This window comes from Bos mutus, chromosome 13 (assembly GCF_027580195.1).
Source record: "Bos mutus isolate GX-2022 chromosome 13, NWIPB_WYAK_1.1, whole genome shotgun sequence".
NCBI lineage: Eukaryota > Metazoa > Chordata > Mammalia > Artiodactyla > Bovidae > Bos > Bos mutus.
This window is the reverse complement of record NC_091629.1, coordinates 65743922-66320637: the sequence shown is the minus strand read 5'-3', so window position 1 is coordinate 66320637 and position 576716 is coordinate 65743922. Positions and strand designations below refer to the sequence as shown.

The 576716-nt window shown below is 39.9% G+C and overlaps 2 protein-coding genes, 1 long non-coding RNA gene and 1 other non-coding gene across 9 annotated transcripts; 2 read left to right on the top strand and 2 right to left on the bottom strand.

Moving 5' to 3' along the window:
* The first annotated feature begins 14485 nt into the window (after positions 1-14485).
* TRNAE-CUC (transfer RNA glutamic acid (anticodon CUC)) lies at positions 14486-14557 on the top strand. The gene has a single exon. It is a non-coding gene; the product is annotated as a tRNA-Glu (tRNA).
* Positions 14558-109959: 95402 nt separating this feature from the next.
* ITGA8 (integrin subunit alpha 8) lies at positions 109960-298929 on the bottom strand. The gene is made up of 30 exons (XM_005910374.3): positions 298580-298929; positions 297837-297970; positions 270822-270922; positions 267303-267426; positions 261478-261539; positions 259952-259997; positions 256574-256699; positions 255118-255162; positions 252158-252201; positions 250664-250720; positions 247699-247751; positions 242177-242382; positions 239798-239989; positions 210132-210177; positions 205812-205919; positions 199144-199199; positions 198367-198521; positions 195738-195875; positions 195182-195249; positions 191656-191803; positions 184056-184148; positions 178365-178444; positions 174485-174565; positions 161155-161260; positions 158534-158692; positions 140269-140397; positions 134126-134239; positions 124944-125045; positions 115008-115130; positions 109960-112782 (listed from the first exon to the last, which is right to left on the bottom strand). Exons 1-30 carry the CDS (start codon positions 298783-298785, stop codon positions 112696-112698), a joined length of 3189 nt encoding a protein of 1062 aa, XP_005910436.2. The 5' UTR covers positions 298786-298929; the 3' UTR covers positions 109960-112695.
* LOC138990473 (uncharacterized) lies at positions 298240-427787 on the top strand. Of its 3 annotated transcripts, XR_011466624.1 has the most exons (7): positions 298240-298383; positions 309964-310074; positions 312173-312403; positions 313437-313571; positions 401779-401947; positions 409140-409211; positions 426400-427787. It is a non-coding gene; the product is annotated as an uncharacterized lncRNA (long non-coding RNA). The 3 variants fall into 3 exon arrangements; XR_011466626.1 differs by lacking the exon at positions 312173-312403; XR_011466625.1 differs by lacking the exon at positions 401779-401947.
* MINDY3 (MINDY lysine 48 deubiquitinase 3) lies at positions 375901-455586 on the bottom strand. Of its 4 annotated transcripts, none has more exons than XM_070381907.1 (15): positions 455267-455586; positions 443347-443426; positions 439239-439299; positions 437154-437327; positions 433835-433886; positions 432849-432963; positions 430308-430381; positions 429356-429435; positions 417068-417138; positions 411869-411949; positions 390503-390575; positions 383208-383280; positions 381306-381393; positions 379545-379616; positions 375901-376882 (listed from the first exon to the last, which is right to left on the bottom strand). In XM_070381907.1, the coding sequence occupies exons 1-15, from the start codon at positions 455358-455360 to the stop codon at positions 376733-376735; spliced, it is 1338 nt and encodes a 445-aa protein (XP_070238008.1). In that variant the 5' UTR covers positions 455361-455586; the 3' UTR covers positions 375901-376732. The 4 variants fall into 4 exon arrangements, with proteins under 4 accessions (XP_070238008.1, XP_014338661.1, XP_070238009.1 ...); XM_014483175.2 differs by having other exon boundaries at positions 455510-455554; XM_070381908.1 differs by lacking the exons at positions 439239-439299; positions 443347-443426; positions 455267-455586 and having other exon boundaries at positions 433835-433912; positions 437154-437262.
* Positions 455587-576716: the final 121130 nt, after the last annotated feature.

The window sequence follows — 576716 nt, the reverse complement described above, 5'->3', positions numbered from 1 at the left end:
GTTATAAAGGAAGAAGTAAGCTGCCATTACTCACATATTACATGGTTTCATGTATCAGAAAAATCTACAAGAATGTATAGGCAACTCGTTGGACTTAGATGAATTTAACAAGGTTGTTGGATACAAGTTCAGAATATAAACAGTTGCATTTCTATATGATAGCAATAAGCAGTTAGAAATGATATTAAAATAGGGTTTACACTAACACAAAGTTGTAAAATATATAGGAATAAATCTAAAAGAGTGCAAGATGTCTGCACTGAAAAATACAAAGTACTGCCAAAAGAAATGAAAAAAGATTTAAAGAAATAGAAGAATATGCCATATTCATGGCTCGAAGATTCAGTATGCTATTAGTTCCCCCACCATCTTGGTCCATAGACATGCCGCAGCCCAGTAAAAGTCTGAGCAGAATTTAGTTTTGGTGAGAACTGAAAAGCTGATTCTAAAATTTATATGGAAATGCAAAGAACCTAGGATCTTTGCATTTTTAAAGCCAGACTTTAAAAATAAGTACATAAATGAATACTCATACCACTAGAAACCAACTTACTGTAGGGTTATCATAATATCAAGATGGGGGATGGTACTGGCAGAGGGTACTAGTCAAAGATTAGTGGAAGAGAATAGAGATTCTATGCTGCTGCTGCTATGTCGTTTCAGTCATGTCCAACTCTGTGTGACCCCATAGACAGCAGCCCACTAGGCTCCTCCGTCCATGGGATTCTCCAGGCAAAATTACTGGAGTGGGTTGCCATTGCCTTCTCGGAGAGATTCAATAATCAGACCTAAACACAGCGATTACCTGATTTCTGAAGGATCTCCACTGAAACTCAATAGGAAAAGGACACTCTTAAGGGGGAAAAAAAAAAAAAAGTTCAATCAAGTCTATATCAACACGAAAAAAACCATCATCCCTGTTTTTTACTATCTCAAAATCAATTCCATCAGGATTGTATATCTAAATATGACAGGTTTTAAAAAAAAGCTTTGAGACAACAACATAGGATAATATCTTCATGACCTTTGGAAAAAGAAAGATTTATCAAAAAGGATATGGCAAACAGCAAAAATTAAGAATTTTCATTCTCCCAAACCAATCATTTGAAGGCCAAAAAGCAAACCTGAGGGTAGTATATTTACAACACGTATAGCTGCTGCTGCTAATTCGCTTCAGTCATGTCCGACTCTGTGTGACCCCATAGATGGCAGCCCACCAGGCCCCGCCGTCCCTGGGATTCTCCAGGCAAGAACACTGGAGTGGGTTGCCATTTCCTTCTCCAGTGCATGAAAGTGAAAAGCGAAAGTGAACGAGTGCTATTTATCAAATATATTAAGAACTGCTAGTGAAGTCAAATGAAGTGAAAGTCACTCGGTCATGTCTGACTCTTTGTGATCCTATGGACTGTCAGCCGCCAGGCTTCTCTGTCCTTGAAATTCTCCAGACAAGAATACTGGAGTGGGTTGCCATTTCCTTCTCCAGGGACCCTTTCTGACCTAGGGATTGAACCTGGGTCTCCCACATTGCAGGCAGATTCTTTGAACTGCTACAAATCAGTAAGAAAAATACACATACATACACAACCCAATAGACAAGTTGGTTTGGACAGTCACCTCAAAAAAGGTTATATCCAATAAACACGTGCTCATCTCTTCATTAAACAGGGGAAGTAAAATCAAAACCACAATGTAGTACCATTGTATAAATACCAAAATGGTTAAAACTTAAAAGACAAATGGTGCCAAATGTTGGTGAGGAAGTGGAGTCATTGCATCTCTCTTATGCTGTTGGTGGGGATGTAAATTCCAACGATCACTTTGGGGAATCGCCAGTGGAAGGTGGCCATTCCCTATGGTCAGGGAGCCTTGTCCTGGTTTTCTGTGAACAGTTTTGACTCATGTATATTTTTTCAGAATGCTTTTAGTTTAGCATTTGTCCTTGACTTTTTCATTTAAACAAAATGTTGCTACTGATTGTTGTACTCAAATAAGTCAGGGAGAGTTTCATGGACTTCTATTTTATTCATCCAGCTTTTGCCTTGTAGCCTGGGACACACATGACTAAAGATAGTTTCTACTGTAACATACTGTTGAATCTTTAAGGCAACCAGAGATAACACACTTCTGGAACACTTAAGTCCCAGGGATAGCTATAATATTTCCAGTTTTAACTTGTAGTGAACGCTCTTGACACTGCTGCCCCTGCTGGCCATTTGGTGTAATATCAGCCTGTTGTGCCAAAACCGTTACGCACTGGCCTGAAAGAAGCATAGAATCAGAAAGCTGCCAGCTGGTATAGTCAGTGGGAAAGTTCAGAAATTACGTTAGATGTATTTGAAATATATGTAGAAAATAGAGGCTGAGAAAATAGAGTGAATCAAGGGTAGTCTAAATACTCTTACTACAGTGGTTTTACTATGTATTGCTTGATATAAATATACAATTGTCTATTTACTTATGCCATTATTTGGCAATGCTTTATTTCACAGTAAATTTTCTTGGGAGTAGTGGGATCAAATGATGGTAGTGTATGTGTAATAAGAAAAGTACTGCTGCAGTTTCTCAAGGAAAAGGATGATATATTATTTTCACAAAATAATTGTTGATATCAACTGTCCATCCTGGGGCAAAGTGACATGACTGACCATGTGAGAACCAAAAGGCACAAACAGACCTAAGAAATGTCTGCACATACATTAAGGCAGTCGTTATCTGAGGAAGTCTGTAAGCAGCCACAAAAGGAGGATTTACATGTCATTTCATAAAGCATGACTTTTCATTAAGATGAAATGATGAATTGCAAATTAATTTTGCTCATTTTAAAATTTCAAGTTATCTTGTGCAGACACAAAATGAAGTGATAGGCTCACTCTATAAGCAGAACAGGAACTTTTCAGTTATTAAATGATAACAGTTTTATAGCAATGCACTGATGTTAAATAGAAAATCACAAGAGCTGAATAGCTGAATTTTCACCTCTACTTGATTGAGTCGGTGTAAAAGTTATAAAATCCATTCCATTAAAGAGAAAAATGTATGACATGGTGATGAATGCTACTATGGATTCACTTAAACAACACTAAAGATAATATTCTGTGGTGATAGTACAAATCTGAATTTTGGTAGAATATTACACTGAGATAAAAACAATATTATTAAATAAAGAAACCTATGGAGTAGAATGAAGAAGGCAATGGCAACCCACTCTAGTACTCTTGCCTGGAAAATCCCATGGACGGAGGAGCCTGGTAGACTGCAGTTCATGGGGTCGCACAGAGTCGGACACGACTGAAGTGACTTAGCAGCAGCATGGAGTAGCAATGTATTTGGAATTGGTTGTAGTGCACATACACTTTGCTAATGTGTCAAAAAATGTCCTTTTGTTTATCCAAAGACACTATCAAAAGAGTGAAAAGACAACCCACAGAGAAGGAGAAAATATTTGCAAATCATTTATCTGATAAGGTATTAATATGAAAAATATATAAAGAACTCCTACAACAATGAGACCAAAAAAAAAAAAAAACTCAGTTAAAAAATGGACAAGAGTCTTATATTTCTACAAAGTGCTCACTCAATCATATCTGACTCTTTGCTACCTCATGGACCAAAGCCCATCAGACTCCTCTGTCCATGGGATTTTCGAGGCAAGAATACTGGAGTTGGTTGCCAGTTCCTTCTCCAGGAGATCTTCCCAACCCAGGGATCAAACCCAAGTCTCCTGCATTGGTAGATGGGCTCTTTACCACTGAGCTACCTGGGAAACCCACATATATGTATGTGTATATATACATATATATCCTCTATTTGCTACTCATTATTGTTTTAGAAATATATGAGCATTTTAATATTACTTTGTTAATATACCTAATGTCATGCAATGGTATTAGAAAAGGGTCCTTTATATTTTGGTTGAATTTTGTTCACAATATATTGAAAATATTAATCAAAATGTTAAAAGACCCTGCAGCTTTTGAAGGTTTTACCACTTTGAATTATTGAAAACTGAGTTTGTAATGAGAACGGCATTGAAATTTATCCCTAGAAAAGCAATTGGCAGCGGGAGGGGGTGCAAATAAATGAAAAAGTCTCAAATACTGAACCAGATTTTATTTTGAAACTGTATTTTGAACTATATTGACATGTTTGATAGAGTTCTTACTTTTAATTGGACATATTTATATTCTAACCATAAGTAAATTTAATTGAGAAGGCCTATAATTTTGCTATAAATGTATGTGGCAAAACATCTGAAAGAAATTTAGACAGACAATGTATTTCTTAAGTTTTGCTTATAAAGTATTTGCTGAAGGAAAGTTTTTTTTTTTAATTGGAATATAATTGCTTTACAATGTTGTGTTAGTCTCTGCTGTACAATGAAGTGAACCAGATATGTGCATATATTCCCTCCCACTTGAGTCTCCTGCCCACCCCCACATCCCATCCCTCCACGTCATCACAGAGCACCAAGCTGAGCAGCCTGCGCTATGTAGCAGCTCCCCACTAGCTATCTATTTTAAATACAGTAGTGTGTATATGTTGTTTTGTCCCAATTTGTCCTATCCTCCCCTTACCCCTCTGAGTCCACATGTTCATTCTCTACGTCTTCATCACTATTCCCGCCCTGGACGAAAAGTATTTTAAATAGAGAAAAAAGACAGTATTTATGGAAAATATTAGGCTTTATATTTACACATTATAAGGTGACAGAAACTAGAATTGAGATGATCTTTCATTAAGCACTTTGCTCTGAGCTTACATAGTACCTATGAGCTTTCTCTCATAGAAAGAGCATTTGTATTAAAATATATATTCTATGGAGAAGAGTCTACTGAAAGTGTCAACCACCAAGTTTATTAGGCATAAAATGCAATATTGATGAAATTTTGCAAAACATATTTGTAAGACTGTATTAAAATATATGTTCTTCAGAAAAAAAGAATACTAGATCTGGCTAAAACTCTAATTTATGTATGTGACTATGTACCAAGAAGTTACCCTGTTTTTTTAAAAAAATTCAGATTATGAATATCAATGTTTTTTAGAATTTTACTTTAAGGTACATGGGTACGTGTGCATTTGTGCTAAGTCTCTTCAGTCATGTTTGACTCTTTGTGACCCCCATAGACTATAGCCCACCAGGCTTTTCTGTTCATGGATTCTCTAGGCAAGAATATGGGAATAGGTTGCTGTGCCCTCCTCCAGGGGATCTTCCTGACCCAGGGATCGAACCTGCATCACTTATGTCTTCTGCATTTGCAGGCAGGTTCTCTACCACTAGTGCCACCTGAGGTATATGTTATTTTAATATTTTAGAAGAGATTTTATTTTTGAAAATCAGTTTTGAATCATCTTTGTATAAAGGTCTACCAATTTATTGAACGAATTTGTTGGCTAGTAAATAAATTTTATTTTTTATTCTATATTCTGGCCACACCTTGAAGCTTGCAGGATCTCAGTTCCTCAATCAAGGATTGAACAGAGGCTCCTGGTAGTGGAACCATGGTGTCCTAACCACTGGCCCAGTAGGGATTTTTTTTTAATGCCAAGCTATGCAGCATGCACGATCTGAGTTCCCCAACCAGGGACAGAACCCCTGCCCTTTGTGTTGGGAGCGTGAAATCTTAACCCCTGGACTATCAGGGAAGGCTCTACATTTTAATTATTTTTAATACTACCCTTTACTCTCAAAAGTGTCTCAGTTTAGATGATTTAAAGTACATGGTCACTCTATCTGTGACTCAGCAATTTCACTCCAAAGGACAGGCCCAACCTATGTACATAAAAGCAACATAAGACATCTATAAGAATATTCATAGCAGATTATTTGTAATAACCCCAAGCTTGAAACAACCAAATAATTAAAAGTAGAATAAATAAATAGGCCTCACCTATGGCTCCATATGAGGATCACCTGGAAGGCTTTCAGGCCACACTTTCAAGGATTCCAGGGAACCTCAGTCTCTAAGACACACTGCTGACACCTTCCTTTGGAAATTATGAGAACCCTGAGGTCCATGCCTTCTTTCTGCCCCTTTCTCCTTGTCCAGATGTAACCCCCTGACATAAAACTGAGTGTGAACTCAATTCTCTGAACATTCATTGCTGTGGTTTCCCTTCTACTTAGAATCATTTTCTGGCCCCACTATGGAAAACACAGTTTTGCAATGAGACACACGGCCAGGCCAGGCCAGATTCCCCTTCAATCCTGGGACAGCTTGGGCTGTTTTGGCCTTTTGACACTCTTGTAGACCAGCTCAGTAAATAAAAGGATTAAGACAGTCTTGCAAGGAAGAACTTAAATGTTCCTCACCAAATGACTCCTATTTTCTTTTCTGATTTCGAACACGACTCTTTCCCTCACACTTACTAGTGAAAGAATCACAGCATCAGCATCCTCTCTTGGTCCCCTGGGCAGAGGCGAGGATATTCCCCAATTTGGCTCAGGCACAGAAGAGGAGAGGCTTCAGGGAATTCCTTGTCCTTCCTCCCGGAGGGCTTGAAGAAGTGATGCTGCTGCTCTCAAATCTCCATAAAAAAACCTGTTAGTGATGACTTACCATCCTTTTCACAGACTGAAAAATGAATGCATAGAGAGGTGAAGTGTTAAAGGAGGCCCAAGGCGTCTCCTGGAGCCCGAGCTCCTGTAGCTGCTTCCGCTTCTGGGAGTCTGTCCCTTCCACTTCCGGGAGCGGGCGCGCTCGGCCGGCATCTTGTTGAGTTGAGCTCACAGTCAGGAGCCCTTGGCAAACGGCTCACGTGGGCTCCACACCACCTTAGAAATCTGGAGGACGTCATTTTGCCCCACAATTCTGAAGTAAAATATCTTTGCTTGAGTGTGTACTAAGTCCCTTCAGTCGTGTCCAACTCTTTGCGACATTATGGACTGAAGCCAGGCTCCTCAAAACATGGGATTCTGGAGGCAAGAATACTGGAATGGGTTGCCATGCCCTCCTCCAAGGAATCTTCCTAATCCAGGGATCGAACCCATGTCTCTTATGTCTTCTGAGTTGACAGGTGGGTTCTTTACCACTGACGCTTACTTGGGAAGCCCCAAATATGTTTAAGTCTGTCTTTTTTTGTGAGAAGTGTTATGACAGTATGGTAGTTAATAGGACAGTGTGGTAATTAGACAAATCAAAACAAGACAAAGCCTCACCGTCTGATATACATCCTTTATATGTATTGTTGTTACATGATCCATCTTCATATTTTTAACTAAAGAAAAAATAGAATAATTGTACAAGTTCTTCTAAGGCATTTTGTTTACACTGTGCTTGACTTCAGCCTACTTTTTGTATACTATAGGACATTTTCCAAGTTGCTGTGTAAAAATATCGAGGGCTCAGTAGATGGCGCTGCTATACTATCCTTTTGGTCAGATTTAAGAATTGTTGCTTTCTGGGATACTAGTCAAAAACAGGAGTTGGGAGGGAAACTCAGATTTCTTAACCTAATTCTAGGCAGATATCAAGATTCTGAGTCTTATTTTTTCCAAACCCTTTAAAATTCTGCACCTTAAACAAATTAGAAATGTTGTGAAAACATTTGTTCCTTGGGTATTTCTCTTAAAAAAAAAAAAAGTATTGAAGCATAGTTGATTTACAATGTTCTATTAATTTCTGCAGTACAGCAAAGTTTTGAGTATATATTCTTTTCCATTATGGTTTATCACAGGATATTGAATTTAGTTCTCTGGGCTATACAGTAGGACTTTGTTGTTTATCTGTTCCATACATACTAGTTTGCATCTGCCAATCCCAAACTCCCAATCCTTACCTCCCCCAGCCCCGTCCCCCTTGGCAACCACCAGTCTGTTCTCTGTGTCTGTGTGGAAACTTTGGCTGCTCTTCATCTTCCCTAACACTCTCTGTCAATCTCCTTTTTCAAAAAAACTTTTTTTTTATTGAAAATTTCAAGTGTATACAAAAATAGAATAGAAGAATAAACTTTTATGTTTCATCATTTAAATATTGTTGTTCAGTTGCTAAGTCGTGTCTGACTCTTTGCAACTCCATGAACTGCATGCAGCACACCAGGCTCCCCTGTCCTTCATTGTCTTCCTGAGTTTGGTGAAACTCATGTCCATTGAGTCAGTGATTCCATCCTACCATCTCAGCCTCTGTCACACCCTTCTCCTCTTGCCCTCAGTCTTTCCCAGCATCAGGGTCTTTTCTGATGAGTAGGCTCTTCACATCAGGAGGCCAAACTATTGGAGCTTTACTTTCAGCAAAGAATATTCAGGGTTGACTTCCTTTAGGATTGACTGGTTTGATCTCCTTACTGTCCAAGAGGCTCTCAAGAGCCTTCTTCAGCACCACAGTTCGAAAGCATCAACTCTTTGGCGCCCATTCATGGCCCATCTTGACTGATACATACCCATCCATCTCCCCCAGATTATTTGAAACAACTCTTATCATCCCAGGATGTTACTCTAAAAGATAAGGATTCTTTCTCTTAACCGTAACCTCAATACCATGATCACACTTAAAAATAATCAGTAATTATTCCTTAATCACATAAAATAACTAGTCAAGGTACAAATACTCACAATTGTCCCATCGCATTTTTGCAGTTTGTTTGACTCAGGATTCAAAGTAAAATACATAAAATGCAAACATAGGTGTGTCTCTAAAAAGTCTTTGAATCTATGGATTCTTTCCTCTGTGTCTCCCTCCTGCCCCTTTGATTTTTAAAAAACGGGGCTGCTCATCCTATAGACTTTCCCACAATCTGGATTTTGCCGATTGCGTCCCAGGTTGTTTACTTTGCTCCTTTGTCTCCATATTTTCTGAAAATTGGTGTCATATTTGATAGGATTTAAGTCCAGTTTTTTTGGCCCCAGTTTGCAAAGTGCTCCAGTATATCCTCTCGGTATCTCTTTCCAGTCAAGGAGTTGGGCCTCTCTGCAAGGACTAAAGTCACATTTCAAACAACGAGAGGCAGGAATTCCCAGTTATTCATGTACATGTTATATGTGACTTTTCCCTTCTTTCTACACCTACATTACATGGCAATCTGGGAGGGGTTCCTTAACTGAAACATTTGCTGCATCCAAATAATAACTTCTTTGCCAAAAATGATTCCTTATATACTTTGGATTCTGCAAGCCCAAGTTTCTTCTCCAATTTATAATCTAATTTTATTTTTCATGCACCCGGGGCTTTCAAGGTTGGAATCCAGAAAACTTAAAAATTATCTTATATTGTTCTATTTAATTATTAAAAAGTAAACCAGATAACCTTCCATCTGTCCAGGCTATTTGGCTGAATTAAGAGAAGGCAAAACAGAGTGAAAGCTAATTGCTCCCCTAAAACCCCAGAGAAAATTAAGTGATATGACATTTTCTCTTATATTCATAAACTTGCTGAATAATATGTTAAAGGGGAGAAAGAAAACAGGTCTACAATATTGTTGAAATTTAACTTCATATTTATCTCTTTTTCTCTTCAAATTCTCAGTTAAGGAACTAAACCAAAGAAAGGAAATAAAACATGAAGGAGAAAAGAGGAGCCTTTTGTTTAAATTGGTAGAAAAATCATAAGCCTAGACTGGGATCTGCCGTTTTCATGCTTCATCTAAGTATCTGTGGAACTTCAAATTATCTCTAAAAACACAAATATAAAAAGGAAGAAAATTCTCTATTATGTTTCTAAACCTTGGGTTGCAGTGGGGGAGATGATAATGCCAGCATCTTTCTTGCTTTTACCATATTATGGCACGTTTTCCTTGATGTAATTTTTTTTTTTTACAGTGGGACATTATTTAAGTCATTGTTTGGCACGGTGTTTAAAAAATAATCTTTTTTTTGTTGTTGCCTTCCTGGGTCTGGCAGATCTGCTGGAGAAGGGATAGGCTACCCACTCCAGTATTCTTGGGCTTTCTTCGTGGCTCAGCTGGTAAAGAATCTGCCTGCAATGCAGGAGACCTGGGTTTGATCCCTGGGTTGTGAAGATCCCCTAGAGAAGGGAAAGGCTACCCACTCCAGTATTCTGGCCTGGAGAAATCCGTGGACTGTATAGAGTCAGACATGACTGAGCGACTTTCACTAGAAAAGGGTTGACATACAATAGTGTGTTAGTTCAGGTGTACACATAGCAATCTGACAATCAAATACATTACCAAATGACCACCAGGACAAGCCCAGTAACCCTCTGTAACCATGCAGTACAGCGCTATTGACTATATTCCTTATGCTGTATACTAATTACATCTCCATGACATTTACTTTATAACTGGAAGTTTGTATCTCTTAACCCTTTTCACCTATTCCTCCCAACCCCTACCCCATTTCCTTTAACAAATAATCATTTTTGATCGCCTTTATTCTTGTTTAAATTCACTTCAGTAAAATACTTGTTAAAAATAAAATCTAAATATTGACCGATAGATAATTAGATGGTTGATAGATTAAAATTTTTTTTTTTTTCCTGCGAGACTGTTAAGGGTATCTGTGGACACACAGAGAAAGTATTTTGCAGGATGGAGATGTTAACTAACTTTCTCCATGACTAAATGTTAGGCTTTCTAAAGCTGTGATAGCTATTGAAGAATTTCTTCAATAGTAATTATTCACCATCCTTGAACACAAAGGGTTCACTAACGAGTAAACAATCTATCTTACTCAAGACTGAGAGGTGCAGGAAAATTAGGAGGCCAGGGTCACACTTACTGAAAGGGTCCATTCCCATCAGGTAAAGGAGGAGAAATGCACAGCATGACCCACAGCTCATTAGACGTGGGAGGAAGCCTAGAGTCATTTCATGATGGGAAACCAGGCGTAGAAGGGATAACTGATCATTTCACCATCTCACGCCTTGTTAGAGGCAGAGCAAGAAGTAGATCTGAGAAACCCTGATTTTGAGTCCCTCTCAATACATTCTGGTGCCTTAGTAAGCCTAAAGGGCATCAGGGAAAACCACGTGTTACAACCAGTCCCTGGTGGTTTTATTTATTTTATTTTAATGTGATTTAATTTTTAATAGGGCTTCCCTGGTGGCTCAAATGGTAAAGAATCTCCCTGGATTGCGGGAGATCTGAGCTCAATCCCTGGGTCAGGAAGATCCTCTGGAGAAGGGAATGGCAATCCACTCCAGTATGCTTGCCTGGAGAATTCCAGGGACAGAGGAGCCTTGTGGGCTACAGTCCATCGGGTTGCAAAGAGTCAGACACAACTGAGCAACACACACACACACAATTTTTAATAATAAATGATTGTTTCAAGTCACTCTGTTTTGGAGTGTCTTTTATCTTTAATTTTAAAATTTGTCTGTGCCATATGGCATACAGGATCTTAGTCCCCCAACCAGGGATCGAACCCATGTGCCCTTCATTGGAAGCATAGAGTCTTAGGCATGTCCCCAGACAATGGTGTTTTTAAATGAATGCTGTATTGTTTAAGGCCACAGACCAGAACACAGTCTTCAGATCTAAGGTTGTGTTAATACTTTTTTTTCATGTTTTCCAATCACACACTTGAAGATTAACAGTATCTTCAGCAAAGTCATCTTTCAGAGTTGTGGTAAACAATACACAAATGTAGGGACTTCTCTGGAAGCCCACTGGTTACGATTCTTTATTTCTACTGCAGGGGCTGCAGGTTCGATCCCTGGTCAGAGAACTAAGATCCCACATGCTGCGCTGCCCCCTTCCTCTCAAAAGCAACACACAAATACAGTAAAATCCCCCACTTATAAACCTTCAGGTTTCAAACTTTCGAAGATGTGAACATGCATTCCTATGACCAGTCACGTAAGTTAGTTCGCATGTCTGGTGTACATTGTCACGTGCATCCATCCTCTACAAATGGTTGTGTTTTTGTGCACTTTACTGTACAGCACTGATAGAGTACAGTAGTGCAGTATCTTTATTTCAAGCCCAGGATATTGGGAAGCAAGTAAGTATAAAAGCAGTGGTATTATAGCCAATTGTGTTAGTTGGGTACATAGGCTAACTTTATTGGACTTATAGACAAATTGGACTTACAAACATGCTCTCAGAATGGAACTCAGTTATATGTAGGGGATTTACTGTTTGTGTGTGTGTCTATAACAATAGGAATTCTTCTATTTGAGGAGTCAGCCACCAGAGGGTGGCACTGCTAATTCGCTTCAGTCATGTCCGACTCTGTGTGACCCCATAGACGGCAGGCCACAAGGCTCCCCCCTCCCTGGGATTCTCCAGGCAAGAACACTGGAGTGGGTTGCCATTTCCTTCTCCAATGCATGAAAGTGAAAAGTGAAAGTGAAGTCGCTCAGTCGGGTCTGACTCTTAGCGACCCCATGGACTGCAGCCTACCAGGCTCCTCCATCCATGGGATTTTCCAGGCAAGAGTACTGGAGTGGGGTGCCATGGCACACAATCTCTCTTTCTCCACGGAGGGTGAACATTATCTGACCTGTTATTGATATAACTTACTGCAGGAAGGACTGGGCCCCTGTCTGCTTGTTTCCCCTGCCCCTGTGTTACCTCCTGCCCTCATCTGCTGGGGTCTGGGCTGTGTCAGAGCATTCCCTCTGGTTTCCTGGTTTCCAGCCTTCCATGCTGCTGCCAGAGAGGTATTTATGACTACATGGCTTTCTTGTTTAAAATTCTTCATGGGCATTGTCTCTTTAGGGGATTCCATGGCATCTATTTTAGCCATTTATCACAGGAAATTGCAATGGTTTGTTTATGCGCCTGCCTTCTATAAGAGCATCCTCTAAGATGAGATCTTAGCTCCATTCTTTCTTTATTTTTATTTTTGGTAGCCCGAACTCCTAGCCGGATTAAATGAAGGGTCCATCATCAGTGAGAAACTCTACCGTCCCTATAATATTTTGACACACGTAGAAGTTCACTGGCTGTCTTTGCCTTGCCTCTGATTCATATACTAGAAGACCAAGGAGGGGTCTGAAATGCTGCCTTGAAGGGGGCATTCCTCGTTATAGCCACTTGAAGAGGGCTCCGGAGTTCACCATTGCTTGAAACATACACTTATGTACTTAAAAAATTGAACATCTTAAAGGGGATTTGCTCACAGCTGACAGGAGTAAGGCTATGTGGACTAGAGCCCGAGGCATGTGACAGGTGGGGTGCCTGGGAGATCAGGAGGGAGCAAGACAGTTGTCCCAGGGGAGGTTTCCAACAAAACGCTTAGGTCTCGCGGTCGAGGGGGAGATGGCCTTGTTCGCACCAGCAGTCCTCTCCTGGATCATTTTGACAGCAGGGCTCTGTTTTGCTAACCCTTGAATTAAATAATGCAGATAAATGGTCAATTAAAAAAGTTTTGGTTCTTTTATACTTGGGAACTTGGGAAGGCACGTGATAAAAAAGAAACTCAAGTAGTACAAAAGGACAAAATAAAATTTGTTTTAAAAAGAGCAAGCAAGAAGCTTTTAGTTTGTCTATTTCGTCTTCCTTACTTGTTATTTTTCCTCATGGAAAATACACTCCTTTCCCCAATGTTTGAAACTATTTTATTTTCAAAAGGATTGGTCAGTTATCATCATAGTTTTATAAGCTTCCTGATCTGAGTTTTAAAGAGGTCCCATCTAAAATGTGGTCATGCAGTTATTCATATTTATACACATTCTTCTCAACTCTGGGTTTACAAAACTCATAACACACTTACCTACATCAGCACTGAGCAGCTGGTATAGGATGTTGGCTAGAAATGAGCATGGTGGGAAAATCAGATGCCTAATTTCTGCACCAATTAGTTGCAAATGAAAGTTGGATTGAAACCCTCAGAATAACTTGAGTTTGTAACCTTTCCCTTCTCACATCTTGCTGGCAAATGATGTACAGCAGGGAAAAAAAATCTGGAGTTGAATAGAGGATTATTCTGTTTTGTCTAGACATAAAATCTATGCCTAGACTTAGAACAATTTAGAAGAATAGGTGAAAATTATTGCTATATCTAAATAAGTCCCAGTTGTAGGAGATCTTGAGACAAAAATATTTTCAAGGAATGTTGATATTTCAAAGATGCAAATGAGACTTCTGTATTTTGGATTTGATGAGTACTTAATACTGACTCCGTTTTGAAGATATAAAATTTTAAAGGGTGTTGACAATTTAAATATTTCTTAATGTGGTCCCTATTGCATCGTTTAAAAAGCTGTGGAAATGAAGAAAAAGATTACAGACTGGAAGCATGCTAAAGCTTTGGGGAAAATCTGGTGTTTCAAAGGCAGGTGATAAAAAGAATCAAGAAAAAATATCTTGAGACACAAAACAAGAGAACCCATTGGAGAAAGGGATTTTTATGACAATTTGAAGGTTCCACAGCCTGTTGACTTATATAGTTGTCATTCAAGATAAAGTGTTTGGTGTGTTGCTATGTGCAGAGAGGCACTCGGTAAAAATTGTTGCTGGTGATGAAAAGTTTATTATGGAGAAAAAAGGAATTTTGTGGATGAAGGAAAGGAAATTTGTAAGACAACACATCCAAATGTCTTAAATGACCTTAGAATATTTTTTAAAATATAGATAACTGGGAACTTCCTTGGTGGTCCAGTGGTAGGACTCTATGCTCTCAATGCAGGGGGCACAGGTTTGATACCTGTTCAAGGAACTAAAATCCTGCATGCCACATAGGATGCACAGCCAAAAAAGAGTAAAGTTAACTGAGTCTTGTAATAATGTATAATGTAAAATAATCTGAAAAAGAAAAAAATATGTATGTATAACTGAATTACTTTTCACTATACCTGAAACATTGTAAATCAACTACAATACAAAATTTTAAAAAGGTATATAGATAACTGAGTAAACTATTTTCTTCAAGTATACAATAAGGATTTGAAGTGATTATCTGAGCAAATAAATTAATTCATTCTACGCTAAAACATTTCAGGTAGAAATAAAAATTGAATTTCCATAGCCTTCTGTGCTGTGCTTAGTCACTTAGTCGTTTCCAACTCTTTGCAACCCCATGGACTGCAGTCCACCAGGCTCCTCTGTCCATGGGGATTCTCCAGGCAAGAATACTGGAGTGGGTTGCCATGCTCTTCTCCAGGGTAGCTTCCCAACTCAGGGATTGAATCCAGGTCTCCTGCATTGCAAGTGGATTCTTTACCAGACTGAGTCACCAGGGAGTGACTGGAGTGGGTAGCCTATCCCTCTTCAGGGGATCTGCCTGACCCAGGAATCAAACTGGGGTCTCCTGCATTGCAGGCAGATTCTTTACCAGATGAGCTACCAGGGAACCCCCAGTAGCCTTCTATTGACATACAATGTTCAGTGATTCACCTAACCTGGTAAAAGCATGTGTTATAGATAATTGTTCAGATTACGTATTAAATATTTACTGTGATTTCTGAAGTTCACATGTTGACAAGCTTTGCTTTTTAAAGCCTTAAGTGAATTTTTTACAATATTGCTTCTGTTTGACATTTTTGGTTCTTTGGCTGCAAGGCATGTGGAAATCTTAGCTCCCCAACCAGGGATAGAATCTGTACCCCTTGCATTGTCTTAACCACTGGACCACCAGGGAAGTCACCATTGGCTCTTCTTTTTTTTTTTTTTTTTACAGGTTCCCTTTAAAATTTTTTAAATTTATTTATTTTTTGCTATGCTGGGTCTTTGTTGCTGTGAGGGCTTTTCTCTAGTTGAGGAGAGGCGGTGGGGGCAAGGAGGGACTACTCTCCATGTGAGGAACTCAGCCTTGGATTTACAGTGGTTTGTCTTGTTGCAGAGCATGGGCTCTAAGGGGTGTGGGCTTTAGTAGCTGTGGCTCCAGAGCTCTAGCGCGCAGGCCCAGTGGTTGTGGTGTATGGTCTTAGTTGCTCTGGGGTTTGTGGGATCTTCCCAGACCAGGAATAGAACCAGTGTCTCCTGCATGGCAGAGGGATTCCTTACCACTAAGCCAGGAGGAAAGCCCCCCACTGATTATTCTTAAATGAATGTTTTCAAGTTAGATTCCTCTACTAGGATTCCCTTCTTCTAGGGAATATCTCCTTTATTCCAATATTTACACAAAGATAATGCCTGGCTGTTTTTTTAAGTGAACAAAGTTTGTTGGAGGGGAGTCCAGAATTAGAAAAACAAAGACAATTTGAAATGCATACTCCTTCATTTGAGGATTTTTCACTGGATTTGCTTTGCTGCCACGTTCCAGTTGGCCGATCTTTCTTACCCTGTTTTGCCTCCATGATTTTGTTTGGGGTGAAGGAATGGAGAAGACAGTTGACCCTGAGCTGTATCTGAAGTTGGCTGTGGGGTGATGGGGGAACGGAGTGTCCTCTCCTGCTCAGGGAAGCTGCCTTTCATTCACCACGGGACATGGAGTCTCCGGGCACATCCTACACGGGGCTGTTTTAATTCTCAGCAAGGTCAGAAGATTTCCTTTCCCTCAGGGTTCACAGTCATTTGCAATCTCCCAATTTTTCCACTACCCGTTAGACAAACTCCCTGCCATAAACTGGACAGAACTTCAAAAGACAAAGTTCGCCACCACACGTGGTGGTGCTGGGATGACAGAACTCCCTTCTGTGGGGAAGGGGGGAAGGGAAACCTGCCACGGGCTGGGACTCAGGTGCCCCGCAATGTGCAGACTCTCTCAGTGACCGTTCCCACCCCAGAAGGTAGACATGTGCCTTTCTCCTTACAGAGAAAGAAGGCAGCCAGGGAAACCCAGCACAGACTCACAGGGTGAGGAGGAACGTCACATAGCAGGAACTCCAAAAAACACGAAAACAAAACTTGTGGCTTTAGACCTTGTAGAAGTGAAAGGAGAAAAAGAGGTAAGAAGGGAGAGGACTCATGCTTCCATGGAGAAAAGCAGTCCTAGCAGAGGTGAGGCTGGGAAGTCAGTCAGTAATAACTTTATTCCCCTAGCAATGACTGAATTAAAAAATAAATATCTCAGGGGCCCCCTTTTGTTGCCAGACAATGGTTTAGGAGCCAAAACTCCATTAGTGAAAGACCAAGTCTCTCCTATCATGGAATTTATGAATAAATTGAGTAAAGAAGATGTGGCATATATATACAATGGAATAAAAGAATGAAATAGTGCCATTTGCAGCAACAATGATGAACCTAGAGGTTGTCATACTAAGCAAAGTAAGCCAGAAAGAGAAAGACAAATACCATACGTTGTCACGTGTATGTGGAACCTAAAATATGACACAAATGAACTTATCTATGAAACAGAAACAGACTCACAGACAGAGAGAACAGACCTGTGGTTGCCAGGGGGAAGGGAGTTGGGAGAGGGATGGAGTGGGAGGTTGAGGCTAGCAGATACAAGCTATTATGCACGGGGTGGATGAACACAAGGTCCTGCTGCGTAGCACAGGGAAGTATATTCAATATTCTGTGATAAGCCATAATGGAAAAGAATAGGAAAAAGAATGTGTATATATATGTATAAGAATGTATATATATGTATACATATGAGTCATTTTTCTGTAGAGTAGAAATTAACATTGTAAATATAATATTCCAGTACTAGAGATAGATAGGAGAAGGCAATGGCACCCCACTCCAGTACCCTTGCCTGGAAAATCCCATGGACGGAGGAGCCTGGTAGGCTGCAGTCCATGGGGTTGCTAAGAGTCGGACAGGACTGAGCAACTTCACTTTCACTTTTCACTTTCATGCATTGGAGAAGGAAATGGCAACCCACTCCAGTGTTCTTGCCTGGAGAATCCCAGGGACGGTGGAGCCAGATGGGATGCCGTCTATGGGGTCGCACAGAGTCGGACACGACTGAAGCGACTTAGCAGCAGCAGCAGCAGAGATAGATAATTGGAGAAGGCAATGGCACCCCACTCCGGTACTCTTGCCTGGAAAATCCCATGGACGGAGGAGCCCAGTAGGCTGCAGTCCATGGGGTCGCTAAGCTTCAGACATGACTGAGCGACTTCACTTTCACTTTTCACTTTCATGCATTGGAGAAGGAAATGACAACCCACTCCAGTGTTCTTGCCTGGAGAATCCCAGGGATGGGGGAGCCTGATGGGCTTCTGTCTATGGGGTCGCACAGAGTCAGAAACGACTGAAGTGACTTAGCAGCAGCAGAGATAGATAATAGATAAATAATGAGCAGGTATCTCATTAAACAAATAAATAGACCATGTAAGTTCAACTGGTAATAGGTGCTGGGAAGTAAAATAAACCAGGGACTAAAGAGTAATGTGTTTGTGCTTAACTGATAAGGAATCAGGGAAGGCTTCTAGGAGGAGGTGGTATTTCAACAGAGCACTTGGAATGAGGAGTGAAAAAGTCATGTGTGTGGTTTATTACTAAAACTAGAGAGTTCTTTTCTTTCCCTCCAGATCAGGAGGGAGGTTGTCCCCAGAAGTGGGACCACAGCCCCACTTCTGGTATCACAAAGAGACCAGGGAATTAGAGATCTTCTGTAGCCATGAGGATGGAGGGGACTAATGTCAGAGTTGTGGCTGGGCTACTGGACCTGAGAAGGGGTAAAGGGGTGGCAATACCCCCAGTTCCTGTGAAGCCGTGACCCAGATTTCAAGCTGGGTGACGGGGTGGAGGAAAAGGTCTGGTTGGCTCTGGAGGGATAGGACATGAATTCCAGCACTGTCACTCATCAACTGGCTGACCTGGGCAAGGTATTTGACATCTCTGTGCATCCGTTTATTTATCTGGACAATGGGGTTTGAATGGTCCTTCTGTCATAGGGTTATGGCTTAGATTAACTGAGCTAATATGTATGTAGCATCCTTAGGATAGTGCCTGGCACATAATAAATTCTATACATATGTGGCTTTTTTAAAAATTGGAGTATAATTGCTTTACAATGTTGTGTTAGTTTGTGCTGTACAACAAAGTGGGTTGGCTCTATGTACATATATATCCACTCCCTCTTAAGCCTCCCTACCCCCATTCCACCTCTCTAGGTCATCACAGAGCATTTAGCTGAGCTCCCTGTGCTATACAGCTGCTTCCCACTAGTTATCTGTTTTATACAGGGTAGTGTATATATGTCAAACCTAATCTCACGATTCATCCCACCTCTCTTTCCCCCAGTCCCCCTCCCTCTCCATATACACATATCTGTTCTCTACATCTGTATCTCTATTCCTGCTCTGGGAATAAGTTCACCTGTACCATTTTTCTATGTTCCACATATAAGCGATAATTTATGATATTTGTTTTTCTCTTTCTTACTTCACTCTGTATGACAGTCTCTTGTTCCATCCAAGTCTCTACAGATGACCCAATTTCCTTCCTTTTTATGCGGCCCCATGGGATGTAGCCCACCAGGCTCCTCTATCCATGGAATTTTCCAGGCAAGAATACTGGAGTAGGTAGTCCTTCCCTTCACTAGGGGATCTTCTCGACTCAGGGATTGAACCCAGATCTCCTGGATTGCAGATGGGTTCTTCACCATCTGAGCCACCAGGGAAGCCCCCCAAATATGGAATGATTCATGAATTTGCATGTCATCCTTGCTCAAGGGCCATGCTAGTCTTCGCTGCTGCTGCTGCTAAGTCACTTCAGTTGTGTCCGACTCTGTGTGACCCCATAGACAGCAGCCCGCCAGGCTCCTCCGTCCCTGGGATTCTCCAGACAAGAACACTGGAGTGGGTTGCCATTTCCTTCTCCAATGCATGAAAGTGAAAAGTGAAAGTGAAGTTACTCAGTTGTGTCTGACTCTTCGCCACCCCATGGACTGCAGCCTACCAGGCTCCTCTGCCCATGGGATTTTCCAGGCAAGAGTACTGGAGTGGGTTGCCATTGCCTTCTCTGCTAGTCTTCTCTATAATGTTCCAATTTTAGTATATGTGCTGCCAAAGCGAGCACTTTTAATGGCTGAGTAGTATTCCGCTGTATATATGTGCCACATCTTCTCTATGTGTTCCTCTGTTGTTGGCCTGTGGCTGTTATTAACACATCACCCTCCTCAGGGGACCCAAAGCTCTCCCCGCTTTTCCTGCACCCCCATTCAAGAGGCTGATTAAACATGGCTGACAATAAGTCATTGTTTTACCCTGTTGAAGCCAGTGTCTTCAGGATGTACGTGGCCCCTGCAGCTTTCCTTACTGAATCCAAACATGAAAAGGCTGAATGTTTTCACCTCCCAAACAGCCCAGTGAAAGGCACAGGGAAGATGCTGTGGCTTCTGGGAGCTTTTGCTGACTCCTGGAGAGGATTGCTTCCATAGCAATGAATACAACTTTCTGGCCTCTTTCTACATAGACCTGAGAGGGGGGAAATTACACATTGAATCTTCCTTCAGAAACCTAGGGACATCTTCGCTGTTGTTGTTCAGTCGCTCAGTTGTGTCCAACTCTTTGCAACCCCATGGACAGCAGCACCTTAAGCACTATGTCTTTTAAGTCCCTTTGCAGAGAATTCTACTCTATAGCTTGAAGGAATATGCAACAGAAATAGAGAACATGGTGATCATTTAAAAAAATGCCCTTCTGATCATGCCACTCCTCTGCCTGAGACATTTAATTTTATTTGCTTATTAAAAATTTTTTTAATTTGTTTATTGAGTTATGCTGAATCTTAGTTGCAGCACACAGGATTCTGGCTCTTCATTGCTGCACACAGGGTTTATAAATGGCATGCAAACTCTTAGTTGTGGCATGTGGGATCTAGTTCCCTGCCCAAGGGTTGCACCCAGGTCCCTGCACTGGGAGTGTGGAGTCTTAGCCACTGGACCACCAGGGAAGTCCCACGTCAAAGACACTTTAATATTAAAACTGGCCTGTTGCTTCCTGGACAAAGTGCAAGCTCCGGCTTGAGAACATTCATGCTCAGCCCCTACTTGCCTTTCCAGCTTCGTTGATCCACTCCCCGCAGGCCTCCCCATGGAACATCTTCCAGTTTTTGCAGCCAGTCAAGCTCTTTCTGGTCTCCACTTTTTCTTTTTTTTTTTTTTTCTGGCCGTGCCTCACAGCATGTAGGATCTTAGTTCCCCGGTCTGGGATTAAACTCACGTCCCTTGCAGTGGAAATGTGGAGTCTTAGCCACAGGACCCCAGGGAAGCCTCTGGCCTTCACGTCTGCTGTGTGCTGCTCCTCAGCCTGAAGCATGGCTCCCTACTCCGTAGCCTCTGCTGTCCTTTACCTGACCAACCTAATTCATCCTGAAAGTCTCTGCTTACCATTCTTTCTTCAGGGCAGCCCTCTCGGGTCTTCCAAGTCTGGGTTAGGGGCTCTCTTAGGGGCTGACTTAGCAATTGTCACTTTCCTCATCACTGACAGTATTAAATTTGTGACTCAGAGAGGTCTGAGAACCTCCTCAAATGTTCCCCATCCAGCTGGACCTTCGGTGTCAGAGTAGGGATTGCTGAGTTTATAGATTGAAGGCATGTTCTTTGCTTTCAGGGGTTTACAGTTTGTTTGATGGGAAGGCTGAAGATTACACTGAACACACATTTCAGTGAGTTTCTCCAGTGAGTGGGTTTCTGGGAAGATTTTGCCCAAAGTCAGATCACAGAAGACTGAGAGCATTGAGAGATGAGGCTGGGGAAGCAAGCAGGGGGCCAATCACAATGCCTTTGTAAGTGAGATGAAAGAGTGTGGAGTCATCGGAGCACAGTAGGTGACAAAGAAGAGTGTTAAGCGAGGGAGATTGGCTTTCCTCAAAGCTGACCACGACAAAACAATTACACACGTCTTATCTGCACAGTCCAGCCCTGATTAGCTTCTTTTCCTCCAGGGAATTGGAAAGCCTCACTTTTGAGACTCACGAGATGTGTCAAAGTCCAATGCTGCCCCTCATCAGCTGTGCAACCTGATACAAGTGAGTTCAGTCCTCCAAACAGCAATATCATTATAGAAACCACAGCAGCAATACCAGGACCTACTTATCTGGATTTTGAGAATTAAAGGAGATAATAAAGCAAAGGGACTGGAACAGAATACAGAAGTAAATCATAACAACGGTGGACAGTAACAGTGACAGTAGAAATAATAATAGGAATCCTACACATGAAAAGATGCTCAAGATTGCTAATTATTAGAAAAGTGCAAATCAAAACTACAAATGAGGTACCACCTCACACCAATCAGAAGGCCATCACCAAAAGGTCTAAAATAATAAACGCTGGAGAGGGTGTGGAGAAAAGGGAACCCTCCTATACTGTTAGTGGGAATATAATTGATACAGCCACTATGGAAAACTATGGAGCTTCTTTACAAAACTGAAAATAGAGTTACCATATGACTCTGCAATCCCACTCCTGGCATATATCCAGAGAAACTCTGATTTGAAAAGATACCTGAACCCCAATGTTCATAGTGGCACTGTTTACAATAGCCAAGAGATGGAAGCAACCTGGATGTCCATCAACCAATGAATGGATAATGAAGATATGGTATAAGGCTTCTGTGGTGATCTGGTGGTTGAGAATCTGCCTGCCAATGCAGGGGACATGGGTTCTATTCCTGCTCTGGGAAGGTCAAACATGCCATGGAGCAACTAAGCCCCTGGACCATAACTACTGAGCCCATGTGCCACAGCTACTGAAACCTGAGCACCTAGAACCCATGCTCTGCAACTAGAGAGTGGCCCCCACTCTCCACAACTAGAGAAAGCCCACACATGGCAGCAAAGACCCAGCACAGCCAAAAAGAAATACAATTTTAAAAAAGGAAGATGTGGGACAGATATACAATGGAATACTACTCAACCATTAAAAAGAAGGAAATAATGTCATTTGCAGCAACACGGATGGATACAGAGATTGTCATACTGAGTGAAGCAAGTCAGAGAAAGACAAATATATAATATTACTTATATGTGGAATCTAAAAAATGATACAAATGAACTTATCTATAAAACAGAAATAGATTCACAGACATAGGAAAAATGCTTATGATTACCAAAGGGGAAATGATTAGGGAGGGATAAATTAGGAGCTTGGGATTAATATACGCACAACTACATATAAAATAGATAATCAACAAGGACTTACTGTATAGCAAGGGGTACTATATTCAATATCTTATAATAAACTAAAATGAAAAAGAATCTGAAAAGAAAAAAAATATATATATGTATCTGAATCACTTTGCTGTACATCTGAAACTAATGCAGCATTGTAAATCGGCTATACTTCAACAAAAAATAATAAGAGTGCTACAGGTATTCTTTCAAAGTAACAGCATGCGGCGGCTGTTCACAGGGTTGTTAACTCATATTGTGCAGATGCTGTTTCCTGAGGGCAGCCCCCTGGGAGATCTCCCTCCCTCACCTCCATCCCCCCTCCCTCGTCTATTGCACAGGATTGACACTGCCCCAGTAGCAGGGAGTCCCTGGAGCTAAAGGACCCCTCACTAAAGCAGAAGAAGTGGAATGCGGAGGGCAGGAGGGGAGAGAGGAAAGGACAGAAGGGTCTGGGTGGGTAAGAATAGTCTGGAAATCTAAGGAGAAAGAGGCTTTTCTTCTGACAGGCAGGGATTAGCCATGCACTGCCCCCTCCCCCCAACACATAGCATGCATGTTTGCTTGCATATATGTGCATGTCCACACACACACACACACAGTGAAAAAGCATGGGGCGGGGAAGCTTGCGGGAGTGGTAGAAAGATATTTATTCTCAGACTTCCCCTTGTGGACTACATAATAGGATAAATGGCTTTAAATTGGGCTAAAAAGACAACTTACAGTGTTTTCCTGTCCCCCGTGTGAGTGTGACAATCTGGGCTAGAGTCACGCCTCCCTCCCTCTCATCAGCACCCCTGGGGTGTTGAGCTCAGGTATGTTATTATTACCACTGCTGTAATTATTTCAACGTGAATCCAAGAATTTCCTCCATTGAAGTCCATGGGAGATCTGGATTTCCTTGGGTGATCAAAGTGTAGACTCAAGGTGTGAAAAATGGAGGTCAATTTAGGGTTAATCTTCCCTGGAAATGTGTTTCTATATCTGAAATTAACCTTATCTAAATAACGATTAGAAAGGCAATCGTTCTTGGGTAGTGAGTCGCATCCCCCCATTCTCAAGGCTCTGTCTTCTGTTAAGTCTCCCTCCTCCACCACCATCAGCACCACCACCCCGTCCCCACACTGCTTCAGGCCATTAGTGTCTTACCTCTGCTATGTAGATTTGAATTCCCTTTTTAAAGGGATTCGCACAGAGAAAGATTACTGAAACTAACTGAGCTCCCCTCGCCAACCAGGAAGATGAGAACAAGGTGCTTCAGCCTCTTGTCCACATTGACACCATTCACAACCTACTGCCTGTTCTAAGAGCAAATGTGAGTTGCTCACAAATATCAGGGCAGCAGACTCCACACTCAGCTTTCAGAGACAACTCCCTTCTTTCTGAATCCAGGGCCAACAATCCTGTAACTCTGGAGATGAGCTGCGAACGGGCCAGAAATGAAATCGAAACCCTGGGCAAGGTGTAGCCTGAAATCTGTCTACTGAGAGACTGAAAGGGAGTGAGGGACTCACCTGAGGGCTTTGCTGGGGTGCCCATGATTGGGGTAATGGTGTCAACATTGAAAAATAAAGGGATTTTACACAAAAAAATGAACATATAATTTAGAATGAGTGCTAATCTCTACTTGAGTTTTGGTATAGCATTCTGTTCCTATTATTCAAATTGATTTCATTTTTCAATATTGATGCTATTTTTTATTATTTTTTTTAAAGAAGTTGAATTTATTTATTTACTTATTTTTAAAATTTTAGCTGCCCTGGGTCTTTGTTTCAACGTACTGGCTTCGTGTAGTGGTGCAGGGGCATCTCTAGTTGCAGTGCAGGGGCTTAGTTACCCCATGGCACGTGGGAACTTATTTCCATGACCAGGGAGGAAACTCACATCCCCTGTATTGGAAGGCGGATTCTCAACCAGTGGACCTCCAGGGAAATCCCTCAGTACTTACTTTAAAGGCTGATGGGTTTGTAGGTTTGGATAATTCTGTGATGAAAATCTTTACTGGGGACTCAGTGATTGCTACAAAGATGGACTCCAGAGGGAGGTCCCAGCCAAAGTTTACTTTCCTATGACAGCCTCTGGAAACACCTGAGGCTTAATAGAGGAAAATAAAATTTTTCTTATAGTATCTTCAGGGAGAGCATCTGAAAGTGCAGAGGCAACATGGTTATGCTGTAACCAGACTGCTCTATAATAAGAGATGCCTTCCGGTTTAATGCCTCCTTAATAAACTATGGAAGGCCCAGAAACAATGGTGTTTGCTCCTTTTTTTTTTCCACACTGTGCAGCAGGTGGGATCTTAGTTCCCTGACTGGGGATTGAACACATGCACGCTGCATTGGGAGCATGGAGTCTTAACCGCTAGACCTCCAGAAAAGTCCTGTTTGCTACATTTTTATGCAGCAGCATTTGAACCAATTCATGGTATCCTTAAAGAATGATTAATTTTCCACCCACCTGAACTAGGCTGCAAGATTTCTCCCACTGTCTATTCAGTCCTTTTTTTCATACTATTGAATTACTGGCCGAGCTGGGGATCTGGTAGCTGGGCGTGGCCATGTGACCAAGACAGGCCATCAGTTTACAAGTGAAGGGAGGTGAACCACTTCCTCCTTTGTACTTCCTGTCCTTAAGGGGCAAGGCCATGACCTGTTTTTGCCTCTGTTCTGCAGGCGAGTAGGTAGTTGTGATAGAGCAACTGGCTTGAACCATGAGATGGAAACTGTTTGGAGGATGATAGAGCACAGGAAAGAATAACCTGGATCTTTGATGATTATATGGCTTCCATTCCAGCCTTGGATTGCCTTCCCAAACTTTCATGTGAAAGAGAAAAAACCGACCAGGCTTTTAAAGCCTTAGTTGTTTTAATCTTTCTCTAACAGCAACCAAACCTGTCCTTACCCATATATTCACATATCAGGCTAGCAGCAGATGCACACTGTGATTATTTGCCTCAAGAGAAGACTGTCCTCTCTCGCCTTTCCTTTTTCAACACATACTCCTTGTGTATTCCTATGGCCATTTCAATACAAATGGTAGGTTTTAATGTCATACTATTGGATTGGCCCAAAAGTTTGTTCTGGTTTTCTGTAAGATGGTTTTCTATGAGAAAAACCCAGATGAACTTTTGGGCCAACCCAATATTTCAGTGTTGATTTCTGTAGTATTTAGGCAGCCACTTACCCATAGAAAGCTATGTTTCTATTCTTCCACGATGAATCAGATGACCCCGTGCATTCATCTTCAGATATTTGTTGAGTGCATGTGCTAAGCTAGACTGAGTCTCTGATTTATGACAAACAAACAAATCTCAGATTTATGTGCATCACATGCAAAGAAAATGCTGTTTTGTATTGAGAATTACTTTAGTTGGCCAAGAGGCAATTTCTAGGAGGAAAAGATAAAGTCTCATGCAAGATTTCAAAATTTCTTTCCAAATTCTCAAATTTCCATTTTTTAAAACTCAGCTTACTATAGTTTGGCTTCCCTCATAGCTCAGTTGGTAAAGAATCCGCCTGCAATGCAGGAGACCCTGGTTCAATTCCTGGGCTGGGAAGATCTGCTGGAGAAGGGATAGGCTACCCACTCCAGGATTCTTGGGCTTCCCTTGTGGCTCAGCTGGTAAAGAATCTGCCTGCAATGCAGGAGACCTGGGTTCGATCCCTGGGTTGGGAAGATCCCCTGGAGAAGGGAAAGGCTACCCACTCCAGTATTCTGGTCTGGAGAATTCCATGGACTGTATAGACCATGGGGTCTCAGTCGGATATGACTGAGTGACTTTCACTTCAGTCACTTCATTGTAGTTTAAGCAAGTAAAGAACATAGTCACTCATCAGAAGGATGTTTCATTCAGAATTCCAGCTTTGTGTGTACTTTTAGAAAAAGCACTAGGATTTCTGTGTGTTCACATACCCAGAAGGATTCAAGGGCTTTACATTGGCTAACGTAGTCCTTACAACATGAGGTGGGTAGTGCACCTTGCTATTATCTCCATTATGTAGATGACGAAACTAACACTCAGAGAGGCTGAGTGATGTGCAGTGGGACAGTCAAGACTTGAATCCTGATCTGACTACCAGACTCCAAACTCTTAACCCAACTCTATACTGCATGTTTACACACATACTTAAAAACCAGTGGACTTTTTTGTGGTGTTTCTAACAGCTTTTTTCTCTGGCTCAGCTATAATGACCCTATTTTTATGTAGCACTTATAAATGTCTTGTTGTTAATGTAAAGAAGTCACAGGCAAGAAGCTAGGAAAATATTCTAACAGTATAGTGATTACATCCATGTTATCAACATGTAGAAATATTTTTAAAATTTTTATTTATTTATTTGGCTTCCTGGATCTTACTGTCAAGATGTAGAAATATATATATATATATATATTTAATATTTACTTTTATTTACTTGTTTATCTGGCTGCCCTGGGGCTCAGTTGCAGCACGCTGGATCTAGTTTCCTAGCCAGGGATTGAATCTCAGCCCCCTGCACTGGGAGTGCGGAGTCTCTGCCACTGGACCACGAGGGAAGTCCCAACACGTAGAATTATTTGACTTTGGTTGTTTCTGATAGTGGAGGATAACTGGTAGCACTGATAGCATTGAGAGAAGGAATTTAATAGCAACTAGTCTCACTGTCGGAGAAGGCAATGGCACCACACTCCAGAACTCCTGCCTGGAAAATCCCACGGTCGGAGGAGCCTGGTAGGCTGCAGCCCATGGGGTCACTGAGGGTCGGACACGACTGAGTGACTTCACTTTCACTTTTCAGTTTCATGCATTGGAGAAGGAAATGGCAACCCACTCCAGTGTTCTTGCCTGGAGAATCCCAGGGACGGGGGAGCCTGGTGGGTTGCCATCTATGGGGTCACACAGAGTCGGACACGACTGAAGTGACTTAGCAGCAGCAGCAGGAGCAGCCTCACTGTAACTAAAAGACATCATGATACAGCAATGAATTAACTTTTTCTAAACTAATAAATCAAAAAATTAACATTATATTATTACCTCTATGCTCCTACTGAAGAGAACATCTCTAGAACTCTCATTTCTAAATAAAAAGAATCCTTAATGACTACATTAATCAAATATTCTTTGTGGGCCAAATATTGGTCTTTTTAAGGTATCCTTTTGGATCAATAGCATTTAGAAACAAGACTAGTGAGGAAAGTGAGTATATAAGCTAGAGAATTCTATTTTATTCCCTAAGTGAAATATAGTTTTAAAGTAATGAGCCTAATTTTCTTATGTGTGAGTGGTTGTGAGGGTGTAGTTCCATAAAAGTTTTAAGTATGACAGTAACAGTAGAATAATTGTAGAGTTTTTTAAATTTAATTTTTTATATTTTCCCTTCAATGTCCCCCCCTCCACCTTTTAAAAAATTTACAATGGTGTATTAGTTTCTGGTGCATAGCAGGATGATTTAGTTATATATACAAATACATATTTTTTTCAGATTCTTTTCCCTTGGAGGTTATCATAAAATACTGAGCATAATTCCCAATTGTATAGTTTTAAATTTTTGTTTATTTATTTGGCTGAGCCAGGTCTTAGCTGCAGCATGCAGGCTGTTAGTTGCAGCATGCAGGGTCTAGTTTCCCCACCAGGGATCAAATCCTGGCCCTTTATATCGGGAGCGCAGAGTCTTACCAAAGGAATCATTGGGACACAATGGTCCTTTGGGATGCTTATTTTTCAGTTCAGTTCAGTTCAGTCACTCAGTCGTGTCTGACTCTTTGTGACCCCATGAATTGTAGCACGCCAGGCCTCCCTGTCCATCACCAACTCCCTGAGTTCACTCAGACTCACGTCCATCGAGTCAGTGATGCCATCCAGCCATCTCATCCTCTGTCGTCCCCTCTTCCCCCTGCCCCCAATCCCTCCCAGCATCAGAGTCTTTTCCAATGAGTCAACTCTTCACATGAGGTGGCCAAAGTATTGGAGTTTCAGCTTTAGCATCATTCCTTCCAAAGAAATCCCAGGGCTGATCTCCTTCAGAATGGACTGGTTGGATCTCCTTGCAGTCCAAGGGACTCTCAAGAGTCTTCTCCAACACCACAGTTCAAAAGCATCAGTTCTTCGGTGCTCAGCTTTCTTCACAGTCCAACTCTCGCATCCATAAATAACCACTGGAAAAACCATACCCTTGACTAGACGGACCTTTGTTGGCAAAGTAATGTCTCTGCTTTTCAATGTGCTATCTAGGTTGGTCATAACTTTTCTTCCAAGGAGTAAGTGTCTTTTAATTTCATGGCTTCAGTCACCATCTGCAGTGATTTTGGAGCCCCAAAAATGAAGTCTGACACTGTTTCCACTATTTCCCCATCCCATGCTTATTTTTTAAAAGTAACAAATTACAGAAAATGTATTCATTGACAATAAGACTGGAGAAACAGATAGCTTTCTCTCTGGCTAAAATTCTTCTAGCAACCAAATTGCTTATCTGTTTTTGCCTCAGCTGGTTGCTGAATAATTGGTGGAAACCTGTCCTTTCTCTACTTCTCTAAGTTAAACTTTAAAAAATCCCAGCAATCTTCCCAGAAATGTTCTGTGCATCCTGAAAAGTTATTGATCTTCCTGTTTAATTCTCCTCTGTTCTAAGAAATACGTGAGATTTAAAACTTAGTGATAAAGAGACGTGACAGGCATCTGAAGAGGTGACAGAAGCTCAGTTTCCAAAGAGCAGTCTGTAAGACTTTTGTTACTTTCATTTCAAATGTGAGACAACAGTGCTCTCTGCCCATGTGAATATCCAAGACCAACAAATGACAGCCCAAGAGAACAGAGTCTGATAAAAATGAAGTTGATTGCCTGGAGCCACCTGCCAGCTGAAATCTGTTGATAAGCGCTCCATAAATTGTAATATGAACAGCTCATCCTCCAGTTTCAGAGGGGAGCCGGCTACACCCACCGCACAGATAACAGTCTCAGGTTCTCCAGTCTGGAGGGAAAAGGTTATAAATAAGTCTCTTCTTTCTCCTTAACCCAGCTGCTGTGCAAAGGAAACTGGCAAATCAGTGACATTGGTCACCCACATTGATCCTGGTTTCTGCAACCTAAGAGTGGAAACCAACAGTGCAAACTCTTTCCGAGTCACAGAGCAGTGTCTAATCAGTGTCACGTCGACACCATTAATCACTATTCCTAGGGCCAGAGGATCCTTTGGTTAATGGTGTGACTTCCTGAGCTGGACTTCTCACTATCAGCAGGATTTATGCCTCATTATTCTCTTGGCTCAAGAGTTCCTCACATTTCATAAGGTTTTCCTCTTCCCACAGGATGAGGAGGAAGAGGACGACTCCCATTCTGTGTTGTGCTTTGTTTTTTCCTTTGAATTGTGAATGATCTCTGCTCTTCACCCTTGTAAGCCATGGCTGTAATTGATGGGTTCCTAGACTTATTGGTTCAATTAAGGCTCTGTCTACATGATGCTAACTGGTAGGTTTGGTCTAGTTCCTGATGGAAGTGGTGAGTTGGGTGATGAAAAGGAATGACCTGATTGCTGCTCAGTTGACTAGAACCTGTCCAAGTGGCCCCTGAACTGTGAGGAAATAACCAGGGAACATTCTGTGATGGTGTGATGGAATGGAAATCTGAAGACTTTTCAAAATATCTCCTTGACAGGGTGTCTTTTGCACCCCCTATTTCTATGGCATAGCAATTCTAGTCTTGTTTCTGCCAAGTATAGCTACCTGTCTATTATTTTATGTTAACCAGCTATGTATGTATGCATGCTAAGTCAATTCAGTTACGTCTGACTCTTTGCAACCCTATGGACTATAGCCCACGAGGTTTCTCTGTCCATGGGATTCTCCAGGCAAGAATACTGCAGTGGGTTGCCATGCCATCCTCCAGGGGATCTTCCCAACCCACAGATGGAACCCGTGTCTCTTATGTTTCCTGCATTGGCAGGCAGGTTCTTTACCACTAGCACCACCTGGGAAGCCCATTAACCAGCTATGGGGTGTCAGTAAAATGTGAGTTTTGGGGAGGTCAGTCATAACAACCCCTTTTAATGAATTCCTGGTCCATCAAGTTATTCGGATATGATGTCATAAGCTATCCGACCTGAGGGAAACACTCAGGTTGGAAAAGTGATTTAAAACCAACAGAAATGCTATAGCAGACACTGTAGGTAGCCTACTCCTCTCTCATTTCCCTGGACTTCCACACTCACAGAACCCCAGCAGACTGAGATATTCGGGGCCAATGTGCTTGATGGGTCTTCCCAGCCTCAGGAGTGAACATTGATACTGCAAATCCATTTCCCTTTCCTGTTCTAAGAATACACAGATTCAGACATGTGACATGAGGAGTCAAATATCTGGAGAAGGAATTGGCTGGAGGTTTTGAGAAAGTTTTGTGCTCTGTGAAAAGTCAGTATGGGAGAAATGACCATCGTTTACCACCTCTGGACAAGCTTCTGTGCTGAGGTGACTTTGGAAGCTTCTGTACCAGTCTTGCCACTTTTGGTGGGAAATGAAGAGTGGGTAAATGAAAAGTGGCAGTTCTAACAAGTTGAGGACGGAAAATGGACAGGAACACATTCACCGAAGGACGAATTATCCTAGAACCACCTTTCCTTGGGTTTTTTGAAAAATTATATGGGATAATGAACCCATTCTTATACCCCTACTACTACTACTACTAAGTCACTTCAGTCGTGTCTGACTCTGTGCAACCCCAAGGACTGCAGCCTACCAGGCTTCTCTGTCCATGGGATTCTCCAGGCAAGAATACTAGAGTGGGTTGCCATTTCCTTCTCCAATGCGTGAAAGTGAAAAGTGAAAGTGAAGTCGCTCAGTCGTGTCCGACTCTTAGCGACCCCATGGACTGCAGCCCACCAGGCTCCTCCATTTTTGGGGTTTTCCGGGCAACAGTACTAGAGTGGGGTGCCATTGCCTTCTCCCTCTTATACCCCTAAAACACCCCTAATGTATCATTATTTGAGTTTTCTGCAACTTGCAGCTGAAAAACATTCCAACAGATCTAAGCTTGAAACCAGGGTAATATCACCATTGAAAGCATGATGTCATGCTCTGAAACCTTCAGCAAAACTGATCCTCTCGGCTCTGATACAAGTTGAAGCTCTCTCAAAGAAGCCCTGTCAAAGAAAAAAAAAAAATTTAAGTTCTAGATTAAATATCAGGAATCAGAGGATACACACATAAATTCAGAGAGGAAGTCAAATCTAGAACTTGATTGTGAGGGCAAAAATGATATTGATTCTTACTGTGAAGACTGAAATATACACATTTTGCTAAGTGAAAGAGGTTAGACACAGAAAGCACATACCGTGACAACTCCTTTATATGAAGTGTCCAGAATAGGCAAGTCCACAGAAACAAAAGCACATTCGTGTTTGCCAGGGCTGGGAGTCGGGTGGGCTGTGGGAAGGGATTGGGGGGCAAAACAGTACCGGATTTCCTTTTTGGATGATGTAAATGTTCTGGAACTGGATAGTGCTGGTGGCTGCATAACACTAAATGCACAGTCACTAAACTATATACTTAAGATTATTACATGGCAAAGTTTATGTTATGTGTGGTTTTACCACAACCAAAACATTTTTTAAAGAAACACGAAATAAGCATAGAGCAACAGCGATGAGATAAAAAGAAGCACCCCTGTTCATGAACTAAATTCATCCAGTCTTTGAAAAAACTTCAATTTAAAAAGTGTTGTTTTCTCCCTTCTTTTAAGATAAATTAAATGGTGGCTGTTGACAAAATACATTGTCAGTTGATTGATTATTTGTCATGTCCTAAGGGCTACCAATCAGCTGTGAAACATTTATTAGGTCCTTGTCTATACCAGGACTGACCTAAGCTCTGAAAATGAGAAATGAAGGGTTGCTTAAGAAAAACCTTGTCTGAAAACAAAATTTTGGTTCTGTTAATTAAGCCTCTTTCATGGACAAAAGCCATGCTTATACAAATAAAAAGAGTTACCAGCTCTCAGTGGAACAGAGTAAAATATTTAACTCTAGTTGGAAGTATGAAATTTTGATTGATGTGACCAAGTTCTAGAGAAAAGTGGGGATCAATGTTGCCAATATTTTATGCAATCTGTTAGGGTAAAGCTATAGTTTCAGTTCCAGTTCAATAGGGTTGTCCAATAGAGAAAGAGTCTGAGATACTTAGTTGAAAATAAGCTGTCCTTTCACTGTGTGTAACAGCTTCAATGCCATTACTAATATCCCTGTTACTCCAAGTACTGCAGCTGTCGATTAAACAATTGAATAGGCTCAATTATCATTACTTTAACTGAGACACAAATTACATATTTGAAGCAGTTACTGCTTCTTATTTTTCAGTGAGGATGAATAATTTTATTTCCCCAAAACATTTCTTTTGGAACACAACTGACAAAGTAAGTCAATAAGAAGTGGAGAGATTGTTTGGCGAACTGGGCTTCCAGATTGGGCTGGAAGTATGAGTAGGTATACCTTCAAATGTGTACTTGTGTTTTTAACAATCCCTCTTTCAAAGGGTGTATGTTGTGGCTTCCTAAATGTGGATCCATTCTTGGTGGACATGCATTATCTTTGTTAATTTTTTGGTATATTAATTCTTATCTTTTTTGGTCTCTGTCTCATCATTTCTCTGTCTCTTTCTCAAGATTTGTACAAACTGAAGAAGCCTGGAGGGAAATAAGTGTTGTGCCTTAGATGTATGTGTGTGTGTATGGGTGTGTGCTCAGTCGCATCCAACTCTGTGACCCCATGGTCTGTAGCCCACCAGGCTCCTCTGTCCGGGGAATTTTCCAGGCAAGAATACTGGAGTGGGTAGCCATTTCTTACTCCAAGGGATATTCCCAACCCAGGGACTGAATCTGCATCTCTTGCATCTCCTGCATTGGCAGACAGATTCTTTACCACTGAGCCACCTGGGAAGCCCTGCCTTAGATGTAGGACAGAGAAAACGATTTAAGGAAAATTTGCCTGTCATGGGTGTATTCTCTTAGCTCTTAAAAGGAAGACACCTGTAATTAGAATTGATCTTGGGATGAAGTCCTTTTATAGAGTGTGAACTCCTATAGTTCAGAGAGTGGTTAAACATAAGATTGGAGATTTCAGTGGCTTTGGGAAAGACTTGAGTGGAGTGGCTTTATTCCTTCTTGCTTTGCTACACTGTATGCTGAAGCGATCCTGTGAGATTGGATTTCTGATTTTTTTTTTTTTTTATCAAAAGGGAACAGGGAGATTTCAAGTGGGAGATTCACACCCAGTCTTTTAGTAATTTTCCAGCAGGCTACACTGAGCTCTGGTTATAAATCTCAATAGAAGATGGTTTCCTTCGCTCTGCTGGCAACCAGCCTTGTTTCCTCAGACCATTAATCTGTGGAGAGCATCCCCAAACCTTCGCTTCCCCCCCTCCTCTGAATCTCGAGGTCTCACGGAGTGGGAGAAAGTACAGCTGACAATCGCTGTTTTCTCTTGCGTAGGATGAACCTCCCTTTGATCTTGACTCTTGACTTTATGGCAGCCAGCCACATCCCGGAAGGAAGAAGCAGGACAAGAGTTGGGGCAAGTCATATTTATTTTAGAGGACCCCAAACAGGCAGGAAGAACATTCAAATACGAACAGCTATCCATACCATGGATCAGAGCAGTGCAGAAATCTGCAAAATGTGATTCAAAAAAAGACATTCTTGAAAGGTTTGAAAATCCTAGAATGTCATCTTTCAAGGGACCAGAAACATTATCAGGAAGAATGCACGACCCAGGATCAGTTGCTTTTATGAGATCGTGTGATGGCTAGGGGAAGGGTGGACAGAAATCAAAGGATTTGCCTTTCCTATTGGCATGGTTTCCAGTCCCTGATTTCCCTGCTTGTTGTGATAACTGGACTGGACTCGTGTCTTACTCCTTGCAGAGCCAACACCAACACTGGGATTAGGAATGCATGTTAGGCAGTGCCTCTTCCCAAGCAGCTGCCTCATGTCTTATTTAGAGAGCATCACCTTATATAAATCAACAGGAAAATATCTCTGCCTGTCTCCTGGAGCAAAGGGTAGCCCAGTAACCTCCTTCCCATGAAGTGGAACTGAAATCCTGCACACGTGCACCAAAGGGCCTGGCTCCTGGCCCTCAGCTGGCCATCTGTTTTCTGGAAAACAGGACCACCTTCTCTCTGGGCGGGGCACAGATGGGTAGGCATTTTGCTTTTAGATCAGGCCAGGGCTGTGTGTTTGTTTTCTGTGGGACAGTACTTAAATTGCAAACACCCTATTCTAGTTAAGGAAGTCTTTCTCTGAAAAATATTTGCTATCCTGGGAAGGTGATGTGCAGGTTCTATGGCTCCCATTATTCACCTTTGAGTTAAAATTTGGAGTTGTTGTTGTTCAGTCACTCAGTTGGGTCCAACTCTTTGCAACCCCATGGACTGCAGCATGCCAGGCTTCCCTGTCCTTCACCATCTCCCAGAGCTTGCTCAAACTCATGTCCATTGAGTCAGTGATGCCATTCAATCATCTCTTCCTCTGTCGTCCCCTTCTCCTGCTGCCCTTCAATCTTTCCCAGCAGGGTCTTTTCTAATGAGTCAACTCTTTGCAACAGGTGGTCAAAATATTGGAACTTCGGCTTCAGCATCAGTCCTTCCAATAAATATTCAGGATTGATTTCCTTTAGGATTGACTGGTTTGATCTCCTTGCAGTTCAAGGGACTCTCAAGAGTCTTCTCCAACAGCACAGTTCAAAAGCATCAATTCTTCAGCACTCAGCATTTTTAATGGTCCAACTGTCACATCCATATAAGACTACTGGGTTTGGAGAATCTTCAAAAATCTTGGAAAGTATAAGCTCTCTTTTCTCTTATCTAGTTTGGTTGAGTGATCCTTTTTCTGTATCTGGACCAGCTAACATTGTGAATAGAGCTAAAGGATTTTCCTTCTGTGGCTCTCTGATGAGCCAAATTGATGAGCAAATTGATGAATCTGGAGTAAGGTGGCTTGAGTTGGAACTGAAGGTAAGTAATTCACCTTCAATGACTTATGGAAGTGAATGATTCCTAAAGGGAAGCTCCTTTAAGTGATGCCAAAAGATTATTGATAAATAGGATTATTGTTGTATAGTTTTAAATAATCTCTATGATGCAAATATCCTAATATTGCATTTTTCTTTGAGTACTATACAGAAATGTATCTCTATAAGTACATCTAATATCTAATTTAATAAAATAAATAATATTTAGGTGAAACATAAAGGTGTCCCTTTTCCTTAATCCTTGGTAAGCAGAAAGAAAAAGTCTTATGAACCCGATATTCATTGCATCTTCACTGCAAGCAATTTCTTTGCTTTCATAAAACTATCTGAATATGAAGAAATCACTGTACACAAACACTGGAAAGTTTGATAGATTGCAGGATAAAAGATCATTAGCTTTATAAATGTATTGAATGTGAAATTAAATTTAGTAGCAAGAGTCACAAGTTTATTTTCTTTTTTATACTGCTATTATACTTATATGTATTTATTCTATCAGTATGTATTCTCTGTAGATCATTTTAAAAATTCAGAAAATAACAAGAATAACAAGAAAAGAATAAATATCCCGGGACTTGCCTGGTGGTTCAGTGGCTGAGACTTTGTACTCCCTATTTAGGGGACCAGGTTTGATCCCTGGTTTCATGAAACTAGATCCCACATGCCACAGCTAAGAGTCCACATTCTACAATTAAAGATCTCACACACTGCAATGAAGATTATCATGTGTGCTGCAACTAACATCTGTCGCCACCAAATAAATACATGTTTTTTAAAGTGAATTTAGGAAGAAAAGAATAAATATCCATAACAATTAAAATTTCCAGAGATTAAACACTAGTAAAATGTTGGTATACTGCCTTCCACTCTTAATATATAGTTTATATGTGTATCATAAATATTATATATTCTATGATACATATATGTATTATACATATATAATGTATATGTGTTGTTGTTGTTGAGTTGCTAAGTCATGTCTGACTCTTTGTGACCCCATGGACTATAACATGCCAGGTTCCTCTGTCTTCCACTATCTCCCAGAGTTTGCTCAAACTCATGTCCATTGAGTCAGTAATGCTATCTAACCATCTCATCTTCTGCTGCCCCCCTCTCCTTTTGCCTTCAGCCTTTCCCCAAATCAGGGTGTTTTCCAGTGAGTCAGCTCTTCGCATCAGGTGGCCAAATTATTGCAGCTCTAGCTTTAGCAGCAGTCTTTTCAATGAATGCTGCTGCTATTGCTAAGTCACTTCAGTCGTGTCTGACTCTGTGTGACCCCATAGATGGCAGCCCACCAGGCTCCCCCGTCCCTGGGATTCTCCAGGCAAGAACACTGGAGTGGGTTGCCATTGCCTTCTCCAATGCATGAAAGTGAAAAGTGAAAGTGAAGTTGCTCAGTCGTGTCCGACCCTCAGCAACCCCATGGACTGCAGCCTACCAGGCTCCTCCGTCCATGGGATTCTCCAGGCAGGAGTACTGGAGTGGGGTGCCATTGCCTTCTCCGTTTCAATGAATATTCAGGGATAATTTTCATTAGGATTAACTGATTTGGTCTCCTTGCTGTCCAAGGGACTGTCAATAGTCTTGTCCAGCACCACAATTAGAAGGCATTAATTCTTTGGTGCTCAGCTTTCTTTACGGTCCAAGTCTCACTTCCATACATGACTATTGGAAAAACCATAGCTTTGACAATATGGACCTTTGTTGGCAAAGAGTTTGTTCTGCTTTTTAATACGCTGTCTAGGTTTGTATTGCGTTCCTTCCAAGGAGCAAGTGTCTTTTAATTTCATGGCTGCAGTCACAATCCACAGTGATTTTGGAGCCCAAGAAAAGAAAATTTGTCAGTTTCCACTTTTTCCCCTTCTATTTGCCTGCCATGAAGTGATGGGACTCAGTGTTGCGTTTCAAGCCAGTTTTTTCACTCTCCTCTTTCACCCTCATCAAGAGGCTATTTCCTGTTTACTTTCTGCCATTAGAGTTTTATCATCTGCATATCTGAGATTATTGATATTTCTCCTGACAATCTTGATTCCAACTTGTGATTCATCCAGCTGGCATTTCACAAGATGTACTCTGCCTATGAATTAAATCAGCAGAGTGACAATATACAGCCTTGTTGTACTCCTTTCCCAATTTTGAACCAGTCTGTTGTTCCATGTCTGGTTCTAACTGTTGCTTTAACTTGCATACAGGTTTCTCAGGAGACAGGAAAGATGGTCTGGTATTCCCATTTCTCTAAGAATTTTCCACAGTTTGTTGTGATCCACATAGTCAAAGGCTTTAGTGTAGTTAATGAAGCAGAAGTAGATGTTTTTCTGGAGTTCTCTTGCTTCCTCTATGATCTAACGAATTTTGTCAATTTGGTCTCTGGTTCCTCTGCCTTTTCTATACCCAGCTTGTACATCTGAAAGTTTTCAGTTTGCGTACTGCTGAAGCCTAACTTGAAGGCTTTTGCACATAATCTAGCTAGCATGTGAAATGAGTGCAATTGTATAGTGGTTTGAATATTCTTTGGCATTGTGTTTCTTTGGGATTGAAATGAAAACTGACTTTTTCCAGTGGCCACTGTGGCTACTTCTGAATTTTCCAAATTTGCTGGCATATTGAGTGCAGCACTTTATTTAAAATAGCTGAGCTATTTTAAATAGCTCAGCTGGAATTCCATCACCTCCAGTAGCTTTGTTCATAATAATGGTTACTAAGGCCCACTTGACTTCAGACTCCAGGATGTCCAGCTCTAGATGAATGACCACACCAATGGTTATTTGGGTAATTAAGATCTTTTTTGTATAGTTTTTCCATGTTTATACATATAAGTACAAAATTTAGCCTATACCTTATATATAATTTTGTGTCCTATTATTTTCATAACCTTGTAGTGCTTTTCAATTATTATTTAATTTTCAAGAACATTTTGGTAATTATGGGTTGCGTAAAGTCACATGTTGGTTTTTCCAGTGGTCATGTATGGATGTGAGAGTTGGACTGTGAAGAAAGCTGAGCGCTGAAGAATTGATGCTTTTGAACTGTGGTGTTGGAGAAGACTCTTGAGAGTCCCTTGGACTGCAAGGAGATCCAACCAGTCCATTCTGAAGGAGATCAGCCCTGGGATTTCTTTGGAAGGAATGATGCTAATGCTGAAACTTCAGTATTTTGGCCACCTCATGTGAAGAGTTGATTCTTTGGAAAAGACTCTGATGCTGGGAGGGATTGGAGGCAGGAGGAAAATGGGATGACAGAGGATGAGTTGGCTGGATGGCATCACTGACTCGATGGACATGAGTCTGAGTGAACTCAGGGAGTTGGTGATGGACAGGGAGGCCTGGTGTGGTGCGATTCACGGGGTCACAAAGAGTTGGACACAATTGAGCGACTGAACTGAACTGAAAGTCATGTGATGGAATACCTATGTTCTAGTAGATTGGTCTATATTTCCTTCTATTGCTTTATAATGTATTATTTAAAGTTAAACTGTGTTTTCCCATCAACTAATCATGCATGTGTGTCAAGATTTCTTCCACCAATGGTATTATTTACTAATCTTTACTCTCCTTGTTCTTGACTCTATAAACCATGGGCTTGTATCAACCACTTTCCAATCCTTAGTAATCTCCAGGAAATCTAGTAAGTGTTTCGAGAGTTCAGTCATTAGTTACTTTCTCTTACCCATATGAGCAACATGGTATTTAGCTTCTGGGTGGTTTGTTTCAGTGCAGTGGAATAGTCTGTAGCTTATTCTGTTATCAGAGCTGTCACCTCTCTAAAGTGTTTCCCAGCTGGGAAAAATCTTCTTTGTCTTTTTTCCTCTAAAAAGACAGCAGAAAATGAAACATTTTATCAAGCTGTTTTATACATTAAACAATTTTTTATATATACATCTCCCTTTTTAGATTGCTTTATTTTAAACAAAGTTAAATTATCTGGATGAAAAATAGAAATTCATTCTACTCTACAGATTTGGTGCTTTAAAGAGAAATTTTCCAGAAATTTTAAGGTATTTGTGAAATTTGTCTGAATAATTTAAAGAAAAAAAAGGGTTGAAGTTTTCATACTTTCTCCCAATGCACTATCATTGTATTGAGGTAATTGTTTTCCTTTGTTTTGTCTTTCATTTTTTTAAAAGATATTTTATTGCCATGGAACTTTTGTGGTTACAAAACAGGGATGCTCTAAGAGCATCATTTTCCAGGGTCCAAAGTAGCCTATGCTCTCCTCTCTCACCACTGAGCTCCTGTCTGCTGGCTGGAGCTCTTCAGGGCCTTTTGAGTTCAGGTTGAATCGTATATTGGACGTTTTAAGGGAATTTGACTGTAGACAGACTGAAGCAGTTATTCTGCCATCTGTGGTGTGTGAGTCTAATCATGGCCACTTTCTTGACCAGCCAATCTGGGAATGGCCAGATTGAATGTCTCATGGAGAGAGCTCATCCTAGGAAATGAGGTCTGGCTGGAGCCTTGCCAAACAACTGTCTAAAGGTTAGGAAACTCAACTTACAGTCATGGGTCTGCCATCTGGCTGTGTGGCCTCGGGCCACACTGTGACTCCCCTGAGATTTACTTTTTTCCTCTGTAAAATGGAAGATTGATTCTGTTGTGCCTATTTTCTAGAGTTATGGTGAGAATTCAATGGGAAGATGAATGGAAAGGCACTTTGTAAAGCACACAGTCCTAGACAATTCTGGGGTTAAAGTTATTGTTGTATAAAGTATGATAGGGTGAAAGTGGCTGTAAGAACATGTGCATGATCAACTAGATCCAACTATGATTCAACTAGACTTCTATTGTGCAAGTTACGATTTATATTCTGTAAGTTATATTTATGTCATTAGAGCATATGCTTTTGAATTGCCTGAATGGTAGTTGTTCATCCAGGTAGACTAAGATATATTGAGATATGCCTGGGTTTGTAAAGACTCATTTCATTTGCAAAGGATGCTTTCAGAAGAAAAACATCTAGAATCCTACTATTGTTCTGAGTATGAACACTTTATTGGTGATGAATCTCAGTTGGAAGATAGACTCAGAAGTCAGGTGGATGTATAGGAAATAATTCCCTTTTGCTGTGGGGGGAGGATTATTGGGAGAAGGTAGCCTGGGATCTGTAGCCTAATGGGATTGCTAAATTTTCATCTGAAATTTGGGGTACTTTACAAGGCTACTGGCACAACTCCAAAACCATAGACCTCCCTCACTAGGTAGACTGCTTCCTCTTAGCAGACAGCAGGTCAGAACATAAGTCTTTAGGAAGAAAACGAAGGACCTGTGGTGGAATGTTGAGTTCCTTCTTCAAAACACACTGGTAAGATATGTCATGCAGGTGAGAAGAGTGAGGGATGAGAGAAGAAAAGAGATAGGATCCTACGTGTTTATGTTCTCTGCCTAGTTGGGAAATGTGGACCAATATTTGTCACACATAACTATGCACCCTTGTCCTCTGGAAAAGAATGAACATAATATGCAGCGAGACCAGGAGTGTTCCCCTGATGGAGGCCCCTCCACACGGAAACATGAAGAGTAGGAAAGAAGAGTTCCATTTAACATAGGGCTCAGCTGGTGCCTCGTATCAAAGCAAGGGTTTGGAATACTCCTTAGGTTATAATCACAGGCTCAAGGGCAAGCCACCAGAGAACCACACACTATTAGGGATGGAAGAACATTTTGAGATTAACTGTGAATTTTCCCTTAGTCCCTTTCCACTCCAATTAAATTGCATTATAAAGTTTGTGATTGACCTCATTAAGGGTGACATTTCCCTATGTTCATTTAACTAAAAAGAATTTTATTTATCATTTCTTAACATACTTTTTATGTCACTTTCCATGTTAACACTGAACAATCCTTCATTTTGTGAGGGATCCTAATGTCAACAGAAGTAAGTCGTGTGAGATCAGATGATAGATTATGTCTGGAGTCCACAAGGCCACTTAGTTTATATTTGTTAAAATCAAGGAAGTTCATAATTCTGTATTTTATAAAGGAAGCCTCCCTAACTATAATTTCCTTCATCAAGCAATGGTTATGTGGACAGCCAATGCCTTTTCTGTGATTTTATTTCATTTTCCCTAAAAGTCACTTAACCTTTAAATTTGAAGTTCTTAAGAAACTTACTTGAATCTGATGAACTCCTTGCTGCTCTTCTGAAAGATATACTATTGGGTTAGTCAAAAATTTGTGCAGATTTTTATATAAGATGGGAGAACCCAAATGAGATTTTTGGCCAACCCAATATTTAAAATGAAGTCTGTGAAATAATGAACCGATGTCTGAAGTTTCCACACAGTGGTCTGGCCAAAGCCCTGCAATCCTGGTTACCCCTGATTGAAGGAAGACCTCTCCAAGGGCTCCAGGAGCTCATGAAAAGTATTTGAGGAAAAGGCCATGTCTCATAAGACTTCCCCGATGGCTCAGCAGCAAAGATGATGGGTTTGATCCCTGGGTTGGGAAGATCCCCTGGAGGAGGAAACGGCAACCCACTCCAGTATTCTTGCCTAGAGAATCCCATCGACAGAGGAGCCTGGTAAGCTACATACAGTCCATAGGGTCACAAAAAGTCAGACATAACTGAGCATGCAGGAATGTGCATAGAATGATTGAATAGTTTGTTTGGCTAATGGAAGTTAAGGGAATCCTCTGGAGGAAAGGAGGGAGAGGGGGAAATGAACAGAGAAATCAAAGAGAGGAAGATGTGGAGAGGAGAAATGAAACAAAAAGAAAAACTGGGGTGGTTTTGAAATATCTGCATGTCACCCATTGAGGGGTAAGACACTGCCTCTCTCCAGGTTCAGCCTTTTCTGTTTTAGGCTGATCATTTGCAGTTAATGTTTGATGTCTCCTCTTTATGTCTCCTGTAGAGGTGACCAGACTTAGTCTTCCTAAAGCACAACTCTAATTGTTCTCTGGCCCAAACATTCACCCTCTCTCATTATTTCCTGGACCCAGCGAGGGTGGTGCCTTGTAAGCCCAGTTCTTTTGGCATCCACTGCTCCCACAGCAACAACCATGCTATAGCTAAAGGCATGGCTGGGTGAGATATGAATTTAGTTCCCAGATTATAACTGGTGCCACATAACCCAGACAAGTTCTCATGGGCAAGTCATACTGGGTGTTAAAAAAGGGTGACAATGGATGTGGGTGAAGCAGTCTCAGCCCCAGGAAATGTCTAATGAAACACATGTCCTCTTAAAAGTGGATTGGCATTTCATTGTACTGGGGTCAGGACAATTTGTGTGTGTCAAAGCCATTTTCCCCAGTGAGTCACCTGGATGGTCAGCCAGGGGCAATGTAGCATAACTGAGACAGGGCATTGCATTATGCTAACACCATAGGTTGGTCAAGGTGGCCTTACCTGAGGCTTAAAGGATGGACTCAGAGACTATAAGTAGTGATTCTAAGACAGCGACTCTGTGACCTTGAAGAAAGGAGGATTTCCTGTTAATCCAGGACTCTGGGCCAAAGCTGACCACCCACTGTCATCAAACTTCCGTGGGGAGAAAAGCAATGTCACCGCTCCCAGCCCTCTGAGCAGCAGCCTGGCCCCTTGGCCTCTGAGCTTCTGCCTGCTGTTCTCAGAATGTTTGAGGAGGAAACAGTTGCCCTGAACTTTGAATATGGCTAATAGCATTCTTATAACTTGCTCACCAGAGGCCGGCCCCATCACCCGCCCTGATTAGTGCTGGAAGTTGGGAGTCTGGATGCTGGCTTCCTGCAGGCGAGGCTGGGAGGCTGAGCTGCAGCCAGCAATTCATGGAGGTCACTAGGCTGGGGTCCTCCTCTGTGTTTTCCTGTCCCCTGAAGCAGCACTTTGAATAAACAGCTCTTTCTTCTCACAAACCAAGACATGAAAAACACTTCTGGGGTCCTACTCACTGCTTGCCAGATTCTGTTTTCTGCACCCCTTTCTTGCATTCTCTCAGATTTCTGCCTTTTTGGGGAGTGTATCACTGAGACTAACAGGAGTTGGGCAAATAGGCCACAAGCTTCATATGATTCCATTTGAGAATGGTCTTAGTTACAGGGATCTCATCTGTGTTTGGAAAAATTGTTTTCTTAAAGGACTTTCCCTTGCAGCAATCAAGATTTAAAAAATTCCACAGAGAAATATTTCCATTCCTGGTCATGCTTGATACCATGCATCACTTAGAACTGAATGAACATAATTAAAACAAGGAGGAGATTCAAACACACGTGGAAATATCAAGACTTTTGAGCGTCAGCACAGGGATATAAAACTGGCATCTCTCATTAGCCTCTGTTCTTTTTTCCCAGTTTTACTGACTCCGTCAAGGACTCTACACGTACATGGGAACAACAGGCATGCGTGTACTCCTCAAACATGCAATTCCCTAACTATAGACAGACCCCCCAGATTTTTGATGATGGTGATTTCTTTAGGACAAACAAACATAAGACACTTGGAGGGAAAAAAATTCCTGAAATGTAAATAACATTTTGAATAACAGTCTGGCTGCTGCATGATTAGAAATCATTCTGTTTTCTTGTTTACTCCATGTTCATCACTTAGAAACCACTGAGTAAGTCATACACTCACCCAGCTTTCTCTTGGAAGGTGATTTAGGTGACTTTTGCTTTTTCACTGTATGTGTGCATCTGGAGGTAAGGGAAATCTGGTATTTTCTCATCCTCTGGTCTCCTGCTTCATGTTTTCTGAACTAAACAGCAATAATTCCATTTTCTTGAGTGTAAAATTTATTTGGATATCCCCACTGTTGTCATCCTCATCTGAGCAAGCTTTGTTTCTTGCCTGAATGAGTAAGAGTCCGTACAACTGGTCTCATTCTGATTCTCTTATCGTCCATTGTCTACATAGTAGCAAGAGAAATACACAAAACAAAACAAATATAAAAACTAACCCACAAAACCACCAAAAAATTAAATTATGGAGTTCTTTCTTGAAACTGCCCCATGGCTCTCCACCAAACTCCAATTCAAATTCCTTACCATGGCTAACAAGGTCTTACCTGAGTTGACCCCTGCTTTTCCCTCTGATTTACCTGTAAAAGAGTTTTTAAAAAATATTTTGAATTTTAATAAATGTATTATATTTGTGGGCCTCACAGGTGGTGCTGGTGGTAAAGAACCTGCATGCCAATGCAGGAGATGTAAGAGACCTGGGTTCTATCCCTGGGTTGGGAATATTCCCCTGGAGGAGGGCATGGCAACTCACTCCAGTATTATTGCCTGAAGAATCCCATGGACAGAAGAGCCTGGTGGGCTACAGTTTACAGGGTTGTAAAGAGTCGGACATGACTGAAGTGACTTAGCATGCACACGTTATATTTGCAACTCTCATCATAATCCATTTTTAGAACATTTTTATCATGTCAAAAAATTATCATGAGACCATGTATTGTAAATCTCTACTCTTTCCTCCAGTAAAGCACAGATTCTACTTTCTAGCTCTATAAATTTAACTATTCTGGATAGTTTGTATAAATGGAATCATTAAATATGCAGACTTTTGCATCTGGCTTCTTTAATTTAGCATCGTGTTTTTGAGCTTCATCTGTGTTATGACACGCTCACTACTTCATTTGTTTTATTGCTGAATGATACCCCTTTGCATGGATGCACCACTTTTTGTTCATCCATTCACCTCTTGTTGGGCACAAAGATTGCTTCCAGTTTCTGACTATTATGAATAATGCTGGTATGAGCAGTTACATACAAGTCTTTCTGTGGCTGCATGTTTTCATTTTTCTTGGTTACATCCCTAAGAGTGTTTCTATGGGAAGCTATTAACTTTTAAAGAAACTACCAAGCTAATTTCCCAAGTGGATGTACCATTTTACACTCCTATCAGCAATGTGTGAGAGTTCCTGTTGCTCCATGTCCTTGCCAGTATTTTATCTATGATTATAGTCATTTTAGTGCTTTTTCTGCACCTCTGAAGAGGATCATGTGAATTTTCTCCTTTGTTAATAATATTATATATTATATTATTTTTGGATGTTAAACAAATTGCATTCCTGGGGTAAATCTCATTTGGTCATGGTGTATAATTCTTCCTATATGTAGCTGGGTTCACTTTGCTAATATTTTGTTAAGGATTTTAGTGTCTCTATTCTTTAAGGATTTTTTTTTCCTTGTGGTATATTTTTGTGGCTTTGGTACCAGGGTAATGCTGACCTTGGGGCTTCCTAGGTGGTTAAGCAGTAAAGAATCTGCCTGCCAATGCAGGAGACACAGGAGTCGAAGATTCGATCCCTGGGTCAGGACAATTCCCTAGAGAAGGGAATAGCAACCCACTCCAGTATTCTTACCTGAGAAATCCAATGGATTTCTGAGGCTGGATCTTCTCTGAGGCTGGCGGGCTACAGTCCATGGTGTTGCAAAGAGTCAGACATGTCTCAGTGACTTAGCACACATGTTGTAGCAACTATCAAGTCTGACTTTCTTTCCTTCTAAAAGCTTTTTTTTTTTTCCTTTAGTAACTCACCTGGATTGAATCTGTGAATTCTCTCTCTCCTGCCCTGTGTGGACACTAATTTTTTTCTTGCTTTTATCTTTAAGTCTCATTTCTGTGGAGTTGCTGCCGTGTGTTTGCATTCATCTGAAGATACATCAGGGGTTGTACTCTAATCCCACCAGGTTGTAAGGCTTCTACTCTCTGCTGATATCTATAGGGGAAGGGGGCTGTGGACAAAAGTCAAACTTCAGGCCGTTTTCAAGTTGGTCTGGGTTCTTTTTTCCCTTCGAGATCCTTTATGTCTTCTTTGTGCTTGGACACAGAATCTGTTGGTTAGGAGTGTGTGAATGAGTTGATCTTGTTCTGGACTCTGCTGTATATACAAACAGATTCCAGCCAACCTGGGATAGCTGGAAAATTCACCAAGCCCCCAGAGCTATGTTTCCTCTTAGAACTGCCTTTTAAATTCCTAGCTGATCTGTCAATCTTTGCTTTATCCAAACAGAACAACAATCTTAGTCTACTGGAGTGACTTCCTCTTCCTTTCTCTTGCTGTTGCAATGACCACTTTAGCTGGTAATGTTCCAGGTCAAGTAAGCCCCCTATGCTGGCAAGAATAAAGCTGTTGGTTTTCATGGTCTAATCTGCCCTGGTTGTATCTAAGGAATTTAGGGATTGGGGAATGAGGAGAGATAGGAACAGCTTCAATGAAGAACTGTTTGCTTTGAGCACATAGTGACCCAGCATGAGGGAAAGAGGGCTCCAGATAGGCTACATGGTGAGTTAAGTCAGCTTATGGTTAAAAAATGTTCATAGATAATATTCTAAAAGAACAATTCCTAGGGATAACTGAATGGTGTATGCACTAGCATTTTCTTATGAGATTTCTATGAAGCATACCTTTGCAGAGATGATTTCTCTAAAATTTCCTACACAAATACTGTGTATTTTGCCTTTGTTTTGTTTGTCCTAACAAATTGTTATATGTTTAGTCTATTCATTTAGATGAGATTTTACTCACACAGTTAACTTTTAAGATAAGTAATAAAAATAAGGAGTTTAGGGAAGTGTGTTCAGAATAGTCTGGTGAACTCTGATTAAATGAAAAATTATACTCCAAGAGACCTTGGAAGCATTGCAAAATAGCCTTAAGCGGGGACTAAGAATTAGGGGAAATCTGCACTGCCACTGTCTTCCAGTAATTGCTTCTTCTCCATCTCTATTAGTCATCCGACTGCAGTTAAAATAACATTTATTGCTTTCTGGTTAATGTTCTAGAACAAACGATCAGGAAGTCATGAAAACAGAGACAAAGGGTAATCTTGAAATCAGTGAGGTGTCTTAACCAGCCTTTCCTCTCAACTTATTGTAATTGGTTACAGGCAGAGAAGATAGAGCATTAACTGCTTCACCCTTACCCAGAATATGTGAGTGAAGTGGAAGCATAAGATAGAAAGTTAGGACTCTGAAAGGGTCTCCTGTACAGAAAGGTATAGGCGTGGTATGCGTGCATGTGTGCTAAGTCGCTTCAGTTGTGTCTGACTCCTTGTGACCCTATAAACTGTAACCCATCAGGCTCCTCTGTCCATGGGATTTTCTAGATACGAATACTGGAGAGGGTTGGCATGCCCTCCTCCAGGGGATTTTCCCAACCGAGAGATCAAACCCGCATCTCCTGTGGCTCCTGTATTGCAGGTGGATTCTTTACTGCTGAGCCAGTGGGCAAGCTACAGGAGTGGTATGGATTGAGACTGTTAGGGGAGAGGGTGCCATTGTAAATACCAGAGCCTAAGATTCCAGTGAATTTGGGTATGAGGGCTGGATTGGGGAAGGGTAGGAGTATGATAAGACCAGCCATCCTTCTTACTTATGTAACCATTTTTTCCCCCTTGATAAAGGGGCTTTATCACCAATTTGTCGCATTGCTTTTTCCTTAGGAACCAGTGATGTTGCTGATGGGGAAAACCTCAGTGTAGACATTTCGAGGCTTCTGGCTCATATAATAATCTATGCTGTGCCTCATTCCATCTTCTTCTTAATATGTGGTCTTAAAGTTTAAGTTGTCTTCTTTTTAGCAACATGTACTGTGGTCTTTATTCCAAATACTCAGACATTGCCTTTTGAGTTGACAGAGTCCGGGTTCTTCTCTGCATCTACTATCTTCAAAGAACATTTTGGGTAAATTAAGTTACACTTGGTGTCCTCTGATGACTCAGTAGACCCTTGGTGGCAGGCACTCCAGGGGTTGCCTCCCTGGGGATCTGGGTTAGATAGTTAGACACAGTGTCCTCAGGAATGTGCCTTTGAACTGTCTCTCTCATTTTTTTCTCCCTTTGGAATATTTCTCTTCTCTTGCCCCCTAAGTTGCCGTAAACACCATGTTTTATCTAGACTCCCATTCCCCAAGCTTGGACTTTGGCATGAGTCTTATTAGCAAGTCAGGCCCAATCCCTGTTTGGAAACTAAGAGGCTCTCTATTTTCTTATTATGAAGTGTACATATCCCTGCCTTGGTCTAGGATCCCTCCTCATCTGAGCTCACACAAGCCCTTCAAAGATGTGTCATATTTTGTCTGCACTTCATCACAGACCCTCTGTTCTTTGCTGTCTCCAGAGCATTTTCTCTGAAACTTGCTTGCTGTCATATTTGATTTTACTTTTATATTTTATTTAAATTTCATTATTTTATTTTATGGCGTGTACTTTTTCTTCAGGCCTCTCTGCTGGCTCAGATGGTAAAGAATCTGCCTGCATTGAAGGAGACATGGGTTTGTTCCCTGGGTTGGGAAGATCCTCTGGAGAATAGAATGGGTACCCACTCCAGTATTCTTATCTGGAGAATTCTGTGGACAGAGAAGCCTGGAGAGCTACAGTCCATGGGGTCACAAAGAGTCAGACACAACTGAGTGACCAACGCTTTATCTTCTCTTCTGCCTGTGCTGTGCTTAGTTGTGTGCAACTCTGTGCAACCTTGGACTGTAGCCCCCCAGGCTCCTCTGTCCATGGGGATTCTCCAGGCAAGAATACTAGACTGGGCTGCCATGCTCTCCTCCAGGGGATCTTCCCAACCCAGGGATTCAACCCAGGTCTCCTGCACTTCAGGCAGGTTCTTTACCATCTGAGCCACCAGGGAAGCCCAAGAATATTGGAGTGAGTAGCCTATCCCTTCTCCAGAGGATCTTCCCAATCCAGGAATCAAACCAGGGTCTCCTGCCTTGCAGGCAGATTCTTTACCAGCTGAACTACCAGGGAGTCTTCAGGACTTTATATTCCAGGAAGCCTCCATGGATGTTTCTGTGTTTACTCTCCTATGAATTTCTCTTGAGCTTCATGACTAACTCTCCAATAACTCAGAAAATTTTGTATTGACTTCTATTACCCACTAATTGTTTCCAAATCTTGATTTTCCGAATTAAAAAAATTTTGTTTAAATGATAATTCTATTACATAATTCTCCAGTGTGTTTAACATGTTCCCAGCAGTCCTAGGATTATAATAATTCCAAATAAGCAATCTTTGCTTGATTGATTCTGCATTGTCACTAATGAAGATGATGGTCAGTTCCACAAACATAGCACTTGTTCTTTTCTTCACAGTTACTCCAAGATAATTTTAACATCCTTTAGGAGACTGTTTGGCATTAAAGGGGTAGCATAAAATGGCTTAAGCTACTCCCCTGGAAACCTTTTCTCATAACACAGTCACTCATGTGAACAGTGTTCTTATGTTTCCTTTAAATGGCACTAAAATATCTCCCTTACCTATTCCCTGCCTGTTAGGAGTGCTAAGACCTCTCATGTAACAATTCCCACTTTCACTCCTTTCTTCCCCACTGCTATTTCAGGCAAAACATGTACATTGAGTTTAAAAAAAAAATTCCCTTAGATCATTGTCATTATGTGTGGATTCAAGCTAACCATATAAATGTAATACAAGCATTGTGGACTTTGAAACATAAGCACAGCATTCTGGTATCATATGGGTTATCATTCCTAAGGCTGGTGAGAATCTTGGTCCAAACACCCATCATAGTAAATACAGCCCAAGCTTCTGTTGTCCTCAGGTCACTGGAATTTAGTTATTCTATTCTACAGAACTGGAAGTGAAAATTAATCAACTTTTAGGGAGTAGGTTAGTCATCTTTTCTTATAGGGAATGGTGTCATTGATCCCTAAAGAACACTGGCCTTTGGTTTCCCTATTACACAGCAGGAATTCAGTCATGGGTTTCCAACAGCCTCCTCAGATTTCTTTACTCTGCTCCATTCTCACCCTTGCTTTCAGAGGTCTGCATTTTGAGTGATTTTCTGCTGGAAGTAGAATTTTTCTTGAGTTAAAGCTCACATCTGAAGCTCCATTTTGTTTCTCTCCAGGTTTCCTTTACATTTTGTTTATTTTCTCCACTCTTCATCATCCAGGTCATTAACAAAGATGCCCAATGATCAAAAACATCCTCAAATGAGTTTACTATTTATGTGTTACCTACCCAATGTCTCGAGAAAATTGTATGATGTATTTTCTGACCCATTTTTCATTTATCTTCAGTTAAGCTTTTTTTTTTTTTTTTTTAGTTTGAGCTGTTGACACTAATTTATAGCACTGGATCATCCCATTTTATTGTAAAAAATCCAGGTTAAAAATTTAGCTTCACATTAATTTCTCAGGGATGAGTATTGTTTTCTTTGTTCACCTGTAAAACAACAAATCATTTCTGAAGTATTCTCCAGAGATGTACATGATTGAGGTAAGTGCAGTTAAGACACCATCCATAATACACAATGTATTCTAAATCCTCAGACTTGGCTAGGAGTGTCTTCTCTCTCTTTCATCATTCTTTTGCTAAATCCAGGACATTTTCATAGTCCCCAAAGCCTGGTCTGTTTCATTATGCTTTTAGCTGCTAACTCTAGAATTTCCCTCCTCTGACACCCACTGTTTGATTTCTTCCATGTTAGGAGATTTGCAGTAGAGTTTAGATTTAGAAAGAATACTTTTGGAAGAAACAGAATTGCACCCATACCAACGGGGATAGAATTCCTTCCTTCTTAGTGAGATTATTTGTAACATGGGATTAAACTTGATCAGCAACAAGCATTAAAGTTTCAGTTTCAGTTCGCTAAGAAAATCCCAGATCTTGTCTGAATGGTGTGTAGGGAATGTCAGTATTAGCAGGAGATTTATGTCCAGAAATCAGAGTCTCTAAGTTGCAAAGTGGTCTTTTACAAAGGGGAAGAGAGGGAGCTGGTCTGTGTTGTTGAAATGCTCATGGGTGACTGGAGAAACTGAACAGGGTTCAAGAGGTTGACGAGATGGCCTCCTGGGTTCTGCAGGCAGGCATCTTCCCTGCTATCTATGACCACTAATATCCCAGAGCCTCTCTATGCAAGACTGGGTTTCAGTTGTCCAGTTGTTTGTTTTGGAAATGTCACAATAAATAACCGAAGAGAGGATGTTAGGAAAAGTCTCCTTGGGGAAGGCTATGAATTCTTTGGGCACATAAAGCCTCATGCATGTGGCCTCTAAGAAGAGGAAATTGCTTTAGATAATATTTGCTTTTTCTACATTCCCTGAGGATGATAAAACAGAAACAGGAACACAAAGAAGGAGGAAAAAAAGCTTTTATTGGTTCGCTGAGTCAGCCTTCTCTTTGGGTCATTTTGGTCAAACAAGGGAATAGGGACATTTGGTGCTGAGCTGATTGAGTGCTCTGGGACCCTGGAGTTAGATACCTGGTTTGTGAGACGCACTCCCACCTCCAAGACTGGATCAGCTCGTTCTCTGTGTTACTGGTGGGGCTGTCCCGTATTGACTATGTGTCTGTTCCATTTCATCTGCTGCAGTGCATGCTTCTGGTGCAGTATGAGTTTGGAGACAGCTTTGTCATCCTGGCTAAGAGAGAAAGGGTCAAAACCAAAGCACCTTTTGTGACAAAAGTACAATCTTGTCTGCGCACGTGCACGGCGCTCTCTCCTCCCTACTCTCTTTGAGTACCAGTCCTGTAAGGGTTTTGCACAGGGACAACAGCTCCAAGAATCCATGAATCAGAGCCAAATCTTACATCACCCAGAAGAGGAAATGCTCCTTATGCAAGGTCCACAGACGTGGGACCCTTGCTCAGGGGACAGAAGGGAGCACTCCCCTGGCCCTCACTCAGAGGAGGAAATGTCTCCCAAGGAGTCTCTGAATTACTCAGAGCCCATCAAAGAAAGGACAGTACTCTCCTGCAGAGTTGCTTATTTTTCCTCCTAATTACCAAAGCATGAGGGTGTCTTTTTTTGCAGTGTTGATTGGGAGATTCTGAATTTAAAGCTGTGCCTCATTTAGCTTGCGAAAGAGATTTTAAACAGCTCAGCAGGAATTCAAAGGATTCCTCGACCTGGGAGAGGTGAGCAGAAGGGTGGGGATACTGACTTGCTGACATTTTCAAAGGAGTGGTTAAGCGGGACAAAGACTGACAAACAACCGTGGGAGGCGGAAGCCACTGTATTGAAAATAAAGGACTTTAGGGAGAAAAGTTCCCTTAGCCATCTAAAGGGGGTCACACTGTATGAAAGTGATTAATTATACTCTAAATCTCAGAGGAAGATTCCTCTAATGTTGTGGATGACAGAAATGAAGAATGAACCGTATTATCTGATCTGAAATAGGGAGTTAGAAGTTGCTGAAGAGATACATATGGCTGATAGAGCCGAAGAAACAAGAGAGAGTTTAAAATAAACCCAGGAAAGGCTTATTGAAATATAATTATTTTTTTGCTGTACAAGCAATAGAACAATGCTCTTTTGGGAGTATAATTGACATTTGTTTTAAAAAGGGAGAAAATGACAGCGACAACAACAAACGAAAGCACAAATCAGGCGTGCAGACCGATGAGGAACTGTGCCATCCTGGCAGCCTCCTGTTCCGTCTTTCTATGCACAGGTGTAGTGTGTGGGTCCACCAATAGGCTGGGCTAGTCTGGGTCCTCTGAGTGGTAGATGCCAAGATGAGATTAATGTGCAAAGATGTCTACAGAGGAAACACCTGTGTGAGAAAAAAATGAGAAAGCCAGGAAGGAATGGAGAGCCGTCAGACCACAGCGCAAGCCTGACGCTGAGTGAAGGAGACAAGGAAGAAAATTTGGATGGAAATGTGCAAAATAGCTATGCCATTTGAGGAAGTTTCAACAAGACTGTTGGGGAATCCTTGAGCCGAAGACAGGCCCCATGTCTGAAAGGAGTCCATGTCTCCAAGGTGTGCCCAGCTGTGCTCAGTCATAGGTTGGGAGCAACCTATGGGAAGCATGACCTTGATGCGAACATGATGATAGATTTCAGAGCATGCAGCTGGATGGTTAGGTCAATTACACTTCCTGTAGTTGGAAGTTTTCACCATGGATTCCCATGGCCATCACTGTTACTCAATGGAGTATTCATAATAGCAGTATGATCTTCTGTGGAAATAAAGGGAACCTTTAAGGTCATTGTTCAACCCTCTTGTTTTGCCCAGGACTTGGGTACATGGAGCTGGATGACTTTCAGTATGGGGCACCTAGGGAAGTGGAGCTGATTTTCTTGGAATGTTCTAGTTTTTTTGACTCTCATATTCTCATTCTCATGTTCTTTCCACTGAGTTAGTGTCACTAAAAAGTTGTGGGCTGGATCACAGTTCTTTTTTTAATAATTTTATTTATTTATTTATTTGGGGCTGGGCTGGGTCTTCCTTACTGTGTGGGCTTTTCTCCTGTTGCAGTGAGAGGGGGCTCCTCTCCAGTTGTGGTGCATGGGCTTCTGATTGCAGTGGCTTCTCTTGTTGCAGAGCACGCTCTAGGACATGAAGGCTTCAGTAGTTTCCGCCCCCAGGCTCTAAGCACAGGCTCAGTAATTGTGGTGCTTGGGCTTAGTTGCTCCACTGCACGTGGGATCTTCCCAGATCAAGGATTGAACCTATGTCTCCTGCATTGGCAGGCAGATTCTTTACCACTGAGCCACCAGGGAAGAGCCTCTAGATCACAGTTCTTAAAAATGTATTTCTGATGATAAAATTGTGTATATTCTAGAAAATTTGGAAAATAAACAGAAATAACAAGAACCATATTACTCATAACTTGCCTAACCAAGCCCCCCATTTCTTAACATTTTAGTGTATTATTTCCTTATAGTTTTTCTATTAATTTTTTAATATATTGAAGGTCAGATGGTAGAAAATTTGTATCTTGGTTTTTCCATATGGCATCATGATGCAGGCATTTCCTATGCTGTAAAAACTTCATTAACTTAAGTAACTCATCCATCTTTGATTTAATTATGAACTATGTGAGAAAACAAAGGAAAATTTAAGAACGTTTAGGTTGAGTATTAACCTTTCAAAAGAAACACTTCTGAATCATATTATTTCAATGTGGGATTTTTATCAGACGGGCAAAATTTACAGTGATCCTAGTTCACTTCTTAGAATATCCTTTCTCTGATGTTTAAAGAAAACTTTCAGTCTGACTTTCTAAACTTCAGAATACTACATTTTTATAAGAAGGACATTTTTTTCCTGTTCTCTATTTTGAGATATTTGCTACCTATTTATGCTTTGGAATTTTTGCTTTATTTTGTTTCATTAGCATTTTGAAAGTTGAAAATTGGTTTGCAATTTTCAGACGAATTGACCTGGCATAAGAGCACAGAAGAATTGATGCTTTTGAACTGTGGTGTTGGAGAAGACTCTTGAGAGTTCCTTGGACTGCAAGAAGATTCAACCAGTCCATCCTAAAGGAGATCAATCCTGGGTATTCATTGGAAGGACTGTTGAAGCTGAAACTCCATTACTTTGGCCATCTGATGCGAAGAGCTGACTCATTTGAAAAGACCCTGATGCTGGGAAAGATTGAGGGCAGGAGAAGAAGGGGACGAGAGAGGATAAGATGGTTTGATGGCATCACCGACTCAATGGACGTGGGTTTGGGTGGACTCAGGGAGTTGGTGATGGACAGGGAGGCCTGGTGTGCTGTGGTTCATGGGGTCGCAAAGAGTCGGACACAACTGAGCAACTGAACTGAACTGAACTGAACTGATGCTGGGAAAGATTGAGGGAGGGAGGAGAAGGGGACGACAGAGGATGAGATGGTTGGATGGCATCACTGACTCAATGGACATGAGTTTGGGTAGACTCCGGGAGTCGGTGATGGACAGGGAGGCCTGGCGTGCTGCAGTTCATGGGGTCGCAAAGAGTCAGACACAACTGAGCAACTGAACTGAACTGAACTGAAGAAAATCTTTCCTAGCCAGCCTTTCCTGGTAATTGTAAATATCAGAAGAGGATGAGCAAAAAGTGGTTAAAAACACAAACTTTGGAATTAGACAGATTGGGGTATGAACCTCAGCTTGGTCCTGGTTGTGCAACTTTATATACATTCTTTAATCTCTGTGAGCTTCTGTTTAATGATCTATGAACTGGAAAAAACACATATATCTCACTTGGTTTATGTGAAGATCACAAGGATTAATGCAAAGAAAATCCTTCACAGAGATCTTGTATGTGGATGATGACTAAACAAAATCACCACTATCATTGTCTTAGGCTTTATTTGTTAATGTTTTATTTATTATTAATTTTTAATCTGTTGATGATTTAACCAGAATGGCGTATCTCATTCATCCAGTAAAGCCAGACATTTCTTTTCCCCATCAATGACATTGACAAAGTAGTTTTTCCAGGACCCATCTCCACTTGAAAGGTTCATTATCAATCAACTGGATACGGTTTATACTGTAAATACACAGAAATCTTACAGTAAAGCACCAAGCATCCAGTCTATGGCTTATCAATACTTGAATTATTAACTGTGACCAGTGTCTCCTGTAACCAGGGAGCATTTGTTTATAGCTTCATGTATAAAATAGTGTGCCTCAGTCTCAAAGTTGGATTATCAAGCTCCCAGTACAGGTAATAGCAGAAGCCCTAGTTTAACCCATTTCTGGGATCTGCTGCTGCTGCTGCTGAGTCACTTCAGTCATGTCCAACTCTGTGCGACCCCATAGACGGCAGCCCAGCAGGCTCTGCCGTCCCTGGGATTCTCCAGGCAAGAACACTGGACTGGGTTGCCATTTCCTTCTCCAATGTATGAAAGTGAAAAGGGAAAGTGAAGTCGCTCAGTCATGTCCAACTCTTCACGACCCCATGGACTGCAGCCCACCAGGCTCCTCCATCCATGGGATTTTCCAGGCAAGAGTACTGGAGCAGGGTGCCACTGCCTTCTCCTTTCTGGGATCCACTCACCTCTTTTCACATGTGTAGGAATGCTGGTGTGTTCACTGGACTCTAGTGGCACACTGAGAAGTCCTGTCCCATCCAATTCTACCTCAGTGTTAGGAGGTCTTGACCATTGGGCAGAAGCTGGCCTTAGCCTATGCTATTAAATCATAGTAGCTTTGGTGCACTGCTCCAGCAGCTAGCGTGGCTGTGAGTGGGGCATCCTGTCCCAGCTGTAGTGAGGTAGGGGGCGTGCCTCAGTGACATATTCAGTGAAAAGTACTTCCATTCAAACTGGCAGGGCTCCATGGCTATACTCTTCTGTTGGTTCATTCATAACTCCCATGTGGCATGAGGTTTGTGCCACAGCTCAAGCACTTTTTTTTTTTTTTTACATTTATTTGTCTGTGTCAGATCTTAGTGGTGTTGTTGGACTATGTGGGGTCTTCTGTTGTGGAGCATGGCCTCCAGAGCTTGTGGATTCGGTAGTTGCAGCACATGGGCTTAGTTGCTCTGAGGCACGTAGGATCCTAGTTTCCTGACCAGGGATCGAACCTGCATCCCCTGCATTGCAAGGAAGATTCGTAGCCACTGGACCACCAGGGAAGTCCCTCCGGCATTGTTGGTAGGGCCTGCCTCTCCTTTTGTTTAGCTGGACCATATCTTACAGAGGGTTTTTTTTTTTTTAATCACACAGATTGAAGAATGTCTTTCAGGTGTATGAATATATTTATATTGGTTGGATATAAAATTCTTGGGTCACAACTTTCTCCCACTCAAAACGCAATGGACTATGTTTTTTGTTATTTGGTATTTAATGTTGCAGAGTCACTGAAGGCCACACTAGTTTTAATTACATTTTTGATAAAACCTTTCCTGCCTTGGTGCTGATAGAATTTTTCTTAATCTACCTGATTAAGAAAATTTCCTCCAATCCCTTAACCCCTTCACAAAGAACTTACTCTATCCTTAGTCCAGGTGGAACAGCTCTGATTAGCCTATGACCCTGCCCTTAGAGGCACAGCTAATTGGCTCATGGGTGACAACTATCCAAAGCTGGGTTGGTTATAGCTTGACTCTCATTGGTATTGTTGTTTGGTTCATTGACCATCCGTAATCTTATCCAGAAACTTGTAAGTGGAGAGCAGAGACTGAGTTTGTTACCTATAGGAAGTTAAAGGTTTCATTTGGAGGCAGCCATTATGAGCCATGTATAAATGAATACATAAGCAAAGAAGCCAGTTTGTTGAAAAATTTGGATGAAACAGTTATGGAATAAGAGCGAGATGGGGAGAGCAGAAGAAGAGGAGGGAAAAATATCTGATGGTTGCTTTTTCCCACTAAGCCCAGCTATTCCACCATCAACTGATGTCTATAGATTCTCCTGCATCCTCCCCATAGCTACACAGTTAAACTACTTATAGAGATTGTCCTGCCTGTCAACACAACAACTGAGACATTCTTATAATCTACTTTCCCTCAAAGGATATCTAATTGTGGATTTGTTTTAAGTGATTTTGTTTGGAATGTTCTTTTGATATACAGGCTTGGTTCCCTAGCTCCTGGAAATTTGCTTACATTATTGCTTCTATCTCAAATATTCTGGTCTCTTTTTAAAGAATCTACTCTCATTCTTAGGCTGGAACACTGTCACATCTGTCATTATCTCTCCTTTTCAACTTGACTCTGCATTCTGTGATATTATTTTAATTTTCTTCGTTTACTATATTAAATTATTTTTTGAGGTGTTCTTTCTGAAACAATTTCCTTCCCATAGTTCTACGGACTTTCAGGCTTCTTTTGCCTTTTCTTGGTTTTCCATTCTAGAACAATAGCTATAGAGAATGAAGATTGCTCTTGGCTACATTTACTGTCCACTTGAACAGTGGAATACTGTCCACTTGGACTGCAAGGAGATCTAACCAGTCCATTCTGAAGGAGATCAGCCCTGGGATTTCTTTGGAAGGAATGATGCTAAAGCTGAAACTCCAGTACTTTGGCCACCTCATGCGAAGAGTTGACTCATTGGAAAAGACTCTGATGCTGGGAGGGATTGGGGGCAAGAGGAGAAGGGGACGACAGAGGATGAGATGGCTGGATGGCATCACTGACTGGATGGACGTGAGTCTGACTGAACTCTGGGAGTTGGTGATGGACAGGGAGGCCTGGCGTGCTGGGATTCATGGGGTCACAAAGAGTCGGACACGACTGAGCGACCGATCTAATCTGATCTGAATGCTGGTTATGGTATATCCTGAGATTTATAGCTGAAGGACTGCTTAATATGTATAACTCTCATCTCTGTTTCCAGGGTTAAGGAGGTACCTATTCATTTATTTGTGTGTGTGTGTGTGTGTGTGTGTGTGTGTGTGTATGGCTGCACTGGTCTTAGTTGCAGCATGAGGGATCTAGTTCCCTGACCAGGGATTGAGCCCTGCTTTGGGAGCATGGTGTCTTAGCCACTGGACCACCAGAGAAGTCCCTATATATAATACATTTTTGTGGTTGAAATAAAATTCACCTAGTGTAAAAATTTTAATTATGCTTCAGAAATTCATGTGTCCTCCTTGTACAGGTACTATGCTAATTGTTTCTGTGTTGTCAGTTTTGAAGTGAGCACAGTACATACTTGTGATTCTGATGAGCTGAGGTGAAGTTATCTCTTGCTTTACTGCCCCGTCTTCTGAAAAACTAACACAGGGAAGGCCGTGCACCATGGCACCTCCTTTGCCTTCACTCTGATCTGCAGGAGAACCACATCCACTCCCCACTTCCTGCCCCACTGTTTCTGGGAATTATGTCTGGTATCTGAATGGACAGAAAGATGGGAAGGCTGTAAGTTAGGGAGAGGTTGGGAGGGAATGAAGAGGAAAGGGAGAATTTATGAAGACTCACCCCGCCCCTCAAAGCAGAATCTACATGTGTAAGAAATGATTGTTCCAGATGCTACAGATCCTGAGTCTCTGAGTCCAGAGGCAGACAGAATGAGTTCCAGCTCTTCTCTCCTGGGAGGTCTAGGTGTCTCTTTCCGTAGCACACATGAGCAGCTGACTGTTTTTCTTCATTTGGTTCTGTAAGACTTAAATTCCTCCCAGGTTCTGGCATTTGACTGTTGTCTGTCTTCGTTTTTCATTTCCTTTTCTTTCTTTTCTCTTCTTGTCTCTCTTTTTCTTTCTTTTTATCTTTCAGTTTTCTTTCTTTTAAAGGCAGTTTGGGAGGGGGTATAGCTTGACTTTCTTTGGTATTGCTCATTCACTAAAAATTATTTAATCAACACTAGATATGCCAGGTACTTGCTGGATTGTGGAGATACCAGTTCAGTTCAGTTCATTCGCTCAGTTGTGTCCGACTTTTTGCGACCCCATGGACTGCAGCATGCCAGGCTTCCCTGTCCATCACAACTCCCAGAGCCTGCTCAAACTCATGTCCTTCAAATTGGTGATGCCATCCAACCATCTCATCCTCTGTCTTCCTCTTCTCCTCCTGTCTTCAATCTTGCCCAGCATCAGGGTCTTTTCCAATGAGTCAGTTCTTCGCATCAGGTGGCCAAAGTATTGGAGTTTCAGCTTCAGCACCAGTCCTTTCAATGAACATTCAGGACTGGGATTTCCTTTAGGATTGATTTGTTTGATATAAAGATAAGTAATTTTTGCCTGCAAGATCAGAGGTTGATGGGGAAATTTATATAAATACAGATGATTATAAAAACAAATAGAAATTAACATTAAATATGTAAGCAAGATGGGCTTCCCTGGTGGCTTAGATGGTAAAGAATCCACCTGCAATGTAGATCTGAGTTTGATCCCTGGGTCGGGAAGATCCCCTGGAGAAGGGAATGGCTACCCACTCCAGTATTCTTGCCTAGAGAATTCTATGGACAGAGGAGCCTGGCAGGCTACAGTCCATGGGGTTGTGAAGAGTCAGATACAACTGAGCAACTAACACTTTCACTTTCTCATATAAGCAAGATTTACAAGATACAGAGTCTTTAGGGCCTGCATAGCCTAAGATATTTGCTATTTGGACCTTTACAGATAAAATTTTTGGATTCTTGGCATAGTGTACAAGGACTACAAAGAGTTCAGAATTTCCAGGACAAGCCTGTGAACTTGGGTTGGAGAGTGAAGCAGGGGCCAGATGACTGAGGACATGCTTGTCAGGTAAGGAACCACTGAGTGACTCAAAGCAGCCTCTTCAGGTAAGGAACCAGAGCATGAGACTAGTTCGTTGGTGTCTACTCATCATTCTGAGGAATCTTCCAGCATTAAGTACAAGCCAGATAATTCAGTCATGTGACTGTAATCCACGAGGAGCACTGCTGTCTGAGACACAGAAAGGGATCTTGGGGTTAGTAAGTGTCTTCTCTGTAGCTCCCTTCTTTACTAACTCTTGCAACTCCTGCCAGGCCAGGCCAGGCAGGGTGCCCTGTTTCATCATGCATAGTTCCCAGGGATGCAAGCCTGCTGCTTCCTCTTGGAACCCAAGGCCAGCAGCCTTTCTCAGCAGGAGGGAGCTTTAGAGGGTAAGAAAGTGCCCTTGTCATTCTTCCCCAACCAGCGGGCAGAGGCCCAGCCTTCGCAGTCTCTGCAGAAGACAGAAGGGCTAGTGATCAGAATTTGGATAAAAATGCCTTTTAGGCCAGGAGGGCCTGAGAGTATTGGGTGAAGTTCAAGGTGAGCTGGGGCTGATGGGCAAAGGATGGAAAGTGAGGCTCTCCTACACCTTTCAGGCAGTGTCTTTCCCCACATCCTGGCCCCTAAGTTTGCTCTTTCTTAGAAACCTGTGACCCTGAGAGGTGACTGATCGTAGGACTTGGACACTGGGACAGCAGAGCCCATGGCTGACATTGGCAGGTCAGGAGCATAGTTGGAAAGAGAACCAGGGCTCAGAGGGCCCCATCCAGCCACCGAGGGGCTATGCTCTCACCAACCCCTTCCAGTCCATTCACCCTCCTTCCACATTAAGAGGAAAATATGATCCGTGATGGCATGTGTTAAAAGGCTTGAGGAAAGGATGAGGCCCAGTGAAATCAGAGCCAACGGATCATTCCCTTCCCACTGCGGCTGACGAGCAGATGAGGAGGAACAAAGTCTCCTTGTGGAATGAATCGTCTCCTGGGTTGAGTTAATAAAATGGCACCATGGGAGGCAGGCCCACTGACTCCCTGCCAGGACCAGAAGCTCAGCTGGAGTTTCTGAGTCTGAGAAACCCCAGGGATAAGACTCTGGTTATTGTGGGTGGATATCCCACCTCCACAGAGAGATGCCCTAACCTCTGCAGAGAGTGTTTGAACAATTGCAAACAGAATAGGAAAAGTAAATGGTGTGGCTTGGTGAATGCTCCACTTACCGCGAAACACAGAGTGTTGATGGGAGCTATCTGCCTGGTTATTCAATTTATTATAAAAATGATCTCATAACTGAGGAATCTCAAAGTCATAATAATTATTAAATCTTCATCCCAAATGACTGGCATATTTGTTTTTTTTTTAACTTTTTATTTTATATTGGAGTATAGTCAATTAATAATGTTGTGATAGTTTCAGGGGACAGCAGAGTGACTCAGTCACTCATATACATGTGTCCATTCTCCCCCAAACTCCCCTCTCATCCACGCTGCCACATAACATTGAGCAGACTTCCCTGTACAATATGGGTCCTTGTTATCCATTTTAAATTTAGCAGGTTTTACACATCCATCCCAAACTCCATAACTATCCTTTCTCCCCATCCTTCCCCCACCCTGGCAACCATAAGTTCATTCTCTAAGTCTGTGAGTCTCAAGTGACTGAGAGGAGACTGAAAAGGCATTCACTGTCTTGGGAAATTCAATCAGAGTTAAAAATTAAGCCCAGAAGAGGCTTTCAGCAACAAAGGTAATGATGTCTCTAAATTTTATTTAGTATTGAGAATACTACTTTGGGTTAAATGCCAGTTAGGCTGCTGTCCAAGTGATACATGAACTATTCAGGTGATCTAGACATAGCTTTGGTTTTTTGTCAAGTCACGGAAAATCTATGATGTAGTTCTTCTTGCTTTAATAAAATTTGAGAGGATCAATGGGTTAGTGTTGAAGCTACAACAATAACTAGCATTAATGTTGTTGCGGTGTTGATTTTTTTCCCCCCAAAGAGTTGGATCAAATAGTTTCTGCCTGTATGGTTTTCATTATTTAAGGCTAAATTGAGAATAAGGTCACTTTTGAACAGTAAGACCAGATCTGAGAAAAACAAAATATCCTTAGTTATTTAAATCATTGTCATCACCCTGTGAAGGTGGCCAGGTCCCAAAGACCCAGTCTTCTGCCTGCCCTGCAGATAATGAGATGTGGTACATAGCATCTTCAGGGGCTCCCCTGGTGGTGCAGAGGTAAAGAATCCGCCTGCAATGAAGGAGACGCAGGTTTGATCCCTGGGTCAGGAATATCCCCTGAAGAAGGGAATGGCAACCCACTCCAGTATTCTTGCCTGGGAAATCCCATGGACAGAGGAGCCTGGTGGGGTATAGTCCATGGGGTCACAAGAATGGGACAGGACTGAGTGACTAAACAACAACAACCTCACCCTTTCACCTCTGTGTAAAGGGTGGTAAGGAAAGTAAATTAAATACAAATTAAAAGTGTTTAGGGACTTCCCTGGTGGCTCAGATGGTAAAGACTCTGCCTGCAATGTGGGACTCTTGGGTTCAATCATTGGTTTGGGAAAAGCCCTTGGAGGAGGGGAGGGCATGGCCACCCATTCCAGTAATTCTTGCTGGAGAATCCCCATGGATAGAGGAGCCTGGCGGGCTACAGTCCATAGGGTTGCAAAGAGTCGGACATGACTGACCAACTAAGCTCACACTTGTAGTCCAGGGACTAAGACTTTGTGTGCCCCTAGTCACGGAACTATATCCCACATGCCATAACCGAAAGTTCTGCATGCCGCTGTTATAGCTAAAAGATCCTGCAAAGACCCAGCACAGTCAAAAAAAGAAAAGTGCTTAGTATAACACATGAGGAGATGTAATACACTGCATGACCTCATGTGTGCATGTTCTTTTAGTTTAAAAATGAATCATTCACCTATCATGCTTCAGACATACAGTGTGTTCACCACTAGGTAGGGGATGAAATAGGGAACAAATCTAAGTTTCTGTCCTCCTGAAACTTACATGGAAGGACACAAACAAAGAGCTCATGTAAGCTGAAATCTCATCAAGGCCAGCATGGCCTGGTGGAGATGGCCTTGGTGGGAAATTAAGAAACTTATGCTCTACATTTCCCCTAAAGTCAAGAACAAGACAAGGATGCCCACTCTCACCATTACTATTCAACATAATTTTGGAAGTTTTAGCCACAGCAATCAGAGAAGAAAAAGAAAGTCAGTTCAGTTCAGTTCAGTCGCTCAAGTCGTGTCTGACTCTTTGTGACCCTATGAATCACAGCACGCTAGGCCTCCCTGTCCATCACCAACTCCCAGAGTTCACCCAGACTCACGTCCATTGAGTCAGTGATGCCATCCAGCCATCTCATCCTCTGTCATTCCCTTCTCCTCCTGCCTTCAATATTTCCCAGGATCAGGGTCTTTTCCAATGAGTCAACTCTTCGCATGAGGTGGCCAACTCTGGAGTTTCAGCTTTAGCATCATTCCTTCCAAAGAAATCCCAGGGCTGATCTCCCTCAGAATGGACTGGTTGGATCTCCTTGCAGTCCAAGGGACTCTCAATAGTCTTCTCCAACACCACACTTCAAAAGCATCAGTTCTTTGGTGTTCAGCCTTCTTCACAGTCCAACTCTCACATCCATACATGACCGCAGGAAAAAGCATAGCCTTGACTAGACGGACCTTTATTGGCAAAGTAAAATCTCTGCTTTTCAATATGCTATCTAGGTTGGTCATAACTTTCCTTCCAAGGAGTAAGCATCTTTTAATTTCATGGCTGTAGTCACCATCTGCAGTGATTTTGGAGCCCCCCAAAATAAAGTCTGACACTGTTTCCACTGTTTCCCCATCTATTTTCCATGAAGTGATGGGACCGGATGCCATGATCTTTGTTTTCTGAATGTTGAGCTTTAAGCCAACTTTTTCACTCTCCACTTTCACTTTCATCAAGAGGCTTTTGAGTTCCTCTTCACTTTCTGCCATAAGGGTGGTGTCATCTGCATATCTGAGGTTATTGAGATTTCTCCCGGCAATCTTGATTCCAGCTTGTGTTTCTTCCAGTCCAGCGTTTCTCATGATGTACTCTGCATATAAGTTAAATAAACAAGGTGACAATATACAGCCTTGACGAAGTCCTTTTCCTATTTGGAACCAGTCTGTTGTTCCATGTCCAGTTCTAACTGTTGCTTCTTGACCTGCATACAAATTTCTCAAGAGGCAGATCAGGTGGTCTGGTATTGCCATCTCTTTCTAAATTTTCCACAGTTTATTATGATCCACACAGTCAAAGGCTTTGGCATAGTCAATAAAGCAGAAATAGATGCTTTTCTGGAACTCTCTTGCTTTTTCCATGATCTGGCTAATGTTGGCAATTTGATTTCTGGTTCCTCTGCCTTTTCTAAAACCAGCTTGAACATCAGGAACTTCACAGTCCACGTATTGCGGAAGCCTGGCTTGGAGAATTTTGAGCATTACTTTACTAGCATGTGAGATGAGTGCAATTGTGCGGTAGTTTGAGCATTCTTTGGCATTGCCTTTCTTTGGGATTGGAATGAAAACGGACCTTTTCCAGTCCTGTGGCCACTGCTGAGTTTCCCAAATTTGCTGGCATACTGAGTACAGCACTTTCACAGCATCATCTTTCAGGATTTGAAAGAGCTCAACTGGAATTCCATCACCTCCACTAGCTTTGTTCGTAGTGATGCTTTCTAAGGCCCACTTGACTTCACATTCCAGGATGTCTGGCTCTAGGTCAGTGATCACACCGTCATGATTATCTGGGTCATGAAGATCTTTTTTGTACAGTTCTTCTGTGTATTCTTGCCACCTCTTCTTAATATCTTCTGCTTCTGTTAGGTCCATACCATTTCTGTCCTTTATCGAGCCCATCTTTGCATGAAATGTTCCTTTGGTATCTCTAATTTTCTTGAAGAGATCTCTAGTCTTTCCCATTCTGTTGTTTTCCTCTATTTCTTTGCATTGATCACTAAGGAAGGCTTTCTTATCTCTTCTTGCTATTCTTTGGAACTCTGCATTCAGATGCTTATATCTTTCCTTTTCTCCTTTGCTTTTCGCTTCTCTTCTTTTCACAGCTATTTGTAAGGCCTCCCCAGACAGCCATTTTGCTTTTTTGCATTTCTTTTCCATGGGGATGGTCTTGATCCCAGTCTCCTGTACAATGTCACGAACCTCATTCCATAGTTCATCAGGCACTCTATCTATCAGATCTAGGCCCTTAAATCTATTTTCCACTTCCACTGTATAATCATAAGGGATTTGATTTAGGTCATACCTCAATGGCCTAGTGGTTTTCCCTACTTTCTTCAGTTTCAGTCTGAATTTGGTAATAAGGAGTTCATGATCTGAGCCACAGTCAGCTCCTGGTCTTTTTTTGCTGACTGTATAGAGCTTCTCCATCTTTGGCTGCAAAGAATATAATCAATCTGATTTTGGTGTTGACCATCTGGTGATGTCCATGTGTAGAGTCTTCTCTTGTGTTGTTGGAAGAGGGTGTTTGCTATGACCAGTGCATTTTCTTGGCAAAACTCTATTAGTTTTTGCCCTGCTTCCTTCCGTATTCCAAGGCCAAATTTGCCTGTTACTCTAGGTGTTCCTTGACTTCCTACTTTTGCATTCCAGTCCCCTATAATTAAAAGGACATCTTTTTTGGGTGTTAGTTCTAGAAGGTCTTGTAGGTCTTCATAGAACCGTTCAACTTCAGCTTCTTCAGCATTACTGGTTGGGGCATAGACTTGGATTACTGTGATATTGAATGGTTTGCCTTGGAAACGAACAGAGATCATTCTGATCAGACTGCATCCAAGTAATACATTTTGGACTCTTTTGTTGACCATGATGGCTACTCCATTTCTTCTGAGGGATTCCTGCCCACAGTAGTAGGTGTAATGGTCATCTGAGTTAAATTCACCCATTCCAGTCCATTTCAGTTCGCTGATTCCTAGAATGTCGACATTCACCCTTGCCATCTCTTGTTTGACCACTTCCAATTTGCCTTGATTCATGGACCTGACATTCCAGGTTCCTATGCAATATTGCTCTTACAGCATCGGACCTTGCTTCTATCACCAGTCACATCCACAACTGGGTGTTGTTTTGCTTTGGCTCCATCCCTTCATTCTTTCTGCAGTTATTTCTCCACTGATCTCCAGTAGCATATTGGGCACCTACCGACCTGGGGAGTTCCTCTTTCAGTATCCTATCATTTTGCCTTTTCATACTGTTCCTGGGGTTCTCAAGGCAAGAATACTGAAGTGGTTTGCCATTCCCTTCTCCAGTGGACCACATTCTGTCAGATCTCTCCACCATGACCTGCCCGTCTTGGGTTGCCCCACGGGCATGGCTTAGTTTCTTTGAGTTAGACAAGGCTGTGGTCCTAGTGTGATTAGATTGACTAGTTTTCTGTGAGTATGTTTCATACTCTCAGCTGCTGCTGCTTACCTTGGACGAGGGGTATCTCCTCACCACCACCCTTCCTGACCTTCAACGTGGGATAGCTCCTCTAGGCCCTCCTGCGCCGGCGCAGCCACTGCTCCTTGGAGGTGAGGTTGGTCCTCCCCGCTGCCACCCCTGACCTCGTTTGCAGGGTAGCTCCTCTTGGTCGTCGCCTCTGACCTCAGATGCAGGGTAGCTCCTCTCGGCCACCACCCCTGACCTCGGACTTGGGTAGCTCTTCTCGGCTTTTCCTGTGTGGTCACAGCCTGGCACTCTCAGCCACTGCCCCTGACCTCGGATGTGGGGTAACTCCTTTGGCCACCGCCCTTCGGGCAGGGTGTCCTCCCAGCTTCAAGGAATCCAAATTGGAAAAGAAGAAGTAAAACTCTCACTGTTTGCAGATGACATGATCCTCTACATAGAAAACCCTAAAGACTCCACCAGAAAGTTACTAGAGCTAATCAATGAATATAGTAAAGTTTCAGGATATAAAATTAACACACAGAAATCCCTTGCATTCCTATACACTAATAATGAGAAAACAGAAAGAGAAATTAAGGAAAAAATTCCATTCACCATTGCAACAAAAAGAATAAAATACTTAGGAATAAATTTACCTAAAGAAACAAAAGACCTATATATAGAAAACTATAAAACACTGATGAAAGAAATCAAAGAGGACACAAATATATGGAGAAATATACCATGTTCATAGATTGGAAGAATCAATATAGTGAAAATGAGTATACTACCCAAAGCAATCTATAGATTCAATGCAATCCCTATCAAGCTACCATCAGATTTTTTCAGCGAACTAGAACAAATAATTTCACAATTTGTATGGATATACAAAAAGCCTCAAATAGTCAAGGCAATCTTGAGAAAGAAGAATGGAACTGGAGGAATCAACCTACCTGACTTCAGGCTATACTACAAAGCAACAGTCATCAAGACAGTATGGTACTGGCACAAAGACAGAAACATAGATCAATGGAACAAAATAGAAAGCCCAGAGATAAATCCATGCACCTATGGACACCTTACCTTTGACAAAGGAGGCAAGAATATACAATGGAGAAAAGATATTCTCTTTAATAAGTGGCACTGGGGAAACTGGTCAACCACTTGTAAAAGAATAAAACTAGAACACTTTCTAACACCATACACAAAAATAAACTCAAAATGGGTAAAAGATCTAAATGTAAGACCAGAAACTATAACACTCCTAGAGGAAAACATAGGCAAAACACTCGCTGGTGTAAATCACAGCAGGATCCTCTATGACCCACCTCCCAGAATAATGGAAATAAAAGCAAAAATAAACAAATGGGACCTAATTAAACTTAAAATCTTTTGTACAACGAAGGAAACTGAAGCAAGGTGAAAAGATAACCTTCAGAATGGGAGAAAATAATAGCAAATGAAGCAACTGACAAAGAATTAATCTCAAAAATATACAAGCAACTCCTGCAGCTCAATTCCAGAAAAATAAGCTACCCAATCAAAAAATGGACCAAAGAACTAAACAGACATTTCTCCAAAGAAGACATACAGATGGCTAACAAACACATGAAAAAGTGCTCAACATCACTCATTATCAGAGAGATGCAAATCAAAACCCCAATGAGGTACCATTTCACGCTGGTCAGATGGCTGCTATCAAAAGGTCTATATACAATAAATGCTGGAGAGGGTGTGGAGAAAAAATCCCTCTTACACTGTTGGTGGGAATTCAAACCAGTACAGCCACTATGGAGAACAGTGTGGAGATTTCTTAAAAAACTGGAAATGGAACTGCCATATGACCCAGGAACCCCACTTCTGGGCCTACACACTGAGGAAACCAGAATTGAAAGAGACACGTGTACCCCAATGTTCATTGCAGCACTGTTTACAATAGCCAGGACATGAAAGCAACCTAGATGTCCATAGGCAGATGAATGGATAAGAAAGCTGTGGTACATATACACAATGGAATATTACTCACCTATTAAAAAGAACACATTTGAATCAGTTCTAATGAGGTGGATGAAACTGGAGCCTATTATACAGAGTGAAGTAAGTCAGAAAGAAAAACACCAATACAGTATATTAATGCATATATGTAGAATTTAGAAAGATGGTAATAATGACCCTATATGTGAGACAGCAAAAGAGACATGGATGTAAAGAACAGACTTTTGGACTCTGTGGGAGAAGGCGAGGGTGGGATGATTTGAGAGACTAGCATTGAAACATATATATTATCATATGTGAAACAGATCACCAGTCCAGGTTCGATGCATGAGACAGGGTGCTCAGGGCTGGTGCGCTGGGATGACCCTGAGGGATGGGGTGGGGAGGAAGGTGGGAGGGAGGGTCAGGATGGGGAACATATGTACACCCATGGCTGATTCATGTCAATGTATGGCACCTTTATTTGTTGGTCCACTGACCAAGGTCATCCGGCACTCCTCTGCTTGGCACTCTGATCCCAGTAGCCCAGGTTATCTCCCTGACACAAAGAGCCTTTGTAGACAATGAATGCTGTGTTTAGTCTCTCAGTCATGTCTGACTCTTTGCAACCCCATGGACTGTAGCCTGCCAGGCTCCTCTATCCATGGAATTCTCCAGGCCAGAATACTGGAGTGGGTAGCTATTCCTTTCTCCAGGGGATCTTCCTAACCCAGGGATTGAACCCAGGTCTCTGGCATTGCAGGCAGATTCTTTACTGTCTGAGCCACCAGGGAAGCCCAGACAGTAAGTCCACTGCAAATTTAAAATCCCACATGATAAGTCTTTTAAATATTAATCCAAAGGTGTCTTTTAATTAATTCTTTAGGGGATGATTTCAACCTATTTGCAGGGCAGGAATAGAGATGCAGATAGAATGGATGTGTGGACACAGTGGACAAGAGGGATGCGGATGAATTGGGAGAGTCGGATTGACATATGTACCTATGTACATGAATATGTGTAAAATAGGTAGCTAGGATAGGGAAGCTGCTGGATAGCACAGGGAGCTTAGCCCAGTGCTCCGGGATGACCTAGAGAGGTAGGAAGGAGATCCAAGAGGGAGGGGATATGGGTATACATATAGCTGACTCATGTTGTTGTACAGCAGAAACTAACACAATATTGTAAAACAACTATATATATGCTTAGTCGCTCAGTCATGTCTGACTCTTTGTGACCTTATAGACTATAGCCCGCCAGTCTCCTCTGTCCATGGGGATTCTCTAGGCAAGAATACTGGAGAGGGTTGCCACGCCCTCCTCCAGGGAATCTTCCCAACCCAGGTCTCCAATATTGCAGGTGGGTTCTTTACCATCTGAGCCACCAGGGAAGCCCCTATACCCTAATTTGAAAAAAGACACCTTTGGCATGTTTGTGGAAACTTGAATGTGTAGATATGATTAGATAATAAAAAATTATCAATAATTTTCTTAGGAGTAATAATATTGTGATTATGTAAAAAGTATCTTTATTTTTAGGAGTTCATGATAATATATTTAGTGGTAAAATGTCATGATGTCTATAACTTACTTTCAAATGACTTGCAGTATTATCTATGTAGATAAAACAAATATGGCAAAGTGTTAAAATTTTTGGATTCTAGATGACAGTTCTATGTATGATTGTCCTCCTATTCTCCTCTATGTTGGAGGATTTTCATAAAAAGCATTGAAAAAAGTGACAGAGTAGATGTGTATGATCTTGGGAATAATTGTGACCCCAAAGTGTTATCTGTTTCAGGCTTTCCTCCCACTAAAAGTGCACTTGAACCGTAAGTGTTGGAGACTAATCTTCCCTCCAAGAAAGCGTTCCTCCAGTTTCTTTGGCAGTTACCCTGTGTTTTCAAAATCTTTGCTGTCGAGAAGTTCTTCCTTATGTCTGTCTCAAACGGTCTTTGTGAAATCAATGACATTCTTGGCTATTTTGGTCTTTTCCGATTTCAAAACTTAGCTGGAGGTTTGGAGCAGGTACTAGATTTCTACTTTTCTTTAGGATTCAGATTCCCAGAGACATTTTGGAATGGCTGGCGAGAGAAGTGTCTTCCCAGTGTGTTCTGATATCTACCTGGAAACTCTGAAGGGAAAGGGGATGCAGGGTCCGGATGTGGAGTCAGCCATGACATCCTGTCCTCTTGCTTCATTCACTGCTCAGAACGGATGTCTTCCTTTCCTGATAGCCTGAGTGAAACAGTACCCCACCACTCTATCCTTGTTCCCTTGATTTTCTTTTTTAAGGAGTGTTGATCACTGCCTGACATTATATCACACATTGTTATTTATTTATGGCTCTTCTCCAGGAGAAGGCATGCTCTGAGAGAGTGGGGTCTGGGCCACACCAGCAGTCCTCCAACTTGACGTGCGTCAGAACCTCCTGGAGGGCTTTTTAAAACATGGAATTCTGGGGCCACCCCCAGAGCTTGTAGTTCAGTAGATCTGAGATGGAACCTCAGTAAATTTGAATTTCTAACAAGATCCCATGTGATCTTGATGCTTCTGGCTCTGGTACCCCATCTTGGGAACCAAGGGTCTGTTTTCAGCTAACATGTCCCAGCATGTGGAATAGTGAATACTCTGTGAGTACTTGTTGGATGGATGAATGAATGAATGAGAGAGTGCGAGCTGGCTGGCAGATAGGACCACTGGGCTGTGGAAATGGGAGAACTTTGAAAACCAAGTAACTAGGCACTGAGGAAACCAAATTAGTTTCCACACTGAAGGCCTTTGACTTGTGGCCCATGTCCAGATGTGGTTTGCTAAGAAGAGAACTTGCGCACACAAAATCATTGCTTTAAATCATTCTTCCAACACTTACCAGGGAATTTAGGGATGTTTAGGGACATTTTAAACTTTTGAGGATGATGTCATAGAGGGTAAATTCTGTCTAATTCCCTTTAGTACCTTTATCAGAGATCACAGTAGGAGACAACCCAGTGGTTTTTATTGGAACAATCCAGTGGTCTGCATTTGCAGGACCTTTCTTCTGTTTTGGCTCTAGTGTCTTCCTAGCCTGCTTTTCCTTTGTTAGGGATGTTTCCTCCTAGTCAGTTGCATTCTACATGAAAGGCCATTATAAGAGATACTTCATTGAATTTGCACGCTTTGGGCTACCTGGGTGGCCACAAACAGGACATTTGATCTCTACAATCTCACAGAACCAATCAGTGCCCCAAAGACTTTTCCACAAGCTCTATTTGATTATTATTTTTCTGCTGTTAGAAACAAAACACGCTGTCAGCCATGTGGAGAACTGGGTTAGTGAACAAAATGCTGGAGAAAAAGAAGAGAACAGTCTTGGACTTCCTTGGTGGTCCAGTGGTTGGGAGATGCCACCGTAATGAGAAGCCCTTGCATTGAAACCAGAGAGTAGTCCCCACTCGCCACAACTAGAGAAAGCCTGTGCTCAGCAACAAAAACCCAGCACAGCACCCCCTCTCCCCCCAGAAAAGAACAGAACAGTCTTAGGTATTAGTATTAGCTGCTGCTGCTGTTGCTGCTAAGTCGCTTCAGTCATGTCTGACTCTGTGCGACCGCATAGAAGGCAGCCCACCAGGCTCTGCCATCCCTGGGATTCTCCAGGCAAGAACACTGGAGTGGGTTGCCATTTCCTTCTCCAATGCATGAAAGTGAAAAGTGAAGGTGAAGTCACTCAGTCGTGACCGACTCTTTGCGACCCCATGGACTGCAGCCTACCAGGCTCCTCTGTCCATGGGATTTTCCATGCAAGAATACTGGAGTGGGATGCTATTGCCTTCTCCCATTAGTAGTGGCAGTATTTTCTATTTGCCTAAAACAATTGTTTCCAAACTGCACAAATGATCTCATCTCCTTGAAATTATTCTGTGGAGGACAGGTTAGTGTTTAAGGAAATTTGGGCCAGTGGAGTTCTTGAAGATGTACATTCGTTGCCAAGCCTGTGTACCCACGCCCTACAGTGAAGATGAGTTCTAGCCTGAAAATGCATGTGTGTGTATAGACACACACAAACACACACACTAACTAAATGCATGAGTCTGCACACTGGAATCCAATCTGAAGAAGCAGAACTGCCCCCCTGTGCTCCAACGGTTGGGGGAGTAGGGGTCTGGTACATTTTCAAGGCTCTGTTTTGGTGTCAGATTGAGTGGAGATAGAGCATCCATTAATTTTGCAGAGCATCTGGGATCTTTAAAGCCAGAAAGAGCCACACAATTTATCAATCTTAATTTGCTCACGCTGCAGTTGGACAGAGGAGATCTCTGGGAAACGCTGACAGGACCCAGATGTTCTTCGTCCAGTTGTCACAGTCACCCGCAGAGCCCCACACCCCCGACTTCCTCAGCCTGAAAGCCAAGTCCCCCTCACTTGGCCCACTGACCTAATGCCTACATGGTGTTAAGTCCCCAAAACACATCAAGTTGGTTAGGTATCCTGTGGGCAACTCTTCTTGTAACTAGGAAATTCCAAATTGTCAGCTGTCAGCCCTGGGACCAGGGTGAAACTTTCAATCTGATAAACATTTGAGTTCTTATTAGTGGATTGAGAGAGAATTGGCCAACCCACATACACAGGATATTCTCAAATCTCAGAAATGCTCTCCCATGTCAGCTGTGTTCAAAGTCCAATGAAAGAGTACGATGATCATGTCATTATTTTAGGTTCCTTGAAGATAGGAATCAAATCTTCTATGTCTTTTATTTTCCTACAGTTTCTCCTATAGTGCCATGCTCAATTAATATATAATATATATAATGCAATATATATGTAATAATTATATATAATATATAATGCAATGCTCAATTAATATTGTATTTGTCTGAATGGGACCATTCGCAAAGAGTCAGACATGACTGAGCAACTGAAATGAACTGAACTGAATGGGACCATTGGATTTCCACCAACTAACCCATTTTCATATACTCATCTTCTCCTTTTAAATTTCTTCTTTAAAATGGAGTGTTTTGTTCCATTGAGTTAAAAACAATCATACTTCTCTACCTTTTAGTTTCTGATTTCCTGTAGACCCTATCTTGGACCAGACTCTGGGCAAACAGAAGGAATAAGACAGATAACATTTTTGCCTCCACATGCATTAATATCTGGTTTGAGGCAGAGAAATAAACAACTCTTTCAGAGTGATAAATCCTATAGGGTCAAAGTAGGGAAGGTACTGGGTTTGAAATAGATGGGGAAAAAATGGAAACAGTGACAGATTTTATTGTCTTGGGCTCCAAAATCACTGTGGACGGTGACTGCAGCCATGAAATTAAAAGACGCTTGCTCCTTGGAAGGAAAGGTACGACAAACCTAGATAGCGTATTAAAAAGTAGAGACATCACTTTGCTGACAAAGATCCATACAGTGAAAGCTATGGCTTTTCCAGTAGTTATGTACAGATGTGAGAGTTGGACCATAAAGAAGGTTGAGCACCAAAGAATTGATGCTTTTGAATTATGGTGCTAGAGAGGACTCTTGAGAGTCCCTTGGACAGCAAAAAGATCAAACTAGTCAATCCTGAAGAAAATCAGTCCTGAATATTCATTGGAAGGACTGCTGCTGAAGCTGGAGCTTCAATTCTCTGGCCACCTGATGTGAAGAGTCAACTCACTGGAAAAGACCCTAACACTGGGAAGGATTCAGGGCTGGAGGAGAAGGGGACAACAGAGGATGAGATGGTTGGATGGCATCACCGACTCAATGGACATAAGTTTGAGCAAACTCTGGAAGATGGTGAAGGACAGGGAAGCTTGGTATGCTGCAGTCCATGGAGCTGCAAAGAGTCAGACACGACTTAATGACTGAACAATAACAACAACAGCCCATTTTGTATCCTAGCCCAGGGGTCAGGAAGGAGGAAACAATTCTGATTTGATTCCTAAACCAGAATCAAATGAGGGGTGAAGGACTTCCCTGGTGGTCCATTGGCTGGGACTCCCCACTCCCAAAACAGAGGGACTGAGTCTGATTCCTGGTCAGAGAACTAGATCCTGCATGCCTCAACTAAGACCCAGCACAGTAAAATAAATAAATTTTTAAAAATATCGAGTCGCCAGTCTAGGTTTGATGCACGATACTGGATGCTTGGGGCTGGTGCACTGGGACGACCCAGAGGGATGGTATGGGGAGGGAGGAGGGTTCAGGATGGGGAACACATGTATACCTGTGGTGGATTCATTTTGATATATGGCAAAACCAATACAATATTGTAAAGTTAAAAAATAAATAGATGAGGAGTGAATCTTAGCACATGATTCACAAAGGAGTGGTGCCTGATTTTTGTCGTTGCCACAGTTGATTTGATGACTGGGAGAGGAGGAGTCATTTCCTTGCACTTTCCCAGTGGCGCCCTTGCTCATGGAAAGAACAGGCAACTTTTCTTCTATGACATACAGGTGTGAGAGTTTTGGCATTTGCACTGTTCCTTTGAATTTAGCCATTATTTCAGAAGGCCTCAGTAAAAATATAAATGCTCCCTGGGTGTGTGCTTTGTGGCTCCATGGACTGTAGCCCTCCAGTCTCCTCTCTCCATGGGATTATTCCAACGAGAATAGTGGAGTGCGTTGCCATTTCCTATTCCAAGGTATCTTCCTGACCCAGGGATCAAACCCAAGTCTCTGGCATCTCCTGCATCGGCAGGCAGATTCTTTACTGCTAGCGCCACCTGGGAAGCCAGGGAGACATAATTACGACATCATTACCCATTAGCAACTTTAGGTGAAATAAATCCTCTCTTAATGTCTTCTCATCAGCTCTCTGGGTTCTGTGGAAATGAGCAAGAAAACTGTCAAAATTTGAAGGGAGGAGGTGAGGTTCAGAAGAAGGAAAACCAGAGATGGGAAGGTCTTGAGGTTCCCAGCTGGGTTGGGGGACATTATTTCCACCTGGGGTTACTAGTCCTAGTTTTACTCCACTCAGAAGGTCCCAGGACCAAGTCAGTTGGGAAAACGCATATATAAAGTGAAAGTTTCTTTATAATAGGACTGTTTAGAGTCTCTGTGATGCCAAGATGCAATGTGATTCTCTGAGAGATGTTGTAACATTAAACAATTCACAACTATATTTGACCATGGAACCCCCTTGGTGGAAAATTTTCTGGGATTAGTGTTCCAGGCAACACACTTTGGGAAATTCTGGTTTGGAGGATGGAGTGAGCAGTGAAAGGAAATGCAACTCCAGGAGGGACCCCATTATATCACTGTGATGATGAAAGCATGACGTTTGTAGAGCATATTGGACTGATTCCTTTTTAGCCAAGGATCAGGTTTCTTTCTTGCATGAATATCTGTTTAAGCCTCACCTATGGACTATTTTAGTTCTGTAAAGAATCATCCATTCATTCACTCATTCATTCATCCAAATTTTTTTTATGAGATTAAAGTTTTGCACTGTGCTCTCCAAAATGAGGCAGGCTCATATAGAGTGTCTTTGCTTGCTCATTTGCTTCCTAGCAAAATGAGCAAATTTTGTCTATAAATGTCTCCTGCAATCCATCTTGTCCACTTGACCTCTTTTATCTCATGTCACTTATCAGTTCATCTTGGAAACACACACTTTCACCAAGCTGACCATGACTATTTATATACATTTGGAAGACATTCCACTGAAAAGTACTCTCCAAACGTCCTGTTCAGTAAAGTAAGGAAGTGGTAATAGGACCCTCCTGTTTCATCACTGTGTTTTCCTTATGATAGTTTCCTGCAGTGTTATCAGCCAGTGTAGGATTAAGAAAATCTCCTGCAGGCATTCCAAAAGTTCCTTCCAACTCTTTCGGTTTCTTCTGGAGCAAGAAACATTTAAGCTCTTTCTTTGCTAAAAGCTGAGAAGGCGAAAACTAGAAGAGGAAAGTGGGAGTGCTATTTGTTTTCTTGATTTCACTATTTAAATGTCTACCACACACAAGTCTGCTGTTCTATGCAAAAAGAATGTGGAAGGGGGTATGTGATGTGGCCATGTGGCCCTTGCCGTCAGGAGGCTGATAAGTGAGGAAAACAAGAAACATGCATAAGTTATTAACTATCAGGCAGGCAAATAAAGGCAGATAGGAGACAACAAGATGCCCCAGACTCACACTCCAAGTGGGGTGAAGGAGAGTTTTCTGCGATGATTTCATGAGAAAGGAGGTAGCCTTGGAGACAGGCTTTGACGGATGGTTGAGATTTCATCCTGAAGACCTTCTGGGGATGCTGTTTTGTGGGACGGGAAGAATGAGAGCACAGGTGTGAAAATGAGGTGTGTTCAAGATGCAGTAGGCAGTGGTGCTTGGTGATGACCTAGAGTGGTGGGGTGGGGAGGGTGTGAGAGAAGCTCAAGAGGGAGGGGATATATATATATAATATATAATATATATATAATATATAATATATATATATAGCTGATTCACTTCGTTGTACAGCAGAAACTAACACAACATTATAAGGCAATTATACCTCAATTAAAAATTTTTTTTAAAAGATGCAATAAGCAATTGTCTGGATGTTAGCATTTACCTATATTGTCAGGTAGAAGTCAGGAGTCATTCTTGACTCTTGCTCTGCCTCCTATCACCTTTTACTTGATTGGTCCCAGTTATAGATTTTATCTCCTGAGTATCTTCCAATGCCCTCACCTCCATTCCTGGCTCATCCTTTCCAGCAGCTGAGCCCTGTTTGGTTTCCCTTTTACCTTCTGGGCCACCTCCCATCTCTCTTCACATTGCCTCCAGAACAGACTTCCTGAAAAGCAGACCTAACTCTCCCGCTGAGCTATTTCAAATCCTAAAAGATGATGCTGTTGAAGTATTGCACTCAATACACCATTGGAAAACTCAGCAAGAAGCAGCCACAGAACTGGAAAAGGTCAGTTTTCATTCCAATTCCAAAGAAACACAATGCCAAAGAATGTTCAAATTACCATACAATTGCACTCATTTCACATGCTAGTGAGGTAATGCTCAAAATCCTTCAAGTAGAATGCGAACTGAGAAATTCTAGATGTACAAGCCGGATTCAGAAAAGGTAGAGGAGCCAGAGAGCAAATTGCCAATGTATGCTGGATCATAGAAAAAGCAAGGAAGCTCCAAAAAAAGTCTACTTCTGCATCATTGACTATGCTAAAGCCTTTGACTGTGTGAATCACAACAAACTGTGGAAAATTCTTAAAGAGATAGGAATACCAGACCATCTTATCTGTCTCCTAGGAAACATGTATGTAGAATAAGAGGCAACAGTTAGAACCAGACGTGGAACAATGGACTGGAACAACAACATCAAAATTGGGAGAGGAGCACATCAAGGTTGTATATTGTCACTCTGCTTATGTAACTTCTATGCAGAGTACATCATGCGAAATGCTGGGATGGATGACCCACAAACTGGAATCAAGATTGCAGCGAGAAATATCAATAACCTCAGATATGCAGATGATACCACTCTAACAGCAGTAAGTGAAGAGGAACTAAAGAGTCTATTGATGAGAGTGAAAAAGGAGAGTGAAAACTCAGCATTCAAATAACTAAGATCATGGCATCTGGTCCCATCACTTTATGGCAAATAGATGGGGGAAAAGTAGACAAATGAGAGATTGTATTTTCTTGGTTTCCAAAATCACTGCAGATGGTGACTGCAGCCACAAAATTAAAAGATGCTTGTTTCTTGGAAGAAAAGCTATAACAAACCTAGACAGGGTATTAAAAAGCAGAGACATCGTTTTGCTGACAAAGGTCCATATAGTGAAAGCTATGGTTTTTCCAGTAGTCATGCACAGATATGAGAGTTGGACCATAAAGAAGACTAAGCATCAAAAAATTGATGCTTTTGAACTGTGGTGTTGGAGAAGACTCTTGAGAGTCCCTTGGACAGCAAGGAGATCAAACCAGTCCTAAAGGAAATCAACTCTGAATATTCACTGGAAGGACTAATGCTGCAGCTGAAGCTCCAATACTTTGGCTACCCGATGTGAAGAGCTGACTCATTGGAAAAGACCCTGGTGCTGGGAAAGATTGAGGGCAGGAGGAAAAGGGGGCAACAGAAGATGAAATGGTTGGATTGCATCACTAACTGGACATGAATTTGAGCAAATTTTGGACGATAACAGAGGACAGAGGAGCCTGGCGTGCTACAGTCCACAGGGTGGCAAAGAGTCGGACGTGACTTAGTGACTGAACAACAAAAACTCTCCCACATGCCTTCCTCAGAGGCCCATGGCCATGGAGATAGAGTCCAAATTCCTGACCATGACCTACACTCCATGGTCACATAAACGTGGGCTCCAATTCTTGCTCTGTCTTTACAAGTTTTGGACCAGCTGTGTTCACCTGAGATGTTGCAACCAAACCTTAGTGTTCTCATCTGGAAAGCAACACCATTAGCAAACCATCATTGCATTCTTGTTAGGGTTGTCCCTCTTGCCAACCTGCATCCTGAGCCTAGCTTCCAGGCACTGCTGTTGTTCCCAACCGCAAGATGTTCTCTCTCAACCTCACCTCTGTCTTCTCTTCCTCTTTTGTGCCTCCTTCCAGCTTGTCCTTCAACACTCACCTGCAGCATCCCCTTCTCTTGGAAACCTGCCCCCATCCTCTCTGGTCCTGAGGGCCTACTGTGCATCCCTTTTCTGTGCTCTCAGCCCTCCCAGCACTAACCTTCCAGGGTGTGTCCCTACCTCTTCCCATACCTAGCTGACTGTTTCTCAGGATAGATTTTCCAAAGTGGGATCACAGGTCAAATGATACTTGTATTTTGAATTTAGATACCAAGGGCCAGATTGTGCTCATGAAAGGAGCATCAGTTTCCACTCCCATAGGACTGTATAAAATGACCTTATTTCCCTCAGCCTCACTAACCCTGGGTAGGACCACTTTTTTTAGTTTAACTAGTCTGATGGGTGAAATTTGATATATCCTTGTTGTTTAATCGGACTTTCTTTGATCACTAACATTTCCTGGTATCGCTAACACTTCCTGGTATCGCTAACACTTCATGGTATCTGTAGTTCTACCTTTGTGAATTGTTTCTTCGCTTTTTGCTCATTTTTCAAGTGGAACAGTCCTCTTTCCCTTGTTGATTTGTAAAAAGAGTTTCTATATTTACCTTTACAAAGATGTATTGCAACTATTTCCCCTCATTTATTATTTACCTATAAACTTACATTGTATGTCTTTTTTTTTTTTTTACCATGAGAAAGTTTAAGACCTATCAATCTTTTCCTTTGCTTTTCTGAGGTTTGTTTGTTTTGTACTTAGAAAGACATCCCTCACTGTAGGATTTTAAAAAATATTGTATCCAATTTTCTTAGAATATTTTTATGGAATTTTGTTTACAGTCAATCCTTGGCCTATTCACAATTTATTTGGATAGAGGATGTAAGATAGGGATCAATATTTATTTTTCTGAAAAACACATAATTTGTTATTTCAACAGTGTTGGGTCTTTTCTCCATGAATTACCAATTTAAGATATTTATATCATGTAACAAATTCATATGTGTGTGTGTGTGTGTGTGTGTTCACATCTAGTTCCTGATCTTTTTATTCTTATCTGTTGGTCTGTCTTTCTGTTTCTTTATGAGATTTATACTCTTTCAGTTAATATGGCCTGATAATATATTTTGATACCTGGCAAGTCAACCCTAAGCCAGCTTATTTTCTGTAATTTTCCTATGGCCTTATCATCCTGGAGTGAGGAAAGGACTCCTAACCCTCTTCAGTAGTCCCAGAAGTTGACTGGGACACTGACAACCTCCATAGATCCATGTCCTGGATCAGTGAGTTCTTTTAGAAATCCTCATCACTGGGAGATGGCCTCACACCTGAGGTCTGAACCTCCAGGAGGGCCTGTGCAAGTTTAGGCTATTTCTGTAACAGTGGAGGTTCTAGAAACTAGATGTGTATCTTCTGGAGATTGATGATGGTAGAAGGTAAGGAGAGAGGTGAAGGAGGGCCAGAAAAGGAATGATCTGATTTTGAACTCTGTTGTCATTCTGATTTATACTTAGTAACAACATGATCTCTAGAAAAGATTATTTTCTACATTCAGAAATTTGGGACACTGAAGTGGATCTATTACTCTTCAAATAAGAATGTGGGAGAGGATGGATTGCAAGCGTGAACACTGGGGACTAGAACATTGTGTGAAATATTCATTCATGGAAGGAATGAAGTGTTGTTTATTCATACCATGAAGTTCTTTTAATATTTTTAGGGCCAAGACGGGGGAGAGTTTAACACACTGCCTTATATGGGTTCTGTTCTAACCTTTCCTGAAGGAGGAATTCACCTCTTTCCTGAAAGAGGAATTCACTTGAATTCACCATGGCTTCATTCACATGTTCACGCTTCTGGCCACTGAAACTGTCTTGCTATCTTAACTCAGTCCAGTCCTGCAAAATGCCATCTGCCAGAAACAGCAGGGAAAGCAGCAGGCCAGGTTTGGATTAAGCCTGCCAAGAAGCTCTGCTGTAGAGCAGTTACATGAGGAAGGGAAAGGGTTACACAGGTCAAATTCCACTGAAGCAAGGCTTGGGTTCAATCTTCCGTGGTCTGTGCTTTCCCAGTGATCAATGATTTTCCTTTAAGTAGATTATCCCCGGGGGTATAACAATCTTTTGTTACCCTGCATTTTTGTGGTGACTAGATTTAACGTACAAATAGAAATTGCATGGATATGTTCTTCTGGGAATGAGGAGCAAATCAGCCTTAAGCTCGGCCTTCAGAGGTGACTTGTAAGATTGTGGACGGAGTGTGGTTTCTCTTTCGTTAGAAAACAACATGTTTCGTCGATGTGGTGTCATCAGGAAATGTACAATACATGGGATTTCTCCAAAATGTTGCTACAATGTCAGGATGTCTTCAGGCATCTGGTTTCTGCTCTGAGTTTGCAAAATGAAACCCAGACTTTCCTTCTAGAGATACAGACGGAATTATTCCCATGTACAAGCCTGGCCAGGATGCATAAAAATGACTACTTCCTTAACTCTCAATTGTGTTATATGATTTTCCTTTGTCTGCATTCTTGAATCCTTCAGCCCTCAGAGAGAAAAAAAAAAAGAAGAGAGAAAGATACTTTCAGTTTAATGTTTCTAGTAAAGGAAAATATTTTGCTTGACAATTAATAGTCCAAAAAAACCCATTCTTCCCAAATTGAAATGCAACTGAATATGCAATGAAGCCATCAATGTACAACTGGGGTTTGTTGATTTGGTTTCAGTTTTGACTGGCAGCTTGTTCTTATTAACTATCTCTGGAAGAAAGGGTACCTCCTTCATGGTGACCACAGGAGGTTACTGAGGGTTAGGCTTGCCAGACACAGAGATGGGCTCTGGTCATCCACAGGCAAAGGCAGAATTCCTGAGTAAGCAGGTAAATAGAGAGATGAAGACAGAATGACTTTCTGGGATGCTGTGAGAAAACACAGGATTACGGATAGGGATGCAGTTATGTCCTCTCTGACTTGACAGAGAAGTGGGTTTGGGCTAAGGGAAGGAGAGGCCGAGAAGGGTGCTCCAGGCAGGAGGAAGCACCTCACAAAGTCAGGGAGACACAATCAGGAACCCAGCGTGGGGAGAAAGTTGGTGCTTGTGGGAAGTAGGCATGCTGGTGTCGTGAAGGACCTCACGTCCCATTTTCTTGAGAAGTAAGCAGAGCCTCTAAGGAGCAGGCAATGAAGTTGGGGTGACAGGCAGGAGACTCATGATCAGACTGATACTTTGGAATGAACAGTTTGGCCAAAGGGTGGAAGAAGAAGGACAAAAAGGGATTGAAGGTGGTGAAGGCAATTAGCAGGCTGTTGGAGTGATGAATGTGAAAACTAAAGCAGGCCTCGACCAGATAGTGACAGACGATGTAGAGGATGCTTTTGACTCAGCAAGCTTCACTGATGGTGAGGATGGAGAGAGAGTAGGGTCTAGAAAGACTTCTCGGGTGTTTGGGCAGTTCGCATGAAAGCAGAATTGTTGGTTGAGACAGAGAAGAGGGAGTAGGGTAGAGTGGGTCTGCCTTGGGTGCATGGGGTCTAAGTATAAACAACTTCTTTTGTATTTGTGTCTGTAGCTTAGGAATGAACTCTGACCTAGAGAACCCCTCCCTCCCTCTTGCCCCTACTAACCACTGTTCCATTTTCCGTCTCTATGGATTTGACTACTTTAGATATTTCATATTAGTGGAAGCACACAATATTTGTCCTTCTGTCATGTGGCACATATCAGAATTTCCTTCCTTTTTAAGGCAGAATATTTCATTGTATGGATGTACCATTGTGTTTCTCCATCCTTTAGTATCAACATTAAGGACATTCAAGGTTTTCACCTTTTGACTCTTGTGAACACTGCTGCTATGAACATTCATGTGCAAGTATCTGTTTGATCTCCTGCTTTCAATTCTTCTGGGTCTATGTTTAACTGTTTGTGGAACTGCCATACTGTTTTCCAGAGTGACCACACTATTTTACATTTCCATCAACTATGCACAAAGGGTCTAATTTCTCCACATCCTCACCAATACTTATTTTTTGGTTTTTGATTTGATAATAATTTGGCAACTCTTGGGCTTCCCTAGTGACTCAGATGGTAAAGAATCTGCCTGCAATGCAGGAGACCCTAGTTTGATCCCTGGGTTGGGGAGATCCTTTGGAGAACGGAATGGCTATCCACTCCAGTATTCTTGCCTAGAGAGTTTCCATGGACAGAGGAGTCTGGTGGGCTACAGTTCCCATTCCATGGACTCACAAAGAGTTGGACACAACTCAATGATTTTTTTGGTAACTGTTATTTTATAAATAACGTAAAGAAGAATGAGCACTGAAGAATTGATGCTTTTGAATTGTGGTGCTGGAGAAGACTCTTGAGAGGCCCTTGGACTGCAAGAAGATCAAAGAAGTCAATCCTAAAGGAAATCAATGCTGTAGCTGAAGCTCCAATACTTTGGCCACCTGATGTGAAGATGTCATTGGAAAAGACCCTGATGATGGGAAAGATTGAAGGCAAAAGGAGAAGAGGGTGGCAGAGGATGAGATGGTTAGATAGTATCACTGACTCCATGGACATGAATTTGAGCAAACTCTGGCAGATAGTGGAGGACAGAGGAGCCAGGCATGCTGCAGTCCATGGGATCACAGAGTTGGAAGCAACTGAGTGACTGAATAACAACAAATTTTAACTTTTCTCTTTTTGGAGCTTGTGGCAGAAATTGTTGGATATTCACCAAACTATTTCTGCCTTCCCCTTTTTCTTTGGGTACATGGCTAGATGATATTTCCAAGCAACACTTGTAAGCAGGGCCTTGTGGCTGACTTCTGGCCAACAGAGTATATCTGCTGCTCCTAGACCTGGCTCATAAAAAATTCTTACTTTTCATATACCATCCATTCAGTTCAGTTCAGTTCAGTCTCTCAGTCATGTCCGACTCTTTGCGACCCCATGAATTGCAGCACACCAGGCCTCCTTGTCCATCACCAACTCCCAGAGTTCACCCAAACTCATGTGCATCGAGTCGGTGATGCCATCCAGCCGTCTCATCCTCTGTCATCCCCTTCTCCTCCTGTCCCCAATCCCTCCCAGCACTAGGGTCTTTTCCAATGAGTCAACCCTTTGCATGAGGTGGCCAAAGTATTGGAGTTTCAGCTTTAGCATCAGTCCTTCCAATGAACACCCAGGACTGATCTCCTTTAGAATGGACTGGTTGGATCTCCTTGCAGTCCAAGGGACTCTCAAGAGTCTTCTCCAATACCACAGTTCAAAAGCATCAATTCTTTGGTGCTCAGCTTTCTTCACAGTCCAACTCTCACATCCATACATGACCACTGGAAAAACCATAGCCTTGACTAGATGGACCTTTCTTGGCAAAGTAATGTCTCTGCTTTTTAATATACTGTCTAGATTGGTCATAACTTTCCTTCCAAGGAGTAAGTGTCTTTTAATTTCATGGCTGCAGTCACCATCTGCAGTGATTTTGGAGCCCAGAAAAATAAAGTCTGACACTGTTTCCACTGTTTCCCCATCTATTTCCCAGGAAGTGACGGGACCAGATGCCATGATCTTCGTTTTCTGAATGTTGAGCTTTAAGCCAACTTTTTCACTCTCCACTTTCACTTTCATCAAGAGGCTTTTGAGTTCCTCTTCACTTTCTGCCATAAGGGTGGTGTCATCTGCATATCTGAGGTTATTGATATTTCTCCCAGCAAGCTTGATTCCAGCTTGTGCTTCTTCCAGCCCAGTGTTTCTCATTAGCTAAATGGAAAAGACTCCAAGGACCCATGGGAGGGCAGAGCCACAAGAGAAAAGGAATCTGGTCCTGACCAAGAAATCCCATGGCAGACTTTGCAAGAGCAGGAAAGAAAATTCTATCAAGTCACTAAAATTTGGGGCTATTTGTTACAGTTGTTACCAGACTCTAATGCAGGGCTGCATGGTCTCTCAGTTTTTTCTCGGCTCGGCTGCTTCATTTCCTTGGAGGATTCGCTTTCTTAGCTTCTGCATACCTGAGGCAGAAGACAGCCATCTCTTGGATTTCCCTGGTTGTCCAATGGCTAAGAATTCACCTGCCAATGCAGGGAACATGGGTTCAATCCCTGCTATGGAAAGATTCCACATGCCTCTGGGCAAGTAAGCCCCTTCGCCACAACTACTAAGCCCAAATTCTAGGGCCCAGGATTGCAACTGCTGAGCCCACATGCCACAAATACCGAAGCCCTCACACCCAGAGCCTGTGCTCCACAACAAGAGAAGCTTCCACAGTGAGAAATCCATACACAGCAACCAAGAGTAGCCCCCACTCGCTGCCACTAGAGAAAGCCCACATGCAGCAACAAAGACCCAGAGAAGCCAGAAACAAACAAATAAATAATTTTATAAAAAGAGGGAAGATAATCACCTCTAAGTTTGCATGTCCCTTCATTGCTTCCAGTTTTGTAATTAGTAGAGATTATCAGTATGGCTGAATTCCAAGACCAAGCTCTGAAGACAGAGAATCTGAGAGGTCCCACTTGAGGCAGATACCCTCCCCTGTGCCAGTCTGCTAGGACCACTCACCAGGACCACTGTATACAAGCTGGGGACTGCTGTGGGCCCCCCAGCAGAAAAGGGAGTTGTGGCCTCACATGCACCTCTAAGAGTATCTACCACAACTCTGTTTCTTAAATGTGGTCAAATGATTCCCTGATTCAGTGTCACCTAAGGAATCAGACTCTCAGGGCTGGAGGGGGTGAGGTGACTCCAGAAATCTGCATGTTTGACAATATACCAGGTGATGCTGATGCTCTCTGAAATTGGAGAACCACTGTATTCTAACACTCTCAATGGTGTTTTAATGCCTGATCTTGATGAACATTTATACAAAGATCTTTGTCTCAAAGATTGAGACAAAGAGTTAGAAATCCTCCTGTGAAAGGTCATCAGAAATGGGGCCTGCAAAAGCTCTCTTTGATTTAAAACTGTTTCTTCATATTTAACCAAAATTTCTTGAAGTGCTTTCAGTTCCTTTGTGGTTGTGTTCTAAGGATTTAGTTGGGCATTGCAAGCTCCAGTGGTTTGAGGGACTGGGCAGGTACCATAAGCGAAAGCCGCAGACAGATTTAATCAATTAGAAATGATGGGATCCATGAGAAAATGGGGCATGTGTGCTCAGGTAAAGGCTTCCATACTTATAGCTGTGGTCACTGCCGTGGCCAGACAAAAGAACGTGTCTCAAGGCCATATTTAACAACAGAGGCTGTGAGTTTGGAACCTTTGATAAGTAATCTCTTCTTCCATCCAGATAAAATGATTCCAATTCCTTTCCTCTTTATTCTCATGACCTCTTCACTAGGAGTTGTTTTGCTACTTGTTTTCAGATCCTTTTGTCTCTTAAAGAAGGTAGAGAAGGAAGGTCTCCCGAAGTTCATCTTATAACATGAAAACCATTAGTTCTGTGAAAAGGTGTTTCTTTTTTCTTTTTAAAGTTGTTTTTTTTTTTTTTTTTTGATGTTGACCATTTTTAAAATCTCTACTGAATGTGTTACAATATTGTTTCTACTTCACGTTTTGTTTTTTTGACCATGAGGCGTGTCCGGGTGGTTCAGTGGAAAGAATCTGCCTGCAATGCAGTAGACATGGGTTCGATCCCTGGGTCAGAAAGATCCTCTGGAAAAGGGAATGTTAACCCACTCCAGTATTCTTGTCTAGAAAATCCCATGGACAGAGGAGCCTGGCAGGTTTCAATCTATGGGGTCGCAAAGAGTCAGACATGACTGCGTGACTGAGCATGCATGCACAAGGCATGTCAGATCCTAGCCACCTGACCAGGGATCGAACCCACATCACCTTCATTGGAAGATGAAGTCCTAATCACTGGACCACCAGGAAAGTCCCTCTTTCTTTTTTTCTTTTCAATTGAAGTATAATTGCTTGACTCTTTGTTTTTAAATGTCATCATTTCCATTAATACAGATTATCAATGTGTTTGTTTAGAACCTTGAATACTTAAGTATTTTCATTAAGGTAATATATAAGCCTGAAGGAAAATTTGGGGAAGAGAAAGAAAAAATAAGCAAAATTAATAAATCACTTCTCCATCCAAAAGTTATCACTGTGAACATTTTGATGTATTTTCTTCCAGTTTTTTTTCCCATAGAGAGTTTGAAAAATAATTTACTTTTTAAACTCCATCTTGTTCCAAAAAGGATTAAAGACAACTAAAAAAATCACTTATAAGTGATTGTTTTATTCTTTTTTTTAAATTTAATTTTATTTTTTAACTTTACAATATTGTATTGGTTTTGCCATATATCAACATGAATCTGCCACAGGTATACACGTGTTCCCCATCCTGAACCCTCCTCCCTCCTCCATCCCCGTACCATCCCTCTGGGTCGTCCCAGTGCACCAGCCCCAAGCATCCAGTATAGTGCATCGAATACAGATGTTTTATTCGTCTGTATTTATGCATATATATATATTTATATAATTGCAATCATATTGTGTGAATACATGAGTGCATGTATATGTGTTTTTTTAAAGCCACATGTCTAACATATCTTTCCATGTTGTCACCTGTAACAGCAACGGGAACATGGATAGAACCCTTGCTATGTATCAGATGCTGCTGTTCTGAGAACTTTGCATGGACCATGGTATTCAATTCTCATGATGAAGTGAGTGCTGTTATGAAGTCCCGTTTTCAAAGACTTTGGGGCACAGAGAAGTTCAGGGCTTGTTGTTCACACAAAGAGGTGTGATTGGAACCAGTATTTGCCAATCTGAATCCAGACTCTGCAAGCTTCACACCACGTGGTTCTGCCTTCCAGGCTTCTAAACTTCGGTAGTGTTACATAGTCTGTAATACATTTTTTTTTTTCTTTTCTTTTAAGCTAACAATGCTAATTGATATTTAGGTACTTTCCAACATTTTACTATTACAGATAATATTACGGAGATATCTCAGTAGACACACACATATTTCTCTAAAAATGATATCAAACTGTGTACATTGCTGAATCATCAATTAACACACCTTTGGTGTACTGCCATAAAGGCTCCACCAGTTTATATTCCAACCTGTCCTCTGAGAATACCTGTTTTCTTGCCAATATATATCAACAATCTTTCAACTCTTGCTTAACATAATGGGTGAAAAAACCTCATTAAAAGTTTGCATTTGCTTCATTACTAGTACAGGTATGTTTGTTGGTCACTTTAATTTTCTCTTCTGGGAATCGCCTGTTAATAGTCTTTTCTGATTTTTCTATGCGGTTTTTTATTTTTTCTCTAATTGATCTCAGGATTCCTTTATGTATTTTGGGTAGAAATTCATCATTCATTTCAGGGCGCATTAAAAAGAATGAGCTAGGGTACAAGTTAAGAACTTGGGCTCTGAAGCTAGGCTGGCTGCATTCACAATTTGGATCTGAAGCCAGGCTGGCTGCATTCATAATTTGGATCTACCACTCATTAGCTGTGTGATCACGGCCAAGTTACCCGACTTCTCTGAGCTGTTTCTTCATTTGAAAAATGGGAAAGATAATAATAGTGCCTATCTCACATTGCCATAGGATTCAACAAATTAGAACACAGTAGAATAGTCATATCTGGCATCTAACAAAAAGCTCCATATGAAGCAGTTGTTATTATTATCTGCTGCAAATATTCTCCTACCTGCTGCTCTTCTTTGACTTTGTGCTGTCTTTCGTGAGGAGCAAATTAAACATTTTTGAATAAAACTCTTCCACCTCTGTAGAGCTTGCATTTCATGTCTTTTCTGAAGGAAGCTTCTCTAGCCTAAGGTTATGAACAAATTCTGTTTATTTTAACATTGATAGAGCATGTATTTTCTCACGAATCCATCTGGAGTTTATGTTTGTGTCTAATGCGAGATAGAAATCTACCCACTGCAGTTCATGTGGATCGTCTGCCCTCAGGATGGCTAGTCCCCTTCTTGGGGACTGAGCTGGGTCTCTGCTGTGGGCTGGGGGGGGCACCCTGAGTGGTAGAGGAGGGAAAATCAATGTTGGGTCACAGATCATCTCAGGGCCAACAGTCGATGGCACACGTCCTGTCTGTGTTCCAGGATGCTGCTGTCTAAGATTTTCATGGCCCCAGGCTGCTTGCCCTTTTGACTTCCATCTGGGGCTGGCCAATGAGAAATATTGTTGAGAGATCAAAAGACAGATTAAAGAGAGATTGAATTATTTATTTATTCCTCCTCTTCTTCCCCTGTCCAGTCACAGATTTGCCCTCTGTAAGTAATTCTTCACTGAATGTTCCTCAGTTCAATCCTTTGAAAGTTCTGTAAGTGTCCTGCTGGAACTGTGATTAATACAGCGATGGAAATGAAATGAGTGAGAATGTGAAACCACAAAAGAGGAAGGCTTTAAGGCTGACACAGGCAATAGAACTGGTTAGCAAGCCCCTCAAAAATCTGAGCACTATCATTGAGCCCAAAGTCATCCAGCTAGTTAATTGCCAAGCTTGGACTTAAACTGTGTCCATCCAGCGTCTAAATGATGTTCTTTCTTCTCTACCTGGTGCCTCATTTCTGCACCCGACTCCACATATTCCCTTGAAAATGGGCCTTGTCTTTGTGGGAAAAGAGCTTACAGAACAGAAGCTATCATATGATGATTTTCATGCATAAACTATATATGATTTTGTATAATGTGTGTCTGTGTGTACTGGTATGAATGCACAGATACTCATTCACATCTGAAGGTATTTTTCTTAATATTAAAGGTGATTATTTTTGGCTGATGGAATTTTTACTCCCTTATAATTCTGTGTATTACATTTGAAATATTTTAGCAAACACATGCACTGCCTTGTAATATTAAAAATAAAAGCAAAATGTGAATCCTCATGCTGGGAGAGGGAATCTGAGCACTATAAGGAAATACACTGAATAAAGTCTACAGCTGATGGCCACTCTTGTGATGATGGTCATTCTGGGCAAAGGTTAACTAACTGTTTCAACAATATGAGGTGCTCAGTTGAGATTTAAAATTTGTGGTCTTGTGTCCTAGCATAAAACTATCTTTCAGGGTGAATATTTGTGTTATTTTTGTTGGGGAAGGAAAGTGAACTAAAAAGGGAGGGAGTAGATAGTGCTGCTGTCAACACATAATTAAAAGGATTTTTTCAAGGTCATGTTTTTTAGGGACCTATGATTCTCATGAGATAACGAGGATGAAACACAGCTTGAGCTATGGAGGCATTGAAAGAATTTTTAGTGATTGTACACAAAACCCTCTGACTTGTGTGCTGAGACTTTCTCTGAGCTTTAAAACTCCTTTAAAAATAACCTCATTATACTGTGTGAAGGATTGCCCCAACTTTACCCACTTCTTATAAATAAGGACAGTACAGCATGGACTTGGTCACCATGATACAGCAAAAGATAAAGCTAAAAACTTAAAGCTCCCTTAAATAAGGAAGTTTAATTAAAAATACTTTCCTCAATACATCCATTATATTCTGATGGAATTAAACCCATCAGAATATAGCAAGGAGCAAAGGAGACAGCAAGGAGATCCAACCAGTCCATCCTAAAGGAAATCAGTCCTGAATATTCATTGGAAGGACTGATGCTGAACCTGAAACTCCAATACTTTGGCCACCTGATGTGAAGAACTGAGTCATGGAAAACACCCTGATGTTGAGAAAGATTGAAGGCAGGAGGAGAAGAGGACAACAAAGGATGAGATGGTTGGATGGCATCGCCGACTCAATGGAGTTGGTTTGAATAAACTCTGGGAGTTGATTATGGACAGGGAAGCCTGGCGAGCTGCAGTCCATGGGGTCACAAAGAGTCAGACACGACTGAGTGACTGAACTATCTATCTATTAAACCCCAAATACTGTGTTAAAATATCCTACAATTTTCACATGTAATTTACTATGTATATTTATTCATATATATATTCAAGTACACACTGGTATATTTAAAATGGATAACCAACAAGGACCTACGGTATAGCACAGGGAACTCTGTTCAATATTATGTGGCAGCCTGGATGAGAGGGGAGTTTGGGAGAGAATGGATACATGTACACAGATGGCTGAGTCCCTTCACTGTTCACTTGAAACTGTCACAACGTTGGTTAATCAGCCATATCCCATTACAAAATAAAAAGTTAAAATAATAAAATCAAAACCAACAAAAATGATAAAGATATTTATTTTGTATAATTATTAAATAATCTCACATTCAGGTCTAAAATGTATCAAAGCTTGTATGTCTTGGTTTATTTTGAGATGACAATAAAGCTTAGCTTTATCTATTAATAAAAAAAACTTGAAAGTTCCTGATGTAATGGTATATTAAATATTGGCAGATAATATTTAAAGAGTGGGAATCCATCCTGCCTAATTCTGATTATCTCCTTATTGCTTATTAACTTGACTTATGAAAACTGTCCTCTTTCTCCCCTTTAATTTGTTCTAAGTACTTCCTACTTACTTAACTAACATGATATCAGATGTCAAGTGACTGAAATGCAACTAACCCTTGAACTGCTAGTCTGGCAGAGGTGGGGAGCATGGGTTGGGGAAGTGTTGTCATTTAAAGATGTTATATGGAAACCCATGCACATATGGCCAATTAATCTATAACAAAGGAGACAGGAATACACAATGGAGAAAAGACAGTCTCTTCAATAAGTAGTGCTGGGAAAACTGGACGACTCCATGGAAAAGAATAAAATTAGAACACTTCCTCACACCTCATACAAAAATAAACTCAAAATGGATTAAAGACCTAACTATAAGACCTGAAACCATAAAATTCCTAAAAGAGAACATAGGCAGAACAGTCTTTGACATAAATCATAGCAATAATTTTTGGGATCTGTCTCTTAAGGCAAAAGAAAGAAAAGCATAAATAAACAAATGGGATCTAATAAAACTTAAAAGCTTTCACACAGCAAAGGAAACCATTGACAAAACAAAAAGACAACCTACTGAATGGGAGAAAATATTTGCCAATGACATAATGACTAAGGGGCTAATAAGAGTCTAGTTAGAAAAACAGAGAGCAGTAGAATCTCTGACATAGCCAGTATTTTCCAAACCACTTTGGAGATTTAAAAAGCCCCCATGGAAATAGATGTATAATAATTACTTAAACATTATTTGTTAGCTTATCTATGGTCTGTTCATCCATGAGACTCATACTCCATTAAGGGAGGAAATATTTTGTTTATTATTGTATGGTGGTGGTGGTTTTGTTGCTAATTCATGACCCACTCTTGCAACCTCATGGACTGTAGCCTGCCAGGCTCTGTCCATGGAATTCTCCAGGCAAGAATATTGCAGTGGGCTGCCATTTCCTTCTCCAGGGGATCTTCCCGACTCAGGGATCAGATTTGTGTCTTATCTCTGTATATTCAGTGCCTAAACAATGCTTTGCTTATGGTAGCTACTCAATGCCTGTTTGTTAATTGAATGAGTCAATGAATTCACCAACAGCGGCTTAGCAAAAAGGACTCTGAAGAATGAAGAAATCCTGAGCAGATAGTGTAGAGTTAAATCACCTTGAGATCACCAAAGATAATTCAGTTTGGACTTCAGGATAGATAAAATATCCCCCTCCCTGCAAGGATGTCCATGTTCAAATCCGTGGAAGCTATGAATATACCATGTTACCTGCCAATGGATAATAAGGTTGCAGATGGAACTAAGGATGCTAATTAAGTGATTTTTTTTTAAAACAGTAATTTCAGTTTAACTTTAATCTTCATTTTCTTGTTCAGTTGGCCATGGGATAATGAAATCACTATTTTAAACAGTCAGATCCAAAGTAAGGAGATAATCCTGGGTTTTCCGAATGGGCCCAAGTGTAATCACAAGTGTCCTTTAAAGTGACAAAGGGAGACAGAAGAGGAGGTCAGAGTCAGAGAGATTTGAATATGCTGTGCTGCTGACTTTAAAGATGAAGAAAGGGGCCATGGTTCAAGGAGCACAGGCCACCTCTACAGTTGGAAAATACAGGGTAACAGGTTTTCCTGTGGAGCTTCCAGAGGAACACAACCCTTCTAACACTGATTTTAACCCAGTGAGACCCCTTTCAGACTTCTGACCTGCAGAACTTGGAGATTTCTTCCTTTATATCAGAGATGAGCATGGGATTCAGACCTGGCCGACTGGACCATTGCATTTGTCTGGTCATCATTATTAGTGAAGGATGGGACTTATCTGAGTCAATTAAAAGGAAAAGAGTTTTTCTGGGACCTCTGGAATAGAGGCATATGGGCTTGAACCCTAGAGATGTGGGGAGCCATCTTATCACCACGGAGAGCCAGAAACTGAAGGCAACATGAGGAGCTCAGAGCCAAGAAATGGAGACAGATTGGATATCCAGGTCAAGCTGCTCCTGACTTTTTCCATTTCCATGAGCCAAGAAATATTTTTTGCATAAGCCAGAATTGGGTTCTGGCTTTAAATTGGGTTTTCAATTCTGTTAGTGAGTTTTTAGTAAAAAGACATAGCAAAGTGAGAGAAACAAATTCTAAGTCTTTTATGGTTTTTATACATACTTGCATATATTCTCATCATAGACTGTATGTTCAGCCAGTCTCAACCAGTCCCTTTTTCATTTTTATAAAGATCTGAGCTTTTTTGTTGTTGTTGTTGTTCAGTTGCTAAGTTACATCTGACTCTTTGTGACCCCATGGACCACATGCCAAGCTCCCCTGTCCTTCACAATCTCCCAGAGTTTGCTCAGATGCATGTCCACTGAATTGGTGATGCTATTTAACCATCTCATCCTCTGCTGTCCCCTTCTCCTTTTGCCTTAAATCTTTCCCAGCATCAGGGCCTTTTCCAATGGGTCAGCTCTTTGCATCAGGTGGTCAAAGTATTGGAGTTTCAGCTTCACCATCGGTCCTTCCAATGAATATTCAGGGTTGATTTCCTTTAGAATTGACTGGTTTGACTTAAAGCACCCCTTTTCCAAGCACCACTGAGTGTAGCTCTTTGTAGACAGGTGGTCAGCCTGAATCTGTGTGACCCTTCGTGTCAAGATTGTATCAGGAAGGCAGGACTCTATCATGGAACTTTGCTGTAACAAATCCTCCATCTTTGTGTGTTCCTCATGGTGCTATTGATTAGCATAATTAAACTCTTCATTATTTGAAAACATTATCAGGAGGTCATTTTTAAAGTGCAATACTTTTTAAAAAATGATTTGTCTTCACTAAGTAATTTTGTTTGGTTTTCTTATGGTTCATCCATATTTAACTGATATAGCTCTTAAAAACTCGTGAACATGATCTTATACATTGTTGTTGAGTCACTAAGTCGTGTCCAACTCTGTGAGCCCTTGGTGTTTGAAGGGGCCCTGCTGCTAAAGACCAGCTGCTTGTTACTGCAGGATGTAGACTCAGTTGCTGATCTTCTAGCTTTTCAAGAGGCCATAAATCTTGATATTTTTGTGCAGCTCCAAAACTTTGCATATAGGAATCAAATTACAATGTAAAAAAATACTTTATGGGCTGAATCAATCCCCAACAAGAGAAGTCAAGTCCATAGGCTACACTGTGTCTCCCAGACCACAAGCTCGTCCTTCCTGAATACACTGATTGGTCTCCTGCATCAAGAGATGGCATCGGCTTCAGTTTGATCATCAATCCAATTGTGTTCACTGTGCTGATGTTTTATTTTCACACGCTTTGGGACATTATTAACCGTGACATGCCCAATAAGTACAAAGGTTATGACACTGTTAAAAACACTAGTAATTGCTGAAACCCTGGGTAACCATTGTTGTTGTTCAGTCGTAAGTTGTGTCCGGCTCTTACCCCATGGACTACAGCATGCCAGTCTTCCCTGTCCCTCACCGTCTCCCAGAATTCTTCCAAGTTCATGTCCATTAAATCAGTGATGCCATCCAACCATCTCGTCCTCTGCCACCCTCTTCTCCTTTTGCCTTCAATCTTTCCCAGCACCAGTCTTTTCCAATGAGTCAGCTCTTTGTATCTGGTGGCCAAAGCATAGGAGTTTCAGCTTCAGCTTTAGTCTTTCCAGTGAATATTCAGAGTTTATTTCCTTAGGATTGACTGGTTTGATCTCCTTGCTGTCCAAGGGACTCTCAAGAATCTTCTCCAGCACCAATTCAAAAGCATCAGTTATTCAGCATTCAGCCTTCTTTATGGTCCAACTCTCACATCTGTACATGACTACTGGAAAAACCATAGATTTGACTATACAGACCTTTGTCGGCAAAGTGATGTCTTTGATTTTTAATACACTGTCTAGGTTTGTCATATCCTTCCTTCCAAGAAACAAGTGTCTTCTAAATTCATGGCTGCAGTCACCATCTACAGTGATTTTGGAGCCCAAGAAGAGAAAAATCTGTCACTGCTTCCACTTTTCCCCCATTTATTTGCCATGAAGTGATGAGACCAGATGCCATGATCTTGGTTTTTTGAATGTTGAGTTTTAAGCCAGCTTTGTCACTCTCCTCCTTCACCTTCATCAAGAGGCTCTTTAGTTCCTCTTCACTTTCTGCCAGTGGAGTGGTATCATCTGCATATCAGAGATTGTTGATATTTCCCTGGCAGCCTTGATTCCAGCTTGTATCTCATCCAGCCTCGTATTTCACATGATGTCCTCTGGATATAAGTTAAATCAACAGGGTGACAATATACAACCTTGTCATACTTCTGTCCTGATTTTGAACCAGTCAGTTGTTCAATGCAAGGTTCTAACTGTTGCTTCTTGACCCGCATATACATTTCTCAGGAGATGGGTAAGATGGTCTGGTATTCTCATGTCTTAATAATTTCCCACAATTTGTTGTAATCCACACAATCAAACACTTTTGAGTAGTCAATGAAACAGAAGTAGATGTTTTCCTGGAATTCCCATGCTTTTGCTATGATCCAATGAATGTTGGCAGTTTGATCTCTGGTTCCTCTGCCTTTTCTAAACCCAGGCTGTACATCTGGAAGTTCTTGATTCAAGTACTCCTAAAGCCTAACTTGAAGGATTTTGAGCATAACCTTACTAACAAGGGAAGTGAGTGCAATTGTGTACTTTGAACATTCTTTAGCATGGATAATTGTTAGTCAAATCCATTTTACCTACCTCCAATAATCAAGGTCGTTTAAGATTCCTGTGTCCTCCAAGCAGCATGTAGCCTATACAATAAGGTGTTTGCCTAAGGTGTTGTCTAGAAACTTGGAGTCAGCTGCATATCGTTGGAGCTGAGCTGGTTAATACTGATTGGGACCGCTAACCCTCCACCTGGGCCTGTGTGAGCATCCTTTTGTCCTCAGAGGGCTGAAAACTCCACCCTCAGATCATGCTAAGCACCTCCGTTTTTAAAATTCAAGTATAGCTGGTTTACAGTGTTGTGTTGATTTCTGCTGTGCAAGAGATTCAGTCATATGCATATACACATTCTTTTCATATTCTTTTCCATTACAGTTTGTCACAGGGTACAGAATATAGTTCCCTGTGCCATTTAGTAGATTTTGTTGTTTATCCATCTTGTATATAATAGTTTGCATTTACTAATTGCAAACTCCAGTTTTGAACGTGCAGAGCCCCGTAGCTTAGTTACACCTGCACAGAACCACGATGATGACCACACTTTCTCCCAGTCACCTTTCCCCACATTTCCCACACCTCAGACTTCTATGCTGCCTTATCCGAAGGATACCCTGAACCTCTGGTCTTCGCGGAGGTAGACCTAAGACCTGGTCTTTCTTGACTGCCTTATGAACAAACCCTCAGTGCAAACCTTAGCATCTCAGCATTTTGCTCACTGCAAATCTAGCTGAATGAACCTGGTCCAGTAGTGTTTTTTTTAATTAATTAATTAATTTTAATTGGAGGATAATTATTTTACAGAGTGAAGTAAGTCAGAAAGACAAATACTGTGTGTGAACACATATAAATGGCATTTAGAAAGATGGTACCAACAATCCTACGTGCAGGGCAGCAAAGGAGACACAGATGTAAAGAACAGACTTTTGGACTCGGTGAGAAGGTGAGGGTGGAATGATTTGAGACAATAGCATTGAAACATATACATTACCACATGTAAAATAGATGACCAGTGTGAGTTCAACACATGAAGCAGAACACCCAAAGCTGGTAATGTTGTCATGGGAGGATGTTAGAGAAAAGACAACACAGGAAATGGGGAGAAAGGGACAAAAATCGCACCTATGTTGTGGGTGAATAATTTGGGAGTAAATATGATTCTGAAGGAGAGAGACTCCTAAACCGTGAAAAGTCTATGATATACAACCTTCAACATTAGCAAAATAAAAAAAGATAAAATAGGAAAAGTTTTGAGTGTTGGCTGTAGGATTCAACCTACAAAATAGTTATCTATTAACCTAAAACTTTCCAGGAGAAGGCTAACAATTTGTTGAACTTAAAGATTATACATAGTAAAAGTCCATTTGTTTTCCTCGAAGCAACCTGGGCAGTAAATTGGATAGTAGATCATGTTTTAGCCCAGTTAACATACTGTTTTATACTCAAGTTGAAACTTTTCCATTTCAAAATGACTTTACATGCCAGAATAATTCTTTATCATTAATCAAACAGTGCAGGTAGACAGATAAGAGAGAAAGAGAAGGGATGACAAGTCCTCTGATGATTCCAGCAAAGATATGGCTATTTGAGGAGCATTAATGCTGGCCACACTCACGGCCATGAGCCACCATCCCTGGATGACCTCAGCTCGGATTATCAGGCTGCTGGTCCCTGAAGTTATTAAAGCGAGAGCAGCACAGGCATCAAAGAGGAACAGACAAAAAGACCAGATGTTTTTGAACCATTTAAAAAAGGCACTCCACAAAATCTTATCAGAAGCTCTAATAGTGTCCAATAGTTAACTGCTCTGCAAGATTTAGTGTCCCCAAGATCTTCCAATTTTAGCTAACAGCATCTTCCTGGTCAATAAATTTAGGGCAAAAAGTTTTAAGAGCATGAATCAGCCGTTGAATTTCCTCTCTGAAAACACCCAGGATTCTTCCTTTCCAAATAAAACCCACACCATCGGAAAACCCACGCATTTTCAAACAGCACAATGGCTGCATGATGGAAGCGGCTATGTTACATAGTCCCAGCTGCTTCTCCAGCCACGGAACTTAACTCTCTCCAGATGTAACCCTTCACTCCTTCTCCCTCCTCATAATTTTTGTCTCGACTAAAACACAACTAAAAGATAATTTTTTTTCCCCTCATGTGACCTCAGAAGCAGGAGACACTGAATTTCAGCTGCAGGGATAGCACGTTTATTGAGTGTAGTTTCTCTTCTGCTCCTTGGATAGATACATAAGAGGGAAAAAGAAGTATTAGGAGGGGAAAAGGAGACTTGAAGTCCTCAAAAACACTAGATCAAAAACACTTGTAATAACTCTTATCACAGGAAAATCTTGGTCAACACAAAACACAAGATGTCATTGTGTCTCTTTGTGGAACGTATCTTATAAATAGACATGTTTATTTGACTGGAGGAGAGTCTGAAGTCCAAAGGAGTTTCTTTTACAATTAACCGAACAACTTCAGTCTTGTAATACTGTTGTTATAGTAACACTTATAGAAACAGTTCTGAAAGAAAGGTCCTCTGAACATAACAACGTTTTAAAGAATGTGCAAGGTTACTTTTATGCTGAAGGTGAAAGTGAAAGTTGCTTAGTCATGTCCAACTCTTTGCGACCCTATTGTCTATACAGTCTTTGGAATTCTCTAGGCCAGAATACTAGAGTGGGTAGCTTTTCCCTTCTCCAGGGGATCTTCCCACGCCAGGTATCAAACCCAGTCTCCCACATTGCAGATGGATTCTTTACCAGCTGACCCACTAAGGGAAGCCCAAGAATACTGGAGTGGGTAGCCTATCCCTTCTCCAGTGGATCTTCCTGACCCAGGAATTGAACCGGGGTCTCCTGCATTGCAGGTGGATTCTTTACCAACTGAGCTATCAGGGAACCCCACTTTTATGCTAGCTTCCTTGTTTATAGTTCTATTCATATATATTCCTGATACTTGCCCACACAAATTTCAAAAACAAATGCTCGATACATTTATGTGTGTATGCGTATATTCGTGCATGCTCAGTTGCTTCAGTTGTGTCTGACCTTATGGACTGTAGCCTGCCAGTCTCCTCTGCCCATTGGATTCTCTGGGCAAGAATACTGGAAAGGGTTGTCATGCCCTTCTCTAGGGGATCTTCCCCACCCAGGGACTGAATTTGCATTTCCTGCAGCTCCTGCATTGAGGAAGGATTCTTTTACCACTGAGCCACTGGGGAAGCCTGCATGTGTGTGTGTGCATGTGTGTGTGTGTGTATATATATATTATATGTAATACTTCATTATACTTAAGTCATATTGTGTAGCCCGAGAGGTATTTTCCCCTCTTCTGCCTGGAACCCTTCTCTAGTATATATGTATATTATGGAGAATTATCCTAGGATTTTCTCCAGATCTGGCACATAACCAGCAGTGGGGGGCGGGGGGCGGGCAGGGAATGAAGAGAATCTTCCCTGCTCTGCCTCCGGGTGACTGTGGCCCCTCCTATCCCAGGGGATTCCTGGCCAGGCCCCCTCCGTGGGACACTGCTCCTTTCTCACAAGCTGTAGTGGGGCTGGGTGTCAGGGCATGTCCCGCCTCTCTTCTGTGGCCCTGCACCTTCATCCTCCAGGGGAACTGCATAGAATCGAGGCTGAGAGTGGACTCTGGTTTCCTGCAAGCTTGTCCTGCTCTCAGATGAGCTACTTACATTATTATATATATATTACTGGCTTGGCCAAAAATTTCCTTTGAGTCTTTCCATAAGATGTTTATGGGAAACGTCTTATGGCAAAATACTGGTCAACCCAGTATTTCTCATGAATCTACAAGTTTGCAGGAGATAAGTTGATTCACACTGGACTTGGGTGGGGGTGGTTCTGGTCCACTCATCCCTCCCCTCCTCCTGGGATGAGGAGGTTAACCGTGGCATGTCCTTCTCATGGGAATGGCTGAGCTAATGGAGAGCAAATCTTATTATGCATGGGGTACTTTTCAGACCTCTGCTACTTGCCCATCTGGTAACATCCCAGGGACCAAGGCATGTCACATGGTGAACTCAGAATCACACAGAGAGAAGGATAGGGGGCCTTAAAGCTATGTGTCAAAGAGCATAGGTAGAGGGCAGAGTGAAGAACTGGGACCATTCGTGCAGTTTGTCATTGAAGGGCAGGTTAAGTGGATTAAGGCAAGTTCCTTATAGAGATTCCTGTTTCCTTCCTCACTCCCTCATCCTCAGTTCTATCCCAACACAAAGCTTTCCTGTTCTAATCTCCATGTTGCCAGTCTCAGCCACCTCACTGGAACCTTTCTCAGTCACTGGTTCAGATCCTGCTCCAGAGCACATTTCTCAAGTCTGAGCATCCACAGTGGAAGAATGCACCTCAGGAGGCTGTGCAGTACCTTCTGGGTCTCCACATGCAGTTCCCTTCCATGTTGTCTACCAGCATTCATTGTAGACTCTCCTCTGTACACACACACACACACACACACACACATCCCTTCCTACTCCTAAGGAGAGATACGAATTCTTAAGACAGTGTGATCCAAACACTCAAGGAGGAAGTAAAATACCTTCTGTATCTATTTCTTCTGCAAGAGACGTGGATTTGATCCTTGAATCAGGTAGATCCCCTGGAGGAGGGAATGGCAACCCACTCCAGTGTTCTTGCCTGGAGAATCCCATGGACAGAGGAGCCTGGTGGGCTACAGTACATGGAGCTGCAAGAGTTGGTCATAACAGCACCTAAACCAACACCACCACCAGTCCTTCATTAGCTCTAGTTTCCAAAAGATGAAAACAAAATATCAGATTAGTCTCCCAAGTAGTAAGATTGGTAGATAGCTATCGTTTGAAGCCTTGGGAGAATATTATATGAGGTCACAGTTTTCTGAAATCAAACCAAAAAATCTATTTTTTTGATCTATAAAATTAGTGTCATTTAGGTTTCTAACCAATAGCTTTTTGGTGTGAAGGGGAACACATGTATAATTTTTTTTTAATTAAAATTGAATAAAAAAAAAAAAAGATATACTGTTCTCAAACTCTGAAATCCCTTAGACTTTGCAAGTTAGCTTCAATCTTGGCAAATGACCTAAAGAATGAGCTTCTCTATCAACTTATTCTAATAATTAAAATCAGTTAGTCACTCATTAAAACTAGTCACTAGTCATTAAAACTAGTCACTCAGTTGTGTCTGACTCTTTGTGACCCCATGGACTGCAGCACATCAGGCCTCCCTGACCGTCACCAACTCCTGGAGTTTGCTCAAATTCATGTCCATCAGGTCAGTGGTGCCATCACCATCTCATCCTCTGTCGTCAAATAGCCCGTATATAACTGTAGGGGTTGAAAAATGTTGAGAATATTTCATCACGTGCATGAATCTAAATAGAATTCAGAAAGTAAAAGGGGACAAAAGTTCTGTGGTTCTGATTCCTGTCTCTCTGTAAACTAGATGAATGATTCTGCTTTGTACTTTTATACTGGAAGCCCTCATATTTTCTGGCTCTGAGAGAATCTGAAAGGGATCACCAAGCTTATGGAAAACTATTTTAACCCCATTTTCTTAAATGGTTCCTTCTCTACATTCAACATGGAATAGAGTAGTTACGTTCAACTTCTTGAAAATGGCAGGTTGTACAGTCCTGGCCTCTAGACTCAGGCAGACCTTGGTTTGAATGTCAGTTCTGCCAACAGCTATGGTGTAAACTATCAAACAACTTACTCTGTTGACCTCAATTCATCTATAAAACAGGGATAATCCTAGAATCTGCTCGCATACAGTGGTGGTGAGGATTAAATGAAAATCGCATGTAAAGCACTTAGCTGAGGACTAACACAGTGAATGCTTTCATACATTTCATTTTTATTATAATTATTTATATTATTCCATCCTCAACCCCTTCTACTTCGTCTTCCTCATAATAATCCTTCAGATAGTTACAGTTAGGTAATATGTACCCAAATCCCGGGTCCCTCAACCATTCCTCACACAGAAAGCTGGAGGCACCTATTCTTGTGGGTTTTCTTTCAGTAATGAAATACAGACAGTGCAGCTGATGCCTGGAGGTTGTCAGCTTGGATAAACTCCTGAAGCTGAGTGGGGTGAAAGGCCACCGGCCAAAAGGAAATATTCAATGTCCTCCATCCGGATCAGAAGTCATCCCACTTGTCAAAGGGTGGGATTCCTGGATAAAGACTGGGAAAGATGATGGTGGGAAGAGCAGATATGGTGGAGAGGAAGAAAGAGAGAAGGCTGACTTTCTGGGCTAAATCTCCCTATTGGCCAAGCCTGTGAGACTGATGTCCACTGTGAACACATCATCCATCTGTGTACTGAGGGGCCTTCTTCTGGGGGGTAAACTCCTTCCTACCAGCAAGTGTGTGGTCCAGGGTAGGCTAGTCACCCTTGTTTTATTTTCTTGGTTCTGCCTTCCATTATGGTAGCTGTTTTTCTCAGCTCTGGGTCACTGCAGATCTAAGCCACACTTTCCCTGTGCTGAGCAATTTGGGGAGCAAACCTTACAGTCCCAAGATAAGGATTTCCTTCAGCTCCCCACTTACTCAGTGACCAGTGGCCTTTAATTTCCAACTGGTGAGGAATTTCCTCTCTCATATCACAAAATGCACATTTATCCATAGACTCCATGAGAATAAGACGGTTATTTCAAGGGAGAAGAAAAGAGAATGAGAATGTGGGTGCTGGTGGGAAGAACTGGAAGAGTAGAGCACATAAGTGACTTATGTAAAAACGCAGTTGTTTGACTTCCCTGAAGGTCCAGTAGTTAAAAGTCCACCTGCCAATCCAGGGGATGTGGGTTCAATCTCTGGTCCGGGAATGAACCCCCGGCAACTAAGCCCATGGATCACAACTTAGAAACCGTCAGAGTTAGAAGCCCGCGCACCGCAACTAGAGAGTAGCCCCCACTCGCTGCAACTAGAGAAAGCCCATGCATAACACTGAAGACTCAGTGCAGCCAAAAATAAGCAAATAGATAAAATTTTTTAAAATGCGGTTGTCTTCATCTTCTAATATGTGTGTAAAGGCAGTAAGTGAGGGAAAGACATCCAAATATTTATGATTTTATTATATACTCAGCAATACCAGTACATTTCCTGAGTGAGGAGAAATCAAAAGACTGATAGAAAGATACTCTCTTTAAATTCCTCAGGCTTACCCTTAATTCAGATGCACTTCATCATCTTGGGTTCACTTGTCAAACTGTTCTACGCAAGAGAAACTTTTGAAGGAGGATGTGATGGTATCCTCCTTTGAAGACATGATGAGGTTCTAACTTGACTCAGAATGTGACCGGATTGGAGATAGGGTCTTTACAGAGGTTAGCAAGTTAAATGAGGTCATTAGGTTGGACCCTAATCCAATATGCCTGATGTCCTTATAAGAAGGGGATACATGCACAGCAGGGAAAGGAGAGGGTGGGATGAACTGAGAGTCGCACTGACATATATACACTACCACGTGTAAACAGATAGCTGGTGGGAAGCTGCTGTGTACCTCGGGCAGCTCAGCTCGGTGCTCTGTGATGACCTGGAGGGTGAGATGTGGGGGCAGGGGGGCGTGGTGAGAGGGAGGTAGGCTCAACAGGGAGGGATATATATCTATATATGTATATAGATAGATACGTACATATAGATATCTATATATCTATATGTATATATACACTTAAGGCTGATGCTGTGAAAGTGCTGCACTCAATATGCCAGAAAATTTGGAAAACTCAGCAGAGGCCACAGGACTGGAAAAGGTCCGTTTTCATTCCAATCCCAAAGAAAGGCAATGCCAAAGAATGCTCAAACTACTGCACAGTTGCACTCATCTCACACGCTAGTAAAGTAATGCTCAAAATTCTCCAAGCCAGGCTTCAGCAATATGTGAACCGTGAACTTCCTGATGTTCAAGCTGGTTTTAGAAAAGGCAGAGGAACCAGAGATCAAATTGCCAACATCCGCTGGATCATAGAAAAAGCAAGAGAGTTCCAGAAAAACATCTATTTCTGCTTTATTGACTATGCCAAAGCCTTTGACTGTGTGGATCACAATAAACTGTGGAAAATTCTTCAAGAGATGGGAATACCAGACCACCTGATCTGCCTCTTGAGAAATTTGTATGCAGGTCAGGAAGCAACAGTTAGCACTGGACATGGAACAGCAGACTGGTTCCAAATAGGAAAAGGAGTTCGTCAAGGCTGTATATTGTCACCCTGTTTATTTAACTTATATGCAGAGTACATCATGAGAAACGCTGGACTGGAAGAAACACAAGTTGGAATCAAGATTGCCGGGAGAAATATCAATAACCTCAGATATGCAGATGACACCACCCTTATGACAGAAAGTGAAGAGGATCTCAAAAGCCTCTTGATTAAAGTGAAAGTGGAGAGTGAAAAAGTTGGCTTAAAGCTCAACATTCAGAAAATGAAGATCATGGCATCCGGTCCCATCACTTCATGGGAAATAGATGGGGAAACAGTGGAAACAGTATCAGAGTTTATTTTTCTGGGCTCCAAAATCACTACAGATGGTGACTGCAGCCATGAAATTAAAAGACGCTTAATCCTTGGAAGGAAAGTTATGACCAACCTAGATAGCATATTCAAAAGCAGAGACATTACTTTGCTAACAAAGGTTCGTCTAGTCAAGGCTATGGTTTTTACTGTGGTCATGTATGGATGTGAGAGTTGGACTGTGAAGAAGGCTGAGAGCCAAAGAATTGATGTTTTTGAACTGTGGTGTTGGAGAAGACTCTTGAGAGTCCCTTGGACTGCAAGGAGATCCAACCAGTCCATTCTGAAGGAGATCAGCCCTGGGATTTCTTTGGAAGGAATGATGCTAAAGCTGAAACTCCAGTACTTTGGCCACCTCATGCGAAGAGTTGACTCATTGGAAAAGACTCATGCTGGGAGGGATTGGGGGCAGGAGGAGAAGGGGACGACAGAGGATGAGACGGCTGGATGGCATCACTGACTCGATGGACGTGAGTCTGAGTGAACTCCGGGAGTTGGTGATGGACAGGGAGGCCTGGCGTGCTGTGATTCATGGGGTCGCAAAGAGTCGGACACGACTGAGCAACTGATCTGATCTGAAGGCTGATTCACATTGTTGTACAGAAGAAAGTAACACAACATTGTAAAGCAAGTATCCTCCAATTTAAAATAAATAAAATAAAAACATATGCATAAAAAAGAATGCCAACTCAGTAGTTGTGCTGTGTGGGCTTATTTGCCCCAAGACATGTGGGATCTTAGGGATTGAACCTGCATCCCCTGCATTGGAAGGTGACTTCTTAACCACTGAACCACCAGAGAAGTCCCTAAACTCATTTTGGAGCTAAGAAAAATCCAAAGGCTGCCCTCCTAGTGATGCTTAGATAGGGCAAATAAAACTAATTTTTATAAAGAAGAAAAAAAAGCATATCAAACTGGTACAGAATACTTGCCTTTATGATGTCTGCATTCTAGCTGGGGGAACATAAAATGTAATAGTGTTCACTATTTTCAAGAAGCATAAGAATCAGTTTTTTCATTAGATCAAAACATGAAAACAAGAAAAAAGTAGAGGGACACATGGACACAGATGCAGAGGGAAGATGACGCAAGACAGGCAGGAAGGGAGAAGGAATATCAAGTGAGGAGGGAGGAGTGGAGTGATGTCTTCACAAGCCAAGGAGTGCTTGAAATTAGCAGAAGCTACAGGAGAAGCATGAAAGCAATCCCTTCCCTGTCCCCTTAGGAGGGAGCATGGCCCTGCTGACAGCCTGGCTTGGACTTCTGAACTGGAGAACTCTGTGACAACAAATTTCTATTGCTTTTAATCCACCCAGTGTATGGCACTTTATAATTGCAGCCCTAGGAAACTAAGAGGAGACCTATATATTTTCAAAAATTAAAAATTCTTATAGAAATAAAAGGGCTTCCAGGTGGCTCAGTGGGGAAGATAAACCCTGGAGGAGGGCATAGCAATCCACTCCACTATTCTTGCTGGGAAAATCCCATGGACAGAGGGGCTTGGTGGGCTGAGCCAGGAGTCAGACATGACTGACTAAAGTGACTACGCACACAGAAATAAAAATTGTTAAACTTGCTCGTATCCTAAAGTTGACTCAGTGAATGAACGCTGTAATCTAAAAACTGAAAACCAGGAAGGTCCATTGTTACTGCTTAAGAAAACATCCGGCCTAAAAGTTAGACAGCAGGACAACCTGCTGAAGACTTGGTTGTTCCTGCAAAATAGTACACAGTCGAAATGAGCAGCAGTGCGGAGATATCAAGAACATTCCTACTGTGTCATGTGGTGGCACATATAGAAGTTAAAGTCAAGACTTTTTAGTGTCAAGAGGTACTAGTATCAGGTTACATTTCCATGTGGATTTTGGCCAACAACCCTAAATAACAGAGAGCTTATAAACAATTCCAAAAGGCAGAGTGTCAGGCAGATGGTATTTGTGGGGTGCATTGAAGGGGAGAGCTTAACATGACAATCAGAATTATGCCACGTGTACTCTGGCCATTCTCAACTTGCCATTGACTTAAGCATCACGAGGAGGGCAGCCTTTGGATTTTACTTAGCTCCAAAATGAGTTTAGGGACTTCTCTGGTGGTTCAGTGGTTAAGAAGTTGCCTTCCAATGCAGGGGGTGCAGGTTCAATCCCTGGTCAGAGAACTAAGATCCCACATGTCTCGGGGCAAATAAGCCCACACATCACAACTACTGAGTCAGCATACCACAGCAAAGACCCAGAACAGCCAAAAAAAAAAAAAAAAAAAAAATCCAGAATTCTTTAAAAACATGTTTAAAAGCAATCAACCTTTTAGTGTCAACAGAGTTCTGAAGGAGAAAACCTGCTATACACGTGGAAAAGAACATTAGATTCTAGAGAGGTGCTGTCTTGGCATTCATGGATAGCAACAGAAAGTTTTCATGTTTGGGCTCTTCCTGAGGTCACCAGGGTGCTGTCTAATAGAAGTAATCTAGGAGTAGGGTGCAACTTTCACAGAGGAAGTGTGCAACTCCAGAGGGACTTCTACTTTGTCTCAGAATTCTACAAGGAGTGATCCTGATCTTATTTTGCCCACTGTAGGTACCCAAATGTCAACTCAGCCTTTAGAAAGTATTGATGCAGCTCAGTGTCTACATATAAAATGCTATCAACAGAATTTGGTGCGAAGACTGAGCTCCAGCTGCATACATCCAATTACAAAGCACTTGACTATTCTATAAGACATGGTAAGAGTTCTTTTATTTACCCACTATGAGCATGCACAGGCTGTAACAGGTGGGCTCGCCCATTATAGGTCATTCTGAGTGTGCGCCAGGAGGTCTTGCCCCTCTCAGATAGTTTCTACTAGCAAGATGCATTGATCTTCAGCACCAATGTTCCTAAATCTTAGATTTGGTTTTGTGACTTCTTACCTTGGACACATAAGTGCCTCTGGACCATTCTGAGCTTTTCAATATGTGTAGGCTTTAAAGTGTGAGTAATATATAGTGTGAAGTGAAGGGTTCATCTTACTTCTTTTTTTTGGTGATAAGAAAAGCATCCAGGCACTGGGATTTGTTTCACTGGAATTCATGAATACCAACCAGAGAAGTGGCAAGTATTTAAATATATAACCAATAAATCGGTCTATATTGAATATTCAATAATATTAGAAATCAAAATTAAGTGTATACATTAAATGTACTGAATTTGACAGAGGACAAGATGGTTGGATGGCATCATTGACTCAATGGACATAAGTTTGAGCAAACTTCAGGAGATGGTGAAGGACAGAGAAGCCTGATGTGCTGTAGTCCATGGAATTGCAAAGAGTTGGACATGACAAGTGACTGATCAACAATACTGCTGCTGCTAAGTTGCTTCAGTCGTGTCCGACTCTGTGCGACCCCATAGACGGCAGCCCACCAGGCTTCCCTGTCCCTGGGATTCTCCAGGCAAGAACACTGGAGTGGGTTGCCATTTCCTTCTCCAATGCATGAAAGAGAAAAGTGAAAGTGAAGTCGCTCAGTCCTGTCCGACTCTTCGTGACCCCATGGACTGCAGCCTACCAGGCTCCTCCATCCATGGGATTTTCCAGGCAAGAGTCCTGGAGTGGGGTGCCATCGCCTTCTCCACAACAATAACTAGTGAAACACAAATTAAAGTAATACTTGAAAATCATTACCAAAATATTTTAGGATACTGACAGAGTTGTGAAGGAAGTGGTGTATTTAATGCAAATTGATCTAGTCCTCTTAAGAAACAATATATTATCAAGAAGTACAAAAATCTTCATCTACTTTAACCAAACTACCTTACTCTTGTGAAGTTCATTTATTGAAATAACCGAAAACAAGCCTCATGTATGAAAGTATTCAATTTCATGCTATTCTTAATAAATGAATTTATGAAGAAATATTTCCAATAAGAAGTATTGTTAAATAAATGATGATCTGCTAATTGGATGAAACACTGGGTAACTATTATAACAACATCATATGAACACTACAAATAGGATATAAAAAGGCGTGTACCTCCAGTCTTTGTAATAGGAGCAAAGATTACAAAAGCACATATCACGATTATTACTGTGCACATATATTCATTCATTCACTTTGGAATGGTTTTCGAGCACTGACTATGTAACAGATGGTGGTGCTTAATGTAGGGAATACAAAGGTGAAAAGATATTCCTGCTTGCACAGAGGATTGGCCCAGCTGGAAAATAGTCATGAGAACAACTGGAAAAGTGTCGTAATTCACAAAATGCCATTGGAGACTAGGAGCAGCTTTTGAATTGGTCAATGACCCAAAGGAAGGCTTCATTAAAACATGAAGTTTTCATATGGACACGATTTGGAAGACAATGTAGGGGCTTTCCTGGTGGTCCAGTGGTTAAGAATTTGCCTTGCAATGCAGGGGACTTGGGTTTGATCCCTGGCTGGGGAACTAAGATCCCACATGCCACAGAACAACTAATTCCGTGTGTCGCAACCATTGAGCCTACGTGTTCTAGATTACATGCCACACCTAGAGAGTCCTGACTGATGTGACAAAGATCCTGCAAGCTGCAAAAGACTCAACACAGCCAAACAAGTAAATAAAAATTTTAAAAAGGAAAGGAAATGTAAAGGAAAAGATACCAATTATATGAAAGTGTAGGTATCAGAAATGACTCACATTTTTAAACATATGTATTGAGATTTAATTCCCATAAAACTCAACCATTTAATGCATACAGTCCAGTCCTTCTTAGTGTATTCATGCAAACATCACCACGATCTAAATTTAGAACATGTTCACTATTCCAAAAAGTGTCATGTCCTTGCTCTTTCAAATTTCTTTCAATGTTAAATGTTTTTATGGTAAAGAAGTGTGAAGACCCAAACCTTTGATGTCTGCCATCATGGGAAAGTTTTACATTGCTTGCAAAAAACCCCACAAATATGTCATCAGGTCTTTAGTTTTTAATTTTATTAGTGACAAGGTAAATAGGTACATGAAAATCTTCACAGATTCTACACATATATTTAAATAAAACAAGAAAAGGGCTGAGTTCAAAGAAGTGGGGTTTCAGTGGGCAATTGGTCCATGTTGCTTATTTAGTGTATAAAAATCTCCAAGTTTATAAAACTTGATTTGTCCATTTTTTCCCATGTACTGAAAATCAGCTGAAAGTATTTCAAAAGATATATCTGAAATATATAGATAGATTCTAAGAGAAGCAACAGCATATTATAAATGATGAAAGTGATTGGCTTTATATGATGAGAAGCAGATTTGCTCAGTGCATTTTTAGAATATTTTCCATGTGGAGGGGCACTCAAGAACTGAGGCGTGGAGGGTTCACCTGACCTCAGTGTGTATTGATGGCCCTCTGCAAACTGCCTATAGATAGCAGTGCCTGTCCTTCTAGATGGGGATCACTTTGGGCTGAGACTGTGAGGATGCTGTAGTTTGCCTTTGAAGTCCTCACACCTTGCTCTCTTCTGGATCCCAGCCTTGCTCCTGGCATCTCGAGCTTCCTCCAGGTGTCTGTATGACCTGGCTTTGACGGTCCTAGCCCTAAGAGTTCCGAGTTCTTTTATGAAGGTTAGCTTGAAAGACAACAGGTGTGTTTTCTCAGGGCTCTTTTGTGACCCCAAACCTTGAGGAGCTATTCTCTCTTGGCCAAAAGTCAGGCATGATGACAAGAGTTGGGGTGTCACTTTGGAGGTAGAGACTCCTCCTTCCACTCATCTCAGAGACAGCCACTGCCTGTAGAACCACTTCCACCCAGACAACGACCACCTAAGACCCCCTGAGGCTGACATGAGACCCTCAAACTCTTTGAAACATGTGCAGTTCTCACCCCCAAGTCAGCCACACACGCTGGGAGCCAGACTTCAGTTCCTGACAGCCTTGAAACTGCTACCATGACAGGATTCAATTCACGAGCAGGCAGAGTATGAATTGTTCAGTGTATTCGCCCATGTGCCTTTGATTTGGTTTCCAAAGAAATTCTGCAGCTGGAGCCAGATGGATCGTGTCCAGATTAAGGCATGACCAAAAATTTAGTGTCTGTGAGTTTGGCTCATCTTTCAAATCAAGTGTGATTGTTGAAAGTGGGGCATAAATTTTCCAACTGCTTTGTAAACTGAAGGATTGGGGTCTACTGGTTTTATCATACTTAGTACTCAGGATATTAATTTAAAAAATAACTAATGCCAGTGTAAACATGCTTTTTGATACATAGGTCTATAAAATATTGCACATAAATATAAAATTTGTTCAGCACTTCTTCATAATAATTTTTCATTATCATAAAAAGGATACAAAGTTGTGCAGACTATATAAATTTGGCTGTTCTATTTTACTTAAAACTGATACTGTTACATATGATTATGGATTATTTACAAGAGTTTTAAACATCAAGTTTATGTGATGGTTAAATTCAAGATGATGGGAAAATAGCTTAAGTAAAAATTATTTTCCAAAGTCATGTACTATAACGATTAGCAGGAAAAATGAAAAGTAAAGTTGGAACAGGCAGTTCTAAATAAAATCCATAGGAATCTGTTTTCTAGGTTCATCACACATATGCCTAACTTTATGCTTCTTCCTATTTATGTTTAACGTGTCTTTTCTGTGAATGTAAGTTTGACGTATAGTAAAAAGGTATTTAATCCCAAATTAAAATATTGCTATTGCCTCACAGATATTAAAAATAATATGCCTGCCCAAATTATTGAATTGCTTTTTTGTGAATGGACTCTAGAAATTTTACCATTATTTTTAAGTACCACTCAGGATTGAGAGTCCCTTGAAATTTGCATATTGCTAATTAAGTTAATGGAAAGATGATTTTTTTTTTGTAAAAGTAGATATCAATGCAACTTTTTGCAAGGCTAAATTAAGCAGATGTGAGTCCCTGAAAGCATGAATAAAAGTAATTTCATGTAGAAGTCATGAAAGTGAAACAGTCTTCTAATACCAATTCACTTTTCCTTAACCCTATCTAAATCCTAAGTCCTGTTAAGTTATGTATTCTGCACAAAACAGACATCTTGGAGGGAAATTTGGTGAGTGATTTAAAAAACCAGCGAACCAAATCTTTAATTTCCAGATCCTCTAGAGTGTCAGCCTAGAGTCATGGAAAATAAATAAATAAATCGTTATCCTCGCTCACAAAGATGATCTCTGCCATTTCCAAGGTCCTTTCACAGTCCCAACAGCATAGGCTGGTCTCCCTGAGCTGTAATGTCACTAGAAATGTGTCTTTTCCAGAGGGAGGTGTCAAATATTCCATTGTATACAGTAGTGTTGGAAGGTTTGGTCCAAGTTCACCTTCTAAAGTCCATCCTAACTCAGACACTGCATTTTTCGAGACTTCAGATGGATTTACCTGGAAAGCAACCTCACATTCCCATACCCATTTCAAAGTGTCTGCCAAACACAGAAGGACTCAAGCCAAAGACATCTTCCACGGCTGCCCAGCGTTTCTGCAGTGTTGAGGAGGCTTCCTTTCCCCACAGGATCACCAGGATCCATGGAAACTTCTCCAGAGTACAGTGTAGATGAGGTGATGACATGGCCCTCCCGTCTGAGGACACTGGCAGGCGCAGGACAACCTGGGTTGAACCCTCATGATCCTTCTTTGCTTTGAACTGGAGTAGTATTGAGGTTGTTTTTGTCTTTGGCTTTCCTTTTCATGCCTCAGGGGTTTTCTCATTGGTCAGCTGTTCCCGGTCATTCATATCGTCCTGGGGTGGTCTTGCTCGGTCAAAGAATCCGCACTAGGGGAGACAGAAATGGGCCAGCCAGTCAGGTCATCCTGAGAATTCATGAAACCCCTCATTCTAAGAGTGTTCTCTTTGTCAGGACTTCCCTGGTGGTCCAGTGGTAAGACTTCACCTTCCAGTGCAAGGGGTGCGGGTTTGATCCCTGGTCAGGGAGCTGGGATTCCACATGCCTCACGGCCAGAAAAAACAAAACATAAAACAGGCAACATTGTAACAAATTCAATAAAGATTTTTAAAATGGTCCACATAAAATATCTTAAAAAAATAACTTTCCTCCTTTTATATGTTGTCTAAGGAATCTGGTGCTCTGAGACTATAATCTGCCCAATTCTCCAGATTAGGAGGTGAGAGCAGTGTGTTGTTTACCTGCACAGAGGAATTCATTGCCTATGCAGAGTGTCCACGTTCTTCCTTCCCTGCCTGTGGGGGTGGGAGAATGTTCTTTCTCTTTGAAAGATTTTTTTTTTTTGATGTAGACCATTTTTTAAAGTCTTTTTTGAATTTATTACAACATTGTTTCTGTCTTATATTTTGGTTTTCTGGCTTCAAGGTATGTGAGATCTTAGCTCCCCAATCAGTGTTCCAGGCTGCACCCCCTGCATTGAAAGGCGAAGTCTTAACCACTAGACCACCAGGGAAGTCCCAAGAATGTTCATTGTGTATAAACCACTTACGGACCTTGTATATTTTTCTGGGCTTACAGCAACCTGGCCCATGGATTTTTTTCTCTGCTTTACTGCATGTTTCTGGAGCCGGCAGCTATGTGAATTCCTGACCGGGGAAGCAGATTCCTAAAGCGTACTATGGGCTACCTGAGATGGACTAAAGGAAGAGGTGGAGAGATGCTTGTCTCTCTCTCTGCACTTGGTGGAATATCTAGTACATGGAGGACAATTAGATGGGTCCTTTATTTCCATCTCAACAGCTTTGTGAGCTGTCTCAACTTTCCAGAGATCAATCAGCAATTCGGGGAAGAGGTGATTCTTGAATCTTTACTCTCCTGAGTTTCAAATGAGGATTTGGTTTTGGAGAGTACAACTTTCCTTAGAAACCTAGAATTTTAATTCTTATTGTTTCTTAGGTTGGAAGCCCAATTCATTAGCTTTCACTTATAGCCATTGAGTCATCTTTCTCTCGTAGGACTAGTGCATTTCTCTATCAATTGCTACATACCACTGCATCATTTATGGATATAAAGTTACTATGAATAATATACTAACACAGAAGTCTATTTCTAAAGGTAGACCATGCATTAGACCTGTGTGGGCTCAGGATGGCACAAAACTGCTGATGAAGATCAGAAAAGCCATTACTTAACTCAAAGGTTTTCTCAGTTTGTTAAGTATGTCTCATGTTGTTTCAAAATAAAAATACATTATGATTTTGGAGAATGACAACAATAGCACTAAACTAAGATGTAAACTCCGGGAGTTGGTGATGGACAGGGAGGCCTGGTGTGCTACAGTCCATGGGATCGCAAAGAGTCGGACACGACCGAGCAACTGAACTGAACTGAACTGAAGATGTGACTGGATTAATTGCTCTTATGATCATGCCATTGTGACATTGTTTCTATTTTGGAATGGAAAGCTCTGTGAAACTTGGCAGTCCTGTTGGTTTGGGGGCCAGAGATTAATTCCCATTGCAGACTTTCAGCAGAAACTTCAGCAAAACACATGAAAGAGGAAGTTAAGGCTTCCTAATGGAGATGGACGAGTTGGCAAGATAAAAAAAAAAACAAGAATATTAGAACATGCATAATCTATGTGGTGTCATTGAAAGCCCATGTATCAACTAATTACTATATTAATTGCATCTGTGTAGTGCTTACAAAACTCTCAAGTATTGCTGATAGGATTGTGTCAACAAAAAGCTTAAGATCCTGATTAATTAAACAAGAAAGAGAAGTCTTCATCATAACATGATCACTCTAAGCATATTGGAAAGAAGATCATAGGTCTTTGTTAATAAATTCTAACTCTATATTTATTTATAAGAAATTGCAAGATAAAAGCAGCATTAAACACCCTCAATTGTCAGTTACACAAGCATATTAAGTTTGCCAAAGCAAACAAGACCCAGCTTTCCCTTCAGGTCCCTGTGTTGGAAATTCCCAGATCATGCCTCTAGCTTTGGCTCTTTGAAATCCTAGGTATATCCTTTCAAATTCTCCCAGTGGCCTCTCTACTCAAAAAGGAAAAGAAAGCAAATACACTTACCTTCCATAAAGCCAAGGTTAAAATGGCCAGAACCAATAATCCAAGAAGTATTGCTAGTATTATTACCCATAATGGAATTGAGAAGGAAACATTTGGGGTGGCCCAAATAACCGATGTTTTAATCTGGAATGGAAAATAAAGAAAATGAGCTCAAATTTAAAATCTATTCAGTGAAATAAAGCAGTTCAGTTCAGTTCAGTTGCTCAGTCATATCTGACACTTTACGATCCCATGAACCACAGCATGCCAGGCCTCCCTGTCCATCACCAACTCTCAGAGTCCACCCAAACCCATGTCCATCGAGTCGGTGATGCCATCCAACCATCTCATGCTCTGTTGTCCCCTTCTCCTCCTGCCCTCAATCTTTCCCAGCATCAGGGTCTTTTCAAATGAGTCAGCTCTTCACATCAGGTGGCCAAAGTATTGGAGTTTTGGCTAGTATAATAAATACTAGTGTATATATAATATAGTATAATAAAAAATAAAGCAGTAACTACCAAAGAGTACTTTAGCTGAAGTCACCCTGGGGGAAGATTTGAGAGTTTACAGCACTTGAACTTGGAATCTCAACCATTAATACATTCTCAGGCTTCTCAAGTTGGATGCAAGTCCAACTACAGACACTTGGTGGGTGTTTGGTTTACACCAACCCAGAAAGCCTAGAATAGAACTGAGGTGGAGCACGAAGCAACAAGGTGGAAAGGAATGACCTTGAATTGGGACGGACCTTTTTATGGCAAAGTAAACCCAACAAAAAGCCAAGTCCATTCACACATGTTTCTCCACAGAACTAAGCTCACCTCACTGAGAAGTGAACTTGCAAACAACCTGCTGGATATGCAAGTTGGTAGACATCACCTAAGTCCCCATTTTACAGATGAGAAAATTGAGTCCCAGGGGGCTAAGTGATCCACAGATCTAATCAGTGTCACCACCTCTTTAGCCCTAGGCTCTGTCTCTGCGCTCTATCAACAAAGAGCCCATTGTTGCTCTACTAATACAGTCACGTAAGACCAACCATCTCCCATTTCATGAAAGTAACTGTAGTCATTGATGTGAGAATTAATTGTCTCAATGTGCTGGTGCTGCTTTCGGTCTTAAATTCCATTTTCAGTTGCTGTTGGACCTCACTGAGTGCCCCACTGTTGCAAGGAAACTTGGAGGAGAAAAGAGACCTTTCGAGCAGGACTGCACGTTCTGTATGTGTGAACCACCGCTGCCTCCCATGTAGGCAGGAGAAGCTCTCCCATCACATGCAGGCACAGGCTCTGGAGACACCCAAACAAAAAAACAAAACAAGCAGAGACCCAGCCCTGCCGCTCACACCCTCTGTCAAAGAAAAGAGAAGGAAAAATATTCTTGGATCTAAAATGTTATTCACCAAAGCAGGCTTATCTGGTTTTAGAGAGAAGTGAGCATCACCCTTACTTCTGGGGTTTCCCAGTGGCTCAGTGGGTAAAGAATCTGCCTTTAATGCATTAGATGCAGGAGATGCTGGTTCAATCCCTGGGTTGGGAAGATCTCTGGAGGAGGGCACGGCAACTCACTCCAGTATTGTTGCCTGGGAAATCCCACGGACAGAGGAGCCTGACGGGCTATGGTCCATAGGGCTGCAAAGAGTTAGACACGACTGAAGAGACTGAGCATGCACACATGCAAGATCACCTCGGTTAAGCTGGTCCACATGTTCCTTGTTTTAACTGTGTTGGTTGAAAGAATCCTGAGCCCATCCTGACTCCCATACAGAAACTCTGGGCCACGCTTCTCTAACCCACCAGGAGTTGAGGGTGAACTCAGGGTGGCTTGGTGGCTCTGGTGTTCCCCTGGCTGGAAACCTTGGTGCTTTCATAGCCTGTGTCCTAGTGCTGGGTCCTGCCTCTGCTCACATCTTTCCCTCTGCCTTCTTAACTAGATCTGAGCATCCTGCCTGTGCTGTTCTTAACCTGCCAAGGTTTTTATAACTCCTTCATTTTATTCTACGTTCCCTGTGCAGCAGACATCCTGATGACTTAATTCACTTGATCCTCCAGCCCCAAATATCACTTATATCCAGGCTACACAATGACATTGATGTTAGTGAAGCTGTTAGTGGTTCCACGTGGTCAGGAATGCCAGGGACCTGACCGATGCTTTCAGTGAGAGAAAGGCTGGTATAACTACTTGCCCTTTTACCTTCCTCCTTGCTTCCCTCGCTGGCACTGCCCTTATTCGTCCAACGTATCGAGAAGAAGTGCAGCATTCCATGACCACGATGGGGTCACACTCTCTGTACTTGCCACAGTTTAAAAACAGAACACATGGTACATACACTGATGAAACGCACTGGAAAGACTCCAAGCATTATCATGCCAGTTGGATTCCGCCGCCTGAAGTGATCCTCTGCACAATATGGCTACACGAGTCAGTGGAGGGCGAGATCACTTCTGGATCATTTCTCTTCACATCTCTCTCCTTTGGTGAATTACACTGGATCACGTGTGAAATCAGTGCTCAATCCTGCATCTTACAGTGCTCAGAGAAAGAGCATGAAGTGATCATTTAAAATGACCCAAGGGACTTCCCTGGTGGTCCAGTGGCTAGGACTTTGTGCCCCCAATGTAGGGGGCCTGGGTTTGATCCCTGGTCAGGGAACTAGCTCCCACATGCTGCAACTAAGAGCTCTCATGCTGCAACGAAGGCTCGGCACAGCCAAATAAATAAAAATAAAATGACCCTAATGTTACTGGAAGCAGACCAGTACAGTTTTAATAATGAGAATTTCAGAATTTTGGAACTATCAAGGGTAGTAGTGGTCGCGCACTCATAAGCCAGATACAATGACCTAGAAAAGAGAAAATATGAAGCCACGGGCAATTCTGAGGTTTCTTGTATCTGTTTCTTCCCCTTAAGCTCTAAGTTCACTGAAGAAACAACGTAGTTTTGGTCTGTATTTTGTGCATGTGTTAGAGGCCACCAAAATTGACTAATAGGTAATTTAGGAAGACAGACAATACTTTTCCATGTTCCTTCTTCTGGCTGACCTAATTAATATCTGAAGTTACCTCCCTATGTTTTATTATAACATAGGAAACAGTTCTAGTTTTGTAAGTTAAAAAAAAGCTAAACTAAAGGAGTTGAAATAAGGGCCATAGGCCATAGACTGTTCAAATTGTTGGTTTAATAAAAAGAAATAGAAGAACAGCTACTGAGTTTTTCCTGGGTTTCTTTGCCACTTGGATATTACAGGTTTGTTTGTTTGTTTGTTTTTTCCAAACAGGGACAGTTATATCTTCATTTCCAATTTGTGTGCCTTTTAAATCTTTTTAAAAAATGCCCACTTCTTAATAAATGGATTGTAGGGGACAACTGATTTTTGGATATAGGAAGTGGGTGGAGAGTGGTACTGCAGGTTTTGATGTATCACCTATGAAACCGGTCCATCTGCAAAAACAAGCAGTGGAAGTCACTCACAAAGATCTAATAATGATATCTGAAGGATTTTTCACAGCAGCAATGGAAAAGTACCAATAAAACATGAAACTGGACAGGATATGCTTATTAGGGTCTCTAGAAGCAGAAAACAGCTTTATAAGGTATAATTACAAAACCTACTGGCTTTTTGTCTGCAGTCACTTCCAAATATTCTGACAAAAGTCTTTAAACAGTCTCAGAGATGATAACTGCTATTCTTATCCATTCCAAAATCTGAAATTCTCATCACCGAAACTGTTGTCAGTTTGCTCCTGGCAACATTATTTTTATTTGAAAAATGCCATTTCTCATCCTTTCTGTGAGCACTTTCAATGGAAGGATTAAGCATGTCATATACATTCACCATCTGTAACTAAGAGGAAGGGACTTCTGTTTTAGAGGAAGACAAGCTCAGTGACTTTGCTCCCTCACCTGCATTCCGCTCTCCTAACCTGCTGCCTTTAAGGCATCTACATGGCACGGAGGCTGCCCCAATCTTCTTGATTTCAACCGGGGCTCCTCTGTCCATGGACTTCTCCAGGCAAGAATACTGGAGTGGGTTGCCATTCCCTTCTCCAGGGGAATCTTCCCCACCAAGGGATCGAACCCGGGTCTCCTGCATTGCAGGCAGATTCTTTACCATGTGAACCACCAGAAGCCCCTAAACCAGGGCAGCTTCAGAGAACTTGTGTTGCCCCTGGTGGTTTCCAGGTTTTTCACTGCATAGTTGAGAAGCTGCTAGACAGTAAAAATACAAACAACAATGGTGCCCTGAAGCATTTCTTCAGATTTCCAAGCCTAAGGAGCTAGATGGTTGTTGCTAGAAAAGGGTGGATGTATCACATCATTGGAAGAGTCATCCGGGTCTTGAAAAGAGAGGTCTTTCTGAGAACACATTGGTTAGGGAGTCAGGACACATGTTCAGGTCTGTAAATAGAAATGAAGCGTTTCCTCTGCAAGTGGAAACAGATAAAGCCAACCTTTTCCTAAAACTCAGTACTCTGTATAGACCAGAAACTTGAACCCTACAGGCAAGCTTAAGAGAAAAGACTTAATTGATCACTTTTATAGGACCAATGTTTATTTAAATTTGTTTTAGTCCTGTAGAAACCCTAGGATGGTTTAGGGGAAGCTTGGCCAAGAGATAACATCTTGAAAAATACCCAAACTTTGTTATTTCTAATGTTTATATTTGTCTGGCAGCTCATTTTGACAAGCCCACAAGAAGCTTATCTATTGAATAATAAAGATGAGAAAAACAGGTCTTAATTTATATAGTTTCTAATGACTAAACATTGATTTATAGTAAGAAATTTTCATTCATTTCAAATAAGATTTATTAAACACCCATATTCTCTGAAGTTCTATAGGTATTACCAACAGCTCCAAAAGGGAACCTTCTATGACTCTGCTGTAGATCAGTGTTGTCCAACAGAAATATAAGGCAAGTGATGCACGTCATTTAAAGTTTTGTCATAGTCAAGTTAAAAAGAGTAAAAAGAAACATGGGGCATAAATTTTAACAATGTATTTTATTTAACACTAAACACCAAAATTATTATTCAAAGTATAACTGATATAAAAATATTATTCCTCTTTTCTTTTTACTAAGTCTCCAAAGTCCAGTGTTTATTTAACACTTGCAGCAAGTGACAACCACGAGATTTTCATTGATTCAAGTAAAATGTTGTCTTACCCAAAAAATAAAACTGCATTAAAGAAAAAAAAATACCTTATACTGCTATAGTTTTAAGTTTACATTTACGTAAGTTAAAATGAAGTAAAACGACTTCAGTTCTTCAGCCACTCCACCCACATCTCAGGTCCTCACCATCCATGGCAATGTGGCGAGTGGGTACCATATTGAACCGCACAGCTTGACAACTTTTGTATAATTTCATACAGTAGTGTGAGAAGCCAAATTACCCAAGACCCTCTTTACTAAATTCATTCATCAAGAAGGTGGTCCCAAGGCCAATGATGGGGTGTATTTAGGACTAAAGCTTTACTTTAAGAACTTGGGTTTTGACTACATACTTTAACTGCTTTAAGAAAGGTTCATGTTGAACAACTTAAGTACTTAAAACGTATGGAGAAAAATTCAGTTACATGCAAACTAATCAACAAACTGTTTTTCATTTTTTAATGTACCAAGAACCTGTAGCTATTTTTAAAAATAGTATAAAATTTTAACACTCCACTTATATAACTATCTGTAATTTTAAGAAGTAGGGTCCATAGGGTCCATGAATCGTAAGCAGTTCAGATGTTCTTAAAGTGATGCTAAGTAGAGAACATTTAATCTTACCTTCATCATGTCGTAAATCTTGTTGTTCTTTATTATGGTGGAAAGACCATAAATAAATCTTTAATATGCCTACATTTTATCACTGACATTTATGATATGTTTTTGTATATTTTGACAAAATACCAAGGTAGAAGAAAAAAATCCCTCGGATTTGCAATGGTAATTAATGTTGACATCTGTATTTATGCATCTCAAAATCTTGTGTAAACATACTTCAGTGGGGTCACGAGAATGTTTTATATAAATGTACCAAGACACTCCACCGACAGTGCCATTTAGAACAAAATAATAACATGAAGTGGACCAGCTGAACACACATTTTAACAAAATTCAAACAGCCCTTATGAGATAAGAAGTTCCTGTGATAGGTCTGAACTCCAGATAATTGCTTAATATCACAGTTCCATTTTAAGATCCTGAAGTTTTGCTAACAATTCAAAAAAGTCAAACGGACTCCCAATTTGCATGTGAGTTCTTAATTAAGGATTTCACTGAAATACTTTATAATAACTGTCTTTGTTGAACTGTGGTGTTGGAGAAGACTCTTGAGAGTACCTTGGACTGGAAAGAGATCAAATTGGTTAATCCTAAAGGAAATCAGTCCTGAATATTCATTGGAAGGACTGATGCTGAAACTCCAATACTTCGGCCACCTGATGTGAAGAACTGACTCATTGGAAAAGACCCTGATGCTGGGAAAGATTGAAGGCAGGAGGAGAAGGGGACAATAGAGGATGAGATGGTTGGATGGCATCACTAACTCGATGGATATGAGTTTGGGCAAGCTCCGGGAGTTGGTGATGGACAGGGAAGCCTGGTGTGCTGCAGTCCATGGGGTCACAAAGAGTCAGACACGACTGAGTGACTGAACTGAACTGAACTTCGAGTTACACGAGACAATCATAAGCTCTTCTAGATGTAAATTATGGAATTTGGCTTTAGTCACACAATACAAACACCAAAGTTTATGAATAGGCAAAAAAAGTGTTCCAATAACTGAATATTTTTTTCTGCTGTAATGATACAGCATTTAGGCATAGACCCTCTCATCATGCAACCTTTCCTTTGCTTCTGAACATGACAAATGTCACGTGGCGCGGAGAGTTCATTTGTTACAAACCCAGACACTATTCAAGTAGCAGCTGGGGATTACTATTTTTTTCAATATGGAAAACTTTTCTAGGGTTCAAGAAATGGCTGTGTTATGACCACACTGAAAAGAAGCACAAGCAGAGTCCTCATCACCTACAAGGAACTAGGAAAACAAGCAAATATTCTTGTCATTTACCAAGGAAGGAAACGAGAGACCCTTTCCCCAATGGCAGACTGTGGACTGGAGCTCTGAAGATCCTCCAACCACCTCGTCCAGCTGATTCTGCTATCTGGAAGTACTTCTCTCCTCCTGGGTCCTTTTCAAGACAAGGATGAGAACTCACTCTAAAACACTCACTCTAAAACATCTGCCAGTTCCAAGCACAGTTCTCTCAAACCAAGCCTGTAGGGCACAGCTGCCTTCCTACTGGCCACGTCTCCTTGAGGCAGTCAGAGACTGGGAGACCTAAAAGGTTTTCCCATAACCTCTCCATAAATGATGCAGTAAATCATCTACATCAGATAACAAGACTTTTTCAAAGATGCAGGAACAAGGGTGGTGGGGAGGAGGGAAGCCTGTATCTCATCATCCGGTGAATCTTTTGAGATGAGTTGAGAACAGCAGGCTGGCACCTGTGGCCAGGACAGAAAGACGCGATCCTGTGGATGCAACCAACTGTCACACATGTTTCTGTTATGGAGCATGTGCTCAGAGAAAACAAAGGACTCACATTTATCTCCCTTGGAGTTACAAGCCTTTGAACCTCCTTGGGTGAATATTCTATATTAAAAACCCAAAGCTTCTGTCTCCTAGGTTGAACATAAATTCAAACTCTGGCAGACATCTCGTGAGAGAGACAGAGGCGTGCTAAGTGGAGAAATACGTGCAGTGCTGGCTTTAAACACCACCAAAGTCTACTGAGATATTTTGAATCTATGGATGCTTCTAATTGGGCTTATTGAACTTTGCCGGAAAAGGTAGGACATTTTGGGAAGGTTACTATTATCAACACCTGAGACTTATCTCATTTTAGGTAAAATGCTGAAGCTTTTTGTATATAATGTAAATACTCTTCTTTACAATGCTTTCAGGTAAATGTGGTTAAGGGCATCAACAAGGTACACAGAGTGATCTCCTGAAGGTTTCCACTTAGAGCCGAGTGGAGCCAGGGTGATGCCCGCAATGAACCTGTTCTGGAATCTGCAGATTTTCTTTACACTGCCTGCCTGTGTCAGAGGTGCCCAATGCCAGTTTCACTGCAGAAGCATCACTTGTAGAGCCTCTAAAGCACAGTGCCAGGGGCCCATGCCAGACTCACTCAATCCTGATACTTTGGATAGGGTCCTAACATGTATGGGACTTCTTAGGTGGCTCATTTGTACAGAACACACTTGTCAATGCAGGAGATGCAGGAGACTCGGGTTCCATCCCTGGGATGGGAAGATCCTCTGGAGGAGGAAATGGCAATCCACCTCCATATTCTTGCCTGGGAAATCCCATGGACAGAGGAACCTGGCGGGCTAGTGTCCATGGGGTTGCAAAGAGTTGGATACAATTTAGCAACTGAGCACATAGCATGTATAAGCCTTTAAAGTCATGTGAATGGTGATTCTTTGCATGCTCAGGGTTGGAAATCACCAATCAATGGATGGATTTCAATTACTACAAGTAGATTAGGCTGGAAAGAGTAATAGCTCCATTTTAAGACCTAGGCTGATGAGAAATTATGAGAGTGGTGACCTCTACACCATCCAAAGCAACCCTCCTTAAAGATGACAGTGTACCTGCTGCCCTGATGATTCTGACTCGGCAGGTCTGAGGTGAGGTCTGTTTCTGAATTTTGAACAATTTCTTAGGTGTTACTGATGCTGCTGGTCAGCAAAAACATATTTTGAGTAACAAGGACCTGGGAACCAGAATCCATGTCGAGGTTGTAAATAACTATGAAGTGACCAAGAGATGAAGGTTGAAATCTCAGTATTTGAATCCTGACCCAGAGTTCTGGCTGTGGTCATATTCACTGTAAAGGCAGCATTTTGATGATGGGGCCTGTTCATCCCCTGTTACTCACCCTCCTGTCTGCTCTGCACGGCCTTGCCAGGTTGCTGAGGATGCCAGCAGTTGTGCTGTGACAGATATCTGGGTATCAGTAATGTTCCTTAGTGACTCAGTGGTACCGAATCTGCCTGCCAATGCAGGAGACATGGGTTTGATCCCTGGGTTTGGAAGATCTCCTGGAGAAGGAAATGGCAACCACTCCAGTATTCTTATCTAGGAAATCCCATGGATAGAGGAGCCTGGCAGGCTACGGTCCATGGGGTCTCAAGAGTCCGACACGACCTAGTGATTGATTTAATGTTTAATAGCTTCAATTCAGATGATGCTCCTAGTGTACTTTTCCTCCAGGTAATACTGGTCTTTGCTTCTGTGGGTATGGGTGTGTGTGCACATGTGTTAGTCGCTCAGTCATGTCCAACTTTTGTGACCCCATGGACTGTGGCCTGTCAGGCTGTTCTGTCCCCATGGATTTTTCCAGGCAAGAACACTGGAACAGATAGCCATTCCCTCTTTCAGGGGATCTTCCCAACCCAGGGAATGAACCCAGGTCTCCCGCATTGTAGGTAAATTCCTTACAGTCTGAGCCACCAGGGAAGCCTGGTCTTTGCTTAGAAAGGAAAAATGACTGTCCATACAGCTGGTCTGTGGTCTTCTCCCTAAGGAAGACAGTCTTCCCTTCTCACCTCACTCACCAGGCTGTCTTTAAAATTAACAATAAGTATGATTCCATTATGATCATAATTAGTATCTGAACTTCTTTCAAACAAAAGAGCCTAATTAAAAAATGGTTTTAGTCCTGCCCTGTGATTTTTTTTTAGTGGGGTGGAATAGAAATTTACATTGAAGGTTTAAAAATCTGATCGAATGACACTGAAGAATTTCCAGACTGAAATAAGAAAACAGTAATCTTAAGAGGGAAACTTCTCAAGTCAATGTAATAGGCACTTAAACCTAACACAAGCAAAACAAGGTTTTAAAAAATAATTTACGTGAAATTATTTGTACCTATATATTTTAAGATACTTACTGCTATGTTGCCTTCTGGGAGTTTTGCTGGCTGATCTTTATAAGGCATCTTCTTAACTTCAAAGGACACCAGGGATGCAAGAGAATAGGGATCATTTTTCCTCTGAAATTAAAAATATTTATTTAAAATATATTCCATGTAAAACTTTAAAGTTATATTGGCAGTCATCCAGTTGTTTTCAATGTTTTCCATTTCCAAAGAAATATTCCCTCCTTCTTTCTTCCTTTTCTCTCTTTTTTACTTTTTTTTTTTGCTATCCATCTATCCATTCATGATCCATTCGCTTATTCATCCATCCATCCATCTGTTCATCATCCATTCATCTTTCATCCGTCCATCCAGTTATCTATCCATTATCCACTATGTATCCGTCATTCATTCAACCATCCATAAATCATCCATCCATCCATCATCATCCATCTATCATCCATCATCCATTCATCCATCACCCATCCATTATCTGTCTAGACATCCATCCAACCATCCATCCGATCATTCATCTTCTTACTTCTAAAGATAATCTATCTTATTACCAAAAGACTTGGCACAATAAGGTTAAAATAAAAACAGAAAATCAGACATCCTTAAAGGAGTAAGCACAAGTGCTCTTACTGAAGAACATAGTGGGGAGACATCGTGAGTACAAATTCTTGTTGTCTGATGGAACGAAATATTTTAGGAGAGAGACTGCTGCTAAGTTACAAAGAAATTAGTCATATTTCCTTTTATAGACAACAAAGGTCCATCAAGTCAAAGCTATGGTTTTTCCAGTAGTCATGTATGGATGAGAGAGTTGGACTATAAAGAAAGCTGAGCGCTGAAGAACTGATGCTTGTGAACTGTGGTGCTGGAGAAGACTCTTAAGAGTCCCTTGGACTGCAAGGAGATCCAACCAGTCCATCCTAAAGGAAATCAGTCCTGAATATTCATTGGAAGGACTGATGTTGAAATTCTAATACTTTGACCACCTGATGTGAAGAACTGACTCATTGGAAAAGACCCTGATGCTGGGAAAGATAGAAGGCAGGAGGAGAACGGGATGACAGAGGTTGAGATGGTTGGATGGCACTACTGACTCAATAGACATGAGTTTGAGTAAACTCTGGGAGTTGGTAATGGACAGGGAGGCCTGGGGTGCTGCAGTCCATGGGGTCGCAAAGAGTCAGATATGACTGAGCTGCTGAACTTAACTGAAGGTCAAAGGAGAGTATGTAAGAGTAAATCAAGGAAAACCACTCTGAGAACTTAAGCTTCTGTGATTTTCCTCCATTTAGCTTGAGACAGTGATGCGATCTAACCAGTGGTGGGATGTAGCCAGCTCACAGTGGCTCTTGTAAATACAACACTAAAATCTGAAGACCTTTGAGTACCCATTGTTAAACAGAACCATTATTAAAACAAATTATATATACATGTAAACTTAAGTAAATTGTATTTCTAAAAAGATAATAAACACTCAAACCTCAGTTCTGAGTAATAATTTTATTGCATTTTATGCTCTTGATGGTCTTCCCAGATGGTGCTAGTGCAGGAGACATAAGAGACGCAGGTTCAATCCCTGAGCCAGGAAGATCCCCTGGAAAAGGCCATGGCAACCCAGTCCAATATTCTTGCCTGGAGAATCCCATGGCAGAGGAACCTGGAGGACTACAGTCCATGGGGTTGCACAGAGTCGGACACCACTGAACAACTTGGCACCCATGCACACACATGCTCTTGATATTATTTAGCTCTACTGCATCTGTAGGGAAAACACTCTAGGATGCTGTGCTGCTCTGCATCTCTGGCCACCTCCATACTCTGTGACATCATGTTGCAGCTTGAAGTTGACCATAATGGGGATACTTACATCACATGAATCAGCACGTGCTACATATCAAAGTTTTACTAACATTTTCACCATCTAGAATCCAATGTTGGGTTTCTTGAGGCCAATTTGGCAGGTTGTATTGTAATAATTTACATATTTTTACAAGGTATTTTTGCCCCTGTGGTTGAATTTTTCCTCCCTTCAACAAACCCCATTTCTTCTATGTGATAAGAACAAGTTAGAGTATGCAAAACTTTTATATATACTTAAAGTCATTACATCTTTGGCATTTTTGTTTTATTTTCCTATCCTGAAATTTGAGGGTAAGGAACTTTGTTCATTTGGAAAAATTCTTTTTTGGCTGTTATTTTTTCTATGTTCTCTTGTCTCCTGGCATTTCCATTTTAATTGAAAGCTGGATTTTTGTTTGTGTGAGAAGGATTTTTGTTTTTTAAAATTTAAAAATTCTTGCTCATAAAATCTTGTGTATACTTGGTGTTTCAAATCTACTTTTGTTACTACCCTGGCTGATAGACACAGAAGAAACATGACAAACGCCAGTAGTGAGATTCTGTGCCTAAGAGTTATAATCACATACTCCAGTGTGAATCCAGGCTCCCAAATCTTCAAAGAGTAAATTTTCTTTTGTCTCCAAATTCAATATTAAAAAACACTGACAGAAAATAATTCCCTTGCTCTTGAAGTAATATCTTTGGGAAACAAATCATGGGAGAACTTATCTCTGAATCAACTCTAGATGGAAAGTTTTTCTCCAACGTGATTCTGCATTTATGAACATGGAAATTTCTTAATGAATAACAAATGTACTTATTAACAAAACAGAAATAGAGTCACACATGTAGAAAACATAGTTGTCAGGAAGTAAATGGGTGTTTTTGCCGTTGCTGTTTAGTTGCTAAGTTTTAACAACAAATGCAAAGGGGTGGGCAAGGGATAAATTGGAAGATTGGGACCGACATACACACATTACTATATACATAGATAACTAATAAGGACAAGGAAAGCTACTCAATACTCTGTAATGACTGATATTGGAAGAGAATCTGAAAAAGAGTGAATACATGTATTTGTATAACGGATTCACTTTGCTGTGCAGTAGAAACTAGCACGTCATTACACATTGGCTACCCTCCAATAGAAATTTTAAAAGAGAGGTGGGATTTGAAGTCTAGAATGTGGGGAAACATGTTTCTCTTGGCGGTCTTCTCTCCTCCCTTTACCCTCTTTGCTCTTGACCAGCCTGACTCCTCCTCACATTTCCACTCATCACCACCATTTCTGATGGCTCACAAGCCACTTTTCTTTGTGCTTTGCTGAACATCAGAAACATCTGGGATCGGGCCTAGAGATTGTGATTCAGTATGTCTGGAATGAGACTATAGATGCCCTATATTGTTTGGAATTTCCACACTGTTGTTTAACTTTTTATCTTTCTTAATTACTTTCTCCCCACCAAGATTATAGAAAACTAGAAGGCATAGAGCATGGAATATTAAGCCTATACTTTCCATAGCACCTAGAACAGCATGCCCAGGAGGGTTTCATCAATCCTCCTTGACTGACAGTGTGAACAGATGGTGAACGAACCCATCCAATAGTTGGGTTATTCAATGGTTATCCCATATCCACCCATTTGATTATTGCTGTTGCTGTTCAGTCAGTAAGTCATGTCTGACTCTTTGCAATCTATGGACTGCAGCGCACCAAGCTTCCCTGGCCTTCACTATCTCTTAGAGTTTGCTCAAACTTATGTCCTTTGAGTTGATGATGCTATTGAACTATCTCATCCTCTGTTGCCAGATTCTCCTCTTGCCTTCAATCTTTCCCAGCATCAGGGTCTTTTCCAATGAGTCAGCTCTTCACATCTGTGGCCAAAGTATTGCAGCATCAGCATCAGTCCTTCCAATGAATATTCAGGGTGAATTTCCTTTAAGAATGATTGGTTTGATCTCCTTGCTGTCCAAGGGACTCTTGAGATCTTCTCCAGCATTACAATTCGAAAGCGTTATTTCTTTAGCACTCAGCCTTTTTTATGGCCCAACTTCCACATCCATACACGATTACTGGAAAAACTATAGCTTTGACTGTAAGGACTTTTGTCAGCAAAGTGATGTCTCTGCTTATAATATGCTGTCTAGGTTTGTCACAACTTTTCTTTCAAGGAGCAAGCATCTTTTAATTTCCTGGCTGCAGTCACCATCCACAGTGATTCTGAAGCCCAAGAAAATAAAATCTGTCACCCATTTGATAGCACCTTATAAAAAGTTTAATTCTTTCAATTATTGAATTGGACCTCCGCTCCTATCGATGAGATTAGGAAGTTCAGGAAGTTGTAAGAGAAGGCTGTAACATAAGATGAAGGCTGTTGTTCATGACAAGGGGCTGTGGACATGCTTTCATCTCTGCTACCTAATTCACTGATGCGAAAGGGCACCATCTGGGACCTGAACAGACTTAGTGGTAGGCAACAGCCGGTAAACAAGGCAATTCTTTGTTCTTTATTTTAAATATTCTCCAAATGCAGCATTTCTTCCAGTTTCAGTAGAAAAAATTTTTTCTCATTTTTCCAAGATGCTCTGGAGCCCTTGGGAAATGTGAAACATGAGTTGTTATGCTGTGATTGGTGGGATTGGCACCGAAGGTACAGGAGTCCTCTGTCTGCAAGTCAAAAACCTGGCACAGGTAAGTATTTAATTTATGAAAAACAATCATGAGCAGAGTCCTTTTATTGATTTCATGTTCAACGTTGAATGCTTTCAGCCATGTTCTTTACATAACAATGATGTTATTCTTACATTAAAAACTTGTCTCTTCTTTTTTTGTGGCAATCTACTCCTGTAAGAGCCATCATTGCCATATTGTAGTCAAGTTAGGATTGAAAAAGCAGCTGGTTAATATCCACTGATGATATGTTGAACTTTTAACCTGCCCCAGGTAGCTACTAAACCTTAGAGAATGCCCTATCCTTCTGTCATTGCCATGTCATTAATTTTTTATATTTATTTTTATCTATATATTTACTTGGCTGCACTGGGTCTTAGTTGTGGCATGTGGGATCTTTTTTGTTTCTTTTTTTTTTTTTTTTGCTTAGGCATGAGAACTCTTAGCTGCATCGTGTGTGACCTAATTCCTCGACCAGGGATCGAATCCAGGCCTCCTGCGTTAGGAGTGAGGAGTCTTAGCCACTGGGCCATCAGGGAATTCCCTGCCACAGCATTTAAACTGTGGTTTGCAGCCCACCAGTGCCTCAATTATGTACTACTGCACAATGATTGGCTTATGGCCATGGTACTAATAAAAAGAACAGAGTTGGGAACAAAGAGAATGGGGAATGAGGCTTTTGAGTTGAGTTGAATGGAGAGTGAGGGTGGCCAGGACCATCAAGAATTTCCCCGACTCCCACCTTCCCTGCTGCTTAATTCCTTCTCAAGAATTATTTTTAACTGCACATTCATTTTATAAAGCCTTTGTTTAAATACTCAACATCTCCCAGAAACAAAGCCGTGTGAGACAACAAAACCTAAATAATTATTGGTCAAACTTAAGTTTTTAAAGAGGTCGCTCTTTCAAGTAACAATCACAGCACAGGGCACCATTTAGAATTGAAGAAAATATTTTTCTGACCAGTATGCATGTTTATTCTTGGGCTTCCCTGGTGGCTCAGTCAGTAAATCTGTCTGTAATGCGGAAGACCTGGGTTCAATCCCTGGGTTGGGAAGATCACCTGAAGAAGGGAATGGCAACCCACTCCAGTATCTGAAGGATCCCCATGGACAGAGGAGCCTGGTGGTCTACAGCCCGTGGGGTCACAAAGAGTTGGACATGACTGAGTGACTAAGCACGTGCATGTTTACCAGTGGGCAAAACGAAAAATAATGCAGCAAATCGTATCAGCTGAGAACTGTCAACTTTCTCCCCTGGGTTAGGAGGGCAGAAAATGTTTGCCTCCTTCTGGGTGGTGGGATAAACTGTTAGACTTCCAGGATCTAGTATGTTCTTTGACCAGCAAGTGAGGGGCAGTTTGCAGTAATGCTCTCCTCTCTGGCCATCAGCCTCTGAGACTGGAACAAGCAGAAACTGTGGAAGTACAGAAGTCTGGGTTCCAGCTGTGAGTAGACATGAAGCGACTTGTGTCAGGCTCTCCAGGATCTTTGGAAGTGTTAACTTTGATCTGGCAAAACCTCAGAATGTCCCTGAAGGTTGTTCTGGTCTGACTCTACTTGTGCTAAATAGTTATTGTTTAGAAAATCCCTCAGTTGGTATTGATTTCTTCCACATCCACTGGGTCTTCAACAGGTAGATAAAGATGTAATTTTCCTTTCTTTTTTAACTTCTATATATTGTGGAAGTACTTTGTATACATCTTTTTTATTATTTATTTTTGGCTGCGCTGGTTCTTCTTTGCTGTATGTGGGCTTTCTCCAGTTGTGGTGAGCAAGGGCTCCTCTTTACTTATAGGCTTCTCAGTGCAGTGGCTTCAGTGGCTCCCCTTGTTGTATAGCACAGACTCCAGGGCATTCGGGCTTCAGTAGTTGTGGTGCATAGGCTTAGTGGCCCTACAGCATGTGGGATCTTCCTGGACCAGGGATCAAACCCATGTCCACTGTATGGGCAGGTGCATTCATAACCACGGAACCATCAGGGAAGTCCTAAATCTTTTTCAAAGATTTATTTTATTGAAGTATAGTTGACTTACAATTTTGTGTTAATTTCTGCTGTACAGCAAAGTGATTCAGATATATATATATATATTCTTTTTTCATACTTTTATTATGGTTTATCACAGGATATTGAATATAGTTCCCTGTGCTACACGGTAGGGTCTTGATGTTTATCCATCCTATATATACTAGTTTGCATCTGCTAACCCCAAACTCCCAGTCTATCCCTCCCCCACCTCCTCCTCCCCACTGGCAACCACAGGTCTGTTCTCTCTGTCTGGGAGTCTGTTTCTGTTTCGTAGATAAGTTCACTTGTGTCATATTTTAGATCCCACATGTAAGGGACATATGGTATTTGTCTTCCTTAGAGAGGCAAATTTCACTCCATAGGTCTTCTACTGGAATAGCATGCCATGCCCAGAACTGATGGATGTCATCTAGGAAAATCATTCTCCCTTGGCCATAGGGTCATAGTGATTTTAGTCCTGCTTTATTAAAGAGTTATACTTCTTCATTGCAGTAGGATGTGATGCCCAAAGTAATCCTAGGGATAGATGGTTATCATTCAAATTGTGTGGGCTTGGGAATTCAGTAACACCCATGTTTCCCAACCCTTAGATAAAAAGTCATGGCCAAAAAAGCAGAATGGCAATGAGCAAATTGTTCACATCCAAGTGGTACCTGAAGCAGTGCTTGGCACATAGCTGGCAGTCAGCACTTCATAAATATTTGTTGAGTAAATGAATAAATAATGGTTTAACAACAACAGCAGAAAGACACTGTGCACTGGTCTTTTCTTTAGGTCACTTGTTCAAAGCTGGAGATGATTTTGCCCCCAGGGGACATTGGCAATGTCTGGAGTCATTTTTTGTTGTCACAACTGGGCTGAAGGCTTTTACTGGCATGTAGAACCCAGGGACGGGGAAGCCTGGTGGGCTGCCATCTATGGGGTCGCACAGAGTCGGACATGACTGAAGTGACTTAGCAACAGAGGGCAGGGGCCTGGGATGCTGATAAACATCCTGCATTGCCCAGGACCACTCCTCACAACAAAGAATTATCTGAATCAGAATATTAACAGGGCTGAGTTTGAGTTTGAATAATCCTGCCTTAGGTCTTTTTTTTTAAAAAAAGGTTTCATAAAAACATTTTTAAAAATACCTTTAATTTTCCTCCTGTTTATTATAGAAACAAAATTATATAAGATTTGTAAGACTATAGAAACATTTTGAATCATAGAAAACATAAAAATCTGGAGCTACAATATTCTGCATTTTTAACTAGATTCAAAAGGATTTACCATTGGATTTTTCTATGGCACAATGAGCCAAATAAATTTTTGAGTAGTTAAAATAGGGGCAAGATTGCATAGATTTGGTAGGGTTTTTAATTTAGCTCCTCCCCCTGCCCCAGATCCTCCCCAAACAACAAGGTCACAACACAGTATCATTTAAATAAATAGCTCCTTCCACATGGAAAAAATTAATCTGCTTAGTATAAAAGAGATTTTAAACCTTTAAAATGTATATAATCAATTAGTCATCTCTAGAAGTGTGGGATGCTATAGTCCAGACAAGCTAAAGCAGTGAGGAGTCTACAAATCAATGTACCTGACACTTTACTGAGAAGCTCGTCTAGCTGAGCCCAGGATGTGGTATCACCAGACAAGGAAGACTTAGGACAGTATCTCTTTCCCCTTCTAAGCTGACTATATTTTAATTTTTCTGGGCATATGGCTTGAATTATGTAACTGTACTCGCCATCATTTCATTAACTACTATCTACCAGGGAACTACTAGACAAGGGTGAGTTAAATAGATCTGTTTAAATCTAAGTCACTGTCTGAAGGACTCAGGGACTCAGGATATGTAAACTATCTTCACCCAAAATACCACGCACGCACACACACACAATGGAGTATCCTTTAGTCACAAAAAAGAAAGAAATCTTGCCTTTTGCAACACCAAGGATGGACCCTGAGAACATTATGCTAAGTGAGATAAGTCAGACAAAAAAAAATAGGGTATGATCCCACTTAACGCGGGAATCTTTAAAAAAAAGCCAAACGTATAGAAGTAGAGAACAATGGTTATCAGGATCTGTGAGTCAGGGAAATGGAGAGACGATGTTTAAGGTACAAACTTGCAATTAATGCATGGATTAGTCCTGGAGATCTAATGTGCAACAGAAATTCTAGTCAACAACACTGTAGTATAGACCAAAGCTGTTGAGAGATTAGATCATAAAAGTTCTCAACATACATACACACAAGGTCATTATGGGAGGGGACAGAGGTATCAGCTAACCTTACTGTGATAAACATTTCACAGTATACAGGATCCAATCATCATGTTGTACACCTTAAGTTTATATAGTTCACATGCCAATAAGATCTCAATAAATCTGGAAAAATATCAACTTCATGTAGTGGGAAAGATGACCAGCTGTCCTTGGCTCAATTCCTCCACAGAAATTTCTTTAAAAATTTTAAACATTAAAGAAGTAAATTTTTAAAAAAATTTTTAATTAATCTAAAAATTAAAAAATAAAAAATCTAATGGAAAAAATTTGAAAATTAAAACATTTTAAAAGTTAAAACATTTAAAAATCCTTTTAAAAAACGCTTCCCTCTGAGCTTTTGAGAAGAGGTTTCCTGTGAGTGGCACGTCAGTGCTCCAGGGTCTTCTTACCTGGAGAAATGTCTTGGCCCATAGCCGTGACCTGACTTTCAGGACGGCGCTTTCTCCTCCTCCTAGTCGTCCCACCACACAGGAGATTTGTAAGCACTCAATGTTTGTGCAATTCTGCAAAAAACAGCAGCAGCAGTGGTGAATTGGTATCTTTAAATCTCGGTAGAGAATCAACACTAGAGTCTGTCTATTTACATTCTGTTTCCTCAGAAGTCGTTGCTTACTCCATAAACTTTAAATAAAGAACAAATGCACTGAAACGATCAAGAAAAAACACGGTTTGGTAGGAAAGACGCATCCACATTGGTGGTACTATAGAGCTAAAACGGATCATAAAATACGATGTGAAATTTAAGCTCCGTTCTAAAGACTTCAAAACAATCTTTCCACAACAGCAATTGAACTGCTCCATTTCATTTTCTCAGAACTCAGGAAGATATTACTCAAAGACAGTCACAGCACCAGACCCTGAACTAAGCAAATCCTGAAACAGCTTCAGAGGAAGGCCCATGAGTCTGTATTATCTCAGAGACCCAGTGATATTAACCCATAGACAAGTATTTGTTCCATAACATTCTTCTGGCTAAATTACTTTCTAGTTATAAAGCAGAATCTTCTTTAAGTTCCAGCCATTAAGCTGGTATTTATTTTTAATAATTTTTATTGGAGTATAGTTGACTTACAATGTTGTGTTAGTTTCTGCTGTACATTAAAGTGAATGGGGAATTGGTTCTTCTGTATAAGTTGTGTGCATGTTCAGAACAGTGGAGAGAAGGGTGTTTGGGAGTGGGGTGGGCAGATGGCAAGGAGGTAAAGAATGGTGGTAAAGAATAGTCCTATTTGTGCTAAGAAGTTTCCATTTGATTCAGAAGGTCCTGAGGAAGCCTGTGAAGCATTTTATTATTTTTTTTAAATTTTATTTTTAAACTTTACATAATTGTATTAGTTTTGCCAAATATCAAAATGAATCCACCACAGGTATACATGTGTTCCCCATCCTGAACCCTCCTCCCTCCTCCCTCCCCATACCCTCCCTCTGGGTCGTCCCAGTGCACTAGCCCCAAGCATCCAGTATCGTGCATCGAACCTGGACTGGCAACTCGTTTCTTATATGATATTTTACATGTTTCAATGTCATTCTCCCAAATCTTCCCACCCTCTCCCTCTCCCACAGAGTCCATAAGACTGTTCTATACATCAGTGTCTCTTTTGCTGTCTCGTGCACCGGGTTATTGTTACCATCTTTCTAAATTCCATATATATGCGTTAGTATACTGTATTGGTGTTTTTCCTTCTGGCTTACTTCACTCTGTATAATAGGCTCCAGTTTCATCCACCTCATTAGAACTGATTCAAATGCATTCTTTTTAATGGCTGAGTAATACTCCATTGTGTATACATACCACAGCTTTCTTATCCATTCATCTGCTGATGGACATCTAGGTTGCTTCCATGTCCTGGCTATTATAAACAGTGCTGCGATGAACATTGGGGTACACGTGTCTCTTTTCCTTCTGGTTTCCTCAGTGTGTATGCCCAGCAGTGGGATTGCTGGATCATAAGGCAGTTCTATTTCCAGTTTTTTAAGGAATCTCCACACTGTTCTCCATAGTGGCTGTACTAGTTTGCATTCCCACCAACAGTGTAAGAGGGTTCCCTTTTCTCCACACCCTCTCCAGCATTTATTATTTGTAGACTTTTGGATCGCAGCCATTCTGACTGGTGTGAAATGGTACCTCATAGTGGTTTTGATTTGCATTTCTCTGATAATGAGTGATGTTGAGCATCTTTTCATGTGTTTGTTAGCCATCTGTATCTGTGAAGCATTTTAAACAAGGGGTCTGATCATGTGTGTATTTCAGGAGAGAGGTGGTAGGTGAGAAAGAATAGAAAGAGGAGGGTGGGATGCAGGGAGGTTGATAAAGGCCAAATAAGAGATGATGGGACCCTGATACAATGGGAATGGAGAGAAGATGAATTTTAGGGAAGTTTAGGAGGTAGAATAGATCCATGGTAGCCAACTTAAGACTGGGACAAGGGAGAGAGAGAAATGGGAGAGCTCTTTGGGCTTGGTGATAGAGTGGATAGGTACTGGCTTTATTGAGATTGGGAATTCTAATGGTGGAGGGTGGGGGGTGGTTCATGGAGACAGAGAGTTGTGCACATATTGGGTCTGGTGTGTTGATCAGACATCAAGAAAGATGACACAATTTAGAGCAGCAGTCCCCAACCTTTTTGGCATCTGGGACCGGTTTCATGGAAGACAACTTTTCCATGGATGAAGGGTGTGTGTGTGTGTGTGTGTGTGTGTGTGTGTGTGTGTGGAGTGACAGTTTCTGGATGATTCAAGCACATTACATTTATTGTGCACTTTATTTCTATTATTATTACATCAGCTCCACCTCAGATCACCAGGCATTAGATCCTGGAGTTGGGGACCCCTGGTCTAGAGTATAGGCAGCCTGGGGGCTGAGATGGCAGGAGGCACTTAGGCATGAGTGGAGTTAGGGTCAGGCAAGAATTTCTCTGAAAGAGAAGACTCAATGGGAGAGAAGAGGAGGGGCTGAGGATGGAATCCTGAGGTAAAGGAACATTTGGGGATGGGAAGAAAAGTCTGTGCAAAAGGCTAAGAAGGGTAGTCCAAAAAGTAGGAAGAGGACCAGGAGAGAATGTTTTGGGGATGGCAAGGGATGTGATGATTTCAAGAAGTGATCAAGAGTATCACACACCGAGTAGGGTTAGAAAGATAAGGTTTCTGTAAGCTGAGTAACAAAAGAGAGAAGAGAGCTTAGGGAGATGGGATGATAACTATTACACAAAACCAGCGGGGGCCAAGATGAGAAAGGCTAGGATGTTCTCAGGCAGAGGAGAAATTATACCTCCGTGTTAACAGATACAAAATTTTTCCTATGCAAATTGGAAATTATGATCCCAACACAGGATGCTGGCATTCTGCACTTTCAAATTCCTAATCAGAAATGGGATTCAGTAAGTTGTTTTTAACTAAACAAAAACTGTAGGAGGTCTTATTTAGCTTTTGATTTCAGAATAAACTTCGCATAATCACTCCCTATCCAGAACTGCTTTGACTCGAGGACATGGGGAGGTGGATGATTTGCAATTGTTGCACCAATAAGAGAGAAAGGGAATAAAACATGAGTTTCAGATAAGGAAATCAAAGATCACCTTGCTCTCATCTGTAAGTAATAATTTTCTATGATGTTCAGACATTAAAAATCGTCTTGAAATAAAAATCTTTAATGAGAAAAAATAGGAGGGAAAAATCTGACCCTACAGATTTTGATTTTACTGAGACTGGGTAAAGTCTTTTTACTGAGATTGGTCAAAATCTGACCCAACAGAAATGCATATAATTTTTAAAAGAATTTTAGTTTTTGATCTCTGTTGCCTTGGTGTACTCATGAGAAATATGCTAAAGTGGAAAATGTAAAATATATTCAAATTTCAATTTTCTAAATTGCTGATCCTCATAGTTTAGGACATTGCTTTGCCAGAGGGCTTTCTTATTGCTACTGAATATGAGAATTCTATAGCTGTCAATCCTTGTTTTCTTTCTTTAAAGATGAATTATTTATTAAATTTTAAATTGAGTTATAATTAGTATATATAATTGGGCTTCCCTGGTGGCTCAGAGAGTAAAGAATCTGCCTGCAATGCAGAAGACCTGGGCTTGATCCCTGGGTCAGGAAGATACCTTGGAGAAAGGAATGGCTACCCACTCTAGTATTCTTGCCTGGAGAATTCCATGGACAGAGGAACCTGGTGGGCTACAGTCCATGGGGTCACAAAGAATGGGACATGACTGAGCAACTAACACAATTGATATATACCATTATTACTTTCAGGGATACAATGTATTGATTTGATATTTGTATATATCGTGAAATGAGCACCACAGCCAGTCTAGTTAACATCCACCACCATGCATAGTCACACAGTTTTTTTTTCTTGTGATGAGAGCTTGTAAGAGCTACACTCTTAGCAACTTTCAAATATGCAGTGTGGTATTGTTAATTGTAGTCACCATGCTTACGTTACACCCTCATAACTTAAATCACTGTTTTCTGTTCTTTCATTCTTCCTGGAAGCTTTTTGAAAATAATCATACCATATTAATTCCATTACTTTATCCTACACTGAATAGCATATAGATTCCCTACTCTTATATTTTGAAAAACATTACAGTGACATAAAAATTTACAGAAAGTTGAGTCGTATCTGCCAACTGCTATAGTTTTTTGCCATGTAATTGCAGGTGCTTCTTTTATAATAAAGGTTCCTCTCTTTATTTAACTGATTACATCAGACTCACTCCTTGCACTTTTGTGTCAATGGACATGAAACAAAAAGGTTTCATGTTTGAAACCTTTTATGTGGTTGGGATAAAAAAAAATGAATATCAGAGTATGTCCAAGACATACATTTTAACTAATTAAATGTTTATTGTCATTTCAGTGGGATCTGGGGGAGAAAATTAGGCAAATACAAGTGTTCAGACTGTTACCCTGACTTGAAAAATTCTGTTTTATACTGCTCTTTTTCTATATATTTGGTTACTTTCTGCCCTACCCATCCATATGTGTCTCAACTTCTGAAGTGTTAGATTATGTAGTTTTATCATCATTTGTCGCAGTGATCAAAGATTCTTGGGGCAGCGCCCTCATTATCTGTCAGGCCTGGCATATATTTTTAAAAAGCACATACATTTAGATCCCTGGTGGTCCAGTGGTTAAGATTCTACTTCTACTGCAGGGGGCATGGGTTCAATCTCTCATTTGTGAACTAAGATCCCACATGCTGTATGGCATAGCCAAAAAATGTTTAAAAATTAAAAATAAAAATTTTAAAACACATGTATCAAACAAAACAAAACAATATTTTAACCCTTTTAAAGCATACAGCTGGGCTTCCCAGGTGGCAGTAGTCGTAAAGAACTCGCCTGCCAATGCAGGAGACATTAGAAACACGGGTTCAGTCCCTGCGTTGGGAAGATCCCCTGGAGGAGGGCACAGCAATCCATTTCAGCATTCTTGCCTGGAGAAGCCCATAGACAGAGCAGCTTGGTGGGCTACAGTCCATGGGGTCAAAAAGAGTCAGACACAACTGAAGCATGCACGCACGCAAGCATACAGCTAATGGCATTAATATTCACCATAGGATGAGTGGGACAACTGAATTGAAAATGCTGAGCACGGAATTCCCTGGTAGTACAGTGGATAAGAATCTGCCTGCCAGTGCAGGGGACACTGGTTTGATCCCTGGTCCAGGAAGATTCCATATGCTGCAAAGCACCTAGGCCCGTGTGCTGCAACAAGAGAAGTCACAGCTATGAGAAGCTCATGTACCACAACCATGAGTGGCCCCTGCTTGCCGCAACTAGAGAAAGCCCAAGCAGCAACAAAGACTCAGTGCAGCCAAAAATCAATAATTTTTTTTTTTTAAAGAAAGTGCTGTGTCATGAATGCCATCTACAGTTTTACAAAGGGCTGACTAAGCTCAGGCTAGCTCCACCACAGACCCCAATACTTTGGGCCCAGAACATCTGCAAACACCATTCTTGACTCCTCTAGTGGAGCAGAGGACTGTGAGATCCAGGGATGGGGTGAGACACCTCAAGATCCACTGCGTGGGCAGTGTTTCTCCAGGCTCACTCCAGCTCTCACCAGCTCAGTATCTGGGGACTGGCTGATGACTGAATCTTTGTCTTCTTGAAATGTACGAAAGGTCGTGTTTTATGTTTCCATTATTACTTCTCCCATGTAGCCTCCAGGGCAGGTTCAGAAGAGTGAAAAAGTTATATTGCAAAAAAAAAAAAAAAAAGTCTCTTTTACGTCTGAAATACATACTGCCAAAAAGTTGGTCATATCTGAGTTTGGGAGGTGACTGAAAAATGGTACTTAAAGTTGAAAATTGAAACCTCCTGCCTTTGGGAATGGCAACCCACTCCAGTGTTCTTGCCTGGAGAGTCCCAGGGATGGGGGAGCCTGGTGGGCTGCCATCTATGGGGTTGCACAGAGTCGGACACGACTGAAGCAACTTAGCAGCAACAGCAGCAGCAGCCTTTGGGAATTCTGTCCGGTCCAACCTCCCCTCTCAGATCTCCACGCTCTGAGACAACTCACCAGGATCTTTGCGGGGCTCTGTCTGTGAGGCTCCAATTGAGGCACATCTCTCCTCCTGACCAGATGAGGGATGGTGGAGTTTCGCAAAAATGCACTCAGCTCAGGGGTGTCCTCCCGGGGGGCAGCCGGCTGCACAGAAAGCCAGAGATATTACACCAGATACAAGAACACTTGTTACCTTTTTCATTAGCCTTGAGCACCAGGCGATTTCTTTTATTGACTATGATTCACCTAAGAATTCAGACACATTCTCATTAATCAGCAGCATCCCCATCAGCAAGATGAACATTGGGCTTCCCTGGCATTCCAGGAAATGGCAAATCACTCCAGTAATCTTGCCTGGAAAATCCCACGGACAGAGGGGCCTGGCAGGCTACAGTCCATGGGGCCACGAAGAGTCAGACATGACTTAGCAACTTCTCTTTCTTTCCCTGGCGGTTCAGTGGTTAAGAGCCTGTGCTTCCACTGCAGGGGGCGAAGGTTCGATCCCTGGTCAGAGATCTAAGATCCCACATGCCATGTGGCAGCCAAAACAAAATAAACAAAAGGTGAACTACACTGGAGAGAAACAAGCCTCAACTTTGTCCAGTAATAGGAATTCCTAAAGCCTGGGGAATGCACTGCTGGAATGTTTATCTCGCAAGGGTAAAATTTTAAGTGGGAGTTATTTCCCTGTAAGGACAGAGAGAATGTGGAAGTGACTTTCTGAGTGTGAGCCGTCAGTTTCTCGTTACTTTCCTCTTGCTGTCAGGGAACTGAGGAGCATTCTGTATGGTGAGATGGATTCTGAGGTGGCAGAAAAGAGAGGTGCTGATGGTGGGAAAACAGCCGGATGTGGTCAAGGACCGACTTGGGCATGTCTGAGCCCCACACGCTGCAACTGTAAGAAGTGTTCCCTCAGGAGAGAACCATATTCTGTTTTTTTGAAATTAATTTTTCTTGGAGTATAGTTGCTTTACAATGTTGTGTTAGTTTCTATTGCACAGCAAAGAGAATCAACTATACGTATGTATGTATGTGTGTATATATATACACACACACACAATCCTTTTTAAGATTTCATTCCCATTTAGGTCACCACAGACCACTGAGTAGAGTTCCCTATGCTATACAGTAGGTTCTCATTAGTTATCTATTTTATGTGTTAGTTTCTCAGTCATGTCCAACTCTGTGCAACCCCGTGGCTGAAGCCCAGCAGGCTCTTCTGTCCATGGGATTCTCCAGGCAAGAATGCTGGAGCGGGTTGCCATTCCCTTCTCATATACTATCAATAGCGTATGGGCTTCCCAGGTGGCTCAGTGGTAAAGAATCCACCTACCAGGCAGGAGACCCAGGTTCGATCCCTGGGTAGGGAAGATCCCCTGGAGAAGGAAATGGAAAACCACTCCAGTGTTCTTGTCTGGGAAATTCCATAGACAGAGGAGCCTGTCTGAGATACAGTCCACTGGGTCACAAAGAGTTGGACAGGACTTAGCAACTGAGCATGTGCATGATCAATAGTGTCCATATGTCAATCCCAATCTCCCAGTTCTTCCTACCCTTCTTCCCCCTCTGATGAACCATATTCTAATGAAAATGACTCTTCCCTAGCACCCCATGTGTACACTGTGTTGTAACGGAGCTTGTTTTCAGCCCTGAGTTTGTTTGGCAAGTCTTCTAGAACTTACAATGTTTTCTCAGGCTCCATGCCAGTCATATCTGCTCACCAAATAAACATTTTGAGAATCCCAATAAATCATAAATACTATCCCATTGAAATATTTTATTTTAGACTGACTGAGTATAAAGCCTGAATTTTTGGCTTCCTGCTACCCTTCCCCACCAGCACATCTTTTTCTACCTGGTCTCTTTTTGTAGTCACAGAAGCAATCCTAGTATGCTCATCTCTGTGGGAAGAATAAGATATTCCTACACTGCAGCTGAAATGATAGTGCTTAGTATATCCTAAGAACCTAGAAAAATCTCCTGGATAAACAGAAAGATAGAGTCCAGGCTTCTTAGTAAGACTGCTCAGCCATGTGTGTGCTGACCTCCACCTGTGCTCCAGTGTCCTTTTTCACCAAGAGCCCAGAGCATCCTGCTCCCCAGCAAGTAGAACCATGTCCCACTCCTGCCCTGCAGCAGGCTGATTCCCCAAGGCTGTTTGATGTTCCAGGTGATGGCTCTGTTCTCCATCAGCACCTGTCAAGCTGCAGAGTCATTGCCTGCCAACTGGTCTGAGTTGCCCCATGAGGAAAATGTCAAATGAAAAGCATAGAATAATATATCTCAGCAAACATAAAAAAAGAAACCAAAACTCCAAACCAACCAATCAACCAAACAACAACAAAAAACCGGAAAGGAAGGAAACTGGCAGGGAAAAGTCAGAGGGGCGGATATCAGATGTAGGAGACAACCAAGGAGAAGTGTGATTCTATAGAAATCTAAGGAAAAGAAAGTTGCAAAAATGAGCGATGATTCCTTCTTTGCTATTCCTCCCAAGGAGAGGTGGACTCTAATCACCTCCCTTAATTCTCGGTTGGTCTCAGGGACTTGCTTGACCGAAAGAGTGTAGCAGACAGAAAAATAAATAAAAAATATGTGACTAAGAATGTAAATCCTGCAGAGGAATAAAGAAAGGTTAGGACTAAAAGGATTCATTGAATCTGTCACCTAAGAAATTATGGAATATGATCCAGCAACTCCATTTCTGGATAGATATACCTGAAGAAAACAAAAATGCTAACTAGAAAAGCTATCTGCATTCACGTTCACTGCAGCATTATATCCAATAGCCAAACCTGGAAGTAAGCTCTGTGTCCACAGATGAATGGACAAAGAGAGTGTGGTATACATATACAATGATATACAACGCAGTATTATTCGCTCATAAAAAAGGAGGGAACTCTGCCATTTGTGACAAAATGGATGGATCTTGAGGGCATTATGCTAACTGAAATAAATCAGAGAAAGACCTTATGATCTTACATACATGTGAAATCTTAAACAAACAACCCCTCCCCCCCTCCAAAATCTATGAAACAAACATATCTATACAGAGAATTGGAGAAGGAAATGGCAACCCATTCCAGTGTTCTTGCCTGGAGAATTCCAGGGCCTGAGGAGTCTGTGGGCTGCTGTCTACGGGGTCGCACAGAGTCGGACACGACTGAAGCGACCTAGCAGCAGCAGCAACATACAGAGAATAGATTGGTGGTTGCAAACTGGCGGGTACAAATTTCAGTTATAAAATAAGTAAGTTCTCGGATGTATAGATGGTGACCATAGGTAATAATACTGTATTGTATATTTGAAACTTGCTAAGAGAGTGGATCTAAAAGTTCTCATTCCAAGGAAAAAGAAACTTGTAATGATGTAAAGTTATGGATGTCAACTAGACATTGTGATCATTTTGCAATATATATAGATATTGAATACATTGTACATCTGAATCCAATAAAATGTTACATGTCAATTAAGTAAAGAACAATAACAACAACAACTTATGGAGGCCCTCTCCTGAGCAGAAGATTGGGAGAGATGGAAATTGAACCACAAAACTAAAGAATGAATGGATTTAGAGAAGTGGATAATTATTTCAAGAAGTATGAAATTAAATCTCAGTCTTCTTCTCATATGAACTAATGCCTAATGGTGAAGATGAGATACATCTTCATCCCCCACCAAATATGAAAGCAACAAAACAAAATAAAACATGAATATGCTTAGTAGCTGCTTGTAAGGAGACAAAAGATAGTAACAAAACTTTATGGGCATATAGAGGATACTGGCGGAGAAGGCAATGGCACCCCACTGAGTACTCTTGCCTGGAAAATCCCATGGACGGAGGAGCCTGGTAGGCTGCAGTCCATGGGGTCGCTAAGAGTCGGACACGACTGAGCGACTTCACTTTCACTTTTCACTTTCACACATTGGAGAAGGAAATGGCAACCCACTCCAGTGTTCTTGCCTGGAGAATCCTAGGGACAGGGGAGCCTGGTGGGCGGCCGTCTATGGGGTCGCACAGAGTTGGACACGACTGAAGTGACTTAGCAGAGGATACTGGTGAAAAAAAAGTTATGACCTTTATAGAAAAGATTATTGACAGCTTTTTAAAATGAGGGAGAGCTACATAGTAATTTAGAAAGATACATGATCTTAGAGGAAAAGGCAGATTACAAAATCGCATATAAGATTTTAAAAAATGAATGTTTACTTACATTGTGTATCAAAAATAGGACTATTTAGAATAGCTGTCTAATTGTTACCACCAGTGGTGGAGTTTTAATGATATTAAAGAAGTTTTGCTAATTACTTTTTAGGTATGACAATGGTATAATGGATTTCTAAAGAGTGTCCTTAATTATTGGCAACATACAACAAAATGTTTATGGGTGAAACAAAAACATAAACTAACAGATAAATAGAATATAGAACAGAAAATGGGCAACAACATTACTAGAAATCAAATATTTTCTTCTCTATGTTTTTGCATCTTGCCTGATACATTGCTTTGATGGGCATTTAGTATCTCTCAATATGAAAACCAAGAAGATTATAATAAGAGTAAAAGAGAAATAAGGAAGTAGGGATAGCAATACAGTTTGGCTAACAAATGGAGGGAAAAACAATCCATTCTTGGAAGAGGATACAGAGGCAAGTTATTTGCTTTTAGTTTGTTTTGAAGACAGAGGAAATTTAAATAACTTTAATTTGCTCTGAGGAAGGAATGAGTAGAGAGGAAGAGGTTGCAGATATTGGAAATGGGGAATACTTGAGACAGCAAAGTTAAACTCAGAATTGGGAGAAGGACTCTCCTCTGGAAGTGCTGGAGAGGAGCTAAGGATGAGGGAGAGATGATTAGAAGTTGGCGGGGATGGGAAATGGGTCATTTGAAGACTGTCTTGCTTTAAGTCACTGGCTAATGGTGGTGATGCTTGAGAGATGGGATAGGAGGTACAGAGAATGTCGTGAAGGTTTGGAGAAGCCGATGAGGAGAATGAGAGGGAGTGGCCATCAGCTGGCCGAGCAGGCTCTGCAGATGCCGTTGCCCAGTGAGCATCAGGCACCATTCATCTGTAACATGTCCACAGGCCAAGTGGTCGAGAAGCCAGAATCTGGGATCCAGCATGAGGGAGATGGTCAGGCCACGAACTCAGAAAGCACAGAGGACAAGGGAGGTGGCGTAAAGGAGCTCGTAAAAGGATGTTGTAACCAACTCATCATAGCTTCCAGGCTTGGCAGGAAAGTATAGCCAAAGGCAGTCTTGAGAGTGGGGTGAGTTAACTGACTCAGAGAAAGTTTTTGTATCAAGGAAGAAAAGGGCTAGTGGAGGAAGGAAGTGAGAAAAATAGAGAAATAGAAGACTGATTTATTAGAGTCTTGGATGCTGAACTGAATATTTCAGAGGTAAGGACTTAGAGGGGATGTTCAAAGCACTGGGCTAATGGGATGCATGGGAGTGAGCGTGAGGGTCAGCCATGTGGACTTTGCAGTATTTCAGGACAATGGCAGGTGGGTGATGCAGGGAGCTCAGTAGAGCTCAGGGAGACTCAGTAATGGAGAATCTGGTAGAGAAGTCTTTGCAGGGCTTTCCAGTTTCTGGGCTCTAATGCCTGATGGTCTGAGGTGGAACTGATGTAATAATAACAGAAATAAAGTCCACAATAAATGTAATATGTTTGAATTATCCCCAAATCATCAGCCCATACCCTAGTCTGTGGAAAAATTATCTTCTACTAAACCGGACCCTGTTGCCAAAAAGGTTGGGGACCGCTGCTTTATAGTGTAAGATTAAAACTTGAGCTTAGACAGAAAATTCAGAATTGTGGAAATCTTTAAGGTTCCCTTATGTGTTTTCCATCATATGCTCAGGTGTTTGTGTGTGTGTGTGTGTGGTGTGTGCTACGTGTGTAGTTTTTGAGATTGAGCATGTGCAATTTCTTCTTTTTATAGGTCACTGGAAGGTATGTTAACCCTGTAGGTAACCAAACTATAGAGCAGAGGTGCTGGAAGAACTAGTGAAATTTTTTTTTTTTTTATTCTCAAAGTATAGCCTACTTTTGAGCTTCCCTGGTGGCTCAGACAATAAAGAATCTGTCTGCAATGCAGGAGACCTGGGTTTGATCCCTGGGTTGGGAAAGATATCCTTGAGAAGGGAATGGCAACCCACTTTAGTGGGAATTCTCCTTGCCTGGAGAATTCCATGGACTAGTGGAGCCTGATGGGCTACAGTCCATGGGGTCGCAGAGTTGGACACAACTGAGCAACCGACACTTTCAGTCTACTATTATTGTTAGTAGCAGCAGCAGCAGCAGTTGTAGTATAACAGCTGTAGTCAAACAACAGCCCAAAGAGAAGAAAGCCCTTCAACTTCCTATGTGTTTATACTGGATGCAGCTTGTGTACAGAAGAAGTCAGGACACGTCCTATTGTGGTGCTCCCTGGTGTACCATTACTCACAAATATTTCTAAGTGGTTTCTCCATAAAACCCAGGACTTGCTCTGAGATACAGAATGAATGAATGTATCACACCACAGAGGCTGATAAAATGTATTTCTTCCTTTTAGTGGCAGTGTTTTACAAATAGAGGAACACTGCTCTCAAGTACCATCATCAAAGTCCAATGGCTCGCAACCCAGTTTTCTCAAACAGCATTCCAGAAATTATTTCAAAAGACAAAGCAAAACAAAAATACAACCCCCCAAACAAGGTAGAAGTTATCCAAGAAATGTAAACACCAGTTACAGGCTATTTTCCAGATGAACCTTTTTAGCCTGTTTCACCATGGATCACAAACCCACAGGTCAAGTTTTTCCTTAAGCTGAAACCCTTTGGGCCGAGGGAGGCTGGCCTCTTAGCACCCAGGTTAGGCAGACTTTCAAGTTCAGGGTAATGTTTGCTATGTGCTATGGGAAGCTAGTGGCAAACACTAACATATTTCTTTCGAACAAACATGAAAATCGCTTCTTTCTGCAATAAGGAAACAATTGTTAGTAAATAGGGTTCTCTCCCCATCTGTTAGTCAGATTCTGACCCCAACAGGGGTTTTCTATTTTCATAAATCTTCACAAACTCTTCACTGTGGCATAGGTTTAAATTGATGGATTAAAGGGATACTGTGTGGCTGGAACATTCAATATAGTTGGAAATGCAGCTCTGGAAGAAAAGAGTTGGGTGACATTAGATAAAAGCTCTGTGAATCCAAATAAACGCAGCACATAGTATTTTTTCAGCCTATTTGTCTTTGGATTGCAGGTATTTCTCATCCATAAAAGGCAGTTGCCTTTTTCTCACGTGACTCTGTGTCTGTAATTAAATCGAAACAGAGATGAGTCCAGGGGGTTGGTCCACCATGTCATTTTCTTTAAGACGTAAACGTTCAGGATTTGCTGGGAGAGAATAAAAGCCACAGTTGTCTTTTAACCTCCTGAACAGAGCGGCAAAGCAGAACTGAAAGAAGCAATTCACTCTCTTGGTGATTTTGAAGCTTAGCTGCTGCACATGTATTTTTAAAATTTTGAAATATAGATGAGAATTTGGAAACCATCTTAAAGAGAAGATAAGGCAAAGAGGAACAGACCCCAGAAAGTATATTGTCTTTGGTGGCTGAAAAATAGTAATGTTGTAAGTAAGACTACTACAAAGAGGTGGATGAAATTCCTGTATCAGAGGGAACAGGAGAGTGAGAGAAACACAGAGAAAAAAAGAAAGGAGGGAGGGAGGAGGAAAGAAAGAAAAAAAGGAGGAGGAAGGAGAAAGGGAGAGAGAGTTTGGTCTGAGAGCTGCTGACCTAGGAAGTAACAAGTATCCTGCATTCTGAATCAGCAAGCAGCAGTAAGTACTATAAATGGAGGCAGGGATGAAGGAAGAAAATTCTCTTAAGGATAAGACAAAACTATGCAAGTTTGCCAAGCCACTGTCTGCGGCCTGCTGATTTAAAAAAAAAAAAACAATTTGCCGGGCTATAATCCCTGATGAACAGTTTCTGTGTTTCTGCTTTCCATGTCTGCGCTATCTGGTTGTAATTTGGACTTCCTGCGGGAACAGTCTTGTTCAAGAGATCAGTTCTCAGTTGTAACTTTCTGCTTTCCACGGCTCCGAGGACAGTTCTTTACACCTTGGCTTTTTCTCTTGCTATCGGTCATCCTAGTCTAGTCCCTGTCAGATTACTTTCACCTCAGGATTTCCCTCTCTTGAACTTAGCCCCAGAAGATTCAATCATGATCTTAACACAGGTTGGATCTGACCACCTTGTCTGTCTCCCTCCTCGGGCTACACTCTTACAATCTGTAGCCCTGTCTCCCAGCATCTCACACTTGGCTGTTACTGATGAAATCTTGCCAATTAAAAAAAGAAAAAATAGGCCTTGTCTCTTTGTGCAACTTTGGTTCCTGAATCATGTTTGCTTACTTAGCTTCATCGTATCGAGAGATCGTAGCCTATCTGAAGGACCTTACTGACCCCAGGAGAGAGTCCACCAAAATAAGAAATTTGGTAGTTTGAAATCATTATTTTACTGCCTTTAGAATATTTTAAAAATACTTTATCCAACTCCAAAATTCTATTCCAAGAAGGATCTGGAACAAATTAGATTTAATGGATTGGTCTGAGTGTTGCAGACAGTTTGTTTCAAAATGCTTTAAATGGTAGAATATGGGGAAATCACCACATTCAAATCCTGTGTCCCTGCCCTGGACTGTGAAGCCTGGAGGCAGAACCCTTATGGTTGCTTCTGCCCGAAGCAGGCAGAACCTGCTTCTGCCCCTGGGTTTATAGAAGACCGATAAATAAAGTGGAGCCATCATAGGAGGAACAGAAAACCAAAGACTGCAACCTTTTCATTGGGAAGCAGGAGTAAAAGCAGGGGTGGCAGTGACACCCCCAAGGGCCACACCTCACGCTTGCTTGAGCTGTGCACCACAAGGAGTTGTGCACTTCACTCAAGCTTTTCCTGAACTCCATCATCTCCCTGGGGCATCCATCCACCCCTGTACTCAGATGTTTGAACAGGGTCACAGAGAAGACTGAGTGAATCCCCACGAAGCCTAATATAAAGCAAGTACTTAAAAATAAAAACTTCACTGACTTCTGCTTGCATCCTCCATCTCCCCCAACCCTAACTTAGTTGTTGATGGTCTGTAAATGAGGTGTATGTGGGTGAGGTCTTGTGCCCAATGTCTCCTGAGACAGTCACAGGTCTTAGGAGAACATGATTAGGGTGGTGGCTTTTCAACATGGTCAGTGTCTGTTCATCAAACCTTGTGGACATTCAGGTCACTGATGGGATAACCAGACAGTAAAATCTCCTGTTAGAACTGAATCCCGTCAGACCTATTCAGACGTAGAGGCTTATGTGAGCACAGTGGCATTTGGAATGCATATTCAATTTATAGACAGGTTGTATTTCAGAAGATTTTCAGCTAGAAGTTTGGCACTCCAAATTCCTTTCTCTTTGGAAATCGGGCCAGCCCACAGGAAAACCTCCTTCATCCACAATATGGCTCTGACGCATACAACTAAGTATTTGCAATAAAAAATAAAGCTGGGGAGGTTACTCCAGGAGTAAGTTTTAAAAATAGAAAAAATAAATGATTGTGTTAAGTACCTTATATTAAATACTGATAGATTTGATGAGAGTAAGCCTTATGGAGATTCTGCAGAGGACATCTGGGGAATTTCAAAAGCTTCAGAGTTGGTGGCACTGATCCCTTAAAGTGAGTGGCCTAGAAAATGTTTCAAAGGAAATCTGATGGTTTCTAATTCATAAGCCAATTTCCTTAGAACATGTGAGAGTTGGAGTCAGTGAAGGAGGGAAATGAATAAAAATGAGATATTTATATATTATACAGGAGGAGAAGCCAACTAAAAAATTGTATGTGAACACAAGAGAAAGAGATTTTTCTGAAGGGAAATCAACTGACTGACTGGAGAGGAAAATGATGGGGAACTTTGGAAATCCTCTGGAGGAAACTTCAAAAAGTAGACAGTTCTTCTTCTAACAGGTCCATGGTTGGGACATTTTGGTGGCTCATCCAATGGAGACTGGAGCATTCTCAGAAAAGACTTGCAGATGCAGAGGTTTCAAGAGGCACTCACTTCCTATGGCTCTACTTATAAAGGAATCGTAGAACCAAATAGTAAGGAAATTTACGTTAGTCCACTCAGTAGGAAAGATTTAATGTGTATGTGTGTGCTCAGTTGCTCAGTTATATCCTACTCTTTTCAACCCTATGGACTATAGCCCATCGGGCTCCTCTGTCCGTGGATTTCCCAGGCAAGAATACTGGGCTGCATTGCCATTTCCTCCTCCAGGGGATCTTCCAGACCCAGGGATTGAACCTGCATCTCCTGTATTGCAGGCAGATGCTTTACCACTGAGCCATCTGGGAAGCCACAAGATATACTGTGATTTAATTTTGCCTATACAAATATATTTCTGCCTCCCTTTTCATTATTACAGATCTACTATCTCTCTGCTTCTTAGTTAAAGAACTAAGTCAAAAAATTAGGTAGTTTAAGATAAAACTATCAGTACTCCAATTAAAAATACCCTTCAAATTAGCTTTGTTGCAAGAATCTGAAATTGATATTAGACTTAAAAATTTACCCAGCCTATTCTTTTGATGATAACAAATATAATAAATAATTTGCTAATTTCCAATTTACATTTAAGTCAGTAAGTAGACTGTTTAGCTTTGCATTACCCAGAAAGAAATTGCCAAGTAAATTAATAGAAACTTCACCAAGAAATTATTTACTATCTTAAAAGGAAAGTAATTTTCAAATACTCTCAATTGTTTATAGCTATTCATATAAAAAATATGCTGACTATCAAGTTTTAAAATCTATGTATTGATAAAAGGTCATTTAGACTCTGGGTCATACTTGTAAAATATAGGTAAAAGTACTTTGAGAACCTGAAAGTAATAATATTTCAAGTTTTCCATGAATTCGGAATTTCAGGAACTCATGACTTGTTATAATTAGATATTTTATCATGGTCTTACTTTATATTGTAATCAAATCTTATTTTTTAATGATATGGTTTTTTTAATATTTATTTATTTATTTGGCTGAGTGGGATCTTAGTTACTGCACATGGGATCTTTAATTGTGGCATTAGAATTTTTAGTTGCGCATGCAGGATCTAGTTCCTTGGTCAGGGATTGAACCTGGGCCCCCTGCTTTGGGAGGACAGAGTCTTAGCCACTGGATCACCAGAGAAGTATCTGTAAACAAATCTTGTATTATGTTTCTATAGAAAAAGTTTTATAAAATGAGCATAACTAAGCTGCATTTTGCACTAGCCTTGGAAAGATTTTAATAAAAATCTACACTTTAAGGAATAACTGGGTAGCATGGAATGTAGGTAATGGGGATATACTCCCACCCAGCTTGCACCAACCTGTCAAAGTTTAAGGCTAGTTACTATTGGTACAGTTCAAGCGCATATAAATGATCATTAAATTGCAACAAAGAAAAAATAACTCACAACCAACACAATTCAGTTCAGTTCAGTTGTTCAGTCATGTCCGACTCTGCGACCCCATGGACTGCAGCACTCCAGGCTTTCCTGTCCATCACCAACTCCTGGAGCCTGCTCAAACTCACATCCATTGAGTCGGTGATGCCATCCAACCATCTCATCCTCTGTCATCCCCTTCTCCTCCCACCTTCAATCTTTCCCAGCATAGGGTCTTTTCCAATGAGTCAGCTCTTCACATCAGGTGGCTAAAGGATTGGAGTTTCAGCTTCAGCATCAGTCCTTCCAATGAATATTCAGGACTGATTTCCTTTAGGATGGACTGGTTGGATCTCCTTGCAGTCCTAGGGACTCTCAAGAGTCTTCTCCAACACCACAGTTGAAAAGTATCAGTTCTTTGGCACTCAGCTTTCTTTATAGTCCAACTCTCACATCCATACATGACTACTGGAAAAACCATAGCTTTGATTAGATGGACCTTTTTTGGTAAAGCAATGTCTCTGCTTTTTAATATGCTGTCTATTTGATCATAGCTTTTCTTCCAAGGAGCAAGCATCTTTTAATTTCATGGCTGCAGTCACCATCTGCAGTGATTTTGGAGCCCTCCAAAATAAAGTCTCTCACCATTTTCATTGTTTCCCCATCTATTTCCCATGAAGTGATGGGACCAGATGCCATGATCTTAGTTTTCTGAATGTTGAGTTTTAAGCCAACCTTTTCTCTCCCCTTTCACTTTCATCAAGCAGCTCTTCAGTTTTCTTTGCTTTCTGCCATAAGGGTTGGAATCATCTGCGTATCTGGGGTTATTGATATTTCTCCTGGCAATCTTGATTCCAGCTTGTGCTTCTTCCAGTCCAGCGTTTCTCATAATGTAATCTGCATATAAGTTAAATAAGCAGGGTGACAATATACAGCCTTGACGTACTCCCTTTCCTATTTGGAACCAGTCTGTTGTTCCATGTCCGGTTCTAACTGTTGCTTCTAGACCTGCATACAGATTTCTTAGGAGGCAGGTCAGGTAGTCTGGTATTCTCATCTCTTTCTGAATTTTCCACAGTTTTTGTGATCCACACAGTCAAAGGCTTTGGCAGAGTCAATAAAGCAGAAATAGATGTTTTTCTGGAACTCTCTTGTTTTTTCAATGATCCAACGGATGTTGGCAATTTGATTTCTGGTTCCTCTGCCTTTTCTAAATCCAGCTTGAACATCTGGAAGTTCATAGTTCACAGTGTTGAAGCCTGGCTTGGAGAATTTTGAGCATTACTTAGCTAGCGTGTGAGATGAGTGCAATTGTGTGGTAGCTTGAACATTCTTTGGCATTGGTTTCTTTGGGATTGGAATGAAAACTGACCTTTTCCAGTCCTGTAGCCACTGCTGAGTTTTCCAAATTTGCTGGCATATTGAGTGCAGCACTTTCACAGCATCATCTTTTAGGATTTGAGATAGCTCAACGGGAATTTCATCACCTCTACTGACTTTGTTCGTAGTGATGCTTCCTAAGGCCCACTTGACTTTGCATACCAGGATGTCTGGCTCTAGGTGAGTGATCACACCATCGTGGTTATCTGGGTCATGAAGATTTTTTTGTATAGTTCTTCTGTGTATTGTTGCCACCTCTTCTTAATATCTTCTGCTTTTGTTAGGTCCATACCATTTCTGTCCTTTATTGTGCTCATCTTTGCATGAAATGTTCCCTGCTGCTGCAAAGTCGCTTCAGTCACATCCGACTCTGGGTGACCCCATCAACAGCAGCCCACGAGGCTCCCCCGTCCCTGGGATTCTCCAGGCAAGAACACTGGAGTGGGTTGCCATTTCCTTCTCCAATGCATGGAAATGAAAAGTGAAAGTGAAATCGCTCATTCATGTCCGACTCTTCTCAACCCCATGGACTGCAGCCTACCAGGCTCCTCTGTCCATGGGATTTTCCAGGCAAGAGTACTGGAGTGGGTTGCCATTGCCTTCTCCGGAAATGTTCCCTATATATCTCTAATTTTCTTGAAGAGATCTCTAGTCTTTCCCATTCTGTTGTTTTCCTCTATTTCTTTGCATTGATCACTGAGGAAAGTTTTCTTATCTCTTCATGCTATTCTTTGGAACTCTGCATTCAGATGCTTATATCTTTCCTTTTCTCCTTTGCTTTTCACTTCTCTTCTTTTCACAGCTATTTGTAAGGCCTCCCCAGACAGCCATTTTGCTTTTTTGCATTTCTTTTCAATGGGGATGGTCTTGATCCCTGTCTCCTGTACAATGTCACGAACCTCAGTCCATAGTTCATCAGGCACTCTATCTATCAGATCTAGTCCCTTAAATCTATTTCTCACTTCCACTGTATAATCATAAGGGATTTGATTTAGGTCATACCTGAATGGTCTAGTGGTTTCCCCTACTTTCTTCAATTTAAGTCTGAATTTGGCAATAAGGAGTTCATGGTCTGAGCCACAGTCAGCTCCTGGTCTTTTTTTTGTTGACTGTATAGAGCTTCTCCATCTTTGGCTGCAAAGATTATAATCAATCTGATTTCAGTGTTGACCATCTGGTGAGGTCCATGTGTAGAATCTTTTCTTGTGTTGTTGGAAAAGGGTGTTTGCTATGACCAATGTGTTCTCTTGGCAAAACTCTATTAGTCTTTGCCCTGCCTCATTCCATATTCCAAGGCCAAATTTGTCTGTTACTCCAGGTGTTTCTTGACTTCCTACTTTTGCATTCCAGTCCCCTAAAATGAAAAGGACATCTTTTGGGGGTGTTAGTTCTAAAAGGTCTTGTAGGTCTTCATAGAATCGTTCAACTTCAGCTTCTTCAGTGTTGCTGGTTGGGGCATAGACTTGGATTACTGTGATATTGAATGGTTTGCCTTGGAAACGAACAGAGATCATTTTGTCGTTTTTTAAGATTGCATCCAAGTACTGCATTTCGGACTCTCTTGTTGACCATGATGGCTACTCCATTTCTTCTGAGGGATTCCTGCCTGCAGTAGTAGATATAATGGTCATCTGAGTTAAATTCACCCATTCCAGTCCACTTTAGTTCACTGATTCCTAGAATGTTGACGTTCACTCTTGCCATCTCCTGTTTGACCACTTCCAATTTGCCTTGATTCATGGACCTAACATTCCAGGTTCCTATGCAATATTGCTCTTTACAACATCGGACCTTGCTTATATCACCAGTCACATCCACAATGGAGTGTTATTTTTGCTTTGGCTCCATCCCTTCATTCTTTCTGCAGTTATTTCTCCACTGATCTCTAGTAGCATATTGGGCACCTACCTACCTGGGGAGTTCCTCTTTCAGTATCCTATCATTTTGCCTTTTCATACTGTTAATGGGGTTCTCAAGGCAAGAATACTGAAGTGGTTTGCCATTCCCATCTCCAGTGGACCACATTCTGTCAGACCTCTCCACCATGACCTGCCCGTCTTCAGACAACCATTTTGCCTTTTAGCATTTCTTCTCCTTGGGAATGGTCTTGACCACTGCCTCCTATAGTGTCACAAACCTCTGTCCATAGTTCATCAGGCACTCTATCTATCATATCTAATCCCTTGGATCTATTTGTCACTTCCACTGTATAATTGTAAGGGATTTGATTTAGGTCATACCTGAATGGTCTAGTGGTTTTCCCTACTTTCTTCAATTTAAGTCTGAATTTGGCAATAAGGAATTCATGATCTGAGCCACAGTCAGCTCCCAGTCTTGTTTTTGCTGACTGCATAAAGCTTCTCCATCTTTGGCTGCAAAGAATATAATTAATCTGATTTCGGTGTTGACCATCTGGTGATGTCCATGTGTAGAGTCTTTTCTTGTATTGTTGGAAAAGGGTGTTTTCTATGACCAGTGTGTTCTCTTGACCAGTGCTAAACTCTGTTAGCCTTTTACCTGCTTTGTTTTGTACTCCAGTCAAATTTGCCTGTTATTCCAGGTAGCTCTTGACTTCCTACTTTTGCATTCCAGTCCCCTATAATGAAGAGGACATCTTTTTTGGGTGTTAGTTCTAGAAGGTCTTGTTGGTCTTCATAGAACCATTCAACTTCAATTTCTTCAGCATTACTGGTCAGGGCTTAAACTTGGATTACTCTGAATTTGAATGGTTTTTTTTGGAAATGAACTGAGATCATTCTGTTGTTTTTGAGACTGCATCCAAGTACTGCATTTTGGTCTGTTGTTGACTATGATGGCTACTCCATTTCTTCTGAGGGATTCCTGCCCACAGTAGTAGATATAATGGTCATCTGAGTTAAATTCACCCATTGCAGTCCATCTTAGTTCACTGATTCCTAAAATGTTCACTCTTACCATTTCCTGTTTGACCACTTCCAATTTGTCTTGATTCATGGACCTAACATTCCAGGTTCCTATGCAATATTGCTCTTACAGCATCAGACTTTACTTCCATCACCCGTCACATCCACAACTGGGTATTGTTTTTGCTTTGGCTCCATCCCTTCATTCTTTCTGGAGTTATTTCTCCACTGATCTCCAGCAGCCTATTGGGCACCTACCAACCTGGGGAGTTCATCTTTCAATGTCATACCTTTTTGTCTTTTCATACTGTTCATGGGGTTCTCAAGACAAGAATACTGAAGTTAGCCATTCCTTTCTCCAGTGGACCACATTTTGTCAGAACTCTCCACCATGACCCATTCATCTTGGGTGGCTCTACACGGCATGGCTCAAAGTTTCATTGAGTTAGACAAGGCTGTGGTCTATGTGATCAGTTTGGTAAGTTTTCCGTGATTGTGGTTTTCATTCTGTCTGCCCTCTGATGGATAAGGATCAGAGGCTTATGGAAGCTTCCTGATGGGAGAGACTGACTGAGGGGAAAACTGGGTCTTGTTCTGATGGGCAGGGCCATGTTCAGTAAATCTTTAATCCAATTTTCTGTTGATGAGCAGGGCTTTGTTTCTTCCCTGTTGCTTGACCTGAGGCCAAACCATGGTGGAGATAATGAAGATAATGGCAACCTCCTTCAAAAGGTCCCCTGTAGGTACTGCTGCAGTCAGTGCCTCAGACCCTGAAGCAGGCCACTGCCGACCCACGCCTCTGCCAGAGACTCCTGGATACTCAGGGGACACATCTGGGTCAGTTTCTTGTGGGGTATTAAACAAGTTACATAATATATACAAACATATATAAATAGTGTCAGACACAAACAAAGCAGGACATTCAAAGAGAGTTAGAAACCATCTGCATAACCAATTCCTCCAGGAAGCTAAGGACTGAAATGGGGTCTAAGAACAGGAGATGCTGAGAACAGGAAATGCTACTGCTGCTGCTAAGTCGCTTCAGTCATGTCCGACTCTGTGCGTCCACATAGACGGCCTCCCACCAGGCTCCCCCGTCCCTGGGATTCTCCAGGGAAGAACACTGGAGCGGGTTGCCATTTCCTTCTCCAGAACAGGAGATGTGAGCATCTTAATTACTTAGATGTTATCCATTAACATTTGAAGATACTATTTTATAATAAGCTACTGTGCTTGAAGATGTTAAAATTATCTCAGTGAAGAGTGAAGAGAGAGGAAATGGGGCAGGGGTGAAGGATGCCAAGGAGGATGTATTTTAAATCATTTTGTGGAAGACAAGTGGCCTTATCATTTCCCCAAAAAGAAGGAAGAAGTCTTGATGCCCCATAAATCCATCAATACTGGACCTCCTTTTAGTCTTCCTCTGTCTGAATAGAAGGCATGTTGGGTTGAAGAAAAAGTCCTTTCATAACGTCAGTGCCCCAGTGCCCTGGCTGAGAATAGAGGCAGACCGGCACCCAGGATGGCTGAATTAGTATTTCCCTGCTTGATTACGGAGATACTCTGTCCCTGCCAGTACTGGAGAGTGTTCACTCTTCAATGAAGTCTTCTTTTGAGGACAACATCACATTAACAAGAATTCTTTTTTTTTTCATTCAAATGTGACATTTTCAAGGGCTTACACTCATTAATTTCTTTCCTTTGCAGAAGGACCCCAAAGCCAGATTTGGGTCTTAATCTGTACAGAATCAGCTCTGTGGAAGCTTGAGTTTCTGATTGAAGAGTGACTCACAAGGTGATTGAGTGGGGGTCTGCAGGGAGGCAGAATCTCAGACCCCACCCCAGGCAGACCCCGTGTTTTATTTATAGAGACCTCCAGGTGATTCCAACATACTCGGAGTTTGGGAAGCCCTGTCCTAGGCACCTCTGAAAGCTGGGGTCCTGAAAACTCCAGGCTGGGGGTTCTCAAGGGCATTGAGATGGCCTTTGGCAAATAATCGCATTTTACCACTTGCTATTGGCAACATCTGAAAAACCCCGTTTTGGCCAAGATCCTTATGCCTTTTGGCAATATACCAAAAAAGACTTTAAAACAGCATTTTAGACACATTCTTATGACAAGGAGTCGATTTCGGATTTGGGTTGGGTTGTACTGCTAGTCAACCATATGTAAAAGTTAATGCACTGAAAGAGGCTAAATGAACGACAGGTTGCCGTGAGCTATAAAACCAGGAGAAACTGATGTTTTCTAGGAGTCATATTTTAAGTTAGGTCTGGCTTTTCTTATTTTAATATTTTCTTGGCCACGTAGCTTGTGGGATCTTAGTTCCCCAACTAGCGATTGAACCCACATCCCCTGTATTGGAAGCATGGAGTCTTAACCACTGGACCACCAGGGAAGCCCCAGGTCTGGCATTTTAACTATAAAACTAAAAACAAAATCTGATCGGTTTTCACTGAAGTCACATAATTATTTCACTTTTTTTTTTAATTAGCCACTGTTATTTTCTCCTTACTATGAAAAATAAACAAAGTTGCTGATTAGAGCAGATTCCTTACCTTTATATCTTGTGGGTTGATATCAGGATTTGTTTGACATCGCAGAGGTCCCAGAGTTTGAATATGAAAAATGTAGAGGAGAAATTCGTCCCGGGCAGAGAAGGGCCAGCCCACCTCCAGGAGGGTGTCGCTGATGGTGCTTGGTCCAATATTGTGCAGCTACAAGCAGGGAACATGTCATGGAATGGTCAGCACGAGGCAGCAAGTTGAAATCAAACTCCATAAACTCAGAACCCATTCTAAAAAAGCATGGATTTGGTTTTAAGTCATCTGCACTAGGACTGTGACAATAGGAAGAGTCTCTTAAGCAAGAGGAATCCTGAAAGCAGGATGGGCTGATGCTTAGAGAAGACAATTCAATCTGTGACGCTCTCAGTGCAGAATTCCTTTGCAAAGGCCACCTTCACCATGTCTGATACCTGTGCCGTTTACCTTACATTTATGTTAATCTAATCACAGCGAGAGAAACCTCACTTTAATTATCTGCTTTCTAAACTTGGTTATTCTTTCTTTACATTGAAATTGGCTTCTTTCCTGACTACTGACTTGTCGATTGTAACCATATGCGATGCACTTTCCCTCACCCCCTGGAAAAATGGCTATCCATCAAATACCAGAGATGGCCCAGGCTCACCACAGTTCACTTCAAGTGTGCATTTCAAAGCTGAGCTCCTTCTGTTTTAATCAGTGAATCTCAAGGAAAGAAAGGCCACGTTGCATAGAGAGATGAAGTCTTTGAACACAAGAATCCTGTACTTGCAGGATACAAAACAGCCTGGGAACACCACTAAGTGGATTTAAATTTACTGTGGTTTTGAAAATTCACTTCAAAGTTAGCTGGGACCTTTTGCCCTTTTCTTTTTTCACAGTTCTGACAATTATAATGATCCATAAAACAGTTTATAATTGGTTTTGCTTCTTAGGTGGCTCATTTCATTCACATTATCAAAGCAACATGCCATCCATTGATAAAAGTATATTTTGAGACATGAAACTAGCCTGTAAGCAATGTTCAGTGATTGCTTTTGGCACTACTGGGCATTATCCTTAAATTTTGTGATCCATTGTTGCTCAGATTAGAAGCAGGGTTGCCCTGAGAATGATTGAGTTTGAACATTTTCAAACTTTAAAGTTTCACCATTCTAAGGAGAAACTAGCGCACACAAGGTTTAATAAATGGCTTGACAGAATTTTTTTCCCAGTGAGGTTCTTGATCAGAATGGCCTTAGAACTGCCTTATCCTTTTGTTATCAAGAGAGCTTAAGCCAAAAGCCTTGATCCAGCTTTGGACAGGGTGTCTGATTCTGGACCACAGGCTGGGCAGATGGGAGGCTTTCATGTTGACACTACACAGGAGTTGATGCTTCTTTCTCATATATGTAAACATCTCATCAGCTCTGAATTGGCTTTAACTTATTCTTAGAGAATGCTACTCAAGTCCTTTGTAGCTTAAGATAAAAGATATAGTCAGAATTATTAGGTCAGCGGCATGCATGACACAAGAAAGAGACAGGGGAAAGAAGGAACCTCAAATAGAAAATGGCTCGGAACATTGTTTTGCTGGCCCCATGAAGACGAACAGGAATAACTTCTCCACTGACAGCCTGTACTGGGTTGGCCAAATGTTCATTTGGGTTTTTCACACGAACGTTTTGGCCAGCCCAACACTTTATTAAGAAAAAAAAGAACTACTAAACTAACCATTTACTATATCTTGGTTTCTAACTGTAAAAAAATTTTTAATGTTTTGGATAATATGTCAACAAAGCTCCTCTCTATGAACAATTTAACACTTGAAGTGGAAACAGATCAATAGGTCTTTATCACAAGCTGCTGGTTTGCTTCTGAAAAATAAATGGACTACTTCAAACCTCAGAATAACATACATATCTGATTGAGGTTAGTCAAATGAACAGTAAAATTATTCTTATCTGTCAAACATCCACCCGTGCTATACACCCATTTGGGGAATATAAACTAGCAGATAATCCATACAGTTTTGTCTAGTACCTTCTGGTTGGTGACTTTTAATTGAAAAGGTGGGTGGGTTTTAAAAATAGCTGAAAATGTAGGAAGAGATGAAATAAAGTCTAGGGAGTTTGTCATTTCTAGACTTAGGCTGTCCAAACATTAAAAGAGAGGAAATAAAGAACTTGGGCTACCTGATGCAAAGAGCTGACTCATTGGAAAAGACTGGAATATTGGAAAGACTGAGGGCAGGAGGAGAAGGGGCCGACAGAGGATGAGATGATTGGATGGCATCGGCTCAATGGACATGAGTTTGAACAAACTCCAGGAGATAGTAAAGGACAGGGAAGCCTGGCGTGCTGCAGTCCATGGGGTCTCAAAGAGTTGAACACGACTGAGCGACTGAACAACAACAAAAAGAACATGAATAGGAACAAGATAAAATGCTTCTCACTGTATAATGGCTCTTGCCAGTAAAAAGCCAGCGGTTATTTAGTAGAACACCCTCCCACCGCCCACTGCAATATGAGAGCAAAATAGCACAAATCTAGGCTGAATCTTGGATTGGTATCTTTTAAAACACTGTGAAAAGTTTATTAGCAAAGAGCATAAGAAAAAACCCTGAATGCAGCTTCAACAGAGACAACGACTACCTCATAAACATGTTCCACCAATGGTCCAACTCCCTCCTCCTTGTGAGGCTCCTCTTCTGGTTCCCAGTTCTGAATGGGCAGGACGATCTGCGGAGGGTGGGACACTCTGAAACATGGAACTTGACGTCAGTCGCTGGTGCTGGCACATGTAAACAATGTCTCACTCGTATGGAGTACATTAACAGCAGCGGCACAGAGTGACTGCCAATTTATTTGAATAGACATCATCCACAAGGAAAAAGTATTGAAAGTTCAACAGAATCACTAAAGGAGTAGGTAAGGGTCTGAGTGAGAGTGTTAGTCACTCAGTCGTGTCCGACTCTGTGTGACCCCATGGACTGTAGCCCACCAAGCCCTCTGTCCATGGACTTCTCCAGGCAAGAATAACTGGAGTGGGTTGCCATTCCCTTCTCCAGGAGATCTTCCCAACCCAGGGATTAAACCCCGGTCTCCTGCATTGTTGGCAGATTCTCAACCATCTGAGCCACCAGGGAAGCCTTCAAGGGTCTGAAACATCTCTTAATTAACTGATCTGGAACTCAGATTGACTTATTTTATAACATCTCCTTTCAGGCACTAGGGGGCAAAGCAGAGAACATTCCTGAACTGAGATGGATAATATCACATATACATAAATACACATCTATCCATAGATCCTGTGTAAATATAAGTGTGTATACACGATCTATAATCCGTGCTTTAAGTCATATCAAGAAATGGGACATTTTTGTGGATAAAAAAATCTAGAATTCTGTGGGCTATGTGAAATGTCCAGTTGTAACAAAATACTGTTTCTACTTCAGAGTAGAAAAGTGGCCACTTCTATATTTCTCCTTCTTAGATTTCTTTAGCTTTCCATGAATGCAGCCATACCTCTTATAGGGCCAGGCCCAGAGCCAACATAAAGCCTGATCAAGTTCTAGAGTTATTTTATATATTACTAAAGCATGAGACAGAGAGAGAAGGAGAGTTAAGTGGTGGAATCGTGTAAGTAGGTTATTAGCCAGGCTATTCTGTCCATGGGATTCTTCAGCCAAGAATACTAGAGAGGGTTGCCATGCCCTCCTCCAGGGGGTTTTCCTGACCCAGAGATTGAACCCACGTCTCTTATGTCTGCTACATCTGCATGTGGGTTCTTTACCACAAGTGCCACCTGAGAAGCCCTATTAATTGGATATACAGGTAGTTTTCCCTGCAGTTTACACCTAGAAAGTGAGCACTGTAGGAATGAAATACAGCACGTGGCGTTATTCCGTAGCAAAAGCTGACTGCAAACCAAATTGTTATTGTTTTATAATCTTAAAAATGATAATTCCCCCCAGACAATGCTTTCTAGCAGTTTTTAGGTAAAAGGTATCTTTCAAAGAATTCTTAGACCTTCAGCTAACTTCAGTAGAAAACATCTCTTTTGGCAATTAAAGTCTTAAATGCCCTTCTAAGAATACCCAGTAATTAGCACACCCTTTAGTAACTTCAAATGTTATCTTTTCTCTTCTTAGGGCAATATCTTTCTAAAGCAGAAAGCAAAATATATTGGGTTAAATTCTGACTGCAGGGCAAATAGTTTAAATTCTATTTGTCTCCATTTCTTTATCTGGAAAATTATGATAAAACTCTGGAATCTATACCACAAATGATTGGAAAATATGTCAACTGCTTGTTGGTCAAAGTCAATTATGCTGCATTGTCTTCTAGGGGTTGGTGGGACAAGCATATTTTTTAAGCTGACTACCCACAAAAATGTTTCTAAACTGTAAAGCCCTTTGCAGTCACCCTTCATATGCCATTATTAAATAAAAAGTGCAGAGCACAGCCTCCTGGGCTGATGCCTTAATAGTTTATACTTGTAGATCAATTTGTATTATGCCACACTCCCCTTTCTGATTGGATTTGATTAAACCAAGTGTCGATTGCATAAGAGACTCAGTGAGGAGAAGAGGAGAGAAGATGGCAGGATGCTTTCATCAGAGGACTGCCCAGAGAGCTTGGGCTCCCATTCCCAAGGGATCTTGACAACCTCACCACTCACATTTTCACTCAGCTCTCAGTTTAGCAACAGCTGATTCTAAAAGATCTACATCCATTGTGAGGCTCTAGGGAAACTTAATTTATTTTGGCATCAAGAAAAAAAATATGGAATAGAAGCTGAGCCCATTTTCTCTGAAAATTTTGTTTCTGTGTTCATCAATCCTATAGGACTGGTCATAAATTTCCTTGGACCAGAGAGTCATAAATATAGACCTTGGCAGGTACTGTGAAGACAATGTGCTCAAATCCCCTCAATGAAAGAAAAACTGATGTCCAGCAAAGTAGGGAGTTGGTTGCAGGTGAAGACGAGAGCTCAGATTCACTAAGCACTCTTCACTGTATTTCCAATATACTGTACGCTACAGGGGCCATTAAGTGGCAGTGGCTTTAGTAAATACAACTTAAAGAAACTTCCTGGTCCATTTGTGTAGCAAAATCAAATAGAAATCTATAAAGAAATATACAATCTATCACAGGGCACGGGAAAAATTAAAAACCTATGTCTCACAAAAATCAAGTTATCTACATTCTAAGACCCTTTCACATCTAGGGAAACCAAGGACAAAGAATAGCTCCCTAAAGATTCCCAACTAAATATGTGAAACATTGTTTATTGTTTTCAAAGTTGTTAAGAAGGTAGCAAGTGAGGAAGAAAAAAAGAGAATATGAGCAATTACCTAGCCTAGGATATACAGCCAGTGCAGTGATCGAACAACCCATCCAGAATGGTCCTCACATTCTGAGAGTGTTATTCCACGGAGACCCCTTGGTAATAAGACTGTGGTACTCAGTGGTAACACTGGACATGAGGAGGGCTTGTAAGAGGAGGTAAGGAATCCCACCTTTGATAAGTTAAAGTCTGTATGTTATCAGGGAGTTCAGATCTGATGATTTGGTAGTAAGCCCTATTTTCATAATCCCATTTCCAACCCCCATTAGTCCCAAATAACAAAGATTATCCTTTATTGTATGGAACAGCCTTATGCAGACCACAGTTATTCATGATTGCAGTCTCTCTTAACATAAACCCACTCAATCCTGATTAATATGTCAATGATACAATTTTGCTTTTAAGAATTTTAAAAAATTTAAGTATAATTGATTCACAATGTTGTGTCAGTTTCTGGTGTACAGGATAGTGATTCAGTTATACATATATGTGTGTATGTATATATATTTCCCCCTTCATGGATATCACAGCCTTGTCATAGCAAACGGGCTTGTGTAACTCAAAGAAGCTATGAGGCATGCTGTGCAGGGCCACCCAAGATGGATGGGTCATAGTGAAGAGTTCTGACAAAACGTGGTTCACTGGAGGAGGGAATGGCAAATCACTCCAATATTCTTGTTGGAGAACCCCATGGACAGGATGAAATGGCAAAAAGATATGACACTGAAAGATGAGTCCCCTAGATCAGAAGGTGTCCAGTATGCTACTAGGGAAGAGTGGAGGGCAATTACTAATAGCTCCAGAAAGAACCAAGAGACTGGGGCTAAAGCAGAAATGCCTCTCAGTTGTGGATGTGTCTGGTGGTGAAAGTAAAGTGCAATGCTGTAAAGAACAATATTGCATAGGAATCTGGAATATTAGGTCCATGAATCAAAGTAAATTGGACATAGTCAAGCAGAAGATTGAACATTGATATCTTATGAATCAGTGAACTAAAATGGACAGGAATGGGTGAATTTAATTCAGATGACTACTATATCTACTACTGTGGCAAAGAGAAGGGGAAAAAGTGGAAGCAGTGACAGATTTTATTTTCTTGTGCTCCAAAATCACTGTGGATGGTGACTGCAGCCATGAAATTAAAAGATGCTTGCTTTTTAATTGTGGTGCTGCAGAAGACTCTTCAGAATCCCTTGGACTACAAGATCAAACCAGTCAATCCTAAAGGAAATCAACCCTGAATATTCATTGGGAGGACTGATGCTAAAGCTGAAGCTCCAGTACTTTGGCCACATGATGTGAAGAGCTGACTCACTGGAAAAAACCCTGATGCTGGGAAAGTTTGAAGGAAAAAGAAGAAGGGAGTGGCAGAGGATGAGATGGTTAGATAGCATCACGGACTCAATGGACATGAATCTGAGCAAACTTCAGGAGATGTTGGAGGACAGAGGAGCCTGGCGAGCTACATACAGTTCGTAGGGTCACAAAGAGTCAGTAACTTAGCAACTGAACAATAGCAAATATATATTGCAATATATGTGTTTTTCATATTTTCCATCATAGCTTATTGCAAGATATTAAACATAATCTCCTGTGCTATACACTAGGACCTTGTTGTTTATCAAGGACATGATTTAACTACTCTTCGTGAGCTTAATACTGTGCATGTTGCTCTTATAGCCAAATTTACTTCTCTATAGTTGTATGCCAAATTAATCCTTTGTACCAACAAATGACATGTAAACCTGCTTAAAGACAATGTTGACATCTGGCTTTGAAACAAATGGGACAATTCTCAATACATTTTTTTTTCCATTTGAAGAAATAAATCCATTTGAGTTTATTCTTCAAATTATAAAAATGACAGTAAAATTTTAAAAAAGAATTTAATAATTAAAATACATTGGAATAAACACCATTGGCCAAAAATAAAACTAGATTTTCCTAAAGACTGAACATGGAAGATTTTCAACACATTAGCTGTTTGCTCCTTGAAAAATTAAACACTGGAACAAATATTATTGCCAAGTATTTGGAGGAAAGAGCTTTACTTAGAAAAATGGTTTCAAAAAACTTTAACACTATCTCAGAAAACAAACTGTGGTCAATTGTTGGATATTAATCTAGCAATGAAAATAACTGCATACACAGGAGAAACTGAATTTTAATTACCTGTTTTGATCATTGCTAAAGCAAATAGAAAGTTTAATTCCTTTGTAAATTAGAAACACTGGTATCATAAATGATGGCAGAAATATAATTAAAAATATTAATCTCTTTAAATGGATATGTGAGAATAAAAAAGTGAAGTCACTCAGTCATGTCTGACTCTTTGTGACTCCTTGGACAGTAGTCTACCAGGCTCCTCTGTCCATAGGATTTTCCAGGCAAGAGCAGTGGAGTGGGTTGCCATTTCCTTCTCCAGGGGGTCTTCCTGACCCAGGGATTGAACCTGGGTCTTCCATGTTGCAGGCAGACACTTTATCATCTGAGCTACCAGGGAGTTAAATTAAGCACTTAGCTTACTTGGACTAAAATACATTTTGGAATTAAGAAACAGTTTCAATTTATTTTGGGTTAGCAAAACAAAGATAAGCTAAGCTTAAAGAGATAAAATTTCATATACACTAGCTGTAAATTTTAAAAAGATATAAAAATAAGACAGTAAAAACAATGCTTGTGTTTTTTGTCTCTGTTTTTTTTATATAGTGTTTATCTCATCAGGAGATGGACAGCAGAATTAAATTAGACATGCACAAAAATGAAACATCTAGATTAGTTCCAAATATCTCTAAATCAAACAAGTCACTTCCCATGAGTCACCTCATGAGTTAAAAAAGAAATTACAAAGAAAACTGAGAAACATTTTGAGCTGATTTATAATGAACACCCAACATATCAAAATTTTGGTACGCTGCTAAAATAGTTTTAGAGGAAAATTTATAGCACTAAATGCTTATGTAAGAAAAACTTGAAGAAAGTCTTTAATTTTACATAGAGGAACTAGAAAAAGAAGAGAAAATCCAACTTAAAATGAACAGAAGGAAAAAAAATAATGACAAAAGAAGAAACCAATGGAATAGAAAACAAAAACAAAAGCAAAATAAATGAATAAAAAGGAAAGAAAAATCAATGAAACAAAAAAAAAACTAGTTCTTTGAAAAGATCGCCAAACACTAGTGAGATTGATAAGAGAAAAATATAGGGAATAGAGGTTACAAATTGCCAATATTAGAAATAATGAAGGGACACTATTAGAGGTCCTACATACACTTAAAGGACAATGAGAGAAAATTATGTCAAAATGTATAACAACTTAGATGACAAATTCCTTGAATTACTACCAAAATGTACTAAAGTAGAAATAGATAATATGAATAGTCTTATATCTAAGGATGAAATGGAATTGTTAAAAAAAACCTTCCTACAAAAACAAATCCCCTCCTAAAAAAAAAAAAACACCCAAGCCCAAAACTCCAGTCTCAGATGATTTCACTGGTGAATCTTACTATATATTTAAGTTAGAAATAATACCAAGTCTACACACAGTCTTTCAGAAAAAAGAAAAGATGGGTGAATACTTCCATCTCATTTTAAGGAGCTAGCATCCTCCTAACACCAAAATCAGAACAAAAATTGGGTGAAAAGAAAACAACAGATCAATATTTCCCATGAACATGTATGCAAAAGTCACTATCAAAATTTTAGCAAGTTAAATCCCACAGTGTATAAAAAAGATAATCATCATGCTTAAGTGTGCTTCTTGCTCAGAGTGCAGTTTTGGTTTAAAATTCAGAAACAAAAATTAACCAAGTCACCACTTTACTGGGCAAAAAGGGAGAAATCATTTAACTTATCCTGCTTCTGCAGACAAAAATAATAGAAGCCCTGTGTTTGGTAGTTCCCCAGACTTCCTCTTCATAGGCACAGAAAACACATTTGACAAAACTGAATACACATTCATGTCAGAAACTGTTAAGACAACTAGGAAGAAGGGAACATTCTCAACCTAATAAAGGCATCTATAAAAACTCTGCAGCTAACATCAGACCTAATGGTAAAAGACTGAATATTTTCTCCTTAAGATCAAATCAGGGTTTCTCAACAAGGCACAGTTTTACATTTTACTTTTACCTCTTCTACTCAGTTTTGCACTGGCAGTCTCTACTGGCAGTAAGAGAAGAAAAAGAAATAAAAGGCATAACTACATAGCAAACTAAAGAACCTCTTGAAGGTGAAAGAGGAGAGTGAAAAGGCTGGCTTAAAACTCAACATTCAAAAAATGAAGATCATGGCACCTGGTCCTATCACTTCATGACAAATAGATGGGGAAACAATGGAAAAACAATGGAAACAGTGTCAGACTTTATTTTCTCGGGCTCCAAAATCACTGTGGATGGTGACAGCAGCCAAGAAATTAAAAGATGCTTGCTCCTTGGAAGAAAAGCTATGATAAACCTAGACAGTGTATTAAAAAGCAGAGACAAGAGATATCAGTTTGCTGACAAAGGTCCATATAGTCAAAGCTATGGTTTTTCCAGTGGTCATGTATGGATGTGAGACTTGGACCATAAAGAAGGATGAGGGCCAAAGAATTGATGCTTTTGAACTGTGGTGTTAGAGAAGACTCTTGAGAGTCCCTTGGACTGCAAGGAGGTCAAACCAGTCAATCCTAAAGGAAATCATTCCTGAATATTCATTGAAGGGACTGATACTGAAGCTGAAGCTCCAATACTTTGGCCACCTGATGTGAAGAGCTGATTAATTGGAAAAGACCCTGATGCTGGGAAAGGAGTAGGAGGGAAAGGAGCCATCCTGATTGAAGGAAGGCGGAGAAGTGGATGACAGAGGATGAGATGGTTGGATGGCATTACCAACTCAATGGACATGACTTTGAGCAAGCTCTGGGAGATGGTGAAGGAAAGGGAAGCCTGGCATGCTGCCATCCGTGGGGGTGCAAAGAGTCAGACACAACTGAAAGACTGCACTGAACGGAACACAGCAAATGGTTTAACCTTGCCACAAAGAGGTCTGGTCTTTGCCCTCAACTTCTGAGAGATAAGCTCTCAAAATTTTATGCCTGAGAGAAGGAATATCTTTGCTTTTGGCAGGAGCATGGGGTGCGGGGAGGTCACACTGGATATTCTAAACACATAATTTTCAGAGTTGCTCACATCAGGAAGACCGGCTCGATCACATCACGATGGGAGGCTCAGTCATCCTGGAGACTGAGATCAATTAAGTGTGCATAACCAATTAATATAGTGTGTATAATCCACACTACACTACCATGTACAAAATAGAAAACTAAGGAGAATCTACTATGTAACACAGGGAACTCAATCTATTCAGTGCTCTGCTGCTGCTGCTGCTGCTGCTAAGTCACTTCAGTCGTGTCTGACTCTGTGCGACCCCATAGATGGCAGCCCATCAGGCTCTGCCATCCCTGGGATTCTCCAGGCAAGAACACTGGAGTGGATTGCCATTCCCTTCTCCAATGCATGGAAGTGAGAAGGGAAAGTGAAGTCACTCAGTCGTGTCTGACTCTTTGCGACCCCATGGACTGCAGCCTTCCAGGCTCCTCTGTCCATGGGATTTTCCAGGCAAGAGTATTGGAGTGGGGTGCCATTGCCTTCTCCAATTCAGTGATCTACGATGACCTAAATGGGAAGGAAATTCCAAAAGGAGGAAATAAATGTATATGTATGGCCGATTCACTTTGCTTCACAGCAGAAACTGACACAACAGTGCAAAGCAATTATACTACAAATAAATAAATAAAAATTTTACCAAAAAATTTAAGTGGTCAGTCAGTCAGTCAACCATGCCTATCTTATGGAGCACCGTCCTCCAAACAACCCACAACTGAACACTGAGGCCTGAGTGAGTTTCTCTGGTTACAGCGTACTGTTACATATCAATACCAGGAAAGTGACCCATCCTGCCTCTGCAGACGAGAATAATAGAAGCCCTGTGTTTGGTACTTCCCCAGACTTCAACTATGCACTTTTGGCCCCTGGCTGATTGTAATCTGTATCTTCTCCCTGTGATAAACTGTTCCCATGAGTATAATAGCTGTCAGAGTTTGGGGTGTTCTTCTAAATGAATTATTGAACCTGTGGGTGGATGGGAACCAACCAAATCTGCAGTTCATGTCAGAGGCAAGGGTGATCTCTGCTTTCTAATTTTGTATCTGGTTAAACTTTTGAACATACAGATTAGAAAGGAAGAAATAAAACTGTCTTTATTCACAAATCATATGACAATTCTGTATAAAATCCTAGGGAATCGTCAAACAAAACGCTTCTAAATGGTTTAGTGAGTGAGTTCACCAAGATCTCAGAATACACTACTGCATTTCAAGACATGTTGTCTATGTATACACATGGCTCCATGAGACAGAATAGGAGGTACAGACAGAGACTGTCAGATGGACAACAGATTGTTTAACAAAGAAAGTGAAAGTCACTCAGTAACGTCTGACTCTGCAATCCTATGGACTGTAGCCAGCCAGGCTCCTCTGTCAATGGGATTCTCCAGGCCAGAATATTGGAGTGGGTAGCCGTTACCTTCTCCAGGGGATCTTCCCAACCCAGGGATCAAACCCAGATCTTCCACATTGCAGGCACATTCTTTACTGTCTGAGTCACCAGAGAAGTCCAAGAATACTGGAGTGGGTAGCCTAGTCCTTCTCCAGCGGATCTTCCTGACCAAGGAATTGAAACGGGGTCTCCTGCAATGCAGGCAGATTCTTTACCAGCTGAGCTACCAGGGAAGCTTTTGTTCAACAAAGGTGCCAAGTAATTCAATGGGGGAAAGGATAGTCTTGAACAAATGGCACAACAAGTGGATATTTGCATGCAAAAGTGAACCTTAGCCCTAACCTCACTCCAGATATAAAAAGTAGCTTAGAAGGAATCATAGACCAAAATGTATAAAACTATGAAACTTATAGAAGAAAACACAGGAGAAAATCTTGTGACTTTGGATAAAGCAAAGATTTACATAGGACACAAAGACCAAAAACTGTAAAATGTTTAAAAGTTGGATTTCATCAGAATGTAAAATGTTTGCTCTTTGAACATCACTGTTAAGAAAGGGACAAGCCAGACCATGAACTGGGAGAGAATATTTGTAGGACACTGCTCTGATAAGTGATTTTGTATCCGTAATGTGTAAGGACCTTTACAACTTTACAGTAGGAGAGAAAGCTCAGTAATAAATGGGTAAATGGGTGAAAATTGTAAAAGACACTTTACAAAAAAAGGGGGATATGGATGGCAAGTAACCAGTGAAAAGATGCTCAGTATCATTAGTCATAAGAAAATATTAATTAAAGCCTCAGTGAGATACTTGCATTGACACACCAAAATGGCTAAAAACAAATAAACCAATCTCAAGCACACTCTGGCAACCATACAGACCAGCTGGAACTTCTGTGCTTTGCTGGTGGAAATGCAAAATAGAAATGGTACAGCCACTTTGAAAAACAGTTCAGCAGTTTCTATAAAGTTAAACACACACTTGCCATATGAGTCAGTACCACCATTTGTGAAAACAAGTGCCCCAAGACCCATATGTGAATGCCTATAGCAGACTTAGTATTAATAGCCCCAAACAGGAAACAGCCCAAATGTTCACCAACTGGTGAATGGATGAACGATGTATAGGAAGTCCAGATAGTGGAATACCTCTCAGAAAAAGAACTGCAGAACACTGATTTTCTTAAAAAAAAAAAAAAATATATATATATATATATATACATGTAAGAACATGGAATTTTTTTTCAAATGCATTATGCTAAGTGAAAGAAGTCAGTCTCAAAAGGTTACATTCTATATGAGTATATTTATATGACTTTCTAGAAATAGAGTCACAGAAAATAGATTAAGGTTGCCAGAGCCTGGGAGTGGGGGAAGGATTGCCTAAAAAGTACATGAAGAAACTATTTCGGGTTTTGGAACTGTTTTATAGTGAATGCTCTTGTGGTGCCATAACTCTTCAAACTGCTGCTCCTGCTAAGTCGCTTCAGTCGTGTCCGACTCTGTGCGACTCCATAGACGGCAGCCCACCAGGCTCCCCCGTCCCTGGGATTCTCCAGGCAAGAACACTGGAGTGGGTTGCCATTTCCATCTCCAATGCATGAAGGTGAAAAGAGAAAGTGAAGTCGTTCAGTCATGTCCGACTCTTAGCGACCCCATGGACTGCAGCCTACCAGGCTCCTCCACCCATGGGATTTTCCAGGCACGAATTCTGGAGTGGGGTGCCATTGCCTTCTCCGACTCTTCAAACTAGATACCTAAAAAAGGGTGAATTTTACTTTATATAATGTATATTTCAGTAAACTCGACTTAAAAAATATCGCAAACCCCAGAGACTGTAAAAAGACATTTGCAGTATGTGTAACTAATAAAGAAATAGTGTCTCATCTCTAGAATATGAAAGAACACCTATGAACTAATAAAAAGTCAAGTCTCTTAATAGAAATAGGTGTAAAAGAATGAACAGAAATTTCCTGATAGGAAGAATAAAAGTTAACAAACATTAAAAAGCAAGCAAACATAAAAAAGCTGCTTAATCTCATTTAGAAATCAAGGAATAGCCAATGAAACCTTCAGTTGAATACTATTTCCTATCCGTCAGATTGGCTCAAAATGTAAAACTAAGTCATTCTGAAAGCTAGTTAATGAGGAGCAATGGAAATGTCAATCCACTTCTTTCAGGGCTGTAATCTGGTAGAACTACTTTGGAAAACAATTTGGTATTCTCAGTAAAGTTAAATAGTATATACTCTCTGATCCTGAAATTCCACCTCTAAGCATATACCTTTCTGACATTCTGCCATGAGTGTACTTGAAGATACATATAATAGTAGATAACTAATGAAAACCTACTATACAGCATGGGGGGAAAAAAAGAAGGTTCAGTCTGTTTGTAGGGAATATTTTAAGTTAACCTTAAAATGCATTCCAACATACAATAGGTGCAGACAAATACTTTTTGATTCCACTTACAAAAGGTACCTGGAGTAGTCAAATTCATAGAGTTGCAGGGTGCATTGATGGATGCCAGGGGCCAGGATTGGGAGGGATGAGGTGTGGGGATGAGGAATGGGGATTTACTGTTTAATGGGGACAGAGTTTCAGCTTAGGAAAGTGAAAATTTTAGGAGATGGATGATGGTGAGAGTTGTACAACAATGTGAATGTACTTAGTGTCCCTGAGCTGTACAGTTAAATATGGTTAAAATAGTATGTTTTATATTCTGTGATTTTTTCCACAAAAAAATTAAAAACATTTGTAAAAAGCAAAAATACAACCCCCAAAGTAGAATAAATACACGTTAAATTATAGCTTTATAATAGCTTTATAATGCTATATTCTTCTGCAATTAAAATGAATGAACTAGAGGCACATGCATTAAAGTGAGCAAATGTCACAAACATTCACTTGCATGAAAAGAAATCACAGATGCACACACAAAATTTGTGCAGACAAGGTTCAAAAACTTCTCTCTCATAGGCTGTAGATCACCATTATTTTAAAAACATGTAGCTGGACATAAGCTGCCTGTATTTACACTCCAGCTGCTCACTTCCTAGCTGGGTAACCTTCAACTCCCTACACCAAAATGTCCTCACTTGCACAGTGAGTGTACTAGTACATATTAAGAGATGCTAGCATGCTAGGGTAGCGTGTGAAAGGATCCACAAATGAAGGCATTTTTATCATTCCCTAACCCACTAGGCAGAACCTCAGTGGTGCCAGGATGGCATACAGGAACCCCCACCCCTACCCTGCTGCCATTGAGCACCTGGGGCAGAAGAAAAGAGGGCACAACGACAGTGGCTTTGAGTACAGAAATCTACAGTTGGCGTCATGGAGGAGTGTGAACTCCTAGGTCTCAGGACCTATGAAAAAGGAAGGGGAACTGAGATTTCTGGAGCCCCAGGGACAGTTCAGCCTAAAATACCAGTTGACATTTGTAGCTAAGTCCTTGATGGTTCTGATAAAACAAGAATTAGAATAAAATCAATCAAGTCCACACTTGGTACAAGATAAGAACTACATGTAGTCCATTTCCGATTTCTTTTCCCCCCAGGCACAGATTTCCCAGATGGTATTTATTCCAAGCCTTTTGCTTGACCACTTTCTTCCTGTCTCTCAACTGATTGCTTATTGGCAACTTCTTCAAAGAGTGGGGCAGGGGGAAAAAAGACACAAAGGGTGGAGCCCATCAACCCTCACATCTAAGACTTAGCCATTTCTTAAACTCAAGATGTGATATGGTGAGGCTGAATTTTCATATTGCCAAAATAACTACTGGAGAAGTGAGACTTTCAGGCAATCACGTTGCCTATTTTATTTGGCTTCTTATCACTAGCTTTTATAGTTTGAATACTGAACTATCAGTTTGTGGGGTACGGGGGTAAAGTTATCTCAGGGTTGACTCCACTTTCCAATGGAAAGCTACTGATGGGTTGAAAAGAATGAAACTTTATAACCAAAGGGAATCGTCATCTCTAATACATTAGGAAAATTCCATATTGTTTTTACTAGTATTTTATCATAACTCATATACAGAAAGCTATTATTAAAATATAATTACTATAATATCTTGTTTATTACTTACCCTCTTATTTCTACTTGAGCTACAGCAGTGATGTTGATTTGCAGGCTCACAAAATTGCTGTCTGGGTTGTCCTTGTTGGAACTAAAACAGTGACAAATGATTTAAATATATTTTCTCAGACGTGTTAACTACACGATCATAAAAAACCTTTTATATATCGAAGGAGCACCATGCTTTACCAATATGATCATTTGGAAAACAAAGGCATATCCATTCTACAAAATCATAACCATTTGTAAATGGAAACACTAAGATCCTCTATGATCAAAAGTAATAACTTTAGAAAGTCATAACTTTCGAAGATGAGACACCTTATCTGAAAACGTAACAGATTTCTAGAGAAGCCAACACTTCTTCCTTTCAACAACTAAGCCCAAAAGGCAGTGAGCTGAGTTCATTGTCCAGCTTCTACAAGGAACACATTCCTTAACTTCTCTGTGTACCAAGTTCATTGCCCATCAAATGGGAAAGGACAGCACAGTCAACTCCTGATTTTCCAAGCTAATGAAAGGGGACCTGGCATGAATAAGCCAAGAGCAGCACAGAATGGGAAAAGCATTTCTATTTGGCTCTGGAATACATCATACCATACATTGTTTTGGCAGCAAATTTATCTTCCTTATGGTTTATTTTTTTGTGTAATATTAAAATAAGTGAACTTTACTGCACACTCACTGGCTACCTAAGATGAGAGGTGAGGAGTGAATTAGAAGCATGGCCAATGGTGTGAAGAAGCAAAACCCAAGGAAGCTGGGCAGTTAGGAGACAAAATAGATGTTCACCAAGTACATCAAGACACTCAAGATAGAAGATCCATGTTTAATAATAGTTCTTTGAACAGTGGCAAAGTTATTTTTAAGTTTTCTGTTTCTTTCTCTCAAGCAAATATAAATAGATATAAAATTTAACTTAAAAAATGCATGTATTAAGCAACCGTTGCTGTAAAGAAACTACGTGGTCTCTTAAAAGGCTGGGCCAGTAGGTGGGCTTCTGATGCAGCCGCCATTTGCGTTCATTGTCTTCCTGGGCTGTCATTGAAGTCACCCTAATACCCCAAAAGCTCATGCAGCTCTTAGCAAACAGCAAACCAGGATGTGACACCATTGCTAGCAGGTCATGTTTATATTCAGGTCTCATTAAGAAGAGAAAGCGTCCCCGTTTTTCATCATCAAATCTCATGCAGATGCAATGAACAAGCTCTCATACTGATGATGGTAATGGGGCATGTCCTGACTAGCTTTTGAAGCTTTCCAAATGTGGGAGCTGAAAAAGATATGATAAAGTCTACTTTCAAAGCAGGAGGAGACAGGATTGTTCCCACAACGCTTTTGAAAAGTCCTGTTCGATTGTATACACTGATAAGGCAACTTAAATGGCAAACACACATAAAAGATATAAACAGGCAAATGTCAGGCTCATTTCCTGCAAATGGGTATCACTGCTAAGCTTGTGACAGGCTAGAGGGACTTGTTCACCAAAGTTTGAACCCCAATTTCCAGGCCACTTTATTATTATCACATCTGGGGAGGATCAACCAACTAAAAAGTTTTTTGTGTTTTTTTTTTTTAAAGTCAGGATTCTGACTTACCACTAAGAAGTCATTAAGTAATTCCACTTGTTACAGACTTTGCGGTTCCAAGTGCATAACAGGGAACGCTGCTGTTTGGAAGGTTAAATCTGATTGTTTCACATTTTAACTCAGACCTTGTTTCTAGTTTCTAGGCCACTACTGCTTTACAACAGTAGAAATTAGAATTATGAAAAAAAAGTTTCATTTAAGTTATCCTATAATTCTATTGTATTTTGCTTCCAAGTAGTTTAAATGAAAACAGTTTTCATGGCAGCATCCTAAAAATACAAATAGATGACAAGTATTAAATTTTCTTGGGACAGGAGTCTAATACGAGGCTTACAGAGGCTGTTTTGAAAAGTTGCAATAGCAGTGGTGGGATCAGAGGCTGGACCTGGATGGCTGATTTAAATCATCCTCCACACACATGCCTGCTGGCACCAGTGGTGGCGTCAGCAACCAGCAGGGTCAGCAAATCTCCTGGTAAGAAAGACGCCAGGCCAGATATATAACTTAGAGGCATCTTTCACCTCTTTCCTGGAAGGAATGAACCCTCCCTCACTAACACCGCTGCTCCATTCAAACAAGCAATTCATCACTGGCCTGGATGTTCAACTATTTATACCTTCGGTGCTAGCTCTCAAGGAATGATGAATTTCCTCTCCATGGCTATAGCCTATGTCAGGAACCAAGGATAAACATGTCTTTCACTTATTACTCTGATGCTATTTTCTTCTTCCTTCTTGTTTCCTATTTCTATTTTCTAACATTCCCTCTATGCATTCTGTCGGCAAAACAATACAATGTTCATTTCACCATTACCAGGATCAGCTTCAAGGATGGTCATAAAGATCTGTTTGCCTGTGGGAATCACAAACTGAGAGCTGCTCTAAACAGGGAGGAAGATGTTTACATGTCACACAGAGCTGGGGCATGGAGAGACCAGTTAATGCAAACATTTGGTGACACAAAATATTTAAAGTTTATTAATTTACACAGCCCTCTTCTCTTTGGGGTTCTATTTGTGGAAAGAGGTATTAAATGTGGGTACCCCTGGTCAATATGGTCAAAAGCTTGAGTTCAGACTTCAGAGCACTTGGTTTAATTTATTTTTGGTTTAAGCTGAATACAAACCATCCATTAAACACTTATTTATGTTGTTGGAGTCCGCCAGCAAAGCATGCAGATAAATGCTCCCTACTCACATACTAGTGTATTTAAGTATTAAAAGTATTCTCAAATACTTTTATTTCTATAACATATGATTTTGGAATTTGATGGCTACTAAAAGCTTTTGCCTCTCTAGTTATTTCTGCATTTTCAGAATAATGTTAAAATAATCATGAGTTTCTATAGCATATAAGGATGGAATATAATCATGGACTGTTCTTTTAGATGAAGAGGGATGTTTAAAATGTGACCATTTCTATTTTCCATCAAATTCGGCACTTCCTCACTGAATTCATCATTTAAAAATATATTTATTTATTTGGCTGCAATGGGTTTTAGTTGCAGCACTCAGAATCATCCATTTTAGTTGCATCATGTGGGATCTAGTTCCCTGACCAGGGACTGAACCTGGGCCCCCCTGCACTGGGAGCGAGGAATTTTAGCCACTGGACCACCAGGGAAATCCCTGGATTCATTATTTGAATGGTTATCTATAGGACGGCTTGGGGGAAGGCATTAACAGTATTTATTATTCAGTGCTCTTTGTTCCTTGATTGAACTACTAGTTACATCCATTCTATTATTCGAAACTACAATCAAGAGTGAGAAGCAAACATCAGGAATTTGCTTTGCATATTTATACCAGATTTTAAATGCTGTGATTTTTATAAGTTAGGAATCTTTTTCTGGAGTGATACAAAGCTTCATGCTACTGTAGGATCAGTGTCACAGACAATGATGGTGAGAAACATATTATTGTCTGGAGTGATGGTGGTCCTTCCTTATGCAGTTCTTTACCCTTTCCTTTTTCCCCCTGAAAACTTAGACATATAAACAGGCGGTTTCCCAAATAAGAATATTTAGAACCACCTGAACCTTTTGAAAAATATACATCTATGTAGATACAAAGAAGTGATTTTACTGTCACTCCACAGCCTGCAGAATGGATCTCTTCTTCAAAAGCAAAAAAAATAAAAAGGAAAGAAAGAAAGAACTGGAATAACAGAAACAAAGGAAAATGGCCTGTGAACATCTGGGTTCTAATTTTAGAAGACCTGTTAAGGTGAAGGAGCATTCATTTCACCATGGATCTCATTAATACTGAACACTGACAATAATTTATGCATATAAAGGTCTCACCTTCTGATTTGAAGATCGAAGTTAATACTCATGTTTGTTTTCTCAAGACGTGGAACTGTAAATCGGAGGCCCAGAGAAGACTAAAAAAAATCACAAGACATTAAGTTTATTACATGAAGAAAGTGAAAGAAAGTGAAGTCGCTCAGTTGTGTCCGACTCTTTGCAACCCCATGGACTGTAGCCTACCAGGCTCCTCTGTCCATGGGATTTTCCAGGCAATAGTACTGGAGTGGATTGCCATTTCCTTCTCCAGGGGATCTTCCCAAACCAGGGATTGAACCCGGGTCTCCCGTATTGTAGGCAGACACTTGACCGTCTGAGCCACCAGGGAAGATTTATTACATGAAAGGAACGTTATATACAGCTTAAGAATCTTTTTATGTCATCCCTGCAAATCCCCATCCTAGACTGCTGTTGCTTCTACCCTGGGGTAGCTGAGACTTCAGGGCCCAGGCCATGCAGGGCTGTGCTGTGCTTAGTCGCTCTGTCATGTCCAACTCATTGTGACCCCAGGGACTGTAGTCTGCCAGGCTCCTCTGTCTATGGGATTCTCTGGGCAAGAATACTGGAGTGGGTTGCCATGCCCTCCTCCAGGGGATCTTCCCAACCCAGGGATCAAACCAAGGTCTCCCACATTGCAGGCAGATTCTTTACCATCTGAGCCACAGAGGAAGTCCAAGAATACTGGAGCAGGTAGCCTATCCCTTCTCCAGGGGATCTTCCCCACCCAGGAATTGAACTGGGATCTCCTGCATTGCAGGCAGATTCTTTACCAGCTGAGCTGCCAGGGAAGTCCCTCCAGGGCATGGAAGTGCCTATATATTGTCCCTTTTTCCATTTAGCCTCTTATCTCTCTTTTCCTGCCACCTTCTTTATGTGCTAAATTAAAACAACCTAAATATATGAGAAGAGATTGATTTAGAATACTGTGGTGATTCCGTCTGATGGAAATTCATGTCATCATTGAACGTATAACTGTGAAGCCTATGCAATGTAGAAAATGCTTCTAATGTAATGATGATCAATAAAGAAAAAAAGTTACAAACTTGTGTGTATCATGTGTTTCAGCTACAGTTTTAAAAGGCTGCCAGTGGAAAAATTAATGTATGGGAGTGAAGATGTCTTGTTAGAAAATACCAGGATAATATGTTACAGTTAAAGTTGTAAGTGTATGGATTATATTTTCCACCTTTCTTTTCCAAAGCTTTAAAACTGTCCTTATTATTTTTACAGTTTGAAAACAGATTTTTAAAAACCTGAAGAAAAATGAATCCAATGATAATATAAAAAGGAAGTAAAAAATAAAAGCTAAGACATATATTACTTACTCTCCCATGAACTTCTGAGTGCAAGTCGAAGTCTATAAGCCTTACATGCAAAGTCTCACAAAGTCACAGCAACCACACTACAAAATAGGTGCCTTGATTGTTGACATTTTACTGTCCATAGCCATCCGAGGATTCAGGAGATTAAGTGTCTTGTTCCAGGTGTAGAGCAAATGAACTCTAAAGTTGGAACTGAAATTGCTACAAGCCAACTCAAGAACCTGAAACTCACAGCCACTACACTGTGAGAATCAAACCAGCAATAAAAACTCATGTTGTTATGAACCAGTAATAATATGAGCTAGTAAATCATCATTTTTTATCACAAATTATCATGATTTCATTAGCCTGTGCTGAATGACCTGCAAGTCAGGTATGCCCTGGTGTGTTAGTCACTCAGTCATGTCCAACTCTTTGCAACCCCATGGACCATAGCCCACCAGGCTCCTCTGTCCATGGGATTCTGAAGGTAAAAATACTGCAGTGGGTTGCCATTCCCTTCTCCAGGGGATCTTCCTGACCCAGGGATCACACCTGGGTCTCCTGCCTTGCAGGCAGATTCTTTACCCTCTGAGCCACCAGGGAAGCCCTAACTGCCCTGGTGGCTTTACATCACATCACTGATTACTCCAAATATTCCTACAATAGGGATTCACCCACTTCAATTTGACTTGCCCAAGGGATCATTGTTTGTCACTGAAGAAACTGGGACTTAAACCCAGGTGTCCCTAATTATTAAACCTATGGATCCTTATGCCCCAACCAGGATGAATTCCTTTAAAATTCCAGATGTGCAATTTTCTATCAGACCTCTAGGACTTTGCACATATTCTTCTCTCTTCTTTAGAAACTTTTAAAGTCTTTGCCTGTGCCTCCTACTTGGAGAACTACTAATGCTTCGAAGTTCAGGACACAAGATCCCCCTGCAGCACATCCTCCAATCTTCCAGGCCAAGTCAGGCAGAAACATTCTCTTTATTCTTTGTCTCCTTCTTTGGTACTTTCCCAGGACTCAACCTATGGTATTGAAAATTTTTAAGTTTCTTTTTAAAAATTATTTACTGCTTCACTGTGGCATGAGGGATCATTTGTTGAGGCATGCGGACTCTTAGCTGTGGCATGTAGAATCTAGCTCCCTGACCAGGGATCAAATCCGGGGCCCTACATTGGGAGCGTGGGATCTTAGCCACTGGACTACCAGGGAAGTCCTCAAATTTTAAGTTTCTTATCAAGTGGGGATTATGCATTTTTTCTTGATATTATCAGACTCTAGTTTAATACCAGGCATATAGAAGGGGTGTAATTAAAAATGGTTGACAGAATGGTGAAAAAGTGTGCTTTTGTTTGCACACTTCCAGTGGTGGGTGCTTACTGTATTGTGGTGAGGCCTGTTTGATGTTGGTCTTTTATTATACAACACAAGATGAAGATACAATGAAGATGTGACAATTTCATACTGATAAGAGACACATATCATCTTAACTAGAACCAAAAGTCACATCTCTGGGCATTGACTGTAAAGAGTCTTTGTTGAGCTACTATTTTTTTTTTTTTTTATTCTACTTGAGAAGCTTTAAGAATTTTTACAAATCTTACTGGTATATAAATATTTGTATATTATTAAAGCTAATATATGAAAATGATCAGCTTACAAATCAGAGGTGAAACTTCTAAATACAACCTTGAATGTTCTGTTAAAAAGTCACTTGAAAACTATTTTCTAAAAAATATTGGGACTGGAATAATTAATCCTAGTGGTTTGTGACACTTTTTAATATTTAGGACTGCTTTTACATTTGGAATTTTATTAAAACCCATTGAGAGTATTCTTTTAGAAGTACAAGATGAAGAAGTAAATAAATCAAAGTGTTTTATAACAAAAGAGAACGCAATAAAATTTGATGTGTTTAAGGGCATTCAAGGGTGAGATAAGAAAGCTATTAGGTTTCCTCTACTATAGACCTCAGAGATAAATGAACACAAACAATTTACTTCCTTGACTTCTAAAGATTATTTGCTGGTAAAATGGATTGATGTCTTTTCACAAAAACGCATTTGCGGCTAAGACCACACTGCCGTTTTTACCCTCCACTTTGAACAGCACTGGTGTCCAGTTTTTGTTCCAAGACTATCCTTAGTTATTGATGAACTTATATGATCTCTGGTCTGTATTTAACACTCTTAATACTAAAAAAGGAATGTGTGCTCAGTCACCTATAGAAGCTAATACCATTAATACCATGTCAATTCATTTCTCTCTGACCTTATGTAGACCTTTTCCTATCAAACTGGGTGGTTAGATTTTTCTTGAAAACTAGCCAAAGGATTTATAAGCTTCTAGATAAAAGGATTCTAATGAAAACTGTTCTACTATCTCAGCTTAGACATCCCATTCTATCTTTCATGGCTTGCTTGAAACATCTCTGTTTTTCATTAATTTTTATCCAATTTTTGTAGACCCACTAGAATGCAGGCTTTCTTTTGAGACCTGGTTCGAATCTGGGTTCTGTTCTTCATTACATGCAACTGTGGGTAATTCATTTGATTTCTCTAAGTCTCCGTTTCCTCATCTGTAATATGGGAGAAATACCTGACTCATAGGATTGCCGGTTGTTGTAAAAATTAAATGAGATAACACAAACAAACCACCCAGTGAAGGGTTTATAACACAGAGGGCAATCAATACATGTTAGCTAATAAAAATCTATTATAAATGTTTATCTTTCATTTAAATATTTACTTTTTTTGACTCAAGAAGTGAATTTACTAGGCTACAGCTTGGCATATCTTTTAAATACCCAAGATCAATGGAAGGAAAATCAATTTAGAACGTGAGAAAGGAAACATATTATTCTAGCACAGTATCCTAGAGTATAAACTGGGAATAAGTATTACTTGATAGAAAGTTTCAAACACTCAAATAAATGTGAGAAACACTGGGCTAGAAGGTTTCCTTACTGCAGAACTTCTCAGCACTTTAAAATGCAGGCACCTGAAGGTCCCAGCAGAGAAGGCAATGGCAACCCACTCCAGTACTCTTGCCTGGAAAATCCCATGGGCTGAGGAGCCTGGTAGGCTGCAGTCCATGGGGTCACAAAGAGTTGGACACAACTGAGCGACTTCACTTTCACTTTTCACTTTCATGCATTGGAGAAGGAAATGGCAACCCACTCCAGTGTTCTTGCCTGGAGAATCCCAGGGACGGGGGAGCCTAGTGGGCTGCCGTCTATGGGGTCGCACAGAATTGGACACAACTGAAGCGACTTAGCAGCAGCAGCAGAAGGTCCCAGAGAGGACATGATTCTTAGCAGTGACTACAGGACTCCCTTTAAAAGCCTCGTCTCAAAGGAATAACACTCTCTGGAAGACACTTTGGAAAGCTGTTTTAATACAAACCTACACACTTACACATTTCCAGGAAGAGTTTTTTTCCAAACAAATCATTTCATTATCAATGAATCATAAACATCTATTTTAAAACAGAGAAATACATACGTTTAACTTGTAACACTTAATTACGTAGCATTTGTAGATTTCAGTTTTTTCCCCCTTGATTTATGACTCCATAAAATAATGACTTTCGCTATGATATTTATTACAAGAAGTTACTCTGTATATACTTAAACTGCAATGGCATAAAATGAATTTATTGCCCACAAGTAATCCTGAATGGGAAGTTCCTAAATCTGAAAACAAAAGAAAAAAAAAAGACTCCTTATTTTTTTATAAGCCTGTTACAGATCATGGTTAACCCTTTCTTTTTTTTTTTTTTTTTTTTTGCTACAATTCTCTGCATTATTCTTCATCAAGTAAGGTGCATGGAAAATATGAACCTGGTAAAGTCGCTTTAAAACCTGGATTAAAGTCATATTTTAAGGTGAAAATACTGTGAATATATTCACATGGGAGGTATATCTAAAATAAGTTTAATCATCATTGCTAAAATTCTTAATTCTGTTATTTCTTTTAATTCTGTTATTTCTTAAACCCTTTGCATCATAGTTCTTGGACTCAAAGGCAAAAATTGTAGTGAAATTCAAAGAAAGAATATTCAAAAAAATCTGCAGTAAAAAAAAAAATAGCCTTTAGAAATTTGTTGAGACTGAAGCTATGTAAGAGTGACGTGGAAAGGGAAGGCATGTGAAAGCATTCATCATTTTGTGTATTTAAGCTCAGTTTATCCAGTTGGCATGCATTATGATGCAAAATCCCACCACCCTGGGAATTTCCTGACAAATTGGTTTTAGTTGCCAGGTGCTAAGTTGCTGAGTGCTAATTGGTGGTGGGGGAGGGGGGTGGCTTTCCACTAGTTCTCTTTACAATTCAATTAGACAGAAATCAGTTAAGGGCATCTGGTTTTTTCTTACATTTGTTCCAGCCACCATAGGGTTCCCAAGGTCACACACCACCATTCGGGTGACATTGTCCATCTTGTACTCACAACTCAGTGGGCGCAGTGCCTGCAACAAGGAAGAACACCAGTGTGGAGTTAGGGGGCAGAATAAACGACATCCTGTCACAAAAGTAATGGGGCAGCCGGGAAGCTTCTCTTGATTTCAAACACCTGTGTGAATGCCTGAGCCCAGAGATTCATGCGTGACCATCAACTTGGAAGAGAAGTGTGTGAGAAAAGACCAAAGTTTAATTTTAAGAAGAAATGTGCTGGATGGGTAAACACATCTTTTGTGTTGCATCGAGGAAGAAAACACTGTGCAGAATATTTATATGCACACTTTTGAAATGATTTGCACTATGGTTTAATGTGGGGCATGAATATTACAGATAATTAAATATGACTAAGCCAATTCTTGCAAAAACGAAATGACAGCAAGATATATAGGTTATCATATGACCCAATGACCATTTGTAAGAGAATTGCTTTGAACACACGTTTCTCCCTACATTGGTTCCATGTTGAGATTACACATCCAATCTTAGTTCAATCTTATAAATACTTAAGATGACAAGAGAGCACATTTATGTTTACCCCCTGCTTTTCATCTTCCTTTGTGCCCCACATCCTATTCTGATTAGAATATATATAAAGTCAAGTTCAAAGAGATGCTTAGAATTATGTGCTGGAGAAGGTCTCAAGGTTACACTCAATGGAGGGGAAAGTAAAGGAGGTTTATCACTGGACTCCTATCCTCTGCTCACAGCTCTTCTTGTGTCTTCAGGCTACTCCCATTTGTCTGGAAGTCCACAGCTGGATCTACACCCGGAGCTGCTTTCCGTCTTTCAGAACCTAATGTCTCTATGGCCCTGCTCTTGCCTTGAGCAGCTAGACATGTTCATCCATTATTTCACTCTAACTTGTTAAGTGCCACTGATAGATTACCTGTCAGCCTCATTGCCAAAGATAAGCTTGCAAAATGAGGACTTCGACAAAGGACCCCATGAGAGGACTGTGGAAAAGGGATCCAAATATGAGGACCACTTATCTATCTGCCAGCCCTACTGAAATTTCATTTAAGAAAGTCATGTGAATTTTCAAGTAGAAGTTTCAGAAACCATCCCCTTTCCATTCTTCCCACTTCATTGAGAAAAACTAAGAATCAAAGAAAAGGCAAACAAATCTCAGACATCTAAGTCAAGATTTCCATGGGTAAATCATTCACTTTAAGAAAATAAGTTTAAGAGGGCAGGGGTTTTTGTATCTGTTCTATTCCCAGAGGCTGGAACAATGTCCAGCACAAAGCAGTAGATGGTGTCTGGAGATACAGGGCATAAGTAGCTCATAAGCTCTCCTACGAGGAGCCTGAAATAAAATAGACAAACACGTGTTGTTGTTGTCCAGTTGCTAAGGGTCCAACTCTGTGACCCTGTGGACTGTAGCCTGCCAGGATCCTCTGTCCATGGGATTCTACAGACAAGCACAATGGAGTGGGTTGTCATTTACTTTTTCAGGGGATCTTCCCAACCAGGGATCGAACTTGTGTCTCCTACATTGGCAGGTGGATTCTTTACTGCTGTGTGCCAGGAAAGCCCCATGGACAAGCATACTTAAGTATAAAACCCTTTTCCTGCCACCAGCCATTGAAAGGTCTGGTCTAATTCATGAGAAAGAAGCAAAATTTCTGATGTCCAGAGGAAGCATTTAATATCTCCTCTTTCCAAATAACCTGAGCGACATGTTAGTATCCTAAGTAAGAAACATATTTTTTAAAAGTTGGTAATATTTTTGCTTCTCAAATTAGCTTTTGCATCTATTCAAGTTCTGAAGGATCCAAAACTAACCCTAATTGTAAGAGATTTTGTTGTTGTTGTTGAAATTAATCCTGAAAACAGGAGGGAAAAAAAAAAGAACCTAGCAAAAGCTTTCCAAAATACCCATGTGTCCCTTGAACATAATTCAAGGATTTGGTTTCTATAGTAAATATTTTTATCTTATCTGAAGGTTGAAAGTCATATGTACATTTTCCCCAACTTTCTAGAAATAGCTTTTTCACATCAATCAAAGATCTTTCTTCCTCCCCAGGGTCCCACCCTTTTTCTTTTTTTAACCTTTATTTCCTCTCTCTGAGTGGGAGAAACAATGATTGTTTTTCTAGATATTTCTAGACTATTTTCCTCAGCTGTTCCTGAGACTATCTTGTTCTCATCCATTTATAGCTCTTAGATCATTATTCATTCTCGGAAAATATTTACTGTGTACCTGCCACTTACCAGGCACTGATTTAAAAAACAAAACAAAACAAAACCTTGTCCTCCTTAAACTTCCTATTATGAAAAGAACTGTAATAAAGAATCACAAGCAATCACAGCAAGCAATGGAGATATACAGTTTATTAAGTTTCATGATAGGAGAAATTCACAGTGACGGAGGAACACATGCACATAGAAACAAGCCATCAGAACTTACTTTCAAAACAGAAAGAGACTCACAGACTTGGAGAACAAGCTTATGGTTGCCGGAGGAAAGAAGCGGGGAAAAGATAGTTCGGGGGGTTTGGGATAGACATGTACACTGCTATGTTTAAAATGGATAACCAACAAGGACCTACTGTATAGCACGCAGAACTCTGCTCAATGTCGTGTGGCGACCTGGATGGGAAAGGAGTTTGGGAGAGAATAGGTACATGGGCTTCCCTGGTGGCTCAGCTGGTAAAGAATCCAACTGCAATGTGGGAGACCTGGGTTCAATCCCTGGGTTGGGAAGATCCCCTGGAGAAGGGAAAGGCTACCCACTCCAGTACTGTGGCCTGGAGAATTCCATGGACTGTATAGTCCATGGGGTCACAAAGAGTCAGACACGACTGAGTGACTTTCACTTTCAGATACACGTGTATGTATGGCTGGGTCCCTTCATGTTCACCTAAAACTATCACAATATTGTTTGCTAATCAGCTATACTCCAATGCAAAATAAAAAGATATTAAAAAAAAAAAAGAAAAAGAAGTAAGCAGTCAAAGAAGACACCCTGGAGGAAGTGACATCTAAGTTCGCAGGGGGTTGGGTGGTGGCAGGGCACAGGGCAGCTCAGAGGTTAAGTGGACAGGCCTGACCTGTCAGTCTTGGTTCTGCTACATAATGGCTGCATGACTTTGGGCATGTCTCTGTTTCTTCTTATCTATGATAGCCTTGTTGTGTCGCTATCAGGCTGCTAGGAGGATTCAGTAAGTTGAATACTTGCAAGAGCTCAGAGCAGAGCACAGCTCACAGCAATTGCTCCATGAATGTCAGCAGCCTCTGTCACTATTAGACTGAGGCCTGAAGGTAAGTAGTAAGAAGTAAGCTGGACAAAGGGGACAGACAGTGGGGTTACTGAGGGAGCAGGACATGTGAGCCCTCTGTGGTGGGAGGGTTCATGGGTAATACAGAAACTGAAAAGAAATTCCATCCCTCTAGGATTAGAGTGTAGGTAAAGGAGACTCAAAAGCCTGTGAGGCGGCTGAGGAGATGAGCGTGCATGTGTGCTCAATCACTCAGTTGTATCTGACTCTTTGCAACCCCATGGATTATAGCTCTCCAGGCTCTTCTGTCCATGGGATTTTACAGGCAAGAATACCGGAGTGGGTTGCCTTTACCTCCTCCAGGGGATCTTCCTGACCCAGGGATCAAACCCGCATCTCCTGTGTCTTCTGCATTGGCAGGCAGGTTCTTTACCATTGAGCAACCTGGGAAGCCCAAGAGGAGATCAGCAGGGGTGTAATTAAGGGCCTCATAAGTCATCTTAGGGATTTGCACTTTATCCTACAAGCAATGGGGAGCTAGAAAGGGTTTTTTGTGTTTTTTTTTTTAAATTGTAGTTGCTTTACAATGTTGTGTTAGCTTCTCCTGTACACGTGCAAATCAGCTGTATGTATACACATATCCCCTCCCTGATGGACCTCCTCCCCCACCCCTCCAGCCCACCCCTCTCGGTCACCACAGAGCACCGAGCTGAGCTCCCACCACCTATCTATCTTACACATAGCAGTGTATGTATATCAGTGCTGCTCTCCCAGTTTGTCCCGCACTCTCCTTTTCTCCTGCATCCACAAGTCCAGTCTCCACGTCTGTGTCTCTATTCCTGCCCTGCAAATAGCTTCATCTGTACCATTTTTTTTATATTCCACATATATGCTTTGATTTGCATTTTAGAAAGGCGGCTTCCTGTGTAGGGAAGATGGGGAGATGGGAGATGGGGAGATGACTTAGGAGACTGTTGTAGTCATCCCAGGAGAAGGCTGAGTCCGTCTGGAGACAAGCAGTGAGATGGAGACAGGATACAGTTGGACGGGCGTACGCTGACTTAACTTTTAGAAACTGAGTGGAGACTAGTGAGGTTCCCTGAGATAGGCTATGGAGAGGAGTGTGGAAAGATGGAGTCTAGTTCTTTTTGTATGTCTGTGTGTGTGTGGATAAACAAAACAAGATTTGTTCTCACAATGGAATATTACTCAGCAATATACAGGAATAACTACTGATGACCAATACACACTGTGACGTAGATGAACCTCAAAAACATTGTACTAAGCAAAAGCTAGACACAAATGACTGTTTATGCATGGCCCCAGTAATATGAAGTGTACAGAAAAGGTAAATTTACACAGATGGAAGTAAATTAGTGGCTGCCTTGGCTGGATTTAGGGGTGGTGAGTGACTGCAAATAAGTACATGGCAACTTTTTGAGGGGATAGAAATGTTCTAAATCTGTATTGCTGTGATAGTTGCATTCCTCTATAAATCTACTAAAATAACTGAATTGTGTGTGTATTGAACTTATGTAATTACAATGGGTAGATTTTACAGGATACACATTGAACCTCAGCGAAGCTGTTAGAGAAAAAGATCATAGGTTTAGGGACCAGAGTATTGGGATGATTTAGAAACATTTTATTATTGGAACCGGGGGGAAATTGTGGTAGGTTAAAATCTGACGGCTATATTCAACTACATACCTGTGATGAACTGAATAATGTCCCCATGAAATCCAATTCTGGACACACTGAGTGTGAAGTGGGTGGAGACAGAAGAGTGGAGTGTATATGAGGTCCCTTGAATAGACAGGTTCATAGAGACAGAATGTGGAATGCTGAGTCCCAGAGGCCGGGCAAAGGGGTAAGAGGGAGCCCAGGTTTCCTGGGTACAGAGTTTCTGTCTGGGATGATGGAAATGTTCTGGAGCTGGTCAGTAGTGACACAGCAATGGCATTATACTTCATATCACTGAACTGAACACTTCAAAAGGGTGAAAATGGTAACTTTTATGTTACATATATTTTACCACAATAATAAGATAACGCACATAGGCTTTTATTTCTGGAAACATTTAGAAGAAAGGTCACTGAAAAAAAGTATAAAGGCTGACTCCATTAAGGTCTCTAGAGCAGGAGATGACCAGCATCTACATTTTTGAAAAGAGGTATGCTTTCCATTGTGTATATGTACCACATCTTCTTTATCCATTCCTCTGTTATGGACATCTAGGTTGCTTCCATGTCCTGGCTATTGTAAACAGTGCTGCAATGAACATTAGGTGCTGTATCTTTTGTAATTATGGTTTACTCAGGATATATGCCCAGTGGTGGGATTGCTAGGTCATATGGTAGCTCCATTTTTAACTTTTTACTTTTTATCCCTATTTTTAGTCTTTTTAATTAGGATTGATGTATATACTCTACCATGTGTAAAATAGGAATTTATATTGGGAATCTGCTGTATAGCACACAGAGCTCAGCTCAGTATTCTGTGAAGACCTAGAGGGGTGGGATGGGGTGGTGCGAGGGAGTCCAAGAGGATGGGATATATATACACACATAGCTGATTCACTTTGTCGTATAGCAGAAACTAACACAACATTGTAAAGCAATTATGCTCAAATTAAAAAAATGATTTTAATCAAAGAACAACAAAACCAACAATCAGATAATCCCTCATATTTTTCCTCTTGGGAGAAAATTGCTTTAAAAAAGCCCCAAACTTGAACTGAGTATAAAGAAAAAGGGACACAAACCTCAAACTGCTTAAAAACAAAGAAGGAATTAGAATGTGGCTTAGTCATGTCAAATTCAAATTCTGCCCAAGGGAAACTGATGGAGGAAAACAGTTAAGGACTCACTGGAGATTATGGATAATGTCTGTCGTAATGTCTAAAGCCCCAAAGATAGAAACGATAAATGTTTCCTATGTTTTCCATGCAACAAAGTGGATAGTAAACTGGATGTTTTGCTAAAAGAAGAATATTTTGAATAGATGCTTTGTGTAACTAAGTCAGGGGTGGAGTGACAGAAAGGGCATTGAAATAAAAACATAAAAAGAGCCCTGGAGCAGCTTTTAAAATAACATACTTGAGCTTCATTGTTTGCTTGTTTATGTATTATTTGCTTGTAAGTGTTCCTAGAGGATATGTTCCCTAGAAACAACAGAAGTTTGTGATGACTTTAAGACTGTCAAATATACTTGATTACTGTTCCTCTGGGTTTATTTTTTACTGAGAAGATAATTTAACCAAAACATTAATCATGAGACTAGAGGTGAGCATAGAGAATTTGGTATTTCTCACATTTGTAAATGTCTTTCAAATACCCACATCACAACTGTTGTTAGCATTTCTTTAAAGGAATTATATTTCATTAGATGATAAAATCATTAGAATGTGCATGTCCCCAAGATGGTGCAGTTTTTGGAAACTAGCAGAATTTTAATAAACTTCAGTTAAACGAACCATACCCATCAGCAAGAATTTAAATAATACTCATTGTGCAGACTTCCATGAAAACGGCAGGCAAGACTATGCAAGTGTGAGACTTGGCCTCTGCCCTTAAATGTGAGTCTGTATATCTCTGAAACCAAGGGACTCTCTGTTATCCTTTGGTGTATTTATAATGATTTTCTATCAGAACCCAAAGATATTCTGCATGGGAAGATTCATATTCTGATAAGGAAAGGAAAGCTATAAAGAGCATCAGGGTCAGTTTAACAAACAGAGGCACTTCAGGAATGGCAAATGACTAAAGCTTGGCTTTTTCTTGGTCGTGGTCCTGAAAAGGTAGACTAAGAAGAAAGGAAAAAAAAAAAAATGAATGCCTTTCGTTTCCAGTGCCTGTCTAGGCTCTTTTCAGTGCCCAGCTGGGATTGGCAGGACCTTCCTCCAAAAGCAGTAATGAAAACCAGACCTCCTGGGACCTGCTTGAAGCATAAAGGAGCTCAAAGTCAAGGCCAGAAAACAGCTGGGGTGGGTGGAAGTCAGCTTGGGGGTATGGTGATGGATCACATTGATGGGCTGCTTCTTTCAGACAGTGGTCTTCCTCGTTTCAGCTCCCAATCTTTGGTCACTTTATCTTTGCACTGTGGCCAAGAAAGATATGAATACTTACTTAAGGCCATCACTTTTCCTGGGCCATTGTTATCGTGCTTAACAAAATGAGGAGCCATCTTGTTTCCTTTTCCTAATGAAGAAACTCTCAGCTAAGATGACTTAACATGGATTTGATTTCAAAATACACCTAGCTCTTTCCTCGTTCAGATTACCTCCTGGCATTACCTTATTGCTGCGTTCAATCCCAACATAATCGGCCTCTTCTGGAATGATCACAAAGAGCTCAGCTTCGTAGGCACCTTCCCCTTCATTTCTCGCATTGATTATGAGCATAATGTGGTTTTCATCTCCAATGATGACCTGGTGCTTATCTCTAAAAATGCAGTTTAAAAAGAATCATTAGGTATGATATATCTCTGGATGCATGGATGTTTTATTTAAGGACTTAGAGGAAGATGTGAACATGCAAGACTGAGAAAAAAACAAGATTCATTGACATGAGGCAGTGATCAGAAGAATTAAAACCGTCTGGATGGGAAGGGTAGGAAAACACCCCAGGGTAAATGTTTAACCACCAGTTCTCCAAACTAGTGGTTACTGGTGGAGGGGGGAGGGGCAATACTGAGGTCAGGGAGTGGGAGACACACACTACTGGCTAAGTTAGGCTCAAGGATTGTGTTGTACAATGTGGGGTATGTAGCCTGTAGTTTGTAATCACTATAAATGGAAAGTAACCTTTAAAACCTGTATAATAAATAAGTAAACAACCAGTTCTCAAAAAATAAAAATTAAAACTACGACCTACAGCATTTGCTGATTGCAGTGGTATAAATCCTCTCATTGTCATCAATTTTCAGCTACCCACATACTTAACAGTCTGCCAGCAAAAACTGAAAATTTCAAGATTCGGCTCACGAGCCAGAAGGAGGGAGCTTCAGCCCATCCATGAAAACCTCCCATAGGAGGAAGACAGACAGCAGGAAGAGAAGGAGAGAGGTGATTTAGAAAGTACGAGGAGGAGGCGTGGGCAACATAAAGGGGAACCTAAGAGGGAAGAAGAAGGCAGACAAAAGATCTCAAACAACTCCTGGAAGATTGGGGGGTATTTTGAAGAAATTTAATTCCCTCCAAACTTCTAATCGAGCCAGCATTTGGAAAAGCCTACTTTTGACCCTTAATCGAAGATATTGCTTTGGACACTCCCTAAATTATGAAATTTGGAAAAGGTCCCAATGAGCGGTTACCAAGAAGATTCCACACTGGCAGTGAGATAGGTCCTGGGGCGGGTCTGGGTTGAAGGAGGTGGGGAGGAGCACGTTTTTACGGGGTGCTCTTTGATTCCTATTTGATTTTGTGACATCTTCAGCTTTACTTCATCAAGTGCCACTAACATTTTTTTCTCCATCAAATCAAAACTGCTTTTGTTTTGACCATCTTAAAGATGCCTCTAAGTCACAGAGTGCTGCAGAAACGGGTTCAGCAAAGATGTGGATGGAACCGGCTTGTCTGAATCCTTTGTCCACAAGACAGAGGCAAATAAAGTTTCTTCCTATGCTTTTTCTGCCATAGGATATTTACCCCTCAGACCTATTTCTTCCCCTAATACAATGCAGTCAGAACCAGGGCTGGACTGCTGTGTCTCCATCACAAGCCACCGAGAAGTCCTTTGATTCTTTTTTTTCTAATGAAATAGTTTGTAATTTATTCTTTAGACTATTCCAATAGTACATTTCTTGGATAAGAATGTTTTGTTTAAACTTTTTGATATAGGGAGTTTTCATGGTATTGTAACACAAAAAAGGATAAGATTCCATCTGATGACAAGTTGATATCTGTGACAAGCTAGTTTGCATACATACCCTGGTCATGGCTAAATAAGGTGAAAATTAAACAAGGCTTTACAAAGGGTATAGAATTCTAATGCCAGAGTTCAGAAAGTACTACCTTGTGTATTCTAATTGCCATTCCTTTTTAATTATTAGAAAGTATAACATTTAAATTTAATAAATTAAGATATTTTTACTGCAAGAAATAATCACATTATCTGTAATGTGCCCCTTGAATGCTTCTATGTGCCCCACGAATGCTTCTAAGTGAAAATGCAGTTTCTATTTCTTTGCTGTTTAGTCCCTAAGTCGTATCCAACTCTTTGTGATCCTGTGGACTGTGGCCCACCTGCTTCCTCTGTTTGTGGGATTTCCCAGGCAAGAATACTAGAGTGGGATTTCCCAGGCAAGAATACTAGAGTGGATTTCCATTTCCTTCTCCAGGGGCTCTTTTTGACCCAGGGATCTAACCAACATCTCCTGCATTGGCAGGCAGATTCTTTATCACTGAACCACCAGGGAAGCCATAAACTTTTAATTAAATATTTTAAGAAGTCTTAAATGATGAGTTATATGAATCAACTGGGGAAAACGCTAGAATTTTTGATAGTAAAGGTTTATTCAGAATTGAAACAATTTCACTTCCTATTAAAAAACATACTTTTGTGTGTGTGACATAAAAAAAACACTTTTAAGACAATTATTGATTCACATGCACTTGTAAGAAATAACACTGAGATCCCATGTGCCCTTTCCTCAGTTGCCCCCAAAGGTAACATCTTTAAAACTATAATGAATCCTATTAACAGCATACGGCCATTAAAAAAAAAATGCATTTGTTTACTATTTACTTGGCTGTATTGGATTGAGTGGTAGAGAGCAGGATTTTTCATTGCCACACAGGGACTTTCTCATTGTGGTGCCCGGGTTTAGTTGCTCCACAGCATATGGGATCTTGCTTTCCCCACTGGGGATCGAGCCCATGTTCCCTGCACTGCAAGGTGGATTCTTAACTACTGGACCACCAGGGAAGCTCCAGGACACTGCCCTTTGATTGCTATTTGATTCTGTGACATCTTCAACTTTACTTCATTATGTGACATTAACATTTTTTTCCCAGTAAATCAAAATCACTTTTGTTTTGACCTGCCAATGTAGGGAGGGCTTCCCTGGTGGCTCAGATGGTAAAGACTCTACCTGTAATTCAGGACACCCAGGTTCAATCCCTGGGTCGGGAAGATCCCCTGGAGAAGGAAATGTCAACCCACTCCAGTATTCTTGCCTGGAGAATTTCATAGGCAGAGGAGCTTGGCAGGCTACAGCCCACAGGGTCACAGAGTCGGACACCACTGAGTGACTAACAATGGGTTCCCTGCATTGCAAGGTGGATTCTTTACCACTAAACCACCAGGGAAGTCCCAGGACACTGCCCTTGGATTCCTATTTGATTTGTGATATCTTCAGCTTTACTTCATTGAGTCACATTAACATTTTTTTTCCAGTAAATCAAAATTACTTTTGTTTTGACCATTTTAAAGATGCCTCTAAGTCATAGGGAGCTGCAAAAACAGGTTCAGCAAAGGTATTGATGGAACCAGCCTGTCTGAATCCTTTGCCCACAAGACGGAGGCAAATAAATATAACTGGAACCACCCAGAGATGAGTTAACTTTGAACAAAAACATTTCCCCCTACTTTTGCTGAAAGATGAAACAGCCCAGGCAATGTCTTAGGGTGTCTCACTTGACACCAATGACAAAGATACTGACCCAAACCATAGGCTAGCCCAAAGGGTAGCTGAGCTCAAGAATTTCAGGCAGCACATTTTGGGTAGTAGTTGGAAGTATATACTTTCTCCAGGGAAGCTTTAAATAAACACCTGTATTCCATTAGATAAAATGGACAAGTTTATTTATTTAAACTTACGGTCTAGCTGACAGCTTCAAGTCAGGAATGCACATGTTATCTTCTCCGCAGTCGACCAGGATGTGAGCCTGAGTTGTGCAAACATGTATCAGAAAGAATCTGACAAAACCCACATCCCATCCTTTTTTTGAAAATTATGAATGATCCCACAAGTTAAACCAAAGATTTCCTTGCATATCTGCTTGAGTTCACCCAGCTAGAAACTGTGTTTGGCAGTGACCTTCCCATATAGGTTAGTTTACTTAAGAGCCCGATTCCAATTCAATCTGAAATGTCTGTAAAGAATGCTACTCTGGCAGTGTTTTGAGGATTACAGGCTGTATTGCTTCTATTATAGTCACATTTTGAACAAATTAAATCTTGGTTGCACAAGGGGAAGGGCTTCCGAAAACACAGGGATGCGGTATTTCAAGAAACGTGTTCGGAAAATCTCTCAAATGTTATAAGCGTGTGTGCAGGAATGAAAACAAAATGGGATGGATTTTGTCTTAAGGTCATGGGAGCAGTGCCCAGGGCCCGACTGAGATTATACCATCCAAGATGGTCCAGGACCTACCTGTTCAGTAACAACATTGTCTCTGTAGTAGTTCAATATTGGTTTCACCTCCAGACCTTCTTGAAAAGTGGATTCATCCAAACTGTAATTCAAACTAATGTTGATTGGAGATAATTTGTCTCGGAATTCAGTCTCATCCTAGAGAAAATAATCACAAACTCAAGAAAGGCTCTGTAAAATGGCTGCAAGATGTTAGCTGCTGAAAGGCAGGCAACATTTGATTTCGCTCAATGCAAGTAAATGATGAAGTAATTACCACCCCAGCAGGCTTAGGCACATGCTGATGGATGTAGCACAGAAGAGCCAGCTTCATGAATCTATGTTCAGAGATGGGGTCATTTAGAGCTGTGCCTTTGATGAAATACATACTTCCAGTGGCAATCTTTAGGTTCTCCAGGTCTTCAACAACTCACATGAATGGGTCAAATCACATAGTTAAAAGCTCATGTTTGTGCTCAGACATGTCTGACTCTTTGTGACCCCATGGACTGTAGCCCGCCAAGCTCCTCTGCCTATGGGATTTCCCATAGGAAATTTCATCTTTCCCATCTTTCCCAAGGAAAGGTTTCCATTTCCTTCTCCAGGGCATCTTCCCAACCCAGGGATGGAACCTGGGTCTCCTGCATTGTAGGCGGACTCTTTACCACTGAGCCACCACAGAAGCTCTATACATGAAAAACAGATGCACAGTAAAAGTCACTGAGAGTTTCATGAACTGGGATTTTTATTTTGATGAGGTCGGCAGAATTTATAAGCCCTCTTGTGCTCAGAGAAAGAAAACCTCTCGATTATCTTCCTTTCTCATCATTTCTTTAAAGTCCTCATTTGTATGAATTTCAAAACACCTTCAGAACATTTGAAGTTCCCTTAGAAAAGAACCAGAACTTTGCTGGGAGTGAGGGGGTAGCTCCAGCAATAAGGTCTGGGCACACAGAAGCTCCCAAACTGTGGAGTAGGCATGCCAGCCTTCAGATGCATGCCAGCATCAGTCCTAATGAGACACAGGGGTCGTGCTGGCTTTTCATTCCAGAATGTGTTTTTTAAAATTAACTTTTATTGGAGTATAGTTGTTTTACAATGTTGTGTTAGTTTCTGCTGTACAGCAAAGTGAATCAGCCATACACATACATAGACCCCTTCTTTTTGGATATCCTCATTTAGGTCACCAAAGAGCACTGAGTAAGGTTCCCGGAGCTATACAGTAGGTTCTCATTAGTCATCTACTTTATTTTTAAACTCTGCTTTCTGTGGGTTTTCCATTATTATGTCCCCTCAAAGAGAAGACCAACTGAAAAGAGTCTTTACCACCTTACCATTGGTAAGAAGATGAAATAACTGTATCATACACATTTTGGATTTTTAATTTAATAGAGGCTTAGGAGTTATTGTAAAAATACATTGCCTTACAATCTAAATGTCCATCGACAGAGGAATGGATAAAGAAGTGGATAAATGTGGTACATTTATACAATGGAATATTACTCAGCCATTAAAAAGAATGAAATAATGCCATTTGCAGCAACATGGATGGACGTAGAGGTTGTCAAACTGAGTGAAGTTAAGTCAGAGGAGAAACATCGTATGACATCTCTTATAGGTGGAATCTAAAAAGAAATTATACAAATGAACTTACAAAACAGAAAGAGACTTGCAGACTTCGAGAAGGAACTAATAGTTGCCTGTACACACTACTATATTTAAAAATGGATAACCAACAAGGACCTACTATGTAGCACAAGGAACTCTGCTCAATGTTATGTGGAAGCCTGGATGGGAGGAGAGTTTGGGGGAGAATGGCTACATGTATAGATATGCCTGAGTCCCTTTGTTGTTCACCTGAGACCATCACAACATTGTTACACTCCAATATAAACTAAAAAGTTTTTTTAAAAAGAATGCATTGCTTTAAAAATATAATTATAACTTACATTCAATAAAGCCTGTGACTGCCTCACCCTTTTCCTGAGTTGGCTCAGAGATGCACCTTGATAAAATCTGGCCAAACATCCTCATGCAGGATAAAAGTTCAAATAAATTGTGTCTGACTTTCGTGTTTTAGGGAAGGGGAGGAAGAAATGAAAACCACCTGAGTTAGTATTAAGACTAAGAGTATATTCAAAACAAGAAGCAGCTTAGCAGAAATTAATGCAACATTATAAATCAACTACAATAAAAAATTAAAAGGAAAAAGAAAAAGAAGCAACTTAGGAAGTAACGGCAATATATTATTAGGTTGACTGAAGTCAGGCTCAACATAGGAGTGTGTGGTCCTCAAGTTTCCTCCGATCAAGTGAAAATAGGTGTGGGTCTATGAGAACCACTGCTGCTGCTGCTTAATCATTTCAGCTGTGTCCAACTCCGTGTGACCCTATGGACTGCAGCCTGCCCGGTTCCTCTGTCCATGGGATTCTCTGGGCAAGAGTACTAGAGTGGGTTGCCATGCCCTCCTCCAGGGGATCTTCTCTACCCAGGAACTGAACCCAGGTCTCCTGCATTGCAGGCAGATTCTTTACCATTGAGCCACCAGGGAAGCCCGTGAGAACCACTGTGATGGTTTAAATGGACAAAAATGATTAGAGTTTTGATTTGAATGTGAGAGGCCAAAAAGGTTTGATTCTGAAACACTTACTCGAAGGTAAACGATAAAATCCTGGCACTGGAGGGATTTCTGCCCTTTTATCACGAGAGGGAAGATGAGATGTGACTGATGGTTATCAAGGAAGAGTGTACGTTTAATGGCTCCTTTTTGTTTCAGGGTGTCTAACTGCACCTCAGCAGTCAGGCCTAAAGGACAGAAAGACATAAAGCAAATATAATCCAGAAAGGAAAAGTATTCAGTGAATGCAATGCTTTATCAGAGAGAATTCCCATTTCACCTTGCTTATTCAGGAAACATTTTTGCCATAGTTGGGATCACAAACAATACATGAGCTATGTAGATTTGATAAAATACTCCCCAAACTTAAAAACTTGTTTTATGATGGTTTTACACAGTCATTTCCCCCCATAATTGTATCTGTTTTTATAGACAATACCAATTATTCAAGGAGTATTTAGGTAGAAGTTCCCATATATATAACAGAAATTTTTGTGTGAATAAAGAGCTCTTTGAGAGTTTCACGTGGTCTATGCAGTGAAGTGTTTGTGTTTAATTGCTCATCATATCCGACTCTTTGTGACCCTATGGACTGTAGCCTGCCAGGCTCCTTTGTCCATGGGATTTTCCAGGCAAGAATACTGGAGTGGGTTGCAATTTCCTCCTCCAGGGGATCTTCCTGACCCAGGAATCAAACCTGTACCTCCTGCATTGCAGGTGAATTCTTTACCCACTGAGCCATCGGGGAAGTCCACTTACTAGTGAATTTTCTTAATATGGTAGAGGAGTAGAAAATGAAAATATGCTCACCTATTGTGTTTGCAATGTTCTGGCCTGCCACAGATGCGCACACTTTTAAAGAAAAGCTAGAGAAAATAATAGTTAATAGTTTTCTGGTTAACAAACTTTTCAGTCTGAAGCAGCAATCTTTCTTTTCCTCACCCCAGATAAACAAATATGTTATTTTTCCTCTATACATCTCTTAGTACACACACAATTAAACAAATAAATATGCACATATTTATTATTTATTGATTGATATATATATATATCTTACAAGTCTAATACAATTAAGAAAGGTGATATTATTACATAGGAAGGTAATACTTAGAAATATTACTAGAGGTCAACTAATTTAATCAGTGGATTCATTAATCAATTACTTGCTGTCTTTATTCAAGAAAGACATATAAATATCTTCCATGTGCTAGGAAGTAAAGAATTGGGCAGAATAGTAAGGGGGCAGCTTAGTGATACAGCCTGGAGGTGACCCCAATTTGAGGAATCTGAAGGAATCTGGCATGTTTGGTGCATTAGAGCAGGACCAGGAAGCTGAAGAAAGTGAGGCTTGGTCGATCAGTAGGGAACAGGACTTTGAAAATCACATTAAAGAATTTGGATTAAGAGGTGCAAACTTGTAGGTAAAAAATAAGCTACCAGGACATATTGTACAACATGGGAAACATAGCCACTGTTTTATAATAACTATAAATGGAGTATAACCTTTAACAATTGTGAATCACTATACTGTATACCTGTAATTTATATAACATTATACATCTACTACACTTCAATTAAAAAAAAAAAAAAAAAAAATTTGGACTTAATTCAGAGAGGCATGGAGCATCACAGTACAATGAACCAGAATCCACTTTTCTTGGAAGCAGATGGGGACTCGGCAGTTACTTGCCAGGGCTGGGATATAATTTGAGACAGAGAGATACCAGAAGAGGAAGGGAAAAGAAAGAAAATGGGGAGAGGAGAATGGCTGTCTCAGGCTCTGTAGGCACAATGATACTGTGTGTAAGGACAATAAAGAGAGGATGGAGGGGACTTCCCTGGGGATCCAGTGGTTAAGGCTCTGTACTCCCAGTGCAGGGGGCCTCAGTTCAATCCCTGTTCGGGGAACTAAGATCCCGCATGCTGCCTGGCATGGCCAAAAAAAGAGAGAAGATAGATATGCAAGAGAGAGCTTTATAGTTTTTCCTTGAATGTGCTTAAACCCAATCCGGGGAGGGGCCTGCTGTGGCTTATAGGACAGCCTGCACTTGGATCTGGCCATGGAGAGAATGAAGACTGGCCAGTGGTCTCTGCCTGCCTGTTGCTTGTGCTAAACTCCCTACAGAAAAATGTCAAGCTCTAAAAGCCAGCATTCACGAGGAAGCTTTTTCACATTTCTAAGGAAGTGAAAATACAAGAAAATACTTAAGTATGATTTAATGACAGCCTTAACATTGTTTATTAGTAAATACTATAGTATGATTTGAACATTTCTACAGAATCCAAAAGGAGTAAATAATCCCTCGTTGTGCTTTAATTATGTGTCAGCTTCCTGTGTCAAATATAATGAAGATGTGTCACATCTGGGATTCATCGAGCTCCCGTGACCTCAGTCAATGTCTCCCTTCAGGGTAAATAATTTGCCACATACCATTAAGCCAAACATTTCCCGAGATGTCTCTGCTATTTCAAGTGTTTGTACCACTTCCCCAGAGAAATCACAAATTCCAGCCCACTTCTACTTCAGTTGGAATTACTCAAGAAAGACGAATAGTGAATCACATCTTTAAATTTTGTAGCAGGTCTGGCTTTCAAAGCTGGAATTTTTTTGTGTCCGACTTTATTTGGAAGTACTTGGTTACGTGTTAAGATTGTACATTGGCTTTTTTTTCTGTTCATCCTTACACGAAACAAACAAAACTCATTAGCTTGCATAAGATAAATTCGTATTTGTAATAAAATGATCTATATGTAGATTGAAATAATTTTACATACAGTATTTTGTTTAACACAATTAAGAAACAGAAAAATTTTTGCAAAATTAAGTTATGAATGTGAACATTATCTCCTCTTTGGGAGAAGAATTTGATTGAGAAATGATGTTATCAGTTGAAGGGTTACTTTTGATTTACGAATTATGTGTGTGTGTGTGTTTGTGCGCGCGCTCAGCCGCATCCAACTCTTTTGCGACCCCGTGGACCAGAGCCTACTAAGTTCCTCTGTCCATGGGATTTACCAGGCAAGAGTACTGGAGCGGGTTGCCATTTCCTTCTCCAGGGAGTTTTCCCAACCCAGGGACTGACCCTGCATCTCCGTGTCTCCTACATCACATTAGTGCCACTTGGGAAGCTCCGTGAGTGTTACTCTAAACTTAGTTCCCCCTATCTGTTACCTTTATATCATTAAGTGGATGATTTTAGCTTTTTCATACTAAATTATTGATAACAGCAGTCCAACCTACACATTTTGTTTATAGATGTTTTTAAGCCAAAAAAACAGAGTTGCCAAGTTATAACTTGCACAGCACTCTGTTCTGACGGAAAAAGAAAACCTCACTGAAATATTCATTCTGAATTTAGAAAAATATTTCTCTTCTATATAAACACACACATGTACATCATGTGTATATTGTTTTTTGGCCATGCAGCATGTGGGATCTTAGTTCCCCGAACAGGGATCGAACTTGCATCCCCTGCAGTGGAAATGTATATAGTCTTAACCACTGGACTGCCAGGAAGTCCCCACCATGTTTTATGAAACAGATTATTAAGTACACTTACAGGTATTCATCTAATTACAATAAACACTTGAGTTGTTGGGGAAAGCTGTGAATGATTATTAAATTATAATTAAAAATTTAGACTGTTGGGCTATACTTCTGGTGCATCAGAAAGCAGGAAAGTATATCACAAATCCTCTAACACTAGTCCTAACCTGATGCAACAATGGTTGGAATAATTATACTGTGAAGTAATGGTGTTCATAGCCACGTATGGAGGAGGAAGAATGAAATAAATGTGAAACAGGACTTAAAAATACAAAGCACTTCAGTTTTCAATCAAGCTAATTCAATACTCTTTCAATGATAGCTAATAATAGATTTTACATAAAGTTAGGTGTAACTGAAAAGTTTTTTTCAAATTTGAAAAGGGGACAGTTTATGAACTTCTACATTTGTAAAATATTTTTTATTAATTTTAATTTTTCTCATTCAATAACAATTATATGAATATTTATAGGCTGGCTTTATTTTGTTTTCTAGTTTAGAAATGCAAGTAGCAGAAACTTTATAAACCTACATAGCTGTTTGAAAGGTATAGAAATTCTCATTGAGGGAAATGGAGAACTATTTCCCAGTTAGAGGTTGACTTAATAGTTTTAATATGTACAATATAAAATTATATCAAATACAGACAAAAACTACAGAAAAGAAAATCAACAAATACCTTTCAATCATTTTGGAAATACTGGACTAAATTCCTATAATAAATCTTAAAAAGTATTTGAGAAACACATTTGAGACTGAACCCGCAGTTAATTTTGCATCTTCTAACACTCTGAGCCACCCATTCAAAATTTTTTCATGTGAAAATGAAACATCTTTCAGAAAATGGATGCAACAGAACCAAACAAGTAACTGTTATTTGCCCACATAACAAATTGTATTTTATCTAAGTAATCTGATTTAATGCAACACGAGTTCATGAAAAAAAATTCTTGTTGAAAAGTAATATTCTTTCCACAAGACCAAACAGATCCTATGATCTGTTGAAAACACCAAAAACTTAAAAAAAAATTCAAAAACCAAAAAATCCCTAGAAAAGATAATCTAGTTCATAGGAAGATTTTACATCAGAGTGTGCCCTACACATATGCTTTAAAGAACTCAGTCTAGAAGTCCGTTCAGTCATGAACGTGCAAACAGAGACATGGGGACACGTGCTCAAGTAGTCCTCATTCTTCCTTTCATATTCATTTCATCCAGGGTTCAGAGAGATGCTGGCTTTTTCACATATTTCCTCAGAGCAGGCTTTCATTATAATACTTTATGGTTTCATACCCTTTTAAATGTGCCCAGGGCATTTCCCAGTTACTTTCAGAAGCTCGTTGAGGGGAAGACAGTCCTCCCCAAATTGAGAGGTCCCAGCAAAGAAATTCTTCAAGGTCGTCCACACCCCTTATCCTCCACCCTTAAAGGCTCTGATTCCTGTATGAACCCCTGTCCAGAGGCCGTGAGCAACATGCTGAAACTGGCTGGGAATACATTCTATAACAGTGGTCCTCAACCTTTTTGGCACAAGGAATTGATTTCGTGGAAGACAGTTTTTCCACGGAGCAGGGGTTGGGGGAGATGGTTTCAGGATGATTCAAGGGCTTACATTTACTGTGAACTTTGAAGTGAAGTGAAGTGAACTCGCTCAGTCGTGTCCGACTATTTGCGACCCCGTGGACTGTAGCTGGCCAGGCTCCTCTGTCCATGGGATTCTCCAGGCAAGAATACTGGAGTGGGTTGCCATTTCCTTCTCCAGGGAATCTTCCCAACCCAGGGATCAAACCCTGGTCTCCCGCATGGCAGGCAGATGCCTTATCCTCTGAGCCACCAGGGAATTCCCTGTGAACTTTACTTCTAATCTAATGCTGACGCTAGTTTGACAGGAGGTACCGGTCCACAGTCTGGAGGTTGGGGACTCTTTTTCTAAGGGTCTAGACTGATGTGTTCTGCATTCTGACTTTCTCAGGAGCTGACCATATCATCTGAGTTATGCCATGTCTTCTAGAAAATGGGGGCAGATCTAAAACACTCCAAATATTTGTTGATTTTTTGGAGTGTGTGTGTGTGTTCAGTCGTGTCTGACTCTTTGCGACCCTGTACACTATAAACCACCAGGCCCCTCTGTCCATGGGATTCTCCAGGCAAGAATACTGGAGTGGGTTGCCATTTCCTCCTAAAGGGGATCTTTCCAACCTGAGGATTGAACTCTCCAACCCAGAGATTGGGGCTTCCCTTGTAGTTCAATCAGTAAAGAATCTGTCTACAATGCAGGAGACTCAGGTTCGACTCCTGGGTCGGGAAGATCCCCTGGAGGAGGAAACAGCAACCCACTCCAGTATTCTTGCCTGGAGAATCCCACAGACAGAGGAGCCTGGCGGGCTACAGTCCATGGAGGCGTAAGAGTCGGACACAACTTTGTGACTAAACCACCAAACAACCCAGGGATCGAGATGTCTCTGGCATCTCCTCTGTTGCAAGTGGATTTTTTACCACTAGCGCCACCTGGGAAGCCCTGGATGTTGCACAGAACTTTAAAAAGCAGGTTTGTTGCCCCAGACTAGTGACTGTGTGAGAAGTGTGGAGCAATTGGAGATGTTTACTGGGTCCTACCCTGTGCAGATGGTAGGGGGTGAGGAACTACTGGAATCTATAGCAAAAGGGGTCTTACATGGTACCTGTATTTTAGAGACCAAAAAGTCACGATCCTTGGGAGGGGGAGTAGTTTTGTTTTGTTGTTGTTTTTTTTTTTGGATTTCTTGATCTCGGTTTGGACAGTGTTTTGGCTGTGTTCCAATTTTGTTCTAATGTCAGAGGGTGAGTCAGGGTGATGGTATGGTTGAATTGTGTGGAGATGTTACCAATAGGATACCCCTGTGGGTGTCTGCCTTCAAAGCAGAGAGGTATGTTATAGCCTCTGTTAAATTGGTTATAACATGCCCAGGTTGTGGGATTGATAAGTTGCCAGGAATGAATTCTATACGTCCTTTTAAAATCTGGAGAAAGAAGGGTCCTACATAGTCGGGCCCAAAAGTTGTGGTTCTGGGGTCAAGCTGGGCAATTGCATAGGCTGAGACCCTGGGCCAAGCTTGTGTCTATATCAGAGAATATTACCCTAAAGCATTACCCAATAAGACAGACCTCTGACCCTGGAGGACCTACATACTGAGAAGCAAACTGGCAGTTCCTTGAGCTGTGTTACACTCAAGTTCTATTTCTTGGTCCTTTCAGGTGACTGGCCAGATTCAGAAGGAAAATTCTCAGATGTCTAAACTGTGTTCTCCTACAGTACAGGCTAAGGAACCATAATTTTACTGCTGCTTCTGATGATGAGATCATAGCCCCCCAAATTTGGGTGAGGACACAAAAATCTCTATAACATTTACCTTCCATCTCATTGTACATGTGAGGTTATAAAACTTACATCTGTCTTCAGCACAGAAAGTGAGTAATCTGACCCAATCTGACCCATTATTTAAAAAAAAAGACAATACATATGTCTGGAAAGTGTTTATAAGCATATGCAAATACAAGCATCAAGATTTTTTTTATTATATTTTCAGTTTATTTAATGTTGGTTTTAGTATGCCAAGATTTTAAAAGAACTCCAAGATTCGCTTGGCTGGGAATTTTCTCAGGTTAGTTTTGTTTTTCATCTCATGTTGTGCCTGAAGATGGAGACATACCCTTCATACAAGTCGACAGCGAAAGATCAGCATTGTGTCAGTTACTTTTTTTTTTTTATAGACTAACTCCTGGCTACTCGGATGTGGTGCTCAGACTGGCAACATCAGCACCACTTTGGAGCATCTTCAGAAACATAGTCTCAGGTCCCGCCCCTGATTTATGGCCCCCGAAGTGCAGGTTCACGAGATTCCCAGGTGATCTGAGTTCACACAAGAGGGCAAGAAGCACTGTAGAAACTCACCAGGCCACAGGTGCCACTGATTCTGGAATCAGGCAGGTTTTGTTTTCCAGATTGATGATCACCGGCTGCAGGAGAAGTTGGGCCCCCACCGTCACAACCGGCCTCGCTCTGCAGGGAGAAGATGCACGGCTTTAATCAGTCCCGCGAGCAGCAGGCAGAAGCCACTGCCAACATTCCCAGCCCCAGTGCCAAGAGTTCCCCTCACTGCGTGAACAGGTGGGCTCAGGATTCAACCAGCTACGTTCAGACACCTCTGGTTGCTCATGAATATTATGGAGCTGGGAGACCCTGGAGCAAAGCCGCATTCACGGACCTGCTCTGTCTATGGAGTGCTCACACTATTTTGGTGACATGGCTATGAAATACTTCCCTGGGATCTGCTAGTCTATCCACATTCACATCTGAATATGAAGAAATACATCCTCCTACAGTCACTTGTGTCACACCTGTAAGTACTTGAATTTTTATTTATTTGGAGGTGCCAGGTCTTAGTTGTGCCATGTGGGGTCTAGTTCCCTGACCAGGGATTGAACCTGGGTTCCGTGTGTTGGTGGTATGGAGTCTTAGCCACGGGACCACCAGGGAAGTCCCTGCATAGGGACTTTTAAATGTTTTTTGCTTTGTTATTTTTTTACTTTTTAAAAAAATTTATTTACTTTTAATTGAAGGATAATGGCTTTAAAATATTGCATTGGTTTCTGCCATACATCAACATGAATCAAGCCATAGGTATATACATGTCCCCTCCCTCTTGAACCTCCCTCCCACCTCCCACCCCATCCCACCCCCTCTAGGTTGTCACAGAGCATCAGTTTGAGCTCCCTGACTCATACAGCGAATTCCCTACGGCCTATTATACAGAGTGAAGTCAGTCAGATAAAAACAAGTATCGTATATAAACTCATGTATATGGACTCTAGAAAGACGGTACTGATGAACCTATTTGCAGGGGAGCAGTGGAGACGCATAGAGAATACACGTGTGGACACAGCGGGAAGGAGAAGGCGGGACACATGGAGAAAGTAATGTGCAAACATACACACCACATGTAAAATAGATGGCCAGTGGGGATTGTTAAATGTTGATTGGCAATGTTCTAGCCAAGCTTTGCAGATTGACCTAAACCCTTGAGGGTGGGTGGACTCATTCTGTGCTTCATACAGAGCAATGGTTCTCCAGTCCTGATTGCACAACAGAAGCAGCCAACAGCTTTAAAACAGAAACCAGACCCAGGCTCACCACAGAGCAATTGAATCAGAACCCCTGGGGGTCAAGGCCAGGCACCCGAATGTCAAATACACCCTCCAGGTGATTCTGTTGTGCAGCCGAGCTGGAGGAAAAGGACTAATACAGAATAAACTCAATTCTAACCACCTAGGTGAGGATAAACCAGACAAGAAAGTAAATCACTGGGAAAGGGAATGGGGCAAATTTTTAAAGCTTGGTGCCAAGACAGGAGAGCTGGGAGCCAGATGTCCAGATGACAATGTGAGATGATGCCATGCTGCTTAAGTTTTCCTCTGACAGGTGGTAGGGCTGGGCCATGGGGCAACGCGTTGTTTAGGGCACTGCTTTAAAGGATTTCATGATTACCATAATGGCGCCTAGTGGGAATTTTCCTAAACTCCTGTATACTATCTGTATGCTGTTAGGTGATTTTTATTTTCAATATTGTGTGAGCTCCAGGCCTTGGAAAAGCAGGTTAAACAGGATTAGACACACAAGACAGAGTGTGATGTAGGTCTGATCCCTGGGAATGAACAAGGAAAGAAAAGGCAACCTGGGAAAGAAGCTCCAGCTGGGGCACTCGGGGAGGAGGGTCTTAAGCCAAAGTTGCCTGTTTGTGGAGCTCCAGGTGGGCCTGTTTGTATCCCTATTGTGTCCAGTAATCGACTGGGAGCCGTTTATGGGAAACAGGGCCTTGTTGCAAATGTAGATTCAGAGCATAGTGGCTGGACCACGAGACAACTGCACTCCATCAGCTCCAAGTGCCTCTTGCCTGGAAAATCCCATGGACGGAGGAGCCTGGTAGGCTGCAGTCCATGAGGTTGCTAAGAGTTGGACACGACTTAGGACTTCACTTTCACTTTTCGCTTTCATGCATTGGAGAAGGAAATGGCAACCCACTCCAGTGTTCTTGCCTGGAGAATCCCAGGGACGGGGGAGCCTGGTGGGAGGCCATCTATTGGGTCGCACAGAGTCGGACACGACTGAGGCAACTTAGCAGCAGCAGCTCCAAGTGCTGCTGCTTCATGGCCACAAACACAGTCCCATTCCTTCCTGTACTTTGAGCATTTCAATCACCTGATTCTCTACTCCCTGAAATGGAGAGCGGCTGGTATACATCAACTCTCTGAGGATGTCTTAGTACTGATGGTGATAATCCTACCTCCTTAAGGAAACCAACTTTAGAATCCCTAGGGGAGTTGACCTAGGTTTGTGCTAGGTCACGTGCCCAGAACACCTGGATCAGCTCTCTGCCTTTTGATACCTTACCTGGTGTCTTACATTCCTGTAACACTTTTTTAAACATGAAAACAGAATCTCAATTTTTGATCACTGCCTACTGGTTACTTATTCTGTTTACTTTACATGCACAGTCTCAATCCTTTTAACAAAATAACTTTATAATGTAAGTATTATGCCCATTTGACATATGAAAAAAAAATCTGAGGCTCAGAAAGTTACAGAAACTTGCCCAAGAGTACAAATGGGTGAGTGTCTGGAATGGCCAGGTTTTTCTTTTTCTTTTTTTTTTAAGCAACACAAATTTATTGACACCAAGGGATCGGGAGAAGCATGTTTTATCTGAAAGCTCTAAGGAAGGATTCATTCAGGGGTCTCTCCTAGCTTCTGAAAGTTCTTCACTTGTGGCAGCCTAACTCCAATCTTCACATGGTCTTCTCCTTGTATGCATGTCTGTCTCTTCACAGTGCATTCTTTTTATAAGAACAACAGTCAAATTGGATTAGAGGTGCAATGGCTAGGTATTTTAAAATCCAGATCTGTCATATTTGAATTGTTCAATGCTTGTTTTTGGAGACTACCAATTCTTGGATAGTATTTCTATTCCCTAATTTAGTGTCCACACTTGATTACAGAGGCCAGGGTACATAATACCATTCCCCTGCCCCACCTTCCTTATGTATAAGCACATTTTAATTCATTTCCAAAGCAAAGAGAAGTATTTACATTGAGGGCCACCTAAAAAATGTGTCATTTTGTAAGTTCCACTAAGATCCATATCTTATTTAACATTATGCTAGTAGAGGCTGGAAGTTTGGTCATGAGATATGAGAACAAAAACAGAAAGGTTGAAAGAAAGGGAAAAATACTGAGGGGAAAATATTCCTCCAAACTTTAAAAAAAGCATCTCAATGTTCTCCAAAAGAAATAATTTAAGGCAAAACCAAAAACAAAGAGGAAATGCATCTGAAACAACTAGAAGAATGTGTCCATCAATGAAGAAATAAAGATACATATTCAACAGAATACTATTCAGCCACAAAAAGGGAAATCTTGCCTTTTGGGACAACACAGAAGGACCTTGAGAGTATTATGCTTAGTGAAAAATTCAGAAAAGGACAAATATCATATGATCTCACTTATATGTACAATCTAAAAACAAAAATCAAAATCATAAGATGAACATATAGATACAGGGAACAGATTGGTGGTTGCCAGAGATGGCAGTGAGAGGGGGTGATGGAAATGGGTGAAAGTGGTCAAAAGTACAAACGTCTAGTTATAAGTAAGTCATGGGGATTTACTATTTATAAGATAAGTCATACAGCATGGTGCTTATAGTTAATAATACTGTGTTATTGTTATATATAAAGTATATTGAAAAGTTGCTAAGAGGGTAGATCTTACAAGTTCTTATCACAGGCCAAAAAAAGTTGTAACTATGTGGTGATAGATGTAATTAATAAGACTTATCATGGTAATCATTTTGCAATATATACAAATATTGAATGTCATACACCTGAAGTTGCTGCTAAGTCACTTCAGTTGTGTCCGACTCTGTGTGACCCCATAGACGGCAGCCCACCAGGCTCTGCTGTCCGTGAGATTTTCCAGGCAAGAACACTGGAGTGGGATGCCATTTCCTTCTCCAATGCATGAAAGTGAAAAGTGAAAGTGAAGTCGCTCAGTCGTGTCCGACTCTTAGTGACCCCATGGACTGCAGCCCACCAGGCTCCTCTGTCCATGGGGTTTTCCAGGCAAGAGTACTGGAGTGGGGTGCCATTGCCTTCTCCAACACCTGAAGTTAATATATTATAATAAAAAAAACAAATTTGCAGACCATCAACCACATACCTGTAAACTGCTACTTTTCCTGTTCCAAATGCACCCACAATTAAATCTAAAAAAAAACACAGAAGCACAAATTTTATAGAATTGATCAAAACTCATAATTAATTATAAATAGCACAGAGAGCAACCTGATATGCCGATTGCAGAATGAGAGTCATACAAACAAGAACAGCAAATCACGGCTTTCCTAAGGCATTTTGGAAAGGATATAGGAACTTCACTGTAACTCAATATGACACATAAATCCATAGATCTCCAACCCTACTGGACTCAGGAAGGCCAGCCTTCTAGAAATGCTTCAGATATTCGTCATAATGCCATATCCTCCAGACCCAAGGCACACACCTTAAATCATAAGGGAAGAAGTGCCTATGTCTCTATTTCTGATTTGTAAATAAGATCATAGTGGTGACCTGAATGGGAAGCAAGTCCAAAAGGGAAGGGATATACGTATATGTATGTCTGATTCATTTTGCAGAAACTAACGTAAGAGTGTAAAGCAACTATACTCCAATGAAAAACTAATTTAAAAAGGAAAAAGGACTTCCCTGGTGGTGCAGGGGCTAAGACTGCACTCCTGAAGCACGTGGCCTGGGTTCAATCTCTGGTCTGGGAACTAGATCCCACATGCTGCAACTAAATAAAGAAATAGAAAAAAAGGGAGAGGGAAGCATACGCTAAGTGCCTACTATGTACCAGGCTCATCACACACACTGTTTTATCATCCCCCTATCAGCAACAATCCTATAAGGCAAGTGTTTTACCGGTGAAGTAGAGCAGTTTGGCTGCCATCTTACCTCAGCCTTTCGCTCTTACAAATACGTGGGTGGCGAGTATGGTTTTGGCAGAGTGACTGGTAGTGTATGAAATAACTGACATATTATATTATAACAGTCTCTCCTTATTAATGGTTTTGCTTCTTTGGTTTCAGTTACCTGTGGTCAACCACAGTCTGAAAATATTAAGTGGAGAATTCCAGAAATAAACAACGCATCATCAAACGTTTAAATTGCACGCTGTTCTGAGCAGCGTGATGAAATCTCACGCCATCCCGCCTGGGATGTGAATGACCTCTTGGTCCAGCATGTCCTATCTGTGGTCGCTTAGTAGCCAACTTGGCATCTCAGTGCTTCTTCAAGTGACACTTATTTTACTTAATAATGGCACTAAACTGCGAGAGGAGTGGTGCTAGGGACTTCCTTGGTGTTCCAGTGGTTAATACTCCACGCTTCCAATGCAGGGGGTATGGGTTCGATCCCTGGTCAGGGGAACTAAGATCCTGCATGCTGCAGGGCATGATCAAAAAAAATTAAAAAGGAGTGATGCTAGCAATTAAAATGTGCTAAAGAGAAGCCCTAAGTGATTCCTTTAAGTGAAAAGGTGAACATTCTCCACTTAGTAAGAAACAAAATCCTACGCTAAAGCTGCTAAGATCTATAGTAAGAAAAAATCTTATATATGTGAAACTGTGAAGAAGAAAAAAAACTCATGCTAGTTTTGTGGTCCTACCACAAGCTGCAAAAGTTAAAACCACAGTAGGTGAGAAGTAATTAGCTAAGACTGAAAAGACACTGAATTTGTACAATAAGATGTTTTGAGTGAGAGACCAGATTCACATAACTTTTATTATAGTATATAGTTATAATTGTTCTACTGTATTCTTAGTTATTGTTGTTAATCTCTGTTCATAATTAATAAATTCATCTTTATGTACAGGGAAAAAACATAGTATCTAGAGGGTTCAGTATTCTCCGAGGTTTCAGGCATCCACTGAGAGTCCTGGAACATATGCCTCCATGGATAAGCAGGGAAACTATAATAATATTAAATAACAACAACAATGCTAATAATCAATAACACATATCGAACACTTATTCTAGGCCAGGAATCCTTTTAATGAATTTACTTTACGTGATTCCTAGCAAGTTAAGTCTTTATTATTAGCACAATTTTGCAGAAGAGGAATTTGCTTTTTGTTTTCATTTATTTTGTTGCAGTAGAGTTGCTTTACCATGTCATGTCCGTTTCTGCTGTACAACAAAGTAAATCAGCAATATGTATACATATATCCCCTCTTTTTGGATTCCCTTCCCATTTAAATCAGCACAGAGTATTGAGTAGAATGCCACGTGCTATACAGTAGGTTCTTGCTGCTGCTGCTGCTAAGTCACTTCAGTCGTGTCCGACTCTGTGCGACCCCATAGACGGCGGCCCACCAGGCTCCCCCATCTCTGGGATTCTCCAGGCAAGAACACTGGAGTGGGTTGCCATTTCCTTCTCCAATGCATGAAAGGGAAAAGTGAAAGTGAAGTCACTCAGTCGTGTCTGACTCTTCGCGACCCTATGGTCTGCAGCCTACCAGGCTCCTCCGTCCATGGGATTTTCCAGGCAAGAGTACTGGAGTGGGGTGCCATTGCCTTCTCCAACAGTAGGTTCTTACTAGTGTTCTATTTTACACATAGAGTATATACATATCAATCCCAATCTTCCAATCCACTCCTCCCTGCTACATTCCCCCCTTGGTATCCATACGTTTGTTCTCTACATCTACTAGTGTTCTATTTTATACATAGAGTATATACATATCAATCCCAATCTTCCAATCCACTCTTCCCCCCTACCTTCCCCCCTTGGTATCCATACATTTGTTCTCTACATCTATGTTTTGGCAGAAGAGGAATTTGAGGCTTAGGGAGGAGGCTCACATATAAATTCACTGATGAGTCGTAAAGAGTCAGACTGAGATAATTTCACTTTTACACACATACAGAAGAGGTGAAGCTGGGTTACAGCAGGACTGGGCAACAGAGACGTCTTAAACTCTTTGAGGAGTAATGTTCACAACAATCTCAGTGATTGGCTAATACATAGTCAGAACTCTCCATTTTTCTTAATCTCATGTATGATGCTTATTTTTTCTCAGGAGGTGCAACCAAGCACAAATGAAAATGATCATGGCTATATCTGCAAAGTAAAATTTAGATGCAGAGATGGGAAAATTTGACTTGGCAGAATTAACAGCCACAGAAGAAAACTTACAATAGCTGGATCCATAATTGGTTAATTCCAGTAGAACTGAGGTGAAAATGAAAAGAAAAAAAGACGGGGAAACTTTTTTGGCCATGCCATATGGAAAACCAATCAAGGAATTAAATTGGTTTAATGGAGTTTGTACAGGAAAATGATTTGTAGCCACATGCCCTTGGCACTCACCTTTCCAGACAAAGGAACTGGTCAGACTGCAAGCAACTATGACTCTTCTCTAGGGGCTTCTCTTGGCTGGGCCAGGGCATTACCCTCAGCCCGTGATGGATGGGGACTGGATGGATAGCTAGGTCCATGAGCTAGCAAGGCTTCTTTCTTAGGGCGACTCTAAGACATGTGCTTCCTGTCTCCAGAATTCCCCAGTGAGATAAAGCCCTAGTTGCTCACCCAGTCAGCCTCGTGATAATAATCTTTCCTTTTCACATCTTTCTTCCCTACTTCCTTAGCAATGATTTCTGGGGGTTATTCCTCAAATAAACTACTTCTTTTCTAATATTTAGTGTCTTCTCTTAAAGAACCCAACCAAAGACAATAATTCTTGTGAAACATGTTTTTTTTTTTTTTTTTAATAGACTCATATCTTCAGGATTAGAATCAGTCAAAATATCTCTGGTTACATGGAAGAAATGTAAGTGTCCATCAACAGATGAATGGGTAAAGAAGATGGATACACACAACACACACACACAGGACTATTAGTCGGTCATTAAAAAAATGAAATATTGCCATTTGCAGCAACATGGATGGACCTAGAGATGATTATACAGAGTGAAGTCAGAGAAAGAGAAATATTACGTGATCTTACTGATATCTAAAAAATTATACAAATGAATTTATATACAAAACAAGTAGGCTTACAGACATAGAAAAGAAACATCAAAGGGGAAAGGAAAGGGGGAGGAATAAGTAGTGTGGGATTAACAGATACACATCATTATACATAAAATAGATAAACAAGAATATACTGTATAGCACAGGGAACCATATAAACATTTTTGAATGAACTATAAAGGAAAATAATCAGAACATATATATATATATATATATCTCCACATAACTGAGTCACTTGGCTGTATAGCTGAAACTAACACAATATTGTGAATCAACTATACTTCAGTTTAAAAAGTTGAAAGTTTATTGTTATATAGACACAGCATCAGATTCAGATGAGAGACTCAGGACTGGACTCCAAAGATCCATGTTTTAAAAGATGTGCATGCTAATGTTTAATTGGAGAAGGAAATAGCAACCCACTCAAGTATTCTAGCCTGGAGAATGCTATGGACAGAGAAACTGGCGGGCTGTTGTCCGTGGGATTTCAAATGGTTGGACAAGATTGAGTGACTAAATAACAACCATGTTCAACAAGTCAAATGAAAGTCATCTAGTAGGGGTCCCCAACCTCCAGGACCTAATGCCTGATGATCTGAGGTGGAGCTGATATAATAATAATAGAAATAAAGTATACAGTAAATATAAGGCCCCGAAACCATCCCCAAGTCATCCCTGCCCCAACTCCTGGTATGTGGAAAAAGTTTCTTCCACGAAACCAGTCCCTGGTGCCAGAAAGGTTGGGGACTACTGCAGGGAGCTCCGTCTGTGAGATTAAGGAAGACAGTAAGTCAAGGGCTACCACCTGAGTACCTATGACTCATGGAATAAAACTCTTTTCCAAGGGTTCAAATCTATGAAGTCAGAAAGCAAAGTTTCTAAGTCTACCAGTTTTGAAAACATATCAGAATTTCACCGTTTTCAATGATTTTCACATTTTTTTCTGTTGACATTTGTTTCTCCCTGCACAACAGTGCATTTTCGCTATGTCAGAGGAAAAAGAGCTACTGATTTGAAGAAACACAGACTCTGTTCTTCCTGTGTAATCTGAACTCCAGTATTTAGACAAGTGTAGTACAGGTGGCACTTGGTCTGATCTGCGTCTATTGACACAACACCAGACAGGAAAGTTCCATTACGAAAACTGATTCCAAGGGATCATGCGCTTTGTTTTTGTTTCCAAATAAGGTGAAATGTTTATATCTTGAGATTGGACACTTTATAAATAACAGACAAATTGTAAGAATTTACTCTTTGGAAATGACCAAGAAAATAGACTATAAGCTCTTCCAGGGCAGGGATCTTTCTTTGGGTTTGCATATCACAAAGATTTTATGGAATGGTAGGGGCTGAAATGAAGAAAGAAAGAATCTTTGCATCCACAGCACCAGGCATCGTGTCAGAAACAGGGCAGGGACTTTATCCTCCTATGAAATGGGAGGAAAAGTAATCATGAGATAATATACTAAAAAAGAGAGAGATGAAGGAAATGGAACAATTATTAAGACAGGCTAATGTCAACTATAATTCTGCTGAATTTTTGCATGTGCCCTTGAAAGTGTTGGGAGACACTCACACACACACACACACGCACGCACACACACTTCAGAGCTTGCATCATGATCAGATTGTCACTATAGAGGAGAAGCTGAGAGTCACACTCCTGACCATCAGGGGCAGGAGCGCTTTTTCTTTGGGAACTTTGATTCCTAGGCCTCAGGGTGGGAATTTTCCTACTCGGGAAAACTCAAGTAACTGGCAAAACAGGCCATGATTTTTTTTTTTTTTTCATGAGAACGTGGCCACAGTTATTCAGAGACTGAGAAAACAGTTATCTACCACTAAAGTATGCTTGTCTTCTGAGACACCACCTTGGTATTGTGCCTGCTGGAAAAGGCCAGAAGCATCTGTGCTCAGGGTCTTTATCAGATTTCTCTAGGGGAGAAGAACAGATCTGCTCATTTGTGTTTCTAACTAATCTGTCTTTCCAAAATATGTGACTTGTTTCGATAAGTATTATGTGATTTCCAAATATACATATGCTATTATAGATATGTTCCAAATATATATACACACCTATGTTTGTGTATATGGATGTATCTATATATGTATATACACACTTGTTTATATATGTGTGCATATATATATATATAGACACCCAGTTTAAACAATTTTTTTGCACAATTCTGTCATGCTTAGGAATTTCTTCCTTCCCTTCAGGACTTTTACTGTTTTTTTTTTAATTTTTATTTATTGGTGTACAGTTGATTTAGTGCTGTGTTAGTTTCAGAGGTACAGCAGTGATTCAATTATACATACACCTATTCATTCTTTTTTTAGATTTTTTTCTCATCTAAGTTATCACAAAATATTGACTAGAGTTCCCTGTGCTATACAGTAGGCCCTTGATGGTTACCCTTGATGGTCAGGAGTGTGACTCTCAGCTTCTCCTCTATAGTGACATCCATATATAGTGGTGTGTATGTTAATCCCAAGGAATTTCAGTGATAATCTGATGACAAATTTTGGTGCTAGTATTTCCATAATTCAGTAAGTGATTATGCAATTAATAACTGGGTCATAACTCAGTGGACTTTTTCCCCTAACTTTGAGACAACAGATCTTATACCTTTATCTAGTGTTTATCTATTTTCCTTTCTTATTGAAACTTCTTAAAAGCATATTCTGAAAACAAACAAAAAACTTTGCCTTTCTTTATGCAAAGACATTTAGCCTTTTATTCCCCCTTGAAGAAACACTTGGCAACTAAAATTGGTTCTTTCCCCTTAATCAAAAACGGTTCTAAAATTGCTAGAGTCCTTTTTTATCACTTCACACTGCCGGAGAAACATAGTTTATTTTCCTTTTGGTTTTTGATGGAACCAAGTACTTTTAAGGATAAAAAAAGGAGACATTAGCATGAATGCAGGATCAGTTGGCAAGAAAAAATAACCCTAAAAAATGTGAGGTCATAGGAGACCTATTACACCTCTATTTTGTATTTTATTTCTCCAAAATTGTTGTTTTTAAACAAGAAAGCAGTAAAGAGCCAAGTCTTTAAAGTGGTGCTGGGACTATAGGGTCTGATTTCATTAATCTCCGAAGGAAATTTTAGAATTAGAAGAAGTTCAATAGGAAAACATCAGTGTTGTTTTGAGTGTGGATTTGAAGTCTGGGCCCAGGTGGGCAGCGAGCAGAAAGAGAGAATGGAAACTTCTGAGATGGGGGACAGAGGGAAGGGGAAGATAACAGGAAGAGTGCGGACAGGATTAGATGAGGAAATCTCCCAAAGGCGTTTCATGGAGGGACGACTCCCCGGTCCCCAGAGCACCATCAGTTGTGAGCCACCTTCTCTGCTACTTTCTTTCTTCCCACTTCTAACTCTCCCATCTTCCTAAGAAATATACACATTCTGAAATCTCTTGCTCAAAATGCCACCAAACACCTCCTTTAAAATCTTGGAGTTAAAAGACATTTATTATTTCAGAATAATTCTGGACAGTGAGAACTGCCATAAAGAGCTTCCAAATGAATGAGAAACGTGGGAACGAAAACCTAGGAGTTGTATGAAAAGTTCCCTTCCAGAGGGAAGGCCCGATGCCGAAACACAACCCCCCAAATGTAGAAATCACCAAGGAATTTTAAAATTGAAACTTTAAAAAATTCAAGTTCTAAAGGTAAGTGAAAGAAATAGTGGTAGATGTTCACAATGCAGCCCCTTGATCAGATGGGAATATTTGTCAATGCTCTCAAGAATGTCAGGCACCTATGAAAATATAAATGTTAATTATTATTAATAACCCTATTTTATGACAGACTCATACACATTAATAATAAAACGATGAGTGTATGTGTTAGTAGCTCAGTCGTGTCCTACTCTTTGCAACCCCACAGACTACAGCCTACAAGGTGCCTCTGTCCATGGAATTCTCCCGGCAAGAATACTGAAGTGGGTTGCCATTCCCTTCTCTAGGGGATCTTCCTAACCCAGGGATTGAACCTGGGTCTCCTGCATGGCAGGCAGATTCTTTACCATCTGAGCCACCAGGGAAGCCAATAAAACTATAAATAGTCCAATCAGTCAGTTCAGTTCAGTCGTTCAGTCGTGTCCGACTCTTTGCGACCCCATGAATTGCAGCACGCCAGGCCTCCCTGTCCATCACCAACTCCCGGAGTTCACTGAGACTCACGTCCATTGAGTCAGTGATGCCATCCAGCCATCTCATTCTCTGTTGTCCCCTTCTCCTCCTGCCCCCAATCCCTCCCAGCATCAGGATCTTTTCCAATGAGTCAACTCTTCGCATGAGGTGCCCAAAGTATTGGAGTTTTAGCCTCAGTATCAGTCCTTCCAATGAACACCCAGGACTGGTCTCCTTTAGGATGGACTGGTTGGATCTCCTTGCAGTCCAAGGGACTCACAAGAGTCTTCTCCAACACCACAGTTCAAAAGCATTAATTCTTCAGCACTCAGCTTTCTTCACAGTCCAACTCTCACATCCGTACATGACCACTGGAAAAACCATAGCCTTGACTAGACGGACCTTTGTTGGCAAAGTAATGTCTCTGCTTTTTAATATGCTATCTAAGTTGGTCCTAACTTTCCTTCCAAGGAGTAAGCATCTTTTAATTTCAATAAAAGGTAATAAATAGGCAATTCACATAAAAATAAATAGCTGTGACCAATAAATACAGGAAGAGATGTTCAACCTCATTCATTATCAAAGAATTACAAATGGAAGAAACAATGAGGTATCATTTTTGACTTCTGAAATTTGAAAAGTTTAGCATTAGGCACAATAGAAGAGGATCAGAAACGCATGTATCCTCTGTTGGAGGGAATAGAAATTGGCACAATTTTCTTAGAATGTGCTATGTCAGTTGTGGCTCAGATGGCAAAGAATCTGCCTGCAATGCAAGAGACCCAGGTTCAATCCCTGGGTCAGGAAGATCCCCTGGAGAAGGCAATGGCTACCCACTCCAGTATTCTTGCCTGGATAATCCCATGGACATTGGAGCCTGGTAGGCTACAGTCCATGGGGTCACAAAGAATCAGACACAACTAAGCGATTAATACTATCTATCTATAACAATGCAAATGTTTGACCCAGAAGCAGAGACATATCAAATAAAAGCTAACTTTCTAAACATTTTAATTATATGCATTTCTTTCTTACGACAATCCTGTGAGGTAGATACCATAATTATCCTCATTTTAAAATAGGGAAAATAAGGTTCAGAAAAGCTAAATAAAGTAAGTGGCCAGGCCAAGTTTTAAAGAGGCAGTCTGGCTGTTACCTATTTTCATCCCTGTGCTTCCCAGGAACATAGCTACAGGCTACTTTTCTCTCTTAAAACAATCTTAAAATTCAGATGTTTTTACATAAAGTAAATGTCAGCCTTGAAAAGTATTCTAATATGTGGAATCTTAAAAAAAAGGGGGGGGTACAAATGAAACATCTACAAAACAGAAATAAGAGTTAAGATGTAGAAAGCAAACTTGTTTTTTGTTACCAGGGTAAGCGAGGAGGGGGCATAAATTGGGAGATTGGGATTGACATATTCACACAACTTTATATAGATAATTACTAAGAAACTACTATATAGCACAGGGAACTCTACTCAATACTCTGCAATGGCCTGTGTGTGTGTCCGATTCTTTGCGACCCATGAACTATGACCCACTAGGCTCCTCTGTCCATGGAATTCTCCAGGCAAGAATACTGGAGTGGGTAGCCATTCCCTTCTTCAGGGAATCTTTCTGACCCAGGGATCGAACCCGGGTCTCCCCTATGAGAGGGAGGCGTGAGAAAAGATTCTCAAAAAAGGGCAGATATATATATCTATGTATGTATAACGGAATCATTTTGCTGGACACCTGAAACTAATACATTGTAAATCAACTATATTCCATAAAATTAAAAAAAAATAAATATACTACTCTTAGAGCTTTGATAAATTCATCTGGTCATGAACTACCAACACAACCAAGATTCAGAACAGCTCCATCATCCCCAAATGTTCTCCTGCACGTTGCTGCCAAGCCTGCCCCGACTCCCTTCTTAGCCTCTTGATCCTCTATTCTGTTTTCCAGAATGTTGCATAGATGGAGGTATACAGCAAGTAGCCTTTTTTCACCTTCTCTGGCCTTTTATTTTAATTTTTTAAAATTTATTTTATGGAAGTATAACTTACAGTGTTGTATTAATTTCTACTGTACAGCACAGTGATTCTTATATGTATGTATATATATACACACACACACTCTTCTTCATATTCTTTTTCACTATGGTTTATTACCGGTTATTGAACATAATTCCTGTGCTATACAGTAGGACCTTGTTATTTATTCATTATCTATAAATAGTTTACATCTGTTAATCCAAAACTCCCAATTCATCCCTCCCCGACCTTCCCCCTGACCTTGACAACCAGAAGTCTGTCTGTGTGTCTGTGAGTCTGTATCTGTTTTACAGACAAGTCCATTTGTGTCACATTTGAGATTCTACATATAAGTGATGTCATATGGGATTTGTCTTTCTGACTTCACTAAGGATCATAATCTCTAGGTCCATCCATGTTGCTGCAAATAGCATTATTTCATTCTTTTTATGGCTGAATAATATTCCAGTGTGTATGTGTATACACACACACACACACACACACACACACACACAGTACCACATTTTCATTACCCATTCATATGTCGGTGGACATTTAGGTTGCTTTCATGTCTTGGCTACTGTAAAAAGTGCTGCAATGAACACAGGGGAGAATGTATCTTTTTGAATTATAGTTTTGTCTGGGTATATATATGCCCAGGAGTGGGACTGTGGGATCATATGGTAACTCTGTTTTTAGCTTTTTGAGTTTTCCATAGTGGCTGTACCAGTATTTAGCCTTTTGGAATTGGCTTCTTTCACTGAGCTTCGTTCATTTGAGATTCATCCACGATCTTGCATGTGTCAGTAATTCACTCATTTTTATTGCTGAGCTGTATTTCACTCACTCATGGTTTGTTTATCCATCCCTGGCTGAGGAAAACTTGCATTGTTTCCAATTTTTGGAAAGTCACTATAAACATTTGTGTACAAGTTTTTGTACCTATAGGCTGATTTTGATTTGTAAATTGTCTCTTGTTAAATCCCTATAATGTCTTTAAAGTCCTCTTTTAAATGCAGTGTTGTTCAAGTGAAAAATTTCTGAATAGAGGGTAAAAATTTAGGAATTGTAAATTCCAGTTCACTTTGCCACTGGCTTCCTATTGACTTTGGACAAGTTGCTCTTGATTGCTAAAAGTCTGGAGAAGTCTTCAAGGTTCTCCAGACAAGACAGCCAAGAGCTCAGTACAATTTGTTGGGGGTCACATGACCACTTTCTCGGCTCTGATATACAATCCAGGACTGTCTTTTGTCTCTTGAGTCAGCTAGGCTTCTGCATGGTTTGTGTCTCATCTCGCTTCCTTTATGGAACAGGGTTTGGCTTTCTCCCTGGTTCAACCAGACTTGGACATCTCACTGGCCCACCTCTAAGACTCAGCTCCCTGAGCTCCTCATCCATAGACTTCTGGCTCCTGTCTTGGCATTGCCGATGCTCACAGCCCACAGCATCTCCTCCAGACACTCCTCATCACCACCTTGGCTCCATCTCTGTTAAGCCCCTTCCCGCAGCATTTTAAAGATGAATGAGGGTTGTCAAGTATAGATGTCTACCTGGACCCACCTGAGATCTGCTCACTTTCATACCAGGATGATTTTAAGAGAAATGATGGGATTAAAGATAATGTGTAAAATAATGGGTGGAAACATGGCCATGTTGACTCTTAAGCGGGTTAAAAATTGGCTTATGAGTTTGGCACTGGAAAAACAGCCCATGTCTGTGGGAAGCAGGCATTTAGATAAGTCTCCTTGAGTTTGGCAAATGTGTTCATCTAAAAATAGACAGATTTTTTTTCTTGCTTTTTTATTGCAACATGCAAAGTATTACTGAGAGGAGGGTTACAAGTAGAGGAAGAAATGTTTGAAAAAAAAAGCATAATTTTATCCCAGTAAGTAATAATCCTAACAATCTGTCTGAAATGCTTCCAAATGAACTCTGAAGGAAAACATTTATGAGCTGGACTGTGGTATTAGGTTGCAACATTCTAATTTACTGAGGGTTTATTTTCTTTTTAAAAAAATCCCACAAAAATAAAAGTGCACTATGAAACGAGGAGTCTGCCGTACGAAAATCGCTTTCTGCATGTTATTAGCATCCTGTGGCTGTAGGCACTGCCCTTTCCCCACCGCTGATGGATGCTTTGCTAGTTGTGGCCCATGTCACTGGATCAAAGGCATTTCACTTTATCCTTGTTGTGGTCACACTTATAATATGTGTACTGTCCAGTCAGTCGCTAAAACCGTTTTGGAGAAAAGTTTATTTCTTTAGGACCATTCTCATTTATAAGTGGCTGCCTATTGGGAATGATTTCACAGTCTCCAAAAGAGTCTGGTATTGATGTTGAAGACTCAGCCTCTGAACACCAGTGCTGATTTGAATCTTGGAGACAGAGTTTTGGGTGAAGTAGAAAAGAATACTTTTATTGCTCTGCCAGGCAAAGGGGAACACAGGGACTCATGCCATTCAAAACTGTGTCCCAACCGGGGCGGGGGAGGAGGGGCAGGGGGGTGGGATGGTTCAAGGGTGGGGTTGCTGATAAGGATGCAGGTGTGTGCAGGACCTGCATTCCTTTAATCTGGCCTCAGGTGGTCTCCTGCGGAGCTTCTCTGGTTCTAGAGATTATCAAACTGTGACCTTCTCTAAAGTTAAGAATGCTTCATGAATTAACACTTTCTAAATATTGGGGGTTTTAGTTCTGTTGAAGACCTCAAAGATATTGCTGTGTATATCCCTTGAGGTGGAATGAGGACCTGCCCCAAGGCTGTATATTGTTTTTTGGCTACTCCTCCCTTGTCTCTGGATCCCCACCCTTTCCTGATCAACAACTATTTGAACCTGCCCTTTGGAACTCAGGATAGGTCGTGGAGGGTGAAGTCTATTCCCTACAAATGAGACACAGGGGGACAAAGAAACACTTTCATGTCCAGGAGCCCCAGGAGGTCCTGCTGGTTTCACTGTCCCATTAAAACACTATTCTCACATCCATCCTGACAGAGAAAATCCTATGATTAAAAACTCTGTGGGACTTTAAAAGTCTGCTAAGTGTTATGAACTGAATTGCATCTCCCCACCCCCCAAAGTTGGACGTTGAAGTCTTAATCTCTGGTACCTTAGAATGTGACTATGTAGAGAAACTGTCTTTAAAGAGGTAAGTTAAAGTGAGGTCATTAGAGTGGACCCTCATTTCATCTGGCTGCTGTCCTGTAAGAAGAGGAAATTTGGACACACACACAGAGAAATGACAACATGCAGACACAAAAACAAAATGCTGTCTACAGACCAAAGAAAGAGGCCTCAGGAGAAACCAATCCTGCCCACATCTCAAACTTGTACTGGTAGCCTCCAGAAATGCAAGGAAATACATTTTTGTTGTTTGAGCCATCCGCGTATGGTACTTTGTTATGGCAGCCCAAGAAAACTGATACACTAAGACACAAATGTATAGAGTTGCCAGAGAGGGAGGAGAGGAAGAAAAGATATGTGTAGTGGTTCCCTCTACTGAACACCCTCATTCAGCAACTTGTGATTGAACTCCCAGCATGAGCCAAGTCCTGTCCCAGCTGCCAAGGATTCAGCAGTGAGCAAACTGACACATTTTCTGCCCTTCCTGCACTGATAGTCTATCAGTCAGCTCTCCACGGGGGCTTGTTAAAGATACAAGCCAGCACTCACTAGATCCAAGTCCCCTGGGTGTAACCTATTCCCCCCACCCCCACCCCCACCATTTATATTTGGATGGGAACAAGGATGTTAGATCCTTCTCCACTGCCCATCTGAGAAGAGGAAACATTGTCAGCTTCTGCAGCTGACGTAGAGGAGCTGTTAAGGATAGAAAGAAAAGAAAGCTGGAGATGAGAGGGGCTGAGCACCCCTCAAATGAGCTTCACCTAATCACAATTTAGCCAGAATGCTGGCCAGACCCCACACATTCTGTTGTACACTCAAGCTCTCATGAAACTCTATTAGGGTTGGTAGTTTTTAGGAAAGTGGCTATTACTAATGTCATCCCAGAAAAATGTGAGCAAAAAATAAAAGATGATGGCCATATTACAGAAAGAAGAGTATCACATGAACAGGGCTTGCAGATTGGAAATACTAAAGAGGATTTTGCTGCTGTCTTAGTTATCTTGGAAATCACTCGCTCTCCTCTTATAGGAAGGAAGCTCTAGGAATTTTATGTGAGTCATTGCCTTAAAGCATAGGGCTAGGTCTGCTGCAAAGCATTAGAGCATCTGAATCTCAGCATTAGAGCTTCTTTCGGGTCCCTCTCACCTCTCTTTAGGGGTGAGGTTAAGAAATAACATATACTGACTGTTTAGAGTTCTTTATGGTTTGCAAGTTGTCTTCACAACAATCTTGAACCATAGGGCATTGCTCTGATGACCCTCCTTTTAAGGCTAGAGAAGCTAAGTTCAGAGATATAAGTGTTACATGCAGGGTTACAGAGCTGAAAATGATGGGTGAATAAATGAGAATATGGGCCCCCTGACTCCAATATGCTATTGGTGCTATTTCTATCAAGCTGGATACTGGTTCTCTTGGTCTAGAAATCTGGCATTGAAATGCCCAGGGCTTATAGAATTAAGGTCAAGGGTTCTGCTTGCCAAGAATAAGTGCACCATCTTGAGTGGCACCTCCCATAATCCTAGGAGAAGAAGCCCAAGTTTATTTAAAGGATCATCACCATCTTGACTTCCATGTCTATTTTTTTAAAATTTTATTGAAGTATAGCTGATTAACAATGTTGCGTTAATTTCTGTTGTTTGGTTGCCAGGTCACGTCAGACTCCTTTGCAACCCCATGGATTGTAGCCCGCCAGGCTCCTCTGTTCATGGGATTTCCCAGGCAAGAATACTGGAGTAGGTTGCCATTTTCTTCTCCAGGGGATCTTCCCAACTAAGGGACTGAACCCATGTCTCCTGCATTGGCAGGTGGACTCTTTATCACTGAGCCACCTTTCATATTCTTTCTATTATGGTTTACTCATAGGATACTGAATGTAGTTCCCTCTGTTGTACACTAAGCCGCTTGTTGTTTATCCATCCTATATATAATAGTTCGCATCTGCTAATCCCAAACTCCCAGTCCATCCTTCCCCATCCCTCCCCCTTGGCAGCCGCAACTCCGTTCTCTACCTCTGTGAGTCTGTTTCTGTTTCATAGACAGCTTCATTTGTGTCATATTTTAGATTCCACGTATAAGTGATATCATATGGTAATTGTCTTTCTGTCCACGTCTATTATTTTACACAAGAATAAGATAGCTCACTGGACTTAGAGTTGTAAGATAGTTGCCAGGTAAAGAGATGAGGGAAGAGTTTATATGCGAACGTATCTGGCTATGAGGAAACGGGTTTATTCATTCATTTATTCACTTATTCATTGTTTCATTCAACAAACATTTACTAGCTGCCTCCAGTGCCAGCCACTGCTTGAAGTACTAGGCTTCCATAATGACAAAAATTAAATCCAGGGCTTGCCCTCAACTAATAAAGTGTCCAGTCTCAAGGGGTGAAAGAGGCATTTATCAAAAGACCACAAAAAATGTGTCATTTCAATCTGAGAGAAGTGTTTTTAGAGGAAGGACAAGAGTCAGGAGAGGGTTTCCAAGGAAGTGATATTTGAACTGGGTTCCTAAGTGGGAAGTGAACTCCCGGGAAGATGTCCAGGGTGTGCAAAGATAGATGGGGTGCTTCAGTGAATGACACTAAATTACAGTTTTTAAATCATATATTCATAAATTTAAAAATGACTTATATGAAGAACAGACATTGCTGCTGCTGCTGCTAAGTCGCTTCAGTCGTGTCCGACTCTGTGCGACCCCATAGACGGCAGCCCACCAGGCTCCTCTGTCCCTGGGATTCTCCAGGCAAGAACACTGGAGTGGGTTGCCATTTCCTTCTCCAATGCATGAAAGTGAAAAGTGAAAGTGAAGTCACTCAGTCGTGCCCAACTCTTAGTGACCCCATGGACTGCAGCCTACCAGGCTCCTCCATCCATGGGATTTTCTAGGCAAGAGTACTGGAGTGGGGTGCCATTGCCTTCTCCAGAACAGACACTGGGAGGTCAGAAATAAGGAGAGATTCTAACTACAGGAGAACTTACTCCCACTCACCCCACCCCTCTAAAAAAAAAAACGAGCCATGGCTGGCCACAGAGTTTTTATTAACACAACAAAGATCAAGGATACATGATATCCTGCCTTATTAATGGTGCCTTGGGTTTCAGAAAGAAGCCAGCTCCTACAATTGAATGCTTGGAAAGTAGTCAGTTGGGATTTAAACTGTCTGACTTCTGGTTTCTGGTCTAGCATGTAAAAAGCTTGGAAGTCACCACTCCATCTGAGCAAGTAAAATGCTGAATGAACTGAAAAATCAGTGGCTCTTCTTAGATCCATAAGAGCAGTGAGGTCACAGGGCACAGTGCTGCCTCCACGTTGGAGAGACTCTCAGGCAAATGCAGAGAAACACAACTTCTCAGAGCAGCAGCCTCCATGGGAACCAGAGCAGGGGGCAGGGAAACCCAGACTGTATTGGTGAAGTGCAGGCAGCTCAGTGTGGACAACACTGAGAATTAAATCCTCCAGAGGTCTAGTCACTAGTGGGTTTCCACAGGGCCAGGTTTGTGAGTTTTTTCCTCCTGTATCTCCACAGTGAACATCAGAAAATAGAGGGGAAGAGGGAAGAAACCAATCAGAAATATGCCGGAGCACTCTATTCTCCCTAAAAAGGTCTGCCAGGAGAAGCTAGTCAACCAGAGATAACTGGGGTATTATCAGAGTCTAACCTGGAGGAAGGAAAATACCCAACTTCAGCCCACCCTAGCCATCCTGTCTCATCTCAGAAGCAGGTGTGAAGCTCATAGTCCAGAAGAATAGGCTCACTAAAAGACTGAGAGCTCAGACAGCTCGTGGGAATCTGATGTATAGTGCAGGGAGCTCAGCTCAGCACTCTGTGCTGACCTAGAGGGGCCAGATAAGGGGTCAGTGGGAGGGAGGTCCAAGAGGGCTGTTCAGCTCAGTCGCTCAGTCGTGTCCGACTCTTTGCGACCCCATGAACCACAGCACACCAAGCCTCCCTGTCCATCACCAACTCTCGGAGTTCACTCAAACTCACGTCCATCGAGTAGATGATGCCATCCAACCATCTCATCCTCTGTCATCCCCTTCTCTTCCTACCCTCAATCTTTCCCAGCATCAGGGTCTTTTCAAATGAGTCAGCTCTTCACATCAGGTGGCCAAAGTATTGGAGTTCCAGCTTCAACATCAGTTCTTCCAATGAATACCCAGGACTGATCTCCTTTAGGATGGACTGGTTGGATCTCCTTGCAGTCCAAGGGACTCTCAAGAGTCTTCTCCAACACCACAGTTCAAAAGCATCAATTCTTCTGTGCTCAGCTTTCCTTATAGTCCAACTCTCATATCCATACGTGACTACTGGAAAAACCATAGTCTTGACCAGATGGATCTTTGTTGACAAAGTAATGTCTCTGCTTTTTAATATGCTGTCTAGGTTGGTCATAATTTTCCTTCTAAGGAGTAAGCATCTTTTAATTTCATGGCTGCAGTCACCATCTGCAGTGATTTTGGAGCCCCAAGAAATAAAGTCAGCCACTGTTTCCACTGTTTCCCCATCTATTTCCCATGAAGTGATGGGACCGGATATAATGATCTTTGTTTTCTGAATGTTGCGCTTTAAGCCAACTTTTCACTCTCCTCTTTCACTTTAATCAAGAGGCTCTTTAGTTCTTCACTTTCTGCCATAAGGGTGGTGTCATCTGCATATCCGAGGTTATTGATATTTCTCCCAGCAAACTTGATTCCAGCTTGTGCTTCATCCAGCCCAGCGTTTCTCATGATGTACTCTGCATATAAGTTAAATAAGCAGGGTGACAATATACAGCCTTGACGTACTCCTTTTCCTATTTGGAACCAGTCTGTTGTTCCATGTCCAGTTCTAACTGTTGCTTCCTGACCTGCATACAGGTTTCTCAAGAGGCTGGTCAGGTGGTCCGGTATGCCCATCTTTTTCAGAATTTTCCACAGTTTATTGTGATCCACACAGTCAAAGGCTTTGGTATAGTCATTAAAGCAGAAATAGTGTTTTTCTGGAACTCTCTTGCTTTTTCACTGATTCAGCAGATGTTGGGAAGAGGGATGAGATTATGTATATACACATACAGCTGATTCACTTCATTGTGCAGCAGAATCTAGCACAGCATTTTAAAACAATTATACCCCGATAAAAAATAATAATAAAGTATTATAACATCTACAAATTATTTTGAAAAACTTTAGTAAAAAATGATACAGGAAAAAAGACCGAGATCTAATCACACACCATAAAACATCCACCCGCCCCAACTCCCAGCCAAAACCCACCGCCATATTAGTATAGGTCTATTTATAGCAGTTCCTTTTACCCAGTACATCATGCCTGGCTATCAAAGGAGTTACAGAACATACTAAGAAGCAATATAAAAAAAGCTGTGGCTTTTGTGTCTCTGTATTAGCAGATGGATTCTTTACCTCTGAGCCACCATATAATCAGAAAATATTCTATTATCATATTTAAAATGAAGAAAACTAGTAGCTGTTTTCAACATTAGCTGAATAAGATTAACATTGCCAAAATACCTGTTGTTGACAAATGCAAAAATGCTAACTTACAAGATACAGGTTGAAAAATAAAAATGTAAGTTGTTGATTTCAAGTTAATATTCATGGTTTGAAATTTAGTATAATGTATGGGAATACGGCAATCTATAGAATTCAGTACATTACAAGTCTTATCTTGACACCCTAAGCCATAAGAACACCTAGTATCCAGACCTTGGTTTCTAGATACCATTCTTCAATAAAAGAACTAGAGCTCTTTGACGGAGAAGGCAATGGCACCCCACTCCAGTACTCTTGCTTGGAAAATCCCATGGACGGAGGAGCCTATTAGGCTGCAATCCATGGGGTCGCTAAGAGTCAGACACGACTGAGTGACTTCATTTTCACTTTTCACTTTCATGCATTGGAGAAGGAAATGGCAGCCCACTCCAGTGTTCTTGCCTGGAGAATCCCAGGGACGGGGGAGCCTGGTGGGCTGCCGTCTATGGGGTCGCACAGAGTCGGACATGACTGAAGTGACTTAGCATAGCATAGAGCTCTTCGAGGAATGGTTGATTCCAGGGAAAATGAAAAATGAGCTTGCAGTATCTTATGTTGTCAGAAAGTAAGGAAGATGCTCATAAAAGAATGGGAAATGGTGAAGAACACAGGAACCAACTGGATGGAATTACTAATGGCCAAATATAGGACAATTCAAGCAACAAAAATAAATACAGTACTGGAATAAAATATATACAAGTTAACACAGATATTTTTTAAAATTGAATAAATAAAAGATAAAAAAGATGTCTTTTTATTATATTAGAATTTCAATTAGTAAGTGTAGAAGGTATGATGGAAACAGAAAATCACAATGCAATAATAGTAATGGTTGTAGGCGAGCATCAACAATGAATGCTAAGATTAGTGGGCAAATGTATGATGAAAAATAGGATATTTGCATAGTCTCATGGTATTTCTCCAAAAGTAATTATTATGCAAAGGGAAAAATAGTAACTTTACAGTGGGAAACCTGGTTGATAGGCATCACTGCAAACAAGTGATCAGAGTGCAAAAGGGCAACAGACATCGTGTGCCTTCTGCTGGGATGCACTGGGAAGGGCATCACATTTTGTGGTATTCTTCCCAAAAATGGGCTTCCCAGGTGTTTCAGTGGTGAAGATACACCTGCCAATGCAGGAAATGTAAGAGACTCGGGTTCGATCTCTAGGTCAGGAAGGAAGATCCCCTAGAGGAGGAAATGGCAGCCCACTCCAATATTCTTACAGAAAATTCCATGGACAGAGGTACATGGCAGGCTACAGTCCATGGGGTTGCAAAGAGTCGGGCATGACTGAGCATACACGCGCGCGCACACACACACACACACGCGCGCGCGCTCGCGCGCATGCGCATTTGCTAACAATACAGAACCTCAATCCAATCATGAGCAAACATCAAGCAAACTTAAATTCAAGGACATTCTTCAAAATGTCTAGTCATACTTTTGAAAAGTGTCAACTATAGTTATATGTATGCTAAGTCACTTCAGTTGTGTCCAATTCTTTGTGACCCCGTGGACCGTAACCCGCCAGGCTTCTCGATGTCTGGCTCTAGGTGATCACATCTTGATAGTTACGCAAGATGCTAATATTAAGGAAGGCTGGGTGAAGGACTCTCTGTACTATTTTTTCAACTTGTCTGCCAGTCAAAAATTATTTTCAAGAAAAAGTTAAGGAAAAATCTTGTATGATTTTATTAAATGATTTTTTTTCTAAGATGAGTCCTTAATAATCTACTCAACATTACAGAGAAATCTGGAAGTCAGTAAGTCTAGCCCTTGGATTACAGAATCAGATTTTAGAGTTTAAAAAGACCCTTGGATAAGCATTCCACAGTTCCACATCACTTTCAGGTGTGGAGAGTAAGACCCAGAGGCACGGAGTTACTAAAACCTTCATTCTAGAACTCAAGTCTTTTATCTGTCTATTCATTTTTACGTCTACTTTATGACACTGCTGGATTGAAATCCAAGAACTTTCACTTGATTTAATTCAATTTAATCTAAATTCATAAGATATTTTATAAGAAACAATATTCTAATGTCTAATATATTTATAATGAAATTATGAAAATCTTGCTCAAGAAGAACACAATGTTTTGCTTTTCATAAAACCTTGAGTAGCACTTTGAGAAGTAAAAATAAACTTTGTAAGATTGAATTTAGTTCAAACTACAAATCAATTTCAAGGAGCTCAGGGTTTGATTAAAATTCATTATTCCCTTTGGTTAAAGTCACCCTTTCATTTCTTCTTGCATGTGAGTTTGCTTGGGTGTTTGCTCACATTTACACACACACACACACACACACACAGAGCATTCGTTAAAATATGAAATATGATAGGTCATTTTATGTCATTTAGTATAATTGTCTGAGATGGCTCCATGATATAATCTTGTGTATTAGGGGCCAAAGCAAGACAATGATAGTCTTGGCACTCAGCCCACGTTTACCTTCAGTTTTTATTGCCGGTAAGATTTCTATTTCTCAACAAAACCTTCTCCACCCTACAAAGTCTGCACTATGCATCTACCAGATGGCCTTGTTATACAATCAAGTTTAATGGGATTAGACCAGATCACTGAATTTTAGAGATTCTTCACTACCACAGCTATTTCTTCTCTGAAATGCTATCACTCAAATAATGTATATAATATACTCCTCTGGTCAACTCGAGTTTTAAAAAGCACCAACATAGATACCTGAACATATTTGCATTTTCTTTTTCCAAAAAAAGAATTCCGGTGCCAGAAATGAAAGTACTTAGGACTACTATTTATGTATGTATGTGATAACAATATTTATTGGAAGACGTCTAAAAAAAATACTGTGTGGTTAAGCAAGATGTTAAGAAGATTATTCCAAATATTTCTAGAGTAGAACTTCTTTGTCTCTATAGCTGAATCTCCCCTGGCTGATCTATTATTACACTCTACTTTTCTCAGGTAAACTGGATCAAAATTCCAGAGTCATCTTTTTATAAATATATTTTTTTAATATTTTTATATACTCTTGTGTCATGTGGGATCTTTAGTTGCAGCACGTGAACTCAGCTGCTGCATGTGGGATCTAGCTCCCCGACCAGGGATTGAAACCAGGACGCCTGCTTTGGGAGCACATTCTTAGCCACTGGACCAGCAGGAAAGTCCCCAGAGTCATCTTTAACGTCACTGATTATTCACCCTCACCGCCTTTATGTTTCATCAGAGCCGGTCTTTACCGAGTCTTGCCCATTTTCTTTACACAATTCCCTCAGTTCCTTCCTTTTGGTTGCCGTTATCATCACCCCAGTTCAACCCCAGTTGATATTGCCAATGCTGGATATATAAGAGAGGTGGGTTCGATCCCTATGCTGGGAAGATCCCTTGGAGGAGGGCGTGGCAACTCACTCCAGTATTTTTGTCTGGAGAATTCCATGGACAGAGGAGCCTGGCAGGCTACAGTCCACAGGGTCGCACAGAGTTAGACACAACAGCAGCAACTTAGCATGCATGCAGACGGCCAGTTAACAATGTTATAATAGTTCAGGTGGACAGCAGAGTGACTCGGCCATACATATACATGTATCCATTCTCCCACAGACTGCCCTCCCATCCAGTCTGCCACAGAACACTGGCGTAACAGGAATTTGATATATGGTTCTCAACTTGGCAGAGTCCCAATAACTATGTTCTTGTTCTCATATTCCTGTTGGTCAGGGGCAGGGGAAGCAAATGAAGTAGTGCAAATTAAGATTGGGGACCATGGACATTGAATAAGCAGAAGAAAATAATATCAGCTAATGTGTGTAAGAAAAAGACTACCTCCAGGGGAGTGGGATGAATTGGGAGATTGGGACTGACATTTATCCACTACTGATACTATTAACACATATAAAACAGATTACTAATGAGAAGCTCTATGGCACAGGGAACCCTACTCAGTGCTCTGTGGTGACCTAAATGGGAAGGAAACCCAAAGGGGATGTATGTACACATATGACTGATTCACTTTGCTGTACAGCAGAAACTAATACAACATTGTAAAGCAACTATACTCCTGTAACGGAGAAGGCAATGACAGCCCACTCCAGTACTCTTGCCTGGAAAATCCCATGGATGGAGGAGCCTGGTAGGCTGCAGTCCATGGGATCGCTAAGAGTCGGACACGACTGAGCAACTTCACTTTCACTTTTCACTTTCATGCATTGGAGAAGGAAATAGCAACCCACTCCAGTGTTGTTGCCTGGAGAATCCCAGGTTCGGGGGAGCCTGGTGGGCTGCTGTCTATGGGGTTGCACAGAGTCGGACATGACTGAAGCAACTTAGCAGCAGCATACTTCTGTAAAAATTAATTAATAAAAAAGAAAAAGAATATATCCAAAATATTGCATTGTTTTAAAGACATGATTGAATGCTACTGTTTATTAAACTGTGCTCTATATAGTCTCATAGTAATTTAAACTTCATTTAATATTACATCAGTTCAGTTCAGTCCCTCATTCATGTCCGACTCTTTGAGACCCCATGGACTGCAACACGCCAGCCCTCCCTGTCCATCACCAACTGCCAGAGTTTACCCAAACTCACATCCATTGAGTCGGTGATGCCATCCAACCATCTCATCCTCTATCATCCCCTTCTCCTCCTGCCCTCAATCTTTCCCAGCGTCAGGGTCTTTTCAAATGAATCAGCTCTTTGCATCAGGTGGCCAAAGTACTGGAGTTTCAGCTTCAGCATCAGTCCTTCCAATGAACACCCAGGACTGATCTCCTTTAGGATGGACTGGTTGGATCTTCTTGCAGTCCAAGGGACTCTCAAGAGTCTTCTTAACACCACAGTTCAAAAGGTCAATTCTTCGGCGCTTAGCTTTCTTTATAGTCCAACTCTCACATCCATACATGACCACTGGAAAAACCATAGCCTTGACTAGATGGACCTTTGATGGCAAAGTAATGTCTCTGCTTTTTAATATGCTGTCTAGGTTGGTCATAACTTTCCTTCCAAGGAGTGAGTCTTTTAATTTCATGGCTGCAGTCACCATCTGCAGTGATTTTGGAGCTCCAAAAAATAAAGTCAGCCACGGTTTCCACTGTTTCCCCAACTATTTGCCATAGATGATCTCATTTCATCCTTATACCAACATACTACTATTTGAGTTTACAGATAAGGAAATTCAAGTTCAGAGAGGTTAAGGAACTGTCGTATTTTTATATAGCTAGAAGATAGCAGAACCAAGTTTTAAACCTATACTGTCTATCTCTAGAATCCTAGAATGCCGTTTTTCAGTGTCTTATGTGGTCCAACATGCCTGGAAGTGCAGTAGCTTTGATTCTGTTTATGTTAGTCAGACGAGTCGTCATTCCTACTCTAAGCCATTTTACAACACGTTGTAAAGTTCCTCTCCCAACCTAGAAAGTGAGAGCACACAGAGCCCAGTGAAGTCGGTATTATTGGCCCCATAATACCAGATAAGGAGGCTTCCCAGGTGGCACAGTGGTAAAGAATCTGCCTGCAATGCAGGAGAAGTGGGTTCTATCCCTTGGTCAGGAAGATCCCCTGGAGAAGGAAATGGCAACCCACTCCAGTATTCTTGCCTGGGAAATCCCAGGGACAGAGGAGCCTGGTGGGCTACTACAGTCCAAGCGGACACAAAGGGTCAGACTCAACTGAGTGACTGAGCACTTCCAGGAATTGGAAGCTCAGAGAAATCAATTAACTTTCCATTATCACACAGTTTATCAGTGACACATGGGAATCTGAACCTAGACAGTCCAATTTCCCTTCCCCTTCACAGCCATTTTGCCAATTTTAACATGGTTGTATTGATATTGGTTTGATGTTTCCCCCAAAAAGTAGTGTCATCCAACTTTACCCCATGTACTCTCCTGCTATAGGTGTGTACGCACACACACACACACACACACACACACACACACACATGTATATACACATATAAGCGGGAAAGTGAAAGCGAAAGTCACTCAGTCATGTTTGACTCTTTGCAACCCCATGGACTGTAGCCTGCCAGGCTCCTCTGTCCATGGGATTTTCCAGACAGAATACTGGAGTGGGTAACTGTTCCCTTCTCCAGGGGATCTTCCCAACCCAGAGACTGAACCCAGGTATACAGAGGAGAGAGATTCAGAAATAATATTCCAAGGAATATGAACTATATTTATCTTAATATATAAGCTATATTTATCTATGCAGTGGCTGGCATGGTTTGGGCTCTTAATTATCAGGAGTAACACTGGCTGTAATTGTAATAATGTTAGCAACATAAATGGCCCATGCCTGATTTTTGCCAGCATTCCTTTTTCCCCCAAGACAAGAAGACTGTCTGGTCCTGCCCAAACACAGAATATCTATAACTTGCAGACAGATGTCAATGAAACCACCTTTGCATGTCTATGCTTTTGATATTTCAAGGTACTAAGTAATCTGATTTTTAATAGTCTAGGGGATGAAATAGCCATGTGAGTGAGTGAGTGAGTGAAAGTCGCTCAGCCATGTCCGAGTCTTTTGTGACCCCATGGATTGTACAGTTCCATGGAATTCTCCAGGCCACAATACTGGAGTGGGTAGCCTTTTCCTTCTCCAGGGGATCTTCCCAACCCGGGATTGAACCCGGGTCTCCCACATTGAAGGCAGATTCTTTACCAGCTGAGCCACAAAGGAAGCCCAAGAATACTGGAGTGGGTAACCTATCCCTTCTCCAGCGGATCTTCCTGACCCAGGAATCAAACTGGGGTCTGCTGCATTGCAGGTGGATTCGTTACCAGCTGAGCTACCACTTAGTTATGATTAACTTTCTGTCTTTCCTTGCACAGTACCCCTCCCCCAAATCTGCGGAGCAGTGTCTAGCCGATAGTAAATATGACTACATATTTCCTAAATAAATGACAGAATTTCTCACTTATTTTCCTTTTAGACTTTGAACTAGAGGGACAAATACAGAAATTTTGATGAGCAGTTTAAAAATAATTTTTATTCCTTCATTTAAAAATAAATTTTTTTCTTTTAAAGTACTTTCATCATTTCTTGACACAACACTGATATCTTGGGGGTATTCTGTTTTACTTTATAGGGGAGTCATAATGGTTATCTATTTTGATGCTTGCACAATCCCCAAGACAACTCTGACTTTCTTTGGAAAACATCGCCATTTGCCTCAAAGTCTATGAGATTTCCTTCCCAGGACTTGGGACTGAGGTAAATTACAGTCTCTTTGGGTGAGCACGACTGCAACATGCAAATTCTGGCACCAAAACAGCACTTGGTGCTCAGAGAAATACAGTACGCTGGAGAGCAGAACAGATGCACAGAGAGAGAGACCAGAGAAGGAAAGTCCTGACAGGCTTGGATCCCAGTCAGTCCCTTCCAATGTCTGGGCAGAATCCTTGTCCTTAGGTTCCCTTGAGTTATTTCTGTAGCCTTAATATAAACAGCTCCTTTTATGGCTTAAGGCAGGTTAAACGGGTCAGTTCCTAACAAATGTGACAATATATTTTAAATGAAAAGTAGTAAGGCATTGTTTTAAATGCACAGATAACTTCTAGGAAATGTTGAGCATTGCAAGAAATACTTTCAGTGGGATTTCCTTAACATCCTCAGATGAGGCGACTGCATAGGTGTGCCCTGGCATCACCACCCAGAGGCAATCCACAGAAAAGAGCCTCAGGTTGGCTTGACAGCTGAGTGAAGAGTAAATAAAATGCTGGAGCTCAGCTAGTAGGTTAGGGTTAGAATTCACATCCCTCTGTTGTGAGCATGGGAAACAGGCACTCCTGAGCAGCATTTCTCAAAGTACAGTCCTGGGTAAAAGCACAAATCCCTGAACCGCATTCCAGAGCCAGGAAGTCAAAACATCTGAACGGGTGCAATGCATTCAGCTGCAGAATCCCATGGATAGAGGAACCCGGCAAGCTGTGCCCCAGGGGGGTCACAAAGAGGTGGGCACGATGAAGGCAACAGCACGCACGCTTGTAACAGGCACAACAGGTAACTGGCGTCACGCTGTTTCAGAATCTGCCATTCAGGATGTGGTGTGAAGACCAGCAGTGTCACCAGTGAGGGTGTCACCAGGGAACGTGCTGAAAATGAGTCTTGCCCACCCTCTTGACCTACTGAATCAGGATCTGCATTTGAACAAGATGCCCAGGTGATCCAGATGTTCATTAAAGTGGGGGAATCTTGCTTAAGATCATTAGTTCCCTGCCTGGTTGTACACTAGAAAGACCCAGGTCACTTAAACACATGACTGTGGTCTGAGTTCCACTCCCTGGAGACTCTGAATTAACTGCTCTGCAGGGTGACCTGAGTATAAGGATTTTTAAAATTTCCCCAGAGGATCCTAATGTGTAGCCAAGATTGAGAACCCCTGCTTAGCAGGTATGAGGAGATACACCCTAGGAGAAGAAATTCAGTTTGTCAAATGGATTTTAAAGCTCATAGAAGGGACAATGATCTGAAGATAGATTTCTTTTGATTTGAAGGAGCAAGACCCCAGAGGGAAAGAGAACTGCATTTCTTTATAATTTCCCGAAAAGACTGAGTGGTTTGGAAAATCACAAGACAGATCATGGAGAATGAGAACACAGAGTTTGCAAAGTAAACTGTAGAGTCTAGAAAGCATGCCACCCAATAACCTTTTGGGGGAAAAGAGGGTTTTTGCTACAATACTTCTCAAGCAAAACCCAAGAAGATTGCAGCCCTCTTAGGTGCTGGAGTAACAGATGCTTGGGTGGAAAATTAGCAATGGCCAAAGGAAGAATAAGCTTAAAGGCAATTTCTGAAACCTGAAGACCCTGACCTATGAGTCCCAATGGTGGCACAGAAGCACCTGCTGAGAAAGGCCAAAATAGGACAAGGAGGAACCAGGACACATTGAACTTTTGAGCAGCGGCCACTGCGCAAACCACTGGATTAATCACCGAAGCTTGAGCAACATGTCAAACACTGAGAGACTGAGCCATCCTTCAGCCAGAGGCCAACAGCTACAGGTTATGTCCTTGGTCCAGGAACCCCTTTCTCTATCCCTGGACAAAAGGCTCCCCACCTTTGCTGTTCCATTTCTTGGCAGAGTTGCTGCAGAGGGAGGAAAGAGAGAGTTTTGAATCCAAACACATATTTACCCAAGTGATATTAAGTCTTGAATCTAGACATGACTGCAAGATTGAGGTTTTCCAATACCATAGTGGGAATGGAGGCTTGAGGGTTAAAGGGCATTTGCTTATAGAAAAATGAGCAAAGTTCCATGTCTGATTCCTGAATTATGCCTGCAAATTTCCAATCTGCTGCACTAGCTAATAGGATCCAGCTACCTGCCCATAAGGCAGTTTTCCTCTCATTAGGTCCCTGGGGACTTGGTGTCAAGACAAAAAGGCTTCTTTGAATGGCATTCATTTTGTAAGAGGATGTTTGCAAGAGGATGAGGATGAAGGAAAATGTTACAAGATCATGAAGCATAAGCAAGCCATCTATAGCTGAGAGAGAACTGGAGCCAGAACTCAGGTCTACTAACCGAGATGCACCCATGAACTCTGAAACCCTCAAGACTATCTTGAGGTTAAGAATTCACCTAAGCAGCATGAATGGTCCTGTCTGAGAATAGGATATTTTCTCATAGACAGATGGATACACTGTATTAATATCATTAATCACTGTAAAGTGAATCAGCCTCAGTGGACAAAGTTACTGACCAGTGATGGCCTCAAGTGACCATTTGCTGATTGTTAAGAAGGATGAAAAAAGATATAATCAAGAGATGACATAGTTTGGGAAGACATCACATAGGGAATCTAATTTGGGGATTATTTAAAATAAAATATATATAAGACTCCCCTCCCCCAAAGAAAACCTAACCATCATTGATCAGACAGTATAATAAAACCTAAGAAAATAAATTTCACTAGATGCTCTTGAAATTGCCTCAGCTAGAACACATCCATATAGAATATAATTCTACATCTGCTACGAGCCCACTACAATGTTTATAGTGCCATGAAACATTTCTGGCAAATTTATAAGAATTTGTTGTAGTATCCTTTCTGCCCAATCCAGAGGGGAGAAGAAAGTTGAAGGATTAAAATTAGTAATGTATATTTCAGCAACCAGTTTCTCGGAATGCTGCCCCAGACCAGAAAAAAGCTCTACATATGGAAAATACTCAATGAGGATAGAAGTGATAGAAAGAGACAAGGTCTCAATAAATGGTCAAAACTGTCAGTGAACTATTAATGATCTTTAAGTATTTGTTGAAACCATCTTAAAATAACCAACACAAAAGGGAAAACTGAACCACAAAACCAAGAAGTCTAATGTTCTCTGCTAATAACCCTGATTACTGAAACAATCCTTTAAGACAAATTCGTACTTTCTGACAGCGTGCATAAAACATGAATTATCTAGCTGTGCTACATGGATTTCTGATGAATCCTCACAATGAATTAGGCAATCAAGAATTGTTTACGATCTGTATAAAGAACCAGTTCCTTTTGCTTTGCTTTAAAACAGTCTATCTTTGGACAACCCCCAAACACGGGTGGAAAATATTTATGCTCCCAAACCATGAGTTTTAGGACAGAAATGTTGAGGTTCATAAGTGAATTCATAGGAACTATGAGCTCAACAGGGAATTATAGGGTTAAAATAAATTACTCTAAAAAGGTCTCTGACGTAAGCTGTCTTGGTCGATGGAGACCAGATTACTTCAGGGTTTCAAATAAAAATTTTTGCTACAAAGTTGATAAGTTTTATGTCCAATGCAGTTTTTTTAAAAGCCATCTTGCTTTTTTAACATCATCTCTTGACAGGAAAAGGAGTGTTTGTTTTGTCTGTCTTCAGACTCTCCGGAAAGTTGCTCTAGAATGGTACCCAAAGAACCTGTGCATGCGCAAGCTCAGCCTGCACAAGAGAGCTGCTTAAACACGCTGCAAGGTCCAGAGAATGGTCCTTTCTAGGAAGCAGACTTTCTCATGTGAAAAGGAAGAAAAACTTACCAGGGTAATCATTCTTGTCTATGTCTGAATCTCCTCTTAAAGTAAAGCCGAATCCAGAAGGGACAGCCTGGGAGGCCCACACTCCTTGCAGAATCTGGGAAGGCCTGGTGTTTAAGCCATTCTTGTTCCCGTTGTAAATGAGCACTTTTCCTCTTTGATCCTTGCCTGCAAAGGGCGCACCAATGGCAACGTCTGCAGACAGAGACACATTATTTCTCATTAAAGAAGAATGTTTGAGAATTAAGTACACACAGCAACAATCCAAAGGGCTTCTTCGGTTTTCCAGAAAAAAATATGTAGGACTGCAGCAAGAGGAAATTATCCGTTGCCTTTCATCCATCCAAAAAATATTTACCAAGTGCCTACTATGTGTCCGGTACAGTGGATTCAGTGGTGAACCAGACACTGATTTTCAAAAGTTTATACTCTAGCGCAGGGAATAGACAATTTGAACAAAGAAATAATCAGGGGGGACTTCCCTGGCCTTCCAGTGGTTAAGACTCCATCCTTCCAATGTACGGGGCACGGGTTCAATCCCTGTTTGGGAAACTAAGATCCCGTTTGCTGGGCAGCATGGTTGAAAACACACACACACACACACAGAATCAAGGAAAGATTGAAAAGTGACAAATGCTATGTAGAGGATCTTAAAAATACTGATGTGATGGAGAGTGACTGGATTCTTATTTTAGATGAAGTGTTCAGACAAGGTGTCTATAAGGTTGACCTAGAAACTGAAGTCTGGGGACGAGATGAAACGAACCATGTGGAATCAGAAGGAAAAGCAGTCCAAGAAGAAGGGAAGACTGTATAAAGGCCCAGGGATGCAAGGAGTTTGGCCCACCTGAAGAGCAGCCAGAGGGTGGTCTACGTGGAAACTTAGTAAGGGATGGGGAAGAGCTGGGTCAGCGCACTGGGCTGGATAGACCAGTTGAGGCACATTTGCAGGGTACTTAGAGTTTCTTGTTAAAAGAAATAAACATCTTCTTTCACAAAGATTACATTCTTGAATGATGACATCATCCCATGATGTAGGCAAGAGTCATTTCATAGTCGAGGCCTCTGAGAAACTGGGAAAGAGCCCTATCGACCATCTCCCACTTAAACTTAGGACTAAATGAAAATGACCTTCTGTGTTCAACAGGATTGTTCTAAACAATGCACCTAACTACTTAGGTTTACATGAAAAAGAGCACCAATAACACAATAGCATAACAATTCTGTGCCACGGACATCACTGCGCATCCTCATTTTGTCCTCTATTTATCTTTGTTCCTAAGTAAGTCTGATAAGACTACATAAATTGTAAATTGATTTTTACTATATAACAAGGATCATAAACCCCCTTTCACTTAACAGGTAAGGATAAACTCTCAAAAAACTCAGCCTGTTGCAGAAGGAAAGGGGTACCTTTCTCATATCCTCTGAATCCATGAGTTGACATCTGTCCCCTGGTTTCATCCCATTTTGGCATCATTTTAGAGATACCAAGGCTCAGAGAGACAGAACCCCTTTTAGGTCATTAGAAATGTCTCTCTTAGCTCTCAAAAGTATCATTAAAGGTTTGAGAGAAAAGACAAAAAGAAGAGAAGAGAATGAAAAAGATGATTCCACCAATAATTTAGCATTATTTATTTCATTTGGTGTTCAGGAATAGGGCAGTTTTTGAAAGCAACACATCAGTTGAAGATGAACTTGTCTTTTTTTAAAAAATTTCCCTGGAACCATGAGCTTTTAATATGCCTTTATGTTTTATGGTGCTTTAAAAGTTACCATACATTGCTGAGACATGTTTTTTCAAAGAAATCATAAAAGTACATGACCATGTGCCAAAGGTATTAATGAATACTTTGATTTGATGAGAATACTCCCTAAGCTCTTTTGTTGGAGCAAAATCCTGTTACTCCCTTGAATGTCAAGAAACCCATTATACCTTGGTCCTTTAAGGCCCTGAAAATGTATGCAAAATTTTGTGTGAGCTGTCATGTTTTACTGAGAAGAGGGTACTTAGAAGGCATTCTAAGTTTGATCCCTGGGCCAGGCTCCTCTGTCCATGGAATTTTCCAGGCAAAAATACTGGATTGGGTTGCCTTTTCCCCCGCCAGGGGATCTTCCTGACCTAGGGATCAAACCCACATCTCTTGCGTCTCCTGCATTGGCAGGTGGATTCTTTACCACTGTGCCATCTGGGAAGCCCCAACATCTATATTAGCCCAAACTAAATAAAGTTTAAATTACCTTGAAATTTTAGATAATTTATTAAAGACCAATCATAAGAACTGTTTCACATACAGCACCGTGAAATCTGTTGCTTGCTTCATGTAACAGTAACATGATCTTATGGCACATAAGTAATTTCCATGCAGTGGTATAAATTACCATTGTATCCATCTTGGTTCAGGTCTCCTAAATGTGCCACAGCACTGCCGAATCTCCCGAAAACCTCGGTGCCTGCGAGCACCTGCGGGTCTCTGAAGATGAGGGCGCTCTCTTGCAGATACAGATAAACTTGCCCTACCTCTCTGGGGCTGCTCTCAAATTCACGTTCCATAAAGAGAGGTGCCCCAATCAGTATGTCATCCATCCTGCAGGGACCAGAGAGAGAACAGCACAGACATGAGCTGCTTTTGGGTAGACTTCTAATCAATGAGACGAGTACATTTCCACTGGTTTATTTCTTTTTCCAGGAGACATTTTACAGTCATCATATTTCTTTCATTGCTTTGTTATGTCTTCAGAATAGAATGCCATAAGAAAATAAGAGTTGCTGAATTATCACATTGAACCTTTCAAACTATGTTAAAAATGACTACTTTAAGAAAACCACAGATATTTCACTCTTTTCAGCTTTTTAGCCTATTTCCAGGAAACATACTTACACAAGTAAAACATATCAGAAAGACCTAACTAGGTTTTTAAAACATGGATGAAAATTTGTCCACAATTTATTTAATTGTACATTTATATTACGAAGTTTTCTTGCAGTGATAAGGTTTAAAATAAAGCCTATCCTCCTCTTTTCTTTCGGCACCTCCATTTAAATAAAACAGAGGCCAGAGAAGGTTCTCATACTAACTAGAAAGGCAGAAAATAAAATTTTCCTCCCAAATACAAATTTAGGTTTTTCCTTTGTGAAAGTAGATGTTATCACAGAAAACTAGTAGATAATTTTTCAGACTGATAACATTTCAAGAAAGAAATAGCAATTGATTGCTGGTGGTGGTGGTGGTTTAGTCTCTCAGTCGTGTCTGACTCTTGTGACCCCATGAAGTATAGCCGGGCAGGCTTCTCTTTCCATGGGATTTCCCGGGCAAGAATAGTGGAATGAGTTGCCATTTCCTTTTTCCGGGGGATCTTCGCCATTTTCCTTTTCCAGGGATCGAACCTGCATCTCGTGCACTGCAGGTGGATTCTTTACCAACTGAGCCACTAGGTAAAATATTTTCTTAAAACTATTCCAAATGCATTTTCTCACTCTGCTTCCATGGTCTGGGCCAAGAGGGAGGTAGGGACTGGGGTTGTTCCAAGCTTCGGGATTTTCCTTGGAGGAAAATGTTCAATTTCTTATGTATTTATTTTTAAATTTTCTGTTATTATTATTGCCAGGATGAAGAGCTATTTGTTATTTTTTGTATTTCTGTTATTATTATTGCCAGGATAAAGAGGTATTTGTTAAACACCTAATTGTGTGCACCGCTGCCTTGAAGTTCAAAGGCATGTAAATCCCCTGGTCCTCTAGCGCTGAGATTGATGGGGACCATTTTCCCATTCTCCAAAGAAGGAGCAAAGCCATACAATTGGTCCCTGAGGATATAACATGACAGGGGACTGACACATTGCCTTACTGTGTTTCTCACCGCCAACACTGGGGAGTTCTAGAAATGCAAAATTATTCGACCTATCATTGTGAAAGATTAGCACATCCGTGCAATCTTTGGATTCTTGGAGGAGTATGACAACATTGATTTATTTTCATAGAGATACAGTTCCCTAGATATTTAAGTGTAAGTCTTCTAAAATGTTCTAAACGCCAAAAAGGAGAAAGACATTTGTTCTCAATTTATAATTGTGTTCTCATAAAGCTGAGAGACAATAACTGTCTTGGATTCAATTGGTTCAATGTGCCTTGTAGAATATTTTGCACTTAGTGCCAAAATTATGTTAACAATAATACTACTTAACTGTCACAATATATATTATTGTTTAGGCTGGTGTTTTAAAATCTTGATTTAAAACTCATTAGTGAATTCTGAGGAGAAGGCAATGGCACCCCACTCCAGTACTGTTGTCTGGAAAATCCCATGGACGGAGGAGCCTGGTAGGCTGCAGTCCATGGGGTCGCTGAGAGTCAGACACGACTGAGCGACTTCACTTTCACTTTTCACTTCCACGCATTGGAGAGGGAAATGGCAACCCACTCCAGTGTTCTTGCCTGGAGAATCCCAGGGACGAGGAAGCCTGGTGGGCTGCCGTCTATGGGGTCGTACAGAGTCGGACACGACTGAAGCCACTTAGCAGCAGCAGCAGCAGTGAATTGTGAAATCAATTTAATGGGTCTTGACAAGCAATTTTGAAAAATGAAATAGAAAATATGAGTGAATGCATGGCACATAATAAGAGTAAGTACTGTTCCGTGAAACCTTCTGTTTCAGTTGTGTGTGTATACTGGGTTGCAATGTCAAATGTATTTCTAATTATGAACCCACAGGCCAAAAAGCCACTGAAAAACTATTGCAGTAGGCCATGCATGCTATTAGGCTATTTCAAAATTTATTTTTCAAATCCTTTTTTTGAATAGACTCAATTCAAGTTTAAAGTTTAACAATATTTATTAGTAAAGGATGCTTTTCACTGAACTTCTGAAAAAGCAGTTGTATAACAGCTGGGTACTATTCTAGAAATATATAATATATATATAAGATTATATAATCTCAAAAAAGAACAATGATGAAGAAATACTATTTATGATGAGGTTTTCACTAAAAGCCACTTTCTCTGCTTGGGTCATGTGGGTGGTTTGGATGAGATCTAAGGTATAAAAGTAGGATATATACACTAAACTTCATCTTATCTGAATTGTCTAATATTTGAGCATAGTTCTTTTTCAGTTTCTATGCATTTATTTGTGTCTCTTTTTTATGTCTAAAAAAGTATTATGTCCACTCTAACAATATAATGTAAGACGCAGGTTCTCGTCCTTTCACGTGTTGTTAGAGGCAAAACATTATAAATATTTTTCTGAAGAGAAAAGCATAAATATACTGAGAGAAGGGGGATGAGGGAACCCATCAACGAGAATATTCATTATGAAGAATCTGAATTTAAGTTTTCTACAGCCAAATACATTTAATATGTTGATTTAACTTTAACCCATAAAATTTTCCATTTCTTCTTCTTTCTCAACAGTTCTTAGTGTATGCTAATACCCAAGACTGATTTTCAGAATGTAGTTATTTATTAAGAGAAGGCAGGTTAGGAGGCTTTATATTAGAATTGATATCTAATCGATATAATTGTTTTATGACAGGCAAAAACTAATATGGCTTATCAATTACATTACGGAAATCAATTTAATCTGCAGCTTCTTTATGCTTTAATTTTCTAGATTTTCTGCTTAATCGCATCATAACAATTTCTCCTCTTTGAGAGAATCCACTTGGACTAAATCTGGCACCAAAACACAGTTACTCAAAGCTGCTTCCTTTCAAATAAATTTTCTCTAAAGTGCTCTCAAGTTAACCAACTGCTAAGAATCTCTAAATTTAGTTCCTTTGAGATCTGCCGAGGCTAGGACAATCCAATGGATTAAATTGTATTTCTGTGAATTTCTGAAATAGTATAAATACTAAAAGGGTCAAAAAGCCATAAGAAAATAAAAAACAGATCTGCTTAAGTTCAAGAGGAAAATACTATCTCCCTTTGTTGTTAAGTTTGTCCAGAAATTCCTAACAGAGTTTACACAGAAAGACTTCACTGCTCTGGTTGTTTTAAGATAACTAAACTGAAATTAATTTCAGCAGCTTGTGAATATTTTCAAAACAGTCCCAGGCTTGACCCTATCAATGACCAATCAGCATGCACACAACTGTTTAGTCTAAATTTTTGAAGTCTACTTCTGATACCTGGGTGTTTCTTTAAATAAAAAAGATACTGGGGAAATCCTCACCAGTTTATTAATTTGGTCACATTAGTTAATGACACCACCTTTTTTCCCCCGTGGTGGGTTTTGGAGCATTTGTAGGGACTTTGCTTTTGTTGCGTAGTGGGTAGATAGGATGACGTGTTTACTAGGTGATCTCACATACACTAGTACTTAATTATCCCTCAGATGGAGAAAGGAAAGTCTGCTTCAACCCCACAGAACCTGGGTCCTAACTTCTGAACCGTGAATGGTCAATTAGTTCGGTGATGTTCTTAACCCTAGTCTGAGTCACTGCACAACATTCACTCAGGTCCAGGACTTGAAAGATTTGGGAAAATTAGAGATTGGGTAAAGAATAAGAATTAAATTTCAATTCTAGTATGGAACTCTGCTAAATAATGTTCACTTATCATTCCTTAATCACTGATAAATGCTGGGAAAGCTAGAAAGGGCTTTGTGAATTTAAAAAATTGTAGGAATTATAGATTCTCTAAAATTATTTATGAGTTAAACTAATGACAGAAGCCTAGTATGCTTAGTTTTAATATAATCCAACAAACTGATTTTTCTTATAGGCCATGACATTAAAAACCATTGATAACCAATTTTTTTAGCATCATTAAGGACAATATTAAAGTTCTTTGGGTGAAAATAACTGAAGTTATGATTTTATATTTTTTGTAAAGTAGAAGTCTGCATTTCTTTATAAAAATAATGGAAACTAATAAAATGCACATTTAATAAACAGATTCTCATCAAAGCCAAAACAGAGTAAAGACTTAAACACAGGTTTAAGTGCTAGAACAGAGCTGGTGTTTAAAGGATGCTCAACAGATATATGTTAAATGAAAGAACAATAAAAAGATATTTTCCAAAAGATACAAAAGTTACCAAACTTATCTCCAATCATAGGGCATCACATAATAAATAAAGTTCATTTCTAGCTATACCACGGTCATAGCTAATGTCTGTCAATGATGTATCTAAAGTGCTTAGCCCAGATCTGGGAACACAGTTAAGATTTTTTAGAGCTGTGCTTCTTATGAAAATGTAAGCTCCATGAAAGCAGAGCCCTATTCTTCCTTACTCATCGCTACATTCTGAGCATCCAAGAACTATGTCTGGCATATAGTAGGTGCTCCAACAATACTTGTTGGATAGATAATCAGTTCATCTCAATTTATTGGTTTTCTTATTTAATCATTTGTTTAATCTGTCAGGTGCTTTTAGTGGATTGAGAGATGCTTAATAATGTTTCTTTGAAGTAATGACTTAAACACAACCATAACTTATCATGCTGTTTGATCCAAGTTCAACTGTAATTTACTGCCATAATCTGAAAAAATAGCATTATTATTTTATCTTCTGCATGGATGTTTCTAGTATGCAATAACAGGAGAAACAATATTTATGTGCAAATATTTTATGAATGAATCATGTGCTAAAAAGAGAGATGAGCAAATTCCTCAATGGCTATGGATTTCAAATGGCCAAGTACTATTCAATTCATGAAATTAAAGATAAAACTAAGTATAATAGTGTTTTCTTAGAAGTGCAGATGTGGTAAAGACATTAAAAAGGATGATAGAGAGTTTTTCAGTAGTTATATCCTCTTGCGCTGAAGTAAAAAAAAAAAAAAACAAGAGAGCCTCTATCTTGTTGAGGAAATATAGAAGGATGTATTTCATGAAGAAAAAAATATAACATCTTTAAGGATGACTATAATATTCAGTGAGTGAGGAAGTTCTTATAAACTTACCCATCATTGTTAACATCTGATACTGCAACTGTATATCCAAAATAAGATGCCATCTGCAAAGGAAAACCATAAATAACACATTTTGTGTTCAAAAAGTCATGTCTCAATTTTCCCTGAAAGATTGGCCACATTGCAGCACATCTTTTGCATATAAATTCATAGACCCTTAGACGTGGACAGAGTCTTAGAGTCATTTAGTTTAACCCCTGACCTAACGCATAATGCTCCCCACAGCAGCCCGGACATCTGCTCGGACAACCTCTGGAGATGTTCAACAATCAATCCATTCAATTTGCAGATAACTTTTAGAATACTTTTTGCTAAAACTGGTCCTTCTATAATATCTAGTCCTCAATCCTCCTGCCTAGTTCTGCAATCTTGAACATCACAGAATAAATCTAATTCCATTTCCATATGAAATTGCACATGGAAATGATTGCAGCTCACCATCTTGCTTACAGATATGTGATACCAAAGAAAAGATGACACCCGTGAGCACACTGACAGACACTCTCTACTTTGGTCTCTTTGTGCCACTGAAGCATAAAAAGGTTTTCATTTGGGGCTAAACCATGTCTCAGTATCAATTCAAACTGAGTCTGTTAAGGTTTCTAAGTTGTTTGTGAGTGTGACCAGTATACCTAATCTCTCCACATTCTGGCTCTTATATTTTTGTTTTTCAATCTATGCTTTCAAGATTTATAATCTTTTCAGACTTGGCCCATAGTTTTTGCCTGCCAGGGTTTTTCATTTCCACATCTGCCATCCAACGCCTTAGCTTACTTAGCCTCCGATCACCTCCAAATTTAATCAGCCTATAGTCTACAGTAAACTGTGCTCCATGGAAGGCAGAGATCTTGGTCTGTGTTGTTCACTCTTGTATCTGCATTGTCTGACCAGGTATAACTCAGGGTAGGTGCCAGATACTCTTTGCAAAAGAAATAAATAGATGAGTTAACAAGTATAACACAATAATTTAATTCTGCCACCTCTTTTCTCTATTCCAAACATATACAGTTGTTATAGCAGGTGGGGCCTTCGGGAGGTAATTAGGTTGTGAGGGTGGAACCCTCATGAACGGGATGAATGTCCGTAGAGAAGGAACCCCATAGGGCTGCCTTGTCCCTTCCTCCACATGAGGACATAGTGAGAAGATGGCTGTGAGCCAGGGAGCAGGCTCTCACCAGACACAAAATCTGACTACCCTTTGATCTTCGACTTCTCAGACTCCAGAACCATGAGAAATAAAGGTTTGTTGCTTTAGTCATCCAGTCTACAGTATTTTTATGGACTAAGCCCCGGGTACCAGGTGCAAAATTCTCTTTGTTGAGGAAATGAATGCCTCATTTGACTGTGTCATGCAGTAATTCAGTTCTCCCGTGTCTTTTCTTTAATCCGCGCACATGTAGTGAAATTCTTATTTCTGTGTGGCACTGTGTGACCTCACTCAGAGGAATTTAATCATTTATGTATTAAATTCTGAGGTTCAAGATTGAATAACTAGGTGGTATTGAGGATGAAAAGTTACAGAAAGGCCAAATTTAACAATGTTTAAGGAGTTTTTAATGGTAAAAATGTAAAACAAAAAGACAAGAGAGAAGTCTTGCCATATTTTCATACACCATTAATTATCGCCACTTGAAAACAGTTGTTCAAAATGTATAAATTCACCCAACTGCACAATCATCGCGGCCTTATATATCTGTATTTACCACAAGAGTCTCATGAGAGACATTGTTAAACGCTTTGTTGAAAACTGCACAGTCATGGATAGACTAAAGCCCCAATTGGAGCAGAAATGTCAAAAATGCTCTGTATTCTTAATAAAAAACTATCAAAATTGCTTGACAAATATATGATTCCAAATTTCTGTGTCTAGCTAAGAGCTGAGCATTTCAGGATCTTAAAGCTGGATCCTCCTGGGATCCAGCAGGCCAAGATGGTCACTTGGCCAGATTCAAATGTGAGGCTTCTAGAAGTTCCAGAACCTGGGTTGGTGGTTAGGAGAGAAAGTTGGTGGCCTAGAGAGACTAACTCAGTTCAGAATTGCCTCCCTAACACAACAGGGCCACATTCATCCTTTAAAAAAAGTGTGACAAATTTCAACAGGTCATAAGACCCAGGAAAACCCAGAGTGGGGAATGAAGTGTGACCCCAGGTCATCAGGATACCAGCAGCCTGCTTTCAGAGAATTGACCCATTGTTAATAAGATCTTAGCCAGTGACAGTGGTTAAGGGGCAAAAATCTAGTCCCTGGGAGAAAGGGACCAGAATCAGAGACTTTGTCATCTTCCATATATTTTGGGGTTGGTTTGGGTTCCATTTACTATGAGGGCAGGAGGAGAGTCTAGACCCGTTGACTCTGACCAATATGTGGAAAACTAGAAGAAGCTTGTGTCTTCTCAGAGGGAAGGCGGGTACCCAGAACCAATCACCAGGCAGATTACATACAGGACTGCAACATAATAGGACTATTCTCAGATTTCAGCAGTTAGTGGCTTTTTGGAAAATTAATTAGGGTATAGCTGTTTTACAATATTGTGTTAGTCTCTGTTGTATGATGAAGGAAATCAGCTGTATGTACATGTATATCCCCTCCCTCTTGCACCACCCTCCCATTCCACGCCCCATCTCATCCATTTAGGTCACCACAAAGCTCTGTGTGCTGTATAGCAGCTTCCCACTAGCTTGTAGGAAGCATATTCTGCCCTTATATCACCTAGCAGTATATGAAATCATCATGGGCACATACTTGTTTATTAATTAATTGTTATCTCCTCAACTGCCTCCCCTGTAGCGCTGCGTTAGAGTTGGGATCTTGTCTGATACATGGTTATACTCCTAGTGCTTAGAAGAGTTTCTAGAACATAGTAAGTACTAGGTAAATATTTATTTTATGAATGAATAATATGAATATATAATAGTGCAGAGTGACATTCACTATTTGACATTAAAATGTCTTTACCTGTTCACCAGTGAAATTCTGAATAAAGGTCATATCTGTAGAGTTAATGATTGAAACCTGAAATCAGAGAAATTAGATAGGTTATTTCATTTGGTATAGAACTGGAGAACTTTTTTAAAAGTATAACTTAAATCATTTATAAATGTTTGTGAAAAGTCATAAATGGTTAGCTCTATATGTAAAAAAAAAAAAAAGTAAGCCCATAGAATGATCTTAAAAAAAAATGCAGTTGAACTTTTTATTTATGGTTTCTGGAATCCTTTCAGACAGAATGCACAGTCACTAATTGGATGTAAAGAAATTATATTTGAATTCAAGAATGCTTAGAGCAACTAATTTGATGGTCAGTTATCTAATCAAAAATTTAGTCTAAATTTCATTTCTGAACATATGCTATTATGGGACATTGATGATTATGGCTTCTTGCAAAAAAAAAAAAAGAAATTTGAAAGTGTTTTACATATAGCAAAAATATTTCTTTTCAATTCTATCCAGCCAGCCTAAAATCTATAGTTATTACAAGCTGATCAGACTTTTAAAAAATATTTTAAATGCTTTTCTTTTCATAAGACCTACTTATGTTCTTTTCCTATTTTTATGGCACCTAGTGTAATGGGTGTGAATAGTAGCCCTCCAAAATTCATATCTGTCCAGAACTTTGGAAGATGAGCTTATGGGTCTCTATAGAAATAAGTATAGTTAAGGATCTTGAAATGAAATCATAGTGGCTTTAGGGTGGGCCCTGTGTCCAATGACAGGTGTCCTTATAAAAGGAGGAGAGGACACACAGACATAGATGGAGGAAGACCACACGGAGGCCAGGGCAGAGATGGGGGTGAAGCTGCCACACGCCAAGGGAAGGCAGAGCCACCTGAAGCTGGATGAGGCGGGAAGAGTCCTCCCCCGTATGTGTGGAAAGGAGCACGACCTGGCCGTCACAACTTGACTTCAGATTTCCAGCCTCCTGAACTGGGAGAGAACAAATTTATGTTCTCAGCCACCCAATTTGGGGTCATTTCTTATGACAGCCCTTGAAAACTAATACACTAGTCACATAACAATCGACCTTGTTGTGTTTACTGTGTGAGGCATATTAAAATGCTGATCATGTCAACAACGGGATCCTCGGCAATTACTCCCAAATTATGCACAAGGACGGGGCTAACTTCATGGGTATGTGACCTGTGCAGTCAGGCAGGGCCCTACACTCAGACGAGCCCTATCCTTTGGATAGCCCAGCTGTCACTGTCCTGAAATCCTTAAGAATTTCAAACAAGGGGCCAGGCATTTCACTTCACACTGGGTCCCACAAATGATGGAGCTGATCCTATACACGGATCAGGAAAGAATCTAGCCTCCCTTTGCATAAGCAAACAAGTGTGGCTCTTTAAGGGCGCTTTCAAAGATTTCAAAGATTTAAATCTTTAAAATGATTTAAAAAAAATGATTCTTTGCACATATGCAAAATATCCTATAAACATTCTTAGTACTCACATATCCAAAATTCTGTGCGCCTCTTGGAACTCCAGCAACCAATTCTGTGATGAAAAGTCATTTAGAAGGTAAATTACACAGTCTACTTTAAAGCTATTCAACAAATCAGCTAAAGATGGTACTTTTTGAATAAGTAACTATCATGGATCACGTAGACAGCCGGAAGTTTGAAGTTACAGTTTTGCATTGGCTTTTGCCTCTGCTACAGAAAAAGAAAACAGGGGACTCAAAAGTTGTACTTCTAGAATCACCTGCCTCCACCAGAGCCTCCATGCGTTTCAGCCTCTAGAACATAAGCCTGCCTTCTCAGATGTGTGTGTGATTTGTCAGTTAAACCTCTTACTTTGGTTTCTCCAGCTTTCACTGTCTTCTGAACTAGTCTCCCGTGGCAGTGTACAAAATAACATCTCCTGTCCCACTAAGCGGAGAAGGCAATGGCACCCCACTCCAGTACTCTTGCCTGGAGAATCCCATGGGCGGAGGAGCCTGGTAGGCTGCAGTCCATGGGGTCACTAAGAGTTGGACATGACTGAGCAACTTCACTTTCACTTTTCACTTTCATGCATTGGAGAAGGAAATGGCAACCCACTCCAGTGTTCTTGCCTGGAGAATCCCAGGGACGGGGGAGCCTGGTGGGCTGCCGTCTATGGGGTCGCACAGAGTCGGACACAACTGAAGCGACTTAGCAGCAGCAGCAGTCCCACTAAGGGACAGTGTTCAAGCAATTTCAGTTACCTAAGGAAAAACCTCATATCATAAATGATTGAGCCTGGCTGCCCTGGAACAGAATTCTAGGGCATGCTCATAGCCAAGAGTATGCAAAGAAGGAAGCTTTGACAATAGAGATAGAAGAAGCAACTCTGGTGAAAAGGGGGCCGCATGTTCCAACACACAATGATATGGCTCTAGATTCTGAAAGCAGTGGTTTTAGTCCTTGGGTCTTCTATAAACCCAGGATCAATCCTTGAACCTAACTTCTTCCAGTCACCTACAAAAGACAGGAGTTGGAACTGATTGATTATCAAAGATCTTTCCAGTTTTCAGTTCTACAAATCTAAACTATCCTTTGGGGTTAAAATGTTAGTTTAATTTAAAGGAAGGGAGCCTGGGAAAAAAGTCCCCTTCCATTCAAATTTCCCTTTCCTCAAACCTGCTCCTAAATATATAGCACAAATTCTAGCATTAATTCTACCCCACATACTAAACTCTAGCAGAGTTGGGCATTCATGCTTTTGGAGTGTTAATAATCAGAGAAGATTCATTTGGGTTTAGATGTTGGACTTTTAAGTAGTATCAATAAATTCACTCATTCAATCAACACTGACAGGCAACCATAGGCTACAGCAGGGAATGAAGACAAAATTCTCTACTCTCATGAAGTTTATACTTGAGCTGGAAGAGGCAGTTAATTTGAAAAGTAGAGTCCATTAAATGTCATGTTAGAAGGGGATGAGTATACAGTAGAAGAACTAAGCAGGTAAAATGGTACTGGGGGTGCTCAAATTGGGAGGAGGAAGGAATTATGATTTACCTGGTGGTTGGGGAGGTCTTGGCAAGAAGATGACAGGTTAGTGAAAACTGAAGAAAGTGAGGGAGTAAAATATTATGGAGATCTGGGAGACATACATTCTAATCAGAAGGAACAGCACGTGCAAAGGCCCTGAGGTAGACGTGTATCTGGAGAATTCAAAGAACAGCAAGGAGGGCAGGATGGCTGGGGTGAGGAGTAAAGGACAAGGAAAAAAAGTGAAAGTGAAGTCGCTCAGTCGTGTCCGACTCTTTGCAACCCTGTGGACTGTAGCCCACCAGGCTCCTCCGTCCATGGGATTCTCCAGGCAAGAATATTGGAGTGGGTTGCCATTTCCTTCTCCAGAGAATCTTCCTAACCCAGGGATCAAACCCAGGTATCCCACATTGCAGGCAGACACTTTAACCTCTGAGCCACGAGGGAAGCCCAAAAGGAGATGAGGTTAAAGTAAATGGGCTGTCATGAACGGAGTCTTTCAGGTCATTGTGAAGACTCAGGATTCACACTGAATGAACTGGGGACTCATTGAGCAAAGAAGTAACACAATGTGACTTCTGTTCCTAAAGGACCAGTTGCCTACTGGATCTAGACTACGGGAGGGCAAAGATGAGAGCAGGGAGACCAGTTAGGAAGCTACTGCAAACGTATTGATGGAGACCTGAGACTGGTAGCTGTGGAGGAAGTGAGAGTCAGATTCTGGCTGTCTTTTGAATTTAGTTAGCAGAATTGGCTCATGGATTGGATAAGGGTAGGGAGTGGAGGAAAGAGCACAATCCAAGGCTGACTTGCAAGGTATTTTGCTTGAGCAGCTTGGAGGATGGTATTGTCACTAACTGAGATGGAGCTGATGGAAGGGAGAGCACATTTAAATGGAATGATCAGGAGTTCAGGTATAAGCACAGTAAGTTTGCAAAAGCCATTCAAATAGTGATGTTGAGTGTTGCGTAGAGATTATAGGTCTTACGCTACATTCCAGCTTCATGGGTACAAGCATAGATACATGTATGGATGTTTACTATGGGCACCTAAAGACACCATGGTCAGAGAAAATGGAGTTGACTTATTTCAGGATCAGACCTGTCAAATAATAAAGATGAAGGGTGATTATGCCATCTGAGATACATGGCAACCACTGCTTCTCACATCCCATAAACATTCAGAATTTTGTTAAAAAACAGAAATGTATTGTGAAGTAATTTTCCTTCAATAAAAAATAAATAAGTTTGGGGAAAAAAAAATAGAAATCAACCATCATACTAGGAACTTTGGAGCCTGCAGCCTCATATGGCTACGATGCTATAAAGTTATTTAAATGTAATGTTGATTAAAAGTTTCAGAATCATTTAAAAATCACATTCCTAAAAGAGCTTTTTCAGGTTACTCTACTTTTCCCATGTTTTACAGATGGCTTGATTTCAACCATGTCTCTCACCTTGCTGAGAGTCCCCAGTAAATTCCCCAGCAGCAACTGAATATCCTGTTTTAAAGAAAAGAGACAAGAGAATCAGACGTTTGATGCCTTTACAAATGATCCATAATCTAGAAACATGAAGGAACTATCATAGCACTACTCTGTGCAGAAATCCTGACAAATACTGTAATATAAAAGTCTAGAATTCTATAAAGAGAAAAACTAATCAAGCCAAGATGTACACTAAATCTTAGAAGTATAATAGATCTGCGCCTTCTGAGTGTGGCTACATGATTGGATTTTGAGGTCCCTTTTAGAAGTAGGAACGCTCCATTGCCCATCTTTACGTGTGAATGGTGGTCTTTGCATTTCAAGAGCTGCTGATTCATCATAATCAGATATCATTACTCTAAAAGGTTAACTCTTACGCTCCGGTTTTGCTATTTCTGATCACCAACAAGGCCTACTTCTTAATACCTTTGCTGACCTAAGAAAAATGCACAATGTGAGAGTTGCAAATTAAGTTTTATCTGGGGCAAAATGAGGACTATAGCTCAGGAGACAGCATTTCAGATAGCTCTGAGCAACTGCTCCAAAGAGCTAGGAAGGAAGGTCAGTATATAGGTGATTTTGGTGAAGGGGGAGTATATGCAGTCAAGCACATAATTTTTCACTGAAGGTTTCTGCTAGTCAAAAGGAGCAGTCGTCACCATGAAGGAATTTTGTGCTTTTCTAGATGTGAGGAGATACAGGAACTGGGGCTCATAAAATCATCTCCTGAGAATATCTAATTATCTGAAGACTTGTTCTGCCAGTTTTCCCAGAGTATAGAGTGCCTCATTTCTGCTCTCCACCCTGAACTCCTTTCAGGGGGGTGTTGAAGGTCAGCAACTGCAGCAGCACATGATTTAAGCCTTGCAGAGGTAGATGACAAGTACCCACAGCAAGTGTCAATTTGTACTTGAACCTTCGATGATCATTCCCCACGAATTTTACTTGGCTCTAAAATGAGGTAAGGTGATAAAAGAGAACTACACTTTTTTAAAGTTCATTAGGAGTCAAAATGCCACTACAATACCAAAGAAACAATAGTGATGAAATGGCATTGTGTGGCTGCACATTTTGAGAACATTTCAGCAACTGGAAAGTTTTCTGTTCTTTCTAGAAACTGGAAAAGACTACCATCATTTTGCCCAGGTAGCACAGGGCATCCTCACTGATACACAATATCTACAACTGGCAAAATATTTTATGTACAATAGACTGTCAGGGAGCCTAGAAAATAGCTATCAAACTATGTCGATTATATGTAACAGCTGAATCAAAAGACAAGAAAGTTAAGAGTCCACTTGAAGCTAGTAAGAAAATTTCCGTAAGGTGCCATATATTATCAAATGAGTGAGGAATAAAATTTGCCTCAACATTTCATATGCTTGTCTTTTGAGAAATCACAAATATCTCAAGCAATGCATCTCACCAAGGTAACTGTCATCGTAGGAAGCTGGAGCCACTTCTGTCTGCTTTTCTCCAGCCAATTTCCTTAGGATATCCTTGAATGAGTAGTTTGCAATGATATCTGCAATACTGGCCGTGATCACCTGACCTGTGCTCGAACAGATTAATAGGTTAATTGAATGAATGTGCGAGTCAGGCCCTCCCCACGCAGACACAAGGCATTTGAACAACACTCATGCTCTTGAAAATGATCATGAGATTGCTTTGCATTTTTGACAGTGAATTTCCCTGCCTTGCTCTAGAATTGCAAGGTAAAGTCACTAGCAGTTGCTTAGAGCTTTCCATGCTGACAGAAGAACCAAAGATGAACTATGTAATTTTTTTACATAACATTTTTTTTCTGTTTTCTTCTTGGAGTATAATTGCTTTCAATGTTGTGTTAGTTTCTGCTGTACAATGAGGTGAATCAGCTATGTGTATACAAATATCCCCTCCCCTCTAGGACCTCCTTCCCACCCCACCCCCACCATCCCCCACCTCTAGGTCATCACAGCACTGAGCTGAGCTTCCTGTGCTACCCGCAGCTTCCCACTAGCTATCTGTTTTACACATGGTAGAGTATGTATGTCAATCCTAATCTCCCGATTCATCTCACCTTCCCCTTCTTTCTATCAAAATATAGTTGATTTACAATACTATGTTAGTTACAGGCATGCAGCATAGTGATTCAATATTTCAGAGATCAGTACAAGATAATGGGTATAATTCCCTGTGCTATCCAGTATATTCTTGTTACTTATTTTTTTCACATATAGTAGTCTGCATCTGTTAATCCTGTACCCTTTAACTGTATCTGTTTTCTCCTGCCTTTACATACTTCTTCCACATCCAAATGATAACCATATCTAAGAGTGAAGACACCTGTAGGCAAAATTTACGTGACTAAATTTTTATTCTTGACTGTTCTGGCTATAGGAAACATCCTCTAGCTTTGAGATCATCTAGCCAAAATATATCTTGTTACAGATGGGGCAACTCTGACCTAAAGTAGGAGTCTCTGAGCCCGAGGTAAGAGGCAGGATATCAAGTGAAGCTTCATCTGTATTCATAGCTGCTCTCCATAGCTCACATTACCAATTGAGCTCTGCCTCCTGTCAGATCAGTGGTGGCATTAGATTCTCCTAAGAGTGTGAACTCTATTGTGCTTAAATCATCCTGAAACCATCCCCCACCCCCAGTCTGTGGGAAAATTGTCTTCCATGAAACCGGTCCTTGGCATAAAAAATGTTGGGGACCTCTGGAAAGAGCTTGAGTACATTCACGAAGGTCATGTGGTTTTGCTGTTGGAATATTCTGCGTTACAAACAAGGTCCTTTTTGACCTTCTAGTAATACTTTTTGTGTTCTCTCAGAGTACAGATGTATTAGCTGTAAATCACTTACTAAGTTAATAGATTGTAAAACATATCAGCTTAAGCTAAAGGAAGAAATTACATAATCTCTAAGTCATTCACACTTTATGCTAAAATATAAGCACAAAACATAAAAGTAAGACAATGGAAAGCAGGGAGGCCCAGTGAGATACAGAGTTTTAGCAAAAAGAGAATCCATGGCCACCAACACTGATATGATAAGAACACTGGCTAATCTCCCCAAATAAATTCACTATAAGAAGTCTTGAAACACGATTGTATTGAGATAGACATGAATCAAAAAGACGGCCAGCAATGTTCCACTAAAACTTTTATGCATTCCCATATTTATTATGGACATCTAAGGAAAAAGTGTGATCTCATGTTCTTTGGGAGAAAACTGGAGGACTGCTTTCAAGAGACTAACACTGAATATTAAATTTAAAGCCAAATTATTCCTTGGGAATTCACCCATTCCCACAGTCTTTCTGTTTGAAGTTCCAAAAGAATAAAACTGTTAAACCAGGCCATGACTATCTCCAAGTGGCCGTGACTGAAATGACTGCTCTTATATTAAGATGATTGTATTTACACATGCGTTTCTGAACAATGTCTGTAGAATGTGCCAATTTTCTGTGGGTAAAAGTTGAATACCCTCTCCCTCTTTCCATGAACACACTGTTTATTTCCTTTAGTTGCTTCTATAGATATAATCTTAAGACTGAGTAAAAATTTAAAGTATCTGTCTCAGACAAATCCCTGTGCCCTTGGTATGGCTGATTTTCAGCCTATCATTGGGATCATATCCTTTTTTCAATGTAAAGAAAGAATTATGTGAAATTAATCAAGTGATTAAGAACAAAATCTTTTCAAATACACACATTTTATTCAACCACTGCACAAAGTATATTACTTTCCGGTTTACAAAATAATGTTTAAAGACTTCAAAGGTTAATTCTTTGATGTTCATGTCTGTATACTTACGAATTAAGCTAAACAGTACAGTAATTTCATGTAAAATTTTACCGTAAATTGATCTCACCTGTATCTTTCACATTGGCTTTTTAAACACTATCAGGTGTCTTCCATTAAAAAACAACAAAACACTTCACTCAACTATTCATCTCTCTCATATTCTACTCTATCTTTATTCTAAACTTGACAGCCAAAATTGTCTGTATTCTCTGTAATCTCTCCTTAGGCATCCCATTCACATTCCTGGCTTCAGCTATCACCAGCATGCTAGTTCTTATTTTAGCCTAGCTATCTTCTCTGAGTTTAAGCTCACACATCTAAATACTTACATGAAAAGTCTTGGACATCTCAAACATGTTCATATTCAACATAACCAAAAGCAAACTCATCATCTGCCTTCCCCAGCTCCCTCCCAACCCATCGTCTTCCGTCTTCCAGTGTTCTCCATCTCAGGGACTGGGATCCACCTACACCTATTCAGTTACAAAAGACAGAAACATATTCATGGGACTTCTCTGGTCGTCCAGTGGTTAGGACTTGGTGCTTTCACTGCAGAGCACAGGTTATATTTCATCTGTCAGCCAGCATTCAGAAGACACCCCTGCATGGGACCACCCCAGAGAAGCCTCCTATGCTCTCACAGCCCTGTCTTGACATACCTTTCCTTGCTAGTCTCGTGCCTGGAGTTTCTCAAGTATTAGGCTGGCCAAAAAGTTCCAGATGGTAACCTCTGCAAGTTCCTACTCATTACTGTATCCTCAGCATCCAGCACAAAGTCTGGCATGGCCTCAATATGCATTTGATGAATAAAGGAATGTAGTTGTCACAGTACTGTAAAGTATCATTTATATCACAAAGTATCAATGCAAAATGAAATGATGTTTCCTTCACTGGAGAAACTAACAATTTGGAGATAAAATTAACATAATAAAAAGTCAGCACTTGATGTTACTTCTGTTTCATTTCCTTGTTAGAAACAACCAAGGAGATTTCTTCTCTGCTAACAGGACATACCTTGCCAATAAAAACTTCCAGGGCCTCCAACTATAAGATCTCCATTCTACAAAACAGAAACAGCAACAACAATTGAAAAACTGAGATTTTTTTTAAAGGGTGATAAATCACTGTTCATAAGCATTGCCCAGACAATTTGCATATATAAAGTAATTTTTAAAAGAGGCCCTCATATCTGAGTCATGCAAGTCATTTTCTTTCCTTTTATAGCTTTGTTATTTATGTGTTATCACATTAAATAATTTTAATTAGATTCAATTAGGTAAGTAAAACTTTCTCCCCTGAGAATATGTATATTCAGGCTTTTGGCACTGCCTCAGGTAAGCAAAGGGCTTTCCTGGTGTCTCAGATGGTAAAAAATCTTCCTGCAATGTGGAAGACCTGGGTACGATTCCTGGGTTGGAAAGATCCCCTGGAGAAGGAAGTGATAACCCACTCCAGTATTCTTGCCTGGAGAATTCCATGGACAGAGGAGTCTGGCGGGTTACAGTCCATGGGGTTACAAGAGTCGGACACGACTGAGCAACTAACACTTTCAGGTAAGCAAAAGATCTACATGTTTCATGATGCACAGTTCTGCAGACATGGTCTTTCTAGACTATAGCAATGAAAAGAAAAATTGGTTCCTGTTTATTTCAAGGTCACAGTAATGCCTATCTTTCCCTGGTGCTGCTGCTGCTAAGTCACTTCAGTCGTGTCCGACTCTGTGTGACCCCATAGACGTCAGCCCACCAGGCTCTCCTGCCCCTGGGATTCTCCAGGCAAGAACACTGGAGTGGGTTGCCATTTCCTTCTCCAATGCAGGAAAGTGAAAAAGTGAAAGTGAAGTCACTCAGTTGTGTCCGACTCTTAGCGACGTCATGGACTGCAGCCTTCCAGGCTCCTCCATCCATGGGATCCTCCAGGCAAGAGTACTGGAGTGGGGTGCCATTGACCCATCCTTCCCCAAGAGAGACTGTCAGAACTCCAGATAAAAATTTTCCGTTTTACTTATCACCCCACCTTCCATATCCTGCATCCTTAACTTTCAGTGGGGAAAAACACACAAGACAAAGAAAGTAAGATTTTAGATGTTGAGATTTATATTTTTTTCAAAACCACGGCATCTTTGCCTCCAATATTCTTACTAGATATCTCTGTTTTTAATTTTGTGAAAGGATATGTGAATTTTAACAGTAATGTGAAATCTAATCATCCAATTACAGCTGAGATAAAAATTATAGATTCTTGTGATCTTTTTAGAAACATATTTCTTTACTAAGTTTTTGTGATTTTCATTTAAAAACAGGGTGTTGTTTTTCAACCTGTGTATTTCTTTTCTATTAACAGATTATCACATGCATAGATTATTACAAACAAAAAAATTTAAAGAAATTGCCAAAACAGGTTAGCTATATACCTAAATGTTCCTTTGATGGTGGCAGTTATTAGGGGGTAGATAGAAGTGGGAATGAGAGGCAGGGGATTAAAAAAAAAATCAAACAGATAAAATAAATTTTAGAAGCTATAAGACCAAAAGAATTTACCTTATAAAAATCCAGACTAAATCCTGCTTGGCAGTAACCCTGGCCTTCAGGATCAGCATTGCCTGGAATGATCAAAAGATACAAATATATAATGCTATCATTCCCAAGATATATTTTTAATAATTAAATTTTAATATATTTTATATTTTTAATAACAAGGATACGCTCTTGTTTTCCCTATAGACTTCTAAATTTAAAATGTAAGTGTTCTATTACTTATTTTAAAAATTTATTCTAAGTAATTTCTTACAGAGTTCAATCTGTTTTCTTATCCCAAATGGCACTGTCATTTTATACTAAGATCAATAGGAATAATGTTCCTCAAAGTTATGATACTAGGTTTTACAACTCATGTTTATTTGAAGAAATAGTATGTCCCTCTCTCAATTATGTTCCAAGTTTCCCAAATGGCAGTAATGTATTTCTAGGGCACCCATGTGTTCTGACTGAAGCAATACTACAAGAAAAAGAGAGCTAAACTGGCTCATGTGGGTAGATACTTTCTGCCAGGAGCACTGATGAGAGTTTTAATTTTCATGATCTCTTATACAAAATGAACTTCAAATTATTCTATTATCATTAGGTAAATTTGGACATTGCATTTCTGATTACAAGGCATCTCACAGGGACACTAGGGTTCACAAAAGAGAGCACTCTCTAGCAATGGCTTATTTTACACTCTCTGCAATGCAATTCACTAAGTGAATGTACAATTGGATTTTATTACACAGCTTTTTAAACCATAAGCAGGTCAACATGTGGATTCCAAGCATATTAGAATCCTGGGACATCAGAATGAAGAATGTACTACTTGTCAATCGCATTTTAAAAGACCATCTACAATTTCTCAAGCACTTAAAACCAAAATACAGTTCAGTGGAAGGAATCTCAGTTATTATCCTGTTAGATTCAAACATGAAAATAATTACCCCTTTCTTATCAAGGATACTCCTGAATGGAAACTAAAATAAGAGGGCAGGAAAGGAAATGCATATCATCACAGGAAGAATTTATAGGCTGGACATGTGCTTGTTGCAGACGATTTCTGAAATGGATCTGGCCTTTGCAGCTTTTCCTAGAATGTCTTCTGTTTTTTCTTTTCTTTGGTTAGTTCTTAGCTAATTTTAGCACTGTCATCAGCCATTCTTTCCAGATGCTCCCTTTATATTTTAAAATACTTTTTACCTCATATACTCTATTGTGCTTTTTTTGTGTGTGATCTGTTTTTAATTCAAATGTCAATTGATGTTTTGTGGGCTCTTTTAGGCTAAGTTCTATTTTTCCAGCTTTGCTGAGGTATATTTAATATACAAAAATGCACATCTTAATGTGTACATTTTGATGAGTTTAGACACATGCCTGATAGCATGATACCACTACCACAATCAAGGGAATAAACATATTCATTACCTCCAAAAGGTTCCTGTGCACCCCCTGCCAAACAGCTATTGCTTTTTTGTTTGTTTTTTCTGGTGAAAACAGTTAACAGATCTATCCTTATAACAGATGTTTACTGCACAGTACCTTACAATATATTTTATTTTATAACTATATTTCTGGTTCATAATTATGAATGTCGCAGAGTTCCTTAAAGTCTCATCTGTATAACCTCAAATGTCCAGGTACCATTCTTCTAGAAGTCCATGTAAATACTTGTATGTACTCAGAAATATAGATGAATACATGATATACGATTATGTAAACACACATGTGTAATCTTGACTCTATTTAAGAAATACATTTTAATGCATAAACCTTTTTAGAAATCCTTTTGAAAATCAACTCTGACTTTTTCAATATTGTAAATTATTCAGAAAGGAAGAAACAGGACCATTCTTTGAAATCACTTGGCTTCAAAACAGGAAACTAAAAAAATTGAAAAAAGAAAAATTTTTCACAAAATCCATTAAGAAAATAACTAACTTCAAACGCTGAAGTGGTGATTATGATAGAAATGGGAGGTTATTTCCTTTGTAAAGTAAGTTTTTCTCTTAGAATTATAGTTTATGAGAGCTGAAGGAATCTTTCTTCCCAGAACTTCAGAGCATCTGTGAACTTGACAATTATGTCCCAGAGTAAACTCAGGAGTTCAGGGAATGATGCTCTCATGTGTTTGCTTTCCAAGGAGATTGGAAGGGTGTGTGTAAACTCTCGCCACCTGAATTATGAATGACCGTAAAGTGACAGGCATGTCATTAATATGAATGAGCGGAATACCACCCAAAATGCTCAAAGTGTCAGTAACGGGCTTTGTGGTGTGAAATGAACATGAGTGGCTTCTTGGAATCCTCTTTTGAAAGTAATATTTCTGTTCTGTGATACTGACCACACACTCATGAACAAGCTGCTTTGTGTTAATGAACTGTGAACTCCTCAGAGAACACAGGAAGTAGGCTCCTTGAGTGCCTTTGAAGAGGAAGTACTCCCAGTAAGAGAGAGTTGAACACTGGAGCTGTGTGCTAGAGAGGAAAGAATTCCTGGCCATTTGTTTGGTTATTCTTCAATTCAACATAAACTTCACTACTACTTTTGTCAAGCTATTCTTTTCTTTAGGAAAGTAAGTGCTAAATAAATTGGCAACATAATGTACCCATGTAATTCAAAATGCAAGCATACTATAATTTAAATTTTTAGATAATAATTCAAACTCCCTCTGAAACTCTTATCCCACAAGTTTAGATGTCTTGTGCAGTATTTTAATCTGAGCTTTCCCATCACGTGGGCAGTCAGATAAAAGACAGAACAAGAAGCAGTAACAAGTTTTCTAAACAGTCATCCTTGATGGTGGTTGGAATAAGATATGTCATCGAGGCAGGAGGCATGCAAAGGATGAACTTGTCATTTCAGCCATAAGAGTTTACTGCTATGGGGAGGTATTTTTAGTAAATCATGATAAATATGATATGGATGGGTGTAAAAATTGATGAAACGAGTTCAGGTTTGAATCTAAGTTCTATCATTAATTGTATGAATAAATTCAGAAGTTATTGCTCTATCTGACTTTCACCTTAAGCATAATAATACAGTAAGTCCCCTAACTTACTGTACTTACTGTACTGTACTTAACTGAACATCCAACAAGTTCAGTTCTCAGTGTTGGTAAGCCCAATTTGTTTGTAAGATGTAAGTCCAACAAAGACAGCCTAGATACTGAACTAAGACAGCCTAGATACTGAACTAAGACAATCGGCTATGTAATACTGCACCGTCATAGGTTTATAAAATTTTCACACAAATAACACATAAAAAAAAACCCACAAAAAATCAAACATTTTTAATCTAACAATGCAGTAGTACCAGCTACATCATCACTGCTTTTACACTTGCTTCCAGACATCCTGGGCTCGAAATAAAGGCACTGTACTGTACAGTAAAGTACACAAAAGCACAGCCACTTGCAGAGCATGCGTGCATGTGCCAATGCATGCCAGACGTGTGACCTAACTTACGTGACTGGACGTGCGAACCCACATTCACATTTTAGGAAGTTTGCAACTTGAAGGTTCATATGTAGGGGACTTACTACAGTGACCTCTTATTGAACCCAGGGGCACAACACCTTGAGTGGAACGTGACACGAAACATCCCTCTTAATGACTGTTGCCTGTGCTTGGAAAGCCCCTGCTTTCCTGCTGTCACAACTGCTAAGAGAAGCCCTTCCCACCATCCTGTCCAAACAGGCTCCTCTCCCCACCCAGGCATGTCCCTCCCTACTCTCTTGCTTTGCTATATTTTTCTCTGTAGCAGTTTTCACTACCTGACGTTTTATTAGAAACATTTTTAAAATTTTTTGTTGAGATATAATTGATTTAACATAACATCAGTCCAAAGTGTCCAACAACAATAATATGGATATACTGTGAAATGATTACTGTGGTAAATGCAGTTAACATCCACCACCACATACAGTTTTATAAAGCTCTTAAGATCTGCTCTCATAGCAACTTTCAACTGTACAATGTGGGATCATTAACTATAGTTACATCCAGGATATATCCTGTAACTGGAAGTTTGTGCTTTGTGACCACCTTCACCCGTTTAGCCCACACCCCGACCTTGTCAACCACCACAGATGTACTCTTTTTCTGAGTTTATGTTTTTTTTTAAGATTCTGCATATGATATCAACAGAATGTTTTTCTTTTTCTATCTGACTTATTTCACTGAGTGTAATGCCCATGCATGTTGTTGTCAATGGCAAGATTTTATTATTTTTTTTTATGGCTGAATAATATTCCATTGTGTATATATCTATATCCAATTTCTATTCCACATTTCCTTTATCCACTCATCTACTGATGACAACTTTGGTGGTTTCCATGTCTTGGCAATTGTAAATAATGCTGCAATGGACATGTGGGTACAGATACCCTTTCAAGACAGTGATTTCATTTCTTTTGGATAAATACCTAGAAGTTGAATTGCTGGACCTGAGCTTACTTAATTACACATATGCTATCTCTCTTCTGAACTAGAATATGTTTTTTGAAGGCAGAGATTTGCTTTCTCTCGTTCTCTGCTTTATTCCCTTAATAATAGACTAATTAGTGCTCAGCATTGAGACCACAGACATCATTGAATTCATTACCTATAGATATCATTGAGTCTATTACCTGTGAGCAATACCTCTTTTAAAGCCATTCAAAGTAAAATTCTGAGTTGACTGATTATTCAATTCAGCTGACACTTGCCAAGATGTGAGAAAGTGCCTGGTTTATTTCAGTATTTTAAAACAGGAAGTTATAATCTTCTTACCAAAATCCTTACCAAAATCCACAAGCCCCCAGAATTAACTATTTCATTCCCAGACCTTTTGATCTCTACATTTTAGAGGCCTCTTTAAGAACCTTCTAATATCCCTGATCCATTCTTTACTTCACTGTTTGATCTCTGATATCAATTTGCTCATTATCTGGCTAAATTAATCTTGAAATTTAAAAATATTCACATGAAATAGGTAAACTTTACTTATAGTTTTGGGAATCTAATTTGGGTTGAGTTTTTTTTTAATCAATATCCTGAAATCAGTCATCAGAACGTTCTTTTCAATGCCATTTGTTTCTCTAACATGGTCTTGTGAATTATCAAGAATAAGAATAAAAATGCACTGGTTTCTTGCGGATAAACCCCAATGCTCTACATGACAGGAAAGTGGAAGCATTCACAAAAGGACTCTGAGTAGATCCATGAATCCAGAGTGCTGTCCCAAGGTCCTTGTGTGATATTCCCAAAAGAAGTGGTTGAACAGCGGTGCTCCGAAGATGGCGCTTACAGGCTTGCTTTAAAGGATACTTCACCAGGAGATTCCCAGAACTGCCAGATGAGACACGGACTCCAAATGTACAGAATATTTTGAAAAATGGGATTAAACACATAAAGAAGGAAGGTATATCATGCTGACAACCAGAGTACACAGATGCCAAAGAACACAACAGCCAGTGAGAACACAGGCCAGATGGAGACCTGTTCACGTGCCTCTAGGTCAACATGCTAACTAACACCATTCCTGCAATTAGCAAGTGGACAGTTAGTATTTTTCAAATGCAGAGTGAGTTTTGAATAAAGACGGAGAGCTTAAGGCCTAAAATAAGGAGCCAATCAATTTGACTGCAGAATAATTAGAAACAGAAATTTTCTAAAATACAGAAGAGGATCAGCAGGATTCCATGTTCTGGTTCCCATGTCGCAGCAAGGCCTCCTGTAAGACTGTCAGTCTTTTATGCCAATGCTTTTTTCCCTTGGCAGTGGTGTTTAGGGATCACCTGCATTGGCTACTGCAGAAAAACTAGTGAGCTAAGTTCAGTTTCAAGAATAAAAATAACTTACTGTTCCGACAAGGAGAGTACTCAGCATATGCACTGAAATTCTGAATGGCTACATAGCAAGTGCCAACTGGGTCCTTTTCTGGTGCTGGTTTAAGAGTTCTCCAGTGATATAACGGAGCACAAGCCTGTGAAACATCAAAGACAATAAATATTTTTTTTATGTAGATTCCACATACTATGGACCTAAATTTGTAACAAACAATGCTAAATTATTAGATGACTTAACTGGCCTCCAGTATGCTAATGAGTACCTTGGTAGTCAGAATTAATTAAACTTCCTAAGTCAATTTCTCAACTAATACACCATAGAATTGGAACAAATTAAACATATACAAAAGAATGAGATTTTTGTCCCACAGGATTTTAAATCAAATAAAAGTAGCCTGACAAAAGTAAATATTTATGAAAGGTAAAGGACTCATATGTTCTTTTTTTTAAAATTGGATCTGCATAAAAGCAAATGACCATTTAAACAGTGAATGAATTAGTGCAATGTCTTAAAATAAGAACTAGTTTCTTTCTTTGTCTAATTTTTACTTGAAGAAAACTCTTTTCAAATCAAAAGATGATGAGCTTATAAACCTCTGTTTTGTGGATTCCCCTGGTTTATCAGTGAGGGTGTATCTGATTATTTTTTTTAAATGATGACTTACATTTGGACTGATACCCCCTTATCACAGTGGGCTTATTTTTCATTTAATGATTTTTATTCATGACAAAACAAAAATTAAATAATGGTAAGAAAAATATGATTCTTGAGTGAAATCCTCTGGTTGCTTCTTCAGAAGCTTGGATTATAACAACAGCATGATATTTGGAAAGATTATCAGATATAAAAGATGATACATGAAATCCTCTTTAAGCAGAGAACACTGTGCTAGGAACAAGAGAAGCCATAAAAACACATGCACCTTTTTGACTTCTATTTTGCTAGCTTGTGTTCTTTTCTGAATATTCAAGTGCTCACTTCTAAGGATATAGAAATACATATTTTTCTAGAATATGGAACCACTAGCTTCTCTCCAAATTTGATGACATCACACTTGAAACAATGCCATAAAATGGAAGGCAGATCCCAATTTTAAAGTCTTTTCATGATTCCAAACACATCCTTGGTAATTAGTCTAATGTGTAACGACTTTTAGTAAAGATTACTTTACAAAGTAGCACCCTTCTTACTTAAGAATATAAATTATCTTTGCTCAAAAACTTAAGTTTGGGGTTTTTGTTTTTGTTTTTTTGTCTTCTTCTAGATTGTAATGTCTTGGCCAATACTGAAAAACTCTCTGACTCATCTAAGTTTCTTAACTTAGGGCCCTATTAGTGATCTGAGAAGGTATATGGTTAAGACATTTAACATAATGAAAGTGAAAGTGAAGTCAGTCAGTCGTGTCCGACTCTTTGCTACGCCATGGACTGTAGCCCACCAGGCTCCTCTGTCCATGGGATTTTCCAGGCAAGAATACTGGAGTGGGTTGCCATTTCCTTCTCCAGGGGATCTTCCCAACCTAGGGATCGAATCCACGTCTCCTGCATTGCAGGCAGATGCTTTAACCTCTGCGCCACCAGGGAAGCCCTGGTGTATTTAACATAATGTGGAATGCTAAAAAGGAGTTTGAACAGGGAAAGCACTACCTATGTGACTCAGTATAAGCCAATTCGCCTCACTTTCCACACCACCATAGAATATTTCAATGCCATGAAAATTCTTTCCAGTGCTTGCCTGCTTTCTGTCCTAAAAAGTTATCTTTTTTATACCAGCTCAGTTTCACACAGATGTGAAACACAATGATATGACAATATTTGGGGTTTGACCCAGACTTAACATGTACACATATGATTCCTGAATATTCAAAACTATACTTCTGTTCATAGCAATTTGATGTTCTAATAATTGTCACATAGGGTAGAACTTAATTCTTTATTAAAACTGAAAAGGGACTTTATAGTATTCTATTTTCTATCACATAATTTTGAAATTGCAAGCATGCTCTCAAATTAAAAATTTTTATTATGAACATGGTGTGTCATTTATATTTTCAGTGACTCTGAACACTTCTACAAATATTGAATAAATGCACAATGTTACAGATAAATTTTGAAGACTTAAAATCAATATGATATTCAAAGATTTTTTTTTAACCCCAAGTAGTTATAGATGGAATTAGCTTTTCAATAGTTATTCACATACATCATAAGTCACTAAAGGATTAAAGAGTTTGCTTTTTTTTTTTTTAATCAATTCTGGAATTTGAGAACTATATTAAAGCAAATAACAATTCTACAGAGAACCTACTGTAAATGCTGTATTTGTAACTAAAGAGGGTTATCTATATTTGATACCTGTTTTATGTCAAATAAGCAAAGCATTTCCTTTAGATACTTATTCTTATTAAATCATAATTCAAAGAGCTTTAAACAAATCCTAAAAGCCAAAGTTATTGCTTTATTTTGTAAGTAAATTAGGGCTACCAGTAAAAAAAATTCCCCAACAAAATATATTTTCAGATCAGCTTAATATCGTTCTTTCTCAATAAATTAGACATGTATTATCACTTGGAACTACAGAGAAGAGAATCATAAAGTCACAGCATTTTAAAGCCAAAAGATCTCTATCTGGGAGTGAGAAATCTTTAAAAAGTATCAGTGAACTCAGAGAACCATGCAATTGGTAGTTATATATTTTTATATATTTATTTTAATATGAGGATAATTACAATATTGTGATGGTTTTTGCCATACATGGTATGGTACTGGCACAAAAACAGAAATATAGATCAATGGAACAAAATAGAAAGCCTGGAGATAAATCCATGCACCTATAAGGTGTTCACCTTATCTTTGACAAAGGAGGCAAAAATATACAATGGAGAAAGGACAGTCTCTTCAACAAGTGGTGCTGGGAGAACTGGTCAGCTATGTGTAATAGAATGAAATTAGAACACTTTCTAATAGCATATACAAAATAAGCTCAAAATGAATTTAAAGACCTAAACATAAGACCAGAAACTATAAAACTCTTAGAGGAAAACATAGGCAGAACACTTTGTGACATAAATCACAGTAGGATCCTCTATGGTAGCTGTATTTTTAAAGAAAACTTTCTGATATTTCTAAAGAGGATCAATGATATCACAGGAGATTAACTTTAAAACAATCCTAATAGCAGTAATACTATTTTTCAGGTCAAATTTCTATCAGCCTTTTAAATCAATCTTAAGCAATAAAATATGTACCTTTTTAGGATTTAGCTTTTATTTTTCTATCTTCCTTATTAGTTTTTGAAATATTTGAAAAGATCTACCCAATTTTCTGGAAAACCAGTCTTATTTTCTGTTGCTTTAAAGACCAAAATAGATTCTTTAATTTTAAGCACTAATATTTTTGGTAATGCTGATAAGCTTATCTTTGAAAATCTGATACGTTCTTGCATGAATGGGTTTTTGTACATACAAGTTTTAAAACATTTCAGTGTACATATTACTCCAGAGCAGCCCCAACAGCACCCCGGGATACTCACCACCACCTTTCCTTTGTGAGCTCTCACTGTGGCTCCAAACCACTGATTCGATTTAAACTCTATAGGTTCCTTGGTTCCATTGACTCTTATCTTTCTGTTGTCTGGCAGGGAGGACATATAGATCATTAATCATTTGTAACACTTGGCAGCAAATTAAAACACGTGATAATGAGTTTTCACACACATGGCGGGGGGTTCTATTTGATTAAGTCTAAGCTAGACCTTTCACTTAGAAAAATACCTGTTAAATGGAAATACATATTTGAACATGACAGTTCACAACTTAAAGCATTTTTTTAAATGACTTACATTTTCAAGGATAAGGGTACCGCAAACTTGATGTAGACTCTGACAGTCTGGAATCTACACTTTGGTCATTGATTTGTATCAGATGGAAGACCAAACATTCATAACTACTCTGAGGAATTCCAAATCTTTTCTGAAAGTAAAACTACCTGGAATCCCCTTGGTCCAGGAAGCACAGCTTCCTAGGCATGGCTTAGCTGGAAACTTGAAGGACTCCAGGTTCCCGGTTTTTAACTGAGTAACATATGTCTATGCAGCCACAGAAAGTAACACCTCAACACAGCTTTATCCACACTTGGCAGATGTCAGCACGAGGGGACCATCTGAGTAAAAACTCAACCCAATTATGACACACTTCGGGTCTTAATAAAAAGCAAATATCTTTTCTTTCACTCCTGTTGCCAATCGACATATTTCCCACATGGTTCTAACCACATGGTTCTAACTGAACTTCCTCAGTAATGGTTAATGAATTTCAAAAAGACATTTATACTAGAGCATCTTATTAGTATGTGTTCTCTTTGGTATGCATTTTGCTTTTCCCTCCTTGATTCTATAATGAATGCATTACAAATGAACTTTTAACTTCTATTAAATGAGGCCAAAGTATAAATGTAATTAACATTCCATTGAGTTTACATATGATTACAGACTTTTCAAACAAAGAAACTATATATATATATTTAGGTTTGATCTCTGGTCAGGGAACTAAGATCCCACATGCCATGGAGGAAACAAGCCTGCGTGCCACAATGACTGAACCTGCGTGTCTGAACACTGAACAACTAGAGAATCTGTGCACCTCAACAAAAGATCCCACGTGTCGCAATGAAGATCCAATGCAACCAAATAAATATTATAAAAAGAAAATATAAGCATTTCTATTTGTGTCTAGGCAAGAAAGATCATCCCTGGAGAAGGGAATGGCTAACCACTCCAGTATTCTTGCCTGGAGAATTCCATGGAGAGAGGAAGCCTGGTGGGCTACAATAGTCCATGGGGTTGCAAAGTCGGACACAACTGAGTGACTTTCACTGTCAGACCATTTTTCTAGATTCCACATATATGTATTAGTATAGGATACAGTGACCTTTCTGACCTTCCCAGCCCCAGTCTTTCCAATCATCCAACATATACTTCTCAGTCTGCATGAAATTCCTTCCTGGCTATAATACTCTGTGCTTAGTTGCTCAGTCGTGTCTGACTCTTTGTGACCCTGTAGACTGTAGCCCATCAGGCTCCTCTGTCTGCGGAATTCTCCAGGCAAGTATACTAGAGAGGGTTGCCATGTCCTCCACCAGGGGATCTTCCCAATCCAGGGATTGAACCCAGGTCTCCTGCATTGTGGGCAGATTCTTTACCATTTTAGCCACCAGGAAAGCCCAAAGTGGTTTCTATTTGCTGACCAAACTCCTGTGACATGAGGCAATGCATTTCAGATAGGACCACACATCCCTCTGGAGTAGAAGGATGGCACAGGTTACCCAAAGTGCATTGTCAACTCCAGAGAACTCTTGGAAGGGCCAGTGGGAGATGGTGGAGCCATTAGTTACCAAAGCAATTCTCTCCTTGGTATATCCCAAACTAAGCCAAAAGCTAGAGGAAAGCTGTATAGTGACTGCATGTGATTTACAGCTTCTTAAGTGCCAGGAGGGGCGAATTCACATTTAGAAGCAAACCCCATTCCTGCCAGAGATGCTCAGAGTGCTCAAACAAACCTTGTGCACAGCAGGGCCCAGGGACCCCACAGAGACTGAGACAGAACTGTCTTTGAGCACCTCCTATGGAGGTACGGGTTGGCAGTGGTCTGCCGCAGGGACAGGGACTCTGGGTGTGGATATGGCGTAAGTCCTCTTGGAGGAGGTCGCCATTAACCCCACCATAGAGTTGTCAGAACTTACACAGAATGGGAAATTGATTCTTGGAGGGCACAACAGAACCTTGTGCACCAGGACCCAGGAGAAAGGAATGGTGACCCCACAGGAGACTTGCCTGTGAGTGTCCGGGAGACTCCAGAAAAGGCGTGGGTTGCTGGCGGCCTGCTGCAGGGTTGGGGGCACAGACTGTAGCAGTACATGTATGGAATCTTTTGAGGGCGGTCATCATTATCTATTATCTCCACTATAGTTTGGCCCCAGGTAAATAGCAGGGATGGAACACAGCTCCACCCAGCAACAGAAAATTGGATTAAAGATTTACAGAGTATGGCCAAGCCCATCAGAACAAGACCCAGTATCCCCCTCAGTCAGTCTATCCCATCAGGAAGCTTTCATAAGCCTCTTATCCTTCTCCATCAGAGGGCATACAGAATGAAAACCACAATCACAGAAAACTAACCAAACTGATCACATGGACCACAGCCTTGTCTAACTCAGTGAAACTAAGAGCCATGCCATGTGGGGCCACTCAAGACGGACGGGTCATGGTGGAGAGTTCTGACAAAACATGGTCCACTGGAGAAGGAAATAGCAAACCACTTCAGTATTCCTGCCTTAAGAACCCCATGAACAGTATGAAAAAGCAAAAAGATAGGACACTGAAAGATGAACTGCCCAGGTCAGTAGGTGCCAATATGCTACTGGAGATCAGTGGAGAAATAACTCCAGAAAGAATGAAGAGACGGAGCCAAAGCAAAAACAACACCCAGTTGTGGATGTGACTGGTGATAGAAGCAAGGTCCGATGCTATAAAGAGCAATATTACATAGGAACCTGGAATGTTAGGTCCATGAATCAAGGTAAATAGGAAGTGAACAGGAGATGGCAAGAGTGAACGTCAACATTTTAGGAATCAGCAAACTAAACTGGACTGGAATGGGTGAATTTAACTCAGATGACCATTATATCTACTACTGCGGGCAGGAATCCCTCAGAAGAAATGGAATAGCCATCATAGTCAACAAAAATGTCCGAAATACAGTACTTGGATGCAGTCTCAAAAATGACAGAATGATCTCTGTTCATTTCCAAGGGAAACCATTCAATATCACAGTAATCCAAGTCTATGCCCCGCCAGTAATGCTGAAAAAGCTGAAGTTGAATGATTCTATGAAGACCTACAAGACCTTCTAGAATTAACACCCCCAAAAGATGTCCTTTTCATTACAGAGGACTGGAATGCAAAAGTAGGAAGTCAAGAAACACCTGGAGTAACAGGCAAATTTGGCCTTGGAGTACAGAATGAAGCAGGACAAAGGCTAAAAAAATTTCTGCCAAGAGAATGCACTAGTCATAGAAAACACCCTCTTCCAACAACACAAGAGAAGACTCTACACATGGACATCACCACCAGATGGTCAACACTGAAATCAGATGGAATATTCTTTGCAGCCAAAGATGGAGAAGCTCTATACAGTCAGCAAAAACAAGACCTGGAGCTGACTGTGGCTCAGATCATGAACTCCTTATTGCTAAATTCAGACTTAAATTGAAGAAAGTAGGGAAAACCACTAGACCATTCAGGTATGACCTAAATCAAACCCCTAACGATTATACAGTGGAAGTGAGAAATAGATTTAAGGGATTAGATCTGATAGACAGAATGCCTGATGAACAATGGTTCGTGACATTGTACAGAAGACAGGGAGCAAGACTATCCCCAAGAAAAAGAAATGCAAAAGCAAAATGGCTGTCTGAGAAGGCCTTACAAATAGCTGTGAAAGAAGAGAAGCCAAAAGCAAAGGAGAAAAGGAAAGATATACCCATTTGAATGCAGAAATCCAAAGAATAGCAAGGAGAAATAAGAAAGCCTTCCTCAGCCATCAATGCAAAGAAATAGAGGAAAACAATGGAATGGGAAAGACTAGAGATCTCTTCAAGAAAATTAGAGATACCAAGGGAACATTTCATACAAAGATGGGCTCAATAAAGGACAGAAATGGTATGGACCTAACAGAAGCAGAAGATATTAAGAAGAGATGGAAAGAATACACAGAAGAACTGTACAAAAAAGATCTTCACGACCCAGATAATCACGATGGTGTGATCACTGACCTAGAGCCAGATATTCTGGAATGTGAAGTCAAGTGGGCCTTAGGAAGCATCACTATGAACAAAGCTAGTGGAGGTGATGGAATTCCAGTTGAGCTATTTCAAATTCTGAAAGATGATGCTGTGAAAGTGCTACACTCAATATGCCAGCAAATTTGGAAAACTCAGCAGTGACCACAGGACTGGCAAAGGTTAGTTTTCATTCCAATCCCTAAGAAAGGCAATGCCAAAGAATGCTCAAACTACCGCACAATTCCACTCATCTCACATGCTAGCAAGGTAATGCTCAAAATTCTCCAAGTCAGGCTTCAACAATACGTGAACTGTGAACTTCCAGATGTTCAAGCTGGTTTTAGAAAAGGCAGAGGAACCAGAGATCAAATTGCCAACATGTGTTGGATCATCGAAAAAGTAAGAGAGTTCCAGAAAAACATCTATTTCTGCTTTATTGACTATGCCAAAGCCTTTGACTGTGTGGATCACAATAAACTGTGGAAAATTCTGAAAAAGATGGGAATACCAGACCACCTGACCTGCCTCCTGAGAAATCTGTATGCAGGTCAGGAAGCAACAGTTAGAACTGGACATGGAACAACAGACTGGTTCCAAATAGGAAAAGGAGTACGTCAAGGCTGTATATTGTCACCCTGCTTATTTAACTTCTATGCAGAGTACATCATGAGAAACACTGGGCTGGAAGAAGCACAAGCTGGACTCAAGATTGCTGGGAGAAATATCAATAACCTCAGATATGCAGATGATACCACTTTTATGGCAGAAAGTGAAGAAGAACAAAAGAGCCTCTTGATGAAAGTGAAAGTGGAGAGTGAAAAAGTTGGCTTAAAGCTCAACATTCAGAAAACAAAGATCATGGCATCTGGTCCCATCACTTCATGGGAAATAGATGGGGAAACAGTGGCAGCCTTTATTTTTAGGGGCTCCAAAATCACAGCAGATGGTGACTGCAGCTATGAAATAAAAAGACACTTACTTCTTGGAAGAAAAGTTATGACCAACCTAGACAGCATATTGAAAAGCAGAGACATTACTTTGCCAACAAAGGTCCATCTAGTCAAGGCTATGGTTTTTCCAGTGGTCATGCATGGATGTGAGAGTTGGACTATAAAGAAAGCTGAGAGCCAAAGAATTGATGCTTTTGAACTGTGGTGTTGGAGAAGACTCTTGAGAGTCCCTTGGACTGCAAGGAGATCCAACCAGTTCATCCTAAAGGAAATTAGTCCTGAATGTTCGTTGGAAGGACTTATGTTAAAGTTGAAACTCTAATACTTTGGCCACCTGATGCAAAGATGCAAAGAGTTGACTCATTGGAAAAGACTCTGATGCTGGGACAGATTGAAGGCAAGAGGAGAAGGGGACGACAGAGGATGAGATGGTTGGATGGCATCACCGACTCAATGGACATGAGTTTGAGTAAACTCCAGGAGTGGTGATGGACAGGGATGCCTAGTGTGCTGCAGGCCATGGGGTCACAAAGAGTTGAACACGACTGAGCAACTGAACTGAACTGAAGTGACAGGAGACTATTAAGAAAGTAAATAAATGAAAATCCAGATGATTCTTTTTCAAAGGAACAATCAATAGATTTCATATGTAAAAGAGTCCCCAAATCAATAAGAGAAAAAGACTAAATTTCAATAGAAAATAGGTCTTAGGACCTAAACAAGCATTGTAGGGAAGAAGAAATCAGATACTTCATAAATTCATGGAGAGATCCTGAATCTCAAATCAAAACCATCACAAAAAGAAATTCCTGTTATCTATAAATAAGACTACTGTTCAACTATTAAAACATATATTGGGAGTTTGGGACTGACATGAACACACTGCTATATTTAAAACAGATAACCAACAGGGACCTACTCCATAGCACAGGAAACTGCTCAATATTCTGTAAAAGAATTTGAAAATGAATAGATGCAGGTATATGTACAACTGAATCATTGTTGAATAATTAACAACATTGATAACTGAAACTAACACAACACTGTAAAATTAACTCTACTTCAATCAAAAATTAAAAGTGTATATATATATATGACAGATTTAGATGCATTAATATCAAATATTGTCTATAAAATATATTTTTGTGTTTAGCTTTTCTGAGCCTTTAAAGAAAAAGTACAGGAAGATTCAAAGTCTTATGTAACAAACACTTGTATTCCCACCGGGTAGAACTGAAAACTAAAGTTTTTTCACATTTACAGACATCACAATACCCTTTGACATCTATCTTCAGTTCTACTCCCCTGCCCCTCCTTCTCCAGAGGTAGCCACCATCATGAATGTGATGTGTATACTCCCAAACACTTAAAAATAATGTCCAAGTAAAACACAGAACAGAGGTCTGCAGATATCTTCCATAAAGGACTGAGGATCAGTACTTCAGGCTTTGTACTCTCTATGGTCTGTCAGAACTACTCACCTCTGCCTCTGTAGCAAAAGCAGCCACAGACAGTATTTTTTTAATTAATTTATTTTTAATTGAAGGATAATTGCTTTACAGTATTGCACTAGTTTCTATCAAACATCAACATGAATCAGCCATAGGTTTACCCATGTCCCCTCCCACTTGAACATCCCTCCCACTTCTCTCCCCATCCCACCCATACAGGTGACGATTTGTTTTTTAAAAAATGGATATGTTTTTTAAAAAATGAGCTTGGCTGTGTTCCAGTAAAACTTGACTTAGGGACAAAGAAAGGTGAGTTCCATGTAATTTTCATGTGTCATTTACATATTACTCTTTAAAAAAATTTTCCCCCAATCATTACAAAACGTAGAAACTATCCGTCACTTACAGACAGACACAGCAGGTGGTGGATCAGATTTTGTTGTAGTGTGCCAACAGTTTACTATTGACAAACTATTCTTTTGTGTGTTCTTTTTAACAGAAAAAGGTGGTATTATACTATCTGTATAGAAGAGTGTGTAGTTGTGTTTAACATTCAATTTTATGTTTTGGGGAGGTAATCCATGTTTTGATGATTAGATAGATAGCAGGTCCAACTCATTCTTTTAAATTCCTGTGCAGTATTGTATTCCATTGAATAGCCTTCTGCATTTTATTTATCCATTCCATTTACGTATGAATGTTAGGGTTTTCAGTTTTTCTACTATAACAAACGTGTGCCCTGTGAGTCCTTACCCCCATCTTCTGCATATGGAGAAGAGTTTCTCTCACACCAGACTAGAAATAAAGTTGCCAGGTCATAGACAATCATCATACATGTATATCAGCTATGGCAGTCGACCTCCAAAGTAGCCCAATTTCCATGCCCACTAGCAAGGCATGAGAGAGGGACTCTCAACTCCTGCCACTGCAGGACTTTAAAGTTTTTGTCAATCTGGAGGACCATGAAATGGACTTTCATTTTTTCTGTTTTCATTTGCATTTCCCCGATTATCAGTAGAGTTGATCATCTTTTTATGCTTATGGACCACACACTTTTTTCTTCTGCGAATTGCTAGTTCATATCCTTTCCTCATTTCCTGGTTTAATTTTAGTCTCATTGATTGGAAGAATTCAATATATATTCTGAGTACTGATTCATTTCCCCACATATATGTTGCCAGTATCTTCTCAATCTTTGCTAGTGTTTCACTTTGTTTATGTGGATTGTTGTCCACCCAGAATTTGTTTTTCTACAGGATGTGGCATGGGTGTCTTATTTCCAGTTTTAAAGGCCTGTTGTCTTAGCACCACGAACTGAAAAATCCATCTTTTTTCCCTGAATTGTTGTCATAGCACCTCTGCAATGGTACCTCTTGACGTGGCTGGAGGGGTCCAGCATGACCTGGCCCCCCACCTGCCTCTCCAACATCCTCTCCTCCCATTTTCCTAGTTTAGACACACCGCCTTTCCTAAACATGCCCAGGCTTTTCGGTCTCCTCATTGCATATGACTGTCTCCTCACTCCCACTGCCTGAAATATTCTTCCCACTGTTTTCTGCAAGGCTGCTTCCCTCCTGTCACTCAGGTTTTAGCTCAAATGCCACTTCCTTCGAGACTCCATCCCTAAGCAGCTAGTTAATCTGACCCTAAGTCATTCTCTCCTGTTACCCTTTAGACTTTTCTTCATAGCACTTACCATTCATTGAGATGGTTTTATTTATTAGTTTGCCTGTTTACTGGCTATCGATTCTCTTCCAGATATACAAGAATCCCATGAACAGAGATGTCTTCTGCTTCACCTCTGTACTCTCCACTTCTAAATCAGTGCCTAACAAGTAGTGGTACCTCTATGCTTATTGAGTGAATTACCAAACTCCCATCTATTCATTCAGAAGCTTGTATAGTATATCGTTCAGTATAATCCTTTCAATTCAAAATGTTGGGTGTGTAAGTGTATAGACACAGAACTGTTCCTGATGGTTTTCTTGAAGGCAGGGAGTGTACATATTTTATTGACTGTTTATATTTCAATTGTGTATATTTCTGTACTATTTGAGTTGTTATGGTAAACATTGTTACATCTTTGATCTAAAAAACAGAAAACCTAAAGATAAAAACCTAGAGATTTGGGGACTTCCCGGGTGGTCAAGCTTCCAATGCAGGGGGGTGCAGGTTTGATCCCTAGTCTAGGAACTAAGATCCTGCATGCTGTGCCATGTGGCAAAATAAGAAGAAAAAACAATCAGATCTGTAGGCTAATCTGAGTGATGGGTGGTGGCAATCAAGTGGATTTGGTTCGTCTGACATTTCTGGGCTTTGAAGCTGTCTCTCTAAATTGATAGCTTTGGTCTCTGGGCAATCAAGGTACAACCCAGTGGGTCGCAAATCTACTAACGTTCGGCTCTTTTTTCATAGGAGTATTAATCTCTGAGCAGGGTGAGGGAGTGTAGATGTGGTGCCCACATGGGCCACAGGCAGGTTTTTCTAATCTTCTTGAGTAGAATGGGGGGAATTACACAGAGTGAGGCTAGCTCACCACCGGAGAGAGAACTCAAACCAACAACAGGCGCAAGCAAACCCTGTGGCAGGTGGAGGGCTTTGGAAAACTATTATAAAGTCCTCAGCCCCGTCCCAGAAAAACAGTAAGTTTCCCTGTTACTTCCAGTCATCACCTTCCGTGTTTCACACTAGGGATTTTCTTCAAGCTGTTGCAGGAGCTGTCCAGGCATTTTTAATCAGGAAAAGGGGAAAGGAAGTCTTTAACTGTTTGTTTGTAATCTTCCCCTTGATCAGCATATGCTATAAATGTTTCATTTAAATTGTACTACATGTATACCTGTGGCGGATTCATTTTGATATTTGGCAAAACTAATACAATTATGTAAAGTTTAAAAATAAAATAAAAAAAAGAAAAGAAAAGTCAAAAAAAAAAATTGTACTATCTATCGGAGAACAAGGAATAGATCTATATAAAATTCAAAACAAAATATTGATGGCCAGAGAACTCCGTGTCTAAAAAAAACAAATCCAAGAAAAGACTCTGGATCAATTTTTATGTCCAGGAAAATGAAACTTCCAAATGAATGCTTCCTTATATCCCGAAACCACAATTAAAAACCATGAAAGAATACCTCTGCAGCCTTTATACACTTGATCATCTTATTGTGAATTTTCAAGTCTTTAAGGAAATACCACACTAATTTATTTTATAATTTAATATTAAAAAATGTGTTATTCTTTCCCCCACCAGTTGTACTGAGATATAATTGACATGCAGCATTGTGTAGGGCTTCATTGTATTAGGGCTTGCCCAGTAGCTCAGATGGTAAAAGAATCTGCCTGCAATGCAGGAGACGAGGTTCATTCCCTGGGTTGGGAAGATCCCCTGAAGAAGGCAATGTCTACCCACTTCAGTATTCTTGCCTGGAGAATCCCATAGACCGAGGAGCCTGGTGGGCCACAGTCCATGGGATTCCAAAGAGTTGGACACAACTGAGCGACTCATACACACACACTGTGTAAGGTGTATGACATAATGTTTTGGCTTACATTCAACATGGCATGATCACTACAATCCATTATCTCATATAGACATACACACACACACAAATTATTTTCCTGATGAGAGCTCTTGGGATTAACTCTCTTAACAACTTTCATCCATGCCATATAAAAGTTGTTAACTATAGTCAACATGGTACATACACATCACATCCCTGCTGCTGCTGCTGCTAAGTCGCTTCAGTCGTGTCCGACTCTGTGCAACCCCACAGATGGCAGCCCACCAGGCTCCCCCGTCCCTGGGATTCTCCAGGCAAGAACACTGGAGTGGGGTGCCATTTCCTTTTCCAATGCAAGAAAGTGAAAAGTGAAAGTGAAGTCGCTCAGTCGTGTCCGACTCTTCGTGACCCCATGGACTGCAGCCTACCAGGTTCCTCCGTCCATGGGATTTTCCAGGCAAGAGTACTGGAGTGGGGTGCCATCGCCTTCCCTGACATCACATCCCTAGTACTTACTTATTTCATAACTTGAAATCTATACCTTATGACCCACGTCTCCCATTTGTCCTGCCCCCCATCCCCCACCTCTGGTAGCAACAAGTTTGATCTCTTTTTCTGTGAGATTTTTTTCTTAAGATTCCACATATAAGAGAGATCATATAGTATTTGTCTTTCTCTATTCGACTTATTTCATTTCATTTAGCATAATGCCCTCAAGATTCATTCATGTTGACACAAATGGCAGGGGATCTCTCCTTTGTAATGGCTGAGTAGTATTCCATTGTGAATATATATATATATATATATATATATATATATACACACACACACACACACACATATATATACACATATATATATGTAGGGCTTCTCTGGTGGCTCAGTGTTAAAGAATCTGCCTGCTGATACAGAAGATGGGTTCAAACCCTGAGTCAGGAAGATACCCTGGAGAAGGAAATGGCAACCCACTCTAGTATTCTTGCCTGGAAAATCCCATGGACAGAGGAGCCTGGCAGGTTACAGTTGCATAGGGTTGCAAAATAGTTGGACATGACTTAGCAACTATACAAGAATAACAACAACAATGTGTGTGTGTGTGTGTTTACACATTCACCCACTGATGGACAGAAATATGTTATTCCAATGAAACATTCTATATAACTGAGTTTTATTCCTTGTATCATATATGTATGCTATATACAAATGTATGCATGTACACACATGTGCAAATACACACATGTTTTCCTGCCTTTACCTCTTAGATCAGCTCTAAATATCCCACCCTCCACAATGTAGATCCCAGACCCTGCATCTGATCTTCAGATAGCCCACCATTCAGAGAGCTCCTTCCCTGTCCCTTGAGTCTCACTCCCTGACTTTATTCATGAAGCTGCTCTTGCAAAATTCTATTCCTCCTTATTTGCCAAATAATCCAAATTGCTTCCTTAAAAACCTGCTTTAAAATGTAGGGCCATGCATGACAAACAGTCACTCACACAGGGGTAAGAAAGTAGAGAATATATGGGACAAAATGTAGTAAATAAATGCTTGTGAAAAAAAGTGGAATGGAATAGAATACAACAGAGTGTAGGGCCAAAAATTCTTTTCAAACTGAAATTCTTTGAGATTACCATTTTTAAAAAATTCAAACAATATAAAGTAAGAGAACTTGTATAAAGAAATGTATAAAGTAGTAACTGAAAGGTCATTGGCATTCCTCCTCCATGGATACACTTGCTGTTGTTTTCTAAAGCCACCCAGCCATTTAGAATTTAAGAGACTTCTAGCTCACTCCTCTAGTCTAACAAATTTCTGGAAATCATGAAGCTTTTATTTTTTCATATCACTATTTAAGTGTTTGGTTCCTTACATAACTAAGTAACGAATAAAGTTAAATGAGTTGAAAGTACGCTTTTAGAATTCTAATAATCATTCATAAATATGGGTTTGGGATAGCAATAGTAAATGTATTATAATCTTGCTGTTATACAGTTTACCCAATCAAGATGAGAATATAAATTTTTTGCTATAATTATTTCCACATCTATATTGTCTTCCAGAGAATAAAGATCACATTTCCAACTTCCTGTTTTTAATAACCAATAGGGCCTGCCAGTGTTCTTCAGACATTTGTTTCTACATCATATAGAATCATTTGAAATGTTTTTCATATGTAATTTGACTTGGGCCACCTGTAAGGTTTGTTCTGGAAATACATTCAGACTTCTGTTGGTATGACAAAAGCAATTTCTTGGATGGGTGTTCTGCTCATTTACATAATACAGTTAAAGAAGATATCAAGAAATGAAAGAATCACCTCCTTCCCCAAATAAATTCAGATTTTAAATAGGACTACCAGGAAATCCCTGGTTGCTCAATTCATTCAGCCATTTGGCTATTACTATTTAACTTTTCTCCTTATCCCCAGCCTTCTCTGTCTACCTGCTCACTCTCAGTTGATAATTTTGCTTCTTATGTCACTGAGAAAATAGAAGAAATGAAAAAGGATCACTTTCTTCTTTCTATTACCAAACCCACCAACCTACTCTCATTCTGCCTTCTCTGCTCACTGAGGATGGATCACCTTTATGCTCCTCCAAAGCCAGTGCCTCCATCTGTGTAAAGTCCTTCTCATCCCTTTTCATCTACTTAGGAATCTGTTTTGCACATCCCTCTCCTCCTTTATTCAGCATCATTGTTTCCCACTGGATGGAAGAAGTCCTATGAGATCACAAACACGCTATCATGTCTCCTCGATGATTACATTTCTGGAGTCCCATTAGGGCAGAACTCCTTGGGGAAAAATGACTCTATAGACTGGCTGTCTCCTGCTGGTCTTCTCTCATCCTCTCCCAACACACACCACCGCAAACTGCTTTTGTCAGTTGTCAATTACTTTCTATTATCAAATCAAATGTTCAAAGTTTACTCCTGCTGCTGCTGCTGCTGCTGCTAAGTCGCTTCAGTCGTGTCCGACTCTAGCGACCCCATGGACTGTAGCCCACCAGGCTCCTCCGTCCATGGGATTTTCCAGGCAAAAGTACTGGAGTGGGATGCCATTGCCTTCTCCAAGTTTACTCCAACTGACACGAGTTTCGTTGCTGCACAGGCTTTTCTCTAGTTGCAGTGAGCAGGGGCTACTCTCTAGTTGCAGTGCACAGCCTTCTCATTGTGGTGGCTTCTCTTGTTGCAGCTCCTGGGCTCTAGAGCACAGACTAAGTAGTTGTGGCACATAGGCTTAGCTACTCTGAGTCATAGGGGGTCTAGTTCCTGGACCAGGGATCGAATTCGAGTCTCCTGAATTGGCAGGCAGATTCTTAACCACTGGTCCGCAGGGAAGTCCTCAGATGAGTTTCTTTACTGGCTTCTTGACTTCTTCTGCCTAACCAGCAGCTTCTTCTTAGCATTATTTATACCTCCTCCTCAACACCGATTGTTCTTTAAATGTCAGGGACTCTAGGACTTCCCTGGTAGTCCAGTGAAGTGGGGTCCAGTCTCCCCACAAGCCACAGCTACTGAGCCCACGTGCTGCAACTGAAGTCTACATGCTTAAAGGTTATGCTCTGCAACAAAAGAAATCACTGCAATGAGAAGCCCACACACCACAACGAAGAGTAGCCTACACTTGCTGCAACTAGAGAAAGCCTGTGCATAGCAACGAAGACCCAGTGCAACCAAAAACAATAAATAAATTTAGAAAAAAAAATTAAGATAAAAAAGTGACCTTTCCCGTTCTCTCCCTTTCTCTCTTCTCTTTGCTTCACTTTGTTTCTCCTCACTTCTCTTCATTCTCTCCATCAGTCATGGCCTTAAATATCACCTACGACTTCCACATGTAAATTTCCAAGCCTCTTGCCTGAACTTTAGGTTTATTTATCCAGCTTCCTATGTGATATCACTCTGATGTCTGATAAACATCTCCAGTTTCTCCTATCTGGACTCAACTGGATACTTTCTCTGAGATTTGCTCCTTCCCCTGTTCCCTGTCTCAGTCCCATTCCTCCAGTTGCTCAGATCAAATTTTTCTCTTTCTTCTGTATCCTTCATCTGATCCATAAAGAAAATTCTACCAACTTCACTTTCAAATCAATCCCAAATCCAGCCATCACTCAACCCTAACTGCTATCACTCAACCCAGACCACACTTTTCTATCACCAGACGATGGGAATGTCTCCCCTTGCTTCTGCTGTGGTTGCCTACATTCTACGAAACCAATCCTTTTAAAAACATAATCAAATTCTGTTACTTGCCTACTCAAAACCACCATTGACTGCCATCACTCTTAGAATAAAACCCAAAGTCCTACCGACTTGTAAGGTGCTAGATAGTCTTGCTTCATCTTCTATCTTTCTTTTCCTGACTTCTGTTTAACCCAGTGGGTCTTCTCCATTTCCCAAGAACACTCTTCTCTCCAGATTCAACCCTGACTGTCCTACAATGTAGAACTTCCCCCCTTCCACTACATGGTTTCTTCCTTCACTTAATTTAGGCCTCTGTTCAAATATCACCTTTTCAGTGAAACTTTCTCTGACCACCTTTAGTGAGAAAAATAGCCCTCAAGATGTCTACATGTTTTTGCTTTCTTTTTTTAAATTTGGCTGCTCTGAGTCCTAGCTGTGACATGCAGGATCTTTTTTGAGGCATGTGAACTCTTAGTTACAACATATGGGATCCAGCTCTCCTGAGGGACAGAACCCAGGGTCCTTGAATTGGGAGTGCGGAGTCTCAGTCACTGGACCCCCAGGGAAGTTCAGATGTCTGGATCTTAATACGCTGAACCTGAGACTATGTTAGGCTGCACGACAAAAGACAATTAACTTTGTGGATGGAATTAAGGTTGCTAACCAGTTGACTTAAAATACGGAGCTGATCCTGGATTATCTGCAGGGTCCAAAGTAATAACAAAGATATTTTAAGGTGAAAGAAGGAGGTAGAAAAGAAGAACCAGAGGCAGAGCAGTGTAAGAAAGACTCAAGCTGACAGTGCTGGCTTTGAAAATGGAAGAGGGCCATGAACCAAGATATGTGAGCAGCTTCTGGAAGCTGAAGAAAGCAAGAAAACAGATCCTCCCCCAGAGCTTCCAGAAAGAGCACAGCTCTGCCAGCACCTTGATTTTAGCCCAGTGAAACCTAATATTATAGACTTGGCCTCCAGAACTGTGTGGTAATCGACTTGTGTTGTTCAAAGCCACAAAGTACGTGGTAAGTTGTTACAGCAGCAACAGGAAAATAATACCCCAGAGAATTAGAAAAAAGTGCATGTGTGTGTATAAACACACACACACACACACACACACACACACACACTCTCTGCTCCCTTTGGCCTTACCATACTATTTGTCAACTTGTCACTGACTCTTCACTGTAAATTCCATAAGGGTAAGTTCATGGCCATACAAGCAGGGTCAAGGACCACAACTGCTTGTAGAGAGTTCTTAACATTTCTCTTGTTGCTGAAATTTGGTTTTACTGTTAAATCTAAGTTTACTGGCTTCCCTGGTGGTTCAGCCTGCCAGTGCAGGAGACTCAGGTTTGATCCCTAGGTTGGGAAGGTTCCCTGCAGAAGAAAATGGCAACCCACTCCAATAGTCTTGCCTGGGAAATCCCATGGACAGAGGAGCCTGACAGGCTACATACAGTCCATGTAGTCAGTCACAAAACAGTTGGACATGACTTAGCAACTAAAATGACAACACATCTAAGCTTTAATTTCAACTCTGCTGTTTCTTAAGAGAACATAGTTGACCCTTGGGCAACTCTGGGGATTGGTTCTGGGACCCACCATGGATACTAAAACCTCAGATGTTCTCCTTTCCAGATGCCTTTATGGAGGCAGATAGTCTGCTTGCCATAATGAGGTTCTGCATCTGCAGACTCAACCATCTGAGGATCCTGTAATAATGTGTGTTAGGTGCTCAGTCATGTTTGACTCTTTGTAACACCATGGATTGTAGCTCACCAGGCTCCTCTGTCCAGGGAATTCTCCAGGCCAGAATACTGGAATGAGTAGCCATTCCCTTTTCCAGGGGATCTTCCTGACTCAGGGATCAAACACAGGTCTCCCACATTGCAGGTAGATTCTTTACCATCTGAGCCACCAGGGAAGCCCTGTAATAATTGGTATTTACTTTAAAAAAAAAAGTCCTCCTAAGTGGATTTGTTGTTCAGTCACTAAGTCATGTCCTAAGTGGATTGGCATAGACCAAATCCTTGTTGTTCAAGGGTCAACTGCATTGTATAAATAAAAATGAATTAAAGTAAACCAAAGGGTGCTTTGAGGGAAAAAGACATTCTGATTTAATATGTCACCCAAAGAGCCTGACTTAAAGGATGAAGGGTATTCAGTCTCCCTAGTCAGTATATGTGCCAGAGACTGGACACCAGGTGGAACAAGTTGAGAATTTATTGTCAGTGTGCATTTCACCCATTGTCTTTGCATCTATTGACAGGAACACATTTGTTTCTTTGCCATGTGTCTTGTCTGCTCCTTACCACAAACGTAAGGATAAGAACTGTAGCCCCAAAGAACTATTTTATTTCAGAGCCTCCAAAAAGTATGTCCTACAGAGTATGTCCATTAGAAATAAAGAATATTAGGATTTCCCCGGTGGTTCAGTGCTTAAGACCCTATGCTTCCACTGCAGGGGGCATGGGATTCATCCCTGGTTGGGGAAGTTCTGCAGGCTGCAAGGTGCAGCCAACAAAAAAAAAAAAAGAGAAAAAGAAATCAACTTTAAGGAGTTCTCTGGCAATCCAGTAGGTTCAATCCCTGGTCATGGAACTAAGATACTGCCAGCAGCATGCCAAAAAAAAAAAGGTAGAATAAAACTGTTTTAATAACATTTTCAAGGATTAAATTCTATACTATTTCATTTCTAGTATTATTTTAAAAATTGTGTATAAACAACTTTGACAGGTGTGCATAAACATACCAATCTAACACAAAGATAATCAAATATTCAAATAGATATTCAAATAAGATAGCATGGCCAACTTCCTAGTTTGTCTGGCCACCAAACACGAGGAGAAGCAGTAAATGTCAATTCCACGTGGAAGCTTTACTAGACGAGGTGCAATTTGCCATGAGTCTTCCCAGTTAGAGTGGCCTTGAAAGCACATGTCAATCAGGAATCTCCATCAGGCCAGGTCTTTGGGTCACTTGTATAAGCAGAGGCTCCTCTCCAGCTCATATTAACCAGACAGTGTGAACAAGCAATAAACCTTGGCTGGTTTACGCCAAGAGATCCGGAGTTATTTGATACTAGAGTAATCTCTGGGCATTCTTCGGCTTAAGAGATGTGAAGAGAAATAATGACTGTCAAAAAAATATTCTACCCTATGAATCCAATGGGTTTCTTTAGTTCACAAATTTTCAGTGCCTTTTCTAGGAGAATACATATTGTGAGTCACAAAGAAGACGTGCTGGTTAATTTTATGTGTCAACCTCACTGGATCATGAGATGTCTGGGTACTTGACTAAACCTGATTTCTGGATGTGTTTCCAGAAGACTCGGGAAGACAGTTTGGCCCCTGCTAACAGCTCTCTTTATTCTAAAAGTCTCGGGACTCCTGTGGCGGTCCAGAAGTTAAGACTTCATGTTCCCAGTGCAGGGAGCTCAGGTTCAATCCCTGGTCAGGGAACTAGACCCCATAGACTGCAGCTAAAAGCTTGCATGCCTCAACTAAGACCCCACATGCCACAGCTAAGACTCAGTACGGCCAAATAAACAATTCAATAATAATAATAATAATAAATAAAGTCTCTAGAAACTGTCAGACCACCAAGCTTATGTTTGGTGTCAGACCACCAAGCTTAATGTTTCTATTGATGTAGAATCTAGAATAGAAACAGGTGATAAATAGCGTCTTCTTATTTTTACACACACAATTGGCATTGAAAATATCCTTGATCATCAGTATTTTGAAACATAAGCAGTTATACGTAAATGAGTACATTTATAAACTACTCTAACCATGTATACCCAAGACAAATGAGGAAACCATTAAGACTGCTTTCAGTCAACATAAAACCTGAGCCGTGGTCTCCCACTGTTAATCTTCATAATACTTCAGTGAACTCAATAATTTCGTTTAGAAATCTTTGCATGTTTTATTATTATTTTTCCTGATCATAAATGAATACCTGTTCATGGTTTTTAATAATAAGTAATAAATACACTAGGAAAAGAAGAAAAAAAACAGTTTTAATTATATTTCCCAATAGCCTCTCATTGCCCTTCTCCTCTTGTGCTCTTCCACAGGCTGTAGACACAATTTTGAATTTTTTTTCACTTAACATTAAAACAAAAGCATTTCCCCATTTTAATCTTGATTCTCAGTGGGCTTCATTTTTAAGGGTCTATCATACCCAATTGTGTGATTTATAGCATCATTTATGGGATATACATCCTCATTCAGGATGTTTGAAAATGTTATTTTTTAGTGTTATGCCCCTTGTTTTTTTAAGGATTTTAGGATTTGTAGCAACTTTAGAATTAATTTCTGAAACACATATTCCACTGGGAATTGTAGAAAGAGAGAAGCCAGAAAAATACCAGAAAATCATTGCTGGAAAATAAAATGTTCTGGGTGGTTACGAGAGAGGAACCAGGACACAGGCTCAGAGTGAGTAGGGACATGGGTGTGTGTAATGCATGCTTGAGAGGTAGGCTTTGCCATGATGTACCGTGGAAGCCATGTGGACGCAGGGCTGGACTGTGACGGAAATGTGGGCAAATCATGGGGAATGACAATAGACTAGAAATGGAGCCATAACATGGGCAGGTTGGATGCAGAGTTAGCTCTGACCTCCACCTGGAGTGAGATGATGTGAGTAACGTGGACTGTGTAGGGTTCTCAAAGAAACCTATTCCTGTTGCAGTGGTGTGTGTCCTTTTCTCTCATTTTGACCTGTCCTGAAATCAGGGCTGATTGATATAGAGAATTTTGCAATATCACACACAGACTGTGTCCATATGTCAAACATTAGAGCCTAAGAATAAAATTGATGTAATGCGAATAAGTTAATAATGCCCTGCAGGGCAGTTACATGAATTTTGGTCACTACAATAATGTGTCTGAAGTGAGAGCTCCTTAGTTCAGTGATGATCAATGGGAGACCCAATGCCTGAATTTCAGCAACGACATGAGAATTACCAAATATGATGCTTCGTTGCAAAGATTTATTCTGATTCAGCATGTTTCCATTCACATGGGTGTGTTGCCACACACATTCTGGTCATGCTGCTGCTGCTGCTGCTAAGTCACTTCAGTCGTGTCCAACTCTGTGCAACCCCATAGATGGCAGCCCACCAGGCTCCCCTGTCCCTGGGATTCTCCAGGCAAGAACACTGGAGTGGGTTGTATTTCCTTCTCCAATGCATGAAAGTGAAAAGGGAAAGTGAAGTTGCTCAGTCATGTCCGACTCCTAGCAACCCCATGGACTGCAGCCTACCAGGCTCCTCCATCCATGGGATTTTCCAGGCAAGAGTACTGGAGTGGGGTGCCAGTACTGATTCTGGTCATAGTATTCTTTATTTAAAGAATGGTAAAGAGGGTCCTACGTGATGAGCTGACATACGTTTTCCCCTGTTTGGGGGCAGTAAGGCGACTTACTTAGCCTTTCAGGGATGTGTCCTTATACTCCCAACTATTATCACATCAGACCTTCCTGTAGTCTAACAGTTTAAACTCACATGATCATAGCAATGGCCATACAACCAGCCTTAATATCATATCAAATATATAACTCTCTAGCATACTCCATAATGTTTTCTTTCTCTCTTTTTGGTTTCATTTACATGCAGTAAAATTCATTCTTAGAGATGTACAGTTCAATGACTTTAACAATCTTGTTTCTTTGTATTCATTTATGTATTTTTGGTTGTGCTGGGTCTTCATTGCTATATATGGGCTTTCTCTAGTTGTCTCCAGCAAGGACTACTCTTCGTTGTAAGGGCTTCTCAGTGTGGTGGCTTCTCTTCTTGCAGCACACAGGCTGTAGAGTGCAGACTTGGTAGTTGTGGCGCACAGGCTTAGCTTCCCTGAGGCATGTGGGATCTCCCCAGACCAGGGATTAACCCATGTCCTCTGCATTGGCAGATGGATTCTTAACCACTGGACCACCAGCAAAGTTCCCAGTTCAACAACTTTTGATATATACATACAGTTATGGACCACCATCACAGTCAAGACACAGGAAGTTCCATTAGCTCCCCGAATTCCTTCAATCTTCCCCTTTGCAGACCACCCCTCCTTCTCGCTTCTAATGCCTGGCAACCTTTTCTATGTGTGCATGCTCAGCCACTCAGTTGTGTCTGACTCTTCAACCCTATGGACTGTAGCCTTCCAGGCTTCTCTGTTCATGGGATTCTCCAGGCAAGAATACTGGAGTGGGTTGCCATATCCTCCTCCAGGGAATCCTCCTGACGCAGGGATCAAACCCATGTCTCCCACATCTCCTGCACTGTAGGTGGATGAGCCACTGGGGAAGCCCAACTATTTTTGCAAAGACTTGTTTTTGTAAGGTATGCTTTACTTTTACTAAAACAATTAAAAGGGTAAGTGATCACTTCCACCAGTATTTGTGGACCTAGAAGAGTTTCTCAACTTGCAGATCTTTGGGTTCAAATCTCAAGAGATCCAGGAGCTGGCCTTTCTGCAGGGCTGGCGTTAAACCCTGTTCCTTTTCAACTAGTCTGAGAGTTGCCTGGCTGAGGTCCCTAACAGAGCAACACCAGTGTTTAAAGTATTCAATGCCTATCTGTGCATCACAATTTGCTTATCTACCTCAAATCCTCATATAACTTAACCCAGAATCAAAACTACTTTTAATCTATTTTAGTGTTTCATTATACAGATACACCTTGATTGATACACTAATATGTTTTCTGAAGATGTATTTAAACTGAATTTTGAAAATGAAATATTTTTAAAGGGAGCACTTTCAATAAGATCTAGAATTAGTCTTTTATCTCTCTTCCTCAAAAATCCATGCTTGTGTCTCTAGATGGTGTCCTTCAGGGCACTGCTGAGCTCAGCTTGTCAGGAATGTTGGCAACTCTTTCCATCAACACAACTCACAGATACAATTCTCTACACACAACAGGTAAAGTTTGAATGCTCACATCTCAACCAGCTGGCTTCAGTGTGCCAGTGTGTTTTTCTTGCTTTCAGAACAATTTCAAGACAATTTCCTACATTTCTCCCAGAATGCTACAGCTGCTGCACGGATTCTTCCTGCCAAGAGCCTGGAAGCCTCTTCCATCACACACACTTCCAGCTTCTTGAAAGAATTTTGCAGATTAAGCAACAGGCGCCTAATGCTCATTCTACTCAACTAGCCATAGAGCAGATCTGTTTCCCATTTCTGGTTGGAGTTTCAAGGACTTCCTCTTTTCTAATTGCTTCCTCCAGGGCTGTGTGTTGTAGGGACCACTGCCTCCTCCCAGCTCATATCAGGACTCGATAGCTATTGCATTTTGTCACATGAAAGTCTGAGTCAACTGGGAGAAGCTGAGGGATGCTGGTTGCATCTGTCAGGCCAGCCCATCAGTTTGAGAGCCATCATGAATTGTTTCTAGAGTAAGTAAGCCTTCCAGCTTAATTACCCCTGATGACTCAGTAAGAGAAGTACTTGGCAGAGTAAGCTTTCTGCCCTAAAGAGTGTGTGTGCGCGCACGTGCGTGCATGTGTGCATATATGTATGTGTGTATGTATGTTCATGTATGTGTATGTATATATAAGTGTACAAGTAGTAAAACACTAACTCTGGCAATTATTAATTCTCAAAGGTGCAGATTATCACTGAGCTTTCACCTTTTTTTTTCCACTTACAATTGAATTCACCAGAGTCCAGATTTCTGCTGTCTGAGTTCTATCACATTTCTGTTATTTCCTCTGTCATTTACTGGAGGTAGCTGTGCCCTCCATTTGCCTCTGCTTTGATATTGAACAAAAACTGATTTCTTTCTGAGGAAGTTAGAAAAGCAAGGCTTATGTGACCAATATGTTTCCCAACCCTCACATGAGAAAAAGGGCACACCCAATACTATCAAAATACAACCCTGTACCCATCACAGCACCAGATGCTTTAAGCTGCTTCTTATTGTGGCTCCCTCAGCACAAAATAAAACAGACTCCTGCCTGCCCCCTCCAACAAAGGCTTCCGGTCTCCAAGCTACAACACAATTCTGACAAAAATCTTAGCTTCCTAGAGCTTTGAAATATCCTAACAAAATTGCCTTCCATTTTAAGCTTTAAATATATATATATAAGATGCTAAATTAAGGTCAGGCAAATTCTGGTAGTCTTTCTCAGATGACTCCCAAATCTCAATGGTACCTCCCACTTCCTCTTGTTTCTTCTTTAAGTGGGTCTCTAATTGGGAGCGTTCCCAGCTGTATTACTAATGCTGTGATGATGATCAGTTATTAGCTCATGCTATTATCTTTCTCCTCAAAATGTTTCATTTGAGTATTTAAAACAATCAAATATTTGTGTTCTATGCCTTTGTTACCATTGTTGCAATTTGCCTTCTTATCACTGCAAAGATGGAGTATCTGTCTCATTCACCCCTCTTCTAGCTGGGGAGCTGGGATTCAGGGCTTTTTCTGTAATCCACACATGGGTTTGGAAAATGTAGGAAGTAGAAAAACAATGAACCTTGGAATAGATTTAGAAAGGAAAGGCATGAATTTGGCAGATGCGATGTTTTACATTTAAGACGTGGGGCACAGTTTAGGACCAAAAAGGAAAGAAATCAATTTGGGGGTGGGGAAATTTTATTCTAGTGAAGTAAGGGGGAAAGACAGGAGGGAGAAGAGAGAAGGGGATTTTTGGAGCCACTTGATTTTGCACAGAGCAGGAAAATTATCTACTCTTTGCACTTTGCACCTCCCCCACCACCATATGCTTCCCGAAAGTTTCCTTTTTCCATACTTGAAAGGACCACAGATTTTAATAGTATTCATGCATTTGAAGTGTTAGGCGATTCCCAGCTTCCTCTGTTTTTGCATTTATGATGAGAAGTAGTTTTTTTTTTTAATCCCAGTTACAGGATAAAGTACAAATAAAATCAATGACTATTTAATGAAAAAAATTTCAAACTCAAAGGCAGACTTTACAAAAAAACAGGCAGTTGACCTTAAATAAACTAAAGTTCAAGATCACAACCATATTCAGGGACTAAATTATAGGCCAGTCTCCTCCAGTGTCTAGGCTGAGAGAGTTTAGTAGGTTACCACAGCGAATATTAATTTGTAGACACCCCAGGGGCCTGAACAAGTTGAAACTACATCATTAAAAGGTCAAATTTACTCAGAATGTCTTGAATTCAGATGTAATAGTAAAAGCAGACAGGGTGGAAGACAGAGACAGTCAGGATTCTCTGTACAAAGGAATATTTGCAATGTGATATTTATTGATGCCTGACACCACACGCTGTTACGTGCATGTCAATTTGTGGGTGTCCAGCACTTGGAGCTGCTACTTTGTCAAGCAGAGGAATTTTCTTCCTCTGGGGGGGAGGGGGTTGGTGCACGTTGGACGCGCACGCTGCTGCTCATGGCCAGAGAGTAAGACAGGAGACAGTGGATGGGGACTCTGAGGGGACATATATTGCACAAGCCATCATTCCCACTCTGACAATGGCTACCTCTGTGAACTCTGGCTTCCATAACCCTGTACCCAAACCGTTTCACCTTTCAGATCTTCTCTGGAGGATCACTTTAACTGGAACGTGTGAAGGTAACTTCAGGTGGGAAACTGGGGGAAGGGTGAGGAAGATGAGCAGTGCCTCAGCTCCACAGGATCTGACCTTGAACTTGCAGTCTGTTAGGACCAGTCCTGCATCTACTGTTTACCACTGTGTGACCTTGGATGTATCTTTTAACACCTTTGATGTCTGCCTCCTTACTCATGAAACAGGATTTACATGGTTGTTTCACTGTATGGATTAGAAATAGTGTGGATAAGTGACAGGCACATAGTAGGTGATGAATAAATGCACTGCATCTAATGCTGACTGCAACACCCAGAGTCAGAATGCCTATTTCTGCCTTCTATCTTTGGTTCCAAGATCATATTCTGCCCACAAAACTGACACTCGGACTAGAAACAGCTCTGTGGGCTCCTGCTGTCCCCCCTTTCACAGTTTTGCAGCAAATGGCATTCACTGGCAGTTCCACCGTCTTAGGGTTCACGGATAAAGTCACTGGTAGAAATGATGTATAGTGTACTGGCTCCCACTCAGTAGCAAACCCCTGAGCCACAATCCTCTGATTCCTCTTCCCCTACCCATTCTCAGGCCATTCCCAGGAGCAGCCAAGGTTCCTGGGCCCACAGTACCCTCTGATGGCTAACACAAGGAACTTCCTTTGCTCCATCATTCTTAATCTTCGCTCTTGGAAACTCCCATAGGCTTTCACAGGTCACTGCTTTGTGCATTCCATCACAGACCATTCATTTCTTACTAATGTTGTGTGGCCTCCTCTGCCTTGCTATTTTTTTTTTTAATTTCTTGCTCAAATATTTCAGAAACACTTATCTACCTCCCTGTTTCTTTCCCTCACTTTGTTCCACTAACAAATTCTCAAATTGCAGCGATTATGGTTGCGAATATAAGATAGTAAGATGCATACATCTCTCAAGAAAAAAAAAAAAAAAAAAAACTCCATCCATTTAGAAGTAAAATAAGACATCATGTAGAACCAACAACATTAATCTCAAAAACCCTTTGAGATGTTCCGATGTCTTCCGGAGAACCTGCCCAGAAGGTGCCATCTACCCTGTCTTCAAGGAATGCTGATCTTTTCTCAACACTCTTACTATTTTCCTATTGATTTAATTGCCAGAAACATACTAGATTGTCCCCTCTTCTTTCATTGCAAATACAATTCAGCTAGAGTAAGGGTTAAGTGCATTCCTGTGGGTTATTCTGGAAATCAAAGCACAATCTTTCAACATTAGTTTTCTGTGGGAAACTGAATTCGAAGATCCAAACAGTTACTTTAAAATGAACTTTTGGAAAATGTTACCTGCTGTCATGTAACATCACAACTTTGGGGATGGGAGTGGTCAGTTTTTAAAAATTCATACTCATGTCTGTATACTCTGGTTTTCATCTGTTCATCTGTGACATCTGGGATTAATATTTAGGTCTTCAGGTGTGACTTACCTGAACAGACATTGATTCTTCCTTTATCAAAGGAAAAATGTACTAACCAGATCCTGATTTGATGTGTTGACATGTTATGGGAATATTCTAGAAAGTTATTAAATTCATGCCCATGACTATAGATTGATTCTTGGTAAAAACACATCACATGTCTCCAAATGCTAACACTAAATTTAAATTCAAATAATGCCCAAAATTTATGTTTTTATTTATCAAGGCTTACACTTAAAATACTTTAAAAATAAAATATTTGACATGTATTAGTAAAATACCATTAATTTTATGCTTAATTTTTCTGATTCATGAAATTTATTTTAAAATTAAGCTAGAAGTCAGTATTTAGAAGCATCTAAAGTCCTGATTCAATCACTAACTGAAAGATTTCTTTCACAAATGAATATCAAGTGGTTTAATTTTTCCAGTTTCTAATAGTTAAACTTTAAAGTAAAAGCTTATGAAAAGTGGTATGAAATAACTGAATTATTTAATTAAATGGTAAAAGAGCTACTGTGACCATATATAGACACATATGAAAAACATAATTTAAAAGTGCATTTATAAAATATCTCCTAATTTGGTCATATTTCAAGGTAATGCTTGCATAGGACTTTTCTCTGTGACATAATTTCCACATTCTTAGAATGGAAATTATTTTCTCCTTTAAAATAAAAAATGCAAATCAGTTAAAGTAACAGGTAAATATCCATCCAATTTCATCAAAATTCTGTGAAAACTGACATTCTACGTAAATTCTAGATATATACTAATATAACAATAATGAAGAATGATGTCATATAATAGTTCCACGGTGCAAAAGGTATTTTAATTGATTGTTCATCAAAGAACATTGAGTTGACATGTTCACATTTTTCTGAAAAGAGATATTTGCTTTCCAATAACATATACCTTTTGAATTCATAAAGTTTTGGAGGTACAAATTAAAACATTCAGCGTTAATGTTTTTGAAAGCATTAAGTTTAGATTATTTTCTCAAGACCCAAGGAGAAAACACCAGAGGAAACATAACCAGCCTGAATTGTTTAAAATGTATTTTCCCTTTAATTAAATAAGAAACATCTGTCTAGGGATTTTGGAAATGAATGTAATCCATCCACACTCTGCCTGTACTAGTTTGCATCCAGTGTCCAATATTTTGAAAGAAAATGCTTTCTTTCTGTAAAGAATTAAATAGCAACATGGAGTGATGTCTGGGTCTGCAGCAGCTGACTCTTGCCTCCCGAGTTTGGGCACTGGAAATTCTAAGGCTATGTCTTTTTCCAGATTTGTTCTTGGGAAATAACCAAATTCTCTCCAGAATCAAGATCAGGGAGTAACATTTGTGTTCTCCAAACCATCCACTCACCCAGAACACCCTTATCTCAGAATAGTAAGGAAACTGCAGTGACCAGGGTGCATTCAAATACCCAAGCTCAAAATACTGTTCCCTCTCTGGGGTGCACTTAACATCTTCCTCCCCTTCACTTGGGCTTTAAAAAGCTGATTTCTCTCCGAACCTGCACCGCCCTCAACACCGACCCATCAGACAGGCCAAATTCTACAAAGTGGGGACTTGACTCCCGGAGGGCTCTGGCACTCCAGAACCAACAGTTGAGAATGACAAATATCACTTACTGGTGTTGTCAAATGGTATCTGCCTGCACTGCGCAGACCCCTCGGCGGGCCAAGGACAGTAGTAGACTGCTCCCCCTTCCACGATGTCTGGCTGGCTGGTGTTGGCTTTGGGCGCCCCCACCAAGACACTCGCCCTGAGAAGAGATTGGACAAAATCACTCTTGGAATCGGAAACGTACTCATGATGGAGACAGACTGTCAAACTAGATTTCCTCTTGGAAATCTACGGGCGTCTGAAACCTGGTTTGGAAGAGGGTGCAAATATTCCTAATTCTTCTCTAGGTGGAGCTATGTATACAGTGAGTTGAGAGATTGCTGGGGGCCGGGGGGGGGTGGGGGGTGCAGTGAGAATTAGCAAAGGACAGAGCCCAGCTGCTTATAGCAGACAGCACTTGAGCCCAGACGCTTAATTGTTACAGGCTATGTATAAACAGACCGTGTTGTGGTCCTTGTTTTAACTGGCCTGAGTCTGTTCGGTCCTGTGTTTCCCCTTTGCACGATGCTCCAGTCTTTGTCCCTGGAGCTCCCCAGGACTTTCGGATCCGAGGCAAGTGACATGTCCCTGGTTCAAAGTTCACAAGGACATTCAGCGTGGAAGGGGAGGGTAGAGGCTGGTGGCGGGGAACCGGACGGGACCCCAAGTGGGCAGCGGGATGGACGCTCGGGATCGCCTGCCAGCAGGCTGCGGGGACAGGCCTGGGTCCCCCGGCAGAGGGGCAGGGACCCCACCTGGGGCGACTTACGTGCGAGCGGCAGGTATGTGGAAGTCCACCGCGTAGCCGAAGTAGCTGCCTTCGGGTCCGCTGTACACCGTGAGCTTGTCCACGTCCAAGTTGAACGCCTGCGAGGCGGGGGACCACAGCATCCCCAGAGCGGCCGAGAAGCAGCAGAGGGGCGCGAGCGGCGGTGCCCGGCTGACCCGGGGACCGCGGCGGGGCCGGGCAGACATCGCCCTCCGGCCGGGTGGTGCTCACCGGGCAGTGCGAGCCGAGGACCCCGGCTGGGAAACGGCGGGCGTGGCGGCGGGCGGTCCGGGGAGCCCCGGTCCCGGGTCAGTGCGCGCGACGCGTCCGCGGTGACAGCCCCGGGCGCTCCTCCGCGTGTCCCCTGCGGTCTGCTTGGCCGCCGGATCCCGCGGCTGGGGGCTGGCGGAGGGGATGCGAGCCCTCCTCTGGCGGCGGGAGGGGGCCCCGGTGCGCTCGGGGCGCCTCCTAGTGGCCGGCCCGCACACTGCGGGCCGGAGCCGGTAACTCACCGACAGTCCTCGCCCCCGCGGGCGGCCGGGGCCAGGCGCCTGTTTCAGTGGGTTGGCTTTCTACTGCAATTGCATCTTAAGAACTATCTGAGCCTCCCGCTTGCCAATTCAAGCCATTGGCTTTGGAAGCAATCCCCCCCGCCCCAAAAGCCGCTCCGCCCGCCTCTGCTCAGCGTCGGGCGAGGCTTTGCTCTGGTTTCTCCCAAATGGATGATGTGAAAGCGTACCCCACCGCGAGGGAAGAGGCCAGACAAAGCCGAGATCTTGGCATTACCTCTGCAGCCTAAAGATCCGAATAAAAGTTTAAATCCAATAATCCTCTCTTCCCCCACCTCCACTTCCCTGCAGAGGTAACTAATAAAGCAATCCTGGAGATTTTATTTAGGTCTTTCTCAGAGACACATGGAGCGGGTTACATGCCTTGGTCCTAAATTTCTGTGACCTTGTTTAATTGTGGTGAGGACTAACAAAATTGGGAATGTTGGAATTTACAGTTTACCCACAGCAGGCGTAGGGGGTATAGGTTGGAATCTGTCTGCAGGAGTTCAAACGTCAGTTCCAATCCATGGGTGTTATTGATCTCTTTCTGTGTCTTCTGCTTGGGAGAGGGAGTAAAAGATCAGTGGGGGAAAAGGCAAAGGAGAAGTGTGGTACCAGAAGCCTTTTCATAACGTGCAGTCTTCCAGGGAAACAGAATTAACAGGGAAAGAGAGCAATTAAGGGTTAAACAGGATGCCGCTGGGTTTAAATGAAAATGAAGACTAGAGAGGAGAGAGGGGACTAGGGTCCACAGCATTTTAATGAGATTCGTTGGTAATTTAAGCAGAAATTTGAATAGGAGGCATGGCTTTGGACATTGTGGACAGAGTGTTGAGGCAAAGTATTAAAAACACAGAGGCCAAGATGATAGGGTTGTGCAAGGGATTTGAATAAAAATGTGGGTTGGGGAGGAGTGGAAGGAAAGGATGGACCTCCTAAGAAAGGATCTTAATAACAAGAACAGTTACTGAGGCAAAGGTAGTGGGTTCTACAGGGATTCTGGAAGTTTAGTGGAGGATGTGTGTGTTGGGGCAAGAGGTCAATTGTCAGAAGGAAGAGAAAGCCAAGTGGCTGTTGCCCAAACGCACAGAGTGATGAGGGCTCTGCCATGATAAACAGATGGAAGGGAAATGAAACCCGAAATGTTAATTAACAGGAAAAGGGCCAGCAGACTGATGGCAGAATGAAGTGAAGGATAAACCCAAGGTGAGTCTACAGGTATCAATTTAGAAGAGGAGAATCACAGACAGTAGCAATGGGGCAAGGAGAACAGAATGGGAGGAACATAGTGAGTTAGGTTCTGGACCTGTTGAATCTGTTACTAGTGTGGGATCCCCAAGAAGCTGGAATCATAAACTGTGATTCAGAGCAGTGATCTAGTCTAATGGAGTAGATGTGGGAGTCCACCCACAGAAAATCTGTGCTCCCATTGAAAAGCTAGACTTTGTCTTACATCAGAACACACTTGGTAGACTGATTTAAATTTTATGTTTTACTCTTTGCCTGTCTCATCCCTGTAAAAATGCTAAAAATGAATAAGCTATCAGAAGATTACCTAGCAAATCATCACATCTGGGTTATTTCCTAACTGAATAGTCCTTTCCCAGACAAGGGCTTAAGAGCAGAGAGGGTAGAAAACTTTTTTCTCCCTCCAAAAGTTCATTTGTGTTGGATACAAAGTCTGCTACTCTGGGTCAGGTTACTATTGGTAATAGAAGTGATATTCCCTGGAGTAAATTTCAATGAGTAATTCACATGCAATATACACATGGGCAGAAAAAGAGCTGTGGGAGACAGTGAGGCTGGGAAATAGCCCCGACTCCATCATTTCCTGTGACTGCATGCTGAAATTTGCAAATTCATCATATTGCAGGCAAGATTTAGGTTGAGGCAAAGGTAGTGGAACACCTGAATAGGTAGAAAGTAACAGCATATTCTTAGACATGCACTTGGTCCACTTACCAACCTACTGGACAGAAGTTCAGTTAAGTTCAATCGCTCAGTTGTGTCCGACTCTGTGACCCTATGGACTACAGCATAACAGGCTTCCCTGTCTATCACCAGCTTCCGCAGCTTACTCAGGCTCATGTCCATTGAGTCAGTGATGCCATCCAACCATCTCATCCTCTGTCGTCCCCTTCTCCTCCTGCCTTCAATCTTTCCCAGTATCAGGGTCTTTTCCAATGGGTCACTTTTTCACATCAGGTGGCTAAAGTATTGGAGCTTCAGCATCAGTCCTTCCAATGAATATTCAGGACTGATTTCCTTTAGGATTGACAGGTTGGATCTCCTTGCAGCCCAAGGGACTCTCAAGAATCTTCTCCAATATCACCGTTAAAAAGTATCAATTCTTTGGACAGAAGTAGCTCAATATTATAAAATGATTTGTATAAATCAGCATATGGCCAGGGTATCCCCCTTTTGTTACTCTCTTGATTTTTGGTATTTCCAGCATGTTCCTGATCTTTTAATTCAAGATATGGGTAGGTCAGGGAAGAAAATTCTACTTATTGCCACATCAGTTCAGTCACTCAGTCATGTCTGACTCTTTGCGACCCCATGGACTGCAGCACGCCAGGCTTCCCTGTCCATCATAACTCCCAGAGCTTACTCAAACTCATATCCATCTCGTTGGTGATGCCATCCAACCATCTCATCCTCTGTCGCTCCCATCTCCTCCCACCTTCAATCTTTCCCAGCATCAGGGTCTTTTCCAATGAGTCAGTTCTTTGCATCAGGTGGCCAAAGTATTGGAGTTTTAGCTTCAGCATCAGTCTTTCCAATGAATATTCAGGACTGATTTCCTTTAGGATTGACTGGTTGGATTTCCTTGCAGTCCAAGGGACTCTCAAGAGTCTTCTCCAATACCACAGTTTAAAAGCATCAATTCGGCGCTCAGCTTTCTTTATAGTCCAACTCTCACATCCGTACATGACTACTGGAAAAACCATAGCTTTGACTAGACAGACCTTTGTTGGCAGAGTACTATCTCTGCTTTTAATATGCTGTCTAGGTTAGTCAAGGAGAAGGCAATGGCACCCCACTCCAGTACTTTTGCCTGGAAAATCCCATGGACGGAGGAGCCTGGTAGGCTGCAGACCATGGAGTCGCTAGAGTCGGACGCGACTGAGCAACTTCACTTTCACTTTTCACTTTCATGCATTGGAGAAGGAAATGGCAACCCACTCCAGTGTTCTTGCTTGGAGAATCCCAGGGACGGGGGAGCCTGGTGGGCTGCTGTCTATGGGGTTGCACAGAGTTGGACACGACTAAAGCGACACAACAGCAGCAGCAGCTGCTAGGTTAGTCATAGCTTTTCTTCCAAGGAGCAAGCATCTTTTAATTTCATGGCTGCAGTCACCATCTGCAGTGATTTTGGAGCCCCCACAAAAGAAAGTCTGTTACTGTTTCTATTGTTTCCCCATCTATTTGCCATGAAGTGATGGGACCATATGCCATGATCTTAGTTTTCTAAATGTTGAGTTTTAAGCCAACTTTTTCACTCTCCTCTTTCACCTTTCATCAAGAGGTTCTTTAATTCTTCTCTTTCTGCCATAAGGGTGGTGTCATCTGCATATCTGAGGTTATTGATATTTCTCCTGGCAATCTTGATTCCAGCTTGTGATTCATCAAGCCTGGCATTTCGTGTGATGTACTCTGCATATAAGTTAAATAAGCAGGGTGACAATGCACAGCTTCATTATATTGCCAATACAGCCAATTATATCATATTGCCATATATTTGGATTCATATACTTGTTCCTTTCTTCTAAAACACACTTGTTATTGATTTATACAACAAGCCTACATTTTATACAGTGTCACTTTCCACTGTACAGATGAGGGCCTTAAGGTTCAGAGAGCTACAAGCATATACAAATTTACAGAGCAAGTAAGTGGTGTTATTTTTTTTAATAATTTTTATTTATTTATTTTTGGCTGCACTGGGGCTTCATTGCTGGGCCAGCTTTTCTCTCATTGCAGCAAGCGGGGGATACTCTCTAGTTGTGGTTCATGGGCCTCTCATTGCAGAGCATGGGCCCTAGGGCAAGTGGCTGCTGCTGCTGCTAAGTCGCTTCAGTCGTGTCCAACTCTGTACGACCCCATAGACAGCAGCCCACCAGGCTCCCCCGTCCCTGGGATTCTCCAGGCAAGAACACTGGACTGAGTTGCTATTGCCTTCCACGATGCATGAAAGTGAAAAGTGAAAATGAAGTCACTCAGTCGTGTCTGACTCTTGGCAACCCCATGGACTGCAGCCTACCAGGCTCCTCCATCCATGGGATTTTCCAGGCAAGAGTACTGGAGTGGGGTGCCATTGCCTTCTCCGAGGGCAGGTGGATCTCAGTAGCTATCTACTCCCAGGCTCCAGAGCACAGTCTCAATAGTTGTGGTGCAGGGGATTAGTTGCTGTGCAGCGTGCGGGACTTTCTTGGACCAGGAATTGAACCCACATCTCCTGCATCAGCAGGTGGATTCTTTACCACTGAGCCAGCAGGGAAGCCCCACTGGTGTGATTTGAACTTGGACTCTCAGATGCTAAAACCAGTTTCTCAGCCTATTCGGTCTATAGGCATATTTTTGAAATTTATGGCAAAAATGAGAAGTCACTTTTCTGAAGTATTAAGCTCTTCTGGTCTGGCCCTTTGGGTATGCTTGCAAGTCATGACAGCAGCTGTGTACTTTTATAAGAGGTCACAGCAAAGGGTTTGGTTGTTGTTCACTCACTCAGTCCTATCTGACTCTTTATGACCCCATGGACTGCAGCACACATGATTCCTTGTCCTTCAGTATCTCCCAGAGTTTGCTCAAACTCACGTCCATTGAATCGGTGATGCCATCCATCCATCTCATTCTCTGTCGTCCCCTTCTCCTTCTGCCTTCAGTCTTTCCCAGCATCAGGGTCTTTTCCAATGAGTTGGCTCTTTGAATCAGGTTGGCCAAAGTATTGGAGCATCAGTCCTTCCAAGGAATATTCAGGGTTGATCTCCTTTAGGATGGACTGGTTTTATCTCCTTGCTGTCCAAGGGACTCTCAAGAGTCTTCTCCAGCACCACAGTTCAAAAGCATCAATCCTTTGGCGCTCAGCCTTCTTTATGGTCCAACTCTCACATTCGTATATGACTACTGGAAAAACCATAGCTTTGACAATATGGACCTTTGTTGGCAAAGTGATGTCTCTGCCTTTTAATATGCTGTCTAGGTTTGTCATAGCTTTTCTTCAAAGAAGCAAGTGTCTTTTAATTTCATGGCTGCAGTCACCATGTATTGTGATTTTGGAACCCAAGAAAATAGTCTGTCACTGTTTCCGTTTGGTATTCAAAGAGAGAAGGAAAAGCAAACTAACTTGAAGCTCTTTGACGTACCCTTGGAGACCAAAAACCTGGGAGAAGAGTAAAATCTCACAAGAAGCTAGGGGGAAAAAACTGTAATAATTACAGGGACAGAATAGGTCTGAATCGGGGTCTTGTACATTTCACTATTCTGACACATGGGAACCACGCCAATCAGTAAAACCTGGGATACTGTCAGAGAAACACATGGACAATGACAGGTCTTACGCTGAATGAGAAGTTTGACATTATAAAGGTCTTCTAGCACTGATTTATTTGTCAGAAAAGCAAGTCTGGTAATTGTTTATCATGCCTGTGAGTGCGTGTGTATGTTTAATGCTGAGAAAGGTATGCATAGTTGTTTCCCTAAACAGAAAAGAAAAGAACCCAAAGGTCAAAGATGGAACAGATTTGGCCCAAACGTTCCAAAAATAAATAAGTAAAGAGTACCACAGGAAAAAAAAATATTTCTCTGGTTTGTAGCCATGTACAAAATATTTAAAAATAGAGATGCTGTAACATTTAACCATTAGTGCATAATTCTTAACAGAAGATCAAATATATTTGTTACTTAATAACCAATTACTGTCCCCCACTACGTTTAAATCTACTTCCTTATATGATAAAATGTGATCCTTACTGATTGGCGTGGTTCCCATGTGATCCTGGGACCTCCTTGGTGCTCCAGTGGTTTAAGTCGTGATGCTTCCACTTCAGGGGGCATGGGCTCAGTTTCTGGTTGGGGAACCTTATGCTGTGTGGTGTGACTAAAAAAATAGCACCCCCCCAAAAAAAAAACTGATCTTGCCTCCAAATCAAGGACCAAGAGAGTCCATACCTGATTATTTCATTAATACACCACAACTTCAATATGTTATTTAAACCATTGACAAAATAAGCCCAGGTAAAAATAATATGCTCATGAAGATTCCATCAGCTTTAAAAATTAAGCACCCAATGCAAGATAGTTTTTCAGTCTCTTTTTATATTTGTGGTAATTGAGGTGATCTCAAAGGTTTTTTTTTTTTAATTTGTTTTTGTTTTTTGCCCACTGGACTCAGTGTTTCTGCAATATTAGAAACTACCTATTAGTATAAACTGGTCAATTAAACCTAGATTGGGCAAACAACTCTTAAGTCTGTCAAGCGTCTCTGCTAGCATAAGCTTATGTCTGCAGATCTCCTATTTCTGGTTCCTGGAGGGTGAATCTCATTATAGTAAAATCTTTTTTTTTTCTTTTTGATAATTTTGTTTGTAATTCTCTTTTATGATTTCCCTTCATGATTTTATTAGCCACTTTTAAGTTAAAAGTGCTGCAGCCCATGGCCCCTGTGCTGGCAGTTGTTCAAGCACAGTCAACAGTTGGTTTAGCTGAAGGAAAATTCCCACTAGTCAAAACCAGACTCCAACTCGATCTCTTTTTAGAATGAGCCTTTTAAATACAACTCTGCTTTAAACAAAAATAAAAATAAATAAAAACAGTTCTTCCTCTAAAAAAGGAAGGTAAATGAGGCCAATGATGCTCTTCCAGAGCCCTGACATCTGGGGATAAATCTTCCTGAGAGTCAAAGACCCCGGGGAGTTGAGTTTATATGAAGGATCTTGATTTACAGATTTTAATTAGGGCCAGTTCACTCCAGAATCTTGAAAACCTACACACATCTGATGGGTTGGCCATAGTGACTAAGGCAAACTTCCAGGGGAAGAATTCACAACATCTTAGTTGTAAATTTGGAATCTGCAATGGGGAATTCCAGTTTCCCAAGGGCTTATGTTTCAGTTCAGTGCCAAAGGAATATATTAGATTGGCTTTATTATTATTATTAAATTTCAGTGAGGTGTTGGGCTGCAGGGCCTCACTACTCTGGTCCCAGGGAAAGAGAGTCACTTAAGATGAAAAGTAAGCATTCTCCTCACTTGTGTCTTCAGTCATTCAGGTATCTGAAAGTAAATACCATAGACTGGATAGCTTATTAAAAACAGAAATTTATTCCTCTCACTTCTGAAGACCAGAAGTTCAAGATCAAGATGGCAGCACAGTTGAGTTCTCCCAAGAGGCCTCTCCAGGTTGCAGACTGCCAACTTCTTATTGTATTCCCATATGGCAGAAAGGGGTTGAGAGAGTTCTCTGGGGTTCCTTTGATAAGGCACTAATTCCATCATGGGGCTTTGCTCTCATGACCTCCCAAAGGTCCCACCTCCTAACACTATCACACTGGAGGTTAGGATTCCAACATGGGAATTTGGAGGTGGGGTGGAGTGCTGGACACAAATCTTCACCCCACTGCATCAGGACTTGAAAGGAGAGTCTTTCGTGAACACAGTGCTACAGGCAGCTCCATGGACCAAGGACAAGGGTAATAGTTGTGGGCTTCAGGGGCAGACAGCAGCTGTGGCCTCCTGCTACCCTTCATTCAGCCCTTGGAGGAGGGCAAAGGACTCCAGAGATCTCCTACAAACAGGTGGGGACGTCATGAAGGAGTCCTCCACCTATGGGAGGAGGTGAAGGCTGGAGCATCTGATTGGCCATCTGAACGTGATTTAAACCCTAGACTAGATTGCTATGTTTATTTCAAGGTTGGAAGGTGTCATGAGGGTGTCTAGGACTGCCCTCTAGTGTCTGTGATCCTATTAAAGTGTATGGGATTTTCTTGTGAGAAAATGATTTCGTCTCAAACAATTTAGATGAACTTTTCATTACAAAGTTCCCAAATTTGAGTCGGTCTCGCCCACATTTATCACCATCTTTATTTCCTTGTGGTACTTTGCAAATCAGGTGAAAGGGAAAAAGAAGAAAAGAGCCACAGAGGATGGAAGGAAAGGAAAGAAGGAGGAAAGGAGGAAGGGAAGGAACTATATTTCATATTTTTCCAGCTACCTGCAAAATCCAAATCAGATTTCAATATCACTCAAGCAAGGACTATATTCTACTCAATTTCATTGGCCCTACCTAACTTTGTTATTTGCTTATTCCTTATTTTTATCCCATCAACAGATGTGAACACCAACTGTGTCTTATTTACAGTGCCAGCCCTGGAGATATAATTGTGAATTTAAGAGATATAGTTCTTCCCTTCCTGGAGCTTGTGTTCTCGTGAGGAGATGCCAACCTGATGAGAATATAGTTAACTAGAACAGTGCCAGGAGCAGAACTAATAGGGTGTGGTTAGAGAAGAATGGGTGTAGGGAAGCTTTTAGGAGATCATTTTCCTTCAAATAAGAACACAGCCACATGATCCACCAAAGAATAATGGACTATTCATGATACAACTTTTTAAAACAGATGTGGTTGCTACACTGCGCACCCAGATCTGGAAAACAAGGGACCTTATGGCTTGGTGTCCTTTAGTGTCCCTGACTTAGAGAACGTCAATCTTAGCAGATTGTAACTAAGATATGGAATCAAGTTAAGACTTTTAGTGCCCATGTAAAACAAGCCTCCTGTGGTATCTGTGCCTTTTGTCATCTGTGTAACTTACGTAAGGAAGCCTCCTGCGTACCATGACAGTAAGTCATCTGTGCGCATGGCCTTGACCACTTACAGTCTCTCTGTGCAGCAGTGCCCTAGTCTGTTTCCAGGGCTAGCAGTCTTTGAGAGAACAATCTGAAGGTTGGAAGTGAATTTCTTGTCTTCTGCTTAGATGGCTTGAAACGTGACTAACTGACTAAAGTTGACCTTTCTGGCTTTTATTGTTTCGACTTATTAAAAAATGTGTCCTTTTCCCAAAGCCCTCTGGGCACATGCACAAAAAAATAGAAATATGACAAGTTAAATTAAAACCAGAAGATGAAAGCTAAAACACTCTCATAAAGTTAAAAAGAAAGATGCCAAGCAGCATTTCTGGAAGGAGAAAACTAAACCAAATGGATTAAGCTTAGCCATTTTTCTACTGGTTTGCAAGGAGGACTTGTTCAAAATACATGTTAGAGTGATTTCCTATGAAATCCTTGAAAAAGTTGTGCCACTACATATTTTCATACCAAATCCTGTAAATAATGGTAATCCCAGGGAGAGAAAGGCTCTAAAATTTAGTTCTTTTCATAGTGATATTAAGATTGCTATTTAGCCTTTAGTTACAGTGTGGCCTTATCCAGTTGCATCTCATTCTTGGGAGAAGAGAGATTAGCTTTAAACACAGTTAACATTTCTCTCTTGAACTCCAATCATTGCTGTCAGCTCAGTCACACTGTGATTCTGTTTAGAAACCAGTGCTGCTTATATATGTAGAAAGAGTAGGTAATAAGAATATGAATTCTGGAGCCAGATATCGGGTCCATAGCTCAGCTTTGCCATTTACCTGTATGTGGGCAAGTTACTTACCATCTTTGTGCCTGGGTTTCCCCAACTGTAAAATGAAGATACAAACAGCAAATCATATAGATTTGTGAGGACTAAATGGGTTAATGGACCATAAAGAAGGCTGAGTGCTGAAGAACTGATGCTTTTGATCTGTGGTGTTGGAGAAGACTCTTGAGAGTCCCTTGGACAGCAAGGAGATCCAACCAGTCCATCCTAAAGGAGATCAACCCTGAATATTCATTGGAAGCACTGATGCTGAAGCTGAAGCTCCAGTACTTTAGCCACCTGATGCAAAGAACTAACTCATTGGAAAGGACCCTGATGCTGGGAAAGATTGAGGGCAAGAGGAGAAGGAAGTGACAGACAGATGGTTGCATGGCATCTGATCTAATGGACGTGAGTTTGAGGAAACTCTGGGAGATAGTGAAGGACAGGAAAGCCTGGCATGCTGCACTTCATGGGGTTACAAAGAGTTGGACACAACTTAGTGACTGAAGAACAACAAGTTTGAAATACAGGAGAGAATCTTAATAAGTCAGCTGATTCTTGCATTGGATTTTGGACGTGGAGAAAAATATTGTGCAAAGCAATTATCTCTTGCTCAGAAGTCCAAATTGCAGACATAATAGGTAGCCTATTTATGCTAAGGGATTATTAATATTTATTGGTCATGAGCTTTATGTTTTGTTTTGCCTTTTATGTACATAATCTCTTTTAACATATTATTATTATTTAATGATTTTGGTCCCATGGTTTGTGGGATCTCAGTTCCCTGATAAGGGATTGAACCCAGGCCAAGGCAGTGAAAGCCTGGAATCCTAGGCACCAGGGATCTCCCTTACCATATTTTTAAATATACCCTTTTAAAAATAAGGAAACCTAGGGACTTCCCTGGTGGTCAGTGACTAAAACTCCATGTTCCCAATGCAGGGTGCCTGAGTTCAATCCCTGATCAGGGAATTAGATCCCACATGCTATAGCTAACAATCCCATATACCTCAACTAAGACCCAGCTCAGCCAAATAAATAAATACATATTTAAGAAAGTGAATAAATAAAAATAAGGAAACCTAAATTTGATGGGGTTAAGTAACTTGCAAGAATTTACTTGCAGGAGGTATGTGGTGAAAACAGGGTCAATCACAGGATGTCTGATTCCTCAGAACTTACTTTTTCTATCAATCTATTTCCCTTTTCTAGGTTTGGGACAAGACACTATATCAGATTATTTGAAAAGTCAATACAAGGAAGCACTGAAAGAAGTGAGAGGGCCCAAAGGCAACAATACCCAGTAGCAACAAGCAAACCCAGGTACCGGATGTGGGTTTCTAATACCATTCTCCAGTAGAAGGAACTAGGGTCTTTGGAGAAACAGCTAATCCTGGGAGCAGGTAATAGACAAGATTAACCTGGGGTATCTTGTAGCAAGAAAATAAGGAAGTACTCAAAAACCAAACTGATGGAGTTTATCAAGGGGAGGCAAGAATCAACTGAAAGAGCTCCCAAAGGCTACTTGAAAAGCAAAATAAGTAATATAGTATTGGATTATAACTTGAGGTGTAAAGTAAATCATTATGAGCCCTGAGGTATGGGGCCTGAATTGTGTCCCGCCCACCCAAAGAAAAATTATTTGCTGAAGCCCTAATCCCCAATGACACTATATTTGGAAATAGGGCCTTTAAGGAAGTAAATAAGCCTAAATGAGATCATAAAGATGGGGCCCTATTCCAAAAGGACTAGTGCCCTTTTAAGAGGAGGAGATACCAGAAATCTTTCTCCCTCAGAACGTGCGCCATGAGCATGCAGTGAGAAGGCAGCCATCTGCAAACCAAGGAGAGAGGTCTCATTAGGAATCAACCCTACTGATCTTAGACTTCCAGCCATCAGGATGGTGAGAAAATTAATTTCTATTTTTTAAGCTGCCAGTCACTGTTATGGCAGTGCTAGTAAACTAATACAAGTCCATACCAATATAAATGATTGAGCAAATAAATAAGTGGAAAGAAGAGACAAATACCTATACATTAGAAACTTTAAAAAAAATGTATGTGGACACTGTCCCCTTGAGGAGGTAGAACATAGCTCTCTACACTGGGTTCGATGACTTTCTTCCAAAGGCATCGTATGGAAAGGGCGTAACAGTACAGAAGACTGACGTCATCAGTGGTAAGGGAAGCTGATAACGTACCCTTAATATGATCTGGTAAGAAGGACACTTGTCTTCCTCCTCCAAACTAAAATTCCTGTCACGTCAAAAGAAAAACATCAGACAAACCCAAATTGAGGGACAGTTTACAAAATACCTGCCCAGATTTCTCCTAAGTGTCAAGGTGACCCAAATGAAGGAAAGTCTAAAACTGTCACAGTTTAATGGATCCTAAGCAGATTTGATGACTAAATGTGATGTGGCCCTCTGGATGGAATCTTGTAGCAGACAAAGGACTAGGTAAAAACTGAAGACATCTGAATAAGGTATGAGCTTCAGTTACTAACTGTCAACATTGGTTCATTGGTCCTGACAAATGTATCAAACTCATGTTTGATCGTAGCAGGGGATACTAGGTACAGGATATATACGGCAACTGCTTAGATATCTATGTATTTTGGTAAGCTTTCTGTAAATATACAACTATTCTAAATGAAAAGTCTATTTAAAGGAATTCCCTGGTGGTCCAGTGGCTAAGACTCTGTGCTCCCCAAGCGGGGGGCCCAGGTTTAATCCCTGGTCAGGCAACTAGATCCCACCTGCCACAACTAAGACTTGGCATAGCCAAATAAATACATATTTTTAAAAGTCTATTTTAAACAAATATGCAAAACGGTGTTTTTGTTATATCTTCCACATGACTTCTGTCTTATATTGTTTCTCTGAATATTCCAAAGTGAGTATTCACTTATCTTGGGAACAGAGTTTAGCTTAGTTTTGTTTCTTCTCACAAAACAGGACCCATTTTTGCAGTCAATATTCTGCCACATCTTGGCAGGAGTCCAGCAGATGAGGCAGGGGAGGACCAGTATAAGATTGAGCATGTTTATCTGTATGAGTAAGTAATTCCTGTAGGTATACTTTAAAGAGGCATGTGAGTCCCCATATCTGAAACATCTCCACAGTTTTATTCCTCCTCTTGTAATTTTTTTCTCTTTCTGTAGATGACCTCTGAAAATCCCAGAAAACAATATTTGCTTTTAGATGGTTGGGATTGAATCCTCTATTGTCTTTTTTTTCCTTTGAATCCTCTTGTTCTTTTTTTCCCACAGAGAAACTCCCAGATTTTTCTTTTTATTTTAAGATTATGTTACTGAACCAGATGATCCAGTTTCGCCTTTTGCTTCTCAGGCTCAAAAAGAAAAAAAAAAAAAGAGCCTGTGCTGTGGGATTTAGCAAACACTTCACTCTCTTCTCTTCCAGACCCTGTCAGCTGCATGGTTCCAACAGCAGTCAAAGTGGATCTACAGCTCCAAACCCCATTCCTCCTGGATTTTCATGCTGGCCGCCAACCAAGAACTGGCTCCAGCTGTACTGGCCCCTAATTTCTTTAACTCTTTCCTCTTCTTTATTCTGGTGTTGAGAGAGCAAAGGAGATTCATTTGCAAGTATTTATTGAGCACCAGTCACTGAGGACAGCAGTAAATAAGGCAGGTGAGGTCCCTGCCCATAGAAGCCACATTCTGAAAGATGGATAGCATCATGGCACACTTATTACTGCTAGAAGAGTTACTTGAATGAATGTTTTCATTAGTCCTGATGATGGAGATGCTAATTGTTATTCTCATTTATGAGACATAGACGCCAAATGACTTACCCAACATCAGGCAGCTAGTTAGTGATGGAGATACAATTATTTTCTTTTACTGATTTTATTTATCTATTTATTTTTGGCTGTGCTGGGTCTTCGCTGCTGCACGAGGTTTTCTCTAGCTGCAGTGAGGGGGCGCTTCTCATCGCAGTGGCTTCTCCTGCTGTGCAGCATGGGCTCTAGGGTGCGTAGGCTTCAGTAGTTGTGGCTCCCGGGCTCTAGCGCACAGGCTCAGTTGCCCTTGGGCATGTAAGATCCTCCAGGACCAAGGATCGAATCTGTGTCTCCTGCTCTGGCAGGCAGACTCTCCACCACTGAGCCACCAGGGTAGTCCCTGGAGATACAACTTAAATCAAAGGTCTCAGATTCCAGAACACTTGGATTCCTAACCATGATAATATCCATAAAATTGTTCTTTTGCATAGATACTGTCTGATTGCTGTCTTGCTCTTTCCACTCTTAAAAGTATGCTGCTTCTAAAAAATATCTGTAATGTCTAATGACAATTATAAAAAGAAAAAGTGGCTTTTTTTTTTTTTTAAGAAAATGGTGCCGTTCGCATTCAATAGTTGCTTTTGTAGCATGCGCTACCTCTCTTTCCTATTTCTATAGTGAACCTCCCCATCACCCCACCCCACCCCTCCCTCCGCCCCTCTGCAGGATATTCAGGTGTTTCAGGTTTGATGAACCCAGCAGGAATTCCACGGATAGATTGGCATAATTTAACAGCCCTCTTGCATCTTTCTGGCCACATGATAGGTTGGGAAGGAGCTTGTACCTCGGGCATAAGCCAATCAGTGCCTATCATTCTAATAGCTGACGTGACTGGTTTATAGAACTATAGACGCGACGTGAGACACTTGCTTTCTCCTCCAGGGTGGGAAGGAGGTGGTATCTAACTCCAGTTTTTGTTGGCCCCCATTCTGGAGGAGGAACTGAAAGCTCGGATTCATGGAGCTCAATTTCTGACCGTACCGCATCTGACGTCGTCCTCACTCATTGACATTTCAGGTGAGCGACCCCTAAATACTCTTTCATGTTGAAGTCACTTTGACTTGGAGGTTCTTTTTGTTTCATTCAAAAACGTGCTATCCGACACAAATAATTGCTTTTATTAGGGATATAAGCCTAAATATTTAAGTAGATTAAAAAAAAAACCTTCACAAGAAACTAAAAGAAACAAACAAAGCTCCCACGGAATTATCCAGAGAACATTCCAATGTCCAGAGAACATTTGCAGACAAATTTGAATCTCTGACTTAAGTGAAAAAAAAAAAGTAAAATACACCTAGACCGTGGTAGATTCGTTTGTTTTACACGTGAAGGTAATCAAGACTGTGGTTAATAACTTGGGCCCAGATGTACCAGATGCTCAGTTAATTGGCCCCCACTCAGCTGGGTTCACATTGTAGTACACAATTGTCTTGGATTTTGTTGCTAAAAACACGCCTGTTTTTGCCAAACAACACTGTTCTGGAGATTTGCCACCCCAAACACAGAAAGCTTGCTGTGATGAAGATTTGTGCCATTGGTGAGACCAGAAAACACCACTACATTGTAATAATGCCAGAGGCAACACGTCAGCTTGTGTGTCTTCAATTAATCACGCATTAGACAGATTTCAAACAGCGGCTTCGTTCTCATTAACTAGCCGCTGAGCGTGGAGATGCTAGCTGTGCATTAGGAGCTGAAGGTGGACAGGAAGTTGCATTCTGGCTGACTGTGTACCTGCCCTTCCAAGGACATTCTCTCTGTGTCCAACTTAATGTTCTGTGGAGGTTTTAGCCTCTGAGGACACAAGGCCAAAGCTAATCAGGAATCAGTTGTTACATAGCAAGGCTCAACTTTGACCACATTGGGGAGATGGCAATCTGGAGAGATGGCAGTTGTCTCTAATCTGAGACAAATCACGATGTTTTCAGCTTCCCTGTTAGGTTGGTTGGCCCAGGAGGGCCCTGTAGGATAACACAGTGAATATGGCAGCTCTCCAGTCTGCTCTTAAAATGTTGAGGAAATAGAGGTCTGGCTGGCAGTGAACAAACAGATGGTTAGAAGCTTTTGCCTTCCTTATTTAGTTATTAACTAATTTTTGGCTGTGCTGGGTCTTCATTGCCGTGTGCTTTTATCTAGTCTCAGCAAGCGGGGACTACTCTCTAGCGGTGGTGACTGGCTTTTCATTGTGGTGGCTTCTCTGTTGTGGACCATGGGCTCTAGGGCAACTCAGGCTTCAGTAGATGCAGTTCCCAGACTCTGGCCCACAGGCTTAATATTTCTAGCACACAGGCTTAGCTGCTCCACGGCATGTGGGGTCTTCCCGGCACTGGGGATTGAACCCATGTCCCTGCATTGACAGGTGAATTCTTCACCAGTGAGTCACCAGGGAAGCCCTTATCTTCCTTTTTTAAAATGAATTTTTATTGGTGTAGAGTTGATATTACAGGCTTCCTTTACCACTGGTGGTTCAGTGGTAAATAATCCACCTGCAATCCAGGAGATGCAGAAGACACAGGTTCAATCCCTGGGTCAGGAAGATCCCCTGGAGGAGGAAACGGCAACCCACCCCATTACTCTCATGGGGATAATCCTAAAACAGGAGCCTGGTGGGCTCTAGTCCACAGGGTCACAAAGAGTCAGACGTGACCGAGCGTAGTTGATTTACAGTGTTGCATTTGTTTCTGCTGTGTGGCCAAGTGAATCAGCTGTACGTATACATACATCCACCCTTTTTTAGATTCTACTCCCATATAGGTCATTACAGAGTATTGGATAGAGTACCCTGTCAGCAATGGAAACTTACTGCTAAGATTTCTTTGTGATCAGTAAAATTTCTCCTGCAGATTTTGATAAAATATTTGAAGGGCTTAAGTGCACTTCCAGAGTGTGAATTCCTTTTACCTTCCATTTTTAATTTTAAACTTTAAAAGATGTTAACATCTGTATCTGACAATTGGGCTGTGGATAGGCGTAAATCATGTATTTAGTCCCATAGGAGTAAAATATACCTGGATCTCTGCCCTGTTCTCTTAAAACTAAAGAGGGTGAAACTTTTGTCAAGTTCAAGTGTGGCTTCCTCTGCAAGCAATGCCTGAGCTCTGAACACATGGTGCTACCAAAGCCAGTGTTTATGGGTTGTGTGGAGCTTGGAACGTGTTCTTTCATAGGAACAAATGGAATTAGCGAAAGGCCAGCCCACCTGGTGTGCTCATAATGGCCTCATAAGGGAACCATTTATTACAAAACCCAACCACGCTGTTAACAGTGCTTCTGGCGGAAAATGGTTCAGACCACACTCGGGTTGTTATCCTTCTGTTTGGCTGCAGTAGGTTTGGGATCTTCTTTGGCTGTTGCGTAGGACACAGTTGTGTGGAGAAGGTTGTTGATGGGTGGGAATAGACAAGGACTCACTGGTGGCTCAGTGGTAAAGAATCGGCCTGCCAATGCAGGGTTTGATCCCTGGGTTGGGAAGATCCCTGGGAGAATGAAATGGCTACCCACTCCAGTATTCTTGCCTGGGAAATCCCATGGACAGAGGAACCTGGTGGGCTATAGTGCATGGGGTCACAAAGAATCAGACATGACAGAGCGACTGTCACTTTTTTCACTTTCAAGTATGCAAGCCAGTAGGATTGAGGGACTGTGAACAAGGCGGGTAGAGAACCAGGGGATGAGAAATCCAGATGCTCCTAAGCCTTAGGGTCTCTGCTTACGATATGTCTCCTTAAAAAAAAAAAAATCATTGAGGATAATAACAAGGATGCAGATTTTCCTAAGGTCACCTCATAGACAAAGGAGATGCTGCTGCTAAGTCACTTCAGTCGTGTCCAACTCTGTGCGACCCCATAGATGGCAGCCCACCAGGCTCCTCTGTCCATGGGATTCTCCAGGCAAGAACACTGGAGTGGGTTGCCATTTCCTCCTCCAATGCATGAAAGTGAAAAGTCAAAGTGAAGTCGTGCAGTTGTGTCCGACTCCTAGCGACCCCGTGGACTGCCACCTACCAGGCTCCTCCGTCCATGGGATTTTCCAGGAAAGAGTACTGGAGTGGGGTGCCATTGCCTTCTCCAAGACAAAGGAGATGATGGGGCATTAATTCAATTCAGAGAATTGGGGTTTCCTGGAATCTCAGGAATTGATATAAGCCTGGGCTCTTCTAACACAGTTGTTACTGACCAGGATTCTTGCCTCCTTTATCAACAGAAAAGGCCAGACAAAAAATTCAGGCAAGGCTTTATTGGGGTCCCTGCTGCAGCAGTGGGGGAGGCAGAACAAAAAACAAGTTCCTTTGCTCACTCCCCAAGGAGAGGTGAGCTGATTTCTTACATGAGGTGAGGGTAGCAGTGTGTCCAGAGGTCAGGCTGGAGGGGTGATTTTGGTGATTTGCCCACCGCTTTGGTGCTATTGTGTGAAGGGGGCATGCGCAGTCTAGCAGTTGGGTTTTTTTTTTTGTCCCTGTGTATCTTTTGTCCAGAATTTGCCCCAGCTGTGCATACACATAGTTATTTTTAGTCCCTTATGGTTTCTTAGCATTTTGTTGCTTGAGGAGATGTTTGTCCAGGTACAAGCATTGCAGCACAGCAGTAAAGGATCCCAGGTCCCAGGCCTTTCTCAAAATGAACTATGGAACTCTGACTTTGAACACCTCATCAGATTTTTGTGTATTGGGATTTTCTGCCATTACGGCCATCAGAAAGAAAAGTCAAAATTGAGTAGATGTCAAACATTACCTCGACATGAACATCACTGTAACCAGGACCTCGTTATAATTTCATCTTCTTATTCAAGGCCAAACAAAGTTCAGCTGCTTGCTGAAACATGAGCAGAGGTAAGATTTTCTTTATTATTTGTGAATTTTAGTTTAGTTCAATTTTTATTTTGTGAAAGTGAAAGTGAAGTCGTTCAGTCGTGTCTGGCTCTTTGCGAACCCATGGACTGTAGCCTACCAGGCTCTTCAGTCTATGGAATTTTCCAGGCAAGGGTACTGGAGTGGGTTGCCATTTCCTTCTCCAGGGCATCTTCCCAACCCAGGGATCGAACCCGGTCTCCCACACTGTGGGCAGATGCTTTACCATCTGAGCCACCAGGGACGCACTTATTCCTTATTTCAGGAAGTATGCATTAATTGGAGAAGGCAATGGCACCCCACTCCAGTACTCTTGCCTGGAAAATCCCATGGACGGAGGAGCCTGGTAGGCTGCAGTCCATGGGGTTGCTAAGAGTCGGACACAACTGAACGACTTCACTTTCATTTTTCACTTTCATGCAGTGGAGAAGGAAATGGCAACCTACTCCAGTATTCTTGCCTGGAGAATCCCAGGGATGGGGGAGCCTGGTGGGCTGCCATCTATGGGGTCGCACAGAATCTGACATGACTGAAGCGACTTAGCAGTAGCAGCAGCATACATTAATTTTTACATGAAAAACACAGCTATACACCTTTGAAGTAGTGGATCTTTGCAAACAAAAATCATCTACAATGAAGTAAAATATAAAGCATTTTTCTTGGGAGAAAAGTCCACACTTTTCATGAGCTCCTTGAAGTATTCATGCACCTCAATCGTTGAGATTCATTGCCCTGCAAGAATGAAAATACAGTCATTAATAATGGGTCCACTTTATAGTTATAATGGGATGAGTGGGTTCTGAGAGGAGCTGGAGATTTTTCGGCAGCATTCAATATGATGAAAACTTTAAGGCTTACTCATTTGAAAGTAGTAAATCCCTCCATTCCTATTATAAGATGACAGTATATTTGTGGGTTTTTGTTGTTGTTCAGTCACTCAGTCATGTCCAACTCTTTGCAACTCCATGGACTGCAGAATGCCAGGCTTCCCTGTCCTTCACCATCTCCCAGATCTTGCTCAAACTCGCATCCATTGAGTCAGTGATGCCATCCAACCATATTATCCTCTGTTGTTCCCTTCTCCTCTTGCCCCCAGTCCCTCCCAGCATCAGGGTCTTTTCCAATGAGTCGGCTCTTTGCCTCAGGTGGCCAAAGTATTGGAGCTTCAGCTTCAGCCCTTCCAGTAAATATTCAAGGTTGATTTAAGTTTGAATTTTTATTTTAAAAATTTATTTTATTCAAGTATTGATTTACAGTGTTGTGTTCATTTCTGCTGCACAGAGAAGTGGTTCAGTTATATATATATATATATATACACACACACACACACACACACACATTCTTTTTCATGTTCTTTTCCATATGGTTTATCACCAGATATTGAATATAGTTCCTGTGCTATATTGTAGGACCTTGTTGTTTACCTGTGGGGTTTTAACCTATGACTTGATTTATGAAAGAGAATAATGTTTGTAATATATATTTGTATATAACATGATATTTTAGATATTTAAAGATTATATATATAATTATACATATCAGTTATCTGAGCAGATAATAATCCCTGATTATTTTTATTTCTTGCTATAACACTTGGTCCAGGTTATTGTTAAGGAAAAAGTGTAGCTTTCCGCCATCTTTCCATATGGCCATCATGGTGCGCAGGAAGGTCTGGCTGATGCTCTCAACAGTATCAACAGTGCCAGCAAGAGAGGCAAACCCCAGGTTCTTATTAGGCTGTCCTGTCATCATCTGGTTTCTAGTTATTGATGGTGAAGCATGGTTGCCTTGGCGAGTGTGAAATCACTGATGATCACAGAGTTGTGAAAATTGCTGGGAACCTTACAGGCAGGTGAAGCAAGTGTGGCGTGCCCAAATTTTATGTGCATCAGCCCCAGATTTGATGTGCATCTCAGAGATCTAGAAAAAGGGCAGAATGACCTGATCCTGTCGTATCAGTCTGGTTTCATTGTACTGATGGCCTCGGCTTGCATCATGGACCATGAAGAAGCAACACAAAAACACACAGGGGGGAAAATCCTGTGATTCTTTTGCTAAGGATGTAAAACATCTGTGCAAATAAAGTGCCTCAACAGGCAAAAAAAAAAAAAAGTATAATATGTAAGCTCTTTAAAACTGGGAATTCTACCTTCCATATTCTTTGAAGCTCTGTAAGACCTAACCTCTTACTCTATATCCTTTCATATAAATCAGAATCTATTCAACATCCTGGTAGTATAAAGACTTATTCATGGCCTGGTTACCTATCTTTACATGTTTGTTTGTTTTTAACGAGAAATGTATATAAAGTACTTTTTCACATCCCAAACTATGAGAATTGCCTCAAGACAAAGTCCTTGTGGAATTGTTTGAGTTGTGAGATGCATTAGCTTATTTATTTTGCCATGTGGGTTGTGGGATCTTTGTTTGTCAAGTAGAGATCAAACCTGGGCCCTCAGCAGTGAAAATTCAGAGTCCTAACCACTGGACTGCCAGGGAACCACCGGCACCTACTTAATGTTCTAGTTATTCTCCTTGGGTGTTGCTCTATTTGTCAATATCCTGTTGTCGTTCAGTCGCTAAGTTGTGTGGCCAACTCTGTGTGACCCCATGGACTGCAGCATGCCAGGCTTCCCTGTACTTCCCTAAATCCTGGAGTTTCTGCAAACTCGTGTCCATTGTGTTGGTGATGCTATCCAACCATTTCATCCTCTGCTGCCCCCTTCTCCTTTTGCCTTTAATCTTTCCCAGCATCACGGTCTTTTCCAATGAGCCTGCTCTTTGCCTCAGGTGACCAAAGTATTGGAGCTTCAACTTCAGCATCAGTCCTTCCAATGATTATTCAGGGTTGATTTCCTTTAGGATTGACTAGTTTGATCTCCTTCCACTCCAAGGGAATCTCAAGGGTCTTCTCCAGCAGCACAATTTGAAAGCATCAGTTCTTAGCTGCTCAGTTTTCCTTACAGTCCAACTCTCATATCCATACATGACTACTGGGAAAAATCATAGCTTTGACTATACACACCTTTGTTGGCAAAGTGATGTCTAAGCTCTTTTAGTACACTGTCTAGGTTTGTCATAGCTTTTCTTCCAAGGAGCAAGCATCTTTTAATTACATGTCTTCAGTCACCATCCACAGTGATTTTGGAGCCTAAAAATGTCTGTCACTGTTTCCATTTTTCCCACATCTGTTTGCTATGAAGTGATGGGACTGGATACCATGATCTTTGTTTTTGGAATATTGAGCTTCAGGCCAGCTTTTTCACTTTCCTCTTTCACCTTCATCAAGAGGCTTTTTAGTTACTCTTTGCCTTCTGCCATTGGAATGATATCATCTGCATATCTGAGGTTGCTGATATTTCTCCCAGTAGTTTTGATTCCAGCTTGTGTTTCATCAAGCCCAGAATTTTGCATGATGTACTCTGCACATAGGGCTTCCCTGGTGGCTCAGCTGATAAAGAATCCTCCTGCAATGTGGGAGACCTGGTTTTGATCCCTGGGTTGGGAAGATCCCATGGAGAAAGGAACAGCTACCCACTCCAGTATTCTGGCCTGGAGAATTCCATGGACTGTATAGTTCACGGGGTTGCAAAGAGTCAAACACGACTGAGTGACTTTCACACTTTTTACTCTGTATATAAGTTAAATTAAGTAAGGTGATGATATACAGCCTTGACGTATTCCTTTCCCAATTTTGAACCAGTCCATTGTTCTAACTTCTGCTTCTTGACCTGCATACAGATTTCTCAGGAGGCAGGTAAGATGGCCTGGTATTCCCATCTCTTTAAGAACTGTTCACAGTTTTCTGTGATCCACACAGTCAAAGGCTTTAGCATAGTCCATAAAGTAGAAATAGATTTTTTTGGAATTTCCTTGCTTGTTCTGTGATCCAATGGATGTTGGCAATTTGATCTCTGGTTCCTCTGCCCTTTCTAAATCCAACTTGCATATCTGAAAGTTATCTGTTCATGTACTGCTGAGGCCTAGCTGGAAGGATTTTGAACATTATCCTGCTATCATGTGAAATAAGCACAGTTGTATGGTAGTTTGAACATTCTTTGGCATCGCCCTTCTTTGGGGCCAGGGCTTTCAAAGCAGTAAAGTAGCACAGCAGTAAAGAATATGCCTGCCAATGCAGGAGATGAAAGAGACGTGGGTTCGATCACTAGGTCAGGAGCGAAGGGCAACCCACTCCAGTATTCGTACCTGGAGAATTCCATGGACATTCCACAGGGTCGCAAAGAGTCGGACATGACTGAGCAGCTAACACTTTCCCTTCCTTGGGGTTGGAATAAAAACTGACCTTTCCAGTCCTGTGTCCACTACCGAGTTTTCTAAATTTGCTGAAATATTGAGTGCAATATTTTGACAGCATCATCTTTTAGGATTTGAAATAGCTCAGATGGAATGCATCACTTCCACTGGCTTTGTTTGTAGTAATGCTTCCTAAGGCCCACTTGACTTCACACTCCAGTATGTCTGACTCTATGTGAGTGACCATACCACTGTGGTTATCCAGGTCATTAAGACCTTTTTTGTACAGTTCTTCTGTGTATTCTTGCCACCTCTTCTTGATCTCTTCTGCTTCTGTTAGGTCCTTACCATTTCTGTCCTTTATCATGCCCATCCTTACATATCCTTGTCAATATCCTGTTAACCCTTTTAATTCTTTCTGATATTCCCTCGTAATCAGCTTTGTGCACCAACTTTGTGTTACCAACTTTCTATTATCACAGGCTTCCTGAAATTCCCCCATGCTCCAGTCTCCTTACTGGGCAAAAAAACATTAAAAATATAAGCATTTGATGGTCATCATCTGAGCATCGACTCTCTAGATGTCAAGCAGTGGGGTAGGTTTGGGGATAAGATGCCGTCTCTGCCACCAACAAGTTAAAAATCCAGACAGATTAAACAGCCTGGTAGAATCCTCTAGGATGCTGTCTCTCTGCTAGGAAGGAAAAGGGTTGTTATGAATGAGTAATTTAGGTGTCACTACCCTGCCAAATTTTAACTATCACATGTGCCCCCAAGTGTGGTATGGGTGCTAAGTAAATATGCCATTCCCCAGTCTCATTTTACAGAGGGCCAATTAGACAGGCAGAGACAGTGGCCATTTTATAAATGAATTCATTTCAAAAATGTATCACTCTGAGATCATTCCAATTTTCCTACAAAAAAAATCCCACTCCTTTTTGACCACTGTGATGATACGTGTTCATGCTTACAAAAAGATTGCTTTGGACTTGATTTAATTAGCAATCAGTCAGTCTACAAAAGTTTCCTGAGCAGAGGTTGTTATGTGCCAGATTATGGGGACACCACAGAGAACAAAACCAAGACCCTGGTCTCAGGGGTCTACAGCCTGCTGGGTAGCGAGATGGGGGATCGGTTATATTGTCCTTCAACTCACTTCTCTTAGGCTTGGTCTGATTTACTTCACATCATGTAAGTTCTTTAGATCACTGGTTGGGTTTGTCAGTGCAAGCAAACTTGGAACTCAGAACTTCCAAATCTTCAGGGTATGACAAGACCCCTCATGGTGGCTCACCAGCAGCAGCAATAATGGGTTCTCTGCTCTCCTGTTGGTTTTACTGGCTTTGTGCATGCATGCTAAGTTGCTTCGGTCGTGTCTGACTCTTTGCAACCCCATGGACTGTAGCCTGCCAGACTCCTCTGTCCATGGGATTCTCCAGGCAAGAATACTAGAGTGGGTTGCCATTAGCTCCTCAAGGGGATCTTCCTGACCCAGGGATTGAACCTGCATCTCTTATGTCTCCTGCATTGGCAGGCAGATTTTTTACCACTAGCACCACCTGGGAAGCCTGTTACTGGCTTTGGATGGGTCACTTCAGTAGAGAGACAGTGGTGACCTTAACTGCCCTGGATTGAGACACAATAGTCTTCTACCAAAATCTTCTACAGGATAGACTCTCCTATTCATGTGTAGTCCTGTGAAACTCATAAAGGTGGACATGATCCACAGTGTTACTCTTAAGAGTTTTTCCAGAGAGATTTTAATTTGACTTCTGGGAAAACAAATGGTAAACAAAAGCCTGGGATATAGCCCTCAAAGCATTGAAAAGCCAGTATTCCAGCAGAGTGGGGTTTGAAGTATGCAAGAGTCCATTCTTGGCCTCACTCTAATAGAGATGATGCTTTGCTCCAACTCATTGAGAAGATGACACATCTCTCCATCCTTATTCAGAACCCTGTGCTAATGTGTGCTAGAAATAAGGAGTCTATTCAGATGGCAGTGTTAGTCTCTCTCATTCTTTCTAACACTGTGACTTTCAGAGAGAATGACTCCCATTTTGGCCAGGTGGTGTTTTAAGGATTTGGGGTCTATCTATACCTAGTTCTTTTAGCCACCACCCTACAACCTGGGGAAGGACACCCCTGCTACTGACTTCTTGTACCTGATACTCTCTGATGCTTGAGGAGCAATGGTCTTCTAGGCTGATTAGGGTACCCATTTGGCACTGTGATGGTTCATTTTATGTGTCCATTTAGCTGGACTGTAGTGCCCAGATATTTGGTCAAACATTAACCTGGGTGTGTCTGTGAGGGTGTTTATGCATGAGATTAACATTTAAATGGGTGGACTTTGAGTAAAACAGATTGCCCTCCCTCATGTGGGTGGGCCTTATCTAATCAGATGAAGGCCTGAATAGAATGAAAGATTGACTTCCCCCATGTAAGAGGGAATTCTGCCTGCAGACAGCTTTTGGACTTCAACTGCAACACTGATTTTTTTCTTGAGTCTCCAGCCTGTGAGCCCACCCTTCAGATTTTGGTCTTGCTAACCTCCATAATTGTGTGAGCCAATTCCTTAAAATACATCTCTTTCCATCTCACTACACTGCTCTCACTCTCCTGTGTACACGCTATCTACACACACGCAGTATATCCTAGTGGTTCTGTTCTCCAGGGAACTCTGATATACTTGGTAGCCCAAATATCTGTTGACTAAGTGTCCTCACAGGGAGTCCTTTTAGCCCCAAAACTTTGTGATGAGATAACTCTCAGTGATAGCTTATGTATCATGGCCCCTGCCTGAAATGAAGAGGCAGTCATGGAATTTGGACGGTGCAAAAGAAAAAAAAAAATATGGATGAAGGATTGTCCTACACAGCCACCTAGGGAGGCTGAGCCCATGTCCTCTGCCGGTGCAATGGCAGTACCCCAGCTGACCCCTGATCCCATTCAAAATGTAAAATGTGATCCACCTTTTTGAGTGGCCTTCTATCTGTTATGACATTATATTATGCTGCCAACTCATGGACAAGTCCATGGATTGATTGACTGAGTTGGTTAGAATCTGAACCATTGGAACCTGTTCTTGTCTTGATCAAATTGAGCAGTCAACATCAGGAACTTTGAAATGCAGTTCGACCTACTGACAAAGAAGGATGTGGTGGCAACAATAAACTGTCAATGAGCTGTTCTTCTACCAGAGCTCACAAGGAGGGTGTTTTCATGGGTGGGGATGTAGGTGGCTGGCAAAGGTTAATAATCTCCTTGTACCTTGGCATGACTGGGTACTGAGATTACATTTTTTCCTTTTCTTTCCTATGGGGATATTCTTCAGAAGAAGATGACTCTCAGCTAATCCTCCCTGCAGTCATCTCCCTTGTCAAAGAGCTTTAATTTCTTAGAGCTGTTCTGCTTCTCCTCCTTCCCCTCTCCTCCCATTATTATCAGAGTTAAGCTTTGTTTCCACTGTTGGTTCTTGTTCTGATGGCAAGTATGTATAAGCCATGGACTTATTTACTCAGTCAAATCCATTCAGAAGAGCAGTGATTCAAATCTTGTTGGTACCACCTTATTTAACTTAGGGAATTAAATACTTAGGGATAAAAGATGTATCTGGCTAGCTCAAGATGACCAGAAGAAGGTTCTTTATGCTTAATGATATATTTCAAAAGATTATTGATACCTAATTTTAACCATGTCCACTGTAACTTTCTCTTCTTTTCCAAGAAAGATAATTGAAATAATATTCTTGGGGAAGCGCTTGAGCACAGACCAAAATGTATTATTCTTTCCCTGGTACCACCTAAAGGGAGATAATCTCACACAGAATTAAGTATTGGGTTGGCCAAAAAGTTCATTTGGGTTCTTCTGTAACATGTCATGAAATAAGCCAAATGAGCTTTTTGGCTAACCCAATACTTGCCTTCTAGCCACATGGTAAAGGTATATTTATCTACTCACCACTGGATCAACAGCTGTCACTCTTTTTGTTAAGATCTTCTGCTACCTACCACATTTGATCATGGATTTCCTGGCCCCATATATCTCCACAGTTTAGCTGACTGCATAATACCAGAATTCAGTCCTCATTTTGTACCCTAATTTTGTAGAGCACTGTTCAAGAATAGTAGTTCTCCACCCAAGCTATGCCTGAGAATCACTTGGGGAGTTTGAAAACGCATGTGCGCCAAGGCTCTACCCCTGAATATTCTGATTCCGTAGGTCAAGGATGGGTCCCAAGCATCTGTAGTGTTAATATCCCAGGTGATTCTGTGGTCAGACCAAACAGCTGACTGTCCTAGACCTTCTGGTTCCATCTGCCCACTCTACACAGACCATCAGCCACATGGCTTGCATCAGTTAATATGCAAGTGAGAACTCCAGAGTAGCACCTCTTGCTGAAAAAGACGTGGGCTCTTTGTATTCACAACAGAATTCAGTTGTAATGACTCACCATGCCTCACTGGCCAGAATCCTCCCTTTGGTATCCATCAGTGTTCCACTTCTGCTGCTCCTTTGTCATCCCTGGCACTACTGTTACCCTAACAGCTGGTCAGTATTAAGGAAGCTGTCAGCATATACATATAAGGAGTTTTAGAACTAATGCTAGACTCGGGGGGGATTTGTGAGTCTGGGCTGGCCTCCAGACACAATGTAATTCTGCTCGAGCCAGCTGCTAGAAGACCGCAACTTCTGGGTCTCCAGAGTAACAGGAGATGCTGTCTTCAAGGTCTTCAGACCTCCATGCATTCTGTTGATGTTCATCTAGATCACTAAGACCCAGACTCCCTTCTCCACTTGAGATCCCTGAGTGTGTGCTGGAAGAGGTTCTGAGCATCCAATGGCACTAAAATCAGTCAGAGACATAGGCATGGGAACTCCTCTTTCACCTTAGAAATGTGCTAGGATGCATTAGGGTTGACCCTGGGAAGAGTGCATCCCTCCTTCTTGATGGGAAAGGGTCACACCTGGTGGGAGGCGATGTCTACATTCAGTGAACCCTTTGATGACTCAGCCCACTAAAACTCGTAGGTGCAATTCTTTTTAATAAAAGCTACTGCAGCTTTTGTCTTTGACATGGGGAATGTTCCTAAACTCTGTGCCTATCCTCTGGTTTCACTTATCCTGGCTTCTTTGCATTCTAGCCAGTGGCCACCCTCATACCTATATTTTCTCTCCATCTCTTCTCTTTCTCTACTTCTAGCCTCTTTGGATGGAATTTCTGATTGGATGTTCTACAGCAGGGGTTCCTAACCTCCAGATCCAATGCCTAATGATCTGAGGTGGAGCTGATGTAATAATAATAGAAGTAAAGTGCATGGAACATATAATGCACTTGAATCATCCCAAAACCATTCCCCTACCCCATCTGTGGGAAAAATGTCTTCTATGAAACCAGCCTCTGATGCAAAAAAGGTTGGGGATTGAGATTCTACAGGGTTCTGATTTAAATTCCTCTCAATGGCCACCCACTCCAGTATTCTTGCCTAGAGAGTCCTGTGGATGGAGGAGCCTGGTGGGCTGCTGTCCATAGGGTCACACAGAGTCAGACATGACTGAAATGACTTAGCATGCATGCATGCATTAGAGAAGGAAATGGCAACCCACTCCAGTGTTCTTGCCTGGAGAATCCCAGGGTCAGAGGAGCCTGGTGGGCTGCCGTCTATGGGGTCGCACAGAGTCGGACACGACTGAAGCGACTTAGCATGCATGTGTGCAAAGGTGCTAGTTCTTGGGTCTCTAGAGGTCAATGACCTTCTCCCCGACACCCTCTCCACGTTTGGAGGATGGAGCATCACAACTCATGCCCAACACCTAAACTTCCATTTTTGAGTGTAGGTGAAGGGGCTACACCCAAAATGTCCTGCAAGACTTAGTAAGAAAATTATTACAACTTCCTGCATGTAGGAAAGAAACCACAGAAGAACACCCAGTCCTAGTGGGATTTCTTCCTCTGATTCCCATAGCAGCTACACCAGGACCAAGCTAATGTTTAATTGCTTCATCATTATTTAACTCTTGACTTACTGTGTCTTTCATCTTACTTGATGGTTAGCCCTTTGGGGTAAGAATAATGTGTTGTGTATACACTGTGTCCCCATAGTATCTGGTAAAGTTTTTTGCTTGGAATATGGGACCAAATTACATCAATATATTTAAACACTAAGAAATATGCAGAGGGCTTCCCCGTTGGCTCATTGGTAAAGAATTCACCTGCCAATGCAGGAGACATGGTTTCAATCCTGGGTCTAGGAAGATCCCACGTGCTGTGGAGCAGTGTGCCCACATGCCACAACTACTGAGTCCACGCGCTGGACTACTGAAGCCCGAGCACCTGGAGCCTGTGCTGCACAACAAGAGAAGCCATAGCAACGAGAAGCCTGCACGCTGCGACTGGAGAAAGCCCGCATGCAGCAGTGAAGACCCACTGTGGTCAAAATAAATATTTTAAAAAAGAAACATACAGATACATATATAACTAGTGCTATATACAGTGGCTGTTTAGTCACTCAGTTGTGTCCAACTGTTTGCAACCCCATGGACTGTGGCCCACCAGGCTCCTTTGTCCTCTGTAGGATTTCCCAGGCAAAAATACTGGAGTGGGTTGCCATTTTCTTCTCCAGAGGATCTTCCTGACCCAGGGATTGAACCCGCATCTCCTTCCTTAGGAGGCAGCTGCTGTATGCAGAGGGAGACATAAATTGGGTGGGCTCAGAGAAATATCTGTGATTTTAAATGAAATGTACTAGTTAAATAATCAGAGGCCTCTAGGGAAGAGCCCATAAGAATCTATCCAGCCCTTCTAGGAGGGGAGCAGGTGTCTTATAAACCCAACAGAAGGATTTACTAATAATGGCTGAACTCATGCTAAGAAATGAGAGCTGTATACAACTGAGTATGTGCTAAGTCACTTTAGTTGTGTCCAACTCTTTGTGACCCTATGGACTGTAGCCCACCAGGCTCCTGTGTCCATGGGATTTCTCAGGCAAGAATACTGGAGTGGGTTGCCATTTCCTTTTCCAGGGAATCTCCCCAACCAGGGATCGAACCTGCTTTTCTTACGTCTCCTGCATTGGCATGTGAGTTCTTTATCACTAGTGCCACCTGGGAAGCAGTGATATATTTTTCCAAATCTCTCCCTCAGAGCTATAAGGAACATCTGGTGGGTTATGGTAACAGACTTTAGTTCCTCATTCATGACCCTGTGGCAGCAGTCACCTAGGTGGGTTAAAGACTCTTGTGTAGGATCTTCTTTCTCCAGCAATTTGATCTGCACCTGCTATGCTGTGACTTTTTTTTCTTTTTGGCTTCCAAGTTCCTAAACACAGAAAATAACCAATCTAATGTCATTGCTCCCAATGTAGTCTCTAACTGATGAATCTTCATGAATTGATTTTTTTTTTTTAAGAGAAGATTTTGCTTGTCTTCTTGGATTCTGCAAATGCTGGCTAGACCCATTAAATTGACATTACATCTCTCTTTCTTTTCTCTATGTGGATTAACCTGTTTGGGTTCTCCTTGTGGACTTTATTCTCTTTGGACACTGTGGTTCTCTTTGTCCAACTATCATACCCTGGGTTGTTTTAAACAGCTTTGGGGAGGGAGGCAGGGTAATCACTTTCTGCTTCGAGTCTGAGTTGCAAATGGGTTTCTGTCAGTGCTATTGTTGCTGTATCTCAGAATGCAATAGCTCTGATGCATCATCTCCATGCACTCCAGTTGGACTTGAAGACAGACCTGTGGGAGCTGTGGTTGATAGAGGATGAGACGGAGAGTGAGCTGTTGTTTGTAATTGGAGATGAAGGTGGTTTCATGATGGGGAAGGAATGCATAGTAGCCCTTTAATCCATAAACATAAATAACCCTCTAATCCATAAACAGCTTTGTAAAATCAAAACATGAACAGCCCTTTAAACCATAAACAGTTTTGTAAAATCAAAACAATGCATACAATTTAATAAAATTAATAAATGTAGAGCCAGCAGTCGATTCTGGGGCAGGAGAGGTTAAAGAAAAATGTATTAAGGAGTTTCCCGGGTAGTCCAGTGGTTAAGAATCTGCCTTGCAATTCAAAGGACACTGGTTTGATCCCTGGTCCAGGAAGATCCCACCTGCTGTGGAGCAACTAAGCCTGTGTCCCCCAACTACTGACCTTTGTGCTCATAAACCACAACTACTGAGCCCACGTGCTACAACTACTGAACTCCACACCCTAGAGCCCGGGCTCTGCCCAAGAGATGCCACAGCAATGAGAAGTCATGCACTGCAGCTAGAGAATAGCCCCTGCATGCCACAACTAGAGAGAAAACCCGAGTGCAGCAACAAAGACCCACTACAGTCAAACAAATAAAAATGTGTTAAGGAAATTTAACTCTTATTTCTAGGCATGAGATAAAATAGGGGGAGACAGAGGCAGGAAGGTTGGGGAGGAGCCCTTACAGGAGCCAGCCTGTGGCTGCTTACCTGTGGAGAAAGGAAATGGTTACCACCAGGTACCAGATTGGAAAGGAGAGAAGCCACGTGTACCGTGTGCTCCAAAAGAACACGAATGCTACTGCCCATACTTAGAAACCAGAGAGTGTGAAAGTGGGCTCTTGGTGGGTTAACAAGCTACCTTTGTGACAGCCCTTTAAACAAGAGGTCAACATGCCCATTAGCTCAGTTTCCTCAGTCTTGAGTTCTTGAGTTGGCCTGAGCGCCAGCACTTTGCTGTGGGTGCGGACTTTATAGGCTGAGTGTTGCCATGCTGCTTGCTTTCCTCTAGACTTGCTCCCAGCCATTCATAGAGCTCAGCTTGCTGTCAGCCTGTGTGTATCTTCAAGGACTCGGGTGACTTCATTTCTGATGCAGTTCTCTGAAGACACAGAGTTGCATGTTCTTGAAGGGGTATTCCATATATATTTGGTAGAGCTTCTCTAAAAAGTATAATAGTAGACAGAAAGGAAGTTTTCATGAATTCATCAGAAAGTCTGCCTGATGGCCTTCTTTTTCAGTTTGTGTATGGAGGGTACCGGGGTAAGGGGAGGGAGTGAGAAAGAAGGAATGGGAGATGCATTTGGAGCGACAGAGAGGAGTAATTTCTGGTCTGGCCTGGCTTTTGTTTTTGTTTTGTTTTGAAGAGCAGGAAAGCCCGCAGCTCAATTTGGTTTTGATTAACTGCAATTGCTGAAAAGAGGCCCTTTGTCTTGGGCAAAGAGACCGTTTGTCTTGAGGAGTTGATATACAGCAGTAATGTAATCCCAGGTGTGTGATTTGGGCTCCCTAATGAAGGCCAGCAGTGATAAGCGCAGACAATTCTCCGAGGAGGGGGCTGAGGCAGTTAAGTACAAGGGCCTGATTCAAAATGGTGCTAGGTTCCAAAGACAGGATTTCAAATGTACTGGAATTATGGCTCAATGGATTCAAGTAATGTAGGTGAGCTGTTTAAATCAGAGAGCCTGGGTTCCTGAAGAGGGCCGAGTTACTGGGTTAGGTCTGTTTCCATGAGGTCCTGGCAGCAGGTGTGTGTATGTCTCTGTCTGTGTGTGCCTATATTTTGGTTTCGTTCTAGGAAGCAGTTAGGGAATCAGAGGCTGTCTTGAGTGCTTGCACTGTTCCAAAAAAATTTTTTTTTCTTTTAACAACTCAGACATTCTAGTTCTCACGTGGAAGTATTCAAAAATACAATAACTGGAGAGACTTGAGTTGAGCCATTAACAGCTTGCTGGCATTAAATAAGGAAATGCAAGACGATCCCATTGGTACTGGGGAAACTTTTGTGGATTGTGAGGCTTTTTCTGGTCACAAGAAGAGGTTGCCTTATGGTTTGTCATGCTCTGGACACGACTGAAGCGACTTAGCAGCAGCAGCAGCAGCAGCCACATCTGTATTCCATGCAACTTGCAGCCCCCAGGTACTAAAAGAATAATGCAAATATCCTGTAGTATTTTTTTCCCCCTCCTCAAAGTTCTGGGACCTGTCTCCTCCACCAAGAAATAAAAAAAGAGAGAGACAATTCCAAATATGTGTTAATGTTAGGAACAGTTCCAATTTTAAGGAAATTGAATAAAAATAACCCCCCTCAACTTAAGAATTGAAAAAAATCTATCCTTATAATATCAAGTTCATCACATAATCATAATTTTAATAACTAATGGATAAAGCTTTAGCATATAAGTCAGTCTTGAAATGATGATATCACAAATGTCAGTGCATTCAATGGGATAGAAATGTGAAGAATCTCCAGTTTTTACTGACAGCACTAAGAGCATTGCATGCTAATATAACTGTTTAACATGCCTTGAATTGAAACATTTATATTGTATTTTCCATGCTAATTGTCATGGAAAAGACATAAAAGTACAGAAAACATGCACAGGGAATACTCCTTTGGTTCTGGCAAATGGATAGCATGTCATGTCTTGGAGCTGGAAGATTTTCCCATATTATAAGCACTGTTCATATTTGACCCAGTCTATATTTTGGAAATTATTCCATAGCTATGAATAGTTCTAGAGGCTATATTCCATTTTTTAAATGTCAAATTAGAATAAATGTGGTTTTTTCCTTATCATAAAACATTTATGAAAAAATTAGAATGTACAACTAAGCATAACGAAGAGAAGAAAAACTATCTATAAAACTTCCTCCCCAGAAATTAGTCCTTTGAAAATCTTTGTGCATATTCTTCCATCCCCTTTTTTCTATATGCCTGTGGTAGGGTGACCAGCTGTCCCAGTTGGGTTGAGGCATTTCTTAGGGCTTTCAGTTTTCAGAATGATCAGTTTTAGGCCAAATGGGAGATGCCTTGGTTGTGTAAATGCATTTGTACATGTGTGTGTGCACATACAAACACAAATATAAATCCACACCATCAGATCAGATCAGATCAGTCACTCAGTCGTGTCCGACTCTTTGCGACCCCATGAATTGCAGCACGCCAGGCCTCCCTGTCCATCACCAACTCCCAGAGTTCACTCAGACTCACGTCCATCGAGTCAGTGATGCCATCCAGCCATCTCATCCTCTGTCGTCCCCTTCTCCTCCTGCCCCCAATCCCTCCCAGCATCAGAGTCTTTTCCAATGAGTCAACTCTTTGCATGAGGTGGCCAAAGTATTGGAGTTTCAGCTTTAGCATCATTCCTTCCAAAGAAATCCCAGGGCTGATCTCCTTCAGAATGGACTGGTTGGATCTCCTTGCAGTCCAAGGGACTCTCAAGAGTCTTCTCCAACACCATAGTTCAAAAGCATCAATTCTTTGGTGCTCAGCCTTCTTCACAGTCCAACTCTCACATCCATACATGACCACTGGAAAAACCATAGCCTTGACTAGACGAACCTTTGTTGGCAAAGTAATGTCTCTGCTTTTGGATATGCTATCTAGGTTGGTCATAACTTTCCTTCCAAGGAGTAAGCGTCTTTTAATTTCATGGCTGCAGTCACCATCTGTAGTGATTTTGGAGCCCAGAAAAATAAAGTCTGACACTGTTTCCACTGTTTCCCATCTATTTCCCATGAAGTGGTGGGACCGGATGCCATGATCTTCGTTTTCTGAATGTTGAGCTTTAAGCCAACTTTTTCACTCTCCTCTTTCACTTTCATCAAGCGGCTTTTGAGTTCCTCTTCACTTTCTGCCATAAGGGTGGTGTCATCTGCATATCTGAGGTTATTGATATTTCTCCCAGAAATCTTGATTCCAACTTGTGTTTCTTCCAGTCCAGCGTTTCTCATGATGTACTCTGCATATAAGTTAAATAAACAGGGTGACAATATACAGTCTTGACATACTCCTTTTCCTATTTGGAACCAGTCTGTTGTTCCATGTCCAGTTCTAACTGTTGCTGTCTGACCTGCATACAGATTTCTCAAGAGGCAGATCAGGTGGTCTGGTATTCCCATCTCTTGAAGAATTTTCCACAGTTTATTATGATCCACACAATCAAAGGCTTTGGCATAGTCAGTAAAGCAGAAATAGATGTTTTGCTGGAACTCTCTTGCTTTTTCCATGATCCAGCGGATGTTGGCAATTTGATCTCTGGTTCCTCTGCCTTTTCTAAAACCAGCTTGAACATCAGGAAGTTCACAGTTCACATGTTGCTGAAGCCTGGCTTGGAGAATTTTGAGCATTACTTTACTAGCGTGTGAGATGAGTGCAATTGTGCGGTAGTTTGAGCATTCTTTGGCATTGCCTTTCTTTGGGATTGGAATGAAAACTGACCTTTTCCACACCATACACATGCATTAATAAAATCACTTTCATTAGGAACTTGTGTTGGACCAGCCATGAATTCTATACATGTATTATCATGATTCCCAGTTATTCATGAGGGCGACTAAAGCTTAGAGAGGCATTTTCCTGTTGTATCCTGAGCCTGTTTTCTCACTGGGGCAGGGTGGTGGTCAGCCACGTATGTGTATTTTCCCCTAGTTTGTCATTTCCTTTTTAAATTTAGTTATGGTTGTCTATACACAGAAATTGTAAAATTTTATGTCAGTGCTATTATTTTCCCACTTTAGGTAATGTTTAGAAAATCTCTTTCCATCCCAAGGCCATATAAAGTCACTTAGAACTTTTACTGATACTCTTAAAATTCTAATACTCTTTCTTCTAGTTTTTTACTGAGATATATTTGATATATAACGTTGCATAAGTCCATGGTATGAAATATAATTTGACATATGTATGTATTGCAAAATGTCTACCACAAGTTTAGTTATCATTGATGCATCATGTCACATGGTTACAATTTTTTTTGATGAGAGCTTTTAATATTATTCTTCTAGCAACTTTCAAATATGTAATACACTATTATTAACTATAGTAACTATACTATACATTACATCCCAAGACTTATTACCTTATAATTGTTAAGTTTGCATCTTTTCACCACTTTCTGCCATTTCACTTCACCTCCTGCCTCAGGTAAACACCAATCTGTTCTCTGTATCTATGAGTTCAGTTTGTGTTTTTAGATACCACATGTGAATGAAATAACACAGTATTTGTTTTTTTCTGGCTGACATATTTCCCTTAGCATAATGCCCTGAAGGTTCATCCATGTTGTCACAAAAGGCAAGATTTCCCTTTATGGCTGAATAATATCTATTTATATATATACATATATATGTATTTCACATTTTCTGTATGTTTATACATCCATGGACCCTTGAGATGTTCTTTGTCTTGGCTATTGTGAATAATAATGCACATGCAGACACAGATAACATTTTGGAGGTAGTGATTTAGTTTCTTTTGGATAAATACCCAGAAGTGGATCACATAGTAGCTGTATTTTTTATTTTTTGAGGAATCTCCATACAGTTTTCCATAGTGGCTGCACCAGTTAACATTCCCACCAACAGTGCACAAGGGTTCACTTTTCTCTGAAGTTTGGCCAACACTTGTTCCCTCTTGTCATTTTGATAATAACCATTCTAATAGGTGTGGGTGGTATCTCATTGTGGTTTTGACTTGTATTTTCATAATGATTATTGATGTTGAGAACCTTTTCACATATCTATTGGCCATCTGTATGTTGTCTTCTTCAGGAAAATGTTCAGATCCTCTGCCTGTAGCTTAATCAGATTGTTTGGGTTTGTTTTTTTGTTTTGTTTTTTTGCAGTTGAGCTGTATGAGTTCTTTATATATTTTGGATATTAATCCCCATCAGACATATCCTTCAGTTCAGTTCAGTCACTCAGTCGTGTCCGACGCTTTGCGACCCCATGAATCTCAGCACTCCAGGCCTCCCTGTCCATCACCAACTTCCGGAGTTCACCCAGACCCACGTCCATTGAGTCAGTGATGCCATCCAGCCATCTCATCCTCTGTGGTCCCCTTCTCCTCCTGCCCCCAATCCCTCCCAGCATCAGAGTCTTTTCCAATGAGTCAACTCTTCGAATGAGGTGGCCAAAGTACTGGAGTTTCAGCTTTAGCATCATTCCTTCCAAAGAAATCCCAGGGCTGATCTCCTTCAGAATGGACTGGTTGGATCTCCTTGCAGTCCAAGGGACTCTCAAGAGTCTTCTCCAACATCACAGCAGACATTTTCTCGCAGTCCATAGGCTGCCTTTTCATTTTGTTGACGATTTCCTTTGCTGTGCAGAAACTTTTAGTTTGATGTGGTTCCACTTGTTTATTTTTCATTTTTCTTTTGTTTTTGGTGTCAAATCAAAAAAAAAAAATCGTTGCCAAGACCAATGTCAAGGAGATTACTTCCTATGTTTCTTTCTAGGATTTTATGATTTCAAATCTTCTGATAAGTCTTCAATCCATTTTGAGTGGATATTTGTGTTTAGTGTAAGATAGTGAGTGATCCAGTTTTATTCTTTCACATGAGGCAGTCCAGTATTCTCAGTATAACTTATTGAAGAAACTCCTTTCCCCTCTTCTGTATTCTTGTTCCTTTGTTATTAATTAATTGACTACATATGCATGGGTTTATGTTTGGGCCCTTTTCTCTGTTCCATTGATCTGTGTGTATGTTTTTTATGCCAATACCATACTGTTTTTATTGCTATAATACTATATATAATATATATGTATTATATATGATAAATATATATTATCTGATAATATATATAACAATGTAAGTGATATAGTTGGAAATCAGGAAGCATGGTACCTCCTGCTGTGTTCTTCTTGAGGTTACTGTGGCTACTGAAGGTCTTTGTGGTTCTATACAAATTGTAGGATCATTTGTTCTGTTTCTATTAAAAATCCCTTTGGAATTCTGATAAGAATTTCATTGAATCTGGAGATTGTTTTGGGTAGCGTGGAAATCTTCACAGTTTAATCCTTCCAATCCATGAACATTTATTTGTGTCTTCTTCTTTTATCAGTGTTGTATATTTTCCATGTACAGGTCTTTACCTCCTTTGTTAAATTCATTTTTAGATATTTTATTATTTTGATGCAATTAAAATGGGATCTTTTCCCCCTTTGATTTCTTTCTGATAGTTTGTTAGTGTACAGAAACCCAACAGATTTTTGTAAATTGATTTTGTAACTGCAACTTTACTAAATTCTTCTATTAGTTCTAACAATTTTTTAGTGCAGTCTTTAGTCTTCTGTATAAAATATATTGTGTCATGTGCAAGTAGAGAAGTTTTACTTCCTCCTTTTAAATGTGAATGCCTTTTATTTCTTTTTCTTAGCTAATTATGTTACTAACTAGGGTTCTTGACCTCCTTAATCAATGGAAATTGACTAGAGGCCAGACAAGAAATTCAGGTAGGCCTTTACTGGGCCTCCTGCTGCAGCGAAGGGAGCAGGAACAAACATCGGGTTCCCTTTCCCGCTGGCTCTCTGGGGGAGGGCAGTGAGCTTATTATTTATATGGGCTGAGGGTAGGGGTGTGTCCAGGGATTGGGCCAGAGGGGTGGTTTGCCCACCCCTTAGGTGGTATTGTGTGGATAGGGGCATGTGCAGTACCCTGATTTTGCTCCAGGCTCTTGAGAAGTGGCAGGTTTCTTGGTTTCTTTGTATGTTTTTTTTCTTCCAGAACTTGCCCTAACTATGCCTGCACAGTTATTTTTAGTCCCATATAGTTTCTCTGTATTTTGTTGCTCGAGGAGAGGTATGCCCAGAGAAAGCATTGCAGCAAAAGGTCCTAGGCCTGTCTCATTCTCCCCTTCTTAAAGGGCCGAAGGTCTCTTCTTCTGAAACTTCTTTCTGCTGGACAGGGGCCACAGACCCTAGCCTTCCCTAGAGGTGCAGAAGTCCCTCACTGACTGTTCCAATGACCTGTAGGGATCTGGGCTATTTTCCACTGGATTGGGCTGAATTCCTTGAGCCATCATGAGCCTCACTTCACACTGTCTGAGCCTAAAAGACACAAACTTAACTAAAAGGTTAAGCAAAACAAGGGCTGTAAAGGAGAATAACAACAATAGCCATTTAAGGGCCTAGCAAGGAAAGGAACCAAGTTAATTTGGGGCTTCCTTAACTGTTGACCAGACAAGGAAAGTGACATCACCTGTGCCAAAATTATGAGCCCACTTCGCCTGGGTGTGTATTTCTTTAACATCAACTTTAACCTGTCCTGTTGCCTTGATCCAAGCGCAGCAGGAAGTATTAGTTATCGCACAAACTCTACCTTGCTCTGCCAAAAGGTACTCAAGGGCCAGATGATTGTCAAGCACCACATCAGCCAAGGAAACAAGAGACGTCCCAAGTCCCGTTAGAGCTTCAGATAGGAGCCCCCCCCCACGACGTCATTTTACCTATGTGGATGGTGCCTGTCTTCTGAACAGGTATCAGGTCTTCCACTGGCTCACAGGTGTATTGTTCTTCTGTTGTGACCTGCGGGGCTTCTGGAGGTAAAAGCTTTTAGTCTGGACAAATGTACCCAACTCGATACCCCTTGCCACTCAACAGCAGTGGGAACGGTTGAAGTTACATTATAGGGGCCCTTCCATTTTGGTAATGGCTGATCTTCAGGAGACCCCTCTTTCCAGGTTTTAAGAAGTTTGTCCCCAGGGTTTATTTCCAAAGGAGTGGCTCCTTTCTCTGTATTTTCAGTGGACTCTGGCAATGCCTTGTGGGCATGGTCCTGGATTACTTTCTGAACTTGTCCTGTTGTTGTTCAGCTGCCAAGTCGTGTTTGCCTCTTTGTGACCCCATGGACTACAGCCCGCCAGGCCTCCCTATCCCTCACCATCTCCCAGAGTTTGTCCAAGTTCATGTACATTGAGTTAGTGATGCCGTCCAACCATCTCATCATCTGATGCCCTCTTCTCCTGCCCAACACAATCTTTCCCAGCATCAGGGTCTTTTCCAATGAGTGGGTTCTTCACAGCATGTGGCCAAAGTATTGGAGTTTTAGCTTCAGCATCAGTCCTTCCAATGAATATTCAGGATTGATTTCCTTTAGGATTGACTTGTTTGATCTCCTTGCTGTCCAGGGGACTGCCAAGAGTCTTCTCCAGCACTAATTCGAAAGCATCAATTCTTTGGTGCTTAGCCTTCTTTATGGTCCAGCTCTCACATCTGCACATGATTACTGGAAAGACCCTAACCTTGACTTATGAGCCTTTGTTGGCAAAATGATGTCTTTGTCTTTTAATACACTGTCTAGGTTTGTCATAGCTTTCCTTCCAAGAAACGACCATCTTCTAATTTCATGGCTGCAGTCACCATCCACAGTGATTTTAGAGCCCAAGAAGAGGAAATCTGTCACTGCTTCTACGTTTTACCCTCCTATTTGCCATGAAGTGATGGGGCCCGGATGCCATGATCTTAGTTTTTTAATATTGAATTTTAAGCCAACTTTTTCACTCTCTTCTTTCACCCTCATCAAGAGACTCTTTAGTTCCTTTTCACTTTCTGCTATTAGATTGGTATCATCTGCATATCTGAGGTTATTTATATTTCTCCTGACAACCTTAATTCCAGCTTGTAACTCATCCAGCCCAGCATTTCACATGATGTGCTCTGCATGTAAGTTAAATAAACAGGGTGACAATATACAGCCTTGTGGTACTCCTTTCTCAATTTTGAGCCAGTCCATTGTTCCACGTCCAGTTCTAACTGTTGCTTCTTGACCCACGTACGGGTTTCTCTGGAGATAGGTAAGATGGTCTGGTATTCTCATCACTTTATGGGTTCTCCACAGTTTGTTATGATCCACACCGTCAAAGGTTTTAGCGTGGTCTATGAAGCAGAAGTAGATGTTTTTCTGGAATTCCTTTGCTTTCTCTATGATCCAGTGAATGTTGGCAATTTGATCTCTGGTTCCTCTGCCTTTTCTAAACCCAGCTTATACTCCTGGAAGTTCTCAATTCAAGTACTGCTGAAGCCTAACTTGAAAGATTTTGAGCATAATCTTTCTAGCCTGAGAAGTGAGTGCAGTTGTCTAGTAGTTTGAACATTCTTTAGTACTGCCCTTCTTGGGAATTGGGATAAAGGTTGACTTTTTCTAGTCCTGTGGCCACTGCTGGGTTTTCCAAATTTGCTGACATATTGAGTGCAGCACTTTAACAGCATCATCTTTTAGGATTTTAAATAGCTCTGCTGAAATTCCATCACCGCCATTAGCTTTATTGGCAGCAGTGCTTCCGAAGGCCCACTTGACTTTACAATCCAGGATGTCTGGCTCTAGGTAAGTGAAAATACCACTGTGGTTATCATGGTCATTAAGAGCTTTTTTGTACAGTTCTTCTGTGTATTATTGCCACCTCTTCTTGATCTCTTCTGCATCTATAAGGTATTTACCATTTCTGTTGTTTATTGTGCCCATCTTTGCATGAAATGTTCTTTGATATCTCCAGTTTTCTTGAAGAGATATCTAGTCTTTCCCCTTCTGTTGTTTTTCTCTATTTCTTTGCATTGCTCGTTGAAGAAGTTCTTCTTATCTCTTCTTGCTATTCTCTGGAACTCTGCAGTCAGTTAAATACACCTTTCCTTTCTCTTCTTTCCTCAGCTATTTGTAAAGCCTCATTGGACAACCACTTTGCCATCTTGCATTTCTTTTTCTTTGGGATGGTTTTGCTAGTGCCTCCTATACAATATTATGAACCTCTGTCCATAGTTCTTCAGGCACTCTGTTTATCAGATCTAATCCCTTGAATCTATTCATCACCTCCACTGTATAATCATAGGAGATTTGATTTAGGTTGTACCTGACTGGCCTAGTGGTTTTCCTGGCTTTCTTTAGTTTAAGCCTGCATTTTGCTATAAGGAGCTGATAATCTGAGCCAGAGACAGCTCCAGGTCTTGTTTGTGCTGACTATATAGAACTTCTCCATCTTTGGTTGCAAAGGATGTAATCATCTGATTTTGGTATTGACCATCTGGTGATGTCCATGTGCAGAGTCATCTCTTGTGTTGTTGGGAAGGGGTGTTCCTAGATTAATAATCTCTCTCAGGGCCTGGCTCACATCCTCATCTGGTAGAATATCAGTAAGAAAAAGCCGCCCATAGGTCACTTCAAATGGGCTAAGTCTCAGACCACTCCTGGGGGCTACCCAGACCCTGAAGAGTGCAGTAGGAAGCAAGTTGGTGCAGGGTTCATGAGTTTCTCAGCAGAGCTTTTGCTAAGGTTTTCCTTAAAGTGAGGTTCATTTTCTCTGCCTTCACTGAAGACTGGGGTGCCCCAAGGTGTGTAGCTTGGAGTCTGTCGCTAGGGCTGTTGTGAGCCCCTGTGTGATTTTGGGTATAAAAGAGGGCCTGCCAGCACTCTGCAAGGACTTTGGAAGTCCAAACCAAGGAATTTTTCTTTTAAAAGGGACTTACAGGGGCTTCCATGGTGGTCCAGTGGTTAAGACTTCGCCTTCCAATGCAGGAGATCCAGGTTCAATCCCTGGTTGAGGAACTAAGATCCCACGTGCCCCCTGATCAAAAAAACCAAAACATAAAACAGAAGCAGTATTGTATCAAATTCAATAAAGACTTTAAAAAAATGGTCCACATTTTAAAAAATCTGAAAAAAAGAAAACCAGGGGGTACTTACAGACTTCCATAACCTTTTCAGGTCAGGTGGGGAGACCTCACCCCATCCTATGAGAATATTGACAAACACTAGAAGATATTAATACATCCTGATCATGGGGGCATTTGAGTGAAATCTAGCTGCCAGTCTTTCTCTGGATTTGGCCCTTGGCATTGAACTGACCTGAGTAATGAAGGAGGGATTAGATAGATCTGTGGGTTATCACAGAGCTTCCCAGGTGGCTCCGTGGTAAAGAATCTGCCTGCCAATGCAAGAGACATGGGAGATGTGGATTTGGTCTTGAGTTGGAAAGATCCCCTGGAGGAGGGCATGGCAACCCATTCCAGTATTCTTTCCTGGAAAATTCCCAGAACAGAGCCTGGCAGGTTGCAGTCCTTGGGGTTCACAAAGAGTTGGACATGACTGAGCCTGCATGCACACACACATGGGTTATTATGGGTCCATAAATCATGGGCACGTGTTACTTGTTTTACTGTTCTTTTAAGCCCCTTCCTGAAAAATCCTTTTGTGTTAAGTCCCATAGGGCATCCCTCCCATAGTGGATGGGATGTAAGCTCTCAGTGAGTTTCCATCGTTGGGCCTCAGGAATTAGAACCTTATCCTCCTCCTTGCACCAGCCTGCGCTTCCTTTCTCAGAGTCCCATTTCTCAGCATGTTTGTGTTCCTGTGGGGAGTACTGGGGGAGGCTGGGGAGTGCAGGGGCGGCCCATCACTAGAGCCGTAACTTGTTCAGGTTCCTGCAGTCGAGCTGCCTGTTTTGCAGTTTGATCAACTGTGCCATGCGCTTGGCTCACGAAGGATCCATCCTTCTGATGGCCCCCACAGTGGATTACTGCTGCCCGGGTCAGGAGCTGCACTGCTTCTAAAAGAGCCAGGACCAAATCTTGATGTTTTATGACAGAATTTCTAGTGATTAACATTTCTCTTTCCAAATGGCAGCATGAGCATATAGTACATGAAACCCACATTTACAGTCAGTAAAAATATTTAATTTCTTCTCCTTCCCTAACTACAAAACTGTTGTGAATGCAGTCAGTTCAGCCTTATGGACTGATGTCCAGGGTGGCAGGGCCTTGATTTCTATGACTTCATCTAGACTGACTGTGCCATACCCTGCCTTTTGGGTCCCATTTCTACAAAACTGCTTCGATCAGTAAACCAATCGACCTCAAAGCTGTCAAGAGGCTCATGTAGAAGATCAGACCTGCTGGACTGAGTTTATTCTAGGCTCTCTACACACTGATTCTCTAAGTCTCCTCTCTTGACTGCTAGAAGCAGAGATTCTGGGTTCAGGGTTTGGCACACCTTTACAGTAATTTCAGGGGCATCCATTAGGAGGGCCTGATATCTTGTTACCCTTCCTCCAGTCAACCAGTGATGTCCAGCACAGATTGTACCTGATGAAGGGTTAACACATCTAAGTGTTGCCCCGAGGGAGCTTGGAAGCCTCACTAATCAACAGGACTGTGGTTGCTATGGCCCGCAGGCAGCTTGGCCAACCCACGGCAAGTAAGTTCAGTTGTGAAAAGTAAACCACTGGTCTCTAATCCGGTCCCAGCTTTGTGTCAGGACTCCTATGGCTATCCCTGACCTCTCATGAGCATAGAAGGTAAAGGGCTTGTCCAAATTTGGAAGCCCCAGTGCTGGTGTCTACTCAGCTCAGGCTTTAGAGTCTCAAAGTCCCCCTGCCCCCCACAAGCTGGTGGGCCTTATTCTATTGAAGGGGTTCCTTTTCTCCTCCCTTGAGCCTCATGTAGGCTTTTGGCTCTAAGGCTATAATTTGGAATCCAGACAGGACAGAACCCAGGCTTGCCTGGTGTCTCCAATGGTAAAGAATCTGCCTGCAATGCAGGAGGCGCAGGTTTGATCCCTGGATCAGGAAGATCCCCTGGAAAAGGGAATGGCAAATCACTCCAGTATTCTTGCCTGGAAAATTCCATGCACAGAGGAGCTTGGTGGTCTACAATTCATGGAGTCACAAAGAGTCAGACACAACTGAGCCACTTTCACTCGCTGGGACAGAACCCAGCCATCCTGAGAAAGCCTCAGAGTTGCCGCCTTGTGGTTGGAGCTGGTAATGCACTCACTGCTGTTTTTCCGATCTGTGACCAGGGCTGGTGCCTCGTCCCGCCTTCCCAGGTGAAAACACATCCTATATATTGAACCCATTGCTGTGAGACCTAAGCCTTGGTTTTGCTAGACAATTTAGGGCTCAACAGTGTTTTAATACGAATCTTGTTTGGTTTCATTGCTTAGCACCGAATCATCAATATATTGGAACAGAGTTCCCTTCTCAAGGCTCAGTTCCCTCAGTTCTCATGTGCCTGCTTTTCCAAAAAGTGGGGGCCCTCCCAGAAACTGAGAAAGCACCATCCATGTATATTGGGTAGCCTCCAGGGCTTCAGGGTCCCTCCTTTCAAAGGTGGAAAGGTATTGAGGGTTTGGATGTAGGGGAATACAGAAAAATGCATCTTTGAGTACAAACAGAGAAACACTGGACGCTCCCTGGCACTCGGGTGAGGAGGGCGTTAAGGGTTTGGCACCACTGGGTGAGTAGGGATGACGGCCTCATTCACTGCTTGTAAGTCTCGCACAAACCGATAACTCCCTGTTAGGCTTCTGAACAGGGAGAGTCCGGGTGTTGCAGGGGGACTGGCAGGGCCTAATGAATCGGGTTTTAGGAATTTGCTGAGCAGTGGTTGGATTCCCCTCAGAGCCTTAGGCTTTAAAGGATATTGTCTCTTCCAGGGCTATTTTCCCCAAGCTTTAACCTTATTACTATTTTTTAAAAAAAATAATTTAGTTATTTATTTTTGGCTGTGCTGAATCCTTGTTGCTGCTCAGGCTTTTCTCTAGTTGCGGCGAGCGGGAGCTACTGACTAGCTGCCATGCGCAGGCTCTCATTGCTGCGGTTTCTCTTCTTGTGGCGCGCGGGCTCCAGGGCGCGTGGGCTCAGCAGTTGTGGCGCACGGACTTAGTTGCTCTGCAGCGTGTGGGATCTTCCCAGACCAGGGATCAGACCAGAGTCCCCTGCATTGGCAGGCAGGTTTGTGACCACTGGACCTCCAGGGAAGTTCTTGTCTCATTTTGATATCAGGGCAAAACTGGCCTTATAAAACCATTTTGAAAGTGTTCCCTCCTCTTGTTTTTTTTTTTTTGAAAGAGTTTGAGAAGGATTGGTTAATTCTTAAATGTTTGATGAAATTCAATGAAGTTGGTGGTCTTGTACTTTTGTTTGTTGGGAGATTATTGTTTACTGATTCAATCTTATTACTGGTGATCATTCTGTTGAGATTTTCTATTTCTTTATTATTGAGTCTTGGTATCATGTATGTGTCTAGGAATCTTTCCATTTCTTCTAGCTTGTCCAGTATGTTGGCATAATTGTTCATAGTCTCTCTTTCTTTTTTTGTAGTTCTGTGGTATCACTTTTAATGTTTCCTCCTCCCTTACTGATTTTGAGTCCTTTCTTTCTCTTGGTGAGTTTAGCTAAAGCCTTCCAGTTTTCTTCTCAAAAAGCCAACTCCTGATTTCATCTCTTCTATCGCCTTTTCAGTGTCTTATTTCATGTATTATTGCTCTGATCTCATTATTTCCATCTTACTACAAAATTTAGGCTTAGTTTCATCTTTTTCTAGTTCCTTGAGGCATAAAGTTAAGATGTTTAAGATTTTTTTCTTGTGTCTTAATGTGGGCATTTATCAATATTTATCTTAGAACTTATTTGGTTGTATCCCGTTGAGTTTTTGTATGTTGTGTTTACATTTTCATTTGTCTTTCTTCTGGTAATTGATTTCTAGTTTCATGCCATTGTGGTCAGAAAAGATGCCTGACATAATTTCAGCCTTCAGTTTATTAAGATTTCTTTTATCTTCTGACATGATTTATCCTGGGTTTTGTTCCATGTATACTTGAGAAGAATGTGTTCTGTTGCTTTTGGATGGAATATTGTATAAAATGTCCTGTAATTCCATCTGGTCTTACATGTAGTTCCAGTCCAGTGTTTTCTAATTGATTTTTTGGTCTGAATGATCTAACTGTTGTTGAATGTGGGGGTATTGAAGTCTGCAACTATTATCGTATTGCTGTCTATTTATCCCTTCAGGATTGTTATTTGCTTTATATATTTAGGTGTTCCTGTGTTGGTTGTATATAACAAAGCATGTTATATGCTTTGGTCAAATTTGTTACCAAACTCAGGTTTGGCTGCTTGCTACTCGAAAGCCAATATAAGTATTAATTGGGAGTTTGCTTTATTCTGGAGACCAACAACCTGGAGAGAAGGCAGACTCATATGCAAGAGCCTACTCCAAAGATTCTACTTGACCATGAAAATTCTAAAGGGAGAAAGGAGAAGTTAATCACAGTTAATCATTTGGGAAAGAGATCAGAGTTTTCATTATCTTCCCTTGTGTGCAGACTTTTTTTCTGATTGGTTGATGGGGAGGTAATAGGGTGGTGGTCTTCAAATTTTGTATTGTGTTTGAAGTTACCATCCTCCACCTGGATGGGGATCTTCGTTCCTGCGTAAGAATTCAAAGATACTGAGTTCATATTCAGGAACTTCCCTGGTGGCCCAGTGGTGTAAGACTTCAGCTTCCCATGCAGAGGGTGCAGGTTGGATCCTTGGTCAGGGTGATAAGATCCCACATGCCTCAAGACCAAAAACCAAAAGCTAAAACAGAAACAACATTTGTAACAAACTCAATAGAGACTTAAAAAATGGTCCACATCAAAAAACAATCTGAATTCATATTGAGTATGTATATTTCCCTTGAGAAGGAGCCACAACCCTACACTACGGTTACTTGCTTGCCCTTCCTTTGTCTCTGTATTCCCTCCATTTTCTGATTAGCCACTGTTTGAATCTGCCAAGGAGGCTAAATGAAGTCTCTTTCCTACAAATAAGAAATGGGGCACAGAAAGGACTTGTACCCACTGGGCACCTGGTCCTGCTCGGGTTCACACTGACCCTTCTATCATTATATGACCTTTCGTATTACAGCTTGTGTTAAAATGTAAGAACAGCAACCCCGGCTTGCTTTTGGTTTCTGTTTACACGAAATATGTTTTTCTATCCCTTCAAGTTCCTGTGTGTGTCCTGAAAGGTGAAGTGAGTCTCTTATAGGCCATGTGTAGTTGAGGTTTTTATTATTATTATTGATTCAGCCATTCTGTCACTTTCGATTGGTGAATTTAGTCTCAGTTCAGTTCAGTTGCTCAGCTGTGTCTGACTCTTTGCGACCCCATGGACTGCAGCACACTAGGCTTCCCTGTCCATCACCAACTCCCAGAGCTTGCTCAAACTCACGTCCATTGAGTCAGTGAGGCGATCCAACCATTTCATCCTCTGTCATCCCCTTCTCCTCCTGCCTTCAGCATCAGGGTCTCTTCTCCACCTTTCCCAGCATCAGGGTCTTTTCCAGTGAGTCAGCTCTTGACATCTGGTGGCCAAAATATTGGAGCTTCAGCTTCAGCATCAGTCCTTCCAGTGAATATTCAGGGTTGATTTCCTTTGGGATTGACTTGTTTGATCTCTTGCTGTCCAAGGGACTCTCAAGACTCTTCTCCTGTGGCCACTGCTGAGTTTTCCGATTTTGCTGGCATATTGAGTACAGCGCTTTTAACAGCATCATCTTAGTAATTATTGATAGGTATGAACTTACTATTGCCATTTTGTAATTGTTCTTTTGCTGTTTTGGAAGTTCTTTGTTCCTTTCTTCTGTTACTCTTTTCTTTTGTGATTTAATGATTTTCTCTAATAGTATGCTTAGATTCCTCACTGTTTATCTGCAGTATATTTATTATAGGCATTTGCTTTGTGTTACATGAAGCTTATACAAAATGTCTTATAGCGGCCTAGTTTAAGCTAATAATGACTTAAGTTAGAATGTATACTGAAGCTGTACATTTTGAAATGCTCGCCCTTGTTTAGATGTCACAAGTTTCATTTTTATCTTGTTATACTTTAGCAAATTATGTATTATTTTATAATACTTTTATCTTTTAAGCTTTGTGCTAGATTTATGTGTGATAACCCACCATAATAACATTAGAATTGATTTTTACCTTTACCACTGAAATTTATATCCTTTCATATGTTTTCCTGTTACTAATTAGTACCTTTTTTTTTTTTTTTAGCTTAAAGAACCTGCTTTTACTTTTAAAAACTTATTTTTGGTATGATCAGTCTAGTGGTCATAAACTTCTTCAGTTTTTCTTGTTTGGAAAACTCATTTTCTGTCCTTAAATTCTGAAGAAAAGCTTTTCTGGGTAGAGTATTCTTGGTTGGCAATTTTTTGTCTTTCAGCACTTAGCATATATAGTGCTACTCCCTTCAATTTGCAAAATTTCTGTTGAAAGATTTGCTGATGGTCTTGTGGGGATTCTGTTGTGTATAATGTTGGTTTTCTCTTGTTTCTTTAAAACCTTGTCTTTAACTTTTACCCTGTTAATTATAATGTGTCTCCATGTGTGTCTTGTTGAATTAATCTTTTTCGGAATGCTTTGGGCTTCTTAGATCTATATGCCTATTTCTTTCCCCAATTTAGGGAAATTTTAAACCATTATTTCATCAAATAAGCTTTCTGCCCTCCCTTCTCCTTCTGTGACTCCTATATCTGAGTATTGGTGTACTTGCTTGTTCCATAAGTCCCTTAATCTATCTTTACACTTTCTAATTCTGTTTTTCCTTCTTTTTCTATTCCAGTTGAGTGATTTCCACTGTCCTGTCTTTGAGTTTGCTAATGTTTCATTTTTCTTTTTTTTAATAGTTGATTTTTTGGCCACACTAGGTCTTAGTTGCTTCATGAAGGATCTTCAGTCTTCTTTGCAGTGTGCAGAATCTTTAGCTGAGGCATGCAGACTATTCATTGCAGCATGTGGGATCTAGTTCCCTGGCTAGGGATTGAACCCAGATCTCCTGCGTTGGAATGTGGTGTCTTAGCCACTTTCCACTTTTCTGAGGTCTTTCCCTTAGACCACCAGGGAAATCCCTGATCTTTGTTCTACTTCATCTTTTCTGCTGTTGAATCCCTCAATTAAAAACTTCAGCTTAATTATTGTATTTTTAGCATCATGATTTCTGTTCAGTACTTTCTTATATTTTTCTACCTCTTTGTTGAAATTTTCACTCTGTACATGCATTATTCTACTGAGCTTGGTGAGCATCTTTTTGACCATTATTTTGAGCTCTTTATCAGGTAAGTCACTTATCTCTGTTTCATTAAGGTTTGTTTCTTGAATTCTTTCTCTTTTGTTTGGAACATATTCCTCTGTTTCTTCATTTTCCTAGATTCTGTGTGGTTTTTGTGCATTAGCTAAAAGTCACCACTTCCAATCCTAAGGGAGTGGTCTCCTGTAGCAGATCAACCTGCAGTGTGCAGGCTTCTCATTACATTGGCTTCTCTTGTTGCAAAGCATGGGCTCTGGGGCAAGTGAGCTTCAGTATTTGCAGCACGTGGGTTCAGTAGTTGCCGGGCACAGGCTTGGTGACTCACAGCATGTAGAATCTTCTAGCAGCTGCGATTGAAACCATGTCCCCTGCATTGGCAGGGAGATGCTTAACCACCAGGAACTCCAATATAAAATCCTTTGAAATATATTTTATTACAGGGGATGAGGGAGAGATCGAATTAATTTTTTCTTAAATATATGTATATTGACATGCAATTGAATCAACCATCCTTTTCCCTTTGACTTGAAATACTACGTATTACACACACAGATGAGCTCATTTCTGAATGCTCCATCCTGCTTTATTCGTCCCTCTGTGCCTGGGTCTGTATCACCCTGTGTTAGGTATTATAGTTCTCTTATGAGCACAGATGAGTAGAAGACATGTAAATTAAACCTAACCCTAATTTAGGAACCATGAGAGTAAGTGTGGACTATAAATAACAATTTAGCCATAAAAGATTTCTTCCAACTCCAGTGTGGTTTGTTGTGTTCAGTGAGCGGAACACTGTATTTCAAAGTCATGTGTTGATATTTTGCAGTTCCCATAGAGACAGGCTGTGAAGTCCTATAATAAGATTTTACCTTGTAAAGTTCTTAATAGCTATAACAGACAACTTCTAGCCTGTTTTATTTATTTTATTCTAGCCTGTCTGTTTTATTGCTACCCAGCCCAACACAACAGAACATCTGAACTTCTGGTGTTCTTTCACATTGAGAATACTGAGATACTTTCACCTGTTTTTATTTTACTAGGTTCCATGTATTTTATGGCTAAACAAGGGAGCTTGAGGGGATGGTGGGGACAGAACAGCAATATCAAAACTATAGAAAAGAAATAGCTGCAATTGTAAGGGTATCACCCAGTCTGGAATTGTGGTCCCATTCTCCAGAGTCTCAATGGAGCAGTCCAAGGTTTCCTTTTTATCCTTAGTGATAATGTTAACAAAGATTAAAGATAAAAATATTAGTGGCATTGCTTAATTGCAGTGATAAATATTTTCCCTTGCTTAGCGGTGCTGTTAGATGCCTTGAACTGGTTTTATCTGTTTGCTCAGTAAGTGTAATTTAAGCTATTTTACACTTGTTTAAAGCACGGGGGAGAAAAGACAAATGATTTCTCATTTTGCTATAATTTCTTGGTGGCAGCAAATTCATGTCTTACCAAAAGCGTACTTGGTCTGTTTGCAATTTGCTATGGCTGAAGACTAATGATAAATGTAGTTTGAAAAGTTTATCAGGTTTTAATATACACAAGCATTGTTTTGTGGTCATTTCTGTTGCAGTGTTCAAGTAAAAACATCCAAAAATATCACACTGAATAGCAAAGGTTTTCTACAGTTCAGGCTTTGTTGAAGTTGATAATCAGTTCCATGCATTCTAAAAACTTAATTTGGTCCTTAAAGATTGTGTTAAGCAAATGAGCTTAAAAGTCTTTTTTAATATTAAAGATGTAAAACATATATCAGGTTGGTCAGTCAGTGCAGAATAATCAAAGGGACAGAACTTCTGTAGTTAATAAAATAGTGATATATGGCATTTGTTCTAAAATTATGTGGCAGAACTCCACTAGGCCTTTGCTGTAGAATAAACACTTGTGTATCCCCCTTGTAGTATCCTACAGAATCGTTCCACTGCCCTAAAAATCCTCTGTGCTCTGTTTGTCCCTTCCTCGCTTCTAATGCCTGGTAACGACTTATGTATTTATTGTCTCTATCGTTTTATCTTTTCCAGAATGTCATATACTATGTAACTTTTCCAGATTAGCTTTTTACACTTGGCAGTATGCGTTTAAGGATCGCCCATGTTTTTTCATGGCTTGACAGCTCTTTTTAGTGCTGAATAATGTTCCAGTGTCAGGATGTTCCGTGGTATCTCATTATTTCAGCTGATTCCATTTTCAATGATTGCTAAGAATTCCTTTTAAAAATAGATGGGCCCTTTCCATGCCATCATCCTCCTGCATCACTAAGGCCTTTGGAGCATCATCTTAAATTAGACAAACTGACAAACAAGGTCATCGCTAGTAGACAAAGTCACCCAGAGCCTGTGTTTATGCAGCTTCAGGCCACTCGGCTCTCTCCCTCTTATGGTCATTTCCCTCTTGGAACTGGTCCCCTAACTATTCTTCATTCTACTATTTTCTGTGGAAGTGGAATATCTTTTTTGGTAGTTTTCGGTCATTTTTTGTCAATCATTGTTTGGCAGTTAGTTGTGACTCTGGTATTTTCATGGGAAGAGGTAAGCTCAGGTGCTTCTGTTTCACCATCCTTATCCCAAAGCCATCCACCTAGTTTCTTTTTTTCCCCCTTTCCTTTTTTGGCTGCACTGGGTCTTCGAGGCTGCATGCAGGCTTTCTCTGGTTGCGGTGAATGCGGCCTGCTCTCCAGTTGTGGCGCGCGGGCTTCTCGTGGCGGCGGTTTCTCTTGTTGTGGGGTATGGCTCTGGGGTGCACGGGCTTAGTTGACCACTGCTTGTGGGGTCTTCCTGGACAAGGGATGGAACCTGTGTCCCCTGTATTGGCAGATGGACTGTTAACTACAGGACCACCAGGGAAGCCCTATCCTGCTAGTTTCTAAGTAAGAATGCCATGACTTCCTGTTCCCACTCTATGCTTAGTCTGTTAGAATATGTGAACAGTGCAACCTTCATACATAGTCTAAGAAGTCTCAAACTCATAGCTCCAGTCCTAACCTTTCACCTAAATTCTAGCCCTGTGTTTCCAGGTACCTAGAGAATGGCCCCAGCTTAAATGTCTTACAATCCTTGCTTTTACTGTCTCTCCAAATCTGTGTCTGTCTCTCCTTCCTTTTCAGTGTCTCTCCCTCTGGGCTCTGCAGGTGCTAGTCTTGCAAGGTTACTTTCTTTTCCTCACAGCCCACCTTGGATCCATCAGCACATCTTCCATCAAAATATATCCACTGACAGGATATTATTATGTCTCAACTCCTCTCCTGCTGGAACTCGCATCTAGACCAATACCTCTTCCTTGGAGACCTGCAATAGCTTCCAAACTGGTCTCTCACCTCCGCTTTTACTCCTTTAAAAAAAAAAAAATTGGAGTATTGTTGCTGTACATTGTTGTATCAGTTGCTGCTGTACTGCAAGGTGAAACAGCTGTGTGTATAAATATATCCCCTCTTCGGTGGATTTCTTTCCAATTCAGGTCACCACAGAGCACTGAGTAGAGCTCCCTGTGCTATACAGTAGGTTCTCATTAGTTATCTATTTTATATGTGCATGTGTGTGTGCTAAGTCACTTCAGTCGTGTCCGACTCTTTGTGACCCCACGGGCTGTACCACACCAGGCTCCTCTGTCCATGGGATTCTCCAGGCAAGAATACTGGAGTGGGTTGCCATGCCTTCCTCCAGGGAATCTTCCTGACCCAGTGGTCAAACCCGTGTCTCTCATGTCTCCTGCATTGGCAGGCAGGTTCTTTACCAGCAGCACCACCTGGGAACCCCATTTTATACATAGCAGTGGATGTGTGTCAACCCCAGTCTTCCAATTCATCCCATCCTTTCTGCCCCACTTGGTATTCGTACGTTTGTTCTCTGCAACTGTGTCTCTATTTCTGCTTGGCAAATATGTTCATCATGTTTACTGCTTAATGATATATCCTCCATAGAGCAGCCAGAGTGATCTTTTACCCCTTAGCTTTATTCTGGTATAATTGAGATATGTGTACAACATGATGATTTCATGCACCTATATATTGCAACACAAGTGATTTTTAAAAGCAGATCCTATCACTTTCTTACATAATATTCTTCAAGGGTGCCCCATTGCTATCAGAATAAAATCAATCCTTCTAACTATTACTTAAAGCTCCTGTTTTATCTGACCTCTGCCTCCCTTCCCTAAACCAGTGCCTTACCTTGCCTCTCTCCATTTCCAACTTTCAAACATGCAAAGCTAGTTCCCACCCAGGGCCTTTGCATTTGCTGTTCCCTCTGTCTGCAATGCTTTCCCCAAATACTCCCTTTGCCAGCTCATCCTCACCCTTCAGGACTCAGATTTTCCCTGACCTCCCGAGGTAACGTGGTTCTCACCTCCCACGACAGTCCCATCCACTCTCCCTCCCATTTCCTAGTTTTGTTTTCTTTGTGGCATTCATAAATTATTACCCCAAATTATACGTTTGCTGTCTGTCACTCTCCGGTTGAGTGTGAGCTCCCTGAGGACAGGATCCTACTCCCCACCGGAGCCTGGAGCTTAGAGCAGTGTCTAGTACATAGTGGGAACTCAAAAGATATCTGTAGAATGAGAGGGACTGGTGGTCCAGTGGTTGGGAGTCCACCTGCCAATGTGGGGACACGGGTTCGATCCCTGGTCTTGGAAGGTCCCACACGTTGTGGAGCAACTAAGCCCACACGTTGTAACTACTGAGCTTGTTCTCTGCAACAAGAGAAGGCGCCAATGAGAGGCCCCCGCACACCGCAACTAGAGAGTAGGCCCCACTTGCCTCAATTAGAGAAAGACTGCACGCAGCAATGAAGACCCAGTGCAACCAAAAATAAATTAAACTAAAAATAGATATCTGTAGAGTAAATATATACAGCCCCTCACAGACCCTCCCCTCTTCCAATAAGTCATCATCCTGTGTTTTTCCATCCAATTCCAAATGATTTTTTCCCTCAAATTCCAGTTTTTTCAAACTCCTAAATCAATATTTTGGAGTCATCTTTATTTGCTCCTCTGATTTTTCCCGCCCCTAGTCATGGCCCACATCATGGATCTATTTTTCCTACTTTTGTCTTTCTATATTTTCCTAACTTTCTGGAGGCTGATGCCAGATGGATGTTTCTAAACACTTGTTTTCAAATTTTATGCCCAAATAGGGTACATTCCAGTCTATATAACTGATGCTAAGTAGAAGCATCAAGAAGTGAATGTATTTGGGCAATTAATCAACTGGGAGGTATTATGTATATGTTTTGCCATTGATACCAATATCCTTGAATTTCATCCAGAAACCAGCAATTTAAACTAGCAGGCGGTGTGTCCTTGGTAACCTGGTGTTATTTAATTTTGAAATAATAATTGCATACATTCACGGTGAGTCTTTTTTTTAATTGATTGTTTTTGGCTCTGCTGGGTCTTTGTTGCTGTAAGTGGGCTTTCTCTAGTTGTGATGAGCGAGGGCTACTCTCTGATTTGGTGTGTGGCCTTCTCATTGTGGTGGCTTTTCTTGTTGCAGAGCACACGCTCTAGGGTGCACGGGCTTAGTAGTTGTGCACTTGGGCTCAGTGGTTGTGGCGTGGAAGCTTAGTTGCCCTGCAGCATGTGGAGTTTTCCCAGACCAGGGATTGAACCCATGTCTCCTGCAGTGGCAGGTGAAGTCTTATCCACTGGCCCACCAGGGAAGGCCCACCCTGAGTCTTTAAAGAAGAAATTTAGAGAGTGAAATCTGGTTTCTCTGACTAGCACTGTCCAGAGGGCTCATTACTTTAAATCTAACGGCCATTTCCACAGATTGAGATGGAAATATTCTTGGACTTGGAGAATAACACATTAGGTATTACTAGTTTGCTGAAAATGCCTCTTTGACAACGCAGAGCTTCCTTTTTTCTGATTCTTTGCTTACCGTGTGAACTACCATGTGGTCTCCTGTTGACCCTTCCCACCATGAGGACCTGCTGCTGCCCCTGTGTGTGTGGTTCCAAGTTTTGATGCAGGCAGATTTCTCAAGAAAAATGAATTGGCATTATCACTTCTAAACCACAGTCTTGGAAAGTTGGTTTGTGTGAAGTGGACATCCAAATTGGTTCTCATTTAGATACAGTGATAAATTTGAGATGCTGGATGTTAGGCCTGCCTTTGGTCCAGTCACTCCCTGAGATGTCCCCTCGGCTCCCCACCATGACCCGTATTCCCCAGTGCTTACGTTCTGGTGTAGCTGCCTCCCTCATGGCTTCTGAGCTTGGCCTTGTGTCTAACCTTGGCCAGTGGAACATCAGCAAATGAAACATGCATGGAGACTTGCTTGGCACTTATAGTTTGAAATGTGTCCTTCTGGAATATTCCTCCTCTTCTTCTTTTTTTTTAAGAGAATTTCTTTTTAATACGTATCTATTCCTGGCTGCACCGGATCTTAGTTGCAGCACTCAGGATCTTTCATTTTGGCCTGTGGGCATCTCTCTAGTTGTGGCACATGGGCTGTATAATTGTGGTGCATGGACTTGGTTGCCCTGCAGTATGTGGGATCTTAGTTCCCCAACCGGGGATTGAATCCATGTCCCTTGCATTAGAAGACAGATTCTTAACTACTGGACTGCTAGGGAAGTCCCAGAATGTTCCTTTTTGGAAACTGGCTACCATGCTATGTAGAAGCCCAAGCAGCTGTAATGTCACATGGCAAAGAACTGAGAGCCCTGAATGTAACCACAGCTAAACTCCCAGCTGTAAGCATTACCAGCTCTCAGCGCTGTGAGAAAGGCCATTTGGAAATTTGCACCATTCCAGTGTTCTAGCCCTAACACAAAATTTTCCCATCCCAAAATACCTTCAGCATTTATACTTCATCCTAATTTCAATGGGATATAACTCCTTGACCTACAAGTAATAATAGCAGACATCATAACAAACATTTATCAGCATTTTCTATGCACCATGGGCTTTCCTGGTGGCTCAGACAGTAAAGAATCTGCCTGCAATGAGAGAGACCAGAATTCAATCACTGGGTCAGGAGGATTCCCTGGAGAAGGGAATGGTAACCCACTCCAGTATTCTTGCCTGGAGAATTCAAGGGACAGAGGAGCCTGGCGGGCTACCATCTGTGGGGTTGCAAAGAATCGGACAAAACTGAGTGACTAACATTTTCACCTTCTTTCTCTAAGCACACTGGTTTACTTTTGTGTGATCTGGTTTACTATTGTGTGATCTCAATGCTGTGGTATTTTCTCCCCAATCACCGGTTTAAATCATAATTTGTTAATCTCTTTCCCTTCCTATGACAAATTCTTGGCTAGAGTAATTCATTCAACAAATGCTTATTGAGTTCCCACTGTGTGTTAAACACCAGTGATACAGCAGTGAATAAAACAAGCAAAAATCTTTGCTCTCATGGAACTTACATTTTGGTGGAAAATATAGATAATAAACAAGTATATCAGTTAGCTTAGGTAGTTTACATATAATGTAAACAGGGACTGAGTTAACAGTAAATCTTCCACATTCAAACGAGTTCCATTCTGAGAATCCGTTTGTAAGTCCAATTTGTTCCTAAGTCCAACAGAGTTAGCCTCGGTATCCAACTAACACAGTCAGCTATAGTACTATACTGTAATAGGTTTATAATAGTTTCACACAAATAATACATAAAAAACAAAATTTTAATCTTACAGTACAGAACCTTGAAAAGTACAGTAGTAGAGTACAACAGCTGGCACACGGGCTGGCATCGAGTGAACAGGTAGGAAGAGTTACTGACTGGAGGAGAGAGAGGGGGTGGGAGACGGTAGAGCTGAAGGGTCGTCAGCAATAGGAGACAGCGGACAGCTGTGATATTGCTTACACCTTTACGTGATTTGATATGCGAACACTTGTTAACATCTTCGGAAGTTGGCATTTGAAGGTCTGTAGGTAGGGGATGTACTGTATATGGTCTCTGTAGGTTGGCTGCTTCTCCATTCCTCCTTCAAGGTCAAGGAGAAATCCCTTTCTGGGACATGCAGATCTTGTGACAGAGGGAAATGAGAGATGGTGGAGCTATGCAGTGCCCCTTACAGCTTCTGCTCAGCAGTACCATGCATTACTGCCTCTCATGTTTTATTGACACATGAACAACCCTGACTGCAAATGATTGGGAACGTACCCTACCACAACTAGCAAAATATGTTAGATGTATTCAAGGGCTAAGTTGAAAAATAAAAAATAAAATGGGGAGGAGACCCACTGGGGTCCTGGAAAAGGAAATGCATTTTAATAGCATGGTCAAAGGTGACCTTATTTAGAAAGTGACATTTGAGCAAAGATTTGAAGGGTAGAAGGGGCTGAGGTTTGGGTTTTCTGTGTAAAGGGAGTTTTAAGGAAAAGGAAAGCAAGTGCAAAGGCCCTGAGGCAGGGGCATGTGTGCTACTTGAACAGGAAATAAGAGAGAAAATAGGGTGGTGTGGGTATGGATCATGTGTGGCTTTATGGGCTGCTGTAAAGACTCAGATTTGATTCTGAGCGAGAAGGGCACCCACTGGAGAGTTGAACAGGATAGTCACATGAATGGAATTGCATTTCAGTAGGATGTCTGTCAGCCCCATTAGAGATAGGCTGTAGTGGGGCGGGATTGGGAGTCAGGATACGGTGGGGAGGCTTTTCACAATAATCCAGGCAAAAGAGAATGGTAGCTGGTACTAGAATGTGTGGTGTACCAGGGTGACGGTGAGAAGTGGTTGAATTATGGACATATTTTGAAGGTAAAACAAACAGGCTCCTTTGGCTTGATCCTGGTGTAGAGAGAAAGAAAGGGAATTAAGGATAACTTTTAAGATTCCTTACCTTTTTAGCTCACTTACAGTTTTTTAAAAAAAATTTTTATTGTAGTAAAAATAACAAAACATTTTATGTTTTTAACCACATTTAGCTGTGTCACTCAGTGGCCCTAAGTACACTCACGGGGTTGTGCAGCTCTCATCATCCATCCCCCCAATTTTTCATCTTCCTAAACTAAAACTTTGTCTCCATTAAACACTAACTCCCCATCCCCTTCCCCACCCCCTGCACCCAGGCCCCTAGCATCTACCAGTGTACTTTCTGACTCTATGAATTCGACTCTTCTTGGTACCTCACACATCACTTACAGTTATTAAATCAATCCAGTTTCAAACTTTAATTTCAAACTCAGTGGCAATCTCATCTCCTTCTATTCCCTAACCTCACTAGATCAGTATGGGCTTGAACTGGGGACTCAGACCTTTTGGATTGGAGGTAGGGAAAGTATTCGGAAAGATGCTGGAAAATGCAGAGCAAGGAAGGAGCAGAGAGGGAAGGATGTCTTGAGAAAGCCGTGCAGTCCCTTCTGGGTTGATTGTCACCTGTTTCCTGGCTATCACTGAAAGTGAAAGTGTTAGTTGCTCAGTCGTGTCCAACTCTTTGGGACCCCATGGCCTGTAGCCCGCCAGGCCCCTCTGTCCATGGGATTCTCCAGGCAAGAATACTGAGGTGGGTTGCCTCCTCCTCCTCCTTCCTGACCCAGAAATCAAACCCAGGTCTCCTGCATTGTAGGCGGATTCTTTACCATCTGAGCCACCAGGGAAGCCCTGGCCATCACTAATGCCATTGATACACTCATTTCAGTGGGTTCCCAAATGCTGCCCTCTCAAGGGGGCATGTGGGTGAGTTCTTTAGACTATGCTGAGGAGCTCCCTTCTGTGCATTTATTTACCTGTGTGTGAGGCCACCTCATGCAGAGTTGACCCATTGGAAAAGACTCTGATGCTGGGAGGGATTGGGGGCAGGAGGAGAAGAGGACGACAGAGGATGAGATGGCTGGATGGCATCACTGACTCGATGGACGTGAGTCTGAGTGAACTCTGGGAGTTGGTGATGGACAGGGAGGCCTGGCGTGCTGCGATTCATGGGGTCGCAAAGAGTCGGACACGACTGAGCAACTGAACTGAACTGAGGAAATGAAGTATTAGACCCTGCAGTGCTGCTGTAGCTGGGCCACCTGGAGATAACTCACGCACAACTACATCCCCTGGTGCCTCCAGCAAATAGAAGCGATGGCTGTTCCGCCACCTCATCACCCCTGTTCCAAGACTCCTCTTCCTTGTTCAGAACAGCATATTGACACATCCCTGTAGCTGCTGTCTGGGAGATGCCTCGTCTGGTCACTGTCTCAGTCAGATATGTTTCTGCTGGTGCCTCACTTACTGGGTTTTAGGGAGGGGAGACCCTTCCTCATCTACTCCCAAACTTGGTGTGAGGATAGAAGGCTATTTTGCCATAAGTGTTACCTTCCCACATGGATGGACGACCAAACCTGTCTGTTCCTTTCTTTTCCTCTTCATTCTCTTTTTTTTTAAAGGTAGAAGATACAGAGAACAAATGTATGGACACCAAGAGGGAAAGCAGTAAGGTTGGAATGAACTGGGAGATTGAAAACTGACATACACTGTTGATACTGTGCATAAAATAAATAACTAATGAGAACCTACTGTACAGCACAGGGAACTCTGCTCAGTGCTCTGTGCTGACGTGAATGGGAAGGAAATCCAGCAAAGAGGAGTCATATACACATATAACTGATTCACTTTGATGATAGTAGAAACTAACACAACATTGTAAAAAACGATACTCCAATAAAAATTAAACAAAATAAAATTAAGATATAATTGACCTATGACATACTAGTTTCAGGTATGCACAAAATGATTCGGTATTTGTGTATCTTGCAAAATGATCACCACAATGTAAATCTAGTTAATGTCCATTACCATACATGATAACAGTTTTTTTGTGTTATGGGAACTTTTGAGATCTACTCTTAATGTTAATACTTTCAGATATGCAATACAATATTATTAACTTTAGTTACCATGCTGTAAATACTTCCCAAGACTTATGTATTTTATAACTGGAAGTTTGTACCTTTAAAAAATTTTAAATTGAAGAATACTTGATATACAGTGTTGTATTAATTTCTCCTGTACAGTGAAGTGATTCAGTTATATGTATATATAACTGCTGCTGCTGCTGCTAAGTTGCTTCAGTCGTGTCCGACTCTGTGCGACCCCATAGATGGCAGTCCACCAGGCTCCCCCGTCCCTGGGATTCTCCAGGCAAGAACACGAGTGGGTTGCCATTTCCTTCTCCAATGCATGAAAGTGAAAAGTGAAAGTGAAGTTGCTCAGTCGTGTCCGACTTTTAGCGACCCCATGGACTGCAGCCCACCAGGCTCCTCCGTCCATGGGATTTTCCAGGCAAAAGTACTGGAGTGGGTTGCCATTGCCTTCTCCAGTATATATAACTATATATATATATATATATATATATATACACATTATTTTTCTATATTCTTTCCATTATGGTTTACCATAGGATATTGAATATAGTTCCTTATTATATATATAGCATATATATAATATATATATATATAAACATATATATAAATATAGCACCCCTTGTGCTATACAATAAGACCTTGTTGTTCATCCATTCTATATACAATAGCTTATATCACCCCAGCCTCCCATTCCATCCCTCCCTTAACTCTCTCCTGCTTGGCAGCCATCAGTCTGTTCTCTGTGTCCATAATCCTGTTTTTGTTTTGTATATAGGTTCATTTGTGACGTATTTTAGAATCTACATATAAGTTAAATCACACTATATTTGTCTTTCTGACTTCGTTTTGTCTGATAATGTCTGACTGCATCCATGTTTCTGCAGATGGCATTCTTCTGTTCCTTCTTGTGGGTGAGTAGTATTCCACTGTATTTATGTACCACATCTTGCTAACCCGTTCATGAGTCAGTGGACATTTAGGTTGCTTCCCTGTCTTGGCTATTGTGAATAGTGCTGCTATGAACACAGGGGTGCATGGGTCTTTTTGAATTTTAGTCTTATCTGGATATATGCCCAGGAGTGGGATTGCTGGGTCGTATGGGAATTCTATTTTTAGTTTTCTGAGGCACCTCTATACTGTTTTCCACAGTGGCTGCACAGTTTATGTTTCCAAAAACAGTGTGCGAGGGTTCCCTTTTCTGCACATTTATTATTTGTATACTTTTTAAGGATGGCCATTCTGGCAGGTGTGAGGTGCTACCTCATTGCTGTTTTGATTTGTGTGTCTCTGATAAGTAGCAATGATGAGCAGAGTCACGTGCCTGTTGGGCATCTATGTATGTATCTTCTTTGGAGAAATGTCTAAGCCTTCTGCCGGTTTTTTGATTGGGTGGTTTTTCTGTTGTTGAGTTATATAAGCTATTCGTATTTTGAAAGTTAAGCCCTTGTAGGTCGCATCATGGGCCCATATTTTTTCCCATTCTGTATGTTGCCTTTTCATTCGTTAAGATTGTTCCTTCTGACCTTCTCACCCTGCAACACTTGCCTGTGGCAAGCATTAATCTGTAGGCTTGGATTTTTTTTTAACTCACATATAAATGAAATCATATGGTATTTGTATTTCTTGCTTGATTTATTGCAATTAGCATGTCCTCAAGATCCAGCTATACTGTCACAATGGCAACATCTTCTTTTTTTTATGGCTGAATAATTTTCCCTTGTAAATGTATACCATATTTTCATTATTTATCAATGGACACTGAATAGTTTCCACACTTGGCTATTGTAATAATGTTATAGTGTGAACATAGGGATGCATATATCCTTTCATTTGGTGGTTTCATTTTCTTTGGATAAATACCAGAGGGGAATTGCTAAATCATATGATACTGTAATTCTATTTTTAATTTTTTGAGGACAGTCTATACTATTTTCTATAATGGCTGCACCAATTTACATTCCTCTTGACAGTACACAGGGGCTTGCTTTTTTTATGTCCTCACCTACACTTGTTATTGCTTGTCTTTTTGATAGCTGTGATGGGGTATTGCATTCTGATTTCTACTCCCTGATAACTAGTGATCTTGAGCACTTTTTCATGTACTTGGTCATCTGTATGTTTTCTTTGTAAAAATGTCTCTTCAAGTCTTCTACCTTTTTTAAACAGTTTTGTTTATTCTTTTATTTATTTTTGACTGTGCTGAATCTTTGTTGCTGTGCTCTGGCCTTCTCTAGTTGCATTGTTTGGGCTTCTCTTGCGGTGGCTTTTCTTATTGCAGATCATGGACTCTAGGCACACGGGCTTCAGTGGTTGAGACATAGAGGCTTAGTTGCTCTGAGGCATGAGAGATCTTCCTGGTCCAGGGATCAAACCCATGTCCCCTGCATTGGCAGGTGAATTCTTAACCACCGGACCACCAGGGAGGTCCCTCTTCTGCCTCTTTAAACAGATCAGGTTGTTTGGTCTTTTGCTGTTGAGTTTTATGAGTTCTTTATGTATTTTGGATATTAACCTCTAATCAGATATGATTTGCACATATTTTCTCCTGTTCAGTAAGTTGCTCTTTTTCATTGTGTTTGTTTCCTTTTCTGTACAGAAGATTTTAGTTTTATGTAATCCCACTTTTTTTGTTGTTGCCTTTGCATTTGGTGTCAAGTCCAAAAACAAAATCATTGCCAAGACTGATGTCAAGGTGCTTACTGCCTATGTTTTCTTCCAGGAGTTTTATGGTTTCAGGTCTTATGTGCCAATCTTTCATCTATTGTGAGTGTATGGTACATCTATTTTTGTGTATGGTTTAAAATAGTGATCCAGTTTCGTTCTTTTGCATGTAGTGGTTCAGATTTCTCAATACCATTTATTAAAGAGACTATTCTTTCCCTGTTGTATCAATATATTCTTGGCCTCTTTGCCATAATTAGTTGATCATATATATGTGAATTTGTTTCTGGGCTCTCTGTTCTGTGCCATTGATCTAAGTGTCTGTTTTTGTGCAAATACCATACTCTTTTGATTACTGTTGCTTTGTAATATAATTTAAAATCAGGAAGCAGCAAGCCTCCATTTTTGTTCTTCTTTCTCAAGATTGCTTTGGATATTTGAGGTCTTTCATTGTTCCATATGTCTTTGAGGATTGTTTCCTCTGTTGTGTCTGTGAATTTTTTGGGATTGGAATTTTGATAGGAATTACACTGAAGTGTAGATTACTTTGGGTAGTATGGACATTTTAATACTGTTAAGTCTTACAGTTTATGAGCCCAGAACATCTTTTATTTGTGTCTTAGATTTCTTTCATCAATGTCTTAAAGTTTTCAGTGTACCAGTCTTTCACCTTCTTGATTAAATTTGCTCCTGGGTATTTTATTATTTCTGATGTGACTGTAAATTGGATTGTTGTCTTAATTTCTCTTTCTATAGTTTATTAGTATATAGAAATGCAACATCATTTTGTGTATTGATTTTTGTATCCTGCAAATAGTGATAGTTTTACTACTTCCTTTAGAATTTGAATGCCTTTTATTTCTTGAATAATTGCTCTGACTAGAATTCACAGTACTGTACTGAAGGAAAGCAGTGACGGTAGACATCCTTGTCTTGGTCCTGATCTTAGGGGAAAAAATAGTAATTTTCATTTGTTGAGTAAGATGTTAGTGGAGGGCTTGTCATATATGGCTTTTACTATGTTGACGATATATTTCCTCTATACTCACTTTCTTGAGACTTTCCATCATGAAAAGATGTTGAGTTTTGTCAGATCAATCAACTCCTTTCGTATATTTATTATACCCTAATACATAAACGGGCTTAATTATCTGATGGCCAGTCCTCCTGTCTTCCTTTCCTGTAGATGCTATGGAAAGTGAAGTGAAGTCGCTCAGTCGTGTCCAACTCTTTGCGACCCCATGGAGTATAGCCTACCAGGCTCCTCCGTCCATGGAATTTTCCAGGCAAGAGTACTGGAGTGGCAGTCCCACTGCTGGGCATACACACTGAGGAAACCAGAATTGAAAGAGACACATGTACCCCACTGTTCATCGCAGCACTGTTTATAATAGCCAGGACATGGAAGCAACCTAGATGTCCATCAGCAGATGAATGGATAAGAAAGCTGTGGTACATATACACAATGGAATATTACTCAGCCATTAAAAAGAATACATTTGAATCAGTTCTAATGAGGTGGATGAAACTGGAGCCTATTATACAGAGTGAAGTAAGCCAGAAAGAAAAACACCAATACAGTATACTAATGCATATATATGGAATTTAGAAAGATGGTAACAAAAACCCTGTATACAAGACAGCAAAAGAGACACTGATGCATAGAACAGTCTTTTGGACTCTGTGGGAGAGGGAGAGGGTGGGATGATTTGGGAGAATGGCACTGAAACATGTATAATATCATGTATGAAACAAGTCGCCAGTCCAGGTTCAATGATTGGGGCTGGTGCACTGGGACGACCCAGAGGGATGGTATGGGGAGGGAGGAGGGTTCAGGATGGGGAACACGTGTATACCTGTGGCAGATTCATGTTGATATATGGCAAAACCAATACAATATTGTAAAGTTAAAAAATTAAAAAAAATTAAAAAGAATAAAAAAAAGAATATTGCTAAAAAAGTGCTAACCATTAAAAAAAAAAAAAGTACTGGAGTGGGTTGCCATCATGAAAAGCTGTCACCATGCAGACTAGACTCTTGTCTTTCCATATAAGAAGAATCATGTCTCCCTTCTGTAAGAATGTCATTTCTCCCCTCTGTAGATTTTTAGACTTCTCCTGTAATTTGGTTTGGTAGACCACGATTCTCTCTTATAATCCCATGAACTCTGGTTTTATTTTTCAACAATATTTCAGATATGGACACATTATTGTCATAATTGTCTTGGTAAATACGATGCCATAAACCAAGATAAAGTCATAGGACCAATAATATTGCTTCTTGCAATTTCTTTGCTTCACCTGCATAAATCTCAAGGTTGCATATATATATCCAGTTTCACTTTCCTTAGCCATCCTGACCAAAATTCCATATTTTAAGTTTTCCAGGATTATAGGTTTTGAATCTCAGTCATCTTCTTTATCATTGCTTCATCAAGTATTAGCTCTTATTTGGATATATAGATTGAAATGTTGGTAGAAAATGATCTAAAAAGGTTTACCTTTTGAAATTCTGTCGGCAGGAAGTGGTGTTTCTGAGTTATTGTTAAAGTGAAGAAATGTCATCATTTGTTTGACCTCTCTTATCCTTTTTTAAAGATTTATTTATTTTTGGCTTCACTAGGGCTTCATTGCTACATGCGGGCTTTCTCTACTTGCGGCGACTGGGGGCTACTCTCTAGTTGCAGTGTGTGGGCTTCTCATTGAGTGGTAGGTGGCACGTCTACCACATCTGGTTTGAGGTTAACTTTGGTTGGTCTCTAGTTCAAAGGGCTCTGTGGTGCCAGATGGCTCTACATTGAAAGAGGTGATAATCTTACCACTCTTTTCATTCATATAAGACTAGATCCTATAATCAAAACATCACATGGTACGGCTTAAATAGAAACAGTTTTTTAGTTTGTCAGTTATACCTCAAGAAAGCTGGGGGGATAAATATATCTAACTTTCCAATTCTTTCTCTTTGGTTGGATAGGTTTTCTTGGTTTGGTATCCTTTTTTCATGAGGGATGGATCCCATGTTCATTTTGTTTACACATGATTCCCTTTAATTTTACACAATGGGCGTTCCCTAGTGTCCTAGTGGTTAGGATTCTGGGCTTTCACTGCCATGGTCCCAGGTTCAATCCCTCTTCATGGAACTAAGATCCTGCAAGCTGCATGGCACAGCTAAATAAATAAATATCTTTATTCTTTTTTAAAAAATAATAATCTCACACATGAAGATGTTAATGTTATCTTTTGCTAGCATAGTGTTCATCATTATTTATTATCATTCACTGAAAATGTTCTGTAATCTTGATGTCAGCAGAATATGCTCTTTGCCTTTCTCTTCAATATGGCGAAAGAATTTCCACTCATACATCAAGCCCTGTTTGCTCACCATGGCTGTGCAAGATGGTCATTTTTAAGCTCAGGATAGTGTCGAGAATCAGTTTAATATTTGTTCCTGTGTTCAGGAACTTTGGCCACTGATGCAAAGAGGTGACTCATTTGAAAAGACCCTAATGCTGGGAAAGATTGAAGGCGGGAGGAGAAGGGGATGACAGAGGATGAGATGGCTGGATGGCATCACTGACTCAATGGACATAAGTTTGAGTTAACTCCGGGAGTTGGTGATGGACAGGGAGGCCTGGCGTGCTGCAGTCCATGGGGTCACAAAGCGTCGGATGTGACTGAGAGACTGAACTGAATTGATTAACAAAGTAGGTGGGTCACAAGCCCATTTCTATTGAAAACCATAAAAAGTTGGTTTGGAGCTGGAATATTTAAGTGTAGTTATAGCTTTCTGTCTATTCCCAACAGATTTGTGCACTGTCTCCATTAGAAAGTTAGTATTTTCAGTTGATCAGGATCCTGAATTGTTGGTTGGCAAGTGAGGTAGCTGATCATCAATTAAGAACAATTAGAATACCCATCATTGGGAATTCCTGGTGGTTCAGTGATTAGGACTTGACGATTTCACTGCTGGGACCCAAGCTGAACCCCCTGTGGGGTAACTAAGATCCTAGAAGCCATGGGATATGGAGGATAAAAAAAAGAATACACATTACTTATTTAAGCCATAAGATTTATTCATTATGTTTAGTACTCTTACAACCCATTTCTTGGATGAAGAAACCAGTATGGAAGCCAAGGAACTAATTCAATGATTTGTAGCTAGTGGATGGTAGGACATTGGTCAAGGATCTACACTGCCTTGAGAAGCTTCCATTATGTCAACTTCTGGCTCCAGCCTCTTGCAAGGAAATAATCTGTATTTTACTTGTTGTTGTTCAGTCTCTAAGTCATGTCCAACTCTTTGCAACTCCATGGATTGCAACACGCCAGGCTTCCGTGTCCATCACCAGCTCCCGGAAATTGCTCAAACTCATGTCCATCAAGTCGGTGATCCATCCAGCCATCTCATCCTCTGTCATCCCCTTCACCTCCTGCCTTTAATCTTTCCCAGCATCAGGGTCCTTTTCAATGAGTCAGCTCTTCACATCAGGTGGCCAAAGTATTGGAGCTTCAGCATCAGTCCTTCCAATGAATATTCAGGACTGATTTCCTTTAGGATGGACTGGTTGGATCTCCTTGCAGTCCAAGGGACTCTCAAGAGTCTTCTCCAACACCACAGTTCAAAAGCATCAATTCTTTGGTGCTCAGCCTTCTTTATGGTCCAACTCTCACATCCATACATGACTACTGGAAAAAAATAACAGAGCTTTGACTAGCCGGACCTTTATCGGCAAAGTAATGTCTCTGCTTTCTTTTGGAATTTTGCCACATGGGAAAAACATGGTACTGAATTTCTTTTGTTGTTGTTCAGTTGCTGAGTCACAGCCAACTCTTAGCGACCCAATGGACTGCAGCACGCCAGGTTCCTCTCTCCTCCAGTATCTCCCAGAGTTTGCTCAAATTCATGTCAATTGAGTTGGTAATGCTATCTAACCATTGACTTTCTAGGATTTGTAAAAGCAAGTAAATAAGCAGTGTAACAGAAAACAAATACAGGTATATGAGTATTAAGTGAAAAGAAACATTTTCTTCCAGAGCAGTGTGATTTTGACATGGCATATTTCGCTGTTAAACTTTAACAAGATTCTATGTGTGTTTATAGACAAAATGTTTTAACTTAATTCTATGAGACAGCTGGAAATTGCTCACATTTGCTTTTTTGCTCAAAATATTTGTTTGGAATTAGTCAATTGATTTAATATGTAACATCAGTTAGTGTGAATAAGGAAAAAAGTGCAGTTGACAGGGAAGAAAATATTGTTGTATAATGTGACCATTGTGTTGATAGAATGAGTTAGTGTTCTTCAGTAGAGATGTTTAGTGTTAACTCTGATTTGGAATATAGTGAAAAAAAACCTGTACTGTCAATCTTACACTCAGATAAAAAACCTGCAGAGGATAACAGGTTTTTTTGCTCATGCTTAGAAAATTGTTAAGTCAAGTACCCTGATATAAGTGTGTTCAATCCCTAAGTCAGTCCAACTCTTTATGACCCCATGGACTGTAGTACATTCAGCTCCTCTGTCTTCTACTGTCTCCTGGGGTTTGCTCAGATTGGTGTTGATTGAGTTGCTGATGTTATTTCAGTATCTCATCATTTGCCCCCTTCTCCTTTTGCCTTCAATCTTTCCCATCATCAGAGTCTTTTCCTATGACTTGGCTCTTCACATCAGGTGGCCAAAGTATTGGAGCCTCAGAATCAGGCCTTCCAATGAATATTTGGAAAAAAAAATCAGGGCTGATTTCCTTTAGGATTGACTGGTTTGATCTCCTTGCAGTCCAGGGGATTCTCAAGAGTCTTCTCCAGCACCACGATTTGAAAGCATCAGTTCTTTGGTGCTCAGCCTTCCTTAAGGTTCAACTCTCACATCTGTACATGACTGCTGGAGAAGCTGTAACTTTGACTATACTGACCTTTGTTGCCAAAATGATGTCTCAGCTCTTTTAATATGCTACAATATAAAAAACATCAGAATGATCTCTGTTCATTTCCAAGGCAAACCATTCAATATCACAGTAATCCAAGTCTATGCCCTGACCAGTAATGCTGAAGAAGCTGAAGTTGAATGGTTCTATGAAGACCTACAAGACCTTCTAGAACTAATACCCCCAAAAGATGTCCTCTTCATTATAGGGGACTGGAATGTAAAAGTAGGAAGTGAAGAAACACCTGGAGTAACAGGGAAATTTGGCCTTGGAGTACAGAATGAAGCAGGGCAAAGGCTAATAGAGTTTTACCAAGGGAACGCACTGGTCATAGCAAGTACCCACTTCTAACAACACAAGAGAAGAATCTACACATGGACATCACCAGATGGTCAATACCCAAATCAGATTGATTATATTCTTTGCAGCCAAAGATGGAGAAGATCTATACAGCAAAAACAAGACTGGGATCTGACTCCCAGTCAGATCATGAACTCCTTATTGCCAAATTCAGACTAAAATTGCAGTAAGTAGGGAAAACCATTAGACCATTCGGATATGACCTAAATCAAATCCTTATTGATTATACAGTGGAAGTGAGAAATAGATTCATGGGATTAGGTCTGATAGAGTGCCTGATGAACTATGGATGGAGGTTCATGACATTGTACAGGAGACAGGGATCAAGAACATCCCCAAGAAAAAGAAATGCACAAAAGCAAAATGGCTGTCTGAGGACGCCTTACAAATAGCTGTGAAAAGAAGAGAAGCCAAAAGCAAAGAAGAGAAGGAAAGATATACCCATTTGAATGCAGAGTTCCAAAGAATAGCAAGGAGAGATAAGAAAGCCTTCCTCAGTGATCAATGCAAAGAAATAGAGGAAAACAACAGAATGGGAAAGACTAGATTTCTGGAAAATTAGAGATACCAAGGAAACATTTCATGCAAAGATGGGCTTAATAAAGGACAGAAATAGTATGGACCCAACAGAAGCAGAAGATATTAAGAAGAAGAGGTGGCAAGAATACACAGAACTGTACAAAAAAGATCTTCACAACCCAGATAATCACGATTGTACGATCACTCACCTAGGGCCGGACATCCTGGAATGTGAAGTCAAGTGGGCCTTAGGAAACATCACTGTGGTGATGGAATTCCAGTTGAGCTATTTCAAATCCGTAAAGATGATGCTGTGAAAGTGCTGCACTCAATATGCCAGCACATTTGGAAAACTCAGCAGTGGCCACAGGACTGGAAAAGGTCAGTTTTCATTCCAATCCCAAAGAAAGGCAATGCCAAAAAATGCTCAAACTACTGCACAATTGCACTCATCTCACATGCTAGTAAAGTAATGCTTAAAATTCTCCAAGCCAGGCTTCAGCAGTACGTGAACCATGAACTTCCAGATATTTGAGCTGGTTTTACAAAAGGCAGAGGAACCAGAGATCAAATTGCCAACATCTGCTGGAACATCAAAAAAGCAAGAGAGTTCCATAAAAACATCTCTTTCTCCTTTATTGACTATGCCAAAGCCTTTGACTGTGTGGATCACTACAAACTATGGAAAATTCTGAAAGAGATGGGAATACCAGACCACCTGACCTGCCTCTTGAGAAATCTCTATGCAGGTCAAGAAGCAACAGTTAGAACTGGACATGGAACAACAGAGTGGTTCCAAATAGGGAAAGGAGTACATCAAGGCTGTATATTGTCACCCTGCTTATTTAACTTATATGCAGAGTACATCATGAGAAATGCTGGGCTGGATGAAGCACATGCTGGAATCAAGATTGCCGGGAGAAATATCAATAACCTCAGATATGCAGATGACACCACCCTTATGTCAGAAAGCAAAGAACTAAAGAGCCTCTTGATGAAAGTGAAAGAGGAGAGTGAAAAAGTTGGCTTAAAGCTTAGCTTTCAGAAAAGTAATATCATGCCATCTGGTCCCATCACTTCATGGGAAATAGATGGAGAAACAGTGGAAACAGTGAGAGACTTTGTTTTGGGGGCCTCCAAAATCATTGCAGATGGTGACTGCACCCATGAAATTAAAAGATGCTTGCTCCTTGGAAGAAAAGTTATGACCAACCTAGACAGCATATTAAAAAGCAGAAACATTACTTTGCCAACAAAGTTCCGTCTAGTCAAAGCTATGGATTTTCCAGTAGTCATGTATGGATATGAGAGTTGGACTATAAAGAAAGCTGAGCACCAAAGAATTGATGCTTTTGAACTGTGGTGTTGGAGAAGACTCTTGAGAGTCCCTTGGACTGCAAGGAGCTCCAACCAGTCGACTCATCCTAAAGGAGATCAGTCCTGAATATTCATTGGAAGGACTGATGTTGAAGCTGAAACTCCAATACTTTGGCCACCTGATGTGAAGAGCTGACTCATTGGAAAAGACCCTGATGCTGGGAAAGACTGATGACAGGAGAAGGGGACATCAGAGGATGGGATGGTCAGATGGCATCACCGACTCAATGGACATGAGTTTGAGTCAACTCCGGGAGTTGGTGATGGACAGGGAGTCCTGGCGTGTGGCAGTCCATGGGGTTGCAAAGAGTCAGACACAACTGAGTGACTGAACTAACTGAACTGGTTTTGTCAAAGCTTTCCTTCTAAGGAGCAAGCATCTTTTAATTTTGTGGCTGCACTCACTCTCTGCAGTGATTTTGGACCCAAGAAAATAAAATCTGTAACTGTTTCCACTTTTTCCCCACCCATTTGCCATGAAGTGATGGGACTGGATGCCATGACCTTTGTTTTTTGAATGTTGAGTTTCAAGCCAGATTTTTCACTCTTCTTTCACCCTCAAGAGGCTCTTTCGTTCCTCTTCACTTTCTGCCATTAGGGTGGTGTCATCTGCATATCTGAGGATGTTGATATTTCTTCCAGCAGTCTTGATTCCAGCTTGTGCTTCATCCAGCCAAGCATTTCACATGATGTACTCTACTCATTTATAAGTTAAATAAGTAGGGTGCAATGTACAGCCTTGACATACTCCTTTCTCACTTTTGAACCAAATACCATGTTATATTGAGTCATGTATTTTCTTCAATTAAATTATTTTTACATATTCTGTAAAATCTGGAGGATTCTCTGCCAGCTGAGCCACCAGGGAAACCCAAGAATACTGGAGTGGGTAGCCTATCTCTTCTTCAGTGGATCTTCCCGACCCAGGATTGAATTGGTGTCTCCTGCATTGGAGGTAAAGAATCCGCCTGCAATGTGGGACACCTGGGTTTGATCCTGGGTTTGGACGATCCCCTGGAGAAGAGAACGGCTACCCATGCCAGCATTCTCGCCTGAAGAATTCCACGGACCATACAGTCCATGGGGTTGCAAAGAGTTGGACATGACTGAGCAACTTTCACTTCACTTCACTTCACAGCAGAGGAATTAAGATTCAAAATATTAAGTGGACTTATGTCTAGGAGAGAGCTGATAAATGCTTGCTCAATTAATAAATTGATAGAGCCAGGTTTAAAACTAGATTTTATAAGCTTAAGTTCAGTTTTCTTCTTGCTTTATCGTTTATCTTCCTGGAAGGGGCTTGAGCAAACCTAGAACAATGGTATATTGTGCTATTTATTCAACAATTAATGTTTGCTTTTGAAAGAAGAGAATTATGGTGCTTTTACCAGCCTTTATTTAATAAAGGAAGTGTGTGGTCTTCCCTGATGGCTCAGACAGTAAAAATCTGCCTGCAATGCAGAAGACCTGGGTTTGATCCCTGGGTTGGAAAGATCCCATCGAGAAGGGAATGGCAAACCACTTCAGTATTCTTGCCTGCAGAATTCCAGGCAAAGAGGAGCCTGGCGGGCTACAGTCCATGAGGTTGCATAGAGCTGGACACGATTGAGTGCTACCATTTTTACTTTTCAAAGGACATGTCTACCTTTTGCTTAGCCTATAATTCATACCTTCCTATCCTTAAAATTCTGAGATATAAGTGGCATATAGCATTGAATTAACTTTAGGTATACTGATTCAATCTCCCTGGTAGTAATGAATTTATTCAGATTTTCTCTTTCTTCATGATTCAGTCTTGATAGGTAGTATATTTCTAGAAATTTCCATGTCTTCAAAGTTGTACAATTTGTTGACCTAAGATAGTTCATAATAGCCTCTTATGAGTCTTTGTATTTCTAAGTGCAGTTGTGTTTCCTCCTTCATTTCTGATATTGAGTATTCTTCTTTTTCTTAGTCAAATGTTGCCAATTTTGTGTATTTTTTCAAAAAACTAGCTCTTACATTTCAATGACCTTTTGTCTTTTAAGGCTGTTTCTTTTTAAAAAAATTTTAATTGGAGAATAATTGCTTTACAATGCTGTGTTAGTTTCTGGCATACAACATGAATCAGCCTTAAGTATGCATATATCCCCTCCCTCTCGCTCCCTACCCCAGCTTACTCTTATTTCATCTCTACTCTAATCTTTATTTCCTTCCTTATATGAACTTGAGATTCATTTCTGTTTTGTATCTTTAAGGAATAAAGTTAGGTCATTTGAGATCCTGTTTCTTTACATAGGCACTTATCATTATGAGCTTCCCTCTTAGAACTGCTTCTGGTGTCCCGTAAGTTTTTGTATGTTTTATTTCCATTTTCACTTGTCTTAGTTTTTGATTGCTCTTTTGTTTTCCATACCAATGTAGTCAGAAGAAAAAAATGCTTGATATGATTTCAGTCTTCTTTGTTGATTTGTTTTGTGCCCTAACATCATATATCCTAGAAAATGTTTCATATTAGCTTGAGAATAATGTGTATCCTGTTGCTTTTGGATGGAACGTTCTGTATATGTTAAGTCCATCTGGTCTGACATGTAGTTTCAGTCCAATGTTTCCCTTCTGGTTTTGTCTGGATGTTCTGTTTATGAAAGTAGATTATTAAAGTCCCCTAATATTATTATGATGTCTACTTCTCCCTTTAGGGCTGTTAATATCTGCTTTATGTTTAGGTGCTCCTACGTTGAGTATCGGAGAAGGCGATGGCACCCCATTCCAGTACTCTTGCCTAGAAATTCCCATGGATGGAGGAGCCTGGTGGGCTGCAGTCCATGGGGTTGCAGAGAGTTGGACGCGACTGAGTGACTTCATATTCACTTTTCACTTTCATGCATTGGAGAAGGAAATGGCAACCCACTCCAGTGTTCTTGCCTGGAGAATCCCAGGGATGGGGGAGCCTGGTGGGCTGCCGTCTATGGGGTCGCACAGAGTTGGACACGACTGAAGCGACTTAGCAGCAGCAGCAGGATGTTGAGTATAATTCACAAATGTTATATCCTCTCATTGGATTGACTTATCATTTTATAATTATCTTTTGTCTCTTATTAGTCTTTGTCTAAGTCAGTTTTGCTTGATAAAAGTTCAGTTACCTCAGGTTTTTGTTTTCCATTTGTGCAGAGTATCATTTTCCATCCCTTCATTTTCAGTGTGTGTCCTTACGATCTGTGAGTCTGTTGCAGACAGCATATAGATGGGTCTTGTTTTTAAATGTATCCAGTCATGCTGTGTATTTTGGAGAATTTAGTCCATATACACTTTAGGTGATTATTGATAGGTATGTACTTACTGCCATTTTGTTGATTGTTCCCTGGCTGTTTTGTAATTCCTCATTCTCTTGATCTCTTCATCTGTGGTTTAATGATCTTCTGTAGTAATATGTCTAGATTCCTTTATCTTTTATTATTATGTTTTGTTTTTATTATAGGTTTTTGCTTGTTTCCATGAGGTTTAAATTTATGTCTTTTTTTAAGATAAAATAACAAGTTTGAATGTACTCTTAACTCCTGTCTTTTTAATATCTAGAAAATTTTAAGCAATGTTCCCCTTTCCTTTTTTGGTGTTAATCATTTGTTTTACTTTTATCCTTTTTATTAGTTCCTTCCCTGCTCCCCCACCCTGCCCCCCACCCAGAGGTCTTTTGGTGTTGCTTTTTTCATAGTATAGAACTGTTGTTTCATGGATTTCTCCTTTTTTTTCTTACAATTTTGTGGCTTTTAGTATATTTAGTTATGCAACCATCACAACTTGATAAAACATTTTTATTACCCCCAAAGAAACCCCTATACATTAGCAGTTATTTCCCAGTTCTGTTGCCCCACTCAATCCCCATCCTAGGCACGGGCAATTGCTAACCCCTTTTCTACCTCTATGGTTTGCCTACTGTGGCCATTTCACATAAATGGAATCATAATATGTGGCCTTTACAACAGGCTTCTTTCTCTTAGCAGGTGTTCAAAGTTCATCCATGTTGTAGCACATTTCATTATTTTTAATTTTCAAATGATTTTTCATTATATGTATATACACTTATTTATCCACCCATCAGTAAACATTTAGGCTGTTTCCACTTATGGCTAGTATGAATAACACCACTATAAACATGGAAAGAAAAGTTTCTGTGGTATATATGTTGTTTCTCTTGGGTGTATACCTAGGAGTGGAAACACTGGGTCATACACTAGCCCTTGATTTAACTTTCTGAAGAACTGCACTACTGTTCTTCTAAAGTGATTTCACCATTTTATATCCCCAACAACTACTGCAGAATCCCATTTTCCTCACGTCTTGGCCAACAGCTGTTATTGTCTAGCTTTCTAATTTAAACATCCTTGGGTAGGTAAGATGGTATCTCATGACTTTTATTTGAATTTCCCCAATGACTGATTTTGTTAAGCATGTTTTCATGTGTTTACTAGACATTTTTTTTTAATCATCTTTGGTAGTATCTCTTCCAATCATATGGCCATTAAAATTTTGTTGTTAAGATTTCTTTATATATTCTGGATACAAATTCCTTATGAGGTAATCAGTCTCCAATATTTTCTCTCATTCTGTGGGTTGTCATCTCATCTTTTTGATGGTGTCCTTTGAAACACAATGCTTTTAATTTTGATGAAGTTCAATTTATCTTTGCTGCTACTGTTGTTTTTGGTATTCTAAGAAACACTGCCTAACCTATTGTGATGAGGAAAATTTCTTCTTTTATAGTTTTAGCTTACAAGTAGATCTCTGATCTTTTAAATTTTTACATAGAACGTGAAGTAGAAGTCTGAATTCATTCCTTTGCACGTGAACGACTGTTTTTGCATTGTTATTTACTTTCAGTTTGAGATGAAAGCTTACCTTTTTATTTTCCCAACTTTCTATAAAGTTACATATTTGCATTTAAGCACTGCTTTATTTCTATCCCACAATTTTGCTGCTATTTTCATTATCATTCAGCAAAAAATATGTTCTAATTCCCACTGCAATTCCACTTTGACCCTTGGGTTATTCAGAAATGTGCTGCTTAATCTCCAGACTTTTGGGGATTTTTATAGGTTTGTTTTATGGTGCAGCCTATGGTCTAGGGTTAAGTATCCCACATGGACGTGAAAAGAAAATGTTATCTGCAGTTGTCTAGTGTCATGTTAGATAGTTGTCAGATCAAGCTAAGGTCCCAGTCATGGGAGTTAAGGCACCTACACTCTCCTAGCTGGGCCTCCAGGCTAAGAGGCAGACAAGCCATTCCCGTTGTATTTTGTTCAAACCCCTGAGCCATAGGCTTTATAAAATGATTATGTCATGAAGTTTTAGAATGGTTTGTTATGAAACAATTGTTAAGAATAACAGATTATAATGTAGACTCAGTGTTTATGAATAGAATCTATGGTTTTTCATAATCCTTATGGAATTTAGGAGCAGAGTTAGAGAACTAATTCTAGCATAATATTTTATATCCATTTGGAAATAAGCAAGATTAACCCCAAATACTGACATTTTACAGCTGTAATTGTAGTAGCTCGTAACACACTCCTAATACAGTGGAGTTGTTATATATAAAATTGGGGGCTTTCCTATGCTAAAATCTACTTATCATTGTCAATGTGTACAAAAATATAAATACAACCCCCAAGAGATTTATAGAAGAAATACATATTATTGAAGTAAAAGTTAAGTTCAGTTCTGAAATTCATTTCATTATGAGGCTATCTTGTCTGCCTTAAGTGAAGTATTTTCTGGGTATTCACATTTCAAATTATTGGGCAACAAAACTACTGAAATACAGTAATTGCTTTCGAAAGTACACAGGAAGGGGCTTTGTCCACTTACGAAGACAGCTGTCCCCCAGGTTTTGGTGCTTCTGACCATTTGAGTTGCTAAGTGCAAGGACCTGCTGAGGTGCTGTGTGAGTCCAAAAGGCATTTGTTCTGTGCTGGTAGGGCTACTGGGCAGACTCATTTAAGAGTATGTTATTTTGAGCTATGAATGTAAACAAATCAAGGGTAAAGTTAAAGAAAAAAAGTGTTTATTTAGGCCATCGACTAGGATCATAATAAATAATGCAATATACTAACGTAATAACAGATGTTCTCATGCATTTATCACATTTATAAATATACAAGAAAGCTGGCTTACAGGGCTGTTGGGACAAATTTGGAAATGTGTAGTTGGCAATACAGTGAAAGTTAACAGTGTTAAGACTATCAAACAGATTCTCTTTCCTATCATTTTTTAAAATACATCCTCTATATATCTGTGAATAAATGGTAATGTTCCCTTATAGTTTCTACTTTTTATACACATGCCAGAGCTAAGCCAATTGTCAAAGATTGAGGTTGATAATTTGTTATCAATATTTCTAATGGAAACCAGATTTTAGAAATAATAAAGGTAAAAATTCTTCTGCATGTCAATGTGGAGGCTGATGTATTGCATGCCAGAATCACTTAAACAATAAACGGTGCCTGAATGAAATAAAATCCCAAAGTAGAAGTCTATAAATAGTAACCTTGATACTTAATATAAAAATGCTATTGTAATATGATGTCTGTAATTTGGCAAATGACCAAATTATCTGACTGCAACAGTGATGAACTTTGATTAAAGCTTAGTTTTGCTAGTAAATTTCACATAAAGAATTTAAATAGGGTAACCTTTAACATAAAGCTTTAAAACAAATAATTTAAACATATCTTAAACACTGAAAATGTGTCTTTAATTGTTATTTACAGTTTATCAGTGATACCAGTGTATAGCTTCATTGGGCCACTTGCCAGTCTTGCGTCCTTTTTTCAACATCTGCTATTACAATCTTCTTTATAAATACTTAGGCAAATCAGTTTAGTGAAGGAGAGCGATCTGTGGTCCAGAGTAATTCAATGTATGGCCATTTGGTTTGGAGACAGCGTTTAATGGGCGTGTCATCTGTCTGTAGCAGGGGGTCTTCAAACCCCATAACAACTGCGGTTCCTTCCACATACATTACCTATTGAACAGAAGCAATCCACTGAGGTCAATCAATCTTAGCAAAGTCTTATGAGGGACTTTTTCATAGACCAGCAAACAGGGTACTGTGTTTATGATTCGGGATTTTAAAAAATCACAAAGAACGTACTGCTTCTGATAAAAGAAAATTCATTCTTCAAATGTTGCCTCGTTATTCAAATGCTGCCTTATTTCAGATAAAAAGTTGTAATAAAAATACAGCTATATATTCTGAGAAGGACTTATAATGAAAGCAGAAAATAAAGTGCTGAATTTCCAGAGCTGGAAGCAAATTGGATATTTGTCAATGAAATTTTCTGTTATTGTATTAAATACTTCTGAAGTGCTCTTCATTTTGGTTTGGCACCAAAAATCATGGAGAAAAAAAGACTTCAGTCAGAAACAGAAATAGCAGGAAAAGGTTGATGGATAAAAAACTAGGTAATTGATATGCAGTGGCAGGTGGACGTCAAAAAAGGTTTCATTCTAATTTAAAAAACTTTTAGATATTATCTATGAAGTAACATACTGACAATGAGTTAGCATTTATAAGCACTCACTGTATATATGAAAGCACTGTCATTAATTTCTCGATATCAGGATATTCTAATTGCATAATTTGAAAGACAAGAGAATAAGCCTGCTGTGTTGAAAAAGTATGTATAATGATTTTCACACTCAGTGGCTGATACATATGATTGTAATTATAGCTTTTATCTTGGAAGAACATAAACTTAAGCCTTAAGTTGGAGTCTCCTTAAAAAACATTAACTACAGGAGTGGAGTATTTTCTATTACTACGTCAGGTACTTTGGTTTCTTAATTAGGTTCTAGGTTTGATGGAGTAAGTTTACTATTAAAACCCTAAGTAATCATGCTAAATTTTTTAGCTCTCTAAAATTGTCCACCAAGCATATAGCAGGTTATCATAATGAACAAGACAGACAAGACCTCCCTTCCATGAGAAACCTTCCTTGCTCACAGCATTAGAGCAGAAGTGCTCAGGGCTGAGTACCATGATCTCCTCTGTGGCCTCACTGTGGCCTCACCAGCCTGGGCTGCCCTGGTGGGCCAGGCTCCCTTCCACTTGGCCAGCCTTCTCCTGCTACCTGTTTCCTCAGGTATTTTTAATAGTATCTTCTAAGCGGTCTACCACATTTCTAGCTTATAAGTAACTTTATGTTATACCTTTGCAGCTTAATAGTATAATACATGCTTTGCATTCTAATTCTTATGTACTGTTGTCAGGTTAATAGTTCATCTTTGATTTCTGATCTTTTTGTTAGTCATGTCAGACACTTGTCATGAGCATGACTTAAAAACTTACTATACACATACAGCGTGGGCAAGCAGACCAAGGACAAGACTGGGTTTCAGGAACTCAGTTCCAGTCCCTGCTCTGACAGTGACTGGCTGTGTGACCCTGGGTGAGTCGCTTAATCTCCGTCCCAGAGGCTTCATCTGTAAAATACAGATAATATTTGACTGATCTACCTTGCAGGGATTGTGTAGGCAAGTAACTACTTTGTGACTACAAAGTACCTTCTAGTACAAGGCTACACAGAACTTACAACTAGATGAAGCGCTCATTTACACATTAGGACCAAACATACAAGTTTTCTTATTGACAATTTCTATTTTTCAAAATAGGTATCAATCAATTACCCTCCTATGAAAAGATCTTTGGCCCTAATTTAGTAAAAGTTCTCATTTATATTTTGTTATGAAAACAAAAGTATATTTTAGGGGCAGGTTTAGATTTGCCCTAATGCACACGATGATCTGTTTTCTGTAGCCATCCTCAGTATATCAAATACACATGAAGTCAGCATGGGTACTTCAAATTAAAAAGGCATGTTAGGCCTTAGTCCTAATATGAGCTGTATCTACTGTGACTCTCAACTGGAATACATGCAAACAGAGTAGATATATCTCATGTGTCGCCAAGCTCATTAATCAAAGAGGGTGAATTGGCAAGACCAAGCTTCTGCTGTGGAGTGGGTGAGTACATCTGCAAGTGAAGCACCCGCGGGCCCTTGTCCGAGATTCAAGGAGGCAACATCGGAGCACAGCGGGTGAACCGCAGGCTTGGAGGGAGACACCAGGCCTTTGCTCCAGCTCTGCTGTCTCCTGGCTGCCTGACCTTGGTGAGCTGCTTCCTTCTCTGTGCCTCAGTTTTCTCTACTGTAAACGGAGAATATGCAAGAATACTTAGTTCACGGGGTGGGGTGAAACTTTGGAGAAAACAAAGTGTTGATGACAATTCTAGGTACATCCTCAATAAATACTCGCTGTTATGGTTATTAATTTAAATCCTTTAAAATAGATTTCTTTTTTTTTTAAATAAAAAGTCTCCCTCTTGCCCCTTCTTTCTTCATTTAAGTGGATCAGTAACTTCAGTGGACTAAACTTGATTTTGTAATATTTGCACACCAAGGGTAACAACATGTATGTAGGTGAGTTACCTTGTTACAGTGAAACCACTACTCCAAAATTCCAATGATGATCTCACTGAGTCCAGGTCTAAGATAAGCTGTGACAGTAAGAGACTCCTAGAATAACCTCCTTGCTTAGGCATCAGTTTTATGGGACTCAGACATTGTAATACATACTCCTGTATTTTATCAACTCAGGTGAAGACAAATTACACTGAGTTATCATACCTTTTCATTGTAATTTGACTGTTTCAATCCATTGTAGTGGTAGACAGTAAAAGACTCTGGACCACTGGAACCCTATATTATAAATAACCAACAATTAAAACTGTAAATCTTTATATCAGGCAATTTCTAACTAGCAATTCAAAGTAAAATGGAAGCTTCTTAATTCTACAGCCTTGATTAAGGAATCAGTTGACAAAGCAAGAAACTTAGATTTATGTACTTAAGTACTATAAAATCTAAAAGCTGAAATAGTCGCATCTGGGGAAGAGACTGGAAATTGGCGGAGCGGTGATTTTTATGATAAGCTCTTCTACAGTAGTTTATGGTTTTGAGTATGTGCATGTATGGGGGTGGAGATGAGACTTGGCCCAGTCCCAGAAGCTCCTGGAACCCACCTTCCAGGCACTACCTACCTCTTCCATCCTTCAGGTATTCTGAGCTACTCCTTCCTGCTCATGTTTAGTTCATGCTGGGATTTGTAACCAAGAATCCTAAAAACGTAGGACCTAAGCTGCTTTTCCAGTCTTGTCCCCAACCACTCACCTTTCTCAGTTCTCTGAGACAAGCATATTCCTCATCTTCCCATGGAAAGACCTTTTGTTGTCAGCTCTGTGCACATTTGTGATTTTTTTTCCAACTTCTCTTGTTTTACAAGATCTAGTTCAAATCGTACTTTAAGTTTTCCTTAAATATACTAATTGGACTTCCAGTTGTCTCAATAATTTGTGCATCATATTTTAAAAGTTCGTATTTTTAACTTTTCATGTCTAGACTCCAAGCTCTTTTTTGTATCCCACTCGAAAGTTTTATAAGACATATCAACCATCTTAATTTATACACGAGTCAGTGCAATTACTTAGATAAATGATTTGACTGGATTTTCAGAGTTAACTTACAAAATAAATATTTTACTGCAGTTCTAGTAACAAGTGGCATAAAATAGCAATAAAAGGTAATGTAACGGTGCTAAAATGCTTTGTCTCTGGGCTTAGACAACCTACACTGGAGCCTGTATCGGCCTCGTGCTAGCAGTGTAACCTTAAGCCATTTTTTTAAGTTCTCTAATCTTCAATTTCCTCCCGGGGAAAAATAATACACAATTTAGAAGGTACACAGTATCTCATGCATAGTACATGCTTATTAAATGGTAGCTGCTTCTGCTACTCTTACTGTAAACCATGCTGGTATCTGATGAAATCACAACACACCTGCTAAATAATTTGAGGGAGTGGTAAAACCCTGCACTCCTACAGGAGGAAAAGTAAGTGTAGGCTGTAGAATTAGCCAGTGACACAGACATGACCCAACATGAAACAGTACAGTTGCACTCAAAGGGTCTTCTTTAATGCAACTAAAATTCTCCTGGGATACAGGAGCACTGGTAGGAGTTCGCACTACACACAGGCTCCTTAACCTTCTTTGTTAGCGTTGAGAAAGTTCTAAAGATACATACCAAACTGTTGACAATAGGGACCTGAGAGAAGTTACCCAGGGGCAGGAGGGAATTAAGAGAATCTTTCTTTAGAAAACAGTATCAAACTATCTATATTGGTGTATATACTCTTTCACCACCTCTGTCCTTTAATCAAAATTTTACATTACTGTATTGGAACACACATGCCCTTCTATCCTCTTGGTCTGGGCAAGTATTTACATAATAATAGTGCTTAGTCTAATATCTGCATGTTAGAACATGTTTAGTAGGGAAAAATGCTGAAACAATCATAATATGATCATCCCAATAGAATGAAACAATGTTACCTGATCAGGAAAAAATTCTTGAAGAAATGGACCCAATAATATGATTCCTAATCCTTCTGGATCTAATTTATTCTTCATAAGATTTATACTATGGAGAGAGAGAAAAGAAAAACAGTGGATACCACAGGAAAAAAAAAGCTTATTTTTCTTCTTTCATGATTAAATTACTGGTACTGCAACACATTTGACTGCCAAAAATCCCGAGAGCTGTTCTTTTTTAGACCCTTAATGACAAATACACAGGAATGACATCTAATTTGCCAAAACTTGGTTATTTTTAAACCAGAGTAATCTGTTACTATTTAGAATTTAAATTATGATGATGACTTTGGAATATTGTTCCTTATTAGGTAACGTATAAAAAACCCAGGCTTGTAAAAGCAGGCCTATAGCCTCCCAAAAGCACATTCCCTTTGCTTCATAGGTATCCCTGAATTTAGCTACCAAATGAGGCATTTAGGCTTAAAAATAAACATTTTTTTCTTTTACGTTAAAGAGAAAAAGGAACAGTGTCAAAGGCAGCGGTACGGGGGGATAATCAGAAACATCTCCTGAAAAGCTTACTTTCAAGAACCAAATAAGGTGGAGGTTTAAAATTCTTAGACAGTGTAAACTGAAGGTTAAAAAAGGTAAGACAATTCTCAAAGAGCTAATAAAGTACACTGAATTTCAAGAAGTGGCATGACTGGAGTAGCGCTTGGCAGAGCCCTTAGCATTTGGTGTCACTGAGGTTGCTGAAAGGTACTATGTATAGAAAGAAGGCAGAGAAGACGGATTGCAGTTTAAAGAGTTTTAAAAATGAAAATGGTCTTTTCAGAACATTTTTATTCTCCATATTACCTCTCAGGTTATAAAGGTAACTTTTATACAGTTGAGCCTTGCATAACATGGCTTTGAATTGCCAGGGTCCACTTACACACACACACACACGTATTTTTCAATCAATATATACATATATCATAAATATATTTCTCTGATGATTTTCCTAATAACCTTTCCTTTAGCTTACTTTAAGAATACAGTAATACATATATTTACTATATTTATTAATCCTTGATACAGTCCAGTTAGCTTATGGCCATCAAACATTATAAATGTGACTGGACCAAAAGACCAAGTGAGTAACTGTCCAATCTTACAGCTATTTCTAGAAAAAACAATTTGACTCAGCTGTGCTAACTTTAATAACGACCTTTTTCTTCCTTCCCATCTTAAGACTTCTTAGTAACCAAAATTATCCGAGTTCAAGTCTCTCTTGAGTATTAGAGCAATGTAAACAAAAAGATCTCCACTTGGTAATCAGTTGAGAATAAATACGGTAGTTACTATTATACCATTTATTGGACTGGTTCAACTGTCTCTGAATTTCTCCTCTTTAAGTTGGAATCACCAATTATGTCTACTAAGAAAGGGTAACATCCCAGCTTTAGGTGGTGAGATTGAGACATTATTTCACATGTGATTAATTTGCAAATGTTTATACATATTTCATACTTTCAAAGAAAATAAGCCAAACTAACTGAAAACAGAATAGTATCAAGTTCTAAAAACTGTGTATACCAATTTGTTTTGGGTTGCTTTTGCTGAATCCTTTCCTTAAATGTTTGTTAGCTAAAGCTTGTTCACTGTCAGATACACTTTCAGAAAAAGGGAAAAAAAGAAATGTAGATCAAAGGTGATTTTTAATAACCTATATTTGATCAATATATTATGTATTTGATTAAAAGATGTGTCCACCTAACTAGACAGAGATCTTCCCATGGATAATAAAGATCCCAAATTTATAGAAGTTATAGATGGAATGATGTACATTTTTAATGAAGACAATGGCCACGTGGGGCAGTTAAGAGTCCTCCCACCCTCCCCCCTCACTAAATAAATAACACTTTGTATGTATCTTACTATTCAGGATCGGAAACAAGGTCCAATGCTTTCATCACATCTTCTAGAAGTGAGTCAGGTATGAATCCATTATCTGAGAAAAAATATTACAGAAACAATTTAGATAGTTTACTTCAAGAAATGCTATTATTGCTGATCACAGACACCATGCAAAGTTAGTAAGAGGGATACAAAGAGTTAAGGAATAGCATATTCAGTTTATTTTGGGCACAGTGTCTATCAGGTTCTTTTTTTCTGTTAGTGTTCTTGAGCACATAGGCAAAGATTTATTTTCAAGGTTAGTTTTTAATACAAAAATAACCACATGACTTCTACCTGAGAACACCAAGGAAACCTTAAAGCCAAATTACTTCTTAAACAGGCTTACAAATTTAAATGATGTAAGTTTTTTCTACTTAAGTTTATAACAACTATTAATTAGGTATATTTTTCAATATTTATTGAAATGTAAACCTTTAAATTCCCTTTAACAAATCCAATTTAAATAATCCTTTACCAATAAATTCCTCTTGTTACAATGTTTTTTTAACTTTTTGAAAGGATTTTCATGATCGATTGCTATTTAGATCTCTAATAATATAAGATCAAGAAAAGATATCTCTTGACTTAAATCAACAGACCTGACTTAAATAAAAGCCAAAGATTTAATAGGAAAAAAAAAAAGTTGGGACGCAGAGTAGACTCAAATGTAGATGAAGACTAGTCAATAGAAAATACTCCTTTTCTGGGGCTCAATGAGGATGGGAAATGGCCCAAACTCAGATGACGCAATAGAGCATGACACACAAAAAAAGCTTGTAGGGCTGTCTGAAATCACGGTGCTTTTAAACAAGCAAGTTGTTGATTCCCTTAAATGTACAACACTCGAATTCCTCTACCCATTTACTCATTTCTGAAGACTGTCTTGGCTTCTGATCAGCTTCCAAAATGATACCCTTTTTCAGGGATTAGAATAATAAAAATAAAAATCTTGTCTTGGAAAATGAGGTGTCCACAAGCCCTGCTTCTGTCATCAAACCACAATATAAAGCATAGCTGCTCTTTCTGGATGTAGCATGTACTCTGTCTCTACCAGAAAGGAAATAAAGAAGTTATGATTTTTTAAAGTATTTTCTTAAACCTCCTTAAGCACATGCTTATTCATATGAAGACTGGCCTTGACTAAAAGGCTGAGAATCATTTAGGATAATTAAAAATTTTCCTAAACATAGTTTTATAAAGTGGGGGTTTAGAATAATTCCAGTTTGTCAAGCTACCAATAATTTACAATATAGAGAATAAAGAACTTGTTTGAAGGCACCTGTGAAAATATTCCAGCTTTGTAAGCCTAACTTGAGTTCGAAAGGTAGAAAAAAATTATTCATTTTGCTTAGTTAGGTCACAGCTAAAAGCTTAGCATCTCCAAATGTAAAACAGGCTTTATCAGGTCACTGGCAGACAGAAACAGTTCTGTGTTTATGGGTTATCACATGTATCACTCGACACAGGCAGTGTGTATTACAATATTCTTCAGGAGCACTGAATGGCAGGCAGCCTAATCTCTCCTCACTGTAACTGAGACTCTGCTCCCATCCTCAAAAAAGCTAATTGGCTGTATAAGATACAAACAACAAGCAGGAAAACAACACAATGACCTCGTTAACTCAAACATGATTTACCTCAAAACGTAACCACTCCAATACTTTTTAAGCAGCCTATGAGATTTACAGCTTGTAAACACGGAGCACAGCAGTGACTATTTTTTTATACATACAGTATATCTATTTTTTTATACATACAGTATAACTAGAGACTGGACAGCATTTTTTCAATACCTCACAGACTTTTAATATACCCAAGATCAGAAGAGGAGATTTGGAATTACCTTTTTAAAACACTGATTTTGAAGTTACTTTATTCTTTAGCAGTCATTCATATCAAGACAAGGTCTTTAGAAAAAGAAGCCTTAAGTCTAAGCAGATGAAACTCATGCCATCTAGGATTTAGTTGGTTGGTTCCACAAAGAATATGGAAATGGAGACACAATGGTAAGATAACCTCAATACCAACAGCAGAGGAAACCTAAGAGTCAATTTGTTGACTTCTCAAGCTATTCTTGCCTGGAAAATTCCATGTACAAAGGAGCCCAGTGGGCTATAGTCCATGGGCTACCATGCTGGTGGGTTGCAAAGAATCGGACACGACTGAGTGAGCACACACACGCGCGCGCACACACACACACACACACTGAGTGAGCGCACACGTGCACGCACGCACGCACGCACACACACACACACACACACACCAAGCAGGGCTAAGAAGCACACAAGAAAAAAGGAGAATGTGAATGCATCAGTAATATTTTTTTTTTTTTTTGCATCAGTAATTTAACCACATAAATATAAAACAGACTTGTGCAGGCGCGAATGGGGAGGATGAGAGGGGGCACTGTGTGTGTGACAGTGAGCTCGTGAGCAGCTACAGAGCCAATATTCACATACAGTTAGGCTGTGTTTTAAGACATTTGAAAAGGAGGGGAAAAGCTATTTGTTTACAAATGTGAAAGAGTTTTGCTTTTTAAAAACAAGTAAACAGATGGTAAGAAGTGCCCAGCTCCTACAGCGTGAGAGGAGGGACATAGTGCAGAGCAGTGCTGGGAAGGAGCGTGACAGTGGAGTGAGTTAACAACCTGCTTGGTATGATGAGAGTTCATGAGGGAGAAGAAGTCAGAGCTGGACGTGAAGGAAAAGGAAGCACCCACTGTGATTCCCACTGGGAAAACCTGGGGAAGACAAGGGGAACCTGGCAGGTCTCTCTTAGCAGAGGCCGCAGCTGACAGAGAGCTGCAGGAGAAGAGCTGTGTCAGGAGTTCAAGTGGGTGAGGGAGAGCTTGAGAGGAGGCAGGACCCAGCACTGGGACTGTAACATATTCAAACCTCTGTAGATGATAAGAGTAAAGTTTCTTCGGAACAGAGGAGAAAATCGAGAGCTAGTTATTGTTTATTGTTTAGTCGCCAAGTTGTGTCTGACTCTTTGTGACCCCAAGGACTGTAGCCCGCCAAGCTTGGAAATCCCATGGACAAGGCAAGAATACTGGAGTGGGTTGCCATTTCCTAGAAGAGATCTAATTGAGGAGACTGTAAACGCTGTTGGTCTTAGTCAAGAAAATAATAAATTATTTTTATTAAACGTTGTATCATACTTTACCTATTATTATTATCAATCCTTTACTAACAAACAATTTAGTAGAACTCTTAGTGGAGAAAATATGTGACTCTGGCCCTGAGGCAAGGTCCGGGCGTTTTTGTGGTTGCTTTTGCCCTGGTCTCCTGTCCCATGTCTCCCTGCTGCTTTGCTTCTCTGGCCCCTGGACAGCAGTGAAGACATAGCCCCAGGACCAGCACAGGGCTTGATGTAAGAAGCTGCTCAATCACAGTTCTGACAATTATTCAAGCTAACCCTAACTTTACACTTACATAAACTGTTCTGTTCAGGCACCATGGTTCAACCAAAAACAGCTTTGTGAACTGTACCTATGAAGTTTGGAAAGAAATGAGTAGTTGATTTCTGGCCTATCTTGCAAAACCACTTTACTTTATATGTGATGGGAAAGTTACAAACCAAACGTGGGGCAGAACACAGACAAGAGTACTATGGTGGGGGTGGGGAGCAAATTAGTAAGGTAGCTGATTAGTTTGTGACTAAAAATGAAGAATTTTCTTTTTGGAAAACTCAGCAGTGGCCACAGGACTGGAAAAGGTCAGTTTTCATTCCAATCCCAAAGAAAGGCAATGCCAAAGAATGCTCAAACTACCGCACAATTGCACTCATCTCATACGCTAGTAAAGTGATGCTTAAAATTCTCCAAGCCAGGCTTCAACAATACAGGAACCATGAACTTCCAGATATTCAATCTGGTTTTAGAAAAGGCAGAGGAACCAGAGATCAAATTGCCAACATCTGCTGGATCATAGAAAGAGTGTTCCAGAAAAACATCTATTTCTGCTTTATTGACTATGCCAAAGCCTTTGTGTGGATCACAATAAACTGTGGAAAATTCTGAAAGAGATGGGAATACCAGGCCACCTGATCTGCCTCTTGAGAAACCTATATGCATGTCAGGAAGCAACAGTTAGAACCAGACATGGAACAATAGACTGGTTCCAAATAGGAAAAGGAGTACGTCAAGGCTGTATATTGTCACCCTGTTTATTTAACTTATATGCAGAGTACATCATAAGAAACGCTGGACTGGAAGAAGCACAAGCTGGAATCGAGATTGCCAGGAGATATATCAATAACCTCAGATATGCAGATGACACCACCCTTATGGCAGAAAGTGAAGAGGAACTAAAAAGCCTCTTGATGAAAGTGAAAGTGGAGAGTGAAAAAGCTGGCTTAAAGCTCAACATTCAGAAAACGAAGATTATGGTATATGGTCCCATCACTTCATGGGAAATAGATGGGGAAACAGTGGAAACAGTGTCAGACTTTATTTTGGGGGGCTCCAAAATACTGCAGATGGTGACTGCAGCCATGAAATTAAAAGACACTTACTCCTTGGAAGCAAAGTTATGACCAACCTAGATGGCATATTCAAAAGCAGAGACGTTACTTTGCCCACAAAGGTTCATCTAGTCAAGGCTATGGTTTTCCCTGTGGTCATATATGGATGTGAGAGTTGGACCATGAAGAAGGCTGAGTGCCAAAAAATTGATGCTTTTGAACTGTGGTGTTGGAGAAGATCCTTGAGAGTCCCTTGGACTGCAAGGAGATCCAACCAGTCCATTCTGAAGGAGATCAGCCCTGGGATTTCTTTGGAAGGTGAGTCTGAGTGAACTCCGGGAGTTGGTGATGGACAGGGAGGCCTGGCGTGCTGCGATTCATGGGGTCGCAAAAAGTCAGACACGACTGAGCGACTGATCTGATCTGATGATACATAAGAAAGCAGACTTATAGACTGAAAGGTAACTAAAGTTATATGGGTTACCAAGATTCCTAGAATTTGTGTGACTGAAAGAGTACATCTCCAAGAACAAAAAATCTCAAGACAGAAGAAAATGAATTTATAAAAATAACTGCATTCATCAGTTGATAAGGACTAATCCAACAACGTAGGTTCCTACATGGTAATTTACAAGGGAAGGCACAATTTAGAAGGCACAACTCAGTTTTAAGGTTATCCTGGAAAACTCAGTTAGTTGTGACCATCACCTAACCAAAGGTGATCAAAACCACCTAGTTAACAATGATACAGTGGACAACAGAGTGATATCTATCTATTTATGAACTTTTCAAAACAACCTTTGTTAGTGTGGTAGAGAAGCTAAGATCTGGCTCAAAAACAAATCATAAAGTTTGTTTTTCTTCTTCTGTATTTTCTTCCACAGTATTACACAGAAATATTCTGGGGAGTGATATCAGCAAGATGGAGGCTTGGAGACCCCAACTCATGTCTCCCACACAAAAACCCAACAAAACAACAAACAACTACAAACTGAAGAAAACAGTCCGAGGATAGCACTGGGCTATGAAGCAGAAGCAAAAACCCCATGGTGTTCCAAGATACATTGAGGATAGTGGTGTAGAAAAGTACACCACTTTTTAAGAAGTATCCCCCAGCCAAGAGCAGCCTGACACCAGGAGGGTTGCCCTGGGAGGAAGTTCACCACCTGGGGGAAAAGGAAAACCCATGCAGGCCTCCCCAACAGTTGGGGCGGGGCACATGCAGCCCCTGCTGCAATGGTCTCCTACCGTCTTCATCAGTGCTGCTCTGGTATCTCCTCCCAGAAGGTCTACCCCCGGGTTCCCTGCCCTGTTTTTAGGTGCTCACCTAAATAGAGTCCAGACATAAACCTACACATAAATAGACAATTAACTTACAGCACAGGAGTTATGATATACAATGAATAAAGACCAGTCTCTTCAACAAGTGGTACTGTGAAAACTGGACTACTTGTCTTACACCACACACATAATTTGATCCACTTTGAGTTAAGACTTGACTGTAAGACCAGAAACCTTAAAACTTGTTAGAAAACACAGGTGGTAAGCTCCACGACACTCTTGGCATTGATTTTTTTGGATGTGACATCAAAAGCAAAAATAAACAAGTGGACTGTATCAAACTAAAAAGCTTCTGTGTAACAAAGGAAAATGAAAAGGCAACCTACTGAATGGGAGAATATATTTGCAAATCTCACATCTGATAAAGGGTTACTATACAAAATATGTGAAGAACTCACAGAACTCAATACAGAAACCCCAAACACTATGATTAAAATAGAGGCAGAGGCTCTGAATGCACATTTTCCTATGAAGATATACTGATTATATACAACAGGTACATGAAACAGTACTCAACACCCACTAGTTGTCAGGGAAATGCAAATCAAAGTCACAATAAGAAACAGCAGGTGTTCGAGAGGATGTGGAGAAAAGGGAACCCCTGGGCACTGTTAGTGGGGATGTACAGCCACTATGGAGTACAGTATGGAGGTTTCTCAGAAAGTTAAAAAGAGAAAGAACTACCACATCATCCAGCAATTCCACTTCTGGGTATTTATTTGAAGGAAGAGAAAACACTACTTGAGATGCATCTTCACGTTCAATGCTGCACTGTTTACAACCCAAGATACTGAAACACTCCAAATGTCCATCAGTGGATGAATGGATGAAGAAAATGTGGTATATACACTAAATGGAGTATTATTCAGCCAATAAAAAAGGAAGGAACTCTTTCTATTTGCCTCAACATGGTTGGAACTTGAGGGCATTATGCTAAAGTGAAGTAAATCAGACAAAGACAAATACCATATTATCCCAATTATATGTGGAATCTAAACAAGACTGAGCTCACAGATACAGGAACAGATTGGTGGTTGCTAGAGGCAAGGGGTGGGGGAGTAGGTGAAAGGAGTAAAAGATGTCAGAGGTACAACCTTTCAGTTATGAGTCATGGGATGCGATGTACAGCATGGTGACTAGAATTAATCATACTGTACTGCTTATCTGAAAACTCCTAAGAAAGTTTAATTCAGAAGTAGTATTTTTCCCTGTTTAACACCATCAGAAGTCAAGATTCAAGTAACCATACTTAAGTACCATGTGAAACAAAACCCTTCCTTGTGAGAATATGATGATCACTTTTTTTGGTTCTCATTTCCACTGTTTCTTATTTAAAACTTTCAACTAGTCCAAGATAGATTTCATTCAGTAATCCAATAACTCTTTAAAAATAAAACTCAGGAAAGGATCAATGTATTTCAAATATATAAAGATATAAAACAATGTTAATAAAAAATAAAATCTTTTACCTTCTGGATCATAAGTTTGAAAAACTCTTCTGGCTTGTTCTGAAGGAGCCTCAGGGGCAACTAAAGCCATATCCTGAAAACATAAAAAAACATGCTATCAACAAGCTGCAATATCATGACATTAAAAACAAAATAAATACAAGGCTAGAGAAATGAAGACATTTGGAATCAAAATACTGTGAGTTATGTTAATATTTGTATCATATTTGTTATGTTAATATTTGTTATGTTATGTTAATATTTGTATCATGACTCTCTGGGCCTTAACTTTACCTCTGAAAAATGGCAATACTTCACAGAGAACTGTTGTAAGAATGACATATAAAGTTTTATATAACTCTTGAAAAAGTCTAATATTGCATAAGTAATTACTATAAAACTGAATCTCTAAAAATTAATGACATTTTTTGTTGTATAGTAATAGCCAATGAAAAATAACAAAATATACTCTAGTTTTCAAATATCTAAAAATTAAATCCAGAGATATGATAACAATTACATAAGAATTCATTTGAAATTTTTTACTTTAGAAAGCATGTTATATCAATGACCTAGGGACAGATCAATAACAACTTCAGCATGTTCAGAATTTTAACTTTTATTAAAGGAAATATCCAAAAGGCAGGTTTTTTTCCCCCCTATAAAACTTATTCTCTATCATGATGAATTTCTTTAAAAGTAAGCCACAACTTACCAAAAATAAGCATAAAATTCAATGTTATCCTGGACTCTTCACAAAGCTTTACTCCACATATTTTAACCATTATGAAATTCTACACTTAACCAACATGAAACTAGAATATAGGCTCTAGTTGTTTTCCTCTATTCATATATCTGGTCCAAGCATCTGCCTATAATTATGTTCATTCAGACAAACCTTATCAGAGAGCAAGTTTCCCAAGCTTCTCTTTTTACCATCTTGATTCCTTTTTGAGGAGTACGTATAAAGGGAACATATCTCAACATGACAAATGCTATTTATGACAAACCCTCAGCCAACATAAAACTCAATGGTGAAAAGCTGAAAGCTTTCCCACTAAAATCTAAAACAAGGACCAGGATGTCCACTCTCAGCTCTTCTAATCAACAAAGTATTGAAAGTCCTAGCCACAGCAATTGAACAAGAAAAATAAAGGGATTCAAAATAAAAGGGAAGTAAAATTTTCATTATATGCAGATGACATATATGTAGAAAATCCTAAAGATTTCATATAAAAACTTCTAGAACTGATAAATAACCAACAATATAGCAGGATACAAAATTAACATACAGAAATCTGTTACAGTTCTTTACACTAACAATGAAATATCAAAAAGTACAAAAAAAATCCCTTTTAAAATCGCATTAAAAGTAATAAAATATTAGGAATAAACCTGGCCAAAGAAGTGAAAGACTCGTATGGTGAGAACTATAAAACACTGATGAAGGAATCTGGAAATGACTTAATGAGACAGAAACACATCCCATGCTCCTGGGTTGAAAGAATTATTATTAAAATCTCTGTATTACCCAAAGCAATCTACAGATTTAAAGCAATCCCTATCAAATTACTTATGACATTTTTTTACAGAACTAGAACAAAGAATCCTAAAATGTATATGGAACCATTAAAGACCAGAACTGCCAAAGCAATCCTGAGAAAAAAGAACAAAGCTGGAGACATAACCCTCCCAGACTTCAGACAATACTACACAGCTACAGTAATCAAAATAGCATGGTACTGGTACAAAAACAGACATATGGATCAGTGGAACAGAGTCCAGAGTCCAGAAATAAACCCACACACTTGATTTACAGCCACATATAAATCAGTGAACTTAGAATACTCACCTCAATACCACACACAAACTCAAAATGGCTTAATGACTTAAATATAAAACATGACACCATAAAACTCCTAGAAGAGATCATAGGCAAAACACTCTGACATAAATTGTAGCAATGTTTTCTTCGGTCAGTCCCCCAAGGCAACAGAAATAAAAGTAAAAATAAACAAATGGGACCTAATCAAACTCTTAAGTTTTTGCACAGCAAAGGAAACCATAAACAAAGTAAAAAGACATCCTGAAGAATGGGAGAAAATATTTGCAAATGATGCAATTGACAAGGGCTTAATTTCCAAAATATCCAAACACCTCATACAATTCAAAAAATAAATAAAATAAATCAAAACTACAATGAGGTATCACCTCACAAAGGTCAGAATGGCCACATCATTAAAAAGTCTACAAATAACAAATGCTAGAGAGGGTGCACAGAAAAGGGAACGGTTGTACACTGTTGGTGGGAATGTACATTGGTACAGCCACTATGGAGAACAGTATGGAGATTCTTTTAAAAGCTAAACATAGAACTACCATATGATTTAGCAATCCCACTCCTGGGCAGATATCTGGAGAAAACCATGGTTCAAAAGGATAAATGCACCCCTGTGTTCACAGCAGCACTATCTGAATAGCTAAGACATGAAAGAAATAAAGATGTGGTATACACACACACGGATATTACTCAGCCACAAAAAAGAATAAAATCAAGCCATGTGCAGCAACACAGACTGACCTAGAGAGTATCATACTAAGTGAAATACACCAGAAAGTCAAATACTGTATGATATCAATTACATGTGCAATCTAAAATATAAAAAAATGAACTTATTTATAAAATGGAAACAGACTCACACAGAAAACAAACCTATGATTACCAAAGCAGGGAGGGGATGGGGGAGGGATAAATTAGGAGCCTGGGATTAGTACATACAAATAACTATATATAAAATAGCTAATCAACATGGTCTACTGTACAGCACAGGGAACTATATACAGTATCCTGTAACAAACCACAATGGAAGAGAATATGAAAAAGAGTATATATATTTGTATAACTGAATCACTTTGCTGTACAGCAGAAATACAACACTGTAAATCAACTATTCTTCAATTTTTAAAAAAGTGGGATATAAATGTTAAATAGAATTTAAATTGCTATTTCTCCATGGAAACAAATTTTAAAGAAATGCACTAAATAACTTTTGTCTTAATCATCTTGCCCTTATCTCAAAGATGAAGGAATAAACTCTTCAGGGTCAGTTAGAGTAGTTCTCACCTGACCATGTTTGAGCACCTTAATAGTATGTTCCATTCAATGGGGAGTAGGTATCAAATGGGTATGGGAGTCAAAACAAGGCAATATATACAAGCCCCTACACAGTTTTAATGTATTAAATGATAAAATAATTTTTAAAAATCTGTTACTTTATAATGTAGATCTGGTAATGTACAATTATTTCCCTTTTACCATCCCTTGATACCAACTTTTAGGGTCTCCTTTTCCTGCATTTTCAGTATCATTAATACACATGTCAAGGGCCATGCTTTCATCTGGCTGAACTTTCAACGCCTTTCTGATTTTATGATCCAGTCCTTTACTGCTGGATACTTGGATTGTGTGTAACATTTTACCATAACCACTGCTGTACCAAATACACTGGAACATGTGATTTCATACGTGAACAGTCATATCTATAGGACATGAACAGTTGTATCTGTAGGACAGAGTTCCAGAGCAGGATCATTGAGCCAAAGGAAAAAGGCACTGTAGTTTGGTACTACAGATACTACCCGATTCTTGGGTTAAATTTGTTCATTTAACCTAGTCTGAACAGTATTTCTTAAAATGCTTTCCTTTCTCTAATACATCACCAGTACAGCCTTAGCTCTACAATCACCTTTGTATCAAGGCCAGGACTGTAGTGTGGGTTCTCAGATTTAGGGAGCGTTTAATAGCATTGAGACTATTGTTATTATTATTACTTAGCTTCCTTTACCACTCCCAAACCTTAATTGCAAACGTTTCTACATGTAGAAACTGTTTCCAACTCTCCTTTCTTTTTCAATTGTCCCCTTGAGAACACATGTTGGAATCTGTGGAGGAGCAAAGTCACTGAAACGCTGGTGAAGGAAAAGGTATACAGCTGTAGATGAGCTCTTATGCAAAGGGGAGGGTTTGGAAGCACAAGATGAAGATAAAGTCATTCTTCCTACTCACCACCTGTTGCATTTCAACCTTTGTTTCTAGTAAGTGATGAGGCAGAGCTCGAAATGAGTTTTAACACATTACTTCAAAATTTCTAAATATTAATTAAAACTGTGATCTAAGTAGAAGGAACAGGCATAATGTTTTTCTTGGTAAAAAACAAACAAAAAGAATCTTTTGCGGGGAAGAAGTGGCAGAGAATATAAATGAAGCATCTTTTAAATCTTCCTACAAAGTGAAGTTTTGGGAAATTGCCACCGTTTATAAAGTTTGGGGAACAAGGAAGATTCCAGTTCTAGCCTGAGGAAAAGGTTGGCATCAAATTCTCTGACATTAAAGATTTCAGAAAATAAGGGAGTATGAAAAGAATTTATTAACTACCTTATGTCTCATCTTTAAGTTTCAAGTGCTACAAATAAATAAATACTATGCTTATGTAAAAAAAAAGAAAATTAAAATAGACTAACAAAAACATTCACTGCTGATCTCTTGCCTCCGGTTATAAACATATAAACAATTTAGGCTTCAGAAAACGTGTACTTAATTCTTGTTTGAACAGTGATGGCCTAATATAGAAATATCAGATGAAGCCTGGGCAAAGTCCTGGTGTACTCTGGTTTAACAAGTGTTCATTTGGAGTGAGGGTTGGCAAATTTTTTCTGTGATGGGCCAGACCGTAAATATTTTAGGCTTCACAGGCCATAAGGTAGCAAAATAAGACAATGCATAACAGCAAGATAATATAATACATAAACAAGAGCACCTGGTTGTGTTCCAATAAATATTTCACAAAATAGGTGTAGGGCTTGACTTAGCCTGTGAGCCATAGTTTACTGACCCATGATTTAGAGAATATATTATATTTTTCCCCGTCAATGCTCTAAGATGTAGTAAACATGCCTTCTTTTGACATATCTGGGGATATAATGATGTCTTAATCACCTTAATAAATTTTACAAAGAAGGTACTTTGGCTCTCATGTGAAACAGAAAAGAGGGTAGGAAATTCTCACTAGCCGGAATGGAATCATCAAAGGCAGAAACCATGTGAATGAGCACAGCCCAGGGAAACTGCTGAAAGAGCTGAACAGGATGGAGAACTGTGAGAGACAGGGAGTGGTTAGGCAGGGGAATCCGCTCTGATGGAAGAATACACATGCAGTTTGGAGGAGATGGTTAAAAACCCAAGTGGAGCACTGGCTGTCTTAACACTATGCCACCCAGTGGGTGCCAGTCGTAGGCCTCTCACAGGCCAGCAGAAGAAGGCGATGAGGACTAAAGGAGATCAAAGCTGGAGAGTCTGCCAGGCAAAATATGGTAACAGGTGAAAGGAGATTATAGCAAAGATGTCAGGATGGAGTATTTCCAAAAAGGAATTTAGAGAACTTCTTGTTTGACGTTTAAAAGTTAAAACAAGTATCTCAAAACACTATGAGGAGACAACGAAAAACCCTCAGAAGTAAACTACCAAAACAGAAATTCCTTTTTCCTCTTAAAATACAACCCAGTGGTAGTGGTCGGGTTCCATATAATAAAACCATCAACTATAACTGTCATTACTAGTGAAGCAAACTGTGTCTTGAATAATTAAGAGAAAAAAAATCTTGTTTTGCTCCTTTGGTTTCAGTAATACACTAATAGCTAATCTGCCATACTCCTTAGGAATTAATTGTTCTTAACTCATATCACTGATTTTAAGATGTGTTTGTATTACAGAGGGGAAAAGAAAAACACGAAGTCCCCCTACCAAAACCACAAAAGATTACAATAAATTCTAAGGCAAACATTCCAAAAGTTTTCATCCATAAATTAAAAACAGTCTTCTAAATTGATTGTTGGCTTGCTTATTTTGAGTGTTTACAATGCTTTTTAGATTACTGTAGAAAAAGATCTCTTAGTTAAAGCTTGTTTAAATTTATGTTTAAATGTTTATATATGAAATCAGGACAAGTTACAAAACCACCTTCTATTCCCATTAAAGTGCTTCATGCTGAACTCCAAACTTGTAACTTTCTAATTTGGTTTAAAATTACAAATTCCAACACTCATTTTTACCAATTTATTTAACTTCAACACTTCTAAACAAGGTTCCCTGTGTAAGACCTGGAGTAGGATGGCCCATGTAGTAATTTTGGCGATATCGTAATATTACATCTATTTCATATCTGCACAGCAAGTTTGAACAGCAAGTGTAGAATTTCATTAATTGAGAAAGGGTCCTTTTCAACCTTAAGACAAGATATTTTAGTGAGATATAACTGCCAAATTTTTTTCATTGCACATAAAGGAAATGATTTAATTAGAAAGGATAATATAAAATAGAACTCATGTAAAAACTGTATAAATGTGAAGAACAATATGAAGAGAATCCTACCCTTAGATTTTCTATATCTAAGACTTAAATGTGGCAATAGTTTTTAGACTACATATTTAACATATTTTCCCCATATAACTACCTACATACCCATAATGTTTTGAATACCTGTCAAGCCTATTAGATGAGATAAAGACATCACAATCTAATGGAAGAAAGAAAAATATGTTCCGTGAATTTTATTAAAATTCTCTTAAAATTACTTTCTAAAATAAAATTCAAACTCACATATCCCCCATCCTCAAAAAACTACCGAGTTGCAAATAAATAGATTCCAACGATGTAATTCCAAATTATCTAAGGCAGCAAGGACAACTGTAAGCATTTTTTTTTCTTCCCCAGTTGCAGTACTTAGGAGAAAATTTCAGTGTATACTGCATCCAAAACTCTTTAAGGTACTCCCACAAAAGAATCTAAACCTGGGAGTCAAATATTTTAATTAGCAATACTTCTAAATTCTGATTTATCATCAACATTAATTTTATTTTAAAAGTAGTATTCTACACTAGTTAAATATAATCGGATGCTTTAATCACAGGAATGTTATAGCAAACACCTCCTTCTCAGCCAATTTACTGGTCAACAGAGACTGCTAAACAATATAGCTTTTAAAGTTATCTGGCTTCATCCACCTTTCCTTAACTGGCAAAGTACTATAAGAGAAGATGAAAAAAAACAAAACAAAACAAAACCCTGAGGTGTAATGGGACTATCCAATATCCTAGAGTCATGAAATGAATATCTCTTTTTCGTGTAGCTCTGTCTATCCACCATAAACCTTTTAAAATGTTGTAACATTAGCTATGCTTCTAAAATACCTACGGAAATATAAGGAAGGCCCGTGTTCAGTGTGTTAGCTAGATGTTAATATGTAGCTCATTACCAGAAAGGTCTTTAAAGCTTATTTATTATACCTTTCATCATTATCAAGAGCAATCTGTTGTCATGAGTAATCAAAGAACCCCTGAGAACCTTATCTATTTTCAGGAATGATCATGCACATATAAATTACATTCTAGCTTGCAGACAACATTTTATAGTGCTATGAGGAGTCTTTCCACACACACACACACACACACACACACAAAAAGCTAACTGGGATATAATTACTCTTTAGACTTTAAGTAAAATTTTGCTTTAAAAATCACTTTATTATATGTTCCATATTGACTTTGCTCATTAACTACTTAAGGAAAATACTTTGGGAACCACTAAGAAATAAGATTTTAAATCAGTTATCAAATGCTCTCAAGTAGGGAATTCCCTGGTGCTCCAGTGTTTAAGAAACCGCATTCCAATGAAGAGGACTCAGATTCAATCCCTGGTCAGGGAACTAAGATCCCATATGCGGCAGAGCAACTACTGAGCCCATACACTGCACAATGACAACAAAAGATCCTGCCTGCCACAACCAAGACCCAAGGCAGCCCAGTAAATAAATAAATATATATTTTTAATGCTCTTTAAAGTAGGTAGGACAGTGGCCTTTTTTCTTACTCTTCCATGATTGCTCGAATATGCAGCAGTCCCAGTTACCCCACAACAGCTCACTGCTGTGTGCTGACCCGTGCTGTGTCAGCGAAGTCAGAGTAGAAAATAACACAAGCAAAGCCTTTCAAGATTCTTTCTGCACAGAAACATAAACTCTAAATGTGTAAACAAGACCAGGCAATGGAAGGAAAGTCTTCGATATGATGCGCTGAAATCCTTATGATGATTCATATTAACACCGGTTGGATTCTTTTCCTCCCTATTGCTATGACTGGACCACTCACTGCAGGGATCCCTCTAGCCTTCTCCACTGCTTTATGACAAAGAATTCATCCCTCAGGCCTAAGGTGTCCTGCTCTCCTGGACATCTAGAATAACTTTCTCTCTTGTTTACTCTGAAGAACTGGGCCAAGAAAAGCTCTTTGCCCCTTTAACCACTGTATGTCATGAAGAAAACCGCGAACACGAGCTGTTACTCTCTAGGCACATGGATACCTACAAAATTCAAGAAAAATGATTATCTGGCTTTTTTTTAAATGGTAGATGTTCATATTATAACAAAAATCAATCTGATGGTCAAAAATTCCTCATTTCTAGGCTAAGACTCTTTATATCCTTTAAACAAACTGAAACTCTGTGACATTACCTGGCCCCACAGTAGCCCAGGGTGATAGACAGTGCAGTTGATGTCAATTCCTTGCACTTTCCTGTGAGTATAATCACTGCTTGTTGTCATGGGCTCTGTAGTACCTCTCTGTGGCAGGGGTCTACTCCTGAGCCCCACTGACATCACGGTTTGGTTAGGTGCCATTGCTGGCCAAAGAAACAGAAGCAGAAGTGACATCCTGCCAGCTCCTGGAAGAAGCTGTGAGGGCCACCTGTGGCCATGCCAGGAGAACTGCGAAGTCCTCACAGCAGGAGGCAGGCACCTGCGGGACACGTGCGGCCACCCTGCAAATTAAGAGAAGCTTCGGGGCGTGTGTCCGGGGAGAAGGTTAGAGTGTGCCTCAGCACAGCAAAAAGAGGGGACACTGGCCGCAGAGTTTAAACATAATAAAATGGACTTGGTCAAGTTCCTCTTTATCCTTGTCATATGCAGGCAGTTCTAGACGATTTCAGTGGCCAAATGCCTGCTCTGGCCTGGGGTGACTGTTCTCACTGCCCCATCCCACCCGTCTTGAATACTGCTGTGTGAACTGTTCAAACTTTAGGATTGGTTGTGACTTCAGGAAGCTGGCAAAAGGAATTAAACCCTAACATTCTAGCTGAGGTTTTAGTTTATGTCACATGTATAATATCTGCTCGTCCTGTTCATCCTTGACCTGCTTCTTCCTCTTCTATTCCTCCGTGCTACCCATGGACGTGAATTTTAACCACATAAGCTGCACAGAAGGAATCTCCATACACATATATACACTTCCTATGTTTCCTGTGAAAACAGAAGCCTAGAAAGATGACTGAAACTACAGTCCACACAACACTACACTGGTCATTTAAACTTCGTAGTCCTGGATTAGTATAAGTGCAAAGTAAGGGACATCCCTGACCCTAGATCCTCCCACAGCCTCCTTCCTTTTCTACTATTTTAAACAAGGTTTAACTGTGAAAAATACTGACAGTACTCAACTTCTAATACTCTGTAAGTTTCATCACAGCTTCAGAGAGAAAGTTCTTAAGAAGGTTGTTCCACTTCCATGAACAGGCATGGTTAGCCTTTCATATCAAGATAAGCATGCATAGCTTATCAAGATAAGCAGAGTACAGTGAGATGTCAGAGGAGAAATGATTATACCAGTTGGTGCTGTATCTAATCCCAATTTTTGCTTCCATCTTATCTCTTAGCACAATGAATATAGTTCAGCCATCATGAACCGACTATTATTCTCCAAATATAGCACAGAGCTTCACATCCCACATCTCTTTCTGCTTCCTCTTTTCCCAAGCCTAGAGTGCATTCCTCATTTCGTCTCAGTCTAATATACATTGCTGCTGCCAAGTCGCTTCAGTCATGTCCGACTCTGTGCGACCCCAGAGACAACAGCCCACCAGGCTCCCCTGTCCCTGGGATTCTCCAGGCAAGAACACTGGAGGGGGTTGCCGTTTCCATTACATCCTTTAATTCCAGTGCCATCTCCTCTGCACACACCTCTCCCCTCTTTCAGTCTCTAGTTTACCCTAGAATCATAATTTGCTTTCCTAAGGGACAGAAGTATTTAAAAGCTCAGTGAACAGAATTCAGGCTTTAGCCAGGAGGTGTTATTTCTCACTGGTCCCAGACTCTAAAATGTAGATGAAACCAGTACTTATTTCACAGGGTTGCACCGAGGCCTGAATGAGGAGTGCACACGAGATGCTGACCATATAGTTCCCTGGGGTCGCAAAGAGGCAACATGACTGAGCCACCTTCAATTTCACTTTCATCATACATTAAATATATGCTACAAGGCCTTTTCTGCAACCCACTCTATTTGCCACAATTATTTTCATCAATTCTAGACGGACAGGTAGAGGTATGGACTTATCAATGCTGATTCTAAACAAAAACTCATAGACTTTACTCATAACAGAATGCCTGTAGGCATATATCAGCAATACCGTATCTTGTATGGACAATGATCTGGGTTCTAATGTAACAAAAAGCTACAAGACACAAATTCAGATGGAAAGAGTTTACTAGTTTCAGTACACTGCATGATATCATGGACATGACTGAGACAATTAATAGAAAAAAATTCATAAATACAAAAATATGACAATTATGATTTAAACTACAAACAGTAATATTTTAGCTCTTAAATCCATTTTCCTTTCTGAGGCAAATAAGGCATGAAATTTAAACAAATGCACAAAACTCTAAAATTTACTTAGGATAAATGGATGGGATGACTAAACTGTATTAATACATAGGAAAACCGTATTACAAAATGCCCAACTGTGAACCTAATTATATTCCAAGTTCTAAGACTTTTATCAGTAATGAAAGATACATAGAAGTTAATTTTCTTTATGATAAAACCTATAAAGCATCATTTTGCTTCTTTTCCTTAAAACTGTGTTAATACACGTACAGGAATATATTCATGATAAAGTAGAATGGTTCAACTTTTGAACACCCTAAAAAAAGTTCTAACATGTAACTGCAGTAGTCCTGCTAATGTTACACCAAAGAGTAAGAACACAAAAAGAGCATGCTCTGTATAAAGAATTCTATCTTGATTCCCAGTAACAGATACCTCTGTAAAAAGAGTCAGCTCATGCAGGAACAATTCAATGTTTTGTTTCTCTTTTGCATTAAATTCAGTTTCTCCATATACTTTGCATTTAAACAGAGATGTGTTTTCATGTGTACTTATCTAAAAGGAAACCTGTTTTATCATAGGAAAGGTCAAAGGCAACACTCTACACAGTATACAAGGAGTCCTTTTATAACCATAAAAGAGAGCAAAAAGGAATGTAAAACTCATCTTCCTGGCTTCAAAAGAAAGTTGGAAATGGATTATCAAGGAAATTAGTCACTGATCTTCTGAAGATGAAGCTAGATGTCACAGGTAGGTTCCAACTATTTTTACGTTGAATCAGCAGCTTCCATCCCAGAGATTTAAATGCACAATGAAAACAAAACCACTAAATTTATTTGTCTATCCTTTTATAGATATAATTCTAATACTATTAAAGTATCATATTATCAAATTTAGAGCATCATCTTGAATCCGCATTGAAAATTAGCTCCATAATTAGTTCCAATTCAAGAAGAAAATATGAAAGTGAGCCAAATAATTTTAATCTGAGACCACCAAATGTAAAAAAGGAAGTTAATGAGTCAAAGGGAAAACTGATAATTAAAGAGAAGAAAAAACAAAGTTCCAGAAAAACATCTATTTCTGCTGTATTGACTATGCCAAAGCCTTTGACTGTGTGGATCACAATAAACTGTGGAAAATTTGGAAAGAGATGGGAATACCAGACCACCTGACCTGCCTCTTGAGAAACCTGTATGCAGGTCAGGAAGCAACAGTTAGAACTGGACATGGAACAACAGACTGGTTCCAAATAGGAAAAGGAGTTCGTCAAGGCTGTATATTGTCACCCTACTTATTTAACTTATATGCAGAGTACATCATGAGAAATGTTGGACTGGAAGAAGCACAAGCTGGAATCAAGATTGCTGGGAGAAATATCAATAACCTCAGATATGCAGATGATACCACCCTTATGGCAGAAAGCAAAGAAGAACTAAAGAGCCTCTTGATGAAAGTGAAAGAGGAGAGTGAAAAACTTGGCTTAAAGCTCAACATTCAGAAAACTAAAATCATGGCATCTGGTCCCATTACTTCACGGCAAATAGATGGGGAAACAGTGGAAACAGTGGTTGACTTTATTTTGGGGGGCTCCAAAATCACTGCAGATGGTGACTGCAACCATGAAATTAAAAGATGCTTACTCCTTGGAAGGAAAGTTATGACCAACCTAGACAGCATATTAAAAAGCAGAGACATTACTTTGCCAACAAAGGTCTGTCTAGTCAAGGCTATGGTTTTTCCAGCAGTAATGTATGGATGTGAGTCCTAAAAATATACTGTTCATCTCAAAAAGAAAAAGAAGTTATTTCACTGAATAGAAACAATTTTCTCATCCATCCTCAAACCATGAAGACAGATTTTTAAATGATTATTTATGAATACTCAAGGAAGTTTTTTATTCACTCATCTGGAGAAAGAATCTGTGTATGTATGTGTGTGTATTTAAGTTGATCAGGCCAAAGAAAAAAAAAGTAAGTTCTTCTATTTTTGTCTCCATATAGGATACTGCAAGCATTAACAGTTATTTCTTGATTTCAAGCTTAGGGATCTATTGAATTCTTATGATAAAAGACAACTTAGCATATGCAGCTCCATTTTCCCCCTTTATCAAGTACCAACATGGTTACATCACAATGTGAAATAAATCTTCAGTGTATTCTGCTAATTTATTTCTTCATCTGTTTAACAAAAATCTATAGAGCATTGTTCTAGGTGCTAGAAACAGGAAGAGACAAAGTGGACACGAATTCTGCCATCATTGAGCTTACTAGTGAGATAATACCTAAAACAAGTAAGTAAAATATATGTTATGTGCCTAGTGACCAGAAAATATTAAAAATCTTACAGTTTAATAAAAAGACAAACAGCCGAATTCAAAATCAGGCAAGGGACATGAACAGACAGTTCCTCAAAGAAGATATACAAATGGCCAAAGAGCATATAAAAAGATGATCAACATCATCAGTCATTAGGAAAATGTAAATCAAGCCACAACAACTACTTAATGCCCACTAGGATGGCAATACTAATAATGGGACAGTAACAAGTGTTGGCTCCAAGCCAGGCTTCAGCAATATGTGAACCATGAACTTCCTGATGTTCAAGCTGGTTTTAGAAAAGGCAGAGGAACCAGAGATCAAATTGCCAACATCCGCTGGATCACAGAAAAAGCAAGAGAGTTCCAGAAAAGCATCTATTTCTGCTTTATTGACTATGCCAAAGCCTTTGACTGTGTGGATCACAATAAACTGTGGAAAATTTGGAAAGAGATGGGAATACCAGACCACCTGACCTGCCTCTTGAGAAATTTGTATGCAGGTCAGGAAGCAACAGTTAGAACTGGACATGGAACAACAGACTGGTTCCAAATAGGAAAAGGAGTTCGTCAAGGCTGTATATTGTCACCCTGCTTATTTAACTTATATGCAGAGTACATCATGAGAAACGCTGGACTGGAAGAAGCACAAGCTGGAATCAAGACTGCCAGGAGAAATATCAATAACCTCAGATATGCAGATGACACCACCCTTATGGCAGAAAGTGAAGAGGAACTAAAAAGCCTCTTGATGAAAGTGAAAGAGGAGAGTGAAAAAGTTGGCTTAAAGCTCAACATTCAGAAAACGAAGATCATGGCATCTAGTCCCATCACTTCATGGGAAATAGATGGGGAAACAGTGGAAACAGTGTCAGACTTTATTTTGGGGGGCTCCAAAATACTGCAGATGGTGACTGCAGCCATGAAATTAAAAGACGCTTAATCCTTGGAAGGAAAGTTATGACCAACCTAGATAGCATATTGAAAAGCAGAGACATTACTTTACCAACAACGGTCTGTCTAGTCAAGGCTATGGTTTTTCCAGTGGTCATGTATGGATGTGAGAGTTGGACTGTGAAGAAGACTGAGCGCTGAAGAATTGATGCTTTTGAACTGTGGTGTCAGAGAAGATCCTTGAGAGTCCCTTGGACTGCAAGGAGATCCAACCAGTCCATTCTGAAGGAGATCAGCCCTGGGATTTCTTTGAAAGGAATGATGCTAAAGCTGAAACTCCAGTACTTTGGCCACCTCATGCGAAGAGTTGACTCGTTGGAAAAGACTCTGATGCTGGGAGGGATTGGGGGCAGGAGGAGAAGAGGACAACAGAGGATGAGATGGCTGGATGGCATCACTGACTCTATGGACGTGAGTCTGGGTGAACTCCGGGAGTTGGTGATGGATAGGGAGGCCTGGTGTGCTGCAGTTCATGGGGTCGCCAAGAGTTGGACACGACTGAGTGACTGAACTGAGCTGAACTGAACAAGTGTTGGCAAAGATGTGGAGAACTGGGAACCCTTGTTTAGTGCTGGCAGGAATGTAAAATGGTATAGTCACTGGGAAGCAGCTTGGCATTTCCCCAAAAATTAAAACATAAAACTGCCATATAACCCAGCAATTCCAGTTATAGATTGATACCAAACTCCCAAAAGAATTGAGAACAGGGACTCAAACAGGTCCTTGTGTAGCAATGTTCACTACAGTACTATTCACCGTAACCCCAGGCAGAAACAAACCACACATCCACTGATGAGTGGACACACTGTGTGACATGCACACAGTGGAGGATCATTCTTTCAGAAGAGGGCTGAAGCGCTGAGACAGGCTAAAATAAGGATAAGCCTCAAGACACAAAAGGTGATATGCTGTATGATTCATTTATATGAAATATCCAGTACAGGGAAATTCATCGAGACCGAAAGCAAACCGGTGGCTGCCAGGATTCCAGGCAGGAAGAATAGGGAGTAACTGCTAAATAGATCTGGGGTTTTACTTCAGGGTGATGAATATGTTTTAGTACTAGATAACAGGTGATGGCTACACAATATTGTGAAATGTGCCAAATATGGTTAATTTTGTTACATGAATTTTACCTCAATTAAAAAATATCTATTTTGAAAATAAGTGGGAGAGAGACTGTTAATGAAAAGGGAGGAGGACTGAGATTTTTATAAAGGGTCCCAGGGAAGGCCTCACTAAGAAACTGACACTTGAATCCTGATCTGAAGTATAGAATTCCATACCAAGGTCACAGGTGTGAGGCCTTGTACTAAGGCCATAGAGTCCCCCACCAAGGTCATCTCCCAGAACTGACTGAGCCCCATAGCAACCATTGCCATGAGTCCTCACATCCTTACCAGCCAGTTCCCTGGTAAAAATGCCCACTCAAGTACTCACCCTATAGCACCCTAACCAATCACCTAATGCCACCCTTTCAGCAAGAATTTTGTCTTGAGGCTACAGAAACTGACTACTAACCCACGAAAGGGGTCGGCTCTCTCTTGACAGGCCCACGATTCTAAGTCAGCTCTCCCTGGTCTGCCAGGTGGTCAGCCCACTGTGCTCACAGTGCCCTCATTATCTCAGCTCTTTGTTCTTAATAATAAAGTCACTCCCTTCTGAAATGCTCCATGTCTGGAGATTGTTTTCCAACCTGCGCTCGGATTGCCATGCACGACATGAAGGTAGGGAGGAATCCTTGATACAGACGTCCACTCCAAGATCCTAAAGGCAAGAGCAGGGGTGGAGGGCTTGTTTCCCGTTGGAGGTACAGGAAAAGCCACTGTGGCCAAGCAAGACAGGAGGGGAGAGGAGCAAGAAACATGCTTATAGGGCGCTGGGGAGTCTGATGAGCCGAGGGAGGGCCGAGGGGGTCACTCTAAGGACACTGGCTTTTACTCTTAGTGAAAAGGGAGCCAATGACATGAAGTGACTCCATTTAATGGGCTCATTCTATTGCTGAATTGAGAAGCTATTAAGCTCCATGAAGGGCAACAGCATGCTCGTCAGTTAGGAAGCTACTGCCACGACCTAGGGCAGAGCATTCTCCAATCTGTCTTTCAGTTCTTTCAGGAAGTTTTCGGTTTCTCTTCTGTCTTTCAAATGTCCTTTCCTCACGGCTTCAATAGTTTCATGGAGTTCATTGTAAATTCTCTTATGGTTCTTGGTTTTTTGCAATTTTCTTTTGATGCCTTCATTGTCCTACATTATCTCTAATCTTTTGAGCTCCTTTTCCCTATTTGTTCTGGTTTCTGTTTTTCACATTAACATTTCTCAAATGTCTCATGATCCTTGGTGGTCTTTTAATATGTGAGAGACTAAAAAGCACTGTCTGTGTGGGCAGGCCTTGTAAACCTCACTGTGGGGTTATTTTGGCTGGGCCGTTTCACTGCAATATCTTGACCTTGTCAATGTAGCCAAAGAAAAATAAATGGCCTTAACCATGAGTAGCTGCATTTGACAAGTGCAAAGCTGTGGAGTTTTCTGAGGGTCTACGGTCTATTAAAAACACACATCTCATTAGACTTCTCACTGCTCACCTATCTCAATCTATCACCAAGTTCTGTCAACTCAGGAATAAATCTCTCAAATTTATATACAGTTGATCCTTGAACAATGCAGGGGTTGGGGACACGGACCCTCAGCACAGTCAAAAACTCACAGGAAACTTAAAATTGGCCCTGTGTATTCACAGTTCCTCCGTATCTGTGGTTCTGTATCCACAGATTCAACCAACTGGAGATCCACCCAACCAGAAATTGTGTAGTATTTACTAATGAAAAAAAAAATCTATGTAAAATCAGTTCAAATCCATGTTGTTCAAAGGTCAGCTGTACGTCTATCCATGTCTACCGTTGATACCTTGGATCAAACTACCTTTTGCTCATCAGGAAGTCTACAGGAGTCTTGTTTATCTAGTCCCTAGGATACCCTTCAGTGTCTGCTTTCTACAGTTAGCCAGAGTGATTTTTTTCAAAATGTACTTTTAGTCCTGTTCCCTCCCTTCCTATCTCTCCCTCAAACTACTCCCAGCACCGGTTTTTAAACTCCAGTGGCTGCCCTGACTCTTAGAAGAGTGCACAGGCTGTCTACCTTTGCAGCTTCCTCCTGCCCCACCTCCAAGCCTCAGGGCTCCCCTTCTCTTTCAGCTGTTCGCACCACAGTCCTTTCTTCTGCAGTGATTTGCTTGCTCCAACTATTTTCCCTGTGGGAACTGCTTTTTTCCCTTTCCCTGTAGCTTAATTTTACTGATGCCTCAGGGCTCATTTTCAACATCAATTCCTCAAGGAGTCATCCCTAATCTTCCTCTAATCCACCTTTAGAGACCTGTGCTTTGTCAGCACCCATCACAGCTTTAGTTTTTTAAGTGTGACTCTTTGATTAATGCCTCCTCCATGAGAATGCACACATCCATAACAGGCGCCTAATCTATTTTTTCCTCACCACTGTATTCACAGCACCTGGCATAATGCCAGGCACATAGTAAATAAACCCTGTAAATATGTAAGAAATGGGTACATACGTAAATGAAGAGAACTGCGACTATAATCACTCCCAGTGTATAAGTCACATGAGAAAGTCTATTGCTTTTCAAAGGCATTTTATTGGGTTGGCCAAAAAATTCATTTGGGTTTCCTGTAACAGCTTATGGAAAAGCCTAACAAACTTTCTGGCCAACCCAACACAATGCCAAATTACAGACTGCCTTTAAAATCATGACCTTAAAACATGCTTTTTAAATAGTATTTCATCATAATCAGTACAAAGAAGTCAGCGTACACAAAATACTTTTCCTGACAAACACACAGGTTTTGTAGAAAAAGGTATCAATATTCTCTTTAAGTTTTGGGGGAGGGAGACAGAGGGGAAATTGTGTTATTTCAGGTTAGGAACATACGAGTGAATAAACCTACCAAAAACAAACCAAAAACAATAACAAAAATAAATTCACTGCCAAAATCACTTACTCAAATATATAAATATCCAAAAAAGTATGATCAAGTAACAGATCTTATTGTAATGTAAAAACAAACAAAGTTTACAATATTACCTAAATGGCAAACACTACATGAATAAAATTTTGAAAAATTTAAATTTGGACCCAGTAAATATTATCAAGTATTATTAATACTGGGCTTCCCTGGTGGCTCAGATGGTAAAGAATCTACCTATAATACAGGAGACCTAGGTTTGTTCCATCCCTGGGTTGGGAAGATTCCCTGGAAGAGGGCATGGTAACCCATTCCAGTATTCTTGCCTGGAGAATCCCCATGGACAGAGGAGCTGGCGGGCTGCAGTCCATGGGGTTGCAAGGAGTCGGACACAACAGAGACTGAGCACATTATTAATATCATTTACCATTTACATGTTCTTCCAGCTTTGTAACAGTTTATTTCAAAGGGAAAAATTCTTTACATGTAACTTTTTAAAGATACCATGTGCAAGCAATCCAAATTCAATTGCTCTAAAATTCACTGAAAAAGAAGTACCATGCTTTTAAGAGGCTTCAGAGTGAGTCATGAAAAAACATTTTTAGAAGATATAAATGTCACTGGAACCTAAATGTGGGAAATTTGTGCAAAGGCTTTATTCATGAAACTAATGAATTCCCTATACTTTGATGGACAGGGAAGCCTGGAGTGCTACAGTCCATGAGGTCACAGAGAGTCGGACACGACTGAGCAACTAAACTACACAAAGGTAAGTGTAAAAACAATTAGCACAAAATTTAATTAAGAGTTCTAAAAGAGAGATAAGGTATTTGAAATATACAAATTGAATAATTCCTAACAGCAGAAGAACCTAAAATCTTAACATAAACTTCTATAATCACTTTAAATTTACGTGCACTTTCCTATTAGGATTATTAGTAGCTTTGAGGATGTATATAAATGAAGACAGATTTAAAAACCTTGACTGGACTTCCCTGGTGGTGCAGTGGTTAAGAATCCACCTGCCAACGCAGGGGACATGGGTTGAATCCCTGATCCAGGAAGACCCCACATGCTGTGGGGCAACTCAGCCTGTGCTCTAGAGCCTGGGCTCCACAACGAGAGAAGCCACTGCAATCAAAGCCGGCGTACCCCAACAAAGGGTGACCCCAACTCATCCCAACCAGAAAAAGCAACGTGTAGAAACAAAGACCCAACGCAGCCAAAAACAAACAAAGGTTGAAAAATCTTGACTGATTTCCACAGTGTACACTGAGTGTGTTTTGAGGCCTACATACAACGGGTGTTGCAGGGGTCTTTGTTTTTTCTCTATATATGTACCTCATGAGTCCAATTCAACTCTTCACTGCATGTGGCTGAGGTCTGTGGATAAGAAAATCAATGAGAGTCCCTGCCCCATACAAGGCTCACTACTGACCAGGAGCCATGAGACAAAAGGCTTGAGGGGAACAACTGTGCATCTTGGGAATGACAAAGGGAACTTCATTGGCAACAACGAAGCAAACCAGGACAGGTAGGGGGCAGTGTGTATTTCACAGAACGGTGCGTACTCCCACGACACTCTCTCGACATACCTGATATCAATGCTTGAAAACAGAATGTCTGCACTGTTACATAGCTCAACCGACACTGTTGCTTGTATTAATCTCCCATGAAATCTTTTCTGCTATTTTGACAACAAAATCATTTCTTAAATATCACTCATAAAATTTAAGATTTAAAATAGTTTTATCTTCAAGGTTCTACTGTAGGACCTTGGTCCTACAGGAAACTCTGTAGGTCCATAGGAAACTCTACTCAATGCTATGCGGCAGCCTGGATGGGAGGGGAGTTTTGGGGAGAGTGGATACATGTATATGTATGGCTGAGTCCCTTTGCTGCGCCCCTGAAACTATCACAACGTTGTTAATCAACTATATACTCCAATACAAAATAAAAAGTTAAAATTAAAAAACACATTTTATCTGTCTTTTATATTTCATAGAATTTAATAGTTTTCCTAACGCTAAAGAATAGGGCTGTGATAAAAATAATAACTGACTTGAAAACACATTTCTGTATGTGAACTGGAACGGATTTCCTTTTCTGGAAATTTATAACACTTGACACTAAAATTAGTCAAATGATGAAATCTTCAGTCAGAGAATTAGGTGTTTAGTTTCTGCAGGTTACACTTGCTTTTAACGTCTTCCTCTCTACTTCAGGAGGGAAATGAACAGCAAAAGCTGTCAGATGAAATACAACAAATCAGTAAGATCTGTACTTTTCAATTGTATTTATAGCTTTCCCTGTAGGGAAAGGTTAAGCCTGTATCTGCCACTAAAACCACTTGCTGGATGTTTGCCAGCACCATAAAAATACAGTAATAAATAATGAAACAGATCCACTAAACCTAGCACTGTCAGTTTAGTCTTTAGTACAATTTATATAATTCATACTTCTTACAACAGACACAAATAAAGAACACTAACAAGTACAAGCTGAAAGAGCACGCAGAGTGATCAGCAAAGTGCAACAGGATTAAGAAACATCAAAAATAGAATTCTTTATTTTCTCCCTTTAGTCCAACATCTAGCACGTCTACGCAGGCATACCAGAATAATGAAAAAGGCAATGATGATGATGATGATGGCAGCTAAGATTTACTGGGCATTTAACATGTACTAGGTTCTGCTAAATGTTTTATATTTAAGCCTGACAACAATCCTAAGAACAAGATCCTATTTCTAAATCCTATTTTAAAGACATGGGTGAAGAGGCTGAGCCATGTTGGAAATGGCAAGGCTGGGATGCTAACAAAGGCTTCTGAATTCAAAGCTCTAAACCAGTCAATTGTGGGAAGAGAAAGATTATAAAGCCTTGGATTTAGCAACACTTTTCTGGGGGCAAAAATTTTAAACACATTCAAATGGATTTAACCTAGTTCGATATTGTTATACTATATATACTAAAACTGTGGAAATATTCCATCCTAAAAGAGCAACTGACTTCTAAATCATTGAACTATTAATAAATTTCAAAATATTTTCCTAGATGTTGTAACTAAAACTATTTTATATCACGTAAATTAGATTTTTATCCTCTAGAAAATAGTAACTCAAAACATTTAATTTCAATTATTTTCACCATAACACAGTGATTTCTGAAAAAAATCAGAAGTCAAACTTGTAAAGTTGGTAAAGATAAAGAAATTAGAACTAAATCAGGACAGACTTGACTGAAATGATCCCAAAACTAGAGCAGGACAATCGTATAAGCAGTATGATCCTTTAGTATTGCTTTTTTAGATTTTGAAACAATCCACTGAACTCTGTATAAAGATTCAAACTAAATATGGATGTAATATTACCTGTTTGCCTGATGTCAAACTTAAAAACAACAACAAAGAGATCCTGCAAAGCATACCTTGGCAAAAAATACGGTCAGGTGAGTTTCACTGCCAACAATCCAAATAGGGAATTTTGGAGATTTCAAGTAAGAGCCAACCTAGAACAAAGGTAGTAAAATAAGTAAATGAAAATTTTATATTGCCTATTAAATATTTACCAACAAATGCTTGAAGCATCACTAAAGTGCCTAATTCATATTTAAATGGAATAATGGGATTGTGCCAGAATGCCTTACCCATAAAGGTCAAACGTTAAATGTAAAAATGAGTGTTATAAAGACTGTCAGGGCAAAGCTTATACTGCATCATTCCACTAGAATAATAATAATAATAATACAGATTTAACACAGCAAAAAAGAAATTAGTGTAACCCAAGAATCATTCTCATGTCTCACTGAAAATCTTAGATAAAATTTAGGCCACTTCTAGGAATTTCAGCTTGGTACTTCAAACTCTAAAACTATAAATCTGATGATAATTACTTTATCAGGAAAATAATCATAAATTAACAAGTGAGTAGATACATGAATAAATAAGAGAAAAAGCCTTAAGAACATCCTGTCTTCAAAGAACTTAGAGCAATATAATAAATAGACTCTCTAAAGCAAAATACATATTTCCATCTAGGAATAGTAAAGAATCCTTCACTTGATTCTTTATGGCAGGAAGTAAGTTCAAAGTTACACAATATTAATTCTCTCTAAAATACATTAAAAAGTTATACCTTATAGCCTGCCTCCAAGGTTACACACTTAACCTATAAAAACAATAGCACCAAAAATTTAAGGGTATCATTTTTGTGTGACAGAGAAAAAGCAAGCTTAAAATTCAACAGGTGAAAAACTGACTTGTGAAATCTGACCATGTTCACATCAGTCACTCACACTGTTAGATGGACAAGGACTCTGAAAAACAAGTAACCTTACCAATTACATTTGCTGAGTTTTCTTTTCTCACACAGACCTTCACCCGCCCCCCAACCCCCACTGGAGCTGGGAAATCCCAAGTGGCTACTTGCAGCGGTCAGTCAGGGTCAACTATTCATCACTAAGCGGCCAAAAGCCTCGCCATGGTGTCCTGCTTTCAACCACCTTACTGTGACCATTAGGAGGGCAGTGGGAGAGTAAAACTATTTTTTGACCTGTGATGGGAGACATGAGCTGGATGTGCTAATCACAATCAACAACCAGTAGAGGAGGAAGGGTGATCTGAGGACAATACAGAAGATAACAGTAAAAGGAAAAGGAGAAGACAAAGCTTATCAGAGATTCAGAATTGAGGGATTTCAGAGGTTTTCGGCCAAGTCCGTCCATTCTACATAAGGAAACCAGAAGATACACAGGATCAGTGCCTGGTCTGAATTCAAACAGCTAACTAGCAGAGAGTCGGAATTAAAACTCATGTTTTCTGACACATAATGTGGCAGCTCTCCATTACATCATGCTACCTCTTGTGATGCAAAGTTTAGACATCGTTTAATTCCTCTTCTAGAAAAAGTGGGCATGTATCAGTGTGTAAGCGTGTGTGTGTGTTAAGGTAGAAGTAAAAAAAAATGAGGATAAAATTATATACAGTGGGATCAAAGGGTAAATGAATGCTGAACTCATGCAGTGTTTTGTAATAATAAAAATAAATAAATTGAAAGGGCATAAATAGTGCACCCCCCCTTTGGAAAACAGTTTGCCAGTTCCTCCAAAAATTATGTAGATACCATGTGATCAAGTAATTTCATTCCTGGGTACACACCCAAGAGAAACAGAACCATGTCCACAAAACACTAATGTTCACAGTAGTATTATACATTATTATGTTAGTATTATATATTAATGTTGATAGCAGTATTATTCATAAGAGTCAAAAATCAGAAACAATCTAAATGTCCATCAACTACTAAAGAGAAAAACAAAATTGATATAAATTGATAAATCATACAAAAGAATATTATTTGGTCATAAAAAAGAAATTAAGTACTAATACACAGGAATGAACAATGGAAACATTATGCTAAGTGAAAGAAGCCGCCAGACATGAAAGGCCACATACTGTTCGATTCCATTTAGATGAACTATCCAGAAGAGGCAAAGCTTCAGCGTCAAAAAGGCGCCAGGGGCTGGCAAGGAATGAGGAAATGACAGCTAAAGCGTGTAGAGGATCTTGGAGTGAGGAAATGTACTGAAATTAGATAGTGGTCATGATGGCAGAGGCTTGTGAATACACAAAAAAACCCACTGAATTATATACTTTAAAATGGTGAATTTTATGGCATCGGAGTTCTATATCTATTTTTTTTTTAAAGTGCACACCCCAAAGCACTCAGAGTCAACCTTTCATCTCAGTACACTCTCATAGACACATGCACACAGGAGCTGGAGACAGGGAGAGAGAAAGAGAGCCAGAGAGCCCATGAGAGAGACTGTTTCCTTTGTCTTAATGAATGCATATGATAAAAGTAATATGAAATTGATCATTTTAACTCTAAAGGGCAATTTGCTACACTATCAAAGAAAAGGAAAACATTCAGACTCACAAAATTCATTAACAACACAATTATTTCCTTACTGCTGTTTCTCTAAATGTTTGATAAAAAGTATATAATTCCAAGTATATATATTTTTTCAGAAGGACAGCTATAATTATATACAGATGAGCACCACAGTGTAAGAGTTTTATTTTTCTTCTTTTGTAAATGTTTATCTTCACTTAGTTTCGAGGTCCTCACTAGAGGCTGGTCAGCTTCCTTTAAAAAAGGCAGCTGATGAAGTCCAAACCTCCCTGATATGTCTCCCACACTCCAGGCCACCATGCATGGCCCTAATCGCCTTGGAGCCCGGTACCAGACAAGGGATGACTCCCAAGCCCCAGAGCCCACTGAATCTATTCAAACCAGCCAGCCCACAGTGGGGCCAGGCATGGCTTGCACGGCCCCCCAGCCAACTCCACACCAGTTCCCATAAGGAAGCTGCCCTCAGGCCTGCAGTCTACTAGTGCCTTGTCTACAGGTCTCCTTCTCTCCCTGGCCCTGTCTTGGAGCTTTCTCTTGTTTACAGCTGTAAGTAACAGAAGTGTTCTGCCTTTCATCTATCTGAGCATCTGTGTGCTGTATCCTACCATAAGAAATATCTTTAAACCCTAGAAAACACCACCAATACTGCTAGAACACTGGACCGGTAATACTAGGGCAGTACTAAGGCAGTAATACTGGGGTAACAGGAGACTATACAGCAGCTAGTGACTTCCCACTATGATCTTAGGCAGAAAACAAACATTCCTCTGTTCTACCTAACTGTTAAAGAAAAGCAAATGCGCATATTTAGAAGAGCTCACCATTGTGGTGAAACTGTCTGCTCATTCATTCAACAAATGTTTACTGAGCATCTAATATGTACCCAGAAAGACAATGTGACTGCTTTCATAGAGTTAATATTCCATTAAGGGCAATAGAAAAATCCAAGATTAAAAAAAAAAAAAAAGATAACTAAGCCAACAAAAAAGGTCATTACAAAGTGATTATTCCTACAAAAAAATGTGAAAAGAGTCAGTGGGAAATGGTCCAGGAAAAGGCCCTTAAGGTACCATCTGAGTTAGGGCTTGAAGGAGAGAGGAGTGATCCATTCAGCTGGAGTATTCCAGGCAGAAATGAAAGAAGTATAAAGATTCATCAGGTAAGGGCTTGTTGTTCAGTCGCTAAGTCATGACTGAGTCTCTGCAATCCCGTGGACTGCAGCCCACCTAGGTCCCTCTGTCCATGGGATTTCCCGGCAAGAAAACCGGAATGGGTTGCCATTTCCTTCTCCAGGGGATCTTTCCAACCCAGGGAAGGTAAGGGCTTGGCACGTATGAAGAACTGACAAGAGACAGTGTGGCTGGAGGACAGAGAATCCAGACCATCAGGGCCTTAAGGCCACAGGGTGAAGATTTCAGAACATATCACCTTCACTCTCTATCCTCCTGCAAAACACACACCGTGCACTTTTTAGAAAACAGCTTCATTGAAGTATCTTTGACATACAAAAACAACATATTTAAGGTGGACAACTTGATGTTTTAATACATGTATATACTGTAAAAAGATCACCACAATCAAGCTAATTAACACCCATTATCTCTATCTAGTCGTCATTTTTTTATGTGCATACACAGTCACACTTTTGGGAATATGAATGGTTGTTTGTGGATGTGTTGGGGAGGAGACACAGCTTTATTCCCTGGTTGCTAGACTGCCTCAGGATAGCTTTAGCTTGTGTAACTGAAGTCACTAAAAATGTAAGAGTCACTACTGTTTGACAGGACAATTACTATTAATGAATAAAGGCAGGATGAAGTCATTTGATCATCATGTCCATATCATCCCTGTGCAAGTGTTGTCATGAAAGGCGAATGTTGTCTAGTAAAAAAGAAAGGAAATAGAGGAAGGAGAGGAAGGGAGGGGATGGAGGATGAGGAAGACGAGGAAGGCAGGCAGGCAGGCAGGAAAGGACTGTTACTGTTACTAAAAATAATCACCACCACTAGAACCACTGCTATGGAACCACCATTCTAAACTGGAAAAGAATAGGAGATCTACTTCTTTTTCCAAAATCAGAACATCTTATTAAATGCAAATCATTAATGATTTAAACTCCATTTAAAACTATTTGGAATATCCATAGTAATTTCAGATTATGCAGGAAAAGTGATGAGATATGTATCAAAAAGTGAGAACTTCATGGTAGCTTCTAATCCTAGCACATGTGTTAAGAGTTTAATGCTGTGAAATGCTTGGGTCTTTCTACTTTTAGTGTGAAATCATTTTTCAGATGAAATAGACAAAAGGCATTTAGCTAATTGTTTTACTATGCCTGACAAAATATTACCAGTTGTTTCAGTGAAACATATTGTTAGTATGGAAGATCAAATAGGACATTCTCTCCCCTCAGTTTATCAAAAGCTTTATTTATATTCAATAATGGATATCTGTTTTCATAAATTATTTCAAAGTGGGTTCTGCCTCTGACCCTCAAAAGGAATGAGCCTAAAAAAATAGGAAACTCAGCATGATCGGCCAGCTTAACTCTATCCTTGATAAGCCTGTCAGTTCAGAAAGGGTGATGAAAAAGGAATTGAGAGTATACACTATCAGCAGTAAACTAAAATATGCTGTCATAGGAGAAAAATGCTCTCTGTAACAGTGGACAAGTGAATAAAAACCATTCAAAGGACCTTAAAAATCAACTTACTTTACAGTATCTTAAAGCTTCCATGAGTGTTAAGAATCCTACAGCAGCTTGTTCATGTATACCAAGAAGTTCTGCAACAAAAAAGTCAGCAATGCATTAGCATACAGATCTGAAAAGCACTTCAATATAAATACATATGTACACATACATATATATGTTCTACACCAAAACTTTTACCCAAAATTGTACCTTAAAAGTCTAGCATATATTTACTGTTAAGAGTTCACATCAAGTCATCGTGATAGTCCTATTCATTATAAAATACCAATAGATTAGGTAATAGAGCCTTTGTATGTACATTAAATGCATTTATAAAACTTTATATTCAATGTTAACTTTTGATAGACATTTGATACCTTCCCTTTCTCCTCTAAATAAACACAAGCAGCAGCTTAAGACTGCGGAAATAATGAAGAACAGAACACAGTACCTGCTTTACAAAGGCTAGTGTTAGTCGCTCAGTTGTGTCTGACTCTTTGCGACCCCATGGGCTGTATGTAGTCCACTAGGCTCCTCTGTCCATGGGATTCTCCAGGCAAGAATACTGGAGTGGGTAGCCATTCCCTTCTCCAGGGAATCTTTCAACCCAGGGATCGAACCCAGGTCTCCTACATTGCAGGCAGACTCTTTACCCACTGAGCTACGAGGGAAACCCTTACAAAGGCTAAGAGCTTATCAAAGGAGACAGATGAGAAAACTTGTGCTCTTTGTTTAGATGAACACACACATCTTACAGTGGTGTTAAGAGCATCTGTTTACTGTGTTAGTGTCAGTGAGTCAGTTCAGTCGCTCAGTCGTGTCCGACTCTTTGCGACCCCATGAATCGCAGCACACCAGGCCTCCCTGTCCATCACCAACTCCCGGAGTTCACTCAGACTCACGTCCATAGAGTCAGTGATGCCATCCAGCCATCTCATCCTCTGTCGTCCCCTTCTCCTCCTGCCCCCAATCCCTCCCAGCATCAGAGACTTTTCCAATGAGTCAACTCTTCGCATGAGGTGGCCAAAGTACTGGAGTTTCAGCTTTAGCATCGTTCCCTCCAAAGAAATCCCAGGGCTGATCTCCTTCAGAATGGACTGGTTGGATCTCCTTGCAGTCCAAGGGACTCTCAAGGGTCTTCTCCAAGACCACAGTTCAAAAGCATCAATTCTTCGGCGCTCAGCTTTCTTCACAGTCCAACTCTCACATCCGTACATAACCACTGGAAAAGCCATAGCCTTTACTAGACGGACCTTTGCTGGCAAAGTAATGTCTCTGCTTTTCAATATGCTATCTAGGGTGCTCATAACTTTTCTTTCAAGGAGTAAGCGTCTTTTAATTTCATGGCTGCAATCACCATCTGCAGTGATTTTGGAGCCCCCCAAAATAAAGTCTGACACTGTTTCCACTGTTTCCCCATCTATTTGCCATGAAGTGATGGGACCAGATGCAGGTGCATGCAAGTGTTAACATCTGAGTTGAATCCTGAAGCATATGTAGGAATTTTCCAGGCCAAGAAGAGGATAAGAAGATAATTTAAAGAGAAGAAATGGCAAAGAAGTATGAAAAATCAATGTATTCAAGGGGTAAAAAATTTGTCAAAGCTTCCTTAAAGGTTTCTAGCCTGGGGAACCTGATAAATGGTGACTGACTGAGAGAGAGAATAAAGAATTAGGTTCTAAAGTGGTATGAAGAGAGAGCGTGAGTTTGGTTTTAGACTAGAATTCAGTGACCTTGAGGACTTCTAGAGAGAGATGGGTACATTACTAGAAGTAAGGTTCAGGAACATGGAAAAAGAGGTCAGAACTGGATACAAAGCTTTAGGGAATCATCAGCATGATCATGGAAATGGATAAGAGCAGAAAAAGCACAGAAAATGAAAAGACAGACTATTCCACATCAGAAATGTAACTATAATGGTAATAAATTCTTTTCATACACTACAGCTTTCAGCTAAAGTACATTAAGTATCAGGATAATAGTAACTTGGGTAACAGTAATTTGGGACCATACATATTTCTAAAAAGAATCTTTTTTCTAGTAAAAAATTATGTCCACTATAAACACAACATATATTTAACTCTACACCCTTTTTACTATTTGGTTATGTATCGTCCATTTTCCTGTAGGATATCATGTTTTTATCAATTAATGTAATAATATCAACTTATTTGCTTTGTTGTAAATATTTGACTATGTATCCTTAAGCACAACATCTAGATGTGTATACCAAGAATCGGGTGTTTAAGCTTTAATTTTTGTAAATTCAAAATTAATAGAAGGCATGTATACACACAGTTTGTATTTTTCACTAGCTTCTTACAGGCTCAGAGGAGACACAGCTACAGTTTCCAAGTTTTGCTTAGAATTCTCAGGGATGTCTAAGTTGCTTTTAAACTTATTTCTCTGTCTTAATTTTTAACAACCCCAAAAACAGTGATTATTATTTTCTTATAAACCAAATATGCAAAAGCTTTTTTGGATTCTCAATAATGTTTAATAACGTAAAGGTCATGAGACCAAGAAATCTGAAAATCGTTGGCATAGCATTCAGACCAAAAAGAGAAAGTGAGGGTTAGCAACCCAGATAGGAAGAGATGGTACCCCATAGCCTTTCAAATTTTTTCTTCCTCTTCATTCTGAAAATTAAGGAGCACTAAATATTCTCAAGTTCAAATAATACATGTTAAGAAACTATTTCACGTTTTAATTTCTAAAATCAGTTACCACCACCTAGTGTTATGACTTGATTACTACATCATCTATTTCCTTACAGATGTCTGGAATACTATATTTATAATATCATGCTACTAAATACACCAAATCAGCTTTCAAAACTCTTGAATAATGAATTATTCAGATGCAGTCAGTAATCACATGTTTAGCCATGTTGTTTGAATGGTAATATTGTAAATGGTAAAATGTATCATTCCTATGTACTTAAAATTTTTATCTTATTTTGATAGCTAAAGTGCATCATTAATAATATTATTGTACAAAGTTATAATTACAGTGAAGACATACTATTCTCACATATTAAAATTTACAGAATTTAGTTACACTAACTACACTTTTCTCACTAAGTCTCCAAGAAATCTGTTTAAGTTTGCAGAAAATTCTAATAATTCTGTCATTATATTTCAGAACTTTCTCTTGTTTTTAGCTTAGCAATTAAAACTAACCATGATTGAGTGTCTATCCACCTTTGTGTTCAGTCAGTCAGACTGTATCAAATTGTAGTTTCATATATTCACGAGTTTGCTTCTCCATACCCTTCTCTGCTCCCTGCTATCACTTCGCACTACTGTCAGGGTGTCTAAAGAAGTCCTTCTTAGGCCTTTCAAACTTGATACTGACTTGGAAAGCACATACTTGCACTATATTTATTTAACAAACACCCTGAGGGCCAGTATTGAAAAGAACAATGTTAAGCACAGTGTGGAATACAAAGGCATCACCAGGACTACGAAGACAAAGAAGAAACTCTCTGCAAACTATGTATCTAATGAGGGGTTAACACCTAAAACATATAAGGAATTCCTAAAACTCACTGTTAAAAAAAAAACAAAAAAAGTAACTCCCCAAACCAAACAAATTGCTAAACAAAAAAATCTGGGCTAAAGACTTAGACATTTCTCTAAAGAAAACATACAAATGGCCAACAGTATATGAAAAGATGCTGAATATCAATACCCCCAATCATCAGAGAGGAGGAAATCAAAACCACAATGTTAGGATAACCATTCTCAAAATCAGAAAAGATAAGTAGTAAGTGCTGGGGAGGATGTGTAGAATCCTTGTTCACTGTTGGTGGGAATCTAACATGAAAAACAGGATGCAGGTTCCCCCCCAAAATTAAAAATAGAACCACTGTATGATCGGCAATGGCACCCCACTCCAGTACTCTTGCCTGGAAAATCCCATGGATGGAGGAGTCTGGTGGGCTGCAGCCCATGGGGTCGCTAAGAGTTGGACATGACTGAGCGACTTCACTTTCACTTTTCACTTTCATGCACTGGAGAAGGAAATGGCAACCCACTCCAGTGTTCTTGCCTGGAGAATCCCAGGAATGGGGGAGCCTGGTGGGCTGCCGTCTATGGGGTCACACAGGGTTGGACACGACTGAAGCGACTGAGCAGAGCATGATCCATCAGTTCCACCTCTGTGTATTTAATTGAAAAGAGTGAAATGAGGATCTCAAAGAGATACCACATTCCCATGTTCATTGCCGCACTGTTCACAACAGCTGAGAAACAGACAACCTAAATGTCTAGCAACGAATGAATGAAGAAAGCGTGCAACATCCATACAAAGGATTACCATTCAGACTTACAAAAGAAGGAAATCTTATCGTATGTGCACATACATGAACCTTGAGGACCTTAGGCTAACTGACGTTCGCCAGTCACAGAAGGAGAAACATCGCATGATTCTACTGAGATGAGGTATCTAAAACAAACTCAGAAGCGGAAAGTAGAATGGTGCTGATAGGGGGTAGAGGAGGAGGAAATGGGGAGAGGCTATTCTACAGAGAGAAGAGTTTCAGTTACATAAGACAAATAAGATTTGCTGTACAATCTCATACCTATAAATAATACCATACTCTAAAAATTCGTTGCAAGGGTAGATCTCATGTTAAATGTTCTTACCACAATTTAAAAAAAGTCAAATTCCCCACCTCCGCCAAAAAAAAAAAACTCAACAGTAGGTGACAATGTAGAATGTGATAAGTATGATGAAGGCAAAATGCTCAGAGACCAGACAGATGACCAGCAGCTGTGGGTCTCAGGGGACTCCTGGGGACAGCACAAGCAGTGGCAGCTGAAGGATTGGCCGAGCAGAGACGGGAGGGATAGAAGTCTTCAGGCACAAGGAGCAGCATGCACAAAGAAATGAAAGTAAGTAGCATGATTCTGTGCAAGCGTCGATAAGTTCGTGAAGGCTGAAAATATAAGCTGGGGTGAAACTATGTAAGGTCACTGAGTAAGTAAACAATCTACACACAATGGAGTATTACTCAGCCATAGAAATGAATGAAACTGTACCATTTGCAGAGACGTGGATGGAACCAAAGACTGTCATACAGAGTGAAGTCAGTTAGAAGAAGAAAAACATCAAATAGTAATGCATATATGTGGAATCCAGAAAAATGGTACACCTGTGTCTTATCTAAAAGCAGAACTAGAGACACAGAAGTAGAGAACAAACTTATGGTTACCACGGGGGGAAGGAGGGTGGGATGAATTGAGAGACTGGGATAGACATATATACACTACTATGCGTAAAATAGATAATTAATTTAATGAGAACCTACTGTATAGCAAAGGGAACTCTGCTTGATGCTCTGTGGTGATCTAAATGAGAAGGAAATCTAAAAAACAGGGGATACATGTATATGTACAGCTGATTATGATATAGCAGAAACTAACATCACTGTAAAGCAACTATACTCCAATAAAAATTTAAAAAAGAATCTATAGTTTAAAAATGGAGGGGGGAGGCTTTTTTAATAATGCTGGAATACCTAAAATTTTAAAAAATACCAAAAAAGGCTTGGTTCATCTCACTTACAGGTAAGGGTACATGCACTTTGAGCCATGAACTTTGTGAAATCTACTTTCGAAGTGAAGAGCTTTTTAAAAACCCACTAACTGGTTGTTATATTCCTGAGAAGTCAGGTTGCTACAGAGTTGGCATCTAGCCAGGGTTGCCAATTTCAGCCAATAAGAATACAATATGCCCAGTTGTATTTAAATTTCAGATACAAAATTAAAATTTTCAGTATAAGTATACTCCAAATACTAAACAAGACATACTCCCACTAAAAAGGATTGCTTATTTGAAATTCAGATTTAACTGGGAGCTTTGCATTTTATCTGGGGTGTGTGTGTGTGTGTCCCCAGTATCTAGGGGTGTGTGTGTGTGTGTGTGTGTGTGTCCCCAGTATCTAGGGGGTGTCCCCAGTATCTAGGGGTGTGTGTGTGTATGTGTGTGTGTGTGTCCCCAGTATCTAGGGGTGTGTGTGTGTGTCCCCAGTATCTAGGGGGGTGGGTGTGTGTGTGTGTGTCCCCCTCAGCAGTGTCCAACTCTTTGTGACCCCATGGACTGTAGCCTGCCAGACATCTCTGGAAATTTCTCCAGGCAAGAATACTGCAGTCGCTTGCCCCTTCTCCAGGGGATCTTACTGACCCAGGGATCGAATCTAGGTCTTCTGCGTTGCAAGCAGATTCTTTACCATCTGAGCCACTAGGGAAGTTAGAATTGGGATATTTGGTAATCCTTTGGGAAAAAAATAAAAAGGTAGATCTCTATTTCATACCACTCATAAATAAATAAAATCCAGATGGATTAACAGGATAAACATTAAAAAGAAATAAAGCCCACCAAAGCATTTGAAGAAAATACTAGGCAGTGCTAGCTTTAACTTTGGGGTGGGAGAAACACAGAATAGATACACAGAAAAAAATGTAAAAAAAAACAAACAAACCCAGAAGCCCTCAAAGAGATCAAATGATTTAATTTCATCAAAAATGAAAGCTTTGGTATATAAAAGGTAGCAGTGGCAAAGTTAAAGAAAACAGAAATGGTTGAGAGAAAGTATCTACAACAGATTTAATACATAAAGAACTAAGAATTTGTAAAGTACCCCTAGAAATTATAAGTAAAATAACCTCTCCTTCTAAAATGCCAAAAGACAGACAATTCCCAGAAAAAGAAAACACTGAAAGTTGACAAACATATGAAAAGATGATTAGGTGCAGGTTCACTAGGAATCAGAGAAATGTGAATCAAAATAGGCTACCAAGTGTCAGTAAACTGACTGACAAAAATATTAGAGAGTCAAAGTTCTGAGTGCTGGTTAGGACGTAGAGAAACAGGAACTACACACTGCAAGCATAAGTTTATACTCTTCTAGTCGGTAAAGCAAATTTCCAAAGGTAATTTGGCATATGAACGTTTAACAGGTATTCCTCAAAAGGTTAAATAAACACACAGTTATCATATGACCCAGGATTTTCACTCCTGGGTAGATGCTAAAGAAAAATAAAAACATCTTCTCACTAACATTTGTACATAAATGTTACTAACCACATCACTTATCATGGCCAAGTGGAAACAAACCAAATGTCCATCAACTGATGAATGAAAAAAGAAAATGAGAAAATGTGGTATAAGCTATACAATGAAATATTTTTCAGTAAAATGGAGTGAAGTGCTGGTTCATGCCAAAATATGGATGAACCTTGAAAATACTACACTAAGTGAAATAAACTGGTACAGAAGTTTAGATATTACATGATTCTATTAAATGTCCAGAATAGGCAAATCAACAGAAATAGAAAGCAGATTAATGGTGGCTGAGGGGAAGTGACTACTTATGGGTTTAAGGGTTCTTTTATGATACATATGTTTTGAAACTGATATGGTGATGACTGCACAACTCAAGAACATATTAAAAACCAGTGACTTATACATTTTAAATGGCAGATGTGTAAATTATGTGAATTTTATCTCAATAAATCTATTAGTTAAAAAAAAGAAAAAGAACAGAAGCCTAACTGTAACCTTTATTGGTTGGATCCACTCTAAATAATTCTATGTAACCTCATCTGAGCTCTTAATTCTGATTGCACATTTACACATTCCTTTCATAATTCATCTTTATACTCCTTCTTAAAGCAGTGGATGTAAACTCTTTCTCCTTTACATGCCTCTAACTTTGTCCATTCATTGTCAGTGGACAAATTCAAAGTTCTCCCAATTTAAATATTTGATACCTCAAAATGCCTTTTTCTTTTTCTTTTCTCAATACATTCTTTCTTCTTGTTTTAGAAGAACTGTGTATCTTTCCAACGTCACTGTTACCATCAACTCCATTTACTATCTCTTCTATTAAAAGCAGTTTTCCTCCTAACAGACAATTTAGGAGACTTCTATGCCTTAAAACAAAACTGGTGTATACCATCTCTTGGTCTTATGACCAGGCAATGAACTCCTCTCTTTCCATCCTTTAATCAGCAAAATGTCCTTGCCTGCATTCCTAAAATATTTATTCCTTATGCTATGGATTCTATTTCAATTGCTCTTTTAAGGGAAAGCCCTCATTAACTGCTAAATTCATAGCCTATTCTTAGTCCTCATTCTCCTTGACTGAGAAATTCAGCATGGCTCATTCACTTAACTCTGTATCACAATTAAAAAAAAAAAAATCTTTGGATAAAATTTTCAATCTCTGCTTCTCTCTATAAATGAGGCAAAAAATTACCTCTTAGGGCTATTGTGAAATTAAATAAAATGAAATTCTTCTATATCATCTTATATATTTATTTTCACACTGAAAACTCTGTTCAGATCAGATCAGATCAGTCGCTCAGTCGTGTCTGACTCTTTGCGACCCCATGAATCGCATCACGCCAGGCCTCCCTGTCCATCACCAACTCCTGGAGTTCACCGAGACTCACGTCCATCGAGTCAGTGATGCCATCCAGCCATCTCATCCTCTGTCGTCCCCTTCTCCTCCTGCCCCCAATCCCTCCCAGCATCAGAGTCTTTTCCAATGAGTCAACACTTCACATGAGGTGGCCAAAGTACTGGAGTTTCAGCTTCAGCATCATTCCTTCCAAAGAAATCCCAGGGCTGATCTCCTTCAGAATGGACTGATTGGACCTCCTTGCAGTCCAAGGGACTTGCAAGAGTCTTCTCCAACACCACAGTTCAAAAGCATCAATTCTTCGGCGCTCAGCCTTCTTCACAGTCCAACTCTCACATCCATACATGACCACAGGAAAAACCATAGCCTTGACTAGACGGACCTTTGTTGGCAAAGTAATAGGCTGTCTATCATGATGATTAACTATGCTGGTTGTAAGGGAACCAGACAACTGTGGTTTAAACTCCAGCTTGTTTGCATGAAATAAGATAATTTGGTGCCTTAGTTTCCTTTATTCTAAGACCTTCATAGAGTAGTTTTAAGAAAAGAAGTGAATAAAATAGGAGAAAAGAAGACAGTCACTAAATATTAAGAACAGAGGTTGGCATTGCTAAGATGATGCTTGTCACTGCTGGATAATGGGCTTTCTGTTGTTATTATTATTTATTTATTTTTATTTATTTATTTACTTGGCTGTGCCAGGTCTTAGCTGTGGCACACAGGATCAGCATTCTTAATAACTGTCAATAGTTGTTTAAAGAAAATGAAATACCTGAGGACAAGAATTGTTCTCTGCTACCAAAACAGTGACTTAAAGTTGACTTCCTATGTAATGTTTCTTGCACTTATTCATTCACTCAATAAAGTTCATTTGAAAACCTATTGGTTATTTGTACCTTACTCTCATCTATCTAATTCACAGCTGAATTCTACAGATTCTACTTTCCCAGAGGCTCTTTCCCAGAGGCAGGGGTCGAGCAGAAGAACATGCTATGGTGGACTGAGCACAGGCCTGGGCTGTGGTCAGAAGCCGTGGACGCCTGCTGTTGGACATGGGGTGAATTACAAATGACCTAAGCCTCGGTTTTCTTAACTATAAACTGAGGTTGAGAAGATACACATCCAAACATATTGCTTGGCACGAAGTACACAATCCTAGTGGCTCTCTTTCTCTTCCTTTGCCACACCTATTTCATCCTGTTACTTCCCACCCACTGACTACCTGTTCTAGTTTGTGACCTGTCATCCCATCCCATTCCTATGCATACAAGCTGACAGGTTCAAGTTCTTATTTTGTCTTATGTTACTGTTCTGCTTAAATGCCTTCAATGACTCTCTTCCTAACACTTGACAACTAAGGTTTAAACTTCTCAGTATCAAGATCCTCTGGTTTCTTACCCAACCTTATATTTATGATCTTTTCTGTGTTCTTCACAGTCAATGCTTTTATCTCCTCAAATCTGGCTGTACATTCTAATTATGTACAGGTAATTTTTAAATTATCATGTCCAGACCCCACTACCCAGAAATTCTAATTTGTTTATTTGTTCTCAGCTGGGGCCTGAGTACTGACTTACTCTTAAGCTTCCTAAGTGACAACACATAGTCGGGATTAAGATACACTGCTCTAATCAGACTGGTCTGTCTCCCTGTCTCTAGACACAAACCTGTTATTTTTCCCTCTCTCTCATTCCATGTGGCCTCATTAAAATGGCCACTCCTACTTAATGGCTCCCCACTCATCCCAAGGCAAACACAGTAGGAAAGGTTTCCTCCTTTCCTTGAACTTCTATCATACTTTACTTCAACTTGTGTTCATTTCACCTTGCATTATAATTACCTGTGTGCATGCTCTTGTTTTCCTCTTTTGAGGAAAGGCCAAGTATTCCCATGAGCTGGTTGAGGCATTTTAGAAATTTTATCTTAATCTTCATAATCTAACATTTCTTTAAGGAAGGTATTACCTCCCTGAGTTATAAATTAGGAAACTGCAGACAAGAGAAGTAAAGCAGCTTGCCTAAAGATTTGCAAAACTAGTAATTCTTTAATTATAATTTTTCCTTTGTATAATACATATATCACAATCTCCCCCATGTTGTCAGACAGAAAAATATCCAATAAATGCTGGATGAATGTATGGATTTTCATTTTAATTTTGGTGAATGAAAACAGATTCAACCTTAAGCCAACATTCATAACAATTAAGGGAGAATGCAAGAAGTATACCATGTCTATTTTCTTTTCCAAGATAATATTTTAAAGTCTTTACTTAGTTTTGATATTTAAACTATACTTTAAAAAAAAACACTGCCAGACAATAGCTTTGAAAGCTAGTATTTCAAGAAACAGAAAAGGATAAATTAGTACATGTCAACAATCTAAACTGGATAGCTGACCAATATCCTGTAAGTATTGGGTTGGCCAAAAAGTTTTTCAGAAGATGTAATGGAAAAACCCAAATGAACTTTTTGGCCAACCCATATATAGCATGAAGAAAAGCCTATGGAAGACTTGAGAATCTGACATGTCTTTGACTAGCAGGGTTGAATACTTTCAGCTATCAATCAGAATGAGGGCTCAAGAACAGGATGGGTTCAATTACAAAAATATAGAGCAAGTTCAGCTCACTACTTTTTTTGTCAGTGAATTTTACTGTTTGAACTTTGACCTTTACCAGAAATCACCTAAACTAGGTTCTCATTTTCACCTCATCACTGAGATAATTTTGTATACATTAGCTAATGTAGGATGGAAGGGTACCTCTTAGATTTCTTAAATAGTTAAGTGAAAGGTTGGATGGTGTTAAGGTGCTCTTCAATTTTGAAATTCAGTCATTTTTACTGATTTTTCCCCCTAATATTGTCTTCTTTCATGTTTCTATTAACTCCATGTATTTCTAAAATTTGAGAAAATTTAAATTTAAGATCAAGATTCATTCATTTAAATGGGAGCAGAAAGCAGTAACTATTATTTTCTCAGTCATAATATTTGCTTCTGTAATTTGTTGACAGTTTTATCCAATTTTAGGAGAAAAATTAAACTTCCCTGTGAACTACAGGAGTCATGATTTCTGTTCTATATCACACACTTCAAGTATTACATACTTAAGAGTCTGACATGCCTTTAACTGGCAGTGGTAGTTATTCAACGTATGCTGAAAGAACAAATAAATGAATTCAGACTGACCAAGTAACAATAAGCTACAGGGAATCTTTTGCAGAGCTGTATATCAGCTCTCCTTAACTAGATGGATCGGCCAAAGGTGCTTGACTTCAACGTTCCTGGCAACATATGAAGGTATACGAAAGAAATAATTGAGACCAGAGATGGAGGTGATGGTGGTTTAAAATTCTCAGACAACCTTAAATTTACCCAGCATTTTAAAGGAAATTACAAACCTTAAAAGTAATACAGGAAAAAAACCACTAGACTCTTAAATACTTCAAATCACGATACTCATAATTTTTCAATTTTAAGCAAAATTCAATAGTGCTCTCGACTTACAGACAGATATCACTAGATAAGTACAAACTTTACATATATATACATTTTAATTTTACATATATCCAAAGACCTATGACTTTTTCTAAACAAGTTAGTCCTATAATCTTAATTTTATATTAGAGAGAGCTAAAGGCTTAAGTAACTTGACTCAAGTCATATACTTGTGATTTGAACCCAAGTTTGTCAGCCTCCAGAGTCTATGCTCTTCATGTTATAGTGCTGTGAAAACTGTAAGCGATTCCTCTATACTAAAGCATTTATCTTAACCTCTAAGTAACACAGAACCATTAAACAGATGAATCAACAATCAACTGTATGTTAGTGGAATACTCATCATAAACAAAATAAACACAACAAAGGATAAATATACTTACTCATTCCTGAGCATTCTCTATCACCATCCCATACATTAGAAACAGCGTGTCCTGTCAGCAGGAGGTTAATTAAACTTTGGCTATTAATAAAGATTAAAAAGTAATTAAAGTATGAATATACTAATTTTTAAAACAAATTACTCTTATGATAAAGCATAAAATCATGACTTTTTACATTAAATTATGTTGTTTAAAAAACAGAAAAACCTTACAGTTCTCATTTTATACACAACCTTGCTAAATGTATCACTTCCTGTGTCACCACAGTGGCATTTGTTGTTCTATATAATCACATAAATTTAACAACTTTATTCAAGACATCATATTAAAATAGATTAACAAAATGATACTTAGACTGCTAATTTATTTATAATCACCTTAAAAACACATATATACTTTTTATTATTTTGTGTTTGATGCAAGACATGTGAATTTAACCTCTGGGGCAGAAAGATCTAAAGGAAATATGTTTTGGAGTGAGTTAACAATCAGTCATTGTGTCATCAATTTTTAGCATAAATAGCTATAAAAAGCTTGAGAGGCAGGGTTTTCTCAGAGAAAAAGAAAAAAAAAAATTTTTTTTCCCGCAAACAGGGAAAGCATTCACAAATACACATGGGTGTACTTATTTCTAAGTTAAAGTGAGCAAATTTCATCTATTAGAAAATTTCATGAATGCACTATCAAGTAAAATTTGTTAAAATATTCCCATTGTCATCCTAAAAGAAACTATTTGCTACAATAAACCCAGTGCATACATAGACCTAAAGTGTAAGTTAATACTTCATACCTAAAAGCAATGTATAAAGCGTAAGACTGCTCATACTCAGAGACTTTAAGCTGTCCGTACCGACAAACAAAATTATCTGACTCAGTGTGTTATCTTATGTGCATATTATCAGTCCTAAAACCTGAAGTCCGTATAAGGAAATAATAGATTTTAGTTAATTACCTGCCATGTCCATACACAGGATCTATCAAAGGCTCACTCGAATCTTCAATTTCATTTTTTATGTTTTCAATGCCCTAAAGAAACCAAGAATTCATTGGCTTATTTTTAAAAGTAAAAATGAAAATTATGGTAGTTTAAAAACTAACCAGTTTATCCTATGAATTAATAAAACACAATTATATAAGTAACTTTTCTCCCAAAGAATTATCCAGATTTGAAATGGGGTGCGTTTGAAATGAAAATGGTGAGAAGCAGTTAATTCTTAGAATCTTTTCTTCTGTGTATTCTACATCAGAACAGGTAACAGATCCAATGTGTGAGTTAAAGGGGTGGGGGGGAGGGCCAGAGAGGGAAGACAGAGAGAGTGTTTAAGTTTCAAGAGAAGTGAGGAGAAAATTATTTTATCTGAAAGTTAATACTCATTTAACTTCAGGTGAAATTAAATTTGAACCCAATATACTTACTGAGGTACCTGATGTATTTTCTTAGATCATTAAAACACTAAATATATACACACATGATAAAGATGTACATTTAAATACACAACAGGTATTTCTCGTACATAAGAAAATGGAAGATTCTCTTGTGATTGTGTGTTCTTATATATTGGTCATTCAAATGTGCACTGACAAAATGTAAACTAGGAGGGCAGGAGTTTCTTATTTCCTGAAAGCCAATTTTCTGGTATTTTTTATCGCCCCAAAGATCACCCAAATCCCTAAAGGTCTAGCTACTGGATAAGTACAAGAAGGCCTCGGCATTTTATCTCCATCAATTTCAAAATGACAAAGATAAACCGCCATTCACTGTGCTATTCACCATTGATTCCATTTGATTACAGGCCATTTCTAAAAATTAAAGAGATGATAATCAACAATCAAAATAGTAATGATTGTGGAAATACTGTAGAAGGATACAAACAAGTTTAAGATCTCACACTGGCCTTCCTTGTAGACAACTATACAAAATGGACCATCACAAAGTCACAATGAATAACATAATCAAGTGCCAAAAATCACTAGGGAGAGAGCGGACCTTATGTCAAAGACCAGGTCAAGGAAGAACTAGACATGACAGTTTTCTTGGCTGTGAATGACAAGACAGAGAGGAGGTATCAAAAGTTTTGAGTGTAAGAACTGGGAGAGTACTGAACAGTCATGATGAGCTCATTAAGAAACCAGGCATCCTCAGGACCTCCATCACTGCCAGTCCCCATTGCTAATTGACTACTAACTACTTTTCATTCTTTCTCTTAAATATGCTCCTAAATGATTTAAAATTTCTAAGTTTAAAACATGCTTCTAAAAAATATGCTCCTTTTCTTTCCATTTCCATGATCACTGCTCCGGCTTAGGGTCACCTATTTCAGGAACTACTCTTTCAGTTTCCCTGACTCCAGTCTTCTTATCCACATACCAACTCCCTCCAGCACAACTCTGATACCAATTTAATGAACCTTTTAGCAACAGAAAGATCTTGTTACTCCACTGCTCACAATTTTTGATTTGTTCCAATTCTGGCCACATGAAATGAGATTTTAAGTATTTTTGCACAAGAATTCTTACATATATGCCATTCTCATCTTCCATGGTTGCCTTTCTGGTATATTATGCTACGCTAAGATAATGTCTTTATACCTGTTGTTCCCACAGCTTGGAATTTCTTCCCATAGTTATTCTGTCCAGAAAACTTCTCCCCATCCATCTAGTGATGCCTACAAGGTCTGCTCTTGATTCAACCATATGAACTGAGGCACGCCTTCTATTGTCCCACTACGCTTTGTGCAAGAAACAAACACACACCAAAAACACTGCCAAAATGGAAGTAACTATTAAGGGGTCTACTTTTTTGTTTACAACATCGAAGAGGAATGATTAAACAAAAATTGTACCCCACATTGTAAGTTTAGTCCCTAATAAACAGTCAATGCTCAATAAACATTTATCAAGTGAATGAAGTCTGACTCCAGATATGGCAAATCCAGCAGGATAACTCAGACCAAACAGGTCGCTGGAGATGTGAGGCTGGCACTTGCAGAAAAGGGCAGGACCAGAAGTGTACAGGTCAGAATGAACCATATAAAGGTAAGCTGAGAGGCTACAAAGGTAACTAACAGGAAAAGATGGAAATGAATCTATAAGCAGAAAAGTAATTATGAGGCATTACAGAAAGAGAACCAGTACAGTGATTTATCAGGTAAGCTAAGAAGGGACTGGTGTCAGATACAGCTGTTCCAGAAGGGGTTTAGGGGTCAAGTGCTTCCACTATGATCAAAGAAAATAAAATACCAAAGACCTCACTGCACTTCATAACTAGAACATTACTGATGAATCTCTGCAGTCTAGAAGATCATGGGTGAAGCTTGAAAAGTGGTTAGGTAACAGGTGAATGGAGAGAGAGAGAGACTTATTCTTCATTACTGGCACAAGACATTCAATTCTGAGATTTAGAAACAACATCAGGAGTAAAATTTCTTTCTGCAGCAGGAAAAATACTAAACTCAAATGAAAAAAAATCAGAAAAACATCTTCTTTAACCAACCTTTGTCAGTAACACAGAATACAGAAAAAGCAATACTCCAAATTTGTTTCCCCACATTGAATACTGGTCCAAGACAGCATCTCTTAATTCTGCTAAACTTCTGAATGATCTTTTTCTGGGGGGAAAAAAGAATTAAGTATTAACATGATGATGAGATTGACTACATTCATAAATGGGAACATTTTAAAATTGTCTTCTACATTAAAATGCATACATACAAACAGGAGATTTTTGTGTCTCAAATTTTCAAATATAAATTTAGCCATTAAAAGCCAAAGCTATTGCTGACAACTGTCATTATACGTAATAGGTACCATTAAAATAGAAAGCCTACTTGGTAGCGAACCTCTTCATCTCTTAGGTGAACTGTCTGACATCAATGACTTCTTTAATGATCATACAGTTATTTAAGGAATTAGGTGGTCCTCTTCTAGGACTGTTTAAGAACAAAGAAACTTGACTTTTTAAAGCTTGAGAATTATTTAACAAATATGTGAACACCAAGGATAAGGTGTACATTTGTGGCTTCTTTTACAATAACGTTGTATTTCAAATCAAATGCCACTCACAATTCTACCAACATAGCTATCCTTACCTTTTATTTCACAACAAAAAATTTAAATACTCTAATGAAAATATGGCACTGTTAATGAAAATTATAGAAAGCATATTTTGACAATAAGCAATAACACAAATACTTATCATACTAGAAATCTTTATTTTCACTTGGAGAAACATTAAGCTAAAATGTTTTTTCATTATAATGATGAAAAAGCCTTTAATGTTATAAAAAGTGTATTTACAAAGTTAATTTGGGAATCAGAATATTTTAAGAACATATTGACAAATTATTATTTTTTTTAAAAATCTGAAAACAAATTAATCCTCAAGCATACAAATCTAAGTACCTTTCCACAGTATGAACAGACTTAAAATGGCAAATGTGTCCACAAGGTAAGTATTTTAAATGTTCCAATGTTACTTACTGAATTAATGCATGAAATCGCTCAAAGCCAAGCTCTTCGACAGCCAAGGCAGCTATACATAAAAGACACTTTTCAGCACTACACATGGCAAATAAATGACACAAGATACACACAGCAGGCTGTAAATACTTTTAAGCAATCAAAAGTTTCCCTCTTTCCTTACTCCTTAGAACTCTCAGTTTATTTTCCACTTTACTGAACATAAATTTATATTTCAACATCTTAGGTATCATGAATAGAACTAAAATGTATTTTAATACTGAGAATGTAGAAAGGTGATTAAATAATAAACATTTTCTTTGAATTCAGTTGTGCTAGAATAGTTAATAACATGTGAGAAAGCATTGACAATCATAGTGCTTCACACATAATTGCAATGTGTCCTGCACTTCTAAATCATCTTTTGTTTCTTAGAGCCAAGTCAAATCTTCACAGCTAATCTTCCTCTAATATAAAATCTTTAGACTTGATGTTTCATTATTAAACAAATGTGTATAAAAAGGCAGAGAACTTTGAAAGTACACAGGTTCAACGACAGCTTTAAGTTTGTTTCCTCATCTACTTGTATAACTAACTGTTGACAAGTTTTCAGCATCTTATTTAGATTATATTGACTAATAAAATTATAAAATTTTAAGAAATCAAAGGAAATCAAAGAAAGCATTTAAATGAAAAGTAATGCTTACTTAGCACAGTTCTAAGTTCCAGGCCCCTTTTTAAATGCTCTATGGGCCTTAATCTGATTTAATCCACCAACAACCCTACTACCCCATTTTACAGTAGAGGAACCTGAGGCCCAAAGAAGAATCCTCCCAAGAGCAAAAAGCTATAAACAGCAGAACTGAGATCTGAACCCAGATAGTCTCAGCTCCACAAAGATGAAGTCTTTCAAGAAATCCTACACAGATCAAAATGCTCACTCTAATCACAAGGAACAATTTCATATATACCTTATTAAATAAACGTTAGTACTTTCAAATACTAATCCTCACTAGAAAACTGAAGAAACTGTTTCACTATGTATTCAAAACTGAAATTTTGATTTACAATAAAAAATGTCACATTATTTTAGCCTTTCAAAGTCCAGACTTAATTTTCAAATGTTTTGAATTACTTTTTAACATCTGTAAAGTCCAAATGGATTCATTTAAATAATCTTTTGATTTGTGTGTGGGAAACAAACTGAAATTGAACCTGAGTATTCACTACTGCAAATAAGTGTGCATTACCAAAAGCCAAACTACACACCACAAAAGCCAATGAAATTAATGTTTGTACACAACGTAATACTGACAAGGGGAAAAACACTTCACATGTAAATTTTCAAGATAAAATAAACCTTCTGCCTAATCTTTTCCAAACTGAACTAATTTCTCTGTGGTACCTGATTATCTAAATAATTTTACTAAGTGTACAATATGAAAGTTGACATAGAGATAGTAATTTAGAGTAAAGAGGCAAGCAAAATAAAAAGCTTAGCAGGCAGGATGGTAGAAAAATATAAAACACAAGAAAAAGAACATAGCTGGGAATAAAGGAAAAAACAGGTAAAACAGATTGTTATATGGAATAAATTTTAATATAAGTTCATTTCATTGTCAACATCTAATGTGAATTTTCAATTACTAAAACTTCTCAAATTTATATAACATTAAAAATCAATTTATAATAGTTTCATTTCATGTCTATTTTAAAAATGAGACAAAGTAAATTGGAAAATTACTAAAAAATGTTTTTCGGAGGCAGAGTCAATATAATATGCCCACATAGGTTACTGAAGTGCCAAAGTTAACATCAGAAGGCCATTTAACCTAGAACAATTTAACCCATCCACACAGAAATGCACAGCACATCCAGTGAGCACATAGTTTACTAGGATACTCATGAAAAATGTTAGCAAAAAGCTATTTTCTTATAATATTAATACATGGAGTACGTTTAGCCACGTGTTCTTTAAAACAACTTCTAACCTCTTCATCTATTCCTATTAAGATTTTAATATCCTAAACTATTAAACATGCTTTTACGCAATCCAGTAAAATCTGGAAAATATTTTAAAACCAGCCTTAATGACATTTTTAGATTATCAACCTTGTGAGTATTTTCCACTTGTTTTCTTTAACTCTAAAAATATATTAAATTCTTTTTGAAATGCTATGTTTGAAAGGCCTAAAAGGAAATGCCATTCAACTGTTTAAATTTGAAAAATTATTTCTTGCAAATGTACTATTAGTAGAATTTGCCATTGTAACTGCAAAGGTGAGAGAGAGAAGATGCTGACATCATAGAGACATGTTGGCTCAAGGATACAACTTGCCTCATAGACAATCCTATAGGGAGAGCAAGATATATACCATAGCAACTGAAATTTACTTTTTAGAAATTGGGTGTCTACAGTTTCCACAGAGACGAAAGTTAATGGATTGCACTATAAGTAGAACAAGTCACTTATTTAGTAAAGGCACTTACAACTATCAATTACCAAAAGCAACCTACAAGCAAGTTAATTTCTAAAAGAAAACCAGAAAAGCAACTCTTTATCTGTAGTACAATCTTTCTAGTTCATTCTGGCAGTTTGTAGGTCAACTATGTAAGAATTTTTAAAAACCATAGAATATATAATTCTATAGAATATATAATATATAGAATATATAATTCTTGTGAGTGAGAAGAGCTGTTATTTTTCTTTAAGAGAAATCTTCAAGGTATGAAAAACTTAAATGAATGCAAAATTAAAACTCATAATAAAAAAACTATCTCAAAATAATTCATCTATAGTAACCTTGTCCAAAAAGTTCAGGAGGAAAAGAAACAACACAGGGAAGAAAAGTGTCCCCATTTTTGCTTTAGGAAACAGCTGAAGATAATTAAGACATTTCCTAATGTAAAAAACAGTCATAATAATTTCCCTGTTTTTCCCAATACCATGGAAAACACTGAAGTATTTGAAGCACTGAAGTATTTGAAGCAAAGAAAACAGAAATATGTTCTTTCAGCTTTCTAAATGAGAGTTCCGAAGCTGAAAAGAGACTGTCATCAAGTAGAAGTTAACTAGAACTTTTACTAAGTTTACTTTAAGAGATGCAGTTCCTATGGTTTTTCCCCAAAAATCAAAGAAAAAATAAACAAATGTAATATCCTCCAGCAATTAAAATTATCAAGAGAAATGAAAACTAACAAAGCTCAAGGATTAAGTAAGCTTAGGCTAAAAAACAGATCTTATACAACGTTTAAATCTTGTTCTCTCTTTAAAATTTCCAATAGTTCTATTCAAACACACAGACAAGAAATTATTTCAGGAAATAAAAGTGTGTCTTACAAGAATGTTCCACTTGGCAACTAGACTGTGCAGGGCTCCCAGAAAGGCTAGCGGTTTCCTCAGTTGTCTTTCCTCTTAACCAAGAAACCAAGCAGTAGGATCCCGAGTTGTCACAACCAGCACTTTCTAAAATATCACACAAGGTATGACAAAGGAGTTCCTTCCGCTCTTCCTCTAAAAATAACCGAAGCATAAGTTACAATGGTTTTCTCTGTGGGGGACAAAAAAACCCTGTCAAATAACAATGTTAAGAATGTGTTAATTTAGTGACGAAAATCGAGCATTTTTTAGTGGGGCAGAAATCCATAAACCACTGATCTTCAATTACAGTTTAGAAAAACAATGTGCTTGAGGGTTAAAATGTCACTGCTATTGAGTATTTCCATTCAGGAGAAAAAGAATCCTGGAAAATGCAGAATTAAACATCAGAGGAAAGAATATGCTATGTGGAGTAAGCTGATACTGACTATCCCTTTCTTAGGCTGCAAACAGAGCCTTTCAGCCATGAGGATTCCCTTCTTGTAGAACCAGGTCTTCTAAGGGCCTGTGGGGACCTCTGTTTCTCCCCATTTCTGAATTAGTCTCATGTCTTTGATCTCCCAGTCCCACAGGGGGAAGGATAATGAGATACCATCAGCACATATAAGGACACAATCCATTACACTAGCAGAGGCCCATTGCGGTTATGCTGCATAGTATACAAACCACTGATACTGTACTGTGGTGATGTGAGCATCAGACATTTATTAAAAATAGCACAATGCTCAACTTTGTCCTGAACCTTAGCCACCCTCCCCTTTTCGAGTAGTGTTCGTCTCCAGAAGCAGTACCACTTTCTGAAGCTTTCAAACAAAGGGGATAAGAGCTATATACCCCATGTAAAATTTTATGCTAGAGGGAGGTTTCTCTCTCCCTAGACAGACTAAGAGTTCTTTCAAGACTGGAACTGTCCTATTCACTTTGGCACCCCACGCCAGTACTCCTGCCTGGAAAATCCCATGGACGGAGGAGCCTGGTAGGCTGCAGTCCATGGGGTCGCTAAGAGTCGGGCATGACTGAGGGACTTCACTTTCACGCATTGGAGAAGGAAATGGCAACCCACTCGTGTTCCTGCCTGGAGAATCCCAGGGACGGGGGAGCCTGGTGGGCTGCTGTCTATGGGGTTGCACAGAGTTAGACACGACTGAAGCGACTTAGCAGCAGCAGCAGCCACCACAGCATTTACAACATGACAATGCTACAAAAATTTCTTATCAATATGAATGTTTCTATGCAAGAAATTTTAGAAATTTAATAAAATGTTCATGCTAGTAACAGTCTCTTTTGAATAGTTTCTTTCTTCTCTACTGAAATTTATTTTGCATTTCAGTTATTAATTAAAAATACATGACAGTGACACTTTATCTCTTAAATTTAAAACCACTAATAGAAGGTACCTGCATGGTTTGGAATGAAAGCTGCTCTGCCCTTATACACAAAACTGCGATTATAATATATTCTACCTTCTTTCAGTAGTCATTGTGAGTTCACATGAGACAGTGTAAGTAAAGAAAATACCTTTGTAAACTGTCAAGGATGCAAATGTTTGTTATTATTAGGTAGCACATACAGTTCTCTGATTTAATCATATTGCAGAAGCCATGAAAGCTTCATTTGCGATTTAACTCAGAATTACCTGCAGTAGTATTCGCATTGTGTAAAGTGTTATACTAAAAGGTTCAGCAATACAAAGATAATCTTGAGTTTTTGCTCAAAGCTAAATAAGACAATACAAACATAAATGATCCTCCCTTATGGTATGCTACCATTTAACAGTGCACCAAAAGATTTTTCCCTTAGTTGTAAAAACCTGTCTTACCCCTCTCAGTTAGGAAAACCACATTAAAAAATACACATTTTTAAGATCTAGAGTCACTGTTCATGAAACTTTCGGGAATATTTAAAAAGTCAACCTCACGAAAAAGTAACTGATAGTTTACTTTTTAAAAACAGATAATTTCAACTGAATTACTGCCAATGAATGCTGCATCAATCACTTATCAAATAAAAGATGGAGTAAAAGTTGATAAAAGACAGCTATCATACCTGGGCAATCCCTCCAAGAAGACTTCTCAGAAGAAAACAGGAGCTTCTTCAAAAGAAATGCCTTTATACAATTAAAGCAATAATTATTAGAATTTATTATAAACATACCTTATATCATTCTTTTATTCTATAGTGGGAAAAAAACCCACTTAATTTACCTCCTTTCTGATCTTTTGAATAGTGCTATAGAATTTCAAATAATTTCCCTTCACATTCACCAGTAACTGAACATAATTACTTACTTAGAATATACTACTATAAACTTGATTCTAGATCGATACAATTCTTCTTTTGTAGTACATATTTTTTGGCAAATAGAACGGACTCAAATAATAACCACATAACTGAAAAAGAAATTTACTGCTTCATTCACAGAGTGAAGGCCCTATGGACCAGGAAAAAAAACCCACGTTTCTCTTTGATTCCTTTGAGCAAAGAAAGCTAAATACAAAAGTGGTTCTGTACTAGTTCTCATTTGTGACACAGGAATACCACTGTGTGGGTCACTGATAAGGAGTTCCTAACTTTCTGATTTAACTCAAAAAGCTTTAAGATCCCAAAGAAAAAACAAACCCATTTTTAACCTTTTCTTAAGTGTGCCAACTAGGTTACATTGGTGTTTTGATAGACAGCAGTTCTGAGTATAATACTGTTTCCTTCTCAAAGTGTAGTTAACCTGACTTGTTTATTTAAGAGGCAGATCCTGATGCTCCACCTACTTTATCTCCAGCAGGCAGATTCAAGAAAAAGTAGTTACTATGGTGATTCTTACTCATCAGTGTCTGAAAACAGTAGTATACAGATAAGAAAACTACTTTTAGTTGCTACCGCTGCTAAGTCGCTTCAGTCCTGTCTGACTCTGTGCGACCCCATAGACGGCAGCCCACCAGGCTCCCCCATTCCTGGGATTCTCTAGGCAAGAACACTGGAGTGGGTTGCCATTTCATTCTTACTCATCAACGTCTGAAAACAGTAGTATACAGATAAGAGAACTACTTTTAGTTAGATAGACCTAAAGTTGAATTCTGGTTCCATTATTTTACTAATTAAAAATAATAGCACAAACTTTAAAAGGTTGTAATGAGGATTACATGAGATGATCCAGTAATACACTTAGCACAATACCTGGCACCAAATAAGCTATCAATTCTAAACATTTTAACAAAAAAATAAGTAACATTCTATGATATTCTCACAGAAATAAAATCTACAAATACTACAACCAAGTGCTTCTGACTTTTCCCCAAATAACAAAGACCATAAAATTGAGTAACATAACTATATTATAAAACTGGAAAAGTGAGGTGGGACAACCTTATTTCACCACTAATAGAACCACCATTCACATTTTGATATACTTCCTTCCAGTCTTTCTTTCATACCTGTTTGAAATTTTAAGTGAGAAGCCTAATGGGTATGTGATTGTTTTCCACTTTTCTGTTTTTCCACATAATTTATAAGTCAATCTCTAACTGTCTACCAAGCTATTAAAATTTACTTCAACATCATTCCATGTTTACATGACGTTACTGTGCATTATGTTATTTGCAATTTTTTAAAACTACTATAAATAAAAAACATATTTGTACTTGCTCTAAAAAAGCTAATTCTTGCATACAACCTTTCGATCTTAAGGATTATTTCTTCAGGAAAGAGTCACAGAAGTAAAATTATTCTCATCAAAGAATCTGCATTATTTTATTATGGTTTCAATTATCATGTAAAATTCCTTCCCTCGGTCATACTACAAATTTATACTACATAGAGTTATCTGTAGCTACAGAGTGTGCCAGCATCACCTGACCCTTATATGCACTGGCAATTATTTTATATATAAAGATTAGGAAGAGTAAGCCTTTGGGCCATTATTTTATATCTAAAGATAAGGAAGAGTAAGCAAAAGAACCTATTTAAAAGTTTTATTTGTACTTTGGTGGATTCCTAGTGAGCTTGGGCATCTGGATTTTTTGGTTGTGCAGCATCACATGACTGCCATGACTGCATATACTTGCCCATCTCACCCCTGAGGTTTAAGTGTCTTTCTAACCAATGTGTACGAGTTCTTTGTCTAAGAAAGATATACATTTATTGCTAACATTACCTGCAGATACTTTTCTGAGCCTGGAACTCATTTATTCTCTTAGAGGGTTGATAACCCATTATTTTCAACTTACCATGGTTAAGTGTTATATCAAGAATAAACTTGGTACATGGTACGAGACAACCCAGATTCAGTTTTCCCCCTCAAATTATCAACCTGTCATATCAGTAGCATTTACTAAACTACATTGTATTTCATCACTGATTTGCATTCCTTCTTATTATGATATGCGACTAATTCCAGGTAAACTTGTACTGTATGTAACACGGTCTACTACTGTATTTTCTACTTGGTTCCATAATGTCTATTCTTCTAGCAAAAGTGCCATGTTCTAGAGTTCAGTTTTAAAAAGTTCAACATCCAACTCGCACACTTCCCTTCATTACTCTCAGTAATTTAGTTTTCATTTTTACATTGAAATATTAATACAAACAAAATTCTATAACCAAAAACATTTATGTGACTTTGAAGCTAAGTTACTACCTCAAAGATATATCTTAATTTTGAATATTACAATTATTTCCTGTTACATAACAACTCCACTTGCAAAAATAATTACCGTTTTGGAAATATACTGAATTTTATAAAACATGAAATTCCTGCTGTTTATCTTGCATTTAAGTATATTCATAGACTGGTAATAAAGACTCTAAGGTACTATCTGGAGAAGGAAATGGCAGCCCACTCCAGTATTCTTGCCTGGAGAATCCCATGGACGGAGGAGCCTGGTGGGCTACAGTCCACAGGCGGCAGAGTCGGACACGACTCAGCGACTTCACTTTCACTTCACTGAGGTACTATCACGGCCCAAGAGGGTCAGTGGCAATAAAATCTATCTTGTATACGAACAAGACACAGAATCCTCAGATTCAGAGAAGATTCCTACTAGCAAACCAAAACCTACCTCAGTTGTTCAACAGCCCTAATAACTAATTTACAGTTAAATTTATTTATACTCCAAAATCCCTAGGCAAAGCTCATTCAAATTTTTCTTAATTAAAAAAAAATCTACTAATGAAAAAAATGTATCAAATTTACTTTTTAAAGAGGAAACAATGACCTACAAAGAATATATTTTAGAATCAACCATAAAGGAAAACATTTCTTCTTCAGAAAATGCACTTTAAATTTAACAATGTAAGTGCATGGAGTTTGAGAGACAAGTTTATTTTGCAACTAACAGTCAGGAAAGCATTTTTTATGCCCAATGAATAATAAATACCACATTAAAAATGTATTTTCAAAATGTGCTGATTAAAACAAGCAATAAATTCAAGTTTCTTTTTAACAGTTCTGAAGTTATACTGCTGTCTAGATATCGTAAATATCACAGCAAACTGAAAATTCAATTCTCCGTTTTAATAATTTAATAGTTCATGGCAAATCAGCCTTTGAATTTCAAACAATACAACACATAAAAATTCAAAATCAAATACACACACTGAAATTCACCCTTTCTTGTGTGCAAAGAAAAAAAATCTTTTTTTTTTTTTTTAATTTTGGGAATTGTTTGAAATCTGCTGTTACTGATTTTATTTTAAAGACCAAAAAGCTACAGCCTAAAACAGTATATATTGTCAACTTACTTTAAAATCTGATTAAGTTTTAGGCCATGAAAATATTAACTCATCTTCAACTTTTTTGAAGAGTCATTTTAAGAGACAGAACAAATACAAATGGTACCATGATTATGGTTATAACTACCTTTGGCATAAATTATTATTACTCAATAGGATCACTGTGTAAGATGTCATGCTCATTATTTTCAAGAAAACATAATAGAAAATTTGGAGTTAAAGTCAGCCAAATGGCTACTGCTGTATAAGCTACTCATATTCTGAATTCATTTTTATTTCAGACATTTAAAGCAATTTACATGAACACAAATTAAGAGGTAACTGATCATGCTTCATGATTACACGGAGAACAGGTATTAGAAAACACAAAGTCAAGGAGGGAACGTTTGAACACGTCCCTCTAAGGAGTTGGTAAAGTAGTCTGTGTTACCTGAACAGGTGCAATAACAGCACAGGGGCCACCTTCAAACTGTTCTAATGCAGATCCCTCTGATTCACTAAACACAAACCCTAAAAATGAAAGCAAGCAGCAAAGATTAAACATGTCATTCAAGTAGTAGCTGAAAGAATTTTTAATGTACTTTGCTTTGATAGAGAATCACTTATCACAACAGCAAATTATCTTTAAGTCAGTCCATTGCTATAGTTTTCAGCTTTCTGGAGGATAAAAGAACCCTTTGAAAAAAGATATGGAACCTAGGCTCCCTGTCAAGTGCACGTGCACGCACACACACACACAATTTTGCACTCAGGGCCCCCCATTAAGTGGACTAAAGAGATACAGTGTAGACATCAGTAAAAGGACACAATCTGATTTTTTAAAAGTAATTTAATATACTGGAAGAAAGACTAGACAGTTTACTGAATTTAAACAGAAATTTTAGGACCCTCTACAGAGTTATCTTTTTTAGTTTCATCTTTGAGTCACATTCTATAAGCTAAAAATTAAAGAGCATTATACACACTGGCTTCCCTGATGGCTCAGATGGTACAGAATCTGCCCGCAAAGTGGGAGACCTTGGTTTGATCTCTGGGTCGGGAAGATCCCCTGGAGGAGGGCATGGCAACCCACTCCAGTATTCTTGCCTGGAGAATCCCATGGACAGAGGAGCCTGGCAGGCTACAGTCCAAGGGGTTGCAAAGAGTTGGACATGACTGAGCAGCTAAGCCCAGCACATACACACCAAACGTGCTCATACTGGCTCCATCTTAATTCAAGTATTACCAAGTCGCACTGATTGAGAGCAGCCAGGACAAGCTCCCACAGAGAACACGGCACACTGTGGAGATATTGCGGCCAAAGTCAGGGGAGGTGAGTTACTATCTGTACAACCTTCAGGAAATCATTTCACCTCCCTAGGCCTCCGGGTACTTAGCTTTAGAACAAACATTTCCAATTTCAACATACCTAATGGTTATAATTCAGTCATTTATCCAATAAATATTTCATGACCCTCAGACACGACACCAAACATCCAGGGTATAAATGACATGCATGACAAAGTCCCTCATCTGGAGAAGCCAACAGTCCAGATGAAGACAGACATACAAACAAATCACTGAAATAAAGGAATAAATGAATGTTTCAACAGAAGTATGAAGACAGTGTTGAGGAAACTGAAAGGAATGACTTTGCCTAAATCAAGTCATAACAGGTGACTTGAAGGCTGACCTTGAATGGAACTTTACCAGAAAGGCAAGGGTGGGAGAATGACTTTCAGGTAAAGAAAACATCTTTAGTAAAGGAAAAAGGTGTGGTAAGAACAGGACAAGTTCATGGATCAGAGGGAAATGTCATGCAGCTGAAGGGCTGTATGGGGCAGGATGGTGAGAAAGGAGAGATGACAGGACATTCATACTGGGAAGGGCCACATCATGACAAGTACTAATTAAAGCAGTAACACAACCATACTGGTATTTTGCTTCTTTCTTTAAAGGACCAGAATGGGGAGGAGACCATTTCAACAGACCTATGGAGACAGTGCCAGACTAATAAAAACAACACTAATGTTGAGAGAAAACACTATATACAAACAGTATTTCTAAGGTAAAAATTAAGATTTGATGAACATATGCAAGTGCAGCAAAGGCTGGGTACGTAAGAAATTAGACCTAACTCTGTTTCTACTTTGAGACACTAGGTAGCAAGTGAGTTAACAAATAGTATGGAGGACACCAATCCAGTCCACCTCCTCTCTTTACCTTTCAATCCCTTTCAAATAGGATTTAAACATGTACCTCCTATTTAAAAATGAAAATTCTCCTTAAGATTCTACCAGAAGGTCCTTGTTTACCCAAAGGAGTTGAAAATTTAGCACCCCCACCCCCCCGCAAAAAAAACCTACACACACTGTTTACTGCACCTTTCCTAATTGCCACAACTTGGAAGCAGCCAAGATGTCCTTCAGTGGGGGAATGGATAAATAGTACATACAGAAAATGAAATATTATTCGGTGTTTATAAAAAATAATGGCTTGCAAGCTGTGAAAAAACAAGGAGGAAACAGTTATATACCATATGATTCCAACTATATGACATTCTGGAAAAGGCAAAACTATGCATACAGTAAAAAGATCAGAGGCTGCCAAGGGGAGGGGAGTGGGGGATGGGGTGAACAGATAGAGCACAGAGGATTTTTACGGCAGTGAAAATACTCTGTGATATTATAATGATGGATACATTCCATTATATTTTTGTCACCACCTATAGGATGTATAGAACCACGAATAAAAACTGTGGACCTTGGGTGATAATGATGAGTCAATGTAGGTTCAAAATTGTAACAAACACTCTGGTGGGAGATATTGACATTGGAGGAGGCTGTGCACGTCATGGGAGCACGAGGTATGTGGGGAAATCTCTGTATCTTGCCCGCAATTTTGCTGTGAACCTAAATAACACTGTTCTAAAAGGAAAAGTCTTAATTTAAAAAATCATTTGACCATTAAAAAAAAAATTTCCATCCAAGATTCCAAACACCACTCGCTCAAAGCATACCTAATTGTCTGTATGCACTGTCTTAATTTCCTTATCTCCCAATTAACTCAACCCACAATAATTTGGTTTTCAACCTGTGATTGCATCAAACTCACTGTCACCAAATTCACCAATGGCCTCTCAAGAGAATCATCTGAAATGCTCACCATTGACTTGTGAAACCTTCTGGCCCTTGGCTTTAGTGGTCCCTCTTGTTCCAAATTTTCCTTTTTTGTTTCTACTCTGTATCAATGTCGATCAGCAACTAAATGCTGAAGTTCTTCAGGTCTTGTCTTTAGCGTCTTTGTTCTTTTCATTCTACATGTTCTCCCTGTGTAACTCATCTACTCCCAAGGTTTCCACTATGGGTTGTAATCAGGTAATCTCCAAATAGAGCCCTGACTGGAACTCCAGGCACTGACAAAATCTAAATTCTTTAACATGGTCTTGTATGGTCTGGCTTCTGCCTATATCTCCTATCTTATCCTTTGATACTTTCTTCTTTAGCCTCCAGGTGTGCAGACTTTCTTTCAGACCCTCAAATATCCATTCTCTCTCTGGTTTCTCATGCTTTGAACATGTTCCCTCCACTTGAAACACTTTCTCCAAAAAACTCCCACTTATCTTTAAGGCTTCACCTTATAAGATCCTCTTGGTTCAAGGGCCCAAAACACATCTGTATCTGTCCATCTCCACTCCGCTTCTGGTTCACCTTCAGGTTCTAACCACCATCATCTTTCATCTAGAACACCGTTAGGAATTTCCAGTCAGGATCCCCCTACCCCATTTCACCCACATCCCAACTCCCAATCCACCCCTTAACTACTCACCATAAATTTACCAGAGAAATAGTCTAGAAATGGAAATCAATTTTTCTTACAGACTGCTTAAAACACTCAAATGGTTTCTTACTGCAATTAAAATAAAATTCAAACTCCTTTTTCATTGCCTAAAAAAGACCCTATATGATCTCTCAATCCCACCTTCCCTCAGTTCACTCTTACCTTCATCATACACAGTGGTCTTAGTCCTCAGAACATCTCAAGGTCTTTACCTGGGGCCCTGGTGTCGGCTGTTCTCTCTGCATGAAATGGTCTTTACCCTTCTCATAGCTGAATCCTTCTCATCCTAAAAGACTCAGCTGAGGTATTAACTCCTCGGAGAGATGTTCCCTGACAAGTCTAGCTAAGTAAATCCTTCCTACCATTCCCCAGACCAACCAGGACTTATCATCATCTGTAATTACGTTATTGTTCATTTGTTTATTATGTCTTGCCTTGCAAGTATCTTGCCTCTCTTACTGACCACTGTTTTCCTAGTGTGTTATTATTAATACAGTTAATACTCAATGAATACTTGCTGAAGTTTTGGGAGGAAAGATAAAGGGGGTGAGTTCATTCACATCCAACTCTTTGTGAGCCCATGGACTGTAGTTTGCCAGGCTCCTCTGTCCAAGGGGTTCTTCAGGCAAGAATACTGGAGTGGGTTGCCATTTCCTTCTCCAGGGGATCTTCCCGACTCAGGGATCAAACCCATGTCTCCTGTGTCTCTTGCACTGGCAGCTGGATTCTTTTCCACTGAGCCATCTGAGAAGCCTGATAATGGAAATGTTTGTTTCTAAATTCAGTCTCTAAAATGTGGCGGGGTGGCGGGGGGAGGGATATGGGTCTGGAGCTCAGGGCAGGGGTGAAGATTAAAGATAGCAACTTGAATCACCCTAAACATGGCAGTTAAAGTGAATGACAACACAGAACAAAGATAATGAAGGCGGTTAACATTAAAAAAAAAAGAAAAAGAAATAAGCAGATGCTGAGTCAGCAAAGAAGACTGACAAAGACTTGAAAGGTAAGAGAAAAAACACAGTGAGGCCCCAGAAAGGAAAAGCAGGCAGTCACCTGTTTCAAATGCTGAGTGGAATAAAAACATAAATGAAAACCCTGGATTAAGCATGTCACCACGGGGAATATAAAAAAAGGAAACTTAGAATGTTAGGAAGAGCAGTCAAATTTTAAAGAGTTGAGGTGTGATTCAGAACACAAGCAGAAGGAGAAGCTGCAAACTGTGTTAAACAAGTGAAGGGGAAAAGGATGATAGCTTGAAGGGCAGCTGGATAAAGAATTATTATTTTATAGACCAAAGGGCATGAGTTTAAGAGAAGGAAAAGAGTGACCAAATGGAAAAAGAGATAAGGACGCTGAGTTCTGAGAAAGCTGAGATGGTACACAGTAGTGCTGGACTGGATAAAGAGGTTCTCAAAGTGTGGTCTACAGAGCCCTGGAAATTTTAGTGACCTTTTAGGGAACCTGCTAGAGGTGAAAATCAGTTTTACTATAATACAGATTCTCGGTTTGATATTCACAGTGATGGTACAAAACAAAGAGTGGGTTATGTTACTGGTGCCTTAGCACACATCAAGGCAATGCCGTTAAGCTATACCGAAACACCCTGATATGCTCTCCAACACACAGAAAAAGCCAATTGAACTTAAGAAAGCTCTTGCTAATGCTAATCTTATTAAATCTTGACTTTGAATACAAAGTACTTAAAAAAAAAATAGTCTGTATGACATAACGGAAACTACCCATGAAGCACCTCTGCTACGTACCCTGTACAGGTGTCTCAAAGAAAAGCAGATGTATAATTTTTTGAACTGTGAGCTGAACTAACAGCTTGTCTGTGAATGTTATTTTTACTCTGAAGAGCTACTAACAAACTATGATTATTTAGACTTTTTCTCAGAAGTAAATGAAGTGAGCCTGATACTTCAAGGAAAAAATAAACTGACAGCACTTTTGCCAGCAATAAAATTTCAAGCTTTCAAGTGATTAACTAAAATTCTGGAAAACTCAGGGCCAGCACTGTGAGCTTGAAACTTCCCAATACTCAAAGAGATTTTTCTGACAGGATCAGTGAGATAATAATAAATATGACTTTAGATATTGTTTAATAATATGTGTTAACATTTGGAAGATTTGCGTAAACCAGCAGACCAATAATTTCCAAACAACCGATGCAAATGGTTACAAATTAATTCACGGGTAGAAGATCCACTCAAAGTACAAGACAAACCAATGGATTTCATTTTAATACAGTACAACTGTTCATTAATGTGGCTTCAGATTTCATATTTCAACTAACCTCTAAGAAACTACCATTTGCTGAGTTTCAGTGTAGTATCAAAGAAGAATATCCACAATTATTTGAAAACGCTATTATGATACTCCCATATTACCAATTGCTTATATGTATGAAGACGGATTTTCTGCATACACTTCAACCAAAACAACAGACTGAATGTAACAGACCGAATGGAGAAGCAAGTGAGAGAATCCAGCTATCTTCTAATGAGCTAGACACTGAAGAGACTTTTTTAATGTAAAATAATGCCATAGGTCCCAATTTTTTTTCATAGTGAAGTCTTCAATAATTTTTAAGAGTGTAATGGGGCCCTGAATTTAAATAAACTTGAGAAAAAGACAACTTTAGCCAGTTTTCAACTTAGAAATATGGGCAAAGAGGAAGTGAAGAGATGTTACTAAGAGCAACAGAATGAGGGGCATAGAAAACTGAGAATATTAATTCCAAAAAAAACATAAGAGTCAACAGGATAAAGAACTAAGAGAAATACTGAGGGCTCAGCTAAGGTTTAATTAGTACACCTGTACTGATGCTGACCACAATTTGCTCCAGAACACACAACACGTTGGGAGAAACAGAATAGAGGACACGCTAAATATAGGCTAAAAAACAGGCATGATGGATGGGCCAAATTTAATAAGGCAAGTTTAATAAATGAGAACTAAGGGTGCTGGTGATCTCATCAAGACAAGCAAAACTGAGATCCAACCTGGAAACAAGAGGTGAAGCCAAGGGACCTCTACTCTTCACCCACCTCTTTTCCTAATGGCAAGAAAAAAAGGGTCACTGGTCTTGGGCCTAAGTGCAGAGGCGCAACTAAGCTCTTCCAAACTTTCAGGGTATGTCATAAATAAGTATCAGTAATGGATTCTTTGGAGAAGGCAATGGCACCCCACTCCAGTACTCTTGCCTGGAAAATCCCATGGACAGAGGAGCCTGGTGGGCTGCAGTCCATGGGGTCCCTAGGAGTAGGACATGACTGAGCGACTTCACTTTTCACTTTCATGCACTGGAGAAGGAAATGGCAACCCACTCCAGTGTTCTTGCCTCGAGAATCCCAGGGACGGGGGAGCCTGGTGGGCTGCTGTCTCTGGGGTCGCAGAGTCCGACACAACTGAAGCAACTTAGCAGCAGCAGCAATGGATTCTTGCCTTTCTTAAAATCACTAATAATGTATTTCAGTTTTCAAGGTCCATGGGTGGGGCGTTTAGACTGAAGTACATTATGATGAGTTGCTTTTGTACTTTAGAGATAAAACCCCAGGGAGAGAATTCTAGGCAGATCTGCTTTATACCAAATTCTGTTTAATTGCAGCATATATGCTTGCGGGTGTTAATTTGATAATGAACAAGGGCTCTTACAGCTTAAAATGTAATAAAGTCAAACAAATGGAAACGAACTTTTCTGTCCTAAAACAGGACTATGCTATGTAGGCATCTCCTTTTATAATGTTTCACTTGAGTTGGAATTTTTTAGGATATAGTTATTTCTCTTGTCAAGTGTTCGCATATTTGTATTATTTCCTAGTTTTAAGAGGAATTAACTTATCACAAAATGACTGTTTTACTAATTAGATCTGAAATTAGCCGTCTACCTTAGCGTCTGATCCTAAGCATACGATTTTGTATCACACCGGACAGCACTACAGACACAGACGTCTTTCTCAATTTTACGGCTCATAAGTAATTTAAACCCAAGCCATCAACCTCTTTGCAATTTCCTAGTCTTTTATTTTCATATGACTTACTTATTCAAACCAGTTTGACAACTATTGCCTATGTAGTTCTTCTAGTCTTCCATGTAAACAAAATGCTACACAGAAAGACTTCATTTGTCATTATAAGTTAGATAATATTAAGTGGAATCTGAACTGAGCCTTAGTCTCCTCATCTATAAACAGGAGGATAACTACATTTATCTCTTGCTGTCTCTTGGGGTTGTTGCAAAGATTAAGCAAGATTTTCAAAAACTGTGAAGCATAATACAAATCTAAGTATTATCATAAATATTTTGAACTTAAAAATACATTATGTACTCAAAGTACCAAGAAATTGACTTTATCACATAAGGTTACAAATTGGAGATTTTAAAAATTGATTTTTTTAGGTCAAATGCGATGTAGGTAGGTTTGAGAAAGTAAAATCTATGTTGGAAATAAAAGGTTTCCAACAACAACAAAGATCTTTGAAATTATATGATCCATAGTACTGACTTACCTTCACATCACACTTTTGGATTTTAACCCAAATGGTTTTAACTCCTGATTACATTTTTAAACTTACATTTTTACTGACCCCTCAATTTTTCAAAAGTTATTTAGAATCATTTTTTTTAATCATATAGTAAACACTGTCCTACACAGAAAGTGCAAAACTAATTTCAAACAACCGCAGCTCCAAACACTCCACCTCTACCCTAAAACACACTAAACTGCAATAAACAGCAAAACTGGGTTTCTCTTCTGGCTAATCTTTAGGTGAAACAATGAAGTAATTTAAAGCTCGAAGGAACTGGGCAGAAAAAAGGAAAAGATGGGTTCTCAGAGTTTATAATGTACAACAGGGTTGGCTTGTTTTTCAAATGCAGATTTGGAACAGAGCCACACCCATCTTATCAAGGGCTGCTTCTGCTGCAACGCCAGACAATAAAGTCACTGGCCCTTTAAAGAAAATATTTGCCAAACACTGGCTAGACAATCAATACTGAAAAGAAAACAAAGTCTCAACCAGCCAAAATGTTTTCCTTTGTAATAAGATTAATATTTACTTTTGTCAGATCATGAGGACTCTTATTCTGGTTCTGCTGGGTTGAGGTCAACCTGACCACTTCCAACCACCTCCACTACCACTCTCCCGGGCTAAGTCGCCGTCTTTTACCCCCTGGATTACTGCAATTCTCTCTCATTTGGTCTTGTCTCACTCTAGGACTACAGTCCGTCCTCAATTTAGTAGTCAGGTCAGTCCTTTAAAAATTGTCATGTCGTGTCTCTCCTTTGTTCCAAACCTCCCAATGACCCGTCATCTCATTTAGAATAAAAACCAAAGTCCTTACAATGGCCTATAAAATCTTAGTGATCTGGGCCATACTGTTTCTAATATCATCTTTATTGGTCCCCTCTTCCCTCATTCTGTCTCCAGCCAAACTCACCTCCTTCCTGTTCCTTAACCAGATGTATTCTGCATTAAGTCTTTTATGATGGTTATCCTTGCTGCCTGGAATACTCCTCAGATACCTGCGTGACTAATGCAGTTACTTCAAGAGTCTGTTCAAATCTCATCTTAAAATGAGGCCTTTCCAGGCAACTTCACCCTATAATTCCTATTTCTTTACCCTCTAGTATATATACTATGCCATATTTGTTATTTGTCTTCCCTTGTGCCCTATCAAGTAAGCCTGGAACACTTCAGTTTGTGAGAAAGGAAGGAAGAATAAATGATATTTACAAATAATGAAGTAGAAAAAAATTTTTTTTTCCTTTAAAAAGCATTAGCGACAATTGAGCAGGAGGGAAGCAAGCAGGAGTAGGGAGTAAATGTCCAAGTTAAACAACAAAACAACTTCAAATCTTTAAATTATGTGACTTATTGGCTTTAAAATAAAAACTGCAAAAAAACCCAAAAAAACTCACACCAAAACCCTACTTTTCTCTCTTTTTAAAAAAAGTATTTGCAAAAGAGAATTATCTTAAACTGCCAAATGAATTTTAAAAGAACACACACACACACACACACACACACAAACCTATGTGCTACTCCTGCACTTACATGCTTTAACATATTATCTAAAGCTGCCAAATCAATTAAAGGGGGGAGGGGGAAACTCCTAAAGCTGTTTAACATATCAAAGGAATTTAACAGGACCAATCAGTATAGTTTCATAAATGGAATATTCCTGGACATAGTTCTATAAATATTTACACCAAAGACCTTACATCTATAACTTGCTTCCAAAAGATAATGAGGTAACAGTTGTCAATTCAAAGCACAGCTACAGATGATGAAATAAAGCCAAAGCTGATGTCACATTACGAATGCAGAAAGTCAAGTGCAGCAAAGCAGTGTCTTGTGTCATTCCCAAATCATTGCCACAGCAACCTTCAGCAATTTCTGTCTCCTCTGAGAAAGAATAAATGAATACAAAGTCAACAGAGCAAAACCACTAACAACATCTCTCTGATTCAGAAGTGATAACTTAAAAATACATATTTGGTTGCCTTAAAACCATGATCAATTTAAGACCTTGAAGAATCAGCCACAATATAGCTGCCCTCTGTAAAGAACAAAAAGTAAATAACCTTTTATTTTCAAATGATATTGATTGAACACATCTTGTTAAGGAACTTCCCTCTGACTACAAGATGGTAGAGCATTCTAATGTGTCATTACAACGTGATCTAATTAATAATAATTTCTTGCAACTGTCAGGGCATGGCTAGAGAGTGATCTTTGGCTTGATCTATCCTACAATTAAGCACTTTCTAAATTAAGCTATCATTTTCTGAGTGTTTATATCAGATATTGTGTTAAGCACTTGCCTTTAATCCTCACAACAAACCTGTAAGATCGGCCCTAGTATTATCTGTTCTCCACAGAGAAGGAAACCGAGGCTTAAGTTAAAAAACTTGAACCTAGAACCAAAGAATTTCTATTCCAAAGACAGCTCCTGCTCCTAACCATTATTAGAACTGCCTCTCTGAATTCTCCTTGTATCTGCAACACAGTACTAAAATAAATGAGGCCAAATATCACCCTATTCTGTGCTATATTACTGCTTAATTAACAAAAAGTAAAACCTTTCCCAATCTTACAATCTTATGTACTTTAGGGCTATTCGTTACTAGAATAAATAAAACAAATAGGAAAATAAGTTTTAAAACAGAACTTGCAAATGTAAATGCCCATGATTTCTGAAAAAAATTAGCTAAGTGACAAAATTAGGTGTGTAGAAAGAGCCAAACTAATTACATGTCTGGTTAAAAATAGGAAGGAAAACAAGACAGAGCTGTGACTTGTAATTCACTCCCAGTTCTTACCAATTCATGCAACTTTGGCCTGGTCATTTAGCCTTCAGGACTCCTTTTTCTCATTTTCAAACAAAGAGTAATGAACTAAATAACCTAACTAGCTGTTACACATTATAATTCTGTTTTTACCAGGTCTTACAAGTATCTGAGGGAAGAAGAGATTATTTAAACCCTAAATGTTTGTTTCTAAGTAAACATTATGAAGTAAAGACATAGATCTACTATGCTAAATTTACCCCAAATCCTTTGAGAATCAGTATTTTCTAAATAAATGTTTTCATAACAAAATATTTTAATAAGAGTACTAAATAGCTACTATTCCATTGGCTTGTGATGTTTTACATAAATACATTACCCACCCTTCTGACTTCAAAGACTATGCTGTTAACTTCACTTAACCTCACCAGTCTTTATCACCTTAAGCAATGTGTCCGTTTCGTTTTAATATTAAAAGGCACGAGATAGGGATGATTACTAGCATGAACTGCCCAACGCAGAGCCTGGGACAGCTCTGGAATTAAATCTGTGTGTGTGTGTGTGTGTGTCTTCTATTTCACAATTATTCGTATTAACAAAACTTCTTATATAATTCAAAATCCTGTCTGAATAATCAGATCGGCGCAGCAAGTTCTATGAGCCACGGAACAGATACTAAATCACCTCAAAATCAGGCATATTGGGGTGTAGAAAACACTTTGCAGCAGCGTTTTATTTTTCACCGAGTACCACGCCTAACCGCCTAATTAAAATACAAACTGCACAATCGTTTCGTGGAATTAGCCACAGTGAGTTTCACGTGGACTTCCCTTCTCTCCAAAATTAGACCAAACACCAAGATGAAGCCTCGTTCGGGGGTGAAGACCCAGGAGGCCAGAGCAAGTCTTGAGAAATGGATACCAAGGCACAGGGCACACCTTCAGTGTCACACCCTGCAGCCCGACTGCCACCCCCTTCTCCTTTCCAGCCCAAGAGGCAGCCCAGGGAGCGGCAGGGGCACTTCGGGTCTTTAGCTGCCAGCTGGAACCATTCTCCTACTCAACCTCTACCCCCTGGAAGGGTAGGGCGTTTCTAGAAAGTCCAGTGTCAGTGCAGAGCAGGGGAATTGGGACAGAGTGCAGGGCACGGAAGGGGACTGGCGCGAGAGGCGTCACGGCTCGACTCTCTCGGGGCAAAAGGAAGCGGGGGCTGGAAGCCTGAGTCCAGCCGGGGTACCTTGCGTCCAGCGGCAGAAGATGGTGTCAGAGAGACCGGGGCTGCTGTTGGTGCCCCACACCAGCTCCATCAGCTCTTTAGTCAGTTCGGACATGATGGGATGCCGGCGAGCTGGTCTTGGCTTTCAGGACTCCTGCCCCGGCACATGGGGAAGGGGCGGCTTCCGAGACCAGAGTGGCGGGACGGCGGCGGTAAACGAGCTTGAAGGTCAGACTGGAGGGAGGCAAAAGGAGAGAGACCTACTTGCAGAGACCCCGCCTGTCAAGCCCGGTCGGAGCGGCAGCAAGGAGTTTCCCGTACCGGAAGTACCGGAGCCACTTCCGGCTTCTCTTTCACTGCGGCCCCCACGGCCGGAGGGGCAGGCGGCGCCTCCCCGGAAGCGGAAGTGGGGGTGGGGCGAGAAGAGCTGCTGGGGCCTCTTCGGGCTACTGGCAAGGGGGCTGTCGTGCGGTGGCTGCTTTTGTGTTGGCAGGAGCATCGCGTCCCGTGGGCGTTGGCATATTTCTACCATTGTAGAATACCTCCTTCTCCGCACTGCTTTGGGATTAGCCCTAGGACCCCAGGCCCAAGCCCTGGGACTCAGAACATAACCTATACCTTAAAATTTGTAATATTAATTATGCCGAACTACAGCTTTAAGAGTATGGTTGAGTCTACTTGAGGAAACATTCATGTCTGTGTGGAGAGCTGCCCATAAATTGAAGGTTCTCAATCTCTTGCTAAGTCACATCAAGTTAAACCAGCTATCAACATAACTGAAGAATGTGGCCGAATGAATGTTAGAAATGCCTGCTGCTAAGTCGCTTCGGAGCAGGCAATGGCACCCCACTCCAGTACTCTTGCCTGGAAAATCCCATGGATGGAGGAGCCTGGTAGGCTGCAGTCCATGGGATCGCGAAGCGACTTCGCGATCTGAGCGACTTCCCTTTCACTTTTCACTTTCATGCATTGGAGAAGGAAATGGCAACCCACTCCAGTGTTGTTGCCTGGAGAATCCCAGGGACTGGGGAGCCTGGTGGGCTGCCGTCTATGGGGTCGCAAAGAGTCAGACACGACTGAAGAGACTTCTACTTCTACTTCTTCTAAGTCGCTTCAGTCGTGTCCGACTCTGTGCGACCCCATAGACCGAAGCCCACCAGGTTCCCCCGTCCCTGGAGTGGGTTGCCATTTCCTTCTCCAATGCATGAAAGTGAAAAGTGAAAGGGAAGTCGCTCAGTCGTGTCCGACTCCTAGCGACCCCATGGACTGCAGCCTACCAGGCCCCTCCGCCCATGGGATTTTCCAGGCAAGAGCACTGGAGTGGGGTGCCTAGAAATGCCTGACCCAAGCATAACTCAGAATTACAAAGCTCTTTACAGGAAAACAGATTCAAAGCTGTCCGTTTGTAAATGGTAGAGCAATTTTACCTACAATTTTGAAGACTGTAGGGTATATGGGCAACACGTGAGCTTAAAGACCAGGTTTCAATCATTGACAAGCATTCAGTTGAATTTAGTGGTTTCCCTGAGTTGGTGATGGATAGGGAATCTTGCTGCAGTCCATGGGGATCGCAAAGAGTTGGACGCGACTGAACTGAATTGAACTGAAAATTTTCTATTTGTGACACTTACAAAGAAGAAAACTTATTCTGGCTGAATTTGGAATTTCAAACAGAAAGGCAAAAATCTGATGGGCTCCTTCCAGGCAGCAAATAACAGAGTTTGCTAATTTATACTCTATTTTTGACTTAAGCAACCTTTGTTGTTGTTAAAAGGAATTGCTCAAAGTACCTTAACCCTATCCATAGCCTTCTTCCCAATCTTTATTCCTTGTGAAGTATCCTTTATCCTGTTTTTCAAACCAAATCTTATTCATTCTTCAAGATGTATGTTGACTTAAAAAATACAGCCTAAAAATTCAAAGTTTTTTTTTTTTTTTAATTCAGTGAGTATTTTTAGGACTTTAAGGCCAGGAGACAGCATCTCTAGTAACCCTGAGACAACTGCTCTGAGGAGGAGAGGGGAGGAGACAGGTTGATAGAAGTTTTGCAACAAAGGGCAGGTAGTCTGAACATCAAAAGATTATTGTTAATTAAAGGAAGCCAGATATTCCACAATCCAATATTCTTGGGCTTCACTGGTGGCTCAGATGGTAAAGGATACACGTGCAATGCAGGAGACTTGGGTTCGATCCCTGGGTGGGGAAGATTCCCCTGGAGGAGGGCATCTCAACCCACTTCAGTATTCTTGCCTGGAGAATTCCCCTGGACAGAGGAGCCTGGCAGGCTAAAGAGCTGGACACAACTGAGCGACTAAGCACAGCACAGATATCCCAAGTTAAAGAATTTAGTGCTTTTCTAGGTGTGGGAAGATGCAAGAGTCTGGGATCACTGAAATCATTTCTTTCCATGTATCTCAGCTATCCTGGGCCAGTAGCCTGTGTTTTTTCACATCCTGAGCTCCACTGGGGCTCACCTTAGGGAGTAGCTACAGTCTTGGTGGCTGCTAGTCCACAGGTACCCTTCTTCCTGAATGCCCTTAGGGCTCAGGAATTCACATTGGAGTGCTGTAATCACTGATTACTGTGATATCCCTGGTTACTGATATGGCAAGAAATACTCCATTTCTTGGTGCTTCCCTGGTGGCTCAGGTGGTAAAAAATCTGCCTGCAATGCAGGATCCAGGTTTGGGCTGATCCCTTGGTGAAGGGAATGGCTACCCACTCCAGTATTCTTGCCTGGAGAATTCCATGGACACAGGAGCCTGGTGGGTTACAGTCCATGGGGTCACAAAGAGTTGGACACAATTGAACAACTAACACTTCCACTTTTCACTCTACTTCTCACATAGTAGAAATGGTACTTTGTAGTAAAGCCTTCTCCAGTTGTTACAATATAAAAGAAAATTTTTAGCTTCTGAAATTTCGTGAAAGTGAAGTTGCTCAGTCTTGTCTGACTCTTTGTGACCCTATGGACTATAGCTTACCAGCCTCCTCCATCCATGGGATTTTCCAGGCAAGAATATTGGTGTGGGTTGTCATTTTGTAACTTGCTTATGACAATTACTGTCATTTGTAATTTGCAAATAATTATTTACTTTTCTCCTGTGGAAGATGTTTAAGGAAGAGGAGGACCTGTCTTATTCGTAGTAACTAATAGAGAGCCTTGAATATAGCTGGATCTCAGTATTAGAATGAAACTTGCCTTAATGGAGCTTGAGAATTCACTTATGGAACTTAAGAATTCAAGAAGTAAGGAAATGAGGGGAAGTACCAGTGACTGGTCCAAGTAAATGTCTATTATTTGCACAGGTGATTTATAATTTGCACAATTATTTCACTTCCTAAAAGACATAGAAGGGCCAATGTTCATAGATCCTGTAAGTGGCAGAACTCTAATGTCAACTACAAATTGGCACTTGCCATGGGAGCTTGCATCTACCTTTAATCTACAAGGATTAAATCATGTGCTGCGGCAGCTGCTGATTTTTAACACCCCTGAAAGGTCTTCAGGGTGAAGAACAGAAATGTAGCATTCTGTGCTCTGGGAAAAATGGGCAGAACAGGTCTTCAGATAGTTAGATATTTTGAGGAGCTGATTTTATGAGCCCAATTCTAGTATCTTGTCATATCTAGAAAAGCACTAAAATCCTTCATGGTGACAACTGCTTGTTGTGACTAGCAAAAACCTTCCAAAAATATGTGCTTGATTGCATGTACACCCCCTTCACCAAAATCACATATATACTGACCTTCACCATTACCTCTTTAGAGCAGTTTCTCAGAGCTATCTGAAATGCTGTCTCAGGCTATAGTCCTCATTTTGCCCCAAATAAAACTTAACTCACAACTCTCACACTGCATTTTTTTAAAATCAGTAATAAGTTCAGAGGTGTTTGCCACGTTTTCTCTTTTCATTATTATAGAGACATAGTTATAGATATAATTGTCCATGAATAGAAAGAAATACTTTCAAAAAAAAATTTAATGAAATATTTCTTGATCCATGATTTTTCTTAGTTTTCAGCTGTGATGAAACTGGCAAAATCTTGGGTAGATGTTAATATGCATGATCTTTCTACCTTTAGGTTATATTCTCTACTTGCAACATACTTTAAATTTTTAAATTAGCTGGACATATTTTTAACAAGGAATATTTGATTGTTAAATTATTTATGTTGCTTAATTATTCATTACTTGCTACATTTGAATTGTGAAGTTACTTACACTACATTAGAAATGCAAATTAATGTTCATTTAACATTTTTTTAGTTAGTAATTATTTAGAAAAATAATAATTGTAACAGTCAAGTTTGTTGCATGTATTTCTGGTACAGGAGGATAATGCCTTTTTCGTTTTTATAATGACTTGAAAATTATGTAATTTTTCTTTGGCATATTTATCTTGCTCCATATTTACAATATTTTTTTCCTTAGGAACATCTATGTGTCTTAGTCTAAGTAGCTAACTTATGTCCGACTCTTGTGATCCCATTGACTGTAGCCCTCCAGGCTTCTCTGTTCATTGGGTTCTCCAGGCAAAAATATTGGAGTGGGTTGCCATTTCCTTCTCCAGATTGCCATTTCCCAACCCGGGGAATCAAACCCAGGTCTCCTGCGTTGGAGACCGATTCTTTACCACTGAGCTACAAGGAAAGCCCAGGACCATTTATAGTTTTTATTAAATTGATGTGTGTCATTAAGATGCACATATTCATGAATGCCCAGTGGCTCAGTCATGTCAGACTCTTTGCGACCCCATGGACAGTAGTCCACTAGGCTCCTCTGTCCATGGAATTTGCCAGGCAAGAACAGTGGAGCAGGTTGACATATAGGTTGCATAAATGATTTTTAATCTTAAAAGAGAGTCTAAAAATATCAGAAACTTCCTGTTAACATATTAAATTTTATTTGTAGTATTCCTCTTTCAAATTCAAGTCAGGGCACCTCTATAAAACTGGGCTTAGATTACCAGAATCGTCAATTCTCTTTAGCCAAATTCACTATTTCAAAGAAACAGAATTACTCATTATTAAATACTAACTCCATGCTGAATTATTCTGTTGTCTTTTCCCAAATTTCCCTGTCAAAAAAGAGCAAAACAGCTTCATGACCATGTTACCAGCAACTACCATGAAAGGGCTCTTCTCCAACTAGAAGCCCTCAGATTCGAATTTAGTATATTTGCACCACTTGTTTAAGAGAAATCAATCTTTCAGAAATCCACTCTACAATAAGATAAGTTCTAAGCAGGTTACTAAAACAATCCTCTCTGTATTTATTAATAAAAACTATTTCATGTATATGCCCCTTGGCTTCCAATAACAGTGTAAATCTGTCAAGCACATGAAATTCTTTTCTTTGCATCAAACTAAACACATCTCAGTTCCTTATAAATCCACCACTGTCATGCTCAGGTATGACATAAAATGTCATTTCCTACTAATACGTGGTGGAAAAGGGGTTCTGTCATTAAATGCTGAGTTAAATAAAGTCAAGCAAGAGATGCTCAAAATTCTCCAAGTGAGGCTTCAACAGTACGTGACCAAGAACTTCCAGATGTTCAAGCTAGATTTAGAAAAGGTAGAGGAACCAGAGGTCAAATTGCCAACATCCATTGAATCATTGAAAAAGCAAGAGAGTTCCAGAAAAACATCTACTTCTGCTTTATTGACTATGCCAAAACCTTTAACTGTGTGGATCACAAAAAAACTGGAAAATTCTTCAAGGGATGGGAATACCAGACCACTTTACCTGCCTCCTGAGAAATCTGTATGCAGGTCAAGAAGCAACAGTTTTAAAGAACTGGACATGGAACAATGGACTGGTTCCAAATTGGGAAAGGAGTGCATCAAAGCTGTATATTGTCACCCTGCTTATTTAAATTATATGCAGAGTACATCATGAAAAATGCCAGGCTGGATGAAGCACAAGTTGAAATCAAGATTGCTGGGAGAAATATCAATAACCTCAAATATGCAGATGACACCACGCTTATGGCAGAAGGCGAAATGGAGCTGAGGAGCCTCTTGATGAAAGTGAAAGAGGAGAGTGAAAAAGCTGCCTTAAAACTCAACATTCAAAAAATGAAGATCATGGCATCTGGTTCCATCACTTCATGGCAAATAGATGGGGTAACAAAGGAAACAGTGACAGACGGTATTTTCTTGGGCTCCAAAATCACTGCAGATGGTGACTGAATCCATGAAATTAAAAGACACTTGCTCCTTGGAAGTAAAGTTATGACCAAACTAGACAGTATATTAAAAAGGAGAGACATTACTTTGCCAACAAAGGTCCATCTAGTCAAAGCGATGGTTTTTCCAGTAGTCGTGTATGGATGTGAGAGTTGGACTACAAAGAAAGCTGAGCACTGAAGAACTGATGCTTTTAAACTGTGGTGTTGGAGAAGATTCTTGAGAGTCCCTTGGACTACAAGGAGATCAAACCAGTCCATCCTAAAGGAAATCAGTTCTGAATATTCATTGAATGGACTGATGCTGAAGCTGATGCTTCAATACTTTGGCCACCTCATGCAAAAAACTGACTCACTTGAAAAGACCCTGATGCTGGGAAAGATTGAAGGAGGGAGAAGAAGGGGATGACAGAGGATGAGATGATTGGATGGCATCACCCACTTGATGGACATGAGGTTGAGTAAGCTCGGGAATTGGTGATAGGGAAACCTGGCGTGGTACAGCCCATGGGGTCGCAAAGAGTCAGACACAACTGAATGACTGAACTGAACCGAACTGAGCAAGAGATGGAATTATATTTGAATCATTTTTTCACTGAGTTTCTCACAGTTTATTTCTACAGAAAACTGTTTGGAAATCATTGGCCACAGTATAATGGAATAGATTTTTTAAAACTTTTTTTCTTAGGTTATTTGGATGTAGACCATCTTTAAAGTCTTTACTGAATTTGTTACAGTATTGCTTCTGTTTTTTGGTTTTTGGCCACAAGGCATGTGAGATCTTAGCTTTCTGACTAGGGATTGAATACACACCCCATGCATTGAAAGGGGAGGTCTTAACCACTGGACCACTAGGGAAGTCCCTAACGAAATAGATTTTTTATAGGAATTAGAAAAGCTGGATGTTAGTTTTTATTTGGGCACCGTGACCTTGGATGAATCACTTAACTGTGCTTTCTCTGTTTATAGTAAGGACTAAATTTAAATCATCTCTTAATATCCCATTTACTTTAGATCATGCCCAGTTCTGATTTTAAAAACTGGCTGATTAGAAGTTAAGATGTGTAGAAGGAGTGAGAAGAAAAAGAATGTTGAGCAAGTATAAAGAGTAAACAGTTTAGCACTATTCACTAACACACAGAATTAAAGAGGTTGGTGATTTGCCACTTGTCATTTAGTTGTGCTAACATTTTAACTAAGATCAACTTCAAACTTGCATATTAATCCAGAACTAACTATATTAACTGAGTATATAAGATACACACTTGGATGTGTCACAAGTACTTCCAACTTAGTATGTGCCAAATCAAATATCTTGCCCCAGAAAACCTCCCCTTTCATGTTTCATTATCAGTGAATGGTGCCATTCTGTATAAACATGCACATATTTAAATATTCTCTATTTTGATATAATAAGTAAGCACTTTGAGACTCAGATGCCACACACAGAAAATAAACTTACTAATAATTACATCATACAGGGATTATGGGATTTAACAGAGTTAACAGAAAAAAAATGCATAATGAAAAATGCTATTCTTATGTTAGCTATATTGATGGTTTGAACCAGGAACCTTGGGGAGAAAGGTGGAAGATGAGTTCTTGCTGCATTTGAGCTGGAGAAAACATCAGAGAAGTTTAAGCTGGACAGAATTTAGTTTTTTGGCCACACTGTGTGGCATATGGGGTCTTAATTCTCTGACCAGGGATCAAACCTGCATCCTCTGCATTAGAAGCAATCGTCTGAAACACTGGAGCACCAGGGAAGTCCCCTGAACTGGATAGAATTTTGACTAGCAAAGACAGGGAGGATGTACGTTTAGGCATGAAATATTGCAGCAGGAGCCTGGCATTAGTGTCACTGGAGAGATGAGTGAAGAATGCCAGATTAAGGAGGTGCCATAGACTGAATTTTGCCTCTTCCAAATTCATATGCTGAAGCCTTAGCCTCAATGTGACTTGCAAACAATGCCTTTAAAGGAGTAATTAAGCTTAAATGACATCATAAATATGGTATTCTAATCCAATAGAACTGGTGTGCTAATTAGAAAAGGAAGAGACACTGGATAGCTCCCTCTTTCCCTCTCTTCCCACTCTCTTCTCACTCTCCCCCATCTTTATCTTTGGTTTTCTACTGTTCTACTGTGTTATAGGGTGTGGGTCATTTCTATTTATCCTGCTTGCTATTTGTTGTACTTTTTCAAATTGTAAATTTATGTCTTTTATCAACTTGGAAAATATTTCAGCCATTTAGTTTTTAATATTTTTTTCTCAGCCATTATTATCCATCTCTGGAAATCCTAACACATACATTGGGTTTAGTCACTCAGTCTCCCATGCTCAACTTGTCTTCCATATACGCCATTTATTTTTCTCTACATAATATATACGTAAAATAAAGTCTTCATCTTTTAATCTCTGCTCACCTCTGTCTTTACTGCTTTTAGCAAATTTAATTGAAAATTTAAATCTCAATTGTTTCATTTTTATTTATACAAATCAAAATCTTTGGTTGTTTTCCAGATTTTCCAGAAGTTTTATAATAGTATTTTCTAACTCATTTATTATGAAATGTTTTGTTAGTTCTATGATTTGGATTATAAACTTTTTTTCCTGTTTTGGACGTACTGTACAGTTTGTGGGATCTCAGTTCCCCAACCAAGCACTGACCCTAGGTCACTGCACTGAAATCCCAGAATCCTAACCACTAGGCCACCAGGGGACTCCCAAACTTGTTTTTAAATTAAGTTTGGTTTGTGGGAATCTTGTATGACTGTATTATCTAGATTGAGTATTTGTCCCTCAAAGAAATTTTGAATTTGCATATTGTGCTGCCATAGATCAATTTTATGTTGCTTTCTGAGATGAAATTTTCCTGGGCCACACAGAGAGTGAAAATGATAACTGCAGCCTATGTGAGGAAGATACATCATTACAAATTCTCAAATGTGGCTCTTTATTGATCCATCTAGATTCTATGTCAAGACAGAGACCCTTACTTGTCATCTTTTGGACAAATTTTCCACAAACTTTTGCATAGCAAAGGAAACCATAAGCAAAATAAAAAGAAAACCTACAGAATGGGAGAAAATATTTACAAATAATGCAAGTGACAAGGGCTTTATTTCCAAAATACATAAATGGCTCATCCCACTCAACAACAACCAAAAATAACCCAATCAAAAAATGGGCAGAAGACCTAAATAGACATTTCTCCAAAGAAGAAATACACATGGCCAAGAGACACATGAACATTGCTAGTTATTCACTTCAGTTCAGTCGCTCAGTTGTGTCCGACTCTTTGCAACCCCATGAACCGCAGCATGCCAGGCCTCACTGACCATCACCAACTCCCGGAGTTCACCCAAACCCATGTCCATCGAGTCGGTGATGCCATCCAACCATCTCATCCTCTGTCGTCCCCTTCTCCTGCTACCCTCAATCTTTCCCAGCATCAGGGTCTTTTCCAATGAGTCAGCTCTCCACATCAGGTGGCCAAAGTATTGGAGTTTCAGCTTTAACATCAGTCCCTCCAATGAACACCCAGGACTGATCTCCCTTAGGATGGACTGGTTGGATCTCCTTGCAGTCCAAGGGACTCTCAAGAATCTTCTCCAACACCACAGTTCAAAAGCATCAATTCTTCTGCGCTCAGCTTTCTTTATAGAAATAGAAATTAAAACTGCAGTGTGGGCCCACTTCACACTGGTCAGAATGGCCATCATTAAAAAGTCTACAAATAACAAACTCTAGTGGGGTGTGGTGAAAGCGAACCCTCCTACACTGTTGGTGGGAATATAAGTTGGTGTGCTGCTGCTGCTAAGTCGCTTCAGTCGTGTCCGACTCTGTGCGATCCCATAGATGGCAGCCCACCAGGCTCTGCCATCCCTGGGATTCTCCAGGCAAGAACACTGGAGTGGGTTGCCATTATAGCCACTCTGAAAAAAAGTATGAAGGTTCCTCAGAAAACTGAAGCAGAATTATCATATGATCTACCAACCTTACTCCTGAACATATATCCAGACAAAATTATAATTCAAAAAGATACACTTACCATTATGTTCATAGCTTCACTATTCACATTAGCCAAGACACATAACCAGTCCATTCTAGAGGAGATCAGCCCTGGGTGTTCTTTGGAAGGAATGATGCTGAAGCTGAAACTCCAGTACCTTGGCCATCTCATGCAAAGAGTTGACTCACTGGAAAAGACTCTGATGCTGGGAGGGATTGGGGGCAGGAGGAGAAGGGGACAACAGAGGATGAGATAGCTGGATGGCATCACCGACTCTATGGACATGAGTTTGAGTGAACTCCGGGAGATGGTGATGGACAGGGAGGCCTGGCGTGCTGCGATTTATGGGGTCGCAAAGAGTCAGACACGACTGAGCGACTGAACTGATATACATTTATACTCAGTCATAAAAAAGAATATAATACTGTCATTACAGAAACATGGATGCAGCTAGAGATTATCATACTAAGTAAGTTAGAAAGAGAAAGACAAATACCATATGATGTCACTTATATTTGTAATCTAAAGTGAAGTCACTCAGTCGTGTCTGACTCTGCGACCCCGTGGACTGTAGCCCACCAGGCTCCTCCGTCCGTGGGATTCTCTAGGCAAGAATACTGGAATGGGTTGCCATTTCCTTCTCCAGGGCCTCTTCCTGACTCAGGGATCAAACCCAGGTCTCCTGCATTGCAGGCAGACACTTTAACCTCTGAGCCACCAGGGAAGCCCTTGTAATCTAAAATATGACACAAGTGAACCTATCTATGAAACAAAAACAGAATTACAGACATAGAGAACAGACTGGTGACTGCCAAGAGGAAAGGGGTTGGGGGAAGGATGGAATGGGAGATGACGGTTAGCAGATGTAAGCTTTTTAAATATAGAACGGATAAACAACAAGGTCCTACTGTATAGCATAAAGAACTATATTCAATATCCTATGATAAACCATAGTGGAAAAGAATACGTAAAAAAGAATGTGTGTATATACATAAAACTGAATTTGTCCAACTTTGTGAAACCCCATGGACTGTAGCCTGCTAGGCTCCTCTGTCCATGGAAATCTCCAGGCAAGAATACTGGAGTGGGTAGCCATTCCCTTCTCCAGGGGATCTTCTCAACCCAGGGATTGAAACCAGTTTTCAGTCAGATTCTTTACCAGCTGAACCATCAGGGAAGCCCAAAACAGAACTTAACACCCATTGTAAATCAACTATATACTTCAATTAAAAATATTGAAAACTAATTGTAAGTATATACTTTCCTATGTTCAAGAAATGATTAGCCCTTAAAGGAATGCTGTGCCATTCCACAGAATGCCAGAAAGTCAAAGAACAATTGATGTAAGCCAGTCAATTACCACCTAACCATCTCACCGATAGATTTCACCTAATCAGTAGTCAATGATGTGTATATCCATACCTTGATTTGTAATTCCAATAAATATTTGATATTGTATCTGTAATCTTAGGATTTCAATTCTGCAATTCCATCAACAGGTGGTGCCATTGTATTATAGTTTGAATTTTGTAAACCAAAAACCTTTTTGGAGTAGTTGCACCCATAAACATCTTCCTTTTTCCAAAGGCTTTGGTCATTACTTTTGTACCTTAGGAACCTTGATTTTATGATTTTGTTTAAAACATGTATATTGTTGAAATTTATGGCCTGGAATAAACTTGGCTGGATTCTTCTACTTTATATAATACTTCTAGAAATTTCAGGATATAATGTGTGCCATTTTGTTGACAAAGCAACGAGTAACCAAAAATAATAACTATGTATTCTGATATCTACAGGACCAATGTATGCTTTATAATTTCAGATTATCACAAGTTCTCATTTCATAAAGAAAATTACAGGCCAATATCCCCGATGAATATAGATGCAAAAACACTCTAAAACAGAATTCAGAAGCACATGAAAAGCATCATTCACCACGATAAAGTGAGATTTATCCTTGGGATGCAAGGATGGTTCAACATACAGAAATCAATGTGATCAACCATATTACTAGAATAAAAAATTTATATGTTCTCATAAACACACAAAAAGCATGTGGCAAAAAACTTTGATTCATGATAAGGGTTTGTAAATTAGGTATAGAAGGAACATATTTCAACATAATAAAGGCCATATATGACAAGGCATCAGAAGATTTTATAATTTTTAAAATACTCCTTTGCAACCCACTCCAGTATTCTTATCTGGAGAATTCCATGGACAGAAGAGCCTGGTGGGTTACAGTCCATGGGGTCTCAAAGAGTAGGACAGGACTGAGTAACTAACTAACAACTCTTGCATTTGTAACAGAACACCTCTGCATGTTTTCTTTTTTGTACTGAGAAAAGCAAGACAACACTCAATGTCTATTTGTGTAAGGGTTATTTTTTTAAAGATGCTATTAAATATTACACTGGTCACACCTCTGTCAAGAGATCTCTTTATAGTTCAGTATTCCCAGAAATAACACCGCTGGGCGATCTCTCCACGTTGCAGCAAGTTGTGGGTGTCAGCCTGGAATGGAATGGGCGAACCCCATACGCACCGGCATTAAGAAAGTGCGTGGAGGATAACTGGCTGTGCCCTTTCTGAGTTCTGCCTTTGGTTCACTGTGTAAACTGGCAAAGCTATTTCCCTCGAGAGTGCTTGTCAAAGTCACAGCATGATCCCAGAAGGTGGTAAGAAGAAGTTGTGACTCACCAAAAGAACTTACTTTGAGGTTTCTTGTAATTCTCCTCAGTGATTTCAGGAACCCATAGCTTGTCTAAGCTAATTAGTCCTGCATTGTTGGTGTGGATGATCTGAGAAAAAGAAATTGAAAATAATACAGTTCTTTAGAAATACTAAAAATGTATACTCACACACAAATCTAAAAATGTACACAACACAAATGTCAAGAAATGAAACAAACCTACTTAAAATCATTTGCATCAATTTGATGAGCAGATCAGCAGATGGAAAACTCAGCTCAGGGTAGACAAAATACAATTTATTTGGCATTTGAAATCCAAGTTAGGGGCTACATGTTAAATGATACAATTATCAAAATACTGGATACATTTTGTTTTATTATAAACTAAGAAATGTTAACATAATTCTCCTTCAGTATAAGTTTTAATATATAATTCTCATTTATTAGCACACCTCTATGGTTCAAAGGCACATTTTCAAATTTATTATCAGACTTACTCTCATTGATTCTTATGATACAACTCTGTAATAATCGTCATTTCATAATCAAGATTAGTTTTCAAAAATTACACTGAAATAAGTATTGGAGCCTACAGTAAGCCACATCCTTTTAAGTTATGTGTTCTTTTCATTACACAATGAGGAGTGAAAAGAGTAAATTTTAACAACTGAAGTTGCTCTGTAGTACAGTAAGTGATTAAGTTTAGAGGAAAAAGATATAGAATAATCCAAATGTTATTTTTATTAAATTGTGATAATAAATGATATGCATCTCATCCTCTCCATGAATTATCCTAACATACTGCAATTCTGTCTTTACTAGGGTTTAAAATGGGCAGGGAGGATCTCTTTGATTTTCAGATCTAACCTTTTTCCGGTTGGAGTGGTAAGTGAAGAGTGGGGAATATTTTTCTTGGCTCAAAAATAGAGTGAGGGCATATCCCAGACATATTGTGTTAATATTCAATTCCTCTCTGCCATTATGCTTTTTCAAAGTTTGGTTGTAGGTCCTTATCCATTCTGTGAAAAATCATAAGATTTTACATTTGCACTTTTTCCTTTATGTCCAGAAAGTAAATTCATGATTTTTTAACAAGGGTGAACTTTTTATCTTCTTTGAGATTTTGTTTTCCTTGATAGTAGAAAGTATCCTTTATATTTATTGAAAATTTTTCTGCTCAATTTTTTACAGAGAAATTTTATACAAAGTGACTATCTATTGCATATAACATGTATTATACATAACAATAAGTTTATATAAGTTAAGACACTGTGAAAAATCAAGAATATTTTGTTGTTAAAAGTTGAAGAAAATAGTTGAAGCTACAAGGATGACAAGATGCTTCTAGGGGAACATACTTTTGGAAGTGAATTTCAAGACACTGTTTGCATCCTTCATAGTATAAAGAAAAAATTCCCTTGATCCAGAAAAGATTATAAGGATAGAAAATATGAAATAAAGTGTTAATAGGTAAGGAAGAAAATAGAAATGACTGTTACAAAAGGGATATATAGGGATTTCCTTGGCTGTCCAGTGATTAAGATTCCTTGCTCCCAATATGGGGGGCTGGAGTTCAATTCCTGATCAGGGAACTAAGATCCTGCATGCTGCCTGGTGCTACCAAAAACGACAACAACAACAAAGTGAATATACATGGGAGAAAGAGTGTGAAAAACACCAAAAACACAGAAGAAGAAAGATTTGAAATGGAGGCAATAAAGAGCATAATTAGTGATGTAAGTAATCAGTTTGGCACTAAAATACACAAATTTGGATAACTCTCCCAGAATGCATATGAAAGATTAAAGCCATGCATAAAGTTATGATAGAATAAATTACACAGAGGATGGAGACTCAAAATAAAGAGAGTTGGATGGAATTAACTCTCTGAGGGGAAGGGCATTGTTTCTGCTTCATTCATCGAATCTGGGGGACTGCCTGGGTCAAAGAAGGCATTCATTATATATTTACTGAAAAAATAATTAATTGGTTACTGCATCAGTTAAGATGCTTTTAGGTTTATGTTTTAGGAAACTCAACTGAAAGGGACTTAGATATTAATGAAAATGGTCCACATAATTAATAGTCCAAAAGTAGGATAAAGGTTAAGATTGGTTAATCAGTGGTTCAACAATATCATCAAGGACCAATATTCTCACAATTCCTCAGTATACACTTTACTTTACTGTAGGTTCCACTTGGAGTTTTGGAATAATGGCTACTTCCTCATTCATGTTCAGTGGAATAAAGAGAACATTTTTTCAGCTTTTGCTCAAGTGTTCTTCCTCAGTTTCACTAATCTAGTTAATAAATCCAGCTCTGTTGCCAGGGGATCGCTATGCTGTTGATTGGCTTAAGCTTAAAGTTAGAAACCAGTGCATAAGAAGAGTGATGTGATTGCAATGATTAGTTAATACCAACCAGAGACCATTCCTGGAATTTAGGCCAATTTTCTCCATCCTATTGCTGCTACACGGAGAAGGCAATGGCAACCTACTCTAGTACTCTTGCCTGGAAAATCCCATGGGCAGAGGAGCCTGGTAGGCTGCAGTCCCTGGGGTCGCTAAGAGTCAGACACGACTGAGCGACTTCACTTTCACTTTCCACTTTCACGCATTGGAGAAGGAAATGGCAACCCACTCCAGTGTTCTTGCCTGGAGAATCCCAGGAACGGGGGAGCCTGGTGGGCTGTCGTCTCTGGGGTCGCACAGAGTCGGACACGACTGAAGCCACTTAGCAGCAGCAGCAGCATTGCTGCTACATAGTAACAGAAGGATAAAACCAGACAGTGAGGGTTTCACCACACATTCTTTACAAAATTTATAAAGAAGACATTTGAGGCAAATAATACAGCAGATACAATATTAAAAAGTCTTTTGTTGAAGAAAGTTTCGTGTATACATATTAGAAAGGCAGTGCTGGGGCTGCCATGCAAAATACCACAGATTGTGTGGCTTAAACAAAAAAATTGTGTTTTCTAATACAGTTCTGGAGGCTAAAGGCCCAAGGCCAAAGTGACGGCAGAGTTGGTTTCTGGTGAGACCTGTCTTCCCAGCTTGTACACAAGCACCTTCTCATTCTGTTCTCATATGATCATTCCTCTGTGCAGTTCAGTTCAGTCGCTCAGTTGTGTCCGATTCTTTGCGACCCCATGACCTGCAGCACACCGGGCCTCCCTGACCATCACCAACTCCCGGAGTTCATACAAATCATGTCCATCGAGTCGGTGATACCATCCAACCATCTCATCCTCTGTCGTCCCCTTCTCCTCCTGTCCTCAATCATTCCCAGCTTCAGGGTCTTTTCACATGAGTCAGTTCTTTGCATCAGGTGGCCAAAGTATTGGAATTTCAGCTTCAACATCAGTCCTTCCAATGAACACCCAGGACTGATGCCTTTAGGATGGACTGGTTGGATCTCCTTGCAGTCCAAGGGACTCTCAAGAGTCTTCTCCAACACCACAGTTCAAATGCATCAGTTCTTCTGTGCTCAGCTTTCTTCACAGTCCAACTCTAACATCCATACATGACCACTGGTAAAACCATAGCCTTAACTAGATGGACCTTTGTTGACAAAGTAATGTCTCTGCTTTTTAATATGCTGTCTAAGTTGGTCATAACTTTCCTTCCAAGGAGTAAGCGTCTTTTAATTTCATGGCTGTAGTCACCATCTGCAGTGATTTTGGAGTCACCCAAAATAGAGTCAGCCACTGTTTCCCCATCTATTTGCCATGAAGTGATGGGACTGGATGCCATGATCTTCATTTTCTGGATGTTGAGTTTTAAGCCAACTTTTTCACTCTCCTCTTTGACTTTCATCAAGAGGCTCTTTAGTTCTTCTTCACTTTCTGCCATAAGGGTGGTGTCATCTGCATATCTGAGGTTATTGATATTTCTCCCGGCAATCTTGATTCCAGCTTGTGCTTCATCCAGCCCAGTGTTTCTCATGATATACTCTGCATATAAGTTAAATAAGCAGGGTGACAATATACAGCCTTGACGTACTCCTTTTCCTATTTGGAACCAGTCTGTTGTTCCATGTCCAGTTCTAACTGTTGCTTCCTGACCTGCATACCGGTTTCTCAAGAGGCAGATCAGGTGGTCTGGTATTCCTATCTCTTTCAGAATTTTCCACAGTTGATCGTGATCCACACAGTCAAAGGCTTTGGCATAGTCAGTACAGCAGAAATAGATGTTTTTCTGGAACTCTCTTGCTTTTTTGATGATCCAGCGGATGTTGGCAATTTGATCTCTGGTTCCTCTGTCTTTTCCTCTGTGCACAGGCATGAAAAAAGAGAGAGAGGGAGAGAGGAAGGGAGAGATAGAGAGATCTCTTCTTTTAAGGACACCAGACTTACTAGACCAGGGTCCCACCCTCATGATGTCATGCAACACTGTGGTGGTGGTTTAGTCCCTAGGTCATGTCTTTTGATCACATGAGCTATAGCCTGCCAGGCTCCTCTGTCCATGGGATTTTCCAGGCAAAAATACTGGAGTGGGTTTCCATTTCCTTTTCCAGGAGATCTTCCCAACCCAGGGATTGAACCCTTGTCTCTTGCATTGCAAGTGGATTCTTTACCACCAGAGCTACCAGGGAAGCCTCAAGGCCCCATCTCCGTGACATTTCAGGTCCCTAGACATCAGTGTCAACTTGGACACTGTGTTCAGAATTCAAGAAATGCTGAAATCTTCCCTTCTTCAGTGCACAGTTACCTGAGTAAAAACCTTTAGGTCCTATTGGGAATGCACTAAGGGAATCACGACTGTGTGTACATCTGATACATTCTTGCAAGGTCTTTTTTTCCTGGGGACCCTATCTCAGGTCAATAAATTCCATGCCTAAAACCTGGATTAGGTCTGGAAGCTGGCCTAGGGATCATCTTTTATTTAAATTGGGGCAACTGTCTTCATTCACCATCCTTTATTTTGTTTTTGCAAATTGGGAGGTACCTTTGTTGGCTGCCCATCCATTTTGCCCTTAGGGGATGCCGTGTTCTTTTTTAAACCATCTCCAACCTTGCTATCCACTACAATTGCATCTACTTAGCTTCCTATGATTATGCGCATTCACCTCAATTCTAAAATCTAGAGGGAACTGTTATCCCCACAGTGATCAGGAGCCCTGGTCTTTAAAGAACACTTCAGCTGTCATCCTAAAACACGGGAGATCTAACACTGAAGTTCTTAATGATGCTGGTGGTCTCTCAACAGTGCATTTCTTATGGCCTGGAAATGGTATCTCCCACAGGATTTCCCATGGAACATAATCATTTGACAGACTTTCTGGTCTAGCAGGCACACCTCTCTTAGCCTTTGGATCCCTTTTGCTACCATCATCCATGGCAACTCTGGAATTTCAAACTCCTTTTGTGTGGACCCATTGCTTTTTCCATGCTTCTAGGAGTAAACTGTACCACCCTCCTGGAGTCTTTGCCAGGATATTAAATCTTGCATCTCTGGATTGTGTATTCCACCTTATGGGGCTTCCCAGGTGGCTCAGTGGTAAAGAACCTGCTGTCATGTAGGAGATACAGGTCAGTCTCTGAATCTGGAAGATCCTCTGGAGAAGTAAATGGCAGCCTGCTCCAATATTCTTGACTAGGAAACCCCATGGATAGAGGAGCCTGGTGGGCTAGAGTCCATGGGGTTGCAAAGAGTCTGAGACAACTCAGCAACTAAACAACAATAACAAATTCAACCTTACACACTTGCCTCCTTCATCAAAATCTCTCAGAATCTAATCCTATGCAAATTTGCCTGGTTCTTTCTGTATCTTGCAGCTCATTTGAAGCATAGGTCTTTTCTTCCTGATTGCCTTATATTGTGACTTTCCCTAATTATGGGCCTGGTCACCTGGTGAGGAGATGAGGCAGATTTTGGGAAGGCACCAAAAAACTTAATAACTAAGGAAAAAATAAAATGACCCTCATGAACAAATACCATATTGCTCTAGAGATTAAAGGGCTACATCTTGAAATAAGATACTGTCTCCTTTCCTACTGACAATTTAAAATCTTTATAGATATTTTGATAAATTATCACACACATTTTTGGATATTTTTTCAACATGTCTCAAAAGTCTCACAAAAAGTACCTGCCCTTTGATCCAGCATGTACATTACTGCGTTTCTGTAAATTCATCCTAAGGCAATTATCAAATAAATGTGCAAAACTATATGTCTAAGGATTTTCTTTTGAGGGTAAAAATTATACAAAAATAGTTATTGGTTAAATAAATTATGGAACTATAACATAAAACTGCTGCTGCTGCTGCTAAGTCGCTTCAGTCGTGTCCGACTCTGTGCGACCCCATAGACAGCAGCCCACCAGGCTCCCCCATTGCTGGGATTCTCCAGGCAAGAACACTGGAGTGGGTTGCCATTTCCTTCTCCAATGCATGAAAGTGAAAAGTGAAAGTGAAGTCGCTCAGTCGTGTCTGACCCTCAGCGACCCCATGGACTGCAGCCTACCAGGCTCCTCCGTCCATGGGATTTTCAGGCAAGAGTACTGTGCAGTAATGAATGTTGATGAGGTAAAACCATATTTATTAATATAAATATACTCTTGGTTTTACTGAAAAAGAACAAGTAGGTTATTAAATGTGTGTGTACAAGTGCCTGCATGTGTTTGCAAAGGAAAGAAACCAATCTGAGCTATAGCCAGCCAAAGCAAAAGAAAGGGAATTTATTATAAAAATAAAGAGATGTCTCAAAGATTCCAAAGCTACATTTTTAGGAGAAACTTCTTAGGAAAAGACTAAACCACATATTAAAAACTTACAAGCATTCTTCATCTTTCATCTCTGTTTTGCTATTTGTATTTGCTTATTCTATGATCCATGTGATGAATTTGTCTATCCTAAAACTCAGTTTCATATATTATAGTCCAGCTATACCTAGAAACTGCCTGACATTCTGCAAATCTGAGCTCCAAATTCCTGGAGAGACTCTGGGCTAAGAATACATGAATATATGATGTCTATCCTTAGTGTATTAACTGTGGACAGAGGAATAAAATTGTGTCAGACAAATGTGACTGCCAGGAACCCACTAGGTTTAGAAAGTTGATGTCATCATTTGAAAAAGTGGAATGATTATGGCTGGGCAGAAAACCCACAGCTATCATAAAATATGTAGATGTATTATTCATATAAAGCTGAATCACCTATTGGTCTTCATTCAAATAAATGACAGTATAAAATTCTCCAAAAATTTGAGAATACGTTTTAAAGTTTATAGTGGTATACTCAGCACACATTACTTAAAGTTCCCTCTGATACCTACAGCCCACATCTGATACTATTAATAAAAAGTTTATTCTTTCTCTTTCCTGATTACATAAATACTCTCTCATTATAATCTTTTCTCTCTTCTTTTCATGTCCCAGATCTATTTAATTCTCTTCCAATGTTTTTTTCCTATGTAAATCATTCAAATCAATCTTGCTTCCTTTTTTAAAAAACAAACAACTGTGTTAACGCAACACAAGATCTACTCTCAACAAACATTTGGTGTACAATATATAATTTTTAACTACAGGCACAGTGTTGTACAGAGGATCTCTAGAACTTATTCATCTTGTGTAACTGAAATTTTATACTCATTAAACAGCAACCCTTTATTGTTCTTTCCCTGCACACCCTGACAACCACCATTCTACTCTCTGTTACTGAGTTTGACTGTTTTAGATACTTCATATAAGTGGACTCATGCAGTATTTCTCCTCCTGTGAGTGGCTAATACATGGAGATATGTATGGTTGTGGATTGAAACACTTAATGTTGTTAAAATATCCATGCAGCCCAGAGAGATCTACAGATGCAATGGAATCACTATCAAAATTTCAATGGCATTTTTTACAGGAAAAAAAAAAACACCTCTAAAATTATATGGAACTGCAAAAGACAATGAAAAACCAAAACAATCTTGAAAAAGAAGAACAAAGCTGGACAGATCACATTTCCTGATTTCAAAATACCTTAAAAACTATAGTAATTAAAACAGTACGATACTAGTGTAAAAATAGACTTATCAACCAGTAGCAGAGAATGCATATACAGTCAACTGATTTTCTACTGGGTGCCAAAAATACAATTGGAAAAGGATAGTCTCCAAAACAAATAATGTTGGAGAAACTGAATATCCACAAGCAAAAGAATGAAGTTGGGCCCTTACCTTACACTCTCTACAAAAATAACTCAAAATAGATTAAAGATGAAATTAAGATATGAATCTGTAAAACTCCTAGGAAAAAAGCTTCATGATAGTGGTCTAAGGTAATGAAGTTTTGAATATGATAAAAGCACAAGCAACAAAAGGAAAAATAGGTACGTGATATGACAATCTTGGAGAAGGCAATGGCACACCACTCCAGTACTCTTGCCTGGAAAATCCCATGGATGGAGGAGCCTGGTAGGCTGCGGTCCACGGGGTCTCGAAGAGTCTGACGTGACTGAGCGACTTCACTTTCACTTTTCACTTTCATGCATTGGAGAAGGAAATGGCAACCCACTCCAGTGTTCTTGCCTGGAGAATCCCAGGGACGGGGGAGCCTGGTGGGCTGCCGTCTCTGGGGTCGCACAGAGTCGGACGTGACTGAAGCAACTTAGCAGCAGCAGCATGACAATCTTGCTTTCTTTGTGTCTCCCTGTCTCCTACAACCGCACTCTGCACCAAGGAACTCCTCTGGCACAGTTTCATTTTGAGTGAGAACAGAACTACTGATATCTTATTTTTGCCCTGCCCAATATGTATGGGGGGAAAATAGAAAGATATAAAGTATTAATACTGTTTATCACTAGAAGGTGAAATTATCGATAATTAAAACATGCATTTTATTTTTCTTATCCGTTTTTCTACTTTCTTAAAATGATAAATATGCATTAGTTGTAAAATAATTTAAAAATCCATATATGGAAAATAAATGTGCCAATGATTCTAATTAATATTGTTAACATATTTTAATTTCATCTCTATTTTATCTCAAGCAGATCAAAGCCTTCAAATCAAACACCTAGCAAAACACTACTTATAATAGTGGTTTAATAAATAATTTATTTTAAAAATGAACAAGTAAATACACAAATGCATAAAATAAAACTTAATCCTGTAGTTTACGTGGCAGCCAAAAGAGAAATACCTATTAAGATCACATAACCAGGGCTAATACTGCTTTAAGTCAGAAAAAGACCTAGTGTAATCAGTATATAAAATTGATTTCTACCAAGAAGCAACTTCATCATTTTGCAAAACGTTGTCAAAAATTAATATCCTTTACTTAGCTGGAGTTGGATAAGAGTTTAACAAAATCCATCACTAGAAATTATATAATGTATCAAGTTAGAAGCTATCCCCTTACTGTGGAGTTTTTTGTTGTATGTTGTTAAAAAGTTGAATTTCGGGCTTCCCCTGTGGCCCTGTAGTTAAGAATCTGCCTGCCAATGTAGGGGACATGGGTTCAATCCCTGGCCTGGGAAGATCCCATATGCTGCAGGGCAACTAAGCCTGTGTGCCACAATTACTGAAGCCTGCACTCCCTAGAGCCCATGCGCTGCAATAAAAGAGCTATACGATGAGTAAGCTCTGGGGATCTAAAGTACAGCATGGTGATCATAGTTAATAATACTTCTTTGTACATGTGAAGGTTGTTAGAGGAGCAAATCTTAAATGCTCTCACCACAAAAAGATATAATTTGTGATGTGATGAAAATGGTGATTATGGTGGTCATAATTTTTAATATGTACCACATCAACACATTGTATATCTTGCATTTACACAATACTATATGTCAGCTATATCTCAATAAAACTGAACAAAATGAACAAAAAGCGAAAAAAAAAATTTTTTTTAAAAGCTTCCCATGGTGTGTTGGTATTCCAAGGTTGAATAGAACTCCTAATACTCTACTCTAAAATAGAATCTGACAAGGTGGCTTGTTCTCCATTGTATTAGGTTGGCCAGAAAAGTCTTTTGGGTTTTCCATAAGATTTTATGGAAAAAACCTGAATGAGCTTTTTGGCTAACCCAATATTTCCCATGCCTAGTATAATACTGGTACATAACAGGTTCTCAGAAAATATTTTTTTGTTGAATAAAATAAAACATTTTTTGAGAAATTTAGATGTGTCAGAAATTAATTTTTAGAAGTTGGAAATTTTTCATCTTCTAGTGATAAGAATTTCTGGAATTATATCTACAGGGAAGGTAATACTATGCTTCTTTAAACTTTTAGTAATATTTTGATTTAAAACATTTTTATTGGAGTATAGTTACTTTACAATGTTGCATTATTTTCTGGGTTCAGCAAAGCAAATCATTTATATGTATACATATATCCTCTCTTTTTTGGATTTCCTTCCCATTTAGATCACCACAGAACACTGAATAGAGTTCCCCTGAGAAGGCAATGGCATCCCACCCCAGTACTCTTGCCTGGAAAATCCCATGGAGGCAGGGCCTGGTGGGCTGCAGTCCATGGGGTCGCTAAGAGTCTGACGCGACTGAGCGACTTCACTTTCACTTTTCACTTTCATGCATTGGAGAAGGAAATGGCAACCCACTCCAGTGTTGCCTGGAGAATCCCAGGGACGGGGGAGCCTGGTGGGCTGCCATCTATGGGGTTGCACAGAGTCGGACACGACTGAAGGGACTTAGCAGCAGCAGCAGCAGTGTATATATATATGTCAATTCCAATTTCCCAGTTGATCCTACCCTTCACCCTCCTTGGTGTTTTATACATTTGCTCTCTACATCTGTGTCTCTAATATTTTGATTTTTGATCTTTCCTATTTAAAGGGGATCTTCCCCAACCAGGGATCGAACCATGGTCTCCTGCATTGCAGGCAGATTCTTTACTGCTGAGCCACCAGGAAAGCCCATTTAAAACGTTCACCTTTTTTTTTTTTTGTATGTCAGGAAGCGTGAATGCTCAGGCTCCTCTGTTTCTCTGCTTCATGGATTTTGATGGAAAACTCCATACTGGGGAAAGAATAGTTGAGCTGAAACTTCAAATAGAATCTCATGAGTCATACACATGTCTGCTAACAGGAGGAGACAGGCAAAGATGTACAAGTACAGAAGATAATGGGAAGGGAGTTGCTTGATTTTTTCTTCTCCTCTTAATCAGGAAATAGTCGTTTCTTCCCCACTTTTATTGTTTTGAACAATACATTTCACCAACAAGAAGAAACTTAATGATGAGTCCATTTCAGGAAGCAGGAATTTTATTTTCTAAATCCTTAGTTCTTTAGAGTAAGCAGAGATCCAACAGTGACATTTAAAAATGATTCTGTTTCTGTAACTTGGCTAGTCTTTAAAACAAAAGGACGATGTATGTGGAATTCTGTACACCTACATGATAATTCATGTCAACCATGCACTTACTGCTGCTGCAGCTGCTGCTAAGTCACTTCAGTCGTGTCCGACTCTGTGCGACCCCATAGATGGCAGCCCACCAGGCTCCCCTATCCCTGGGATTCTCCAGGCAAGAACACTGGAGTGGGTTGCCATTTCCTTCTCCAATGCATGAAAGTGAAAAAATAAAGTGAAATCGCTCAGTCGTGTCCCACTCCTAGCGACCCCATGGACTGCAGCCCACCAGGCTCCTCCGTCCATGGGATTTTCCAGGCAAGAGTACTGGAGTGGGGTGCCATTGCTTTCTCCATGCACTTACTACACACTCTCAAATGCTTCCCCACATAAATCAATTCTGAGACCTAAGAGTTTCCCTCATTAAAATTTACTTGAGATTCCTGTAACCTTTTCTCAGGAAGCAACAGCAGGTATAAAATGTGCAGCTTTGCATGTGTGTGTGTGTGTGCGCGTGTGCAAAGCTTTAATTCCAATCTATAAAAGAAAACCTTTTTTTGGTGGGTAGTTGAAAGCCTGGCAAAGGTGGGCGAGAAAGTCATGGAATTTTGGAAGTATGACATAATAGATTATAGAAATTAGAAATTTGTCACAGAATACTGATGGAGGAGATGCCAGGCTGAGTCAGATTTTCCCAGTGCTTAAGCAAGGATCTAGTTATAAATTGGACTCCCTTGAAAATTGCACTAACATTTCTGGTCACTAGATCAGTTTGTCTGAATTCTCTTCTTCCAGATGCAGCCATGATGAGAGCCAGTTTGCATATGGTATAGCTAGTGGTGTACTATTTATTGCAAGTGACAAATTCATAAGCTGGGTGTCAAGTGTTTGGAGGAATCTCATGTCATTCTCTTGCTTAATGGCTACCAATGACTCTGTTTCTGCTGCAGAATAAAGTACACATCCTGAAGTGTGGCATGCAAAGCTCTCTGGGATCTGGTATGTTGCTTAGATCTCAGCATCTGGTTCTACTATCCACCTAGTTTCTGTGTCAAGATTTAGACCCATCTCTTGCTTAATGGCTACCAATGACTCTGTTTCTGCTGCAGAATAAAGTACACATCCTGAAGTGTGGCATGCAAAGCTCTCTGGGATCTGGTATGTTGCTTAGATCTCAGCATCTGGTTCTACTATCCACCTAGTTTCTGTGTCAAGATTTAGACCTTCTTTCTTCCTTCCAAAGGACTGATGCTAAAGCTGAAACTCCAATACTTTGGCCACCTCATGCGAAGAGTTGACTCATTGGAAAAGACTCTGATGCTGGGAGGGATTGGGGGCAGGAGGAGAAGGGGATGACAGAGGATGAGATGGCTGGATGGTATCACCGACTCGATGGACATGAGTTTGAGTGAACTCTGGGAGTTGGTGATGGACAGGGAGGCCTGGCGTGCTGCGATTCATGGGGTCACAAAGAGTCGGACACTACTGAGCGACTGAACTGAACTGAACTTCCTTCTTTATGCCATCACTGTACATTTTAGAGCCTCATAACAGTAAATACTTATTCAGAAGTTTATCTCCTTGAAGGAAGGAACTATGGTTTATTAATTTTTTAAAAAATTATTTATTTTAGTTTTGTCTTTTTTGGGTCTGAGTTGTGGCATGTGGGTTCTTCACTGCTGTATGGGCTTAATTGTCCCAAGACATGTGGGGCCTTAGTTCCTGCACCAGGGATCAAGCCTCTCTCCCCTGCATTGGAGGGCAGATTCTTGACAGTAGACCACCAGTGAAGCTCCCAGTTTATTAATCTTTGTATCAGCAGCATCTAGTATATGGATGGAGTATCATCACTGTTTGTTGAATTGATGGATTTATGCTCAATCTTTTTAAAAAATAATTATTGTCATTCACTTGACATGCAGTAAGCAGATTCTAAGAATGTCTCTTATGACACTCATCTAATGATAATAATCCCCCTGTCTTTTGAATGAGGTCAAATCTCTGCATATCATGAGACATCACTCCCATGATTATATTATTGTGACTATATCAACTTACAAGGAAAAAGGAGGTGATCTGGGTGGGCGTAATTTAAGCCAACAAGCTCTTTAAAAGCAGAGTTTCAACTGACTGATGGGAGAAAATGAAGTCAAACATTCCACGTTTGAGGGACATTCGATGCATCATTACTGGCTTTGAAGATGGAGGGGGTCATATGCCAAGGAATGCTGGTAACCTTTGAGAACTAATAGTGGCTTGCAGGCAGCCAGGAAATGGGGATCTCAGTCCTACACCCACAAAGGAACTAGATTCTGCCAACAACCTGAGTGAATTCTAGATTTTTCAGATAACAGATCAGCCTGCTGACACCTGGATTTCAGCCTTGTAAGAATCTAAGTAGAGATCCGAATCTCATCATCCCAGACTTCTGACCTACCCAGTTAAGGGATAACCAATGGGTATTGTCAAAAGTCAGTTAAGTTTGTAGCAATTTTCTCTGCTGCAACAGAAAACAAGTATAGCTAGTTTGCAACCTCATCAGACAAAATGGATACATATGTTCTCCTCTGTCTTGGTTTATTAATTAAATTAATGGAAAATAGGTGTACCCATGTCCAATAGATGCCTGTTAGCAATGGCACCCCACTCCAGTACTCTTGCCTGGAAAATCCCATGGCCGGAGCAGCCTGGTAGGCTGCAGTCCATGGGTTCGCTGAGGGTAGGACACGACTGAGCGACTTCACGTTCACTTTTCACTTCCATGCATTGGAGAAGGAAATGGCAACCCACTCCAGTGTTCTTGCCTGGAGAATCCCAGGGACGGCGGAGCCTGGTGGGCTTCCGTCTATGGGGTTGCACAGAGTCGGACACGACTGAAGCGACTTAGCAGCAGCAGCAGCTATGTAAGAACACTTAGGCCAAGGCAGTTTGGTCATTTCAAATAAAGTAACAAACTGTTATTGGATACATTCCACATTTCATGCACTAGATGGGGTTCTGGCTGGGATTCAGTCCTGAATATAATACACTTAGTCAGAACAGCTTGATGTTCTAGCTCACAATAGCAGGGACACAACTGCAGACAAACACTTTATGTCAAAGAAGTCAACACAATAGCGTTAAAAGTTTGAATATTCAGGGGCTATTGTTGTAGCAAGTATATTAGTTTTCTAATTACTGAAGTTCTGTTTGGTTCTGTGTCAAATATGCCTGGCATTTAAATTTTTTAAAGAATTTTGGATAATATCTTCTCTTATTTTTAAGAAACCAGCCCTGAATGTTTCTAATTTAAAACAACCTTCATTTATGTAAATTTAAGACCATTGGAAATTTGAATACTAGATATTTAATAATATCAAGGAATGTTTTAGATGCAATATTACATTCGATTTTGTTAAAAAAGAAAGTCATTCTCTTTAGAAATTCATATGGAAATATGTATGGTTGTTGTAAGGGGGAGGGAAGTGGATGGCAGTTTAGATAAGGCCATGGACTGGCTATGAGTTGATGGTTATTGGGGTAGGTGATGGGTCCATGGGAGGTTATTTTTAAAAATGTTGTCTTTGATGTATTCAAAAGGATGTTTGCTAATTTTTACATATCATTTATAATGCTTTACTGTTGGTATTTTCAGGTTAACTAGTTAGTTATATAGCTAGAAATGGAAGTATTAATTAATTTTTTAGGTTTGGAATTGGTGAAGATGTGACTTTATGTTAAGTATACTTCTATTGAAGTCATACCCACACACACACACACACACACACATATGGCTTCAATAGAAGCATACTTTACTTAGCATAAAGTCACTTCACCAATTCCAAACCTAAATTACACACACACACACACACACACACACACACATACTGGACTTCTCCAGTGGCTCAACAGTAAAGAATCCATCTGCAAAGCAGGAGACGTGGGTTCAATCCCTGGGTCGGGAAGATCCCTTGGAGGAGGGCATAGCAACCCACTCCAGTGTTCTCGCCTGGAGAATCCCCATGGACAAAGGAGCCTGGTGGGCTAGAGTCCATGGGGTTGCAAAGAGTCAGACACAAATGAAGTGACTTACCATGCATGTACACACACACACACATATACTGTACTATATATATATAATTATATGCAATATATAGTGTATACACTTATATATTATATATACAGTATCTTGTACATCTATGCATACTGTACCCTAGCATCCTAAAATCATCAATATAATATTATGAAAATGCTGAATTTATAGTCCCTTTAATATCTTTGGACTAGAGCTAGTAGGTGACAGATGTTGATGGCTCATGACTGTGGTAAACTCCCCCAGTATTTATCACAGACCTGTAGATCAACTATGATAGGTCCCATAATGTACACAAAAAATTAAAATATCTGAACATTTCAGTTGGGTAGTCAAGATCTCTATCTCTAATATGCATAGCACTGGCCATGAAGTAGGTTGGCCCCACATCTGTACTCTTACATCTGTAGGTTGTGCAGAGCATCAGAAGAAAATGATTAAAACTGAGAAGATCTTATTACAAAGATTTTCTGAGAATATGCACTGTGTGTTGTCAGAATAAATACTTTCAAGTAGCTTGATGGTGAGGGCAGTAGTGAGTCCCCTAGAGGGCATGCCATACTGCAGGGCTTGTGTTGTGGGGAGCAGGATGGGAAGGTTCTGGGAACAGCAGAACAGTGGCTGGGCTTTGTGCTCCTCCTATGTTCTTCCCCCATACCACATTAGCCTCTCCTTTACAAAATGGTTAAACTAATATTTAACTAGAATGAATTAGAAGGCGGCCAAATTATTAGCCTGTTGGGGGTAGGCATGCACATTGGCCCATAAGTTGATAAGAAAACAAATACTCTACAGCAACAGTCCCCAACCTTTTTGGCACCAGGGGCCGGTTTTGTGGGAGACAATTTTCTCACAGACCAGGGTTGGGAGGGGATGGTTTCAGGATGATTCAAATGCATTGCATTTATTACGTGGCTGCTGATCTGACAGGAGGCGGAGCCCCTGCAGTAATGTGAGTGATGGGGAGCGGTTGTAGATACAGATAAAGCTTTGCTTGCTCCCCTGCTGCTCACCTCCTACTGTGTGGCCCAGATGCTAACAGGACTCAGACCCATATTAGTTTGTAGCCCAGGGGCTGGGGACTCCTGCTGTATGGCATTTTGGAGTGAGTCTAAAACATGAAGATCATATAGGATTCAGAGAGTTAAGACCATGAGAGGCCACAAAAGTCAGTCCAGGAGATGTTAAGACTTGAGATAGACATCGAAACAGTGGAGAAGTAACATTTTCCTGCAGGGGTAATTGTTCTGCGGGGAGATGCATGGCAGAGTGGGGACCAATGAAAGAGAAGCCCAGCTGGCATCGGGGCTTTGGAAGGGGATGTGAGCAAATGAGACGAGACCAGCTGGTGGAGAGCCTGAGTTCCTGCCAGAGAGAGGTTTTAGACTTGATCTAATAGACAATAGGGAACCATTCACTTTTGTTAAACAGGTGGTGCTAATTAATTGAGGATAATCAGGAGTCAGCTGTTCAGCAACAAGTTAGTAGTGGAAGTTTTAGTTTATTAAAGAAGATTTGCATTGGAAAAGTGTTTCCCAAACTGGTCTGAGAAGAATCCCTCAGGGGCAATTGTTAAAAGTGCAGACTGGCAAACCCTTCTTCTGATGCTGGTGTTTTAGCAGACTGGGGATAAAAACAGTGCTTTTATAAGCTTGCAAAGTGAGTCATTTATGCATAACTCTCTTCTAGGTAGTTAGAAAGTGTGTGTAATGACAGATTTAGTGTTTGCTGTGACTTTCAGTGGGATTGGACTTCCCAGGTGGCGCTAGCGGTAAAGAACCCGCCTGCCACTGCAGGAGACTAAGAGATGTGGGTTCAATCCCTGGGTCAGGAAGATCCCCTTGGAGAAGGGCATGGCAACCCACTCCAGTATTCTTGCCTGGAGAATCCCATGATCTGAGGAGCCTGGCAGGATACAGTCCATGGGATCGCAAAGAGTGGACAAGGCTGAAGTGACTTAGCACACGCAGATTAGCGGAATTAGGCAGAAGAGACAAGGATGCTGAGGAAGAAAAAGCTTTGGGGAGCTTCATTTAAGAATTGTGATACTTTCCAATTCACGGCTTTAACGGTTTCCTCAGACTTTTGGAGTCTTTTCTCTTACTAACAAAGCTTCTAAATTGTGATATATATAACAAAAGAAAATGCGTGTTTAGATTAAAGGAATATATTCCAAGACATTGCTGTTTTACAAGGCAGTTTATAATGAAATGTTCAGTCTTTGTTCTAACCATTGCATTTATTTCTGAAACCACCCGAAGATTTTCTAGTTTTGACCTGTAGAGGGAGCTGTAACTCTTGCTATAAATAAGTCTTCTTTTCCCAGGCAGACATAACATCACCAACCTATAGTATATTACTGAACTATTATATTCTAGAATTTATAATGAATATCCTAGAAATGAAATGTGGTATTTCCTTCATAATTTATAACTCAGGATTTGTACATACTTTGTTTATGACACTCCTTTTTACATATCTCCCAGCACGAACTCCTTTGGCAGTCAAAATGGATTGCATTATAGAGATATTTTTGGCCCTTTCTTTTCCATCCCCTTTACACAGGCTTTCTCTTTCTTTGTGGAACAAAAACGGTTGTCATTTGTCTAAATATGACTTCCTTGCTTGGAACCTAATTAAGAAATAATTCTTTAATGAATCCTTCTCTGATCTCCCACCTCTCAGCTTGTATTACACGGTATCTCGTAAACCCAACCATAAGCACCTTGACTGCAGAGCTTCTGTCTGGCTCATATTCATAACCATAGAATATAGTGTCAGCTCATAGTGGCTGTTCAATCAATGAAATGGTCAAAATGTAATATGTGGTTACATGCAAAGGATCACTACTTTTGAAAACCATGACTACTGGCTTTGAAATTATCTACATCAGTCTTGCACTAATGTGTTGACAGTGAGTTTTTACCCATTCTAAAAAAGAAAATAGTTATAAGAAAGAACTATGTGCTCACTAGATACTTCAGGATTTAAAAATAAAAATTGGAGGGAACACTTGAAAGATATTTAAGTGTCTTAAAATAATTCTTCGAGTGGTTAAGAAACATTATGTGGTTGAGAAAATTCTCTTGTGGAATGATTATGGATCCCTTACAAGGAAATATAAGTGTATTATCGTAAAAGATGCACTGCGATTGAAGCAAAAGATAAGTTCCACCTATATTACTCACTGTTTAGAATAATGAGCTTAATCCCCACACTTTGCTTTTGAAAAAGACAGAAAAAGTGTTGGGAACTGCATTGTTGAAGAAATGAGCTGCCTGTACTTAAATAGCTATAAGATTGTTTTACCTTAAACCAAAACCTAGGGTACTTCTCCACAAATTTAAGCTCTTTGACTTACCATCTTAGAAAAGATAGAGCAAACATTCTTATTTTTTTCTCTATCAAAATGTGAATACTGTGTAGTTCTAAAGCCTCCTTCAAACAGCTGAAAGTCATATGTTGGAAGAATCTTATGACCAAGTTATATTATACCAGTGTGAGATGACATTAGTATGTGTAGAGATTACAGTCCCTTTAAAAGCATACTAGTCTAAAACAACTGATTCACACATACACACACACAAGTGACAGAAAGTTGAAAACAATTTAAATCTCATTCAGGTCAGTTCAGCTGCTCAGTCGTGTCCGACTCTTTGTGACCCCATGAACCGCAGCACGCCAGGCCTCCCTGTCCATCACCAACTGCTGGAGTCCACCCAAACCCATGTCCATTGTGTCGGTGATGCCATCCAACCATCTCATCCTCTGTCATCCCCTTCTCCTCCTACCCTCAATCTTTCCCAGCTTCAGGGTCTTTTCCAATGAGTCAGCTCTTCACATCAGGTGGCCAAAGTATTGGAGTTTCAGCTTCAACATCAATCCTTCCAATGAACACCCAGGACTGATCTCCTTTAGGATGGACTGGTTGGATCTCCTTGCAGTCCAAGGGACTCTCAAGAGTCTTCTCCAAACCATTGTTCAAAAGCATCAATTCTTCAGTGCTCAGCTTTCCTTATAGTCCAACTCTAACATCCATACATGACCACTGGTAAAACCATAGCCTTGACTAGACGGACTTTTGTTGGCAAAGTAATGTCTCTGCTTTTTAATATGCTATCTAATTTGGTCATAACTTTCCTTCCAAGGAGTGAGCATCTTTTAATTTCATGGCTACAATCACCATATGCAGTGATTTTGGAGGCCCCCCAAATAAAGTCAGCCACTGTTTCCACTGTTTCCCCATCTATTTGTCATGAAGGGATGGGACCTGATGCCATGATCTTCATTTTCTGAATGTTGAGCTTTAAGCCAATTTTTTCACTTTCCTCTTTCACTTTCAAGAGGCTCTTTAGTTCTTCTTTGCTTTCTGCCGTAAGGGTGGTGTCATCTGCATATCTGAGGTTATTGATATTTCTCCCAGCAATCTGTGATTCCAGCTTGTGCTTCATCCAGTCCAGCATTTCTCATGATGTGCTCTGCATATAAGTTAAACAAGCAGGGTGACAATATATAGCCTTGACGTACTCCTTTTCCTATTTGGAACCAGTCTGTTGTTTCATGTCCAGTTCTAACTGTTGTTTCCTGACCTGCATACAGGTTTCTTAAGAGGCAGGTCAGGTGGTCTGGTATTCTCATCTCCTTCAGAATTTTCCACAGTTTATTGTGATCCACACAGTCAAAGGCTTTGGCATAGTCAATAAAGCAGAAGTATATGTTTTTCTGGAACTCTCTTGCTTTTTTGATGATCCAGTGGATGTTGGCAATTTGACCTCTAGTTTCTCTGCCTTTTCTAAAACCAGCTTGAACATCTGGAAGTTCACGGTTCATGTATTGCTGAAGCCTGGCTTGGAGAATTTTAAGCATCAGTTTACTAGCATGTGAGATGAGTGCATTTGACATTGCCTTTCTTTGGGATTGGAATGAAAACTGACCTTTTCCAGTCCTGTGGCCACTGCTGAGTTTTCCAAATTTGCTGGCATATTGAGTGCAGCACTTTCACAGCATCATCTTTCAGGATTTGGAATAGCTCAACTGCAATTCCATCACCTCCACTAGGTTTGTTCGTAGTGATGCTTCCTAAGGCCCACTTGACTTCACATCCCAGGATGTCTGGCTCTAGGTCAGTGATCACACCATTGTGATTATCTGGGTCGTGAAGATCTTTTTTGTACAGTTCTTCTGTGTATTCTTGCCACCTCTTCTTAATATCTTCTGCTTCTGTTAGGTCCATACCATTTCTGTCCTTTATCGAGCCCATCTTCGCCTGAAATGTTCCCTTGGTATCTCTAATTTTCTTGAAGAGATCTCTAGTCTTTCCCATTCTGTTGTTTTCCTCTATTTCTTTGCATTGATCGCTGAGGAAGGCTTTCTAATCTCTCCTTGCTATTCTTCGGAGCTCTGCATTCAAATGGGTGTATCTTTCTTTTTCTCCTTTGCTTTTCGCTTCCCTTATTTTCACAGCTATTTGTAAGATCTCCTCAGACAGCCATTTTGCTTTTTTGCATTTCTTTTTCTTGGGGATGGTTTGATCCCTGTCTCCTGTACAATGTCACGAACCTCTGTCCATAGTTCATCAGGCACTCTGCCTATCAGATCTAGTCCCTTAAATCTATTTCTCACTTCTTCATTAGTAACAAATAAAAGCACTTTATCATAATATGATAAAACTCTTCATCTGTTTGTTACCCCTTACTATTTAAAAAAAATTATACTGCTGACTATTGGCTATACGTCATAGACTCTTGGTGAGTGTGAGAACTGATATGGACTCTCTCTAGAAGAGATCTTGGCTATGGGTATGTATATTACCTTTAAAAGTTCTACACTTACCCAGTAAGAGCCCTTTAATAAATTCTTGCTAAGAGAATATACAGAAATTCATGGGCTTCCCTGGTAGCTCAATTGGTAAAGAATTCACCTTCCATGCAGGAGACCCTGCTTTAATTCCTGGCTTGGGAAGATCCGCTGGAGAAGGGATACGCTACCCACTCCAGTATTCTTGGGTTTCCCTGGTGGCTCAGCTGGTAAAGAATCTGTCTGCAATGCAGGAGACCTGGGTTTGATCCCTGGGTTGGGAAGATGCCCTGGAGAAGGGAATGGCTACCACTCCAGTATTCTGGCCTGGAAAATTCCATGGACTGTAATAGTCCATGGGGTCACAAAGAGTCAGACAGAATTGGGCAACTTTCACTTTCAAAAGAATATACAAAAACTCATACGAAAGTCCATGTGCAGATAATCCCATTATGTTTTAAAAATTGGAGTATAATTGCTTTACAATGTTATGTTAGTTTCTGCTGTACAATGAAGTGAATCAGCTATAGGTATACATATATCCCATCCCTCTTAAGCCTCCCTCCTACTGTCTCCCTATCCCATCCCTCTAGGTCATCACAGAGCTGAGCACCCAGTGCTATATAGGAGCTCCCCACTGGCCATTTTACAAATAGCAGTGTATATATGTCAGTGGCCATTATCTTAATTTGTCCCCTGCTCTCCTTCCCCTCTTTGTCTACAAGTCTGTTCTCTATGTCTGTGCCTCTATTCCTGCCCTGCAACTAGGTTCATCAGTATCACTTTTCTAGATTCCATATGTATGTGTTAATATACAATATTTGTTTCTCTGACGCACACTTTGAGGAAGGAAGGGATATTCACAGTTATTGGTGAGGGTGCCAGAAGTGACTCTCAGAGCTCCCCCAACCCTCAGTCCCCACTGGTCTGCTTCGGCTCTTGGTCAATAAGCAATATGGGCCAGGATTTGCCTTTTCATGTGGGATCCTTCATTTCTAGCCGTGCTATTGCCTCCCGTTGAGATCCACTCCCTCCATTGCGTATTAACCCCCAGTTCTCCTGTGTGGATGACCTCACGGGTCATAGCACTCCTGGCTGGCTTATAAGCAAGATGCATTGATTTCTCACAGTTCTGGAGACTGTAAGAATCTGCAAATTCTACATCTGGTGAGGACCCTCCTTCATAGAGGGTACCTTCTCACTATATCCTCATGTGGTAGGAAGTGTGAGGGAGCTCCATGGAGTCTGGAACCTTTTCAATTTTTTGACTGTGCAGCATGCACAATCTCAGTTCTCTGACCAGAGATCAAACCTGTGCCCCTTGTAGTGGGTCTTAACCAGTGAACCTTCAGGCAAGTTCCTATGGAATCGCTTTTTAAAAGGGCACTGATCCTATTCATGTGGGTTCCACCTTCATGACCTAATCATCTCCCAATCGCCCCTCCTCCAGATGCCATCACATTGGGGGTTAGGTTTCAACATGTGACTTTTGTGTTGACACCAATATTCAGTCTCTAGTGCCCTGGGCAAGAAGTGGCCTTGAGACCAGCTTGGCTTCTGTTCTCGTGGCCTGGGCAGAAGGATGTTGTCCTTCAACCCTTTTCTGTGTGACAGCTTGAAGATTGGAGGTTTGGCAGATTGGAGGTTTCAAGATTAGGAACTACATGTCCATCTCTACTGACCCCTACAGTGGACTGGAGGAAGTACAAAGGGCCTGTGGAAAAGTGGACATCAAAGTGGATTTTCTTAGTGTTCAAGACAAATGGCAGTCGATTCAACCTGGTGCTTCTGACAACTCTTACACTCCTAGGTCCTTGATCTAAGAGAGGCTGTAATTAAAGATTTTTCTGTAATTATATTGTTCTCTGAGAATGAGGCCGACTCCACTCCTTTGCCCATCATATCATATGCAAACTATCTAACAGGTAGACATTCAAATTTGAAATGCGTTTTCAGGAAAATCTTTAAAATGACTAATCTTTCAATTTAAACAAAATTTGGGCCTAGGAATCCTAAATTAAACAATTTCCACACCCTCACAGCCTACTGTTTTACAAATAAATCTTCCCAATTGTACCTGACAATTTTGTAGACCTTTCAGTGTTCCAATCACTTTTAGCATTCTATCAACATCTTAATTTTTTCTACTGTATTACAATAGAATAATTTATTTCCACATTATTCCTTATTGTCATTAAAAATTTAAGATATCAGGTATCTGATTCTTACCTGTTTCAAATGAATCCAGATGTTCACCTACTGAAAGGGAGCCAGTATTTTTTTTTTTTTTTTTTTTGCAATCATAGACTTAACTTTGGAGAATAAATTTGGAACAATTCTGTAGGGACTATTGGTCACAGATGGCTGAGTGATAATAAATCCTCAGGTTGAGACACAGTCCTTCTGGATTGTAGCACTCGAACTGATTTTAATAATTCAAATTACTCTGCATCATCCAAGTAAATAAAATATATCTCTGGCCTAAGTCCTTCTTTTTTCCCCCCAAAAGCTATATAACTAGCTTATGACATATTAACTTTTTCTTATTCGTACTCTTAATTTCTTTCTTACTCTTAACTCAGTTCTTTGACATCTCCTCCAGGAGTGTTTTTCCTTTCTTCCAAGCCATAAAGAGTTCAATCTCTTTCATCTTTTAAAATGATCCCCTTTCCTGCAGGAAACTTCCATTTGTATACCCAGGCTGAGTTTTTGTAATTCTCTTTCTTACTCATCATCATATTTGCCACATGGCTTACACATCTGAGCTCCTTAGAGGCAGGGACTGGTTTCTTAACAATTTTTGCATCTCTACAGCTTAGCAGAGTGCCTGGTATACAATAGATGCTCAGTAAAGAATGAAGGCTAGTCCTTTCAGTGAGAGGTTGGTATCAAGTCATTTATATCATCCAGTGGAGGACCTAATCACCTCCCCAAATCTCACCTAATACCATCACCTTTGGGGGTTAGGATTTCAACATATGAATTTTGCAGGGCAGGGAGACATAAACATTCAAGCCATAGAATTAACAGATTATTTAACAGATTACCCTGTACCTCTTAAGAAAAGCACCAATATTAAAACCTTGACTTTGTGATCTATCCCTGTGTAGCTTTGGGATGTATTTTGCCCTATTTACATAGCTTTTGCTGATTAATTTCCACTACCATATTTTGCCTTTGGGGATAAATCCTATGTTCCTTTTATTCTTTGTAGTCTCAGCTTCTAGTATAATGTGTGGCAAGTAGTTAAATCTCAATGTGTATTTGTTGACTAGATGAGGTTACTATAGCTGGGGGAAAGACAGATTTCACATCTCATTATTGACTATATCCTATTCTAAGTGTTTCCATGCTTCTTCTTATGATCTTCCCTTTCAGTAACAACTAAGCAGAATTCTGGTTGTAGGAAATTGTAACCTGGTAAAAACATGGTCATGCAACAGTGCTTTTCTGTTGCTATGACAGTATCTGTAACGCTTATCTCCATGTTTTGATTAGAGTAAGAGATACAGAATAAGCCATTAGACATGTCACCTAGTGCAGGGGTCACCAACCTCCGAGCCGTGAATCAGCACTTCCTGTCAGCTCAGCAGCAGCTACATTAGATCAGAAATAAAGTGCACGATAAATGCAATGTGCTTGATCAATGTTACAGGGCAGCCTGGATGGGAGGGGACTTTGGGGGAGAATGGATACATGTATATGTATGGCTGAGTCCCTTTGCTGTCCACCTGAAACTATCACAACATTGTTAATTGGCTATACTCCAATATAAAAGGAAAAGTTTAAAAAAGTGCAATGTGTTTGAATCATCCCCAATCCATCCCCCCTGTCACCCCCTGGTCCATGGAAAAATTATCTTCCACAAAACTGGTCCCGGGTGCTAAAAAGGTTGGGGACCTCTGACCTAGTGGACTTTTGGGGTGGCCTTCATTATCTAAGGCAGATTCAATGTCAAGTCATAAAATGACAAGCATATGGTCTTATTATTAGTTCTCTCTGGAATTCAGTCTCTTTCTATATGACAAAAATCTGTTACTAGTATTTCTCGAGCCAAAGAGTCTCTGTAACCTATAAATTTAAATCGGATCTTGACTGTAATATATGCCTCCTGTAGGTAGAAAAGATGTTCCTATTCACACTGGTACAGTTTCTTTGGATTATGAGTCTCAGTGTCACATTTTTTTAAATAAAATGTTTTAATTTTCTTTCATCGGAGCACTGCAAGCTTTATTTTTAGGACTAAAGATTTAATTCCAACAGGATATGTTTAGAACGCTCATGTACTGGCTTTCCGAAAACATTGAGTTTCATCTTATTATGAAAAGTGTAAACAGGTTATAGCTCAGAAACAGGTGCTAGAGCACTCAGCTTTTTGAACTTCACAGGGATGTCTTCCAGCAGCGCACAGCAGACTGTTCACATGTGATTTCACATAACTCTGCACTTAAATCTCATATCTTTCTGTCATTTTACCCCCTTTGTTAGCTGGCAGGATACAACACAAACTATATTCATATGTTAAATCAAAAAAGCAGCCTCTTCCCAATTTTGTCAACATTTTCCAAAGGAAACCAAATGTCAAACTAAGCAGAGTGGAAACTGAAAGTGTTGGTCACTCAGTGGGGACCGACTCTTTGTGACCCCATGGACTATAGCTCTCCAGGTTCCTCTGTCCATGGGAATTCTCCAAGCAAGAACACTGGAATGGGTTGCCATGCCCTCCTCCAGTGTATCTTCCTGACCCAGGGATTGAACCTGGGTCTCCTGTATTGCAGGCAGATTCTTTCCCATCTGAGCCACCAGGGAAGGCCATAAACTAAGCAAAGGAAATCTTCAAAGGAAAATTTTCACCAGTAATGGAGATTCAGTATAATAAAAGTGTGCCCTACCCATTTTAAAATTTACATGCCATTTATTTTTTTATTGGCCAATCAGCGTGTGAGATCCCAGTTCCCAGACCAGGGATCGAACTCTGCACCCTGGCATTGGGAGCTCAGAGTCTCAACCACTGGACACCAGGCAAGTCCCTACCCCCTCTTCTGTAATAACGTTTACTGAGCATCTACTAAGTGCTACATACTATTCATAGGCTAAGAGTGCAATTGTAAATACTATAGACAAGATCCCACAACTCATAACACTTGCATTTTGAAGGAAGGATATGAGTAAGTAACCAACCAAACAAATAATGAAACAACCAAACAACAAGTCTTTATTGCTAATGACAAATTTCACGGAGAAGCAACATAACACGTGCCAGATAGAGAATGCCCTAGGGCTGGGTGCATAGAGAATGTGTGGTAGTTAGTGGAATGACACTCTGTTTTTAATGCTTCTTATTCAAAAGCATTTAAAAGAGATTTACTGATATTATAACATTCCACACATAAAAATGAATACGCATTTCTAAAAAGTAAGGACACTATACAATTAGGCAAAACAATGTAACATTATCATACTTAATAAAATTAATAATTATTCCCTAGTGCTATCTAATAGTCAATCCACATTTAAATTTACCCAATCATTTCCTGAATGTCCTTCACAGTTGGTTTGTATGAACATTATTGAATCCAGGGCTACATATTGAATTTATTTTTTTTTATTTTATTTTATTTTTAAACTTTACATAATTGTATTAGTTTTGCCAAATATCAAAATGAATTGAATTTCATAAGTCTCTTTTGATCAAAAAATTTTTCTTGACACAGGAACCTAACTTTACCTAGTCGAATATTCTACCATTTGGACATTGCCTCATTTCTCTCACATGGTGCCATTTAATTTTATAGTTTAATAACTTGTATTTCTGAAAACCTAGAATTTTATTTCAAAGTTTTGATTAGACCACGTTAAACATTTTTGTATAATGCACCATAAGTGATGTTGTCTATTTCATAATGCATTATATCTAGAAACACATAATATCTGGTTGTCCTACTGCTTTTTAAACTAAGAGTTGGCCATCAGATTAGGGAGAATACAGCCTTGTCCCTTTATTGCACATTAAATTTTCCTTTTGCAATCAGGAAATAATCTGTGTGGTATACTTCAGCACCGTATATAGATCCATTTCTTAATCAATGTTTTGTGTAATGGTTTTAAAATCAATTTGCAATCCTAGTCTGAATACATAATTTCATTGGACTTTGAAAAATGGTGATTCTTTTTTAATTTTATCCTTCCTTCTGTGATTATTTGCTGGTCATTTTAAGTAAAGTAAAGGTTTTCCTCATGAACTGGGGTCATATGGTAACTTCAAAATACAGATCCTATTGAAAAGGCAAAGGTACATGCATTTTAAGTTTTCTCTTTGATTTCTAATTTTCAAAGAAAAAACTGGCTTAATAGTCAATGTAGAAGGCAGCAATGAGTTATTCCCCCCATTTTTTCCTTTTTTGGGGGTATTAATACAGAGTACAGAGAAGGCAATGGCACCCCACTCCAGTACTCTTGCCTGGAAAATCCCATGGATGGAGTAGCCTGGTGGGCTGAAGTCCATGGGGTCGCTAAGAGTCAGACACGACTGAGCGACTTCACTTTCACTTTTCACTTTCATCCATTGGAGAAGGAAGTGGCAACCCACTCCAGTGTTCTTGCCTGGAGAATCCCATGGACCGGTGAGCCTGGTGGGCTGCCCTCTATGGGGTTGCACAGAGTCGGACACGACTGAAGCGACTTAGCAGCAGCAGCAGCAGCATTACAGAGTAATGGATTTTTACTGATTTAATGTTTTATCAAATATTCAACAATCATGTTATCTTATTCTTCTCAATGCTCAAAATTGTAACAGTTTTGGCTTAAAACTGGCTTTTGAGTTCTTTCACCATGGCTTCATCGTGGGATTGCTTAGGAAAAATTTTAATAGAGAAGAGAAAGAAATCACATCCTTAAAACTAAAAAAATTGGTAAGATGGACATCTTTAAAAAAAAAACTAACAAATCTTTGCTTATGAAGAAAAAGTCAACAAAATACAACATCCTTTCATGATAAAAGCCTTGAACACATTGGAAGGAACATAATCTCAACATCACAAAGGCCATATATGACTGATGCCCAGCTAACAATATATGCTATGGAGAGAAATTGCAAGCTTTTCCCTCTAAGATTAGAAAAAAAGACAAAGACGTCACTCTTACCACTCTTATTCTATATAGTATGGGAAATCATTGCTAAGAGAAACTATGCACACAAAGAAATACAAAGCATACATATTGGTAAAGAAGTAGTAAAATTGTTGCTATTTGCAGGTGATATAATTTGTATATAGAAAATCCCAAAGCATCAACCAAAAAAGTTTCAGAACTAATCAATGATGTCTGTAAAGCTGCAGCATACAAAATCAACATACAGAAATCAGTTGCATTTCTATACACTAATAATGAAACATCTGACTAAATAATTTAAGACTCTTTCTTTCACAACAGCATTAAAATCAATGAAATACCTCTGAATACATTTAACCAAGGAAGTGAAATATCTGCAGAATAAAACTACAAGACTTTGATGAAAGAAACTAATCACACAAAAAATCGGAAAGATGTTCTGTTCGTGGCTTGGAAGAATGTTGATAAAATGTTTATACTACCTAAAGCCACCTATAGATTCAACCTAATCCCTATGAAAATACCCATGACATTCTTCACAGAAGTAGAAGAAAAACTCTAAAGTTTTTATGGAACACAAAAGGCCCAGAGAGCCAAAGCAGACCTGAGGGAAAAGGACAAAGCCAGAGGCGTCACACTTTCTGACTTCAAGTTAGACTACAAAGTTATAAACAGTATGGGACTAGCACAAATAGACACGAAGACCAATAGAACAGAATAGAGAGCCCAGAATTAAGCCTCCACATATGCAGTCAACTAATGTTTGACAAGAAAGCCAAGAACGCAGTGAGGAGGAACAAATGGTTCTGGGAAAATAGGATAAACACAGGAAGAACAATGATACTGCACCCCTATCTTATAGCACTCACAAAAATTAACTCCAAGCAGATCCAGGATTTAAGCATAAGATGAAATACCATAAAGTTCCAAGAACAAAACATAGGGAAGAAGCTCCTTGACACTGGTCTTGGCAATGATTTTCTGGATATGACACCAAAAGCACAAACAAGAAGAATAAAAGTCAACAAATGAGATTACATAAAACTTAAAATATTCGACATAGCAAAAGAATCAAAATGTAAAGTGAAGCCACAGAATGAGAGAAAAGTTTTGTGAGCCATGTATCAGATAAAGGGTTAATAACCCAAATTATATAAAGAACTCATGTAACTCAATAACAACAAAACACAAAAACAATCTATTTTAAAAATGGGCTGAGGAACTAAACAGACATCTTTCCAAAGGAGATATCCAATGACCAAGAGGTATATGAAGAGATACTCAACATCACTAATCACTGCTACTGCTAAGTCACTTCAGTCGTGTCCGACTCTGTGCGACCCCATAGACGGCAGCCCACCAGGCTTCCCTGTCCCTGGGATTCTCCAGGCAAGAACACTGGAGTCGGTGGCCATTTCTTTCTCCAGTGCATGAAAGTGAAAAGTGAAAGTGAAGTCGCTCAGTCGTGTCCGACTCTAGCGACCCCATGGACTGCAGCCTACCAGGCTCCTCCATCCATGGGATTTTCCAGGCAAAAGTACTGGAGTAGGGTGCCATTGCCTTCTCCGCACTAATCACTAGGAGTGTAAATCAATACCACTATGATATATCACCTCACATGTTAGAAGAGGTAGCATCAAGAAGACAGATTATAACAGGTGCTGGTGAGGATGTAGAGAAAAGGGAACCCTTGTACACTGTTGGTAGGAATGTAAATTGATCCAACCATTATGGACAACAGTAGAGAGGTCTTTCAAAAAATTAAAAATAGAATTGCCATATGATGTATCAGTTCCTCTTCTGGGTATGTGTGTGTGTGTGTGTGTGTGTGTGTATTCAAAGGAAATGAAAATAGGATATTGAAGAGATATATGCACTCCCGTGTTTAGTGCATTATTATTTACAAGAGTCAAGATATGGAAACAAGTGCCCTTGAATGAATGAATGGATAAAAAAATACATATACAATGGAATATTATTTAGCTATGAGAAGGAAAGACATCTTGCCATTTGCATCAACAAGGAGGGACCTTGAGCATTTTATGCTGAGTGAGAAAGGTCAGATGGAGAAAGACAAATACTGTCTAGTATCATTTTAATATAAAAAATCAAATTCATAAAAACAGAAAGTAACATGGTGCTTACCAGGGAATAGGGAAAGGGGGATTGGACAGATGTAGTTTAAGGGTACACTCTTATAACAAGTAGTAAAGAAGCACTAGATCATAGACAATACAGTATTATTGTCATCAAACTTAAGAGACTAGAACATAATGATTCCAAACACTTGAAAGAAAGGATAATTATGTAATATGCTGCTGCTGCTACTGCTAAGTCGCTTCAGTCGTGTCCAACTCTGTGCGACTCCATAGACGGCAGCCCACCAGGCTCCCCGGTCCATGGGATTCTCCAGGCAAGAACACTGGAGTGGGTTGCCATTTCCTTCTCCAATGCATGAAAGTGAAAAATGAAAGTGAAGTCACTCAGTCGTGTCCGACTCTTCGAAACCCCATGGACTACAGCCCACCATTATTGCTACAATGGTAATTGTATTGTATTAATGTGTCAAATTAACATAAATACCTCAAAGCTATACCATATTCTATATCAATATTTCAATAAAAAATAAATACAAATTTAAAAGAGAAAAATCTTGTTCTCTCTAAGACATCAACATAATGTAAACATCCTTACTGAATGGACCTAGAGTCAGAAATTGGCCCACCACCTGCTTTTAATAAATAAAGTTTTATTGAAACACAGACACACTCATCATTTAGGATTATCTCTGCTATAGCAGCAGAGTTAAGTAATCTTGATGGAGACCTTATGTTTCCTTAAAACTAACATATTTGCTACCTATGCTTTTGCAGGTTTGCTGAGCTGTGGCTGGGACTAAGAAATGTTCAAGCAACCTGATATTTTTTGTTTGATGTTGTTTCAGGCATTCGTCTTGTTTTTTTCCTAACCAAAACTTTAGCTGCTATTTAAAAGTAGGAACCATGACTTAGGTTTTGTCTGTATCTTTCATAATCCCCAGCACATAGCTGAACATAGAGCAGGTACTCCATAGATACTTGATTGCTTTGTCTGCTGAAAGTGTACTTTCACAGAATTTTTTTGGTTTGCTTGCAACAAAGAATATCTATTGATGCAAAGTAATGAAGTGTCTAGATACACGTGTTTATTCATCGCATTGGAATAATATGTGAATGTACTGGAATTACTGTTGTGAGTGAAAGAAATCAATGTTCTATACCCTTTATATTACATTACAGAGATGACCCTACATTTCTACCTATTCTGCACATTTGCTTTTTAGAAGAGAATAATTTTTTTCACCAACTCACTGAAGTCATTGTTATTTCACGACTAGGTAATATCAGATGACTTTACTCTTTAGAATGAACTTCCTGTGCTGGAAAAGCCTCTCACTTTGCAGGGAGAAACATTAAGGTCAGTGTCTGTGGCTCTCAGGGGATTTTGCTCACCTTAACATAGAAAGAAATTAAAAAGAAACAAATTCATATTAGAAAGAGCAATAAAAATTAGTGCACAATTTAGCTCTACGGAAGACTCACTGGGCATAGACAGAGAATTTGCTGATAGGTGAATTCACTGAAATTCACTCGAATTCACTGAAATCTACCATTGACTTTAAACAGTGTACACACACTTTATCTTTCCTTTGTGCAGAGTGCCTGCAGATTTATACATGAATACCTTTGCTAAAATTCAATGCAAGGATGGGCTGTGCCTATTTGCCATGGGAATGTTGGGAGAACTTGAATTTATTTCTGTTTGCCCTTCCGTGTCTAATGCCTTATGGTTTTTGTCATCTTGTTTGGCAAAAAGGATAGCCAAGCATTCACTGATGTACATTCAGATTTTTCCCGCATCTTGGCAAAGGTGATTAGTGCTGCACTGACCATATGACTATGGGACTACTGGTGTAGCTTTGAGATCCTGATTTTGGTTCTTTTGGATAAACACCCAGAAGTGGGATTGCTCGATTATCTCGTAGTTCTATTTCTTATTTTTTGAGGCATATCCATACTGTTTTCCACAGCGGCTGTGTCATTTTCTGTTTCCACCAACAGTGTACTAAGTCCCAATTTCTCCATATCTTTACCAGTACTTATTCTTTTGAGTATTTGTGGGAATAGTACTGTATTGTACAATTAAATTTGTTAAAGGTGTAGATCCCATCTTAAGTGCTCTTATCACAATAAAATAAACTTAAAAGAAGTAACCAATATTGGCTGTCTATCACTGTGGTTAATATTTGTAGTATTTGTTTTGCATGTGTATTACAATTAATGTTTGGTTCTGTGAAAATAGCAATTTAGCTTCCATTCTTGAAATAGTAAAATCTGCATGGAACTAAAATCTATTAAACAAATACAGTTTCTATGCAGCAAGCAAATTATTTCTTATGCTACTGTTCATAAATAATGGAGCATTGTGAAATGAATAAAGAAATACAAACCTATTAAAATAATGCACCATTTGCCTAAGTTTATGCAGTTAGCAGGATTTACTATAGCTGCAAATTATTTCAAAATTGACTGCAGTATTCCATAAATTTAATGTGTGGATAATTCGGCAAGCAGCCCATTAACAAAACAAAACGGGAGAAGCACTGACTTGTTTTCATCTAGTAATACTTTCCCTAAGGTAGAAGTATAAACCATTTTTGTCATTTTTGTAATGTTATAGACTTCTGTAGACAGACTAATGTATTTGATAATTCTTAAACTTTCTGTAGAATTATATCTAAGCACTATACATTTCTGTGTGTGTGTACACACACACACACACACACACATATATATATATATATACACACATATACACACACACACACGGGTCAGGAAGATCCCCTGGAGAAAGGAACGGCAACCCATTCCAATATTCTTGCCTGAAGAATCCATGGATAAGTAGCCTGGTGGGCTACAGTCCATAGGGTTGCAAAGAGTCGGACATGACTGAGCGACTAACACTTTCACTTCTTCATATGTGTTTATAGATACACATATGTATGTATATGTGCATATATGTATGTGTATATCTGTACACACATATATGAGTGTGTATGCACATATGTGTGTTTTATATACATATGAAAAAAGTTCTTAGATTACAAAGAGGCTTTATTTCTCTTTAAAAATTTTTTAAATTAAATTTTATTGGAGTATAATTGTTTTACAATGCTGTGTTAGCTTTCACACTTAAAAAAAAAAAACTGTTGGTTTGTGCATCTTAAAACTTAGAAACCCAAAGTGGATCATGCTTTTATTTTCGTGTAGTTTTTTTTTTTGCCCTGGACTGTTGCTCTTGGGTTAGTTCCATTTTGATGAAATCTGTCATTGATAAAAGAGAGTTCAAGCTTCTCTAAACCAATTAAAATGTTTTTGCCTCAGGAGGTAAATAAAAGCACATGATAGAACTAAAGCTGAATGGAGAGTGGTAATCAGTATAGTAGTTCGGTATTGAACAATATTGAGCACCATAACAATAACACCTAATAAATCATTCTGAAAGGTACATTGGATATATTTTTTTTCAAGGACAAATAAAGTATACTCATGAGGATCAAAATGATGCCTATGTTATTTTTACGGCCTATTTTAGAAAGTATTGAAGATTTCTCCTAAGGTAAACTCTACATGCCTTTGTTATATGAAACATTCCTCCAAATATTTGAAGCCTGTCATACTACATTTACACACATTATGAAGTGAGATGTAAATCAATTTAAAGATTTATCTAAATTTATTTGGAGCCCTACTTAAATAATTTTAAAGTCTGTCTGTTTAAAAAATATTTGTTCTACTTTGATCACAAAAGAAATTTTAGTGTTGAATTCAAAGCATAGCTATTATTACTTTTTCTTTTAAGAATATCATAGTTTCTGTTTAGTTTTTGAAAATGGAACTTTTTTTTTGGTAAGAACTTTTCAATTATTTATGACTTAATGATTATAATGCCATGATTAGAAGATGGTGACTCTGAAACCGTTTATGCACATAGTGGTTTTTAAAAAACATGTTTGGTTCATTTAATCATTTGCTTATCCATCCATTTATCTGTCTATTCATCCATTCATTCTTCCACCTACTCATCATCTATCCGCTCAACCATCTTTCTATTAACCATCTACTTATCATCTATCCATTCACTCTTCTATCCACCTACCCATTCTACCATCTATTCATTCAATGTTTTTGAGCCCCTATTATGATAGACTTTACATATACATAAATACCATGCACATACACAAATATATACATATATATAATATTACATTTTCTTTATCCATTTATCTGTTTAGGGACACTTAGGTTGTTTCTGTATCTTGAGAACTATAAATAACACTGGTATGAACATGGTGAGTGCATGCATCCTTTTGAATTAGTGTTTTTGTTTTCTTTGGATATACACCCAGGAGTGGAATTGCTACATTTATGCCTTCATTTAATTTGCTAATACTTTACTTAAGATTTTTCATGATTATTCACAGCTGATATTTGCTTATTTACTCTTTTTTACCTTTAATTGTTTTTTTCTCTCTTTTTAATAGTGAGATGCCTTAATCAATTCAAGCTGCTATAACTGAATACCCTAGATTGGGTAGCTTAAAACAGTGGAATTTTATTTTGTACAGTTTTTGAGGCTGTGATGTCTAAGATCAAGGCACCAGCATATTCAGTATCTGGTGAGAGCCTGCTTCCTGATTCATAGACAGATTTCTTGTGTCCTCACTTGGTAGAAGAGGGTTGAGGGGCTTCTCTGGGGTCTTTTTTTTTTTTTTATAAGGGCACTAATTCTATCATGAGGACTCCACTCTCAGGACCTAAGGACCTTTCAAAGGCTCAAGTCCAAATACCATTACATTGAGGATAAGATTCCAACTTGTGAATTTTTTTTTGAGGGTGGGGGGAATGTCACAAATATTCAGTAGTGAGCACGAGGTAATTTTTGTTTTATAAAATAAGTTGTGATGCTTTCTGTTTCTTTTCTTTGTTACTGAGAGCTCTTCACTCATCTGTTTAGGAATTCCTGTTCCCTCCAAATCCAACATTTTTAAACCTAGAATTTTGCTGATGTTTCACAGTACATGTAGAACTCAAATGCCTTACAGTAAACACAGTTCTGCCCAACCACGTCTAGAAATATTGAATCCTGCCTCCATCTAACTTGGAATACCAGGTCAAGCTGTATCTGTGAATTCCAAGTACAGGTGGCAACAGTCTCCATTCTAGGGCTGCTGGAAGTTTGGTTGAAGCCATCGTGGCTGGCATTTACCTGCTGAGCCTGTGCACCTCGTGTTTGCTTATTGGTACCTGAGTGGCCAACATCTGCCCAGGCAACTCTGTGCACATCACCCTTGCTGAGACCCATGCTGCTTCTAGAGCTTGCATGCTTGCTAAGGCCTTTGATATTACTTAAAGAAGGTCACACTCTTGAGTTGTATATTTATAGTCTGGCAAATGCAACCCTACCTCTATATAACAGCCCCTGTCTATAGACAAAAGGCTCAGGGATCCCCAGGGGCAAAAGCACCAGGACACTGTACTAAATACATGAAAAATAAAGAACCACAACTGTAAAAAAAAAAAAAGACATATGGCCCCAAAAAAGTCTCCTAAACTTTCAAGGTCATGTCCTAAAGTCCAAATTAAGCTGCATTCTCTAGCCTAATTTGGCTTCTCCATATGGTTCTTTCAATCGCTACATTCAAATCTTTATGTATTTGTCAGGGTCCCCTACCCAAAGTACTGGATCATAATATCACCATGGAATAAATTTACTCTCTCCTTCCCCAAACTCCCCATTAAGGGAAGAGCCTAATTCTCTAGATCTTATGGTCTGGATGAGACAGCAGAACACTGGTCTCCTGCAAGTAGCTAGGTCCCTTCCATCTGGGAAAAAAGGGATAAAACTGACGAACAAAAGGTCAGGATGTGCTGTGAATTGGACAAGAACAGGAAGGGGAAGCAGCTCTTTCTCTTTCACCTGCTCCTGCCCATGTTTACTGGCTTGCTTGAGTCTGTCTTTCATATCTACTGTATTTTCCCCACTGTACTTATAGTAACTGTTTTCTTCACTACTGTTAATTTTCTGCACCCTGAGTTTTGTCCTCTACTGTTATTTCGAGCATTCCTGTATTCATTTCTTTTTTTTTTTTAATTTTAGCCTGTTTTTCCCATCTCAGTATGTTCTATTTCCAGACTATTCTGACACCCTATTCCTGTTTCTTAATGGCTATAGCTTCCTACTTTCTCTGGAGTTCATAAACAGTTTCACACTTCAATACAAAATTTTGTTGTGTATCACATAGTGGATCAGTGTCAAAGCCACATGGATATTCTTTCTTTCTCTTTTTCTGCAGTATTTAATTCACAGTTTCCTCTTTAGCCCTTTCTGCTTCAGCTCCTACTCATGCTCAAGTGAAGAAATTTTTCCTGACTCATTATTTTTAGACAAAATCTTATGGGTAAATTGCATTTCATCTTGTTCTTTGCCTGATTGTTTGGCACTTTAATTCCTCCTCAGATCTATGATTGTAGAACAGATTGAAAGGTACAGGTCTTGGTCAATTCTCTAGTTTCCAGCCCAGTTGTAATTCTGTTCAATAGAAGCACCAGTGTCCAGCTCCCTGGTTCTTAGGGACTCTGGTAGGATACATGAAACTCTAACTTCTATTAACTGTACTCAGTTGTACTAGAATTCACCCCCCAGCTGCCTTCAGAATATTGCTTTGGCTATACATTATCAACATGAATTTAACTACCAAGGCATTTGCTTTTGAAATTGAGAAGGAGTGGGGCTCTGGGGTACAAAAGCCCATGTCCCTCACTTCTTGATTACAGGCAATTAGGCTTCATTCAGCCTCCATGACCTTCCCTGAACTCCAAGGGGTAGGTTCAAATAATTGTTAATTAGGGAAGGGGGGGCATGTGGAGACAAGGGAGGAGCAATCAAAAGGAACAATTGTACAGCCTTGGGGGCAGGGTCCTGGTCCCCTCTTCAAGGGACACATACAACATCTTTGAGCTGTTTTGCAGGGACTGGAACCCCCACTTGGTAGGAGAAGTTAATGGAATGTTGCTAACAAGCTTGTAGACCCTAGACTGGTTGGAACCAGAAGGTTGATGATGCTGACTCCCACTGAATATGTTTTGAAAATACTGTGTTAAAATGATAGAGGTTCATCTACTATAGAACTTTTCAACAGCTTTAAAATGCCAGTGTATATGCATTGTGAGCCACCAAGAGGTATAACCAAGCATCACACCCTTTACTTGTTTGAGCATGAATCTATGCAATATTATTCTTGCACAGTGTTCCGCAGATCGCTTGTTTAAGAAAGAGTACACTCACTGTGTACTCTGTATTTAAATGTCCCAGAGTCCTTAATACTCTCTGGTCACAAGGAAGACACTTAGACACACTTAATCTATTCAGCCTTCCTGGTTATCATTTTCTGCACTTCTGCAGAAAGACATTTAGCTCTTGACCTTATGTTAAGCTTATTGGCTACATCGTTTAAAAATTATTGTTCAGTTCAATCACACAGTTTGATTCAGTTCCAAGGTCTCCATGTAATATATAAACAAAGCAAGGGCTCAATGAATTTTTTTTATTCACTTACATGATCGCATGTAGTCTTCTGTATTTGCTTTATAACTCTTAAATAATGTTTAAGACTAAAAACTTTGCTATATATAATTAGAAGCACACATATACATTTGTGGCATAGTGTTGTACCTTATAAGAACTTGATACCTACTGATTGATTAATGATACTAATACCTAAAGATGACAGAATTCAATGTTTGGCTCTGGTTATTTTAATACGATCTCTAGAGCTGAATATAAAACAAATTTTACTATAGAGCTGATTAAAACAAACTGGAACATATATTGTTTTATTGTATATATTAATTAAATCTAGACTCAACGTTGATTTTGCAAGTGTTATAGAGAAACAAATTAAACATCTGTAGAAAAAAGTGTTATGTCTTTAATAAAATGCTTTAAAAAATAAACTAAAATATATTCAGGATTTGAAGAACTTTAACAAGAATTTAGAACCATTTCAGTAAAACTAAGATAAGATTATTTTGCATTAAAGACAAGAAAAGGCCATTCAGGTAATAAAGTTCTTTTATGGTACTGAACTTTAAAACATTAAGTAAAACAAGTAAAACTGAAAATAAAAATTCCTTTGTAACTTTTCTCCTTTGACCTCACAAAATGAGAAGCTCTGAAATGTGAGTCATGTGATAATGCTAAGAATTCTTTCAATATTTTTGACAGTGAGATCTTTTTAAGAAGTTGCTTTCAAAGTCATTTAACTAAGAAGGCAAATATGTACAACTCAAAATTTTAAACTGCCAAAATTACACCCTGATTTCTCTCCCATATTACATATTTATTTTATTAAGTTTATTTAGCCTGGGCTTACTTCATAACATCATTTAGCTGAATGTACGAGCACAGCCTTTATTATGTACAGGTGGGAAATTATTTTCTGGGCCTGAGATGGAGCCATAACTTCATCTCTTCTGAGGAATTGAAGAAATGTGTCTGGTCTTGTTAGATGCTCGAGCTATAGCAGATTTCTGTGCCAACAGCATCAAACTTGGCAGAGGAACTGACTCTGGAGCCCCTGGTCTGTGACCTGAGCTGAAGCTTCAGCAATAAATTGGAAAGTCCAGGGAACACAGAAAGTATAAGAAGAGCTTTAATTAGCACATTCAAGAGAAATACTATATTAGCTTTTTATTGCTTATAGCATATTAACACAAATGCAGTGGCTTAAAACAACACACACTTGTCATCTGAGAGGTTCTATGGGATGGATGTCTAGGCATGGCTTAGCTGGATCCATTCCCTAAGGTCTCATATGGCTGTAATTAAGATGTTGGAGGAAATGCATCCTCACCCAGAAACTTGACCAAGGAAAAACCCTTTCCCAAGGTCACTCAGGTCAACGGCAGAATTCATTTTCTTTTGATTGTAGGACTGACATCCCTGCTTCTACTGACTGTCAGCTGCCCTCAGCATCCAGAGGCCACCCACAACTCTTTGCCAAGTGGAATCTCAGACACAGCTCCTTAAATTCTTCAAATCCAACTAGGAAGGGAGGGTCTTTGGAATGAGACTGCTACAAAGACAGGATCTTATGTAATGTAACATAATCATAAGAATGATATTCTCTCATCTTGGCCATATGCTGTTGCTTAGAAGAGAGTCACAGGTTCTGCCACTCAAGAAGGGATTATGCAAAAGTGGGACTGACCACCAAGAGGTGAAGATCATGGGGGGACAACCTCTGAGTCTGTCGTCACAGATACTGGGTTCTTACTTAAGGAAGATATCCTCTAAAAAATTCTTAGCATTCAATAGAGTGGCATCAAACATGAATATAAGAAAATGATGTCTCTCCTGCTCCCTTCTCCTGGTCATATACACAGACAAAATTATAATTCAAAAGACACATGCACCTCTGTGTTCATAGCAGTACTATTTACAATAGCTAAAACATAAGACATGGAAACAACCTAAAAGTCCACTGATAGGTGAATGGATAAAGCGGATGTGCTATGTGTATTTATATACATGTGTGTGTATGTATTACTCAGTCATAGAGAAATGAAATAATGAAATTTGCAGCAACATGGATGGCCCTAGAGATTATCATACTTAGCGAAGTAAGTCAGAAAGAGAAAGATAAAGACCATATGATATCACTTGTAAAGTGAAAGTGAAAGTGAAGTCGCTCAGTCGTGTCTGACTCTTTGCGACTCCATGAACTGTAGCCCACCAGGCTCCTCCATCCATGGGATTCTCCAGGCAAGAATACTGCAGTGGGTTGCCATTTCCTTCTCCAGGGGATCTTCCCAACCCAGGGATCAAACCCAGGTCTCCTGATTGCAGGCAGACACTTTAACCTCTGAGCCACCAGGGAAGCCTTAAAGTGGAATCTAAATATGGCACAAATGAATCTACAAAACAGAAACAGAGTCACAAACATAGAGATTAGACTTGTGGTTGCCAAGGGGGAGGGGAGTGGGGGCTGGAAGGACTGGGAGTTTGGGATTAGCAGATGCAAATTAGTATATTAGGATGGATAAACAACAAGGTCCTACTGTATACCACAGAGAACTATACTCAATATTCTATGATAAACCATAATGGGAAAGAATATGAAAAAGAATACTATGTATATGTGTATACAAACCACTTTGCTGTACATTGAAATTAACACAACATTGTAAATCAACTATATTTCAAAAATTCTTTTTAAAAAGGAAGAAAATGATGTTTGTCACAATTTTGCAACGTTTCAATGATTTCTTGACCCTGCTTGTGAAACTGAAATTTCTGTGTTTCCCAAGTGACTTCAAAGGTCAATGAGTAAGTTCTTTGGTGAGATAGTAAGAGTGTCTCTCACTCAACCAGACTGTTCTTTGCATGTTACAGTTTCTGTTACTAATTTGCCAGTTTGTTGATCTCCTATGACATACATCGGAGAAGGCAATGGCACCCCACTCCAGTACTCTTGCCTGGAAAATCCCATGGATGGAGGAGCCTGGTAGGCTGCAATCCATGGGGTCGCTAAGAGTTGGACACGACTGAGCGACTTCACTTTCACTTTTCACTTCCAGGCATTGGAGAAGGAAATGGCAACCACTCCAGTGTTCTTGCCTGGAAAATCCCAGGGACGGGGGAGCCTGGTGGGCTGCCATCTATGGGGTTGCACAGAGTTGGACACGACTCAAGTGACTTAGCAGTAGCAGTAGCAGCATGACATAAACATAAATATTTACACTCAGTAAGAAATAAAAGACTGAACTCAAAACTTAATTGCTGAGAAAAAAATCACAACTTTGCAAAATTAGTTGAACTAGTATAGGGACATTGTGGAGTAAAATTTTAAACAATGAAGTTTTTAAAATTGAAGGAAAATTTACATATAGAGAAGTACATTTCAGGCAGATGCTTTACTGTTTGAACCAACAGGGAAGCCCATATAGTGAAGCACCAAGATCTCAAGCACACAGTTTGGTGAGTTGTGACAAATACAAAAACCTGACTAATCAACACCCCAGTCAAGAAGTAACATATGTCTATCACCCCAGGAAGTTCACAAGATCCCTTCCAGATAATTCCTATTACCCCTAGATGCTTTTAAGCTGTGGTGTTGGAGAAGACTCTTGAGAGTCCCTTGGACTGCAAGGAGATCCAACCAGTCCATTCTGAAGGAGATCAGCCCTGGGATTTCTTTGGAAGGAATGATGCTAAAGCTGAAACTCCAGTACTTTGGCCCCCTCATGCGAAGAGTTGACTCATTGGAAAAGACTCTGATGCTGGGAGGGATTGGGGGCAGGAGGAGAAGAGGACGACAGAGGATGAGATGGCTGGATGGCATCACCGACTCAATGGACGTGGGTTTGAGTGAACTCTGGGAGTTGGTGATGGACAGGGAGGCCTGGCGTGCTGCAATTCATGGGGTTGCAAAGAGTCAGACATGCCTGAGCGACTGAACTGAACCATTGTTCTGATGCTTATCATCATAGACTAATTTTGCCTGTACTTTAAAAATTGTTTTAAACAGTTAATATAAAATTGAAGTATACTACACACATATTTCTTTCCACATTTATTGTGATCCACACAGTCAAAGGCTTTGGCATAGTCAATAAAGCAGAAATAGATGTTTTTCTGGAACTCTCTTGCTTTTTCCATGATCCAGCGGATGTTGGCAATTTGATCTCTGGTTCCTCTGCCTTTTCGAAAACCAGCTTGAACATCTGGAAGTTCACGGTTCACATATTGCTGAAGCCTGGCTTGGAGAATTTTGAGCATTACTTTACTAGCTTGTGAGATGAGTGCAATTGTGCGGTAGTTTGAGCATTCTTTGACATTGCCTTTCTTTGGGATTGGAATGAAAACTGACCTTTTCCAGTCCTGTGGCCACTGCTGAGTTTTCCAAATGTGCCGGCATATTGAGTGCGGCACTTTCACAGCATCATCTTTCAGGATTTGAAATAGCTCAACTGGAATTCCATCACCTCCACTAGCTTTGTTCGTAGTGATGCTTTCTAAGGCCCACTTGACTTCACATTCCAGGATGTCTGGCTCTAGGTCAGTGATCACACCATCATGATTATCTGGGTCGTGAAGATCTTTTCTGTACAGTTCTTCTATGTATTCTTGCCATCTCTTCTTAATATCTTCTGCTTCTGTTAGGTCCATACCATTTCTGTCCTTTATCGAGCTCATCTTTGCATGAAATGTTCCTTTGGTATCTCTGATTTTCTTGAAGAGATCCCTAGTCTTTCCCATTCTGTTGTTTTCCTCTATTTCTTTGCATTGATCACTGAAGAAGGCTTTCTTATCTCTTCTTGCTATTCTTTGGAACTCTGCATTCAGATGTTTATATCTTTCCTTTTCTCCTTTGCTTTTCACTTCTCTTCTTTTCACAGCTATTTGTAAGGCCTCCCCAGACAGCCATTTTGCTTTTTTGCATTTCTTTTCTATGGGAATGGTCTTGATCCCTGTCTCCTGTACAATGTCACGAACCTCATTCCACAGTGCATCAGGCACTCTATCTATCAGATCTAGGCCCTTAAATCTATTTCTCACTTCCACTGTATAATCATAGGGATTTGATTTAGGTCATACCTGAATGGTCTAGTGGTTTTCCCTACTTTCTTCAATTTAAGTCTGAATTTGGCAATAAGGAGTTCATGGTCTGAGCCACAGTCAGCTCCTGGTCTTGTTTTTGCTGACTGTATAGAGCTTCTCCATCTTTGGCTGCAAAGAATATAATCAATCTGATTTCAGTGTTGGCCATCTGGTGATGTCCATGTATAGAGTCTTCTCTTGTGTTGTTCGAAGAGGGTGTTTGTTATGACCAGTGCATTTTCTTGGCAAAACTCTATCAGTCTTTGCCCTGCTTCATTCCGTATTCCAAGGCCAAATTTGCCTGTTACTCCAGGTGTTTCTTGACTTCCTACTTTTGCATTCCAGTCCCCTATAATGAAAAGGACATCTTTTTTGGGTGTTAGTTCTAAAAGGTCTTGTAGGTCTTCATAGAACTGTTCAACTTCAGCTTCTTCAGCGTTACTGGTTGGGGCATAGACTTGGATTACTGTGATATTGAATGGTTTGCCTTGGAAATGAACAGAGATCATTCTGTCGTTTTTGAGATTGCATCCAAGTACTGCATTTCGGACTCTTTTGTTGACCATGATGGCCACTCCATTTCTTCTGAGGGATTCCTACCCTCAGTAGTAGATGTAATGGTCATCTGAGTTAAATTCACCCATTCCAGTCCATTTCAGTTCGCTGATTCCTAGAATGTCGACATTCACTCTTGCCATCTCTTGTTTGACCACTTCCAATTTGCCTTGATTCATGGACCTGACATTCCAGGTTCCTATGCAATATTGCTCTTTACAGCATCAGACCTTGCTTCTATCACCAGTCACATTCACAGCTGGGTATTGTTTTTGCTTTGGCTACATCCCTTCATTCTTTCTGGAGTTATTTCTCCACTGATCTCCAGTAGCATATTGGGCACCTACGGACCTGGGGAGTTCCTCTTTCAGTATCCTATCATTTTGCCTTTTCATACTGTTCATGGGGTTCTCAAGGCAAGAATACTGAAGTGGTTTGCCATTCCCTTCTCCAATGGACCACATTCTGTCAGATCTCTCCACCATGACCTGCCCATCTTGGGCTGCCCCACGGGCATGTCTTAGTTTCATTGAGTTAGACAAGGCTGTGGTCCTAGTGTGATTAGACTGACTAGTTTTCTGTGAGTATGGTTTCAGTGTGTTTGTCCTCTGATGCCCTCTTGCAACACCTACCGTCTTACTTGGGTTTCTCTTACCTTGGGCATGGGGTATCTCTTCACGGCTGCTCCAGCAAAGCGCAGCCATTGCTTCTACCTTGGACAAGGGGTATCTCCTCACCGCCGCCCTTCCTGACCTTCAATGTGGGATAGCTCCTCTAGGCCCTCCTGCGCCCACGCAGCCAGGGCTCCGGGTAACTCCTCTCGTCGCTGCCCCTGGCCTTGGGCGTGGGTTGCTCCTCCCGGCCATTGCCCCTGACCCCCGACGCTTCATGGGAAATAGATGGGGAAACAGTGGAAACAGTGTCAGACTTTATTTTTCTGGGCTCCAAAATCACTACAGATGGTGACTGCAGCCATGAAATTAAAAGATGCTTACTCCTTGGAAGGAAAGTTATGACCAACCTAGATAGCATATTCAAAAGCAGAGACATTACTTTGCCAACAAAGGTTCATCTAGTCAGGGCTATGGTTTTCCTGTGATCAGGTATGGATGTGAGAGTTGGACTGTGAAGAAGGCTGAGCGCCGAAGAATTGATGGTTTTGAAGTGTGGTGTTGGAGAAGACTCTTGAGAGTCCCTTGGACTGCAAGGAGATCCAACCAGTCCATTCTGAAAGAGATCAACCCTGGGATTTTTTGGAAGGAATGATGCTAAAGCTGAATCTCCAGTACTTTGGCCACCTCATGTGAAGAGTTGATTCATTGGAAAAGACCCTGATGCTCGGAGGGATTGGGGGCAGGAGGAGAAGGGACGACAGAGGATGAGATGGCTGGATGGCATCACTGACTCGATGGACGTGAGTCTCAGTGAACTCCGGGAGTTGGTGATGGACAGGGAGGCCTGGTGTGCTGCGATTCATGGGGTCGCAAAGAGTCGGACACGACTGAGCAACTGATCTGATCTGATCTGATCTGACACACATATTTCAAGTGCACAATGAGTTTCTACATGTATCTATACCAGTAAAACCACCACCACAATAAAAACTAAAAATATTTCTGTCACTCCTAAAAGCTACTCATGCCTCTTTTGTAAATCTTTCTTCTCTGTATTTCACCATTGTTGCCCCAGCCCAGGCAACAAATGATTTGCTTTCTAACACTTTAGATTGGTTTGGATATTCTATAATTTAAAAACATGCTCAGCCATCATTAGACATCAAGGATATTCAAGTTAAAACCATAATGAGATCTATTATAAACTCATTAGGATGATTAAAAAATTACAAACTAACCATATCAAGAGTTGATAAGAATGTAGAACAGGTGGAATTCTATTGCTGATGGGAATACAACATGGTACAACCACCTTAGAAAATGGTTCAACAGGTTTTTAAAAATGGGTATGTTTACCTATTGTGGAATTCAACTGTTCTACTGCTAGGGTTTTACTTAAGAGAATAAAAACATATATTTACACAAATGTCCACAGCAGCTTTACTTGTTATGGGCAAAAGCAAAGCTGAAAATAGCCCAAATGTCCCTGGATAGGTGAATGAATAAACAGACTGGAATGATCACCCAACAAAACACTACTCAGCCATAAAAATGAATGAACAATTGATACATGTGACAAAATGAATCTCAGAATTACTATACTGAATAGTAGTTTTCTATAGCTCTTCTTTCTTTTTTTAAAAAAATTTTGGCAATGCCATGCAGCTGTGGGATCTTAGTTCCCAAACCAGAGATCAAACACTTGCCCCTTGCAGCAGAAGGGTGGAGTCTCTACCGCTGGACCATCAGGGAAGTCCAGGTTTCAGTTTTCTCTATTTTGAATTTCATACACATGGGAAGGTTGCAGCATTTGCTCTGTTGTGTCTGCCTTCCTTTGCCCCACAAAGGTTTGTTCACATTGTTGCTAATTCAGTAGGGTATCCCTCTTCATTCTCAAATAACTGACTTTGAAATTAAAATACTCTTTAAAATCATACAGAGGTTATATGCACATGTACAAGTGATGTGCATGTATATCAATAACCTCAGATACGCAGGTGACACCACCCTTATGGCAGAAAGTGAAGAAGAACTACAGAGCCTCTTGATGAAAGAGGAGTGTGAAAAAGTTGGCATAAAGCTCAACATTCAGAAAACGAAGATCATGGCATCCAGTCCCATCACTTCATGGGAAATAAATGGGGAAATAATGGAAACAGTTAAAGACTTTATTTTTGGAGGCTCCAAAATCACTACAGATGGTGACTGTAGCCATGAAATTAAAAGATGCTTGCTTCTTGAAAGGAAAGCTATGACCAATCTAGACAGCATATTGAAAAGCAGATACATTACTTTGCCAGCAAACGTCCATCTAGTCAAAGCTATGGTTTTTCCAGAGTTATGTATGGATGTGAGAGTTGGACTATAAAGAAAGCTCAGCACCAAAGAATTGATGCTTTTGAACTGCGGTGTTGGAGAAGACTCTTGAGAGTCCCCTGGACTGTAAGGAGATCCAACCAGTCCATCCTAAAGGAAATCAGTCCTGACTATTTATTGGAAGGACTGATGTTGAAGCTGAAACTCCAAAACTTTGGCCACCTGATGCGAAGAACTGATATACTTGAAAAGACACTGATGCTGGGAAAGATTGAAGGCTGGAAAGGAAGGGGATGACAGAGGATGAGATGATTGGAAGGCATCACTGACTTGATGGACATGAGGCTGAGTAAGCTCCGGGAATTGTGATAGACAGGGATACCTGGCGTGCTGCAGTACATTGGGTCGCAAAGAGTCAGATATGACTGAGCAACTGAACTGAATTGAACAGTAGTGTGCAGAACTCAACAAAGGCAATCTATTACACTTAAGAGATTAAAAGTTGAATAAATTTAAATTTGCCTTTCTTCTCTTTTAAATTTTTAATTTATTTTTTTTTTTTTTAAATTTTATTTTATTTTTAAACTTTACATAATTGTATTAGTTTTGCAAATATCAAAATGAATCCACCACAGGTTCTTTTTAACACTAGGTACATATTTACAAGTCCTACTTTTTTGTTACCTTGAACTTTACCTTAAAAGAAAAATGCCTAAGACTCAAGTTACACTCTGTAGGAGTACTGTCAAAAACTTCCTGATTAATTTATTAGTGTTTCCCTTTAGTGTCATTCTAAAATTATCATTTTTTAAAAATTGCACTGATCATATCTTTGGGTTCTTCTAAACAAGCCTCTATTCATTTCTTTTTCACAATTTGAAAATACCCCTTTTATCACAGTACTTTCTTGTTATCATTCAACAAAAAATTTGTATATATTTAGTTCTCTTCACTTTTGTTTATAGATCTTTATTTGTTTTTATAAATCACTAATTCTGGGCTCTAAATTTTTAGTTGTCACTTGTGTCTGAATTTCCTTTGTGAATAGTTTATTGATATTTCCTGATCAGTATTTTAGATACATAAAAATAATGACTAGATTGAAGGAATATTAAGACATTGGTGTTAGCTCATACTCTCATCCCAGATTCTGGAATCATCCAGTTTAACCAATGTGATGCTCTACATTAAGTAATTTTTTAAAGTTTAACAAGTTCCATGTAAGTTATTAAGCTGCATCATAGGTACTGTTTTATTTTATTTTTTTATTTTTTTAATTTAATTTTTTTCCATATATGATATTATACATGTTTCAATGCCATTCTCCCAAATCATCCCACCCGCTCCCTCTCCCACTAGTCCAAAAGACTGTTCTTTACATCAGTGTCTCTTTTGCTGTCTCGTATACAGGGTTATTGTTACCATCTTTCTAAATTTCATATATATGTGTTAGTATACTATATTGATGTTTTTCTTTCTGGCTTACTTCACTCTGTATAATAGGCTCCAGTTTCATCCACCTCATTAGAACTGATGTCAATGTATTCTTTTTAATGGCTGAGTAATACTCCATTGTGTATATGTACCATAGCTCCATAGCTTTCTTATCCATTCATCTGCTGATGGACATCTAGGTTGCTTCCATGTCCTGGCTATTATAAACAGTGCTGCGATGAACATTGGGGTACACATGTCTCTTTCAGTTCTGGTTTCCTCAGTGTGTATGCTCAGCAGTGGGATTGCTGGATCATAAGGCAGTTCTATTTCCAGTTTTTTAAGGAATCTCCACACTGTTCTCCATAGTGGCTGTACTAGTTTGCATTCCCACCAACAGTGTAAGAGGGTTCCCTTTTCTCCGTACCCTCTCCAGCGTTTATTGCTTGTAGACTTTTGGATTGCAGCCATATAAGCAAGGTGAAAAGACAGCTTTCAGAATGGGAGGAAATAATAGCAAATGAAGCAACTGACAAACAACTAGTCTCAAAAATATACAAGCAACTCCTACAGCTCAATTCCAGAAAAATAAATGACCCAATCAAAAAATGGGCCAAAGAACTAAATAGATATGTCTCCAAAGAAGACATACAGATGGCTAACACACACATGAAAAGATGCTCAACATCACTTATTATCAGAGAAATGCAAATCAAAACCACAATGAGGTACCATAGGTACTATTTTATTAGATAAAATTTTATTATCTTGAAAATCTGAGTTTTCAAGTTTCATTTATATGGTCATAGGGCTATGAAGTTAACTGAAAAAGAGACCTTTTATTGAGACTTTTATTAATGCCTGAGGTCAAACAATATCCTCTTTAAAAAAAAAAACCCTTAAAATTCTTCAAAGCATACTCACAATGGGTCTGAGTCCTATTTCTTCAATCTCACAATATTGTTTCTCATGCAATGTATAGTTTCTTAAGACTGTATTATTAGAGAACAGCTTCTTCAAACTGGTTGATTCACACACACTGTTGTTGTTTAGTTACTAAGTTGTGTCCGACTCTTTTGCAACTCCATGGAGTATAGCCTGCCTGGCTCCTCTGTCCATAGGATTTCCCCGGGCAAGTATACTAGAGTGGGTTGCCATTTCCTTCAAACCCAGGGACTGAACTAATGTCTCCTGCATTGCAGGTGGATTCTTTTACAGCTGAGCCACCAAGGAAGCCCCCCTCCACACACACGTCTTCTGTTAGACTATCTGCTTTGTCATTGCCATAGTCCTTGAGATATTGAATGCTTGATCCACAGCTCACTCAGTTCAATATTCAAAAAACAAACAACGCAATTGAAAAATGGGCAGAAGACCTAAACAGACATTTCTCCAAAGACAACATACAGATGCTCAACACACACATAAAAAGATGCTCAAAATCGCCCATTATTCGTGAAATGCAAATCAAAACTATGAGGATTTATCACTTCACACCAGTCAGAATGGCCATCATCAGGAAATCTACAAACAATAAATGCTGGAGAGGGTGTGGAGAAAAGGGAACCCTCTTGCACTGTTGGTGGGAATGCAAATTGATACAGCCACTATGGAGAACAGTAAGGAAGGAGAGGGTGGGATGAACTGAGAGAGCAGCATTGACATACACACACTAACATGTGTAAATAGATAGCTAGTGGGAAGCTGCTATATAATACAGGGAGCTCAGCTCTGTGATGACCTAGAAGGGGTATGGTGGGAAGGAGGCGCAAGAGGGAGGGGAGACATATATATATACATATATATATATCAGTAGATATATACACACACACACACGGCCAATGCATATTGTATGGCAGAAACTAACACAACATTGCAAAGCAATTATCCTCCAATTAAAAATAAAAAATACTGTAAATGCAAAAAAAAAAAAAAAGAAAGGAAAAAACCATTGCTTGATCCAAGGTCATCAGAATTTATACCTGTCTACTCTTTTTTCAATGTTTATGACATCTTGGTTTGGTATTAAGTTCTTGTATTAAGTTCCTGGTATTAAGGGTCACTCCTTTTTTATTTAGGGATTTTATATATGTTTCTTTCATATGAAAGATTTATGAGGGCTTTCTCTCAGACTTACCTTTTCTAATATTCTTCAGGGTCAAACACAGTCTATGGATATTGCTAAAACTTTCTAAACATTCATCTGTTGTAAGAAAAGGATAATTTCTGGGCCCATCAGAGCAGTTTCACCTAAAAGAGATTTTGGCAAGCAAGATCCATGTGATATCAAAAATGTAGGCTTTCATTCAAATCTCCCTCACATCACTCCAAATTTTACTGCATCTGGCTTATAGCTACTCTTCAGAATTGTTTAATGTTGTAACCATGTCCTATTCTAATGAAATTAGATTCTTTTTTAATGATTGTTTTGCATTTTGTTTCATAGAAGATAATAGGGTAGAAAAGCTCTTAATGCACAACCTGATATTTTGACTACTTTAAAAGTGGTTGAGAAGAGATTGACAAGATTAAAACAGCTATTTTAGGTAAAGGAGTGTGTTAATATTTACTGAACAAAAACTGTGTCTTCCCTGGTGGCTCAGATGGTAAAGAATCTGCCTGCAGTGCAGGAGACTCGCATTTACTGAACATGAAATATATGGCAGGCTACCCTAGTTGCCTATTCTGAGGTTGGAAAGAATATTCACATTTTTACAGATAAGTAAACAGCGATGCTGACTAGAATGGATGGTGGAGAATAAAACTGGAAGATTCCATCCAAGATGACAAATGATCTTCCCATAGAAATGGAATTTCTGGAGAGGGAAGGAAGGTAATGACTTGAGAGGAAGGAGAAAGCTGGAGGAACTTTGGCATAGATGAAACGTGCAGACAAGCAGAAAACCATAAAGACTCCCAGGAAAGGGAGTAAGTTAGGGCTGGAAATTCAAGGTAAAGAAGAGTTGCTCAAAAGCATTTGGGGGGAAATTTTGCCATGTTTTTTGTAATGTAGTTCGTGTTTCACTGTCTCCTCAAAAGGTGTTCAGTAAAAGCTTACATAATTTTTAATGACTTTTTGAATCCATCTGTGTTTCAAATTTGACCCTGGGATAAAACCGTCAGTGAGTGATTCAATCCTTGAAAAAAGCTGGGTGATATTACTGTTTCTCTTAAAAAATAGTCTTTTGGTATTTCCTAGAGATTCTGTGACTTCTTTAGGCTGGGAGCAAGTTTTTAATATACCTCCTACAAGGTTGAGCCTTTCCTATGGATACTTTAAAAAATATTAAGCATCACTATTTAAAATATCATTAAAAAGGGCCAAAAGTTTATTTAGCACAAATTTAAGCCTCCTAATAAATTCAACAGAAACCCATAATTTAGTCCAGTATTGAGTTATGAAAATAAAGGTTTTAAATTCTACACATTAAAAAATAATCTTCTAATTAATATTTTAGTATGCCTTTTAAGTGACTTTTTTCTGACAAAGTAATATATTTGTTGCAGAAAATCTGAGTAACACAAAATTATAAAGAAGAAAATTAAAAGCACCCATAATCTTGTCACTTGGTGAATATTTGTAGCATACTGCTTTATACATGCATATATCTGTGTTTCATATGTGAGTACATTCATTTAAAAATCTACTTTTACTTGATGTATTTTTATATCTCTGCATCTAAAATTACACCCTTAAGACATAATTTTAAGTGTTTTCATAGCTATAGTCTTTGAAAGGTAATCTATATTTCATTTAAACAGTCCCTTACTTTATACATAGTCATGGGATGAGTATCATTGAATATACATATTTCTCTTCAGCACAATTTATTTCATTCCAGTTATCCTCTAACTGGAAATTTGGCAATGCTCTTTTAATTGTTTCTAGTCTTTTCCTATCTTCCATCTTACCCTTCCTACTTACCAACACAAACAAACCAGATATTTTGCTTTAATGTTTGCCCTTTGCTTTCTTTCTCATCTAAGAGGTTATTTCTTGGTTCCACAACTTTTTTTTTTTTTTTAATTTGGGTATAACTGCTTTGCAATGCTATGTTAGTTTTTTGCTGTACAACAAGGTGAGTCAGCTATGTGTCTACATATCTTCCCTTCATCTTGGACCTCCCTCCCACCACCTTCCACTTCCACTGCGCTAGCTCATCACAGAGCTCTGAGCTAACTCCCTGAGCTATACAGCAGCTTCCCACTAGCTATTTCACACATGGCAATGTACATATATCAATCCTAATCTCCCAGTTCATCCCACCCTCCCCTTCCCAATTTTGTAAGTTTAATGATACTGAAATCAAGCCTTAGTATAGTCTCTTGTATACAGTAGGTGATTTAAAAAGTGCAAACCTAGCTGTGATTCATGGGGTCACAAAGAGTCGGACATGACTGAGCGACTGAATTGAACTGAACTGAAGCCTAGCCTATTCTAAGGCACCTAGTAAATAATGAAAGAAAAAATTGTAATTGAGCAAAAAAAAAAAAAAAAGTTTAATTTACTTATTTTACCTTGAGCTATGATGATGCAGATCTTATTATGTTGAAATGCAAACATCTACTTGATTGGCTTTTTTTGACTCTTATTAAAGTATGAACATGTGTGTGCATGTGTGCTGCTCTTAATTCAAAGAAACAATCTAGTAAATTTTCCCTCTCCTTCCACTGGCTTAGCATGTAGCTATTAAAAACATTGTTTATTCACAACACACTTGAATTTTACTTAACTCTAGCTTGGAATTAGAAAAAAGGACTGATACAATTACAGAAGTAATTTAAAACTACCCAGAACTGGATAGAAATTTCACTTGTTTCATCACACTTATAATACAACATTACTATATCCATTGAGAGAAGGTCGCTTGAAAATTATGAGTAGTTATGTACAAAGCTAGTTCTTGAATTTCAAAGGTTTCAGAGTAATCTTGTGTGCAAAAGCCTCTGAAAGAATGCAGAATGAAAGAATTACTGAGCTATATTCTAATATCAAAATTAAATGTACATTATGCCAACATGATAGAAAAATTAGGCACTAGAACATTTCAGGATGTAAAAGGATGGATAGATACACTTTAAGAGGTTCGAGTTTTAGCATTAGCTACATTATTTCCAATTAACAATGAGAACATATTGATATCCTTTCCATTAGTGCAGAGGTGAAAGTATTTCTTCACTAATAATAATAAATGGTAGTGTTTAGCATATAAATGGTACAAGCTCTTAAATTACCTTTACTTGTGCTATATGAGTGCAGCCAAAGAGAATTTAATGCATTTTTTACATGGTGTAATTTTATCTTGCTCATACAATGTGAGGCGAGTAATAATGATATTCTAATATTAATATAAGTACAAAATATACATACTGATGAATAATAGCCATGTTTTTTAGACCTCCTTGCCAAGTCATATTAAAATGACAAATAATTGCAATTGCTTCGCGGAGAAATGGTGCAAGATCCGTAGTCAAAAGCACATTAGGGACCAACAGTGTCCATTTGTTATCCTTTGTCAAGAAAACATGGCTGCTAATGAAAGTGACTGAGAGAACGCTGATTGAGGACACTGACACCCCAGCATTCCCTCGACAAGAGTCATGACATGAGTATTAATAAGAGGATTGAAAGTTGAAGGCAGGGCGCTGGTTCCTAACATCTCTGTATAATCTTGATTTTCTTTGTGTTTGTATTTTAAATAAAGCCTGGTACTTTTGGAGGGCTGGGGTGGGGCGCGGCTATGAGGGAAGAAATTACAGGATAAAATGTAGTGGAGCCATGACATCCCAAAGACATTCCAGGGTCAACGTGTCCAGAAAGGATTCCCCAGGTAACTTGAGGCAATGTTATTTAAAAGCTGAACAGCTCAGATCAGAATCTGAATGCCTCCAAAAAAGAGAAAAACTTTGCTATTTCTACACTCAACTTGTTAAGCTCTCTTTACCCTCTTAATTGCCTTATCTTTTTGAAAGTGATGGTCTCTCTATGCAAAATATTGCAGGAGGAAGAATTTTTCATCAGGAAAACAAGTAGCCTGTTAGAAGGGAAACAGGAAAACATAATTCCATTTCAGGGATTTACCCACACAATTTTCAGGAATTCTGATGGCTAAGCCCAAGCCTGTACAGTCTCATTTTACTTTTTAATAATTTTTATGTATTTATTATTTTTGGCTACCCTTGGTCTTTGTTGCTGCATAGGCTTTTCTCTAGTTGCAGTGAGCAGGGGCTACTCTCGGCGGTGTGTGGGCTTCTCATTGCAGTGTCTTCTGTTGTTGCAGAGCACAAGCCCTAAGATGCGCAGGCTTCAGTGGTTGTGGCACGTGGGCTTAGGAGTTGCGGCTCGTAGGCTCTAGAGCACAAGCTCAATAGCTGTGGCCCACAGGCTTAGTTGCTCTGTGGCACGTGAGATCTTCCGGATCACGGATCTAACCGGTGCCCCTTGCATTAGTGGACAGATTGTCAACCACTGAGCCACCAGGGAAGCCTTCACTTCATTTTATACCTGCTGATTCCTACCTAGTCCAGCAATATTTACAATAGCAGTTCCTGTCTGAGATGATGTCAATATACATGTACGTATCTTTGAACAGAGGCAAAGTATCTTGTAGTTTCTAGTAACATGTTAAATATTTGTGTGTAACCTATCACATCCCAGGAACTGTGACAGGTTCTGAGAACATTATCATTCACAGTCTAGTGGGAAGGAAACAGTAAACAAATAATATCAACTATCACTGATGGAATGCGTGACATATCAGGCACCTTGCTGAGTTTCACAAAGATGATCTCAAAACTCACAACAGCCCTTTGAAATGATACCTTCATTGTTGCCCCGTTACAGATAAAAGCCCCGAGTCAGAGAGGTTTAGGATATTTTCCAGATCACACAGCCAGTATGGGCTGAAACCACGTTTTGACCGTAGATTCCTGAGCCTGAGCTCCTGTTATATCTGTATTTTTATAAGGTACAGTATAATATATGTACACGCACACACTATAAACTTCACTTACCCTGAGTTAGTTACCTGACAACCTCATCTATCCTTGATATAATTAAGGACCAGAAAGTGAGTGAAAAAGAGCTCTGAGTACCCTAAACCAGCAGTCCCCAAACTTTTTAGCACCAGAGGTTGGTTCCGCGTAAGACAGTTTTTCTACAGACAGGGGTGGGTGGTGGTTTCAGGTTGATTCAAGCACGTCACGTTTATTGTGCACTTTATTTCTATTATTATTTTGTCAGCTCCACCTCAGATCATCAGGCCTGAGATCCTGGAGGTTGGGGACCCCTGCCCTAAATAATTTCATTCATTTAATAAATAAGTGAGCCTCCAGGTGCTCACGTGTAATTGTCATCAAGACCGACTCAGCCTGTCCCAGGGCTTTTGTATTGAAGCTTGTACATGTTTCAGATAAATACTTTAGATTTACACTCCCCCCTCGTATTTCCCACACAATTTGTATACATTATAAGTGGTGGATTTTAAGGATGGGAGAGTTGAAGCAGAAAAGGCTAGAGATGGGAACAGTAATATTATGAAAAAAGGGGAAATGAGAAAAGACATAAGTAAGGGTAAGAAACTAAGAAAATAATGTTAAAAGCCTATAGCCTTTTATTTCTCATAGACTCTTAACTACACTGCAACATAACCTATTCTAAAAACAGAGATTCCTAATGATTACTCTCAAGTGATAAGAACAGAGGAAATGATATGATCATTTAAGATACAAAAAATGACAGTAAAAAATCCAACAAAAGGTTAAAATTGTAATTTTTGACGTTTACAGTTGTTTATGGGGTGAACTGGAGAAGGCAATGGCACCCCATTCCAGTACTCTTGCCTGGAAAATCCCATGGACAGAGGAGCCTAGTAGGCTGCAGTCCATGGGGTCGCGAGGAGTCGGACACGACTGAGCGACTTCACTTTCACTTTTCACTTTCATGCATTGGAGAAGGAAATGGCAACCCACTCCAGTGTTCTTGCCTGGAGAATCCCAGGGACTGGGGAGCCTGGTGGGCTGCCGTCTATGGGGTCGCACAGAGTCAGACACGACTGAAGTGACTTAGCCGCATGGGGTGAACCATCATTGACTTAGGATGAACACATCCTTCTGTACCAACTGCAATATAAATAAGATGCAATCGTACTTCACAGATTAAGAAGGATGTAATGGAGCCCACTCTTGCTATTCTTTTTTTTTTTGAAAAAAACCTGCTAATTTTAAAGGGGTTGCTTCTTCTCCCCTACCTCCCGTCCCCACTGCCTATCCTCTGCTGGAGGCTCTGTCTCTAGTCCTGGGTAGAGCACGTGACCCAGACCTAAAACCATCAAGGAATCATATTTACACAACCGTACAATGTTCAAACTTGCCTACACTTGGTCCGGTGGGAGTGAACCTCAGATCTATCACTGTCAATGGTAAAACAAGGTTCTGTCTCTTTCCTGTTGGATCTTAAGCTTGAGGAGTGTAACCTGAGGAGTTGGCTGGTCACCATCATGGGACCAGAGAAGAGAAGAGAGTCAAACAAAGGGGGGGCGGGGAGCCGAGAGAGAAAGACAGAGAAACCAATCTTGATAATATTGTATAATTTTGTGAGCAAATCTATTCCCTCATTGGTTAAGTAGTTGGATAGTTCTCTTTTTAAATTTGTAATGGGAAGAATCCTCACTAATTGAATAAACAATAATGAAAAAGAACTACATAGCAAAAATGAAAAAGAACTACAATCCCTATTATAGGTAGGGATGTGGGAAAAGTCTATATAAATACATTGAAGTAGATAAATAATATTACAGTTTTTCTGGCAACATCCATTTGTGTTTTTATATATATATATAAATTATGTCATTATATAATATATCTCCTATATAATTATAAATATTTCATGCTACTCCAGGGAATTTGTGCCTTAGAAACTAAAACATACATAGAACATATATTTCTAAGAACTGAAGTTGTTTATTGCAGCATTTTTCACAGCCAAAAAGTCGAAGCAAAATGAATGTCTCTGAGCAAGGGAATGTCTGAATACGTTACAGCTCAGTCACAGTGTGGACAGTTAGGACTATTATGCAGCTTTAAAAGAATGAATTAGAACTGTATCCGACGCCTTGGAAGAATTTCCACAAGGTATTATAGAATGATAATCCAGATGTAGAGAACCAGATCACCATGACTTCACTTTAAAAAATCAGGATAATCCCCATTGTGTGACTATGCATAACTACACAGGATTTTAGGAGTACGGAAAAATAAGAGTAATATTACATTTTAAACATGGATGATTTGGGGGAGGGTGTTTGACATCAGTGAAGAGGGAAGCATAAAAGGAGGAGGAGCCAAATAGCAAAGAATACCAGAAATGTATACTTGAAATATGTACACGTATGCTTATGCTTGTGCACACAATGTAACATTACGTGTCTATGGACTATATGCACAAATACTGGGTGTTCTAAATTATGTGCATATGTATATTTACATATGTATAAAAATTATTGTTAAATGCCATTTAAAAAAGTGCTAGCTGCCTGAGTTTGAAGGTCCATGTGTCTGTTTTGTTATGGGTAACCTGTCATACCAGTTGTACCCACTTTGGAGGGTAGTCCAAAGCCTGCTAGACTTCCCTGATGGCTCGGCAAGTAAAGAATCCACCCACAATGCAGGAGGCACAAGTAGACACAGGTTTGATCCCTGGGTCAAGAAGATCCCCTGCAGGAGGAAATGCCAACCCACTCCAGTATTCTTGCCTGGGAAATCCTATGGGTAGAGCAGTCTGGCAGGCTATAGTCTGTGGGGCTGCAAAGAGTCAGACATGCCTGAACAACTAAGTACAAAGCACCAAAGCCTGTGAATTTTTCTGTTTTGCTTACTTTAGGTTTGGGCTGTAATTTTTAAAAATCCTTTTTCTTAACATTAACTTTGCTGAAATATAATTCATATACCATAAAAATAATCATCTTAAAGTGCAAAATTCAATGCTTTTAACATTCTGTACAATTATCATAACTATACATAATCTGTATAATTAACATAATTGTACAGTTATCATCACTATCAATAATCTTAGAATATTTACATCACCCCTAAAAGAAACTCCTTAGCCATTAACAGTCACTCTCCTTTCTCTCTCTCCCCTCTACTTTCTATCTCTATGGATTTACCTTTTCTATATATCTCATGTAAATGGAATCATAGATACATGGTCTTTTGTGACTGGCTTCTATCGATACAATATTGTCCTCAAAGTTTATGCATGTTGTAGCATGTATCAAGTGCTCCATTCTTTTTTATTGAGAAATACTATTCTATTGTACGGTAAGCAATCTTGAGGAAGAAGAACAAAGCTGGAGGCATCACATTTTCTGATTTCAAACTAAATTTAAAATCTATATGCTAATAAAAACAATGTGGTATTGGCATAAAAGCAGGCACATAGATCAATAGGACCACATAGAGAACCCAGAAATAAACCCAAGCATATATGGTCAATTAATATATGACAAAGGAACCAAGAATATACAATGGAGAAGGGACAGTGTCTTTAATAAATGGTGCTGGGAAAACTGGACAGCCACTGTTTCACACTATACCAAAAAGTCAACTCAAAATGAACTATCAACTTGAACACAGACCTGCAACCATGAAACTCCTAGAAGAAAATAAAGGTAATAAGCTCTTTCACATGGGTCTTTATGATGATTTTTTGGATTTTACACCAAAAGCAGATGTAACAACAGCAAAAATAAACAAGTGAGGGTGTACCAAATTAAAAGCTTTTCCACAAAAAAACAGAAACCATCAACAAAACAAAAGTCCAACCTACCAAATGGGAGAAAATATTTGCAAATTAAATATCTCATGAAGCATATGTAATAGCTCAGACAGTAAAGACTCTGCCTGCAATGCAGGAGACCCAAGTTTGATCCCTGGGTTGGGAGTATCTGAAAAGGGGTAAATATCCAATATACATGAAGGATTCATATAACTCAGTACCATAAAATGGAACTAAACAGACATTTTCTTTTCCAAAGAAGATACACATGTGGCTGACAGAAACATGAAAACGTGCTTAGCTTCACTAATCATCAGAGACATGCAAATAAAAATCACAAGGATAAATTGCCTCCATACCTGCTAGAATGGCTATTATAAGAAGATATGAAATGACAAGTATTGATGAGGATATGGAGGAAAGGGAACATTCATGCATAGTTGGTAGCAATGCAAATTGGTGCAGCCATTATGGAAAACAGTATGGAGGTTCTTCAACAAATTAAAAATATAATGACCATATGATCCAACAATTCTACTTCTGGAAAAAAGTGAAAGTGAAAGTTGCTCAGTCGTGTCTGACTCTTTGCGATTCTATGGATTGTATAGTCCATGGAATTCTCCAGGCCAGAATACTGGAGTGGGTATCCTTTCCCTTCTCCAGGGGATCTTTCCAACCCAGGGATCAAACCCAGGACTCCCGCATTGCAGGCAGATTCTTTACCAGCTGAGCCATAAGGGAAATCCACTTCTGGCTGTTTACCCAAAGAGAGCAAAAACACTAACTCAAAAGATATATGCACCCCCATGTTTACTGTAGCATTATTTACAGTAGTCAGGAAATGAGGACAACCTAGGTGTTTCAAGATGGAAGAATGGATAAACAAATTGTGGTATATGTATACAATGGAATATTTGGCAAAAAAAAAAAAAAAAAAGAAAGAAATCTTGACATTTGCAAAGACATGGATGGACCTTCAGGGCATTATGCTAAGTAAAACAAGTCAGAGAGAGAAAGATACATGCTATTTTGCCTAATTTATATATGGAATCTAAAACAACAACAAACAAAAACAAAACTGAGCTCTTGCATACACAGAATAGACTGGTGGTTGCCAGAGGCAGTAAGTGGGTGGACAGGTAAAAAGGATGAAAGTGGTTAAAGGGAAGAACTTCCAAATATAAAAATAAGAAAAAAAAATTTATCAGATATAGAATTTACAAATATTTCTCGCATTTGGTGAGTTGTTTTTTCAGTTTCTCCATTGTATATTTTGAAGCACAAAAGTTTTAAATTTTGATGTCTAATTTATACACACACATACACACACACAAAGCCTCTTATGCTTTTGGTATCATACCTAAGAAATTATTGCCTAGACTAAGCTCATGAATATGTACATTCAGGTTTATCAATTTTGAATTAAATTTCTCCTTGGCTGTTGTTTATATTTTAAATAAATTCTGTTTATTGGTATTCCCTAGTTGGTGAGACACTGTCCTGATACTTAAATTATTTGGACATTGTTTCTTCTAGTTCTTTGATAATATTTATTCCAGTCGATTTAATGACTTATTCTAATAAACCCAAATATCTGAATTTCCTCACGGACAGTTTCTATTGGCTGTTTTTTCTTTTTTTTTTTCTCCTGTGTGGCTTTGTACTTTTCTATTTCTTTGCATCTCTCATAAGTTTTGGTGAATTTTGGACATAATGTGGGTATCTTAAAAATCAGATTCACCTCCTTCTCTGGAGTTTGAGATTGTTGCTACTGTTTGGTTGTTTTGTAACTTTCCTGGACTAATTCTGAAAAATGTGCAGCCACTGTAATCTCTCTTAGTTAGCTTAGTGGTCAGGTAATAACTAGGTAGGCTCCTCTGTCCATGGAATTTTCTAGGCAAGAATACTAGAGGGGGTTGCCATTCCCTTCTCCAGGGGAATCTTTCTGACCCAGGCATTGAACCCAGGTCTCTGATATTTCAGGTAGATCCTTTACCATCTGAGCAACCAGGAAAGCCCAATAACTAGATAGAGAGTTCCTTAGATTTCTCAAACCAGTAAGTCAATCTCTTTTTGCTGAGGAGTTTCGTACCTTTTTATGCATGTCTTGAATACTCAGGCACTTTACAATTCTGACCACTTAGTGGTCACTGATATTTGTACAAAGCCTTAAGGTCAGCAAGAGCTATGAGATTAGACAGGTCACAGAGCTTAATATCAAAAAGACAACCCAATCAAAAAGTGGGCAGAAGAGCTAAATGGACAGTTCTTCAAAGACATATAGATGGTCAGTAGAAACACGAAAAGATGTTCAATATCACTTGTTATTAGAGAAATGCAAACCAAAACTGTAATGAGGTATCACCTTACACCAGTCAAAGAGATCATCATTAAAAAGTCTATAAATGATAAATGCTGGAGAGGGTGTGGAAAAAAGGAAAACCTCCTTCACTGCTGGTGGAGGTGTAAATTGGTGTAACTACTTTGGAGAACTGTATGGAGGTTCCTTAAAAACTAAAAATAAACTACCATATAATCCTGCAATCCTATAATTCAGAGAGATTTGGCATGAGCCAATATTCATACCATCTCTGTTTATAATAGCCAAGATAATGGAAGCAACTTAAACACCCACTGACGAATGGATAAAGAAGATGTGATATGTATATATAATACACTGTACATGCAATATTACTCATCCATAGAAAAGCATGAAATAATACCATTTGCAGCAACATGGATGGACCCAGCAATTATTGTATTAAGAGAAGTCAGAGACATATATCATATCACTTATTTGTGAAATCCTAAAAAGTGATACAAATGAACTAATTCGCAGGCATAGAAAACAAACTAATGGTTACTAAAGGAGGTAGCAGGGTGAAGAGAAATAAATTAGGAGTTTGGGATTAAAATATACACATTGTACATGCATGCTTACTCAGTGTCTGACTCTCTGTGATCCTTTGGACTGTAGCCTGCTGGACTCCTTTGTCCGTGGGATTTTCAGGCAAGAAAACTGGCATGGATTGCAATTTCCTTCTCCAGGGGATCTTCCCAACCCAGGGATGAAACCTATGTCTCCTGTATATCCTGCATTTCAGGAGGATTCTTTTACCCACTGAGCCACGCTATTGTATATAAAATAAGTAAATGGCAAGGACCTACTGTGTAGTACAGGGAACTATATTCAATGTCTTCTAATTAACCTATAATGGAAAAGAAACTGAAATAGAAAGATATATGGACACCTTATCTTTGACAAAGGAGGCAAGAATATACAATGGATTAAAGACAATCTTTTTAACAAGTGGTGCTGGGAAATCTGGTCAACCACTTGTAAAAGAATGAAACTAGACCACTTTCTAACACCATACACAAAAATAAACTCAAAATGGATTAAAGATCTAAATGTAAGACCAGAAACTATAAAACTCCTAGAGGAGAACATAGGCAAAACACTCTCTGACATACATCACAGCAGGATCCTCTATGACCCACCTCCCAGAATATTGGAAATAAAATCAAGATGGGGAACACATGTATACCTGTGGCGGATTCATTTTGATATTTGGCAAAACTAATACAATTATGTAAAGTTTAAAAATAAAATAAAATTATAATAATTGCAAAAAAAATAAACAAATGTGACCTAATTAACCTTAAAAGCTTCTGCACATCAAAGGAAACTATTAGCAAGGTGAAAAGACAGCCTTCAGAATGGGAGAAAATAATAGCAAATGAAGCAACTGACAAACAACTAATCTCAAAAATATACAAGCAACTCCTACACTCAACTCCAGAAAAATAAACGACCCAATCAAAAAATGGGCCAAAGAACTAAATAGACATTTCTCCAAAGAAGACATACAGATGGCTAACAAACACATGAAAAGATGCTCAGCATCACTCATTATCAGAGAAATGCAAATCAAAACCACTATGAGGTACCATTTCACACCAGTCAGAATGGCTGCGATCCAAAAGTCTACAAATAATAAATGCTGGAGAGGGTGTGGAGAAAAGGGAACCCTCTTACACTGTTGGTGGGAATGCAAACTAGTACAGCCACTATGGAGAACAGTGTGGAGATTCCTTAAAAAACTGGAAATAGAACTGCCTTATGATCCAGCAATCCCACTGCTGGGCATACACACTGAGGAAACCAGAAGGGAAAGAGACACGTGTACCCCAATGTTCATCGCAGCACTGTTTATAACAGCCAGGACATGGAAGCAACCTAGATGTCCATCAGCAGATGAATGGATATACACAATGGAGTATTACTCAGCCATTAAAAAGAATACATTTGAATCAGTTCTAATGAAGTGGATGAAACTGGAGCCTATTATACAGAGTGAAGTAAGCCAGAAGGAAAAACATAAATACAGTATACTAACGCATATATATGGAATTTAGAAAGATGGTAACAATAACCCGATTATACGAGACAGCAAAAGAGACACTGATGTATAGAACAGTCTTATGGACTCTGTGGGAGAGGGAGAGGGTGGGAAGATTTGGGAGAATGACATTGAAACATGTAAAATATCATGTAAGAAACGAGTTGCCAGTCCAGGTTTGATACACGATACTGGATGCTTGGGGCTAGTGCACTGGGACGACCCAGAGGGATGGTATGGGGAGGGAGGAGGGAGGAGGGTTCAGGATGGGGAACACATGTATACCTGTGGCGGATTCATTTTGATATTTGGCAAAACTAATACAATTATGTAAAGTTTAAAAATAAAATAAAATAAAAAAAAGAAAGATATATGTGTGTGTATGTATATACGTATTTTTGGATCACTTTGCTGTACACTGAAACTAATAGAACATTGTAAATTAACTATACTTTAAATAAAATGGAAAGAGCTGAGAGAAAAGGCCTTCCCATATGCTTCTAGCATGTGCCTGCAGCACTCTAGGTCCTAAGAAATACGTTATGGGTTGGCGCCTATGGATATCTTATTACCTAGATCTTCCTTTGCAGGTTTTTGGTCAGCCTCTTATTGGCCCTACTAGTATCACCACCTCAGATGATATTAAACAGCTCCTTTGTTTTGGACTAATATTTGGAGATAGGACTTCCTTTCTGGGTGATCTCTGATTCACATCTGTCCTCTTCCCGGGGAGCTTCTGGACAGGAAGAACGTAAATCATGACAGTGTCATGAGACTGGGGCTTCTGCAAGAGCTCCAGACCTGTTGGGTTTCCTTTAGGGGCCTCTGGACTTTCTCATATTTATTCTTACTAACCATAGTTCTAAGGCTGCTGGTCTTCAAGGTGATTTTTGAACTAGGGAGAGAGGTCTGGGAAACTGGAGCTAAAGCGCCTCAAAGCTCACTGCTCTTACCCAGCTTCAGCTGTTTTTTCTTGAATGAATGCTCCCTGGATCAGTGTAAGCCTTTGGTTAATTTTAAGATTCTTGAAAAAGTTGACTTTGACAATTTTTGCAGGTGTTTACAATGCTTAGAGAGTCCCAGGGATCGGGGAGCCTGGTGGGCTGCCATCTATGGGGTCACACAGAGTCGGACACAACTGAAATGACTTAGCAGCAGCAACAATGATTTTATGAAGGACTGAATATTCTGAGGTCTTTAGTCTGGCATTCCAGAAATGCTTCTCCCCCAGAGTTGTTTTATTAAAAGGGTCCTTTTCATCAAATTAATCTGATCTTTTGAATAGAAACAATGTGTCTCTGAAAACATCTTTCTTATACAGAGATTTTGTTGTTTAGTCACTCAGTTGTGTCCACCTCTTTGCAACCCCATGGACTGCAGAACACCAGGCTTCCCTGTCTTTCACCATCTTCTGGAGTTTGTTCAAACTCATGTCCACTGAGTCAGTGATGCCGTCCAACCATCTCATCCTCTGTTGTCATCTTCTCCTCCTGCCCTCAATCTTTCCCAGCATCAAGATCAGCAGTGAATGTTTATTAAGGAACATTTAACTACAAGCCTAGGGCATGTAATTCAGAAAGTCTCCCTCTCATCCCAATTCTAGCTTATTGTGTGTGTGCGTGTGTGTGCGCACGTGTGCGTGTGTGCTCAGTCATATCCAACTCTTTGTGACCCCATAGTCTGTAGTCCACCAGGCTTCTCTGTCCATGAAATTTTGCAGGCAAGAATACTGCAGTGGGTTGCCATTTCCTATTCCAGGGGATCTTCCCAACCCAGGGATTGAACCCACATCTCTTACGTCTCCTGCATTGGCAGGTGGGTTCTTTACCACTAGTGCCACCTGGGAAGCCCCTAGCTTATTAATAACACTAAATGAAATATTTCATTTCAGGTTGTGGACTCCTGAAAAGTTTTCTCATATACACTATATCTGATATTTTGAAAAGTCATATTTTCTACCAAATGGTAAATTAAAAAAAATCACTTGTACTTGTTAGCATGACATTTTATTTTATAACCGACCCAGCTCATATTCTTTTCATTTATTTAATTTTAATTGGAGGCTAATTAATTCACAATACTATTTCTCAAACTCTTAGGATTAATATATTAAATCAAACCAAATTCAATTAAAATCACATTTGGCTATTAATGAATGAAAAGTTATAAATTAGATTATTTAATCTAGAGAGAAATAAACCCTTCCTTACCCTAGTCTAAAAGTTTAACTCATTTTCTGCACCAGGAATAACATTCATTTCCTTCTAAGGACACACCTAGAGTGTCCTCTACATTGTGGTTTCAGAAAGACAAATCTTTAAATGATGTATTAGAATCTGGGCTCTTTGACCTCATTCATGAGGTGGGGCATTCATAGATAGAGCAGTAAGAAAGCCATAATGTAAAGAAGCATTTATCAGGGAATACCCTTTGTGGTCCAGTGGCTAAGAATCTGCCTTCCAATGCAGTGGATGTGAGTTTGATTCCTAGTCAGGGAACTAAGATCCCACATGTGATGAAAGACCCAGTATTCTACAACTAAGAGCCACAGTTAAGACCCAATACAGTTGAATAAAGAAATATTTTTTAAAAATAAAGTAAATAAAAAAGGAAATACCATTTCACATCAGTCATTCATATATATATATAAAGCATATGCCATATAATGCAGAGACACATAATGGATTTTGCCTACACTGTTATATGTACTTTGGCCATGGAGTAACTCAGAACCACTTTCCTTGTTAAATATGGAAGACTCATGTACTAAGTAGACAAATATCAGGGTTCTGATTTGGGCTATATGAGGAAGTATTTGTGTGGTCTTGATTGGATCATCTAATTTCTGCCTGCCGTAGTTCCTTTTTGCTATAAAATTAAGAGGGCAGAGATGACTTCAGGTGACTTACATGTTTCTTTTTAAATTTTGCCCTATATTTTAATGTAGAGAAATCACTCTTACTAAATATGGGTAAAGAAAAAGTCAAAGTTAGAGTGGTTCTGAGGAACTGATGTGAGGATGGGAGGAAAAATAGATAATTTAGAAATATTGTTTTTCCCCCAAGTATAAAAGTGATTTAGGGACTTCCCTGGTGGCTCAGAGGTTAAGACTTTGCCTTCCAATGCAGGGGGTTGGGGTTTGATCCTTGATTGAGGAGCTAAGATACCACATGCTTCAGGGCCAGAAAACAGAAACATGAAACAGAAGCAATATTGTTACAAATTCAATAAAGACTTTCAAATATGGTTCACATTAAAAAAATGTAAAAAGAAAGAAAAAAAAGGCATTTAAATTCTGTTTTATGGAGGGTAGCTGCACAGAGTTGGATGTAAGAGAGAACTTGAAGTTTCCTTTGCTCAACCCTTTTCTTTCTGGGACCACTTATTACTAAACCATTCCAGCCAGGCTACTGCCTAATTGTTTAGAGGACTAGAGATTTCAAGACTTTTTTCATTTTTCAGATAGTGCCTTCAAAAAATATGACTATTGTTTTAGCTTCACCATTATGGTCTATTACTTATAAATAAGCAAGAATTTTCAAATGTGTGGTTGGTGTGGTACATCTTTTACAAAATGAAGTTGCTTGAATCTCCCTATCATGGTTTTAAAAGCAAGTGAAACCCTGAAAGATAGGAAAACCCCATGCATAAGCATCTTTCCATGATACTGTTTATAAAAATTAGAAAGCAAGTCTCCAAAAAGGAAGATGTCACCAGGGATTTATGACATTCTTGACTGTTTACAAATGTTCTAAGTCTACCCACATTAAATCCATCTTTGAAACCTTTTTTTACCCTCACATTTATAGAATTTTTCCAGTGATATTTGAGGTGCAGAATGAGCTTCTGCAAGACTTTAAATCCTCATGTGGGTGTGTGCTGAGTTGCTTCAGTTGTGTCCAATTCTTTGTGGCCCTGTAGACCTTGGCCCACCAGGCTCCTCTGTCCATGGGATTCTCCAGGCAAGAATACGGGAGTGGGTTTGCCATGCCCTCCTCCAGGGGATCTTCCCAACCCAGGGATCGAATCCACGTCTCTTACATCTTCTGCGATGGCAGGCAGATTCTTTACCACCAGCGCCACCTGGGAAGCCCTTAAATCCTCATAGAGCAAATGAAATATGGAACTATACTACTTACTATGCTACTTAATGAAACAAACCATCCTATGTTAGAAACGTCTTCAAAGTGAAGGTCTTTCTTATTGTTCTCAAAACTCAATTAAGTAAAGTATATTATATTCTGAGGATTCTAGGGTACTATTTTCTCCCTAGCAATCTTCCAAAGTACTTGTGTTAAACTTGTCAGGCCATCAATATTCTGCTATTCCTTTTCCCCTGAGTACTACAATCTTTTAAACTTCCCTGTCATTTGCGGTCCCTTCTGTGTCTGTAAAACAACCACTCGAGTACCCCTGCCAATTTCTTAAGTACACACACTTATGCATGTTGTAAAAGGAGTATCATCAAGCTCTGATTTGAGATCATCATTTATGGATGCCCCCTCTGTGGCAGTACCAATAACAAAAACAAACAAATAAATCCCTTCCCAGGATAAGAAAACCTCCAAAGCATGAACTTACCCAATCATACTAAGTGGAACAAAAGAGCAGACAGAGCAATTAATTTTTGACTCATGACAATCTGCTTATTTCTCCACACATAAAAGTTATTACTCTTTTCTAAGCAGCCTTCCTACAAAACTGTTGACCATAAAATTATCCATAAAAGCTGTTGAGAAACTAAATAATTAAAATTGCCTTTGGTCATAACTGAATTAAATACTTAAAGGTGATATGTTAATATTTTCCAACCTAGACTTGAAAACAGCCTAAAATGATCTTGTTGAAAGTGATGTAATTAAATGGCATTTACATTATTTCAGTGGAGTTGTTTTATTTCTAATAATGGAATAACTTTTAAAAATTCAGTGTCTTAATCTAATATATATATTAATGTTCATATTACTGTGCAAATCCTCTTAAACTTCAATGTAGGTCTGTTTTATTTAGATTTTCTTATTTTTGTTCTACTCCAACCTTGCCCTTTCCTTACTGTAACTTAATAGAAAAAGCATACAAGGATGCTATGCAGACAAATGTACAGCAGTCCTGTTAGCATTTAATCTCTTTTTAGGGAAATGCAAATAGTGCTGCTGATGGTCTTGGACTCTTGTTCAGTAATCATTTGGGAAGCTTCCTTATCCATTTTTCAAGCTGTGTCCATTATAATCAGTCACTGAAAATTGTGATCTAGAATATTCATTCTTGATGAAAACAATAGAATTAAGGTACAGGGTTTTGGAAAATTGCTTTCATATTCAAGCAGGGCTACATACATACAGACACCTTGTTGACGATTTTACTGCCTCAAAGAAAATGTATTGCTACTGCCACAAGCCTGTCTTCTGGCACTTTATCACTTACAAGTGATGATAAAATTGCAACAAAGAGACTTCTTTTTAATCTTATAGGTCATTGCTTGTAGTCTGGACTATCCACCCTTTTGTCCTCTTGTTTAGGCTAGATAAGGTGGAAAATTCCCTTCAGTTGTCTCTAAATTTCATTTAAAGGGTATGAAACAGACTTTTGTCTTCTGATCTTCGAGTCCCCAAGTCTTCTACTATATCAATTTTATTTCTTCATATTTTAAACTTAATTTTTAGGAAGAGGTCTGAATGTGTTTAAAATGGTCATCATGAAACTAAACTGGGTGTGTTTTGAAGGGTTCACATACTTTTAAAAATCATAAAAGAGGATATATATCTGACATCATGAGAATCCTGACAATAAAATAATTTTGTTACTGAGTTTCTTCTCATTATTATAACTATCAGTTTTTGCTGTCTACTCACATAAAAATGGGCTTCCCTGATAGTTCAGCTGGTAAAGAATCTGCCTGCAATGCAGGAGACCCTGGTTCGATTCCTGGGTTGGGAAGATCTGCTGGAGAAGGGATAGGCTATCCATTCGTGTTCTTGGGCTTCCCTTGTGGCTCAGCTGGTAAAGAATCTGCCTGCAATGTGGGGGACCTGGGTTTGACCACTGGGTTGGGAAGATCCCCTAGAGAAGGGAAAGGCTACCCACTCCAGTACTCTGGTCTGGACAATTCCATGAACTGTACAGTTCATGGGTCGCAAAGAGTCAGATACCATTGAGCGACTTTCACTCACCTCACATAAGAATATTGACACAGATATTAAAAAGAATACATTTGAGTTAGTTTTAATGAGGTGGATGAAACTGGAGCCTATTATACAGAGTGAAGTAAGCCAGAAAGAAAAACACCAATACAGTATACTAATGCATATATATGGAATTTAGAAAGATGGTAACGATAACCCTGTATGCGAGACAGCAAAAGAGACACAGATGTATATAACAGTCTTTTGGACTCTGGGAGAGGGAGAGGGTGGGATGATTTGGGAGAATGGCATTGAAACATGTATAATATCATATATGAAACAAATTGCCAGTCCAAGTTCGATGCATGATACTGGTTGCTTGGGGCTGGTGCACTGGGATGACCCAGAGGGATGGTACAGGTGGGTGGGTGGGGGTCGGGATGGGGAACATGTGTATACCTGTGGTGGTTTCATGTTGATGTATGGCAAAACCAATACAATATTGTAGAGTAATTAACCTCCAATTAAAATAAATAAATTTATATTAAAAAAGAATATTTGTACAGATATCCAATCTGGCAACACATAGTTGCCAGAACAGTAGATATTTCTGATTATATTTTTCTAATTATTGAGCCCTTATATAAAAAAAATGAAGCAAATGAGAAAGAAAACACCAAAAAGAATCTACTTTGGGTCATTTATTTCTTTTGCTCTTTGATTTCTTTCTCACAGGTTTTCTTTGGATAATCCATCTATATATAAATCCATGATTGTATAGTGTCACAGTTTATTTCTCTTCCATAGATTGTGTTATTTTAACAATTTCCCAGTAATAAGGAAGACTTTGTCAATGTACTAACCCTACAGAAGAATATTTTATATTATATAAAGGAGGAGAAACTTTTCTCCTAAGATAGCATTTGATTTCTACTAAAACACTAAGGATGTAAATTGGAATGTCTTTTTTTCAAGTGGTTCCAAATGGTTTATCTTTGATTTAAATATGCTCTCTGGCTTGATAGGCTCATTTTATAGGTAGATAAACCATGAAAAGAAAGTTGGCAACTTTTTATGTGTTTGTTAAGTCAGTATATGATGTTTAGAGAGCAAAAATATGCAGGGGATGAATTCTTAATAAAATGCCATGAGTGACAGCTTCCATTTACTGAGAATCCACTATGGCAGGCGCTTTGCTTGGTGTGTTATATTAATCACGTCTGAGTACTGACTGCAGTCTCAGAAAGCATACATTATTATACCCATTTAACATGGGAAAATGGATACATAGGGAAGTTTAGTGTCCAGCTGTCAAAGGCAGAGCCCAAATTCAAGTAATGTTTTGTTAACTACTAAAAATGGTCTGATGGAGAGGGAAATGGCAATCCGCTCCAGTATTCTTGCCTGGGAAATTCCATGGACAGAGGACCCTGGCAGGCTGCAGTCTATGGGATCGCAAAGAGTTGGACACGACTTAGTGACTGAACAACACAACAACAAAAATGGTCTGAACAAAGCATATTGTACTTTTGCTAACAGAGGCTTGACAAAGAAGTGGAACTAATAAGAACTCAAAGTGTCACTCTCACTGGATTTCTGTTTTACTCGCCAGGCTCTCTGCAGGGTTGCCATTGGCTTTCAGCTTCAAGATCTGTGGTTGAGCACTCTGTCTATGAGATGCTAAGCCTGTCTCCAGATAAGGGAACACATATTTGAGAGGAGGGTTTGTTGGAAGCGGCAGTGCCTGATTTTCTTTCTCATTAGTTTTTACTTTGTCTTGAGTACAGGGCCCACATCTTATAAGGTCATCTGAAAGTGAAGTCGCTCAGTTGTGTCCGACTCTTTGCGACCCATGGACTATAGCTCACAAAGCTCCTCTATCCATGGGATTCTCCAGGCAAGAATACTGAAGTGGGTTGCCATTTCCTTCTCCATGGGATCTTCCCGACCCAGGGATCGAACCCAGGTCTCCCACATTGTAGGCAGACGCTTTAACCTCTGTGCCACCAGGGAAGCCCCCATAAGGTCACCTAGTAGGCATGTTTTCTCACATTGTGGGTATATCCCTGGTGGCTCAGAGGTTAAAGCGTCTGCCTCCAATATGGGAGACCCGGGTTTGATCCCTAGGTCAGGAAGATTCCCCTGGAAAAAGAAATGGCAACCCACTCCAGTATTCTTGCCTGGAGAATCCCATGGACGGAGGAGCCTGGTAGGCTACAGTCCACGGGGTCACAGAGTCGGACATGACTGAGCAACTTCACTTTTACTTTCACCCACTCTTTGCCTCTTATCATGGGCTGCTCTGTGCAAGCAGCTTTGTTAAACGGTTTACAGACTCAAATATAAAAATGAAACGACAAGCGGTTGACTCAACAGTCCTTCCCCTTCCTTACTCCTAACATCACTGTGAACTGATAAGCTGGAATAGAAAAGACCACTTGCCACTGCCCTGACCCTATCTAAACATGCAACTCTCATAAGTACACTCAGAGGCAAACAAGAGAAGTAGATCCATTCTTAGACTTTGTCTGGATGTGCTTTTAGAATATGATGGTACTTCTAAAGTCTGACTAAGGTGATAAGGAGCAACCACGACTGGTTTTAAATTTTATTTTATTTTTTAAAGTGGTCTGATTTTAGTATTTTAAAGTCTTCATTGAATTTGTTGCCATATTGCTTCTATATTTTGGTTTTTCGGGCACGAGTCATGTGGGATCATAGCTCCCTGAACAGGGAAGGACCCTGCAGCTCTTTCATTGGAAGCTGAAGTCCCAACCATGGGACTGCCAGGGAAGTCCCTAAATTTTATTTTTCAAGAATTAAAAAAAAATTAAAGTTGAGGTCTAATTGACATATATAACATAATACTCATTTCTGGTACAAAGCATGATGATTCAATATGTGTATGTATTGGGAAATGATCAGCACAATGAATCTAGTTAATATTATCACCTTAGGTAGTTACAAAAAAATTCTTGTCATGTGAATTTTTAGGATCTGCTCACTTAGCAACTCCGATACATGCAGAATTATTAACTAGAGCCACCGTGCTGTACATTATATCCTCATGACTTTTTATTTTGTAACTGGAAGTTTGTACCTTTTGACCTGTTCACCCATTTCTCCCAGTCCCTCCCATCCTCCTGCATCTGGCAATCATCAATCTGTCCTCTGTACATAAGCCATGACTATGTCATACATCTTTGCATGGTGCCCAGAACTGCAGTCAATGAAAAATCACAGGAAGACATTAGTTAATATTTATGATGTCAGAAGACTGCTAGAAACTCCATATCTCAAAGTTTCTGTTTATAGATAAAGGCTTCAGGCTCACAGTTTTATTTTGGACAGAGTATCTGCAATGCTACCTCAGAAATTTCCTCCCCCAAAGCTGCTTTAAAATTACAAAAGTACTTATAAATCCTTTTGTTTATTCTGGGCATTGGAAGTCTTATTTTTGCATCTAAAAGCTTTTTAAAGTTTTCTCCATAATTATAAAAAAATGTCTGTATGTGTGACCAGAAATTCTTTAATGGTGAATGTTTAAAGATTCAGAGGAGTAATTGGGTTATTTGTAAAAATATTACAGCCTGTGACTTGCTAAAACATGTTTTTGCCTCATGCAAATGGGTAAGTACTCGTAGGATTTCCTTAAGAAAATGAATACTTCCTCTAGGAAATAGAACAGAATCTTTAAAATCAGAATCTTCCCACTAAAACTTTGCTGGAAGATAAATTATTATGTTGGGGAATACAGGAGTAGGTTGGTGTTGAGGCCTCAGTGGGTGTCAGGGCTTCAAATTCTTATGAGAAACTGATAGGGATAGAGTAGGATAATTAAATAGTTGTTTTAGAAATGCCACTAGGAGATTAGACAGAAAGGGAATTTTAAGAGCATTATGGGAGACTGTGGTAAGCTAATGATCACTCAAGAAAATAATTCAGTAAGCTAGAAAAAAACCATCTCTACCCTGAAGGAAGACCAAGCACATTCAAGTGCCAAGCACTCTCAAGCCACAGGTTCTGACAGTTAAAACAGAAGACAATAGATATGGGGGCTGAGTCTTGTTACATGAAGTCAGGGAGTTAATGGGCCTTGAGAAGTGGCATCTCTGAATGTAGCTAATACAGGAATATAGGTGAAAGGTGAAAGAAACTAGGGGAAATGAGACATTATACCAAAATCTGAGATGAATATGTTACCATCCTTCTGTTAATACACACATCATTTAAATACACTATGACAGTCCTGGTTAGACCATATTGGGTCAGAGGAGGAACTAATGATGTAAGCCTTGACATCTGCCCAAGAATGAAGAAGAAAATGGTTTTCTCCTTTTCTTACTTTTTCTTTGATTTGAAAAATATGGTCCTCTTTGCCTGCTCGCTTGTATTTCTCACAAGTGTCCTATACCAATAATCTCACTCTTTACCTGTCACTTTGTCTCTTGCTGAATTCTTTCTGAGCCAAGACAAGAGAATCTGACCTTCAGTAAGTCCTGAGACCACGTCATCAGATTCAATTAAAAGTCAGTGTATTTGAGTCCTCTCCTAAGTCAGGGAATGGGGGTTCAATTTGAGATCCCAATCTGAGGTGTGGCTGGGTTTGAGTCCTTTCTGAAGGACTGTGGTTTCAAAACTAATGTTCCTTTCTTTAGACTTGCAGGTTGACAGACTGGATTTCATTAGTAAAATCAAAGATGATTTGATTCCTAGTGGACTTCCATTATATAAGACACATATACATCAGAAAGTCAATTTATTACTTTTAATTGGGAGTTCCAGTGACTGGGTGTATATATCTTAAGACATCATCCCTTTTCTTAATGTCAAGATTCCCAGGAAGCCAAATACAAAATATCTTGGTGATCACAGATGAGTTCAAACCTTCAATAATGTTTCCTGGTGAGAGTTTATGGAGACAATCTTTCTCCACAGGGGATGATGTATTTCACATATAGGAATGTGTACAGACTTGAGATCCTGATTTTCTATCATCTATACTATGGTTAACAAAAGAGCCATGAATGGCACCCTAAATGGCTGCAAAGAGCTATTACTACTATTGTTGTTGGTGGTGGTGGTAGTGGTGGTTGAATCTAAGATCTAGTTTTTTTCTTTCTCATCTGTATGCTCAGGCTGCGCAGTATGACTTCTTCCTGCTGTTGATGTGTTCCCTTCAATGTCTCCAACTTTTAATGTCTTGCTTCTAATTTGCTATAGACAGAGTAAACAAATATAAGAGACAGTTAAAATTATGTGTAAAGTTAGGGTTAGATACAGAGAGTAAAGGCCTAAAGATTTCTTCAATGAGCAGAGAGCTCATAAAATTCAGTCTGTATGTTATCTGTCTCGACTATTCAAATACTTTTATTACTTCCTGATATTTGTTGTTTTCTAGATAATCGAAGTTACTAGATAAATGATGTCTGTGTCTTTGAGGTGTTGACATGTTGCTGTTATACATGGTCAGTTCTGACTGAAGAGGCCTCAGTAGGATATGTCAAGTTAAGCTACATAATAAGTGGGCCTCTATTAAAAGAAAAGATCCACTATATTTTCTTTAGGGATGGCACACAAAAAAGAAATCGTTTCTCCAGATGCCTGAACCTAATACTCCTGTAACTTAGTTCAGACCTGAGACTACATTCATTTTAGCTTCGAGTTATAGCTTTCACCTAGAGAAATATTTACTACCCATTTTGAAATATCTCAAAATACTGCAGAAATGTCCATCAATCAGGATCCTAAAAATATTTATTGATTTTTATCCTTTGGAAACCTCTGCCATCATTTAATGCTACAATTTTAAATAGACTAGTTTTAGGAGTCAAGTTGCGATTGGATACCCCCAACCCCACCTAAGGTAGTTGCTAGCATTTTATATCTCCTCATAAAACTGTATCGTATAATCAGCATAAGGTCAGGAGAAGTTGAACCTAGTAATGAAACAGTTCCCAGGAGATGACTGATTTTATCCCAATTCCTGTTTTTTATAGATCTATCTTATTCACAGGATGATTCAGAAAGTTTTCTGCAGAACAACATTCACGACATCTATGAATATTTCTTTCCCACCTCTTGTGATGAAAACGTAATTCATTTTCACTTTCCCAATAAGAGGAATTTTTTTAAAAGTCAGAGTATAATTTCTAGGACCTACCCTATAGCACAGGCAACTCTGTTCAATGTTATGTGGCAGCCTGGATGGGAGGGGAGTTTGAGGGATAATGGATACATATATATGGATGGTTGAGTTCTTTTACTATTCACCTGAAGTTATCACAACATTGTTAACTGGCTATACTCCAATACAAAATAAAAAGTTAAAAAATATAATTTCTAACAAATTCCTTTGATGATGTGTATATGAAGTATAATTTGATGTCAGTGATTTGTAAATAGATGACTTTATCTTATTCCTTAAGTCATCTGCCAAATTTGCTCTAATTTTAAATTAAATCTACCTTTAAAGTATATTGATATAACTCTTGAACAGATCCTCTGGGTCAATTAAATGTTTTGTTTTCTACAGGAAAGGGCATGAACAAAGTAATGATAAGTAGGGCAGTTCAAAAAAGTCATATGAATTATGATCAAATTAAGATTTCAGTTAACTTTGAAATTCCTTTAACTATATTCATTTAGAATAACATAAAAATATCTTCCCCATTTTGTTCCAAACCACCATCATACTTGAAATCCATTCATTTTTATCCTTAGGAATTTCTTTGCATCACTCAAAACAGCTAAGAATATTAACCTTTCAATTAAAGATTAATTCCTAAGTTCATTTACATACCTTAATCACATGATAATTTTTCTTGTAAAAATAAATGCAAATACTTATTGAAAATACAAGTGGCATAAAAATCCATCAAGAAAAAAGTTTAAAACCTCATGTCTCTTTAAATCCCACAGTGTCTGAATGTTTGATGGATACATTGGTGATAAAAGTCTTTGTTTAAAACTTTTTTTTTCACTATTAGAGAACGATGAAGTAACTTTTCCGCCAAGGAATGAAATGTTAGACTTGTACCTGAATGCCATCTAATGTGAGCAAATATGAGCATTTGAAGTTTTGTTTTTGAGGCTGAAAAACAAGCACACTTGAATGCTAGAGGCTAAGGAATGAGCAGAAAAAGTAGAGAAATGGCCTGGAGAAATGTAATATGATCTGTATCTCAGTGCATCTGGCATCATTTAGGGATATCTATTCTTCCTATCTGTCTTTCTAATCTAGTGTTCTCATTTTTCCTTTAATAATACTGAATCTTGGTTTTTGGCCTCATGTGTTTCATTTATTATTCTTTTTCTGTTTATAGAGATACAGATCAGAGCATCCAAGGAGTCAATTAAAAAAAAAAAAAACAAGCAAACAAAAATGCTACAAGATAAAGACAGCTGTGGATGTTAGGACCTCAGAGCTCATAATCAGATTTCATTTGCTTTGACTACTGAGATGATGCACAGGATGGAAATGGAGTGCTCATCTACTCATATGTTGCTGTTCCAACAAAGCTCTTGAAAACCTTCTTGTCCCAAAATGCCGTAATTACACTAAAAGACAAAGAGAAAATCATGAAAATTATTTGCAATATTTATGACAAGGAAAAGTCTGTTAGTAGCTGTCAAAGAGTCAAACCAATGAAAAACAACAACAGCAATGTGAATTGCCCCTCATAGAAATATTTATAACAGCTCTGGGTTGAAATAGTGAAAAATTGATACCAACTGACAAGTGTAATGGTAGAGAATTGTTCAGTGATTAACGGGAAGAGTGATATAAGGAATATTACACAACCATTCAAATGAGAATTTAGAAATATATTTACTATTCTAAAATCATATTATGATCAGCGGGTTCTGACCATAAAAGTGTTTTAATTTCAAGCTAAATAGAATGCATCTTCTAAGAACAAAATAGCATGGAACCAGATACAAGAGTCCATGAATCTCTGAGAAGTCTTCAGGCTAAGCAGGATGATTAAAAGTAGCTAATTACCTCATATTTCATGTCTCTTAAGCTTGGTAAGATTGCACTTCCCTGACCCCTTAGAGTTAGGATTGGTCATGTGACTTATGGTAAATAGGAACAGAAGCAGTGATGTCACTTTTAGGAATAAGTTCTCTATTCTCTATATGATCCGATGTGATACTATACCATCTCGCTATACTTTCTTCTTTCCCTCTATTCTGTCAATATTCAACAAAGTGACTGTTCCATTAGCTTAGAGAAGTCTGGAATGAAGATAGCACAGCACAGCCCCACAGCTGATCCAGGATGGATATGAGAAATAAATCTTTGTGATTTTAAGTCACTGCAATTTAGGGGCTGCATGTTACTGCTGCAGAACCCAGCCTGCGCTGACTGAGACAACCTGCTTCTGAGGTAATAAACTTAGTGTCTGCTAAGTTTTACTTATCTAGTTCTTATCCTGGCTCTACTGCTAAAGAGTTCTGTTATTCTGAGTAAATTATCCAAATATTAACAGAATTATAAGCCTCAGCCTCCTTATATGCATGTACATGAATAGCTGATTCACTTTGCTGTACAGCAGAAACTAACACAGTATTATAAGCAACTATACTGCAATAAAAAAAAACTGTATGTGTTATAGGTATACATTTATGAGCCTTTCTATTTCTCCATAACCGATATGACGCCATAAATTTAGTGTGACAGGATTATAGCTAGGTGAGAGCATGAGGTGGACAGAAGGCCATCATACTGCTGTTGGCAGGAGTAAGTCGCACCATGGTCCTCTGTGCTCTCGGAGAGGCCACTTCCACTCCTCCAGCACTGAAATATTTACCAGTGAACACATGGTAAGAACACTTCCATCATACCCTTCATCTGTATGCTTCAGTTACCACAAGGGACTCAGGTATACCATTTCTTCCCTTGCCATCTGAACCCTTATCCTCAATATGGTTATGTACTTCCTCTAATCTGACCCCATGTTTAATACACCCTCAATGTTCAAAATCCTCCCACCACATCCTCTGGAATTCAGTCTTTCACCCTCAACCTCATTTCTGTGAGCACTCCCTTTATGCTCTCGTTGTAAATGAAATCTGGCTTCTCCCCAGAATACGGTTTCTCCGCTGCCTTCAGAACATGATTGCTGTCTCTCTTCCCTTCCGTGCATCACTAGGTCTCCTTGTTCTTCTTAAATCCTGCTCCTTCCAGACTCCACGGTTACCACCCTCATTGTTTTCACTCTCATGCTGTAATCTGAGTTCGTATCACACTCCAAACCCTTCTTGCTCTAGACCCTTGCTTATGGATCCTTGTTCCTGTTTTTGATACTACTCCTATAATAATTCATAGTGGTTTTGTATAGAAAAAGAATGACCCTGACCTCTCAGTTCCTGACCTCCTTTTTGTGCACGACATTGTTTAGAATCCTCCCTGCAGGCCCTGTAGACATGCCCTAGGTTTTATCATTGACACTAATTGCACAGCCTCCATAATCTCAGGTTTGCGGATCACAATTTGATCACCAATTTTCATTTTGTTGCTCACATTATTCAGTACCCTATAGCCAACAATTCTTTTACCTCTCTGGGTCCTGAGATTCATTGACCCTAAGAACTCTTCCCTGTTCCCCAACCTTCTTCTTGAATTCCATGGTCGATCATTATAACTCCACTGTTTATACCCTCACCTACTATGTTCTCCCCACAGCATTTCAACATCCTCAATAGTAAAACCTCAACCCCGGTTAAACTCAAGCTTGGCCTGTTCAAGGTCTACACCTGTGCTGCCGAGCCTGTCTGGAGAAAACCACCCAGCCGTGCTAACTGGACCACCAACCTCAAGTGATGCCTGAAAATGCTGTGTTGCCCTGTTCGTCTGCATGTGCTCTCTCTCTCCTGATCATTTCATACCTAATCATCTCTTCTTAAACCTTCAACACCCCTTAGCAATCCTGTTTTTCAAATGATCTTTCTTTCTGTCTCTCTGTCAAAATAGAAATAATTAGGGGCTTCCCTGGTGGTCCAGTGGTAAAGAATCTGCCTGCCAGTACAGGACTCAGGGTTCGATCCCTGGTCCAGGAAGATCCCACATGCCATGGAGCAACTAAGCCCATGTGCCTGTGGTGTTACAACTACTGAAGCCTGCATGCCCGAGAGCCCATGCTCTGCAACAAGAAAAGCCACCACAATGAGAAGCCTGCACACCACAACTAGAGAAAAACCTCTACTTGCCACAACTAGAGAAAGCCCACATGCAGCAATAAAGACCCAGTGCAGCCCAAAATTTAAAAAAAAAAAAAAAAAATTAAAAAATAGAAATAACTAGCAGAAAACTTCCATGAGCTCCCTTCCTACTTTACCTCCTATGGCTGAATTGCCTGGGTCCCTGCCTAAAGCTGACCCTTTCACTTGTTTTTGGAGCCTATTCTTTTTTATCTACTCTGAGACATTACTGCCACAGCTATCTCCTCTCTCTTTTCTAAAAAGGGAACCTTCCTGTGCATCATTGCAAATATCCATTTCTCTGCTTTCCTTTGCAGTAGAACTCCATGGAAGAGTTGAATCTGCTTGCTGCCTTTACTTTCTCTGTTCTTTACATCTTTGGGTATCAGTTGAAGAATCGTCCAGTGATTCATTTATAGGAAAAGGGAAAGTAGATGAAGAAAGAAAAGAGAGATACAGACAAAGCATCTGCGAGTCACATTTTTACCAGATCCTTGTCTCTTTAAAGCTATCCTGATAAATAACCAGCTGCCTCTTTTACTCCTGCCCACATCTTCTTTCTCTGGTTTCTTACCATTGAGAGAAGCCTTATGTCAGGGCCTGAGTCAGTTTTCAGGACAATGACCTAAACATTTCTACTGGACCAAACCAGAAGTAGACTTTCAAGCAGACAATAAATCCCACGTAACGTATTTCTCCAAGCTTCTGTGTTCTTTTGGTCACGGAGAAAATGAGCAAGTCATACAAATTCAGTATAGGGAAAAAAACTAATATCCTACAAGATCAAGCAAGCATAGGATAGGAATGAAAGTGCACATTATTCTCCAGTTTATTTTTGAGATTTTTGGATTGAATTGCTTCTTAGCTACAAAGAACTATGAGAATTAAATGGGTAGTTCAGCAGGAGTAGTTTTAAAATTAAAGACTGACAAATATTTGTCAAGGTTATGTTTGGGTGTTTAAATACTTTGGATGTTTAAGTTGCATAGATTGTGCTGGTAGTTGTAATATCTACTCAGCATGTATTTTTATATGCATTTCACTTATAGCTAGATATCTAAGCAAATAAGTTTCCGAATTGAAAACACTTCTACATTATTGCTAAAATTCTACAGGTTTAACCTAATCTGATTTGCAAATTACTTTTTAAAATGAATTATGTATCATCTTTATAAAAACCTTTGAGTAACCGATTCCCTTTCCAAGGTCCCTTACGATGACCCTTAAGCCACCCTTGAATACTTATTTTTAGTCTGTCTCATCTCAAATGATGAAATATTTGAAAACATCTAATCACAACTTTCAGCCAACTTTCTGAGATGAATTTGCAAAGTCATATATTTTGCTTTCCTTGACCCCCTCAAAGTGCAATTTCTGTGTCCTGGTTTTTGAAAGGGAGAGAACCAATTAGTCACATGCTAATCAGAACTTTTGGCGTGAATGTGTAATGAATCATTTTTTGGAATCAATCATTAGTTTTTTCTTTTTTCTTTTTTTTTACCAAAGAGCCAACTTTGACACAAATTGCAATGGATCATTTAGGAAGAGATAATAAGAAGCAGGTTCTATCAGAAATGAAAGAAGATCCATATATTTTCCAGAAGCTGCCTGGTTCAAGAGGCCCTTATCTTATTGATCCTCATTCTTCCATGTCTAAATTTCTGGGCTCACATCCCAGAGTTTCTGACCCATGAGAGAAGAAGCAGTTTTCGCCATTAAGTGTTCCAAAAGTCCTTTGGATTTTCAAGGTTTAACCTTTGCTCTCCACAACCATGACAAGCCAACTTACTGAGAAAATTAAATATCATCAGGCAACTCGAGGCCTATCACCACTGTAAAGTAAGAATGTTAGTCATATTCATCCGTCCATCCATCCATTCACCCAGCCATTCATCCATCCTTCCTTTCATTCATTTCTCTATTTACTCAACAAAATTGAGCATGTCAGACTCTGTGCTAAGCACGAAAGACACACACATAATTGAGACATAGCTGGCACCTTCAAGGAGCTTATATGTAGTGGAGGAAACACAAATAAAATAAAATAATGCAATACACTCTGGGAGGAGGTTATTATAACTCTGGGTCTGCATGTCTTGTCAGAGCTCTGCCAGAATTCTCCTGGAGTGGATATTTGCCTTTTTTTTGTTGTTGTTGTCATGTGAAATCCTTCTGTTATGAGTCTTGGTAGGAGGAAAAGACTATCTCCTACTGCTTTTTTTTTCTTTTTTAAATTTAATGCAGTTTATTTTTTTCTTCTTTTGTAAATTGGAGTATAATATCTTTTTAATGTTGAGCTAGTGTCTGCTGTACAATGAAGTGAATCAGCTATATGTATATGTATACATATATCCCTGCCCTCTTAAATCTCCTACTCACCACCACCCCCGCCCCTCTAGGTCATCACAGAGTATCGAGCTGAGCTCCCTGTGCTTAGCAACTTGCCACTAGCGATCTATTTTACACACAGTAGTGTGTGTATTTCAACCCAGCCTCCCATTCATCCCAACTTCTCCTTCCCCACATGTCCATTCTCTCTGTCTGCATCTCTATTCCTGCCCTGGCAATAGGTTCATCACTACATTTTTCTAGATTTCACATATGCATGTTAATATACTATATTTGTTTTTATCTTTCTGACTTCACTCTGTATGACTGGCTCTATCCATCCACATCACTGCAAATGACCCAATTTTATTCCTGTTTATGACTAATATTCCCTTGTTTATTCCCTTGGATAAACAATTTATCCATTGTTTAAACATCTTATATCTTTTCTTTCCCAGGCTCCCTTGCAGATAGGTTGTGAGTACCTGACTTAGGCTCCTTCAGAGGAATGTCTCTGCCATTTATTTAAGGTGGTGGCAGTGGTTGGTAGTGGTGCTGGTGGCACTGTAGAGAGTACAGTGTTGGAGCACTGGGAGATTAGCAGCAAGGCCCCCAGGACACCTGGCGGTGGTTTACCTGGCTGCATAACCCCATGCCTCTTCTGTCGTCCTAGTCATTCTGCGGGTTACCTACTACCCTTCTAAGGAATTTCTTTTCTGCTTACATCCGGCAGATACCCAAATTTTTAAGTACATTGGAAGCCAAAATTTTTGTTTGTTTTTGGAGGGTTGCTTGTTTTGTTTTGGAAGGTAATGACCTAGATACCAAATGTATAAGAGATGTTTACACTGTGACATTATTTAGAACCTGAATTAATTAGGGTGAGTTCAAGGACACACTTGGATTCTATATTTCTATAACCAGGACATTTTGAAACTGTGAAGCCGTGTTTATCAGAAATGTCCAAGGTTTTTAAACTATGATTTTATTGATCAAAAAGTTTTCATCATCTCCAAAATACTAATTGCATTTATTATTGGTTTCAGACATTTTCTGGAAAGATTAGGTTGATACTTTTAATGATTAATCTGGTTCATGCTTTGTCCTTTTTAATTTTCTCTTTTGAATGTTTAAAAAAATTTTTTTTTTATGTTTCATTTTATGATTGTTGAAAGTATATTTCCACCAACTGATTTGTTATTTTACATACATTTAAAAAGATCATGTTGGAACATGAATTTTGGGCAAAACAAAGCACAGATGATGAAGGCACATTTAAAATTATTTCAAATAAAAATTCAGGTGGTTTTGAAGGAATGAGGTCCCAGAGAAACACTTAAAATGACTTTGTCAATAAATTATATCTGAAGCTCCAAATGACTATCTAATTTGGGCAGTTATGAATTGAATTATGACTCTGATTACTGCTCTATTAATATTGATTTGGTGCTTAATTTTATTTCTTACTTAAAGAGGAATTAACGTAAGTCACATTTTTTAGGGTACTTAAATGTGAGAATTATTTTTACAGGGGGAGTTTCTAAGCCACTGTCTGAAAATAGTAACTTTTTAAACCTTTCTTTATATGGTCTCTGAAATAAATATAACAAAGGTCATCAATTTTTCCTGTCTTTCAAACTATGATTTCTTGAGTGTTTTAATTTACTAGGAGTTAAGGAAATATGTTTTTTTATGCAATTAGAATAAGAGTAGGTACACTAGGACTATTTATAGGAGCAGTCCCATTCTTCCATGCAATGTCTCTAGAACTCCATCAAAGCACTGTGTTTTAAAGTCAACTGAGGGATTCCCTGGTGGTCCAGTGATTAAGACTCTGTGCTCCTAATGGAGGGGTCACAGGTTCAATCTCCGGTCAAAGAACTAATATCCCACATGCCCACAAGCTGTACAGCACATTCAAAATAAACAAAAAATAAAATGAAATATTAAAAAAATAAAAATAAAAAAATCAATTTAAGAAGTCCATTTGTCAGTATGGCTATCTCATTAACTTTATATTTTATTCATATGTGTAGAATAATTTCAGGTTGATTTTAGTATTTAGGAAATATACAAATATTATACAAATGAACTTATAAACAAAACAGAAATAGGCCCACAGACACAGAAAGCAACTTCATGGTTACCAAAAAGGAATGCATGGGGAGGGATAAATTAGGAGGTTGAGATTAACATGTATATATATATATACTACTATATATAAAATAGGTAATAAACAAGGACTTACTGTATAGCACAGGGAACTATACCAATATTTTTAACAACATATGAGGGAAAAGGACATATATATATCTGAATCACTGTACTGTATACCTCTGTATACCTGAAACTAACACGACATTGTAAATCAACTATGTGTTAATAAAAAATTAAATTAAACTAAACGGCAAGTTACTGAAATATGTACAGGGAGTTGGTATAGCATCAGAATCTCTGTGCAGTTTAGAAGGTGAATTTAGCTAAATTTTTAATGTCAATTTTGTACTCCATATAGCAAGAATGCCCAAAATTAAAAAAATAAGGATTATGAGTGTTTTCATTTTGTTGATGGTTTCCTTTGCTGTGCAAAAGCTTTTAAGTTCAGTTAGGTCCCATTTGCTTATTTTTCACTTTGTTTCCTTTGCCTTAGGACAAAGATTCAAAAAACATTGATACAATATATGTCAAGGAGTGTTCTGCCTATTTTGTTTTAGGAGTTTTATGGCTTTCAGTCTTATATTTTAGGACTTCAATCCATTTTGAGTTTATATGGTGTGACAAAATGTTCTAATTTCATTTTTTTATATGTAGCTGTCCAGTGTTCCTAGCACCATTTATTAAGGAGACTGTCTCCTATCTATTGTATATTTTTGCCTCCTTTGTTATAGATTAAATGATCATAGGTTCATGGATTTATTTCTGAGCTTTCTATTCTGTTCCACTGATCTGTGTGTCTGCTTTGTGCCGGTATCATCCTGTTTTGATTACTATAGCTTTGTCGCATAGTCTGAAGTCACAGAGTGTGATTCCTCCATCTTTATTTTTTTCTCTAGATTACTTTGCTGTTTTGAAGTCTCTTGTGGTTCTATATAAATTCTAGGGTTATTTGTTCTAAAGATAACCTACTAAATGGGAGAAAATATTTGCAAATGATATGACTGATGAAGGATTAATCCAAAATTCATAAACCACTCATATGGCTCTCTCTCTCTATATATATATATACACACACAAACATACACATACACACACACATACAACACAGGGAAATAAAGCCATTATTTTATAACAACTTTAAATGGACTATAATCTATAAAATACTGAATCACTATGTAGTATATATCATATTAATATAATATTGCAAATCAACTATACTTTAATTTAAAAAGAATTATGAGAAGTTACCATAATTAGATATAAATGACATCTTAACTATTAAACTATAGCATCTTAAGAAATTATTTTTTAAATACAATTATGACCACTTTGGGCTTCCCTGGTAGCTCAGTTGGTAAAGAATCCACCTACAATGCAGAAGACCCCGATTTGATTCCTGGTTTGGAAATATCCCCTGGAGAAGGGATAGGCTACCCTCTCCAGTATTCTTGGGCTTCCCTCATGACTCACTGGGTAAAGAATCCACCTGCAATGTGGGAGACCTGGGTTTGATCTCTGGGTTGGGAAGACCCCTGGAAAAGGGAAAGGCTACCCACTCCAGTATTCTGGCCTGGAGAATTCCAAGGACTATATAGAGTCGGACACAACTGAGCGACTTTAACTTTCAATTTGGGATATTTACTTTTATATTTCTTAATCTAGCTCAGAATCATCAAGAATTTCCATAGAAAAAAATAGAAACACAACTTGGTCAAGCCTCATACAAATCACTCAGCTATCTATAAATGCATGATTTATGCAGTCCAGAAAGTCAGACATCAAATTCCTTAGCTGTGTTTGTATTAGAAACTTATTATCATGTAAAAACCCATAGTTTTTCTCTTAAAAGTACACATCATACAAATAGAGAAGTAGAAATAACTTATTATAATTGCCAGCATCACAATTTGATGGTAAAGTGATTCAAAATTATTAACAATGTCACAAAAGCCAAGACAGATGGATTTCTTATAAAGAAGTCCATGAAAATCATGTTAAAGTGGATGTGAGAATTACAGAAGATTATTTACAATACAATTACCTAGGACATTTGAGCTGAAAAGAAAACAAAAAGGACACAAATGGATGGGAAAAAATGACATAAAGCACTTTTTTCTTTAAAGAGAAGCCAGTTAGGAAGGGATTTGGGAACATTTAAAATGTAATAGAGCTATGTGCGATTTTCTTCCAGGACTGAGAACCATAGCGTTATCCAGTGAAAAATGAATATGAGACATTTATTGCTGCTGAGGGATTCCCTGGGCCGCCTGTGATAGGTCTGGTCTGAGGCTCTGCCTGAAGGTTATGCGAAGACTTTGTCATTCAAAGTCGGCACCACTGACAAGCAGTATGCTCAGTAGGGCTACCTGAGCCCCAGTGCATAAACAAAGGGGTGAGATATATTAATAGATGCGTGGACTCTTTCTAACACTCCACAATTACTCATTCAGATTTACAGTGTATGATTTTGACTCACTCTGGCCAGGGTCACTGACCAAGCTGTAAAGAGTTCATCATCAATAAATATACACAGATCACTGAAGCTGAAGTCTGCACAACTCAGTGTAGACATCATAGTGGAACATCAGTCCTTAAACTGTGGTCATACGCATTTTTGATCCCAAACAGGGCTTCCCTACGTTGATCAACCACCATTTTCAACAGACTCTGAGCTAAATAATTTTTTTCACTATTTCTCAAAAGCAAATTCTCTTGCACAAACCAGAGATTTACTGCTCCACAGGACATTAAAAACATTCCAAAGGTTTTGATAGCCATCTTTAAAAAGAAGTTCCCAAAAGATTTTGAAATGCCAGCATCACTGGAATAAATGCAAGATTTCCCAAGGTAATTACTTTGACATAGACAGCTGTAATTCAGGATTTATATGTACCTGTTTGCAAATTCTGAAATCTTCATCAAAATATCAGTTGTTTAATCTTATATTGCCTTAACTCTTGATTCTTCATTTAGAAAAGGAAGATTACTCACTTATCAATCTTCACCATTTCAGTAAATGGCTACCCTAATAGTCTGTTAGTCTAGAATCCTATGGTCATCACTGACACCTTTAATATTTTGTAGCCACAACCAATCTAACAACAAGTCTGACTAAGGCAATGGAGCAGTTTAGATGTGCAGAGAAACTTTTCCAGGTTATTACATCTAAATTGTAGCTAAAAGATGAGTTTTTTCTTTTGCTTTTTTCTTTGCTGCACCATGCAGCATGAGAGATCTTAGTTCCTTGACCAGGGGTCCAAACTGTGTCCCATGCATTGTGAGCATGGAGTCTTAATCACTGGACTGCCAGGGAAGTCCCTAACAGGTGATTTTTTTTTTTACCTGCACTCGATTTGATGGAAAGTAAAGCAGGGAATACCAGACCACCTGACCTGCCTCTTGAGAAACCTATATGCAGGTGAGGAAGCAACAGTTAGAACTGGACATGAAACAACAGACTGGTTCCAAATAGGAAAAAGAATACGTCAAGGCTGTATATTGTCACCCTGCTTATTTAACTTATATGCAGAGTACATCATGAGAAATGCTGGGCTGGAAGAAGCACAAGCTGGAATCAAGATTGCTGGGAGAAATATCAATAACCTCAGATATGCAGATGACACCACCCTTATGGAAGAAAATGAAGAGGAACTAAAAAGCCTCTTGATGAAAGTGAAAGTGGAGAGTGAAAAAGTTAGCTTAAAGCTCAACATTCAGAAAACGAAGATCATGGCATCTGGTCCCATCACTTCATGGGATATAGATGGGGAAACAGTGGAAACAGTGTCAGACTTTATTTTTCGGGGCTCCAAAATCACTGCAGATAGTGATTGCAGCCATGAAATTAAAAGATGCTTACTCCTTGGAAGGAAAGTTATGATCAACCCAGATAGCATATTCAAAAGCAGAGACATTACTTTGCCAACAAAGGTCCGTCTAGTCAAGGCTATGGTTTTTCCAGTGGTCATGTATGGATGTGAGAGTTGGACTGTGAAGAAGGCTGAGCACTGAAGAATTGATGCTTTTGAACTGTGGTGTTGGAGAAGACTCTTGAGAGTCCCTTGGACTGCAAGGAGATCCAACTAGTCCATTCTAAAGGAGATCAGTCCTGGGTGTTCTTTGGAAGGAATGATAATAAAGCTGAAACTCCAGTACTTTGGCCACCTCATGTGAAGTGTTGACTCATTGGAAAAGACTCTGATGCTGGGAGGGATTAGGGGCAGGAGGAGAAGGGAACTACAGAGGATGAGCTGGCTGGATGGCATCACCAACTCGATGGACGTGACTTTGGGTGAATTCCGGGAGTTGGTGATGGACAGGGAGGCCTGGCGTGCTGCGATTCATGGGGTCACAAAGAGTCGGACACGACTGAGTGACTGAACTGAACTGAACTGAAAGCAATTCTTTGTAGGCCAATAATGCAAAGAACATACAGATTTTTAGTATTAAGTTTGCCCTGGGGTAATGAACTATACCCAGTGATCCAGAACCTGTGTTTTCAGTGGTCACAAGAGCAGCCCAGTGAGAGGGCTGAGAGGTGACAAGCTGGACTGGAGACTTGGGCCATAAGGTCTCTACATCTTGTCATGGCAGAGATCTGGGGGGAGGAGAACAGAGCTTCTGAAGAATTTCTTAACTCAAGCTCGCATTCAGAGGGGTTTAGGGTCTGAGTTCATATTACATGTATCTTCCCTTGTGTGCTTGCTTAGTCGTGTCTGACTCTACCCCATGGACTGTAGCCCACCAGGCTCCTCTGCCCAAGGAATTTTCCAGGCAAGAATACTGCCATTTCCTTCTCCAGATGATCTTCTCAACCCAGGATTTGAACCTGCATCTCCTGCATTAGCAGGTGGATTCTTTACCAACTGTGTCACCTGAGAAGCCCCATTACATGTATGGTCCCTAAAAATAAGCAAAAAATGTTGTCTCTGCTCAGTTTCCTTTGTAAGATCATCCTCTTCTCCACAACCACTTTTGCCTGAATATTTAGTTCTTACCTCTCTACACTCAATTCTTGGTGTATATTCACTCACAAACATACATCTCCCTCCTGCCTACAGTCCAAATTTATATAGCTAACTGCCACCAGGCAACTGCATTTGACTGTCTAAGAGGCTTTTCAAATTTGTTTGTTTTAGTCGCTGAGTCATGTCCAACTCTGTGTGACCTCATGCATGGACTGTAACCCACCAGGGATTTCCCAGGCCAGAATACTGGAGTGGGCTGCCATACCCTTCTCCAGGGGATCTTCCCAATCCAGGGATTGAACTCGTGTCTCCTGCATTGGCAGGCAGATTCTTTACAACTGAGTCACCAGGGAAGAGTCCATAATTAAATTTCTGACTTCACCACCAAGCCTGCTCCACCTACTTGGTCTTCCCCATTTCAGTTGCTCAGATCCAAACTTTGGAACTATCCTTCATTCCTTTCTTCCTCTCACACCCCACATCCAATCTGTCAGGAAATTCTGTTGGATCCACCTTCAGCAAATATCTGTTATCTGAGCCTTTCTCACCACCCCCACTGCAAACTCCCTAGTCTCTTGCTTGGAGGACTGCAATCATCTCCTGATACAATCCTGCTTCTGTCTCTGCCTCCCTACAATCTATTCTCAGCACAGGAGCCGGACTGATCCTCCAAAAATATAGGACAGATCGTATCTTTTTCCTGCTCATACCTTACAACTGCTCCTGGATCCCCTCAGAATAAGAAAAGGTTCTCAGAATTCAAAAAGGTCCTCCTGGACCTGACTATTTTGTCTTTCTGACTTCAGACCTTATGAGATTTTCCCTCAGTTAATGCTTCCAGCCACATTACCTTGATGTTTCGTGAACACATGATGGACACGCCCACCTAAGGATCTTTGCAGTAACCTGACACTCTGTCTGGGATGCTCTTGTCCGAGAAACCCACATGTCTCACACCCTCACCTTCGTCAAAGCATCTCCATGGCAACTCCTCTAACCACTCTATTTGAAACTGCAACTCACTACCCCACTGTTGCTTCCCTGATCCTTCTTTTTTTTTTTTTAATCCATGGGCTGTTCTTTTCATAGCATATGTCATCTTATACAATTTAACTGTTTATTATATTTATCATTTATTATCTGTTTTTCTATGTTAAATACTATGACCAGGGCTCTTGACTGTTTTGTGTGTTTTCTCCAAAGAATCAAACAGGGCTTAACACAAAAAGGCAATCAAGAAGATCTTATGACAAATTCAGTGAAGCTAGAAAAACCATGATGCCCAAATAAGAAGTAAGCAACATGAGAAAAAAAAATTCACAGGTCATTCTTATTCTTAAAACTAGATGTATACCTGTGATGGATTCATTTTGATATTTGGCAAAACTAATACAATTATGTAAAGTTTAAAAATAAAATAAAATTTTAAAAAAAATGTAAAAAATAAATAAATAAATAATTATTCAACAAAAAAACAAACTAGATGTAAAAGTTCCAGTTCATAAAAATGGAAATAAAAATTTTTAAAAATTACAATCCAAATTCTCCAGTGTGTAAAAAGTTAAATTGCATTTAGTGCCTAGGTGTGAAGTTGTATCAACACTAAAGAGTTCATTAATTTCATTATGGTGATTTAATACATGGTTGGTTATTTCATTAGATAAAGAAAAAGCACTTTATAAAAGTTAAAATTCATATGTCCCTTAGCAAACTAGGAATAGAAGAAAATATTCTGAACTCTTAAAAGGACAATCTTACCCTCATACTCAACAGGAGATTTTGATAGCATTTCCCATGAAACTGAGAAATAAAGCTAAGGAACTCATTTATCAACATTTATATGTAATATTTTCTGGAAGGTATTAGTTAGTGATCTAAGAAATGAAGAATAAATTAAAATCACAAGGATTGGAAGAAACAAAATGTCAGCATTAGCAGGTCATATAATTTTTTACATCAAAATTCATAAAAATTGACAAATTATTAGAATTAAAAGAGGTAAGCAATGCAGTATATCAAAGTTCAATTAGCTTCTATACTCCAGCAACAAGAAATTAGAAAGTACAATTTAAGATGTCATTTTTAACAGTAATAACATCAAAAACATTTATATCAGTATAAACCTAACAAAAAAGGCACAAGATGATATTGGTGAGATCTAAATAAAAGACAGGGCTTCCCTGGTGGCAGGAGGTGTGGGTTCAATCCCTGGTCTGGGAAGATCCCCTAGAGAAGGAAATGGCAACTGACTCCAGTATTCTTGCCTGGAAAATCCCATGGACAGAGAAGCCTGATAGGCTACAGTCCATGGGGTTGCAAAAGAATTGGATACAACTTAGTGACTCAGTTCAGTTCAGTCATGTCCGACTCTTTGTGACCCCATGGACTGCAGCATGCCAGGCTAACCAGTCCATCACCAACTCCTGGAGCTTGCTCAAATTCATGTACATTGAGTCCGTGATGCCATCCAACCATCTCATCCTCTGTTGTCCCCTTCTCCTCTGGCCTTCAATCTTTCCCAGCATGAGTCTTTTCCAATGAGTCAGTTCTTCTCACCAGGTGGCCAAAATATTGAAGCTTCAGTTTCAGCATCAGTCCTTTCAATGAATATTCAGGACTGACTGACTTTGGGATGGACTGGTTTGATCCCCTTGCAGTTCAAGGGACTCTCAAGAGTCTTTTCCAACACCACAGTTCAAAAGCATCAATTCATCAGCGCTCAGCTTTCTTTATAGCCTAACTCTCACATCCATACATGACTATTGGAAAAACTATAGCCTTGACTAGATGGACCTTTGTCACCAATATCTCTGCTTTTTAATATGCTGTCTAAGTTTTTCTTCCAAGGAGCAAGCATCTTTGAATTTCATGGCTGCAGTCACCATATGCAGTGACTTTGGAGCCCAAGAAAATAAAGTCTGTCACTATTTCCATTGTTTCCTGACTATTTGCCATGAAGTGATAGGGCTGGATGTCATGATCTTTGTATTTTGAATGTTGAGTTTTAAGCTGGCTTTTCATGCTCCTCTTTCACTTTCATCAAGCGGCTCTTTAGTTCCTTTTTGCTTTCTGCCATAAGGGTGGTGTCATCTGCATATCTGAAGTTAATGATATTTCTCCCAGCAATCTTGATTCCAGCTTGTGCTTCATCCAGCCCGACATTTTGCATGGTGTACTCTGCAATAAGTTAAATAAGCAGGGTGACAATATACAGCCTTGACATGCTCCTTTCCCAATTTGGAACCAGTTTGTTGTTACCTGTCCTGTTTTAACTGTTGATTCTTAACCTGCATACAGATTTCTCAGGAGGCAGGTAAGGTGGTCTGGTATTCCCATCTCTTTAAGAATTTTCCAACACAGGTATACCTGTGGCAGATTCATTTCAATATTTGGCAAAACGAATACAATATTGTAAAGTTTAAAAATAAAATAAAATTAAAAAAAAAAAAAAGAATTTTCCACACTTTGTGGTGATCCACAGAGTCAAAGGCTTTGGCATAGTCAATAAAGCATAAGTAGATGTTTTCTGGATTTCTTTTGCTTTTTTCTATGATCCAGTTTATGTTGGGATTTGATCTCTGGTTCCTCTGCCTTTTCTAAATCCAGCTTGAACATCTGGAAGTTCTTGGTTCACATACTGTTGAAGCCTCGCTTGGAGAAATTTGAGCATTACTTCACTAGCGTGTGAGATGAGTGCAACTATGCAGTAGTTTGAAAATTCTTTGGCATTGCCTTTCTTTGGGATTGGAATGAAAACTGATCATTTCCAGTCCTGTGGCCACTGCTGAGTTTTCCAAATTTGCTGGCATATTGAGTGCAGCACTTTCACAGCATCATCTCTTAGGATTTGAAATAGCTCAACTGGAATTCTATCACCTCCACTAGCTTTGTTCATAGTGATGCTTCCGAGGGCCCACTTGACTTCACAGTTCAGGATATCTGGCTCTAGCTGAGTGATCACACCATCTTGACTATCTGAGTCTTGAAGACTTTTTTGTATAGTTCTTCTGTGTATTCTTGCCACATATTCTTAATATCTTCTGCTTCTGTTAGGTCCATATCTTTTCTGTCCTTTATTGTGCCCATCTTTGCATGAAAGCTTCCCTTGTATCTCTAATTTTCTTGAAGAGATCTCTAGACTTTCCCACTCTATTGTTTTCCTCTATTTATTTACACTGATCACTGAAGAAGACTTTCTTATCTTTCCTTGCTATTCTCTGGAATTCTGTATTCAGATGGGTGTATCTTTCCTTTACTCCTTTGCCTTTCACTTCTCTTCTTTTCTCAGCTATTTGTATGGCCTCCTCAGACAACCATTTTGCCTTTTTGCATTTCTCTTTCTTGGGGATGGTCTTGATCACTGCCTCTTGTACAATGTCATGAATCTCCATCTGTAGTTCTTCAGGCACTCTGTCTATTAGATATACTCCCTTGAATCTATTTGTCACTTCCACTGCATAATTGTAAGGGAATTGATTTAGGTCATACCTGAATGGTCTAGTGGTTTTTCCTACTTTCTTCAATTTAAGTCTGAATTTGGCAATAAGGAGTTCATGATTTGAGCCACAGTCAGCTCCTGGTCTTGCTTTTGCCGACTGTATAGATCTTCATCTTCAGCTGCAAAGAATATAATCAATCTGATTTTGGTGTTGATCATCTGTGTGTAGATGTGTAGAGTCTTGTAGAGTCATCATGTGTAGAGTCGTCTCGTGTGTTGTCAGAAGAAAGTGTTTGCTATGACCAGTGCATTCTCTTGGCAAAACTCTGTTAGCCTTTGCCTTGCTTCATTTTGTACTCCAAGACCAAACTTGCCTGTTATTCCAGGTATCTCTTGACTTCCTACTTTTGTATTTCAGTCCCCTATAATGAAAAGGACAGGCTGCTACTGCTGATTGAGAAACCATCAAAATAAAAGGAATCCAGACTGGAAAAGAAGTAAAACTCTCACTGTTTGCAGATGACATGATCCTCTACATAGAAAACCCTAAAGACTCCACCAGAAAATTACTAGAGTTAATCAATGGATATAGTAAAGTTGCAGGATATAAAATTAACACAGAGAAATCCCTTTCATTCCTATACACTAACAATGAGAAAACAGAAAGAAATTAAGGAAACAATTGCATTCACCATAGCAATGAAAAGAATAAAATACTTAGGAATATATCGACCTAAAGAAACAAAAGACCTATATATAGAAAACTATAACTCACTGGTGAAAGAAATCAAAGAGGACACTAATAGATGGAGAAATATACCGTGTTCATGGATCGGAAGAATCAATATAGTGAAAATGAGTATACTACCCAAAGCAATCTATAGATTCAATGCAATCCCTATCAAACTACCAATGGTATTTTTCAGAGAACTAGAACAAATAATTTTCTAATTTGTATGGAAATACAAAAAAACCTCGAATAGCCAAAGCAATCTTGAGAAAGAAGAATGGAACTAGAGGAATAAACCTGCCTGACTTCAGGCTCTACTACAAAGCCACAGTCATCAAGACAGTATGGTACTGGCACAAAGACAGAAATATAGATCAATGGAACAAAATAGAAGCCCAGAGATAAATCCATGCACCTATGGGCACCTTATCTTTGACAAAGGAGGCAAGAATATACGATGGAGAAAAGACAGTCTCTTTAACAAGTGGTGCTGGGAAAACTGGTCAACCACTTGTAAAAGAATGAAACTAGAACACTTTCTAACACCATACACAAAAATAAACTCAAAGTGGATTAAAGATCTAAATGTAAGACCAGAAACTATTAAACTCCTAGAGGAAAACATAGGAAAAACACTCTCCGACATAAATCACAGCAGGATCCTCTATGACCCACCTCCCAGAATATTGGAAATAAAAGCAAAAATAAACAAATGGGACCTAATTAAAATTAAAAGCTTCTGCACAACAAAGAAAACTATAAGCAAGGTGAAAAGACAGCCTTCAGAATGGGAGAAAATAATAGCAAAGGAAGCAACTGACAAAGAATTAATCTCAAAAATATACAAGCAACTCCTGCAGCTCAATTCCAGAAAAATAAAAGACCCAATCAAAAAGTGGGCCAAAGATCTAAACAGACATTTCTCCAAAGAAGACATACAGATGGCTAACAAACACATGAAAAAATGTTCAACATCACTCTTTATCAGAGAAACGCAAATCAAAACCACAATGAAGCACCATTTCATGCCAGTCAGAATGGCTATCCAAAGTCTACAAGCAATAAATGCTGGAGAGGGTGTGCAGAAAAGGGAACCCTCTTACACTGTTGGTGGGAATGCAAACTAGTACAGCCACTATGGAGAACACTGTGGAGATTCCTTAAAAAACTGGAATTAGAACTGCCATATGACCCAGCAATCCTATTGCTGGGCATACACACTGAGGAAACCAGAATTGAAAGAGAAACGTGTACCCCAATGTTCACTGCAGCACTGTTTATAATAGCCAGGACCTGGAAGCAACCTAGATGTCCATCAGCAGACAAAAAGATAAGAAAGCTGGGATACATATACACAATGGAATATTACTCAGCCATTAAAAAGAATTCATTTGAGTTAGTTCTAATGAGGTGGATGAAACTGGAGCCTATTATACAGAGTGAAGTAGTCCAGAAAGAAAAACACCAATACAGTATACTAATGCATATATATGGAGTTTAGAAAGAAGGTAACGATGATAACCCTGTATGCGAGACAGCAAAAGAGACACAGATGTATAGAACAGTCTTTTGAACTCTGTGGGAGAGGGCGAGGGCGGGATCATATTGGAGAATGGCATTGAAACATGTAAATTATCATATGTGAAATGAATCGCCAGTCCAGGTTTGATGCATGATACAGGGTGCTCAGAGCTGGTGCACTGGGATGACCCAGAGGGATGGGATGGGAGGGAGGTGGGAGGTGGGTTCAGGATGGGGAACACATGTACGCTCATGGTGGATTCAAGTCAATGTATGGCAAAACCAATTAAAAAAAAAAAAAAAAAAAAGACATCTTTTTTTTGGTGTTAGTTCTAGAAGGTCCTGTAGGTCTTCACGGAACCATTCAACTTCAGCTTCTTTGGCATTAGTGGTTGGGGCATAGACTTGGATTACTGTGATATTAAATTGTCTTGGAAACAAACAGAGATCATTCTGTCATTTTTGAGACTGCACACAAGTATGCATTTCAGACTCTTTTGTTGACTCTGAAGGCTACTCCATTTCTTCTAAGGTATTCTTGCTCACAGTAGTAAATGTAATAGTCGTCTGAATTAAATTCACCCACTCCAGTCCATTTATTTCACTGATTCCTAAAATATTGGTATTTACTCTTGCTATCTCCTGTTTGACCACTTCCAATTTATCTTGATTCATGGACCTAACATTACAGGTTCCTATGTAATATTGTTCTTTACAGTATCGGACTTTACTTCCATTACCAGTGACATCCACAACTGGGTACTGTTTTCACTGTGGCTCCGTCTCTTCATTTTTTCTGGAGATATTTCTCCACTCTTCTCCAGTAACATATTGGGCACCTATTGACTTAGGGAATTCATATTTCAGGGTCATATCTTTTTACCTTCTCATACTGTTCATGAAAGTACTTATGTACTTTCATACTGTTTCACACAGCCCCACCCATCAACAGAAAACTGGATTAAAGATATACTGAGCATGGCTCTGCCCTTCAGATCAAGACCCAATTCCCTCCACAGTCTCTCCCATCAGCAAGCTTCCATAAGTCTCCTATCCTTGTCCATCATCATGCAGACAGAATGAAAACTAAAGGCTGCACTGGGGCTGTGAGCAGCCAAGAGGAGATACCCCATGTCCAAGGTCAGGAGCAGTGGCCAAGAGGAGATATCCCACATCCAAGGTCAGGAGCGGCAGCTGAGAGGAGATGCCCCATGTCCAAGGTCAGGAGCGGCGGCTGTGCTTTGCTGGACCAGATGTGAAGAGATACCCCATTCAAGGTAAGAGAAACCCCAGTAAGACAGTAGGCGCTGAGAGAGGGCATCAGAGGACAGACAGACTGAAACCACAATCACAGACAACTAGCCAATCTGATCACATGGACCACAGTCTTGTCTAACTCAATGAAACTAAGCCATGTCTTGTAGGACCACTCAAGACAGAGGGGTCATGGTGAAGAGTTCTGACAAAATGTGGTCCACTGGAGAAGGGAATGGCAAACCACTTCAGTATTCTTGCCTTGAGAACCCCATGAACAGTATGAAAAGGCAAAAAGATATGACACTGAAAGATGAACTCAACAGGTCGGTAGGTGCCCAATATGTTATTGGACATGAGTGGAGATATAACTGCAGAAAGAATGAAGGGATGGAGCCAAAGCAAAAACAATACCCAGTTGTCGATGTGACTGGTGATAGAAGCAAGGTCCAATGCTGTAAAGAGTGATATTGCATAGGAACTTGGAATGTTAGGTCCATGAATCAAGGCAAATTGGAAGTGGTCAAACAGGAGATGAGAAGAGTGAATGTTGACATTCTAGGAATCAGTGAACTAAATAGGACTGGAATGGGTGAATTTAACTCAGATGACCATTATATCTACTACTGTGGGCAGGAATCCCTTAGAAGAAAAGCAGTAGCCATCATAGTCAACAAAAGAGTCCAAAATGCAGTACTTGGATGCAGTCTCAAAAATCACAGAATGATCTCTGTTCGTTTCCAAGGAAAACCATTCAATATCACAGTAATCCAAGTCTATGTCCCAACTAGTAATGCTGAAAAAGCTGAAGTTGAATGATTCTATGAATACCTACAAGACCTTTTAGAACTAACACCCAAAAAAGATGTCCTTTTCATTATAGGGGACTGGAATGCAGAAGTAGGAAGTCAGGAAACACCTGGAATAACAGGCAAATTTGGCCTTGGAATATGGAATGAAGCAGGGCAAAGGCTAATAGAGTTTTGCCAAGAGAATGCACTGGTCATAGCAAACATCCTCTTCCAACAACACAAAAGAAGACTCTACACATGGATATCACCAGATGGACAACACCGAAATCAGACTGATTACATTCATTGCAGCCGAAGATGTAGAAACTCTATACAGTCAGCAAAAACAAGACTGGGAGCTGACTGTTGCTCAGATCATGAACCCCTTTTTGCCAAATTCAGACTTAAATTGAAGAAAGTAGGGAAAACCACTAGACCATTCATTTATGACCTAAACCAAATCCCTTATGATTACACAGTGGAAGTGAGAAATAGATTTAAGGGAGTAGATCTGATGGACAGAGTGCCTGATAAACTATGGACGGAGGTTCGTGACATTCTATAGGAGACAGGGATCAAGACCATCCTGAAGAAAAAGAAATCCGAAAAAAGTAAAATGGCTGTCTGAGGAGGCCTTACAAATAGCTGTGAAAAGAAGAGAAGCGAAAAGCAAAGAAGAAAATAACAGATATACCCATTTGAATGCAGAGTTCCAAAGAATAGCAAGGAGAGATAAGAAAGCCTTCCTCAGTGATCAGTGCAAAGAAATAGGCGAAAATAATAAAATGGGAAAGACTAGAGATCTCTTCAAGAAAATGAGAGACATCAAGGGAATATTTCATGCAAAGATGGGCACAATAAAGGACAGAAATGGTATGGACCTAACAGAAGTAGAAGATATTAAGAAGAGATGGCAAGAATACACAGAAGAACTGTACAAAAAAGACCTTCATGACCCAGATAATCACGATGGTGTGATCACTCAGCTAGAGCCAGACATCCTGGAATGTGAAGTCAAGCGGCCTTAGAAAGCATCACTATGTACAAAGCTAGTGGAGGTGATGGTATTCCAGTTGAGCTATTTCAAATCCTTAAAGATGATGTTGTGAAAGTGCTGCACTTAATATGCCAGCCAGCAAATTTGGAAAACTCAGAAGTGGCCACAGGACTGGAAAAGGTCAGTTTTCATTCCAATCCCAAAGAAAGGCAATGCCAATGAATGCTCAAACTACTGCACAAATGCACTCATCTCACACGATGGCAAAGTAATGCTCAAAATTCTCCAAGCTAGGCTTCAGCAATACATGAACCATGAACTTCCAGATGTTCAAGCTAGATTTAGAAAAGGCAGAGGAAGCAGAGATCAAATTGCCAGCATCCGCTGGATCATCGAAATAGCAAGAGTTCCAGAAAACATCTATTTCTGCTTTACTTACTATGCCAAAGCCTTTGACTGTGTGGATCACAATAAACTGTGGAAAATCCTTAAAGAGATGGGAATACCAGACTACCTTATCTTCCTCTTGAGAGATCTGTATGCAGGTCAGGAAGTAACAGTTAGAACTCGTCATAGAACAACAGCCTGGTCCAAATAGGAAAAGGAGTACGTCAATGCTGTATACTGTCACCCTGCTTATTTAACTTATATGCAAAGTACGTCATAAGAAATGCTGGGCTGGATGAATCACAAGCTGGAATCAAGATTGCTGGCTGAAATATCAATAACTTCAGATATGCAGTTAATATCACCCTATGGCAGAAAGTGAAGAAGAACTAAAGAGCCTCTTGATGGAAGTGAAAAAGGGGAGTGAAAAAGTTGGCTTAAAGCTGAACATTCAGAAAACGAAGATCATGGCATCTGGTCACATCACTTCATGGCAAATAGATGGGGAAACAGTGGCTGACTTTATTTTTAGGGCTCCAAAATCACTACAGATGGTGACTGCAGTCACGAAATTAAAGGACGCTTACTCCTTCGAAGGAAAGTTATGACCAACCTAGACAGCATATTAAAAAGCAGAGACATTCCTTTGCCAACAAAGATCTACCTAGTAAAGGCTATGGTTTTTCCAGTAGTCATGTATGGCTGTGAGAGCTGGACTATAAAGAAAGTTGAGTGCCAAAGAATTGATGCTTTTGAACTACGGTGTTGGAGAAGACTCTTGAGAGTCCCTTGTACTGCAAGGAGATCCAATCAGTCTATTCTAAAGGAGATCAGTCCTGAATATTCACTGGCAGGACTGATGCTGAAGCTGAAACTCCAATACTTTGGCCACTTGATGCAAAGAACTGACTCATTTGAAAAGACCCTGATGCTGGGAAAGATTGATGGCAGGAGGAGAAGGGGATGACAGAGGATGAGGTGGTTGGATAGCATCACCGACTCGATGGACATGAGTTTGGGTAAACTCTGGGACTTAATGATGGACAGGGAGGCCTGGCATGCTGCAGTTCATGGGGTCGCAAAAAGTCAGACACGACTGAGCGACTGAACTGAACTGTACAATCACAGGAAACTAACCAAACTGATCATATGGACCACACCCTTATTTAACTCAGTGAAACTATGATCCATGACTAAACAACAACAAATAAAGGAGAACTGTATTATGTTCATGGTTAGAAAAAGGTAATGGTGTAAATACTGAAATTCTCTCCAAATCAATGTATGATATATCTCTAATGAAATATGTTTCTAATCAGTGTCTAGTTAAAATAGTTTCTTTTTTTGTGTGTGGAATTTGACAAGCAGATTCTAAAGTGTATTTACAAAAGCAAGTACGTATTTGAAGAATTAGGGACAAATTTGCCATACTAGCTAGCAAGACTTTTTTGTATTATAATATTACAGTAATTATGAAACAATAAAAATGTATAATAATTAGTTTGAGGTAGGGATTGACAAATATACCAATGCAACACAAGAGCCTTGAAACAAGCCCATGTAGTTATAAAAATCTAACAGAATGGCATTGTAGCTCAGCATGGAAAGGTGAACAATTCAATAAATTGTATTCCAATGATTTATTAACCACATGGGGTAAAAAAGTGGTTGCTGCTTAGTCAACCAGTTGTATCCGACTCTTTGCCACCCCATGGACTGCAGCACACCAGGTTTTCCTGTCCTTTGCTATCTCTCAGAGATTGCTGAAACTCATGCCCATTGAATCAGTGATGCCATGCAACCGTCTCATCCTCTGTTGCACCCTTCTCCTCCTGTCCTCAATCTTTCCCAGCATCAGGGTCTTTTCCAGTGAGTTGGCTCTTTGCATTAGGTATACACAGAAATTAATCCTGATGGTTCAAAGATTTAAGTGTTAAGCCCAAGACATTAAATTTTTACTGCATTTAAGGTAAAAATTTCTGATTTGCAACAACAAATTGCCATTTGTTGCTGCCATTTGCAACAACATGGATGGACCTAGAGATTGTCATACTAACTGAAGTAAGTCAGACAGAGAAAGACAAATATTGAATGATATCACTTATGTGTGGAATCTACAAAATGATACAAATGAACCTATTTTCAAAACAGAAACAGAGTCACAGATGTAGAAAATAATCTTATACCTATCAGCAGGGAAGGGGAGGAGGCATAATTGGGGATATTGGGATTGATATAAACACACTACTAAATGTAAAATAGTAAGAAGCTACTGTGTGGCACAAGGAACTCTACTTAATACTCTGTAATAACTTATATGGGAAAGGAATCTGATAAAGAGTGGACATATGTGAATGTATAACTGATTCACTTTGCTATATAGCAGAAAGTAACACAACATTGTAAATCAACTATATTCCAATGAAAAATTTTTTTAAAGTCAAAATCTTAAAAGAAATAAAATTTTCTGATTATCAAAAGACATGATACAGAAAATGAAAGCAAAAAGTTAGAGGAGAATATTTGCATGCCATATAAATAGTAAGTGACTTGGCTCCAAAAATATAAATAATTTATAGAAATTAACTAGATAAAGACAACTAATACAGTAGAAACTGGCCTTTCTTTGTAAGAGGAAACAAAATAGCTACTATATATTTGAAAAATTACTTAGGTGCATTAGATTAATAAATTGCACATTAAAACTACAAGATGCCTTTTCACACCAAATTGGTTGATGATAACTTGAAATGAGAATTCCAAGCACTGGTGAAGATATGTAACCAATAACTCTTTAACACTGTTGACTGGTGTATAGGTTTGGTTTAACCACTTGAAAAAACAACTTGGAAACAAAGGTAAGGATACCAAGGGGGTATAGGGTGGTGGTGGGGTGAATTGGGAGATTGGGATTGATGCACATATACTTGGAGAAGGCAATGGCAATCCACTCCAGTACTCTTGCCTGGAAAATCCCATGGACGGAGGAGCCTGGTAGGCTGTAGTCCATGGGGTCATGAAGAGTCGGACAGTTACTGAGCGACTTCACTTTCACTTTTCACTTTCATGCATTGGAGAAGGAAATGGCAACCCACTCCAGTGTTCTTGCCTGGAGAATCCCAGGGATGGCAGAGCCTGGTGGGCTGCCATCTGTGGGGTCGCACAGAGTCGGACATGACTGAAGCGACTTAGCTGCAGCAGCACATACACTATTGATACTATGTATAGATAAATAACTAATGAGAGCTTACTATATAGCACAGAGAACTCTACTCAATGCTCTGTGGTGACCTAAATGGGAAGGAAATCCAAAAAAGAGGAGGTGTATGTATACATATAGCTGAGTCACTTTTGTATACAGTAGAAAAGTGTATTTACAATTGATTATCAAAATTGTAAAGTGCTTTACAATTTTGTAAAGCAACTATATGCCAATAAAAATTAATTAAGAAAAATTTTGGTATGATATTATCTAGTGAAGCTATAATCTAGCAATTCTGTTTCTGGGTATGGTCTGTAAGAAATTCTTGAGCAAGTGCTCCAAAAGACATAGAAAAGAGTGCTCATGTTAAACCAACAAGTTAGGAACTGTGAAAGCATCTGAAATTTCATCTTGCTTGCCAGCTAATAAGCTCACCAGTTTCATAGATACTGGCAGAAAGACATGAAGTGCCTGGGTTAGAGATGAAAGATAGTGTACTACTCACAGTAAAAGCAACAGTCAGAACAATCCCACAGCCCCAACTTCCTGCAGGATGATGTGATGAAGACTAGGTGTTGCTTGTATAAGCAATGAAAATGCATTTTGCTGAATAACTCTGAGATTAAGAGACTCTGATCTTATATAAGGGCTGCTGACAAGCCTGCCTGATCTCCTTTTCAGTGACATTATCTTATTAGCCTGAAATGTAAGCAATTCTCTCAGGAAGAGGAGAAAGCCCTATGTATCTTTTATACTTTGGAATGTCTTCATGGAAGTGGGTGTCTGTACTTATTATCTGGGGGGCATTAATGAATTCATTCCATAGCAGTCACTAACCCCATTTATCTAGGATGGTCTGCTTATACAGATATTCCTAAAATGATATTACTGGAGCAAATGGGCTATTAATGCCTAGATACTGAGCAACAGGAGAGATTCATGGAGAAATGTACCCTCACAGTTTGTAACAGCACAGTTTATAACAGTAAAACAAAGCAAAACAAAAACACAACGCTTAATGAAGAAATCTGGGTGACTATATTGTGGAATATCCAAATACAGAAATACTACAGATGAGTTAAAAATGAAATGAACTATGACTTTCATCAAGATAGCATAAATTCTATGTTAAACAGAGAAACACACAGAAATATATAAATTTATTTTATTTCAAAAAGAGGTAAAACTAGTAAAAGAGTTTGATTAGAGTTGTACACATAGGAAACAAAATCATAAAGGAAAGCAAGAGAACTATCAACATAAAATAGTGTTTAAGGGGAAAGAAAGAGAATGTGATTAGGGATGAACACATAGGATTTTCCAAAGGTACTGGTAGCACTGCACTTCTTGAGCTGGGTGATGGGTATTTTTTACAATTAATACTCATTAAACTGTGCATGAAAGTCATATACAATATTTTGCAGATGTGATATATTTCACCTTAGACTAAAAAATAGTTCAAAGTCTAGATTACATATTGGATAGAGGGAAAGAGGGGGAAAAGACTTCTACATAAAAGAATCTCTGATCAATATTTACTATATACTAGCATTGTCCAATTGAATAAGCTTTCTGGCCAGGCAGGGCTTGAAACCATCTGCAGCACTGAGCAAGGCAATGAATTAGTTCCTTTGCTTGGGTGATGTGGCAGAACCAACTGCAAGGGTGGCAAGGCTCTTTGGTGTCTTGACCACTGGGAATCTGATTGCAATGGAGAGGGGGGAAGGGAGTTGAAACAACCAGCACTTAGATCTTGGCAGAGTGCATTCCAACCTGTATTGCTTAAATGGTAGTCCCAACCACCATCTTTGTTCCTTTGCAAATGGTGATACAGCCTGATTTGGAAACTCCATGGGGCACAGGTATGCCTAATTCAGGGGCTCAAATGAAGAGCCATATTGGCCCTGGAGCCTGGTCTTCACCCACCCATACCCCCATTCAGGCAGTTGAGCTGAGCCATATCCCTGTATGTCACTGAGTAGTAGATTCCAGCCTCACCCAACCAGGAACCCTGGCCTGAGTATCTGGGAAGCTGCATAGCCCAGAAATGTAATTCCTGAGTGGAAATATTGAGTGGAGAGACTAGATAACTACACTGCCTGTCAGCAGAGCAAAGCAGGTATTTCCATCTGGCCAAAGAACTTGAGGTATAAGTCATTTCCTCCAGGAGAAGAGAAAAAGAAAAGTACAAAAAATATGTTTAAAGCAACAATGGCTGAAAATTTTCTAAACTTGGGGAAGGAAATGGATATCCCGATTCATGAAGCCCAAAGAACCTGAATAAGGCTACTATTGAGACACTGCTGCTGCTGCTGCTAAGTCGCTTCAGTCGTGTCTGACTCTGTGCGACCCCATAGACAGCAGCCCACCAGGCTCCCCTGTCCCTGGGATTCTCCAGGCAAGAACACTGGAGTAGGTTGCCATTTCCTTCTCCAATGCATGAAAGTGAAAAGTGAAAGTGAAGTCGCTCAGTCATGTCCGACTCTTAGCGACCCCATGGACTGCAGCCCACCAGGCCCCTCCGTCCATGGGATTTTCCAGGCAAGAGTACTGGAGTGGGGTACCGTTGCCTTCTCCCTATTGAGACACACTATAATTTAATTGTCAGAAGTCAAAGACAAAGCAAGGGATTTGAAAGCACCAAAAGAAAAGAAACAAGATACATGCAAGGTAACACCCCATTGAGGCAGATTTCTCAACAGAAAATTTTCAGGCTAAGAGAATGAGATGATATATTCAAAATAGTGAAAGAAAAAACCCTATCAACCTAGAATTCTATACCCAGCGAAGCTGTCCCTCAGAAATGAAAGAGAAATAAAGGTATCTTTGAACAAATAAAAGTTAAAGGATTTGATCATCACAAGACTCTTCTTTATAAGAAATGCTAACGAGAATTCCCTGATTGGAAGTAAAGGGACACTAATTAACCTCATGAAAACATAAGAAGAAAGCATAAAACTCATTAGTAATGGTAAATATATAGTGAAAGTTAGATTCTGCGACATGTAATGGTGGTGCATAATACACTTAAAACTCTAGTTTAAAAGCTAAATAACAAGTATAGTAACAGTAACTACAATAATGTGTTATTGAATAAACATTATAAGAATATGTAAACTGTAACATCAATAAGCTAAGCCCTCCAGGTGGAGGAAAAGTTTAAGAATGCTATAAAAATTAAGTTGCTCATTTAAAATTGTTTTTATAATAATAAGGAATTTTTGTAAGCTTCATGGTGAGGTGAACACAAGAAAAAAACCCTGTAAAGTACACAAAAGAACATGATAAAGAAGTCAGAGCATATTAATACCAAAAGAAAGCAAAACACAAATTAGACCCAATGACAAATGGAATCAAACTAAGAGCCCAGAAATAAACCCACATGTATAAAGTCAACTTATATGACAAAGGAGCCAAGAGTATTCAGTGGAGAAAACAGGCTCTCTTCAATAAATGGTCCTGGGGAAATTGATCTTCATATGTGAAATAATGAGACTAGATCCCTTACTTTTATCATTCACAAAAATTTACTCAAAGTTCATTAAAGACTTAAATTTAAGATCAAACCCATAAGACTCTTAGGAGAAAATATAGGGAAAATGCTCCTTGACATGGGTCTTGGCAAGGATTTTTTTTAGATATGTCACCTAAAGTGCCAGCAATAAAAAATTTTATAAATGGGACTGCATCACACTTAAAGCCTTCTAAACAAAATGAAAAGACCGCCTATACAAGGGAACAAATATGGGCAAATCCTAGACCGAGTAAGTGGTCAATATCCAAAATATATTAAAAAAAACTCATACAATCAGTAGCAAAGGAAGGTCCCAATAATCAGAAATAGAAAGAAATGGACAAAGAACTTGAATAGACACTTTCCCAAAGAACATATACAAATGGCCAAAAGTACATTGAAATATGCTCAGTATCACTATCATTAAGGAAATGCAAATCAAGATGACAATGAGATATCACCTCTGTTAGAATGGCCATCACAAAAAAGACAAGAGATAACAAATGCTGGTATGGATGTGGAGAAAAGAGAACAGTTGTGCCCTGTTGGTGGGACTGTAAATTAGTAAGGTGGTTCTGGAAAATAGGATGGAGTGTCTTCAAAAAAATTGAAAAGAGAATTATCATATGATCCAGCAATTCCACTTTGGGTATTTATCAAAGGACATGAAAACACTATCTTGAAGAGGTAACTGTATCCTTGTGTTCACTGCAGCATTATTTACAGTAGCCAAAGCATGTAAACATCCTAAAGGGTCCAACGATGGAAGAATGGTTAAAGAAGTTGTGGTAAAAATGCACAATGAAATACTATTCAGCCATACAAAAGAAGGAAATCCTGCCATTTATGAGAACATAGATGGACCTTGAGGGCATTATCCTAAAGAAATCAATCAGACAGAGAAAGACACATACTGTAAGATCTCACATGTCAAATCTAAAAGCAAAACTCATGGAAAAAAGAGACTAGATTTGTGGTTGCCAGTGACAGGGTTGGGGGTGGAGTAATTGGATGAGAGCCTTCTATTAAAAAAAACAACAAACAAACATCAAACAAATGCTTGATTATCTATCAGAGCCCTTGTTTCTTGGGTTGGTTTTTAACTCCTCCCTTTCAGTTTGCCTTCTGGATAGTCCAAGCTTTGTACATTCTGGGCTTCCCAATCAAGACCCATGCAACAAGAACATGCATTGAGAAGAGAGGCAAATATGAGTGAAGTCAAATTGTGAGGGTTTATTTAGCTTTTCCCAAACCACTCTTTTTTTTTTTTTTTTTTTTTTTAAACTTTACATAATTGTATTAGTTTTGCCAAATATCAAAATGAATCCGCCACAGGCATACATGTGTTCCCCATCCTGAACCCTCCTCCCTCCTCCCTCCCCACACCATCCCTCTGGGTCGTCCCAGTGCACCAGCCCCAAGCATCCAGTATCGCGCATCGAACCTGGACTGGCAACTCGTTTCTTACATGATATTCTACATGTTTCAATGTCACTCTCCCAAATCTTCCCACCCTCTCCCTCTCCCACAGAGTCCATAAGACTGTTCTATACATCAGTGTCTCTTTTGCTGTCTCGTACACCAGGTTATTGTTACCATCTTTCTAAATTCCATATATATGCGTTAGTATACTGTATTTCTGTTTTTCCTTCTGGCTTACTTCACTCTGTATAATAGGCTCCAGTTTCATCCACCTCATTAGAACTGATTCAAATGTATTCTTTTTAATGGCTGAGTAATACTCCATTGTGTATATGTACCACAGCTTTCTTATCCATTCATCTGCTGATGGACATCTAGGTTGCTTCCATGTCCTGGCTATTATAAACAGTGCTGCGATGAACATTGGGGTACACGTGTCTCTTTCCCTTCTGGTTTCCTCAGTGTGTATGCCCAGCAGTGGGATTGCTGGATCATAAGGCAGTCTTAAAGTGAAGTCACTCAGTTGTGTCCGACTCTTTGTGACCCCATGGCCTGTAGCCCTACCAGGCTCCTCCATCCATGGGATTTTCTAGGCAAGAATACTGGAGTAGGTTGCCATTTCCTTCCTCCAGATCTTCCCAACCCAGGGATTGAACCTGGGTCTCTGACATTGTAGGCAGATGCTTTACCATCTGAGCCACCAGGGAAGTCCATAACCACTTGTAAGTCCCTAAAAATTCCTGTGGTATATACACTCCATGCTTAAGCCAGTATTGATACATCACTGTTGGAAGGTTTCTCCTTCAAGATAGCGACGGATATATTTCCATCAAAACATTTTTCAAGTAGTGGGTGTTTGCCTGGCAGAAAAAAAAAAAAAAAAAAAAAAAGAGTACAAAGGAAGGACATTTGATCCTTGACAGCCCGGCCAGACAGATCAGAACTCCAGCTGTGCTCTCAGCTGGTAGTCTTATCCTCTTGGCCTGTGGCATCTTTTGTATCTTGTAAGAAAGGAGAGACCTAGCAAGGACACCTCATTGTCCAATTACACCTAATAGAGCAGGAACCATGATCTAAACCTTAAATCATTTTTGGACAGGAGGAAACGTTAATGCGTTTTTATAACTTAAGAGAAAAAGTGCAATGTCTCCTCTGCAGATTTCACTTGCCTGTTTGTTTTGATTGAAACATTAAATAATCCCAGCTGAAAGTATCTTCTTTAGAAACTACAAGATGGATCCTCCATGGTTCTATTAGGCTTCTAACTAATACCAACGTCTTGTTAAGCATATCTTCTATGTGATAGATTTATCTATCAGATTCTTTTTTTGCAGCACAATTTCTAAAAAAATATGTTATATTTATTTTTTCCTAAATGACTTCAGGAAATCATGATAAGAGTTTTTCTAGCTTAGAATATAGGCTTTTGGAAAAAAACAGTCTGTA

Coding starts and splice junctions, on each gene's coding strand:
- ITGA8 (XM_005910374.3), bottom strand. CDS start 298,785: ATGTCTGCCCGGCCCCGCCGCGGTCCCCGGGTCAGCCGGGCACCGCCG. Junction 174,566..178,364: donor TTCGATCTTCAAATCAGAAG/GTGAGACCTTTA, acceptor TCACTGTTTTAG/TTCCAACAAGGACAACCCAG. Junction 125,046..134,125: donor GGGCCAAGACATTTCTCCAG/GTAAGAAGACCC, acceptor TTTTAATTTCAG/AGGAAAAATGATCCCTATTC.
- MINDY3 (XM_070381907.1), bottom strand. CDS start 455,360: ATGTCCGAACTGACTAAAGAGCTGATGGAGCTGGTGTGGGGCACCAAC. Junction 390,576..411,868: donor TGACCGTATTTTTTGCCAAG/GTATGCTTTGCA, acceptor TTATGTTTTCAG/GATATGGCTTTAGTTGCCCC. Junction 376,883..379,544: donor AGTCAAATTACAATGAAAAG/GTATGATAACTC, acceptor TCTGTTCAATAG/GTAATGTATGTGGAAGGAAC.